This window comes from Corythoichthys intestinalis, chromosome 20 (assembly GCF_030265065.1).
Source record: "Corythoichthys intestinalis isolate RoL2023-P3 chromosome 20, ASM3026506v1, whole genome shotgun sequence".
In the NCBI taxonomy this organism is placed as follows: domain Eukaryota; kingdom Metazoa; phylum Chordata; class Actinopteri; order Syngnathiformes; family Syngnathidae; genus Corythoichthys; species Corythoichthys intestinalis.
The window spans coordinates 7,836,386-8,255,822 of record NC_080414.1 but is presented as its reverse complement, the minus strand read 5'-3'; the positions used below and the strand labels follow the sequence as shown (position 1 = coordinate 8,255,822).

Genomic DNA, 419,437 nt, shown 5'->3' with positions numbered 1-419,437 from the left:
TGCCACAGCAACTGTTTAATCCCACGGATTTTTTTTTTTTTTCAAGGAAAAAAGTAGACGCCCAATCCGTTTTAAAAAAAGTAAAATAAAAAAAATAAAATGCTTGTCTCTTAAATGCTTCATTGAGTGTCCACTCAAATCCGCTCCAGCTGCTCACCTACACACAATGAGTTGCCACAGCAACAGTTTAACAAGTTAAACGATGATTGACGCATGCGGCCCTTTGAAGGTCGAGTCTCTGGCAAGATCAAAGCTTAACCGTCTGTCAACCATCTTTTACTTTAGTAAGCAACTCCAGTTCACTCTCTGACAAACAAAGAGCAGGGAGGGAGGGAGGGAGCGTGAGACAATGCGATCGGCTGGGGGCAGCTCATCTGTATTCTTTTTTTTTTTTAATTTAAAAAAAAAATCGCGATGGACTGAAGGTGCAAAGTTTGAAGCACGAAGTAGCGAGGGATCACTGTAATATAATTCCCACAAAAGAAAAATAATCTGCACAACTGAAGCATCATTCGTCCAAATAGTATGAGTGCCCTCTAGTGGAGAATATAGTTCCTAATTTGAATAGTTGAATAGTGAAAACAGGTAGTCTCCGCGGTAAGACACACTCGACTTATGTGATTTTGACTGTACGAGTCTCATCCGCCATTTTGTCTATGATCTTTTTTTTTTTTTTTTTTTTTTTTTGTCGCGTAACGGTGTCGAGTGTGTGTTTGAGCTCCATATTTTTCTCAGTGTAACATGTCAAGTTCCCCTGCAAATATTTGTTTCGCCAATAAGAGGAGCTGTTGTCTCACTGAGGTTAATTGAAAATTTACATGAAGCTCAATTTACTATTATTGTTTTTTTTTTTTTTTTTTTGCGTGCATTGTTTTTTGAGTTTTGAGACCTTTCAAGATGACATGTTAGTTCTTGGTGTTGGATTTTTTTCCAAATAAATTTATAAATTTCCCCCCAAAATAATACTCCAGTGGAATTTTGGATTTTTTTTCCTCTTCATTGCGCATTTTTTGGCTGGTGCGACTTTAGTCAGGTGCGACTTAACTACCGTATTTTTCGGACTAGTTTTTCTAACAATGAAATGGTTAAAAATGTCTGGTGATGAACTATAAACTGCAGTAGTTAGTTTTAAAATGAGTGAACTAGGAGTGGGAACCTCTTGGTACCTCACGATACGATACGATTTGCGATGCAAAGCTCACGATAACGATGATCTGACGATATGGCGATACAACGATTATTGATACATTGGTTATAATATCATCCTAGGATATTCTACAAACTAATTAACAGAAAAACAAGCTTCTACTGTGAATTGGAATTAGTTTATCACTAGTAGACGTCCAATCCATTTGAACTGGGAGGGTGGCAGCGAATGAACATTCGTTCATTCGCTGCCATCCCTCCCACTTCAAACAGATTGAACGTCTATGGCTGTCAGTGACAGTCAATGCCAGGCAATTAGGTAATTTTGGTCCATTTAAGGTCTCACTGGAACAGCACCAAACAAAAGTTCCAGCATCATCACCTTGTCCAGTGCAGATTCTTGACTCTTGCGCCTTGTCCAATGCAGATTCTTCACTCTTGACAAGGTGATGATGATGGAACTTTTGTTTGGTGCCGTTCCAGTGAGATTTACAAAGATGACTGCCTGAAGAAGACATCAAAATTCCCTCAGTCCTTGATGATATGGGGCTGCATATCAGGCAAAGGCACTGGGGAGATGGCTGTGGTTTAAAATTTTAGACAGCTTTCTTATCCCTTCAGTTGAAAATATGTTTGTCGTGTTCCAAGATGACGATGCATCATGCCACAGACCTAAAACTGTTAAAACATTCCTTGGAGAAAGACTCATCCAGTCAATGTCATGGCCTGCAAATAGCCCTTGACACCTTTTTAAAACGATATCTCGATTCCAGGGCCAGCCCAGGCCATTTGGGGGCCCTAAGCAAAATAATGCAAAGGGGCCCATATTTTTGGCCCACCATTTCGTCACAGTGTACTGTGAAACCCATACATGCAATCCAAGCCATACGTCCATATTTTGTATGTTAATCAGATTTTGTTGCACTGCATACTTCAAACTTCTCACCCCAAATGATTGTCAGTACTTACAGTAGATAGCGCCAAACCTTTTTCTAAAAGAGGAAAGAAATAAGTTAAGGAAGAACTTTTATTTTTTTAAAGCTTGTAATCAAGTATCAAAACTCACAAAAGTCAAATAAACCAAACTGTAGTAAACACAATAGAATATAAATTAAACAATTGCCAGATTGGGGGCCCCCTAGTGGTCAGGGGCCCTAAGCAGCTGCATAGTCTGCGTATAGGCTGGGCCGGCCCTGCTCGATTCTTGGCAGGAGCATATCGATAACCTTTTGGGATACAAAGTATCACGATATATCACCATTTCAATATTTTGTCACACCCTTAGAGTGAACCAAACTTGGAACTAGTTTGTGTAGAAAATTGACTTTCCCAACATTGGCTTTGCACGATAAATCACATGGCGCATTGATTCCGCTACAAACTAGCTGATTAGCCTGCACTTCTTCGGCAGCTGACAGCTGGCGTTTGCTTTTTTTTCTTGATTGGTTTCATCTTCTGCGGCTTGGTATACAGAGAAAACCTCCCTTCGTTCGTTTGTCCATAGCTTTATCCAAAGTTCATGGCTCAAAAGAATCATTTTCTGTCTTCATTTTTGTTCAATTCATTGATTCATTGAACATTTCTGTCTTTCAGAGTGTCAGAATGAATTTTTGGGATGAGGTTTCCTTTGGAGTGTTTTGACTATTCAGCTGTCAGAAAAATGTTATGAGGTTTCATCATTTATTATCAGTTCACCGCCGAAGGCTTTGTGGTGATGGCTTAAGGGGGGGAGGCAAACATCTAGGCTTTTATTGCAGCGTTATAATGTGAAGTTGGATTTCTAATGTGTTGCCAATGCTTTTTTTTTTTTTTTCAAAATTTCAACCCTTACCAAATCGTTGCATATCCTTGAAAAGCACCACTCCTTGTCCAACTCAGTTTGTTTTATCACCAAATGGAAAGTTTGTGACTTCATCTTAAGGATGAAAGGTGAAAGTGACAAATTTTCTCCTCCGCAGCACCTGTCAGCTGTCACCACAATGGCCTGTCGAGCAAACCATCCATCTTTGCCGAAACTCGTCTCTCAGCTTTTAGGTTCCGAAAACTGTTTGAATACTGATGTGTGCAACAAATATGGTGTTTAATAGAAGCAAGAGATCTCTAAACTACTTTATTAAAAGCAAATTGTATTCCCTCAACAAGTGTTTCAGCGCAACAACTATTTTGCATCTTTAAGTCTTCCAGTGGTTCTGCAATATTCGAAAGATATATACAGTGCTCAATCTTGGTCTCATCTGACCAAAGCACATGGTCCCAGTTGAAGCCTGCGACCGTGTGCATTTTTGTGTGAGACTAAGATTGAGCTTTTTGGCAACAAACACTCTACGTGGGTCTGGCGTGCCACGAAAGATGCACATGCTGAAAAGCACCTCATACCCACTGTGAAGTATGGGGGTGGTCAGTGATGCTGTGAGGCTGTTTCGCTTCCAAAGGCCCTGGGAACCTTGTTAGGGTGCATAGCATCATGAATGCTTTGAAATACCAGGACATTTTAAATCAAAATGTAGAGATGCCGATCGATCGGGTCCGATCACGTCATTTTCAAAGTAGCGGAATCGGCAAAAAAATATCGGCCATGCCTTTTTTTAATATATATTTTATAATTAAATCGTTTTCTAATTGTATTTAGCGTTACAGACATAATATGTTACACTCATCCAGAGTTTAGGCTTTAGTTTAGGCTTAAGGTAGGGTTATCAAATTTATCCCGATAACGGCGGTAATTGATTTTTTAAAAAATGTATCACGTTAAAATATTTAACGCAATTAATGTATGCACTGCACGACCCACTCACGCATTGTCGCGCTCAATCTCTAATGGCGCCGTTTTACCTATATGGAGAGATAAAAGGCAGCGTAAAATGAGTAGAGAGAATTTTGGCAGCCTTTGGAGCCTTTTATTAATTGGCTAAAGCCTTACAATCCCTCTCCCTACGATTAGAAATATCATGGTATGCAATGTGGGAAAGCAAGGTAGCAATTGATCTTTTTCTTAACACCTTATGCTATTTCCCAACGCAGAGAAAATATATCAATTGGTAGCACTACTTACAGTCATGGTTCCACTTCCCATCATGCATTTGGGCATGGCTACAGTATCATTTACTGAAAGCTCAACAAATACACTAGATGGCAATATTTAGTCACAATATACAAAGTCACAAGTCTTTCTATCCGTGGATCCCTCTCACAGAAGCATTCTTTAATGCCCATTATCGTGTCATGTCATAATTATGACATAATTATAAGTGTTACCTATTAACCCAAATGAATCACCAAAGAAGCTGCACTGGAATATAAGCCACAGGATTCAAAATGAAGGGAAAAAGTAGCGTCTTATAGTCCGAAAATTACGGTAGCTTGATTAAATCACTTTGTTTTGCAGCGATAAAGAAAACAAGATGAGACATTGATATGTGAACATTTTTTAATAAAGAATTGAATATTTCCTGGGGTGTCCTAATTTTGTCACATGACTGTTTCTATACATTTAAAATGTTAATGTCATAACCAGTATGTACAGTGCCCTCCATGATTATTGGCACCCCTGAAAAAGAGGTGTTTTTTAGCTTCTAATAAAATTTTTTTATTCAAATAATATGGGACCGTGGGGGAAAAAAATCCAACCTTCAATACAAGTGCATTCATTCAGTGGGGAAAAAATCCCACATAAAGAAATAATTATTTGACTCCAAATAATGTGTGTCACAATTATTAGCACCCCTGCTGTTAATACTTTGTACAACCCCCTTTTGCCAACAAAACAAGGTCTGGGTACTGAGATGGCCATGGGAGGAGCTTGATATTGTGTCTGGTGAACCATTTCTGTGTAGATTTGGCCATATGTTTAGGGTCATTGTCTTGCTGAAAGACCCAGAGACGACCCATCTTCAGCTTTCGGGCAGAGGGCAACACATTTTTAAAGGGTTGTTCCGATCATGTTTTTTTGCTCCCGATCCGATCCCGATCGTTTTAGTTTGAGTATCTGCCGATCCCGATACTTCCTGATCCGATTGCTTTTTTTTGCTCCCGATTCAATTCCAATCATTTCCAATATTTTTTCCCGATCATATACATTTTGGCAATGCATTAAGGAAAAAAAGGAATAAAACTCAGACGAATATGTACATTCAACATACAGATGGCGATATAGTGTAAAGCGCTTTGAGAGCCTTGAAAGGTGGACAAAGCGCTATAAGAAAAGTAAAAAAAGAAAGAAAAGAAAGAAAGTACATAAGTAATGTATTTGTTTATTATGACAATCCTCAAGATGGCATTTACATTATTAACATTCTTTCTGTGATAGGGATCCACGGATAGAAAGACTTGTGACTTTGTATATTGGGACTAAATATTGCCATCTAGTGTATTTGTTGAGCTTTCAGTACATGATACTGTAGCCATATCCAAATGCATGATGGGAAGTGGAACCATGACTGTGAGTAGTGCTACCAATCTTCGTTGGCAAATAACAGAAGGTGTTAAGAAAAAGATCAATTGCTACCTTGCTTCCCCACATTGCTTCCCATGATATTTCTAATCGTAGGGAGAGGGATTGTAAGGCTTTAACCATTTAAAAAAAAAAGGCTCCAAAGGCTGCCAAAATTCACTCTACTCATTTTACGCTGCCTTTAAGCTCTCTATATAGGTAAAACGGCGCCATTACTGATTGAGCGCAACAATGCGTGTGTGGGTCGTGCAGCGCATGGATTAATTGCGTTAAATATCTTAACGTGATACATTTTTTTAAAAATGAATTACCGCTGTTATCGGGATAAATTTGATAACCCTACTTTAAGCCTAAACTAAAGCCTAAACTCTGGATGAGTGTAACCTATTATGTATATAAAGTTAAATACAATTAGAAGACGATTTAATTAAAAAATATGTATATATTAAAAAAAGGCATGTCCGATTTTTTTTTGCCGATTCCGATACTTTGAAAATGTTGTGATTGGACGGCACACCGATCGATCGGGACATCTCTAGGATCCGCCACAGCTCCCCATAAATGGTGGTCGAATTCCAAATCATTTACAAAGTATATCATAGAACAAATGGGACGTTAAACTAGCGATGTAAGTATCTGAAAATGACCCATTTCGAAGATTTAATAGGGAATTTACACCAGTATTGAGTCCTGATAGTCCTGTCAGGTTTCCAGGGAGCTTCTGGAACTTCTTTAGAGAGACTTTTACAGCCCAGACAAGTGCATTTATGAGCAATGACGGCCAATCACCACCGTTTACATTGTCCATGCAGAATTCCACCTCATATGCCAACACCCCCGTAGCAGCCATCACCCGGGACTACTAGTGGATTGTGTTTGTCCAAATGAATTCACACTTGACAGATGTACTGTACAGCTGGACAATATATATGGCCGCGCATCTAGTCTCCGGCAGAAGCTCTTATCAGCTTGGCAGTGCTGTAATTCCCGCTTCCACTGCCAGGGTTCACTTTTGGAACGTTTGCAAGCAGACAGCCAAGAATTAGATTTGGGATTAAGGTGCGTGTATGAGTGGGTTCGGCTCGGCTCTCCATCACTGAAATTGGAATGGATGAGTACTCCCCACTAGTGTCTCGGTTACTGTTCATTAACGTGCAGATTTGAGGAACTGTGCCTAGTAACACAAGATGAAAAGACGTTGTTTGCTCAACCTTTCACATCTGTTTATGATCGTCAACAACATGCGAGGAACAGGGGTGCTGTTATTATGTTTCTATGCATGTGTTTGGTTTGATTTGGATTTATTTAGGTTTGACTGGATGCAGGCTCATCTCATGTCTTTGCACGGTTCACCAAACGTCCTCACTTATTCACTTTGAGCAAAGCCAGATCATGCACGCAAACACGTACACTCGCACGCCATCATGTGCACACACATACAAGGTGAAGGACACTTTTGACTTTGTAGCCACTTTAAAATTCCTCTTTCTTGATAGGAATCCTTGGATATTGCATAAAAGGCAGCGCGGTAGACAGGCATTCCAAAACATGTACTTTTTGTATAAGCAGCCTTGTGCTCCTACAATGTTGCTTAACCTTTCTCTTAAAAGGCTAATGGCACATCCTTTCATGCCATACAATACCTGCAAGACCCCACTTGAGTTGCTAGTCTGTTTCTTGCAAATGTAATACATTTTTTTCCCTGTTACATTGTACCAAAAATTTAAAAGTCCTCTAATTGTTTCGGAATGCATATTTTACAGATATTTTCATGATTACCAGATTATTTAACATCTTCCAACCAACCAAAATGTTGGTTATCTGAGTTATTACAGTTGATCATTTTAATTTATTGTTAAATTCCCTTTTTGAAAGATTCACAGAAGAAATGGAAGCTTCTAAACTAAAACTTCACCTTTCTATATCAGTATATCGAACCTTTTTTTTGTGGGTTTACTCTTACACCGACCGAATTATATGTTGGTATTTTCACTAATGTCAGGGATTGAATCGAGTTGTTTTGGGTTGAAAACTCCTTAATGCGGCGATGTACAGCGGGGCAAATAAGTATTTAGTCAACCACTAATTGTGCAAGTTCTCCCACTTGAAAATATTCGAGAGGCCTGTAATTGTGCACATGGGTAAACCTCAACCATGAGAGACAGAATGTGGAAAAAACCCAGAAAATCACATTGTTTGATTTTTAAAGAATTTATTTGCAAAACATAGTGGAAAATAAGTATTTGGTCAATACCAAAAGTTCATCTCAATACTTTGCTATGTACCCTTTGTTGGCAGTAACGGAGGCCATACGTTTTCTGTAACTCTTCACAAGCTTTTCACACACTGTTGCTGGTATTTTGGCCAATTCCTCCATGCAGATCTCCACTAGAGCAGTGATGTTTCGGGGGCTGTCGTTGGGCAACACAGACTTTCAACTCCCTCCACAGATTTTCTATGGGGTTGAGATCTGGAGACTGGCTAGGCCACTCCAGGACCTTGAAATGCTTCTTCCGAAGCCACTCCTTTGTTGCCCTGGCTGTGTGTTTGGGATCATTGTCATGCTGAAAGACCCAGCCACGTCTCATCTTCACTGCCCTTGCTGATGGAAGGAGATTTTCACTCAAAATCTCTCGATACATGGCCCCATTCATTCTTTCCTTTACACAGATCAGTCGTCCTAGTCCCTTTGCAGAAAAACAGTCCCAAAGCATGATGTTTCCACCCCCATGCTTCACAGTGGGTATGGTGTTCTTCGGACGCAATCCAGTATTCTTTCTCCTCTAAACACGAGAACCTGTGTTTCTACCAAAAAGTTCTATTTTGGTTTCATCTGACCATAACACATTCTCCCAGTCCTCTTCTGGATCATCTCCTGGGTGGCGTGGCTCAGTGATAGAGTAGTTGTCCCCCAAACCAGAGGTTGTGGGTTCGATTCTCCGCCCTGATGAACTCGTCTAAGTTTCCTTGAGCAAGATACTGAACCCCACGTTGCTCCTAGTGTTTCGTCACCAGTAGGTTGATGGCGAGATAGTGTAAAGCACTTTGATCGCCTTAAAAGGTGGAAAAGCGCTATGTAAGTATAACACCAAATGCTCTCTAGCGAACCACAGACGGGCCTGGATGTGTACTGGCTTCAGCAGGGGGACACGTCTGACAGTGCAGGGTTTGAGTCCCTGGCGGCGCATCGTTTTACGAATAGTAGCCTTTGTTACTGTGGTCCCAGCTCTCTGTAGGTCATTCACTAGGTCCACCCGTGTGGTTCTGGGATTTTTGCTCACCGTTCTTGTTATCATTTTGATATCACCGGGTGAGATCTTGCATGGAGCCCCAGACCGAGGGAGATTATCAGTTGTCTTGTATGTCTTCCACTTTCTAATAATTGCTCCCACAGTTGATTTCTTTACACCAAGTGTTTTACCTATTGCAGATTCAGTCATCCCAGCCTGGTGCAGGTCTACAATTTTGTCTCTGGTGTCCTTCGACAGCTCTTTGGTCTTGGCCATAGTGGAGTTTGGAGTGTGACTGACTGAGTTGTGGACAGGTGTCTTTTACACCGATAATGAGTTAAAACAGGTGCCATTAATACAGGTAACGAGTGGAACCTCGTTAGACCTCGTTAGAAGAAGTTAGACCTCTTTGACAGCCAGAAATGTTGCTTGTTTGAAGGTGACCAAATACTTATTTTCCACTCTAATTTGGAAATAAATTCTTTAAACATCAAACAATGTGATTTTTTGTTTTTGTTTTTTCACATTATGTCTCTCATGGTTGAGGTTTACCCATGTTGGCAATTACAGGCCTCTCTAATCTTTTCAAGTAGGAGAACTTGCACAATTGGTGGTTGACTAAATACTTATTTGCCCCACTGTACTTGGTCTAAAAATAATAGCACTACCAAGGGTGGATCAGTTGATCCAAATCTCTTTTGTATCCAGAGAAGGGTCATCTGACTCTAATCAGCATATCTTTTGCGAGCATTGAGGTACTCATTAGTCGTTCCCATTCACGCTCGCAAAACCACAGAGTTGGATTGCTCCAATTAGCATCTTGAGTGTTTGAAGGGCAGGGCTGCCTGTTTGCGGAGGACTGTCTGACATTACAGCATTGAGAAAGAACAGCTGTCTCAATCTCTCTGAATATTTATTTGTACTATTTCTTGTATGTACAGAGCTCTAATTTGCATATTGCTGATGATGGATGGCTGATGATGCACAACACTAGTCATTTTTTGCACAAAAAGCTTTTTATTCAATAAAGAAACGTATGTGAAAAAGACAACAAAAAACTTTTCCCGGGGCTAGGTGTTGGAGGTTGTTGCCGAAGAATTTTTTTTTCCTTCTGCGCCTCTTTGCGCCAAAATGAGAGTGAGCAAATTCCTTTGCAAGACCCACCAAGAAGTCCATCCGTCTCTCTTGCCTTCCGGTGCATGCCTGATACAACAGGTATGCATTCAAAGGCACAAATGTGCCAATCATTGTTAAACTTGCATAAGTGTGCTGTGGCAACTCATTGCGTAAATGAGAAGCTGTTCTTAGCAGCATGAGCGGATTTGAGTGGACCCACTCAATGAAGCATTTAACTCATTCACTCCCAGCCATTTTCACCGGTGCAACCCCCTTCGCTCCCGGCCGTTTTACTGGATTTTGAGTGATTTTGCAAGGCCCACAGAAAAATATGTTCTATTGCTATATAAACATGGAGCCCACCAAACGAAAGATGACGCTCTTTTTTCAGCGGGAAAAAAAGTTTGATCATATCTTTTTCCATTCTTTAGAAATCAGCATTAAAAAATAGCTTAGTTTGAGCAATTTTCCAATTTCTGATGAAAAAACAGAGAAATTGAGCTTTTTGTAAAAGCATACATTTCAAACATAACTTTGACTTTAACACAACTATTTTTTGCTTTTGTGACATCCCAAACATCTGAATAATGTTTTCCTTCTATAAAATAACTTAAACAACAAGACAAATAGAGCTTTTGATAGCAAAGTAACAATTTATTTACATATAATTAAACTATTGAACTGAGAGATGACGCTGTTGTGGCCACGACAATCAGGGTAAACTTTTCCCTCATCACCACCGGTCTCATCAAGATGGATTTTTTTTTGTCTTTCTTTTGTCGTGACCCCTGCCTCGTGGCGGAGTTCGCCTGGGGAACTTGTGTTCCTGTGGGGGGACTGGTTTGGCCGTGCGAGTTTCCGGCTGAGTCGTGGGACACTGGAGGGTTGCGGGGGACGCCAGCGGCCGAGCACGGCGGCGCAGGCTCTGCTCGGCAGGCATGTTCTCCATAAAATTGTCAAGATTTCAAAGAGCTCTGATTATGAACATGCTCAAAAAAACATTCAAAGTTTGTATTACATAGAAGCACATTGCATTGCTGTAGCAGTCAAAATTATAATTAATCAAAACTTAACTTTCGTTGCAGTCATGTCATTTTCCTACAACCGAATACTTGGCATCTTTTCTTGGCAGCGAGTTTGTTTGTGTCTCGTCGGAGGGGGTTCTGTGTTGTCGAGATTCTACTGCAGGTGTTCATCAGTGAAGCGTATCCCATATTTTGTTAACTTTCATTACAGAAAACATCTGCTAAACCGTAAATGTGCTACCAAAGATACTGAAAATTTGAGCCTCATCTTGATGACGCTATCAGTGTCTTGGAGCCTCACTCCATAATCACAAACATTTTGGGAAAGCAAAAAGGCAAAAATGCTCCAAAAAAGAGAGACAGCGAGAACTAAAGGATGTATTTGCTATGTGGCAAAATGTATTTTGGAATGTGGCATTTTTTTGGTATGTGGCAAAATGGATTTTGGTACGTGGCATTTTTGCAGGCCATGCACGTCCATGCCATTGATGACTATGCAACTCCAAATTTTCCATTCATTTTAAATGGTAGAAAAACGTGTAGCTGTGATTTTTTTTTTTCACCATAAACTTACCATTACAGCGCATTGAATTTCAACTGGCACCCAAGTCAGGCTATGCCATTAACGGCTATGAACGGCCAAATTTTCCATCCATTTTCAATGCCACATGCCCAAAAAAAAAAAAAAAAAACCACATGCCAAAATCCATTTTGTCACATACAAAAAAAATGCCAAATGGCAAAAAAATGTCACATGCCAAAATCCATTTTGCCACATGAAAAGAAATGCCACATGGCAAAAAAAAAAAAAAAAAAAAAGTCACATGCCAAAATACATTTTGCCACATAAAAAATGCCACATGACAAAAAAAATGTCACATGCCAAAATATATTTTGCCACATGGCAATATAAAACTTACATGCTAAAATACATTTTGGCACATGGCAAAAAAATGCCACATGCCAAAATACATTTTAATGGCAAAAAATGCCACATGCCAAAATACATTTTGCCACATACAAAAAAATGCCACGTGGCAGAAAAATGTCACATGCCAAAATACATTTTAATGGCAAAAAATGCCACATAGCAAAAAAAAATGTCATATGCCAAAATACATTTTAATGGCAAAAAATGCCACATGCAAAAATCCATTTCGTCACATACAAAAAAAAAGACCACGTGGCAAAAATGTCACATGGCAAAATACATTTTGCCACGTGGCAAAAAATGTCCCATGGCAAAATGCATTTTGCCACTTGAAAAATGCCACATGGCTAAAAAATGTCACATGCCAAAATATATTTTGCCACATGGCAAAATAAAACTCACATGCCAAAATACATTTTGCCACAAAAAAAAAAAAAAATGCCACATGGCAATAAAATGTCACATGCCAAAATACATTTTAATGGCAAAAAAATGCCACATGCCAAAATACATTTTGCCACATACAAAAAAATGCCACGTGGCAAAAAAATGTCACATGCCAAAATACATTTTAATTGCAAAAAATGCCACATGCCAAAATACATTTTGCCACATAGCAAAAAAAATTTCACATGCCAAAATACATTTTAATGGCAAAAAAATGCCACATGCCAAAATCCATTTTGCCACATCCCCCCCAAAAAATGCCACATGGAAAAAACATGTCACATGCCAAAATACATTTTGCCACATGGCAAAAATGCCACTTAGCAAAAAAAATCATATGCCAAAATACATTTTAATGGCAAAAAAATGCCACATGCCAAAATACATTTTGCCACATACAAAAAAATGCCACATGCCAAAATACATATTCCCACATCCCAAATACCACTTTTTGTTCTCGGCCCTGTTGGCGAAAAGTTTGCAACATACATTTATTTTCCTTATGACGGTTATTGAAAAAACGTCACAATTACCTCAATAGCAACAACAAAGGAAGGATTACTCCTTGGTGAAGTTAACATGAGTCAAACCAACATTTCTTTCCGATATGCGACGATTCTGATCAGCTCTGCAGCTGGGTAAATCCGCCATTCCCTAATCTCACTGCTGAGGAACAATGTGGTTCATTTTATGACACTATAAATCCAATCTCATGCTTCACGCTCTGCAGAGGAGTTAGCAGAGAGAGTGAATGAATAGGATGGCAGGGGTAAAAATGTCAAGTCTTTCAATGGCGATGCCAATGGGTCACTGATAGAGACCGCTGAGGGATTGTGAGCAATTACCTAATCAATTAAAGAGTTGATTGGCCCCTTGAAGTTGTTTAATTGCTTTGATTTGTAGTGATGTACTGTTTCGTTCATGTAAAATAATTCTAAATTCACCAAAATAAACACGCCTCAGTCTGATAAACTGTAATTTTGTGTATGAAAGTATGTAAATGGTGGACATGGTCAGCCTGCGAATTAGTGTTCACAGAACTCTTTCATCACATATCCTTCACATGTAAATTAATAATGATCTCCTTTTCTGGCATTAAACATTTAATAGTTCTTCACATCTGTAGACATGTGCAATGTTTACAGCTGCTTGCTTCTAAAGGTGTTACATTGACTTTCATCTCATGACTGATAAATAATGTTTTAGTGATATTCCACTGAAATACCCTGCGCTTAATTCAGGTTTACAGTATCACTATCATTGGAGCATTACTCTTATTTTACTAAAACTTAATGTCGACCTGTTTAATTTGTAGTGAAAAAAATGCAGAAATACATGATGACGATGGTATTAAAAATAAAGTCTACTTTTTATTCTTAAAGTGCATATGACGTGAAAAAAAAAATCTGAAATAGCATTACTACATGAATTTTGAGACGGTTCAAATATATACAACAATTTGGCAAAGCGCAGATGACGAGAAATGCGTCTTTAAATCTGCCATTTAGCTGCTCCTGTTATCATAGTGCTCTGGCGCCTCCATTTTGTTGATGATGTCAGAGAATGAGCGATTTCAGCGGATTTAGCTTTGAGCCCAATGGAGGAGGAAGTGTTTTTCAGCGATTCTGGTTCAAGAGTGGATTTTTTGAACGATACTGTCGATCTAGATCCGTGGTCCTCAATTAGCGGACGGCGGTCCACTACTGGACCACTGCACACCTCTCTGCAGACCCACGGATGTATGAAAAAACGAAAGAAAAAAAACCCTTTTTTTCAACATACATCATTTGTATGAATCACCAATATCGTTATGCGCTACTATTCTATTGCTAAATTCTGTTTGATTTTTAGTCAAATACAGTGCTCTCCATAATTATTGGCACCCCTGGTTAAAATGTGTTTTTTAGCTTCTAATGTTTTTTTTTAATTCAAATAATATGGGACCTTAATGGAAAAAAGAGAAAAATCCAACCTTCAATACAAGTGCATTTATTCAGTGGGGAAAAAAATCCCACATAAAGAAATAATTATTTAAATATTTAGAAATAATGTGTGTCACAATTATTAGCACCCCTGCTGTTAATACTTTGTACAACCCCCTTTTGCCAACAAAACAAGGTCTGGGGACTGAGATGGCCATGGGAGGAGCTTGATTTTGTGTCTGGTGAACCATTTCTGTGTAGATTTGGCCATATGGTTAGGGTCATTGTCTTGCCTGGGACCGTGTGCTTTGGTCAGATGAGACCAAGATTGAGCTTTTTGTCAACAAACACTCACAGTCACAAAAGATGCGCATGCTGAAAAGCACCTCATACCCACTGTGAAGTATGGGGGTGGGTCAGTGATGCTGTGGTGCTGTTTCGCCTCCAAAGGCCTTAGGAACCTTGTTAGGGTGGATGGCATCATGAATGCTTTGAAATACCAGGACATTTTAAATCAAAATCTGTTGCCCTCTGCCCGAAAGCTGAAGATGGTTCGTCACTGGGTCTTTCAGCACGTTCACTCCGGTGTTAACCCTTTGTACTGACTCCATGGTCCAAAAGTTTGAAGAAGGCTCACCGAAAACAGGTTGACAATTTTTTCGTTGACAATGGTCAAAAACAAGGCAAAAACAGACGACGGAGAGACCCTGCTGGATCCAGGGTCAGCAAAACATGGCTACATAGAAATGTTCCCGAGCAACGACTGTGTTATCTAAATGTTCAGTTCTTTTTGAAAGCTGCGGTGGAGTGGGCCGGGCCGAAGGCGTGGCTGGGTGTTGTCTTGGGATCATCCCTCTTTGGCAGGTCAGGTTCGTGCGTCATCTTTTGTGGCTGGGACGTGGTTGCCACGGCGACTAATGCAGGTCCTGACGTCCTAGGCGCCCGCGCTATCAACTTGTTATCCTAGTTGGGCGAGGGTGTTCTCCGATACTACTTGTTTTAGGACAGAGCGCCCCTGCTCTTTGTCCTGGAGTGCCCGGGAGAACTGATTGCAAGAGTTGGTGCGTCAATCTTGCTCATGATGCATTGGGCTTCTGTGATAAAATGGAGTTGTGTATCTTGTATGCCCTCTATTCTGCTTCTTTTCATTAAACTATGGTGTAAGTGCTATTTCTTTATATTAGGTGTGTTAGAGTAATACAAAGAGTCCTACAGTAAATATGAGAAATGATACTATTCCCTGATTCATTATATTACGTGTGTTAAAGTAATGCAAACAGTTATATGGTGTGTGCGAGAAAGGTAACTATTCCCTTCAATATCGATCGCTTCAACACATATCCAAGCGGTCCATTTCATTCAGGAGCATAAAATACCGCGTGTGTTATGAAATAAACGTGCTTTCTTGTGTCGTATGCACTTTAAGGTGCCTTTCTAGCTACACAAAGTCAAAGTTAAAATACTGATTGTATAAAATCCAAACAGGAGGGGACCAAAGACTCAGCTCTGGGTAACACCAGAAAAGGGGAGTGGTCTGAATAAGACTTTTCTTCTTAATCAATAAACTACTGAATACCAATCGAACCAATGTAGTCTAAACCAATTAAAATCATGTAGACGACCTAACTCAAGTGCTCAGGAAAACTTTTCTGACTCATAAAATATGCCACATTACCAACTACATGCAGTTACTTTTAAAACACAGTCCTTGACAACTATGCTTGCCCCAGCACTGACTTTTAACCTTGTGTCTGAAAATTTGGCTCTAATTAAATTTAATTATCTTATTCCCAGTGGTGCAAAACAATCACCCAAATGTCCTCTTCACTTGTTAATGTGACTCTTTTTCTGGGGGGGTCAAATCTCGTCACCAATTGGAGCTTGCCCAGTAGCACAAGTTTGCAGATGATTGATGTCTGTACTTTCTAATGAGGTCCCTTTCCATATTGCAGACTCATTAGAAGCAAGAGGAACTCTGCATTACTGAGAATTATAGGAAATCATAATACCCCGGTAATGACAATTATAATTGTCCTTTAATGCGCATTCTCAATGCTATTTCTGGCCTGATGATTCTTTTGTTTTCCTTTATGGAACAATAAAATGGCTGAGTGATCTATCTACGTAGACACATTGGACTAGTCACTAGGCAATGCATGAATATGTTACTCAGGTCCTACCAGAAAAAGTATAATGGATAGACAGGAAATATATTGTGTACAGATCAGGGACGATTGCTCTCAGAAGCCCAGATTCCCCTAAAATGTCAAAAATAAGTGATCAAATCTGTATTGTTGTGTCTACATGTCATTGACTAAATTTGCGCTACATGCGCGCAAAATTTGTTCAGAATTAGCTTATCTCTGGATACAACGTGGCTTACTTTCCGTTCATTTGCACAGCTTCACTGTCCTCTAAATAGTGTTGACGCTGTGCATTTTCCGAGTTGTGAGTACACTGTTCCACTACTGCTAAAGAAGACGAGTCATTGACTAAAGGCTATGTATATTTATATTTATATTTATACACTCACCGACCACTTTATTAGGTACACCATGCTAGTAACGGGTTGGACCCCCTTTTGCCTTCAGAACTGCCTCAATTCTTCGTGGCATAGATTCAACAAGGTGCTGGAAGCATTCCTCAGAGAGTTTGGCCCATATTGACATGATGGCATCACACAGTTGGTGCTGATTTGTCGGCTGCACATCCATGATGCGAATCTCCCGTTCCACCACATCCCAAAGATGCTCTATTGGATTGAGATCTGGTGACTTTGGAGGCCAATTGAGTACAGTAAACTCATTGTCATGTTCAAGAAACCAGTCTGAGATGACATGGCGCATTATCCTGCTGAAAGTAGCCTTCAGAAGTTGGGTACATTGTGGTCATAAAGGGATGGACAAGGTCAGCAACAATACTCAGGTGGGCTGTGGCGTTCCAACGATGCTCGGTTGGTACCATGGGGCCCAAAGAGTGCCAAGAAAATATTCCCCACACCATTACACCACCACCACCAGCCTGAACCGTTGATACAAGGCAGGATGGATCCATGCTTTCATGTTGTTGACGCCAAATTCTGACCCTATCATCCGAATGTCGCAGCAGAAATCGACGTTTTTCCAATCTTCTGTTGTCCAATCTCGATGAGCTTGTGCAAATTGTAGCCTCAGTTTCCTGTTCTTAGCTGAAAGGAGTGGCACCCGCTGTGGTCTTCTGCTTCTGTAGCCCATCTGCCTCAAAGTTCAACGTACTGTGCGTTCAGAGATGCTCTTCTGCCTACCTTGGTTGTAACGGGTGGTTATTTGAGTCACTGTTGCCTTTCTATCAGCTCGAACCTCTGGCATCAACAAGGCATTTCCGCCCACAGAACTGCCGCTCACTGGGTATTATTTCATTTTCGGACCATTCTCTTTAAACCCTAGAGATGTTTGTGCATGAAAATCCCAGTAGATCAGCAGTTTCTGAAATACTCAGACCAGCCCTTATAGCACCAAAAACCATGCCATGTTCAAATTCACTCAAATCACCTTTCTTCCCCATACTGATGCTCGGTTTGAACTGCAGGAGATTGTCTTAAACCATATCTACATGCCTAAATGCACTGAGTTGCCGTCATGTGAATGGCTGATTAGAAATTAAGTGTTAACGAGCAGTTGGACAGGTGTACCTAATAAAGTGGCCGGTGAGTATATATATATATATATATATATATATAAGGCCAAATACTCAATCAAAGAAACTTAAGTGAGCTCACCCTGAAGACCTGAGTTGGATCTGAAAAGAATGAATTGTGTTTTGAAAAACTGTTGCAATTGAAGTCAGACAATGGTGAACAGCTCATATACTACTTTTATTTCCCCTTTCCTGGTCCATCAATTGAAGCCCCGAATAGGTGAGGCGACAAATATAGTTTTGATGGACCGCCATAAAACAAATTTCTTAAACAGACCATCTCTTCCTCAACATATCATTTTAAACTCAAACGATGGCCCAAGACAAATGAGTCTGATGAATTATATATACATTCTTTAATTGACTGTTGCTGCCCTTTGTGCCTTGAGAAGATTACAATGCGCAGGGTGGTGCCAGTTGTCCCCCACCATGGATTACACATTTCTTGAGTACTTGCATAAGTGGCTTCATGTTTTCTATTAACATAATCACGGGCAGATTTTGCATATCTATCTTCAGTGAAATTGATTTTTGGTCCAATAAAACCTCTGACAGGGAATGTACAATTCTAAGTTAGACAAGTCAGCAACTGCGAAAGCTTTACGGGTTTCAAGTGTCCACATATGCGATTGTCTTGTGCGGGCTGAAGCTCGCTCATTTTGACATTAATTAAATCTCCAAACTGCCCTTGGGGGCAAAACCTTCACATCTCCAAACTATCAATTCCCATGATTGAATTTTGCAGATCATCTCTCTAGATCTTACCGTCGCCCATTCACCGATGGCAACTGAAAGACGAAAAGGGTCTTCTTTTAGAGATCACAAAGTAAAAGGGCTAAAATAGCGGGAATCTTGGTAGGAACAAAGAAAGAAAAGAAAAAAAGAGTAAGATGACCCCCAGACTAAGCTGCTACATTTCATTATGTCACTCAGTCTATTCATTCACTGCTTTCTTTTGAAAGTTTGGGCCCCTTTGGCGCATTTTTATGCTACGCTGGTCGATTGGAATTGTATTGTCAGAACCTTGAGAAGAAATCAGCGATAACGAACAAAATAGTATTTCAAATAGTTTGCCTTGACAAGGTTTTTACGAGATGTGAAACTATTCTGCAGATCAAAACTTGCTCCTTGAGCTGTCACTTGCTACGCCCCCACGGCCCCCCGTTAATCTCCACATATGATTTGAATTTCCACCTAGGTCGCATTTCCTGCTGGAGAACTGCGAGTTTCCGAGATGGACCTTTCACTTTTCAAAATGGCAGAGTGCGAACAAGAAGTTTTGAATTGTAAGAAACTAATTTTTTTTCCCCCTCCTGTTGCACAGACATGCGCGAATCACTCAGTTTATTCACATACGGGTCACGAATCCACTCCTTCGCAGTTCGTGGGTCTTTAGTGATTGGGAAGTAGCATAGATTTTGTTTTCGTCGAGGTTGTAGGCTCATCTTCTGGCTCGTGAGGTTCCCCGTAGAAAAATTTGTCCAAAGACGTCTTTTTCAGTTATTCTAGTGTGGGGGCTAATTATTTCCGGTGTTCTGTCAAAATTTGCTCTCTTATAAAATTTTGCTCCCAAAGCTTTTGTGGCGCTGAAAAAGCCCTCTTTTACATTCAGTTGGACTCTCAATGTTATCCAAAGTTGCTAACTAAACTAGACAGTGTTGGGCACGTTACTTTAAAAAAGTAATTACCGTATTTTTCGGACTATAAGTTGCGTTTTTTTTTCATATTTTGGCTGGGGGTGCGATTTATACTCAGGAGCGACTTATGTGTGGAATTATTCACACATTATGATATAATTTCACATGTTATTTTGGTGTTTTGCTGTGACACTGATGGTTTTGTAAAGTTATTAGCATGTTCTTATGCTATAGTTATCTGAATAACTCTTATAGCTATGGCCACGTTCGCGTTCTGCCTTTGGCAGTGTATGTTCAATTGTATTATTGACTTTTTTATCTTGAAATGGATGCATTTAGTTTGTGGCGCTTTCACGCCCACGTGAGGGCGCACTCGCACTTGTTTACGTGAAGAAGAGTGCTCACACGCCAGAAGAAGACAGACAGCTACGTAGCTCTGAGTGAGTGAGTGGGCGAGTTAGCGAGAGAGAAAAGACGGCTGCGAACCTACTTTCATTGTTTATGCTTTTAAATTATCTCTACAGAGGCAACGCCTGCGTGTATCATCTTTTCTGTTGTTGTTGTGTGTTTTCCACCCGCGATCGGACACTTAGAGCCAGTTGTGTGGTTGTTTGAACAATGTGCTAATGATAGCGAACGCATGCTAACCTGTTACTTATTACTGTAATAATACCTAATTATCATTTATTTACGTTGATGCGAACCTGTTTGCTATCGAGGACCAAATTGATTCAGCAAATTATACGGACGTCCAGCATTGTCTTTTGGGAGTTCGCTGTATAGCCAGGACCGAGCCGTAGCGTAGGACAGTATATTCACATTTCGTTGTTCATGCACTGTACACTGTACATTTATTTAGCATGTTGTTCTCTATTGTATTTTTATATTAAATTGCCTTTCAAGATGACATGTCTGTTCTATGTGTTGGATTTTATCAAGTAAATTTCCCCCCAAAATTCGACTTATACTCCGGTGCGACTTGTATATGTTTTTTTTCTCTTCGTTGGGCATTTTATGGCTGGATCGACTTATACTCAGGTGCGGCTTGTTGTCCGAAAAATACGGTAGTTACATTACTCACTACTTCTTCCAAAAAGTAACTGAGTTAGTAACTGAATTACTCTATAGTAAAAATAACTAGTTACCAGGGAAAGTAGCTATTTCCGTTACTTTAAAAAGAACTTGTTGTATGTCAAAGAATTTGAAATTTTCTGAGCAGTATTTGAGTCAGTGGAATAGAGAAGAACAGACAGGTAGTTAACTTGTTAGGTGCTTCAGCAGATTTGAATTGCTTACCACAGATGTCGACAAAAGCTTTGCCCCGGGACATAAATTACACATTACATGCAGGTTCTTTCCTTTAATTTCGACAAACTTGAAATAGTGTCTATATCTCCACCTCTTAACTCTTTCACTCCCAGCCATTTTCACCAGAGCAAGGCCCTTCGCTCCCGGCCGTTTTTTCTGGATTTTGACTGATTTTGCAAGGCCCACAGAAAATTCTGTTCTATTGCTATATAAACTTTGAACCCAACAAAAGAAAGATTGGACTCTCTTCTTTCAGCAGAAAAAAAAAAGTAGGTTCGTATCTTTTTCCATTCTTTAGAAATCAGCATTAGAAAATAGCTTAGTTTGAGCAATTTTCCAATTTCTGATGAAAAAACGGAGAAAATGAGCTTTTTGCAAACGCATACATTTCAAACATAACTTTGACTTTAACAAAGCTATTTTTTGCATTAGTTACATCCCAAACATCTGAATAATGTTTTCCTTTTACAAAATACTATGAACAACCAGACAAATAGAGCTTTAGATAGAATAGTAACAATTTATTCACACACAACGACTGAGAGATGACGGTTTGTCGCCGAGATGACGCCGTTGTCGCCACGTCAGCTGTGTAAACTTTTCCCTCATCGTTGTCTGTCTCACAAAGATGGATTATTTTTGCATTTCTGCGGGGTCTGCTAGGCGAGCCGCTCCACGGGGGGTTTCACTCGTTTTGCACGATCGTCCAGCGCCTGGTGTCCCAGGCGTCCTCTCGTTGTTTTGTCCGGTCGGAGCGCCGCCTGGGCTCAATCCGCCAGCGCTTTGACAATGCTGGCCGGCCGTTCACTGCTGTTGAATCGGCTTGTCTAGTCTTCCAAAATGCGCTACTGCCCTCCAGTGGCCAGTTTTATTGCTTTAAAATTGGTTTGGAGCGTTTTTCTTTGTTTCTCAGATACAGCGGAAGCTATATATGCTTCTTATAAAAAAAAAAAAACGCAAAAGACGTATAAATACGGTTGCGGGACAGTTGAGCATTTAAAAATAAAACGTATTTATACGGTTCCGGGAGCAAATGAGTTAAAGGACAATTTTTCTTCTGAATGCTCTGCCATCCCGACCCTGTGCATCTGTTTTGCGTGTGTGTTTGCTGCACGCGCTGTTCCGGTTTGCTTGTGAAATCACCGACTCTGATTGGCTGACCACGACACATGACTCTAACCCTCAGCCAATCACAATCACTTCCATCACATCTCTCGAGGGGCTGCATTTAGGTAGGCTCGTTTCCCGACAATTCACGTCACCTTCAAAGCGTCTGCCGTCCTCAAGATGGAAGCAGAATTATTGCTGGCTGACAGTGGGAGATGGGAACGAGGCTAGCATCAGGTGTAGCAAACAGAGAAACGTTACCAAACTTTGGAAAGCATTGTCTAATTGAATGAGCAGGGACAAACAGCTTGGAGTCAGAAGTACGTGCGCTATTCTCGAACCTGAACGCACCCCAAGTCTTGGATGACAAATCAACAGAGCAGAGAGTCGACTCGACACGGCTTGTAGTTTTTCAATTTATTCAGAGTAAGTAACGCACCGCTTTTGACCGTCAGTAACGGTAACAGCGTTGTAACGGCGGAAAAAGTAATTAGTTAGATTACCCCGTTACTGAAAAAATAACGCCGTTACGTAACGGCGTTATTTATAACGACGTTACTCCCAACACTGAAACTAGATACGTCATAAACATACATGTGCAACACGAAAATGGCGTAAATTAATACTTAACGACACGGCGAAGTCGTTAACAGTGAGAGCGCGGGTTGCAGTTGCTGTCTGCAGCTAACATGGTAGGATGTGTCTGAGAACTTTTGTACATGTCTTAACATGATCAAACCTAAGTAAATATTCCTTTCTTTAAAGAAAGTTTGGAGTGTTTACTTGGAATCGCCGCATTCGCAGCCATTTCTAACGTTACGCGCATGCGCAAAACCGCAAGGTAGAAATTTTTGATGGGCTGCAAAATTTGTCAGAACAACGGGAACAAATGTGGTGGGTGACGACCTACGTCATACCTTATTGTCGAGGCCAAGCGCACATAGATATACAAAACAAGATGTACTGCTAACAGTCCAATCAATGGTTTTCTATGACGACCTCCCATTCTGTAGTTGTATATCTAGAGTAGAAAGGGATATTGGTGTGTTAAGCGGCACAGGCCAAAGTCAATCGGCCAGAATGCAGTCGTTAATAAATTATTTATCATTTCTGCGCGGCCCGGTACCAAATGCGCCGCGGACCCTGTTCTATGGGATTCAGGTCTGGACTCATTGCTGGCCACTTCAGAAGTCTCCAGTGCTTTCTCTCAAACCATTTTGTAGTGCTTTTTGAAGTGTGTTTTGGGTCATTGTCCTGCTGGAAGTCCCATGACCTCTGAGGGAGACCCAGCTTTCTCACACTGGGCCCTACTTTATGCTGCAAAATTTGTTGGTAGTTTTCAGACTTCATAATGCCATGCACGCGGTCAACCAGTCCAGTGCCAGAGGCAGCAAAGCAACTCCAAAACATCACCGCCATGTTTGACTGTGGGGACAGTGTTCTTTTCTTTGATGGCCTTGTTTTTTTTCCCTGTAAACTCTATGTTGATGCCTTTTCCCAAAAAGCTCTACTTTTGTCTCATCTGACCAGAGAACATTCTTCCAAAACATTTTTGGGCTTCTTAGGTAAGTTTTGGCAAACTCCAGCCTGGCTTTTTTATGTCTCTGGGTCAGAAGTGGGGTATCCTACCATAGAGTCCCTTTTCATTCAGACGCCGACGGATAGTACAGGTTGACACTGTTGTACCCTCGGACTGCAGGACAGCTTGAACTTGTTTGGATGTTAGTCCAGGTTCTTTATCCACCGTCCGCACAATCTTTCGTTGAAATCCCTCGTCAATTTTTCTTTTCCGTCTACATCTAGGGAGGTTACAGTGCTATGGGCTTTACACCTATTGATGACACTGCGCACGGTAGACACAGGAACATTGAGGTCTTCAGAGATGGACTTGTAGCCTTGAGATTGCCTATGCTTCCTCACAATTTTGCTTCTCAAGTCCCCAGACAGTTCTTTGGTCTTCTTTCTTTTCTCCATGCTCACTGTATTACACACAAGGACACTGGACAGGGGTTGAGTCGACTTTAATCCATTTTAACTGGCTGCACGTGTGATTTAGTTATTGCTACCACCTGTTATGTGCCACAAGTAAGTAAGAGGTGCTGTTAGCACACAAATTAGAGAAGACTCACATGATTTTTCAAAGGGTGCCAGTACTTGTTTTTGGAGTTATGTGTAAAATGATAATGATTTAATTTTTTTCCTCCCATTTTCTTTTGTGTTTTTTCACTGCAAGCAAAATAAATGAAGATATTACTACCAAATCATTTGAAATTGCAATCATTTTCTGGGAGAAATTTAGCATAATCTGACAGAATTGCAGGGGTGCCAATGCTTTTGGCCAGCAGTTTTTGCTTAAAATAAGTCTGTTAAAGCTTACTTTCAGCAAGCTATTTGTCTTATTTCAAGAAATCTGTGTAAAATTTACTCGAACCACTGGCAGATAGTTTCACTTATTTCTAGTGGATTTACACAAAAAACAAGGGAATTTAACTGGTTTTAAGGAGGTGTGTTTTTGCACTGTCCATAATAGTTATGACTATATTATTCTTTTTTTCCCTATCATTATGTTTGTTACATTGTGACATTTTTATACCTTCTAAAACACTCATTTCAGTATGGTATTAATATTCCTTAGAGTTTCGCTGATGAATTAACCATTTAATAATTTTATGCTGAGTTTTAACATCTCCCTGGTGGCACAAATACTTCCTCCCAGTCAGTGACAGTTATGGCACCATTGTCCAATCCTTCTTCAACGGAGCGTGACAGTGAAAGTAGACTGTGTGGACTCCTCAAGGCTGCGGTCTGCTGTAGGAGGGCCACCGTGAGGCTGAGGGATGACGTAGCGTTGTGGCCGAGATGGCTCGTTGAGCGTGTAGAAAAGGAGGCGAGGATGAAAAATGGTTGCGTGCTTTCACAGCTGGAATGGCCTTTGTCATTCTCCTTGTTTTCACTTGCGTCATTCATCCCCATTCTCACGCCTCCTCCTACTTTTCACCTCCCCTTTATCAACTTCAGCACCCCTGGCAAGTCAACATACAGTGTGTGTGCAAGAGAGTGTATTTTGCTCGCCGCTATCTGTCAGCAAAAGTGTGTGTCTTCGGAGGGTGTTTCCAGGTTTCGAGATGACCTAAGGCTTGAAAATGCTGACAAAAGGCTACATGACGAATAACTTGTTTTCAAGGTTCAAGTTACAGCCGAAAAATTCAACTTAGTGTAGGTGGTATAGTTTAAGGAAAAAGTCCTATTTCAGTGTGGACAGTCTTACTTTGTCGTGAAGGTCAATTAACGTTTTGTGAATTAAAGCAACACTAGGTAACTTTTCAACCTTTGTAAAATATTTTCATAACATTTGTGTTATATGTCGACTGACAACTAGTTGAATGACATTGCTTTTATATCTTGAGGGGTTCTGTATCGCTTTCACCAGCACTAATTAACTTTGAAGAGGGTGGCAGGAACCCTGCAACACTAGGCCGCAAGGTTGCTAACCGTCATATGCTAATGTTTAGCCACAACTGGTTTCATTATTTTATATATATACAGTATATGTATATTTACATACAGTGCCCTCCAAAATTATTGGCACCCCTGAAAAAGATGTGTGTTTTAGCTTCAAATATATATATTTTTTTTTAATTCAAATAATATGGGACCTTAATGGAAAAAAAGAGAAAAATCCAACCTTCAATACAAGTGCATTCATTCAGTGGGGAAAAAAAATCCCACATAAAGAAAAAATTATTTGACATCAAACAATGTGTGTCACAATTATTAGCACCCCTGTTGTTAATACTTTGTACAACCCCCTTTTGCCAACAAAAAAAGGTCTGGGGACTGAGATGGCCATGGGAGGAGCTTGATTTTGTGTCTGGTGCACCATTACTGTGTAGATTTGGCCATGTGTGTAGGGTCATTGTCTTGCTGAAAGACCCAGTGACGACCCATCTTCAGCTTTCGGCCAGAGGGACAAACTGTTTTGATTTAAAATGTCCTGGTATTTCAAAGCATTCATGATGCCATGCACCCTAACAAGGTTCCCTGGGCCTTTGGAAGCGAAACAGCCCCACAGCATCACTGACCCACCCCAATACTTCACAGTGGGTATGAGGTGCTTTTCAGCATGCGCATCTTTCGTGGCACGCCAGACCCACTTAGTGTGTTTGTTGCCAAAAAGCTCAATCTTGGTCTCACACAAAAATACACATGGTCCCAGGCTTCAACTGGGACCGTGTACTTTGGTCAGATAAGACCAAGAACAACAACAAACACTCTAAGTGGGTCTGACGTGTCACAAAAGATGCGCATGCTGAAAAGCACCTCATACCCACTGTGAAGTATTTGGGTGGGTCAGTGATGCTGTGGGGCTGTTTCGCTTCCAAAGCCCCTGGGAACCTTGTTAGGGTGCATGGCATCAAGAATGCTTTGAAATACCAGGACATTTTAAATCAAAACAGTTTGTCCCTCTGGCCGAAAGCTGAAGATGGGTCGTCACTGGGTCTTTCAGCAAGACAATGACCCTAAACATATGGCCAAATCTACACAGAAATGGTTCACCAGACACAAAATCAAGCTCCTCCCATGGCCATCTCAGTCCCCAGATCTTGTTTTGTTGGCAAAAGGGGGTTGTACAAAGTATTAACAGCAGGGGTGCTAATAATTGTGACACACATTATTTGATGTCAAATAAGTATTTCTTTATATGGGATTTTTTCCCCACTGAATGAATGCACTTGTATTGAAGGTTGGATTTTTTCTCTCTTTTTTTCCATTAAGGTCCCATATTATTTGAATAAAAAAAATATTAGAAGCTAAAAAAAACACATCTCTTTCAGGGGTGCCAATAATTATGGAAGGCACTGTATATATTAGGGTTGTCAAAATTATCGCGTTAACGGGCGGTAATTATTTTTTTTAATTAATCACGTTAAAATATTTGACGCATTTAACGCACATGCCCCGCTCAAACAGATTAAAATGACAGCACAGTGTCATGTCCACTTGTTACTTGTGTTTTTTGGTGTTTTGTCGTCCTTTGCTGGCACTTGGGTGCGACTGATTTTATGGGTTTTCAGCAACATGAGCATTGTGTAATTATTGACTTCAACAATGGCGAGCTAGTAGCTTATTTTTGATTGAAAATTTTACAAATTTTATTAAAATGAAAACATTAAGAGGGGTTTTAATATAACATTTCTATAACTTGTACTAACATTTACCTTTTAAGAACTACAAGTCTTTCTATCCATGAATCGCCTTAACAGAATGTTAATAATGTTAATGCCATCTTGTTGATTTGTTATAATAAGCAAATACAGTACTTATGTACAGTATGATGTATGTATATATCCATCTTGTCTTATCTTTCCATTCCAACAATAATTTACAGAAAAATATGGCATATCTTGCAGATGGTTGGAATTGCGATTAATTACTATTAATTATTTCTAAGCTGTGATTAACTCGATTAAAATTTTAATCGTTTGACAGCCCTGATATATACAATATATACTGTATATACAATATTCTTATTACTATTCATCCTTCATAGAGCCGCTGGAAACTGAAAAGTTAATTAATCCATCTGAAGGTGACTGGGAGATTGATTTTTGATTGACTGATGATTTTACGACACAGTGCAGGTGTGCGCCAGTGCTCAAGGGAAATGCAGTCTTCCTTAAAGTGCCTGTAACAGCATAACAAAAAATCATAAATAGCATTATTATGTGAATTAGAATCATATTTTGAGACGATTCGACAATACTGTGTTCAACAATTTGGCAAAGTGCCGAGGACGAAAAATGTGTCTTTTCATCTGCTGTTTAGCCCCTGCCTGTCATTATAGCGCTATAGCGGCCCCAGCTGGAGGATGAAGTCAGCAGGGTCACAATTTCATCTGATTTAGAATTCAGCCCACTGAGCTAAATAAATAGTATGGTCATGACAAACAACAGTCTTGTGCTAAATGGAATATGAAATATACCATTGAAAAATCGAACAATGTGATTGTTTTTTTTCCCACATTCTGTCTTTCATGGTTGAGGTTTACCCATGTTGACAATTACAGGCCTCTCGAATATTTTCAAGTGGGAGAACTTGCACAATTAGTGGTTGACTAATTACTTATTCGCCCCACTGTATTTTGAGGTAACTAAAATATGACTAGGAGTATTATCGTCCAAAAAACTAAGACTAAAATTAAAAGGGCTGTCAAAAACAACACTGGTTACAAGGATCCCCCTGCCCCTCAATAACAAACGCATTTTTTTAATTTTTAGATTAAGAGAGCGCAGTCACACTAAAAAGTCATGCCTTCACAGCTACTTGCTGGGAAGCAACGCAACGTGAGCTGACATCACAGGAATTAGTACTCTAATTAGCATTGTGTCTTCTCAAGATAAAAGTGGGCTTTCAGCACCTTTCATCATAGCAGTGCTTTAAAAATATGTGGTCACTGCACCGAGAGGAGCAGCACAAACATATCTTCAAAAAGCTAAAAGATGAAACACATGCATGCACACGCACGCATACGCACATGACCAGGTGTAATTTAGGAGGCTCCTTTTTCCACACTAAAGATTTTATCATGTTGCCAGGCAACTTGAATTGGGTTGTCCCACATCAAAATAGTAACGCTGAACAATAACACATAGTATACACACAAACACATAAGATTTTATTCTATTTCTATGTAGAGAGAGGAAGAATAATTCATCATTGTGCCTTATGTTTCCTTGAGACATTGCATTGTCGTTTTTTTTTTGTAAAGGATAAAACTTGCTCACTCGGTGCACCTCTCACAGCTCGAGGTCCACTCTGAAACATAGCTGGACCTTTCTGGGTTACGGTTTTGGCCGTGAGCAAGTGGCACATCTATTGTGCAGGGGTGCCAAGCATGCAGAGAAAAAGAGATGCTGAAATTTCTGAAGTGAAAAGGAAAAGTTCTGGAGGTCGAAGCTGCTGTGAATCTAAGTACATTTACCAAAAGATAGTATACTCTTTGAAAATGAAATTACAGGCAAAATATACACTCACCGGCCACTTTATTAGGTACACCTGTCCAACCGTTCGTTAACACTTAATTTCTAATTAGCCAATCACATGGCGGCAACTCAGTTCATTTAGGCATGTATACATGATTTAAGACAATCTCCTGCAGTTCAAACCGAGCATCAGTATGGGGAAAAAAGGTGATTTGAGTGACTTTGAACGTGGCATGGTTGTTGGTGCCAGAAGGGCTTGTCTGAGTATTTCAGAAACTGCTGATCTTCTGGGATTTTCACGCACAACCGTCTCTTGGGTTTACAGAGAATGGTCCGAAAAAGACAAAAATATCCAGTGAGCGCCAGTTCTGTGGGCGGAAATGCCTTGTTGATGCCAGAGGTTCGAGCTGATAGAAAGGCAACAGTGACTCAAATAACCACCCGTTACAACCAAGGTAGGCAGAAGAGCATCTCTGAACGCACAGTTCGTCAAACTTTGAGGCAGATGGGCTACAGCGGCAGAAGACCACGCCGGGTGTCACTCCTTTCAGCTAAGAACAGAAAACTGAGGCTACAATTTGCACAAGCTCATCAAAATTGGACAATAGAAGATTGGAAAAACGTTGCCTGGTCTTATGAGTCTTGATTTCTGCTGCGACATTCAGATGGTAGGGTCAGAATTTGACGTCAACAACATGAAAGCGTGGATCCATCCTGCCTTGTGTCAACGGTTCAGGCTGGTGGTGGTGGTATAATGGTGTGAGGAATATTTTCTTGGCACTCTTTGGGCCCCTTGGTACCAATTGAGTATTGTTGGAACGCCTACCTGAGTATTGTTGCTGACCATGTCCATCCCTTTATGACCACAATGTACCCAACTTCTGATGGCTACTTTCAGCAGGATAATGTGCCATGTCATAAAGCTGGAATCATCTCAGACTGGTTTCTTGAACATGAGAATGAGTTCACTGTACTCAAATGGCCTCCACAGTCACCAGATCTCAATCCAATAGAGCATCTTTGGGATGTGGTGGAACGGGAGACTCGCATCATGGATGTGCAGCCGACAACTCTGCCCCAACTGTGTGACACCGTCATGTCAATATGGACCAAACTTTCTGACGAATGCTTCCAGCACCTTGTTGAATCTATGCCACGAAGAATTGAGGCAGTTCTGAAGGTAAAAGGGGGTCCAACCCGTTACTCGCATGGTGTACCTAATAAAGTGGCCGGTGAGTGGATAATGTAATTCAACAGTTTACCATTGGTCTTTGGATTTTGGCATTGCTCTATTTTCGGAAATTAATGTTTTTGAATACCGTATTTTTTGGACTATAAGTCGCACCTGAGTACAGTGGTACCTCTACTTACGACATTAATTTGTCCAGGAAGTACTCTTGTAACCTCAAAATTCCGTAATAATGCCATAATAATACTATGCACACATTCAAGCAGTCCAGGGCCAGAGACAGCAAAGCAACCCCAAAACATCACTGTGGGGACTAGGAGTAGGAACCTCTTGGTACCTCACGATACGATACGATGATCTGACGATATGACGATACAACGATTATCGATGCACTGGTCAAGAAATCATTCTAGTATATTCTAAAAAAAAACAACTAATAAACAAAAAAAAAGCTTCTGCTGTGAATTGGAATGAGTTTATCAGTAGTAGACGTTCAATCCATTTGAACTGGGAGGGCGGCAGCGAATGAACGAATGTTCATTGGACGTCTATGGTCATCATGAGCAACCAATGCTAGGCAATGAGGTAATTTTGGGCCATTTAAGGTCATTTACCTGTTGATTTTCAGTTACTTCCTGTTGATTTTGGAGTATTTTATGGGTCACTTCCTGTTCATTTTGTGTTACAGAACAGGAAGTGACCTGGGAATCCCCCAAATGAATAGGCAGTGACTCAAACTCAACAGGAAATGACCTGGAAATGCCCTAAAAGGAACAGCAAGTGACCTATAAATGCCCTGAAAATCTGACAGAATGACTGTGAATGCTCTGGTTTCGAATGAACGAACGTTCCCAGTCCAAATGGATTGGGTGTCGAGCACCGTCAAGGCAGCCTTAGACTTAACTGAGACACTATTATGGTGGAAGATTTTGGTAGCAACTTGTTGGTTCCTTTTTTTTTTTTGTAGACATTGACACCTTTTTAAAATGATATCTCGATTCTTGCAGGAGCATATTGATAACTTTTTGGGATACAAAGTATCACGATATATCACCATTTCGATATTTTGTCACACCCCTAGTGGGGACTGTGTTCTTTTCCTTGAATGCCTCGTATTTTTTCCTGTATACTGTATGTTGATGCCTTTTCCCAAAAAGCTCTACTTTTGTCTCGACATTCTTTGAGAATGTTTTTGGCTTTCTCAGGTAAGTTTTGGCAAACTTCAGCCTGGCTTTTTTATGTCTCTGGGTTAGAAGTGGGGTCGACCTGGGTATCCTACCTTAGAGTCCCTTTACATTCAGACGTGACGGATAGTACGGGTTGACACCCTCGGACTGCAGGACAGCTTGAACTTCTTTGGATGTTAGTCGAGGTTCTTTATCTACCATCCGCACAATCTTTCGTTGAAATCTCTCGTCAATTTTCTTTTCCGTCCAAATCTAGGGAGGTTAGCCACAGTGCCATGGGCTTTGCACGTATTGATGACACTGCGCACAGTAGATATAGGAACATTCAGATCTTTGGAGATGGACTTGTAGCCTTGAGATTGCCCATGCTTCCTCACAATTTTGCTTCTCAAGTCCTCCTACAGTTTTTTGGCCTTCTTTCTTTTCTCCATGCTCAATGTGGTACGCACGAGTACACAGGACAGAGGTTAGGTCAACTTTAATCCATTTTAACTGGCTGCAAGTGTGATTTAGTTATTGCCACCACCTTTTATGTGCCACAGGTAAGTAACAGGCACTGTTAATTAGTCAAATTAAAGAAGCATCACATGATTTTTCAAAGGGTGCCAATACTTTTGTCCAGCCCATTTTTGGAGTTTTGTGTAAAATGATCATGATTTTTTTTTTTCCCATTCTCTTTGTGTTTTTTCTTTGCAAGCAAAATAAATGAATGTTTACTACTAAAGATGATGCCGATTGATCGGGTCCGATCACGTCATTTTCAAAGTATCGGAATCGGCAAAAAAATATCAGCGATGCCTTTTTTAAATATATATATATATATATATATATATATATATATATATTTTTTTTAATTAAATCGTTTACTAATTGTATTTAACGTTACAAACATAATAGCGGCACGGTGGCTGAGTGGTTAGCACGTCTGCCTCACAGTTCTGAGATCAAGGGTTCAATCCCGGGCTTCGGCCTTCCTGTTTGGAGTTTGCATGTTCTCCCCGTGCCTGCGTGGGTTTCCTCCGGGAACTCCGGTTTCCTCCCACATCCCAAAAACATGCATGGTAGGCTGATTGAACACTCTAAATTGTCCATAGGTGTGAGTGTGTGCGTGAATGGTTGTGTGTCTCCTTGTGCCCTGCGATTGGCTGGCAACCAATTCAGGGTGTCCCCTGCCTACTGCCCGAAGTTAGCTGGGACAGGCTCCAGCACCTCCGCGACCCTCGTGAGGAATAAGCGGCATGGAAATGAAACATAATATGTTACACTCATCCAGAGTGTTTAGTTTAGGCTTAAGGTAGGGTTATCAAACTAATCCCGATAACGTTGGTAATTAATTTTTTAAAAAATGTATCATGTTAACGCAATAATGCATGCGCTGCACGACCCACTCACGCATTGTCGCGCTCAATCTGTAATGGCGGCGTTTTACCTATATAGAGAGATAAAAGGCAGCGTAAAATGAGTAGGGTGAATTTTGGCAGCCTTTGGAGCCTTTTTTTAATTGGCTAAAGCCTTACAATCCCTCTCTCTACAATTAGAAATATTATGGGAAGCAATGTGGGGAAGCAAGGTAGCAATTGATCTTTTTCTTAACTCCTTATGTTATTTCCCAACGCAGAGAAGATATATCAATTGGTAGCACTACGCACAGTCATGGTTCCACTTCCCATCATGCATTTGGGCATGGCTACAGTATCATTTATTGAAAGCTCAACAAATACACTAGATATCAATATTTAGTCACAATATACAAAGTCACAAGTCTTTCTATCCGTGGATCCCTCCCACAGAAAGAATGTTAATAATGTAAATGCCATCTTGAGGATTTATTGTCATAATAAACAAATACAGTACTTATGTACTGTATGTTGAATGTATATATATTCGAGTTTTATTAATTTTTTTCTTAATGCATTGCCAAAATGTATATGATCGGGAAAAATTATCGGGAATGATTGGAATTGAATCGGGAGCAAAAAAAAGCAATCAGATCGGGAAATATCGGGATCGGCAGATACTCAAACTAATACGATCGGATCGGGAGCAAAAAAAATGTGATCGGAACAACCCTAGTTACTACCAAAGACTTTGTAATTGCAATAATTTTCTGGGAGAAATTGAACATTATCCGACAAACTTGCAGGTGTGCCAATACTTTTGGCCAGTACTGTAGGTAAAACACGCTTGCACTGTAGCCATATAGTTTGTTGTTGCTGTTCAGATGCCGCCGTGCAGAGCACTGTTGGATATTCGTGTGCAATTTATTTGAGTGTTGTGAAAAGTGGGTGTTTAACTGAGGCTTTGGATCTCTTTGTTTTCAAATGTGTTTGTGTGTCATTGTGCTGTCTCGCTGCAGGGATTTGCATGATAGTACACAGGTGCTTTTATTTTCAATACAAAAACTCCAACACATACTGTAGGTGAAATAAAACTCTATCTTTGTAGTAGCCCAGTAGTAGTCCAGTATTCATTTCTACTACCATTGTCCATGCCTTGTATGGTGAAAAAGCGGGAGCATGACAAATTTGTGCTGAAACAGCTGTTTTGGATGGGAAAAACAAAATAAGATCCTCAGCACCCCCTGCTGTGAGTGACTTCCTGCGCCCCTGCCCCTAATGATATAATAATATGTTAATAGTTTCGCACATACAATGGGGCAAATAAGTATTTAGTCAACCATTAATTGTGCAAGTTCTCCCACTTGAAAATATTAGAGGCCTGTAATTGTCAACATGTGTAAACCTCAACCATGAGAGACAGAATGTGGGGGGAAAAAAACAGAAAATCACATTGTTTGATTTTTAAAGAATTTATTTGCAAATCATGGTGGACAATAAGTATTTGGTCAATACCAGAAGTTAATCTCAATACTTTGTTATGTACCCTTTGTTGGCAATAACAGAGGTCAAATGTTTTCTTTAACTCTTCACAAGCTTTTCACACACTGTTGCTGGTATTTTGGCCCATTCATCCATGTAGATCTCCTCGAGAGCACTGATGTTTTGGGGCTGTCGTTGGGCAACACGGACTTTCAACTCCCTCCACAGATTTTCTATGGGGTTGAGATCTGGAGACTGGCTTGGCCACTCCAGGACCTTGACATGCTTCTTATGAAGCCATTCCTTTGTTGCCCTGGCTGTGTGTTTAGGATCATTGTTAAGCTGAAAGACCCAGCCATGTCTCATCTTCAATGCCCTTGCTGATGGAAGGAGATTTTCACCCAAAATCTCTTGATACATGGCCCCATTCATTTTTTCCTTTACACAGATCAGTCGTCTTGGTCCCTTTGCAGAAAAACAGCCCCAAAGCATGATGTTTCCACCTCCATGCTTCACAGTGGGTATGGTGCAATTCAGTATTCTTTGTCTTCCAAACACGAGAACCTGTGTTTCTACCAAAAAGGTCTATTTTGGTTTCATCTGACCATAACACATTCTCCCAGTCCTCTTCTGGATCATCCAAATGCTCTCTAGCGAACCGCAGACGGGCCTGGACATGTACTTTCTTCAGCAGGGGGACACGTCTGGCAGTGCAGGATTTGAGTCCCTGGCGGCACATTGTGTTACTGATAGTAGCCTTTGTTACTTTGGTCCCAGCTCTTTCTAGGTCATTCACTAGGTCCCCCCATGTGGTTCTGGGATTTTTGCTCACTTATCATTTTGACGCCACGGAGTGAGATCTTGCATGGAGCCCCAGATCGAGGGAGATTATCAGTGGTCTTGTATGTCTTCCATTTTCTAATAAATGCTCTCACAGTTGATTTCTTTACACCAAGCGTTTTACCTATTGCAGATTCAGTCTTCCCAGCCTAGTGCAGTTTTACAATTTTGTCTCTGGTGTCCTTCGACAGCTCTTTGGTCTTGGCCATAGTGGAGTTTGGAGTGTGACTGACTGAGGTTGTAGGCAGGTGTTTTTTATACCGATAATGAGTTAAAACAGGTGCCATTCGTACAGGTAACAAGTGGAGCCTCGTTAGACCTCGTTAGAAGTTAGACCTCTTTGACAGCCAGAAATCTTGCTTGTTTGTAGGTGACCAAATACTTATTTTCCACTCTGATTTGGAAATAAATTCTTTAAAAATCAAACAATGTGATTTTCTGTTTTTTTCCCCCATATTCTATCTCTCGTGGATGAAGTTTACCCATGTTGACAATTACAGGCCTCTCAAATCTTTTCAGAAGGGAGAACTTGCACGATTGGTGGTTGACTAAATACTTATTTGCCCCACTGTAAATCACTCCAGAGTATAAATCACACCACCGGCCAATTTATGGAAAAAAAAAACTGCGACTTTATCGTCTCAAAAATACTGTACTCGCAGTATTCTAAATTTGAATGATTAATGTCCTCATTATTGTCGATGAACTAACGTCCATCCACCTTTCTGGAGTGGTGCAATCAACACAGTCACTAATCCGTTGATCCGTTCAATCCCCACGGAGCTCATACTTATTTATTATTGAGGTTTCTGCTGCCTAATTGTAGTTATTAAAGCATTTTGTGAAAATACTTAAATCCTTTGCGATGTTTCTCATAAAAATGCATGCAAAGCCAGTTTACGATATTAGAATTCACATTGCATTGTTGCCCTTACTATTTGTTTACTATTTCGCATATCCACTTCCTTTGCCTCTACCGCAGCGGGGGGATCGAGTGGGCCGGCCCTCCCACGCCTGTGAGCTGCAGGGGAGACTACTCACATCGCATCCAACATAAGAAGTCGGCGCTGAAAGTGACTTGATTTGAATGTACTGTAGGCATATGTGTGAAGCGCGTTCAACAAAGAAGTATATTTACTGGCTGGTGCTGATGCTGCTGTGCACAGCACGACACACACACACTGCAGCTCTAAAGCTGTGTGTACGACTCTCGTGGAGTGCAGCACCTGATGATGGTCCATTCACTGAGGGATAAACAGGTAATTGAACAGAGGATGTGATGATTAAAGCACACAAAAGAACAAAAATACATTGCCATCATTTTTTTTTCATCTCTTCAAAAGTGACTTCGATATGTTTTCATGATGAAACACTGCTTTTCAGGGCTGGCCTCTTGAATTTGAAGGTATCTCAATTTGCTGTGTGATTTAAAAAAAAAAAAAAAAAAAAAAAAACATGAACAAGATCAACATCCGCTTATTTTTTCGTGCCGTTTAGTGTGCGCCTTTCCGTTTTTGCAGACTGCATTTTTTTCCCAGACAGGTTCAATTCTATTAAAAGTGATTTCTTCATTAAACTGCTCAGTAGGTAATCAGGTTTGGTTGCGATCAGTGAAAATGAACTCGGCTTTCTGAGAAAAAAAAACAAAAAACACAGGAAGTGAGAAGCATGAGTTAATTATTTTTTCTGTTTCACAAATGGGGCTGAAGCTTTGAATAGCGGATGATAGATCAATAAAATCAACAATTTAGAGTTTGAGTATAACAAAACACGAGAAGGGGGTAGATGAGATTGGGGTAATATTAGACACCTCTTGTATCTACAGTGGGCTAAATAAGTATTTAGTAAACCACTAATTGTGCAAGTTCTCCCACTTGAAAATATTCGAGAAGCCTGTAATTGTCAACATGGGTAAACCTTAACCATAAGAGACAGAATGTGGAAAAAAAAACATTAAATCACAGTTTGATTTTTAAAGAATTTATTTGCAAATCATGGTGGAAAATAAGTATTTGGTCAATACCATAAGTTCATCTCAATACTGTGTTATGTACCCTTTGTTGGCAATAACGGAGGCTAAACGTTTTCTGTAACTCTTCACAAGCTTTTCACACACTGTTGCTGTTATTTTGGCCCATTCCTCCATACAGATCTCCTCTAGAGCAGTGATGTTTTGGGGCTGTTGGCGTTGGGCAACGCGGACTTTCGACTCCTTCCACAGATTTTCTATGGGGTTGAGATCTGGAGACTGGCTAGGCCACACCAGGACCTTGAAATTCGAGATCGAGGGAGATTATCAGTGGTCTTGTATGTCTTCCATTTTCTAATAATTGCTCCCACAGTTGATTTCTTTCCACCAAGCATTTTACCTATTGCAGATTCAGTCTTTCAAGCCTGGTGCAGGTCTACAATTTTGTCTCTGGTGTCTTTCGACAGTTCTTTGGTCTTGGCCATAGTAGAGTTTGGAGTGTGACTGACTGAGGTTGTGGACAGGTGCCTTTTATACCAATAATGAGTTAAAACAGGTGCCATTAATACATGTAACGAGTGGAGCCTCGTTAGACCTCGCTAGAAGACATTTGGCCTCTTTGACACCCAGAAATTTTGGTTGTTTGTAGGTAACCAAATACTTATTTCCCACCATGATTAGCAAATAAATTCTTTAAAAATCAAACAATGTGATCTTCTGTTTTTTTTCTTCTCCACATTCTGTCTCTCATGGTTGAGGTTTACCCATGTTGACAATTACAGGCCTCTCTAGTCTTTTCAAGTAGGAGAAATTGCACAATTGGTGGTTGACTAAATACTTATTTGCCCCACTGTAAGTGAGGGAGCACATTTGTGATCATGCAACCAGCAATTTTTCAAGCCCCTATCAATTCACCTTGTCCTTGATGAACAGACCCTGCTCCTACTGTGGTAGACATGTTTTTTTTTGCATGGAAAAGTAAATTTTCTGTCAACTCAATCGGCTGTTGTGCCAAAGCAAATCTATTTAGCCTAATTTAAAAAATATATATATTATCACAAGTGTTGATGAACTAGCATATAAAACCATGTGATGATGCTAGCTTAACATTGGAAGTCCCTATCTTTTGGGGGGGGGGGGGGGGGGGGGGGCTATAAAGAAAGACCAGAAAGGCCTCCAAAACCTAGCCCCAAGAAGAGGGTGAAGTGTCATATGTCATCACATAAAAATGTTTTTTTTTTTTTTTTAATGACACCGTCCCTTGTACTGTACAGTCCCTGACAAAAGTCTTGTAGCCTATCCGTTTTGTAGAAACAATTGCTAATAACATGACTTTGGGGTGTTAGCTTTCATAAGAGCAATTTCTGAAACCAATTGAAAAATTAAAAGTCAGGTTATTAGCAATTGTTTCTACAAAATGGATAAGCGACAAGACTTTTGTCAGGGAAGCTTTTGGAAGATGTAAAAAGGTTGTCCGCCCGATTGCCTGCCTGAGCAGTCCACTATCCGAGAAAGCCAAGGCACCCCTGCCCTGCAAACACGCAAGATGCTAAATGGAGCAATCCAACCATGTGGTTTTGCGAGTGTGAATGGGAATGACTAATGAGGACCTCAATGCCCACAAAAGATATGCTGATTAGGGTCAGATGGCCCTTCTCTGAATAAAAAAGGGATTTGTATCAACTGATCCACCCTTGGTAGTTCTAGTGGTAACCCCCGCTAAATCAAAGATTGGGCCTAATGTAAAAAAATTCAGAACTTCCCCTTTAACATTAGCCTGATTTGCTAGGAGAGGTTTTTTCAAAATTGTTGAAACATCTCACTTCATTCCTTCATGTCAGCAGTGACTCTACACAACATCACATCTAGATTTAGATCTACTGAATTTTCTCTGATTAATCACTCGCACCATCTATGATGTCAGACAGGCCAAAACCTGAGCTGCAGCCCATCATCTGCAGATGATCCACCTGCAGATGACCAACTCGCTTCAGACAATTCAGTAACTGATACTAATCCATCCACTGCACATGGTCCACCTGGATAAGGTAGGTTAGCTTACTCAGATGTGCCGCATGGTCCTAGTCAGAAATGGGTTGGGAAAAGGCAAAGTTGTGAAGACCAACCTGAAAAAGAAAAAAAAAACAAAAAGAAAATTGTAGTTTGCAGCTCTGGTGAGATTGATATCCTTGTCCCACTTGCCCAGTGAAGAGAGTTCTGAAGATTAAAGAAGTGATCCAGGAAATATAGATCTTGCCATGGGTAATTTTGTCATATTATGTTATGATGTTTGATGATATTCAATTATGGTGTAGTAGATCTTGATTTGCGTTCAGATGTTAAAAAAAAATGTATTTAATCGACCAAACCCAAGGATGCTGTTACTATTCTGATGGTGGTGGTGCGTGCACACTTCCCTCTACTTTGACTTTTATTGTTGTAACACTTCCTGTTTTGATATGTAGCATTGGTTCAAACTTGGCAGACTGGGTGTGGCAGACCTGGGAGTGCACCTGTAGCTCATCAGCAATCACCATGGTTTTAAGGGGCAGCCTGGGCAGCAAGCAGGTGCCAGATCATTCTGCCTGTCAACATTGGTAGATCGTCCAACTAAACTTGTAGTTTTTGACTTGTTGTTGAACGCTTGACTAATTCATTCTTTGCCTTCTGGAACCCCACCTAGCCAGGCCTCCTGTCTAAAGGAAGCCACCTGCCACAGCCATTTACTCACTCATCACCCCTGCTAGCTACTAGTGATAGGTCCTGCAACACCAACTCATTGAACTGTGTCGACACAGCCAAGACGCGGCAAATTGTGCTTAAAAAGAAGCGCGTCTGTCAACACTATGCGATGGAGCTGCTGAAACAATCCACATCTCACGGTTCCTTCCTCATTGTCTTCCGGCTGTGGAAAATGGACCAAACGCAGGGAAACGCAAGTTTTTTAGCCATGTGGGACCATTTTGATCTCATCGGAGAATAAGGTATTTCAATCCCAGTTTCACAGATTTTTGACTTGTCATGTTCCCTTCCAAATTAAAATTCATTTTAACAGGGCCGTTCCTGACCAATTTGATGCCCCCCACATTTTCACTATATATATTTAAACTGCTGTCAAACGATTAAAATTTTTAATCGAGTTAATTACAGCTTAAAAATTAATTAATCAGAATTAATCGCAATTCAAACCATCTATAAAATATGCCTTATTTTTCTGTAAATTATTGTTGGAATGAAAAGATAAGACACAAGACTGATATATACATTCAACATACGGTACATAAGTACTGTATTTGTTTATTATAACAATAAATCAACAAGATGGCATTAACATTATTAACATTCTCTTAAAGCGATCCATGGATCGAAAAACTTGTAGTTCTTAAAAGATAAATGTTAGTACAAGTTACAGAAATTTTTATATTAAAACCCCTCTTAATGTTTTCGTTTTATTAAAATTTGTAAAATTTTCAATCAAAAAATAAACTAGGAGCTCGCCATTGTTGATGTCATTAGACCATGCTCGCTTCCCAAACCCATAAAATCATTTGGACCCAAGCGCCAGCCGAGGGCGATAAACAACAAAAAACAAGTAACAAGTAACACGCGGACATTACACTGCTGTCAATTTAATCTGAGCAGGGCATGTGCGTTAATTGCGTCAAATATTTTAACGTGATTAATTTAAAAAATTAATTACCGCCCGTTAACAAGATAATTTTGACAGCCCTAATTTAAACACACTGAAAAAGCACATTATCTCTTTGCAATTTATTATATAAAAAAAGACAACGAACAAGTGCAGAAATGAAAAGGAAAAAGGCTGTAATAACTATTCAAAAGCACCAAAAACACTTCAAAAACAAATGCATTAAATGAATTACAATTGTTATTACAATATGATTAACACCCACCCACAAAAACCTATATAAAGACACACAGAACACTTTAAAATGAAACTTTTTTTTTTTTTTTCCCCCCTTGACCTATAACCTTACTCAGCTTGTCTTTACTGATGCAAAAGCATCTATTGCACTTTAATATGACGGTTGTTTTGGAAGGTGCACTTCTTTCCTGGACTTTGTGGGCTTGGACTTGGTGCTAATGTGGATAAGTTCGCTGTAAAAGATGGCCCAGGATGTACAGAGGTAGAAGGAAAATATTTCAGAAGAGCATCTACAAAGAGAAGAAAGTGGAATGTTACATTATATTAGTCAAATAGCTGTTGATTGTGAAACCAGCATGACATAACCATAATAGCGCCTAAATTCTTGCAGCCTACTGTACCGGTCTATTGGATCCGGCCACTATCTTTAATGGGCGTAGTTAAAAGAAAATAAATTCTTGAAGCACGGCAACTACACAGGACTATCTAGCAATAATGAATTAAATAATAAATAATAGCAAAAAAAAAAAAAATACATTGAATGTTTTTACATGAACTTGATCGCCATTTTAGTGAATTAATGACACATTTAATAACAAATGTTTGCATCCGTGGCACTTTTAATCCCCCATACCACAGAACTTTGAAATTATTAATTGCATATTCAATGGTGTATTTATTTAATTAACCTTGGCACTTTTAGGCAAGGCAAATTTATTTGAAAAGCACAATTTAACACAAGGTAAAAGTGGTTCACATCACATGAAAATAAGCAAGACAATTTTAGTCTCCCATACACTTTGTCCAAATTTCTCTAAAATTGGAGGGGGGGGGGGGGGGGTAAAATTAACTGAAACTAATCCACAGCTGGCTGAATACTGAAAATATTTCTAAAACAACAGCCTGGCTAATGATACAGTACAATTTAGCTTTAGCACTAAGTCATATGAACTCTATGTAAATAACCGCTAGCTTGCAGTTGAGCTAAGTCTACGTGCTTATGCTGTTGAAAAAAATCATCACAATAAACCTCTGTTTTTCTTCACGTCTTTGCTCTCTTCTTTTTCTTCTGACTCGGAGGGCTTTTGTCTTTTCATGAAGTTGACTTGTCACCGTAACGTCGCTCAATTGCGGAGGCTAAAAATAGCACCTTCAGGTAGCTAGCTGGTCTGCTGGGTGGTGAGTGAGACTAGGGTCTGTGGTGAAATTATCGCATCACAGGAATAAGTGAAAAGGGCAGAAGGCACACTAGAAAAATAATTTCATTATTATTAAAGACGTATTATGAACGGTTTTCTTGTTCTTTTGTTTTATTGTATATTTTTTTTTAATACTGCCATTATCAAATATTTGAATATTTTTCTTGATGCCCTTTGGGACGCTGGTGCGCCCTTAGGTGGTTGCTTAGCTCGCCTTATGGGCGGCATGTGTCTGCATTTTAAGCCAACTTTAATTTTATTATTCACATTATTTTTTTTGCAGGTGAAATGTCGCATTTGTACTTTCGACCTGTCATACACAAACAGTAGCCACCTCCTCAATGCTGATGCATTATTGGGCCAAGCATGAGAATCTGATACACCCAGGATAAACACACACATGCAGGCATATAGTCATTCCTTCACTTTCCCACAGTAGCTTTGTTGATAATTTATTAGAAATTGGTAATTAACTCATTCACTCCCAGCCATTTTCACCGGAGCAACTCTCTTCGCTCCCGGCCATTTTACTGGATTTTGACTGATTTTGCAAGGCCCACAGAAAATTCGGTTCTATTGCTATATAAACATGGAACCCTCCAAAAGAAAGATTACTCTTCTTTCAGCAGGAAAAAAAACTTAGTTCTTATCTTTTTCCATTCTTTAGAAATCAGCATTAGAAAATGGCTTAGTTTGAGCAATTTTCCAATTTCTGATGAAGAAAAGAGAAATTAAGCTTTTTGTAAAAGCATATGTTTCAAACATAACTTTGACTTTAACAGTTATTTTTTGCTTTTGTGACATCCCAAACATCTGAATATTTTCCTTCTACAAAATAACATAAACAACAAGACAAATGGAGCTTTTGATAGCAAAGTAACAATTTATTTAAACGTAACTAAAATATTGAACTGAGAGATGACGCTGATGTGGCCGCGGCTGTATCGGCAGACGGGGTATAATTTTTCCCTCATCACCGCCTATCCTTGTCTCATCAAGATAAAGAAAGAATGAATGGGGCCATGTACCGAGAGATTTTGAGTGAACATCTCCTTCCATCAGCAAGGGCATTGAAGATGAGACGTGGCTGGGTCTTTCAGCATGACCATGATCCCAAACACACAGCCAGGGCAACAAAGGAGTGGCTTTGTAAGAAGCATTTCAAGGTCCTGGAGTGGCCTAGCCAGTCTCCAGATCTCAACCCCATAGAAAATCTGTGGAGGGAGTTGAAAGTCCGTGTTGGCCAACGACAACCCCAAAACATCATTGCTGTAGAGGAGATCTGCATGGAGGAATGGGCCAAAATACCAGCAACAGTGTGTGAAAAGCTTGTGAAGAGTTACAGAAAACATTTGGCCTCAGTTATTGTCAACAAAGTAACAAACAATAACAAAGTATTGAGATGAACATTTGGTATTGACTAAATACTTATTTTCCACCATGATTTGCAAATAAATTCTTTAAAAATCAAACAATGTGATTATCTGTTTTTTTCCACATTCTGTCTCTCATGGTTGAGGTTAACCCATGTTGACAATTACAGGCCTCTCTAATATTTTCAAGTGGGAGAACTTGCACAATTGGTGGTTGACGAAATACTTATTTGCCCCACTGTTTGCTCGGTTAGTAGCTTAGCCCGTGCTCGTAAATACAGGTATTCCAGTTGTGTGTGTGTGTGTGGTGTGTGTGTAGTGGTGTTGGGAGGGATTAAGCTTAGGTTTGAGAAAAATTACGTCATTATCCATCTTTTCTCTTCTGTCCTCGGGTAGTTTTGGCTAAGTAAAGCAAATAAGTCTCTGAAATGCTAGTCACATGTTCGGTTTGAACATTTTTTACCCATCACAGAATTATTTTTTTGCTCATTTAATTTGTTGTTTTATTGCTTTACGTTTACTTTCCCAGGGAAATGTCTATAAATTTGAAATATATCCTGTATAGAAAAAAATTACATGCAATGACATATTTCGGCCACTCGAGACAATGAGGCACAGGTGGGTGACACAAGAGGCAGTAGATTGGTCAACACACAAGGAGCAAACCACAAAAGGTGAAATCAATGTGATATAACATGACAAGACACACGAGGGCACAAACCTGACAACTCAAGGCATGACGCTTTTGCTTTTATGATTTTTCTTTTAAGGTAAAAAAAAAAAAAATTTTACCCCTTTTAATTTTTCTAGTCTGTTTGCACTTTAGATGGGGCAGGGTAAGCCAACTTTTTTTTTTTTTTTTTTTTTTTTTTAACTAGTTATATTTTCAATAATATTCATCCTGAGTACGTTTTGATCATTTCCATTGCTTGGAAACATCCTAACTGAATGGGAAATATGTAAATTGTTGTTGTTTTAGCTTGCTTGGAGAACAAATGTAAAAAAAAAAAAAAAAAAAAAAAAAACTCTCACATTGCTCCATTCTTCCCAACATAATTTTCTGATTAGGCTTTTAACTTTTTATAGCATTTGTTTTTGAAACTTTGAAGCTACCCTGTGGTAAGCAGGATGGATGTTCAGGCTTAATTTAACAAAATATTGTGGTTGTACTCAGCGTGAGATGCATGACAACCATAATACGGAACATATTTTCACTCTCCACCTATCTCACCACTAGTTGCTTCTGTGGCTCTATCCATATTATCTTCCTTCTTTGTCCACCTGCAGGACAGCTGTGCGCCTCTGCCACGTCTCTCTCTTCTGACGCTGTTGAAGACGCGCCAAGAGAAAGAAGCGCATCGTCCACCCACACTGATGCGCGCTCTCTTCTCCCGAGCTGTACTGGGCTAAAGTTGTCTTTCCTCTCCTTCCCGTCGATTTGGGTCTTACACACCCCCACTCCTCCCCTTTCTCTTCCCGAGGGGAGGCACATTGTCTGTGGCGCAGTGTCCGATTTCAAGCCACGCCGTGCGGTGCGCACTCCTGCGTGGGTCAGAAATAGAAGCAAGTGGTCCGGGAGGAGGTTCTGCTCAGAGACACTTTTGGCTTAAGCTTAGCTGTCCCGGGCTCCGACGCCGAACAAACTGAGGATATATGCAGATTGATCCTTCTTGTTTTTCACTGCTTTTCTCCACGGACAAGACACGCTGCGTGGATCTCAACTAAATGACTGCGAGTTGACCACCTCACCAGGTAAGATGACTTCCTAATGTTTAATCATCATCTGCTCTTAAATCGGATGAATGGAGATATCACAGCTGGAATTCATTTCCGAAATATTCTTATCAGTTTATTTTGTGTTCTTATTTTAAACATGCATGTGATTGATCTCTATCTACTAAACCATTGATTTCTGCAAAACCCAACATTCAATGTTTTCATTCGTGTTACAAATGACTAAACAGCCACCCAGTGATTTCTAAAGTCCGTTTTTTAGAAGTTTTAAAAAGACCCTTTACCACCTGTGACCGCTTGGTGGCGCTGGTAGAGTGCAGCCTCCACCAGCATCTTTGACATATTCAACAAATAGCGTTTGGCTTCTGTGCCTTCATTTTAATATCTTATGACAGTAAGGTCATAAGAAATTGGAATGAGAACGAGACGTGAGTACTAATTGATATGTCATGGAAAAGTACACATCGTGGTTTAAACAGTGTTGTGGAGTAGTTTCACTTGAAGTATTCATGTCAAATTGTTCAAATCTGTTATGTTGTTTGTTTTGTTGTCACCCAATTAGAATAGTATGCAGCCTTTTAAGAAGCATGTATATTGGATGACATTTGAAGGATTACCTACCTTCTTCCCTCAACTTTTATCACTTGCATTTTGATAGACGGGGAACTATATGAGAATGACTTCATGAAGCCACATCTGTCAGACAGTGGTGGATGAAGTAATAAATCTGTAGATTCATGAGCACAAAATTACTTAAGTACAGGGATACGAGAAAAAAGACTCAAGTAATAGTGCAAAAGTACTTTCAAATTGCTTAAAAAATGCTTTAAAATTTACCTTACAAGTAAGAAGTGAAGGTATTTTGTTCCGATGCAATAATGAAATATATATATGGCGGAAAACACAGACAAGACTGAAAAAGCAGTTTCTGCTCTTGCAACACTCTATAAAATAAACTGCTGTATTTTAAGCCAAAACAACTGTTGTGTTTGATTAAACAATGTCTATATGCTGCCATAGCAGATTCATGGCATATTAAGCCACCAAACTATTTTTAATTTGTCAGTTTTACCCTGAAAACCCCCGTTTACAGATGTCGCGCAGCCGTTTTTGTTTCAACCCAGCCATAAAACCAAGTTAATTATATTTATTATTCAAAATGTTTTTTTTTTTTTTTTTAGCTTAGAATCATTAATTGATGTCTAATATTTAGTTTTTAAAAAATCGACTCTAAAAAATTATTCACTTGCATATTTCAAACATTTAAACAAATTACGTCACAATGAAAAAAATGGTGTGTGTAAAAACGTCAGGGATAGCTACCTCATAACGATCACTTAATTGTATTTATTTATTTATTTATTTATTTTTTTGTTACTGTCGCATTTTCGCACACATATATGGCGGAAAACACTCAGTTGACTTGAAGTTCCGCTCTGAGACCCCCAATTTGGCCAAATTTCAAAATTGTCCTATATGCATGTGTGATACATTATTGGAAAGCTTAAAATCTCAATTTTCTGGAGAAAAAGGTTTGAACAGAAGGGCATTTTTTAAAAAAAAAGTATATATATATTTTTTTAAACAGCAAAACCCTATCCGGAGGTGAGAGCACGCAAGAGCAGAATGAAAGACGCCATGATTTTAACGCGATATTACTCGTACTTACCTTGTTTTTATCCAACAACTCCATGTAGCATGTATAACAGAGTGTCAACATACAGCTCTGAATGGCCACAGCTGGATTTTTGGGGGGATTTTACGGGTGAAACATGGTAATATAACGAGGGTCGAGATGCAGAAATCGCAGACATCAAGGAGTGGTCGAGATTTTCATTTTCATATATTTACCCTTTTAAATGTTTTTTTTCCAATTTTTCTTTGTTCGGATCAATTATGTATCATCTAATATCAGGGAAAATGCAACAGTAACAAAAAAAAAACAAACAAACAAACAATTAAGCGATAGTTATGAGGTAGATATCTGTGACTTACTTACAGACACCATTTTTTTCATTGTGACGTCATTTGTTTAAAAGTTTAAAATATACGAGTGAATAATTTTTTAAAGTCGTTTTCTTTTTTTAACCTAAATATTAGACATCAATTAATGATTCTAAGCTAAAAATTAGACATTTCGAATAATAAATAAGATTACTTACCTTCTTATGGCTAGGTTGAAACAAAAGCAGTTGCGCGACATCGGTAAACGGGGGTTTCCAGGGTAAAACGGACAGATTAGAAATACTTTGGGGCCTTATTATGCCATAAATCTGCTATGGCAGCATATAGACATATTGTTGTATCAAACATAAGTTCTTTTGGCTTAAAATACAGCAGTTTTTAAAGCGGGGTGCAAGAGCAGAAACTGCTGTTTCAGTCTTGTCTGGGTTTTCCGCCATATATAAGAGATCGACCAATATCAGTTTTTTCAAGCCCGATACAGATTATTATTAGAGGGGACGATAACTGTTTTTGGAGTCGATATTCATTTGCCGTAAAAGTGTAAAAATTGTGGTCAGAAAAATGAATGCAAACACTTCATTGAAATGCTTAAAGAAATTGTTCGGATATTTTAGGTTTGCCCTCCAAACGGGCGCCAGGCACACTGTAAAAAAAAAAAAAAACAACCAATAGAATTTACCCAGTAAAATTGAGGTAAAAATTTACTTTCAGTTTGACAGTGTAAGATTTAACCAATTTTACTCAAATAATTTGGGTAAGGTTTACTTAAACTTTTGAAACGGATTATATCACTTATTAAGTATTATTTACTCATTATTGTAGCATATTGTATATTTTACTGAATGTTTTTAATAAATATTAAAATATCACCTTAATGATAACTTTTGTAGATAAGGTTTGTTTTACCCTAAAACCTAGTCATTGCACACAAGAGAAACATTTGATAACTTTTTTTTTTTTTTTTTTTTTTTTTTTACAATTTGCTCATTAAACATTTAAAAATAAATGTCGGCCCAATATACAGTATATTGCATGCAAATTTTTTTTCGTCATAGTATGAAGTCAAGTACAGTAGTTTTAACTAATGAATGAAGAATATGAAGGCATCAGTCCAAAATAAGTAATATGCGAACAACATGAGTTTAAGAACAGTTTTAACTGAACAGTGAACATGAGTGCATCAAGCATCTTTAAGTTTGAGATACAAATAAGGCAAAAATGCTGTACCATACATGATTGAACCCCACAGGAGTGCTATGTTGTTTCATGATAAACTACAGTGCAAAATAGTTTCATGAAATTAGTGTGGTGATTTTAAGAAACAAATGTAAATGTAATACAGTATTAGCAGCAGAAGAGACTTCCGAGAGAAGTGCTCACCAACTCCAGTCCTCGAGGGGAGTCCGCTTTCTACGATTCCCTCCTCCAACACACGTGAATCAAATAATAAGAATCATTTTTAGGCAATTGGATAGCTTGCTGATGAGTAGTTCCTTAATACATATAGACGAATCGAAGTTGTGGTGGGCTCTAGTGGTTGCCGCCATTACTGGGTTTACATGCCTTAATAGCAGCCCAGCGTCATTTACAGTTGTGGTCAAAAGTTTTCATACACTTGTGAAGAACATGATGTCATGGCTCTCTTGAGTTTCCAGTTATTTCTACAACTCTGATTTTTCTCTGATAGTGATAGAGTGATGGCTTTCTGACATGGACTTGTTTCTTCAGCATTGTCCACAAGTTCTCAATGGGGTTTAAGTCAGGACTTTGGGAAGGCCATTCGAAAACCTTAATTCTAGCCTGATTTAGCCATTCCATTACCACTTTTGATGTGTGTTTGGGGTCATTGTCCTGTTGGAACACCCAACTGCGCCCAAAACCCAATCTTCGGGCTGATGACGTTAGGTTATCTTGAAGAATTTGAAGGTAATCCTCCTCCTTCATTATCCCATTTACTCTCTGTAAACCACCAGTTCCATTGGCAGCAAAACAGCCCCACAGCATAATACTACCACCACCGTGCTTGACGGTCGGTAGGCATGGTGTACTTGGGGTTCAAGGCCTCACCTTTTCTCCTCCAAACATATTGCTGAGCATTGTGGCCAAACAGCTCGATTTTTGTTTCGTCTGACCACAGAACTTTCCTCCAGAAGGTCTTATCTTTGTCCATGTGATCAGCAGCAAACTTCAGTCGAGCCTTAAGGTGCCGCTTTTGGAGCAAGGGCTTCCTTCTTGCACGGCAGCCTCTCAGTCCATGGAGATGCAAAACACGCTTGACTGTGGACACTGACACCTGTGTTCCAGCAGCTTCTCATTCTTGGCAGATCTACTTTTTGGTGATTCTCGGTTGAATCTTCACCCTCCTGACCAATTTTCTTTCAGCAGCAGGTGACCGCTTGCGTTTTCTTCCTGATCGTGGCAGTGACAAAACAGTGCCATGCACTTTATACTTACAAATAACTGTTTGCACTGTTGCTCTTGAGACCTGCAGCTGCTTTGAAATGGCTCCAAGTGACTTTCCTGACTTGTTCAAGTCAATGATTCGCCTTTTCAGATCCATGTATGTATATATTTGACCCAGCAGATTTGATCACTTTTTCTGTTAACCCATAATAAAGTCATAAAAGAACCAAACTTCATGAATGTTTTTTGTGACAAAGAAGTATCTGTTCCAATCACTCTATTGGAGAAAAATCAGAGTTGTAGAAATAACTGGAAACTCAAGAGAGCCATGACATTGTTCTTCACAAGTGTATTTAAACTTTTGACCACAAATGTAACTCATTCACTCCCGGCCATTTTCACCGGAGCAAGGCCATTCGCTCCTGGCCGTTTTACTGGATTTTGACTAATTTTGCAAGGCGCACAGAAAATTCTGTTCTATTGCTATATAAACATGGAACCCACCAAAAGAAAGATTACTCTCTCCTGTCAGCAGGAAAAAAAGTTAGTTCATATCTTTTTCCATTCTTTAGAAATCAGCATTAGAATATAGCTTAGTTTGAGCAATTTTACAATTTCTGATGAAAAAAGAGAAATTGGGCTTTTTGTAAAAGCTATACATTTCAAACATAACTTTAACGCAGCTATTTTTTGCTTTTGTGACATCCTAAACATCTGAATGTTTCCCTTCTACAAAATAACATAAACAACAAGACAAATAGAGCTTTTGATAGCAAAGTAACAATTTATTTACACATAACTAAACTAATGAACTGAGAGATGACGCTGTTGTGGCCGCGACAGCCGGGGTAAACTTTTCCCTCATCGCCGCCTGTCTCATCAAGATGGATTTTTTTTTGGTCTTTCTTTTGTGGTTACCACTGCCTCGTGTGGGGCATGTGTTGTTCCTGGGGGGGGGACTGGTTTGGCTGTGCACGTTTCCGGCTGAGTCGCGTGACACTGGAGGGTGCGGAGGTCGCGAGCGGCCGAGCATGGCGGCGCAGGCTCTGCTCGGCGAGCAGCACGGACTCGAAAGCATTGTCCGCTGCACCGGTGGTCCTAATTGTTCTTCTCGGTCGACCAGCGCCTGGCATCCCGGGCGTCCTGCCAGTTGTTTTGCTTGGTCTTCTGCCGCATGGACGTCCATTCGGTCATCTTCTGGCCGTGCGGCTTTTTCGTTCGTTCTGTTGAATTGGGTTGAGGGTCTTACCAAATGCGCTACTGCCCTGCAGTGGTCAGTTTTATTGCTTTAAAATGGATTTTCAGCATTGTGCTTTGGAGCTTTCTCTTGTGGAAAAAAATGTAAAAGACGTATAAATACGTCTTTGGGACACTGAAACAATTAAAAATAGAACGTATTTATATGGTTTGGGAGCAAATGAGTTAATGTAAACTGTAACGTTAGCGGCTGCGGGCGGCACACCTCAGCAAATGGCGGACGGGGTACTTCCAGTTGGGGAGTGTGTGTGTGTGTGTGTGGGGGGGGGGGGGTTACTCAATTATACCGAAGGGCGAAACATATGACTGTACTGTAGGCTGGGCTGTAGCTGAAAAGTTATTTAGAAAATGGTTCAAATTAAGCCACATTAAAACTCATGTTGCCCTCTGAAGAACATTGTTAGCTAGATATTAGGAAGAAGAATAAATATTGGCCCGGCTTTCACTACCTGGCGTCGGCCCCCCCACCCACCCACCTGAACTCGTCAGCGTTGATGAGTTCGGTTAGCCACATGGTTGCTAACCGTTATATGCCATTGTTCAGCCACAACTGGATTCATTACCTTATTACTATTCATCCTCCACATAGCCGCTGGAAACAGAAACGTCGTTTAATCGCTCTGCAGGCGACCAGAAGATAGAATTTTGATTGATTAATGATTTCACAACACTGTGGGAGTGTACGCTGGTCCTCATGGGAAACAGTCTTCCTTAAGGCAATACTATGTACCGGTAACTTAAGAAAAGTTTATAGTGTTGCTTTAAGTACAGTAACATAGTACTTTTACTCTGTTACTGGACTTCGTAACATTCCACAACTGGTCACCGTAGACTGGATGGCCATCGATACAATCTGTCAATTTAAAAGAAACGTTTGCAGCTCTGTTTTAGCAGTCAAACACTTTTCACTCATTGTTCTCACCGTACTAGCAACAGTTAGGAAATAGGCAGCCCGCAGTAATACTGTATCCAGTTTTGTCACAGATTACTTGAAAAAGTAATTTAATTACTTAGATTACTCCTCAAAAAGTAATCTAGTTACTTTGCTGATTACTTCATCAAAGTAACTAAGTTACTTTAAAAGTAATTTGTCAGTTACTTTTCCCAATTTGTATCCCTTTGCTGCCTCAACAGAAAAATTTCATTGCATGTAATTGAATTTTTCAGATAAGGCTTTATCTTCGAGTTAGCAGAGGTTTAGTTGGTCGATGCAGTTGATTTCAAACACCAATGACTTGCGCTAGCTCAGCCACTCCGGAGCCCTGAAACTAACAAATACCTGACAAACTGCACGGAGTTTGTTCAAAGCAACTCCAACGACTAATTAAACCCCCGCTAACGCGAAGACCTAGCCGTTAAAATGCTGTCTATAAAAGTTGTAAAGCAATAAATCAAACAACAAAAACAAATGAAATGAACAAGAATCCTACAAAGTATTTCATAATGCATGCAGTACAGGCCAAAAGTTTGGAGACACCTCAAGGGTGGATACTTTGAAGAATTTAGAATATAAAACCTGTTTTCAAGTACATAATCCCTCATGTTCATTCATAGTTTTGATATTTTCAGTGAGAATTTACAATAGTAGTGAAAATACAGTATTTGAACAGCACAAATGATGAGGCGTGTCCAGACTTTTGACTTGCTCTTTTGCCCCTCCCAAACTATAACTATAAAATGTACGTAAAAGCTTTTTACAAACTGTAAAAGAGCTGGCTGTCTCGTTACCTGATGGCTTTGTTTCGATTTTTGTTGCGTTGTGCTGTAATTCCAAGTGGTTCCTTGAATTAGAAGTAGAGTTATTAGCGGTCGACTGCCCTTTTGAGCCAGCGCAAAGTTTGCGACGCACGGAGATATTTTTGGTCATCTTTATTGGAGAGAAATGTGAAGTCATGGCTGTATGTCCAATAAGCAAATGCAGCCGTCTGTGGTTCTTCTCCTACGTCTTCCACTGTTAGCATCCCGAGATGTAGCCAGTTGTTTGTTGGCCGCCAACAGTGCTCATAGCATGGTAATACACGTGACCCGTTTTTTTTTTTTTTTTTTCTCCCCCCGATGAAAAAACGTGACATCCGATGTCACTGCCAAACTCGAGATATATCAATATTTTCTATTCAGATTCTCTTCGTACATGACTTCAGTATTCTTTATTCTACATACATCATGAGGAAAAAAAAATAGTAACGCACAGACACTAAGGAAACAAACTTTAATCAGATTACTGGCTTCCAAAAATGAATGCGTTAGAACTCGTTACTGAACGAAAGTACCGTAATTTTCGCACTATAAGGCGCACCTGACTATAAGCCGCCACCCACCAAATTTGACATGAAAACGATATTTGTTCATAGATAAGCCCCACTGGACGATAAGCCGCAGCTGTTCTGACTGTATTATGGGATAATTACACCAAAAGATATCAAACGGTAACACTCTATTTGACAGCGGCGTCATAAGACCGTAATAAAACTAAATGAACCAGAATGAAGCTTTGAACCAAGTGGCTCCAAAACCTCATTGCTTCAAGAAGCTTCATTTGGCCATCACTGTTCTCTTGGGGAGACCGTCAACCTCTGCTGCCACCTGCTGTCATCCAACATGCCTCCTTGCGTGCATTGCAGCGCTACAGATGTAAATAACGAATCAAAATTCATGTTCTGTGCTAATTGTTTCTTCAGTTACTGTTCTAGTTGTTTCATCAATTGCTGGTTATGGAATTTGGTAACACTTTATTTGAAGGTGGCACCATCAGACTGTTATAAGACCATCATAATTATGACATGACGCTGCCGTGAGCATTAATGAATGCTTATGACAGATTTAATTTTCTATCATCTGGCAAATTATCTCCCTTTTGAATGGATGTAAAAGATCCAAGCTGGACATAAATGGACTTAGTGACATAATTTGCCGGATAACACTTAAAGACATCTGTCATAAGCATTCATTAATGGACATGATAACGTCATGTCATAATGCTGACTGTCTTATGACAGTGGCTGTCTTATGACGCCACTGTCAAGTAAAGTGTTACCTATTAACCCAAATAAATCAACAAATAAGCCGCACTGGACTATAAACTGCAGGATTCAAAATGAGGGGAAAAAAGTAGCGGTTTATAGTCCGGAAATTACGGTAATCAGATTACAGTAACGCGTTACTTAGTAACTTAGTTACTTAGTAACTTTGTTACTTAGTAACGCGTTACAACCCTGACCGCATCTCATCCTCACACCCTTCACGATGCTCCAATCCAACATCCAGATGGTGGAATAATTTTAGACCAACAACATTTAGTCTTTTTTTTTTTTTTTTTTTTTTTTTTTTTAATGTGAGACTATGTGAAAAGCACTGATGTCAACATATGACCAATCAAAATGCTCTTCCATGATTGGAAGTGATCATTACAGCCGTGCATTCCTTTGCATCATGCCCAATCAGCGTGATGGATATTAGAGTCCAGGCGCGCAAACAAAGCAATTAGTTTCGCCGGGAGAATTCCTTGATGACACTGACCCCCGTGGCTTGAGCGAGCTGTGCGGTCGCCATGACGACCGCATGAATGACGAGGCTATTGTCGCTGACCTTTGTGATATGGCTTCCCTCACGGGGGTTCCTGTCCCACTGTGAGTGAAAGTGGAGAGGCATTATCATGCACATGTAAACTAAACAGTCATTACCCTCTGGCCCTGTCGGTGCTCTTTTAAGGTCTTTTGGCGGCTTATTTATCTGACATATGCACCATGGGGCTTTGGGCTACTTTGTCTTTGGACAACACACACACAATTCAAGCTTTAGCACTGAGCCAAGGAGGTCGTTTTCATCTTTTCTTTGTCATGAGTCGTTAACATCAGAGTGGCTTCAACTGAACTCTAAACTCTTTTATCAAAAATAAAAGATATTTAGCGGTAACTATACATCTACAGTGTGTGCATAGCGTTACAAAGTGACATCGTCAGTACCTAATGGGTCATCATACATTTTAAGTGGAACTTCTAGGTTCGGCAAACAGTGCAATCAGAGAAGCTGGTTTATGTGATAGTTCTGTATTTTTAGTGTAGGAAAAGGAATTCATGGTGTATAGACCGTCACCACAGTAAAGCCTTCATTAACTCTGCAGGTAACATAAAACGCAATCATAAAAATCTTAATGATGAAGGGAAAGCAGCATGTTCTAACTGGAGTCTTGTTGTGTGATAGAATAAGTGTTGATATGCTGTAGTAATTGATATTTTTATATTGCAATACATTGCGGTGCATATTTTGTAAGGCGTTGGTTGAAATCCGTGTTGTCAACATCCATTATAACAACAACAAAATTAGGGCTGCAGCTATTGGTTACTTAAATAATTGATTGATCTATTAGTTTGAATAATGAAGTACCATACATTTTACACTATAAGGCGTACCTGACTGTAAGCCTCCGCCCACCAAATTTGGCACGAAAACGGCGTTTGTTTATAGATAAGCCGCCTCACTGGACTATAAGCCGCAGCTGTCCTCATTGTACTATGGGATACTAACACCAAAAGATGTCAACATTTAACACTTTATTTTAAAGCGCCATCATAAGACCAAATGAACCACCATGAAGCTTTGAACCAATTGGCTGCAAAGCTTCATTGCTTCATTTGGCCTTCACTGTTCTCTTCGGGGAGACTGCCAACCTCTGCTGCCACCTCCTGTCAACACTGTTGTCATACAACAGTGGTCTCCAAACTATTCCACATAGGGCCGCAGTGGGTTTTGTTTCACTCCAACAAAACAAGACCACAGCTTTTCACCAATCTGGTGTTTTATAAATGTAATCAGTTGATTGCAGTCAGGTGCTGCTTGTTTTAATAGAAACGACATTGGTTAAAAGTAGAGATGGCCGATCGATCGAGCTGATCGGTCTGGTCCGATCACGTCATTTTCAAAGTATCGGAATAGGCAAAAAAATATCGGACATGCCTTTTTTTAATATATATATATATATATATATATATATATATTTTTTTTTTTTTTTTTTTTAATTAAATCGTTTTCTAATTGTATTGAACGTTACAGACATAATGTTATACTCATCCAGAGTCTTTAGTTTAGGCTTAAGGTAGGATTATCAAATTTATCCCGTTAACGGCAGTAATTAATTTTTAAAAAATTTATCACGTTAAAATATTTAACGCAATTAGCACATGTGCTGCGCGACCAACTCACGCATTGTCGCGTTCAATCTGTAATGGCGCCGTTTTACCTACAGTTGTGGTCAAAAGTTTACATACACTTGTGAAGAGCGTAATGTCATGGCTCTCTTAAGTTTCCAGTTATTTCTACAACTCTGATTTTTCTCCGATAGAGTGATTGGAACAGATACTTCTTTGTCACAAAAAACATTCATGAAGTTTGGTTCTTTTATGACTTTATTATGGGTTAACAGAAAAAGTCATCAACTCTGCTGGGTCAAAAATATACATACAGCAACACGAGTTGGCAATTTCTTGTGAGTGATTATTGACTTGAACAATCATTGACTTGAACAAGTCAGGAAAGTCACTTGGAGCCATTTCAAAGCAGCTGCAGGTCACAAGAGCAACAGTGCAAACAATTGCTTGTAAGTATAAAGTGCATGGCACTGTTTTGTCACTGCCACGATCAGGAAGAAAACGCAAGCTATCACCTGCTGCTGAGAGAAAATTGGTCAGGAGGGTAAAGATTCAACCGAGAATCACCAAAAAGCAGATCTGCCAAGAATTAGAAGCCGCTGGAACACAGGTGTCAGTGTTCACAGTCAAGCGTGTTTTGCATCTCCATGGACTGAGACGCTGCCGTGCAAGAAGGAAGCCCTTGCTCCAAAAGCGGCACCTTAAGGCTCAACTGAAGTTTGCTGCTGATCACATGGACAGCCCACAATGCCCAGCAATATGTTTGGAGGAGAAAAGGTGAGGCCTTTAACCCCAAGTACACCATGCCTACTGTCAAGCACAGTGTTATGCTGTGGGGCTGTTTTGCTGCCAATGGAACTGGTGCTTTACAGAGAGTAAAGATAACCTAACGTCATCAGCCTGAAGATTGGGTTGGGTGTTCCAACAGGACAATGATCCCAAACACACATCAAAAGTGGTAATGGAATGGCTAAATCAGGCTAGAATTAAGGTTTTCGAATGTCCTTCCCAAAGTCCTGACTTAAACCCCATTGAGAACTTGTGGACAATGCTGAAGAAACAAGTCCATGTCAGAAAGCCATCAAATTTAACTGAACTGCACCAATTCTGTCAAGAGGAGTGGTCAAAGATTCAACCAGAAACTTGCTAGAAGCTTGTGGATGGCTACCAAAAGCGCCTAATTGAAGTGAAAATGGCCAAGGGACATGTTACCAAATATTAGCGCTGCTGTATGTATATTTTTGACCCAGCAGATTTGATCACTTTTTTCTGTTCACCATAATAAAGTCATAAAAGAAAGAACCAAACTTCATGAATGTTTTTTGTGACAAAGAAGTATCTGTTCCAATCACTCTATCAGAGAAAAATCAGAGTTGTAGAAATAACTGGAAACTCAAGAGAGCCATGACATTATGTTCTTCACAAGTGTATGTAAACTTTTGACCACAACTGTATATATAGAGCTAAAAGGCAGCGTAAAATGAGTAGAGTGAATTTTGGCAGCCTTTAAAGCCTATTTTTAATTGGCTAAAGCCTTAAAATCCCTCTATCTACAATTAGAAATGTCGTGGGAAGCAATGTGGGGAAGAAAGGTAGTAATTGATCTTTATCTTAACAACCTGTTATTTCCCAACGTAGAGAAGATATATCAATTGGTACCACCATGCACAGTCATGGTTGCACTTCCCATCATGCATTTGGGCAAAATAGTTAAATGGCTACAGTATCATCTACTGAAAGCTCAACAAATACACTAGATGGCAATATTAAGTCACAATATACAAAGTCACAAGTCTTTCTATCCGTGGATCCCTCTCACAGAAAGAATGTTAATAATGTAAATGCCATCTTGAGGATTTATTGTCATAATAAACAAATACAGTACTTATGTACTGTATGTTGAATGTATATATTCGTCCGAGTTTTATTCATTTTTTTTCTTAATGCATTGCCAAAAAGTATATGATCGGGAAAAATTATCGGGAATGATTGGAATTGAATCAGGAGCAAAAAAAAGCAATCGGACCCGGAAATATCGGGCTCGGCAGATACTCAAACTAAAACGATCGGGATCGGATCGGGAGCAAAAAACATGATCGGAACAACCCTAGTTAAATGGTCTGTGCTTGATCGGTATGAACAAAAACCAGGACCCCGGAGCGGCCCTCCCGGGACTGGTTTGGAGACCCCTGTCATACAACATGCCTCCTAACATGCATTAGAGTGCTACAGATAGAAATAACGAATCAAAATTCATGTTCTGTCCTAATTATTTCTTCAGTTACTGTTGTAGTTGTTTCATTAATTGCTAATTATGGAATTTCTTAACACTTTATTTGGCAGTGGCGCCATAAGACAGTCATAACACCATCAAAATTATGACATGACACTGCCATGAGCATTAATGAATGCTTATGACAGATGTCATTTGGTGTCATCCGACAAATTATCTCCCTTTTGAATGGATGTAAATAGTCTTTTCTGGAATAGTCAGACATAATTTGCTGGATGACATGTCATAAGCATTCATTAATGCCCATGTCATAATTATGAGGATCTTATGGCAGTGTTATGACGCCGCTGTCAAATAAAGTGTTACCTATTAACCCAAACAAAACAAATAAGCCACACTGGACTATAAGCCACAAGATTCAAAGGCAAAAAAGTAGCGGCTCATAGTCTGAAAATTACAGTAATCGGATTAGGAACATTTAATGTTCCTAATTTATTTAAAGAATAAATTTGAGATGGCTTGCACTTCCAAAAGAGCATTAAATGCACATTTTAAAAAAATAAATTCCTAGGTGTTGTTTCACACTATGCAGAATTGCATTTTTATTTCACAAGAGCAATAAATGCATTTAAAAAATTAATTAGCTTAGCCTCAAACGATGTAAAAAAAATAGGATAAAATAAATGATGCTCGACATACAACAAAACAATTGGCTAACTTGCGTAATAAAAATCCGCTAGTTTAAATACTATAAAATGCTAACATTTTTTTTCTTAATTTTTTTTTTTTTTTTTTTTTTTTTTTTTTTACAATGCTCTTAACAAATCGTTCTAACACGTATTCCCACAAAAAACTGCAAAATATACTTCCAAACTAAATAACAAATGCATAAACAGATTAGCGCAAACCAAAACATACCTTATGTTGGTCTTAACAGGGAGCAGCTGAATCCAGCCATGTTAGATGAGTTGTATAATATTCACTGTTGCCGCGAGAGGGCAGTGTATCCACCCAAATGAATAAAACAATGATGGGTGGCATTGGTGCATTGGTTAAAAGTAGAGATGGCCGATCGATCGAGCTGATCGGTCTGGTCCGATCACGTCATTTTCAAAGTATCGGAATAGGCAAAAAAATATCGGACATGCCTTTTTTTAATATATATATATATATATATATATATTTTTTTTTTTAAATTAAATCGTTTTCTAATTGTATTGAACGTTACAGACATAATGTTATACTCATCCAGAGTCTTTAGTTTAGGCTTAAGGTAGGATTATCAAATTTATCCCGTTAACGGCAGTAATTAATTTTTAAAAAATTTATCACGTTAAAATATTTAACGCAATTAGCACATGTGCTGCGCGACCAACTCACGCATTGTCGCGTTCAATCTGTAATGGCGCCGTTTTACCTACAGTTGTGGTCAAAAGTTTACATACACTTGTGAAGAGCGTAATGTCATGGCTCTCTTAAGTTTCCAGTTATTTCTACAACTCTGATTTTTCTCCGATAGAGTGATTGGAACAGATACTTCTTCCAAAAAGCAGATCTGCCAAGAATTAGAAGCCACTGGAACACAGGTGTCAGTGTTCACAGTCAAGCGTGTTTTGCATCTCCATGGACTGAGACGCTGCCGTGCAAGAAGGAAGCCCTTGCTCCAAAAGCGGCACCTTAAGGCTCAACTGAAGTTTGCTGCTGATCACATGGACAGCCCACAATGCCCAGCAATATGTTTGGAGGAGAAAAGGTGAGGCCTTTAACCCCAAGTACACCATGCCTACTGTCAAGCACAGTGTTATGCTGTGGGGCTGTTTTGCTGCCAATGGAACTGGTGCTTTACAGAGAGTAAAGATAACCTAACGTCATCAGCCTGAAGATTGGGTTGGGTGTTCCAACAGGACAATGATCCCAAACACACATCAAAAGTGGTAATGGAATGGCTAAATCAGGCTAGAATTAAGGTTTTCGAATGTCCTTCCCAAAGTCCTGACTTAAACCCCATTGAGAACTTGTGGACAATGCTGAAGAAACAAGTCCATGTCAGAAAGCCATCAAATTTAACTGAACTGCACCAATTCTGTCAAGAGGAGTGGTCAAAGATTCAACCAGAAACTTGCTAGAAGCTTGTGGATGGCTACCAAAAGCGCCTAATTGAAGTGAAAATGGCCAAGGGACATGTTACCAAATATTAGCGCTGCTGTATGTATATTTTTGACCCAGCAGATTTGATCACTTTTTTCTGTTCACCATAATAAAGTCATAAAAGAAAGAACCAAACTTCATGAATGTTTTTTGTGACAAAGAAGTATCTGTTCCAATCACTCTATCAGAGAAAAATCAGAGTTGTAGAAATAACTGGAAACTCAAGAGAGCCATGACATTATGTTCTTCACAAGTGTATGTAAACTTTTGACCACAACTGTATATATAGAGCTAAAAGGCAGCGTAAAATGAGTAGAGTGAATTTTGGCAGCCTTTAAAGCCTATTTTTAATTGGCTAAAGCCTTAAAATCCCTCTATCTACAATTAGAAATGTCGTGGGAAGCAATGTGGGGAAGAAAGGTAGTAATTGATCTTTATCTTAACAACCTGTTATTTCCCAACGTAGAGAAGATATATCAATTGGTACCACCATGCACAGTCATGGTTGCACTTCCCATCATGCATTTGGGCAAAATAGTTAAATGGCTACAGTATCATCTACTGAAAGCTCAACAAATACACTAGATGGCAATATTAAGTCACAATATACAAAGTCACAAGTCTTTCTATCCGTGGATCCCTCTCACAGAAAGAATGTTAATAATGTAAATGCCATCTTGAGGATTTATTGTCATAATAAACAAATACAGTACTTATGTACTGTATGTTGAATGTATATATTCGTCCGAGTTTTATTCATTTTTTTTCTTAATGCATTGCCAAAAAGTATATGATCGGGAAAAATTATCGGGAATGATTGGAATTGAATCAGGAGCAAAAAAAAAAGCAATCGGACCCGGAAATATCGGGCTCGGCAGATACTCAAACTAAAACGATCGGGATCGGATCGGGAGCAAAAAACATGATCGGAACAACCCTAGTTAAATGGTCTGTGCTTGATCGGTATGAACAAAAACCAGGACCCCGGAGCGGCCCTCCCGGGACTGGTTTGGAGACCCCTGTCATACAACATGCCTCCTAACATGCATTAGAGTGCTACAGATAGAAATAACGAATCAAAATTCATGTTCTGTCCTAATTATTTCTTCAGTTACTGTTGTAGTTGTTTCATTAATTGCTAATTATGGAATTTCTTAACACTTTATTTGGCAGTGGCGCCATAAGACAGTCATAACACCATCAAAATTATGACATGACACTGCCATGAGCATTAATGAATGCTTATGACAGATGTCATTTGGTGTCATCCGACAAATTATCTCCCTTTTGAATGGATGTAAATAGTCTTTTCTGGAATAGTCAGACATAATTTGCTGGATGACATGTCATAAGCATTCATTAATGCCCATGTCATAATTATGAGGATCTTATGGCAGTGTTATGACGCCGCTGTCAAATAAAGTGTTACCTATTAACCCAAACAAAACAAATAAGCCACACTGGACTATAAGCCACAAGATTCAAAGGCAAAAAAGTAGCGGCTCATAGTCTGAAAATTACAGTAATCGGATTAGGAACATTTAATGTTCCTAATTTATTTAAAGAATAAATTTGAGATGGCTTGCACTTCCAAAAGAGCATTAAATGCACATTTTAAAAAAATAAATTCCTAGGTGTTGTTTCACACTATGCAGAATTGCATTTTTATTTCACAAGAGCAATAAATGCATTTAAAAAATTAATTAGCTTAGCCTCAAACGATGTAAAAAAAATAGGATAAAATAAATGATGCTCGACATACAACAAAACAATTGGCTAACTTGCGTAATAAAAATCCGCTAGTTTAAATACTATAAAATGCTAACATTTTTTTTCTTAATTTTTTTTTTTTTTTTTTTTTTTTTTTTTACAATGCTCTTAACAAATCGTTCTAACACGTATTCCCACAAAAAACTGCAAAATATACTTCCAAACTAAATAACAAATGCATAAACAGATTAGCGCAAACCAAAACATACCTTATGTTGGTCTTAACAGGGAGCAGCTGAATCCAGCCATGTTAGATGAGTTGTATAATATTCACTGTTGCCGCGAGAGGGCAGTGTATCCACCCAAATGAATAAAACAATGATGGGTGGCATTGGTGCAGTTGGTAGCTTGAGTTGTCCTGTGAGCAAAGGATCAGCAGTTCGATTCCAGGCTGTCGAAGTGCCCTTGGGCAAGGCACAGAACCCTTATTTTTCCCCAATGGGTTAGCAGCGCCTTGCATGGTAGCAGCACCATTAGTGTGTGAATGTGTGCGTGAATGGGTAAATGTGTGCTAATTTAAAGCGCTTTGGCCATGGTAACCATGTAGATAAGTGCGCAATAGAAATACTCTTTACCATTTAAATGCAAACAAACACAAACCATCACAACATCACTCTAAAAGAGCCCTGGAAGCGGCAAAATGATTCGAAGCTCTTTTCTGATCTAATTACTCGGGTTATTTGATTAATCGTTGCAGCACTAAACAAAATATATTTGGAGTTAAGACTTTTGGGTGCTTAATGAGCTGAAGTGATTCATATTTTCTGATTGATGGTACGCTCCAAATTTTGTCTGACTTTGGAGGTATATTTTTAGAGGAAAATCTTGGTTTAACGCTCAATTTTGGCTTGTTTGGGGCATTTGACTTGACGCGCTGTCTTGCCCATTTGTTGATGTAAGTACAGGTAGTCTCCGAGTTATGTTCCTATGCTGGCGACTTAACCCGAATCTCCGCGCAAGTCTGAATGAACCCTTTAAGTACCCCTAAATCTCAAAATAACTATCCAACAAGTCCAACAGTATTGCACTTTGTTTAATGATGGAGGATACACTGCCCTCTGGTGGCAGTATTGGCTTGATTGTCGCCTTGTATGACTGAGGAGCAGACTCATCTGACATGAATAATGGATAGCTGCGCTCTGGTTTGGCCCACATAAGGCTGTAAGTTGTTTCAGCTAATTTTTGAGTATGCATTTGTAATTAAGTTAAAGCTACAGTTTTTGGGGTTACGTGTGAGCAATTTGCTATGAGAATTGTAAATACGTTAGCACTCATAGCATTTAGGCTAGCGGACTTTTGTAAGGCAAATTAGGCTAATCTATTAAATTTATATATTGATCAGACTCGATGGATGCTTGAACACCAATTGTTTTGGGTCAAGTGTTTTTTGTTGAAATGTGTGTCGTTTTAAACATGTGTGTTACAAAATGGTGGATGAGACTCCGGCAAAAGTCAAAATCACTTAGAGTACGTCGTAACCAGGGATTACCTGTATTTCACTTAAATTTGGTCCAGAAATGGCACAGATAGCCGTCAAAGCCATGGAACCCGAAGAAAATAAAAAGTTATCAGAGCGTTGAAATCCATTCTTAAATGCTTAACCAACTTCTTTACCAAACTTTAAATTGAATTACTGTACATGTAATCGCCTTCTTGTTAAGTGTCCTTGTAAGTAAAGCGAGACAAAAGTTGAAGTGGTTTGCTCCTTCCTCCCTGCTGTGCTTGCTCCCCTAAGCTGACACTCTCTATTTATACATCATAACCATGCCGCAAATTGTCCCCTCCCCTCCTCACCTTCCTTTAGTTGCAACTGATGAGTTCATTCCACTTGAAAACACTGCCTGTGTTTGCCATTCTCACTCTATGGTGTTGTGTTTATTGAATAGAATAGCATCACATTTGCTACTTGTTTCCTTAGGGGAAGAAAAGTTGTCAGGGTAAAAGCAAATAGGTACTCTCTTGTTATTGCTGTTACTTAGTGGGATGATACATTGTTGCCAAGGTGACCAAGTCCATCAGCAGACGGGCCATCTATGCCACTTGTGGTTTAGCAAAGGCAGTATTTTCGCAGTTGCCATAGAGATTAGTTGGAAGCTAAAAAGTAACTTCTGTTTATACGTCCATACATCAACCAACCACAATATTAGGTACAAATATAACTGCTCACTTTTGATTGATAGGTATGTAAGAGGTCTTTGGAGTTAGATAGTGATGCAACGATTAATCGATTAACAGAGTAATTCGATTAGAAAAAAGCTTCGAATCAAATTTTGCTGCTTCGAATGTTCGTTTAATTGGAGTGGCTTTATAATGGTTTATTTTGAAAGTGTTTGCATTTAGTTTTATTGATTTGGGTGGACACACTGCTCTCTAGTGGCAACAGTATATATGAAATAACATGGATGAAACCAGCTGCTCCCTGTTAAGACCAACATAGGCTAATGTTTTTAGTGCATTCGTAATTTAGGGGCCGTTTACATGGTGACTCTCCGAGAATACGAAAAATTTCCAATTTGCATTTATATGGGCCCGTTTCCATTTGAACAATGTCTCAATTCCGCATGAAAATTATGTAGTATTTATACCAAGCCCTAGGGGGCAGTGCAGATTTACAAGGTGACAGCGAATGATGCACTTTGACCCCATCAAGCTCCTCAACCCGGGAAAAATAATCCTGACCACTCGAAGCGATGGCATTTTTCTTTTGTTCAAAAAGGCACAAAAATGGGAACATTCAACATATTTAATTTTAAAATATTATTAAAATGGTAAATTAAAGCAGAAATTCCGCCATATTTGCTGTTTTTATTCATAAGCGGATTTTAAGGGGGGTCAGTGGGCCAGGCCCCCCCCCCCCCGGTAGCTGAAAAGTGTCATTGCATGAAATTGACTTTCCTATATAAAAGTTGTAAAGCAATAAAACTGCAACTAAAATGAACAAAAAAATATATTTATAATGGATCAAAATTATTTTTCGAACAGATCATGTGACTACCACCTCAGACAGTCATTTACTATGCATATAATAATAATAATAATAAAAAATAAAAATAGGGAGGGCAATTTTATTTTTCAAATGATTTTTTTTCTTTGATTGAAAATATTTTTTTGATTGAAGCAAGTTTTTTGGGGGATTGAATAATATAGACACAAATGTCCTACCCATAATATTGCCCAAACACAAAAAGGATTGCTTCAATCAAATAAAACTTTTTTCAATGAAAAATTAAGTGTTCAAATGCAAATTTTTCAATCTCAAAGATTTTTTCGCATTCAAAAACATTTTCTATGATTGATTTTTTTCTTTTTTTTGACTGAAGTGATTTTTCTTTTTGAAAATATACATTTTTTTGATTGAATAATAAAGACAAAAATGTCCTAGCCAAAATGTGCCCCAAACACAAATCAGCATAACTTCAATCAAAAAAGTTAATTCAATCCCCCCACAAAAAAACTCAAAGAAAAATAGCTTTCACATGCATTTTTTTTTTTTTTTTTTTACTTTCAAATTTATTTTTGCACTTTTTTTTTTTTTTTTTTTTTTTGGATTGAAGCGACATTTTTGGATTGAAAATATATATTTTGATTGAAGCGACTTTTTTTTTTTTTTTTTTTTTTTGGATTGAATAATGGACGCAAATCTACCTCCATATGGCACCGCCCAGGGGATACAATTTTGACTGGGGTAACTACATTGGCACGACACCGGTGGGCGTACCATATTCAATGGTTGACTATCTTGGTGAAATGTATTGCCTAAGCAGCCTGATTTAGAACTCCCCTCAATGATGGGAAACAAATAACGCTCATTGTCAACTTATTATTATAAATATTCTTGTAAATTAATTTTATTGCTGACACTGCGTTTCGGGGTCATCAACATGTTGTGCCCCCCCCTGCCCCAAAAGTCAAACTCCACCTATGTTTTTAATGTTTAGTAGCACCGCTGCGCACGCCCAATGTGACGTGTAAGAGTGCTGACGTTATCGGCGCGGACTCGCGCCGCGGGAGCCTTTGATATGCATGCGGAGCAAGTCCCCCTCAATCCCCCGCAATTGAATTCTTCCACTTTGGAGGCAGGATTCAGAATTTTTCGTCTTCGCCGACACCATATGCACGCGAGGCCATTCCGCTACTCAGTCATTGCGTCTTTGTATCGCAGAGTCGCCATGTAAACTGCCCCTTAGTTTATAGGTATATTTAGCTGTTTTTTTGTGGGAACAAGTGTTTGAATAAAGTGTATTGAAAAAAAAAAAAGTTGGCATTTTATAGGATTTAAGCTAGCTGACTTTTGCTATGCAAGTTAGCCAATTGTTCTTTTGTTGTACTTGGATCCTCATTTACTTACTGTATATATTTTTTAAAATACCGTTTGAGGCTAAACTCAGGTATTTTAATTTTTAAATGAAGGTGCACCCCAGGCATAGTTTGAAGTAGGGCTGTCCCAAATGACTAATTTCCTCCCGATTAGTCAGCCGACTATTTTTACGATTAGTCGACTAATCTAATAATTTTTTAAATTTTTATTACTTTAATAATGACATTTTTGTCGAAGCTTTATTATTTCACTAAAAAACATTTTGGAACACCTAAATTCTTTATTAACGTATAAATAAATAAAACATATAATAAATCACAAACAATGAGGTCAAATGCTGCTAGCATTAACTAGTGCACAAAATGTAATCGGAAACACTGAGACTTCACCTATTTAACAGGAGTCAAAACAATTTTTACTCTTTTTGTGGAATGCCATTGTCGATATTGTTCGAAATGTTAAAATGAATTGCAATGTCCCGGACAACCATTTTTAGAATACTTTGTGTGAGTTCAGATGCTTTTTCTGGTGTGCATTCCGCATTTTGGGGGGAGGAGAAAAACTGTTCAACTTTTGTTTGTTTTAACCTGAAAATAAAGTAGAGGGCACACTGAAATATTACCACAATTATTTTGAATGACAGGCACACATACTCACAGTAACAAAAATTAAATACTTCGTATTAATATATTTATTTAAATATAGTATACTACTATATGTATATACACAATGATACTTTATCATATAAAGTAACTAACATTAGTGCAGTCATGGATTAGAGTAAGCAGGCCAGTGCTGTTTCCATATATATTTTTATTATATATGTATACGGGATATATGTATATATTTTCCCCAAGTGGGAGCTTCCATGATCCTCATAAATTTAATAATAATAAAAAATATATACATAATTATATATATTAATTATTTTATTAAATAAAAATGCATGTTGATACGACGTACATAAAGGTAACTTCCATTTTAAAAAATCGTTAGAAAGTTGTATGGACTTACAATCCGCTAGCTTGTTGTTTCTTGTTGTCTTCGAAAATTATACTTGGGTGACGGCGCTTCAAGTGTTAGTCCATAGCCGACGTGCTACCGTGGTATGCGAGCTGAGCTTAGCAAAGAGTACACACAGTGGCACCCTCCATATTTATTTATTTTTTTTTAAATAATTCCAGGCTCAGGCTATTCTGGTCCGCTTTTTTGGCTTTATGCCACTTTCACGTGTCACCAATTCTGTCCTTTTTGGTAACTGGCGGTGTTTTCAACTCCTCGCCGTAGTGAGGAGTGAACCGGTTATTCACTTGGCTCGTTGTCATCGGTTCGTCCGATTTCCTCAGGAAGGCGGCGGCGTGCATAAAAACACCGAGAGGCGTTGGATGGCTCTTTATGAATACTTTTATTGACCAAAACAAAAACATGGGGGATGCAGCCACTGAACTCCGCGCTACCCGTACACTTTCCCAACTCAGCGATCTCGCTCCCTCTCTCTCGCTAGCCCACTTTCTTCCTCTTTGCTCAATCTGACAATGCGGGTCACATTGAAATAACAGCGGCCCCCTTGGGGGTGCCAGTAACAACCGCTTGCATTGCGAGCGCCCGCCTTTCTACTTTTTATTGTAACTTTATCGGCATATAATTTTTTTTTAACCCGTCATTACCCGTCGACGGTATGTTTTGCCCGTCGACGCATTTACGTCATCGATGACGTCGACAACGTCGACTAGTCGGGACAGCTCTAGTTTGAAGAAACTCGAAATTTTATTTTGTGTATCGGCCTACATTTAATGCTCTTGTAAAACAACTAAGATTGCCCTTTTAAATCTCCTAAAATTTATTCCGCAATGCATTAAATGTTCGTAAGCAGATTATTCGAATTAAGTAGTTGATTAATTAACTACTAAAATAATCGATAGCTGCAGCCCTACTTTATATCCAGTGTGGTGGTGTCTGCATTATTAACTCAGCTGTCACCACCGTGTCAATCCAAGAATAAATGTCTGTGGTTTGTAGGGAACATGTCCACATGTCAGTGGGAATTAGCACCACTTAAGCAGCGTTGACCTGCCAGCGCTGTTACGGTGTTGAAGTACTGTCCCGCTCTTCACAGCTCAACCTCAAACTCCCCTAGAATAGCAGAGGAATTTGTCTTTAAACCAAGATGACTGTAACAAGGCGGCAGGCTCTATTTGGGTCATCATTAAATAATCCCCAAAGCCCATTTTTCAAAGGGGGATCAAGAAAAGTGGCTCTAGGAAAAGGTTGGAGAGAAACTGATTAAAAAAAAAAAAAACTTGCAGGGGCATTGAAATGATTTTTTTTTTCCCAGACTGATTGTATTATATTGATATTTTGATATATTACAATGTTAATAGGATTAATCGCATAGAAGAGTTTTCTACTATTTTTGCAGTAGTTCTGCTATACTTCTGTGTCTTAAATCATGACTGTTTGGAGTGAGTCGTTGTTAGCTGTTTAGGGTGAGGTGCTTATATGTTTAAATAGATGATGCATAAATAAATAATTAGAGACAGTAGCTCAGAGGTCACCAACCTTAATATAACTTGGGGCTGTCAAAATTATCGCGTTAACGCGCGGTAATTAATTTTTTAAATTACGTTAAAATATTTGACGCATTTAACGCACATGCCCCGCTCAAACATTAAAACGACAGCACAGTGTCATGTCCATTTGTTACTTGTGTTTTTTGGTGTTTTGTTGCCCTCTGCTGGCACTTGGGTGCGACTGATTTTTTTGGGTTTCAGCACCATGAGCATTGTGTAATTATTGACATCAATAATGGTGAGCTACTATGTTTTTTGTTTGAAAATTTTACAAATTTTATGAAAACGAAAACATTAAGAGGGGTTTTAATGGTAAATGGTGTTACACTTATATATAAAATTTCTATAACTTGTACTAACATTTATCTTTTAAGAACAAGTCTTTCTATCCATGAATCGCTTTAACAGAATGTCAATAATGTTAATGCCATCTTGTTGATTTATTGTTATAATAAAAAAAATACAGTACTTATATAAATTCAACATACTGTACGTATCAGTCTTGTCTTATCTTTCCATTCCAACAATATTATAGAGAAAAATATGGCATATTTTATAGATGGTTTGAATTGCAATTAATTACGGTTAATTAATTTTTAAGCTGTGATTAACTCGATTAAAAATTGTAATCGTTTGACAGCCCTGATATAACTACAAGCTAAGCTTTTTTTAGGTAAATTTCTGAAATAACAGATTTGCCCAACTTTTTGAAGCGGTATCATCTCATCGTTGTTGCATACCTTAGGCTAGGTTCATACCGCAGCTCTTAAAGTGCCTGTGACAGCCTAAAAAAAATCTTGAATAGCATTATTATGTAAATTAGTATCGAAATTTTGAGACGATTCGGCTATATACAACAATATGGCAAAGCGCAAATGACGAGAAATTCGTCTTTTAATCTGCCGTTTAGCCCTGCCTGTCATTATAGTGCTCTAGCATCCCCAGCTGGAAGATGACATCGGCTGGGTCACGATTTCATCCGATTTAGAATTCAGCTCATTGAGGGGGAATTATTCAGAATGAGGAAAATGCAGCAAAATGTCATTGTTTCTCTCGACTCCAATCTTTTTACAGGATATTCTTTTAATCTAAGTATTTTCCCCAATTGCTAAATAAATGACATAAAAAGTCATGTGCTAAATGGAATATGAAATATTCAAAATGCACTTATTCAGTATGACATGGCAAAATTACTCCATAATGGTCGAAACTGTCGACTTCTTGCACCTCCCGAACGATATTTTATGCCACCAGAGTTAGTCCGGCTTGTGTCATTTCCCTGCCCTGGCTTCGGAGAGCGTAAACCAGGGGTAGCCAACTCCGGCCCTCGAGGGCCCCTATCCAGCTTGTTTTCCATGTCTCCCTGCTTTAAAACACTTGAATCAAATGATCAGCTCATCAGTAAGCTCTGCAGGAGCCTGATAACGATCCTGATTATTTGAGTCAGGTGTGTTGGCAAATTGTTGTTGGATTATCTTTAAATACCCGCAACCTTTTGAGCAGAGTTCTAGCTTTGTATAGGCTAATGTTCCTATTGTTGAAAGCACAAAGGTGTGTAATAAACAACTACCACATTTATATTTTGCATTTTGTTTTCTTACTGTACCGAAAAGGAACCGAACAGTGACCTCAAAACTGAGGTACCGAACCGAGATTTTTGTGTACCGTTACACCCCTAACCTTTATAGCTGAACTCATTGTATACTGCCAAATAAGGTTGCTTAAAAGTTGGTGGGGACAATTTGAGCATCCTGAAAAGTTGCTAGTGTTATGTCCCTACCATCCCTAGGCAAACCTACGCCCTTGGATGGATGGATGATATTTTTAGCCGTGTTTTTGTGTGTTTCCATGTAATATCAGACACTCTAGCTCTTTCAACATGGGATTAGTGAATGAGGCCTTAAAGTAAAAGAATGGGAGTCAAAGGGAAAGTGCTCGTGTCTGTTTCTTGACTAAATGTTCCACATGCCACTTAAATTCTCAGGTCAAATACTGCTGTGTTCTCCTCCCTCTATTTATCTGGTAAAGGAATGACTTTAAGACCTAATACCTTGACAAGTTTATTTCCCTCGACACCTAACAGATTTACCCACCGCGCCATAATTCACAGAGGTAAAACGGACCTGCCTCACTGCAACATGTGGTGCTCTGTAGAGTCACTTCAATTAAGAGCTAACAGCACACATTCTTGTTTTTAGTAGGGTTGTTCCGATCATGTTTTTTTGCTCCCGATCCGGTCGTTTTAGTTTGAGTATCTGCCGAGCCCGATATTTCCTGATCTGATTGCTTTTTTTTGCTCCCGATTCAATTCCAATCATTGCCGATAATTGTCCCCGATCATATACATTTTGGCAATGCATTAAGAAAAAAATGAATAAAACTCAGACGAGTATATACATTCAACATACAGTACATAAGTACTGTATTTATTATGACAATAAATCCTCAAGATGGCATTTACATTATTAACATTCTTTCTGTGAGAGGGATCCACGGATAGAAAGACTTGTGACTTTGTATATTGTGACTAAATATTGCCATCTAGTGTATTTGTTGAGCTTTCAGTAAATGATACTGTAGACATGCCCAAATGCATGATGGGAAGTCGAACCATGACTGAGCGTAGTGCTACCAGTTGATATATCTTCTCTTCGTTGGAAAATAACATAAGTAGAGGTGGGAATCTTTGGGCACCTAACGATTCGATTACAATTCAGAGGCTACAATTCGATTATTAATCGATTATTGATGACACCCCCCCCCCCCCCCCCCCGCTATTAGCTGCTAATGTTTTGTACATTAATTACAAAAACTTTAAAAAATAAATAAATAAAAAGCCTTGCAGGCTTAAATAAACGACTATTTCAGTATCAAGTTAAGTTAAAAACAATAAATAATATACTCAAATCCCCATTCTGTATCAGCAGCTTTAAACTACATTCAATTAATTTAATGTTGTCAATCAACCGTTAAAGTTGTTAAAATTGCTCCTGTTAATCCATAATTTCCTTTTTGTCTACTTTCGACATGTGAAAGTTTTAAAACTATTTTAAAGATAGATTCAAGTCAATATTTTACCGATTTAGGAGTGTTTTAGATAAAAAGTTAATTAGTTTCACTTGGAAGGTTCGCTACAACAGCCTTGCAGGGAAGTCTACTGCTTTAAGATGGCAGCCGTTTACTAACGCCCGCATCTAGCTTTCTCTCCATGTGCTGCTATCGCCACAGAGTCTATTCTACATCTAGTCCTATATAAATATATCTACCTTAACATTATGTATTGTGGACGTTCTTTGTAGCAGCTTTCGGCAGCAGTCAGGTATGTTTTTTTTTTTTTTTTTTTATCTCGCGGCATGAGTTGAGCTAGAGCCCTGAGTTGAGCATTGGCATTACCCGAGGGGCCGGGTAATGACAAGCATGATGTTTAGCTACTCTCGTTCCGTTCCTCATTGCGTCCCGAAGACCGTGCGGTGCCCTGAGTGTTTTTTACTTCCGCTTTACTTGACATATTTCAATAATCGGAATTTGGATGTTTGTGAATTGTTCTCGAATCTTCCACGGCCGAATCGCGAATAATCTAAGAATCGGAAATTTCGCACACCTCTAAACATAAGGTGTTAAGAAAAAGATCAATTGCTACCTTGCATCCCCACATTGCTTCCCGTGATATTTCTAATAGTAAAGAGAGGGATTGTAAGGCTTTAGTCAATTAAAAAAAGGCTCCAAAGGCTGCCAAAATTCACTCTACTCATTTTACGCTGCCTTTTATCTCTCTATATAGGTAAAACGGCACCACTACACATTGAGCGCGACAATGCGTGAGTGGGTCGTGCAGCGCATGCATTATTGCGTTAAATATTTTAACGTGATACATTTTTTAAAAAATTAATTACCGCCGTTATCGGGATAAATTTGATAAAATATGATTCTAATTCACATAATAATGCCATTTAAAACTTTTTTTCTCGTGTCATATGCTCTTTAAGCCTAAACTAAAGACTTTGGATGAGTGTAACATTATGTTTGTAACGATAAATACAATTAGAAAACGGTTTAATTAAAAATATATATATTAATAAAAGGCATGGCCGATATTTTTTTGTCGATTCCGATACTTTGAAAATGACGTGATCGGATCCCGATCGATCGGGTCCGGATCTCTAGTTTTTAGTGTTATTTGTTGCCTTAACATTACAAAAGGGAGAATTTCGTGGATAAGTATTTTCCCTTGACTCATTTGGGGTTCCGAGACGAAGTGTCTCATCTTTATACAGCATATCATTACACTATAAGTCGACTTTGATCGAATATGTTTACAACTGTATGTCGCAAAGCAACCACACCAATTTGATCAATGAGCGTTAGTAAATACTTTTTGAAAAAAACACATCCTGTAATTTCTAGCAAATGAAAACAGATGACTTTGAAATCGTTACAAAAAGGCTAATCAGAGCAATATCCTCTGAAGTGAAATCAAAGTTGCACAAGGAAGCGTCCCTTGGCAGATGAATGGAGAAAGGAAATTGCAGCGCGTGCTACATTCGTTTTATCCCTCCCCTATACCAAAGTTTGCGATAACATCAGAAAGATAAAGTGGCTCACGGGTTGTGATGCAGGAAAAATGGAAGGAAGATACAGAAAGAGATTAAAGGAGAGTTAGAGAAAAGGAAGATTGGACAGCGTTGATAGAAGTGACTGAGCAGATCAGCAGACAAAAGGGTGAATGCAAAAGATGCAGGAAAAGGATGAGGAATCATCCGGATAGAGAGGATAATATCTAAGGCTGTCAAGTTGACAGGTTGTCCCGAACAGGCTGGAGGGAAATTGCTCAACATTTGAGCAGGGGTTTCTCTCAAGGGGCAGCAGTCTCGCCAGTCCCTGATGTAGTGCAGGGACAGAGAAATAGACAGGATGGCGGCAAATGCTCCATGATAAATGGAGGAGGAGAAAGCTAAAAAAAAGTCCAGCTCGGATTGTACAATCATGTCAACAAAACGGGTGTGACAATATATCAAAAAAGGTGATATATCGCGATATCTTGTAGCGCAAAAAGTTACTGACATGCTCCCTACAAGAATCCATATAAGACATACTCGACTTATGCGATTTCGACTTTACGACGCCAGATTCTCGTCCGCAATTTTTTTTCCACATAAACAGTACTGTTTTCCGAAATTTCCGGGTTCGCGGTGAGTCAGCAACCAGCACACTTTTGCTCAATAGACTATGTTTATTGATTTTAGAAAATGCAGAATAAATGAGATTTATTGATTACAATCCCACAAGAGCAAGCAACAAGTATAACAAATAGTAACGATGACGTTAGATCTAGTTTGTCAATCCCAGAATCCCCGCATTACCGTTACAGCACAACAAAATGTTCCTTAACAATGAAAATCGCTTACCGTTGACAAATGAGCGGGGAGCCAACGCTCCGGCAAAGGAACAAAGCCGAGCGACCCGTACGTAATCCTCTGGCAGACTTCGGGGGGGTGGCTTGGGGAATCTCCCGACTCTTATAGGCACGTCTGAGGCGGGGACGCGGGTGGCCACTCCTCGCCCCCACGAAAACGCACCACTCGTGAGACCCCCCCCCACCCAGTTGAGGCTCCCAGCAGTTAAAGAAGGTTTATTTATCTTGTGAGATTCCTTCCTAACTATGGAACCCAAGCGCGTACTATGGTGCAAAACCAGTTGTTACAATCTAGGTCACAGAGGCAATCATACATCACAAAGGCATAATGTGCTAATGTTAAGGCATCACATAATATTTTCTCCCATCAAATACCTTATTGTACTTCACAGTATCTTACTTTTTACATTACTTTATTAATATGTAGGGCTGTCAAATTTATCGCGTTAACAGGCAGTAATTAATTTTTTAAATCAATCACATTAAAATATTTAACGCGTGGAACGACCCACTCTTGCATTGCCCTAAACAGACTACAATAGCGCAGTTTTTTGTATATTTAGAGCTAAGAGGCAGAGACAAGCAAGTGGAGTGGACACGGGTATTCTTTGGGGCCGCGCCATTTATTGGCATAAGCTTTGGCATCTCTTCCACAACAATTATAACTATTGTGGTGAACGACCTGGGAAAGAATGACAGGAGATCTTTTTCTTAACACTCTGTATTGAACACAACGTAGAGAAGATATACCATTTGCAGCCACCACTGACAGTCATGGTTGCCCAACTTCCCATCATGCAGTTGGGCGGAACAGGTAAGTCGCTACAGTATCATTTACTGAAAACACAACAAAAATAATAATCCTATCTCTCCAAAAAAATAAAAGCGCTCAATACAAAGAGAACTGGCATTCCCAGTCAAAATAGCTATGCAAAATAATACTCAGACTTTGGTCAAACTCTATTCAAATATTTCGTTTAGCTCAACAAATACAATAGATGGCAATATTTAGTCACAATATACAAACAACTATTCAAATATTTCGTGTAGCTCAACAAATACAATAGATGACAATATTTAGTCTCAATATACAAACAATCAGAGGTCTTGTACGTTGTGAAGTCAACACTCAAATGAACGTACCAGGAAACTACGGCGTCAGTCGAGGGGCAAAACGCACTAGAAAAACTTCGGTAGATCCTAATTAATTTAAAACTCGCCCTTGATACTTTGTGATGTATTTCAATCACTACCTTCCACAATGGCGAGCTATTAGTTTATTTTTTTGATTGAAAATTTTATTAAAACGAAAACATACAGAGGGGTTTTAATACAAAATTACTATAACTTGTACTCACATTTATCTTTTAAGAATTACAAGTCTTTCTATCCATGGATCCTTTTCACAGAAAGAATGTTAATGACATCTTGTGGATTTATTGTTATAATTAACAAATACAGGACTTATGTACAGTATGTTGAATGTATATATCAGTCTTGTCTTGTCTTTCCATTTCAACAATAATTTACAGAAAAGTATGGCATATTTTAGATGGTTTGAATTAAGACTAATTTTTAAGCTGTGATTTACTCGATTAAAAATTTTAATCGTTTGACACCCCTATTAGTACGACATGTAGGGCTTTAGCTATCGAATATTTTAGTAATCGAATATTCGACTGAAAAATCGGATTAAACATTTTTTATAGGTAAAGCGATTATGAATATACATGCGAAATCAAAACATTTCACCTAATATTGAACCATTTTCAGACTATTAATGTCTTTATTTTCGATGTACATTGTTCAAAACAGCAATCAATTGCATCTCGGATGTGACTAGAAAAAAAAACAACAAATTCACGGCTTTCACTCAAAAAACTTCTAGATCTTATTAAAAAAAATAATTGTATTTCTTACCTAAAATGTCATTACGCTTGATGATAACACATCAAATAAAAGTTAGGTGTTTTTCCTATAAATAAACAGTACCTTATTGTAATTTCAAGTATCTTATTTTTACTTTATTAATATGAAATGTAGGGCTGCAGCTATCGAATATTTTAGTAATCGAATATTTGACTGAAAATTCTATCGAGCAATCGGATTAAACTTTTTTTTTTTAGATAAAGAGCAATTATGAATATACTAGTACTGTACATGAGGAAAATAAAACATTTCACCTAATACTGAACCATTTTCAGACTATTAATGTCTTTATTTTCGATGTACATTGTTGAAAGCAGCCAACAATTGCATCTCGGATGTGACTAGGAGGGGGAAAAAAAAAAAAAAAAATTCACGGCTTTCACTCAAAAAACTTCTAGATCTTATTAAAAATAATCGTATTTATTACCTAAAATGTCATTATGCTTGATAACACACATCAATTAAAAGTTAGGTTTTTTTCCTTATTGTACTTCCAAGTATCTTATTTTTACTTTATTAATAAGAAATGAAGGGCTGCAGCTATCGAATATTTTAGTAATCGAATATTTGACTGGAAATTCAATCGAGTAATCGGATTAAACTTTTTTTTTTTTTTTTTTTTAAGGTAAAGAGAAATTATGAATATACTAGTACATGAGAAAACAAAACATTTCACCTAATATTGAACCATTTTCAGACTATTAATATTTTTATTTTCGATGTACATTGTTGAAAGCAGCCAACAATTGCATCTCAGATGTGACTAGAAAAAAACAACAACAAATTCACTCAAAAAACTTCTAGATCTTACTAGAAAATAATTGTATTTCTTACCTAAAATGTCATTATGCTTGATAACACACATCAATTGAAAGTTAGGTGTTTTTCCTATAAATAAACAGTACCTTACTGTACTTCACAGTATCCTATTCTTTACTTCACTTTATTAATATGACATTTCGGGCTGCAGCTATCGAATATTTTAGTAATCGAATATTCGACTGAAAATTCTATCGAGTAATCGGATTAAACATTTTTTTTTTTTTTTTTTAGGGTAAAGAGCAATTTTGAATATACATGAGAAAACAAAACATTTCATCTAATGTTGAACAATTTTCAGACTAATAATGTCTTTATTTTCGATGTACATTATTGAGCGCAGCCAACAATTGCATCTCAGATGTGACTAGAAAAAACCCCCAACAAATTCATGGCTTTCTCTCAAAAAACTTCTAGATCTTATTAAAAAAAATAATCGTATTTCTTACCTAAAATGTCATTACGCTTGATAACACACATCAATTAAAGGTTAGTTTTTCCCATATGTTTCAATTTAATTTCCATTAGTGTCGAGCCATTTATAAATTCTAGTTGAGTTTTAAATTTGTCTAAATTGTAATTCCTGATAAGATTTTAAGAAAATAACTTAGTTTGAGCAATTTTCTAATTTCTGATGAAAAAACAAATTGAGCTTTTTGTAAAAGCATACATTTCAAACATAAGTTTGACTTTAACACAGCTATTTTTTGCTTTTGTGACATCCCTAACATCTGAATTATGTTTTCCTTCTACAAAATAACATAAACAACAAGACAAATAGAGCTTTTGATAGCAAAGTAACAATTTATTTACACATACCTAAACTATTGAACTGAGAGATGACGTCGTTGTGGCCGCGGCTCAATTGGCAGACGGGGTAAATTTTTCCCTCATCACCGCCTGTCTCATCAAGATGGATTTTTTTGAGTGTCTTTTGTGGTGACCACTGCCTCGTGGAGGAGTTCGCCTGGGGAACTTGTGTGGGGCATGTTGTGTTCCTGTTGGGGGAACTGATTTGGCTATGCGCGTTTCGGGCTGATTCGCGGGACACTGGAGGGTCGCGGGGGACGCGAGCACGGCGGCGCGGGTTCTGCTCGGCGAGCAGCACGGACTCAATGGCATCGTCCGCTGCACTGGGGGTCCCAGTCGTTCTGCTCGGTTGTCCAACGCCTGACATCCTGGACGTCCTCCTGGTCATCGCACTTGGTCGTTCGTCGCCTGGTGTCCCGGACGTCCTCGTGGTCGTTCATTCGGCCGTCTTCCGCTTGCATCCTGGCCGTGCGGCCCAGCCGTTCATTCTGTTGAATCGGGGTTCGGGTCTTACCAAATGCGCTACTGCCCTCCAGTGGCCAATTTTATTGCTTTAAAATGCATTTTCAGCATTGTGCTTTGGAGCTCAGTTGCATCAGAACCTAGAGATGTCTCTTGTGGAAAAAAACATAAAAGACGTACAAATACGTTTTTGGGACACTGAAACAATTAAAAATAGAACGTATTTATATGTTTTTGGGAGCAAATAAGTTAAGTTTTCCACCTCAACTCGAAGATATATAAAAAAAAAAAGCTGTAAAATCAACAACAACACACACACTGACTTCAAGCGAAACTCCAAATAATGTGATGCGGCTGCTGCAAAATATATGAACTGAATTTCTAAATTGCCAGTTCACCCCAAGTAAATAACTTATTTTTTTTATGCAATTTACTTCCTGAATTCTTACAACACTCATGAGACTTTACTGTATGACTGACAGTTCAAAATAATGACTCCAGCCGAGTGCTTGTGACTCAATTAGAGTTCAATAGGCTGCGATTCTGTCATTGCTATGAACATATTTGAAAGACCTTCCCAGCACTGAGCTTTAGCGATAAGTCAGCGTCTTACTGCAAAACACAGTTAAAGAAGTATTCCTTTCCCCTGATGTTTGGCTGTCCCAGTGCTCTTATTTTACTGCTCTTGCAACCTGTGAATCTTTTTATCCCCTCACCGTTTTGTGCTGAATCGCTGGCTCTGCTACCCTGCTGGGACGGATGCGGACTGTTTAAAGCTTCTCTGGAGTCAGACGCTCCCTCATAACTTGCCTTAATGTGAAGAAAAATGGCTCGTATTATAGTGAAGGTTGACTTTAACATTGTTTTGTGATGGCTCGAAACAAGAATGAAGCACTGAAGCTTCCAGTGTTACATTCCACAGAGACTGACAAAGAGGCAGTCTGATTGACACAAAGAGGATATGAATTGAAACACTCAAGAGTTGAAAAACATTGCTGAAATGTATATTCATTGCGCATTTAACCAGTATTATCTTTAAGATTTAACAGCGTATGATGCTGGGAGAAACCACACACTGCTCATACAAACAAGTGATGAATTGTTCATCCACATATTTTAAGTCTCTGTAGGCTGCAAACAAAGGCTCAAGTTTCCCTTTCTCAGGCTATTTTGACCTTTGCTTGACCACTTGACCAAGACACTTCCTACGCCCCTTTTGTGATGGAGGGAAACGTTACGACTCTCTTGCTCATCACAGATCTTAGACCAATGAAGGTGATTGCGTAACTGGCTTCAAAACAAAGGTTAGACGTGGGGTTGTTCCGATCATGTTTTTTTGCTCCCGTTCCGATCCCGATCGTTTTAGTTTGAGTATCTGCCGATCCCGATGTTTCCCGATCCGATTGCTTTTTTTTTTTTTTTTTTGCTCCTGATTCAATTCCAATCATTCCCGATAATTTTTCCCGATCATATACATTTTGGCAATGCATTAAGAAAAAAAGGAATAAAACTTGGACGAATATATACATTCAACATACAGTACATAAGTACTGTATTTGTTTATTAAGACAATAAATCCTCAAGATGGCATTTGCATTATTAACATTCTTTCTGTGAGAGGGATCCACAGATAGAAAGACTTGTGACTATGTATATTGTGACTAAATATTGCCATCTAGTGTATTTTTTGAGCTTTCAGTAAATGATACTGTAGCCATTTAACTGTTCTGCCCAAATGCATGATGGGAAGTGCAACCATGACTGTGCGTAGTGGTACCAATTGATATATCTTCTCTGCGTTGGGAAATAACATGGGGTGTTAAGAAAAAGATCAATTACCACCTTTCTTCCCCACATTGCTTCCCACGATATTTCTAATCGTAGGGAGAGGGATTGTAAGGCTTTAGCCAATTTAAAAAAAAAAAAAAGGCTCCAAAGGCTGCCAAAATTCACTCTACTCATTTTACGCTGCCTTTTAGCTCTTTATATCGGTAAAACGGCGCCATTACAAATTGAACGCGACAATGCGTGAGTGGGTCGTGCAGCACATGCGTTAATTGCGTTAAATATTTTAACGTGATATATATATATTTCTTCCTTTTAATTACTGCCTTTATCGGGATACATTTGATAACCCTACCTTAAGCCTAAACTAAAGACTCTGGATGAGTGTAACATATTATGTCTGAAACGTTAAATACAATTAGAAAACTATTAAATTCAAAAATATATATATTAAAAAAAAAGGCATGTCCGATATTTTTTTGCCGAATCCGATACTTTGAAAATGACGTGATCGGACCCGATCGATCGGGATCAGGACATCTCTAGTTAGACCAGTACTTCTCAAATAGTGGGGTGAGCTATGCTGGGGATGGCGCATGTGACCTCGGGAAAGATACCTTTAGGGCTGCAGCTATCGAATATTTTTGTAGTCGATTAATCGACGGACTAGTTAGTTTGAATAATCAAGTAATCAGATAAGGAACATGAAAAATTAAAATACCTGAGCTAAGCCTCAAACGGTATAATTTTTTTTTTTTTTTTAATTGAGGATCTATGTGCAACAAAAGAACAATTGGCTTATTTACATAGAAAAAGTCCACTAGCTTAAATGCTATAAAATGCTAGTTTTTTTTTTTTAACAATGCTCTTAACAAATGGTCCAGACACATTCCCACAAAAAAATGGTAAAATACAGGGTGACCCAAAAAAAAAGTTTACACTCAGTTGACTGCTTGTTTAAAGGCCATTGAAACATATCTAAATAGGTTGTCATGCTTAAGTGATTCATTAAGGTCACTCAATGCAGCTGGTAATCTCTCGTCTCTACAATTCCTGTGCTTCTGCTGAAAATGAAGAAAACTTTAGCTGTACCTGAATTGCTGCGTGCCGGTCTGACACCTACTGAGATTGCAGCAAATCTGAGAATATCCAGATGTGCAGTCTACAAAGTTAAAAAGAAGCTGAAAGATACTGGAACAGCCACACGAAAACCTGGGTCTGGAAGTGCCGATCTGTGCGGACCAAAAAGTTGATTGACAAGGTGATATGTGGCCACCCCAGAGTCCAGATCTCAATCCCCTGGATTATAGCATATGGGCAACTGTGGAGGACAGTGCCTGTAAGAAGCCACAAACTTCTTTGGCAGCCTCGGAGAGGTCCATTGTTAGATCTTGGGAAAAGATGACAGCATCCTACATAAAGAAGACCTGTCAAGCGTTCCGCAGGCGCCGGGAGGCTGCTGCGACACTAAAGGGAGGACACATTGAAAAATAGTGTACTGTACATGTTCTTTACAATAATGTATAATTTGTGATTAAATTCTAATTCTAAGATGAATAAACATGTTATTTAAGTTGTATTATGGCAGTGTAAACTTTTTTTTGGGTCACCCTGTATATCTATAAACCAAATTATGAATGCATTAAAAAACATTAGCTCAAACAAAAGCTTACGTTGGCCTTATGTGGGAGCGGTTGGATTCAGCCATGTGAAAAGAGGCACACCAGAGGGCAGTGTATCCACCCTAATCAATAAAACAAAATGCAAACAAACACTTTCAAAATAAACCATTACAATGTCACTATAATTAAACGAATACTCGAAGCAACAAAATTTAATTCGAGTATTTTTTTTTCTAATCGAATACTCGAGTTAATCGATTAATCGTTGCAGCACTACATACCTTTTGCCGTACTACAATAAAGTGTAATTGCACATCCACTCAGTGGGTGGCAGTGACGCTCTCATTTTCAGAGTTCGTGCAGTATTTTTGAACGGAACAAAAGCACACAGTAAAGAGGACTGGAGATATGAAGAGCTAAGATGAGGAAATATGACAAAGCGTATGTAAGCTTTTGGCTTTGACTTTTAATACAGTGGGACATGAGGAAACACCAGTCTGTTTACTGTATCTAAAAATGTTCACAGCGGATTCCAAATCGATTACGGGGTCACTTAAAGACATTAGACCCCAATCACATGAATGCGCATTAATCCTCAATATTTTAGTGATTTTATTAAATTTTATTTTTCAGTATCATATGGTCAAAAAATGTACGCTAAGTGTGTTCATATAGTTTGGATGTGACGTTTTTTTTTTTTTTTTTACATTTTTTTTAAATTCAGACAAATTGCTAGAGGGGAAATATTACAGCCGCAAGCCTGTGCGCACATGTGTTGCTTGTGAAGCATCCACAGAGGCAACACCTGGAATAACCTTTTTTGTATTGTGTACAGACTCAAACTGACACACACGGTGAATGAGAAACTCCTATGTGGAAGATCAATTTCCTTCCTGGTGCTTTACGGCAATCGTCTTGTTGTCATTCAAATAAGATTCCTGGTGTCATGAAACTTGAAGTGTGTGTTGAAATTGATCTCTTTAGCACTGGCTTAGCTTTTTGTTGTCTTAAGAAAGGCTAACATGAGAGGAATGTGCTACAGTTAAGTGCAAAAGGATATATTTTTCTCTTTCTCCTTCTTTGTCTTGCTGCTAAATCTGTTCAACTAAAATTAGAAACACTGTTTATCCATTTCTTTGGAGGCTCCAAGGGCGTAGGATTGGTCTCAACATTGGTAGGGACCATATGGCATAACCTGCATGTACTTTTTGCTGGGGACTGGACATTTATAATGATCAATGCAAAATAGATCTGTATTGACTCATACTCAATTTTAATGTGTATTGGGTCAACCTACATTGTTCAATTCAAACCTTTGTTTTCAAAAACTATTAAAGAAACATTCTGAAAACTTCCAGAAAAAAAATGTCCGGATTTAATGAGCAAATTTAAATAGCATTATTTGAAAATTACTATCATATTAACATACAAAATAAATACAAGCTTATCAATCATCTCTTAACTGTCCAGGAATTTAAAAAAATAATAAACATTTGTCTTAAGACCACTCAACATTGTCTGAATAAAGAAATAAATATAACTGAAAAAACTCTTTATGTCAGGGAATAACCATCCTTCAGGTAGAACACTACAGCTTTTGTCAACAAGCACAGCCAAACTCAACAAAAAATGAAAGCTCCAGTGGGCTGCATTAAGACCACATAAATAAAATAAAAATTTAAATTGGGGAGAATGGGTTGAACCTCGGTTCACTACATTTCTCACAGTTAATTTAACGTTAACAGGAGAAAACGCATAGAGGAGGACACTTCTCTCTGAGCAGCTTCCTACTCAAGTTTTGCAAGTTCACACAGTTTAAGGTTATGCTAACTCTGATGCAGGTCAGACTTTCAGTAGCAAAATTATTGGTGTGTTCCCCACTTCCACAACATTGACATCTTTTTACATTTCTTACAGTGGCTTCTGTTGGGGAAAAAAAAAAAAAAAAACATCTTCAATCCCTAATACCTCGAAAATCTAATGTGTGTGTTGGGGGGGTCAAGTCATCAGCCAATCAAATGTGCGTTTAGGAGTTAAATTTTTTTTTTTTTTTTTTTTAAATGGACCGGCACATTCAGCTAGTAAAAAGAGGTACAAGTAAGTCTGAACAATAATGAAAATAATTCACTTAATAATGGTGGGGTCAATTTCAACAACTAAAACATATAGGAAGACAACCTAAAAGACCTATGTATAACTGAAGTCGTTATATAACACAAATAAGGTTGCTTAAAAGTTGGTGGGGACAATTTGAGCATCCCGAAAAGTTGGCAGTGTTTTATCCCTATCGTCCCTAAGCAAACCTATGCCCTTGGGAGGCTCAAAAACAATAGCTACCAGTGTTGTCACGGATTACTTAAAAAAGTAATTTAATTACTGATTACTGATTATACCTCAAAGTAATCTAGTTACTTTACTGATTACTTTATTATCCAAGTAACTAAGTTACTTTAAAAGTAACGTATCAATTACTTTTTACCAATTCTCCTTTTGCTGCCTTAACATAAAAATAACAGAAAAATGTCATCGCGTGTAATTGAGGTTTTTCACATAAGGCTTAATCTTTGAGTAAGCGGGGGTTTAATTAGTCGATGGAGTTGATTTCAACCACCATTGACTCGCCCTAGCTTAGCCATTCCGAAGCCCTAAAACTAACAAATAACTGCCAAACTGCACAAAATTTGTTTAAAGTCCAACGACTAATTAAATCCCCTCTAACTCCAAAATGAAGCCTAACGTAAAAAATTCTGAACTTCCCCTTTGAAATAAAGAACTAGCTGTTAAAATGTTGTCTATAAAAGTTGTAAAGCAATAAAACAACAAAAATTAATGAAATGAACAAAAATCCTACAACGTAGTTTTCATAATGAGTCCAAATCATTTTTTGAACAGATCATGTGACTAACACCTTGGAGACTTTGCTTTGTTTAGCCAAAACTACACCAGAGGAGGCAAGATGGATATTTAGAATTTCTTTAAACCTAAGCTTTCAAACGCTAACAACAACAACTTGAACAGTTGATTGAACTCGAACAGTGTCAAGATGTGTACATATAGACAGTATTGGACAAAAGTTTGGAGACACCTCAAATGTGGATACTTTGAAGAATGTAGAATACAAAACCTGTTTTCAGTTATTTCACTTTTTTTTTTTTGCCATTCCACATGTTCGTTCATAGTTTTGATGTCTTCAGTGAGAATTTACAATAGCAGTGAAAATAGATAAAACGCAAAAATTATGAAGTGTGTCCAAACTTTTGACTTTCATTTCAGTCTTCAACATGCTTCTCCCCCTAGTCCAACAAATGTAAAACTCCGCCTATGATTACAAACTAACTAGAAAATGTACATAATTACACATTTTATAAAGGCTAGTTGCTGGCTGTCTCGTCACTTGTTGTCTTGTTTTGAGTTTTTTTCGGTCGACTGTCTTTATGAGCCAGCGCAGTTTGCAACGCACGGAGATATTTTTGTCATCTTTACTGGACGGATATGTGAAGTAATGGCTGTATGTCCAGTGAGCAAATGCAGTCGTTTGTTGTATCTCTCCGGCTCCTTTACAGTTAGCATCCTGATAGGTAGCCAGGCTATGTGGCACAGTGGCAGACAGCGCGCACACAGCATGTTAATGCACGTGACCAGTTTTTTTTCTGATGAGAAAACGTGAGATGTGATGTCACTCCCAAACTCGAGCAGTATTTTCTATTCAAATGCTCTTCGTACGTGACTACAGTATTCTTCATTCTACATACAGTATGAGGCAACAACAAAATAGTAACGCACAGGCACTGAGGAAACGAACTTTAATCAGATTACTGGCTTGGAAAAATGAACGCGTTAGATTGCTCGTTACTGAAAGAAAGTAATCACATTACAGTAACGCGTTACTGACAACACTGATAGCTACTTAACACTTGCATCAGTCATTGCTTTTCACGGACATCAATATTTACTTGGAAGGGATCAAAAATGTCATTTAATAAAAACATTCGCCAAGAATTTGTTGTAGTTCGTCAAAACGATCAATTTTAGTTACAAACAGAGCTCTTATGGTAAAGTTATAAAACAGAGTTCAAACAACCTAAAGATGTGGATAATTTGTCCCCACGCGCACCATCTCTCAATACTGAAACATCCAACACTTCAGTCATCCCAAGGGGGCTGTAAATATTTTTTCTTGGCCTTTCCTTCAATATAGATGAGTAAGAGTGCAAGGTCAAGTGTGCTCTTGTGTGGTCTAGCTCCAAATAACAAATCTATCAAAACACTCACAGTAGCGCCATATTAAAAAAAACAAACAAAAAAAAAACATGATGTTTACAGTAAAATGTACTCTTGCATAAAAAATGTAAATGTAAAATGCACTTCTTCTGTTTGGTGCTCCTTATCGTGACACTCAAAAGGACACATTCCACACATTTGTCATTGAAACACATTCCGTGACTGAAAAAGAAACTTGACGGGATGATGAATGCGCAGACTTTCCAAGAAAAGAAAGTCAATGTGCGACAAAGATGAAGTTAGGCATATGACAAACATCTATATATATAGAGTAAATTATGCTTCGAGTTTACTAAAAGAGCACCACAGTCCAAGTTTATCTTCTTGTGGTAAGTTGCTAGAACTAACAGAGGTGGCGCTTCGTTCACCTGCGCGCCACATGTGTATTGGTCCCATGCAAAAAACGCCATCGTCATCATTAAAGGCGAGGGTGAAGGGGATCGTTAAGTCATTATTTATGTGCTTTCTGCTGTTTTTTTATCGCCTCCAGACATAGTCACCATGCAGACACACGCTTATAAGAATAGCACAATTGTATGAACCACCCAAGGCGTTCGGGCTAATAGAAGAAAGTGCAGACATTGACAGTCTAGGGCATTTGTAAAGTTGCCAAAAGAGTGCTGTAAAAATAGTTTTGTTCACGTGGAGTCGCTCACTTGTTGCACAAAGGCCCTCCAGTCTTTTTACTGATGAAATCTATAGCACTGGAGTACCTTGCCTTTAAGTATTAGTTGAAGGGAAATGTAAATGTTTCTGATGATGGACAGTATGATATCTTACTGCTCTGCTATGTTTTATGCTATGATAGGTCTATATTAGGCATGTGTTGGTATCATATTCTGACAGTATGTTAACCTTCAGCCAAAATATCACGGTATTGCAATTACAGCTCTAAAACGTGTTTGAGATATGTGGGTTTAAAAGAAAAAGAAAAAAAAAATTTCCATTGAACAGGATTTTTATTTTTCAAAACATATTAGCAAATTGGAGCATAGGTGTAATTTTAAGTTAAAATAAATACCAAAAACTAACTGAAATATTCTAAATTTTAAAAAAATGTCCTTCAGGTGAGCCTAAACACACAGCTCAACACTTTTCCCATCAGAACAAAAATAATTGAATTATTTTCCATAAAAAGCACGTGTGTATGACTCGTATCATGTTTACATTATGCACACTTTCTCAACACAGTTGCCAGAGAGAGAAAAAACACGTTTTACCATCACTAGACACACTAAACATGCTGGAGTTCATTCTCATAGCTGGTGGGAAACATTTATGATAGTGTTTACTAACTTTTAATTTTGTATAAATTAGGGCTGTCAAACGATTAAAATTTTTAATCGAGGTAATTACAGCTTAAAAATAACCGTAATTAATCACAATTCAAACCATCTTTAAAATATGCCATATTTTTCTGTAAATTATTGTTGGAATGGAAAGATAAGACACAAGATGGATATATACATTCAACATACGGTACATAAGTACTGTATTTGTTTATTAGAACAATAAATCAACAAGATGGCCTTAACATTATTAACACTGTTAAAGCGATCCATGGATAGAAAGACTTGTAGTTCTTAAAAGATAAATGTTAGTACAAGTTATAGAAATTTTAGATTAAAACCCCTCTTAATGTTTTCGTTTTAATAGAATTTGTAAAAATTTCAATCAAAAAATAAACTAGTAGCCCGCCATTGTTGATGTCAATAATTACACAATGCTCATAGGTGCTTAAGCCCATAAAATCAGTCGCACCCAAGCGCCAACAGAGGGCGACAAAACTCCAAAAAATACAAGTAACAAGTGTACATTGCACTCTGCTGTCAATTTAATCTGTTTGAGCGGGGCATGTGCGTTAATTGTGTCAAATTTTTAATGTGATTAATTTAAAAAATTAATTACCGCCCGTTAACGCGATAATTTTGACAGCCTTAGTATAAATGCGAAATCATATTGGAGGTATTGCCTCCCCTGCAGCTACCCTCCGCACTAAGGTTGTGCCATCTTAGGCACCTTCGATTCGATTACGATTCAGGGTGCTATGATTCGATTACTGAACGATGATCAGGGTATGATAATGATCGCAGTTATCACGATCATCACGATTATCGACGCATCATACTTTACTAATTAATAAAGTAGCCAAACAAATTTATGCCCATTATTTATTTAAAATATCCTAATGATTCAACAGGAACAATGGAAACATGCCTATACAACAAAAAGCTGCTCTTAAGCTGCTTATTTATTAATTTTTTTACAAGAAAGTGCAAAAAAATTAACCATTTTAAAGGCAGTACTTATTTCTCTCAACAATAAAATAAAATTTACACAGGTGGAATGAATTCCACATTTTCTGGAAACAAAGTTTCTTTAGGAAAAAAAGACATCTTTTAACCAACATACTTTGTTTTCACAGATTTCTGTACTATTTCGCATGTTTTTAGTGTTACCACTGTACTTAATCATGGTTTTATACATTCTTCATATAAAATACACATTAGGGAATTAGCTAATTAGCTTAGCGCTCGGCGCTAACCCTTAACATCTCAAAAACAGCAACAATAAAGGCTAAACAGTACAAGAGGGTTCGTCTACTCACCTCTTATAGACGCACACGGGTCAGAAAGACTCTTAGTTCTTAAAAGATAAATGTTACTATGAATTTTAATAATCTTAAGAGGGGTTTGAATATCAAAGTTGAAAACGAAAATGTCAACAACAATGGCGACATTAGGTCGCCATTGTTGTTGACACAAAGGAGTGACGTCACTGCACAGTGCTGCTGTACTTCCGCAGTGTCACTCGTTAGCTACATAAACATGTCGTTGGCATTGATACCACTAACAACGAAGGGATATACAAACTGTCAAATCGCAGAAAGTCAATACAAGCCACCTAGGATCTGTTTAAAGACACTGCTGATGAGCTGGAACTGGATGCAGGTACGACGTTGGAAGCTCATCTCACACCTCTAAACAATCTGGCCAGCAGCAGAATGTGACAAAATCATGCCAGTGGTCATACTAGCTTCACTTGCTAACTAGCACAACTTTTCTACCAGCCCAGGCCAAATGCGTCATCACCCTCTGCATGCATTGCACGCGTAAAACATGGCACTCTCCGTAGGTCAAAAAATGTATAAATATTATAGATTTTTAAATTTAATGGCAATAATGTGTTTGTAATAACATATTTTAATAAAAGAGAACAATTGTGGCTTATTTGAGCCTCCTAGTCTTGAAGTCCGAGAATCCCTTTAATAAAGACAGCATTTTTCCACGTTATTCTTGTTTGAAAATAATTCACATTATAAAGGCGGCATGGTGGGACAGTAACATGTTTAAAACTTTTGTTTGGGGAAAAAAAAAAAAAAAAACTTCAGTGTGTGATTGGGACTCTGTATCAGCAGATTCTCAGGTATCAGGTGACTCTGACTCGGGTGCAAAAAATATGGGATCGAGACATCCCCAATATACATATCAAAGTGTAAACTATTACATATTGGTTTGTTTCCAAATTGGCACTTCTGACTTTTTAATGTATCAGTGCAAAAGATGACTCAATGGCTACCTATCATTTGGTTACTTGGAAATTGTTAACCTGTTTGTAAACTTGCATAACTACTAGGACTGGCACATGACTCAATTGATTTTGGCAGAACAAATTGGCCGGCTTGTTAGATACTACAAACATAGTAGAAAGGAAAATACTGCCAATATTTTGCAGTTGATGCAGAAATGCTTTCAGTGCTTGTTTTTTTTTTTCTGTAGGCTACATTTTAATAGCTTGCCAAAATGTGAGGGCATGCCAACATTTTATTATAGTTCCGAAATGGGCTCATGTGCATCTTTATACGGACAACCTGTACTTATATTCCTCTCTGTAGCTTTTCTCTCTTGGTTGGTCGACAACAAGCTGGTGTTCATGTGAGAGCATCTATTCATCTTAATTAGTACTCCTACAGCAATATACAGTGTATCACAAAAGTGAGTACACCCATCGCATTTCTGCAGATATTTATATTTTTTCATGGGACAACATTTGCCACGTTTACATGGAGCCAAATATTCCAATAACAATCGGAATATTTGTTCAAACCGAATAAATGTGTTCCATATAAACACCTCATTCGGAATGAACAGGCCCAAACCGAATGGAATTTCATTCCGATTCACAGGGGTGGAATATTCCTTTTCCCAAACCGATTAGAAGTAAAATTATATCATGTAAACAGGGAAGCGGAATGATGTCTGGTTGCGTTCTTTCTGCGCATGCTCCGTACTGACGTGGTGACGTCACTTGGTGACCTAAGTAACGTCACTTGCAACATGACTTCCAAGCACAGCGCACCTAATCGGAGTCCGGCGGAAAGATTGTATTTAATTCAAACTTTAAAAGAATTGAATATAATTGCTCGCTTAGACGGGCGTAAAACGAGGAACAGTGAACTATTTAAAAAAGTTCACGAGAGGTTACACGAAGCCGGAATAGACCGGAGCGTTGACCAGATTAAAAACCGGTGGAAAACCGGCTACTACAAGGCAAAAGAGCAAAACAGCAGAAGCGGATACGACCCCACAAACACAAGAAGTGGGTTAAAGTTAAAACAGCAGCACTCCGACGATCGATCTCCATGTTTTGCAACGTGATGCTTTGTTTTGATTAATCTGCGCATGTCAGACGGCAGTTGTCAAACGTCCTTTCGGAATAAAGGCAGTCACATGTAAACGCTGGATCGGAATAGATGAAGTGACATGTAAACAGCTGATCTGAAATTTCCATTCGGAATGATTTGAATCGGTATGAATAAAAGTCAGCATGTAAACGTGGCTATTGACAAAATGACACTTTGACACAATGAAAATGAGTCTGTGTGCAGCTTATATAATAGAGTTCATTTATTTTCCCCTCAAAATAACTCAAAATATAGCCATTTATAGCTAAACCCCTGACAACAAAAGTGAGTACACCCCTTAGAAAATACGTACATCCTTAAATGTCCAAATTGAGTTCTGCTTGTCATTTTCCCTCCAATATGTCATGTGACTCGTTACAGGAGTGCTGTCAGCATTGCTGGAGAGATTGAAGAGGTGAGGGGGTCAGCCTGTTAGTACTCAGTCCATACGCAGCACTTTATATCAAATTGGTGTGCATGGCTGTCACCCCAGGAGGAAGCCTCTTCTGAAGACTGTACACAAGAAAGCCCGCAAACAGTTTGCTGAAGACATGTAAACAAAGCACATGGATTACTGGAACCATGTCCTATGGTCTGATGAGACGGGCAGGCTTTCTAGTGTACAGTCAGTGTTGTTAATAACGGCGTTAGAATATGACGGCATTACTAACGGCGTTATTTTTTTCAGTAATGAGTAATCTAATGACTTTTCTCATCTTGGCAACGCTGTTACCGTTACTGAGGCGGGAAAGGCATGCGTTACTATGCGTTCCTAAGTTGGTTGAATAAAAAAAGTCTGAGAGAGACGGACTCACGGAGACAAGAGAGCAGAGCAGGAATGGGGAAGACGCCATTGCAAACGCGATTCTAGGTGGCTCCAATAATACCTGACTGTAGCCAATAGCCTACAAACTACGCCAGGGCCGGCCCAGCCTATACGCAGACTATGCAGCTGCTTAGGGCCCCTAACCACTAGGGGCCCCCAATCTGGCAATTGTTAAATTTATATTCTATTTTGTTTACTACAGTTTGCTTTATTTGACTTTTGTGAGTTTTGATACTTGATTACAAGCTTAAATAATAAAAGTTCTTCCTTAACTTCTTTCTTTCCTCTTTTAGAAAAAGGTTTGGCGCTATCCACTGTAAGTACTGACAATCATTTGGGGTGAAAAGTTTGAAGTATGCAGTGCAACAAAATCTGATTAATATACAAAATATGGACGTATGGCTTGGATTGCATGTATGGGTTTCACAGTACACTGTGACGAAATGGTGTGCCAAAAATATGGGCCCCTTTGCATTATTTTGCTTAGGGCCCCCAAATGGCCTGGCCCTGAACTACGCCCACATGATACGGTAGATATCACATATTATAGAACTAGATGCAAAAGACGTGGCTGCATTGGCAACATGTTTTAAGGACTACATGTGTTAGTAAACAGCCGCCATCTTAAAGCAGTAGACCTCTCAGGAAGGCTCTGATGTAGAGATACTTCCTAGCGAACCTAAGTAACTTTTTTTTTTTAAATCTAAAATGCTCCTAAATCGGCAAAATCATGACTTAAATCTATCTTTAGACAATGAAACAGTTTTAAAACTTACACATGTTGAAAGTAGACAGAAGGGAACTAATGCAATAACGGGAGCAATTTTATCAACTTTAACGGTTGATTCACAACTTTAAATGACTTCCACACATAGCAAAGGTTACTATCTAGTTATCGCAATACCCTTGTGTCTAGTTAAGTGGAGGGTAAAGAATTGGGCTAGGTCCAATTGTCCCCAAAACCCTTTAAACTTCACATTGTGTGACCTTTGTTTTTTTGTTTTTTTTTTTTGAGAAAAAAAACCATGAAAATTGTCACTAGTTACTTTGCCAAGTAACTAATTACTCTTACATTTAGGTAACTGAGTTACTAACGCAATTACTTTTTGGGAGAAGTAATTTGTAACTGTAATTAATTACTTTTTTAAAGTAAAATTAACAACTTTGTACAGTCTTCAGAAGAGGCTTCCTGCTGGGGTGACAGCCATGCACACCAATTTGATGTAGAGTGCGGCGTATGGTCTGAGCACTAACAGGCTGACCCCCCCCCACCTCTTCAATCTCTCCAGCAATGCTGACAGCACTCCTGTAACGAGTTACGTGACATTTTGGAGGGAAAATGACAAGCAGTACTCAATTTGGACATTTAGGGATGTACGTAGTTTCTAAGGGGTGTACTCACTTTTGTTGCCAGGCGTTTAGATATTAATGGCTATATTTTGAGGGGAAAATAAATCAACTCTATTATATAAGCTGCACACAGACTACTTTTCATTGTGTTAGTGTCATTTTGTCAGTGTTGTGCCATGAAAAGATATACTTAAATATCTGCAGAAACGCGAGGGGTGTACTCACTTTTGTGATACACTGTATTTCGTTCCTTTCGCGCTAAGGTTAAGCAGCAATAGGATCATGGGTTACAGTAGGATGAGTATCTTATCCTACATCCACAATCGGCATTTCCAGTAGCTTTGTGGGGATATATTTCCTGGTAGAACTGTCTTTACAGACAAAACCACTTGTTGTGCGGATAGGGCCTCAATCAATTTCACGACTTTTTTGTTTTTTTCACATGATGTGTTGCTACAGTGGTGTAATTTAGGTGGCAGGGCTGGAGGGGCGACTGGGGAAGGATGTAAGGTGGTTCAAATTTAATGAGGGAGCGTTTAGAATAGGCTAGTGTTGCCTCAACACACCATGGTGTTTCCTCTCCATTTATAAGAAGGGTATTGCTGTTTTTCCAGCTGTGGGTGACCATCTCTGATGTTCGCTCCAATGTATTTTTTCACCCGGTCCAGTTACTCTCCAAGACCACAGGCATTCACAGGATTGTGGACTTGTAAGGTGTGTATTTTCCATTCCTATATCCGTCTATTTTTCCATCTCATCTTCTTTAATCACTTCTATTTCCTCTCCGATGGCTCATTTTGTTCCTGCCGAACCTCTTTAAATACGTCTTGCCCTCCTCAACAATCTCTTCTTATCTTTTTCACTTCCTGAACCTCCTTCTCCCTTTGCTCTTCTTTGTCATTCTAAGCAACTCCGCATCAGTGATCTACCTCAAGTGACCCAAGACAAGCTTCTGGCCTTCAACCCTCTTTTTTTTTTTTTTTTTTTTTTTTTTTTTTTCATCAGATGAGAGTGAGACTGTAGGCCATTTATTCAGCTACTTCACTTAGTTGAGGCAAACAAGAATCGACAAAAAAAACCTTGGATTTTCTTTTTCTGTTTTTTTTTTTTTTTTTCCCTCCAATTGTTCACAAAAGAATTACTGAATTAAATGTTGAAACTGTCTTATTCTTTTTAATCCAATATTGTACTTTTGTTACTCAGTTCGGCTGTATTTTCTTTTTAATTCCATTATATAAAAATCTTGCGTTCGACACAGTCCAGTGTTGTTTTCGTCAAGGATGACTACAACGTAAATATTTCGTCAATGAACACTTTTTTTTCATGACCATGACGAGACGATAACGAGCTAAAAATGTGTTTTTGCAAGACTAAGAAACGAAATGGATGCCAGTTTTCGTCTGACGAGACGAAAATGCGCAATAGTTTCCGTCTCATGTAAACAATGTGTGACATTCATTGTGTAGTTAGTGTTGAAATTCGCCTCCCCAGACAAGCCGCACGCAAACGGCGACAGCTGAACAAAGTGCCGCTCTGCCGATGCTGCCTCCGCGCGCGGCAACCCCCCCTGGCCCCCCCTTAAAATCCGCTTATGCGTCTTAGCAACCTGTGACTAATGAGGACCTCAGTGCTCACAAAAGATATGCTGATTAGGGTCAGATGACCCTTCTCTGCTTACAAAAGTGATTTGTATCAGCTGATCCACCCTTGGTAGTTTAAGAGACAAATCTGAATTTTAAAAAAATGAATGAATAAATAAATAAAAAGGCCTCCAACACAAAAGCCTCAAGCACATTGACACATATCTCCGCACATGATGGAAGCGACATTTAAATACGCACAAGACTGTCCGAATACAGCTGACACACAAACTTGTAACACTAAGTCAAACAAGTGAGTAGGGGCGGGGGGGTCAGCACACAAAGAGGCTGTTCAACTCTTAGGGATATATTTGGGTCAAGTAGACAGCTGTGCATACACAAACACACATAAACACACAATGCACCCTGCACAGACGAGCTCATTGAGCAACACAGACGAGTGAAGAAACATCTGGTTTCGGACTCCAATGGAGCCCCCAGGGCATAAGTAACAACAAGAGAGGAGACCTCACATTAAATACTCTCAAGTATGCTTTGAACCCGTCCAGCGTTGTGGGAATATAACGACATCAAAATCAATACCTGCCTCATTTTAGAGAATATTTAATTCACTTGGCCAAAATCCAATTAGCTTTGTCTTGTTTGTATTGTTCTTGTGCGCACGTTGCATGAATATGCATTGAGGTGTGAGCGGGGAAAACTTTGGTTGTCTTTATTTTTAATTGGAGCAGCAAGAGGAGGTTGAGGCTAAACATAGAATGTTGAATGAATGTATTGCAGCTAAAAGTGATGCTATCCAGCTTTGATGTGGAGCCAGCTGAGGCGTCACGAAATAGCTCAGTGGTTCACGGCAGATTTAGCCCGAAGCTTAAATTAGACCTGTCCCGGCGATATACGCAGGCTTTACTGTCTTCTGTGACACTTAGTCACTCGGGGGAACTTGTTGGATCTGGTATTGTTGGCTAGGTACAGTTGCACATGTGCTAAGAACCCATTGTGCACTAGTTTGTGTGCACAGTGTGTCCTTGAATATAAAATGTGCAAATACTGTTTCCACGGTTTCTTGAAAAAGTAACTTAACTACAGTGATCCCTCGCTACTTCGCGCCCTCAGTCCATCGCGGATCTTTTTTCAATTAAAAAAAATTAATAAATACAGATGAGCTGTCCCAAGCCGATCGCAACCTCTCCATCCCATCCCTTCCTTTCCGTGCTCTTTGTTGGTCAGGCAGTGCGCTGGAGTTGCTTAGTAAAGTTAACGATGATTGACAGACGTTTGGGTTTGAACTTCAAAGCGCTGCATGCGTCAATCATAGTTTAACTTGTTAGACAGTTGCTGTGGCAACTCATTGTGTGTAAGTGAGCAGCATGAGCGGATTTGAGTGGACTCACTCAACGAAGCATTTTTCTACTGTATTCTTGTCCAAAAATAATTCGCTGGGACTGTAACATTTTTTAAAACATCATAATTATTATATTTGAAGTGCTTAAAAAAGAATTTAGTCAGGATCAATAACAATATTTAACATATCATGTAAGTTTTTGTCCAAAATAGCAACTTACATTTTTTTCAACAGCTAATAAATCACTCAATTTTCACATTAGAAACTTAATACCTGAAGAAAACATGCAGAATCAATTATAGATAATTTATAAATAGATTATTAATAAATTCTATATGCAACCACAACTTATTATAGAATAGAATAGCCCTTTATTGTCATTATACAGTTGTATGGTTACTTATATAGTTGTAGTGAACGAGGCTAGCGGCCACCTGACGTAAAGAGCTTTTCTGGTGAAAATTATTGTGAATATATGCTTAAATCCCCGAATTCTTCATAGATATGGATAGAAAACATTCTTGATTCTTGGTTAAAAGCAAAGAAACCGTACAGTTAGCATTTATTTTAAGTAAATATGTCGAAGTACAATGCTAATCTGTTAGCGAATGAGGCTAGCGGCCGCCTGACGTAGACGGAGCTTTTCTTGCAAAAATTCTTGTGAAGAAATGCTTAAATCCCTGAATTCTTCATAGATATGCAGTATATGGACGTAAAACGGTCTCGATTCTTGGTTAAAAGCAAAAAAAAGTGCAGTTTATTTCACGTAAATATGTCGAAGTATAATGCTACTCTGTTAGTGAATGAGGGTAGTGGCTGCCTGACGTGAACAGAGCTTTTCTGGAAAAAAATATTGTAAATAAATGCTCAGATCCCCGAATTCTTCATCGATATGCACTTAAAACAGCCTCGATTCTTGATTAAAAGCAAAAAAAAAAAAAAAAACGAGCAGATAGCGTTTATTTTACCTAAATATGGCAAACTATGATGCCAATGGATGCATGGTATGAAAAATATAATAATTACCTTGAATCCTCGAACGAATCACTCCTGAGATGATCCTTCCTGCTTGTATATGGTACAGCTTTCGTACTTTTTCAAAAATCCAAGCTTAAATCCGGCTTGGACATGAGGTTGTGCTGTCTTCTAATGACTATTACTAAAGCTCAGCCCCCTATGGTAAGGTGTGACGCAAAGAATGACGAAGTGTCAGGTCAATAGTTTTGAAGTCAATGATGCACAATATACAACAATGCAAAAGTGCATAATCGAATGGAATATAATAAAAACAACAGTTTTGCAAGACCCTCCTAAATAAATGCCTTTTAAAATACTGTTATCTCATGTGTATATTGTATATATCTGGTAATGTGAACAGATTTGACATCATTTGCATGATTAATTTTTATTTAAAAAAAACAACTGTTTCTGTTCTATTATCAGGGACCCACAGAAATAAACAACCTTATGAGTTTGATCTACCATTACTAAGCATGCAAGACATCCCGTGGAAAATGATTAAAGTAACTTATTTTATTCTCAATGCAATCACTTCCCCCGAGTGACTTTAAATTAGTTGGGAGAGCTGAAAGGGACATTTTAATATTATATGTGCTTGTGTCCGTGTGCACGCCAAACACCAGTTTCTAATAAATTATTTCATAGTTAATTTCAAATTTGCCACAAGGGTACTTCAAAAGGTGACATTGTATATGAAATAAGTAATCATCATAAACTACTTTCTACAGCTTAATATGTATATGCGTGTGTGTATTGTACACACTTAAAAACATAAAGTTGCATTGTTAATGCAACGTAACAAACTAACTCCTGATTCATTCTCTTTGAGGGCAGATGCCAATCTGTCTTATGTTATATTGACAAATAATCAAACTGACTCCTATATCTGTTTACTGGCCCTGTGTGGCCCTTTTAAATCAAACCTACTTTGCATTCCGCATGCTTCCCCGTCCACCCGGTGTGGCACTCTGATGATTTAGGGCGAGGTAGTGAAGTGGATTAAGTGTGCGCTTCACGCTTTCTGCCTCATGCCTCCGAAGGAGGGCACAGTGTCATCGATCACAACGAGACAGTGTGGAAACATTAAAGTGAGACGTGATTAGTAAGAGTGCAGCGTGACACGTCGTGGGATCAGCAGCGATGACACCCTCAAGTTTTTCATGCCTCAGATGCCACTCACGCTGCTTTGATAGGGCAGACTTGAATTGTTAAAACACCACCATGAATACCATTGAAGGAATCTGACCTTTTAGCCAGACTGCTGGAATCACGCCATCCGAACCGCCGGACCCGCGCTGGCACAGCTCCAACGTCCCGGGCTGGCGAGACCAAACAACCCGGCCAAAAAGCCAAACTCTGCGCGATCACCTTAGTCTTAACTAGTGCTGCAGCGATTAATCGATGAACTCGAGTATTCGATTAGAAAAAAATTCAAATTAAATTTTGCTGCTTCGAGTATTCGTTTAATTAAAGTGGCGTTGTAGTGGTTGCATTTAGTTTTACCGATTTGGGTGGATACACTGCCCTCTAGTCTGCCTTATTTCACATGGCTGAATCCAGCTGTTTTTTTTTTTTTTTTTTTTTAAATGAGGTATTAAGTGTATTCAGCCGTTTTTGTAGGAATATGTGTCTGAACCATTTATTAAGATCATTGTGTGGAAAAAAAAACAAAAAAACGTTTGCGTTTTAATAGCTTTTGAGCTAGCGGACTTTTGCTATGTAAGTCAGCCATTTGTTATTTTATTGTTCATAGATCCTTATTTATTTTTTATACCGTTTGAGGCTGACCTCAGGTATTTTGATTTTTTTTGTTCCTTATCCGATTACTCGATTATTCGAACTAACTAGGTCATCGATTAATCGACTACTAAAATAATCAATAGCTGCAGCCCTAGTCTTAACTAAGCTTGAGAACTACAAACCGATACGGATATCCGGTTTTACAGACGAGCGATACGGCTGTATCGATAGGAAACTATCCAGTCGATAATAAATAGCTAGTAAACCCTAAATGTATCGATAGTAGAACAAGGACTTGACTATCGCGAAAGGAAGAAACTGCTATTAGCATCCATATTACTACAATGCTAATTTTATAAATCAAGCTATGTGTCGCAACGCAGAACATATTGTATACCATTTGCAGCCACCACTGACTGTCATGGTTGCCCATGGTTGTCTTTTTCTTAACACGCCTAATTGAACACACCGCAGAACATACTGTATGCCATTACTGACAGTCATGGTTTCCCAACTTCTCATCATGCATTTGGGCGGAGAAGGAGACGATCTTTTTCTTAACACGCCTAATAGAACACAACGCAGAACATACTGTATACCATTTGCAACCACCACTGACAGCCATGGTTGCCCAACTTCCCATCATGCATTTGGGAGGAACAGTTAAGTCGCTACAGTATAATTTAGTGAAAGCACAACAAATATTCCTATCTCTCAAAAAAACAATGTTCACAAAAAGAAAACGAAAATCTTAAGAGGGGTTTTAATATAAAATTACTATAACTTCTACTCAAATTTAGCTTTTAAGAACTACACGTCTTTCGATCCATGGATCCTTTTAACAGAAAGAATGTTAACAATGTTAATGCCATCTTGTGGATTTATTGTTATAACAAACACATACAGTACTTATTTACAGTATGTTAAATGTTTTTGTCTGTCTTTTGTCTTATCTTTCCATTCCAACAATTATTTACAGAAAAATATGGCATATGTTAGAGATGGTTTAAATTGCGATTAATTACGATTAATTTTTAAGCTGTGATTAACTCGATTAAAAATTTTAATCATTTGACAGCCCTAGTTTATACCTTTTAATACAGTTACATAGGGGTAAATATAATAATTTCTTATATTGTGATACATATATGACCATAAAATGCATTAAAATATAATTCAGTGTTTGTGAGAACTTTTACAGCGATGCCTTGATGCTGTTTAATGTTTATATTTCGTTATTGTTGCCCTCTATTCTCATTCTTTTCCTTAGAGAGTTTGATGCTGAAGCGATGCTACTGTATGTAATGCAGTCTAGGCTGGCATTGCACAGAAGCAAATGCAATTACAGCCTCCCAGTAGATTCCTAATCACGTTTGCCCTGATGTTAAAAGTTCTTTTTAATGGGTTTTGAATTTCAAAGACGCAGCAACGGCAATTCACTAGCTTCCGTTTTCGCGGTATGCAAATAAGCTTATTATCTGGCCATTTCAAATATAGACCTCAAGATAAGGTACTAGCTTAATTCTAGCAGGGCCTCAAAAGACACTGCTTTTAAATGAGCAAAGTTAGGGGAAGCGTGTTTGAGTTACCTTTTATTTACAGCGAGAACTTGACTAAAACTGTTGTTTTAGCAAATTTATCGGCAGGGTGCTTGTCACCGTCCCACACCTGACAGAAATAATTTAATACTATTAAACCATGTAATTAGCAAATATATAAGCTAGCAGCATGCGGTGAATTACGAACTTGCATATTCTTGCAGAACACCAGAAGTGAATGTCGATGCAAAGCTACTTCATAATTATATTTCGATTTGATCCAAGGTGCTTTCAAAGGAGTTTAGGTCATTGTTCCGAAATTCATCCATGCCGCACTCCTTACTTTGCTCGACGCTGGAATAGAAGAGACGCTTCCCAAAATTCTCCCCGCAAAGTTGGAAGAAGAATTGTCCGAAATGTCTTGGTCAGCTGAAGCATCAATTAAATCTAAGTGCGCTAGGCCTTCTTCAGGAAAACAAGCCTCTTGCTTCATCCCTCATCAAGCAAACGTTTCAACTGGCACAATGCAGTCAGTCATTAGACAACCAGATGGAGGAGCAGGACTTAGTCACTCCTCAGAAGACATTCCCACTGCTCAACAGTCAGTGGTTGCATGCTTTGCTCCACTCCATCTGATATTTGGCGTGGTGCTTGGTGATGTAAGGCTTGCATGCAGCTGCTAGGCCATAGTATCTCCATCCATGCCAGAAAGTGTGGAGGTTTGGAATTCATAGTTTCTTCCACTTTGCAGTAATGCTAGCAATAGTTGGGTGGGATTCCTAGATCAAAATCAATTCTGCGTAGCAATTAGGGGTGCAACTGTTCAGTTAGCCCACGGTTCGGTTTGAACCTCTGTTTTGGGATCACGGTTTCGGTTCGGTTTGCGTTTTGTATTTTTTTTTTGTGTGTGTTTTTTTTAAACTGCCTTTATTTTGCTTTTTAAAAAATGAAATAAACACTTAAAATGTAAACATTTTTGACTGTTAAAATTAGTGTTGTTCCGATCATGTTTTTGTGCTCCCGATCGCTTGTTTGAGTATCTGCCGATCCCGATATTTCCCGATAATTTTTCCCGATCATATGTAACGGGTACATGCAAGTCCATGTGGAGCGTGGAAACCGCCCTGCCGATTCCTTCATGTAAGGACGCTAGCGGCTGTGCCATTAGCTCGAGCTTATTGGTGCAGTGGTTACCGATCTTGCCTGCCGCGTGGAAGCGTCTTTGGCGCGCGGGTTTGCGTCCCGGCCTAGTCAGAGGTGGGAGTGGAACGCGGGGCGGCGCTGACACAGGGGTTACACATATACATTTTGGCAATGCATTGAGGAAAAAATGAATAAAACTTGGACGAATATATACATTCAACATACAGTACATAAGTATTGTATTTGTTTGTTATGACAATAAATCCTCCAGATGGCATTTACATTATTAACATTCTTTCTGTGAGAGGGATCCACGGAAAAAAAGACTTGTGACTTTGTATATTGTGACTAAATATTGCCATCTAGTGTATTTGTTGAGCTTTCAGTAAATGATACTGTAGATGGGAAGTGGAACCATGACTGTGCGTAGTGCTACCAATTGATATATCTCCGCGTTGGGAAATAATTTAAGGTGTTAAGAAAAAGATCATTTGCTACCTTGCTTCCCCACACTGCTTCCCATGATATTTCTAATCGTAGGGAGAGGGATTGTAAGGCTTTAGCCAATTAAAAAAGGTTCCAAAAGCTGCCAAAATTCACTTTACTCATTTTACACTGCCTTTTATCTCTCTATATAGGTAAAACGGCGCCATTACAGATTACAGGGCGAACCGTACGGTTCGGCTTTGAACCGCAAACCGTTGCACCACTAGTAGTCACGTGGTGCGTTGGATGCACTGCAGGGAAAATAAACATTAAATCATGAAGGCTCATGATGTATTTTTATGGAAAGTAAAGATTCAGAACACTGACTTTGCCTTTCCAACATTATTCAAAACAATTCTTTAAAAAAATTCTAGCAATATTATTATAGTATACTACTATATATAATAGTATAATAATTATAATTATGCATTGCCAATCATATTTGTCATGAAAAGTGTCATTTAAAAGCTATTCTTAGTGTAGAATCTGTATTATGTAGTATTTACTCAACATATTATAGTGTTGTCAGTAACGCGTTACTGTAATCTGATTACTTTCTTTTAGTAACGAGCAATCTAACGCGTTAGTTTTTCCAAGCCAGTAATCGGATTAAAATTAGTTTCCTCAGTAACTGTGCGTTACTATATTGTTTTTGCCTCACACTGTATGTAGAATGAAGAATACAGTAGTCATGTACGAAGAGCATTTGAATAGAAAATACCGCATTTGAGTTTGGGAGTGACATCACATCTCATCGGATTTCTCATCGGGAAAAAACGGGTCACGTGCAGTACCATGCTGTATGCGCGCCGTCTGCCACATAGCCTGGCTACAGGATTGCTAACAGTAAAGGAGCCGGAGAGATACAACAAACGGCTGCATTTACTAACTGGAGATGCAGCCATTACTTCACATATCCGTCCAGTAAAGATGACAAAAATATCTCTGTGCGTTGCAAACTCTGCGCTGGCTCAGATGGACTGTCGACCGCTATATACTCGACATCCAATTCAACAAGGAAGCACTTGGAATTACAGCACAACGCGTCGCGAAAAAAACTCAAAACAAGACGACAGGTGACGAGACAGCCAGCAACTAGCCTTTATAATACGTGTAATTAAGTACATTTTATAGTTAGTTTGTAATCGTAGGCGGAGTTTTACATTTGTGGGACTGGGGGGAGAAGCATGTTGACGACTGAAACGAAAGTCAAAAGTTTGGACACACTTCATAATTTTTGCGTTTTATATATTTTCACTGCAATTGTAAATTCTCAATGAAGACATCAAAACTATGAACAGCATGTGCAATGGCAAAAAAGTGAAATAACTGAAAACAGGTTTTGTATTCTATATTCTTCAAAGTATCCACCTTTAAAGGTGTCTCCAAACTTTTGGCCAATACTGAACAGTATATATATATATGTATGTATGTGTGTGTGTGTGTGTGTGTGTGTGTATATATATATATATATGTGTATACATACAGTGGGGAGAACAAGTATTTGATACACTGCCAATGGGTTTTCTCATTGGCAGTGTATCAAATACTTGTTCTCCCCACTATATATATGTATATGTATATATATGTGCATATGTATATGTATATATATATATATACACACACACACACACACATCTTGATACTGTTCCGAGTTCAATCAGCTGTTCAAGCTGTTGTTGGTAGCGTTTGAAAGCTTAGATTTAAAGAAATTCTAAATATCCATCTTGCCTCCTCTGGTGTAGTTTTGGCTAAGCAAAGCAAAGGATAGTCTCAAGGTGCTAGTCACATGATCTGTTTGAAAAATGATTTTGACCCATTATGAAAACTGTACGTTGTAGGATTTTTGTTCATTTAATAAATTTTTGTTGTTTTATTGCTTTACAACTTTTATAGACAACATTTTAATGGCTAGGTATTTATTTCAAAGGGGAAGTTCAGAATGGTTTACATCGGGCTTCATCTTGGAGTTAGCGGGGATTTAATTAGTCGTTGGACTTTATTTAAACAAATTTCGTGCAGTTTGGCAGTTATTTGTTAGTTTTAAGGCTCCAGGATGGCTAAGCTAGGGCGAGTCAAGTGGTGGTTGAAATCAACTCCATCGACTAATTAAACCCCCGCTAACTCATAGATTAAGCCTTATGTGAAAAACTCAATTACACGTGATGAAATGTTTGTTATTTTTATGTTGAGGCAGCAAAAGGAGAAAAATTGCTAAAAAGTAACTGATAAGTTACTTTTAAAGTAACGTAGTTACTTTGATAATAATCAGTAAAGTAACTAGATTACTTTTTTGAAGTGTAATCAGTAATCAGTAATTAAATTACTTTTTTAAGTAATCCGTGACAACACTGATTTATAATATTAATTCTGAAGTATGCGGGATTAACTCCAGAAATCATTATTTATATGACGAACATGACGTGCTTTTGCTGTTAACCAGCTGTTGAGCGCTATTGTAAGACTGATTGGAACTGTACTACATTGTTTCGCCACAGGTGTGCTGTCGTGTATTTTATGTTCGGTGTGGAGAAGAAGAAGAAAGTTAAGAGGCATTAGAGCAGGGGTCGGGAACCTTTTTGGCTGGGAGAGCCATGAACACCACATATGTTTAAATGTAATTCTGTGAGAGCCATACAATATGTTTAAAACTAAAAAATACAAGTAATATGTGCATTTTATGTAATTTCAACACTTTTAAAGTACAATACGTCTCTGAATTCTTTTTAATAACTTTTACAAATGATAATAAATTAAATAACAATTATTAAATAATATTAAAAGAGTTATTTTAATATTTTGTGTCCACAGATACTGTTATACTCACGGTTTTTAACCAGCAGGGGGGAGGCGTTCGCTACGTGGCGTGCATGGGCAATAAATGTTCCCATTTTAGAGCAATGTGAGATGGACGTTGTAAACTAGTATTTTTTTCCTTTTTGAGGTGAGAAAAAGAGTATAATTTGACTGTGTATATTAGCAGATTGCTTTATTTTATGATGATTGTGATGTGTGTTAATATAGTTCAGAAATAAGTTGATCGTTAAGTATTGTAATGTCCGTAACTATTTGTGGGCCCTTGAAGAGGCCATCAGACGGCAGAGTAGTGTCGTAGCGGGAAGCAAGGAGGAGAGAGCGTACGGCGTGAGAGCGTAGTTAGCATGTTGCGGATGCCGCTGTTATTTTGTTTATTATTTCTATGGTTGCCACAATAAAGTGGGGAAGTCATCACCGACTCCTCTCCTTATTTCCCCATTCTGGGCTATTACAGTATGTTTATGTGTGACTGCAGATGTGTTCGTAATGGCGAGTGGACGACGAGTGAATGCTAGTAGTGTCTAAAATGCAGAAGTTAAATGTTTTGTCACAAAAACTTGTATTTGTTTATTAATATAATTATGTAAGAATCCACATTTCAGAGTGAATAGGAAATGAGCGGTGTGTGTGCAGTTGTTTCAGCTGTACAAGAAAAATGAAAATAAAGCTAAATCAAATGTGTAGCAAGACTGAAGCATGTAATCCCTGTCTGCACCACGCTACAGAGCCATAGCTATTATTTCAACAGACTGCCACACGCATCTTCAGACTTCAGACGTTCTCCACTGCCGCACTTGAAGTGTCCTGAATGTCGCCTGATCATTAGTTTGCTAATGGAAAATATGTGAGCGCCCCTTAGTGGTTGCTATTTTCAACGCTTCCCCTTTGGCTCTTACGCCCGCCAGGTTTCCCATGAGGTCATAGCGCCCTTCCCATTACATAACGAAACTTTTTTTTTTTTTTGAATAACTGAAGATTTGTCTGCGAGCCAGATGCAGCCGTCAAAAGAGCCATATCTGGCTCGCGAGCCATAGTTTCCCGACCCCTGCATTTGAGGCCTGTTTTCAACTTCTCCCTCACTGACTGCACTTTGGCTCTCATGGAGAGCACGTTCGCTCATGTGTTCGAAATAAACGATAGCCGACGTGCAAAGTAGCAAGTGAGCTGTAAAAATAGCGAGCTTAGTGGCGTGAAAACCCCGGGAGAGCCAAGTTAAGCTAACGAACAGCTAAGCGGAGCTAAATGGTGCTAAATGAAGCTAAGCGACTAATAATGTCCGTTGTCTTGGAACAGTCCATTGTAGTGCTTGTGTGTGTAGGGGGAGAGATGATAATAATAATAATAATAATACTACATTTCATTTGTAGAGCGCTTTTACCAATGCTCAAAGACGCTTTACAGTAGGAACAAAAACGGCAAACAATGTGAACATAACAAAAACAAAATAATTTAGGGTGACCAAACGTCCTCTTTGGCCCGGACAAGTCCTACTTTCACGTAGTATCCTCGTCGTCCGGGCGGGTTTTATAAATTCATAAAAACGTCCGGTTTTTATGATTTTTCACGGGACCATTTTGAAGAGAATCCCTCCGGCCGCTGGGTGGCAGCGCATGCCTGCGATGACATTGCTCCCAGTAGTATGGAGGGACGGAGTAGTTCTTCTTCTTTTTGTTGGCAGTTTACCCCTATCATGAAGCATTACCGCCATCTACTGGGTTGACCATTTGGCCACAATGCCTGCCCAGTTAAGTTTTTTATGATAAATACCTATATAATGGCAACTGTTGACTTCTGTCGGAGCTTTGACGGTAAAGCTAAACCACGCTAGGCATTATGGGAAACATAGTTTTGAACTGCTACGTTTGGAAACATGCTGGTTGAATAGTTTGTCCGTTTATTTCGGTTATTGTTTGTGTGCAATCTAGAACATTGAATGACAATATCAATTGAATGGGAATAACAATTCATCAAGGACAATTGTCGTGATAGTAATATATAAAAATGTTTATTTGGCTCATAGCTTACTGTGTGTATGTGTATTGACTGGACTACATTTCCATGGGTCTGCATTTTATATATATATTATTATTATTATTATTATTGGTTTTTTTTTTTTTCAAACTGCATTTTTCTATCCAGAGTGAGGGGGCACACTTTAAATATATTAAAGTGATATAGGCATGTTTGAGTGAACTTCAAGTAAAATTCAAGTATCTTGAGGCCGGGCTGAGTGTCCTCTTTTTTTGGAAATCAAAATATGGTCACCCTAAAATAATTATAAGTTAAAAGCTAGTTTAAAAAGGTGAGTTTTTAACAGTTTTTTGAATGTGGGAAGGTCTGAACAGTTACGGATGGGTTTAGGGAGTGAGTTCCAAAGGGAGGGGGCAGCAACGGAGAAGGCTCGGTCCCCCCAAGTTCGGTGTGTTCTTTGTTTGGGCGGTGCGAGGATGTTTCCATTAGAAGACCAGAGGTGACGGGAGGGGGTGTGGGGACAGAGAAGGTCTGTAAGGTAGGGAGGGGCCAAGTTATTGAGTGCTTTGTAAGTGAGAAGGATGATTTTGAACTGATTTCCGTATGAAATAGGAAGCCAGTGCAATTTGTGGAGCACGGGGGTAATGTGGTTCCTATAGGGGGTCCGGGTGAGGAGGCGTGCAGCGGAGTTATATTGTAGTTTATTGAGGAGTTTGGATGGAGAACCGAAAAGAATGCTGTAGGTGTTGCTGTAGTCAAGTCTGGAGGTTATTAAGGCATTGATGAGGGTTTCAGCAGCAGAGAAGGTGAGGGAGGGGCGAAGACGGGCTATGTTCTTGAGGTGGAAGAAGGCAGTACTGGTGGTATGGTTGATAATATAAATAGATAATATAAATGCAGCATTCAAATGGCTTTGTTTTTTGTTTTATTTGTTTGTTTGGTATTCTGACATAATTATACATGACGAATAGTTGAGGGTGCTGCTGGCTCCGGTGGCCCAAGCCGTTGCTCGTTGGGGCAAGGGCAGCTGGTTGGGGGGGCCCCCTACTGGTTGGGGGCCTAAGGCGATCGTCTACTTTGCCTGAATAGTAGATCCGCCTATGATAATGCGCACCCATGATTTTACAAGATGATTTTGGGGAAAAGTACGCGTTATATTCGGGAAATTACGGTATGCTGTTATTGTTTTCATGTCATATCGGTCAAGCACTTCACAGGATGAACGATAATGGTATAACGCAAGACTTTAATAATGTTGCGCAACACTTACAGCACTGCTGTTGAGTCTACAAGAGTCCCATTGTGTGAGGCCGATTTTAATGAAGCTCAATAAATGATATTAAAAAGACTAAAAATGATGTTTTAAGGAGTTTTTATACTTGTGGGTCGTGTTGCAAAAGGACATCACTGATGGAATTGCTTACTTTTTACTATGACCATGATGTGTGGGATGTTGAAGTGTTCCGTTATTGAAAACAATAATATGGCATACGTACTTGAAATTACATTCTTACATAATAGACATTCTGTAGACATTATAAAATATCTACTAAATCAGAAGCAAGCATTACAGTGTAAATCCAGCCTGGAGATGGTCCATTATATATTTTTATTCATGTCGAATTAGTTGGTTTTGCTTCCAATTTGTATCGCAAGACTAAAATCAAGTACAGTGCAATTACAGCTTTTATGCTTCTTTCTCTCTGCTCCAGTGAAACCAAGACGCATAAAAAGAGTTCATCCATAGTTTGCCTGATGTTATTGCCCTCATACAGAAGGAGACCAAATGTGCGCCAATAAAGTGTGCGGCTCTGGTACTGTTGCTCAACATCTCTTATCAGAGTGGTGTTGAGTCTCCTCAGTTGTAAAGAGGAGGATGGGGAGGCGAGACTCCAGTGTATCACAAAAGTGAGTACACCCCTCGCATTTCTGCAGATATTTAAGTATATCTTTTCATGGGACAACCCTGACAAAATGACACTTTGACACAATGAAAAGTAGTCTGTGTGCAGCTTATATGAGGGTTAATTTTCCCCTCAAAATAACTCAACACATAGCCATTTATATCCAAACTCCTAGCAAACAAAAGTGAGTACACCTCTTAGAAACTACATACATCCCTAAATGTCCAAATTGAGTACTGCTTGTCATTTTCCCTCCAAAATGTCATGTGACTCGTTATAGTAGTGCTGTCAGCATTGCTGCAGAGAGTGGGGGGGTCAGCCTGTTGGTGCTCAGACCATACGCTGCACTCTACATCAAATTGGTGTGCATGGCTGCCACCCCAAGAGGAAGCCTCTTCTGAAGACGGTACACAAGAAAGCCCACCCGTCACATCAGACCATAGACATGGTTACTGTAATCCATGTGCTTTGTTGACATGTCTTCAGAAAACCTATTTGCGGGTTTTCTTCCATCTACCCTGATGATTCTTAGTTTCCTTTGTAAATCAGATTTTTTTGGAACTAAAATTTCTAAAAATTTGAATCGTTTGACAGCCCTAATTTTAAATTATTTTGAGGGATAAATATATAAGCTGCACACAGACTACTTTTCATTGTGTCAAAGTATCATTTTGTCAGTGTTGTCCCATGAAAAGATACAGTATACTTAAATATCTGCAGAAATGCGAGGGGTGTACTCACTTTTGTGATACACTGTAGGTGCTCCTACTTCTGTTTCCTTGGTCTCGCAAAGATTAGAAATTACGGCTCGTACCTGCAGGCGCTCTCTCTTCTCTTGTTGTTACATGTTACCCTTGGGAGACTCAGGCAGAGCCGCATGCAAACACAAGCATGGACCCACTCCTGCTGCATCACCTCTAAACTCTCACTCTTCCTGACACTCTCTCATTAACACTCCAACTTCGTGAGATTGTGCCAGTCTCTGTTGTTAATGGGACAATTTACAACTCAACAGACACACTCACGCAATGTACGTGAACACGCTCAGTTAATTAATTGGCTCCACTGGAGCTGAGACCTAATTTACTATCCCCTTTGCCACTTTTCTTAAGATGGTGTACTTCTTAAGACCGTTTCCTTATGGCTGTTTCTTTCCGACACTCCTTTTTTAATATTTATGAATATTTTTGTTTTTTTATCTGCCAAAAATGCAGTGGTGGTGGTTGTTGTCTTTCTCAAGCCTTTAATTACCGAGCTATAGGTGTTGACAGTCTGTTGAGCTTGTTATCTGAGATGCAGTGATTGTAATTAGCATGTGGGAAGATTGATTATAGAGCACTTGTGCTTGCTTTGTGTCTCTCTCAAACTTTGACCAATGAAGTGACTGATGAAAAGCAAAGATCTGGAGGAGAATGTTTTGTACTGTCCTAGTTTCGTTGGCAATTAAAAAGAAAACTGAAATGAATACATGTACGTGTAACATTTATTGCTCTAGCACTAGTTTTTAAATCAGGTACTTACTCTGATACAGGTCCATTTGAACTTGATGACAACAAAAACAGCAGGACTAACAAAATGTAAGTCCATCTAATCTTCTATCGCTCTATCCAAGATCAGTCGCGTGAAGAGCAGCTTCAGCGGTGAAACTAAAGCCTGAGTTATGGTCCTTGCGTTGCGGTGACAGCGAAGTGACTACGGCGTCAATGAGCATTCGATAGTTCTGCGGTGAGGGAACTCGTTGTTCTGTAATTCACTGCCAAGCCACTAGAGGGATGTGGTGTTTTGTTTGTATGGTTTTGGGCCACGCTTGTCGACTTCCTCTACTTTATCGGAGAAAAAAATTAATAAACAATGAAAGATGGAAAACTTGAATATGGATCTTCAGCTCATCAACATTGAATAAATGTTGATCATACAAATGATGAGGCGCAGGCGACGCAGAAGACTGTTTGGAGGCGGTCTGCCCGACTTTTGAGAGAAAAAGGGCGATTCCATGACTTCTGAAGAACTTAAAGAAGCGCAAAAAATTTAAGAAGTGGATTGCATCACTGTTGCTGCATGTTTTGTTGCAACCCGGGAGATTATAAAGGGCGGAACAGTTAAGTCGCTACAGTATCATTTACTGAAAACACAACAACAATAATATTCCTATCTCTAAAAAAAAATAATGTTCACAAAAAGAAAAGCACTCAATGCAAAGAGAACTGGCATTCCCAATCAAAATAGTTATGCAAAATAATACTCAGACTTTGGTCAAACTGTATTCAAATATTTTGTTTAGCTCAACAAATACACTAGATGGCAATATTTAGTCACAATATACAAACGATCAGCGGTCTCGTACGTTGTGAAGTCAACACTCAAATGAACGTAAGGTACAATAAACCCGGAAACTACGGCGTCAGTCGAGGGGCAGAACGCACTAGAAAAACTTGGCTAGATCTCTAATTTTAAACTCGCCCATGACACCTTGTGGTGTATTTCAATTACTACCTTCCACAATGGCGAGCTATTAGTTTGTTGAAAATTTTACACATTTTATTAGAATGAAAACATACAGAGGGGTTTTAATATAAAATTATTATAACTTGTACTCACATTTATCTTTGAAGAATTACAAGTCTTTCTATCGGTGCATCCCTTTCACAGAATGTTAATAACGTTAATGCCATCTTGTGGATTTATTGTTATAATAAACAAATACAGTACTTATGTACAGTATGTTCAATATCTATGGCGGAAAACACTTAGGTGACTTGAATTTCCGCTCTGAGACCCCCATTTTGGCCAAATTTCAAAATTGTCCGATTTGCACGTGTGATACATCACTGGAAAGCCTGAAATGTCAATTTTCTGACGAAAGAAAAATTTTGACCAGGAAGGCATATAAAAATATTTTTTAAACGGCAAAACCCTAACTGGAGGTGAGAGCACGCGAGAGCAAAATTAAAGATGCCATGATTTTAATGAGATATTATCGCACCCTTACCTTGTTTCGATCCAAAAACTCCATATAGCATGTATCATCGAGTGACAAGACAGATGTGAATAGCTACAGCTGGATTTTTTCGTGATTTTATGGGTGAAACATGGTAATATAACAAGGGTCGCGATGCAGAAATGGCAGACGTCAAGGAGTAATCGAGAGTTTCATTTTTATATAGTTACCCTTTTAAAGTTTTTTTTTTTTTTCAATTTTTCTTTGTTTGGATCGATTATTTATCTAAAATATTGGGGAAAATGCGACAGTAACGAAAAAAATACAATTAAGTGATAGTTATGATGTAGATATCTGAGTTTTTTACAGGCGCCAATTTTTTTCATTGTGACGTAATTTGTTTAAAACTTATGCGAGTAAATAATTTTTTTGTCTTTTTTTTTTTTTTTAAACGAAATATTGGACAGCAATTAATGATTCTAAGCTAAAAATGACAGACATTTTGAATCATAAATATAAATATAATATATCTATATATATTATATATATATAAATATATTTATGGCTGGGTTGAAAGAAAAGCGGTTAGGCGACTTCTGTAAACGGTGGTTTTCAGGGTAAAACGGGCAAATTAAAAATTGTTCGGGGACTTAATACGCCGTGAATCTGCTATGGCAGCATATAGACATATTGTTCTATCAGACACAACAGTTCTTTTGGCTTAAAATACAGCGGTTTATTTTGTAGAGGGGTGCGAGAGCAGAAACTGTTTTTTTAGCCTTGTCTGTGTTTTCCGCCCTATATCCGTCATGTCTTATCTTTCAATTCCAACAATAATTTACAGAAAAGATGGCATATTTTAGAGATGGTTTGAATTGCGATTGATTACGATTAATTAATTTTTAAGCTGCGATTAACTCGATTAAAATTTTTAATCGTTTGACAGCCCTAGTATCAACACATCTTTACATTGCTGCAATCTACAACCACGATCAAAACACATCAAGTTGGATTCTTATCTTCATGACAATTTAATTGAAGCAGTCTTATCAGTCCTTCTGTTGAATCTCTGTGTTCAGGTGGCATGTCTCCTTCTTCACTCCATAAAAGAGCCAATTAAGTGATTTTGGGTTGCTAGATGCAGTGAAGTTCCTAAGAATAAATCACAGAAGTTTCATCAGCGTTGGAAGTACTGAGAACTACTGTGCTAAATCTCCAGGGGTTCTCAACTCCTTTTATATTACACAATTTAATTTAATTGCTTGAATAAAGTCCCTCATATAGTTAGTTAGTTCATATTATATTTTTTGGAAGCATGGCCAAGAACTGGCATAAAATTCCACCTGTGTTGATTGTCCAACGCAATGCGATGAATATCTTTGCACATTTTGCAGCGTCACTCGGGAGCAGGCAGAAAATTTGGTCACATAAAAATATAGAATACAGGGGCCAACTCATACATCATGTTCTAATGTACCCCAGGGGCCCTTGTCTACGAAGGCCCCTTGAATCATCATAACTTCCCATCCCCATGTGGTTCCATGCGGCAAGTGTAATGAAAGACACTCTACCATTTATCTATACGGAATGTCATACATCATTCGCTCTCTTATATTCCGTAACCTCTGAAGCTCATAAGATTGATTGGGATCTTTGTCATTTGGAGCATTCCATGCAGAAAAAAGGAGCTCTCAGCCTTGAAAGACTCTCATTTTCTTTTACACAAGTCCACTTTGCATCAAGGACTATCAAGGTAGCGTTTCAGTGCGCTTTGCATTATATCGCCATCTCTATGGGAAGTAGCTGGTTGTCTGGACTATTTGCTTTGTGTCTTCTGCACAGGGACGGAGAAATTTTTCTAGGACCTCTGCCCGCTCACAGCTGTAGACTGTGATAGTGTATTCTGTTGCCGGTGAAACGTTCACTTACCCGTTAGCCAAGCATGTAATTAAGCTTTAAAAATGTCACCATGCACAGAGGTGGGCTTTATGTTCCTTATCAATGCAGCCTCATGTGGGGGCTGGGCGTTACACTGATAGACTGTTTAGCCCCTTTTAGACGTACGCTGAACTCCGATTAAATCCCGGGATTTAAACCGGTGGCTTTTATGCAGGGGTTAATTTGAGCAGGAACATGTTCCGGTACCTCTTGATTTTGGACTCCATGTGTGGTCCGGGACTTATTTACTCCGTTCCGGCACCCAGCACAATATAAAAACTAGGGTTGTTCCGATCATGTTTTTTTTCTCCCGATCCGATCCCGATCGTTTTAGTTTGAGTATCTGCCGATCCCGATATTACCCGATCCGATTGCTTTTTTTTTTTTTGCTCCCGATTCAATTCCAATCATTCCCGATAATTTTTCCCGATCATATACATTTTGGCAATGCATTAAGAAAAATACGAATAAAACTCGGACGAATATATACATTCAACATTCAACATACAGTACATAATTACTGCATTTGTTTATTATGACAATAAATCCTCAAGATGGCATTTACATTATTAACATTCTTTCTGTGAGAGGGATCCACGGATAGAAAGACTTGTGACTTTGTATATTGTGACTAAATATTGCCATCTAGTGTATTTGTTGAGCTTTCAGTAAATGATACTGCAGCCATGCCCCAATGCATGATGGGAAGTGGAACCATGATGGGATGTGGAACCATGACTGTGCATAGTGCTAGCAATTGATATATCTTCTCTGCGTTGGGAAATAAAATAAGGTGTTAAGAAAAAGATCAAATGCGACCTTGCTTCCCCACATTGCTTCCCATGATATTTCTAATTGTAGGGAGAGGGATTGGAAGGCTTTAACCAATTGAAATAAACCTCCAAAGGCTGCAAAAATTCGCTTTACTTATTTTATGCTGCCGTTTATCTCTCTATATAGGTAAAATGGCGCCATTACATATTGAGCGCGACAATGCGTGAGTGGGTCGTGCAGCGCATGCATTAATTGCGTTAAATTTTTTAACGTGATACATTAAAAAAAAAACTTATTACCGCCGTTAATGGGATAAATTTGATAATCCTACCTTAAGCCTCAACTAAAGACTCTGGATGAGTGTAACATATTATGTCTGTAACGTTAAATACAATTAGAAAACGATTTAATTAAAAAATATATATAGTATATTAAAAAAAGGCATGGCCGATATTTTTTTGCCGATTCCGATACTTTGAAAATGACGTGATCGGCATCCCGATCGATCGGGACATCTTTAATAAAAACGTTTTTAAAAAATGTCCATCAACCATCTTCCGCTTGCGCCGGGGTCAGGTCGTGGGGATAAAATAATAAGATGCATAGATTCATTTACAGAACATATCACAAGAATTGCTTGTTGTTTACGATCTGCACTTTTGGTTAGCGGTGCTTTCAACTCCGAACCATTGCAAAAGTCAATACAGCGTAGGCCTGTCGTGATAACAAATTTTAGTGTGCAATAATTTATCTCATAAATTATTGCAATATGCGATATTATTGCGCCCCCCCAATTTTTTTTTTAAACCAATTTACAATAACACAGTGAGAATACAGTATATATTAATAGAACAAGTACACCCATTTAAACGCGATATTTACTCTTAAATCAAAAATACTTTTTAAGAAATCACAACTAAAAACAATAGACCATGCCTCTTAAGTAAAAGACAACAATATTAATACCGCACATAAACACAGCATAAATAAAATGTTTTTCAAGAAAAAAATAAATAAAATTGTACTTGATAACTTAAGCATTTAGGCAAATTAAAACTTTTGCAATGGTGTTCCATAGGGATGCAACGATACAGTTAAGTCACGGTTTGGTACGATTTTGGATACGGTGGACACGATTTTCGATCCGATTCAATATATTTAATACTCTGAATAAAAAATTATATTTTTTTTGCTAACGAGCAAAAATTAAATTAAATGGAAGCCTAAGACCGTGTGCTTTGGTCAGATGAGACCAAGATTGAGCTTTTTGGCAACAAACACTCTAAGTGGGTCTGGCGTGCCACGAAAGATGAGCATGCTGAAAAGCACCTCATACCCACTGTGAAGTATGGGGGTGGATCAGTGATGCTGTGGGGCTGTTTTGCTTCCAAAGGCCCTGGGAACCTTGTTAGGGTGCATGGCATCATGAATGCTTTGAAATACCAGGACATTTTAAATCAAAATCTGTTGCCCTCTGCCCGAAAGCTGAAGATGGGTCGTCACTGGGTCTTTCACACAAGACAATGACCCTAAACATATGGGCAAATCTACACAGAAATGGTTCACCAGACACAAAATCAAGCTCCTCCCATGTCCATCTCAGTCCCCAGACCATGTTTTGTTGGCAAAATTGGGTTGTACAAAGTATTAACACCAGGGGTGCTAATAATTGTGACACACATTATTTGATGTCAAATATTTTTTTCTTTATGTGGGATTTTTTTTCTCCACTGAATGAATGCACTTGTATTGAAGGTTGGATTTTTCTTTTTTTCCATTAAGGTCCCATATTATTTGAATAAAAAAAAATTATTAGAAGCTAAAAAACACGTTTTCCAGGGGTGCCAATAATTATGGAGGGCACTGTAGCTAATACCCTAGGGACCGTATGAAGGAAAATTTTTGCGGTTTTGAAACCTTGACGTTTTCATGCCACAGTATACCTTGAAACCGGTAATCGGCACATGTCTCATCCGCGTCACCTTACATAGGAATTTAGCAGGATATAAGTCTGAAAGGGGCTTTTGTTAGCTTTTGCTCACAAAACGTTACAACACCAGTTTCTGCTAAATAACTTGTTGCGTCATCCTAGCAGTAAAGGTAGAGCGGCATGCTCCGCTTCTGGCTTTACAGTTATGACAAGAATTTTGGTGAGTTAAGTGCCTTTTTATGGGAGCGATTAATGATGTACCGTATATATTTTTTTTTAATATCCTGACTTTTTGCTCAATTTCACATAATCAGATTAATGTATAGACTACTTGATAGACTGCTACTTAAAATATTAAAGAGAAGTCTGTGTTCCATATGGTCTGGCTAATTCTATAGGACAGGGGTTTTCAACCCAGTCCTCAAGGCACACTGTGGGTCCTGGTTTTTGTTCCAGCCGATCCAGCAGAGACAGTTGAACCAATGAGGCTTCTGCTAAAACAAGCCACACCTGACTGCAATCAACTGATTGCACTTGTAAAACACCAGATTGGGGAAAAAGTGTTGTCATCTTGTTTGGTAAGAATGAAATCCTGCACCCACAGTGTGCCTTAGTGGAATAGGTTGGGAACCCCTGCTATAGGAGTATACAGTTCTACGGCATGACTTATACCATTTGCGGTAAAACAGTGGGACGAAACTCAGGCTGACTACAGTATAAGCGTTCTTTGACTGAAGTTAGCCTGTCTTTGTAGCTTAGGTATGACAGTGGCAAATCGGTCTGTCCTCAAGGCTTGTTGTGACAACTGGCTTCCAGGGAACAGCCCTCCCATGGCAATGCAACACTGACATCAGCCTTGGGGTCGAGTAGAGAGCGAGCCACCGTCTCAGCACTCCATCAGCAGCCGCAGGATTTTTCACAGGTTGACACTGTGTCGTTAAACATGTCTCAGCAGCCAAAGTAGGAGCATCTTGGGAGAGGTGGGGTGATTTACAAGATTCAGACCATGGAATGAATGTCAGTTTTCTATCCATCATTGCATGCAAAGCAGTCAATTTCCCTTAAAGCCTGTAATTGCAAAAGGCCAGAACATTTCTGGTGAACTTTTTGTTTTTAATTCATATGTTAAGATGTGGAATTTAAGAAACATTCCAGTTCCTTTTCCACATTTCATGTTATCCTCTTGTTATGATTGATGGTGCCTTAACATCCTGAACTAGTAAAGGTGCTGAAGTTCTATTTGTCTTTTTCTTTTTGGGTCATGAACAGTGTTGTTAACTCATTCACTCCCAGCCATTTTCACCGGTGCAACCCCCTTCGCTCCCGGCCGTTTTACTGGATTTTGACTGATTTTGCAAGGCCCACAGAAAATTCTGTTCTATTGCTATATAAATAAATATGGAACCCACCAAAAGAAGGATTACTCTCTTCTTTCAGCAGGAAAAAAAGTTAGTTCATAGCTTTTTCCATTCTTTAGAAATCAGCATTAGAAAATAGCGTAGTTTGAGAAATTGAGCTTTTTGAAAACATACATTTCAAACATAACTTACATAACAACTATTTTTTTTGCTTTATTCAGATGTTTGGGATGTAACTAATGTTTTTCTTTTACAAAATAACATAAACAACAAGACAAATAGAGCTTTTGATTGCAAAGTAACAATTTATTTACACATAACTGTGAGATGACGCTGTTGTGACAGCCGGGGTCAACTTTTCCCTCATCGCCGCCATTTGTCTCATAAAGATGGATTTTTTTTAGTCTTTCTTTTGTGGTGATCACTGCCTCGTGGCGGAGTTCGCCTGGGGAACTTGTGTTCCCGGGGGGAAACTGGTTTGGCCGTGTGCATTTCCGGCTGAGTCACGGGACGCTGGAGGGTCGCGTGGGACGCGAGCGGCCGAGCACGGCGGCGCAGGATCGTCCGCTGCACTAGTGGTCCCGGTCGTTCTGCTCGTTCGTCCAGTGCCTGGCATCCCGGGCATCCTCCCGATTGTTCTGCTCGGTCGTCCGCCGCCTGGCATCCATTCAGTCATCTTCCGCTGGCGCCCGGCCGTGCGGCTTGACCCTTCGTTGCCGCTGAATCGGGTTGCGGGTCTTACCAAATGCGCTACTTGGCGAAAAGTGCTGCTGAAGCAGCCTTAGAATTTCCCTCAAGAATGATGGGAAACAAACAACGCTCATTGTCAACTTATGATTATAAATATTCTAGTAAGTTAATTTTATTGCTGACACTGCGTTTCGGGGACATCAAGATGTTGTGCCCCCGCCCGCCCCAAAAGTCAAAGTCTGCCTATGTGACTACTTTTACTTGAGTAATATTATCTTGAAGTAATGCTACTCTTGAGTATTATTTTTGCTTACTCTATCCCACCTATGGACATTGGTTAAAAAGTAATTATCAGACAACTCTAGGGCCGCAGCTATCCAATATTTTAGTAGTTGATTAATCGACGGACTAGTTCGAATAATCGAGTAATCGGATGAGGAATATGAAAAATTAAAATACCTGAGCTGAGCCTCAAAAGATATAATTTTTTTTTTTAAATTGAGGATCTATGTACAACAAAAGAACAATTGGCTCAGGGGTCACGTTAACCGAATATTTTCTGTCGTTGACCGGTTTTTTAAAACAGTGACTGAAAAAACTGAAGTCCATCTGTCATTTTGACAGGTTGCCATTCACACCCCAGACCACAGGGTGGCGAGTGAGCATATTAATTAGCTATTGTCTATTTTAATGCATGACGTCATTGGCCTTACTCGGAAAAATGTCAAGGCAACTGAGTGTCCGAACTAAGTCGTCTGTCCGAGGCAAAAGTCCAAAACCTCATGACAATAGCCTCTGAAGGAATCCCACTTGAGACATTTGAGTATGCACAAGCGGGCATGCAATTCAAGTCCATGCGCACCAGGAAGAAGACTGCGTTCAGGCCACAGCAGGTGAACTGTTAATTTCATTGTTCCATATGTAGCCTACCTACTGGGGCCACAGTCAGCTGTTTTTGTCACTGCGGAGAAAAAGTTACATATTCATATGCTTGATGGCACGGTGTGGATTCTGTTAAGCTTGTTCGGACAGAATATTGTAGCGTCACCGGGGTCTGGCGGCGGCACCGTGATTGACACATCAACGCGAGGTTCCTATTGGTGCACCCGGTGTGCCAGCGCGTCATCCAATTGGTGGACTAGATTGACGCCTGTGGATATAGTTGCCTCTTTTTCTTTGGGGGCGGAGTTGTTGTTTTGTTGGTGTTGCTGGCGGTAAGCAGAGTAAAAAGAGGGAGAAAAATACCACGACTTCCGTGCCTAATTTTTCGCCGCCAAGCAAGCATTACAATATTAATTAAAAATGAATGAAAACTAAATACTAATGAATATGTCATTATTATCATTTTTAAAATTTAAGTGACGGGTAAAAATAGATTATGACCGGATTTTTATGACCCTGTCAGTCAAAATGACAGACAACGAAAACGTCTAGCGCAACCTCTAAATTGGCTAATTTACATTGGAAAAGTCAGCTAGCTTAAATGCTATAAAATGTTAAGTCTTTTTACAATGCTCTTAACAAATGGTCCGGACACATTCCCACAAAAAACTGCTAAATATAACTATTAACCAAATTATGAATACATTAAAAAAACATTAGCTCAAACAAAAAACAAAAACTAAGCTTACGTTGGTCTTAACAGGGAGCGGTTGGATTCAGCCATGTGAAAAGATGCAGACCAGAGGGCAGTGTATCCACCCTAATCAATAAAACTAAATGTAAACACTTTCAAAATAAACCATTACAAATCCACAATAATTAAACGAATACTCAAATCAACAAAATTCGAATATTTTTTTCTAATCAAACCCTCGAGTTAATCGATAAATCGTTGCAGCAATAGACAACCATTTTAAAATACTCAGTATCGCGTAGTACTGCTTTATTCTGATCAAATTTGATATTTCTTGAAATTTCCTCCAACTAGATTGCATTTATTGTAATGTCCAATTTGTTATTTCAAAGTTAGACGTTTGTTAAACACACTGCTAGAGCACCCTGCTAACCTCTAAATTAATAAGAAGTGGACTTATTTAAAAGACTTTATTGAAGGGGTTGGCCTTCGCTAGCCTTGCTATTATGGACTCAAGTCAAAGTTCACATTGACGTTTCTTAAGTAGTCATTCAAGTAGCAGGGCAGGGCCATGTCATGCTTGTAATTGCTGTCTAGTGGTGTGTGAGAGCTTTTCACAGGCATGTTTGTCACTTATTTTTTTTCACTTGTTGTTAAATTCCTTACCTTATCTGGAATTGTTTTGTGCGCGGATACGCTCAGCTTTACAATTACTAACCACTACTACTGAGAGAAAGTGAGATGAGTAAATATAACAGCAGAATTTGTGAACCACTTGAGAGTTTGGATGGGCCGCAGGGTGTGAAAATGCTGCCTACTCTAAATGAACCAGACACTGGGTAGTTGTGTATGTGTGTGTTCATCTATTTGAGCCTCGCATTTCCAAACAGATTGCAACGCCCGTGTGCATCAGACTGAAGCAGCTGACATTCGTGCTGTTTCGTATTGATTCAACCACGCTGGCAGAAGCTCTAATGCATATTGTCAAAAATGCTGAAGAGTGAAATTGTGTTTGCGCGATGGAAAAAGTATCTAAAAAAGATCGACTGCTTGTGTTTGATGAGTGATTCCAAAGCCGCAGTGTGCACAGCAGATAAGGTTGTGAAACAAACAGGCCATCTGATCGAAGAGCTCTTCAATCCCGCTCTTGGAAAGGCACAAACATTTTCCCAGAATTAATTTTCCCTCTGATGCGGGGGGTCGCAAAAACGCCCATGCTGGGCAGCAACAGATTAAGATAATCATCATCGTTCTGTCCTCCTCTCTGGCGTGTTCCATTGAGCTTGCCTGAATGAGGTGTCATCAAACACAGTACAAACACGATCACCGTATTGCTATAAATGGGAGCTGTGGACGTTGATTTACTTGGCTGCCGATACAAGGAAGAATATATTACAATTCACGTCAAGTGGAACAGGGATTTAAAAGAAAAGAATAGGACTTTAAAGGATGAATGAAGCGAGAAAAGTACCGTATTTTCCAGACAATAAGTCGCACTTTTTTTCATAGTTTGGCTGGACTTGCGACTTATACTCAGATGCGACTCGTATGTTGATACTTTTACTTGAGACGTGCCTCCTACTTCGAGTTGGTGCCGCTGTTCAGAAGTGATCCTGAAAATGAAAACTCGCATGGATTTGGTAGTGATTTGGAGTGAGATCAAGAGTTTGTCTTGTTTATCGTTATCTGAATAACTGTTAATATGCCAACAGATACAGTGTGTCACAAAAGTAAGTACACCTCTCGCATTTCTGCAGATATTTAAGTACATCTTTTCATGGGACAACACTGACAAAATGACACTTTGACACAATGAAAAGTTGTCTGTGTGCAGCTTACATAATAATTTATTTTCCCCTCAAACAACTCAAAATATAGCCATTAATATCTAACCCCCTTGCAAGAAAAGTGAGTACACCCGTTAGAAACTACGTACATCCCTAAATGTCCAAATTGAGTACTGCTTGTCATTTTCCCTCCAAAATGTCATGTGACCCGTTACATCAGCATTGCTGCAACGATTGAAGAGGTGGGAGGTCAGCCTGTTAGTGCTCAGACATACGCCGCACTCTACATCAAATTGGCGTGCATGGCTTTTGATGGAGAGTGTCGGATTATAAGGCACACTATCGGCTTTTGAGAAAACTGACATTACAATATTACTATTTGTTCTAATTAAACACACACCTGAAAGTTGGTCATTTTTCACCTAAATCAAGAAAACATTGCTTTCAAATGTTTTGAACAATATTCTTGAATTAAGAACGTTTTTGACAAACACGCTCATTTTTACGATTAAATATACAAATTTATTGCTTAAAATACGTCTGTTACTTATTTTCAGCTAGCTATTTTTCTTATTTCTAGAGCTCTACAGTGAGTAAAATGTATTTGAAGCACTGACATATAATTTCACTTATTTGTAGTAGATTTAGACTCAAAACAAGGGAATTTAACTAGTTTTAAGAAGGTGTATTTTTGCAGTTTAACTTCTCATTCGCCAACATGGACTCACACAACATTGTAGATGAGAGCAATTACCGTATTGTTTTTTGCATTGAAATTAGACTGGAAAAAAAGGGGGTCGTCTTATATTCGCCGTCTAGACGTTATACCCATTCACAACACTAGATGGCGCCAGATATCATTGAAGCGATGTTCTGTCATGACAGATCTCAGCTACTTTCAAGTTTAACCAGTTTGCATTATTTTATTGCAATGTTTTTCCTAATTCAGATTTGTTTCAAGACTACAGTTTCAGTTACTTCACTTTGATGGTTAATGCAGTTATTGCAATCTTGTTGTTTTATCACAATAGATTGGTTTATTTACATTTCAAAAACCAGAAGCCATTCATTTACGAATGTGATTGCTCTTTAGTTTACATATTTAAATGTTCAGATAGTAAGATTTGAATGAGGTAAAATTACATGCTTTTTCTCTCAAATATATTGTTATAATAATTTGTTTTGGATGTACTGTAATTATTTTCTGTATAAATTAAGTTGGTATTCAAAGTCTTTTTTTTTTTCTCAAACTTGAGTCTTGAAAAAGAGGGGGGTCGTCTTATAATCAGGGCCGTCTTATATTCGGCCAATATGGTACATGTTACCGTCTACTTGTGTAGTCATCCTGCTTTCATGTTTGTGCGTTAACAAAAGTGTGAAAAAGGATTCGTCAAATTTTGGGAGCCATCACATTGACTCGTTTCGGCAGTGCCCTGTTCTTGTCTAGCAGTTTCATATACTCCCTGTGTGTTTCAATCAAAATGTTGATTGGCTGAACAGGTCAGAAAGAAAACAGCTAACCTCACAAAGGACAATATAAAAACGGTTCATGACAACAATAACATTGCACAGGAGTTGGATATTATCTAAATCACCATGAGCCATAATATTCCGTTTGCCGGTACGTCCTTTTTTTATGTATTGGAACACGTGAACTTTATAGGCATCTTACACACCCACTGTGCATAAACTGGGGATGAAAGTGGAAATGCCAAAGACGACGTGATTCACTGACAGCTCATGGTAGCTTCAAATTATGGACACATGGGATTTTTCCTGAGACGTGAATGTGACTGAAATCCATGAAAAAGATGAATGGTAAATACAGTGCACTTAAAAGTGCAGCATACTTTACACAGCAGATGCAGTGTGAAGGCAGCAAGTCTAGACTTTTCGCTACATTTAAACCTCTAAGGAGAAAATGTTTTCTGTAGTATAAATAAAATAAAAACAATTTTGTGAGACTGAAAAGGTAGTAAAAAAACTGGATGTCTGTTTGGAAGTCCATCAATATAAAAAAGGTAGTGTCTAAGCCAGGGCTGCAATTATTGATTACAATCAGTTAATCAAACAAACGATTAATTGAATGTCACTTTTTTCAATTACCTTCACAATTTAACTTGAAGCTGGTGGGCGTTTTTTATTTTGACTAAATTCTTATGATTTTGTCCAACGTATGGCTTTTCCTTTGAAGTGTGTTAACTAAGTAATTTCTGAAAATTCCCCCCCCCTATCAACCACTAAAAAATGTTCAGTGGCATCAGACCTATCTACACATATCGTTTTTATTTTGTTTTAAATTGTTTTTAATGCTCTCTATAGACAATAATAGCAGTATTATTCTAATAGCAAAACTAACTATTCTGTGTGTATATATATATATATATATATATATATATATATATATAATAAAAGTCTCATTTGAATATTTCATATGATATAGTTATAGGCTTGAATAAGTCCATAAGTCATCACAACAGAATTTTTTAAGCATGCCCAGTTTTTACACAATGGCAGTTTTCTGAATCAAACTAAATTCTTGTGATTTTGTCCAAAGTTTAGCTTTTCCTTTGAAGTGTGATTGCTAAGTCATTTCTGAATATTTTTCCCTTTTAACCACTCAGCAATGTTCAGTGGCATCAGACCTATCTACACATATATAGCTTTTTTTTTTTTTTTTTCCTTTTCAATGCCCCCTATGGACATTAATAATAGTATTATTATAATAGCAAAACTATGCTGTATATATAATATATATATAATATATTAGGGTTGTTCTGATCATGTTTTTTTTACTTCCGATCCGATCCCTAAGTTTTAGTTTGAGTATCTGCCGATCCCGATATTTCCCGATCCGATTGCTTTTTTTTTTTGTTTTTGCTGCTCCTGATTCAATTCCAATCCGATCATATACATTTTGGCAATGCATTAAGAAAAAAATGAATAAAACTCTGATGAATATATACATTCAACATACAGTACATAAGTACTGTATTTGTTTATTATGACAATAAATCCTCAAGACGGCATTTACATTATTAAAATTCTTTCTGTGAGAGGGATCCACGGATAGAAAGACTTGTGACTTTGTGTATTGTGACTAAATATTGCCAGCTAGTGTATTTGTTGAGCTTTCTGTAAATGATACTGTAGCCATGCCCCAATGCATGATGGGAAGTGGAACCATGACTGTGCGCAGTGCTACCAATTGATATATCTTCTCTGCGTTGGGAAAGAAATTAAGGTGTTAAAATAAAGATCCGTTGCTACCTTGCTTCCCCACATTGCTTCCCATGATATCTTTAATCATAGGGAGTGGGATTGTATGGCTTTAGCCAATTAAAATTAAGCCTCCAAAGGCTGCCAAAATTCACTCTACTCATTTTACGCTTACTTTATCTCTCAATATAGGTAAAATGGGGCCATGACAGATTGAGCGTGACAATGCGTGAGTTGGACGTGCAACGCATGCATTAACTGCGTTAAATATTTTAACGTGATACATTTTTTAAAAAACTATTACCGCTGTTTTCGGGATAAATTTGATAACCCTACCTTAAGCCTAAACTAAAGACTCTGGATGAGTGTAACATATTATGTCTGTAATGTTAAATACAATTAGAAAACGATTTAATTAAAAATATATATATATTAAAAAAAGGCATGGCCGATATTTTTTTGCCGATTCCGATACTTTGAAGATGACGTGTCGGCATCCCGATCGATCAGGACATCTCACATATATGATAATAATAAAAGTCTAATTTGAATGTTTCATATGACATCGTAAGAGGCCCAAATAAGTCCATAAGGCATAACAACAGAATTTCTTCGCAGGCAAATTCATGTATTGGCCTATGGCGCCCCCTAGTGCCTTTTGGGTGTTCAGACTCTCAACACACAAATTCCTCTATTGTCATGTTTTTGACTCGCCAAAGAAGCGATTGCATTAGTAATCACGGAAAATGCAATATAACATATCAGGTTTACAGCATATCAAAAATTATGATTTATAATGGGAGTCAATGAGCCAGAACATGGCATTATTATAAGAATTTAGTGCGAATCTCTCCAACCTGTTTGCAATAAGTTAGAAATTGCTGCATGGTGCCATTTTGATCTTTACATGTTTTTACTATCCTGGGAAAATATTAGAAAAATAAATTAAAAAAAACTTGAAAAAAGCCAGAATATGGACAAATAACACCGATGAGTTAGGCATGTTGTAAATAACAATGACTATTTCCTTCAAAAATATTTCATTACAGCTTCCTGACTGAACTGTACTGTATTTTCCAACTGTACTGTTTTAAGTACATTAAAACTTGTTAATAAAGGTTCTGAGTACAAACCACATAAAGACTTTCATCAGTACACAAATCAGACTAAAGTTCTGTTCATTCAAATGGAAAAAAAGTGCTGCTGATTGACATTTTAGTGTGTGTGTGTGTGTGTGTGTGTGTGTGTGTGTGTGTGTGTGGGTAAAGCACTGATATAAATTGTCAATGACTCAATTATTTTCTTTGAACATACTGAATAAAATGGAATAAGGAGGAGGCAGACTGTAATGAATCAGTTTTCTTCATCAGTTGTTCATAAATACAATCCAAATCGAATTTCAAAGCCCACTCTTGTATGACAATTTACAATTTGTGTTTGTGTTGAAAGTAGACTCTAAGCTGTTATATGGATGGGTTTGTGTGTGGTTTTTTCATAATAAGAAATGAGACCTTACTATCTTACAATAACTCGAGTGCTAATTTCTCTAAAACACAATACAGACACTTAAGACACTGACTAGCATAAACGCTAATGAGCTTAGCGCTCCGTGCTAAGTAGTAACGTCTCATCAAGAATACAAACGGTACAATTAGCTTCATTTAATCACCTCTGGCAGATCCACACTGACTCTAACAGCACAAAAGAAAATCTAACTCTTCACACTTCATAATACAGTAATCCCTCGTTTTTCGCAGTTAATTGGGATCAGATCCCGCTACGATACGTGAAAAACCACAAAGTAGCGCCCCCCATATAACATGTTTTTTCACTTTTTTTCCCCAAAGTATAATTGGGGGAAAAAAAGTTAGCATTTTATAGCATTTAAGCTAGCAGACTTTTGCTATGTAGGTTAGCTAAATGTTCTTTTGTTATACATACATCCTCATTTATTTATTTTTTTATACCGTTTGAGGCTCAGCTCTGGTATTTTAATTTTTTATGTTCCTTATCCGATTACTCGATTATTCGAGCTAACTAGTTCATCAATTAATCGACTAAAATATTCGATAGCTGCAGCCCTACTTTATATATATACTTTAATTAAAAAATTTAAGCACTTCAAATGTAATAATGTTTTAAACATGTTACTGAATTATTTTTAAACAAGACTAAAGCAGAAAAATGCTTGTTTTTACTAAATGCTTCATTGAGTGAGTCCACTCAAAGCCGCTCAAGCTGCTCACTTACACACAATGAGTTGCCACAGCAACTGTTTAACAAGTTAAATGATGTTTGACGTTTTGGCTGCCGTGCATCTCTGGCAAGATCAAACCTTAACGTCTGTCAATCATCATTAACTTTAGTGAGCAACTCCAGTGCGATGCCTGACCAAGAAGAACGGCAAGAGCGAGAGTGAGAGACTACGTGATCGAATCAAGACAGCTTTACAAAATACTGCATTTATTTATTTATTTAATTGAAAGAAAAAATCCACAATGGACTGAGGGGAAGTTTGAAGCACGAAGTAGTGAGGGATCACTGTATAATCCATTCAGCAGCAGTGAACTCTCTCTCTCTTGCTCTAAACACTGGCATGCACGCACAGCCTCACATTACACAGAAACAAAACCCCAAACGGGACTGCTTATCGCTGCTAGGAAAAAGAATCGATTATCAAATTATTTTGTAACTAACTTATTAATCGATTAGTTGTTGCAGCCTTGGTTTAAGCATTCCCCAACTTTTTTTTTTGCTCACAGCAAGTTTTTATAAATAGAATTTGAGGGTCAGGCATACAAACTAATGATTAAAATATATAGTTAAACCCACTATTGAGCAATTACAGTAAATAAGGATTGTCCAATTCCTTGTTTCGCCAAGTCTGAAAAGGCAAATATAACCCCCCGTGAATATCACAGCTAAAACACTGCGCAGGGCCTCTTTTGATCAACTTAATAAAAGAGGTTTTGTCCATTTCCCTTTGTAAATGTGGTGGTTTGGGGACCTATTAAGAAGCTTGCTTTATTGTACATTGTTGAAATTAATTAGTTTGAAGCACCAGTCAAGCATGTGATTGGTTTGGCTTGGGAGCTGAGCCTTCATGTCAATGTACGAGGGAAATTGTATCTTGTAACTGCATCCAAACTTGCAGTATTGTTTCACCTTCCCAGTGCACTACACTGAAGTGGGTGGGGAAATAAGCATGAGATTTTGCAAGGAATGTACAGTACACATAGCATTAAGGCAGAGTTATACTTCCGCGTCAGACCTGCGCCGTCAAGGAAGACCCGAGCTACGACCCTACGCCGTAGCCTGACGCGCGCCTCTCGAATTTTCTAACCTTCGCGTCGCGTAGCCCTGTGATTGGTCCGCTCAGACTGTTGTTTCCGGTTTAGCGCCAAATCACCGCCATTGTAGAATAGAATCAAACATTATTTTCTATACGCAAAAATGGACCAAGCCAATGGGAGTTATTATTATTGTGATTGCCAAAATGGCAAGGTCGGCGATTGGGGGAAAAAAATAAAAAAATAAAAAATGGAAGAACCACCGAGACGTGTGTGTTCGGAATCGAGTGGCCACACGAAGCGGTGACCCAGTCGGCCAAAAACTGCCGACTTTTTATCACTTTATGTCGTATTTTTGGTTGGTGCGCTTCATCATTTATAGTGTACATATGTTTGCTGTGAGTCTGTGACTTATTTACGTGTCACACTTCAAGTATATGAAGAATAAAGCACAGATTTGGTGTCAAAAGAGTTGTTTTGATCTTTAATTTTCAATAACAGACAGTAGTACACGATACATCATCACTGATTGAGAGCGCCTCGGTGCTATTTATTCTAACGTTAAAATCAAGGCTCCCAACGCAGTTTGGGAAGTTCCATAGACGCCAGAAATCTGCTATGGCTTCCCACTGGCTGGTTGTAGGACACGGCAAACAAATCGGGCTGGAGGGCTTTGCAGACCTTGAACGCAGTGCTCGACGCCAGTTTGAAGCTAGCCGCCACAGCTAGCTCTCGCCACCGGAGTCTAAAACTCTCTGTGCGGCATCAAAAGTCAGCCAGACCGCCTCGTCTTCTGCGTCGCCTGCCCCTCAACATTTGTATGTTCAATATTTATTCAGTGTTGATGAGCAGAATATTTACTGTCAAGAGTTCCATCATGCATTGTTTATTTTTTCTCCGACTAGCGGAAGTCAACAAGCATGCCCCAAAACCGTACAAACATAACGCCACATCCTTCTAGTGGCTTGGCGGTGAATTATAGAGCAACGCGTTCCCTCACCGCAGAACTATCGAATGTCGAACGACGCCGTAGTCGCTGTGCCGTCACCGCAACGCGGGAGTATAACTCAGGCTTAAGTCTACTCAGAGTGTGAATTGGATATGAAGGTGCAAAATTGACCTTAAATTCATTCATCTAACGTGCCGCCAAGGGCGTAGGTTTGGTCTCAACATTGGTAGGGACGATATGGCATAACCTGCATGTACACTTTTTGCTGGGGACGTGACATTCTTAGTGATCAATGCAAAATAAATCTGTATTGACTTATACTAATTTTAATGTGTATTGGTTCAGCCTACACCGTTACGAAAAAAATTACGAAATAAACATTTTGAAAACTTACAGGAAAAATGTCCAGTTTTTATGAGCAAATTTTTAAATTGCATTATTTGAACATAAATTATATGAACATACACAATAAATACAAGCTTGTTAATCATCTCTTAACTATCCAGGAATGCAAAGAAAATAAACATTTGTCTGAAGACTATTCCACATTGTCTAAACTAAGAAATTAAATATATCAGAAAAAACTTATTTGTCAGGGAATAATAAAAAATGGAGCATCCCTTCAGGTAAAAAACTGCTTTTGTCCACAAGTCACAGCCAAACTCAACAAAAAAATGAAAGCTCCAGTACGCTGCTTTAAGACCGCATAAATAAAATAAAAAGTAAAATTGGGAAGAAGGGGCTAAAACTCGGTTCACTACATTTCTCAAAGTTTAACGTTAACAGTCGAAAACACATAGAGGAGGAAACTTCTCTCTAAGCAGCTACCTACTCGAGTTATACAGGTTAGCAAGTTCACACAGTTTAATGTCATGCTAACTCTGATGCAAGTCGGCCTTTCAGCAGCAAAATTAGTGGTGTGTTCCCTTCTTCCACAACATTGACGTCTTTTTACATTTCTTACAGTGGCTGCTGCTGGCTGGGGAAAAATATCTAATATCCCTAATATCTAATGTCTGTGTGTGTGTGTGGGGGGGGGGGGGGGGGGGGGGGGGTAAATCAGCCAATCAAATGTGCAGCACATTTTACCAGCACATTTAGCAAGTGAAAGGAGGTACATGTAATTGTGAACATAATGAAAATTATTCACGTAACAATGGTAGGGTCAATTACAACAATTAAAACATGGAAAGGCAGTCTAAATGGCCTATATAATTGAAGCCATGAAGCCAGGTCTCATCTGACCAAAGTACACGGTCCCAGTTGAAGCCTGGGACCGTGTGTATTTTTGTGAGAGACCAAGATTGAGCTTTTTGGCAAAAAACACTTGAAGTGGGTCTGGCGTGCCACGAAAGATGCGCATGCTGAAAAGCAACTCATACCCACTGTGAAGTATGGGGGTGGGTCAGTGATGCTGTGGGGCTGTTTCGCTTCCAAAGGCCCTGGGAACCTTGTTAGGGTGCATGGCATCATGAATGCTTTGACATACCAGGACATTTTAAATCAAAATCTGTTGCTCTCTGCCCGAAAGCTGAAGATGGGTCGTCACTGGGTCTTTCAGCAAGACAATAACCCTAAACATATGGCCAAATCTACACAGAAATGGTTCACCAGACACAAAATCAAGCTCCTACCATGGCCATCTCAGTCCCCAGACCTTGTTTTGTTGGCAAAAGGGGGTTGTACAAAGTATTAACACCAGGGGTGCTAATAATTGTGACACACATTATTTGATGTCAAATAATTTTTTCTTAATGTGGGATTTTTTTCCCCACTGAATGAATGCACTTGTATTGAAGGTCGGATTTTTCTCTTTTTTTCCATTAAGGTCCTATATTATTTGAATTTTTAAAAAATTGTTAGAAGCTAAAAGACACATCTTTTTCAAGGGGGCCAATAATTATGGAGGGCACTATATTTAATGACCGATTTTTATTTATTTATTTATTTATTTATTTATTTTTTTAATTGACACGGCCATGTTGTGTGGAAGAAACGTATGCGGCGATCCGTTGCCGACCATTACGGTACGTGACGTCACCATTTTGTTTCGGTAATACTTCACTCTGATCGGTCGAATGATTTCGTCTGTGTTAAATTCTGCTTTTTTCACTCTTCATAAAGCACAGAATTTAGTTTCTTGAACTCATTTGAGTCAGTTTATTGCAGCTCCGCAATTCGGACCATAATAAACGTAACACAACACAGACTTCGTGTGTCCGTCAACTATATCTGTCCCTCGGGAAACTCAAACCCAAATAACAATAGTTCCTATTGTTACATTCTAGTCTGCAGCGATTTCCAACTTAAATTCTCACTTTTATTTTACTGTATCAATCCGTGGAAGAAACATTTATTCATCATGATGAAACGAGCAGTTTTTTTTTTTTTTTTTTTTTACAAAATAAGATAAACAACAAGACAAATAGCGCTTTTGATAGCAAAGTAATAATTTATTTACACATAATTAACTGCAAGATGACGCTGTTCTGGCCGCGACAGCCGGTTAAACTTTTCCCTCATCACCGTCCGTTTCATAAAGATGAATTTTTTTTAGTCTCTTCGGGCTCTGCTCGCGAGCAGCACAGACTCAAAGGCATCGTCCGCTGCATTAGTGGTCCCGGTCGTTCTGCTCGGGCGTCCAGCGCTTGGCATCCCGGGCGTCCTACCGGTTGTTCTGCTCGGTCGTCTGCCACCTGGCATCCATTCGGTCGTCTTCCGCCGGCGCCCGGCCGTGCGGCTTGGCCGTTCGTTGCCGTAGAATCGGGTTGCGGGTCTTACCAAATGCGCTACTGCCCTTCAGTGGCCAGTTTTATTGCTTTAAAATGGATTTTCAGCTTTGTGCTTTGGAGCTAAATTGAATCACGACTCAGAGATGTCTTTATTTAAAAAAAAAAAAAAAAAAAACGTAAAAAATGTATAAATATGTCTTTGGGACACTGAAACAACTAAAAATAGAACGGATTTATACGTTTTTGGGAGCAAATGAGTTAACGGATTGAATGCAGTGATTTTAAATGCAAGCTTCATTTTCCTGAGAGAAAATGGCAAAAGTTGTTTGTTCAATAAAAGAGGGCCATCTTGGCTGGAGGGACTCAGTTAAGTACATTTCACTTCTGTTTTGGCTCTTCCTGGAGATGATGAGTATGAAATTGTAACGTGCGTGAAGTTTTGTGGTTGCTTTATAGACAGTGGTTTCCCAAGCCCCTTTATGTGTCCCAGCAATGCCGACTCGGATGAGTCAGAAGACGGCAAAAACAATGGCAGAACACTATAGTATATTTTTAACGTAGGAAATGAATGGTTTCTTGACATCCGTGGTATTTAATTGCAGTGACACTGATGACAAGAAGTTGGAATCGCCTCAGGAAGTTGCATGCGAATGCAGGAAATGTCAGCATCCACAGTGGTCGGTTGTTTGGTTTGTTTGCAGCATTTGTTGGAAAGTTCTGACTCCACCAAGAGCCATTTAGTAGAGTGATGCTGCTAAACAAATTTGTTGCCAATACATTATTCATGCAGGCGCACATAGTGTTTTTGCTCTCGGGCTCCCCCTACAGTAGTGACTGCTCAAAGTGATTAGCATTCACACAAATTAGTGTTTCGAAAGAAAGGATTTCTTCTGGTTTTCAACTCGTTTTAATGCTATGAATGAGATTTTATATTGCAAATCCGTTTGGATATTTGGGATTTTTGCTTGAATGCTCCCTTCTAATGTTGTCGTGGATTTGAGTGATGATGTTTGGTGTCTGGGGATTGCTAATATATATATATATATTTTTACCTTGCTACGTTTTTGGGAGGGTTGCAGTGTTAGTTGAACCTGTTCTCTTTGATGAGCTGTACTTGTGTTGATATGTTGTTGCTCTGAAATAATGTTCAATGACAATAAATAGCTATCTTTGAATTTGGCATGAATATAAACTAAGATAAATGGTGAAAATTGAAATTTAAAAACATGTTGCAGGAGCAATTAAGTTGCTATGGAAATGCAGTGTTTTTAGTTTTGCAGTGTTGGATGAAATACTTTTTTTTTTAAGGGATGTCTTATATTTTTTGCACCTGAGTCAGAGTCACATGATTTTGAGAATCTGCCGATACTGAATCCCAATTCGATACCGGAGTTTTTTTGTCCCACCCCCCGCCAAATTTTTTTTGTAAAGATCCAAACATGCTACTGTCCCACCATGCCACCTTCATAGTGTAAATTACTTTTAAACAAGAATAATGTAAAAAAAAAAAAAAAAAAGCTTGTCTTCATTGAGCTGTTTCCACCCAGGCTTTGATGCTTACACTGCTGAGACCAGCCTCTCACTTGAAAATGAGTTGCTACAGCACACTTATGCAGGTGTAACGATCGTAGAGCTACCAAGCTTCTCTGGCACGATCAAAGCTACAAACCTGTCGATCAAGCCGGACATTTTGGTCGTACTCTTAGCAAGAAGGAGGGTGAGAGGCTGTGGCGCTGTACGAGCATGGAACAGAAAGACATATATATATATACACTCACCGGCCACTTTATTAGGTACACCATGCTAGTAATGGGTTGGACCCCCTTTGGCCTTCAGAACTGCCTCAATTCTTCATGTTGTAGATTCAACAAGGTGTTGGAAGCATTCCTCAGAGAGTTTGGTCCATATTGACATGATGGCATCACACAGTTGGTGCAGATTTGTCAGCTGCACATCCATGATGCGAATCTCCCCTTCCACTACATCCCAAAGATGCTCAATTGGATTGAGATCTGGTGACTGTGGAGGCCATTTGAGTACAGCGAACTGTTCAAGAAATCAGTCTGAGATGATTCCAGCAGTAGCCATCAGAAGTTGGTTACATTGTAGTCATAAAATGATGGACATGGTCAGCAACAATAATACTCAGGTAGGCTGCGGCGTTCCAACGATGCTCAATTGGTACCAAGGGGCCCAAAGAGTGCCAAGAAAATATTCCCCACACCATTACACTACCACCACCAGCCTGAACCGTTAATACAAGGCAGGATGGATCCGTGCTTTCATGTTGTTGACGCCAAATTCTGACCATACCATCCGAATGTCGCAGCAGAAATCGAGACTCATCAGACCAGGCAACGTTTTTCCAATCTTCTATTGTCCAATTTCGATGAGCTTGTGCAAATTGTAGCCTCAGTTTCCTGTTCTTAGCTGAAAGGAGTGGCACCCGGCGTGGTCTTCTGCTGCTGTAGCCCATCTGCCTCAAAGTTCGACGTACTGTGCGTTCAGAGATGCTCCTCTGCCTACCTTGGTTGTAACTGGTGGTTATTTGAGTCACTGTTGCCTTTCTATCAGCTTGAACCAGTCTGGCCATTCTCCTCTGACCTTTGGCATCAACAAGGCATTTCTGCCCACAGAACTGCCGCTCACTGGATATTTTTTCTTTTTCGGACCATTTTCTGTAAACCCTAGAGATGGTTGTGCATGAAAATCCCAGTAGATCAGCAGTTTCTGAAATACTCAGACCAGCCCTTCTGGCACCAACAACCATGCCACGTTCTGATCAGCTCATCAGCAAGTTCTGCAGCAGCCTGATAACGATCCTGATTAGTTGAGTCAGGTGTGTTAGAGGAGAGAGACATGGAAAACAAGCTGGATAGGGGCTCTTGAAGACCGTGATTGGTCACCCCTGTCTTAGGGCATTTATAGGTCATTTCCTGTTGATTTTGAGTCACTGCCTATTTATTTGGGTGATTCCAAGCTCACTTCCTGTTCTGTAACTCAAACAGGAAGTGACCCATAAAATACCCCAAAATCAACAGGAAGTATCTAAAAATCAACAGCCAAATGACCTTAAATGGCCCAAAATTACCTCATTGTCTGGCATTGGCTGCCAGTCACGGCCATAGACGTTTAATCCGTTTGAAGCGGGAGGGATGGCAGCGAATGAACTTTCGTTCATTCGCTGCCACCCTCCCGGTTCAAATGGATTGGACGTCTACTAGTGATAAACACATTCCAATTCACAGCAGAAGCTTGTTTTTCTGTTTATTAGTTGTTGTAGAATATCCTAGAATGATCTCCTGACCAATTGATCGATAATCGTGGCATCACCATATCGTCAGATCGTTATCGTGAGCTTTGTATCGCAACTCGTATCGTATCGTGAGGTACCAAGAGGTTCCCACTCCGACTTGTATGTCTTCCATTTTCTAATAATTGCTCCCACAGTTGATTTCTTTACAACAAGTGTTTTAGCTATTGGAGATTCAATCTTCCCAGCCTGGTGCAGGTCTACAATTTTGTCTCTGGTGTCCTTCGACAGCTCTTTGGTCTTGGCCATAGTGGATTTTGGAGTGTGACTGACTGAAGTTGTGGACAGGTGTCTTTTATACCGATAATGAGTTAAAACAGGTGTCATTAATACAGGTAACGAGTGGAGCCTCGTTAGACCTCGTTAGAAGTTAGACCTCTTTGACAGCCAGAAATCTTGCTTGTTTGTAGGTGACCAAATATTTATTTTCCACTCTAATTTGGAAATAAATTCTTTCAAAATCAAACAATGTGATTTTCTGTTTTTTTTCCCACATTCTGTCTCTCATGGTTGAGGTTTACCCATGTTGACAATTACAGGCTTCTCTAATCTTTTCAAGTAGGAGAACTTGCACAATTGATGGTTGACTAAATACTTATTTGCCCCACTGTACATTCAATTTTGGAGATCATAAAACAGTAACTCATACATTTATCACAGTAGTTAGCAGACAGACAACAGCAAACTTCAAGCGGCAATATAACTCCTTATAAATGGGTATAAATAAATAGGCTGCCCACAAGCACATGTAAACGCAACACTCCTCAGTAGCCTCTTTGTGTGATGCGGCCTTAAACAAAGTCTGGGTGGATTTTTACCAGTGTGTGTCGTGTCTGAGTGCAAGGCATCAATCGGCAATGAGGTGCGACCTCGGCCTCTCGCCCCTGCGTGTGTGTGTTAGGACACTTGAGATGTGTTTGTGTGCACGGCTGCAGTTCCATGTGTTGGTCATTGTAACAAATACAAAGACAACATTTATGCAGGAGGCTCTTCATTATATATATATCGTAATTTAAGAATCTTTATATCAAGCTCACATTGAATCAATAGCTGTGTTAATATGATCCACCCGACTCATTACTGCAGGAAGAATTCAATTGATTGGTTAGCGCTTCGACTTAACTGAAGATGGAGTGTTTGCACTTGCTTTAAACGAGCAAAGTAACTTGTGCATACCATATTTTTAAGATTCAAAGATTTGTTTTGTTTCGTGTATGAATCAACACATCTAATCATTTTTCCCATCACGCGAATTTTAGCATTGTGCTCGGAAGTTTGCCCTGAACAAAAAATACAGAATTGTGTAATTGTTTTGCTTTCTTCTAAAACTACACTAAAGGGAGATGAACACCCTATGCAATTAAGCTCGAGTTTGCGAAACATTTAAGTCAAGAGGAGCTTGCTGGGATATTAGTCTGTGATACATTAACTGCTAATGTTTGCATAGCGCTGGTGCTGTGTTGTGTGTGATGATTTGTATCATTTCAGGACACATGCTTGTGAGCGCAGTCAAACAGACTTTTGTGCTTGCAGGAATACTTATTGTAAGCTATGTTGCCCCTGATGCATTTAAAATGAGAACATCATGTACTCCACATTTGTACGCCCTTTGCTGCTTTTAAGTGATCCATCACAGTGTCCTGGGGTTGTATCTTCTGCAAGGGCGTAGGTTTGGTCTAAACATTGGTAGGGACCATATAACAGCATAACCTGCATGTACACGTTTTTGCTGGGGGCGGGACTTTAATAAGACCAAACAGATACAGCTACATTTCGTAGGAATATGAACCTAATTAATTGATAAGTTAAAAGATCAATGCTAATTAAATCTGTATTGACTTATACTCTTTCATACTGTATGCATTAGTTAGCTGATACGCCGTTCGATTCAAACCTTTTTGTTTTCAAAAACTACTAAAGAAGCATTTTGAAAACTTTTCAGAATAAATGTCTGGATTTTATTAGCAAATTGAAATTGCAATTTTTGAACATAAATTGTAATAACTAACACAAAACACTGTAAAAAATAAATTTAAAAAAATACAATTGTTAATAATATCTTAACTAGCCAGGAATGCAAAAAATACTGTAAAAATTTGTCTTAAGACCACTTAACATTGTCTGTCTAAATAAAGAAATTAAATATAACTGAAAAACCGGGAATAACAAAAATAAGTTAAAAAAATGGAGCCTTCCTTCAGGTAAAACATAACTGCTTTTGACCACAAGCACAGACAAATGCAAAACAAAATGAAAGCTCCCTTGGGCTGCTTTAAGGCCACATAAATAAAACTGAAAATTGGGGAGAAGGGAGTAAACCTCGGTTGACTACATTTCTCAGTTTAATTAACATTAATAGTAGAAAACACAAACAGGAGGCCACTTCTCTCTAAGCAGCTTTCTACTTGAGTTTTGAAGGTTAGCAAATTCAGTTCACACAGTTCAATGTAATGCTAACTAGGGGTGGGCCATCTTAGGCACCCCACGATGCGATTCGATTACGATTCAGGGTGGTACAATTCGATTCTTGAAAGATGATCACGGTATTGACGATGATCACGGTTATCACGATCATCACAATTATCGATGCATCATACATTACTAATTAATAAGGGTGTAACGGTACATGTATTTGTATTGAACCGTTTCGGTTCGGGGTCCTCGGTTCGGTGCGGGGCCGCACCGAACGAGTTTCTGACGAAATGTAAAATGCTGTCAAATTTAGCGCGGTAATGGGCTGTAATTATTTTTTTTTAATTAATCACGTTAAAATATTCAACGCATTTAACGCAAGCGCGGAATGCCCGCTCATGCTTCCCATAATCCCACTGTTACGTCCCACGGACGGCTGCTAAGGGCGTAACATAAAACGAGACACGCACACAAGTTGCAAGTGGACACACATTTATTGACACAAGTCGAACTCGCAATGAACAAAATATACAAAATGCGGAAGAAGCTGGCTTCAGCGTAAGCCCAGGCCAAAACAACAAACAAAATGAAACTACGCTTGAACCCCACCCGCTAAGTAAACCCGATCGTAAAATAGAAAAAACAATACAGCCACTGGCACTAACCTGGCTTCTACACAAAACAAAACGGGTTGAACGAAAACGGCAGTTTACCTCTACTGCTGCGGTGATCTTATTTACAGTGGTGAACACAAACGACCCAATAACGAATGAACACAAAAGACCTCACCGAAAAAGCGGGAGTGTAACAAAATAGCGATCAAATGCACAGGTGAATGAATAGCGAGCAAACAGCGAGCGAGGAGGGACGCGGCACGTATGCTGTCAAATGCGTAGTTGCGAACTCGGAGTGTTGACTGTAAAATGACGAGCGGTCAGATGACTTTTGTTAACGCTGCCTTTATTTGGTTAACAAGACTCAGGCACAATACAACACACACGCGGGTATGCATGCTCAAACAACGGCCAAATAGTATTACCCAGAGCCGTATTACCGTGTATCGGATTAGCTGCCGTCAAGCAAGTGTCGTTATTGCCGCAAATGTAAACAAAGCGCTGCATAATGGATACATGTCAGACAGCGGCTAGTTCGGGTGGCCCGTCAGCGGCGGTGACGTCGTCAGCCCGTCCGGCGTCAATCAGAGTACGCCACGTTGGGAGGGGAGGCAGCCAGCTGGCAGACGCGGCGATCAGATGACTGACAGTCTCAAAAAAGATAACAATTAAACGGCCAGGGCCGTCGCACCACATACAGTAGAAGTGCAGTGAGCAGCGTGGGTAACGGTTATACAGTATGTTAACATGGAAGATGGTTGGCCCTCTGGGTGGGGAACTCAAATTAAAAAAGAATATAGATGGAACAACTCTTCACTTCAGTGTTGCAACTGTTCAACTTTGCACATCAGATATTTATTTTAAAGAAAAAGTCTTAGCCAAAGTTATTTTTTATTTTGTTTTTCATAATATCTACATTTCAGAATATTGTATTTTCTATTATTGAGCAGAATTCTAGCTTTGTATGGACTAATGTTCCTATTGTTGAAAGCACAAAAGTGTGTAATAAACAACTAGCACATTTATATTTTGCATTTTGTTTTCTTACTGTACCGAAAATGAACCGAACCGTGACCTCAAAACCGAGGTACGTACCGAACCGAGATTTTGGTGTACCGTTACACCCCTACTAATTAATAAAGTAGACAAACAAATTTTTGTCCATTATTTATTTAAAATATCCTAATGATTCAACAGGAACGATGGAAACATGCCCATACAACAAAAAGCTGCCTTTAAGCTGCTTATTTAATTATTTATTTTTACAAGAAAGGGGAAAAACATTAACCATTTCAAAAGGAGTACTTTTTTCTCTCAAAAATATAATACAATTTAAACATGTAGAATTAATTCCACATTTTCTGGAAACAAAGTGTCTCTAGAAATAACTTTTTAACCAGTATACTTTGGTTTCAGATTTCTGTACTATTTCGCATGTTTGTAGTGTTACCGCTGTACTTAATCATGGTTTTACACGTTCTGCATATGAAATACACGTTAGCTAACTATTAACACCTCAAAAACAACAAAAATAAAGGCTAAACAGTACAAGAGGGTTGGTGTACTCACCTCTTATAGACGCACGCGGGTCTTAGCAACACACTCAGGACATTTTTCAATTGACATGACTTGAAACTACAGCTGGACAAAAAGACAATGGGCAACGTACTATCTCTTGTCCCCTCAATCTAAAAAATCATTGTGCGGTCGCAGACGTGTCATGAATTTCGTCCCGCTACAAGCGGCTGTCATAAAGTTAAGTGGGAAAATCATCGTTTTTGAAACTTTATGAATCGTAATCGAATCGTCACGTGTAGAATCGCGATGCATGTAATAATCATTTTTTGGAACACCTCAAATGCTAACTCTGATGCAGGTCGGACTTTTGATAGCAAAATTTGTGGTGTCTTCCCCACCTCTTCAACATTGATGTCTTTTTACATGACTTACAGTGGCTGCTGCTGCTGCTGGCAAAAAAATATCACTCCTTCACGAGGGGGCGGCATGTTGTCGACATGTATTTCTGAAAATAATTCACTTAATAGTGGTTGGGTCAATTCTATCCTTACACATATGGGAAGACAATCTAAATTATGTATATAACTGAAGTCAAAATTTGAGCATCCTGAAAACTTGGTAATGTTATGTCCAGTGTTGTTAATTTTACTATAAAAAAGTAATTAATTACAGTTACAAATTACTTCTCCCAAAAAGTAATTGCGTTAGTAACTCAGTTACGTGAATTTAAGAGTAATTAGTTACTTGGCAAAGTAAGTAGTGATAATTTTCATGTTTTTTTTTTTTTTTTCTCCCAAAAAAAAAAAAAAAGGTCTCACAATGTGAAGTTTAATGGGTTTTTGGGACAATTGTCCCTAACCCAATTCTTTACCCTCCACTTAACTAGACACAAGGGTATTGCGATAACTAGATAGTAACCTTTGTTATGTGTGGAAGTCATATAAAGTTGTGAATCAACCGTTAAAGTTGTTAAAATTGCTCCCGCTATTGCATTAGTTCCCTTCTGTCTACTTTCAACATGTGTAAGTTTTAAAAGTTTCATCATTTAAAGATAGATTTAAGTCAAGATTTTGCCGATTTAGGAGCATTTTAGATTTAAAAAAAAAAAAAACACAACAGAGCCTTCCTGAGAGGTCTACTGCTTTAAGATGGCGGCTGTTTACTAACGCATGTAGTCCTTAAAACGTGTTGGCAATGCAGCCGTGTCTATCATTTGCATCTAGTACTATAATATATGATATCTACCGTATCATGTGGGCGTAGTTTGTAGGCTACAGTCAGGTATTATAGACCCTACCCACGTGACGTCACAACTCCGCTCTCCTGAATGGTACCGCCCACTTGTCCGTCAAAACATAGTGTTAACCTGTTACGGCTACGTACATTTCTCCTATTTACGGCGTGTTTTTCTGCTCCTTAACATTAATCATCAAAATGGTGAAGGCGTATGTGGCTGTTGGTTGCACTAACAGAGAAGATGGAAGGAGAGACTTGAAGTTTTACCGTATTCCGAGGGATCCAAAGAGAGCGAAATGGACGGCTGCAATTCGACGTGAAAACTGGGCACCAAAAAATCACCACAGACTATGTAGTAGTCATTTTATATCCGGTAAGATGCATTTAATATATACTTAGAGGGTTTTGGGCTGACAAATAACCACAATTAAGATCATTGCGAGGCTAATCGCCGACAACATACGACGTAGTACGACAGTTTCAAATTCAAGATGTTTGTGACTTCCCTTTCTTCCACCATCGTTATTTTTTGAATGATATTTAGCTGGTACCAAGTGAAAGAAACTGGCCTCGTCTACGGGGCTGACAAATAACCACAATTAAGATCATTGCTAGGCTAATCGCCGACAACATACACGTATGTATGTAGTCAGAGTGCTATTGCTAAACCATATAAACATTAAAAGCCTTAACTCCATTGACAAACGACATGAAATACATTAGACTTGACAGTGGATGTTAGCAATAACAAAAGATTTTGAATTGAAAATTTCGTAACTCACCTTTCCAAGCACAAGATAGATTCCTGCCGAATTTTCGTGGACGAGGACCTGTTTCACCCAACCAGCAACGAAGTATTTATAAGCCTCCAAGCTCTTGAAGTTTTTCATATTTTCGTGAGAATAGGCTGATTTAGTGTGGACAAGATAATTGTAAATATCTGCGTAGCAGATGTCAGGCAGACAGGGCGAAGACAGTGGGTCGAAAAACATCGATTTGGGGATCAAATATGGATCTGGCGACTTTATAGAACGAAGCTTTTCCTCGTAACGCCTTTTATGCAACAGATCCAGTGAGTTTGCGGCATCAGAAAGCACCGGGTCTTCCATGAAATGCATTTTAAATTCCGCCATCAATTGAAAACAATGCTAATACAGAGTCAAAATGACGGACAAGTGGGCGGAACCATACAGCGAGCACGTGGTTTTGTGACGTAGGTGGGTAGGGTCTATTGGAGCCACCTAGCATCGCGTTTGCAACGGCGTCTTCCCAACTGCTGCTCTCCTCTCTCGTCTCCGTGAGTCCGTCTCTGACTTTTTTTATTCAACCAACTTAGTAACGCATAGTAACGCACGCCTTTCCCGCCTCAGTAACTGTAACGGCGTTGCCAAGATGAGAAAAGTAATTAATTAGATTACTCACTACTGAAAAAAATAACGCCGTTAGTAACGCCGTTATATTGTAACGCCGTTATTAACAACATTGGTTATGTCCCTACCGTCCCTATTCAAACCTACGCCTTTGGTCTTCTGTATTTGTAAAACAAGTCAACTTAAAGCTGTAGTGGAAGGTGAGTGGGAAGAGGCTGGAGGCTTGTTACTAATATGCCCTTGAGATGATTTGAGAGTTTAGACTTCCTAAAAGTGTAAAAAGCTCCCTGTGTTTTCCTTCAGGGCCTGAAGACAAGATAGGATCCACCAAATATTAGTGTAGGTGGAGATGTATGATAAAAGCTGCAGTAGCTCAGTCAGCAAGAATAATGACCATGTACTTTCCTGTCTTTGCAGACTTGCACTGGTTTAGGTGAAGTTTGAAAATGTAATTTAAAAAAGACAAAAACAAAAAACTGTCACATGCACACTTATATATAATATCAATCTATCAATTTACGTACACATGTCTTTGTGAATATTAATATAAATGCATGACATGGACACATGACCATCCATTCACACACTCGCATGAATAACTAGCCATCTAATGACATTTAAACTAATTGTAAATGATTGCTGGTTAGATGAACTACACATTCCATTCTAATACATGTAACTTGAATATCCTCTCGTTCGCATATACAAATATTATCTTTTTGCCCATTGACGTAAACACAAAATCTGTTCGTCTTTGTTAATTCACCTAAATGCAATGTTGTGCCTGTCTTTCACATCCCTGCACACAAATATGTAAGCACATCTCTTTAACTTCACATACTGTACCAACTTAATGCGAACACACTGTATGTCTATCTTTTCACCAGACAATTGCATGAGTACCTATGATACTAGTCACAAGTAAGTCCCGAGGCTTCCCTTTTGTGAGCAAGTCGAGTCGAATCACAAGGTTGTCGAGTTAACTCTCGAGTAGGGATGTCACTTGATTTTGAGAATCTGTCCCGATCCAATACAGACACCATTATTTGTATTTGTGTGTGTGTTTTGTTTTTTCTTTTTTTAACAGAAGTTCCAAACATGTTACTGTCCCACTGTGCTGCCTTCATAATGTGAATTACATTTAAAAGAATAACGTAGAAAAATGCTTGTCTTTATTAAATGCCTCATTGAGTGAGTCCAGTCACAGTTTGACGCTCACGCTGCAGAGAACAGCCTCTCAATTACACAATGACTTACCACAGCACACTGATGCAACTTTAACGATGATTGACATATTTGTGCCTTTGATCATAGAGCTACTAAGCTTCTCTGGCAAGATCAAAGCTACAAACCTGTCAATTATTGTTAACTTTAAGCACAAAGCGCAAGCTAGACAGTTGGGCCACACCCTCTGTGGTGGTGTACGAGCATGAAACAGAAAAATATAATTATGGCGGAAAACAGTCAGGTGACTTGAAGTTCCGCTCTGAGACCCCAATTTGGCCAAATTTCAAAATTGTCCTATATGTTTGCGTGATAAATCATTGGATAGCTTAAAATCTCAATTTTCTGGGGGAAGAAAATTTTTCAACAGGAGGGCATTTAAATAAAATAATAATAAAATTTTAAACAGCAAAACCCTAACTGGAGGTGACGCACGCGAGACATAATTATAGACTTAATGATTTTAACGAGATTATCGCGTACTTACCTCTTGTCGATCCAAAAACTCCATGAAGCATGTATCACTGAGTGTCAAGACACAGCTGTGAATGGCCACAGCAAATTTTGGGGGGGATTTTACGGGTGAAACATGGTAATATAACAAGGGTCGCAATGCAGAAATTGCAGACATAAAAGTGTGGTCGAGATTTTCATATATTTATTCTTATAAACTTTTTTTCAATTTTTCTTTTTTTGGATCAGTTATTTATCATCTAAAATATTGGAGAAAATGTGACAGTCACGAAAAAAATACAATTAAGCGATAGTTATGAGTTCGATATCCGTGACTTTTTTACAGACGCAAATTTTTTTATTGTGACTTCATTTGTTTAAAAGTTTAAAATATGCGAGTGAATAATTTTTTTTAAGTCGTTATTTTTTTTAAACTAAAAATTAGACATCAATAAATGATTCTAAGCTAAAAACGACTGACATTTCGAATAGTAAATACGATTACTTACCTTTTTAAAGCTAGGTTGAAACAAAAGCGGTTGCGCGATGTCTGTAAACGGGGGTTTCCAGGGTAAAACGGACAAATTAAAAATAGTTCGGGGACTTAATGCGCCATTAATCTGCAATGGCAGCATATAGACTTATTGTTCTATCAAACACAACAGTTCTTTTGGTTTAAAGTACAGCAGTTTATTTTAAACAGGGGTGCAAGAGCAGAAACTGCTTTTTCAGCCTTGTCTGTATTTCCGCCATATATTTTTAAAATTTAAAAACCCGATCCTTTTACCTGATTGGATCAGTACATCCCTAGTCTTGAGGTCATGTAATCAGGTCACAAGGTTGTAAAGACGAGACGTGTCAAGTCGAGTCGAGTCAGATTGTTCCGCAAGGGCGTGGCGAGAGCGGCCAAGGCGACCAAGCGGATCTCGAGTCATTGTCTCACGAGTCAAGTCGAGTCTCAAGTTATTGCCTCACAAGCAAAGTCTCGGACCCTCCCAGCTCAAGCGAGTCAAGTTGAGTTGCGAGTCATCATATTTACGACAGGAGTCGACCCGCTACCGACTCCCTATGACTCGAGTCCAATTGTCTGCCTTTCACACATACGTACAGTTCAAATATCAATCCATGACTTGACTCGGGAACATGACTTGCTCCCTTCCTTGTACAGCAGCTGTCTTTTTAGCGTGGAAAAAGAAGTTAGACTGTCAAAGAAACCAGCCGATTGCGACGGCTTGAGATGAAAGGGTACAGGAACAGAGGCGTCATGCTGTCACTTACTTTCCCCTTGGGCGGATGACAGGTGCTTAAACATTTCTCTGCAGGTAATGAAAAACCATATAGGCACACCTGCTGCGACTTTTACTCTGGACTTTAATTCCATAGCCGCAAGGTCACGACACTAGTTCATTTGCTCCAAAGGCAGGATGAAGTTTGCATTCAAGGAGAAAATCAAATCAACACCGCAAACACTCAGTTTTGGAAGCAGAGGTATTTTAGCCATGAACTGAATTGATTTCATACCACGTAGAGTTGAGTTCTCTGTCATATCCTTTTTGTGTTCTCATAGTTTGCTGCTTTTCCGTAACAAACACATCTTAGTTTTTGCTAATTGGGAAAGTTGCAGTTCCACACCTGTAATTGTTTCATGGACCAAGAAATATTGCACGCTTGCTTCACAAAGAAGTTTTTTTTGTTTTTTTCCACTGACTGGACTTCAGATGAAAAGCCAGTTTCTACAGCACAGAAATAATGACTGTTCCGCGAGTTCAGCAACACAACACATTAGCAAAAGCCAACTCCTGATTACCTTGCACATTGTCTTTGTTTCATTTTTTCCCCGCAATAACAGCTGCGTGAAATAAAGAATCCTCTACAGAAGGCCCATTCTTGTATTCCATACTACTTGAATCAATCTTTGTAATGGCATCACATGAATGATTAAAAAGCAATGATGTGGACGGTCTAGACTGCTCATCAGTTTGTCCCTGCATAGAAAGAGATCATGAACAATTGAGCAACAATTGTGCAGGCCACTTTGTTGTTCCAAGGCTTAATGATGCAAGAATTGGTTGAACGTCATAATGATGTAGAGCAATTGAGGGATGAGTTGCACATTAAAACTGGGTAGAGTGTTCAGCTTTATATTAATCTTCATTGGCCACACTATTTGATACTATGGCTGCAGCTATGGAATATTTTAGTAATCAAGTATTCTACTGAAAATTCCATTGATTAATGGAGTAATCGAACAAAACTTTTTTTTTTTTGGTAAAGAGCAATTATACATGAGAAATGAAGACATTTCACCAAATATTGAACAATATTTAGATAATCAATGCTTTATTTGAGATGCACATCATTATTTCCGCGAGGATTTTTTGAAGCTGTGGTTGTGGGCTGCATCGAAAAATTGCGTTATAGCATGACAAATGACTTTTTTTTTTCACATTTTTTCCCAAGAACAACCATAACAAAGGCCTATTTGAAATATTTCATTAGCCAGGATAATGTTGTAGCTCTCAGCTACGGTACATGTACGTAAAATGTGTATCTGATTACAGCTACATTACCCAACGTAATATTCAGACTTTTTTTCTCGTAGCAATAGCACAACTTACATCTCGTAGTCCTACTTTTTCCTTTTATTTGGCCCTAATGCGTACTAAATTACAACAACATTATTAGCCCTTCTGTTAATGGACCAATGGCGTACGTTTGACGAGGGACGTTAGGGACATAACACTAGCAACTTTTCAGGATGCTCAAATTGTCCCCACTAACTTATAAGCAACATTACTTGAATTATATAATGAGTTCAGTTATTGAGGTCACTTAGATCGTCGTCACATATTTTGTCAGGGTAGAATTGACCCTACCTTAATTATGTTCAGACTTACACTAACATCATCTTTTTCCCCCTCAAATGCACGTTTGATTGGCTGATGACTAGATAAATTCCCTTGTTTTCAGTGTAAATCTACCAGAAATAAGTGAAATTATCTGCCAGTGCTTCAAGTAAATTTTACTCATATTTCTTGAAATAAGATTTTCAGCTAGCCATTGTCTTAACACACTTATTTTAAGTAAAAAGTGCATATAATTAATCTTAAAAAAGAACAAATTGTAATATTTACCTAAAGTAAATTGAATAATCTGACCTATTAGTCTGTTAACTAGTCTTTAACACTCAAAACAAGATGGAGAAAATTATTCGACTAGATTTAAGAAAAATGATCAGATTAAGACGTTACAAATTTGCAGTGTGAAAGTTAGTACACGTCGATACAGATTTATTTTTGCTAGGGATGCACGATATCTGTTTTTTGAAACCGATTTCGATAACTTCCTGCTCCTCAAAGCCGATACCGATATCGATAACCGATAATAAATATATATATTTTTTTTAAAGTATGACCTGAGTTTTTGAACACCTGGAGGTTTCAAAAAAGGAAAAAAAGTGGTGGATTCAACATAGATTTGCCTTTCAGATGTTTCATAATGACATGAACAAAACAGTACGTTTCACTTATGAACTGCCTGACAGCCAGCCAGAATGAATGCACTTCCATAAACCACAACGCATGGTCTTTTCTTGCTTTTATGGGAAGACACATGTCTTAATATTGTGAAAGTACAACAGAAAAATACACATATTCAATAATCAATATACAACAAACTGCTCAATACACTTGTATGCACAACTATTATATGTATAGCATAGCACACTAGCTTGAGCTACTAAAGCATTGGCTGGCTTCTATAACACAACTTATGAAGTTCTGTACATATGACCCTTCACCACAGAAGTAAACATATATTGCACATCCATATGTTATAGTAAACATAAAATAGATATATTTCCAAGGTGGAAACGTAACAAAGCATTCACGACTGTCAATGCTCCCGCTAGACACCGCAATGTGTAAGTGATTGAACCAAACTACTGTAACAAAAAAATAGATGCAGTGAATTATTCTGACCAGCAGGTGGGAGCAATGGCACGCAAATGGTCAACTGATTTCCCATACTAGTGTGTAAACTGTAAAGCCAGAACATTACATATTATCGGTCCTATTATCAATGTTATTGGATTTATCGGGATGACGTCATAATTCCTATTATCGGACCGATAATTATCGGACCAATAATAATCATGCACCAGTGATTTTTGCATTGATCATTTAGCCAATTAATTAATTAGGTGCAAAGAAATGTAGACGTGACCTCCGTTCACCCAATTTGTTTGGTCTTATTAATGTCCTGTCCCCAGAAAAAAGTGTACATGCAGATTATGCTGTTATATCGTCCCTACCAATGTTGAGACCAAACCTACGCCCTTGCAGAAGATACAACCCCAGGACACTGTGATGGATCACTTAAAAGCAGCAAAGGGCGTACAAATGTTGTACAAATTGAGACTTAACCTACGCCCTTGTAATGGACCAATTTCAAGGAGTAGGGGGAAATTATAATTGCAGTGTAAAAACGTTTTACTAGTTTTGGTGACAAGGTGAACAGTTTTTTTGTTGTTGTTTGTGAACTACATTTCCACACAAACGCACATTGAGGTACCATTTAGCTTAGCAAGGAGAGGTATGAGAGCCCTTTTTCGAGTGTCCCAGAGTTCGCGAAATTTGAAAAAACAAGCGCATTTATCAAGGTTTCGTCCGCCGTGATTGCATATATCCGTCCGTTCCGTCGAAAAAGACCGTCCGCCGCTCACTTTCGCCGAAAGGTCCGATCCAAAATACCGTGATGCCCTGGATGGGGGGGAAGAAGGAGAGGAGTCGGTATTGGCCTACCCATTTTATTGTGGCAACAATAATAAAGAAAAACAGTAACAAAATAACAGCGGGCTGCCGCGACGTGAACCGCTATCTCTCGCTATCTTGCCCGTTCTCCTTCTCGCTTCCTTCTACGTCACAGCTCTTCTCTTAAGGGTGCCACACAGTTACGGACATTGCAATACACAATGGATAGGTTGCTACTGAACCCTTCACACTAGGCTGCTGCTAGTTTGAAACTGCCTTACAAAAAGCGTGGCGGCTCTTATTTTGGTGTGGTGGTGCGCCACAATGTTTTATATGTACGGGAAACCCTGTACAATGTTGAAAAAAGCCAACAATTGCATCTCAGATGTAGGGCTGCAGCTATCGATTATTTTAGTAGTTGATTAATCGATCAACAATTAGTTCGAATAATCGAGTATTCGGATAAGGAACATTAAAAATTAAATTACCTGAGCTGAACCTCAAACGGTATAAAAAAATAAATAAATGAGGATCTATGTACAGCAAAAAAAAACAATTGGCTAACTTACATAGCAAAAGTCTGCTAGTTTAAATGCCAAAAAATGCTCTTTTTTACAATGCTTTTAACAAATGGTTTAGACACATATTCCCACAAAAATAGACTAAATATACCAAAACTAAATTACGAATTCATTTAAAAAAAAAAAAAATTAGCTCAAACAAAAACTTAGCTTAAGTTGGTCTTAACAGGGAGCACCTGGATTCAGCCATGTGAAATGAGGCATACTAGAAGGCAATGTATCCACCCAAATCAATAAAACTGCATGCAAACACTTTCAATATAAACCATTAAAATGCCACTTAAATTAAACGATTACTCGAAGCAGCAAAATTGAATTCGAATCTTTTTTTTTCTAGTCGAATACTCAAGTTAATCGATTAATCGTTGCAGCACTACTCAGATCTGACGAGAAAAAAGAAACACAAAATTTACATGCAAATTACAACCACAAATTGGAATGATTTCAATTACTGCTTCTCAAACTAAGCATTGATATTTACCCTTTTAACCCATTGTTTTGGCTTAAAATGAAATGGACTAAATGAAAAATAAACAAACATGACGTTCATGGTTGCTCTTAATCAGATAAGGCAAAGCGTGGTAGCGATAAGATATATTTTAACCTCTTGGAAAAAAACTCACATGTGGTGCTTGACGTAATGCAACATTGTGATTTATAGGTTTCAAAGCTCACTGAAGACGGATCCTCAACAAATTCTCTTCACTCTGTCACTACTTTGCACCAGCTTTCTTTCCCCATCAAAGGATATATTTTTGCAGCTTTATCTCTCTGAATTCGAGGTGATAGCTGGAATTAGTTTGCTTGAGTAAGGAAGCGTTTTCAGCAGTCTGATCTGATTAAATGTGAGAGTAACCCTCTTTCTAACCTGAATATGTCTTTTTCTTTTTGGTCTCACCAGGTGTGTCTCTCTCCGATGCGCTTGGCCCCTGAGGCCTGAGGAGAAGCGAGCCTAGCCCGGGCCCCTCATGGGACGCTCTGTTAGCGAGCATGCACTGCTGCTACTGCAGTGCATGCTGCTGCTGCGGCTCGGAGGCGTAGCCGGTAGGAGAGGGCCGGTGCTGCTCCCTGAGTCGCCGTGTCACAAGACAGAGCACCCCATCATCCCCCATTCGGGTAAGAACACACAACTGCATAAATTGGTATTAAATTAGAATGTACTGAATGTAAAGTCTAGTTAATACATCATAGCAATCCCCAGGTACAGTACTGTAGCTACAGTGGCAACTACTGCGCAGTACTTTATCCCCACTAATCGCTACTTTATACACAGTAGTACTGTAAAGAGCTAGATGGTCCTTATCATTACCACATTAATGTTTAAAGTCAAAGCCAAGTACTAATGATACTAATGGTACTTTATGATAATGATATTAATGATAAATTTGACAATTTTACGCATTCCCACGATGCTAAGACGATAAAAGCGCAATAAACAGGGTTGTTTTCGTCAACGATGACGATAATGAAAATATCTGTCAACGAACAATTTTTTCATGAAGATGACGTGCTGAAAACGTGTCTTGGGAGACTTAAACATAACGAGATGGATGCCAGTTGTCTTCTGACGACACGAAAATTCGCCATAGTTTCCGATATAAATTCACAATGTATGATATTTTCTTATTGTATGTGTAGTTAGCACACATTTAGCAGTGTTTGGTCCTGTCAATCATGTGACGTGCTGCGCCTTCCCCCTACCCCACACAGATGCTTACTGGCCGGCGAGTAAGCCTGTGCCCATTCCAGGTTCCTTTTGTGAAAAATATGTGTCAGGTGCTGCTTGGTAAGTTTTGCTTTCGTATGTTGGCTAGATAGGCCATGTTGCTTTAGCCCTTAAAGGGATCCTCTATTTTTAAGACAAATAATTCTTAAAACATAAATGTTAGTATGAGTTATTATAATTCCTTCCACTCCACCTTGCACATTTATTCACTAAAAAATAATAATTCCACCTTGACCACTCACTTCACTCCCCTTTTTTCCATTTGACTGGAAATTGCATCCAAAAGCAGCACATCGTGGTATTTTACTTTGCGAGTATAGGCGGCAATAAGCAATTGTTGAACACGCTACACATTCGGAAAGATACCAATGACGTCATCACTGCGAGCCCGCAAACCATGGCGCCAACTAACGGTCAAAATATGGACTAAATATTTTAAATATTGCCATTGATTTAACATTTTATGTGTTTCTAACAACATATTTTAGTACAAGAGAACAATTGTGGTTTATTAGAGCCTACATGTATTTAAATCAGAGGATCACTTTAAAGGTCTGTGCTGAGTGATCATCACACACAAAACTAACTTGTACCGTTAGCATAGCGTTTGAGTTAGCATTAGCATTTAGCGCGATGACTCTTCTGTAACTCTTGGAAAACATTTTACATACAGTTGGTGGCGTCCAGGTGAGTTTAATTAATTGCAAGTAATGTGCTCTTTTCCTCCTGAGTGTGGATTATCATGAAAATGGTGATGTCATTGTAGACTACAGATATGTGCTCTGTCTGTCATGTTCATTCGAAATTGTTGGAAACCTTTTCGTTGATTAAAACTAGACGAAGACGAACACATTTTGAAATGACTAAAATATGACTAAGCCTAATAAGTATTTTCGTCCAAAAGACTAAGGAAAACAACACTGGTTTGGAAGCATAATGTGAAATATGAATAACCGAGTAGCTATAGCGTGTCCTCGCCAAACAAAGAATTATAAAAAAAACATGCTCAGATGTTGATGTCATAACGATTACAGAAATAGCTTCATTTACCCAACACATTTTACTTTTTGCCAATTTTTTTGAATGAATGAAAATATTTGTCGTATGTCACAGTCCATTTTCATTTGAATTTTCTTAGCAATGCAATGCAGACAATTTAATTCACCTCTTCACTCTTCACAGGTTGTTTTTGGTAGCCCTTTTAATTTTCGACTTAGTCTTAGACAAAAATACTTAGTATTATTCTTCGTCATATTGTAGTCTTTTCAAAATGTGTTCGTCTTCGTCTCGTTTTAGTCAACGAAAACTCAAATTTCGTCTAGTTTTAGTCGACAATGACTCAAAATGTTTTTGTCTGTAAACTTCAAAAGCCTTGTCCATAAATAAACAGTTCCCAACAATTTCAAATGAATATTGACAGACGAGCACATAATTGTAGAGTCTACAAGGACATCCCCATCTTCGTGATGATAATACACACTCAGCAGGAAAGCAGTGCATTCTTTTCGATTAAACTCACCTGAACGGTTTGTAAAACGTTTTCCAAAAGTTTAAGACACTAACCACGCTAAATGCTAATGCTACGTGAACGCTATGCTAATGCTACATTTAGGGCGTGATGATCCCTCATCACAGACCTTTAAAGGCTAAAGCAACATGATGTATCGAGCCACGATAAGAAAACAACTTACCAAGCACCATTTGATGTGTTTAAAAAAAGTCTGGAGCCTGAAGCGTATGGCGGGGGCAGGTAGGGGGAAATGTCACATGAGTGATACGACCAAACACTGCTACGATGCGTGCGAACTACACATACGATAAGAAAATGTCACACATTGTGAACTTATGAAGGAAACAATGGTAAATTTTCATCTCGTTCTCATCTCTCTCGCATTCGTATTATTGTTTTAGTCTCCCAAGACGCATTTTTAGCTCGTCACGTCATCGTCATAAAAAATTTGGTCGTCGACGAAATCTTTTCGCTATCGTCATCGTTGACGAAAACAACACTGGTGGGTTGCGATATGATTTTAAGGACTGTTTGAATTTAAATTCAAATCAAATTCATTCGAATCGGTTCAAGTCAGTGGGATAATGTTTCGGTTTGATTATTTGGGATTACGATTTGATTCGATATTGGGCAGTTCATTTCAAGAGGGTGTGATGCAATCATTTTTAAATCTTGAAAGAACTTGTCAGTACTGTATGCATTTAGACAAATGTTTTTTTAGTCACCGCAGTATGTTGTGAATGTGTGTCGTCAGCTAGTTCCAAATGTCTTATTTGTTCAGTAAAGGTATTCCCATTTGAATTCCCATTCCATCTCTGCTAATACACAGGAGAGTTCTCCTTGTCTCTTTATTACTTGGGTGTGCAAGTTTTGTAATGCTATTTTGCATCCAATTTCACTGTCCTTTACCCTTCATCTTTCATTACTATGAACATCCCAAGTTTAGGCATATCCATTGCAATCAATGTAGCTCTGTCTGCCGAGCATGGAGTAGCATTGAGCTGTTTTCGGTCCTGTAAGCATCCCAGTCAGATAATCACATTACGTTTAGTCCTGGGAGAAATTGACTGGAAGGCTAAGTAATGTGCGCATACATCCGTATGCGTGCAAGGACGCTCCTTTGATGCCTGCATATCAGACACAGTCCTAATTCTACATAAATCACTGTTAATCAACTACGATCAGTTTTAGTGACAGTGACTATTTTCATCACGTTGGTTGGAACATAGGCCGATTAAAGCATTTTAAAAAGATATCGGACAATATCAACATCGGTTTTGGGCCAATATGCATGCTGCATTCAAAGTGAATGGAAAAGCCTTTCACCTTTGTACAAGAGCTGGTCACAACTTAGCGCAGAAGTTATGCTTAGCGACTGTTAGATGTCTCCAAACTGAGATGCTTGCAGCTTGAGCAGACCATTTGCATTCATGGTGCAAAAATTAAATAATTAGTAAATGATTGAAAAATAATGAATTATAAACTCATTGCATATAACTACTGCATTACCAGAAAGAAACTGTCACTAAGAAAATTTAAAAAGTAATAAAATACAAAAAATTGTACAAAAGAAAGCCCATCAAAATGCATCTTGGGAATTGTCATTGCATTGGCATGTCCTATGATTGCCTGTCTGTATTTGTAATGCTTTGGTCCCCCCCGTCCCCGTAGTGGCTCTGTGGGGTAACTACTGTAAATGTGTTTTATTTTGAATGATGTGATTCCTTTTACAGATAGTTCCCGGGTTACATACTCGACTTACACTATTTCGACTTTATGACGCCGAAGCCTCGTCCGCGATATTTTTTCTTTTTTTTTTTTTTTCCCCGCATAAACAGTACCTTATTGTACCTCACAGTATCTTTTTTTTTTTTTTTACTTTATTAATATGACCTTTTATATCCTCACTAAATGTGAAGTTGTTCAGCTTTACAGATAGCAAACAAGTCAGTTGTGCTTGTTGAAGCTTTTGACTTCACTTTGACAATTTGTAAAGCTGTTACACACATACGTACACTTATGTTCAGAACGACACGCATTTTAACAATAAAACCCTTGACTAAAAACAATCTGTGTTCAAATTTCCATCTAGTCTGATCAATACGTAAATGTAGATTAAATTTGCCTAATTTGCCTAACAAAAGTCTGCTAGCTTAAATGTTACGTATGCTAATGTATCTTCAATTCTCACAGCAAATCGCTCACACGTAACTCCACAAACGCTAGCTCCAAATGTGATTATAAATGCATACACAAACATATATTAGCTGAAACAACTTACATCCTGATGTGGGCCAAACTAGAGTGCAGCTATGCTTTATCCATGCCAGATGTCTGAGTCTGCTCCGCAGTCATGCAAGGCAACAGTCCAGCCAGACCCAACACTGCCACCAGAGGGCAGTGTATCCTCCATCATTACATTTAATACAATACATTTGAACTTTTGTGATAGGTACTTTGAGATTTAGGGTTACTTAAGGGGTTAATTCAGACTTTGCCAACGTAGTCACGGAACCCGTTCATAACCCAGGGACTACCTGTATTTAACTCATTCACTCCCAGCCATTTTCACCAGAGCAAGGCCCCTCGCTCCCGGCCATTTTTCTGGATTTTGACTGATTTTGCAAGGCCCACAGAAAATTCTGTTCTATTGCTACATAAACATGGAACCCACCAAAAGAAAGATTAGGCTCTCTTCTTTCAGCAGAAAGAAGTAAGTTCATATCTTTTTCCATTCTTTAGAAATCAGCATTAGAAAATAGCTTAGTTTGAGCATTTTTCCAATTTCTGATGAAAAAAAACAACGGAGAAAATGAACTTTTTGTAAACGCATACATTTCAAACATAACTTTGATTTTAAAAAAGCAATTTTTTTTGCATTAGTTACATCCCAAACATCTGAATACTGTTTTCCTTTTACAAAATACCATGAACAACCAGACAAATAGAGCTTTTGATAGCAAAGTAACAATTTATTTACACATGACTACTGAGAGATGACCCTTTGTCGCCGAGATGATGCCGTTGTCGCCACGTCAGCCGTGTAAACTTTTCCCTCATCGTTGTCTGTCACACAAAGATGGATTATTTTTGCGTCTCTGCTGGGTCTGCTCGGCGAGCCGCTGCACTGGGGGTCCCAAGCGTTTTGCTCGGTCGTTCAGCGCCTGGCCTCCTAGGCATCCTCTCGGTTGTTTTGTTCGGTCGGAGCGCCACCTGGCATCATGCCACCAGCGCTCTGACCTTGCTGCCCGGCTGTTCATTGCTGTTGAATCGGGTTGTGGGTCTTATAAAATGCGCTACTGCCCTCCAGTGGCCAGTTTTATTGCTTTAAAATGGGTTTGGAGCCTTGTTTTTTGTTTCTCTGATAGATCGCAAGCTATAGATGGTGCTTATAAAAAAAAAAACGCAAAGGACGTATAAATACGTTTTTGGGACAATGAAGCATTTCAAAATAGAACGTATTTATATGTTTCTGGGAGCAAATGAGTTTTAATCATGGACATTTTGGTTCTTTTCAATTGATATGGGATTTGTTATGTGAGCCACAAAAGCTTCCAGTATGGCATCACGATACAATTAGCCATTTTATGTTAAGTCCACGACCGTGTATATCTGTACCGGTTAATATCTGTATCCTTATCAGGCATGGGCCAGCATATGGGCTTCCTTTAGCCTAAAAAAAAAATATCTTCTGTTTCTTGTTCTGTAGATTCTGACCATGAGCAGGTGCAGTTTTGAAAACTAATGGAAGATATGGGTGCTAGCTTTAGGTCGAAGGTTGGTCACAGAGTTCAAAATTCAATGCGTATTTTTTCAAAAACTCTTCGAAAGTAGCTTCATCTCCAAGAAAAATCTGACATGCTTACCGGTTAAACAGGGACAATAAATCAGCAATCCACCAGATGCCATTTTAGCTGTTTTACTTCACTGCACATTTCTTAAATCAATCTTTCACACTGAGATTAATACTCCTATGTTGCTTTCCTTAACAGAAACACTGTTCAGGATATTCCGTCTTGTAAACAAGCTTTGTCGTGAATAGGTGTTAGTGGGACTGTTTTCTATCACACTGACAGAGGTATTTATAAGTGAGTAAACTGTCAAGTCAATGATGAAAAAGCCGCTGTTTCCTCTGCTCTTTCTGACAAGTAACTTTGATATATATGAAGGTTGAAACTGTCTATTTATCTTTAGGAAAGAACTGTCTTAGGGTCCACAGGGGAACGTTTCAGACTGAAATCCCCATGAATGGCACGACCTTATGATGGAGGGCAGAGTATATGAGGCTGCTTGATCCTTTAAATGCCACAAAGGTCTCGCCCAAGCTTCTTATACCTTTTATTTTAGGTCTGACCAGGTCATGTGAAAGATGTTGAATGTTATGGTGTGTGGTTAGCATTGTACCACCAGAAATGTAAGACAACCATTGTGTCTGAGACCAACATGATTTAGTAGGAGTGTAGTTAAAGTGGTTTTGACAGGAAGTGCCATTGTGTAGAAATGAATCTAGTATTTTTGGAATTTTTGTGACTTCAGTACAGCATAATCTGCAATTTTCAATTTGAACATAGTGTAGAATGTGGCTAGCCAGGGTTATAGTATAGCTACAAAGGGCCTTGAAACTTTGCACTTTGAATTTTTTTTAGCTTTAACTCCTACAGTGCAAAAACACACCTCCTTAAAACTAGTTAAATTCCCTTGTTTTTTGGTATAATTCTGCTATTAATAAAGCAGAAATGATCTGCCAGTGCTTCAAGTAAATTTTACTCACATTTTTTGAAATAAGAAAAATAGCTAGGCTTTCATTAAGCTTAAAATGAGTGTAATTGACTTATTTCAAGCAATAATTTAGTGTATTTAATCTTGAAAAAAAAGTTTAAACACTCATTTAAAGTAACATTTTGTGTATAATAAGCAACAATTAAGCAGCAAATTAAGGAAATCTAAAAAAAAAACTCACTTGGATCAAGCAACAAAACAAGTATATTCAATCTTTAAAAAAAAAATAAAAATCACTCACTGTCAGCAACATGTTGCTTAGAACAAGCAAAAATATATTACTTATAGGTAGGGCTGCAGCTATCAGTTATTTTAGTTGTCGATTAATCGAGGAACTAGTTAGTTCAAATAATCGAGAAATCAGATAAGGAACATAAAAAATGAAAATACCCGAGCTGAACCTCAAACGGTATAAAAAAAAATTTAAATAAATGAGGATCTAAGTACAACAAAGGAACACTTGGCTAACTTACATGGCAATAGTCCGCTATCTTAAATGCTATAATTTTTTTTATTTTTTTACAATGCTCTTAACAAATGGTTCAAACACATGTTCCCACAAAAAACGGCTAACTACACTAATAAACTAAATTATAATCGCATAAAAAAAAATTTTAGCTCCAACAAAAACTTTGCTAATGTTAGTCTTAACACTGAGCAGCTGGATTGAGCCATGAGAAATGAGTTGTTATATTCTCTTTGCCACTGGAGGGCAGTGTATCCACGCAAATCAATAAAACTGAATGCAAACACTTTCAAAACCAACCATTACAACTAGAGGTGCACGATAATTATCGGTCCAATAATAGGAATTGTGACGTCATCCCAATAAATCCAATAACATTATATATTATTGGGCCTATTAATATTAATTTTGGCATTGTGTCGGTGGATTGGGATGTGTGCGTTTGTTTCCACTCCTGTTTTGCCAGTATGCAAAGTTTTGTTACTGCTGTTACTACTTACTAGAGGCCTTGTTTTTCCATCACTGAGTGATGAACCTTACTTTGACAATCAGCAAATGTTTGCATTTTACAGTGTTATGTTTACAAGTTATTGAGAGGCCTTTTGGTTATTGATAGGCTTGCTGTCCTATAATTGCCAGGTTAAGAAAGTTGTTTCATGGACCAAGACCACAAAATTCTCCTCTCCTGTTGCACCAAATGTTTTATCTGCTGACAAAGCACAATACCTCTTGGGTTTATGTTTGTTTTAGTTCTGTGCTTATTGTTCAGGGGAACACATCGTCAATGATACTGACTGATTGATTGTGATTGACTCAAATTATATTTATTTGAAAAAAACTAATACGGGCACTTTATTTGAAGTCAAAACTGTTCTTGTCTTTGTTTTGTTCATTATAATAATGTTCATGTCATCATGAAAATTCTGGTTGGGTCACTGGCAAATCTATGCTGAATCCACCACTAGTATTTTTGACCTACAGGTGTTCAAAAACTCAGGTGAATATAATTGAAAAATTATATATATATTATTGGTTATTGTATCGGTATCGGCCTTAAGGAGCAGGAAGTTATCGATATCAGTATCGGTTTCAAAAAATGGATATCGCGCACCCCTAATTACAACGCCACATTAATTAAACGAATACTCGAAGCAGCAAAATTTAATTTGAGTCCTTTTTGTCATCAAATTGAGTAAATCACTTAATCGTTGCAGCACTACTTCTTGGCAACAAATCGAAGAAAGTAAACCTTAAAAAAAAGCTTAAATCACTCATTCTCGGCAACAGAACAACTCGGTCAAAGCGTGAAATAAATTTGTTTTCGAAGTTTAAAATGTTTTATCTGTTAGTTGGAATAAGCTCAAACATTTACGTAATAAATTAAAACAAATACTTCTAAAAATACCACAAACCTTTGCCCAAAAATTTGCTTTTTGATTCAGGGAACAAACTGAAGTATGTCAATAAGAGGGTTTTGTTCAAGTTATAATTGTTTCATATTTTAGGGGGGGAGACTACTGTAAATGTGTCAGAAAAGTTCATAGTTTAACAAGTGCAACAATTAATCGATTAGCAAATTAACAACTATTTTGATAACCAATTAATCGTTTAGGACCTTCTTCACCTTAAACTTGTGTAAATTCTTAAAATTATAACATACATATAACTTGTAAATATTATCAGATTCCTTCATTTTATTTTTATTAAGTCAAAGTAGGACCTGAACAAAAATCTGCTTTGTCTTTGGAAAACAACAATTAACATTTTTGCCAATTTTCGGACACCTTACTGTCTAAACTAGCTTCTTAAGAATGCTGTATAAACTAATCGATTAAATCGATTAATAAATTAATTGCCAATGAATTTGATCATCGAGACAGTTGAAGGAAATAGTCATCCATTTTGTCTTCATTGCTACTTAAAACATGCTCAAAACAACTTGAAGGTAAATTAAAGGTAAATGAAAGAAGTGACATTAATCGATTAGTCGTTTAATTATCGATTAGTTGACTCCCTATAATAGATGTTGTTCAAAACATTATTTAAAAGCAAATTTTTCTTGATTTGGGTGTAAAATGTAAAAAAAAAAAATTCTTAGTAAGAACAAATAGTAATACTACTTAGAGTAAGTGGAATAATCTTACACATTAATCTGCTAAATAGTCTTTAACAATGAAAACAAGATGGAGAAAATTATTTGACTAGATTTAAGAAAAATATTCTGTTATAAATTTGCAGTGTATGGAACAGTTTTTGTACTGAAAACCTGCGACATACTGTACGTTGCCGTCACTGGAAAAATCGAATGTTTTTTTTTTTTTTTTTTTTGTATTCCCACAATTGACGAGATCTTCAGCCTTAGAAAAGAAGCAGATCATTTGTGTCACATGAAGTTGCCAACTAATCTTTGCCTTCACCGTTCAATCTCTAAGTAACACTTATGTCATGCCCTGATGATAGCGTGCGTGCAGTTCAAACACATCTCACGATTCCAAGTTGTAACGCACACAAAGCTTTTTCCGACCAAATTACAGCCTTTGGGAAATAAAACGAAAAAAAAAAACACTTGAGTCATAACAAAGTATGCAGGCATATACAGGCACGGGTGAGGTGAAACCTCTCGTTAAACCTATTATGTGTCTCTTGAAGTGACTTGTACTAAAATGTAACCTGTGTGTTTTGCGTCGCTTCGTGGGGTGCCTGTTAAGACTGTTAAATATTCCGATGTATTGGCTGAATCGCAACATGGCTGATCCCTCTGGATGTAGTTTTGGTAGTGGATAGTGCCAGCTGATTATAGGGATCTATCTAGTAGTTCGGGTTCAGTAAATTTTGTGACCTTAGATAAGAAGATTAATGTTATCTTTAATCCTTGGCACTGGGACACGGAAGTCGGCACCCTGTTAAATATATTTGCATTTGCAGTATTTGGAAATGAGCTGGTATAATTCGAATCCATCTGCTGGCACCTTAATAAGCATTTCTTCTGAGATGGTAGTATTCTGAATTAGACCAAGATTTTTAGGAAGATAGAGCTTGAATTTAGGCCTGTCACTTTAACAAGTTTATTAGATTATATATTGTCTCATACCGTATTGGCCCGAATATAAGACGGCCCTGATTATAAGACGACCACCTCTTTTTCAAGACTCAAGCTTGAAAAAAGACTTTTTGAAGACCAAATTAATTTTTATACAAAAAATATAGGGGTGTCAAACGATTAAAATTTTTTAATAGAGTTAGTTACAGCTTAAAAATTAATTAATCGTAATTAATCGCAATTAATCGCAATTCAAACCATCTATATGCCATATTTTTCTGTAAGTTATTGTTGGAATGGAAAGATGAGACACAAGATGGATATATACATTCAACATACCGTACATAAGTACTGTATTTGTTTATTATAACAATAAATCAACAAGATGGCATTACCATTATTAACATTATGTTAAAGCGATCCATGGATAGAAAGACTTGTAGTTCTTAAAAGATAAATGTTAGTACAAGTTATAGAAATTTTCTATTAAAACCCCTCTTAATGTTTTCGTTTTAATAAAATTTGTAAAATTTTCAATCAAAAAATAAACTAGTAGCCCGCCATTGTTAATGCTAATAATTACTTACACAATGCTCATGGGTGCTGAAGCCTATAAAATCAGTCGCACCCAAGCGCCAGCAGAGGTCGACAAAACTCCGAAAAACACAACAAGTACACATTTCACTGTGCTGTCATTTTAATGTTTGACGGGGCATGTGCGTTAATTGCGTCAAATATTTTAACGTGATTAATTTTAAAAATTAATTACCGCCCGTTAATGCGATAATTTTGACAGCCCTAAAAAAAAAATAATTACAGCACATCCCTAACAAATGATTATAACAATATACTTGAGAGAAAAAGCATGTTATTTTGCCTCATTCAAATCTCAATATCTGAACATTTAAATATGTAAACTAAAGTGCAATCACATTCGTAAATGAATGGCTTCTGGTTTTTGAAATGTAAACAAATCTATCTATTGTAATAAAACAACAAAATTGCAATAACTGCATTAACCATCAAAGTGAAGTCTAACTGTAACTGTAATCTGAATAAGGAAAAACATGGCAATAAAATAATGCAAACTGGTTAAACTAAAAAGAGTAGCTGACATCTGTCATGACAGAACATCGCTTCAATGATAACTGGCGCCATCTAGCGTCGTGAATGGGTATACTGTCTAGACCGCGAATATAAGACGACCCTCTTTTTCAGGCTTATTTCAAGGCAAAAAACAGTCTTATATTCGGGCCAATACGGTAAATTATTGCTGTTATGCGATGTTGTCCATTTTTTTTAAACAATGCAACCAGTAATGTAGTGAGAACACATCCTAATAAATCACCCATTCTAATGCAATAAATTGTTTTTCTTAAACACAAACTATATTAAAAATAATAAATATTAAGAAAAAAACACATACAATGCATTACGAGTCATTTGAAAGCTAGCTAAGTGCAAAATATGTATTAGGTGAGAACCCCGATGCCATTTTAATCCCTGCCAATTAGTCTAGGTTTATACTAGGGTTGTTCCGATCATGTTTTTTTGCTCCCGTTCCGATCCCGTTCGTTTTAGTTTGAGTATCTGCCGATCCCGATATTTCCCGATCCGATTGCTTTATTTTGCTCCCGATTCAATTCCAATCATTCCCGATAATTTTTCCCGATCATATACATTTTGGCAATGCATTAAGAAAAAAATGAATAAAACTCGGACGAATATATACATTCAACATACAGTACATAAGTACTGTATTTGTTTATTATGACAATAAATCCCCAAGATGGCATTTACATTATTGACATTCTTTCTGTGAGAGGGATCCACGGATAGAAAGACTTGTAATTCTTAAAGGATAAATGTGACTTTGTATATTGTGACTAAATATTGCCATCTAGTGTATTTGTTGAGCTTTCAGTAAATGATACTGTAGCCATGCCCAAATGCATGATGGGAAGTGCAACCATGACTGTGCGTCATGGTACCAATTGATATATCTTCTCTGCGTTGGGAAATAACATAGGGTGTTAAGAAAAATTACTACCTTGCTTCCCCACATTTCTTCCCACGATATTTCCAATGGTAGGGAGAGGGATTGTAAGGCTTTAGCCAATTAAAGAATTGCTCCAAAGGCTGCCAAAATTCACTCTACTCATTTTACGCTGACATTTAGCTTTCTATATAGGTAAAATGGCGCCATTACAGAATGAGCGTGACAATGCGTGAGTGGGTCGTGCAGCGCATGCATTAATTACGTTAAATATTTTAACGTGATACATTTTTTTAAAAATGAATTACCGCCATTATCGGAATAGATTTGATAACCCTACCTTAAGCCTAAACTAAAGACTCTGGATGAGTGTAACATATTATGTCTGTAACGTTAAATACAAGTAGAAAACTATTTAACTAAAATATACATATATATATATATATATATTAAAAAAAGGCATGTCCGATATTTTTATTTTTTTGAAAAAAAGAGCTTTTGCAATTTATAGCATTTAAGCTAGCTGATTTTTGCCATGGAAGTTAGCCATTGTTCTTTTGTTGTACATAGATCCTTATGTATTATTTATTATTATTATTTTTTTCTTATTTATTACTTTTTTTTACCATTTGAGGCTCAACTCGGGTATTTTAATTTTTCATGTTACTTATCCGATTACTCGATTATACGAACTAACTACTTCATCGATTAATCGACTACTTAAATAATCGATAGCTGCAGCCCTAATCTGAAGTATGTGACATTAACTCCAGAAATCTATATATGTTGAACATGACTTGCTGTATTTTGAAATGTTCACTGGAAGTTCGTTCACTATGCCGCTAACCGTAAGCGTTACACTACGTAAAAAAAAAAAAAAAAAAGTCTCTTTTCGTCATGCATGTAATGTCAGTAATTCTCTTTTCCCGCATTGTTTGCAAATGCTGTAAACCAGCGAGTTTTCATGTTTGAAGTGTCACCTTTTAGCCGCAAGTTTGCGTTTTGGAGAAGATTGCCAATGTCTGATAGCAGGCTAAAGTGGTTCGTACATTGTCTTTTTTCCATTAGTCTCAATGTAGCAATGCTAACGTTTTACCTTGTTTAATATAAATGAGATTTTGTATGTGTGAACTTTAATTCTATGGCATGTCGATGACCAATAAACATCTGTGAAAGGAACTGGAGTCTCATATGCAATCAACACGCACATGTGTCGACATACACGTAGAGATAAATCGCAGTCGGGAAAATTATTACCCTCATTTTATTTACCAAATTGACTTATTGCATATCACGTCAAGCTTAGTTGAACTGTCGTCTTGTGTCACATTACGCGAGATGACTCAAAAGTCATGGGATTTCCGAGTGCAAGTGTTATCTCGGGATGATTTTTGATGACTTTTTATTTGTTTTCTAATTTTTTTTTAAACACGTATGGCCCTTAAAGCGTTACCTGTACTGTGTGTGTGACTATTAAATTGATTCTATTTCCATCCTGCTATAACGAAACTTTGACCACAGTCCCAGAATGTATTGCATTCAACATTAGAGATTACACAGTATTATAGATTTTACAACATTTTTTTGAAAGTATGACAGAAGAAAATAAATCAAAGAGTTTTCAAATTAGTTTTTCTACACTGTGAAGGTCATTTTGCCTTTGGAGTTCTGGCGACTATTTCAAGAGTCCCAAAACAAGCCCTAAGGTTGGAGCTGAAACTGATGCAATACAACACTGAAAAAGTAGATTAAAGAAAAAAAAAAAACAGCTGAAGGAGGTTATGCTTGCCTGAATGCGTCCAAAGGCTCGTCTGTCTCCCTCTAACTCTCTCTTGGAGATTGTAGCCTGTATGTGGAAGGGTGTGCCTCACATGGGTCATAGCCCACTGTGACCGTGGTTTTGTAAACTTGGCATAACACTTGGCTGACAGAACTGCTACTGTGGTGCAAGGATACTATGGACTGAAGACTGTTCTCTTTTCCTCATTTTTTTATGGTGTTTTTTCAAATATAGGCTTCTGAAAAGAAAGTGCCTTATATGGCTCTATGCATAACATACCCATTGTTTATCCATAAGGTGTACTCACATAAAGACACGTCTCAATATAGCTTGAGGTTAAGTTTATAAGGAACCGCCGGTCAAGATGGTCCAGTTTCACAAAGAAACCTACCTTATTTTGCGTATTATTTTTTGGGGGGGGATTTTTTTTTTTTTTTACATTAACATCAATCCAAATTAGAAATGCCCCTACTGATTTTGTAGTCCACTGGCATGATGTCAGCAGGCTAACTATAATATATAGTTGTCCGACGATGACTTTTTAACCGATATCGTAATATTGTCAAACTCCAAAAATCCCATACTGATATCGGGGGCGGACGAGAGGTGGGTGGAGTGGCCCGGGAGTCATTGAAAGACCGACCCACTTCATGAATGGTGTTGGAAGCAACATACCGTAATTTCCCGAATATAACGCGCACTTTTTTTCCCCAAAATCAACTTGTAAAATCATGGTGCGTATTATAAACGGGTACATGGATGGAGACAGAAATATATACTGTATATATTACATATATATATATATAATATAAACCGATTTTTTAAAAAATTGACACGACCACGTTGTGTTGAAGAAGCGTATGCAGCGAACCGTTGCCGACCATTACGGTACGTGACGTCACCATTTTGTTTCGGTAATACTTCACTCTAATCGGCCGAATGATTTCGTCTGTGTTAAATTCTGCTTTTTTCACTCTTCATAAAGCACAGAATTTAGTTTCTTGAACTCATTTGAGTCAACGTGTATTGCAGCTCCGCAACTCGGATCATAACAAACGTAACAACACACTTCTTGTGTGTGTCCGTCAACTATATCTGTCCATCGGGGAAACTCAAACCCAAATAACAATAGTTCCTATTGTTACTGTCGTGTTGACAGCGATGAGCTCTCACGGATTTCCGACTTAAACGTTCTCACTTTCATTTTACCATATCAATCCATGGAAGAAACTTATTCATCATGATGAAACGAGCAACTTATACAGCAGCCTTTAAAAGAAAAGTCACATCTGTTTTGTTTTCTCCTAGATTCTGGTAAGTTGGAGAAGTTGTCAAATCATATTATTACCGTAAATATTGTCAGTTTATGGTAATATTTTGAACTAACAATGTGCTATGCTTGTGCTGTGTTTCACCAGTCAGTAAAATGACATTTCTGTGTCCGTACACGAGCTCTGTTTTCTTGTATTGTTCTATTTATTGGTGCTAAAATTAGGGTGCGTGTTATAAACGGGTGCAATAATTTCCCCTAGATTTTACAAGTAAATTTGGGGTGCGCAATATACACGGGTGTGCCTTATATTCAGGAAATTACGGTAAGTAGCCCTACCTGTACTTTGATGATTTGATATTGTTTTGGGGGAAAAAAAATCATCTAGTAAATAATAACTCAAGCCATTTATTAGCCGAGAGTGAAACAATTATAACTGCTTTTTAAAGCATGTAGTGATTTTAATGCAAACAGGTCATTGACACAATAAACAATAACATGAGCAAACCATTAGAGAACTGTAACCTGATCAAAGTACACGTGTAGGACCTGTACTTCAAATTTTCTAAATATTGGCACAGTAAAATGAGTACCGTATTTTTCGGACTACAAGTCGCACCTGAGTATAAGTCACACCAGCCATAAAATGCCTGACGAAGAGAAAAAAAACATATATAAGTCGCACCGGAGTATAAGTTGCATTTTGGGGGGAAATTTAACTTGATAAAATCCAACACATAGAACAGATATGTCATCTTGAAAGGCAATTTAATATAGAAATACAATAGAGAACAACACGCTGAATAACCTGTGTTTCTACCAAAAAGTTCTGTTTTGGTTTCATCTGACCATAACACATTCTCCCAGTCCTCTTCTGGATCATCCAAATGCTCTCTAGCGAACCGCAGACGGGCCTGGATGTGTACTTTCTTCAGCAGGGGGACACATCTGGCAGTGCAGGATTTGAGTCCCTGGCGGCGTAATGTGTTACTGATAGTAGCCTTTGTGATTGTGGTCCCAGGTCGCCCCGTGTTTTTCTGGGATTTTTGCTCACCGTTCTTATCATTTTGACGGCACGGGGTGAGATCTTGCATGGAGCCCCAGATCGAGGGAGATTATCAGTGGTCTTTCATATGTTCCATTTTCTAATAATTGCTCCCACAGTGGATTTCTTTACATCAAGTGTTTTACCTATTGTAGAATCAGTCTTCCCAGCCTGGTGCAGGTCTACAATTTTTGTCTCTGGTGTCTTTCGACAGCTCTTTTGTCTTGGCCATAGTAGAGTTTGGAGAGTGACTGACTGAGGTTGTGGACAGGTGTCTTTTATACCGATAATGAGTTAAAATGGATGCCATTAATACAGGTAACGAGTGAAACCTCGTTAGACCTCGTTAGAAGAAGTTAGACCTCTTTGACAGCCAGAAATCTTGCTTATATGTAGGTGACCAAATACTTATTTTCCACCCTAATTTGGAAATAAATTCTTTAAAAATCACACAATGTGATTTTCTGTTTTTTTTTCCACATTCTGTGTCTCATGGTTGAGGTTTACCCATGTTGACAATTACAGGCCTTTCTAATCTTTTCAAGTAGGAGAACTTGCACAATTGGTGGTTGACCAAACACTTAATTGCCTCACTGTATATAGTATAGCAAAATAAGTTTTTACATTGGAAAATATTAAATTTATGTTACTGAATTGAATGCCTTTCCAAAAAAATAAAATCTTGCAATCTTGTTCAATGAGAGAGCTGTATATTGTAAAAGTACATGTGATATTGAGTGTCTTTTGTCAGCTCAAAGCCCTAAAGACCGTTTTTATTAATAAAGTGTTTTATTTAACAAAGGCTCTTTAGTGTGGGATTTAAGGGTTTTAAAAGTTGTAAAGCATGTTGTAAACAAAGCCATGTCGTCTCTGAGGAGGGGTTTATAGTTTTACAGCCACGGACTGAAGTTCAGATTTCATCATCTCAAACCAGAAAGCCAGAAAACCTTGTTTTCCTTACGTTGCTTATTGCTGTGTTGGGAAGAATATATCAGTTTTACACCATGTAAAAACATTTTTTGGACCTTACACAACAAGGAAAACATTGAGAAATTATATTTAGAAATGGAAACATAAGAAGCTAAGTGAATACCTGGCTAATAGCATTTCACATGGTATTTTTACAGTGGTGAAATACTTTGGAAACATGTTATTACTAACAATTGATACAATCAGCTACTCTTTTATTTGTTTTTAGCAACATTGCAAGCTTTCATGTTGTATTTCACCTTACATGAAGCCACTAAGTCCATGACTATGACGAACTATTGTAGGTGTTGCTCCCAAACAAGCTTTTATGGCCGTTTGTGTTGAACCTCTGAGCAGATTGTGGAGGTTTCACACACCCCAACCACTGAATAATCTAGTCTGCATTATCTTTTATAGACATATAATTTGGGGACCTTTGATTAAAAAGAAGTCAAAGTGCTAAAATTCGGAATGGCACGATTATTGGTGTGTACTTCAGTTTAGTTGCCCCCTCATTGGGGCGGTATGAGTGGTTAGCATGTGCCACACAGTTCTGAGATCAAGGGTTCAGTTTCAGGCAGCAAGGAAGATAGTGTCATTCGTCAAATTATGTCACTAACTCCATTTTTTTCCAGCTCAGAACTTTTACATCCATTCAAAATTGGGATAATTTGCATGATGACACAAAATGAGAACCATTCATTAATTCTCATGGCAGTGTCATGTCATAATTAAGATGGTCTTATGACAGTCTTATGGCGACACTGTCAAATAAAGTGTTACTAAATACCATAACTAGCAATTAATTAAACAACTGGAACAGTAACTGAAGAAATAATTAGCATAGAAACTCAATTTTGATGATTTTCATCTGTAGCGCTGCAATGCATGCTTGGGGGTTTGTTGGACGACAACAGTGTTTGCAGCAGGTGGCAGCAGAGTTTGACCATCTCCTCCAAGGAAGCAGTGATGGCCAAATGAAGCTTCTTGAAGCAATGAAGCTTTGCAGCCAGTTGGTTCGAAGCTTCTTGGTTGTTCATTTTGTGTTATAACATTTTATGATACTGCTGACAAATAAATTGTTACCAGTTAATATCTTTTGGTGTAAATATCCCATAACATAGTGAGGTTAGTGCTGCTTATATATGAACAAATGGCATTTTTGTGTCAATTTGGTGGGTGGCGGCTTATAGTCAGGTCCGCCTCATGGTCCGAAAATTACGGTAAATAATTAAGGAAAATAAAATAACTTCGCTTCATCGCGGCTACGCGCTCGTTTTGAAGTTGCTTTCCATTGATGTCCCGCGTCACATCGAGTACAGGCATTTGAGCCCATGCGTGAGTAGTTTGGAGTTTAATCAAGCTAACAGTATATAAATAGTATTTAAATGCATACATGTGCATTTGCTGTGGTTCTGTACAATATGATAGCATGACCACTACCTTTTTTGGTCACATTTTTTTCTGCAACTTCCGCACCCCCTCCGCCAGTTACCATTTAATCCACTAGAACTCGGACCACTAGTCTGGCTCTCGTTCGATTCTACTTGTTGCACAAGAACACACTGAGTCTTATTTTACGGAGCAAGTGAAATTGTAATAGCCTTGTAAAGAGCTTTACTAGTTTTGGCGAGAACCAAAGTTTTTGTCTTTGTTGTGAATTACAGCTCCACACAAACTTAAATCGAGATCTCACTCAGCTTAGCAATTGGAGGCGTGAGACCCATTTTTCGAGTGTCCCAAACTTGCCATGAGTTGCAATTTCTGTTGGGGTGCAAAATCTGACAAAACAGCTGGAACGTACTAAATTTCCCGAGCCTCCAGGGTTGTAGAACCAATGCTAAGACAAAACATTACCGTAATTTTTGCACTATAAGGCTCACCTGACTATAAGCCGCCACCCACCAAATTTGACACAAAACGACATTTGTTTATAGATAAGCCGCACTGGACTATAAGACGCAGCTGTCCTCACTGTATTATGGGATATTTACACTAGAAGACATTAACCGGTAGGACTTTATTTGACAGCGGCATCATACGACTGTCAGAAGACCAAATGAACCACCATGAAGCTAAGAACCAGTTGGCTGCAAAGCTTAATTGCTTCAAGAAGGTTCATTTCGCCATCACTGCTCCCTTGGGGGAGACAGTCATTCTCTGCTGCCAACTGCTGTCAACACTGTTGTTGTCCAACATGCCTCCAAGCATGCATTGCAGCACTACAGAACATCAAAATAATCAAAATTCATGTTCTGTGCTAATTATTTCTTCAGTTACTGTTCCAGTTGTTTCATTAATTGCTAGTTCTGTTATTTGGTAACACCTTATTTGACAGTGGCACTATAAGACTGTCATAACTATGACATGACACTGCCATGAGCATAAATGAATGCTTATGACAGATGTCATTTTGTGTCACCCGGCAATTATCTTAGTTTTGAATGGATGTAAATGGGGTTAGTGACATAATTTGACGGATAACACTTAATGACATCTGTCATAAGAATTCAGTAATGCCCATGATAGTGTCATGTCACAATTATGACAATCTAATGATGCAGCTGTCAAATGAAGTGTTACCTAGTAACCCAAATAAATCAACAAATAAGCCGCACTGGACTATAAGCTGCAGGATTCTAAATGAAGGAAAAAAGTAGTGGCTTATAGTCCGAAAATTACGGTAATAGGAAAATAATGAAATGTTTTTTAAAAAATGAAATTTAAAAAATGTATATTTTTCGGCCTTTCGGTTTTTCAGCCAAGTGTCCAATATCCGATTTCTGGTTTCAGCCAAGATTTTTGATTTCGGTACATCCCTCATCATTTCACATGTTATTTTCACACTAAACCGCAAGAGGGCGCTCAAAGCCTGTGTTTCAACGTTGGCGTTAACTTATAAAAACAACTGAGAGGGCTGAACAAAATGGCACCGAAAAGAAAACCCTAATCTGCAGATTACAAGCTGCAAATCGTGAAATATGTAGCCGAAAAGTTTGGAGTTAGCGAGAAACTTGTAAGGGACTGGCAAAATGCGGAGGTTACTCTCACTGGAATGAAGAAAACATAAAAAGCTAATTGTGGGCTAAAAGCTTGGTGGCCACAGCTACAGCAACAGGTTCACACATAGGTGTTTGAACAACATTTTTATTTTAAATTCCCTTTGAAGATCACATGCCTGTTCTTGGTGTTGGATTTTATTAAATAAATTTCCCCCCAAAATTCGACTTGTATAGTTACAGAATGTTGAATTTTACTATTTGATCACAGTAGTTTGTTTCGCATGATTAATTCAGTGACAGAGTCAAAAAGCGGCCACGAAAATCTATTTGTCAGAACTTTTACTGAGTAAATTATCTTATTTTTTCTTGCATAAAATAATAGGAAGAAATCGAGGCTCACTCAAGGTCTTAAATGCTCTTTGCCTTTCAATTTTTGTCCAACTGAGCAGGTGTTTATTTTTTTAACTTCAGGTCCGAACTGTTTCCTCCCATGGACTTGACTGAATAGTTGCAATTCTTCTCCCGCCCATTACCACAGAACTGTATTTAGAGGGAATTGACTCTTCATTTCTGTGAGAGTCTGCTGCCACACTCTATTTGAACCACTCCCAAAAAAAAAACATCCACGCTTTAAAATTGCTTCCACATGTTGCCATTGTTGTCATCCTGGCTGCACCAGGCTGTAATGTCGAGCTCTACCACAGCGGCGAGGCCTCTGATGCCGAGCGCAAATATTTATCCATCCTGCCTTTTGTCAGCTGCTTTGTGTCAGAGCCGGGGAATAACAAATGGGATGTGAGCGATGGGGTGTTCTATTTTGAGGAGGAGGGAGACAGAGGTTAAGAGGATAAGATGGAAACCGATACGAGGGGGAGGCAGGGATTTGCGGGGATGTGCATGTTCTTTGGTTTCATGTTGGCACAGAGCTCTGCCCCTGTTTTGGTGTTCTCACCCTAGTGATGGTGAGTTTGATCCTCCCTATGTGTGAGTGATTTTGCCTTCAGCTCATTTGCAAACATCACTATAATTCGGTCAGTTATCTGCTATTTATGCATGTGAAATGATTAAATCTCATGCATCTACTCTTTTGCTGATATGATGAACCAATATAACAGCAGTGATGTTTTTGATAGCCCTTTTAATTTTTGTGTTGGACTTTTGAATGAAAATAGTCAGTCTCAGTCATATTTTAGTCATTTTAAAATGTGTTCTTCTAGTTTTAGTTGACAGTTACTCAAAATGTTTTTGTCTGTAAAATTCAAAAGTTTTAGTCCAAAAGTTTCCAACAATATCGAGTGAAAATGGACAAACGAGCGCATATTGTTGCGTATACAAAGACTACGGGGCAACTCGGTGATGATAATACACGCTCTGCAGGAAAAGCAGTACGTTATTTTCAATTAAACCCACCTAAAAGCCACGAACAGTATAAAAAATTTTTTTTAAAAAGTCTGAGCATTTAAGAGGATGCTCGCCACGCTAAAGTTGATGCTAATACTAATGTGAACGCTATGCTAACTTGACAAGTTACATTTAGTCTGTGATGATCACTCAGCACAGACCTTTAAAGGCTAAAGCAACATTGCATACCGTATTGGCCCGAATATAAGACCGCCCTGATTATAAGACGACCCTCTTTTCCAAGACTCAAGTTTGAAAAAGACTTTTTGAACACCAAATTTTTATACAGAAAATTACAGTACATCTGAAACAAATGAGCATAACACATTTGAGAGAAAAAGCATTTTATTTTGCCTCATTCAAATCTTAATATCTGAACATTTAAATATTTAAACTAAAGTGCAATCACATTCGTAAATAAATGGCTTCTGGTTTTTGAAATGTAAATAAACCAATCTATTGTGATAAAACAACAAAATTGCAATAACTGCACTAACTATCAAAGTGAAGTCTAACTGTAAATGTAGTCTTGAAACAAATCTGAATAAGGAATAACATTGCAATAAAATAATTTAAACTGGTTAAACTTGAGAGTAGCAGAGATCTGTCATGACAGAACATCACTTCAAAGATATCTGGCGCCATCTAGCATTGTGAATGGGAATAATGTCTAGACCGTGAATTTTGATGTCTTCTTCAGGCAGGCATCTTTGTAAATCTCACTGGAACAGCACCAAACAAAAGTTCCAGCATCATCACCTTGCCCAATGTAGATTTTTGACTCTTGACACATTGTCCAACGCAGATTCTTGACTCTATAAAATGTCTGAGTGATCGCTCGTCCGAGACTGGTAATTCCATACTTTTTGCTAGTGGTTGTATAATTAAGTCAGCTATCTTCTATTCATGAAGGTGAAATATTTAAATCCTGTGCATCTACTCTTTTGCTGATATAATGAACCGATGTAAAAGGCTAAGGAAATCTAGAAATTATGGTTTTAATGATATTCATTTTGCAGTAGTTGTCCTCTCATTTCCTTTGCTTCCCATTGAGCTAACGATAAGGTTGATTTGTTTGGCTCTCCCCAGGGTGGCTTCACCAAGAGCTATTTCAACTCTGCACGCGGCACATAAATATCATAATACCACGCATTTGCATGCCTGTAAAGCTAAACTGTGATCGAATGAACTTCCGTGTACGGAACGGTCCATCGACCCCCGTTTATTAAAATTTACTGTCCTTGGCCTGGTCCCAAATGGCAATAAATCCCGAGCGCTGTTCAATGAGGACCTTTTGCCCCTTTTGCATACGTCAGCAAATAACATGTCTTCTCTCAGAGAGAGAAACACACACACACCCGCAGGAAGTGGAGATTTATGAGGCGAGGTTAGGTTCGCCAAGCCTGTGGTCCCTCAGGTGGTGTCACAGAAACATTTGTAGCTTATGCCAAAGGATTGTCTTGATAATGTGTGGGGGTTTGCGGATTGCGATTTCTAAAAATATGTTTGCCTCCAGACAAACGCAACTGGCAGACGTTCAGACGAATGAAATGTTTAGGATGACATTGACTGGTTAGTAATGCTAATTAAGGCTGAAGCTATCGATTATTTTAGTCGTTGATTACTCGTTGCAGAACACATTTTAGGGATGTAAAACAAAGGCTTGCAAAGATTGCACTTTCAAAATAAAATTCCTGAGTGTTACTTAACACTATGCAGAATTGCACTTTCATTTGAAAATAAATTAAAATACCTGAGCTTACCCTCAAAATGTATGAAAAAAAACTAAATTAATGAGGATCTAAGTACAACAAAAGAACAATTTGCTAACTTGCATAGCAAAAGTCCGCTGGCTTGAATGCTATAAAATGCTAACTTTTTTTTAGCGACGTGCTCAAAAAATTGTTGAAACCCATATTCCCACAAAAACAGCTAAATATACAGTGGTATTAAAAAAGATCTAAACCTTTTGGAATTTCTCACATTTCTGCATAAAATCACCATCAAATGTGATCTGATCTTTGTCAAAATCACACAGATGAAAAAATTATGTACTTTAACTTAAAACCACCCAAACATTTGTAGGATTTTATATTTTAATGAGGATAGTTTGCAAACAATGACAGAAGGGGAACAATAAGTAAGCGAACCATCACATTTAATATCTTGTGACCCCCCCCACAACCCTCCTTTGGCAGCAATAACTACAACTAGACGCTTCCTGTAGCTGCAGATCAGTCTGGCACATCAATCAGGACTAATTTTGGCCCATTCTTCTCTTCAAAACCGCTGTATTTCAGTCAGATTCCTGGGATGCCTGGCATTAATCGCTGTCTTTTGGTAATGCCACAGCATCTCAATGGGGTTCAAGTCTGGATTTTGACTTGGCCACTCCAGAACGTGTATTTTGTTCTTCTAAAACCATTCTGAATTTTATCTACATCTGTGTTTTGGATCATTGTCTTGTTGCGGCATCCATCCTCTTTTTAGATTCAACTGTCTGACAGGTTTTTCTGCATAACATCCTGATAAACTTTTGAATTTATTCTTCCATTAATGATTGCTGTCCAAGCCCTGAGGTAGCAAAACAGCCCAAATAATGATGCTCCCTCCACCATGCTTCACGGTGGGGATGAGGTGTTGATGTTGGTGAGCGGTTCCATTTTTCCTCCACACATGACGTTGTGTGTTACTGCCAAATATTTCAACTTTGGTTTCATCAGTCCATAAAATATTTTGCCAAAACTTCTGTGGCGTGTCCAAGTGCCTTTTTGTGAACATTACACGAGCAACAATGGTTTTTTTTAGATAGGTGAGTCCTCACATGAACACCATTCTTGGGCATAGTTTTACATATAGTTGATGTGTGCACAGAGATATTGGACTGTGCCAGTGATTTCTGTAAGTCTAAAGCAGACATTCTAGGGTTCTTTTTTACATCTGAGTATTCTGCGCTGAACTCTTGGCGTCATCTTTGGTGGACGCCCACTCCTTGGGAGAGAAGCAACAGTGCCAAACTCTCTCGATTTGTAGACAACTTCTCTGACTGTCGATTGATGAACATCCAGAATTAGTGATGGTTTTGTACTAGGGCTGCAGCTATTGATTATTTTAGTAGTCCATTAATCGGTGAACTATTTAGTTTATTTAATAATCGAGTAATCGGATATGGAACATAAAAAACGGAAATACCTCAGCTTAACCTCAAACTGTATTAAAAAATAAATAAATAAAAATAAGGATCTATGTACAACAAAAGAACAATTGGCTAACTTATATAGCAAAAGTCCGCTAGTTTAAATGCTATTAAATGTTTTTTTTTACAGTGCTCTTAACAAATGGTTCAGACACATATTCCCACAAAAAACGGCTAAATATACCTATAAACTAAACTACGAATGTATTAAAAAAAATTTTTTTTAAACTTTAGCGCAAACAGAAACTTAGCTTAGGTTGGTCTTAACAGGGAGCAGCTGGATTCAGCCATGTGAAATAAGCCTACTAGAGGGCAGTGTATCCACCCAAATCAATAAAGCTAAATGCAAACACTTTCTAAAAACACAATTACAACACCACTTTAAACGAATACTCGAAGCAGCAAAATTTAATTCCGAATCTTTTTTTCTAATCGAATACTCGAGTTAATCGATTAATCGTTGCAGCGCTATTTTGTACCTTTACCAGCTTTATGCAAATCAACAATCCTTGATCGGAGGTCTTCAGACAGCCATTTTGACCGATTCATGATGCAGATCAGACAATGCTTCTCAAGACATTTCGTACCAGGTTTGTGTTTAATCGTGGGCAGGGCAGCTTTAAATCACTCATCAGTGATTGGGCACACACCTGACTTGAATTGTTTGGTAAAAATTGGTTTCAATTGCTCTTTAAGTTTCCTTAGGCACGGGGTTCACTTACTTATTTTCCCCCTTCTCACATTGTTTGCATGCTATCCTCATTAAAATATGAAAACCTATAAATTTTTGAGTGGTTTTAGTCAAAGCAGACACTGTTTTTACATTTGTGTGATTTTGACAAAGATCAGATCACCTTTGATGGTGATTTAATGCAGAAATGTGAGAAATTCCGAAAGGTTCAGATACTTTTTAGTAGTGCTGCAACGATTAATTGATTAACTCGAGTATTCGATTAGTAAAAAATATTCGGATTAAATTTTATTGCTTCGAGTATTCGTTTAATTAAAGTGGCGTTGTAATGGTTTATTTTGAAAGCGTTTGCATTTAGTTTTATTGATTAGGTTGGATACACTGCCCTCTGGTCTGCCTCATTTCACATGGCTGAATCCAACTGCTCCCTGTTAAGACCAATGTAAGCTAAGTTTTTGTTTGAGCTAATGTTTTTTATGCATTCATAATTTAGTTTATAGGAATATTAAGCCAGTTTTTTTTCTGGGAATGTGTGTCTAAACCTTTTGTTAACAACATTGTAAAAAAACGTTAGCATTTTATAGCATTTAAGCTAGCGGACTTCTATGTAAGTTAGCCAATTGTTCTTTTGTTGAACATAGATTTTTTTTTTTATATACTGTTTGAGGCTCAACTCAGGTTTTTTAATTTTTTTGTTTCTTATCCGATTACTCGATTATTCGAACTAACTAGTTCATTGATTAATCACCTACTAAAATAATCGATAGCTGCAGCCCTACTTTTTATACAACTGTACATATAAACTTAAATTACCAAATGCATAAAAAACTGTTTAAACAAAACTGTATGTTGGTCTTAACAGGGAGCAGCTGGATTCAGCTGTTTAATGAGTTGTGTAATATCCACTGCTGCTACAAGACGGCAGTGTATCCACCCAAAACAATAAAACTAAATGCAATCACTTTCAAAACTAACCATTACAACGCCACTCTCATTAAACGAATACTCGAATAAGCAAAATTTGATTCGAAGCTTTTTTCTAATCGAATTACTCGAGTTTTTTGATTCATCATTGCAGCACTAATGCTAATGAAAATGTATCATGACAACTACTGCCAAGATTATGTCTTTTGTGAAAGAAAACAAATGGTGGACTTCTTTGTTTCCAATACACTGGAGTACATGAGCTGTAGTGTGCAGGTGCTGCTTAGAGGCTGTTGTCCCCTAGCTGTATTTGTCTTTGTCTAGAATCGCTCAGAACGCCAGCATTTGTCACCGGGACACTTGTGTTTTTGTGCTTGCTTTTTGTGCTGTCAAGGGAGAGCGTTCTTTCATCCGAAATGTTGACAGATGCACCCGGCGACGCAGACAGCGTGTTTTCCAGTATATTCATTCTGTCATCTTGCTCTGTACCAACCTTGATGGAAAGTTCCCTTGCAAATTAAAAGAAAAGGCACTTGAAAAGTTGACTGTGTATGAATTTAGATTGCTGGGAATCCAAGCTTGCTGGATTTCTGGCACGTACACAAAAAACATCTTCAGATGTACTTACTTCTACCTAAGAGGATAATTTTTGTTGAAGACTACACTTACAGAAAGAACATGTTATTATGCATCTTTAGGGTTTAATGGGCTTGGAAGGTACCCATGCATGGACTTTTCAAGCTTGTATGTGGAAACTACAAATGTATAGTGTTAATGAGTCCGAATGGTCTTTCTTTGAGATTGTATGCAACATTATGAAAAGCGAGGTGGGTGAGTACATGTAACAGGCATAATTTCCCAAGATAATCCGTTTTCTTTTTCATTTTATTTTATTTTTTTAAATCTTGAGAAATGACTACAATATATTGCACGTTCGGATTTCCTGTTTTATCTGCTGAAACAAATTTGCGAGTGATGCATTGTTTAATTGTATAATACTTTCCTGTCTTTTATTTATCATGTACTATATTTTTGCTTTGTTATAAAGCACTTTGAGGACCTCTTGCGCTTTTGTAAAGGGCAATTTACCGTATTTTTCTGACTATAAGGCGCACCTGACTATAAGCCACCACCCACCAAATTCGACACGAAAACGGCATTTGTTCTAGGGCTGCAGCTATCGATTATTTTAGTTGTCGATTAATTGATGAACTAGTTAGTTCGAATAATCGAGTAATCGGATAAGGAATGTGAAAAATTAAAATACCTGAGCTGAGCCTGAAACGTTATAAAATAAATAAATAAATGACGATCTATGTACAACAAAAGCAAAATTGGCTAACTTACATAGCAAAAGTCCGCTAGCTTTAATGCTATAAAATGCTAACGTTTTTTTTTTTACAGTGCTCTTAACAAATGGTTCAGACACATATTCCCACAAAAAACAGCTAAATATACCTATAAACTAAATTACAAGTGCATTAAAAACCTTAGCTCAAACAAAAATTTAGCTAACGTTGGTCTTAACAGGGAGCAGTTGGATTCAGCCATGTGAAATGAGGCAGACCAGAAGGTAGTGTATCCACCCTAATCAATAAAACGAAATGCAAACACCTTTAAAATAAACCATGACAACGCCACTTTAATTAAACGAGTACTCAAAGCAAAAAAATGAATTTGAATGTTTTTTTTCTAATAGAATACTCGAGTTAATTGATTGTTGCAGCACTAATTTGTTCATAGATAAGCCACAGCTGTCCTCGCTGTATTATGGGATATGTACACCAAAGATATTAACCGGTACCACTTTATTTGACAGCGGTATCATACTACTGTCATCAGACCTAAAAAAAACCAGCAAGAAGCTTTGAACCAATTGGCTGCAAAGCTTCATTGCTTCAAGAAGCTTCATTTGGCCATCACTGCTCCCTTGGGGGAAACAGTCAATCTCTGCTGCCACCTGATGTCAACACTGTTGTTGTCCAACATGCCTCCTAGCATGCAGTGCACTGCTACAGATGTAAATAACAATCGAAATTCATGTTTTGTGCTAATTATTTCTTCAGTCACTGTTCCTGTTGTTTCATTTATTGAGAATTATTAGAGGCGTGCGAAATTTCCGATTCTTAGATTATTCACGATTCGGCCGTGAAAGAAAAATCACTAATCGATTTATAACCGAATCGGAGCCTCTGAATCGTAATTGTAATCGAATCGTTAGGTGCCCAAAGATTCCCACCTCTACTAATTATGGTATTTGGTAACACTTTATTTGACAGTGGTGCCATAAGACTGTCATTAGACAATCATAATTATGACATCACACTGTCACGAGCATTAATGAATGTTTATAACAGATGTCATTTAGTGTTATCTGGCAAATTGTCTCACTTTTCAATGGATAACAATGATCCAAGCTGGACATATGGAGTTATTGACATAATTTGCCAGATGACAATTAATGACATCAGTCATAAGCATTCAGTAATGCCCATGATATTGTCATGTCCTAATTATGACGGTCTTATGACGTCGCTGTCAAATAAAATGTTACCTATTAACCCAAATAAATCAACAAATAAGCCACACTGGACTATAAGCCGCAAGATTCAAAATGAAGGAAAAAAGTAGCGGCTTATAGTCCGAAAAATACAGTAAATAAATGTGATTTGATTTGAAGTGACACGTTTGCTCTTTTTAAAAGTATACAACAAAAAGCCGGGCATCCTCCTTGGGTCCTCCGGTGGGGGTCTTGTCCTGCCCCGGGCTTAGAGGGCTGTGGGGGTTGGGGGGTGCAACCAGTTGTGGCTGAGGGTCCAGATTGGGTGGGCGCGGGTGGTGGTGGTGCGTCCCCTTATCCCTTCCTCAAGGGCCAGTTAATGGATGCACGGATGGTCCAGGGGACCGCCCTGGGTTCCAGGGGGGATGGCGGTGGCCCGTTTGCCGGAGCCGCGGGAGGACAGGTGGGCCACGCTCGCCTACCCCCCGGTTGGCTGGGGCGGTGCCAGGGCCCCGAGGCACCCTCTCGCAGCACTTGCACTTTACTGCAAGACTATCACACATCTGAATGGGTTCACGTATGACAGAGATTGTAGGTGCCAGGATTAGCGATCAGGTAGCACAGAATAAGGTGGCAACGTATCCACACTTACAGTACATGTGATTCACTTAATATTGGTTTCCACACCTCGCTGATTAGTGTATGCTCCACCCCGCCTGACCACGTCCCCTTTGAGTTGCTTCCACTCCTTTCTCCTTGGTTATCAAGCCCCACACATGGTAAGGTAATTATAATTAGATATCGATAGCACCACTATGTTCATAGGTAACATAGGCGTGTAAAAATGTATTTCTTGTTGTTTCATGTTCTTCCCCTTTTCTGTCTGCTTCCTTCCTTTCTGTCCTCCTATAACCCTTTTCCGTTTCTGCTTTCTCTTAAAGACTAAACATAATGAACAACCACAATGGGAGTATATCAAACTCCCATGTGATACATTATTACTGTTCAGAGCTTAAGGATCACTCCCATTGCTATTCTATGTGTCTAAGCAGCTGAACAGGACAGGTTAAACATATAAATAAATAAATTAGCCCTAGTAGACATCCATTCCATTTGAGGTGGAAAGGTTGTCAGCGAATGAGCATTCATGTATTCGCTGCCAACCTTCCCATTTCAAACGGATTGGACACCTAAGGTAGTCAGTTGCAGCCAGTGCCAGGCAATGAGTTCATTTTCACGTCATTTCCTGTTGATTTTTGGTCACCAAAAGCTAGCAAAATGATATCGATTCTTGGTGGAAGCATATCAATAACCTTTTTGGGCTACAAAGTATCGCGACATATCACTTTTCGGATATATTGTCCCACCCCTAGTGAACTTATTGTAATGTTTTTGTCTTTAGAATTGGTAAAGAAGCAAGTGGTTCATTTCCCATAATTATACGTGTTTATCTGTATCTGTAAAGAAATGTTTTTGATAACAAGGTCTTTTTTTATTATTTCGTGACAACATCTTTGACAGAGAACCTCTTACACAATTATAGTGGGCGTGTTGCGTGCGACTTGCTATCAGAGTGATTATTTACTAAAATCCTAAAATATCACGTCTAATTGACTGTTCACTCAAATACATGCAATGTTGGCAACAGACATCAGAATGGAATTGGAAAACAAACAGTTTTTATATTCCAATCATTTAGAGGAAGCCAGAAACGGCATCAAATGTTTTTTTTTCCTCAATTAGCTTGTGCTAGTGTGTATGAATTATAGTGTATGCACAGAGGCCAGCACCAACTGTCACAATGTGCTGAAATGACCCAGACGTGAAGAAAATACTGAGTTGAAGTCATATATTCTGACTCCTTTTTGTGCCTGGCTTCAGGTCTGCTCTCCGATCATTCAGAAGCTCCAAAATTGCATTGCTGAATAGACAATATGGCACCATAATTTTTATTTCTGACATTTCACAAATGTTTACACAAATGGAAGGTTTCCCTCCCATTTCTCGCATTGCTTGCCCTATATTGGCACTGTTATACATGCTAGTGTTGGTGTTTTTCACTGTTTACTGAAGTATCATCTGTTATCCATCAGACTAGAAAACGTGTTTTTTGACTCGATACCATCACTGACCACTCAAGCCTAGCAGTGAATATTTTATACAGTATGTAATTCATTCCAGACAGCAGCAGTTTAGCGTAAAATATAGAATAAGCAATTTGGGCATTGTTTTCATGGTAAAATGGCCAAAACAGCTTAAAAATTGATTAATCGTAATTAATTGCAATTCAAATTATTATTATTAAAAATTATTATTTTTCTGTAAATTATTGTTGGAATGGAAAGATAAGACACAAGACGGATATATACATTGAACGTACTGTACATAAGTACTGTATTTGTTATAACAAATCCACGAGATGGCATTAACGTTATTAACATTCTTTCTGTTAAAGGGATCCACAGATGAAGACTTGTATTTCTTAAAAGATAAATGTTAGTACAAGTTATAGTAATTTTATATTAAAGCCCCTTCTTAATGTTTTCGTTTTAATAAAATTTGTGATATTTTCAATCAAAAAATAAACTAGTAGCTCGCCATTGTTGACGTCGCCGAGCGGTGACGTCACAGCCGTTCTTCCAAAGTGTCTTTACGTAAGGTAGTGATTGAAATACACCACAAAGGTGTCAACTGTGACTTTTAAATTACTTTGAAATCAAGCCAATGAGTGTGTTTTGTCCCTCGACTGACGCCGTAGCGGCCTGTTTTTTTTTTTTTTTTTTTGAAGACTGGGTCAAATGAGATTTACGTTCATTTGAGTGCTGGCTTCACAACGTACGAGACCACTGATGGTTTGTATATTGTGACTAAATATTGTCATCCATGTATTTTTTGAGCTAAACGAAATGTTTGAATAGAGTTTGACCAAAGTCTGAGTAAGTTTGTGTATTTTGCATAGCTATTTTGATTGGGAATGCCAGCTTTTCTTTTAGTGAACTGTTTTTTTTTTTTTTTTGAGAGAGAGAGAGAGATAGGAATATTATTTTTGTTGTGCTTTCACTAAATTTAGAAATCAAGCCAATGAGTGTGTTTTGTCCCTCGACTGACGCCATACCTCCCTGTTTTTTTGGGGGGGGGACTGGGTCAATTGTGATTTACGTTCATTTGAGTACTGGCTTCACAACGTACAAGACCACTGATAGTTTGTATATTGTGACTAAATATTGCCATCCATGTATTTTTTGAGCTAAACGAAATGTTTGAATAGAGTTTGACCAAAGTCTGAGTAAGTTTGTGTATTTTGCATAGCTATTTTGATTGGGAATGCCAGCTTTTCTTTTTGTGAAATTTTTTTTTTTTTGAGAGAGATAGGAATATTTGTTGTGCTTTCACTAAACCTAGAAATCAAGCCAATGAGTGTGTTTTGTCCCTGGACTGACGCCGTACCTCCCTGTTTTGTTTTTTCTTTTTTTAGACTAGGTCAATTGTGATTTACTTTCATTTGAGTGCTGGCTTCACAACGTACGAGACCACTGATAGTTTGTATATTGTGACTAAATATTGCCATCCAGTGTATTTTTTTTAGCAAAACGAAATGTTTGAATAAAGTCTGAGTAGGTTTATGTGTATTTTGCATATCTATTTTGATTGGGAATGCCAGCTTTTCTTTTTGTGAACTTTTTTTTTTTTTGAGAGATAGGAATATTTGTTGTGCTTTCACTAAATGATCCTTATGTTTGTTGTGAAGGAGTTGCCGAAGCTTATGCCAATAAACGGCGCGGTCCAATGAACGCCTGGATCCACTCGTCTTTCTCTGCCTCTTAGCTCTCAATGTCCAAAAAACAGCATCATTGTAAGCTGTTTAGGCAATGCCTGAGCGGGTCATTCCGCGCATGCGTTAAATGCGTCAAATATTTTAACATGATTAATGAAATAACTACCGCCCGTTAACGCGATAAATTTGACAGCACTAGATATCAGTAATCATAACATACCAGTTTTATATGTCTCCAAAGTACACTTACGTCTTAGATCATTTTGTTTTAAATCACTTTCTGTTAACTCATTTTTGTTAATGCACTTATTTTTGAAAGTCCCATTCTTTCACTTTTCCCATTTATCTTAATGCATCTATATTTACTTATTGTCTTGGGTAAAAAGTTCATTTTGAAAAATGTTATTTAAAGAAAAAGTGACAGATTTTTTTCTTCTTAATCAGAAGTAGCTAAATCAAATGCAAATTACATACTGCGTGTAGAGAATAAAGTCATGATGGTAATGCAATAACTTGCTGAGCTGTGCGACAAATTATGCAGTTTTCAGGCTTCTTAACACCGTGGACGATGCTTTTGTGTGGGCCATTAAACAACAGGCATGGCTGTGCTTTCCAAAGGCATCACTGTAATGACGTCTGCCTCTGGTACTTTATCAGATGTTTATTTTTAAATTCATAATTATGGAATATAAGCAGAAGACAACGCATTGTTTCACTTGTGTGCTGTACAATGAATAAACACAAGTGCTTTATTGTCTTAATCCGAAAAGGGTTCACAGTAGTTGTGGAATGAGGAGCTATGATGCATATACAGTAGATTGAACGTGGGATGAATGACTCATTGACTACTCTCAGTTCATCCTATCAAATAGCTAGACGGTAGACAGACTGTCCACATGGAAACTGACCTCCATTGACCTGTGGTTATGTTGGTCAAGGAATAAAGGCTCGGATGCCATGAGATCTGGTTGGTCATTGGTTGTCTGTGGCAGTGGCGATTACTCAAAGACTGCAAAGAAGCTCAGCTTACTTCAAAATGTCAAAAAAATAAGCGGTCAAATGTATACTGTTCTGTGTACATGTCAATTAGGGCTGCAGCTATCGATTACCGTATTTTTCGGACTATAAGTCGCACCTGAGTATGTCGCACCAGCCATAAAATGCCCAACGAAGAGGAAAAAAACATACAAATACGGTATTTACGATATTTAAGTAGTCGATTAATCTATCTAACTAGTTATTTCGAGTAATCTGATTAGAAACATTTAATGTGTCGCAGAATAAATTTTAAGGAGATGTAAAGCAAAGGCTTGCTAAGATTGCACTTTTAAAAGAGCATTAACTGCCGACATTAAAAAAAAAAAAAATTCCCGAGGGTTTCTTCAAACAATGCAGGATTGCACTTTCATTTAAAAATAAAATACCTGAGCTTAGCCTCAAACATTATTAAAAAATTAAAAAATGATCTAAATACAACAAAAGCACAATTGGCTAACTTGCATAGCAAAAGTTCGCTCACGTAAATGCTGTTAAATGCTAACTTTTTTCACAATACACTTAACAAATCCTTCAAAAACATATTCCCACAAAAACCCTCTAAATAATAGCTCAAACAAAAACCTACCTTATGTTGGTCTTAACAGGGAGCAGCTGGATTCAGCCATGTTAAATGAGTTATTTCACATTCACTGTTGCCACTAAAGGGCAGTGTGTCCACCCAAACTGATAGCAAACACTTACTAAACAAACCATTACAACTTCACTCTCATTAAATGAATACTCAAAGCAGCAAATTTTGATTCGTAGCTTTTTTCTAATCCAATTACTCGAGTTAGGTGATTAATTGTTACAAAGCGCTCAACTTTTGTTCAAAATTAGCTTCCTATAACCAGTTACGATGTGGCTTGCTTTTCATTAATTCTAGCAGCTTTACAGTCCTTTAAACAGTCTGGACGCTGTGCGTCTCCAGAGTTGAGAGTTTATTGTTCCACTTTTATTATAACTGTTTTTGAAGATTTGACTTCTGGCTCTTTAGTTTCTTTCTCTACCTAGCGACGGGTGCCACAATGGGACACACTTTGAGCTTTCCCTCATTGAAAGATAAGCATCTGCAACTGATCTGCGGATAAATCTCTATATAGAGCAGTACTTCTCAAATAGTGGGCCGCGCCCCGCTGGGGGGGCGCAGAGCGATGCCAGGGGGGGCGCATGTGTCCTCGGGGAACATGCTTTTTTCTTTTTTTTGCCGGACTGGAATAAAGTGTACTTGCACATCCACTCAGTGGGTGGCAGTGGCGCTCTCATTTTCAGAGTGCGTGCAGTATTTTTGAACTAAGGAAGAGCACTCAGCACACAGAAAACAGATATGAAGAGCAGTGCGCCGCCGCCGTTTTCGAAAGCCGTTTTCCAACCGGACTGACTCACGCAGCGACCCACTGTCTTGTCCGGTTCTCACGTTGCCGCCCGAGAAGTGCCATTTTCGGCTTGGGATCGTCACGACGACCGCCCTCACCTACGGTTCTACCTCGGCCGCCGAGAATGCGCTTTTTTCGGGCCGTTTGCCTTTTAGCTTTGACTTTTAATACAGTGGGGTGATGAGGAAAGACTACTGTTTACTGTGTCTGAAAATAATTATAGCGGACTGCCAGAAGCCAAATCAATTAAGACGCCACTTAAAGACATTCGACCCCAATTTCATTGATAAGCCGCTTGATTGTTTTTCAGCGAAAACGTGCCGAATATTGCCAACAATAGTCCTGCTTTGTCAGTGTTATATCAGTAAACCAGTGAGCATTGTAAGCATGCTCATTGCATAATGACTCCACACCATTGCAAAGGAGGTATTACTGAGTGTGAGCAGCAAAAATAAAAACTGTCCTTCTGTCCAAGGACACTTTTTTTTCCTTTATTCATTTTTGTTTTTTCGGTCAAATTTTTTGGCATATTGTCCTCATGAGTAAATGTTTCTAATCAATTTGAATTTGTTATTATTTACGGATTTTATTACATTTTTCTGTATCAAATGGTCAAAAATACCTTGAGTGTATTTTTACAGTTTGAATGTGACTTTTTTTTTTTTAATTCAGGCAAATTGATGCACGTCAAGTCTTCCCTGTTACAAACAAAACAATGTTAATAAAGTTATACTTTATTATAAGTTGATCTGTTCCTTGTTTTCTTTATTAGAAAAAAAGGACACAATGTTAGGCAGATGCGTATTTATAATAGTAATTTTATAGACGAATAATACTATTTACAGTGGCGGCGGAGAGTTTGGGGGGGGCGCGAAACATTTACGTCTTGCTTGGGGGGGCGTAACAGAAAATAATTGAGAAGCACTGACATAGAGTAAGGAGAGACACTTGCTTTGTTAGTAACCACTAGCGAATATGTTAACTTCTGTTTATTTTTATTGTAGCTGCTTGTGTTTGTAGACTTCTAGCACTCTAGTTTCTTTCCCTACCGAACAACGGGTGCCACAGGGGGACACACTTTGAGCTTCCTCTCATTAAAAGATTAGCATCTGCCACTGATCTGCTGATAAATCTCAGTATGCAACAGAGTAAAGATAGACACTTGCTTTGTTAAAAACCCGTAGCAAAAAAAAATCGAGCTTCTGTTTGTTTTTTTATTGTAGCTGCGTAGTTAGTTGTGTTGTAGTTGTGTTTGGAGACTTCACTTCTGGCACTCTAGTTTCTTTCCCTAACGAGCAACGGGTGCCACACAAATTTGATGTGTTATCGGTATCTGCCTTTTTTTAAATCTGATCGGCCCATCTGAAAAAATCTATTTAAAACTGGGTTATTTCGGCTCAGATGAAGCCGTGCCTCTCTTTCTTGCCTGCTGTCTAATGGAATGGTATTCACCCCATCATCCTCTGATTGGTTGAATGGTAATGGTAAATGGAGTTACACTCGTATTGCGCCTTTCCACCTTTTTAAGGCACTCACAGCGCTTCACACTATACCCTTATGTACCTACTGGTGACACAGCACCAGGAGCAATGTGGGGTTTACTATCTTGCTCAAGGATACTTAGACAAGGTCATAAGGGCTTTTTCTGTGGAAAATTTTCAGAGAGCTATTTATTTAAAAGTTTATTCAACTTTAAAAGATGTTTCTGAGTGTAGGAAATTCAGGCACTTTTGCTGCTATTATCTATTTTTGTGATTCAATAAACATGCTTTAGGCATTTCAATGAAGTTCAGTGTTTGCATTACCGTAATTTTTGGACTATAAGCCGCTACTTTTTCCTTCATTTAGAATCCTGCGACTTACACTCCAGTGCGGCTTTTTTTTTTTTTTTTGGGGGGGGGGGGGGTTATGTAACACTTAATTTGACAACGGCGTCATAAGACCGTCATAATTATGACATGACGCAATCATGGGCATGAATGAATGCTTATGACAGATGTCATTAAGTCATTTGCTCCAAAAAACGTATAAATATGTTCTATTTTTAATTGTTTCAGTGTCCCAAAGACATATTTATAAGTCTTTCACATTTTTTTTTTTTTTTTCTTTTTTTATAAGAGACATCTCTGGGTTCTGATTCAACTGAGTTCCAAAGCACAAAGCTGAAAATCCATTTTAAAGTAATAAAATTGGCCACTGGAGGGCAGTAGCGCGTTTGGTAATACCCTCAACCCCGATTCAACGGCAACAAAGAGCCGGGCCACACAGTCGGAGCGCCGGGGGAAGGATGCCAGGCGGCGGACGACCGAGCAGAACGACCAGGACCACCAGTGCAGCGGAAGATGCCATTCAGTCCGTGCTGCTCGCCGAGCAGACCTCGCAGAGAAATCTTTATGAGACAGGCAGTGATAAGGTCAAAGTTAACCCGGCTGTCGCGGCGACAACAGTGTCATCTTGGCGACAACAGCATCATATCTTAGTTAGTTATGTGTAAATAAGTTGTTACTTTGTGATCAAAAGCTCTATTTGTCTTGTTGTTTATGTTAAGCTATTTTCTAATGCTGATTTCTAAAGAACGGAAAAAGATATGAACTTTTTTTTCTGCTGAAAGAAAAGAGTGGATTCCATGTTTATATAGCAATAGAACAGAATTTTCTGGGCCCTCGCTCTGGTGAAAATGGCTGGGAGTGAATGGGTTAAGTTTCATCCGGCAAATCATGTCACTAACTCCATTTATGTCCAGCTTGGTTCTTTTACATCCATTCAAAAATGAGATAATTTGCCGGATAACGCTAAATGACATCAGTTATAAGCATTCATTAATGTCATTTCATAATTATGATTGTCTAATGAAAGTCTTATGGCACCACTGTCAAATACAGTGTTACCAAATAGCCTAACTAGCAATTAATGAAACAACTGGAACAGTAACTGAAGAAATAATTAGCACAGAACATGAATTTTGATTGTTATTTACATCTGTAGCGCTGCAATGCATCCTAGGATGCATGTTGGACAACAACAGTGCTGACAGCAGGTGGCAGCAGAGGTCTGTCTCCTCCACGGGAGCAGTGATTGCCAAATGAAGCTTCTTGAAGCAATGGTGGTTTATTTGGTCTCATGTTAGTCGGATGATGCCGCTGTCAAAGTTTTACTGGTTAATATCTATTGGTGTAAATATCCCATAATATAGTGAGGACAGCTGCGGCTTATAGTCCAGTGCGACTTATCTATAAACAAATGTCGTTTTCGTGTCAAATTTGGTGGGTGGCGGCTTATAGTCAGGTGCGCCTTATAGTGCGAAAATTATGGTATTCAAATTTTTAATGCCAATTTATACACTTTTACTGCAAAATAATATTGGCTAAGGGTGTAACGGTACATGCATTTATATTGAACAGTTTCGGTACGTGGTGCTCGGTTCGGAACGGTGGCGTACCGAACGAGTTTCTGATGTAATGTAACCCTTACTTTTCGAGGCTGTGAGTCGCTCGGGTTACAGTTTTTTTGTGTAGATTATATTTACTCCGTCTTCTCTAATATAATGAGGACCAACATGGTAGGACAGTATAACCCAGAAACGTCAACAGCGCGACAACGGGGCTACCGCGAGAATGCAGTGAAATGCGGGCGTTAAAGTCAATCAGCCAATGCACACCAGTCGCAGTGTGGCCGCGTGTTAGACACGTCCCAGAAGCGGCTCAACACTACGCACGTGAAAAGAACGGCAGAGTGTATTATTTGACGCGAGACGCGACCCTCCTGCGTCAATACTACTACCGGTAGCTAGGATCGGGCAGACCGGAAGTCACTGGTGTAAAAATACAGTGGATCCGGTCGATTTTCAAACTAATATGCAATCGTAACAAACTTTTTGAGTCCATCAGATCTCTCGAGTGGTAGATCGGGGCACAGTTGACTTGTCTTTGTTGATTTACTGCTGTCTTGTCTGCAATAATAATAACCAACACGGCCCAGAATTCAATACAAAACCCTCCTACCACAACAAAACAAGTAGGAACTAATATTCACATAGGAACTAAAGTTATACAACATAAAATATACAATATAAATGAATACTACATCACATTTGTAAAACATACACATAATAAAATAAATAGCCCATTAAAATAAAATAAATTGAAATGAGCTAAAACACCTGTAATTAAATAACAAGAATAATACAGATCCTGCTTACACAATTAAATTTATTAATTTCTGTGTGGTGCTTTAACGAGAAAATCCACCAATAAAGCTTTTGAAAACCATAAGGGAAAAGATTCATTGAGGCATTTCATTTGTAAAATACATGTTAAAATCTTTGTCATTTGGATTGTTTTTCTCTTTAGCACAGGACTTCTTTTTTCTTCTTTCTTTCAAAAAGAAAGCGTACCACTACGCGGGGTCTGAAAGGCAAATTGTTGTTGGATTATCTTTAAATACCCACTACTTTTTGAGCAGAATTCTAGATTTGTATAGGCTAATGTTTCTATTGTTGAAAGGTGTGTAATAAACAACTAGCACATTTATATTTTGCATTTTGTTTTCTTACTGTACCGAAAATGAACCGAACCGTGACCTAAAAACCGAGCTACGTACCGAACCGAGATTTTTGTGTACTGTTACACCCCTAATATCGGCTCCATAATGCTCCTGTTATCAGCCTAACTACTAATAATTGGTATCGGTCCTGAAAAACCCATATCGGTTGATCTCTAGCATAAAGTGAGTGCACACACTACTAACCAATTGGGAAACATATGGAGAAGATGCATTTTTTTTTACACCCATTCACCAATAAATGGACTGGTCAAAGTCATATTTCATAATGACGTTTCATGGCTTGGTGTGAAACATTGTTTTACCAGTAGATAGTCCATCTATCTAGGTTAGTAAAATATTAAACAAGGCTCTCAGTATACAATACTAAACTGTGTAAAATAACCTTCACTGTGGTATTTTCAGTCAGATAACATTATTATCTTTGTAGGATTTTTTTTTCATTCAGCTCCTGCATTTACTATTTGTACAGGTGTATGTGACGTGTGGAAAATAATGTATGTTTAAGCATCATTCCAAATGCGAAGTTTGTTTACACTAGGTACCCGCAGAAATACTGACTTGATTTTCAAAGTCTCCAACCTTTAAAATAGTTACAGCTGCTTGTTAAAGGCAGAGGCATGTAATTCATCATAAAGTTCATCTAAATTATACCATACTTAAAAAATACTTACCAGTAGTCCTTTTGCTCTCAGATTACTGCAATTTGCTCCGGTGCAATTAGGTGTCGTTAATCTTTTTCTTGGTTAGAAATAACACTGCAATGTAATATCAATTTGTTGTAGAGAATCCTTTTTCCGAGATGATGTATTTTTTAGTCAATTTGTGGTTGTCTTATACGGTGTACTTGAATGAATAAACAGTGTATCGCTTGGCTGTGTCCGTATGGCATCTTTAAAGCCTTTTTGCCAATTGTTGTTGTAAATACTTAGAATTACAAAATAACATCTCTGAACTCAAAGGAACTCTACAGTATACTCTATTTAGTTGGGGGAAAAAATCCCGTAGTCTCGTTCTTATACTTAATACAACACCTTTTTCAAAAAAGAGTTAATGCATCTGTCAAGATGTCATCTGCTCTCTTCAGTCTGATTGGTTAACTCAAATTACATCCTTTGTTGCCATTGGCAGGAATGGAGCCATGGATTTTCCGGTTCAAAGCAGAGGGCACAGTGGATTACTCCCAGCTGACCTTTGATCCCAGCCAAAATGAACTGATTGTGGGTGCCAGGTAATGTTCTTTTTTTTTCCTTTGTGTTTTTGTTATGTTTCCCTTTTCCCTGTCATGGTGTCGTATTTTTCCCGAAAGTATATCGCACAAAGGTGAATTAGGGCCACACCAATTGAAGACCGAATTTTTCTGAACATCAGGAGTTCAACACAAATATAAACACAGCAGTCTGAAAACAGGAGCCACGCTCGTTAGAGATATGTCACATTTTTATCAGGTAGAATTTTGTTGCAAAACTGATTTGTTGGTCGAGCAATTTGAATAAACCAATGAAATAAGATTATTCAGTTTATTTAGTTCTTTCTCAGATTAAAATTCAAATGTTTGATGATGGTCTTATGTGACACAATGTTGACTATTTTATTATTGGTCAAATTTTTATCAGTTTTATATTCATGAATAGAATAGAATTGAATAGAATAGAATAGTCTTTGTCACTGCCTTGGCACAGTGGCGGAACAAATGTGAACAGGGCTCGGGTGCAATGAGAATAAACGAGCCCCCGAGGTGAACCTCCGGCAGCCGGGGGTTCTAGTGAGTAATTATTCGCCGGCCCCTACACACTTTCGAGGGCCCTTAACAATGATTAATGATTGTCCAATGTGTGGTGCTGGGGCGGTGCAAGCGGAAGATTTTCTGCGGACCCCTCCAGACAACCAGTTGAGTGGGAGAGGGTGGGGTTTATATATACATACTTTAATATCATACTTTGTTCTTCCAAAACTTTGATTTTTTTCACCCATCTATGACTATTGCCTTGAAATGACCACTTTACTAGGATATTTTCATAAGGTTAAAATTATGCTCAAAATAAAAAAAATTTTAAAAAAAAGTACAATCCAACTTTGCTCATTACTTTAGTCTCATAAAATTACTAATGTACTGTAAGAATACTATTTTTGTTATTTAATTCATAGTAGATTAAATTTATATTCTTGTCTTTTCATTTTTACTTGTGTTTTTAGGTTCTCATACCCTTTTGTAAGCTTCACATCGGGTCATCTTTTATTTTAACTGAAATTGAGGTAATCCTTTCAGTGTGCAGGATTAGGGACACTCAAAACAGTAATTTATTTCAGTCCTTACTCACCGATAATGTCTGGCGAGTGTCTAACTATGAAAGGTGATGTGGTTGGGTCGACGGCAGCTAGACGGTACAGACGTGCGAGTGATAATGGAGGAGGAGATGGATCGATACAAATATCAATACAGTAAAAAAATGAGACGGCACTAAGAAATGGTTGAGAGCCTCTTCTCGGGAATACCATTAGTTTGAAGCAATATGTCTGTGTGAGCCCTTTGTACATGCATGTACATCTTGTAGAGCTGCTTGCATGTTCATGCAAAAATTCCAAGATATATTGATGTTTTCCATGTAATTCATATATTGCTCTTTAGAGTAAAAAAAAAAAAAATCAAATATGAATCTTTTAGAAAGCTGCAAAGACAAAATGATAGTCATTCTCAAGGGTCTCTGTGTATTAATGCAACCAGCCTTATACATTGGTGGTCAATACAAAATGATTTCTTGTGAGAGTATAGGAATGCAATCACACTTTAAAGCGAGCGTTGATGAAATCATTTTATTTCTTCTTTATTTATTTTCTAAAAGGCTTTTATTGTAAGCAAGGAGGAACGAAAGATTCACTAACGCTTTAGTTCAATGTTTTTCTTTATTACCGTATTTGCCCGAATATAATACGGCCCTGATTATAAGACGACCCCCTCTTTTTCAAGACTCAAGCTTGAAAAAAGACTTTTTGAACACCAAATTAATTTTTATACAGAAAATAATTACAGTACACCTGAAACAAATGATTATAACAATATATTTGAGAGAAAAGCATGTTATTTTGCCTCATTCAAATCTTAATATCTGAACATTTAAATATGTAAAATAAAGTGCAATCACATTCATAAATGAATGGCTTCTGGTTTTTGAAATGTAAATAAACCAATTAGGGGTGTAACAGTACACAAAAATCTCGGTTCGGTACGTACGTTTTAAAGTCACCGTTCGGTTCATTTTCGGTACAGTAAGAAAACAAAATGCAAAATATAAATGTGCTAGTTGTTTATTACACACATTTGTGCTTTCAACAATAGGAACATTAGCCTATACAAAGCTAGAATTCTGCTCAAAAAGTAGCGGGTATTTAAAGATAATCCAACAACAATTTGCCTTTCAGACCCTGCGTATTGGTCAGCTTTCTTTCTGAAAGAAAGAAGAAAAAAGTCCTGTGCTAAAGAGAAAAGGAATCCCAATGACAAAGATTTTAACATGTATTTTACAAATGAAATGCCTCAACGAAACATTTTTTTCCCTTATGAACGGTTTTCAAAAGCTTTATTGGTGGATTTTCTCAAGTTAAAACGCCACACAGAAATTAATAAATTTAATTGTGTAACAGGATCTGTGTATTATTCTTATTATTTAAATACAGGTGTTTTAGCTCATTTCAATTTATTTTATTTAAATGGGCTATTATTTATTTTATTATGTGTTTATATTTTACAAATGTGATGTAGTATTCATTTATATTCAGGGGTGCACATATTTTTTTTGCCCAGGTTCTCAGAGGAGGACCTGGAGATGTGACTTGGTCCTCATTGAGCTTGAGAGCCGACCTGCCTGATGCGATAAAATTATGACAAGGTTTACTTAGAGCCAATTACCTTTAATTAATGATATTAACAATTAATGCTCGATTAACATCAACTGGCACAACAAAATTGCCATTACTTTGAAGTGAAATGTAAAGAAATAAACATAAAAGCACTAATTCAAAATAAAGGGCACTATGCGGCTCCCACATTAACTCCAAGCCTTTGTAAAAGTGGGATGCCCTCCTCCTCCTAAGAGCTTATTGAACGTGCATGTTTAGCTTTGTGAAATGCGAGCAAAAACACGTTTGTCAGTGCATGGCGCTGTTCTTCATTAACTTTATTCCGCCACTTGTCCATAGGGCGAGTGGGGTGCTGTCTGACATCGATAGTTTGCTTAATTGCCACATGCTCTGTTTTTTTTTTTTTTAGTGCTTTTCAAAGTTTGGATGGCTGAAGTTCTTTGACCCTACTACATAAAATGCGCTGCTCTTATCAGAGACATTGGAATTCTCCCGGCAAATTTTGCACCACATTTCCGTGCGGGCATCATTTGCTTCTAGCCATGGTACCTCCTGCAGCCACTTCAGCAAAAGTCCTTTTTTTCGATAGCTCCGGTGACGTCTCTGTCGTCTGTCTGTCTTTTGACGGGGGCGGGGGACCACGGAAATAATTACTCAGCTGGGCCTGCCTCTTTGACATTTTGAGAAGTGATTTTCTCGTGTCCGCCGCAAATACAGTGGTCAGCCATCGGTACGCAAAAGCGTATGGAAGCCGTTGAGGGCCAGAGCGTTTGTCTACGTCCAGTACGCATGCGGACCACTTATGTGCACCCCTGTTTCTATTGTATATTTTATGTTGTATAACTTTAGTTCCTATGTGAATATTAGTTCCCACTTGTTTTGTTGTGGTAGGAGGGTTTTGTATTGAAAACTGGGCCGAAGACAGCAGTAAATCAACAAAGACAAGTCATCTGTGCCCCGATCTTCCACTGAAGAGATCTGATGGACTCAAAAAATGGGTTACGATTGCATATTAGTTTTAAAATCGACCGGATCCACCGTAATTTTACACGAGTGACTTCCGGTCTCCCCGATCCTAGCTACCGGTAGTAGTATTGACGCAGGAGGATCGCGTTCTTTTCGCGTGCGTAGTGTTGAGCATCTTCTGGGACGCGTCTAACACGCGCCTGCACTGCGACTTGTGTGGATTGGCTGATTGACTTTAACGCCCGCGTTTCATTGTGTTCTCGCGGCGGCCACGTTGTCGCGCCGTTGACGTTTCTGGGTTATACTGTCCTACCGTGTTGGTCCTCATTATAGTAGAGAAGACGGAGTAAATATAATCTACATAAAGAAACTGTAACCAGATCGACTCACAGCCTCGAAAAGTAAGGGTTACTGTACATTTAGAGCTGAAACGAATACTCGAGTAACTAGAGTTTAAAAACTGATCCAAGTAATTTTATTCACCCCGAATAATCGTTTATTTTGACAGCTCTAAGCATCACGTTTTGCTCGGACTACTTTTAATGCGGGACAACGCGCTGATGTCACGTGCGTAGAGGAAGAAGCAAAAAAAAAAAAAAAAAAAAAACTGTGCATCCGACAGCCGCTACAAACGACGCCGAAGTTGCTAAATACTAGCCCGCACGATGCTACGTTGGTAGCAGGTAGAGTCTGATGCTTCTCATAGAGATCACATGTATGTTGAACTAGACGCGAAATGACACTCGGCCGCGTCTGGGCAGCATTAGTAAACAGCCGCCATCTTAAAGCAGAAGAGCGCTAAGCGCTAATAAAGAGCGCTAAGCGCTAATAAATAAGATTAACGTTACTGTCACTAGCTCACTTAACGTTAGCCCTGCGGAGGGCTAGGTTTCTATTAATTATGACCACTGTCGATGCGTGGCTAACGTGTCTTAAATACAGGCTTTAACATAACATACCGTTGTGGAGTGATGAGGGTGTGAAATAAAAACTTAATAATGCTAACTATCAATTTTAGCTCAGTAGTCATTGCTGGATAAAACACCAAGTAGCACTGGTCCCTAATGTGCTCCAATACAGCCTGTATCATACATATATTTTGAACACTGCAAAAACTCAAAATCCTATCAGGACTTACAGTTTAGACTAACTTAAAACTTAACTAGAACTCAAAAATGGCTTGACACAAATAGAAATTCAATTGAAACACGTGGGAAAAAATCCTAACTTTTAGGTGATGTGTGTTATCAAGCGTAACGGCATTTTTAGGTAAGATATATATATATGTATATATATATATATATATATATATATTTTTTTTTTTTTAATAGAATCTAAAAAATTTTTGAGTGAAAGCAGTGAATTAGTCAATTTTTTAAATTCTAGCTACATCTGAGATGCAATTGTTGGCTGTTTTTAACAATATACATCGAAAATAAAGACATTGATTGACGGAAAATGGTTCAAGATTAGATTAAATGTCTTATGTATATTTATAATTGCTCTTCACCTAAAAATATATTTGTTTTATCCGATTACTCGATTAATCGATAGAATTTTCAGTCGATTACTCGATTACTAAAATATTCGATAGCTGCAGCCTTAGTTACATTACGTCAGAAACTCGTTCGGTACGCCTTCGTTCCAAACCGAGCACCACATACCGATACCGTTCAATGCAAATACATGTACCGTTACACCCTTAAAACCAATCTATTGTGATGAAACAACAAAATTGCAATAACTGCATTAACCATCAAAGTGAAGTCTAACTGTAACTGTAGTCTTGAAACAAATCTGAGTCAGGAAAAACATTGCAATAAAATGGTGAAAACTGGTTAAACTTGAGAGTAGCTGAGATCTGTCATGACAGAACATCGCTTCAATGATATCTGGCGCCATCTAGCGTCGTAAATGGGTATAATATCTAGACCGTGAATATAAGACGACCCCCACTTTTTCTTATTTCAATGCAAAAAACACAGTCTTATATTCGGGGCAATACTGTATTTTTCTCCTTTATAGAACTTGGAAAGTCTCAAATTACTAAACATTCAACTTGATAAACTGCATTTTATATATTTTAGTAATTCTTCTTTAAACATTCTGTTTGTGCATTGGTTTGATCTACTGAAATCTAGCAATGCAAAAGCTGATTTGAATTTCCAAGCAGAGCCATCCTTTCAAATACTGTATGTTGACATCCTCAAAATAGTTTGTTACTTCTTAACTTTTCTGGAATAGAAATCCCCCTGGAATATTCCACTTCATTTGTATAGTCTATATCTGGGATACCATGCCTCACTTTATCCTGTTTTCCTTTCAGAAATCACCTCTTTAGACTCAATCTTGAGGACCTAACACTAATCCAGGTGAGTGCAAACGCTCCTCTGTTGTCTTACATGCTCTCTTTGGAGAAGTCTCGGCCTACTTCCTACTTTCTGACAAAAATTTTCCATGTAGGAAGAATTTAGCTTGGCAGCCCCTCACAACTTAAAGCTGTCACGGTTTTAGAAAAAAAAACAGGCTTTGCATTTCACACGTCACCATGTCTTCATATCTGCTGGAGTGACAGCTGGTTTGCTTGTAAGGGAGGGAAAGAGTTGCTCTAAAATCTTGTCACCGCTAATACCCTGGATGTTTGAACCTAATTTGACTTGGTGTGCAATATTTCGGTGTTACTATGCTGAAGAAACTCCTTTGCGTTCTATTCTCCCTAAACAGAAATATAGGCTGTTGACTTCAGAGCTGCAGCTAACATTTAAGTGTGAACTTATAAAATATAAACCAGACGTTCATAAACCAGAAACACACTCAGGGGAACGAAGACTTTTGACAAGATTGAGCTTTTACCAAAAGTGGGAAAACTCAATCCAATGTATTTTTTTAACATTCTTGGGGAAAATGGGCACGATTTATGATGTAGGCCTACCAGTAATTTTCGGGCAAAAACCCGCAAAGTTTTCCCCCTGCTTTGAACTGTGCGTTTTATAGTCCAGTGTGGATAATATATAGGGGTGTGCAATCTTAGGTACCCCACGGTTCGATTCGATTACGATTCAGGGGGCTACGATTCAATTCTTGAACGATGATCATGGTATTGACGAGGATCACGGGTTATCACGATTATCGATGCATCGTACATTACTAATTAATAAAGTAGACAAACAAATTTTTGTCCATTATTTATTTAAAATATCCTAATGATTCAACAGGAACGATGGAAACATGCCCATACAACAAAAAGCTGCCAAAACATTAACTATTTTAAAGGCTGTACTTATTTCTCTCAACAATACAATAAAATTTACACAGGTGGAAGGAATAACCCACATTTTCTGGAAACAAAGTGTCTTTAGAAACCAATATACTTTGTTTTCACAGATTTCTGTACTATTTTGCATGTTTGTAGTGTTACCGCTGTACTTAATCATGGTTTTACACATTCTGCATATGAAATACACATTAGCGAATTAGCTAATTAGCTTTGCGCTCGGCGCTAACTGTTAACATCTCAAAAACAACAACAATAAAGGCTAAACAGTACAAGAGGGTTTTGTGTACTTACCTCTTATAGATGCACAAGGGTCTTAGCAACACACTCAGGATATTTTTCAATTGAGATGACTTGAAACTACTACAGCACAACTGAAAGACAAGGAGCAACGAACTATCTCTCTTCCGCTCTCGCTGTAAAAAGATAACTTGCGCATGAAAGCGTGACTGCCTGTCTCATACCTGCCTGTCTCATACACAAATTTATTTTTGAGATTTTTAAAAAGGAGTAAATCCCTCGCTCAGTCACCAGCAGAATCCATCATAACGTGCGTGTGTGCGACCGTTAAAGGTGCTCGGGCAGCAGACGTGTCTTGAATTTTGTTCCGCTATGAGTGGCTGTCATAAAATTATGAGGGGGAAAATCATCGTTTTTGAACCTTTATGAATCGTAATCGAATCGTCACGTGTCGAATCGTGATGCATGTAATAATCGATTTTTTGGAACTCTTAATATTAATATATGGATTTTACAGGCTAATGAGCTGTCTTGGTGTAAATATCACATCATAGAATGTATATACAGTGAAGTAGAGCCGGGCGGTATACCGAAAATTTACCGTTACCGAAATCTTCAGGATGACCGACGTAATTTTGACCATGTCAGTAAATTCGGTAATTTAATAAAACAAGAAAATATAGTCTTTTTATCCCACTTTGAGTCTGCATTGTTCGGCTATGTTCATTCCCCTTTGAGAACGCAGTCAATGTGCTTACGTATGAAGTCACATGGTCACAAGTCAAACAAACAGAAGCCCGGTAGGCTAACGCTAGCGGCTAACGCTCCAAGCAAACGTGATGGGGTGTGGCTTAAGGGAGCTTCGCCAAACTTTCACCCGACATTAAGTAGACTCTTGGCGGCATCCAGACGGGCTTTCGCCCGCTGTCCTGCCTGGCTCTCACGATTTCAGGAGAGGGTGCTTTCAGTGCTTTCTACTGGTAGCCAGGCCACAGGCTAACACTGGCAGCCAACTCTACAAATGAACGTGATGGAGTCGGATAGCGGCTCTAACCTTGTCGAAACAGCTGAATTTAATGAGTGGATTGGGCACAGACTGCATCTAGCAATTAGTATGTTGCGTTATTTTGTATCTATGTGTGTGTGAGAGAGAGATTTCTCTGATATGCCTTCAGCATAAAGTACAATCCAACAGTGAAACCTATAATATGACCGTTTAATGGCCACAGCTATTTTTCTGTATGTGCTTGCTTTATTCTGTGTCATTACTGCCATCATAAATTCTTAAAAGTTTCGTTGGCATAAGAGCAAAATAGCTTTAATGTGTGTGTGTGTGGAGGGGGTTTGCATATATTAAAAAATGATCAGGGGGAAAAAAAAAACCTGAAACCTTGAAGTAAACACTTGTGTTGAGTAATTATGTCACAGCAGCCATTAACAATAAGTTGTCGTTTTGAAGTGTACTGTTCAAGCTGTAAGTCATTTGTGTTACAATGACATGTTTACACAGTTGTCGTACTGATTTTTATAATGTTGGACATTATTCAAGTCATACAAGCTGTTATAAATGTTCATACTTGAATTCTCATTGTTTTGTTTACAAAAAATGTTTATATACTTAATGTTTAGACTGCATGTACAACTGTCAAATATGTAAAATTGAAAACTGATGAATAAATCAACGAGAAACGGTTAATTTTTATTTCAAGTATTGATTCAGATTTTCAAATTATATAACAGTCCGCTAGGTCGAATTTATCGTCATTCATCATTATCGAGGTGAGTCTGCTCAATTCACCGTGATACGTACTTAAAGCCATATCGCCCAGCCGTACAGTGAAGGAAATAAGTATTTAAACACCCTGCTATTTTGCAAATCCCCCCACTTAGAAATCATGGAGGGGTCTAAAATTTTTATCGTAGGTGCATCTCCACTGTAAAAGGGATTATCTAAAAAGAAAAATCCAGTAATCTCAGAAATCTCACAGTGGACATGCACCTACGATGAAAATTTCAGACTCCTCCATGATCTCTAAGTTGGGGAAGTTGCAAAATAGCAGGGTGTTCAAATACTTATTTTCTTCACTGTATAGCCCAATGTTATTTATACTGTGTATGAACTAATACAGTTTTCTCGTGAATGAAATTTGGTGGGTGCGTTTTATTTTCTGATGCGCCTTATATCAAGAAATTAGGGTATTTTTTGCATGAATACTCCTGGATTGTTTTTTTGGGGGCATGAAATCAACGTAATCGAGATTACTTTTTCAATTATGACATCACCTTTACTGTTGCCAATAAATCCGACATCTTTCTTTAACTCTTTAAGCTCTGGTTTCAGTGCCATTGACGACACTAGAAGTCCATTCCAGTCTAAATGAATTGGATGTCTAGTGCCATCAATGGTAGCCAGTGAGCTAACGTAGACACTATTCCAAAGGAGGATTTTAGTAGCAACCTGACACCTTTTTATACAATATATCGATTCCTGGTGGGAGCCTATCGATAACCTTTTGGGTTACAAAGTATCACGATACATCACCTTTTCGATTTATTGTCATACCCCGAGTGTACACTTTTAGCTATTAATTTATTCTATATAGTACTTCTACTACTACTCTCCAGAGAGTGTGCATGTGGAATCCAATTTAAAGCCCTCACAAAGCTTCCATCTCAAGGGGCATTATGTAATTGTGAAGGGGCTGCAAAACATTGACGCTTTCGGGGTTGATGCCTTGCTCAAGGGCACCTTCAGGAATGGAACTCGTATTGTTCCAGCAACCGGCATTGTGGCGTCATGATCCTGTACGTTACGATATCTTTTTTTATGGTTAATTGAGCCTTGCATTCAATCCTGCCCCGTGCAGAGCTAAGCCTTTGAGGCCCTGCAGTGTTCGCATTCAAACATTGATCCATCCAAGGTTTGTTTGTTGGTGGTAGCAGCAAGATTTCTTTGAAGGGTTGACAACCGCTGATGTTTGCCATTTACACCCCTAGAGAACCAATGGCGAGATTGAGGAAGAGGCACACAAAAAAAGGCAACTGAGAAATGAGAATGGCTGAATAGAACAAAGAGAGAAGAGTAGGAGCCATGTAAACAGAAAGCTGCTTGGAAAGCAAAATGAGAAAAATGATGAAATAACATAGATGGCAAGACCAGGTCTGGTAGAAAAGAGGGAGATGAGAGTAGTGAAAGGCAGAAGAAAAGCTCATGCTGTCCATTTTGGATGCTCGCACATGATTTGTGAAGGGAATAGTTACCTTTCTCGCACACACCATATAACTGCTTGCATTACTCCAACACACGTAATATAATCAATCAGGAAATAGTATCATTTCTCATATTTACCGCAGGACTGTTTGTATTACTCTAACACACCTAATATAAAACAAATAGCACTTACACCACAGTTTAATGAAAAGAAGCAGAATAGAGGGCATAAAAAATACACAACGCCATATTATCACAGAAGCCCAATGCGTCATGAGCAAGATTGACGCACCAACTCTTGCAATCAGTTCTCCCGGGCACTCCAGGATGAAGAGCAGGGCGCTCTGTCCTAAAACAAGTAGTATCGGAGAACACCCTCGCCCAACCAGGATAACAAGTTGATAGCACAGGCGCCTTGGATGTCAAGACCTGCGTCGGTTGCCGTGGCAACCACGTCCCAGCCATGAATGATGATGCACGAACCTGACCTGCCACAGAGGGATGATCCCAACCAAGACAACACCCAGCCACGCCTTCGTCCCGGCCCACTCCACCGCAGCTTTCGAAAAGAACTGAACGTTTAGATAACACGCTCGCTGCTCGGGAACATTTCAATGTAGCCATGTTTTGCTGACCCTGGATCCAGCAGGGTCTCTCCGTCGTTTGTTTTTGCCTTGTTTTTGACCTTTGTCAACGAATAAATTGTCAACCTGTTTTTGGTGAGCCTTCTTCCAACTTTTGGAACTTGGAGTCAGTACAAAGGGTTAACACCGGAGTGAACGTGCGGAATTTTGGCCCTTCCGGCCGACCTGCGGGAGCGGTGCCAGCAAAACATCCATTTCGTTCGGTTGTCGCTGTTTCCGCGGCTTGGCCGGGGGTCGAATTCCTTCATTTGTGAAGACCCACGCGCTGTAATCATCTGTCCTTCTTTAATCTGGGATTCACCAGGGAGATTTCCACCAATCCTGTAAATCAATCCCTCATTTCGAGAACACAAGATATTCACCTGGTCAGTCAAAAGTTTAAGTAAAGACCTCGCACCCAGCAATGATGGTGTTTTCTAAGTGAATAAAGTACAAAGCTCGAAACTTCGAAATGACCAACGTGCACGTCCCTGCTTTGCATTTGACTGGAGCTGATTTTCCATGTCAAGCAGAAGGCTGAGTGCAACCGTTGAATTTTAAAGAGCGCAGGTGCTCTTTTCCAACATTCAACACCTTCTCAAGTATTTTCTTTCCTTTTGTGGTGTCAATTTCGCATTCAAAACAGGAATGCATGCACTGGAATATGATGCTCTCGATTGCCGCTGTATATGGCCAGTGGGGCTTATTTATCTCTCCCGCTGAAAATTTAAATATGTATATATATATATATATATATATATATTTTTTTTTTTTTTTTTTTTTTTTTTTTTAAGAAAATAACAACAAATATGACTTATTTTGGAACCCCTCATAAATACCTACACTATTTCATTCGAGAGACAGGTCAAAATGAGCCATGCTGTTCGTCAATTGAATGCAATCACTTTTGCATGTCAGTGCTCTCTGCAAACGAGATTTCAATTAGACAAGATTCCATATTAGGTAAGAAATAAGAATTTTTTTCATAACATCTAGAGGTTTTTTGAGTGAAACCAATGAATTTTTTCCTAGTCACATATGAGATGGCTGTTTTCAACAATGTTTACTAAAATAAAGGCATTGTCTAAATATGCTTCAATATTAGATGAAATGTCTTGTTTTCTCGTGTATATTTATAATTGCTCTTTACCCTAAAAAATGTTTTAGCCGATTACTCGATTAATCGATGGAACTTTCAGTCGAATACTCGATTCCTAAAATATTCGATAGCTGCAGCTCTAATCTTGATGCACGCACACTCATCAATATTCAGCATCATGAACATCAACAAAGCCTGTCATACACCCAAATGAACTGACCAACACCTCAGATCTATCCTGAGAATTTCTCCGGGGAGAGTTGGGACGGGGCCATACAGTCCCGGCCCGGCTCCCCCGTTTTTAATGCATCACACGCCAAGGTTGTGGGATTGTTGGGACCTGTTGGGGGGGTGCTTCACGTTTACCTCCTCACGACAGGCCCCGCCATCCCTGCATCTTTTTTAACTCACCACACACATCATACTCCACAGGAGAGCTCCGGCAAAGGGCGGTGGGACGAGCGGCTGGGAGAAATTCCATGCTGCGGTCCCACTGCCCCAAGCCAAGCTCTATTTTAATGCATATATAGCACTACCCTATCCTCACAATCCCATCACGGTGCTGGGTAATGGCTGCCAGCCGGGAACCTGGCAGTCACAGTAATAGGGTGGCAGGTGGGTCCCACACTTTTTCCCTATGACGTGGCTCCTGGAGCGTGGCCTCCCCTCTGCCAGGGTTGCCGGCCGCTGGAGTGGGGGGAGGTCGGTGCTCCGATCTTGCGTCGCCCCGTGGCGGTTCCTCGGCGTTCTCCTGCCTCCGCCTTCCCCTCTCTTCTCTGACTGGGTATCCGCCCTGTGCTCCATCGCGGGTCGCTGGCTGGGCGCCGGTGTATCGGCTGGGTGTTGCCTGCTCTGGCGGCGGACCCTGCCCTGCCCTGGGCTTGGTGGGCCGCTGGGGGTCCAGTGGTGTGCCATGCCAGTTGGGGGGCTGCGGCTGTGGCTCATGGGCGGGTGGGGGTGGGCGTGGGGTTGGTGGTGAGTCCCCTCTTGCCATCCCTGAAGGCCGGTTGATGGGTGCGCGGGTGGCCCAAGGGACCACCCTAGATCCCGGGGGGGGGAGACGATGGCTCCTTTGCTGGGCTGCTGGAGGAGGGATGGGCTGCGCTGACGCCCCCCCCCACCCTCCCTTCCCTGGCTTGCTGGGTGGGGGCCGTGGCCCTGGGTTGGCGCACGCGTGGCATCTCCGCTCGTCTGCGTGGCTGTCGCACGCCTGGTGGGGGTTGCTCAGGTGGGGAGTCCCAGTGCCGGGATTGGCGATGGGGCGGCGAAGGGTCGGTCGCCAACGGGCTTACACTCACAAGGAATTCACACGGTTACTGATTTGTGTACACTCTACCCCTTTCAATCATTTAGCTTTCAGACTCCCCCACCCCCGTCCCCCTTTCTCCCTGGTCAACAGGCCCCTCACATGGTGTCAACTGGAAATAAATCTAGCTGACGATAGCACCAACATATTAGTAGTTAGTCTAGACGTTAAATGTATTTCTTGTTGTAGTTTGTTTTCTTTTCTTTCTTTTCTTTTCTTCTGTTCCCCCATAACCTCTTCCTGTTCTCTGCTCTGTCATAATAAACGAGGTATGCCGAATGATCACAATGGGAGTATGTCAGACTCTCAATGTGAAACATTAAAACTGTTCAGACAATCCGGGCACTTAGTGTGTGTCAAACAGCTGAACAGTACAGGTTTAAAAAAAATAATAATAAAAAGATCTATCCTGAGAATCGCCACAAATAAACCTACACCTGACTTCGATACACTGGGTGGGGAAAAAAAAGAGACATTCCTCCAGTGATTTTATTTATATTAGTTCACAAAAATATGCCATCAATCTGTTCCTGCCTTGGCCCATGAATCAAAAGGTTTTCTTACCTCTAGGCTAGATTCAATATAATTTGGTGTTGAGTAGTGACCAACAGTTTTCTTCCATATCAATGGTGCTGATTTTACAGATTTACACAGATATTATTGGCTAAAACATTCCGTATACATCCAAAAGCATGATCACAACTGTGCCATTTTGAAGCTAATCACATTCCTTTTAGTTGGTACTGTAAAATGACAGTTATTGTAACCTTTTCAGATTGGAGTTACCCTATTGAGGATTGAAGGGATAACCTTCCCTGTCCTGTCACACATATCAGAGTCAGAAATCAATAGAACCCAGCAACCATAGTCTCACTAATAAGTGCTAGCCACGCTTGGTGGTCATAAAACATAAAAACCAAAGACTGCTAAATCATAAAGAGCAGAAGCACTGAAACCATCTGAAAACTCTTAAACTTTCATTGACCATATGTCTGTTTGGCCCAGGCATAAGTAAGGGCTCATAGACCAGATAAACATTTGACAGGGGGCTGGCTCTCCACATCGGAGGACATCCAGTACATCATTCTAAACAGTACTTTATATCTATAATACAGTCACCATCCATGACAGGAATATCTGCTGAAATGGAGTGGCGATGAAATTTCTGAAGGGTCGAAGTGGGAAAAGTTAGACTTTGGTGTTTCTGCTTTATGATTAGACTTGACATCTGCTACTTTCTATGTTTTTATTCCCACAGCCTTTAGTGGCTTTTCTCTTCCTGTCAACCTCCACCCTCATCTTTACTTATCAGTGAAACGCTGTCAGCAGCCAACGGCATGTACTTTTCCCCTTGCCCTACTTTAAACACTTTCAGGTCACTGTAGAAGAAACATAAATTTCACTGTAAATTTACTGATGGGAGACAACATACATCATTGCATTGCAGCCAATTAGCTTTAAAAACACTGGATTACACCTCTTGTTAGCACTTCATTCTCACATGCAGACCTACATATTCAGATAGCACATGGTGATATCTGCGCTAGAACGCGATAATGGCTTTCAGAGCAAAAAGGGAGTAAACCGTGAGTCTTGGGTGTTAGACTTTACACTCTGGTCACACCTCTGTAAACACAGGCGATGTTTAGCCTCTGTTAGACCACTGATATCATGTCAAAAGGCAGCTAAATCAAGCTAAGGATAAGGGTTTTACAGATAAATTTGACTTGACTTTTAGAAAAACTAGAGCAGCAATGCTGAAAAATCACCTTTCTTAAAGGTTTTGAGCAGACCTGCAATCTTTAAGTTACATGACACCCACTCCTCCGTATCGCCACCCAATTGCTAATCCAGATAAAATATCTTTTGTCGTGAGTGGCGGCAGCCCATAATAGTCACAATTGCACACTTGGTCTAATAACACACTTCACACTTTTTTTAAAGCCATAATGGAGGGGACCTGAATGAGTGAGTGGGCAACTACAAAACACAAATACTGATGAGCTTATTTCAGTTAAAGTAAATCAATTACTAATGCATGGTTCTCATTCTTCATGTGACCAATATATTTTGTACCATGTTATATTTTCATCTTCAGAATCATCTTTATAGGATTGTAGATTTAAAAACGCACAACTAATTTGTTTCCATTAGTTGAGCCGCTATATTACAAAAGTACACAACGATACCATTTGTGCTAGGGTTGTTCCGATCATGTGGGAGGGATGGCTAGCGAATGGCCACCCTCCCATTTCAAATGGATTGGACGTCTACTAGTGATACTCATACCAATTCACAGCAGAAGCTTGTTTTTCTGTTTATTAGTTGTTGGTCAGAAAATTATTCTAGGATATTATAGGATATATATTCTATATATATGTTAGATAGATAGATAGATATTCTACAAATGTATCGATAATCGTTGTATCGCCATATCGTATTCGTTATCGTGAGCTTTGTATCGCAAATCGTATCGTATCGTGAGGTACCAAGAGGTTCCCAGTCCTACTGGACACCCTACGGAGGAAACTCATTTCAGCCCCTTGGATCTGGGATCTTGTTCTGTTGGTCACAACCCACAGCTCCTAACCATAGGTGAGGGTAGGAACATAGATCAAGCAGTAAATAGAAAGCTTTGCCTTTCGGCTCAGCTCCCTCTTCACTACGACAGACCGATGCACGGTCCGCATCATTGCAAACAAGGCACCAATCCGCCAGTCAATCTCCCATTCCATTTTTCCGTCACTTTTGAACCAGACACCGAGATACTTGAACCCCTTTACTTACGGAAGGAACTCATTCTTACCTGGAGAGGGCATTCCACCTTTCCCTGACTGAGGACCATAATCTCTGATTTAGAGGTGCTGATTCTCATACCGACCGCTTCACCCTTGGCTGCGAACTATTCCAGTGAGAGCTTAAGGTCACGGTTTGATGAAGCCAACAACACTACATCATCTGCAAAAAGCAGAGATGCAATCCTGAAGCCCACAAACCAGATCCCTTCAACGCCTCGGCAGCGCCTCGATAGTCTGTCCATAAAAGTTACGAACAGAACCGGTGATATAGCCTTGGCGGAGTCCAACCCTTACTGAGAAGTGATCCAAATGCAACCGAATACACGGACCGTACTCTGACACCGGTCGTATTTGCAAATCATGGTGGAAAATAAGTATTTGGTCAATACCAAAAGTTCATCTCAATACTTTTTTATGTACCCTTTGTTGGCAGTAATGGAGGCCAAACGTTTTCTCTAACTTTTCACGCATTATTGCAGGTATTTTGTCCCATTCCTCCATGCAGATCTCCTCTAGAGCAGTGATGTTTTGGGGCTGTTGTTGGGCAACACGGACTTTCAACTCCCTCCACAGATTTTGTATGGGGTTGAGATCTGGAGACTGGCTAGGCCACTCCAGGACCTTGAAATGATTCTTACGAAGCCACTCCCTTGTTGCCCTGGCTGTGCGTTTGGGATCATTGTCATGCTGAAAGACCCAGCCACGTCTCATCTTCAATGCCCTTGCTGATGGAAGGAGATGTTCACTCAAAATCTCTCGATACATGGCCCCATTCATTCTTTCCTTTACACAGATCAGTCGTCCTGGTCCCTTTGCAGAAAAACAGACCCAAAGCATGATGTTTCCACCCCCATGCTTCACAGTGGGTGTGGTGTTCTTCAGATGCAATTCAGTGGTCTTTCTCCTCCAAACACGAGAACCTGTGTTTCTACCAAAAAGTTCTTGTTTGGTTTCATCTGACCATAACACATTCTCCCAGTCCTCTTCTGGATCATCCAAATGCTCTCAAGCGAACCGCAGAAGGGCCTGGACATGTGCTTTCTTCAGCAGGGGGACACGTCTGGCAGTGCAGGATTTGAGTCCCTGGCGACGCATTGTGTTACTGATCATAGCCTTTGTTACTGTGGTCCCAGCTCTCTGTAGGTCATTCACTAGGCTCCCCCCCATGTGGTTCCGGGATTTTTGCTCAGCGTTCTTATCATTTTGACGCCACAGGGTGAGATGTTGCATGGAGCCCCAGATCGAGGGAGATTATCAGTGGTCTTGTTTGTCTACCATTTTCTAATAATTGCTCCCACCGTTGATTTCATTACTTCAAGCGTTTCACCTATTGCAGATTCAGTCTTCCCAGCCTGGTGTAGGTTTACAATTTTTGTCTCTGGTGTCCTTCAACAGCTCTTTGGTCTTAGCCATAGTGGAGTTTGGAGTGTGACTGACTGAGCTTGTGGACAAGTGTCTTTTATACCGATAATGAGTTAAAACAGGTGCCATTAATACAGGTAACGAGTGAAGCCTCGTTAGACCTCATTAGAAGAAGTTAGACCTCTTTGACAGCCAGAAATCTTTCTTGTTTATAGGTGACCAGATACTTATTTTCCACTAATTTGGAAATAAATTCTATAAAAATCAAACAATGTGATTTTTTCCCCCCCCACATTCTGTCTTTCATGGTTGAGGTTTACCCATGTTGACAATTACAGGCCTCTCTAATCTTTTCAAGTAGGAGAACTTGCACGATTGGTGGTTGACTAAATACTTATTTGCCCCACTGTAACTACACTTTTATAATCCCAACCAACATATATTCGTAAAATCTAGAATCGAGATTGTGAGCGAAGCACTGTCACAAATCCAACATAAGTGACATCTGACCTTACCAAATGTATTATGGATGAAAAATTTCAACAGGTCACATTTCCACCTTCAAATATTTGGCATGATGTGAATGACAGTTCAGAACTCACATATTAGTCAACCAATTTTATGCACATAAGGTTTGGAAATGCTAAATATGCCAGTAGTAGAGTGTCTGAAATATGAGTTATTCACTAAGCCGTTCAGGTTTCACTCAGTCTTTTAATAAGACTGCTGGCAGCAGGGAGTTCTCCATAAACCTAATTCTGCCTTTTACAATTCATCTCTTCGCACATTGGCTAACTACTTTACTCAGCCCACATTGTTGCCCTCATTCTGACAGACTTCCAAAGTAGACTCTCCATATGCTTATGTCTATCCTGTCCTGGGTTTCTATTCATCACCCTGTGCCCACTGTCTCAGTTGGTGCCTCCACATCACACATGGCTTGTTAGCAATCACAACTCAGTATAAGGGCTGACAAGACACGAGCTCAATGATGAATCATGTCGGAGAACTGCTCGCACTGCGTAGCACGGCTTGAGTGACACATTTCGTGATGCTTTTATTATATGACTTTGCCTTGAGGAAAGCAGGTGGCCACTTGTTTTTGAATGCTCAATTAAGATTACTAACTGAATAACTGAACGGCATAACTAAATTAAGCCATCTCGAATTCCCATCTTCCTGCATATCTAGCTAAGAGCGATAGATGGGCTTTCCAGGCACTGCTGATGCAATCATTGCGTGACCTCCCTTGTCAGACAGTTTTTCAGCATGACAGCTCCACAATCAGCACTGCTACGGTTATAATGTCACACAAACCAAGTAAATATTGTGTGTAATCAAAGTACGGCCCGGCGTTGCTCGGGTTTGTGTAACGTGAACGCAATACAGCCGAATGGCAGATAAAATATATTTCCTGAGATATGCAGCTGTATTGTAGTATTAGTAAAAGGACACCAAAATGGGGCTAATGCAGAATGGCTTTCCAACCACTGTGTACTAGAGCAGGGCGGTAAACCGAAAATTTACCGTTACCGAAATTCTTTACGTTGACCGACGTAATTTTGACCATGTCGGTAAATTCGGTAATTTAATAAAACAAGAAAATATAGTCTTTTCATCCCGCTTTGATTCTGTGTTGTTCGGCTATGTTCATTCCCCTTTAAGAAAGCAGACAGTGTGCTTACGTATGGAGTCACGTGGTTTTCAGGAAGCCAAACAAACAGAAACCCGGTAGGCTAACGCTAGCGGCTAACGCTACAAGTAAACGGGATGGAGTCGGGTTTAAGTTAGCTTTGCCAAACCTTCACCCGACATTAAGTAAACTCTTGACGGGTTCCAGACGGGCTTTCACCCGCTGTCCTCCCTTGTTCTCACGATTCCAGGAGAGGATGCTTTCAGTGCTTTCTTCTGGTAGCCAAGCCACAGGCTAACGCTAGCGGCTAACAGCGGCTACAAATGAACATGATGGAGTCGGATAGCGGCTCTAACCTTGTCGAAACGGCTGAAATGAATGAGTGGACTGGGCACGGACTTCATGTAGCAATCATTATGTCGTGTTATTTGGTATATCTGTGTGATTTCTCTGAAAGCTTTCGTGATGGTAAAACACTCAGCATAAAGTATAATCCAACAGTGAAGCCTATATATAATATGACAGTTTAATGACCACAGCTATTTTTCTGTATGTTTTTGCTTTATTCTGCCATCATAAAATCTTAAATGTTTCATTGGCATCAGAGCAATACAGCTTTAATCTGGTTGTGTCTCTGTGGGGGGGACATGTATTAAAAAATGTTCCGGGAAAAAAAACCCTGAAACCTTGACGTAAACACTTGTGTTGAATAATTATGTCACAGCAGCCATTATCAATAACTTGTCTGAAGTGTACTGTTAAAGCTGCAAGTCATTTGTATTAGAATGACATGTTTGCACAGTCGTCATAGTGATTTTTATAATGTTGTACATTTTTCAAGTCATACAAGCTGTTATAAATGTTCCCACTCAAATTCTTATTGTTTACAAGATTTTTTTTTGATACTTAATGTTTAGACTGCATGTGCAATTTTTAAATTGAAAGCTGGTAAATAAATTAATGAGAAACGGTTAATTTGTATTCCATGCATTTATTCAAATTTAATTGATAAAAAACACATCTTTTTCAGGGGTGCCAATAATTATGTAGGGCACTGTATTTAACAATTGTCATAGCAAATCACTCACACGTAACTCTCCAAACTGCAGCTGTAAACTTAATTACAAATGCATATACAGACATATATTAGCTGAAACAACTTACAGCCTTATGTGGGCCAAACCAGAGCGCAGCTGTCCTTGATCCATGTCAGACAAAAGTCTGCTCCTCAGTCATAAGGCGACAGTCCAGCCAGATCCAACGCTGCCACCAGAGGGCAATGTATCCTCCATCATTAAACGAAATACAATGCTTTTGGACGTTTTGGATTTTTATTTTGGGGTACTTTAAGGGTTCATTCCGACTTAAGCGGAAATTCTGTTGACGTCGCCAGCATAGGAACGGAACTCGTTCATAACCCGGGGGCGACCTGTATTTAAAAGTACTTTATTGAGATGTATTACCCTAAAATTTCACCATGGTGTCATTGTTTGTTATTAGACATATAATTTTTAATTTGTCATGTCAGCTAGAAGTGGTCTTTTGCTGTTATTTAGTATTATATCAACAGATTCATTATTCCAGGTATTATCAGTTCAATTTGTAAGGATTTGGGCTCTTCAGTGAGAGCAGTGCTTCTCAATTATTTTCTGTTACGCCCCCCCAGGAAGACGTAAACATTTCGCCCCCCCCCCCCCCCCAACTCTGCCAGCACTGTAAATTGTATCATTTGCCTATAAATTATTAATATAAGTATACCTCTGCATAATATTGTGTCCTTTTTAATATTAAAGAAAAAATATAATGCTCAACTTACAATAAAGTATAGAAAAGACTTAAAGTGCATCACTTTGCCTGAATTAAAAAAAAAAAAAAAAAGTCACATCCAATCTGTAAAAATACATTCACGGTACATTTTTTGACCATTTAATAGTGAACAATAAATTTTAATAAAATCAATCAATAAATAGTAATACAGTCAAATAACCATTTAACCGTAAAAACAAAAATTAATAGAACAAAGACAACAGTGTCATTGGACAGTAGGGCAGTTTTTATTTTTGCTATTTTGCACTGAGCAACTTGGTATGCCACCTTATATGATGCTAACAGTGCTCACTGGTTTACTGAAGCAGGACGATTGTTGGCAATATTCGGTACGTCTTGGCTGAAAAAAAATCAAGTGGCTTATCAATGTGAGTGGGGTCTAATGATTATAAGTGATATCTTATTTGATGTGGCTTCCTGCTGTCCGTTGCAAACATTTTTAAACACAGACTGGTCTTTTCTCGTCTCCCACTGTATTAAAACTCAAAGCCAAACGCTACATACGCTTAGTCATATTTCCTAGTCTTAGCTCTTCATATCTCCAGTGCTCTTTACTGTGTGCTCTTGTTTTGTTCAAAAAATACTGCGCACACAGAATGATATATTATTCTGATATGGCAAAAAAGTATGTTCCCCGACATGCGCCACCCCTGGCAATGCTCTGCGCCCCCCCTAGGAGGGGCCCGCCCCACTATTTGAGAAGTACTAAGTTAGAGGTTCTTTCCCATCACTAAATCAGTGGTTTGCAATCCAAAGTAAATTTGGGCTTAGGAGTCCAATTCCTCCTTGAAGGAGACAACTATAATAAATTCATCTCATTTTATTTTGAAAGGTTTCCCTATCTTAAATACACAATGACAATATAAAGTGATTTTAAAAATGGGCTTTTGCACCCCTAAAATTCCATTCTGCTGGGTCTTGCCTGTGCTGCTGCGTGACGGTTCACGTCGATGGGGACTGTATGGCCTCGACAGAATATCTACTTTACGGCCGGAATTTGAATTGACTGGGTCACCGGGAAAAGAAAAAAGCCAGCTCGCATTAATATGCTAAAGAGTCTTGAAATAGTAGCAGACGTTCTCACCTTTCTACTCAATTTAAGCTTTTTCCTAATGCTGACAGTATGTATAGATGTAGATAATCATATGTGCACTCGTTATCACGTTCTCTACGTCTTGATGCCTTTACAAAGATAGGAGCAATCAGTTAAGATTAAATACACACTTTGTTAAATCAAACTCTCAAAATATTTTGCTGCTCAGCCTTCACCGCGTACAGACGCACTCTGAGCTCCTGAATCACTCTCTTATCTTAACCGATAAGCACTCAGGGCCAGCAAGCTCGACTCCCAGTATTGGCTCCAAAGAATTTGAAACCTGGAGACTTGGATGAAATGAAATCCTCCAAACAGAAGTTGGAGGTCTCCTTGACTGGCTTGATTCAAAACCAGAATCAAGAAATCGTCAGAGAGCTACAGTTAATTCGCGCTGAAAACGAGAAACTCAAGCAGGCGGTCGAGGAGAGAGATGTTCGTATCAAGAGGCTGGAAATTTTGGCTGATGATCTCGACCAGTGCCGACGCGCAAATGAGCTCATCATTTTCCCTAGCAAACAGATGCAAAAATGTCAGGGACATGACTAAGCCATAACCTTGTACGCCCTGAAATTAATTGAGCTGCTTGATTGGACGCTAAGGTACTAAACTCAGATTGTTGATTGTGTAATTGTACAGTTTTGATGTATGTTCCATGCCTGAATGTGCGTCTTTAGTTGTATGGAGGACGGGAAACTGATATGTACAGTTTTGATGTATGTTCCATGCCTGAATGTGCGTCTTTAGTTGTATGGGGGACGGGAACCTGATAAGCATATGCTTCATCCCGTCCGCGTTTGTCTTCTTCTTCGGTTCCTTCGGGCAAATCATATCACATTTTGTAATTGTCAATGATTGTCAATGATACCGATGATGATGACAATAAAATTCCATTCCAATTCCAAACTTTCTGTGTTAGAAACTATTTTCTGGACCGACTTTTGAAGTAACACTGAATGCATCTGAGTGTTAAATTTAAGGACTATTTCTGTATCTCTCATGCAGGAGATGGAAGCGGCGACGTTGTCTGAAGTTAACGCGCATTTCATGAATAAAGAACATTTATCAACAACAGCCCTACAATCGGTCACTTCGGAATTAAATTGGAGCACGCTGGCATTTCCGCCTTAAGTTTTATCTTCTTCCACCCTTCCACCCCATTCTGAAATTTTCTGCCTCACATGTAAATAACGTTGACATCCTACTCCTCGCGTGTTATGCTTTGAAATGTTCTTTTGTTTGTAAAAACCCTTTGCCTGCCCTCACGTATAAATCAAGTTGGCACTCTGGCTTGTTGTTCTTGGAATGTACTTTAATTGGATTGTGCGTCTGTATTTAACGTGTCTTAAAAACTTGTATTATACTGTTGTGGTATTTGTGTTCACACATGGAGCTGAGGGTAGAGAGAATGTAATGACAGTGTTGTGCTCAAGACCACACTATATGAACCAAGACTTGTCGGAGACCAGAACAGACCAAGACTTCTAGGAGCTATAACGCCCCCCCAAAAATCATTTTAAATATTAAAAAAAATATATATATTTTTAAGGTTATTAAAGTTAGTCTATTATAAAGGTGGTTCAATGTTAGACATAAAAAAATATATATATTCTACTCTTGACAGACCAATATTAACTCACCCCTACCCACCAGTCCAAAGCCTAAATAAGACCAACTTTTCTCAACCGTCTTGAGCACAACTGTACCCGATAATGTTGGGTAGCCAGTAATATCGGCTGACAAAAGTACCGTATTGGCCCGAATATACAGTTGTGGTCAAAAGTTTACATACACTTGTGAAGAACATAATGTCATGGCTCTCTTGAGTTTCCAGTTATTTCTACAACACTGATTTTTCTCCGATAGAGTGATTGGAACACATACTTCTTTGTCACAAAAAAACATTCATGAAGTTTGGTTCTTTTATGACTTTATTATGGGTGAACAGAAAAAGTGATCAAATCTGCTGGTTCAAAAATATACATACAGCAGAGCTAATATTTGGTAACATGTCCCTTGGCCATTTTCACTTCAATTAGGCGCTTTTGGTAGCCATCCACAAGCTTCTGGCAAGCTTCTGTTTGAATTTTTGACCACTCCGCTTGACAGAATTGGTGCAGTTCAGTTAAATTTGATGGCTTTCTGACATGGACTTGTTTCTTCAGCATTGTCCACAAGTTCTCAATGGGGTTTAAGTCAGGACTTTGGGAAGGCCATTCGAAAACCTCAATTCTAGCCTGATTTAGCCATTCCATTACCACTTTTGATGTGCGTTTGGGGTCATTGTCCTGTTGGAACACCCAACTGCGCCCAAGACCCAATCTTCGGGCTGATGACGTTAGGTTATCTTGAAGAATTTGAAGGTAATCCTCCTTCTTCATTATCCCATTTACTCTCTGTAAAGCACCAGTTCCATTGGAAGCAAAACAGCCCCACAGCATAATACTACCACCACCGTTCTTGACGGTAGGCATGGTGTACTTAGGGTTAAATGCCTCACCTTTTCTCCTCCAAACATATTGCTGGGCATTGTGGCCAAACAGCTCGATTTTTGTTTCGTCTGACCACAGAACTTTCCTCCAGAAGGTCTTATCTTTGTCCATGTGATCAGCAGCAAACTTCAGTCGAGCCTTAAGGTGCCGCTTTTGGAGCAAGGGCTTCCTTCTTGCACGGCAGCCTCTCAGTCCATGGAGATGCAAAACACGCTTGACTGTGGACACTAACACCTGTGTTCCAGCAGCTTCTAATTCTTGGCAGATCTGCTTTTTGGTGATTCTCGGTTGAATCTTCACCCTCTTGACCAATTTTCTCTCAGCAGCAGGTGATAGCTTGAGTTTTCTTCCTGATCGTGGCAGTGACAAAACAGTGCCATGCACTTCATACTTACAAACAATTGTTTGCACTGTTGCTCTTGGGACCTGCAGCTGCTTTGAAATGGCTCCAAGTGACTTTCCTGACTTGTTCAAGTCAATGATTCGCTTTTTCAGATCCATGTATGTATATATTTGACCCAGCAGATTTGATCACTTTTTCTGTTAACCCATAATAAAGTCATAAAAGAACAGAACTTCATGAATGTTTTTTGTGACAAAGAAGTATCTGTTCTAATCACTCTATCGGAGAAAAATCAGAGTTGTAGAAATAACTGGAAACTCAAGAGAGCCATGACATTATGTTCTTCACAAGTGTATGTAAACTTTTGACCACAACTGTAAGAGGGTGTTTTTTTTGCTTTGAAATAAGACTGAAAAAGTGGGGGTCGTCTTATATTCAGGGTCTAGACAGTATACCATTCACGACGCTAGATGGCGCCAGATATCATTGAAGCAAATGCTGAACTTGACTCCCCAGACCAAAGCAAACCCCATATGGTTAATGCAGTTATTGCAATTTTGTTGTTTTATCGCAATAGATTGGTTTATTTACATTTCAAAAACTAGAGGCCATTCATTTACCAATGTGATTGTACTTTAGTTTACATATTTAAATGTTCAGATATTAAGATTTGAACGAGGCAAAATAACATGCTTTTTCTCTCAAATATATTGTTATAATCATTTGTTTCAGATGTACTGTAATTATTTTCTGTATAAAAATTAATTTGGTGTTCAAAAAGTCTTTTTTTCAAACTTGAGTCTTGAAAAAGAGGGGGTCGTATTATAATCAGGGCCGTCTTATATTCGGGCCAATACAGTATTTAAAAACGATGTCCCCCTCATCCCTTCCCTGAAGGCCTGTTAATGGGTGCCCGGATGGTCACTAAGTGACCACCCTATGTCCCGGGGGGATGGCGGCGGCCCCTTTGCTGGAGCTGCGGGAGGAGGGATGGGATACAGTGACACCCCCCCCCGATTGGCAGGGGAGAGACCATGACCGTGGGACAGACCCCTCCCAGCATTTCCACTTGTCTGCTGGACTATCACACATCTGATGGGATTCATGCATGAATGGGTGCAATTAGACACATTGAAGTACTATAGAGAACGTCTGTGCCAGAATTAGCGATCAGGCATCATAGAATAGGATGTAAACATATCCACACATACAGGTGATTTAACATATTACTGGGTTTTACACCTCACACTACTGATTTGTGTACACTCCACCCCGCCTAATCGCATCTCTTTTTGGCCATGTCTACACGTAGGGTATTTGACAAAAAGAACTTTTTCTACGATTTGGCCCATCATCCACACGCACACGCACATTGAAACGAGGGTTCTTGAAAACTGCTCCGAGAGAGATGTGCAAATTCTGCGTTTGTGGTGCCATCATGTGGACACTAATAAACGAAGATTTAACAGAAGATTCATCCCTACATCACACGAGACCAATGTTTAAATTTGAAGTAGGGCTGTCAAACGATTAAAATTTTTAATCAAGTTAATTACAGCTTAAAAATTAATTAATCGTAATTAATCTCAATTCAAACCATCTATAAAATATATTTATATATAAAATTAGGGCTGTCAAACGATTAAAATTTTTAATCGAGCTAATTACAGTTTAAAAATTAATTAATCGCAATTAATCGCAATTCAAACCATCTATAAAATATGCCATATTTTTCTGTAAATTATTGTTGGAATGGAAAGATAAGACACAAGATGGATACATACATTCAACATACGGTACATAGGGACTGTATTTGTTTATTATAACAATAAATCAACAAGACGGCATTAACATTTTTAACATTCTGTTAAAGCGATCCATGGATAGAAAGACTTGTAGTTCTTAAAAGATAAATGTTAGTACAAGTTATAGAAATTTTATATTAAAACCCCTCTTAATGTTTTCGTTTTAATAAAATTTGTAAAAATTACAATAAAAAAATAAACTCGTAGCCCGTCATCGTTGATGTCAATAATTACTTACACAATGCTCATGGGTGCTGAAGCCTATAAAATCAGTCGCACCCAAGCGCCAGCAGAGGGGAGCATAAAACAAAATTAACATGTGGGCATTTCACTTGTGTGTTGCATGTGCGTCAATTGCGTCAAATATTTTAACGTGATTAATTTAAAAAATTAATTACCGCCCGTTAACGTGATAGTTTTGACAGCCCTATATAAAATATATAAAATAACAACAGCCCCAAAACATCACTGCTCTAGAGATCTGCATGGAGGAATGGGCCAAAATACCAGCAACAGTGTGTGAAAAGCTTGTGAAGAGTTACAGAAAATGTTTGGCCTCTGTTATTGCCAGCAAAAGGGTACATAACTAAGTATTGAGATGAACTTTTGGTATTGACCAAATACTTATTTTCCACCATGATTTGCAAATAAATTCTTTAAAAATCAAAGAATGTGATTTTCTGTTTTGTTTTGTTTTTTTCCCACATTCGGTCTCTCATGGTTGAGGTTTACCCATGTTGACAATTACAGGCCTGTCTGATATTTTCAAGTGGGAGAACTTGCACAATTAGTGGTTGACTAAATACTTATTTGCCCCCTGTATTTATTTGATATGTACCGTAGCAATACGTGGCCGTATGTTTGTAGCACAGGCCATTTGGGGGCCCTAAGCAAAATAATGCAAAAGGGCACCTATTTTTGGCCCTTTTTCGTCACAGTGTACTGTGAAACCCATAAATACAATCCAACCCATACATCCATATTTTGTATATTAATCGGATTTTGTTGCACTGCATACTTCAAACTTGTCACCCCAAATGATTGTCAGTAGTTACAGTAGATAGCGCCAAACCTTTTTCTAAAAGTGGAAAGAAAGACGTTAAGGAAGAATTTTTTTTTTTTTTTAGCTTGTAATCAAGTATCAAAACTCACAAAAGTCAAATAAAGCAAACTGTAGTAAACAAAATAAAATAAAAATAAAACAATTGCCAGATTGGGGGGGCCCCTAGTGGTCAGGGGCCCTAAGCAGCTGCATAGTCTGCGTATAGGCTGGCTGTTGTAGCAACTAGCAACTGGGCATTGTTTGTTTGGCCATTGTATATCGGCCGAAGTCGGGTATTGTTTTTTTTATCTAGCGGCCTGAGTTGAACATGATATTTACTCTCGGTCCGTTCCTCATTGCGTCCTGAAGACCGCGCTGAGTGTTTTAGTTCTGCTTTACCTGGTATAATTCAATAATCAGAATTTGGATGTTTGTGAATCGTTCTCAAATCTTCCACGGCCGAATTACGAATAATCTGAGAATCGAGCATTTTGCACGCCTCTCATTAGACAACTCTACAACACAACACTATATGATCAGATGTTCTGAGATTAGTGTCGAAGGTAGCACAGCAAACTCATTCGTGTGGTTTGTCATTTTCATTTTATAACTGCTATTTTTGTCACCTTCCTACCTGTAAAAATGTAGGTTGGAGGTTATGTGGGTCATCCATTATTTTCCTGGTGTTCTCACTTTTTTTTTTTTTTTTAAACTCTCCTTGATGATTGATAACGGAACGTTTTTTTGTGAAAGCTGATGATTCTTTTTTTTCCCCTCTGCAGGAGGCCGAGTGGCACTGTGATGAGTTCACAAAGGGAGCTTGCTTCAGCCGAGGGAAATCCGAGGTATGTTGTATAGTGTATGTATGAAGTTTAAGCATCGCAAAGAAATGGTTGCAATTAACATTTTGACATGGTGGCAAGTAAATGTTACTTTCAAATCATCTTTAACTGAGTCATTATATTCAAAAATTCTTCTTTCTTATTATTCCGAGAATCCATTCACTGGTTGGCTTTAGACATACCTACAATAAACTTTAATTCTGCCTTTGCAAAAATACCATGGAAACTGAAAAGACAGAAATAAACCAAATCTTGAATGGTTGTCACCTGTGAAATTATTTGAGTGAATAAGCTACAGTTTGGCTTCTCAACAGCTTAAAGGAAATGTTTCAGAATTTGTTTTGGCTCCATGGGAACAAATTGCGTTGTGATCTCCTTACAAAGGGGTAATAATTTGCAAAAGATAAGTCTGAACAGTTTGAATTAAGATTTTCCCTGTTGAATGTGAAAGGAAAGCTTCCAAGTTAGAATATGAATTTAATTGGTAAGTTTGCGAACATTTGACATATGCAATTTTTTATACATGATCTATAAAAACTGAAAATAAACATTTTCTGTTCTAGAAGGTACATCTCCACTTTTGATTTGAGTGTAATATACTTGCCGTATTTTTTTGGACTTTCTAAGTCCATGTCGGCATGACTATACAAAATTAAGCAAAATCCCCAATGAAGACAATGTATCGTATTTTTCGGACTATTAAGTTTTTTCCATAGTTTCGCCATGGATGCGACTTAAGCAATTCATGTGTGATATTATTTACACTAGGGTTGTTCCGATCATGTTTTTTTGCTCCCGATCCGATCCCGATCGTTTTAGTTTGAGTATCTGCCGATCCCGATATTTCCCCATCCGAATTGCTTTTTTTTGCTCCCGATTCAATTCCAATCATTTGCGATAATTTTCCCCGATCATATACATTTTGGCAGTGCTTTAAGAAAAAAATGAATAAAACTCGGACGAATATATACATTCAACATACAGTACATAAGTACTGTATTTGTTTATTATGACAATAAATCCTCAAGATGGCATTTACGTTATTAACATTCTGTCTGTGAGAGGGATCCACAGATAGAAAGACTTGTGACTTTGTATATTGTGACTAAATATTGCCATCTAGTGTATTTGTTGAGCTTTCAGTAAATGATACTGTAACCATGCCCAAATGCATGATGGGAAGTGGAACCATGACTGTGCGTAGTGCTACCAATTGATATATCTTCTCTGCATTGGTAAATAACATGGTTTCAAGAAAAAGATCAATTGCTACCTTGCTTCCCCACATTGCTTCCCATGATATTTCTAAACGTAGGGAGAGGGATTGTAAGGCTTTAGCCAATTAAAAAAACGCTCGCAGGCTGCCAAAATTCACTCTACTCATTTTACGCTGCCTTTTATCGCTCTATATAGATAAAACGGTGCCATTACAGATTGAGCGTGACGATGCGTGAGTGGGTCGTGCAGTGCGTGCATTAATTGCGTTAAATATTTTAACGTGATACATTTTTAAAAAAATTAATTACCGCTGTTATCGGGATACATTTAATAACCCTACCTTAAGCCTAAACTAAAGACTCTGGATGAGTGTAACATATTATGTCTGTAACGTTAAATACAATTAGAAAATGATTTAATTAAAAAATATGTATATATTAAAAAAAGGCATGGCCAATATTTTTTTGCAGATTCCGATACTTTGAAAATGACGTGATCGGACATCTCTAATTTACACATTATAACATCATTTCACACATTATTTTCACGCTAATCCGCAAGAGGGCGCTCAAGGCCTGTGTTTCAACATTGGTGGTAACTTATAAAAACAGGTAGAAACAACTGAGAAGGGCTGAACAAAATGGTACTGAAAAGAAAACGATATTCTGGAGATTAATGCGTTTTTTTCCCCTCTTCAGGTGCGACTTATAGTCCAAAAACTACGGTACATGTTATGTTTAGTGTAACTTATCGCTACAGCTGTTGAAGTACAGATAGATTCTACTCGTCTTTTCAAAACATCACACCAAACACCAATACATTTGTTATAATTAAAAAATTAAAAAATGTATTTAATGTGCTGGTATCAAAACATACGTACATACTAAGACGGACAAAAACACCACTTCCTCCGCCGGTAGAGGTAGATATAGGTCACCCAAAATTTCAGGTCACCTCATTGGATGCGGCAGTGCAGTTCCGCACCACTGTCAACCATAGTAACAAACTTGTTGTTAAATTAATTCCACTAATAGTTTAAAAAACTCTTCTAAATAAAGGTATGTACTGTTAAATCAGATAATGATGTATTCAACATTATTGTATGAAATATCAATATCATCCCACACAATAAAGCAATATAAATAAAGGTTGTCCCCGGGTTATGACGTACCCAACGTGATTTCGAGTTAGTGACACCCGAGTTTCGTCTGCCATTTTTTTTTTTTTTTTTTTTTTTTTTTAAATAATGTTGACTTTTGTTTTGTGATGCATGCTTTTATTTTGGTACAGGAAGCATTGAGTAGGTAGTACTTCCCTACAAGCATGTGCTTGTTACCGGTTTCAAGGTTAACCGTGGTATGAAAACGTCGTAGTTTCGAAACCACTAAAATTTTCCGTCATACCATAGTGCGGTATTAGCTATTTTTTATGTCCCAAAAATGCAGCGAGAAATCCATGGCTTGGAGAAGTAGCGCTCACCCCTCCCCCTCCGATTGTTGCTCTGTCGGAGAAACCTCTGTCACTGTGTTGTAGATTAGACACAATGGCTGAAGGTGGTGAAACTACTCCAGCGTGATTAGTGTGGCTATCGATGGTAAAACAAAAACTATCATGTGGCTTGTTAGTATGCTAAGACGGCTAGTTTCCTCTCTACCATTAGCCTACTCTTGTAAAGTCTTCCGCCAATGTAAACATCTGTTCAAAATAACATTTTCATAATACAGCCTGTGGTGTTTTTTCTGTCCGGCAACTTTCTGTGTTGAGAGGTGTGTGCGTGTATATAATGTGTAAATAATGATATGAGTCATACACACGTGCGCTGTCTCTTGCTCTCGCTCTCCATTAATATTCAACTAATTAATAATAGTCGTGGTATGTGTTTTACATAAAATTCCCCAGACACTGCGCCACGCCTTCAAGTAGGGGGCCGTCCCACACTCCGCTTAAGGCGGGCGAAGTCAGTCTAGGCCATTCTCAAACACATGCAGCGATCCAACACCGGATTTAGGTTGAAAAAGTACGAAAGCTGTACCGCATACAAACAGGTAGGATTGTCTCAGGAGTGATTTGTTCGAGGATTCCAGGTAATGATTGTATTTTTCGTACCATGCATCCATTTTGAAACGTGAAATAAATCAATAAGAGAAATTAACCGCTACAGCATTGGCGTCATAATTCGCAATAATTACGTAAAATATCTCCTAACTGCCTGTTTTTTTGTTTTTTTTTACTTTTATCCAAGAATCGAGTTTTGTGATTTACGTTCATATCTATAAAGAATTCAGGAATTTAAGCATTTATTCACAAGAATTTTCAACGTTAAAAGCTCTTTGCGTTTCCACTCGGTCAGCTTTGACGGAGATAGGCCCCGTATTAATTGGCCCCGTGCCCCGTGTCGCGTCAATATATGACAGTCTTTGGTGTGTAAGTTCAATTTATTTCAAATTTATTTTAAATATTTGCGTTATTTTTTTTTTTTTTTGCTATTTATATTCATGTTGATGTTCCAATTTACAAATGTGTTGTGAAAAATTTTTTTTAATCCTGTTTATTGGAGGGAAAAAAATTCTTTCTCAACCCATACATCTCAATATAACACATTTTAGAGCTATATTTGCAATATCGTGAAACCACGTTTTTTTGTTTGTTTTTGTTTTGCTTAAAGTTATCATACCATCAAAATCGACACCGGCACATGCCTACTTCCATACTCGAGTAAGAGCACATGTACACACGAAGAAAATATTTGTGCACACGAAGAAGACCACATTTGTTCACACGAAGAAGTCACGCAGCTGAGTGAGAGAGAGAGGTGTGAAATATCACATCTGCAAGCCTGCACGCACATTTGCTGCTTGTGAAGAATCCACAGAGGCAACACCTGTATATAAAACCTTTTGTTCTGTTTATTGCACGCTTCCAAATGTGGTCAAATACTTGAGGCGATAAATGATAGCTAACTGATACATGCTAATCGTTTGTGTGGATTCTTATTGCTGCATCAGCAGCTAGCTATAGACACAAATTTGAGTTGCTGTTATTGAAGAAGAAACTGATTTGATTTCATTTTTATTTTAGTTGCATTCGGCAAGTGTTGATGTCACGAGCAGCTGAATAAATTTGCTGTCTAGCTAGGACTTAGCTCCAATATCTCTGCGAGGAGAGTACAATGACGTATAATGCATGTTTTTGGATAGTTATTTTGAGATTTAGGGTCACTTAGCGAGTTAATTCGGGTTACGTCGCCAGCGTAGGAACGGAATTCGTTCATAACCCGGGGACTTCTCAAAGCATACTTACTACATTTCCCTTTAGTATTTGCTGCTGTACAATTCAAATTGCACATTTTAATATAAAAATCACCTGATTTTGGTGTTGATCATTTTTTAACTGACAGTCCTTTTTTGTAATATCTTCACCGATCTGTGTCACCTCTCTTTGGTTGCGGAAAAAGGTGGTACAGAGGTGAAAAGGGGTGTCGGAGTGACGAGGTCAGTTAAAGATATCGACGAAAAAGGCTTTCAGTTCACATCTCCTCCTTCCGGTGTATCCTTCAAGGAGATCGGTGGTAAGGCTGGGAAAGGATTTAGTGGCTCTTCCTGCTCTTTATGCTTTTTAACAGAGTTGTTTGTCCATCGTGGTAATTGATCAAACGTATCACATGAATGGTACTGGTATTGATTGGGATGGGCGGCTTCTTCTCTGGCTTTCCTCCTTACATACCTGCAGTACCTGTCCGGGATCCCGCAAGCTTTAAGTTCTTGAAGTCTCTCTTCCTTACATTCATTCAGCCAGAGAGACTTCTCCTGAATCTTGTCTTTCGCGAGGTTGAACTCGTAGTGCCTCTCGGTCCGTTTCCTAAGGGCCGCTTGTTCACGATCCCTCACCTGCTTCTTGATGCTCTCCAAATGCTCGTACGCGTCCCTCGATCGCTTCTTTTCCTTCTCCTTCTCTTTGCGTATAGCCTCCTGTGTACACTTTAGCACACGGTCAAACTCGGCTTTCTCTTTCGCAATCTCGATATCCTCACAGCGCTTTTTCCACACCAGCTGCTTGTCACGTTCTGCCTGGATTTTACTATTCATGATCCACCTGTCGATCTTTCTGATGGAATTGTCCTGTTTGAGCACAGCTTTTGCCCTCATTTGGTCGTACGCAAGCTTTCCTGACTGCAGCTCCAGCTCCTCCTCTTGCTGGAAGGCTAGAAGGTCCTTCTCAATGATCTGAGACTTTCTTGCCTCTGCGGCCTTTATATCCGCTTTCTTTTTTATCACCGCCTTTGTATACGTATCCAACTCCTTGTCGAGAATAGTCGGGCCCCTGGCGTTTGCAAGTATCCGGTCGTGCTCGGCTTGCGAAAGACTCATCGTTTGTGGATAGCGCTCATCACGCGGGACTCTGACATTGTATATGAAGCCATGGTTGCAGATTATAATCGTCTTTTTTGGAAGCATTCGCTTCAAAGGAACCCTAGGGTTGGACTCCGTCCCATATAAACCTCGCTCGACCTGCACGGGCGGTTCTTTGCTGCGGTACCGGCTTTGCCTCCTCAAGGTTGCGGCTGCACTCATGGTTAATAATCCGAGGCAACCAACAAATATAGCTCTAATTCGGTTTTAATTCCAATTTTTGTCCTTGTCTGTGTCTCCTCTTGTCCGTTCATTCGAATGTGATGTCAACACATAAAGACTATGAGTCAATATTCTCGACTTTACATAAGAGATGATTGGTGACATCATAATACCAGTATATCAGTATACTCTCAACATCACTATGAGGTCACAGTTGCCTTTGTATCTGAGGTGTATCGTGACATCACTTACATAAGATCTGTTGGTTTTGCAGCCAAATTCTAAAGATTGCAAATGCGTATCTTATTTTATTTTGTGGGTGTGAGATTGGATGCCTACTTTCTAAAAAATGAACAATGCATTAAGAGCACCATGTGCACAAATGGGAGCATTGAAAACTTGGTACCAACTAAGTGGCAAACGGTTTTCTGTGGGTTTGGTTAATCAACCTATATATCAACTCAGTGGAACCTAATATCCCAGGAAATGGACCGCATACGGTGAGCAACACGCAATGACTGATCTTAATGAATAATAAGCATGATAATTGTCTTTTAAACCGGCATGCTGTGCACATTTTCCTTAAAAAACAAAATGTTCCGCTAATAACGTTGCTGATTGCTCTTGTGATTAGGGCTGCTCCTATTGATTATTTTAGTCATCGATTAATTCATCAATTTTTTTTACAGATCGATTGGGTCCGATCACGTCATTTTCAAAGTATTGGAATCGGCAAAAAAATATTGGACATGCCTTTTTTAATATATATATATACAGTTGTGGTCAAACGTTTGCATACACTTGTGAAGAACATAATGTCATGGCTCTCTTGAGTTTCCAGTTATTTCTACAACTCTGATTTTTCTCTGATAGAGTGATTGGAACAGATACTTCTTTGTCACAAAAAATATTCATGAAGTTTGGTTCTTTTATGACTTTATTATGGGTGAACAGAAAAAAGTGATCAAATCTGCTGGGTCAAAAATATACATACAGCAGCGCTAATATTTGGTAACAAGTCCCTTGGCCATTCTGACTTCAATTAGGCGCTTTTGGTAGCCATCCACAAGCTTCTGGCAAGCTTCTGGTTGAATCTTTGTCCACTCCTCTTGACAGAATTGGTGCAGTTCAGTTAAATTTGATGGCTTTCTGACATGGACTTGTTTCTTCAGCATTGTCCACAAGTTCTCAATGGGGTTTAAGTCATGACTTTGGGAAGGCCATTCGAAAACCTTAATCCTAGCCTGATTTAGCCATTCCATTACCACTTTTGATGTGCGTTTGGGGTCATTGTCCTGTTGGAACACCCAACTGCGCCCAAGACCCAATCTTCGGGCTGATGACGTTAGGTTATCTTGAAGAATTTGAAGGTAATCCTCCTCCTTCATTATCCCATTTACTCTCTGTAAAGCACCAGTTCCATTGGAAGCAAAACAGCCCCACAGCATAATGCTACCACCACCGTGTTTGACGTTAGGCATGGTGTACTTGGGGTTAAAGGCCTCACCTTTTCTCCTCCAAACATATTGCTGGGCATTGTGGCCAAACAGCTCGATTTTTGTTTCGTCTGACCACAGAACTTTCCTCCAGAAGGTCTTATCTTTGTCCATGTGATCAGCAGCAAACTTCAGTCGAGCCTTAAGGTGCCGCTTTTAGAGCAAGGGCTTCCTTCTTGCACGGCAGCCTCTCAGTCCATGGAGATGCAAAACATGCTTGACTGTGGACACTGACACCTGTGTTCCAGCAGCTTCTAATTCTTGGCAGATCTGCTTTTTGGTGATTCTCGGTTGAATCTTCACCCTCCTGACCAATTTTCTCTCAGCAGCAGGTGATAGCTTACGTTTTCTTCCTGATTGTGGCAGTGACAAAACAGTGCCATGCACTTTATACTTACAAACAATTGTTTGCACTGTTGCTCTTGGGACCTGCAGCTGCTTTGAAATGGCTCCAAGAGACTTTCCTGACTTGTTCAAGTCAATGATTGTTCAAGTCAATAATCACTCACAAGAAATTGCTAATTCGTGTTGCTGTATGTATATTTTTGACCCAGCAGATTTGATGACTTTTTCTGTTAACCCATAATAAAGTCATAAACGAGCCAAACTTCATGAATGTTTTTTGTGACAAAGAAGTATCTGTTCCAATCACTCTATCGGAGAAAAATCAGTTGTAGAAATAACTGGAAACTCAAGAAAGCCATGACATTATGTTCTTCACAAGTGTATATAAACTTTTGTCCACAACTGTATATATTTTAATTAAATCGTTTTCTAATTGTATTTAACGTTACAGACAAAATGTCTTACACTCATCCAGAGTCTTTAGTTTTGGCTTAAAGTAGGGCTGTCAAATTTATCGGATTGACGGCGGTAATAACACTAAAACATTTAACGCAATCAACACATGCGCTGCACTACCCACTCACGCATTGTCGCGTTCAATCTATAATGGCACCATTTTACATATACATAGAGCTAAAAGGCAACCTAAAATTAGTAGAGAGAATTTTGGCAGCCTTTGAAGCCTTTTTTTAATTGGCTAAAGCCTTCCAATCCCCCTCTCAACAATTAGAAATATTGTGGGAAGCAATGTGGGGAAGTAAGGTAGTTAATCTTTTTCTAACACCCTATGTTATTTCCCAACGCAGAGATGATATATCATTTGGTACCACTACGCACAGTCATGGTTGCACTTCCCATCATGCATTTGGGCATGGCTACAGTATCATTTACTGAAAGCTCAACAAATACACTAGATGGCAATATTTAGTCACAATATACAAAGTCACATTTATCCTTTAAGAATTCTTTAAGAAGTCTTTCTATCCGTGGATCCCTCTCACAGAAAGAATTTTAATAATGTAAATGCCTTCTTGAGGATTTATTATCATAATAAACAAATACAGTACTTATGTACTGTATGTTGAATGTATATTTTCGTTCGAGTTTTATTCATTTTTTTCTTAATGCATTGCCAAAATGTATATGATCGGGAAAAATTATCGGGAATGATTGGAATTAATAGGGAGCAAAAAAAAGCAATCGGATCGGGAAATATCGGGATCGGCAGATACTCAAACTAAAACAATCGGGATCGGATCGGGAGCAAAAAAACATGATCGGAACAACCCTAAATTTTTTACTTGAGATAATCGAGTAATTGGATTAGGAACATTTAATGTGTTGCAGAATCAATTTTAGGAGATGTAAAACAAAGGCTTGCTAAGATTACGCTTTCAAAGGAGCATTAAATGCGAATACAAAATAAAATTCCAGAGTGTTTCTTCAAACTACGCAGGATTGCAATTCTATTTAGAAATAAATTAAAATACCTGAGCTGTGCCTCAAACGGTCTAAAAAAATAAGTGAGGATTTAAGTTAAGAGTGTAACGGTACATGTATTTGTATTGAGACACTGTAACAATTAAAAATAGAACGTATTTATACGTTTTTGGGAGCAAATGAGTTAATGCATGCTTATGACAGATGTCATTTCATGTCATCCGGCAAATTAGCTCCCTTTTGAATGGCTGTAAAAGATCCGAGCTGGACATAAATTGAGTGACATAATTTGCTAATCTGCCATAAGCATTCGATAATTCCCATGATAATGTCATGTCATAATTCGGGCAGTCAAATGATTAAAAATTTTAATCGAGTTAATCACAGCTTAAAAATTAATTGTAATTAATCGCAATTCAAACCATCTATAAAATATGACATTTTTCTGTAAATTATTGTTGGAATATAAAGACACAAGACGGATACATATATTTAACATACTGTACATAAGTACTGTGTTTGTTTATTATAACAATAAATCCACAAGATGGCATTAACATTAACATTCTGTTAAAGCGATCCATGGATAGAAAGACTTGTAGTTCTTAAAAGATAAATGTTAATACAAGTTAGAGAAATTTTATATTAAAACCCCTCTTAATTTTTTCGTTTTAATAAAATTTGTAAAATTTTCAATCAAAAAATAAACTAGTAACTCGCCATTGTTGATGTCAATAATTACGCAATGCTCATGGCGCTTAAACCCATAAAATCAGTCGCACCCAAACGCCAGCAGAGGGCGACAAAAAGCCAAAAAACACAAGAAACAAGTGGCCATGACACTGTGCTGTCATTTTAATCTGTTTGAGCGGGGAATGTGCATTACTTGCGTCAAATTTTAACGTGATTAATTTAAAAAATTAATTACCGCCCGTTAACGCGATAATTTTTGACAGCCTTAGTCATAATAATGACGGTCTTATAGCAGTCTTATGACGCCGCTGTCAAATAAAGTGTTACCTATTAACCCGCCCACACCACGGGGAACGGCGCGGCTGCCGATTGGCGCAGACTGTCCTCAGTCCTCCCCAGCGCGCTGAGTGGGTGGAAGTATGGACACAATGGAGAACCGGAAACGAGTGCAGGCGGCGCTGTTGCCGTAGACCAAACGCTAGACCAAACCGGCAGCTTTCGGGCTGGCCCCTGGTAGGCCGAATTGGCCGGCGGTCAGGTAACCTCGCCGGCGAGGTACATGGAAGGGAGGCGGGGTGTGGCAGGACCAACCTGCACGACCCGCAACCCCTGCCCATGCGCCCCGCTGAAAGTGGCTGGGTAGAGGAAAGTCTGGGACAGTTTAAGTCAGTTTAAAGAGCATACGACAGGAGGAAAAAAGGCTTAAATGGCATTATTATGTGAATTAGAATTATATTTTGAGACGATTCGACTATATACAACAATTTAGCCAAGCGCAGATGACGAGAAATTAGTCTTTTAATCTGCCGGTTAGCCACGCCTACCATTAGAGGGCTTTAGCGTTCCCAACAGGTGGATGACGCCAGCGGTAGACTGGGCTTATCGGTTTTACTATTCAGCCCATTGAGAGGGAATTATTCAGAACGAGGGAAACGCGACGAAGCGAGCTGCAAAATGTCATTGTTTCAGTCTCTCTACTCCAATATTTTTACAGGATATTCTTTTTATCCAAGTATTTTCCCCAAATAGCTATATAAATGGCTTGAGAAGGACCAGTCAGCTCATCGAGGGGGAACTATTCACAACGAGGAAAACGCAACGAAGAGGGCTGCAAAATGTCATTGTATTTTTACAGGATATTCTTTTTATCCTAATTGCTAAATAAATGGCATGGTCATGACAAATAACAGTCTTGTGCTAAATGGAATATGAAATAATAAAAATGCATTTATTCAGGACGACATGGCAAAATTACTCCATAATGGTCAAAACTGTCGACTTCACCTTTACTGTCGCACATCCCGAACGATATTTTATGACACCTAAATCGGACATATGTCATTTCCCTTCCCCAGCTTCGGAGAATGTAAACCAAAAGGCGTGACAGCTAGCCAACATGCTAACCCAAACCGAGTGATGTTTTAAAGTCTTCAAAGCAGACTCACACATAACTAGCCTGGATTATTTGACATGACGACTGGGTTGCCGATTGTCTTTGCGGATCGGCAAACCGCCCGGCGGAGAGCAATTTACAGTTCGTTCCCCGGAGGAGGGTGGCTACAGTTGTTGTGCAGCTAATGTGCTGCTAATGTGCATGAGGAGAGCTTTTTACATGCCTATCAATGATCAAACGTAAGTAGTCCTTTATTTAAAGAAAGTTTGTAGTGTTTACTTTGTAATAGCTGTATTAATATTTGACATAATACTTAACAAGATGTTTACTCACTTCCTCGCAAGTCCAATGGTCCCACAGTAGTCGTCGGGCTTAATTTGGCCAATATCCACGGTGAATGGGAACCTTTTGAAACTCCAAAAAGGCGCATACGCCTCTCCCTCATACAGAATGATTTTTCTGCAGCCGTTCGGCTGGCGTGATGCGAAAAATAAACGTATTAATCCACAAAATCAGCTGAATCCTCCGTCCTCATACACAACAGTACGCGGTATAGTGAAGAGGACACCTTCTACCGTACACATCACCGCACCCTCCTCCTCAATGCAAGACCGAAGCCGGAAGTCACTCATTTTCATGGCGCGGGATTCAAAAAACTAAATAAATATAGCGATCGCTTCCACACACATCCAAGCGGTCCATATCATTCAGGAGCATAAAATACCGCGTGTATTACGAAATAAACATGCTTTTTGGTGTCACATGCACTTTAAGCGGTAGATAATGGATGGGTGGAATGGATGAATAAAATAAGCGCAGTTTGGAATAAAAAATTTGAGTCAATCAATCAAAAAATCAATGTTTATCCGTTTTTTAAAAACGTAATCAACAAATACACACAATTTCAATTTAATGGTAATATCACTGTAATTTACATGGTCTTTTAATCAAAGGCTGTTGTCCAGCTTTACTAAAATGACATCCATTGTTTACAAATTTGCAGTCATTTGTCACCGAAAATTGTCTTTGTTGACCTGTTGCCGGCTTGTCTAAGAAATACTATTGCTTTGTTCCATGTGCAGCCTACCTCAGTCCTTCAAATGTTTGTTAGGTATGATAGATCATTGGGGATGGTACTGGAATTTCTCGTTTCTTTCACGGATTTTTGCAGTCTTCCTCTCCGCATATAAGTAGTATTTTTCCGGAATCCCGGAAGCTCTGAAATTCTTTAGCCTCTCCTGCTTGAGTTCGTCGATGCACTTTTTTTGAAGTTGAACCTCATCATTCACGTGTTCAGTCGCGTATAGCTTCTCTCGACGCTTGACGGCCGCGGTGTGCTCATTGTGTCTTATCTGCTCTGATAGTACATCTAAATGGTGGCGTCCCTCCTCCTTGCGCCTCCTGTCCTTCTCCTGGTGCTTGACGAGCAACTCCTGATTAGCCTGGAGCTCCCGTTCAAATTCGGCCTTGTCTTTGGAAAGGGCCACAGCCTCGCATTGCTTTTTCCACAAGCATTGGGTGTCTACCGCAGCCTCGATCTTGCACCGCTCTATACACGAGTCCAGCTTTACAATCTGATTGTCCCTCTCCATTTGGGCTTTACGCCGCATGTGCCGGTAATTTTCACATCCCTGCTTCTTAGACATGGCTTCAGTTTGTACATCCGTCTTAATAGAGGAACGATCCTTCTCAATCATCTGCCGTTTCTTTTCTTCTGCTGCTTCCTTTTTCTTTTGCAAAGCCTTGTCCAAAGCTTCTTTTTCCTTCTCCTTCGCCAAAAAACTTGGGCCCCTAGCTCGTGCTAGGATTCTCTCATACTCAGAAGCTGAAAGACAGAGTGCTTCTTCACGCCTCTCCTCACATGGAACTCGGACATTATAAAGGTGGCCTCGGTTACAGATCACAAGTGCTTTTTGAAGCTCATTTGGATGGGAAGGAGCTTTTTTATCAAATTTGGAAGGTTTTGGTTTGCAGTTCATCCCAGATAGACCTCCATCCAGTACTGGCTTTTTCTCCTTGATATCGAGGAGCTGGGACCCACAAATATCCACCTATTAGTGACATGGGTCACTGAGAGACAGAGCAAAGACAAATGAATGTGCTCTAACATATTTGAAGACGAATCCAGACATTAGTCTTTGATAAATTGAGAAAATGACGAGAACACGAGTTGAAAACTGAGATGGAAAGGGATGAAAGAAAAGGCCGGTGGCATCGTAGAGTTGTCATTGTGACATCATACTGTGGCTCTGATCAAACGGAGGAGGCGGGGGCAACGAGGGATTGAATAATGTGGTACAAAAAAATTAAAAATAAATAACTGCTGTAAAGCAGTTCACTTGATTTTATCAAGTCACGATTTTGACAATAAGCAGCTTGGGGAAACAGGTTACCAAGGAACAGTCTTCCGTCTACACAGCAAATCTTGAATTCAAGGGGTTGTAGCAGATAAATCAAAAATCGTGTGCAAATCGGAGATGGCAAGTTCAGCCGGTGTGTCGGGCAATGTTCCCTCGAATTTTTCATGTGTCTGAGCAAACATACAAGCTCCCTGAGCACACTGTGGACCACAGTGAGCAACAGTGAGGAAGTCTGTGTTGTTACATTTGTTATGGTCCGAGTTGCGGAGCTGCAATAAACGTTGACTCAAATGAGTTCAAGAAACTAAATTCTGTGCTTTATGAAGAGTGAAAAAAGCAGAATTTAACACAGACGAAATCATTCGGCCGGTCAGAGTGAAGTATTACCGAAACAAAATGGTGACGTCACATACCGTAATGGTCGGCAACGGATCGCCCCATAAGTTTCTTCAACACAACGTGGCCGTGTCAATTTAAAAAATCGGTTTATATAAATACCGTATTTTTCGGACTGTAAGTCGCACCTTAGTATAAGTCGCACCAGCCATGAAATGCCCAACGAAAAGGAAAAAAATATATATAAGTCGCACCGGAGTATAAGTCGCATTTTTTGGGAAAATTTACTTGATAAAATCGAACACATAGAACAGATATGTCATCTTGAAAGGCAATTTAAAATGAAAATACAATAGAGAATAACAATAAGTGTACACTATGATAATGTTAAATGATGCATGACCAAGGAAATATGAATGTACTGGCCTCACCAGGACGCTACGGCTCGGTCCTGGCTATACAGCGAGCTAAACTCCCAAATGACGATGCTGGGTGTCCGTATTATTTGCTGACTTTATTTTGGCCGTCGTTATGACACTATCATTTGAAGATTGAAACTAAAGATAGAAACAATACAAATCAATTTCATCCTCAACACCAAAAACGTTCGCATCAACGTAAATAAATAACAATTAGCTGCTGTTATAGTAATGACACAAACGGTTAGCATGCGTTCGCTAGCAGTAGCACTTAGTTCAAACAACCACACAACTGGCTATAAATGTCTGATCGCGCGTGGAAAACACACAACAACAACAACAACGGAAAAGATGATACACACAGGCGTTGCCTCTGTAGAGATATTTTACAAGCATAAAAAATGAACGTAGGTTCTCTGCCGTGTTTTTCCCCTCTTTCCGCTAACTCGCCCACTCGCTCCGAGCTGCGTAGCTGTCAGTCTTCTTCTGGCGTCTGAGTGCTCTTCTTCGCGTAAACAAGTGCGAGTGCCACAAACTAAAAGCATGCATTTCAATATAAAAAAGTCAATAATACGATTGAACACACATTGCCAAAGGCAGAATGCGAACGTGGCCGGTATGATAACGTAACATAGCTACTAAGAGTTATTGAGATAACTATAGCATAAAGAACATGCTAACAAGTTTACCAAACCCTCCGTGTCACTCCAAAACACCAAAATTACAAGTGAAACAATATAATAATGTGTTAATAATTTCACACATAAGTCGCTCCTGAGTATAAGTCGCACCCCCAGCCAAACTATGAAAAAAAACTGCGACTAAGGCTACGTTCATACCACAGGTCTTAATGCACGAATCCGATTTTTTCGTGTTTTTCCGACTCGAGTGAGGCATTAACTTGACGGTCTGAACGTGACAAGTCGCATAGAACTGGACCATTTCAAATCCGATCTGGGTCACTTTCATATGTGGTTCAAATCCGATCTGGGCCACAATTTTTCCAGACTGTCGCGGCGGTCTGTACTGTCCACTCTCCCAAATCGGATTTCATGCAGCAATTACGTCATCAAATAGCGAGAGAGACGCGACCGTAGCGATGCAGCTGTGCGTTATAAGCGCCTAGCTTGCAGTGACCACAGCTTTTGGTGAAGAGCAGGGCTTGACAACAGTCATAAAAAATAAAAATGGGTTGAGGATAAGCCTGAGAATGCTCAGTTTTCTCTCTGCTCCAAGTGAGCAATATTTCAACATTGCCTACACGGCCGAGAGTCGGGGCAAACGGCCCGTATGTGTGTGTGACATGCACCGACAGTGCGTGCATGCTATCGATCCATATAAACTTTGAATATAAGCCTAAACGGGGAATATTTATGTCTGTTATTTGTGTCCTCCTTTTGAAAAGCAAAATATGATATCCCTGGAATGACGGATGACGTGTGTCATTTGTTTTGATGCTTCTGCGCATGCGGGTCTTCTTGCTCAGCGCGTGTCGGACTGCGAATTAGTGCGCATGCGTAATACTTGAACGGTCTCAATGGACAAAGGCAGTCTGAACGGGCACGCCAAAAAAACGGATATGACAAAAAATCGTATTCATGCATTAAGACCTGTAGTATGAACGTAGCTTTATAGTCTGAAAAATACGGTATATATAATATATATTTTTCTGTCTCCATCCATGTACCCGTTTATAATGCGCACCATGATTTTACAAGTTGATTTTGGGGAAAAAAAGTGCGTTATATTCGGGAAATTACGGTCATCAGCTTTTGTTATTAACAGGCGACCATTTGCTTATTTTGTCTTAATTATGCACCAAACAGCGGGTTTAACACAAAACTTAAAGATAAACCAAGTGGCTTTGATCCATGCTTAGGCGCATCAACTTGTATTTAAGTTGAAGGATGGTTAGGCTCTTTCACAAGCAGGCATAGGCCGTTCGGCAAGGGATAGTTTTCCTGAATTACAGCCTAACCCTACCTCAGTCCTTGAGAGTAAAATTGTTTTCCTCTTTCCTGTGAGAGAGACCCATGTGGTTTACACTAGGAATAGCAAAAAAAAAAGGGGCTTCCTTCTCCTACCGCTAACAAGCCTTCTGTGGTTTAACACTCAACAGACAGAATTTATCACTTGTAAGTCAGTGGTGTTGTCATGGCACCTGTGCTTTGAGTACATTTTAAAAATATTATATTTTCGTAACCTCTAATGCACTTATCTTGAATATATTTGATTAATTTCCATGACATGAAATTGGCTTGAATCGCGTTGACAAACTGATTGCTTTGTATTCTACAGCAAAACTATAACAGACTGCGTATTATAATAGTCATGCAACACTAGTTTTTGTAAACAAGACGACGAGCCTTGGAAAATATTAACTATGCCATTATTTATTATGGCACCAGGCTGTTTGAAAGAAATGCAATTATAGTAGCGTAATGAATGTAACCGGATGCTTTCAAGTAGCACGGCTATATATATATATATATATATATATATATATATATATGTGTGTGTATGGTCATAAAACTACCAGTGCCGGGAGGAGTTCAGACACTGGACTGCATACATGAGCGAATATAAAATAACATACATTTACTGTACTTAGTACCAGGAAATGACTAAGTTGAGTCGAATTCCTCTTTGATTGGAAGGAATAAAGTGCCTCTTGTGTCAGTAAGTAGTGTGGTGGCTTTAAAAAAGACATCTCAAGAAGGGTTGCCAACTGTCGCTTGAAAAACTGAATCGTTCTGTATTCAGAAACATAAGTACGTGGCCCATACTGTGCTTACAAGGGATGCGCTTTGTCCGGTATTATCATGAAACTCAAAAATAGTGTCTCTTATTCGTAGAATGAGCAAACACTGGTATGGTGCGTCACAAAAATATGGAGGAAACGCTAGCCTTGACTGGCACCGCATTCCCCTTTGGCTTCCGTTTTTCGCCGCTCCCCCCTGCAGCTACAGTTCCGGATCCGGTCTGAGTGCATGTGTTTCATCACTGTTAGCTATTGATGCCACTATTGTGACTAATTTAGTTGATGGGGATTTAGTTAGCGATTATTAATGTCATCAGCGGAGACACTGAGGAAATGGGTAACAGGAGACGCGACATGATCTAGGAGAATAGCAATCAGTGATTTCCTGTAGCGCCTTGTTTTACACGTGGAATGCACGCTGAGAGTGATGACGCAGTTGCTAGTATGACGATTGGCATGATTTTGTCACATTCTGCTGCTGGTCAGAATGTTTTGTTACAAAGCAGTGTCTTTAAACCGATCCTAGGCGGCTTGCTGAGATATTGACTTGCTGCCATTTGACAGTTTGTATATCTCTTCATTGCTTCATTGCTTTTTTTTGTTTGTCTGCCCCTCACCGTGGTTTTCCCTCTTTTTTTTCTGTTTTTCTTCAATTAATCCCAACCTACTGTTAACTCATTCACTCCCAGCCATTTTCACTGGAGCAAGGCCCTTCGCTCCCGGCCATTTTATTGGATTTTGACTGATTTTGCAAGGCCCACAGCAAATTCTGTTCTATTGCTATATAACATGGAACCCACCAAAAGAAAGATTAGACTGTTCTTTCAGCAGAAAAAAAAAGTTAAGATTTAGAAATCAGCATTAGAAAATAGCTTAGTTTGAGCAATTTTCCAATTTCTGAGGAAAAAACGGAGGAATTAAGCTTTTTGTGAAAGCATACATTTCAAACATATCTTTGACTTTTTCACAGCTATTTTTTGCTTTAGTTACATCCCAAACAGCTGAATAATTTCCTTTTACAAAATAAGATAAATAACAAGACAAATACAGCTTTTTATAGCAAAGTAACAATTTATTTACACATAACTAACTGAAATATGACGCTGTTCCGGCCACGACAGCCGGTTAAACTTTTCCCTCATTGCCGGCTGTGTCATAAAGATGAAATTTTTTTTGTCTCTGCGGGCCCTCCTCGCAAGCAGCATGGACTCAAAGGCATCGTCCACTGCACTAGTGGTCTCTGTCGTTCTGCTGGTCGTCTGTCGCCTGGCATCCATTCGGTCGTCTTCCGTCGACGCCCCAGCTTTGCGGCTTGGCCGTTCGTTGCCGTTGAATTGGGTTGCGGGTCATACCAAATGTGCTTCTGCCCTCCAGTGGCCATTTTATTGCTGTAAAATGGATTTTCAGCTTTGTGCTTTGGAGCTACGTTGAATCAGAACCCAGAGATGTCTCTTTTGAAAAAAAAAAAAACCTAAAAGACGTATAAATACACCTTTGGGACACTGAAACAATTAAAAATAGAACATATTTATACGTTTTGGGGAGCAAACGAGTTAAGGACCCTTTTGTGTCTCCCTTTTTGTGTGTTTTTTGGTGTGTTCAATAAACCCTTTTACGCAATCCCATTGTTACTGTTGTCTGCTTGCTGTCTGAAGTGAGACGCATTTTCTAATTCCGTGGTCAAGCCAGCCACAATTTCTTTTCAGTTGCGTTTCCCTTTCAGGTTTTACTGCACATAGGAAGACAACGCATGTGGGTTGCAACTGCTTTATAAGGAAAATCATGACTCTCACGTCACGCGGATGTATAGTCCTGTAGTTTACGCGCTTGTCTGTCACATGCTCGGAGACCTTCATTTAATTGCTTTTGCTGCTCGTTTTGTGAAATATTGACATCGCTGTCCTGCTCATCACTTTTCCGCTCGGGATCAAATTAGAAGGGCGGAACCGACGACATGTTTATGTATAGAAAGAGTGACACTGTGGTAGCCCGGCAGCGCCTTCCACTGACATCACTGCCCAGAGTGCATTGTGTCGTCAACAACAATGGCGACCTACCGGTTCAGGGGTGGGCAAACCGGTCCTCGAGGGCCGCAGTGGGTCCTGGTCTTTGTTCCAACTGATTCAGCACAGACAGTTTAACCAATGAGGTTTCATTGGAAACAAGAAGCACCTGACTGCAATCAACTGATTGCACTTGTAAGAAACCAGATTGGTGAAAAGTTGTCCTCATGATGAGTATGAACAAAAACCCGCACCCACTGCGGCCCTTTGTGGAATACTTTGCCCACCCCTGTACTAGTTAAACAAATTTTACAAATTTTATGAAAAGGAAGACATTAAGAGGGGTTTTAATATCAAATTATTATAACTAGGGCTGCAGCTATCGTTTATTGTAGTAGTCGATTAATCTATCAACCAGTTCGCTCGAATAATCGAGTAATCAGATTTGAAACATTTAATTAATGTGTTGCAGGATATATTGTAGGAGATAATAGAAAATGTTTCTTCAAACTATGCAGAATTGCACTTTCATTTAAAAATACCTGAGCTTAGCCTCAAATGGTATAAAAAATTAATAAGGATCTGAGTACAACAAAAGAACAATTGGCTAACTTGCATAGCAAAATTCTGTTAGCTTATATGCTATAAAATGCTTTTTTTTTTTTTTTTTTTTTTTACAATGCTCTTAACAAATTATTCAAAGACATATTCCCGCAAAAAATGCAAAATATACTTATGAACTAAATTTCGAATGCCTTAAAAATCATTAGCTGAAACATAAACTTACCTTATGTTGGTCTTAACAGGGAGCAGCTGGATTCAGCCATGTTAAATGAGTTATGTCATAAATGGTTATCACTGTTGCCACTAGAGGGCAGTGTATCCACCCAAATCAAGAGAAATAAATACCAACACTTTTAAAACAAACCATTACAACGCCACTTTAATCAAACGAATATTAGAAGCAGCAAAATTTAATTCGAAGCTTTTTTCTAATCGAATTGCTCAAATTAATCGATTAATGGTTGCAGCACTAATTATAACTCATCCTAACTTTTATCGTTTTGGAATTACATGTTTTTCTATCTGTGGTACCCTTTAAAAATCACTTTTCAAATAAGTAAACTAAATCAAAGGGTGACTGTTATCCAATGAGGACTGAAGGAATTCGGGTTCCCCCCCGCCAAGCCGCGGAAACACCGCCAGCCAAACGAAGTGGGGCCCGACATTCCGCGTGTTCACTCCCATGTTAACCCTTTGTACTGACTCCATGTTCCAAAAGTTTGAAGAAGGCGCACCGAAAACAGGTTGACAATTTATTCGTCGACATTGGTGAAAAAACAAGGCAAAACAGACGACGGACGAACAATTCTGGATCCAAAACAAGGCTACATAGAAATGTTTCCGAGCAGCGAACCGTTTGTTATCTAGGTGTCCAGTCTTTTTGAAAGCTGTGGTGGAGTGGGCTGGGCCGAAGGTGTGGCCGGTTTTGGGTGGTTAGGTTCCTGCGTCATCCTTCGTGGCTGGGACGAGGTTGCCACAGCGACCGACGCCGGTCTTGACGTCCCAAGCGCCCGTTATCAACTTTATATACTGGTTGGGCGGCCAATGCTACTTGTTTTAGGACAGAGCGCCCTGCTCTTTGTCCTTGGAGTGGCCGGGAGAACTGATTGCGAAAGTTGGTGCGTCAATCTTGCTCGTAACGCACACGTTGTGCTTCTGTGATAAGATGGCGTTGTGTATCTATTTTGCTTCTTTTCATTAAACTATGGTGTAGGTGCTATTTATTTTATATTCGGTGTGTTAGAGTAGTACAAACAGTCCTACAGTACATATGAGAAACTATACTATTCCCTGATTGATTATATTAAGTGTGTTAGAGTAATGCAAACAGTTATATGGTGTGTGCGAGAAAGGTAACTATTCCCTTCAGGACCCTTATTTTGTTTCAAGGAGTTGGCAACCCTACCTCTCAAGACACGAGCTGCTTTACAATGTTTTACATTTCTACAAGGTTAAAGACAACAGGACGCAGTGAGAATTTGTATCTGGGGGCAAAAAAAACAATCACTGCACTCTTGACATGAATGCCAACCACCGTTGTTCCATTTGTCGTGTGCTTATTGATGGAGATCTCCAGCAAAACTACCCTGAAAGCCTAACGGCAAAGTTCACACCGGTCAAGCAATCATTCAATAAATCAATCACGCCGTCACCTTGCTTTATTTCTAGCGAGGCGCTCGCTAAGTGGTTTGCTGCCGGCCCACGCCAATGTCTGCACGGAAAAGTGAATGAAGAATAGAGCGGGAGAATGTATTTAAGCATACTCAAGAGCAAAGTGAATTGATTCACGTAGGGGGCAGCGACATGATTGAGTGAAGTGTATTCAAGGCTACACTTTTATTTCACTTTCTGACCAGTCAAGACAATTTTCTGAAAGTGGTCCTCTCTTGACTGTCCTGCGTTTTATCGGTTAGCTACCTGGTTCAGATGTGTTTCATGTTGAATTGAGAGTCATTAGACTTGATCACACAAAGTCAATCCTGACCATGTTTCAGAGTAGTCCTCCCGCAGTTTCGTCTCATTTACAAACACAAAGTGTAATTTTGTGCCTATGCCTAATGCTGCTGCTTGTCAATAAGTAGATAGTGGATCGGCTTCCAGCTGCTAACTTCCACTGCTTTCTGCTGTGTTTTTGCAGGAGGAGTGCCAGAACTACATTAGGGTGCTGCTGGTCAATGGAAACAGACTGTTTACCTGTGGGACTAATGCCTTCACTCCCATCTGCACCAACCGAACGGTATATGTTGCAATCTAACCTATATAAACATTTGGCTTCAGCAATTTGAAGGTGCACAATGTAAGATTTACACTTTAATTATTCATGAAATGCCCATAGTATTTCAATTAGAGATGTCCCGATCCGATATTTGGATCGGACGCCGATATGGGCAAAAAAATACGCATCGGTATCGGATCGGCCGACACGTAAAAATTCCGATCCAGACTTCCAATCCATTTTTTTTTTTTTTAAAATCCGGTCCGGGTTTTCCAGCGCACCGATTTACATAATCCATTCCAGTTTTTGCTTTGCTTCCCCTAAAATCCGGTCCGCATTTTACGGCACACCTTCAACACTACATAAAATAGAAATAAAAATGTCAGCTGTGTGGGATCATTTTACCTTAAAGGACGACAAAGACGAAGAGGCAGAGCGCAACATATGCCACAATAAAGTCAAGCGTGGTGGTAAAGCTGTAAAAAGTTTTAATTCAACCAACCTAATCAAGCATATTGCGAAATACCACCACAAACAATATAAGGAGTTTGTTCAGAAAACCGAAGACAAAAAGAAAGGTCCTACGCAACTAACACTGGCAGAAACTTTTGCTCTGCGTGACAAACTGGCACTCGACATTCCCAAAGCCCAGGGAATAACAAGAGTCGAAGAATTCATTCTGGATGACGAGCCATTATCTCTCGTGAGTAAAGACGCACCATCCAACACTTAGAACCACGGTACAACATGCCTAGCAGTCATTACATCCTTGAGCGATTCGTCCGTGGAAGATTCGAGAACGATTCACAAACATCCAAATTCCGATTATTGAAATATGTCGAGTAAAGCGGAACTAATACACAGCACGGTCTTCGGGACGCAATGAGAAACGGACCGCATTGCGTTCCGAGAGTAAACATCATGCTTGTCGTAGACCCGGGTAATGCCAATGCTCAACTCACGGCTTTAGCTCAACTCATGCCGCTGGATAAAAAACACAAGAATACCTGACTGCTGCTGACAGCCGCTACAAACTACGTCAACATCGTTTAACTGTAGATAATAGATATCATATGTACCGTATTGGCCCGAATATAAGACGACCCCGATTATAAGACGACCCCCTCTTTTTCAAGACTCAAGTTTGAAAAAAAGACTTTTTGAACACCAAATTAATTTTTATACAGAAAATAATTACAATACATCTGAAACAAATGATTATAACAATATATTTGAGAGAAAAGGCATTCAAAACTTAATATCTGAACATTTAACATTTAAATATGTAAACTAAAGTGCAATCAAATTCATAAATGAATGGCTTCTGGTTTTTGAAATATAAATAAGAAAAAAATATTGTGATAAAACAAAATTGCAATAACTGCATTAATTATCAAAGTGAAGTCTAACTAACTGAAGTTCAGCATTCGATTCATTGATGACTGGCGCCATCCAGCGTCGTGAATGGGTATATGTCTAGGCCGCAGTTTTTTTTTGTTTTTGTTTTTTTTTTTAGGCCGCAGTTATAAGACGTCCCCCAGGTTTTCATTCTTACTTTAATGCAAAAAACACCGTCTTATATTCGGGCCAATACGGTATATAGAACTAGATGCAAAATGACACTCGACTTCATCAGCAACATTGAAGTATGGAAAACTAGATGCGTTAGTAAACGGCCGCCATCTTAAAGCAGAAGACTTCCCTAGTAGGCTGTTGTGAACCTTCCAAGCGAACCTAATTAACTTTTTATCTAAAATACTCCTAACGTGTGTTAGAGTAATGCAAACAGTAATTTGGTGTGTGCGAGAAAGGTAACGATTCCTTTCAATACTTAATGCTGCTCTGCCATTGGCTATTGCCTAGCATTCCTGGCATCCAATTGGCTTTGAGGGACCTCTACTGTATTTATATGTGTATATCGCAGCGTCGTCTTCATTCGCCCCTCATGATCCAACTGACGCCGGCTCTACGCAGCGGCAAGAGGGGGCAGTGCTACCTAAAATAAATGTCTTGCCCCCTCAAATCAAAAATTATATAAGGTGAAAAGGCACATTTTTGTACTCACATTACCATACATTACCAGTTGACGGATTAATCTGCAGTCGTGGAAAAAAATCAGCCGAAAAGGTGACACGAAAACGATGTACAGTTGTATCAGTTCTTATCTCTTTCCCCCCACTGTGTGTGTATTCACAGGATGGTCAGCGCGTGCGCACAGTAAAGCGCCCACAGCCCCCAGTAAACATCTAATCACTGTTAGTATGTAAATGAGCCTAAACGTCGCCAGACAATGTGGTGTCAGGATTCAGCGCGGCCAGGGAGCGGGAAGACTTTGACTCTTGTTTTATACATTAGTTTAAGAAGTAATTTTGATTATTATTCATAGGACTACCTTTCAGTTCTCAGGTTTTAATTTATTTGAAAATTAGGCCATCAAGATATACACTGCTGGCCAACAGTATTGACACCCCTGCTATCCTGTCAGATAATGCTCTGTTTCTCCCAGAAAATGATTGCAAATACAAATGCTATGTAGTAATATCTTCATTTATTTTGCTTGCGATGAAAAAACACAAGAGAGAATGAAAACAAATTAAATCATTATCATTTCACTCAAAACTCCAAAAATGGGCCAGACAAAAAATATTGGCACCCTCAACCTAATACTTGGTAGCACAACCTTTAGACAAAATAACTGCAAACAACCACTTCCGGTATCCATCAATGAAAATGAAATGCTCTGCTGGAATTTTAGACCAGTTTTCTTTGGCCAACTGCGCCAGGTCTCTGAGATTTGAAGGGGTGCCCTCTCCAAACTGCCATTTTCAGAACTCTCCACAGGTGTTCTATGGGATTCAGGTCAGGACTTATTAGTGGCTACTTTAAAAGTCTCCAGTGCTTTCTCTAAAACCATTATTAGTGCCCATGACCACAGAGGGAGACCCAGCTTTCTCACACTGAGTCCTACATTATGCTGCAAAACTTGTTGAAAGTCTTCCGACGTCATTATGCCATCCATACGGTTAAGCAGTCCAGTGCCAGAGGAAGTAAAGCAACCCCAAAACATCAGGAAGCCTCCGCCAAGTTTGACTGTAGGGACCGTGTTCTTTTCTTTGAAGGCCTCGTTTTTTTTTTCTTGTAAACTCTGTTGATGTCTTTTCCCAAAAAGCTCTACTTTTGTCTCATCTGACCAGAGAACATTCTTCCAAAACTTTTTTGGCTTTCTCAGGTAAGTTTTGGCCAACTCCAGCTCTTTTTATAGCCCTTACTAAATGTTGGCATTATTACATTGAAAACATCTTTCATGAAAATTAAAAATAAGATATAGCTTCTCCTGCGGGTTCGCCAATGTGCTTGTCAATATTTTGATCTAGTTACAGTACCATTTTTGGCCATTAATCCTACGTTGTGCACCTTTAAAATTCCACTGTTGAAACTCCAATCCAACGCTGCAATTTAAATATGCTTAAAGAAGTAACTTCATGCAGATTAAGATAATCTCTATGCATTTGACATTTCTTCTCAGTCATTATTGTGCCACTATTTTCTGATAGATGGCAGTCGACATATTGTACAATCAGGGGTCTTGAGATAATTAAAAAAAATAATAATAATAAAAGTGAATCCTATTATGTCCTTTGATGGAAGGACCTTTTCTTCAGATAATTGCTCCCAACAACCATTAGTCCTTGTCTTGTCAATGATCCTGTCTTCATTTTTTTTTTTAAACTCAAGCCATGTTGCTGGTTTAAAAGGATCATTTGTTAATTCTAATGTAATCCAGTTTTCCACTGTTTATGCATTTCTACAAATCCCTCCAAAGTCGATGAAGCTGTTCTTGGAGTGTAATTAGTCACATATTTCACTTGGTATTGTGTTCCAACAAATCAAGGGGAAGCCGGAGTTGTTGTTCATTAACCCTTCTTTGTAACTTGCTGTTACTTGAACTTAAAAAAAAAAATAAAGTTGCAACCTTAATGACATGTTTGTAAATCAAGACAGCAGTATTTATTAGTGCAAACCAGCATTTTAAATGTAAACTCTTTAACTCATTTGCTCCCAAAAACGTATAAATACGTTCTATTTTTAATTGTTTCAGTGTGCCAAAAACGTATTTATCCGTCTTTTACATTTTATTTTGACAAGAGGCATCTCTAGGTTCTGTTGCACCTAAACTGCAATGCACAATGCTCAAAACTCATTTTAAAGCAATAAAACTGGCCACTGGAAGGCAGTAGCGCATTTTGTGAGAACTCATCTCTGGCCAAGAAAGGAAGTGAAGAAAAATAGACAGGAAACGGAAGTTGGGGGGATCTTGTGAAGACGTGTGAGAATTTGAGAAAAATGTGGGTTAAAAAGTTAAACGACACTGGAGGAGTATTTTGAAAAGAAAACGAAACCATCGTCAAAGAAGGATTAAAAAAAATCTATCTTGATGAGACAGATGATGACGGCCACAACAGTGTCAGGTTCTGGTACGCGTTCTGCGGACCTCACGTTGCGTTACTCCTGAGCCCGAGTTTGAAACCAGCGATGAAGATGATGAAAAAAGTGAGACCGATCTTGATCCGGACTCATCAGATTACTGGGAGCCACCTCATTCAACCGGGAGCAGCCGAGAGCGTTCCCCGTTGTTATGTGCGCAAATAGTTCAACAGTTCAATAGTTTGGTTATTTGTAAATAGATTGTTACTTTGCGATCAAAAGCTCTATTTGTCTTGTTGTTTATGTTATTTTGTAGAACGAAAACATTATTCAGATGTTTGGGATGTCACAAAAGCGAAAAATAGCTTTGTTAAAAGTTATGTTTGAAATATATGCTTTTACAAAAAGCTCAATTTCTCAGTTTTTTCATCAGAAATTGGAAAATTGCTCAAAGTAAGCCATTTTCTATTGCTGATTTCTAAAGAATGGAAAAAGATATGAACTAACTTGTTTTTCTGCTGAAAGAAGAAAGTCTAATCTTTCTTTTGGTGGGTTCCATGTTTATATAGCAATTAGGGCTGGGCGATATGTCCTTAAGTACGTATCACGATAAATTGAGCAGATTTACCTCGATAACGATAAACGACGATAAATTTGCCCAAGTGCACTGTTATATAATTTGAAAATTTGAATCAATGCATGGAATACAAATAATCATTTCTCGTTAAATTTATACCAGCTTTCAATTTAACAATTGCACATGCAGTCTAAACATTAAGTATTAAAAAAAATCTGGTCAACAATAAGAATTCTAGTATGAACATTTATAACAGCTTGTATAACTTGAAAAATGTACAACATTATAAAAATCAATATGACGACTGTGCAAACATGTCATTCTAACACAAATGACTTGCAGCTTTAATACATGCACCCCCCCACACAGACACACCCAGATTAAAGCTGTATTGCTCTGATGCCAATGAAACATTTAAGATTTCATGATGGCAGAATAAAGCAAACACATACAGAAAAACAGCTGTGGCCATTAAACTGTCATATATAGGCTTCACTGTTGGATTATACTTTATGCTGAGTGCTTTACCATCATGAAAGCTTTCAGAGAAATCACACAGAGATGCCAAATAACGCGACATAATGATTGCTACATGAAGTCCGTGCCCAGTCCACTCATTAATTTCAGCCGTTTCGACAAGGTTAGAGCCGCTATCCGACTCCATCACGTTCATTTGTAGCCACTGTTAGCCGCTAGCGTTAGTCTGTGGCTTGGCTACCAGAAAAAAGCACTGAAAGCATCCAATATATATATATAAATATATATATTTATTGTCATAATAAACAAATACAGTACCTATGTACTGTATGTTGAATGTATATATTCGTCCGAGTTTTATTCATTTTTTTCTTAATGCATTGCCAAAATGTATATGATCGGGAAAAATTATCGGGAATGATTGGAATTGAATCGGGAGCAAAAAAAGCAATCGGATCGGGAAATATCGGGATCGGCAGATACTCAAACTAAAACGATCGGCTCGGGAGCAAAAAAACATGATTGGAACAACCCTAATAACAAGGAAAGCATAAATGTTAACTGTGTGCACAATATTTCCAACACTGTACTATTCTGTATAATATTGGATCATAGAGTGCTGTAACCAAATCGTTTAAGGGGGATGGGCTTAATCTCAGTCAGGTTTGCTGTCTCACTAACACTTTTTCACAATCTTGAGTGGCACCATACATCAATCCCAATCTCTTGTCTTTTAAAAATCTTTATTATAGGCTTTTAGAGACACTTGTCCTTGTTGCACAGCTGCTGGCTGCACTATAGATGACTTATACTCACTTCCTCCTGGATGCACAGCTGATCTGTCATTGCGCTTCCTTTAAATGGCCAAAAACTGGCTTGTCCAGCCCACAGGAGAAGTCCAGTCAATAGCAGGCTTTCTCAAGCATACAGAACTGCTCTGTTTTGTTGTGGCTTGGGTGGAGCAAACGCGGACGGAGCAAATGCTCCGATCCAAATCGGAAATTGGCTTAAGAACTAGCCTTTTCCGTGTGCTGAATGGAGTGCGGCCTACCATGCGGGCAAACCCATTACGTCTCTACTAAAAATGTGTGAGGTCGAAGGAAATTGAGTTGAGCCAACAGTGGCCACCGGCGCTGAGTTATACATGTGAACTTTTGAGTGATAGGAAAGTAATTGCAAGGCAGAATCACTCAATTGCTTCAAGAGTTACTTAAATGAAGTTCCCCTAAGCTAATGCCTTTTATTTTGTTTACATGGAAACTATTAAATAATCTTGAAGCCATGCCATCAGAAGTGTAGTAGTAGTAAAATTATGGTCAAGCTGGAAATTATTCTTATTTGTATTGATAGAAAAAGCTCATGAGTGATGGTTTTTAAGGGTGGGAGCCTCTGGGTACCCTCACAATACGATACGATTTGGGATGAAAGGCTCATGATAACAATTTCCACAATATGGCCATATAACAATTGTCGATACATGATTCGGGAAAGCATTCTATTTTACAATACAAGTAATAAGCCAGAAACCAAGCTGTGAATTGGATTTTATCTCTAGTAGACATTGGTGCTGCAACGATTAATCAGTTAACTCGAGTAATTGGATTAGAAAAAAGCTTCGAGGATTCGTTTCATTAGAGTGGCATTTTGATGGTTTGTTTTGAAAGTGTTTGCATTTAGTTTCTTGATTTGGTGGATACACTGCCCTCTAGTGGCGATAGTGAATATGACATCACTCATTTAAATGGCTGAATCCAGCTGCTTTCTGCTAAGAAGAAGAAGGTAAGTTTTTGTTCAGCTAATGTTGTTTTATGCATTTGTAATTTAGTTTACAGGTGTATTTAGCTGTTTTTTGTGGGAATATGTGTTTTACTTAAGTGCATTGTAAAAAAAAAAAAAAAATAAAGTTTATAACATTGAAGCTAGAGGCTCAGATCAGGTATTTAAGTTTTTTTTTTTTTTTTTTAATGAAAGTTATATTAAATTCTGCATAGTTTGAAGAAACACTCGGGAGTTTTACTTTTCGTGTTCGCATTTAATACTTTTTTGAAAGTGTTTACATCTTGTAAAATTGATTCTGCAACGTTCCTATACTGATTACGCGATTATTCAAACTAGCAAGTTGATAGCTCAATCGACTACTAAAATAATGGATAGCTGTAGCCCTAGTAGACGTCCAATTCATTTGAACTGGGAGGCTGGCAGCGAATGAACGAATGCCATCCCTCCCACTTCAAACAGATTGGACGTCTATGGCCGTCAATGGCACCCAATGAGTCGAAGTTGGGGGCATTTCAGGTTCCTTTGCCGTTGATTTTCAGTCACTTCATGTTGATTTCAAGGCATTTCTGGGTCACTTCCTGGTTATATTTGGGTAATTACAGGTCACTTCCTGTTGATTTTGGGTATCGAATCCAGGAATCAGGAATTGAGGAAATGAATAGGCAATGCCCCAAACTCAGCAGGAAGTGACATGTAAGGGCCGGAAAATCGGAAAGACTGGCTGAGAATGCTCTGGTATCGAATGAATGTTTATTTTGGCACCGCCCAGTCTAAATGGATTAGGCGTCTAGCGTCGTCAACGGCAGACATTGAATTGACAAGATTTAGATTTTGGTAGCAACTTTTTTTTATTTTTTAACATTGATGATATTGCAAGATAATAGAGTTTGGGTCGCTTGGGTTTTAATTAGGGCTGTCAAAATGATCGCGTTAACAGGCGGTAATTAATTTTTTAAATGAATCACGTTAAAATATTTGATGCAATTAACGCACATGCCCCGGTCAAACAGATTAAAATGACAGCAGTGTAATGTCCGCTTGTTTTTTGTTTGGCGCCCTCTACTGGCGCTTGGGTCCAAATGATTTTATGGGTTTGGGGAGTGAGCATGGTGTAATTACTGACATCAACAATGGCGAGCTACTAGTTTATTGTTTGAAAATTTTACAAATTTTAATAAAACGAAAACATTAGGAGGGGTTTTAATATAAAATTTCTATAACTTGTACTAACATTTATCTTTTAAGAACTACAAGTTTTTCTATCCATGGATCGCTTTAAGAGAATGCTAATAATGTTAATGCCATCTTGTTGATTTATTGTTGTAATAAACAAATACAGTACTTATGTACTGTATGTTGAATGTATATATCCGTCTTGTCTTATCTTTCCATTCCAACAATAATTTACAGAAAAATATAGCATATTTTATAAATGGCTCAAATTGCGATTAATAACAATTAATTAATTTTTAAGCTGTAATTAACTCGATTAAAAATTTTAAACATTTGACAGCCCTAGTTTTAATAGTGTTTTTGTCAAGTAAGAATATTGACGTTATTGCGAGAGTATCTAAATATTTAATATAATAATATATCTAAATGTGTCAAAGCGTAAAGTAAATTTGTTCAACATTAAGCTGCTATCAACAGCGGGGATACTACTTTTGACAAGGGATACCTATTTGTCAGAACATCGGCAAAATTTTTTTAATGTTGATTGCTATAGGGCTGCAGCGATCGATTATTTAGGTAATCGATTAATCTATCAACTGGTTCGAATAATCATATTAGAAACATTTAACACGTTGCAGAATAAATTTTAGGGGATGTAAAACAAAGGCTTGATAAGCTTGCTCATACAAAAGAGCATTAAAAGCGATACAAAATTAAAAGTGTTTTTTTCAAACTATGAAAAATTGCACTTTCATTTAGAAAATAAAAGTACCTGAGCTTAGTCTCTAACTGTATAAAAAATAAATACACGAAGATCTAAGTACAATAAAAGAGCAATTGGCTAACTTGCATAGAGAAACTTCCGCAAGCCTAAATGCTATAAACTGCTTTTTTTTTTTTTAATTTTATACAATGCTCTTGGCAAATCGTTCACATATTTCCCCCCCAAAAGACATTAAACTGCTAAATATATACCTATAAACTAAATTATGAATTGATAAAAAAAAAAAAAAAAAAAAAAAACATCAGCTTTAACAAAAACTTACCTTATGTTGGTCTTAACAGGGATTCAGCCATGTCAATTGAGTTATGTCATATTCACTGTTGTCACTAGAGGGCAGTGTATCCACCCATATCAATAAAACTAAAAGCAAACACTTTCAAAACAAACCATTACAACGCCACTAATTAAACGACTATTCAAAGCAGCAAAACTTGATTCAAAGCTTTTTTCTAATCAAATTACTTGAGTTAATCGATTAATCGTTGGAGCACTGGATTGTTGTTATACTTCATAACATCAATGAGAACAATGGCTGCTGCTTGATTTGTGTGTTTTTTGTGTTGTTAATTATTCCAAAGTTGCTCTGTTATTGTTTCATCCTTCTCAAGCTTTGTACTGATAGCTTTTGTGTACGCTATGTAAACCAAACATAATGTAATGATTATTTTTGTCTGCTCCATTTGCATACTGGCAAAAGAAAACAAAACATTACCCGCGCTTGCCGGTTTGTATTTTAATTTTGCCCTTTGATATGCTGTCCTATATTCTCCTGCCAGCTTTCCGCAATGATCCATAACTTCGAAATATGTAAGATATGCAACTCATTTACAAGACCATTTCCTCTCGTTTTGTTTCAGCTCTCAGGACACGTATTAATAAGACAAATAATTTCATTTCGGCAAGGTCTTTGTGCTGAGAGAACAATTCGTCCGCTATTTTATTCCCTATACTCAGCTTCGTCTTTTTCCGTCCTCAGCTGACCAATTTGACCGAGATCCACGATCAGATTAGCGGAATGGCTCGGTGTCCTTACAATCCCCTCCACAACTCCACTGCACTCATCACCTCCAGCGGCGAGCTCTACGCAGCCACGGCCATGGATTTCTCCGGGCGAGACCCAGCTATCTACCGCAGCCTGGGCGGCCTGCCACCACTTCGCACTGCCCAGTACAACTCCAAGTGGCTTAATGGTAAGCAGGTGTAGCTGATGGAATGAGACAATTGGAGAGATTATATCAGAGTAAAGTGCCTTTTGAGTGGCTTATATTTTATATGCGAGTGTTTATTTCCTGTAAAAATATTCAGATAAATTGAAAAATGATGGAGTGGGCTACTTTTTTTATTTTATGGTGATTGGGATCTGCACGGATGAAATCAATGTTTCAAGACCACATGGAAAACGTGTTTTTGGCAGCCATTTTAATTTTTGTGTTAGTCTTTAGGACGAAAATACAGTGGTACCTCGACATACAATGGGGCAAATAAGTATTTAGTCAACCACTAATTGTGCAAGTTCTCCAACTTGAAAATATTAGAGAGGCCTGTAATTGTCATCATGGGTAAACCTCAACCATGAGCGACAGAATGTGGATTAAAAAAAACAGTAAATCACATTGTTTGATTTTTAAAGAATTTATTTGCAAATCATGGTGGAAAATAAGTATTTGGTCAATACCAAAAGTTCATCTCAATACTTTGTTATGTACCCTTAATAACGGAGGCCAAACGTTTTCTGTAGCTCTTCGCAAGCTTTTCACACACTGTTGCTGGTATTTTGGCCCATTCCTCCATGCAGATCTCCTCTAGAGCAGTGATGTTTTGGGGCTGTCGTTGGGCAACACGGACTTTCAACTCCCTCCTCACCCCGTGGCGTCAAAATGATAACAAGAACGGTGAGCAAAAATCCCAGAACCATACAGGGGGACCTAGTGAATGACCTACAGAGAGCTGGGACCACAGTAACAAAGGCTACTATCAGTAACACAATGCGCCGCCAGGGACTTAAATCCTGCACTGCTAAACGTGTCCCCCTGCTGAAGAAAGTACACGTCCGGGCCCGTCTGCGGTTCGCTAGAGAGCATTTGGATGATCCAGAAGAGGACTGGGAGAATGTGTTATGGTCAGATGAACCCAAAATAGAACTATTTGGTAGAAACACAAGTTCTCTTGTTTGGAGGAAAAAGAATACTAAATTGCACCATACCCACTGCGAAGCATGGGGGTGGAAACCTCATGCTTTGGGGCTGTTTTTCTGCAGAGGGACCAGGACGACTGATCTGCGTAAAGGAAAGAATGAATGGGGCCATGTATCGAGATATTTTGAGTGAAAATCTCCTTCCATCAGCAAGGGCATGACAATGATCCCAAACACAAAGCCAGGGCAACAAAGGAGTGGCTTCGTAAGAAGCATTTCAAGGTCCTGGAGTGGCCTAGCCAGTCTCCAGATCTCAACCCCATAGAAAATCTGCGGAGGGAGTTGAAAGTCTGTGTTGCCCAACGACAGCCCCAAAACATCACTGCTCTAGAGGAGATCTGCATGGAGGAATGGACCAAAATACCAGCAACAGTGTGTGAAAAGCTTTTGAAGAGTTACAGAAAACGTTTGGCCTCCGTTATTGCCAACAAAGCGTACTTAACAGTATTGAGATGAACTTTTGGTATTGACCAAATACTTATTTTCCACCATGATTTGCAAATAAATTCTTTAAAAATCAAACAATGTGATTTTCTGGGTTTTTCTCCCACATTCTCTCTCTCATGGTTGAGGTTTACCCATGTTGACAATTACAGGCCTCTCTAATATTTTCAAGTGGGAGAACTTGCACAATTAGTGGTTGACTAAATACTTATTTGCCCCACTGTAAACTACCGTTCAAAAGTTTGGGGTCACACAGACAATTTTGTTTTCCTTCTAAAGTCACATTTTTATTTTTAAAATGAGTTTCAAAATGAGTAGAAAATATAGTCAAGACATTGACGAGGTTGGGAATAAGGATTTTTATTTTAAATAATAATTTTCTCCTTCAAACTTTGCTTTTATCAAAGAAAGCTTGTTTTGCAACATGGCGTATCTAACCAAGATAAGAAAACAAAACTTACCAAGCAGCACCTGACACTTGTGTTTCACAAAAGGACCCTGGAGTGAGTGGAGTGAGTGAAGTGAGAGAATGAGATAATATTGTAATATTGTATAATACCTTCTAATTGCACCAATTTGACCAAGTGGGCCAAATTCCTTGGCTCTATAAGCTGCCTCAGTCCTTGAAGAAATTGACTTCCTTTTAATGGCGAACAAAGGGTCGTCAAGGCAACAGACAGACATGTGGATATGGGCCTTAAAATGGAGTACTACAATAGGTCTTGTAACTACAATGACTAACCTGAAATGAACTGGACATGAATAAGTTAAATGAGGGACTTTTTGTTGCCACTAGTTGGCGCTGCTGAGTTGATGCAAATGACCCCTACAGGACCCTTCGGTGTAAAACTTTCAAGCACTGGAAGTTTGGTGCTGTTTTATATCAACCAAGTTATGACTGTTCAAAATTTGTGGTGAGACAAAATGGCGACCGTCATTTTCACTTTCATGTTTGGACCCCTCTGCTTCAACGAAACCTTAATATTTTTAATCAGGCACCTGAACACATGTCCTAAGGCTCCCCTGATGCTGGTTTGAGGTCATTTTTTTTCCTTTGGTGGAGGAGCCTGTCTAGTAAAAAAACAAAAACGGGGGGGTGGGGGGGGGGGTGCGTTTCCTGTTCTCAGCAGGGGTGATATTTCAATGCAGTCGTGTTCGGGCTGGGATACCTTGCATACATGCCAGATATGAAAATGATTGAACCATAGATCAGGGAGTTATTTAGTGGTGCAACGATCAATCGATTAACTCGAGTATTCGATTAGAAAAAAAATATTCAAATTAAATTTTGCTGCTTCAAGTATTTGTTTAATTAAAGTGGTGTTGTAATGGTTTATTTTGAAAGTGTTTGCATTTAGTTTGATTGATTAGAGTGGATACACTGGCCTCTTGTCTGCGTCTTTTCACATGGCTGAATCCAACTGCTCCCTGTTAAGACCAGCGTAAGTTTTTGTTTGAGCTAAAATTTTTTAATGCATTCATAATTTAGTTTATAGGTGTATTTAGCCGTTTTTATGTGGGAATATGTGTTTGAACCATTTGATAAGAGGATTGTAAATTTTAAAAAAATAAATAAATAAACTTTAGCATTTTATACCAGGGTTGTTCCGATCATGTTTTATTGCTCCCGATCCGATCGTTTTAGTTTGAGTATCTGCCTATCCTGATATTTCCTGATTCGATTGCTTTTTTTTGCTCCCGATTCAATTCCAATCATTCGCGATAATTTTTCCCGATCATATACATTTTGGCAATGCATTCAGAAAAAAATGAATAAAACTCGGACGAATATATACATTCAACATACAGTACATAAGTACTGTATTTGTTTATTATGACAATAAATCCTCAAGATGGCATTTACATTAACATTCTTTCTGTGAGAGGGATCCACCGATAGAAAGACTTGTGACTTTGTATATTGTGACTAAATATTGCCATCTAGTGTATTTGTTGAGCTTTCAGTAAATGATACTGTAGCCATGCCCAAATGCATGATGGGAAGTGGAACCATGACTGCGTAGTGCTACCAATTGATATATCTTCTCTGCGTTGGGAAATAACATAAGGTGTTAAGAAAAAGATCAATTGCTACCTTGCTTCCCCACATTGCTTCCCATGATATTTCTAATCGTAGGGAGAGGGATTGTAAGGCTTTAGCAAATTGAAAAAAGGCTCCAAAGGCTGCCAAAATTCACTACTCATTTTACGCTGCCTTTTATCTGTCTATATAGGTAATATGGCGCCATTACAGATTGAGCACGACAATACGTGAGTGGGTCGTGCAGCGCATTCATTAATTGCGTTAAATATTTTAACGTGATACATTTTTTTAAAAAAGGAATTACTGACGTTATCGGGATAAATTTGATAACTCTACCTTAAGCCTAAAGACTCTGGATGAGTGTAACATATTATGTCTGTAACGTTAAATACAATTAGAAAACAATTTAAAAATGTATATACTGTATATTAAAAAAAGGCATGGCCGATACTTTTTTGCCGATTCCGATACTTTGAAAATGACGTGATCGGACTCGGGACATCTCTATTTTATAGCATTTAAGGTAGCTGACTTTTTCTATGTAAGTTAGTAAGTTAGCCGATTGTTCTTTTGTTGTACATAGATACTCATTAAAAAAAAAAAAAAAAAAACGTTTGAGGCTCAGCTCAGGTATTTTAATTTTCATGTTCTTTATCCGATTACTCGATTATTCGAACTAACTAGTCTATCGATTAATCGACTTCTAAAATATTCGATAGCTGCAGCTCTAGAGTTTTTATTCATCTCCTAAATTTGGCGTTTTGCCAAAAAAAGGGGCAAACTTTGGCAACCCGCCCAGGTCAGGCTAATGAATAAAAACTCACCATTATATACAACTTATGTCTCATGAACAGTTTCGCCAGTTTTGAGGAGGAATTCTCCCAAGGGATAAAGTTTATTGAATTGAATTGAACTCCCTAGGTGCCAATGTGTCTGATATGCTACCTGTAACTCGATATAAATTTCACATTCAATCTAAAATACCCAGTTTCCTGTTGGGTTTGGAATATGGGTGCAAGAGACTTTTGCACAAGATATCGACTCCACAAATTTCATCGCTTAATGTTGAAAAAACCTAATCAAACATGTTAAGGCCTGCTAATTGGCCAATTTCATTTGCCATGAAAAAATAATATCATTTGCATTACAATCGGGCTCTCACACCACTTAGTGCTCAGGTCCTTAAAAAAAAAAAAAAAAAAAAAAAAAAAAGGCATCTCAGTGCTTATTTAAGTTTCGGTTTATTTAGCCGGCAAGGTTTTTTATTTTTTTGTTTTTAATTTTGGGTGGGAGGCATTTGACATCCCAGCTAAATTGGAAAAAATAAATCACAAGTCACCATGTGCTACTATGTGACAACCCCTGGGAAAATAGTTTCTTAATAACTAATTTTATGGTGAGTAGATTTTTTTTTCCCTGACTGCTCCGCCCTCTCAAGGTGCTGAGGATAAGAAGGTTGAAGTGAGGAGGGAGGTGCTGCAACACTCCCATTTAAAGATGAATTAAATCACTGCCAAGCAGAATAAAGTGTGCGGTTAGGATCTAATAATGTCATACATAAAAGATGAACGTGGTTGCCGGGGCGGTGTCGCTGGGGTCACGTCTTGCTGGCAGGGTGAGAACTATTACGATTCACCTCTTCTGGCCATTTCTCATCTCAACCTTTAAGAATGAAAAACGACTTTTCCTATTGGAATGCAAAGCCATTAATAACATGGCCTGTAGTTATTAATCCTGATCACCTGCTGTTTTGGTGTGTTGTACAGTCATGCTCACTGTGAGTGAATCCATCACAACAGTTTTCTTTGTCTTCTCCTGCAACAGAACCAAATTTTGTGTCATCCTACGATATCGGAAACTTCACTTATTTCTTCTTTCGGGAGTACGCGGTGGAGCACGACTGCGGTCGCACGGTCTTCTCCCGGGCTGGGCGCGTGTGTAAGAACGATATCGGCGGACGCTTTCTCCTGGAGGATACTTGGACGACCTTCATGAAGGCCCGGCTCAACTGTTCCCGGCCAGGAGAAATTCCCTTTAACTACAACGAGCTGCAGGGCACCTTCTACTTGCCTGAGCTGGAGCTGCTCTATGGGATCTTTACTACCAATGTGTGAGTATTGCCTAAATGGAGTATCTAGATCAAATACCTATTACCGTATTGGCCCGAATATAAGACGATCCTGATTATAAAACGACCCCCTTTTTCAAGACTCAAGTTTGAACAAAGACTTTTTGAACACCAAATTAATTATTCAGAAAATAATTACAGTACAACTGAAACAAATGATTATAACAATATATTTGAGAGAAAAAGCATGTTATTTTGCCTCATTCAAATCTTAATATCTGAACTTTTAAATATGTCAACTAAAGTGCAATCAAATTCGTAAATGAATGGCTTCTGTTTTTTTAAATGTACGGTGGGGTAAATAAGTATTTAGTCAACGACTAATTGTGCAAGTTCTCCCACTTGAAGATATTAGTGAGACCTGTAATTGTCAACATGGGTAAATCTCAACCATGAGCGACAGAATGTGGAAAAAAAAAAAAGAAAATCACATTGTTTGATTTTTAAAGACTTTATTTGCAAATCATGGTGGAAAATAAGAATTCGGTCAATACCAAAAGTTCATCTCAATACTTTGTTATGTACCCTTTGTTGGCAATAACGGAGGCCAAACGTTTTCTGTAACTCTTCACAAGCTTTTCACACACTGTTGCTGGTATTTTAGCCCATTCCTCCATGCAGATCTCCTCTAGAGCAGTGATGTTTTGGACTGTCATTGGATAACACGGACTTTCAACTCCCTCCGCAGATTTTCTATGGGGTTGAGATCTGGAGACTGGCTAGGCCACTCCAGGACCTTGAAACCACTCCTTTGTTGCCCTGGCTTTGTGTTTGGGATCATTGTCATGCCCTTGCTGATGGAAGGAGATTTTCACTCAAAATCTCTCGATACATGACCCCATTCATTCTTTCCTTTACACAGATCAGTCGTCCTGGTCCCTTTGCAGAAAAAACAGCCCCAAAGCATGTTTCCACCCCCATGCTTCACAGTGGGTATGGTGCAATTCAGTATTCTTTTTCCTCCAAACAAGAGAACCTGTGTTTCTACCAAAAAGTTCTGTTTTGGTTTCATCTGACCATAACACATTCTCCCAGTCCTCGTCTGCATCATCCAAATGCTTTCTAGCGAACCGCAGACGGGCCTGGACATGTACTTCTTCAGCAGGGGTACACGCCTGGCAGTGCAGGATTTGAATCCCTGGCGGTGCCATGTGTTACTGATAGTAGCCTTTGTTACTGTGGTCCCAGCTCTCTGTAGGTCATTCACTAGGTCCCCCAGTGTGGTTCTGGGATTTTTGCTCACCGTTCTTGTTATCATTTTGACTCCACGGAGTGAGATCTTGCATGGAGCCCCAGATCGAGGGAGATTATCAGTGGTCTTGTATGTCTTTTATTTTCTAATAATTGCTCCCACCGTTGATTTCTTTACACCAAGTGTTTTACCTATTGCAGATTCAGTCTTCCCTGCCTGGTGCAGGTCTACAATTTTGTCTCTGGTGTCCTTCGACAGCTGTTTGGTCTTGGCCATAGGGGAGTTTGGAGTGTGACTGACTGAGCTTGTGGACAGGTGTCTTTTATACCGATAATGAGTTAAAACAGGTGCCATTAATACAAGTAACGAGTGGAGCCTCGTTAGACCTCGTTAGAAGAAGACCGCTGACAGCCAGAAATCTTGCTTGTTTGTAGATGACCAAATACTTATTTTCCACTATGATTTGCAAATAAATTCTTTCAAAATCAAACAATATGATTTTCTGTTTTCACATTCTGTCTCTCATGGTTGAGGTTTACTGTTGAGTTAATTATCAAGGGTTGATTGAATATTTGCTTGATTGATTGAATATTTGTTTGTGCTCATACATACCTAATACATACATAATACATATTGCCGTATTTTTTCTTATTGATATGACCAATAAATGATTATTGCTTGCTATACTAGGTTGAAGTATAATGTTTAAGTTTTACAAATAGTAAAGAGGGTCGGGATTACAACTGCCTTGCTTCATGGCCGCATCATTGCGTAACTAGACCTTCCGGGACATCTTCAGCACCTGGCGTCTAGACTTTCGTCTAGACCTTCGAGGACAATTTTCCATGGCCGCAGCGTTGCATAACTGAAGTGTCTGGGTCATTCTGACCAATTTACCTGTGCCCTTGCTTACACACGTGTATTTAGTTAGTTCCACCTACATGCTCACACATAGCCAACCAAAATCACATGTGTGTATCCAGCTTGCTTTCCCCCTCCCTTCAGGGCGGCACCCTTCTGTGTTAGGACAAACTCCTAATAAAAAGAGCAAGGAGGTTTTTTTCCTTAGATCAATTTTGGTGACTATACAGCGTAATCTAGCATTTCTGTGTCTCGTCCCTCTTTGCTCTCCTTGGCCAAGAAAACTGAGTGTCTTCTCTCCTTATTTTTGGGTAATTTTACAAATGTCTACCTAAGGGTCTATTTTTGAACTTGACATTTATCCATGTTGACAATTACAGGCCTCTCTAATCTTTTCAAGTAAGAGAACTTGCACAATTGGTGTTTGACAAAATACTTATTTGCCCCACTGTATATCTGCGCTAACAGGCTGTTTCGGCGGACAAATACACACAAATCCCGGCCAACGAAACTTTGATAAATGCGCTTTTTTAAAGTTTTGCAAACTCTGGGACACTTGAAAAATGACTACCTCTTCTAGCTAAGCTAAATGGTACCTCGCTGTGTGTTCATGGGGAAATGTAGTTCACGTACAACAACAAAAAACTGCACCTTCTCACCAAAACTAGTAAAACTCTTTACACGGCTATTATAATGCCTTCTACTCCTTGAAATAGGGAAAGTCACTATTTTCTTGTGCAACAATGAAAAATAAATGCATTGGTGCTTGGGACTATAGTAGTGCTGCAACGATTAATCGATTAACTCGAGTGTTCGTTTAGAAAAAAAATATTCGAATTAACTTTTGCTGCCTCGAGTATTCGTTTAATTAAAGTTTTATTGATTTGGGTGGATATGCTGCCCTCTAGTTTGCCTCATTTCACAAGGCTGAATCCAGCTGATCCCTGTTAAGACCAACATAAGCTAAGTTTTTGTAAATGTTAATGTAATGTTTTTTTTAAATGCATTCGTAATTTAGTTTAAAGGTATATTTAGCCATTTTTTTGTGGGAATATCTGTTTGAACTATTTGTTAAGAGCCTTGTAAAAAAAAAAAAAATAAACGTTGGCATTTTATAGCATTTAACCCTTTAACACCTAAGCCTATTTTGGCCAAATTTGCATGCCTTTGATGTTGCCTTTATATTTCAAAGAAAAATCTGTTCACAAAGGCCAAGTTGGGTCCCTTTTTTCAGGATACCTTGAACTTCATGTCCAAACTGTTGTTTTCTTCACTGACTGACTTTAATCCACATTTTGGACCCAAAAAGACAAAAAAGTCTCAAAATCTTTTTTCAAAATTTGTAATGTTGAAGTCCCACTGACAACCAAACATGCTCGACCAATCATTTTGAAGCTTGATAATATTTATTTAACTTGCTAGGATAAACATTCAATAGAAAAAAATAAGATTGAATTGTTTTATGTTTGACAATTCAACACAAACAGCAGTTATGGTCATAGGCGTTTTTGGCCTTCACACATACTATGGTCAAAACATGTTATATACAGTGCAAAATAGTGAGAATTTTTTTTTTATATATATTATCCAAAACAAAAAGGGTTTGGAGGATATCTCTTTGTGAAGTTAGGTATTGTACCCATCACCTTATCAAAGGTATATATGTACATGCAATCAAGCTTCTCGAACACATATCTATATAAAAATTGAAAAGATTCATCGTGAAGAAAAAATAACAAACATTGAAAAAAAAGTATTTTCAAAAATATTGACAAGTAGTTTAGCTCAATTCAATTTTTTTAGGCATGCGACCCAATAAAGTTTTTTTTCTTTTTCTTTTTTGCGCACTCAATAAAGTTTGTTTTTGAACATGTCACTAAGCTGCGTCACATACAATGTCACACAGCCTACTCATCCGCCACGACCGCCGTGCGGTTTGCGCACTGCTGTCACTTCAACTCGCCGAGACGGCGACTGATCCGAGGAAAACAATGACAAATACAGCTCATCCTATTCGCTAAATTTAGTTTTCGCTCGCTAAATCCAACCGGCTGTTGCTTGCTACGTGTGTCTCCTTTCCCTTAGTTGGCGCCTCGCTCTTCAATTTATTAAAAATGTTCACATTAGGTTCGTCCTTCTTGACATCACAACGGCTCTTGGGATGTGGAGTCTTTTCTGCTGCTTTCCGTTTTGAAAAAAGGACAAGAAATGATGGAAATATGGAGATAAACACATGGTCCATGCAGCGTTTTAATGCATATTTATGAGTGCAATAAAACTAAAACTCAAATGACATTATCTCCCGTTTTACTTGGTCGATTGACTTCAAATAAAAACTGGTGTGGACATCAACTTCCGTACTTTCAAACGAGAGCAACCAGGGGCACGTGGGTGACGTAATTACAGCGTTACGAGGCTTCAAAGGTGATATGCGTAAACGTGTCGCATCCGACACGTTCGATGTTAAAGGGTTAAACTAGCGGACTTTTGCCATGTAAATTAGTTAATTGTTCTTTTGTTGTACATATATCCTCCTTTATTTTTTCATTCCGTTTGAGGTTCAGGTCGGGTATTTTAATTTTTTAGATTCCTTATCCGATTACTCGATTATTCGAACTAACTAGTTCATCAATTAATCGACTACTAAAATAATCGATAGCTGCAGGCCTAGACTATAGTAAATACAGTCATGTGAAAAAATTAGGACACCCCTTTAAATATTCAGTCCTTTATTTTATTTCTTTATTACCCTTATTACTGAGGGAAAAAAAGAAATTTTAAGAGGTATTTGGGGGGGGGGTTCAGGTACTAACTTTAATAAACAGCCACGTCAGATCCTAATTGAAGTCTGAGTGTAGAATGAAAACGGTGCTCTTAATCTTTTCTTCCACTGTAGCGGAACGACATTTGGACATGTTGAAAGTGACAGCTCGAAAAGTCGAAGCTGTAATTCACAACAGAGATGCGTGCAGTTAATCAGACAAGCCAAACAGTTTAATTGTGTCCTCTTCTTGAATTTACGAGGCCATATTGGCCATCACTAACAACAGGATTTACTTCCCGGATATGTTTTTAATGTGTGTTACTGGCACACTGAGATGCTAAATACAGAGTTAAAAATAAATAAGAGAACAGTTTGTAGCTTTGTGTGAGCTAATGCTTGTTTTTCTCTTTCATCCATCATCCCCGCTGTCCTCCCTTCCTTTTCTTCCCACACTTTCAGAAATAGCATTGCTGCATCTGCTGTGTGTGCCTTCAATCTTAGTGCCATATCACAGGTATTCAACGGACCCTTCAAGTACCAGGAGAACTCACGTTCAGCATGGCTACCCTTTCCTAACCCCAATCCTGACTTTCAGGTAAATGCCGTGTTTAAGTGCAAACAAACAAAATACCTCCATGCCAGGGGTGCCAAACATCTTTGTCACAGGCAGTGATGTTAATCTTACTTTAAAAAACTCATTAATTACAGTTACAAATTACTTCTCCCAAAAAGTAATTGAATTACTAACTCAGTTACCTCAATGTAAAAGTAATTAGTTACTTGGCAAAGTAACTGGCGTAACTTTTAGAACTTGCACAATTAGTGGTTGACTAAATACTTATTTGCCCCACTGTATATACATTTGAAATCTACCGTCGTATCACGTGGGCTTAGTTTGTAGCAACGTGGGTGTAGTTAGGCTGTCGTTTGCAGTCAGGTATTATTGGAGCCACCTAGCATCGCGTTTACAACTCCCTTCCCTCCTCCCCACTCCCTCTATGCCTTCTCCGTGTATCTCAAAATTCAACCAAATTGCAGTACCACACTAACGCACAACTCTGTACCGGCAACGGCCATGCAAAGATGAGAAAAGTAATTAATTAGATTATTCACGACTGAAAAAAATAATGGCATTAATAACGCCGTTATACTCTAACGCCGTTATTAGCAACACTCATTGCAGGCTGAGAGACATTTTGTTCACCAGCAAGGGCTGCCACAATTTATCGCCGATTATGATCGATGAGCAAATGAATTGGAAACAATTGGCGATTAATTGTTAAGAGACATTGTTGACCTCAAAATTGGACAAATTCTCTTTTTTAGTCTATTAAAGCAAATATTTTCTTAGTTTTGTTTCATTATTTATACATATCTATCATATACAGCGATCCCTCATTTTTCGTGGTTAATGGGGACCAGAACCCACCACGATAAGCGAAAAACTGCAAAGTTTTGGGTGTTTAATGTATTTATTCAGATTTAGCATTGGAAAAATGCATATAAGACATGTTTTTTCCCTTTTTTTCCCCAAAGTATAATTTAAAAAATGTATATGTCAAGGGTGTAACGGTACATGTATTTGTATTGAACCGTTTCGGTATGTGGTCCTCGGTTCGGTAAGGGGGCGTACCGAACGAGTTTCGGACGTAATGTAAAGTGCTGTCAAATTTAGCACGTTAACGGGCGGTAATTAATTTTTTGAATTACTCACGTTAAAATATTTGACTAATTTAACGCAAGCGCGGAATGCCCGCTCATGCTTCCCATAATCCCACTGTTACGTCCCACGGACGGCTGCTAAGGGTGTAACATCAAACGAGCCACGCACACAAGTTGCAAGTGGACACAAATTTATTCACACAAGTCGAACTCGCAATGAACAAAATATACAAAATGTGGAAGAAGCTGGCTTCAGCGTAAGCCCAGGCCAAAACAACAAACAAAATGAAACTACACTTGAACCCCACCCGCTAAGTAAACCTTGATCGTAAAAAAGAAAAAAACAATACAGCCACTACCCTGGCTTCTACACTAAACAAAACGGGTTGAACGAAAACGGCAGTTTACCTCTACTGCTGCGGTGCTCTTATTTACAGTGGTGAACAAAAACGATCCAACAATGAATGAACACAAAATACCTCACCGAAAAAGCGGGAGTGTAACAAAATAGCGATCAAATGCACAGGTGAATGAATTGCGAGCAAACAGCTGGCGAGGAGGTACGCGGCACGTATGCTGTCAAATGCGAAGTTGCGAACTCTGAAAATTGACTGTAAAACGACGAGCGGTCAGATGACTTTTGTTAACGCTGCCTTTATTTGGTTAACAAGACTCAGGCACAATACAACACACACACGGGTATGCAAGCTCAAACAACGGCCTAAAAGTATTACCCAGAGCCGTATTACCGTGTATCGGATTAGCTGCCGTAAAGCAAGTGTCGTTATTGCCGCAAATGTAAACAAAGCGCTGCATAATGGATACATGTCAGACAGCAGCTAGTTCGGGTGTCCCGTCAACAGCGGTGACGTCGTCTGCCCGTCCGGCGTCAATCAGAGTACGCCACGTCGGGAGGGGAGGCAGCCAGCTGGCGGACGCGGCGATCAGATGACTGACAGTCTCAAAAAAGATAACAATTAAACGGCCAGGGCCGTCGCACCACTCAGAAGTGCAGTGAGCAGCGTGGGTAACAGTTAATGTTAACATGAAAGATGGTTGGCCCTCTGGGTGGGGAATTCAAATTAAAAAAGAATATACAGTAGATGGAACAACTCTTCACTTCAGTGTTGCAACTGTTCAGTTTTGCACATCAGATATTTATTTTAAAGAAAAAGTCTTAGCCAAAGTTATTTTTATTTTGTTTTTCAAAATATCTACATTTCAGAATATTGCATTTTCTATTTTTGAGCAGAATTCTAGCTTTGTGTAGGCTAATTTTCCTATTGTTGAAAGCACAAAAGTGTGTAATAAACAACTAGCACATTTATATTTTGCATTTTGTTTTCTTACTGTACCGAAAATTAACCGAACCGTGACCTCAAAACCGAGGTACGTACCGAACCGAGATTTTTGTGTACCGTTACACCCCTGGTATATGTATATTAAGCCTGAACGATATATCATATTTAAACATCGCCATCGCGATGTGCGCGTGCGCGATAGTTTTTATTTTTTTCTTAATCCACATAAGCCTTGCTTTCTGCTCTGTGCACAGCCTCACACCCTCCCTCTCCCAGCCCTTTGTTCCCACAGTCACTGCAGCACTTGCTTAATAAAGTTAACAATGCCGTCGTCTTTGATCTTGCCAAAGAAGCGGACATCAAAGCGGAGCAATGTGTCAATCATTTGTTTAACTTGTTAAACAGTTTCTGCATGGAAGCCGTGCTGGAATGAATGTGTGTGTGGAGACGTTGGAGACATATAAAATAAATGCCAGAAGTGATCATGAGGAATTTGAAATTTCTACATGTCACTCCAAGAGTCACAGCTAAGGTAGATAAACAGAAGCATTTAATAAACCCAAGCATTTTTCTACGACTGTACTTTATTCTTGTTCAAAAATGATCTGGTTGGACAGTTATGTTTAAACTGATCATAATCAGCGGGTTCTGGTCCCCATTAACAGCGAAAAACGAGGGATCACTGTACACTGTGGTGATGGTGAGTCATCCAAAGTCTTTCCAAAAAGCTATTCAAGTCATCTAGTGATAATTTCTTTAAAAAAAAAATATATATATATATATATATTTTTTTTTTTAATATCGCAATATAATATCGCAATATATCGCAAACCCCCAAAAAATCGCAACAATATTTTCCAATATTGTTCAGGCCTAATGTATATTTTAATAAATGTATTTTAGACACTTCAAATGTAATAATTATGATAAGTTTTAAACCTCTTACTGTCCCACGAATTATTTTTGAACAAGAATAAAGTAGTAGAAAATGCTTGGCTTTAATAAATACTTCATTGAGTGAGTCCACTCAAATCCGCTCAAGCTGCTCACTTACACACAATGAGTTGCCACAACAACTGTTTGACAAGTCAAACGATGATCGACCCATGCGGCGCTTTTGAAGTTTGTGACTCTGGCAAGCTCAAGCACAAACATCTGTCAATCATCGTTAACTTTAATAAGCAACTCCAGTACACGTGCACTGCCTGACGAACAAAGAGCAGGGAGAGGGAGCGAGAGTGAAACTACGCGATTGGCTCGGGACAGCTCATCTGTATTTTTTTTATTTTGTTTTTATTGACAAAAAAAATCAAAATGAACTGGGGGAAATTTGAAGCGGGCGAAATTTGAAGTGCGAAATAGCGAGGGATCATATAGGGGGTATATATTTATACATAATCAAGTTTGTATATATTGTAAAAAAAAAAAAAAAAAAAAAAAATTCTCTTTTTTAATTAAAATCTGAAACCAGTAAATATCTTTTTAGATACTTTTTTTTTTTTTTTTACAAAAATGCAAATCTGTTGTTTTTCTGGTTTAAAAAAAAAAAGGTAATTAATTTTTATTTTACAATTTTAAAATGTCTTAATATTTTTAAAAAATGATAAAAACTGTAAATATTCCGATTTATGTAGTCCTTGACGTCTAGGACTGCAAAAATTATACATACAGTGATGGGTTTTTTTTTCTTTAAAAAAAATGTAAGCATTTCTAAATAAATCATAAAAATATATTTGAATTTTATTTTAGCTAAAAACATGAAGCCACTGCAAAATGATGTATTGGCCTTGAGTTTGACGCCTGTTCTTCTACGCAAATACTCTTTTCGAATAAAGAAATTGCGCCATAATTCATGAAAAAACATCTCCCATCTTCCTTTTGGACTCCCATTAACCGACGGTGTTCTACACAAGCGGTGCGAAGGCACTTTATCCTCATGACTGATTATTCAGAGGAGGAGGTGAATGTTTTATTAGCAGAAGTGGCTCTTACGAGTAGAGATTAACAGATAATCCTCACTGCTCTCCATAGAGGATTGAAATCCCTTCAAGGCCTAACTGCCAGTCGATGAGAACTAGAGGTAGGAATCTCCGGTTACCATACGATACGATTTGCGATACAAGGTTAACGATAACGGTTATCACACGATATGGTGATAATTATCAATGCATGGGTCACGAAATCCTTCTAGGATATACCGTAATTTTTGGACTATAAAACCGTAATTTTTCCCTCATTTGGAATCCTGCGGCCAGTGTGGCTTATTTGTTGATTTCTTAGGGTTAATAGGTAACACTTTATTTGACAGCGGCGTCATAAGACTGTCATAACTATGACACGACAATATCATGGGCATTATTAAATGCTTATGACGGATGTTGTTAAGTGTCATCCAGCAAATTATATCACTACTCCATTTATGTCCAGCTTGGATCATTTACATCCATTCAAAAGTGAGATCATTTCCTGGATAACACTAAATGGCATGTTACAAGTAGGGCTGCAGCTATCGATTATTTTAGTAGTCGATTAACCAATGAACTAGTTAGTCCGAATAATCTGATAAGGACCATGAAAAATTAAAATACTTGAGCTGAGCCTCAAACGGTATTAACAAAAAAATAAAATAAAAATTGAAGATCTACGTACAACAAAAGAACAATTGGCTAACTTACATAGCAAAAGTCCACTAGGTTAAATGCTATAAAATGCTAACGTTTTTTTTTTTAGGGTTGTCAAAATTATCGCGTTAACGGGCGCAAATTTTAAAAAATTGATCACGTTAAAATATTTGACGCATTTAACGCACATGCCTCAAACAGATTAAAATGACAGCACAGTCTCATGTACACTTGTTACTTGTGTTTTTGGGTGATTTGTCAGCCTCTGCTGGCGCTTGGGTGCAACTGATTTTATGGGTTTCAGCACCATTGTGTAATTATTGATATCAACAATGGCGAGCTACTGGTTTATTTTTTGATAGGACGTTTTACAAATGTTATTAAAACGAAAACATTAAGAGGGGTTTTAATATCAAATTTCTATAACTTGTACTAACATTTATCTTTTAAGAACTACAAGTCTTTCTATCCATGGATCGCTTTAACAATTGATAATGTTAATGTCATCTTGTTAATTTATTGTTATAATAAACAAATACAGTACTTATGTACAGTATGTTGAATATGTTGAATCCGTCTTGTGTCTTCTTTCCATTCCAACAATGCTCTTAACAAATGGTTCGGACACATTTTCCTACAAATCAGCTAAATATACCTATAAACTAAACTATGAATGCATTAAAAACATTAGCTCAAACAAAAACTTAGCTTACGTTGGTCTTAACAGGGAGCAGTTGGATTCAGCCATGTGAAATGAGGCAGACCAGAGGGCAGTGTATCCACCCTAATCAATAAAACTAAATGCAAACACTTTCAAAACAAACCATTACAATGCCACTTTAATTAAACAAATACTCGAAGCGGTAAAAAGCAGTTTAATTCGAATATTTTTTTTTTCTAATCAAATACTCGAGTTAATCGATTAATCGTTGCAGCACTAGTTATAAGCATTCATGAATGCTCATGACAGTGTCATGTCATAATTGTAATTGTCTAATGGCAGTTTTATGGCGCCACTGTCAAATAAAGTGTTACCAAATACCATAACTAGCAATTATGAAACAACTAGAATGGTTACTGAAGAAATAATTACTATAGAACATGAATTTTGATATTTGCATCTGTAGCACCGCAATGCATGCTAGGAGGCATGTTGGACAACAGGAGTTTTGATAGCAGGTGGCAGCAGAGGTTGACTGCCTCCCCCAAGGGAACAGTGATGTCCAAATCAAGCTTCTTGGTTTATTGGTTTGTGGTGGTTCATTTCGTCTTGTGACAGTCGTATGATGCCGCTGTCAAATAAAGTGTTACCGGTTTATTTCTTTTGGTCTAAATATCCCATAATACAGTGAGGACAGCTGCGGCTTATAGTCCAGTGCGGCTTATCTGTGAACAAATGTGGTTTTCGTGTCAAATTTGGTGGGTGGCAGTTTATAGTCAGGTCCTAGTTTGAATACTGAATACAGTAGTTCCTTCATAGTAGACAGGCCGGTTCAGGTTCGGCCCAAAATGTCAATTATTATGTTCGGGTCAGGCCAGGCTTCTCTCTTGCTAACTTTTTTTTAAAGATCCAGAGCATACCCTGCGCACGTGAGCGCCGTGGCCAGTCTTTTTAATCTTCCCTTCCATATTTTATATTATATGCATATATATATATATATATATATATATATATATATATATATATATATATATATACAGTATAATATATATAATATGTGTGGCAGAAAACACTCCGGTGACTTGAAGTTCCGCTCTGAGACCCCAATTTGGCCAACTTTCAAAATTGTCCAATATACATGTGTGATACTTCACTGGAAAGCTTAAAATCTCCATTTTCTGGGGGAAGAAAAATTTCTTACAGGAGGGCATTTTTTTTTTTTTTTTTAAATGTTTTTTAAACAGCAATACCCTATCTGGAGATGAGAACACACGAGAGCGGAATTACAGACGCCACGACTTTAACGAGATGTTTTTGCATACTTACCTTGTTTCGAGCCAAAAACTCCATGTAGCATATAACACTGAATGTCAAGACACAGCTGTGAATGGACACAGCTGGATTTTGGGGGGATTTAATGGGTGAAACACGGTAATACAACAAGGGTCGCGATGCCGAAATCACAGACATCAAGGAGTGGTTGAGATTTTCTTTTTCATATATTTACCCTTTTAAACGTTTTTTTTTTTTTTTTTTCCTGAATTTTTCTTTGTTTGGATCGATTATTTATCATCTAACATAACAGAGAAAATACGACAGTAACAAAAAAATACAATTAAGCGATAGTTGCAATGTAGATATCCGTGACTTTTTTACAGACGCCATTTTTTTCATTGTGACATAATTTGTTAAAAGTTCAAAATATGTGAGTGGATAATTTTTTTAAGTTTTTTTTTTTTTTTTTTTAAACAAAATACAAGACAACAATTAATGATTCTAAGCTAAAAACGACAAGCATTTTGAATAATAAATATAATGAATTACCTTTGTTTTATGGCTGGGTTGAAACAAAAGCAGTTGCGCGACGTCTGTAAACGGGGGTTTTCAGGGTAAGACGGACAAATTAAAAATAGTTTGGGGGCTCCATGTGCCATGAATCTGCTATGACAGCATATAGACGTATTGTTCTATCAAACACAAGAGTTGTTTCGGCTTAAAATACAGCAATATCTTTTAAAGAGGAGTGCAAGAGCAGAAACTGCTTTTTCAGTCTTGTCTGTGTTTTCCTCTATATATATATATATATATATAGATACACTAGGACTGTCAAAATGATCACGTTAACGGGCGTTAATTAATTTTTTTAATTAATCATGTTAAAATATTTGACGCAATTAACGCACTCCCCCCGCTCAAGACAGATTTAAATGACAGTACAGTGAACTGCTTGTTAATTGTGTTTTATGGAGTTTTTCCGCCCTCTGCTGGCGCTTGGGTGCGACTGATTTTATAGGCTTCAGCACCCATGAGCATTGTGTAATTATTATTGACATCAACAATGGCGGGCTACTAGTTTATTTTTTGATTGAAAATTTTACAAATTTTATTAAAACGAAAACATTAAGAGGGGTTTTAATTTAAAATTTCTATAACTTGTACTAACATTTTTTCTTTTAAGAACTACAAGTCTTTCTATCCATGGATCGCTTTAACAGAATGTTAATAATGGTAATGCCATCTTGTTGATTTATTGTTATAATAAACAAATAGTTCTTATGTACTGTATTTTGAATGTATATATCCATCTTGTGTCTTATCTTTCCATTCCAACAATAATTTACAGGAAAAATATGGCATATTTTATAGATGGTTTGAATTGCAATTAATTGCGATTAATTACAATTAATTTTTAAGCTGCAATTAACTCGATTAAAAATGTTAATAGTTTGACAGCCCTAATATATACACATATTTTTGACCTGGTATTTCAATATGGAGCAGCAAGAAATTAAAAACAAACTAAAGTGCGGAAAGGCTTCAAATTGATTGTTGAAGATGCTACAGAAACCTGTGTCAGCTTCGCAGAATGTAACGAATGCGGCTCTTTGCTCTCACGCAAGAGCAGAAAGACTGGCACCTCGATATTGAGTAGGCATTTACTGGCAGAAATGATGATCGGACGAACATAAAATTTCGGGTTGGTTTCGGGCTCGGGCTTGCAAACCCTGTGAATTGATGGTGCTCGGGCCGGGTCAAGCTGGATTTTTTAGGCCCGATCTTACCTCTACTTCAAAGTTACTACTATGAAATTAAAAGGATCATATCTCCGGCTTTCCGTGGTCAATCAGTGACAAATAAAACTGGGAGAGACGTTTAAATCCGCGCTTTCGAGTCAGGTTGAGGGCAGCGCTCTATATCAAATACTTCATGTTTTTTACGATGCTTTAAAGACGCCACATGATTGAACAGGTTGGCGTTATCATAGAACGGCAAGCTTGTGTCTGATTAGTATAATGGAGTCATGATTATTTGTGCGACATCTCATTTGTGAAATTAGCAGTGCTAATCTTGGCAATGGCATCGCTTGCAAAAGATAAAAATAATACGTCAAATAAAAAGGAAAAATGTAACGACTCTTCTGTAGCCCAAAATAGCGGAGTAGGAGGAGTGTTTTTTTCTTCACAAATCTACTCAAGTAAAAATAAAAAGTATGGCTTAGCAAAACTACTTAGAAGTACATTTTTTTCCAAAAATACTCAAGTAAATGTAATGAAGTACAGGTAACACATTACTACCTACCTCTGCCTTTAAATGCCCGTAAACAAACAAGAAGGAACCTATAAACGCCTCCAAAACAGGGAAGACTGGCTGTGAATGCTGTTTCAGCGCCATTGACGGCTCTAGTCGTCCAATCTGTCTCTGACACTCCCAGTCAAAATGCAATGGACGTCTATTGCTGTCAGTGGCAGCCAATTAGCTAATACAGACACTATTGTAGTGGAAGATTTTGGTAGCAACCTGTTTTGATCCTTATTTTTTCGAACAGTGACACCTTTTTTGAAATGATATGTCGTTTCTGGGCAGAAGCGTGTCGATACATCACCATTTCGATATATTGTCACAGCTCCAGTGAGAACGTCCCTTTACCTACCACACATGTTCCAGCCTGCACATTTCCTGTGAGGTAAAGCAGTCCCACGATGATGTTCATGGAAAACCCAAAAACTCAGCGACCTGGAAAGCCACTCAGTGTAGTCACGTCTGCAAACAAGCTATTTGATTGAAAGTCATTTCCCTTCTAGAAACCCAATTTTCATTCTGCTCAAGATTGGAAACATTCCTCTTTCTTAGCATCCACACCCCAGAGAGCTACTTTTAAAAGTTTCTCCCGCATTGTCGTCTCCCCTCAAATGTGTCCACAAAAGCTGCTACTCACCACCGGGCCGACACGCACTTTATCTCAGTTTCAGTGACATGTTCATCAATTTGCCAATGCTCCGGAATTAGATTTATGAGTGCAGAATTTATGGTCTGACTATTTTATTACTCCTATCCCTTTGTGCACGTGCAGACATACCCATCTTTAAAACCAAGCTTACTCTATTTTGCATGAAAATAACAGGTTATAGACTGCAGCCAAAGAGAGATAATTAAGAGTCCGTGAACTCATTATTCAGCTCACACATGCTGATCATTGAGTTAGTGCCTAACAACCTATCGGTCTGCCGAGAAAATCCCCCAGTCTGTTTATTGACTGTACATTGATCTTGGGATTTTGTCTGTGAGTCATTGTCATTCCGTCTGTGCTTTAAAGGGATTTTTCTCTCTTATTTGTTATAAAGATGGCTTTTTTTAAACATAAATATGTTTTTATATTTTGCAAAATGTCAGAAAATAATGTTTGATTCAATATGGCATCTATTTCTAGTATCCTTCCTTAATCGATCCCATTTTTTTTCTTCGTATTTTGGCGTCCGAGTCCGAATCACCTGATTTTGAGAATCTGCCGATAAGGAGTCCCGATCTGTTCACGGAAAAAAAAGTATGCACGAAATCAATGCTGGGGGTGATACGGTTGGGCTGGACTTGGAGAATGGTTGTGCTAGCTAGCAAGCGAAGCTAGTATGATTACTGGCATGATATTGTCACATTCTACTGTTGGTCAGATTGTTTTGTTACAGAGCTGTGGGATGAGTTCCCAATGTGGTACCTGCATCCAATTCCAGCTCAGCAATGTCTTTAAAACGATCCTAGGCGGCTTGCCGAGAATTGACTTGCTGTTATTTGACAGTTTGTAGATCCCTTATTCACTAGTTGCATCATTGCCTTGTTTTCTTCATTTGTCTCTCACTGCGGTTTTCCCTTTTTTTTTTTTTTTTAATTGATCCTGACATACTGTCACGGACCCATTTTGTGTCTCCCTTTTCGCAATCATGTTTTTTTTTTTGTGTGTGTGTGTTCAATAAAGAGTTTTAAATACAGTCGGGCAAATATGTATTTAGTCAACCACCAATTGTGCAAGTTCTCCTACTTGAAAAGATTAGAGAGGCTTGTAATTGTCAACATAGGTAAACCTCAACTATGAGATACGGAATGTGGAAAAAAAAAAAAAAAAAAAAACAGAAAATCACATTGTTTGATTTTTAAAGAATTTATTTCCAAATTAGAGTGGAAAATAAGTAGTTGGTCACCTACAAACAAGCAAGATTTCTGGCTGTCAAAGAGGTCTAACTTCTTCTAACGAGTCTCCACTCGTTACCTGTGTTAATGGCACCTGTTTTAACTCATTATCGGTATAAAAGACACCTGTCCAAAACTTCAGTCAGTCACACTCCAAACTCCACTATGGCTAAGACCAAACAGCTTCGAAGGACACCAGAGACAAAATTGTAGAGCTGCACCGGGCTGGGAAGACTGAATTTGCAATAGGTAAAATGCTTGGTGTAAAGAAATCAACTGGGAGTAATTAAGAAAATGGAAGACATACAAGACCACTGATCTCCCTTGATCTGGTCCATGCAAGATCTCACCCCGTGGGGTCAAAATGATAACAAGAACGTTGACCAAAAATCCCAGAACCACACGGTGGGACCTATTGAATGACGTACAGAGAGCTGGGACAAAGTAGCAAAGGCTGCTATCAGTAACACAATGCGCCGCCAGGGACTCAAATCCTGCCCTGCCAGACGTGTCCCCCTGCTGAAGAAAGTACACGTCCAGGCCCGTCTGCGGTTCGTTAGAGAGCATTTGGAGGATCCAGAAGAGGACTGGGAGGATGTGTTATGGTCAGATGAAACCAAAATAGAACTTTTTGGTAGAAACACAGGTTCTCGTTTTTGGAGGAGAAAGAATACTGAATTGCATCCAAAGAACACCATACCCACTTTGAAGCATGGGGGTGAAAACATCACGTTTGGTGCTGTTTTTCTACAAAGGGACCAGGACGACTGATCTGTGTAAAGGAAAGAACGAATGGGGCCATCTATCGAGAGATTTTGAGTGAAAATCTCCTTCCATCAGCAAGGGCATTGAAGATGAGACGTGGCTGGGTCTTTCAGCATGACAATGATCCCAAACACACAGCCAGGGCAACAAAGGAGTGGCTTCGTAAGAAGCATTTCAAGGTCCGGGAGTGGCCTAGCCAATCTCCAGATCTCAACCCCATAGAAAATCTGTGGAGGGAGTTGAAAGTCCGTGTTGCCCAACGACAGCCCCAAAACAACACTACTCTAAAGGAGATCTGCATGGAGGAATGGGCCAAAATACCAGCAACAGTGTGAAAAGCTTTTGAAGAGTTACAGAAAACGTTTGGCCTCCGTTATTGCCAACAAAGGGTACATAACCAAGTATTGAGATGAACTTTTGGCATTGACCAAATACTTATTTTCCACCAAGATTTGCAAATAAATTCTTTAAAAATCAAACAATGTGATTTTCTGTTTTTTTTTTTTCACATTCTGTCTCATGGTTGACAGAATGCTTTAAAGTACCTTCATACTGTTCTGATTTATGCTAGTCATAATTTTGCAAACCTTAACTGCTGCCTTTGTGTAAATATTTTTGGGTTCTATATTTGCATTTTTATTTTTTTCAATCTTACTTTAAAACTCTATCTTGTATCCCTAAATAATTGGAGTTGCACATTCAATTTCGTTGTCAAGGCAATGAAAAATAAGACTTTTCTATTCTATTCAAATATGTCCTGCTCTAGCTGAAAAGCCAAGCCCTTATGTAGCCTGCGCTTTTCCCAGTGCTATTACTCAATGGCTCTTGCAATCTTAGCAGAGGACATAAGGTGAGATGGACACACTTGTACACTCTCAGCCAAATGATGGTTCTGTCCCTCACCTCAGCTGGACTGAACAGACAAATTCACACATCCATCTCAGTGTATACGCTCAAAAGTATCATGCGTGCGCCTTGTCACCATGGTAGATATGTAATCATACAGATCCCCATGTGCACAAGGCCAATCTCTCCAAACGATCTTCACTATAGGGAGACGCTATAATACGATGCTTGCTCATACAGTGTGTCTCTTAGCTGGGAGAAAAAAAATAAGCAGCCACGCATATAAAAGCTTCGTGCTGTCCCTTATGACACCCATTTCCCGTCTGCTGAAGTGGTGAGGGGTGACGATCCATTGCCCATCACTGCAAAAGCCACCATGACGCTCATCTGTCAGTCCATGCAAGGCCGGGAATTGATCCGAAAAAAGTGGCTGTGCTGTAGCTAGTCACTTAGAACTAATGTTCGAACCCAGTTAACAGTAACCTGTCCAAGTATGGTTAAGCCTCAAGTAAATCACAATTCATTATACGAGCGCCTATTGGAGTGGAATTACCAAAAACATAACCATAACATTAAGCACACTCTGCACGTACGTTTCCATCAGATGCAGTATAAAAAAGCTCATAATGTTGATGGATATTTGTAATAAATGAAATTCTGCACAAGAAGTGTGAAATATTACAAACGGCTCAGGCTAACGGTGCGGGTGCACGCTACAGCAACCTACAATAATAAAAACGACATTTTCTGTCAAACTCTGTGCTGTTTTTTTTTTTTTTTTTTTAACAGTGCGAATTAAAACCTTTTAAATGAAGAATAAAAGTTTTTTTCAAGGGTTAATGTTACTACAATTTACACTTTACACTCTGAGCATTTTTTGTTTTTTTGAGTTTTGATTTACAGTGGTATGAAAAAGTATCTGAACATTTTGGAATTTCTCACACTTCTGCATAAAATCACCATCAAATGAAATCTGATCTTTGTCAAAATCACACAGATGTAAAAACACTGTTCACTTTAACTACAACGACCCAAACATTTATAGGTTTTCATATTTTAATGAGGATAGCAGACAGACAGGGGAAAAATCAGTGAAGCCTCTACCTAAGAAGAATTAAAGAGCAATTAACACCAATTTTTACCAAACAATTTAAGTCAGGTGTGTGCCCAATCACTGATGGGTGGTTTAAAGCTGCCCTGCCCACTATAAAACACACACCTGGTAAGAACTGTCTTGATGAGAAGCATTGTCTGATGTGCATCATGGCTTGGTCAAAAGAGCTGTATGAAGACCAGAGATCAAGGATTGTTGATTCGTATAAAGCTGGGAAAGGATACAAAACCATCTCTAAAAGTCCGGATGTTCATCAATCGACAGTCAGAGAAGTTGTCTACAAATGGAGAGAGTTTGGCACTGTTGCTTCTCTCCCAAGGAGCTCAGTGCAGAATACTCAGAGAGGTAAAAAAAAGACTACAGAAATCACTGGCACACTCAATATCTCTGTGCACACATCAACTATATGTAAAACTATGGCCAAGAATGGTGTTCATGGGAGGACTCCACGGAGAAAGCCACTGCTGTCTAAAAAAAAAACCCATTGTTGCTCGTTTAATGTTCGCAAAAAGGCACTTGGACACTCCACAAAAGTTTTGGCAAAACATTTTGTGGACTAATGAAAGCAAAGTTGAATTGTTTGGGAGTAACACACAATGTCATGTGTGGAGGTAAAATGGAACAGCTCATCAACACCCCATCCCCACTGTGAAGCATGGTGGAGGGAGCATCCTGATTTGGGGCTGTTTTGCTTCCTGAGGTCCTAGACAACTTGCAATCATTAATGGAAGAATAATTTCAAAAGTTAATCAGGATGTTTTGCAGGAAAACCTAAGGCCTTCTTATAGACAGTTGAAGCTAAAAAGAGGATGGATGCTGCAAACAAGACAATGATCCAAAACACAGAAGTAAATCAACTTCAGAATGGTTTCAGAAGAACAAAATACACGTTCTGGAGTGGCCAAGTCAAAGTCCAGACTTAATCCCCATTGAGATGCTGTGGCATGACCGAAAGACAGAGATTAATGCCAGACATCCCAGGAATCTGACTGAACTACAGCAGTTTGGTAGAGGAAAAATGGGCCAAGATTAGTCCTGATCGATGTGCCAGACTGATCTGCAGCTGCAGTAAGCACCTGGTTGAAGTTATTGCTGCCAAAGGGGGAGCCACAAAATATTAAATGTGATGGTTCACCTCCCTATTTTTCCCCCTTTTGTCATTGTTTGCATACTATCCTCATTAAAATATGAAAACCTATAAATGTTTGGGTGGTTTTATTTAAAGCAGACACTGTGTTTTCATCTGTTTGAGTTTGACAAAGATAAGATCATATTTGATGATTATTTTATGCAGAAATGTGAGAAATTCCAAAAGGTTTAGATACTTTTTTAAGCCACTGTATGTATAAATCAATACACATAGCATTAAGTGCAAATGACCATTTTGACTTACCTACTGCATAGCAAAACGCCAATCTACTATTTTCAACATATCTGCCTACAATACCATGCTAGGCTAATTTCCATTTTGTCCAACTCCACAGTGCGGCACCATCGACTCGGGCTCCTATGTGAACCTAACAGAGAGAAACTTGCAAGACGCCCAGAAGTTTTTGTTAATGCACGAAGTGGTCCAACCTGTGGTTCCCGTTCCCTACTTCATGGAGGACAACGTTCGCTTCAGCCATGTGGCAGTAGATGTGGTGCAGGGCAAAGACATGCTCTTTCATATCATCTATTTAGCCACTGGTAAGTTCACCACGCTTCATGTTTGTGCCTTTTTTTTTTTTTTACATGTCTAAATTGTTGCATGTACAAAGGCCGTTTCACACAGCAGCCTGGTGTGATAGAGTACGCGGCAACCAGAGGTGGGTGGAGTAGACATAAATTTTACTCAAGAGTAGCGTTACTTCAAAATAATTTTACTCAATTTTGACAGCCCTACTACTTTTACTTATCGTGTTAACGGGCGGTAATTAATTTTTTTTATTAATCACTCAGTTAAAATATTTGACGCAATTAACGCACATGTCCCGCTCAGACAGATTTAAATGACAGTAGAGTGAAATGCCCACTGGTTAATTGTGTTTTATGGAGTTTTGCCGCCCTCTGCTGGCGCTTGGGTGCGACTGATTTTATGGGCCTCAGAACCCATGAGCATTGTGTAAGTAATTATTGACATCAACAATGGCGGGCTACTAGTTTATTTTTTGATTGAAAATTTTACAAATTTTATTAAAACAAAAACATTAGGAGGGGTTTTAATATAAAATTTCTATAACTTGTACTAACATTTATCTTTTAAGAACTACAAGTCTTTCTATCCACTGATTGCTTTAACAGAATGTTAATAATGTTAATGCCATCTTGTTGATTTATTGTTATAATAAACAAATACAGTCCTTATGTACCATATGTTGAATGTTTATATCCATCTTGTCTTATCTTTCCATTCCAACATTTTATTTTACAGAATATATGTATAATTTACAGAAAAATATGGCATATTTTATAGATGGTTTGAATTGCGATTAATTGCGATTAATTACGATTAATTAATTTTAAGCTGTAATTAACTCGATTAAAAATTTTAATCGTTCGACAGCCCTAAAAAGTAGTCATTCAAAAAATGTATTTGGTGAAAAGAATCCTCAAGTAATGAGTAACATTATGAGTAACTGCTTAAGATACTTGATTTTTTTTTTTTTAACGGTATTTTTTTCTCAGCACAAACTTATCTATATGAACTGTTATTATTATACTGTACCATAAGTTATTACATAACCACATTAATTTTTTCAGCACAAACTTATCTATATGAACTGTTATTATTATACTGTACCATAAGGTATTACATAACCACATTAAGCCAAGAAAAATACACCCAAAAAAAAACATTGAATTCCGGGGAGAGAAAAAAATCCTACAGAAATTAAGCATTATTTGTCCAAAGATCATGAGTGTCCTCTAGTGGAGAAAACATATTTCCTATTATGAAACTAAAAGGATCATATCTCCGGTTTTCAGTTGTAAATCGGTGCCAAATAAAAACTGGGAGACAGAATAAAATTCAAGCTTTCGAGTCATGTTGCCAAAGACATGATTTTTTTTTACAGTGCTATAAAGACGTCATGTGATTGAACAGGCCGGCGTGTTAATACAGTGTGGCAAATAAGTGTTTAGTCAACCACCAATTGTGCAAGTTCTCCTACTTGAAAAGATTAGAGAGGCCTGTAATTGTCATCATGAGTAAATCTCAACCATGAGAGACAGATTGTGGAAGAAAAAAAAAACGAAAATCACATTGTTTGATTTTTAAAGAATTATTTCCAAATTAGAGTTGAAAATAAGTATTTGGTCACCTACAAACAAGCAAGATTTCTGGCTGTCAAAGAGGTCTAACTTCTAACGAGGTCTCACGAGGCACATGAGGCTCCTGTTCCTTTAACAGATGTTTATTGGTCATCAACACGCCGTAAAATTAAAGTTCAGACATACAAAATAAGGAAACTCATCTTTATTAAACACTCTAAACGTTAGCATTGCTACATTGAGGCTAATGGGGGAAAAAAGATAACCTACTTTAGCCTGCTATAAAACATTGGCAGTCTTCTCCAAAACGCAAATTTGTGGGTAAAAGATGCCTCTTCAAACATGAAAAGTTTGCTAACGAAAAAAATGGGGGGAAAAAGTTGATTACTGACACCACATGCAATGACAAAAGAGCTTTTTTGCCGAGTTTAAAGCTTACGGTTAACGGTTTAGCGAACGTATTTCCGGTGAAAATTTCAAAATAAAAGCATGTCATGTTCGTCATATAAATAACAATTTCTGGAGTTAATCCCACATACTTCAGAATTCAGATTCTACGCTAAGAATAGCTTTAAAATGACACCTTTTATGAAACATCTGATTGGTTTTATCAGTAGAAAGAAAAGGGGGAGTATGATTCGATTAGTCGACTAATCGTAAAAATTGTTGCTGACTAATCAAGAGAAAATTAGTCGTTTGGGACAGCCCTAGTTGTACAGTGTACCGGAACATATTTCCTCCACACCCTTCTCACCTTTTTAACCCCTGACCCATTTTCATGCCTGAAATATGCTTGCTATAGCGTTTTGCGCTTGCACTGGGTGAAGCTAGTGTGAAACAGCCTTTATGGTCTGGTGTTATACTTAAACATTGTTTACCCAAATGTTGATTGATAAGCACTTGATTGCAGTTGTCAGTTGCATAAATGATCTAGTCCTGCATCCAAAAGAACTTGTTCCATTTCAACACTACACTCACATGGGTATTGTTACAACCATGAAATTATTTTGTAGAAAGATTAGAAAAGGAAAACAGTGGGAGGGGAGAAAAAAATCATAAGTCATAAGTGATTATAAAGACATCTCGCACATATTCTCAGTCTCATTGTGTTGTCACCAGCAATCAGCACATTGTCTGATCCCACTAGTGTGACTATGCTTTGACAGCCTGAGTAAAGTGTGGAGCAGCTTATCTGTGTGTTACCACATACTCACCAGGCATCTGCTTTCTGGTCTGGAATAATTTGTTACGCTTACTGTAGCATGGGAAGGGACGAAATGCAGAAAAGTCAACTTTAAATAGTAAGGGAGGTTCCCAAAAAATCGATTATTAGATGCATCGCGATTCGCCACGTGACGATTCGATTATGATTCCTTAAGGTTAAAAAAACGATGATTTTCCCTAATACCGTATTGGCCCGAATATAAGACGGTTCTGATTATAAGACGACCCCCTTTTTCAAGACTCAAGTTTGAAAAAAGACTTTTTGAACACCAAATTAATCTTTATACAGAAAATAATTGCAGTACCTCCAAAACAAATGATTATAACAATATATTTGAGAGAAAAAGCATGTTATTATGCCTCATTCAAATCTTAATATCTGAACATTTAAATATGTAAACTAGAGATGTCCCGATCCGATATTTGGATCGGATTGGACGCTGATATGGGCAAAAAAATGCGCATCGGTATCGGATCGGAACACGGAAAAATTCCAATCCAGACTTCCGAACCAGTTTTTTTTAAATCCGTTTTCCAGCGCACCGATTTACATAATCCATTCCAGTTTTTGCTTCAGTTTCCCTAAAATCCGGTCCGCATTTTACTGCACACCTTCAACACACTACATTTACACTACCGTCTCCCAATTTACCGAGAGACTTTATCGGTAAAAATGTCAGTTGTGTGGAATCGTTTCACCTTAAAGGACGACAAAGACGAAGAGGCAGAGTGCAACATATGCCACAGTAAAGTCAAGCATAGTGGTAAAGCTGCAAGAAGTTTTAATACAACCAACCTAATCAAGCATTTAGCGAAATACCACCAAACAATATGAGGGGTATGTTAAGAAAACCGAAGACTAAAAGAAAGGTCCTACGCAACGAACACTGGCAGAAACCTTTGCTATGCGTGACAAACTGGCACTCGACAGTCCCAAAGCCCAGGGAATAACAAGAGTCATTGCCGAAGAATTCATTCTGGATGACGAGCCATTATCTCTCTTGAGTAAAGACGCACCATCCAACACTTAGAACCACGGTACAACATGTCCAGCCGTCATTACATCCTTGAGTGATTCAGCCGTGGAAGATTCGAGAACGATTCACAAACATCCAAATTCCAATTATTGAAATATGTCAAGTAAAGCGGAACAAATACACAGCGCGGTCTTTGGGACGCAATGAGAAACTGACCGCGTTGCGTCCCGAAAGTAAACATAGTGCTTGTCATAGACCCGGGTAATGCCAATGCTCAACTCACGGCTTTAGCTCAACTCATGCCGCTGGATAAAAAACACAAGAATACCTGACTGCTGCTGACAGCCGCTACAAACTACGTCAACGTCGTTTTACTGGAGATAGTAGATATCATATGTATAGAGAACTAGATGCAAAACGACAGACTCGACTGCGTTGGCAACACTGAAGTATTGAAAACCAGATGCGTTAGTAAACAGCCGCCATCTTAAAGCAGAAGACTTCCCTAGTAGGCTGTTGTGAACCTTCCAAGCGAACCTAATTAACTTTTTATCTAAAATACTCCTAAATCGGCAAAATCTTGACTTGAATCTATCTTCAAAACAGTTTTAAAACTTTCACATGTCGAAAGTAGACAGAAGGGAAATTATCGAATAACGGGTGCAATTTTAACAACTTTTAACAGTTGATTCGCAAAATTAAATGAATTGAATGTAGTTCAAAGCTGCTGATACAGAATGGGGACTTGAGTATTTTATTTACTGTTTTAAAATGTTAACTTGATACTGAAATAGTCGTTTATTTAAACCTGAGAGGCTTTTTATACAATTTTTGTAACTAATGCACGAAACAATAAAAGCATTTAATAGCTTGGAGGATTTGTGGGATTTTCCACTGAGGTTGTTGGTGTGTTTTGCTTTTTTAAGACATTTTACAATATTATTTGTATGTTTTACTGACTAACTATGCCATTTCTGTTTGTTATTTATCATGTTTTGTGTTTGTCACTGAATAAACAGGTCAGTTTCTTGTTACCAACCGTTGTGTGTTATTCAAACTCACCTAATTCAGCTGGCTAGTTGTTATCAAGAGTACTAAAACCTTTTTCAAAATGAGTCTGACAACTAAGTAAGGAGGCTAAATAACTTTAAACTTAAACACATGCTCAGATAGGTCGGTATCGGTATCGGTCGGTATCGGATCGGAAGTGCAAAACAATATCGGTATCGGATCGGAAGTGCAAAAACCTGGATCGGGACATCCCTAATATAAACTAAAGTGCAATCACATTCTTAAATGAATGGCTTCTGGTTTTTGAAATGTAAATAAACCAATCTATTGTAATAAAACAACAAAATTGCCATCACTCCATTAACCATCAAAGTGAAGTCTAACTGTAACTGTAGTCTTGAAACTAATCTGAATAAGGATTGCAATAAAATAATGCAAACTGGTTAAACTTGAGAGTAGCTGAATATAAGACAACCCCCACTTTTTCAGCCTTATTTCAATGCAAAAAAACAGTCTTATATTCGGGCCAATACGGTAACTTTCTGACAGCCGCTCGTAGCGAAACGAAATTCAAGACACATTTGCCGCCCGGACACCTTTAACGGACGCACGCGCGCACAACATTATGATGGATGCTGCTTTTCCTGAGCGAGAGATTTACTCCTTTTCAAAAGAATGGAAAATAAATTTGTGTATGAGACAGGCAGGGACCCGGCAGTCGCGCTTCTGTGCGCAAGTTATTTTTTTAGAGGAGAGGGGAAGAGAGATAGTTCGTTGCTCCTTGTCTGCCAGATGTCTAGCAGTAGTTTCAAGACATGTCAATTGAAAAATGTCCTGACTGTGTTGCTAAGACCCGTGTGCGTCTATAAGAGGTGAGTACATGAACCGTCTTGTACTGTTTAGCCGTTATTGTTGTTGTTACCAGTTAGCGCCAAGCGCTAAGCTAATTAGCTAATTCGCCAACGTGTATTTCATATGCAGAACGTGTAAAACCATGATTAAGTACAGCGGTAACACTACAAACATGCAAATTAGCACAGAAATCTGTGAAAACAAAGTATGTTGGTTAAAAGAAGTCTAATTTCAAAAGACACTTTGTTTCCAGAAAATGTGGAATTCATTTCACCTGTGTAAATTTTATTGTTGACAGAAATAAGTACTGCCTTTAAAATGGTTGTTTTTTGCACTTTCTTGTAAAAAAAAACAATAAATAAATAAGCAGCTTAAGGACAGCTTTTTGTTGTATGGGCATGTTTCCATCGTTCCTGTTGAATCATTAGGATATTTTATATGAATAATGGACATAAATTTGTTTGGCTACTTTATTAATTACTAACGTACAATGCAAGGATAATCGTGATCATCGTGATCATCGTCAATAACGTGATCATCGTTCAGTAATCGAATCGTAGCACCCTGAATCGTAATCGAATCGAATCGTGGGGTGCCTAAGATGGCACACCCCTATTAAATAGCCTTATAGACAAACAACTGTTCACCTCTAATACCATTTTAGAATATTTAATAAATGTAAGAAAGTTGCTTTTGGAATATGGGATATTGAAAAACCCACACAAGCACAGAAAGAACATAGAAGTCGACAAGCCAGGTTCCAAATCTTCAATCTCAGAACTTTGAGGCAGATATGCTAACCACTAGTCTCCCCATGAAGTCAATTCACATTATCTGCAACTAATTACTTTTTTCACTTTGCCCAAAGGGGCTGCATGAGTAATAAATGAGTTTATTCGAGCGCTTCCTAAGGGAGAAAAAAAAACTCCTATAATTTCTTCTCTGGGGAGCAAAGCTCACCTCAATGAAAAGTTTTATTTGCACTGTATTTCTACCCTCTCTTCCCTATTAGAGGACTTCTTAAAGAAAACAGTCTATTTTAGAAGGGTGTTTTAAGTAACGTTTTTTGGTTATTGTTGTTTCACCTCACACTTTAAGACCATTTATACTGTTTAATGATTTTTTTTAACATAACGTGTGTCAGTCTAAATAGTTTGCGTTTAATCTTATATCATTTTTTTCAAACAATAATTTAGGGCTGCAGCTATCGATTATTTTAGTAGTTGATTAATCGATGAACTAGTTAGCTCGAATAATCGAGTGATCGGATAAGGGACATAAAAAAATACCTAACCTGAGGCTCAAATGGTATATAAAATGAATAAATGAGGATATATGTAAACAAAAGAACAATTTGCTAACTTATAGCAAAAGTCCGCTAGCTTAAATGCTATAAAATGCCAACTTTTTTATATATATATACAATGCTCTTAACATATAGTTCAAACACATATTCCCACAAAAAAAATGCTAAATATACCTTTAAACTAAATTACAAATGCATTCAAAAAAAATTAGCTCAAACAAAAACTTAGCTTATGTTGGTCTTAACAGGGAGCAGCTGGATTCAGCCATGTGAAATGAGGCAGACTAGAGGGCAGTGTATCCACCCAAATCAATAAAACTAAATGCAAACACTTTTAAAATAAACCATTACAACGCCACTTTAATTAAAAAATTTTTGCTCCCGATTCAATTCCAATCATTCCCGATAATTTTTCCCGATCATATACATTTTGGCAATGCATTAAGAAAAAAATGAATACAACTCGGACGAATATATACATTCAACATACAGTACATAAGTACTGTATTTGTTTATTATGACAATAAATCCTCGAGATGGCATTTACATGATTAACATTCTTTCTGTGAGAGGGATCCAAGGATAGAAAGACTTGTAATTCTTAAAGGACAAATGTGACTTTGTACATTGTGACTAAATATTGCCATCTAGTGTATTTGTTGCTTTCAGTAAATGATACTGCAGCCATTTAACTTCTGACCAAATGCATGATGGGAAGTGCAACCATGACTGTGCGTAGGGGCACCAATTGATATATCTTCTCTCTCTCTCTCTCTCTCTCTCTCTCTCTCTCTCTATATATATATATATATATATATATATATATATATAAAATATTAGGATTTTTAAGGCTGTCAAACGATTAAAATTTTGAATCGAGTTAATCACAGCTTTAAAATTAATCGCAATTCAAACCATCTATAAAATATGCCATATTTTTGTTTTGTTGGAATGGAAAGATAAGACACAAGACGGATATATACATTCAACATACTGTACATAAGTACTGTATTTGTTTATTATAACAATAAATCAGCACGATGACATTAACATTAATATTCTGTTAAAGCGATCCATGAATATAAAGACTTGTAGCTCTTAAAAGATAAATGTTAGTACTACAAGTTATAGAAATTTTATATTAAAACCCCACTTAATGTTTTCGTTTTAGTAAATGTTGTAAAATTTTCAATCAAAAAATAAACTAGTAGCTCGCCATTGTTGATGTCAATAGTTACACAATGCTCATTGTGCTCAAACCCATAAAATCAGTCGCGTCCAAGCGCCAGCAGAGGGCGACAAAACACAAAAAAACACAAGTAACAAGTAGACATGACACTGCTGTCATTTTAATCTGTTTGAGCGGGGCATGTGCGTTAATTGCGTCAAATATTTTAACGTGATTAATTTTAAAAATTAATTACCGCCCGTTAACGCGATAATTTTGACAGCCCTAATATATAAATATACACTGTATATATATATATATATATATATATATATATATATATATATATATATATATATATATATATATATATATATATATATATACATATACTGTATATATAAAATATGAACTTCCGGTATCAATATCGGATCTGGATCGCATTATTTGACCTTGGTATTACTTGATATCGGATCAAATCCAAAATCACTGGTATCGCCCATCCCTTCTGGGCCCAGGTGCAGTCGCACCCCCACTAAGTCCCGCCCCTGATTCTGAGTATCACTTTTAAAAAACTCTAGAAGTAGAGGGCATGCCTAGAGCACCCTTCTCGCCTTAAGCGCCCTTCTCGCGGGTGTCTCTATGGAAGAAAAACCTAAGTCACCCTCAGTGTAAGTTGTAAATAGTTATCAAAAAGTTTCCTTTCCCCAATTTAAGTGCAACAATGCTTCCATTTGTGACGAAAAACTTTCTCACTCTCTAGATTACGGCACTATCCGAAAAGTGCTCTCCCCTCTGAATCAGTCCACGGGAAACTGCTTATTGGAAGAGATTGAGTTGTTCCCAACCAGGAAGAGGCAGCCCATCCGCAGTCTCCTGATCCTGCACAGCCGAAGCGAGCTCTACGTGGGCGTACGAGACCAGGTCATCAAGATCCCCCTGAAGAGGTGCAGCTACCACAAAAGCAGAGAGTGAGTACATGCGCCAGCAAACATCATTTGTCTCAATGGAAAGCATCCAAAGCAAATGTGCAGTCCTCGGAGAGTTCATCCTCCGTAGGAGGTTCTTATCTGTGAGGGCCAAATCGGTGTAGAGGCTTAGCTGAGAATTTAAAAAGTAAATAAATAAACTTAATGAGGTAGTCGTTCACGGCTGTCCTGTTTTACTGTTGTTTTTTTTCCTCGTAATTGTCATACACATCAGTCATATTAAATTCTTCGGTTAGACTGGCAGTTCGTCAAGTGTAAACCATCATCGCGCACGGTACGAATCGACAACATTCCTTGTCAAGCACACAATAGCCTGTTTTCATGGGAAATAAGGCTGTCATAGCTGTGGCTTTGTGATATCCGCATGCCTTTTTCTCACCTTTTCCCCCCCGTTTTGTTGTTGTCAGGGGAAACGCCATTTGGCGTGCTGCGCGGTACGATTCAATCATGCGTGTTAACGCGTTCTCTCGTTTTCAAGCCCTTTGTTTGAAATGTTTCATAAATTTCCTTCTAATTGCTGAATCAACCTTGTATTTCTTTTTTTCCCTCTGCATTTCCATGACCTTATTCGAAATGTCTGGTAAACAACTTGGATTACATTTCACTGGGGGGTTTCTGTGACTCCAATAGGTCATCATGCTATCACCTTTATGAAGCATATCCGCTGGAATCAAGTCGATACGACTTTGTGAACGTGTTCTTTTATCAGTTGATTGTTGGGCTGATGAACTGTTTGAGCTATACTTGATAAGGTTTGGAGACAGATTTTAATCAGTTAAATCTCAATTAAAACTCTATAGTCCTTCCTTAATCGGGGACGTTTTGTACATTTGTACACGGTACTATTCCAGTATTATGGAGCCCCTAAAGCAGTGGTTCTTAACCTGGGTTCGATCGAACCCCAGGGGTTCGGTGAGTTAGTCTAAGGGGTTCGGCGAAGCTAAAGAAAGGCTGTCAAGTTCAAATATGAATCCCTAGGTCGCTGGTTCAATCCGGCTCGAAGGACAAATTAAATGTCAAGTTCAAATATGAATCCTTAGGTTGACATTTATAAAATTACTCAAAATAAGGAGAGAAGGCACCCAACTTTTGAGAATTTGCGTAAGGAGAACGGGAGGGAACTATACAATTCAATGGCAAACCGCACGCAGGCTATTTTTGGACCGTGACGTCGCATCGTAAAGCCGAAGTGGGACATTATAGACCCGCCCTCCCAGAGACACAACGTAATTAGTGCTACTTTTCTCCGGTAATCTTTCAAAAACGAACATGCCGATCACGCATTGCTTTTTTGGAACTTGTAGAAACGACTCTAGACATTACGACACATGAAGGATGTTTTCTTCATACGTTTCCGGAAACCAAAAACTCGGGAGGAAAAAATGTGAAGACCGAATCAACTTGCGCGGACTTTAACACCAGCTCGGCGAATCCATTCACGTTTCATATGCAGTAAACATTATGTTGGGTTGGCGTGGTCTTTCAGAGGACAAAGAGGTAAGCCATTTTTATATTTTTACCTTATTTTTTTAGTGTAACGTTGTGCTGTACTGCTTCTGTCTGACAATGAATGACCTGAAAAGAATTACAATGGTATCTGACTGCCACTGTTACCGTTTCTGTTATAGATATTTAAAAAAAAAAAAAAAACTTTAGTAAGGGGGAAGTGTAAATAATAGGATTAAGATGTGTTATCAATGAAAAAATTAAAAGTGTTCGTTGGCTGTCACTGAGTAGCATTTGCGATCGCTACACAAAGCTAACTGAATTACCCCCAAGAACGGTAAGAGACGTAGGACAACCAGAGGATATATAAGAAAGACAGGGCTGATGGTAAAGGATAACTTGTTGAAACGGGAGAATGTCATTGTCAGTCGCATCGATAAAAAAGCTAAAGCTATGCTTAGGTCGGCTCGTTTTTTTCGTCTTTTTCAGCCTTCGACACTAAAGCCATCTCTTTAACTGAACATTTTTATGTTCTTCCAGTCAATTTGGCACCAGGCACATCATTTTCGGAGATAATTGGTAGGTTTAGCTCTGTAAACATCTCCTTCGTACACGATTTTCATTCATTTCCTATTAGGGACAAACGGTGGCTTGTCCCTACTTAGCAACAGTAGTTAATGTCATGAATATTAATGAGCGGAAGTGACGTGTTGCTTGCGGCACGCCATTCTAGACTACACTTCAGTTTCCAAGATCATTTACCCCTTCTGTGCCCTTTCTTTTTATTTGGGTTGGGCATATTGCTACATTTGATGCATTTGTCAACAGATCAAATGAGACAGTTTGATTTGTTAATGTCCGCGGTTTATCCTTAAAGTTGACCTGTGGAACATAGGCCAGTTTGAACCGGTCGAAATGACAAGGCAGTTTTATTAAGAGCTAAACATGCGTTTAGCAATCAATCATCAACAACTCAACTTTATTGTAAGCGTTCATTGTTGAAAGCAAATATTTAATAATCATCTAAAAATTCTCTTATCAAACACAGAGCCCTGTTTTCGTACGCTGATTAAATCTAGGCAAAGTGGCTTTTTAGAGCAAGTTTACGACTGGTTTGCTCCTAATTTACTGCCTTAATCCATTTCTTTTAATTACGAGTCCTCGATCCGATAAGAGGAGGAACTGGTTTGCTCAGTGGAAGGTTGACTCGCACTTGGTATGGGGGAATACAATGGACCAATGGGCAACATAGTCTCAAATTTTAACCTGTTTATAAAATATGCTGTCAAAATGAGGGGAATTTTAAATGGGACTTTGCTAGTTTATTAGCTTGCTAGTGTAGCAGTAAGACGTTGAATGGAGTCATGATGCCGTGCTCGGCGGCTCACGTGTCTCTTGTAACTCGCTAGGAACTCTGCTCTAAGTCGGAATGCGCACGGCTGTTAAATATCTGTCACGTGACTGTGACGTACAACATATCCCACACACAAATTCGGTGGGATCACGTCGGGGTCACCAGTGTAGCGGTAAGACGTTGAATGGAGTCTTTTGCCATGCTCGGCAGCTCATGTGTGTCTTGTAACTCGCTAGGAACTCTGCTCTAAGCCAGAATGAGGTTTTGAGGTCACGGTTCGGTTCATTTTCGGTACAGTAAAAAAACAAAATGCAAAATATAAATGTGCTAGTTGTTTATTACACACTTTTGTGCTTTCAACTATAGGAACATTAGCCTATACAAAGCTAGAATTCTGCTCAAAAAGTAGCGGTTATTTAAAGATAATCCAACAGCAATTTGCCTTTCAGACCCCGCGTATTGGTCAGCTTTCTTTCTGAAAGAAAGAAGAAAAAAGAGGCCCTGTGCTAAAGAGAAAAGCAATCCCAATGACAAAGATTTCACTGTGTATTTTACAAATGAAATGCCTCAATGAAACATTTTTCTAATGAACGGTTTTCAAAAGCTTTATCGGTGGATTTTCTCAAGTTAAAGCGCCACACAGAAATGAATACATTTAATTGTGTAAGCAGGATGTGTGTTTTATTCTTATTATTTAATTACAGGTGTTTTAGCTCATTTCAATTTATTTTCTTTAAATGGGCTATTATTTATTTTATTATGTCTTTATATTTTACAAATGTGATGTAGTACTCATTTATATTGTATATTTATGTTGTATAACTTTAGTTCCGATGTGAATATTAGTTCCTACTTGTTTTGTTGTGGTAGGAGTGTTTTGTATTGAACACGAGGCCGTGTTGGTTATTATTATAGCAGAGACAGCAGTAAATCAACAAAGACAAGTCAACTGTGCCCCGATTTACCACTCGAGATCTGATGGACTCAAAGAGTAGGTTATGATTGCATATTAGTTTGAAAATCGACCAGATCCACCGTATTATTACACGAGTGACTTCCAGTCCGATCCTAGCTAGTAGTATTGACGCAGGAGGGCCGCGTCTCACGTCAAATAATAAACTCTGCCGTTTTTTTCGAGTGTGTCGCATTGAGCCGTTTCTGGGACGCGTCAAACACGCGGCGGCACTGCGACTGGTGTGCATTGGCTGATTGACTCCAACACCCGTGTTTCACTGCGTTCTCGCAGCTGCCACGTTGTCGCGCCGTTACGTTCCTGGACTGTCCTACCGTGTTGGTCCTCATTCTAGTAGAGAAGATGGAGTAAATCTACACAAAGAAACTGTAACCCGATCGACTCACAGCCTGGAAAAGTAAGGGTTATATTACGTCAGAAACTCGTTCGGTACGCGTCCGTTCCGAACCGACTACCCTGTACCGAAACGGTTCAATACTATTGTTAGGGCCCAAGTACACCAGATGCATGATCGTTGCGGTTCCGATCCGGTTCGGTGTTGACTGCGGGCCACGCAGTACGTCAAAAACAGGCAAATCATACTGGCTGCGCACGGCTGCGGTCCGCCAACTCCGTTCCCTCGTGAGCGCTCGCGTGATCGCGCGCTATCATGTGCCATTTAAAACAACGAAAAACACACAGAGTTTATACTCATCATAGAAGCAGAGAGAGGGAGCACATTTTTTCTTTGCATATTGATATTTACGTTATGTCTGTCTCTTAATTCCAGATTGACTGCATCATTGTGGAGGGTAGGGGGGCGGGGCCCTATTATGCCCTTGGTGTCGGTGGGTTTATATCTTTTTGCACATTTGAAATTTATGGCACATAACATCTCATAGAGCTGTTATAAACAACTGTTAAATAATGTGTAATATTTATAAAATGGATAGCGAATTATATACTACACAACTAAAAAACAGCATACTTGGAATTGGTGTCTCAACACTGCAAATTCCTGTGCCCAGCGCAAACTGTTGTTTTTTTCTATGAAGAGTCAAGTGAAATGTAGGAAAGAAAAACATTTTGAATAGACCACCAGGTCGAAACTTGTGGGTGTCTCTTTATTCTCTTTCGTACTTTTCCCCCTCGACTCTGTATTCAAACCGACATTGTGTGTGCGCCGGGCAGGAGAATTTCTGCAGTGGAACCACTTCCAGATACGCTGCTTTTTTTTTCTTCGCTCAAAGTTGTCAGCACGTCGTGTGTTTGATATCATTGCCAGAAAAACACACATAATCGGACAGCTTCGCTTTTAATGCTGTCCTGATAATAACAATCTGCTGCATCGTATATTACTTTGTGACTTTCCAGTTTCCACCTCCATGATGAAACATTCTTCGTCCATGTTTGTTGGTGTTTAAACCTTGATTAGGCACCTGGGCTTTTGACATCAGGCCCAGCTCCGCCCATTTTGTCGGATGCGTATCCGGCAAAAATAGAAAATAGCCTATACCATCCGGCGGGCTGCGGCATGCCGGAGATAGTCCGCAGTCAATCCGGAGCACTGACGCGGCCGGTATACGTTGAACAATAGGATATAATGGGAACGGATTGGCTCCAGCGCTATTTTTTACCGGACTCTGACCGGAACCGCAACGATCATGCATCTGGTGTACTTGGGCCCCTTACATATACCGTTAAACCCTTAGTTTCTATTAATTATGACCACTGTCAATGCGTGGCTAACATGTCTTACATACAGGCTTTAACATAACATAGCGCTGTGGAGTGATGAGGGTGTAAAATAAAAACTTAATAATGCTAACTATCAATTTTAGCTCAGTAGTCATTGCTGGATAAAACACCAAGTAGCACTGGTCCCTAAAGTGCTCCAATAGAGCCTGTATCATACATTTATTTTGAACACTGCAATAACTCAAAATCCTATCAGGACTTACAGTTTAGACTAACTTAAAACTTAACTAGAACTTAAAAATAGCTTGACACAAATAGAAATTCAATTGAAACACGTGGGAAAAAAATCCTAACTTTTAAGTGATGTGTGTTATCAAGCGTAATGGCATTTTTAGGTAAGAAATAATATATACTGTATATATATACAGTATTTTTTTTTTTTTTTATAAGATCTAAAAGTTTTTTGAGTGAAAGCAGTGAATTAGTCTTTTTTTTTTTTTTTAATTCTAGTTACATCTGAGATGCAATTGTTGGCTGTTTTCAACAATGTACATCGAAAAAAAGACATTTATTGACTGAAAATGGTTCAATATTAGATGAAATGTCTTGTTTTCTCATGTTTATTTATTCTTGCTCTTCACTTAAAAATATGTTTTATCCGATGAATCGATTAATAAATTTTCAGTCGTTTTCTCGATTACTAAAATATTCGATAGCTGCAGCCCTAGATTGGATGTCTACTAATGATAACTCATTCCAATTCACAGCACAAGCTTGTTTTTCTGTTTGTTAGTTGTTTGTAGAATATCCTGCAATGATTTCCTGACCAATGTATCGATAAACGTTGTATCGCTACATCGTCAGATCATCGTTATCGTGAGCTTTGTATCGCAAATCGTATCGTATCGTGAGGTACCAAGAGGTTCCCACTCCTAATATTGACTTTGAGGGTCGTAAGGTGTCCTTACATTCAATCTTTTCCATTGACAGAGCCTGTGTTGGTGCTAGAGACCCTTACTGTGGTTGGGACCTGCTCTTGAAGAAGTGCACCACCCTAGAAGAAAGCGCCAGAATGAGCGAATGGGAGCAGAGTATTACAAAGTGCCCTGTGAGTAGCCATCGAATTACTTACCGCTGTCGTGCTATGTTTGGAGAAAGTCATTAACAAATCTCTAGTAGAATCCAAAATTAACATTTGGGCTGTTGTTGCTCTGAATTGATTTAGCTGAGCAGCATGTCTCCCTGGGGCATTCCCACCTCGAGCCGTTTCGACATTCGACCAACTCAACCTTTCGGGAATGTACTTTATATCAGCTAAATATTTCCAGCGCAGCTCTGTCTCTTGGGAAATATGCTGTGTGTCAATTTTAATATCACGGGAGGCTTCTATGTGTTGTCTCCCTGTTCAAATGCAGGTTGTCAGCCTCTCAAATGTGCCTTAAGGCAAGAATGCACACAATCTGGCACGTTATGGCAAGAGCGCCTTTATTATACCCAACGAAGCTGCTCGACCGACTTGAATAGTATTTTACAATAGCCCCTTGATACACTTCCTCATAGACCCCGTGCATATAAAATGAGTGTATTTTGCATAAAACCTGTGGCACATTTTTATCCCTTAACATGGAAATAAGTCACTTGAATGAAGGTCTATTCTGCAAGTGTTGTTTAATAATCAGTATGCGCGTTCAGCTGCCGTTAATGATAAAAACGGCTTGATATACATACATAGTTTTCTGCACACGTAAACAACTACATCTGCATAAACCAGGTAGGATAAATTCAAAAGATTTGTATGGTAGACTGCAGGCAAATTTGTCACATGAGCAGAAAATGTTTGCTTACATTTGCAGTCAGATATAAAATGATAGCGCTACTGTAATTAAAAACACTGACATTTGGAACCCAGGGACTTAATCCACCTCTTAATACTACGTAACAATCAATCAAAGCTACGATTATGCATCGCAGTATACCAGCATGCAGCAATTGTGCCATGTATACCATCCAGAAATGCTGATAATGCAATGTTTTAACGAGGAGTGTTACGAGATATCGAAAATGTGATATATCCCGATACTTTGTAGCCCAAAAGGGTAACAATATGCTCCCACTTAGAATCGATGTATCGTTTTAAAACGGTGTCACTGTTTAGTTGTTTTGTAGAGTATCCTAGAAAGATTTCCTAACCCATGTATCGATTATTGTTATTATCGTGAGCCTTGTATCGCAAATCGTGAGGAAGTTTCCCACTCCTAGTATTAACCTGTCAATGCTTTAAAGTGCCTGTGACAACATAAACGAAATGTGAATTAAAATCCTATTTTGAGACTATTCGGCTATATGCAACAATTTGGAATCCTGCCTCCAAAGTGGAAGAATTCGATTGCGGTGGATTGAGGGGGGCTTGCTCCGCATGCATATCAAAGTCCCCCGCGGCGTGAGATCGCGCCGATAACGTCAGCACTCGTACACGTCACATTGGGCGTGCGCAGCAGTGCTACTAAACATTAAAATCAGCAAATATGGCGGGATGTCGACTTTAATTTACTGTTTTAATAATATTTTTATATTAAATATGTTGAATATTTCCATTTTTGTGCCTTTTTGAACAAAAGAAAAATGCCATTGCTTCGAGTGGTCGGGCATATTTTTTTCCGGGTTGAGGAGCTCGGTGGGTTCCAAGTGCATCATTTCCTGTCGCCTTGTAAATCTGCGCTGCCCCCTAGGGCTTGGAATGGATATTACATCGTTTTCATGCGGAATTGTGACATTTTTCGAATGGAGACGGGCCCATATAAATGCAAATTTAAAATTTTTCGTATTCTCAGAGAGTCACCATGTAAACGGCACCTTAGTCTTTTAATCTGCCGTTTAGCCCCGCCTGTCATTATCGTGCTCTAGGATCCCCAGCTAGCATAAGCGGATTTTAAGGGGGGGGGGGGGGGGGCCTGGTGGCCGAAAAGTGTCATTGCATGAAATTGACTTTCCTATATACTGTATATATATAAGTTGTAAAGCAATAAAACTGCAACAAAAATGAATGAAATGAACAAAAAATTTTTTTTTATAAATGGTCAAAATTATTTTTCGAACAGATCATGTGACTAGCACCTAAGACGGTCATTTACTTTGAATATAATTTTCAAAAAAAAGAAAATTAGGGGAGGGCAATTTTATTTTTCAAATGATTTCTTTTTTATTTGATTGAAAATATTTTTGGGGATTGAAGCAACTTTTTTTGCGATTCAATGATTTAGACACAAATGTCCTACCCATAATATGGCCCAAACACAAAAAGGATTGCTTCAATCAAATAAACCTTTTTCAATGAAATATGAAGTGTTCAAATGCAAATTTTTCAATCTCAAATATTTTTTTCACATTCAAAAACGTTTTCTATGATTGAAATTTTTTTTTTTCTTTTTTTTTTTTTTTTTTTTGATTGAAGTGATTTTTCTTTTTGAAAACATAGATTTTTTTTAATCAACTTATTTTTTAATTGAATAATAAAGACAAAAACGTCCTAGCCAAAATGTGGCCCAAACACAAATCAACATTACTTTAATCAAAAAAGTTGATTCAATCCCCCAAAAATTCAAAGAAAAATAGCTTTCACATGCATTTTTTTTTCTTTCAAATTTATTTTTGCACTCACATTTTTTTTTCTTTTATTGAAGCGACTTTTTTTGATTGAAAATATATATTTTGATTGAAGCAACTTTTTATTTATTGAATAATAAAGACACAAATCCACCTCCATATGGCTCCACCCAGGGGATACAATTTTTGACTGGGGTAGCTGCATTGGCACAACACCGGCGGGCATACCATATTCAATGGTTGACGATCTTGGCGAAAAGTATTGCCTAAGCAGCCTGATTTAGAATTCCCCTCAAGAATTATGGGAAACAAAAAACGCTCATTGTCAACATATTATTATAACTATTCTTGTAAGTTAATTTTACTGCTGACACTGTGTTTCGGGGTTATCAACATGTTGTGCCCTCCCTGCCCCAAAAGTCAAACTCCGCCTATGCCAGCTGGAGGATGACGTGGGCTGGGTCACGATTTCATCTGATTTAGAATTCAGCCCATTGAGGGGGAATTATTCAGAACGAGGAAAATGTGACAAACAGCAAAATGTCATGATTTCAATCTCTCTACTCCAATATTTTTACAGGATATTCTTTTCATCTTCGCATTTTCCCCAATTGCTAAATAAATAATATGGTCATGACAAATAACTGTCTTGTGCTAAATGGAATATGAAATATTCAAAATGCATTTATTCAGTACGACATGGCAAAATTACTCGATAATGGTCAAAACTGTTGACTTCTTGCACCTCACGAGTGATACTTTATGCCACCGGAGTTAGTCCGGCTTTTGTCATTTCCCTGCCCCGGCTTCGGAGACGGAGGAAAGAGCGTAAACAAAACAGGAGGCGTGACAGCTAGCCGACATGCTAACCCGAACCGAGCTGCGTTTCGAAGTCTTATTCTCACCTTTCGAAGCAAAAAAATCACACAAAACTACCCCGGATCATATCACACGGCAGTGGGGCTGTCGACTGTCTTCACCGATCGGCACCACCCCCCGGCGGCGAACAAGTTACAGCTCCTCGTTCCCCTACTGCGGGCAGGAGAGCTCATTTGCCGGGAAAGCAGCTGGAGAATGACGGCTGGACAAACCGGCCAACATCGGAGGAGCGCGTAGCTGCCAGAGCCTAACCTGATGATAGTGGTCTATTGCCGGGCACACGAAGAGGGCAGAGGGGGCTGGAAGTCTGGACGATATAGAGAACCGCACAAGCATAAGCCGAGTATAGCTCTCTCCCGACGAACCCACGAAGAGGACCGAGGGGGATGTGCGACAAGCCACCGGTCGTCGGCCGAGTGGCATTCTCGGTAGACAAGTAGCATTGTTAGCCACAAAATGCAAGCTACCTCCGTATTAAAACCTGTGCCATGATCCCAGTATTTGACATAATACAAAATACAATGTTTACTCATTTCCTCGTAACTCCAATGGTCCCAGAGTTGTCGGACTTTTCTCGGGGTGAACGGGAACTTTTTGAAACCCAAAAAGGCTCAAACGCCTCTCCCTGGTGCAGCAACAAAACCCTGCAGCTAGGCCTGTCGCGATAACAAATTTTAGTGTGCGATCATAAATTATTGCGATATGCGATATAATTGCGCCCCCTCCCATTTTTTTTAAACCAATTTACAATAACACAGTGAGAATACAGTATGTATTAATAGATCAAGTACACCCATTTAAAAGAGATAAATATTTACTCATAAATTCAAAAATACTTTTAAAGAAATCACAACTAAAAACAATAGACCATGCCTCTTAAGTAAAAAACAACAATATTGATACCGCACAGAAACACAGAATAAATTGTGTTTAAAAAAAAAAAAATTGCACTTAATAACTTAAGCATTTAGGCAAATGAAAACTTTTCCCGTCATGGCTTCTGCAATGGTGTTCCATAGGGATGCAACGGTACAGTTAAATCACGGTTCGATACGATTTTTTATATGGGCGACACGATTTTCGATCCGATTCAATACATTTAATGCTCTGTTAAAAAAAAATAACAATTATATTTTTTGTTTTCGTTGTTGTTGTTTTTTTTTCCTAACAAGCAAAAATTAAATTGCCATCATATAAACATGCATTTTAGTGCATAATATTTATGTGCTTACTTCTTACTGATCTGAAAATTTTTGTATAAAAGTGCTGAGAACAATCTTTACTGTTTGTAAAGTGAGGCAGGGCACACTGTTGATTGCTACAGCTCTCTTAGCAGCTAGGTTTACTACATGAGCAAGACATACTATTTGTGGTCCGAATCCATCTGTCACGTGCTGAATTAACAATATTTGCAACATTATCTATAGTCACTGGTATGGATTGATTTGGCCTTCTTAAGTTCCCTTCAGCCATGACAGTTTAGAATTCATCGATGTAGTATATGGACTACGTGTCCCATAATCACTCTGGGCTCACGTAGCCAATGGCATGGTTTGCCATTTCATGATATCTAGTGTGTGCGCGCATTAAAAAAGTTAGCAAGCGCCGCTGAAGTCACGTCTGCTCATTACTACACAACACCAGCATATGACAATCGACTTTCATAAACAGGACGAGTTTGAAGCACAGCGCTCTTAATTTCATTCAGCTGTTTGTTGTCAAAGCGAGGTTGTTCGTAGCAGCCAAGTCGGTAACAATGTTTTGGCGGACTTCGTTGTAAATATCCGGCGTTGTGCCGAAAAATAGCCGCCCCGCGTGAAATGTCACTCCTGACGGGAGCGCCCACACGTCAACAACACCGGGCCGTAGATGTGTCCACAGTCACTCCGGAGCACTGACGCGGCCGGTATACGTTGAACAATAGGATATAATGGGAACGATTGGCTCCGGCGCTAGTTTTTGCCGGACCTGGAACAAAGATGCATTTTGCGCAGTTGGTAACGAGGAATCCGAACTTTTAACAGCACGTCTCGCAGCGGAAAAATTACCGCCTTCATTTTTATTTATCGCGCGATAAATGGAATTATTGCATATTGCGACAGGCTTACCTGCAGCACATTTGGCTGGCGTGATGCGAAAAATAAATGAATTAATCCGTAAAATCAGCTGAATCCTCAGTCCATTTACATGCTAGAAAGCAATGCTGTATTGTTAGAAGCTGACCCGGGTGACGTCACATTCGCATTCCTCATCAATCCAGGAAGTCACTCGTTTTCATGGCGCGGGATTCACAAAATTGAATATATAAATCGATCGCTCCCACACACATCCAAGCGGTCCATTTCATTCAGGTGCATAAAATACCAAGTGAAATTTGAAATAAACATTTTTGCTGTCATAGGCACTTTAAATGCCCATTAACACGAATAAGTCTTGAACTTAGAGGCTATGCACACACAAATAATGTTTTTGTGTTTTTTCTGTTTATTCGCCAAGAGACAAACAGGTAGAATTATTCAGACCCACAAGTGAGCATTCATATTTTAGTCCAAATGTTATGTGCATATAGGAGTAGCGTCAACACGGCTTATGTCAGCTTTCCTACAACGCACATAGTAATTCATAGTCCTTTTAATAACAACCTCCCAGTTTCATTCGATTTCTTTTTATTGACACTTTTTTTCTTCACATTTCTGTGCCCATTCCTCACTTTTGTGAACATAATCCAATTCTGAGTGCATTTTTAGATTATAAACACGTTTTAAGTGAGTGCATATTTGCCTGCCAACACCTAATCGGAGATGCCAGTGATGGTGTACTTATATTTTTTGGCACTGATTTCAGGGAACTCACCAGCATTTTCCTGCCAACGAGCACATTTCCAAGGACTGTTTCTTAAACAAGCCGTGTCTTTAAATGCATTTATTGAATTGTTTTTCCATTGCTAACAGGTCCGTAATGTGACAGTTGATGGAGGTTTTGGTGCTTGGTCAGCGTGGTCCGCTTGCAGCCACAACGACGGTGGCAGCGCGGGGTCCTGCTTATGTCGGACACGGGCGTGTGATAACCCCGCCCCTCAGTGTGGTGGTCAGAAGTGTCATGGGATCAGCGTGGAAGTCGCCAACTGCTCCAGGTGAGTTTTTCCCTGTATTACATTTACTCATGTGTAGATCTTAAATATTGTCTGTTATAAGCAGAGGTGGGTAGAGTAGCCAAAAATTTTACTCTAGTAAGAGTAGCGTTACTTCAAAATAATATTACTCAAGTAAGAGTAAAAGTAGTCATCCAAAAAATGTACTCAAGTACAAATTTTTTAAAAAGTATCCAGTATCGCCCCAAAACAAATCTTAAGTAGGTTTATCAATTTCTCATAATCAGATAACTCATTTCCTGCGGATTTTCGTTTTTCACGGTTCGGGGGTCCCCATTAACCACAAAAAAACGAGGGATCACTGTATCGTATTAGTACTTACAATACCTGTATTATACTGTTATACTCCTCTCTGTCTGTGACTGTCACCTTATGCTTAGCTATTATTAACTTTTAGCTTAGTTTAACAGCACTCAGTAATGGAGTGAATACTTTGAATAATGCAGGAGAAATGATGCAGATAGTCTGAACCTTGAGATTTTAGTTCAAGGAATGTTTTACAACTTACGTGTCTGTGTTTGGAAGTGGATGCCTCACCTGATCCTGTAGAGTAGACTGTAGAGTGGACTAAACCATTTTCAGAGAAAGGAGGGGTGATAGAATCTAATATTTAAACTGAAATAAGAACTGAATAGATTTTACTTTGAATGAAGTCTACAGCTTTAAAAATACTTATTGTGTCTGAAATTATTGCGGGGGACAGCTCAGTTGAAGAGGGGCGACGTGTCCACCCGTCCCCACCAGGTATCCGCCCTTGCTGACAATGAAAAAGCAAAGTGTGAGCTTGTTTTCTTTTTATTTTACAATTGCCTCATTTGTGAATGCGAATGAAATAGAAAAAAGCATTGCTGTTTGTGTTGGAATAAAAACATAAGATTAAAATGTATGTTATGTAATTGGCCAGAAGCATCCTAACGCCAACATCTTTCTTTGTATGTCTTCATAGAAACGGAGCTTGGACTCCCTGGACTTCTTGGTCTCCCTGCAGCACCAGCTGTGGAATAGGCTTCCAGGTTCGTCAGCGCTCCTGCAGCAACCCGACTCCTCGTCACGGCGGCAGAGTGTGCGTGGGTCAGAACCGCGAGGAAAGGTATCGTGAATGTTAATTGTGTATTTATTTCAAAGTTTAGGCTGGAATTGGTTACTAATTTTAATCGTGATTAATCACATGAGATCTGTCCCATAGCAAAAATTTGCTACTCATCTGTTGCTTAATCTCGTCTCGCGAGACGAAAAGCCCGCCCGTCTCATCAAACCATAGGGCTTGGTTCCAATAATCCATGTGCTTTGTTGACATGTCTTCAGCAAACTGTTTGCGGGCTTTCTTGTGTACCGTCTTCAGAAGAGGCTTCCTCCTGGGGCGACAGCCATGCACACCAATTTGATGTAGAGTGCGGCGTATGGTCTGAGCACTAACAGGCTGACCCCCCACCTCTTTAATCTCTGCAGCAATACTGACAGCACTCCTGTAACGAGTCACATGACATTTTGGAGGGAAAATGACAAGCAGTACTCAATTTGGACATACTTTGTATGGGTGTACTCACTTTTGTTGCCAGGGGTTTAGATATTAACTCATTCACTCCCAGCCATTTTCGCCGAAGCAAGGCCCTTCGCTCCCGGCCGTTTTACTGGATTTTGACTGATTTTGCAAGTCCCACAGAAAATTCTGTTCTATTGCTATATAAACATCTAACCCACCAAAAGAGAGATTAGACTCTCTTCTTTCAGCAGAAAAAAGTAAGTTCATGTATTTTTCCATTCTTTAGAAATCAGCATTAGAAAATAGCTTAGTTTGAGCAATTTTCCAATTTCTGATGAAAAATACAGAGAAATTTAGCTTTTTGTGAAAAAACACATTTCAAACATAACTTTGACTTTAACATAGCTATTTTTTGCTTTAGTTACATCCCAAACATCTGAAGAATGTTTTCCTTTTACAAAATGACAGAAACAACAAGACAAATAGAGCTTTTGATAGCAAAGTAACAATTTATTTACACATAACTAACTGAAAGATGACGCTATATGTCCGCGACAGCCGGTTAAACTCGTTGCCTGTCGCAAAAAGATGAATTTTTTTGACTCTCTGCGGACTCTGCTCGCGAGCAGCACGGACTCAACGGCATCTAGTGGTCCTGGTCGTTCTGCTCGGTCGTCCAGCGCCTGGCATCCCGGGCGTCCCACCGGTTGCTCTGCTCGGTCGTCTGCCGCCTGGCATCCATTCGGTCGTCTTCCGCCACCGCCCCGACTTTGCGGCTTGGCCATTCGTTGCTGTTGAATCGGGTTGCGGGTCTTACCAAATGTGTTACTGCCCTCCAGTGGCCAGTTTTATTGCTTTAAAATGGATTTTCAGCTTTGTGCTTTGGAGCTAAATTGAATCACGACCCAGGGATGTCCTTTTTGGGGGAAAAACAAAACGTAAAAGACACTGAAACAATTACAAATAGAACGTATTTATACGTTTTTGGGAGCAAATGAGTTAATGGCTATATTTTCAGTTATTCTGAGGGGAAAATTAAATTTACTCTATTATATAAGCTGCACACAGACAACTTTTCATTGTGCAAAAAGTGTCATTTTGTCAGTGTTGTCCCAATAAAAAAGATAGACTTAATTATCTGCAGAAATGCGAGGGGTTTTACTCACTTTTGTGATACACTGTAAGCGATACATACAGGACATTATTCATACGTGCAATTGTGGACATTGAGAACATTATTAGGCTATTAGGAATTAGACGGATGACTATTATTGCATACAGTATCGTCTGTTTACTCTTAACCCACTTCCTCCTGATGATGGAGTCCTTGAGATGGTCTATTCTGCTCCACGAGTAGCCTTGAGCGAGACACACGGTGACTGACAAAAGCTTGCTATCTCATGACCTAAGAAAGACAGTGGAAGGCCAAAGGCAGGTTCTGCCGCCCACCTCTGTGTTTGTTTTCAAGTCTCAATGGCTTGTTTTCATCTTTTCACACTCAGTATACAACGCTTTGAGCCAGCGGTGTATGTGTTCCAGTCTGTGTGCATATGCCGCCGCGTACAGCGAGGCAATTTAGCGAAGCGAGAAGAAAAAGTAGGCATTTCATTAAGAGTCCAAACAGCAACTCTAGACCGCCGTAACCTGCGCTGACTGCAAAGCACTTCACTTGTCTTTCAGCTTTCGATGATTTTCTTTTTGTGAGATACAGACAGGCTTGCCACAAGTTTTTCCTGAGTGTTCATATTAATTCGGCAGCTAAATGCCCACATTCATTAACATTTTGTCCGTTCTTCTGAGTAACTCATTAGCTGCGTTGTAAAAAGGGTGTTAAATGGATCGAAAGAAAGTAAAGTGCCAGTTCAAGTTTTAAATCTGCTTAAGATGTTTTTCGGTGTTTGGGGGTTGATGCATTTCACATGTGTGTGTGTGAATTGTAAACCTGCTAATCTATGTCGCATGTCGCTCTCCTTCACACTTCTCTCGTCCCCGAGTACCACTTGAAGCATGCAGATTAGTAAATATGAAAAAGAAGACAGCTCCAAGGATTATTTCCTCCCAATAAGAATTTTCAAGAATACAGCTTTTGATATTTTTTGAATAGTAGGGTATTTGGGAATAGGACAATAGGAAAGATCCTAAGTATCGAAAGCTGTTTCATCACCCCTCAAAAGGCAGTCAAGCCAAAACACAACAAAACAGTAATTAAAGCAGTTGCATACTATTGAAGGAATTCACTCTACTCATTTTACGCTGCCTTTTATCTCTCTGTATAGGTAAAACGGCGCCATTACAGATTGAGCGTGACATTGCGTGAGTGGGTCGTGCAGCGCATGCATTAATTGCGTTAAATATTTTAACATCACTCGGTTCGGGTTAGCCTGTCGGCTAGCTGTCACGCCTCTTGGTTTGTTTACATTCTCCGAAGCCGGGGCAAGGAAATGAGAAAAGTCCGACTAACTACAGTGGCATAAAATATCGTTTGGGAGGTGCGACAGTAAAGGTGAAGTCGACAGTTTTGACCATTTTGGAGTAATTTTGCCACGTCTTGAATCAGTGCATTTTTATTATTTCATATTCCATTTAGCACAAGACTTATTTGTCATGACCATGCCATTTATTTAGCTAATGGGGAAAAATAGTTGGATAAAAAGAATATCCTGTAAAAATATTGGAGTAGAGAGACTGAAACATCGACATTTTTCGGCTCTTTGTCGCATTTTCCTCGTTCTGAATAATTCCCCCTCAGTGGGCTGAATAGTAAAACAGATGAAACTATTCTCCTGCCAATGTCATCCTCCTGTTGGGGACGCTAGAGCCCTATAATGGTTGGCGTGGCTAACCGGCAGATTAAAAAACTAATTTCTCGTCATCTGCGCTTCGCCAAATTGTTGTATATAGTCGAATCGTTTCAAATTATGATTGTAATTCACATAATAATGCTATTTAAGACTTTTTTTTCTTTTGCCGTTTAAAATTTTACAATTCAAGAATTACTCTTACTACATCATAATCGGTGATAACAAGCGTTATAGTATATTAGTAGTGGTAAAAATAATAATCGTACAGGACAATATTTAAAGGATGTTGAAACTATAGTTTCATAATACGCAATTTTTCTACATGAAAAGTAATGTTTATGCACATTCCTGCCTTACGGTATGAAGATGTAGCTGTATCCACTTGGTAGTGAGGCGTCTTTTGTGCCTTCAAAATTAATTATCCGCTTGTAATTCAACGGGAAACGGTCATGCTCAATGTTTTTAAGTCAAGGACTTTCATTCATGCAGTAAGTACATTCTCTTCGAATCACTTCGTATTTGTGTTACTACAGTCAAAAATGGACTCGTTAAATTACCTGTTTCTCTTCAATGAGAAAATGAATGCTTAGCCAATAAAACATGACATTGAAATTTCACGATTAAATCTGAGTTTCTGCAGGCGTTTTCCTCTGAGAGCGTGCAAGAAGAGTTAGCGGTTCCATGCATTGGTTTCACTCTCTAGTTCCTATTCATTGTTTTTTTGTTTATTGGTTTTATGTTACAAACAGATCACAATGTCTTGTTTCTAATTCATCTCATGCCGTCACTGTTTCTTTTTCTTTGGCAGGTATTGTAATGAACACTTACCTTGCCCTCCTCACGTCTACTGGTCAGCCTGGTCGGCATGGGAACGCTGCAACGTGCCCTGTGGCGGCGGCATCCAATCCCGGCGGAGAACTTGTGAGAACGGCAACGACTGTCCCGGGTGTGGTCAGGTATGTCACGCGATTACAAAAAAAATTGTAGTGTTCATCCACGAATGTGATGCACTCGCCATCTGTTCTTTGTTTAGTCTCACTGGCTAAGGAAATCGAACATAGCCACATCTTGTTATGTTTGTACTGTGGGAACATCTGTCTCATATTGTTGGAAGCTATTTGATACGAAAAACACAATAAAGCCTATATTAACATTTTTTTTTTTTCAAAGGGAAAATATAAAGGTCAGGCTGAACAATGAATTGTTTTCTATTTTGATGTGATCACATAATCTCTGCTGCTTTTATTTTAAGAATGAAATGGAGATTTATGGATGTCCTTTCCCTCTTGTCCTTGAGTGTTTATATGAGTGTTTTTTTCCCCAGATAGAAGCGCTGATAGATGCAAATAGTTACTTATTGCGTCTCTGTGTCTGCCCCCATCAGCAAGCTGTTCAAACCTGCTCTTTATTGACGACAGTCCCTGACAAGTCTTGCCGCTTATCCATTTTGTAGAAACAATTGCTAATAACCTGACTTTTAATTATTCAATTGGTTTCAAAAATGGCTCATATGAAAGCTAAGAGCCTCCCAAATAATGTTGAATGTACAAAAATATATTTGTTTCACTGAAAAAAGATTTATCATTGAATGAAGACATAAAGGTCAAATTTTGGCAAGAAAAAAGTTTTGTCGCCTACAGAAAGTAGTGTGAAAATTCAACAAAAAATGTACTTCATATACAAAGAATATGTTACATAAGATAAGTGAATTAAGTAGTGGTGCTGTGAGATTCAAATTTAATATTTTGTATGACTTCCATGGGCTTGAAGGACTGCATCCTTGCGGTTAGGCAAGGATTTACAATCACCGGCCACTTTATTAGGTACACATGTCCAGTGTTGTTAATAACGGCGTTACAATATAACGGCGTTACTAACGGCGTTATTTTTTTCAGTAGTGGGTAATCTAATTAATTACTTTTCTCATCTTGGCAACGCCGTTACCGTTACTGAGGACGGAAAGGCATGCGTTACTATGCGTTACTATATTGGTCGAAAAGTCTGAGGGAGACGGACTCAAAGAGACGACAGAGCAGAGCAGGAGTAGGGAGGAGGCAAGAAAGTTGTGACGCCGAGCAAACGCGATGCTAGGTAGCTCCAATAATACATGTTGTAGCCAATAGCCTACAATCTACGCCCGCATGTTATGAAAGATATGGTAGACATGGTAGATAACACATGTACTGTACATAGATATAACTAGATGCAAAATGACAGACATGGCACTAAATGAGTTAGTAGACAGCCGCCATCTTAAAGCAGTAGACTTTTTAGGACGGCTCTGTTGTAGAGAACCTTCCTAGCGAACCTAAGTAACTTTTAATCTAAAATACTTCTAAATCGGCAAAATCTTGACTTGAATCTATCTTTAAATGATGAAACAGTTTTAAAACTTTCATATGTCGAAAGTAGAGAGAAGGGAACTAATGCAATAATGGGAGCAATTTTAACAACTTTTAACAGTTGATTCAGGGTAAAGGGTAAATTAGGGTAAAGAATTGGGCTCGGGCCAATTGTACCAAAAACCTTCACAAAAAACTTCCCATCGTGTGGCCAATGTTTTTTTTTTGTTTTTTTTTTTTTTGAGGAAAAAAAAAAAAGTAATTATCACCAATTACTTTGCCAAGTAACAAATTACTCTTACATTCAGGTAATTGAGTTACTAACGCAATTACTTTTTGGGAGAAGTAATTTGAAACTATAATTAATTACTTTTTTCCAGTAAGATTAACAACACTGCACATGTCCAACTGCTCGTTAACACTTAATTTCTAATCAGCCAATCACATGGCGGCAACTCAGTGCATTTAGGCATGTAGACATGATTTAAGACAATCTCCTGCAGTTCAAACCGAGCATCAGTATGGGGAAGAAAGGGGATTTGAGTGACTTTGAACGTGGCATGGTTGTTGGTGCCAGAAGGGCTGGTCTGAGTACTTCAAAAACTGCTGATCTACTGGGATTTTCACAGACAACCATCTCTAGGGTTTACAGAGAATGGTCCGAAAAAGAAAAAATATCCAGTGAGCGGCAGTTCTGTGGGCGGAAATGCCTTGTTGATGCCAGAGGTCAGAGGAGAATGGCCAGACTGGTTTGAGCTGATAGAAAGGCAACAGTGACTCAAATAACCACCCGTTACAACCAAGGTAGGCAGAAGAGCATCTCTGAACGCACAGTACATCGAACTTTGAGGCAGATGGGCTACAGCAGAAGACCACGCCGGGTGCCACTCCTTTCAGCCAAGAACAGGAAACTGAGGCTGCAATTTGCACAAGCTCATCGAAATTGGACAATAGAAGATTGGAAAAACATTGCCTGGTCTGATGAGTCTCGATTTCTGCTGTGACATTCGGATGGTAGGGTCAGAATTTGGCATCAACAACATGAAAGCATGGATCCTCCCTGCCTTGTATCAATGGTTCAGGCTGCTGGTGGTGGTGTAATGGTGTGGGGAATATTTTCTTGGCACTCTTTGGGCCCCTTGGTACCAATTGAGCATTGTTGGAACGCCACAGCCTACCTGAGTATTGTTGCTGACCATGTCCATCCCTTTATGACCACAATGTACCCAAGTTCTGATGGCTACTTTCAGCAGGATAATGGGCCATGTCATAAAGCTGGAATCCTCTCAGACTGGTTTCTTGAACATGACAATAAGTTCACTGTACTCAAATGGCCTCCACAGTCACCAAATCTCAATCCAATAGAGCATCTTTGGGATGTGGTGGAACGGGAGATTTGCATCATGGATGTGCAGCCGACAAATCTGCACCAACTGTGTGATGCCATCATGTCAATATGGACCAAACTCTGAGGAATGCTTCCAGCACCTTGTTGAATCCATGCCACGAAGAATTGAGGCAGTTCTGAAGGCAAAAGGGGGTCCAACCCGTTACTAGCATGGTGTACCTAATAAAGTGGCCGGTGAGTGTATACAATTTATTGATGAAGTCATCAGGAACATCAAAAAAGCAGTCTTGCATGCCTCCCAGAGTTCATCAACATTCTTGGGTTTCGTCTTCCATGCTTCCTCTTTCATCCTGTTCATGTCTGGGCTGGCCAGTCACCAGATCTTGATCTTCTTTGCCTTGAGGAACTTTGAGGTAGAGATTGAAGTATGAGATGGAGCACCATCCCGCTGCAGAATTTGTCCCTTTTTATGGTTAGGAATGTAAGAGGCAGCTAAGATTTGTTGATATTTCAGACTATTTATGTTGCCTTCCACCCTGCCGATCTCTCTCACACCCCCATACTGGATGTAACCCATGACCATGATTTTGCCACCACCAAACTTTACTGTTTTCTGAGTGAATCTCGGATCCGTGTGGGCTCCAGTAGGTCTCCTACAATATTTATAAGATTCATATGAAAAGTACACCTTTTGCCACATTTCCAGCGTCCATCCGTTTGACAGGCTGTGGGCCTTGGCAAATACCACACAGTTTTTTAATTGTCTGCACCCTGAGAGATATGCAGGGTGGAAGGCAACATAAATAGTCTGAAATATCAACAAATCCTAGCTGCCTCTTACAGGGACAAATTCTGCAGCAGAATGTTCCTCCATCGCATACTTCAAAGTTCCTCAAGGCAAAGAAGATCAAAATCCTCCAGGACTTGCCAGCCCAGTCACCAGACATGAACATCATTGAGCATGTCTGGGGTGGGATGACAGAGGAAGCATGGAAGACGAAACCCAAGAATGTTGATGAACTCTTGGCGGCATGCAAGACTGCTTTCTTTTGATGTTCCTGATGACTTCATCAATATATTGTATGAATCCTTGCCGAAGCCCATGGAAGTCATACAAAATATTAAATTTGGATCTCACAGCACCACTACTTAATTCACTTATGTTATGTAACATATTTTTGTATTTGTAGTACATTTTTTGTTCAATTTTCACACCACTTTCTGTAGGCGACAAAACTTTTGTCTTGCCAAAATTTGACCTTTATGTCTTCATTAAATGATAAATCTTTTTTCTGTGAAACAAATATATTTTTGTACCTTCAACATCATTTGGGAGGGTCTTAGCTTTCATATGAGCCATTTCTGAAACCAATTGAATAATTAAAAGACAGGTTATTAGCAATTGTTTCTACAAAATGGATAAGCGACAAGACTTTTGTCAGGGACTGTACAGTACTTTTCTTTCAGTGGGAATAGTTGATGCTGTTTTCTGTCCATACGATAAACGATAGATGAACTCATTTCTTTGTTGTGTATGTTGTACGAGCCCTTATTATTTTATCGGGTACAATCTTACCAACTCATTAAAGAGATGTGTGTTTAATTTTTGAGCATGGTTGCCCTCTAAATAGAAAGTGTCCCCTGAGCACTGTGCCCTCCCACTCCACAAGTTTTTCCACCGCCTCTGACTTCATCTATCATCTGACTGACTTTGCAACAATATACAATTCCCACACAAGAGACTGGTCGACTAGATTACAGTAGCATTTATGAAAAAGCTCACACTAAGCATTATCTAATGGAGATGAAAAAGTTTGTCCTGTAGTAATTAGGAGTGAAAAAAAATATCGAAATGGTGATACAGTGAGAAAAATAAGTATTTGAACACCTGAGAAAATCAATGTGAATATTTGGTACTGTAGCCTTTGTTTACAATTACAGAGTTGAAACGTTTCCTGTAACTTTTCACCAGGTTTGCACACACTACAGCAGGGATTTTGCACCACTGCTCCACACAGATCTTCTCTAGATCAATCAGGTTTCTGGACTATCACTGAGAAACATGGAGTTTGAGCTTCCTCCAAAGATTTTCTATTGGGTTTAGGTCTGGAGACTGGCTAGGCTTCTCCAGAACCTTGATATGCTTTTTACGAAGCCACTCCTTGGTTATTCTGGCTGTCTGCTTCGGGCCATTGTAAGGCTGGATGACCTAGTTACAACCAGTGTTGTCACTAACACGTTACTAAGTAGCGCGTTACTGTAATCTGATTACTTCCTTCAGTAATGAGCAATCTAACGCATTGATTTTTCCAAACCAGTATTCTGATTTAGTTTCCCTAGTGTCTGTGCGTTAATATTTTGTTATGGCCTCATTATGTATTAGCGCTGCAAAGATTAATCAATTAACTCGAGTATTCGATTAGAAAAAAATATTCAAATTAAATTTTGTTGCTTCGAGTATTCGTTTAACTGTAGTGGCGTTGTAATGGTTTATTTTGAAAGTGTTTGCATTTAGATTTATTGATTAGGGTGGATACACTGTCCTGTGGTCCGCCTCTTTTCACATGGCTGAATCCAACCGCTCCCTGTTAAAACCAACGTAAGCTTAGTTTTTGTTTGAGCTAATGTTTTTTAATGCATTCATAATTTGGTTAATAGGTATATTTAGCCGTTTTTTGTAGGATTATGTGTCTGGACCATTTGTTAAGAGCATTGTAAAAAAAACATTTTATAGCATTTAAGCTAGCGGACTTTTTCTATATAAATTAGCCAATTGTTCTTTTCTTGTACATAGATCCTCAATTTAAAAAAAAAATTATACCATTTGTGGCTCAGCTCAGGTATTTTAATTTTTCATGTTCCTTATCTGATTACTCGATTATTCGAACTAATTAGTCCGTCGATTAATCGACTACTAAAACATTCGATAGCTGCAGCCCTATAATGTATGTAGAATGAAGAATATTTTAGCCATGTACGAGAGCATTTTGAATAGAAAATGCTAGAAAGGTGTCCGCTACGTGTTCGTTTCTGTGGTAACCGCTCACAGTTACGTGCTGTTTGGTCTCGAGTCACACGCGCTAAGTGTTTTGGGACTGAGAAAGGCGGGTGCACATTCGAGCCGAGTGCAGCAATCTATTTAGATGTGCGAGGGAATGTTGATCTGTGTACGTGCATGAATGAACGTGAGTATTTTTCCTTCATTCTGGTGGGTTCCAGCGATAGGTTGGACCCCTTACAATCGCTGCCGTTTCGAAGCTTTGCCATTGCAACGCCAAGTAGTCATCGCTCAAAGTTGGCAAGCATTGTTTACATCATATTTGTATTGCACATTTATTATTCTTTGGGATGTGTTGTAAGTTCGATTGGTTGTAAAGTGCTTAGTTGCCGCCACTTTTTGTGGCCAAATTTACTGCATATGTGTACGGCGTAATTCCGGGTTGTGCGCGCACGCATCCACGCCAGCCCCCACCTTTGTGTTTATTGCACAGTCAATTTGCATTGTTTTACATTGGCTGTTAACTCCTCAACCCTAACCCGAAGTTCAGAATTTTATACATGAGGCTTAATCTTCGAGTTATCGGGGTTTTAATTAGTCGGTGGAGTTGATTTCAACAAATTCCATGCAGTGTGTCAGTTATTTGTTAGTTTCAAGGCTCCGGAGTGGCTAAGCTCGCGCCAGTCAATGGTGGTTGAAATTAACTCCATCGACTAATTAAACCTTATGTGAAAATTCTGATCTTGCCCTTTAAATTCAATTATCGGAAAGTCAATTACATGTGATGACATTTTTCTGTTGTCATTCTTATGTTGAGGCAGAAAAGGAAGAAAAATTGGCTAAACGTAACTGATAAATTACTTTTAAAATAACTTAGTTACTTTACTGATTACTTTATTATAAATGTAATTAGATTACTTTTTGAGATGTAATCAGTAATTAAAAGTTTTTCAAGCAATCTGTGACAACACTGGTCACGACCCACTTTTAATGCTCTACCTGAGGAAAGGAGGTTATTCCCCAATATCTCACAATACATGGCATGATGCTACCACTCCATGCTTCACAGTAGGGATGGTGTTCTTGGGATGGTACTCATCTTTCTTTTTCCTCCAAACACTATGAGTACATTTAAGATCAAAAAGTTCCATTTTGATCTGATATGACCACATGACTTTCTCCCATGACCCCTCTGGATCATTCAAATGGTCATTGGCAAACTTAAAGCAGGCCTGGACATGTGATGGTTTAAACAGAGGAACCTTTCGTGCCATGCATGATTTTAAACCATTTCGTCTTGGTGTATTACCATCAATAACCTTGGGAATGGTGGTCCCAGCTCCTTTCAGGTCATTGACCAGCTCCTGTCTACTTCTTGGCGGATTCCTCACAAGATCTTGCATGGAGCCCCAGTCCGAGGAAGATTGACAGTTATGTTTAGCTTCTTCCATTTTCTAAAAATTGCTCCAACTGTTGATTTTATATCACCAAGCTTCTTGGCAATTGCCCTGTAACTCTTTCCAGCCTTAGAGGGGTATACAATTCAGTCTCTGGTGTCTTTGGACAGGTCTTTGGAGTGTATGGTGTGGACAGGAGTTTATATGCACCTAATCGCCTCGAACAGGTCAAAAAGTCAAACTCAAAAAGTCCACCTCAACTCCAAATATTTAGGAGAATAATAATTAATAAAAAAATTAACTTTCCTAACAATGGCTGTAGAGTTTTCCATTCATTTGTGGACATGACGTAAAAGACGCAGTTAGCCTTTGAATAATCATGCAAATGGATAATATTGGATGAACAACCAGCAAATATTCGTCCAAGCTATTTTTCTTCTCTCCTGGTAGTCTGGTATGAACCATTATTATCCACAAGAAAGGTTCCATTACACAATAAGACTGCCAGACAGGTCTTTTTTTGTAATTTAGCCTAGTAATTAGATTTACCTTTTGTTGCAAAACACACAAGGTTGATAAAGGCAGATTGTGAAAGGTTCAGCTAATGAAGGTCATCCAAATAGCAAGCAAGCAGGGAACAATGTCAGTTTACTTTTTAATTATTCATGCTGCAGTGACGTCGAACTTGGCTCACTGACAGTCAAGATTGGTTCCTTACCGATCCCAAAATCAGCCCACCTGACAGAGGTGAAACTGAACTCTTAATATGCAATAAACAGCAAGTGTACAACAGTGTCCATCGCGACAAAGCTTTGGAATGCAAGCTGTTATTCTGACTAGCTACATTGTGAGCAAATTTCCCAGTTGAGGCGTAAATGACAAGGTGCACTCCATACAAGGTAGGTTAGCTCTCTGGTGACGGATTTGTGCAAAACCAAACATGGCTGCCAAATGTCATGTAAGGAATGTTTCCCCAAATACCGTAATATATGTAGAAAAATCTGTTGACATTTGTTAGAAACTCAAATGTTCTCAAATTAAACACTCCCTTGGAGTGTTATTTTTATTTCTCGGTGTCTCAGATGAACTTTGTAACATTTTTATGTGAATTAAATCCCAAATTTTCAAGGGTCTTATTTTTACGTATTTATTTTTTAGCACATTGAGCTTGAAACTCAAACAAAACACTTACATCAAGCAACCAAGGAAGGTTGCTCCAACACCAATCAGGACAGCTGATAGTGATATTCTGTTGGCCGTCAATGTCAGGGGTAAAAGTGGCTAAATTTTCTTGCCGGAACTCCGTGACATGAAAGTCGCCACGGAGACATTTTTTTTGTTATTGATGTTAAACCTTCTAAAAGCACTTAAACGTAGAGAAAACTGGCACAGTTATGATTTGCAAAATAAAAGTTAATAAAAACAGCAGTAACCCCAACCTTCATCTCCTAATTTTTATTTTCCATCATATCCTCACATCTAATTGGAAATTCTTAACTTTAACCACCGTATTTTACGCACTATAAGGCGCACCTAAAAGCCTTCAACATAGACTTCATAATAATATTGACGGAATACGGGGTGAGGGGCCAATTAATAGGGATCCTAACTCCGTCAAAGCTGACCGAGTGGAAACACAGACGAAGAGCTTTTGTTCAAAATTCTTGTGAATAAATGCTTAAATCCCTGAACTATTTATAGATATGGACATAAAACAGTCTGGATTCTTGGCTAAAAGCAACAACAAAAAAAATAAAAAAAAAATGGGCAGTTAGCATTTATTTTTTCATAAATATGTTGAATGTGCTGCGAGTCTTTAAACCACTGTGGCATCACCTTATCACAACAAAGAGCTTTTTACGTTCAAATTTTTGGAAATAAATGGTTAAATCCCTGAATTCTTTATAGATATGGACGTAAAACAGTCTCGACTCTTGGTTAAAAGCACAAAAAAAAAATTGGGGCAGTTAGCATTTATTGTATGCAAATATGTCGAATGTGCTTCTAGTCTTTAAGCCACTGTGGCGCCGCCTTATCACAACAAAGAGCTTTTTACATTGAAATTTTTCGAAATAAATGCTTAAATCCCTGAATTCTTTATAGATATGGACGTAAAACAGTCTTGATTCTTGGTTAAAAGCAAAAACAAAAAAAAACGGGCAGCTAGCATTTATTTCACGCTAATATGTCGAATGTGCTGCTAGTCTTTAAGCCACTGTGGTGCCGCCTTATCACAACAGACCTTGTTACGTTGAAATATTTGTGAATAAATGCTTAAATCCCTGAATTCTTCATAGATATGGACGCAAAATAGTCTCGATTCTTGGTTAAAAGCAAAAAATAAAATAAAAATAAAAAAAGCTTTTGCATTTATTTTTTTCGTAAATATTGCGAATTATGACACCAATGCAGTCGCGGTTAACATGTCCCATATATTTTTTTCACGTTTCAAAATGCATGCATGGTACGAAAAATAAAATAATTACCTCGAATCCTCGTACAAATCACTCCTGAGACAATCCTTCCTGTTTGTATGCGGTACAGCTTTCGTACTTTGTCAACCTAAATCCGGCGTTGGATCGCTGCATGTGTTGAATAACTGCAACCGACTGAAGCAGAGTGTAGGATGGCCCCCTACTTGAAGGCGTGGCGGCGCATGTGACCCGTCAATATCATTATGAAGTCATTGCCTTCAAGCAGACAGTGCGATAAGTGGAAAAACCACACCGTAGGTAGCACCCCCTCCCCACCCCCCCAAATAAATTTGGGGGGGTATTTTTTTATTGTTTTCAATGTATTTGTTCAGATTTAACATTGGATAAGATATACATATGGCATGTTTTTTCCACTTTTTTCCCCAAAGTATAATTTTTAAAAAAAACTTGAAAGCACTTGAAAGTTAAGTTTTTAAACGAGAATAAAGCAGAAAAATGGTTCCCTTTATTAAATGCTTCATTGAGTGACTCCTCTCAAATCTGCTCAAATTGCTCACTTACGCACAATGAGTTGCCACAGCAACTGTTTAACAAGTTCAACGATGATTGACGCATGCGGCGCTTTGAAGTATGCTTCTCTGCCCAGATCAAAGATTAAACATCTGTCAATCATCGTTAACTTTAATAAGCAACTCCAGTGCACTCACTGCATGACCCAACAAAGAGCAGGGAGAGGGAGGGAGACTACGAGATCGGCTCGGGATTTTTTGGGGAAAAAAAAAAATCTGCAATGGACTGAGGGCACGAAGTTTGAAGCGCAAAGTAGCGAGGGATCAGTGTAGGGCTGAAGCTATCGATTATTTTAGTAGTCGATTAATCGATGAACTAGTTAGTTCGAATAATCGCGTAATCGGATAAGGAACATGAAAAATTAAAATACCTAAGCTGAGCCTCAAACAGTACAATTTTTTTTTTAAATGATCTATGTACAACAAAAGAACAGTTGGCTAACATGCATAGCTAAGGTCCGCTAGCTTAAATGCTATAAAACGCTAACATTTTTTTTTTTAACAATAGCAAGGTTCAAACACATATTCACACATAAAACGGCTAAATACATCTATAAACGAAATTACGAATGCATTAAAAAACATAAGCTCAAACAAAAACTTATGTTGGTCTTAACAGGGAGCAGTTGGATTCAGCCATGTGAAATGAGGCAGACCAGAGGGCAGTGTATCCACTCTAATCAATAAAACTAAATGCAAACACTTTCAAAATACACTATTACAACACCACTTTAATTAAACGAATACTCGAAGCAATAGAATTTGAAATTTTTTTTTCGAAACGAATACTCGAGTTAATCGATTAATTGTTGCAGCACTAGATCAGTGTACATTAAAATTGAAGATAATGTCTTTACTCTTTTTTTTAATAATAAATATATAAGTAACATACATGAACAAAAATAAGTACAAACGACTTACATCATGCACAGTGAAATGGAATATATTCGGGCTGTCCCAAACGATTATTTTTCTCCCAATTAGTCTGTAGACTTTAACGATTTTTTTTTTGTTTTGTTTTTTTTTAACTAGCAATTAAATTTTTGTTGACGATTATTTATTCACAAAAACATTTTGGAACTCTTAAATTCTTAAAGTAAAGATAAACACATTGTATACATGTGTATGATTCAGCCTTTTGGTTGTCTGTTTGTCAACCACGTGTTTCTGATATTTGGTTTTCGGTTTAGACCAAAAATTTTGCTTACGGTGCGTACCTAAGATTATTTTTGGTAACGCTTTATAATAACTATCCGTTTTACTAGTTAATAGATCATTAGTAAACTGCTGATAAATGATTTATTGTCTATTTGTGAAGTATTTGTTAAAAGTTTGTTAAGCATTTACAGGGTGTTCCAATATGGTTGACCCCATTCTAAATGCCCATGCTAGTTGACGGATCTTAATAAAACTGTATACAGTTTATGTTGAAGGTCATAAGTTTATTGGTTAAATATACAAAGAAAAGTACAAATATTTGTTGGTTCTATGGCAGATTTTCATAAACATGCAACATGAGCTCTGCCTATAAAATGCCTTATCAAAATGCCTTTTAATTTGAAGTGAACAGCATTTCTTAACCTGAAAAGATAGAAATGCCAAACGTTACACACAAAAACTTGAAACGTTTCTACACAGTGTTTCAGGGGAAGAACACCCTGTAAATGCTTAACAAACTATTAACAAATCACAAATCAACAATAAATCATTTATCAACAGTTTGCTAATGATCTATTAACTAGTAAAACGGATAGTTATTATTAAGTGTTACCTTTTTTTTTTTTTTTTTTTTTTTTTTTTTTTACATGATTTAAACTTCACAACAACACCATCGAAGTCACACAGGGCTAAGTCTGTTTGACAAAGGGCACCGTGACCAGCACTGCTAATTAAACTGATGTGTTCTGGAGATGTGAGGAATGCTGCGTCGCCATGGACACCATGGTGTTAGATAAAGCCTCTGAAGAGCATTAGTCATTCTAATATTTCACATCTGGATTGGTTTCTTAAATGTCAGGGAGCTAGTGTGTGCGTCACGCGTACTGTACGTCCGTGGACACAGGCCCACCAATAAGAAGCGTAATTAGATTAATCATGGTGGGAGGTTCGAAAGGGGAGACTCGTTATTATTCACCTCCCACAGGCCGAGTGCAACTGAGTACCGCGTTCACAAACACATAATTATAAGTAATTGCATCAGATATAAATTCACCTGCCACAAAGTGAAGCTCTATGAACACCCACCTACACACATTTTTCTTGTTTTCAGCATGACCCCAATAAATTTCAGTAGAAAAAATTGTGATTTTTTTTTTTAGGACGCCTGATTTTGCTTTGCCGTCTAGCTTTAAATGTGTGTGCAGTCAGTGGGACCTCTTCATCAGGTATTCACTGAGTATCTCACTATAAACTATATACAAGCAGTAGTTAAGTCTTTTGAGCCATGAATGAGATTTAGTTCCAAGCCGTGTAATGATCTCCTTAGGCTTCTTGATTGACATGAATCCTTTGAGAACGCTGGGAAGGAAAGCATACCAGACACGTTTAATTAAATATTTACTGTTTGGCAACCATTAACAACTTACAAAACCCACAGATCACTTACCTTTGTCTGTCTTTTGTCCACACATTGGCCTTTTCTTGTTGCTTTAACCAAGAGTGAAGGTTGTGTCTGTGCATGCTGTTTTGTCTGATGATCAGAGACGTTGGCCGCAAGTGTGGAATGTTGTTAAATATTAATGTGGAACGGTGATTCAGCGCTAGATGGAAAGAGGAAGTGCACTGGACGAGACGCGCTCGTTCATCACGGACACTAACGGAATCTCAATCCCACCACTGTTTTTTTTTTTTTTTTCTTTACCTCTGCTCCGTGAGGAATGAGGAAGAGTGTGAAAATTGGAAAAGGCAAAGAAAGATGAGACCGATACATATGGGAAATAGAAGAACAAGAATTAGGGAAGGAATTATGAACTGTGAAAGACTCTCAAATGCAAAGTGTTTCAGACTCAAGACCAGTCTTTGCTTAAGACTTCATTTTGAAGTTGGTCGAGTGCAGTGTTCTTGGCAGCCCTTTTATTTATTTTTTTTAGTCTTAGTCTTTTGGACGAAAATACTTATTAGTAGGGCTGTCAAACGATTAAAATTTTTAATCGAGTTAATCACAGCTTATAAATGAATCGTAATTAATTGCAATTAATCGCAATTCAAACCCTCTATAAAATATGCCATATTTTTCTGTAAATTATTGTTGGAATGGAAAGATAAGACTGATATATACATTCAACATACTATACATAAGTACTGTATTTGTTTATTATAACAATAAATCCACAAGACGGCATTAACATTAACATTCTTTCTGTGAAAGGGATCCACGGTTAGAAAGACTTGTAATTCTTAAAAGATAAATGTAAGTACAACTAATAGTAATTTTGATAGTTTGTATATTGTGATTAAATATTGCTATCTAGTGTATTTGTTGAGCTAAACTTAATGTTTGAATAGAGTATTATTTTATACAGCTATTTTGATTGGGAATGCCAGATCTCTTTGCATTGAGCTTTTATTTTTGAGAGATAGGAACATTAGTTTTGTTGTGCTTTCACTAAATGATACTGTAGCGACTTAAATGTTCTTAACTGCCCAAATGCATAATGGGAATTTGAGCAACCATGAGTCACAGTGGTTGCTGCAAATGGTATATCTTCTCTGCGTTGAGTACAATACATGGTGTTAAAAAAAAGATCATCTCCGATTATTCTTCCCCATGTCGCTTGCCACAATAGTGACCGGGTCCGATCACGTCATTTTCATTGGATCGGAATCGTCAAAAAAATATCGGCAATGCCTTTTTTTTAATATATATTTTAACTCAATCATTTTCTAATTGTATTTAATGTTACAGACATAATATGTTACGGTCATCCAGAGTCTTTAGTTTAGGTTTAAGGTAGGGTTATCAAAAATATCCCGATAACGGCGGCAATTAATTTATTTTAAAATGTGTCACGTTAAAATAATTAACGCAATTAATGTATGCGCTGCACGACCGTCTCATTCATTGTCGCACTCAATCTGTAATGACGCCATTTTACCTATATAAAGAGATAAAAGGCAGCTCTAAATGAATAGAGTGAATTTTGGCAGCCTTTGGAGCCTTTCTTCAATTGGCTAAAGTCTTGAAATCCCTCTCCCTATGATTAGAAATATCATGGGAAGCAATGTGGGGAAGCAAGGTGGCAATTGATATTTGTCTTAACACCTTATTTCCCAAAGCAGAGAAGATATATCCATTGGTAGCACGATGCACAGTCATGGTTCCACTTCCCATCATGGTTCCACTTCCCATCATGCACTGGGCATGTCTGCAGTATCATTTACTGAAAGCTCAACAAATAAACTAGATATTATAATATTACATTATTTAGTCACAATATACCAAGTCACAAGTCTTTCTATCCGTGGATCCCTCTTACAGAAAGAATGTTAATAATGTAAATGCCATCTTGAGGATTTATTGTCATAATAAACAAATACAGTACTTATGTACTGTATGTTGAATGTATATATTCATCCGAGTTTTATTCATTTTTTCCTTAATGCATTGCCAAAATGTATATGATCGGGAAAAATTATCGGGAATGATTGGAATTGAATCGGGAGCAAAAAAAAAAAAAAAAAAAAAAGCAATCGGATCGGCAGATACTTAAACTAAACATGATCGGAAACACCCTAGTTATAACAGTTGTGGAAGAGGTTATTTTATTAAATAGCGCGGCTCCGATAAATGCCTGCGTTACCAATTCGCCCTTCTTGGTAATTGGCGGTGCTATGGACCGGCCAATCATGTTGGCTCGTTGTCGGTTGGCTCGGTTCGTCCGATTTCCTCCTAAGGAAGACGGCGGCGTAGATATAAACACCGAGAGGCGTTGGATGGCTTTTTGTGGGTACTTTTATGAACAAAACAAAAGCATGTGGGGGACGCAGCACTTGAGTCTGCGCTAACTGTGCACATTCTTTACTTTGTCACTCACTCGACCACTTTCTTCCTCACTGCTCAATCTGACAATGCCGGTCACATTGAAAATAACAGCGGCCCGCTTGGAGGGTGCCGGTAAACACCTGCGTCCATTCCACTTGCTTGTCTCTGCCCTTAGCTCTCAATATACTTCAAACAGCACCATTGAAGTCTGTTCGCGGCAATGCTTGAGTGGGTTGTTCCGCGCATGCATTAATTGCGTTAAATATTTTGACGTGATTAATTTAAAAAATTAATTACCGCCCGTTAACGCGTTAATTTTGACAGCTCTACTTATTAGTCTTCGATGGGGATGGGAAAATCTGATTCCAATTCCGAACCGGTTCCTAGTGTTTTGAGGCCTCGACGTCACAATGAAAAAGCCTTAACGATCCCTTTAATGATTCCTAAAGACGCATATTGCGTCGTGACGTGTCTTGTTGTCCAGACGCATCAGACTAGTATGGCGCCAAGAACCACTCGCTCCAAAGTTTGGCTAGACTTCACCAGGAAAGAGGGTGAAAATGAAAGGTTACGATGGTCTAGCACGAGCTTTGCAGCCGTGAACATAACAATGACAGCACGTAGGTTCAAACGCTCAAAAGTGTGTCTTCGCTTCACGAGGAAAAATTACAACAATGCGACTTGCAGTCATTGCAAGGTGGAGATAACTGTATTGGGAGGGAATACGACTGTACTGTCCTCACCGAGACACTAAGGCTCAGTCCTGGCTATACTGCTAGCTAAACTCCCAAATGACGATGCAGAAGACGTTGGTATAATTTGCTGACTTTATTCGACCATCGCTTGAAGAGTGAAACTAAAAATAGATATGAAACAAATCAATTTCGTCCCCAATAACAAACAGGTTCGCATCAACGTAAATCAGCGATGATTAGCTGCTAATACAGTAACAAACGGTTAGCATGCGTTCGCTAGGATTAGCACATCATTCAAACCACTACACAACTGGATTTAAGTGTCCGATCGCGATTGGAAACACACGACAACAACACAAAAGGTGATACATTCAGGCGTTGCCTCTCTAGATATTTTTCAAACATTAACAAAGAACGTAGGCTCGTGGCAGTGTTTCCCTCTCTCACTAACTCGCTCACTCGCTTGGATGTGGCACTTGTTCTTCGCGGGTAAGCGCGCTCTTCTTCACGTGACCGCGTTCTTCTTTGCGTGAGGAAGCGCAAGGGCGCCCCCACTTGAGCGTGAAAGCACCATAAAAACTAAAAGGCATGCATTTCAATGTAATGGTAAAATAATACACTTTAACACATGGCTCCCCAAACTACGGCCCGCCTCCACATTTGGTCCGGCCCCTTGAACAATACCAGAGAGCATTTTGATTTTTTTTTTTTTTCTCAATAGTATTATTTATTTCCTGGCCTTTTTCTGTGAAGAACTCAGAGTTATTTGGTTATTACCTATTTAATTAATAGTGTTATTTTTATTTATTATTATTATATTATTATTTTTATTTTATCTACTTTTGTTCCTTGAAGAATCCAGAAAGGGTTATTTGATTGTGGCTTTCTCAAAAACAATATTTTTTTCCTGCAATCGTCACACTTTTTCTATTACAAACTGACCTCGGCCCCTCATCAGAGAAGGGGAAAGTTATGTGGGCCTCACAGGAAAAAGTTTGGGGACCCTTGCTTTAACACATATTGCGAAAAGCGGGACAACGACCTATATGCCAATGTATACCAATGTTTTTTATTTTTATTAGAAAAATGGTTCAGTAAAATGTTACACATTCTTGTGCATTTGCCACTTATTGCCACAGTTAACATTGAGGCTTTGGGCCTCTTTAGACCTCAATGTGATTTTGTAAGGTTATGACTTCTGACAAAACCAAACTCGATGCCAATCAAAACGTTTATTCTTCTTTTTCCCCAAATTAGATAAGATAATCGATAAAGAATCGAATCGTTAAGCGATATCGATAATGGAATCGGAATCGTAAAAATCCTATCAATTCCCATCCCGAGTCTTCGACAAATTTTAGTCATTTCAAAATGTGTTCGTCTTCGTCTAGTACAGGGGTGTCCAAACTTTTTGCAAAGGGGGCCAGATTTGGTACGGTAAAAATGTGGGGGGGCCGACCTTGGCTGACGTCCTTTACGTTGAACAGTATATTCAAGCAAATTTTAATAAGCCATTCCGTGTGTCACATTTGCTTTTTTTTTTTTTTTTTTTATGAATAATTTCCACTATCTCGCAACTAGCCTTTGTGATGTTCTTTTTCGACTCTCAGGCGCTTGCGAAATACTGCTGCTGTAAAATTAAACTAGCTTCCAGTTGCTTAAATTTCTCACTACGTATCTTCACTGTAATCTTGTCGTAAATGTCAGCGTGTCTTGTTTGATAATGTCGCCTCACATTGAACTCTTTAAAAACAGCGACTGTCCCTTTGCAAATGAGGCAGACACAGTTGTTGCGTATTTTAGTAAAGAAATAGTCCAATTTCCACCTATCGTTGACGCGTCGGCCATCGCAGTTAACTTTCTTTTTTGTGTTGATTGTAGCCATTTTAGAACATTGGGAATAAAGGGTCACACGGGCTAATGTTGCTTAGAGTGCTGCTGCCTTTTAGTGGGTAAATGAGGAGCAGCATTTAGTGTGTAAGCTACTTCATATGCTGGTAGCAGTACTGCTGACCAATTTATTAAGTCTGTGTGCGGGCCAGACGTTATTGATTTTATGACAGAGGCTGGGGGCCGGATGACATTTGACCAAGGGCCACATTTGGCCCCCGGGCCGGACTTTAGACATGTCTGGTCTAGTAGAAATCTCGTGCAAATTTTGTGTAGTTCTATCGACAGTTACTCAAAATGTTTTCGTCTGTAAAATTCAAAAGTTTTAGCCCAAAAATAAATAAAGGTTTCCAACAGTTTCGAATGAACATACAGTAAACAGACGAACTGTAACGCGTGGCATACTGTTAGCATACTGATAGGTAGCCACTAGCCAGGCTATGTTGTTGACGGCGCGCGCACAGGCAGCATGGTAATACACGTGACCCATTTTTTTCCCCCTGATGATTAAACGTGAGATGTGATGTCACTCCCAAACTCAAGCGCAGTATTTTCTTTTCAAATGCTCTTCATACATGACTACAATATTTTTCATTCTACATACAGTATGAGGCAACAACAAAAAGTAACGCACGGGCACCGAGGAAACTAACTTTAATCAGATTACTGGCTTGGAAAAATGAACGCGTTAGATTGCTCGTTACTGAAAGAAAGTAATCAGATTACAGTACTGACAACACTGGTATTGGTTTTTTTTCTAAACTAAACCGCTAGAAATACTCGATGTAGTAGTATAATAATGCTGTGCAGACACATTTAATATTATTTATTTGACTGTTTTTTTTTTTGTTTGTTTCATGCAGACCTATATCTCATTTACTTGTGTAGGTTAGCCTCATGTCACCTGCCACACTATCTGCTGCTCTCTTATCTTATTTTTCAAGGTCTGGCAGTCACTCAAGGTATATTCGGGATTTCTAAACAAGTTTGCAAGGGGAAAATAGCAGTCAGTCTTCCGCTTGCGAGGGCATGGAACCGATTCGATTATCTCCTCGCTATAGTTATCATCACATATAGCACCACAAATGTTATTTTCTGACCACTCGTCGTAATGGAAGCCGGTGGAGGAAATTTAAAGCCATATATTCTCACAACTCTTCTGAATGTGACTCACATAGTGTGCCCCAGTGATGTGTTTTTCATATTTATTGCCAGTTGCAGACAGGAGAAAGCGCCTCATTTCCACCCCACGGTTTGCATCCTTGTCTTGTATCCCTTGCTTCTCCTTCCAGCCCACCTTTCCTTTCCACTTGCCTCTGAACTCCATCACTGACCTTTTCTGGCTACTTTGTTTGCGCCGTGCTCAGTGTAGCTGTCTAAAGGGAACGTATCCTCAGCTGGCCCGACCCAGCAAAGCGGATGTTACGGCGAGGAGGACTTGACATAAAACTTAACAGAACGGGAATTAAAGGATGAGTGCCAATGAAATATTTAAAGAGCTCTGTTTATTTCTACTACATCAAATAAGATGTTTCATATCACATTTGTCACTCTTGAGAATTTTAGGAGCTTTGTCTGGTGTTTTATTGAGCTCAAGAAGCACACTAATAACTTCTGTCGGAGCTTAATTGTCGCTTAAATGGCTTGCGATTATCTTCTGGCTGTAAATGTTTTTGTTTTTTTTTTCACATTTGTCGTCTTGTCTTGTTTGCAGGAGTACCAGCCATGCAATTCCCAGCCTTGTCCTGACCTGAAGAAAACCACACCTTGGACCCCGTGGACTCCGGTTAACATTTCTGACAACGGGGGCCACTACGAGCAGCGTTTCCGTTACACGTGCAAAGCTCGCATCCCGGATGCCAGTTTGCTGGAGGTAGGCAGGCAGAGGATTGAGATGCGCTACTGCTCCAGTGACGGCTCGACCGGCTGCTCCACTGATGGTGAGAATCCATTGTTGTCTTTGTTCGTTCAAACGCTTTTCCTCTCTTCTAAGGAAAACTCATTTCAGCTCTTGTCATTTATCAACTGACCAAAGCATCAGACATGTTAATTAACTTTCAATCCTAAAGCCAATCTTTAGATTATGACTAAATCAATCATTGCCAAGATACACAGTTTGCACTAAGGTATTGAGACTTACTACTTAATGAATTAATTAGAGGTTAGGCTGGACTTATTCATGTTTCTACATACTAATTATGTGCTTCCAACCACTGCCGTAATTCCGGTGTATGGCCCATACTAGACTACGCACAGGCTATTATCACCGACCGACCCTCCACTTTGCTTTGTCTTACTGTTGCCAGCACTCATTGCCTGGAAAATGGGATTCCCTATTCTCATCCCTAGTTGTGTCAAGGCATTACACATATTTTAAAAAATCTCCATATTTTTGTCACTAAAACCTCCTCACTCAATTCAAAGCATTCTGACTCAAATTGTTCCAGAAATTCTTTTTAATGGAGTGTTATATTTTTATTAGCTCAAAAGTTCAACATTCCTCCAAAACTCATGTTTTTGCTCAAAAAAGCCTCAGTCATTTGCACATTCAACCTAATACATTGACATTGCTCATTCGAATCGCATTGTCACTGATTAACATGACGAAATTCTGTATTGGCTTTAAACTCGGATCCACAAAAAATTCTGAGTGATGTTTTTTTTTTGTTTTTTTGTTTTTTTTGACCAAAAAATGAACAGGAAAAGTATGGAGGTAGATTTGTGTTTATATTATTCAATCCAAAAAAAAGTTGCTTCCATCAAAATATATATTTTCAATCAAAGAAAAAGTCAGTTCAATCAAAAAAATGTGTTTGAAAACAATTTTTCTTTGAAGTCTTTTTTTTTTTTTTTTTTTTTTAAGTTTTTTTTACTGAAACAACTTTTTTGATTGAAGTAATGTAGTTCTGCATTTGGACCACATTTTGGCTAGGACATTTGTGTCTTTATTATTCAATCAAAAAATAAGTTGCGTCAAACAAAAAAATATACAGTACTGTGCAAAACTTTTAGGCAGGACACCTGCCTAAAATTTTTGCACAGTACTGTATATATTATTTTTTAATTATTAAATTTATTAGGATCATGGAAGCTTCCACTTGGGGAAAATATATACGTACAGTATATCCTGTATATACATAATATAATAAAAATATACAGTACTGTGCAAAAGTTTTAGGCAGGTGTCCTGCCTAAAACATTTGCACAGTACTGTATATTTTTAAAAGAAAAATCACTTCAATCAAAAATTTTAAAAATTCAACCATAGAAAACAGTTTTTGAATGCGAAAAAAATATTTGACACTGAGAAATTGGCATTTGAACACTTAATTTTTCATTGAAACTGTTTTTTTTTTTTTTTTTTTTTTTTAATTGAAGCAAAGAAAAAAAAAATCATTATTTAGTAATCAGTATTAATCAGTATTTTTTATATTTGAAATATATTTTTTCTATTGAAGTGTCACTTTTTTGGAAAGCAAAAATTGTAAACTTGTTCTTTTTTTTTCTTTTTTTTTTTTTTTTTAAGTGGAAAAAGTTTTGAAGGCACTTTTTTTTTTTTTGGATTGAATCATTTTGACACAAAGATTGATGATTGAAGTGACTTTTTCTTTTACTAAAATATATATTTTGATTGAAGCAACTTTCTTTTTTAATGAAGCAACTGTTTTGTTTTGTTTTTTGATTGAATAATAAAGACACAAATCTACCTCCATAGGAAAGACAGAATTTCCCCCAAATATACACAAACTAACTTGAAATCAACAGGACAGTACACAGAAGTGCCCCAAAAGTTTTTGTGAATTGAGTGTTCTATTTTTATTAGACCAAAATTTCAACATTCCTCCCAAAGTTCATGTTTTTGCCCAAAAAGGCCCCATTTAGGCACATTCCACCTCACACACTGACATTACTCATTGAATTTGCATTGTCACTGATTATCATGAAGAGATTCTCTGTTCGGTTTAAACACGGACCCACAAAAAATTATCGTGGTGATCATTATTTTTTTCACCTAAAATTCAACAGGAAAAGACACAGAATTTCCCACAAATGAACACAAACTGACTTAAAATTAACAGTACATGACATGAAAAATTCTTGTGAATGCAGCACAGTATTATATTTTTATTAGACCAAAAATTAACGAATCCTCCAAAAACTTACATTTTTCACCCAAAAACAACCCCAGTCATTTTGGCACATTCAACCTAAAACATTGACATTGCTCATTCAATTTGCATTGTCACTGATTAACATCAATAAATTCTCAATTGGCTTGAAACTCCGAAGCCAAAAAAAATCTCTTGTGGGTGGTCTTTATTTTTTATTTATTTATTTTCTAGCCAAAATATAAAAAGGAAAATTACGTAATTTTTGGACGATAAGCTGCTATTTTTTTCCCCCTCATTTTGAATCATGCGGCTTATATATAGGAATGTCTCATTTGTGGATTTTTATAGGGTATGATCTTTTGGTGTAAATATCCATAATACAATGTGAAAACCTGCAGCTTATAGTCCAGTGTGGTTTATAGACCCTACTAACCAACGTCACAGAATGACGTGTCGCTGTATCCGGCCGCCATATTGTCCATCATTGTTTATCCGTATTCTCAATGGTTTCAATTTGTCGTGCAATTTATAGTGCAATTCATGGAAGCCCCGGTGCTTTCAGATGCTGTAAACTCATTGGATGCGTTGCATGAAAGGCGTTATGTGGAAAAGCTTCACTCTATCCATTCGCCAGATCCATATTTGATGCCTAAATCGGTATTTTTCGACCCGCTGTCTCCGCCCTCTCTGCCTGACATCTGCTACCCTGATATCTACAACTATCTTGTCCACACAAAATCAGCCTATTCTCACGAAAGTTTGAACAACTTTAAGAGCAGCACTCTAAGCAACATTACCCCGTGTGACCCTTTACCTCCATTTTTCTAAAATGGGGACAATCAATAAAAAAAAAAAAGTTGACTGCGATGGCTGACGCTTCAAGAATAGGTGGATATTGGACTATTTCTTTAAAAAAAACACGCAACAACTGTGTCTGCCTCATTTGCAAAGAGACAGTCACTGTTTTCAAAGAGTTCGATGTGACACGATAATGATATTACCGAACAAGACACGCTGACATGTACGACAACATTACAGGGAAGATACGCAGCGAGAAATTATAGCAACTTGAAGCTAATTTCACAGCAGCAGTATTTCGCAAGAGCCCGAGTGTCGAAAGAGAACACCACAAAGACGAGACTGTTGAAATTATGAATTAAAAAATTAATAAAGCAAATGTGACACACAGAAGGGCTTGCTAAAAATTTGTTTAAATATATTGTTCTATGTAAATCAGCCAAGGTAGCCCCCCGCATTTTTATCACACCAAATCTGGCCCCCTTTGCAAAAGGTTTGGACACACCTGTTTAACTGATGATCCTTAGACGAGGCCAGCTTCTTTCACTTGGTACCAGCTAAATATTATTCAAAAGTAATAAGCATCTTGAATTTGAAACTGGATGTTGTCGGCGATTAGCCTCGCAATGATCTTAATTGTGGTTGTCAGCCCAAAACCCTCTAAATATGTATTAAATGCATCATACCAGATATAAAATGGCTACTATATAATCTGTGGTAATCGTATGGAGCCCAGTTTTCTCGTCAAATTGCAGCAGTCCATCTCGCTCTCCTCTCCGGGTCTCTCGGAATACGGTAGAACTTCAAGTCTCTCCGTCTATCTTCTCTGTTGTTGCAACCAACCGCCACACACGCCTTCACCATTTTGATTATTAATGTTAACGAGCAGAAAAACACGCCATAATAGGAGGAATTTACGTAGCGGTAATGCGTCAACACGACGAGTTGACGGACAATATGGCGCGGAGGCGTGGTTGTGACGTCATGCGAGTAGGGTCTATATCTGAACAAATGCCGTTTTTGTGTCAAACTTGGTGGGTGGCGGCTTATAGTCAGGTGTGCCTTATGGTCCGAAAATTGCGGTACACAGAATTTCCCTTCAAATGAACACAAATTGACTTAAAATCAACAGGACATGACACAGAAATGCCTCAAAAATTCTTGTGAATGCAGTGTTCTATTTTATTAGCCCAAAAGTTCACATTTTTTCCCAAAAATAGCCTGTCATTTTGGCACATTCAACCTAACACGTTGACTTTGCTCATTCAATTTGCACTGTCACTGATTAACACAAAAAAATTTTCTTCTGGCATCAAATTCAGACCCACAAAAAAATTCTCTGGGCGATCATTATATTTTACTTAAAAAATGAACAGGAGAAGATGCAGAATTTCCCCTAAATGAACAAAAACTGTCTTTTGAAATTCTCGATTGGCTTTAAACTCGAACCCACAAAAAAAAAAAAAAAAAAAAAATCTCTTGGGTGGTCATTATTTTTTGGCCAAAAAAATCAACAGGAAAACGCACAGAATTTCCCCCAAATCAACAGAAACTGACCTAAAATCAACATGATATGACACGCAAATGCCCCCCAAATTCTTGTGAGTGCAGTGTTTTATTTTTATTAGCCTAAAACTTCCCGGTTCCTCCAAAAACTCACGTTGACATTTTGCATTGTCACTGATTAACATGAAAAAAAATTCTCTATTGGCTTGAAACTCAAACCCACAAAATAAAATCTCTCTTGGGTGGTTCCTATTTTTTAACCAAAAAAAATCAACAGGAAAAAACACAGAATTTCCCCCAAATCAACAGAAACTGACTTAAAATCAACAGAACATGACATAGAAATGCCCCAATATCAACAGGAAATAACCCCAAAATTCCTCAAAATCAAGTGACCCAATATACTAACCACAGCAAAGCTACCATCGCAATTTCTCCAGAAATTGCATTTTCTAGTTTTAGGTGAAATATTTAAGTTTTTATGAAATGTTTGTGGGGTTTTTTTCTTTTAAGATTCAGTGTGAAAACCCACAGTCTTTGAACATCATTGCCGTTATTCCCATCAGGCTATTCATAAACTAGACTTGGAAGCAAAAAGTACAAAGAGGCGGCTAATTGGCATGTTGTTAAGGATTAATATGAGTTGTGAAACATCACACTGCAGGAAAAAAAAAAGTTTTTCGTGTTGGTGGGGAAAACAAGGGCTTACGATAAAAGCCTGTTCCATTTAGAGTCTGGGTGGTCCCTCAAATGTCATGTATAGTTTGCTTATTCGAAATTGCAGTATCAATCTTATGCAATGTTGTCACAGGTACAAATTGTTTTGGTCCTACTTAGAAGGGCAACATTTAAATTCACCTTGGAGCACAAGCGGGAAACGTGGTGTTCGGGGTGGGGGTCAGTTTTGAAAGACTTGTTACAGACACCCAAGAGCTTTAATACATCTTGTTCCTCATGAACAGGAGGATATCTGAGTGTGTTTGTTTATATGTATTCCAATGTACTGTATGTCGGGGCGGAACAAATGTGAACAAGGCCTGGGTGCGGTGAGTATAGACGGGCCCCCCGAGGCGAACGTCCGGCAGGTGGGGGTCCTAGTGGATAATTATTTGCTGCCCCGCCACACTTTTTGCAGGCGGTGATTGTGGAAAATTTTCTGCAGGCAACAACCATTCGAGCAAAAGGGGGTGGGAGTGTATTAGCGATATTTTAACACTTAAAGGGCAGATGAAGAGTTCAATCCTTGAGCGTTTTTACTCGGTTAAATTGTATTGAATGTATTATTCGCTGTGTCAAAACTCGTATTACAAAAAAAAAAAAAAATTGAATCGACCGCATAGATTTTGGGTTACTGCCATAGTAACACCTTAGCAACATGAGACGCGCCTCGCTGCCGGCTGCTACCTGATGACATTATTACAGACGACCTATATATACACTGGGGCAAATAAGTATTTAGTCAAGTACTTGAAAATATTAGAGATGCCTGTAATTGTCAAAAAAGGTAAACCTCAACCATGAGAGACCGAATGTGGAAAAAAAACAACAACAGAAAATCACATTGTTTGATTTTTAAAGAATTTATTTTCAAATCATGGGGGAAAATAAGTATTTGATCATTACCAAAAGTTCATATCAATACTTTGTTATGTACCCTTTGTTGGCAATAACGGAGGCCAACTGTTTTCTGTAACTCTTCACAAGCTTTTCACACACTGTTGCTGGTATTTTGGCCCATTCCTCCATGCAGATCTCCTCTAGAGCAGTGATGTTTTGGGGCTGGTTTTGGGCAACACGGACTTTCAACTCCCTCCACAGATTTTCTATGGGGTTGAGATCTGGAGACTGACTAGGCCACTCCAGGACCTTGAAATGCTTCTTACGAAGCCACTCTTTTGTTGCCCTGGCTGTGTGTTTAGATTAATTGTCATGCTGAAAGACCCAGCCACGTCTCATCTTCAATGCCCTCGCTGATGGATGGAGATTTTCACTCAAAATCTCTCGATAAATGGCCCTATTCATTCATTCCTTTACAAGGATCAGTCGTCCTGGTCCCTTTGCAGAAAAACAGCCCCAAAGCATGATGTTTCCACGCCCATACTTCACAGTGGGTATGGTGTTCTTCGGATGCAATTCAGTATTCATTCTCCTCCAAACACGAGAACCTGTGTTTCTACCAAAAAGTTCTATTTTGGTTTCATCTGACTATAACACATTCTCCCAGTCCTCTTCTGCATCATCCAAACGCTCTCTAGCGAACCGCAGACGGGCCTGGACGTGTACTTTCTTCAGCAGGGGGACACGTCTGGCAGTGCAGGATTTGAGTCCCTAGCGGCGCATTGTGTTACTGATAGTAGCCTTTGTTACTGTGGTCCCAGCTCTCTGTAGGTCATTCACTAGGTCAGCCCGTGTGGTTCTGGGATTTTTGCTCCCCATTCTTGTAATCACTTTGACGCCCCGGGGTGAGATCTTGCATGGAGCCCCAGATCGAGGGAGATTATCAGTGGTCTTGTATGTCTACCATTTTCTAATAATCGCTCCCACAGTTGATTTCTTTACACCAAGCGTTTTACCTATTGCAGATTCAGTCTTCCCAGCCTGGTGCAGGTCTACAATTTTGTCTCTGGTGTCCTTTGACAGTTCTTTGGCCTTGGCCATAGTGTAGTTTGGAGTGTGACTGACTGAGGTTGTGGACAAGTGCCTTTTATAGCGATAATGATTTAGACTTCTTTGACAGCCAGAAATCTTGCTTGTTTGTAGGTGACCAAATACTTATTTTCCACTCTAATTTGGGAATAAATTCTTTAAAAAATCAAACAATGTGATTTTCTGTTTTTATTCCACATCCTGTCTCTCATGGTTGAGGTTTACCCATGTTGACAATCACAGGCCTCTCTAATCTTTTCAAGTAGAAGAACTTGCACAATTGGTTGTTGACCAAATACTTATTTGCCCCACCGTATAACAGAAGCATTTTGCTTTTGAAATTTGAAACAAGTATTTCCTCACATGATCCCTCACTGTTTAAATTCAACATGGAGTCGGTCCCTCGTGGGCCATAAACGAATAAAAGCTTTAGTCGTAAGTCATTCTTCGTGACCACAGGCCAGCCTGGAGTAAAAATGATGAGTATAAAAACTAATATGCTTGTCTGGTTCAATCAATAGGAAGAAAAAAAATATCGAGTCTCAGCGGTAGTTTAGCAGCAGTAACATTGGACTTAATGTGTTGGAATTAGACCTCATATAGTTTCGCTTCCCGATTGCATTTGCAGAGGCTGACATGGTGTGAGAGGGAGGAAAAAAACACTGCCATCTCTTTGGAAGCTGGCGAGTTTATTCTGTGGTCGACTGGCTTTAGTGAGCGATGGCTTCATTGTTTCCCCTGGAGAAAGTGTGGGATGTCAGCAGGCTTGATGCGTTTCACTTGAGCTGATGTGCTATCAGGGCCAGGACCTTCTTGTGGGCAACAGATTACTTTTCTACACAGCACAGACTTGGTGGAAGCACGCCAGTTCTGACGGATGATAACCGCCGCACTATCATTATTGTCTCTGCTTTGTTTTCTCTCTCTGCTCAGCCAGCGCGCTTCGTTTTATACGCCTGACTCACTTTTATCAAGAGAGAAACGCAACGGGCTTAGCCTCGGAGTGCGCACAGTTTATTTTAAGTTCTTTATCATAGGTCTTCTCTACGGGGACCTTTTTAACGTGCTGCAAAATGAGATAAATCGGGGGAATGTACATTCTGCTGACTAGAACTCCTCTATTTAAATTGTCAACCCATTGTCAGTTCGTATTACTTATTTAAGTTGCCTTGATATTGCCTTTATATTTCAGAGGAAAAAAATGTTCATAATGGTCTGGTTGGGTCCGTTTTTTTCAGGACACCATAATCTTCCATGTCCAAACAGTTGTTTTCTTCACCGACCAATTATTATCAATGTTTTGGACACAAAAAGACAAAAAAATCCCCCAAATTTTTGTTTGTAATATTGTAATTGTCTGTTCCAAGGCTACACTCGCAAAAATAGTTTGAAGAAATACTCGGGAATTTTATTTTGTATTGGCATTTAATGCTCTTTTAAAAGTGCAATCTTAGCAAACCTTTGTTTTATATCCCCTAAGCATTAAACGTTCCTATTACGATTCCTCGGTTATTTGAACTAACTACTTGATGGAATAATTGACTACTACAGTAATCGATAGCTGCAGCCCTACTCCAGTCATTTTTTGTCTTTATGGTCCCATACCCAGTACCTGATTATATCTCACAGTATCTTATTTTTTACTTTACTATATTAATATGATGTGTCCTGTCCTCACTAATTTTGAAGTTGTTCAGTTTTACAGACAGCAAACAAGGCAATTGTGCTTTTTGAAGCTTTTTACTTCACTTTTGACAATTTGTAAACTGTAACATACATTTGTACACTTATGTTCAAAACGGCACGCATTTTAACAATAAAACACTTGACACCAAACAATTGGTGTTCAAACGTCCATCTAGTCTGATCAATATGTAAATTTAGTAGTTTAAATTATCCTAATTTGCCTAACAAAAGTCCACTAGCTTAAATGCTATGAATGCTAACGTATATACAATTCTCGTAGCAAATTGCGTACAGCAGGGCCGAGAACGCAAAGTGGTATTTCGTATATGGCAAAATGTCTTTTGGCATGTGGCATTTTTTTGGTATGTGGCTAAATGGATTTTGGTGTATGGAATTTTTATTTAGTATGCAGCATTTTTTTTTGGTATGTGGCAAAGTGTTTTTTGGTATGTGGCAGAAAGGAATGTGGTATGTGGCATTTTTGGGGGGTATCTGGCAAAATGGAGTTTGGTATGTGGCATTTTTGTGTTTTGTGGCAAAATGGATTTTGGTATATGGCGTTTTTATACGGTATGTAGCAATTTTGGGGGGTATCTGCCAAAATGGATTTTGGTATGTGGCAGTCTTTTGGAGTATCCGGCAAAATTGATTTTGGTATATGGCATTTTTATTTGGTATGTGGTAGAATGGGTTACGGTATGTAGCATTTTTTTGGAATCTGGCAAAATGGATTTTGGTATATGGCATTTTTAGATTTTTGGGGGGATGTGGCAAAATTGATTTTTGTATAAGGTATTTTTATTTTGGTGTGGCAAAATGGATTTTGGTATGTGGCAATTTTTGGGGGTATCTGGCAAAATGGATTTTGGTATGTGGCCATTTTTTGGGATATCTGGCAAAATGGATTTTGGTATGTAGCATTATTTTGGGGGAATGTGGCAAAATGGATTTTGGTATATGACATTTTTATTTGGTATGTGGCAGAATGGATTTTGGTTTGTAGCATTTTTTTTTAATGTGGCAAAATAGATTTTGGTATATGGTAATGGTAATGGTGTTACACTTATAGCGCTTTTCCACCTTTCAAGGCGCTCAAAGCGCTTTACACTATCTCACCATCCACCTATGGCGTTTTTATATGGTATGTAGCAACTTTGGGGGGTATCTGTCAAAATGGGTTTTGGTATGTGGCAGTCTTTTGAGTATCTGGCAATATTGGTTTTGGTATATGGCATTTTTATTTGGTATGTGGCAGAATGGTTTTTGGTATGTACCATTTTTGGGGGGAAGGGCAAAATGGATTTTGGTATATGGCATTTTTATTTGGTATGTGGCAGAATGGGTTTTTGTATGTAGCATTTTTTTGGAATCTGGCAAAAAGGATTTTGGTATATGGCATTTTTAGATTTTTTTTGGGAGGATGTGGCAAATTGATTTTTGTATGTGGTATTTTTTGGTGTGTGGAAAAATTGATTTTGGTATGTGGCAATTTTTTGGGGTATCTGGCAAAATGGATTTTGGTATGTAGCATTTTTTTTGTATGTGGCAAAATGGATTTTTGCTTATGGCATTTTATTTGGTATGTGGCAGAATGGATTTTGGTATATGGCATTTTTAGTTGGTATGTGGCAATTTTTGGGGGTATCTGGCAAAATGGATTTTGGTATGTGGCAATTTTAGGGGGAATCTGGCAAAATGGATTTTGGTATGTAGCATTTTTTTTTATAATGTGGCAACATGGATTTTGGTACATGGCATTTTTATATTTTTTTTTTGGTGTGTGGCAAAATGGATTTTGCTATTTGGCATTTTTTTGGTATGTGGCAAAATTGCTTTTCGGTAAAGCATTTTTATCTGGTACGTGGCATTTTTTTTTTTTTTTGGTATGTGTCAAGTGTCTTTTAGTATGTGGCTTTTTTTTTTTTTATGTGTTAAAATGGCTTTTGGTTTATTGCATTTTTTTTTCTATAAAGCTTTTTTTTTTTTGGTATACCAAAAGCCATTTTGCCACATACATTAAAAAAATGCCATATGTCAAAAGCCATTTTGTCATATACCAAATAACGCTTTTCTTTCTCACTGTCTCTCCACACGTAAATCCACAAACTGTAGCTGTAAACTTAATTATAAATGCATACACAAACATTTATTAGCTGAAACAATTACAGCCTTATGTCGGCCAAACCAGAGCGCAGCTATCTTTTAGTCATACAAGGCGACGGTCCAGCCAGACCCGATGCTGCTACCAGAGGGCAGTGTATCCTCCATCATTAAACAAAATACAATACTTTGGACTTTTTGGATAGTTATTTTTTAGGGGTACTTAAAGCGTTAATTCCGATTTACGAGAAAATTCGGGTTACGTCGCCAGCGTAGGAACGGAAGTTCGTAACCCGGGGACTACCTGTACTGACGTCACAGGTAAGGAGGTTTTCATGCATGCTGATAGGATTTTCAATCGACATAAGCCACCCATCTCTTTCGGAATAGAATCTTGATCAGAATCTGGCTGGATCGGATTAGAATATTCTGAAAGGGGTGCGTACACAAAGCATTTTTATTCCAACAAGGTTTTTAATCTGAATTAAAGTGTCAGAGAAGACATACCTAGTATCATCTAGGTTGTATTTTGCCTCATTCCTTTTTATATAGAGTGTATTGCAAAAAAAAAAACAAACAAAAAAACACTACATTGCGACACTTTGCGCAGTGCCCTCCAACTGTAGATTAATAACCCTTCAACCTACACTTTTCAAAAGCATACCTCTAGTTTTTACCTTAAATTTATTCCCTTGAGCATCTGTTTCGAGGCTATTTTCCCCTCTATGGATGCCACAATGTTGTCAGCGTTGAGTTACCGTGCAAATTCTGTGCAGCCAAAATACCTGATGTGTTCAAGGGTCGACCATCTGTCAGAAGGCAAGATCAATCAATTCCTACCAGACAATGGAGCAACCCACATACAAAAAATAAGCCAACATACGAAAAGAATTGCAAATTTGGCATTGTGATTTAATATCCTTGATGTCAGAACATGGCTTTGATGGAACCCATATGGGATGGGAACCTGATGGTCTTTTAAAAAATGGACCTGCGTTATTTTTATTTTGGGGAGCATTAAACCCTTCAAAGCTTTCTTGTTGTTTGGAAAGACGGAAGTGCACAGATATATTTAGAATGATGCATCTTGAAATAAAGTGTAATGCTGGTCCATTCAAATATCAAATTACATTATAGCGATACTATGTATGGCAGTAAGAGTCTTCATAGCATATTTTCTTTTTAAATAAACACTGTAATGTCGTTGTTCAGTCTGATGTCTCACAAATGAATGGATCAGATCGGTCCAGTAAATTAACTTCTAACTTTAAATCCAAAAATGGAAAACAAGATGATGCGAAAGCTACCGAGCTGAATAAGTACCCTATGTCTAAAAGCCAAGGATCCAGGTAGATTGCGGGTCACATCACCCGCTAATGTTGCGATATATTATGTCTGAAAGAGCCTTTACAATATGCCCACCCCTTTTTGATGGTTCAAAAGTAATGGAGCGAATTAACAATCAGAAATAAAAACACCCCTCATGAGGGTAAGCGGTGTGGCAGATATGGAGGGGAATAAACATTAGCAATTGGTTGAAAAGTCAACTACAGACAGAAATCTGGAATACATAAACATCAAACATCCTTAAACGCTGTCCAGTGAGCTCTGAAGTATTTGGTAGAATTTGACCTCTTGAGAATTTTTACTTATTTCATTTTTATTGCATGTTTTTAGTCCCGGTTAAACATTTTAATTCTGCACTTGTATTTGATCTGACATAGACATTGACGGGTCAGATTCGACCTTTACTGCGCCACACCTTCAAGTAGGGGGCCATCCCACAATCCGCTTCGGTTATTCGCAGTCGGTCGCAGCGACACATGCAGCGATCCAACGCCAGATTTATGTTGAAAAAGTACAAAAGCTGTACCGTATACAAACAGGAAGTATTTTCTCAGGAGTGATTTGCTCGAGGATTCAAGGTAATTATTTTATTTCGTTTTTTCACAAGAATTTTCGACGTATAAAGCTCTTTGTTATAAGGCTGCCGCCCCATTGTCTAACAGACTAGCATCATTCTTCGACATATTTACGTAAAATAAATGCTAACTGCACGTTTTTTTGTTTTGTTTTTTTGCTTTGAACCAAGAATCGAGACTGTTTTACATCCATATCTATAAAGAATTCAGGGATATAAGCATTTATTCACAAGAATTTTCAACGGAAAAGCTCTGTTTACATAAGGTGGCCGCCACATTGACTAACAGACTAGCATAGTACTTCGACATATTTACGTAAAATAAATGCTAGCTGCACGTTGTTTTTTTGCTTTTTGCGTTTAACCAAGAACCGCGAATGTCTAACATGTATATCTATGAAGAATTCAGGGATTTATGCATTTTATCACAAAAAATTTCACCGGAAAAGCTCTGTTTACATATGGCAGCCGCCACATTGACTGACAGACTAGCATCGTACTACGACATAATTTACGTAAAATTATTGCTAACATTTATTCACAAGAATTTTCAACAAAAAAAGCTCTCTGTCTGTGATTCCAATCGGTCAGCTTTGACGGCCACGCCAACAATGCAGGGCCCCTATTAATCGGCCCCGCGCCCATCAATATCATTATGAAGTCAATGGATCTGAATACAGGGATCCCTCGTTTTTCGCGGTTAATGGGGACCAGAACCTGCCGCGATAAGTTAAAAAACCATAAAGTAGTGCCCCCATCCCACCCATTTTTTTTGTTTGTTTGCTTTTTTTCCCAAAGTATAATTGAAAAAAAATATATGTATATGGCGGAAAACACTCAGGCGACTTGAAGTTCCACTCTGAGACCCCCAATTTGGCCAAATATCAAAATTGTCCAATATGCATGTGTGATACATCATTGGAAATCTTAAAATCTAAATTATCTGGGGGAATAAAAATTTTGAACAGGAGGGCATTTAAAAAAAGAAATAATTTTTTTTTAAACCGCAAAACCCTATCTCTAGGTGAGAGCATGCGAGAGCAGAATTACCGACGCCATGACTTTAACGAGATATTATCGCGTACTTACGTTGTTTTGATCCAAAAACTCCATGTAGCATGCATTACCGAGTGTCAAGACACAGCTGTGAATGGCCACAGCTGGATTTTGGGGGGATTTTATGGGTGAAATATGGTAATATAACAAGGGTCACATTGCAGAAATCGCAGACATCAAGGAGTGGTCGAGATTTTCTTTTTCATATTTTTACCCTTTGAAAGGTTTTTTTTTTCTTTGTTTGGATCGATTATTTATCATCTAACATATCGGAGAAAATGCGACAGTAACAAAAAAATACAATTAATTAAATGATAATTATGAGGTAGATATCCGTAACTTTTTTACAGACACCATTTTTTTCATTGTGACGTCATTTGTTTCAAAGTTTAAAATATGCAAGTGAATTTTTTTTTTTTTTAAACGAAATATTAGACATCAATTAATGATTCTAAGCTAAATATGACAGACATTTTGAATAATAAATATAATTATCTTCATTTTATGGCTGGGTTGAAACAAGCGGTTGCGTGACGTCTGCAAACGGGGGTTTCCAGGGTAAACCAGACAAATTAAAAATAGTTCGGGGGCTTAATTCGCCATGAATCTGCTATGGCAGCATATAGACATATTGTTCTGTCAAACACAACAGTTGATTTGGCTTAAAATACAGCAGTTTCTTTTAAAGAGGAGTGCAAGAGCAGAAACTGCTTTTTCAGTCTTGTCGGTGTTTTCGACCACTTATGTATTTTAATAAATAGTTTCTAAGCACTTCAAATGTATTTTCAAACATGTTACTGTCCCAAACAATAATAAAGTAGAAAAATGCTTGTCTTTATTAAATGCTTCATTGAGTTAGTTCACTCAAATCCGCTCAACCTCCTCACTTACACACAATGAGTTGCCATAGCAACTGTTTAACAAGTCAAACGATGATTGACACATGCGCCGCTTAGAAGTTTTGGCTTCCAAGCGTCTTTGGCAAGATCAAACCTTAACATCTGTCAATCATCGTTAACTTTAAGAAGTAATTCCAGTGCAATGGCTGATCAAGAAAAGCAGCAGTAGTGAGAGTGAAAGCGCTATAAAATCAGGTAAGCTCTATAAAATACTGCATTTATTTGTTTATTTTTTAATTGAAAAGAAATCCGTGATGGACTGAGGGCACAAAGTAGCGAGGGATCACTGTAAACTGTATTTAATTAAGAGTACACTGTGGCCAGTAGAGATGACCAATCGGGATGCCGATCGATCGGGTCCGATCACGTCATTTTCAAAGTATCGGAATCGGCAAAAAAATATCGGCCATGCCTTTTTTTAATATATATATATATATATATACATATGTTAATTAAATCGTTTTCTAATTGTATTTAACGTTACAGACATAACATGTTACACTCATCCAGAGTCTTTTTACCTATATAGCGTGACAAAAGGCAGCGCAAAATGAGTAGAGTGAACTTTTGCAGCCTTTGGAGCCTTTTTTAATTGGCTAAAGCCTTGCAATCCCTCTCCCTATGATTAGAAATATCATGGGAAGCAATGTGGGGAAGCAAGGTGGCAATTGATCATTTTCTTAACACCTTAAATTATTTCCCGACGCAGAGAAGATATGTCAATTGGTAGCACGACGCACAGTCATGGTTTCACTTCCCATCATGCATTTGGAATGGCCACAGTATCATTTACTGAAAGCTCAACAAATACACTAGATGGCAATATTTAGTCACAATCAGGGGTCGCGTTAACCGAATATTTTCCGTCGTTGACCGGTTTTTTAAAACGCTGACGGAAAAAACTGAAGTCCATCCGTCATTTTGACAGGTTGCAATTCACACCCCAGACCACAGGGTGGCGAGTGAGCATATTAATTAGTTATTGTCTCTCTTGATGCATGACGTCGTTGGCCTTACTCGGAAAAATGTCAAGGCAACTGAGTGTTTTCCTGGCACGGCCAGACTGTTGTCCCTGTATTTTTCAAACACTGAGAGAAAAGTCTGGGACACAGCCTCTCGAGTAGGTACAAAATCAATCGACAAATCAGATTGGTTTATTTGCGTGACGTGTTCTTCACGAGCAACGTCACTCTTGCGCGCCGAAAGTCGTCTCTACAACAACACGGATGGTGAACGGGACAGCCGAGAATATGTTCCAATCCGCGGTAAATTCAGTTTAAATGAGTTAAAACACATTGACACAAGACATTGACAACAGTCTGTCTCGCGCTAGCCATGTTGAATAAACTCCGTTCTCCTCGTATGTTTACTTCCGCGCGCAAGTCCTTCGTCCTGCCCTCGTCGCTTTGCTAACGGCACGTCTGCCCGTCGCTGATTGGTGCACTCCGCTGTCTGTTTGCCTCTTGTTAAGCTTGTTCGGACAGAATATTAATTCAAAATGAATGAAAACTAAATACTATTGAATATGTCATTATTACCATTTTTAAGATGTAAGTGACGGGTAAAAATAGGTTATGACCGGATTTTTATGACACTGTCAGTCAAAATGACAGACAACGAAAAAGTCTAGCGCAACCTCTGGTCACAATATACAAAATCACAAGTCTTTCTATCCGTGGATCCCTCTTACAGAAAGAATGTTAATAATGTAAATGCCATCTTGAGGATTTATTGTCATAATAAACAAATACAGTACTTATGTACTGTATGTTGAATGTATGTATTCGTCCGAGTTTTATTCATTTTTTTCTTAATGCATTGCCAAAATGTATATGATTGGGAATGATTGGAATTGAATCGGGAGCAAAAAAAAGCAATCTGGTCAGGAAATATCGGGATCGGCAGATAATCAAACTAAAAGGATCAGGATTGGATCCGGAGCAAAAAAACATGATTGGAACAACCCTAGTGGCCAGTGATCATATTATATCACAAAGAGGTTAAAAGATCACTCCTTTGTCAGCACTTATGTTTATAATGATTCAATATTTGCATCCCTCTATGACAATAAGCAAAGTTACCGTTATGTAAATGCACGCTTTAATGAGATGAAACACGATGAAGCTTGCCAACATAATCAACACAAGCAGCCGCTCAATAGCTGGGCTTTAAAGAAGTCTGGATGAAGAGTATCAGGTCACAGCTGCAGGCGGGTCAGCCCACACCACTGCCCAGTTAGAATCGATTAAGAGCGCACGCCTCAACGGGCCCTGTCGGAGCTCACACCAGCTTGTGAGGTGATGAGGCTGTAAGATGCCAAGGTCGGCCGTATTTATGAAGAGGTTGAGGACTAGTGCAAGGTAAACACTCCATCTCCCTGAGAATACAAAGCAGCACAAATGCTGGAAAAACACCAGTGCCGGTAATAGTATTGACTGGGGGAGGGAGTTGAAAATGGCAAAAAAAAATTGGACAGAAAGAAAGAGAAGGAACCAAAATGAAAGGCCTCAAACAAGATTACAGATGATGATGGAGATGATTGACAGCCAAAAGAGCTTAAGTGCCATTATCATCTGCAGAAGTAGGATGTGGCCAAGAGTTGAAGGAATGACTCATCTGACAATGACCTGGACAGTCAGTGTAATTTCATCGCAGGTGATTATCATTCACTCAAACAGATGGCTTCTCATTCAAAAAAACCACTTAGTGCTGGATGCCTTTCACCAGCAGTCATATTTTCAAAGTCCTGATGAATGCATGAGGTAATTATGCTTTAATAAAACTAACACTTATGGATTCTGCGATTCATTCCACGCGAGAGTAGCGATGATGAAAACTGATGTTTTTTGATGAACGCGAGACGCCGAATTTCTATTGCTGAATCCATCTTCAGAAAATACAAATTAGGTCTTTAAGGACACTGTGATGCATTACATTTGTACAGCTGCTACGAATCTATCATTATACCGGCATATCTGTCAAAGGGGTTCACGAGAAAGTTTTGAATGTTTGGTTTGAACAGAGACGTCTTTTTTTTCCCGTTTTAGGTGAGGTTCTTCATCTAGGGAAGATCTCTGGACGCACCGTGAACGGCGGTTGGTCCTCGTGGTCTTCTTGGACCCAGTGCAGTAGAGACTGCAGCCGCGGCATCCGCAGTAGGAGAAGAGCTTGCAGCAACCCTGAGCCAAAGTATGGAGGTCAGACTTGCCAGGGGGCTGCACAGGAGTACCAGGAGTGCAATACCACCCCTTGTCCTGGTAAGGGATTACCACTTTGGTTCACTAGATAGTTTAAAGGTGCTTTCACACTAGACCAAGAGGACCATGGTCCGGTTGGAGAGCTGCCTCGCAGCAACATTTGCAAATGAGTTATTGAAAAAGTTCAGCATTCACACTGCGCAAACTTTCCACAACTTGCGCACTCAATGATTGGACAAATAGCCTAGGTAGGGCTGTCAATATAATCGCGTTAACAGGCGGTAATTAATTTTTTTTAATTAATCACCTTAAAATATTTGACTCAATTAACGCACATGCCCTGCTCAAACAGATTAAAATGTCAGTACAGTTTAATGTTCACTTGTTACTTGTTTTTTGGTGTTTGGCGCCCTCTGCTGGCGCTTGGGTCCAACTGATTTTATGTGTTACACCATGAGTGAGCATGGTGTAATTATTGACATCAACAATGGCGAGCTTCTAGTTTATTTTTTGATTGAAAATTCTACAAATTTCATTCAAACGAAAATATTAAGAGGGGTTTTAATATAAAATTTCTATAACTTGTACTAACATTTATCTTTTAAGAACTACAAGTCTTTCTATCCATGGATCGCTTTAACAGAATGTTAATAATGTTAATGCCATCTTGTTGATTTATTGTTATAATAAACAAATACAGTACTTATATACCGTATGTTGAATGTATATATCCGTCTTGTGTCTTATCTTTCCATTCCAACAATAATTTACAGAAAAATATGGCATATTTCATAGGCGGTTTGAATTAATTACGATTATTTAATTTTTAAGCTGTAATTAACTCGATTAAAAATTTTAATCGTTTGACAGCCCTACCAGTAATATAAACAATATTAAACAATTTGACTTTTGAGGTTCAACTTTAAACTAGCGCTGTCAAAATTATCGCGTTAACAGGCGTTAACTAATTTTTTAAATTAATCATGTTAAAATATTTGACGCAATTAACGCACATGCCCCGTTCAAACAGAATAAAATGACAGCACAGTGTCATGTGCATTTGTTACTTATGTTTTTTGGTGTTTTGTCGTCCTCTGCTGGCGCTTGAGTGCGACTGATTTTATGGGTTTCAGCACTGTGTAATTATTGACATCAACAATGGCGAGCTACTAGTTTATTTTTCGATTGAAAATTTTACAAATGTCATTAAAACGAAAACATTAAGAGGGGTTTTAATATAAAATTTCTATAACTTGTACTAACATTTATCTTTTAAGAACCAAAAGTCTTTCTATCCATGGATCGCTTTAACAGAATGTTAATGTTAATGCCATCTTGTTGATTTATTGTTATAATAAACAAATACAGTCTTTATGTACCGCATGTTGAATGTATATATCCATCTTGTGTCTTATCTTTCCATTCCAACAATAGTTTACAGAAAAATATGGCATATTTTATAGATGGTTTGAATTGCGATTAATTACGATTAATTAATTTTTAAGCTGTAATTAACTCAATTAAAAATTTTAATCGTTTGACAGCCCTAATGTGTATATATATATATATATATATATATAACAGAAACGGTAACAGTGGCAGTCGGATACCATTGTAATTCTTTTCAGGTCATTCATTGTCAGAGAGAAGCAGTACGGCACAACGTTACGCTAAAAAAATAAGTTAAAAATATAAAAATGGCTTACCTCTTTGTCCTCTGAAAGACCATGCCAACCCAACAAAATGTTTACTGCATATGAAATGTGAATGGATTCACCGAGCAGGTGTTAAAGTCCGCGCAAGTTGATTCGGTCTTCACATTTTTTCCTCCCGAGTTTTTGGTTTCCGTAAACGTATGAAGAAAACATCCTTCATGTGTCGTAATGTCTAAAGATGTTTCTACAAGTTCCAAAAAAGCAATGCGTGATCAGTATGTTCGTTTTTGTAAGATTACCGGCGAAAAATAGCACAAATTACGTTGTTTCTATGCGAAGGCGTGTCTACTGTATAATGTCCCACTTCAGCTTTAATTCCGCTTTACGATGAGACGTCAAGGTCTAAAAATAGCATGCGTGCGGTACGCCATTGCCTGCTAAATGATGTGTCCGTTCAAATCCAAAATACACTGTCGGAAAAAAATACAATTTGGTTTTTTTTTTGTTTGTTTGTTTACAGTGTGGACAATGTATTTGTCCATCTCTGATGTGGCTCAAAAGTGTGCAATCCACTCCAACTAAACTGTTAATCCATTTGTTTGGCTACTAAGCTGCATATAAACATAGTAGACCCTATAAAAGCACTATAAAATTCAGTTGAAATCAGTTTTACGTAATCCTCAAGCGTATTTTCCTAATTGTTGTTTTACTGTTTCAAACCGAGTCATTAGAAGAAGAAAAAAGGCAGACTTTTGCATAGGACGGTAAATTCTGCGTCTCCGTGGGAAGCAATTACTTCCCCTCATTTGCTGTCCTACACAGATGAATACACACTTCAACACATCCAAACTAAGCTATCTTTTCCCCCCTGAGTAACGGATCAGGAATTGCGGTACCAAATGACTTGCAAATCTTCAAGAATCACAAAAGAAATCAGACGCGGGTAAAAAGCTGGGATGAAAACTCCAATTTACGCGCAAGAATCACAGGGGCGATCCCTGAGGCGCTCCGCTATGTAATTACATAGCAGATAAATTATGCCGAGGCTGAGGCAGACCTTGTTCGATTGTGAAAAGCTTAGATGGAGCGTTTTCAACATGGCAAAAAAACGCATTCTAATGAACAGAATATTCTCTTTGATGAAGACATTTCTAAATTGAAATGCAGAATGTCGTTTTACAGGTCTTCAGGGCAAAGATGACATACGATACGCTGTATTGGATGTTTATTAATCTAAACCCCCTTAAGAGAAAAGCTTAGATATCTTGCTAATAGCTTGACTGTTGCACCCCCAATCTGTCGCTCTAAATACTGGCACGCTGGCAGTAAGCAAAGAAGACAAGGGCGTGATCACCCATCAATGTAATTTTTACAGTCTGTTAATTCAGTCCTGGATGACTGGATGCATGAACAGTATATCGAAAAAGTGATATATCGCGATACCCAAAAGACTATCGATGTGTTCCTACCAAGAATAAATAGATAGATTGTATTAAAAAGGTGTCACTGTTTTAAAAAAAAAAAAAAAGCAACCACCAACTTGCTACCAAAATATTCCATTAGAAGAATGTCTACGTTAGCTCACCCGGAATCACACCAGCCAAACCGCCAAAACCGCAATAGCGCGATTCTAACAACCCAGGCCGACGCAACCCCAACAACCCGGGCCAAAAGGCCAAACGTGCATTCACCTCAGTTTTAACCTCTTGTACTCACTCAATTTTAACAGTTGGAAGAAGGCTTCGAAACACAAGTTGACAATTTATTCCAAGTCGACAGCAAGGTAAAAACATCAAACAGACCCAGACAAAGAGGAAGGTTGGATCCAACGTCACCATATCACAGGTCAACAAAAGATTACCGAGCAAAGACAGCGCTAGCTAAAGAATGCATTCTTTTAAAGGCTCTGGTCCAGAAGAAGGGTGTGTTTGGGTGTTGTACAGGGTAATTTTCAGTTAATTGGGCAGAGGAGTCCATGCGTCACTGTTGCCAAGGCAACCAGAGTTGGAGATTTTGTCAAAAGGAGACCTGAGTGTTCAAATTCTCAGCCATGGAGTCTTCTTGTTATCAGGCGTTTCTTGTGGCAAGACAGGATATCCCACCATTGTTCTTGACTGTCCATTGTTGGCCCCCAGAATAGCTGATGGTGGGATTTGGTGGTTCAGACATGGGCTTGTAGATGTCTTGGACATCACCTGCTTGTCTCGCTTTGTCAGCGTCAATCTCACTCAGTCAGCTGCATGGCGCGTGCATTGGACTTCTGTAGTCAGCAAGCATCCTGTAGTTGTTATGGCCTTATCTGCCCGTTGTCTTGGCGCGGCAAATTCCAATCACTCCAAATACGCATACATCAAACATATTCTACTTGTTTTTTTTTTTAAACTATGATTTACAGTGGGGCAAAGTATTTAGTCAACCACTAATTGTGCAAGTTCTCCCACTTGAAAATATCAGAGAGGCCTGTAACTGTCAACATGGGTAAACCTCAACATTAGAGACAGAATGTGGAAAAAAAAAAACAGAAAATCACATTGTATGATTTTTAAAGAACTTATTTGCAAATCATGGTGGAAAATAAGTATTTGGTCAATACCAAAAGTTTATCTCAATACTTTGTTATGTACCCTTTGTTGGCAGTAACGGAGGCGAAACGTTTTCTGTAACTCTTCACAAGCTTTTCACACCTGCTGCTGGTATTTTGGCCCATTCCTCCATGCAGATCTTCTCTAGAGCAGGGATGTTTTGGGGCTGTCGTTGGGCAACACAGACTTTCAACTCCCTCCACAGATTTTCTATGGGGTTGAGATCTGGAAACTGGCTTGGCCACTCCAGTACCTTGAAATGCTTCTTACGAAGCCACTCCTTTGTTGCCCTGGCTGTGTGTTTGGGATCATTGTCATGCTGAAAGACCCAGCCACATCTCATCTTCAACGCCCTTGCTGATGGAAGGAGATTTTCACTCAAAATCTCTCGATACATGGCCCCATTCATTCTTTCCTTTACACAGATCAGTCGTCCTGGTCCCTTTGCAGAAAAAACAGCCCCAAAGCATGTTTCCACCCCCATGCTTCACAGTGGGTATGGTGTTCTTTCTCCTCCAAACACGAGAACCTGTGTTTCTACCAAAAGTTCTATTTCGGTTTCATCTGACCATAACACATTCTCCCAGTCCTCGTCTGGATCATCCAAATGCTCTCTAGCAAACCGCAGACGGGCCTGGACATGTACTTTCTTCAGCAGGGGGACACGTCTGACAGTGCTGGGTTTGAGTCCCTGGCGGCGCATTGTGTTACTGATAGTAGCCTTTGTTATTTTGCTCCCAGCTCTCTGTAGGTCATTCACTAGGTCCCCGCGTGTGGTTCTGGGATTTTTGCTCACCGTTCTTGTTATCATTTTGACGCCACGGGGTGAGATCTTGCATGGAGCCCCAGATCGAGGGAGATTATCAGTGGTCTTGTATGTCTTCCATTTTCTAATTGCACCCACAGTTGGTTTCTTTACACCAAGCGTTTCACCTATTGCAGATTCAGTCTTACCAGCCTGGTGCAGGTCTAAAATTTTGTCTCTGGTGTCCTTCGACAGGTCTTTGGTCTTGGCCATAGTGGAGTTTGGAGTGTGACTGACTGAGATTGTGGACAGGTGTCTTTTATACCGATAATGAGTTAAAACACGTGCCATTGATACAGGTAACGAGTGGAGCTCGTTAGAAGAAGAAGAAGTTAGACCTCTTTGACAGCCAGAAATCTTGCTTCTTTGTAGGTGACCGAATACTTATTTTCCACTCTAATTTGGAAATAAATTCTTTAAAAATCAAACAATGTGATTGTCTGTTTTTTTTTTCCACATTCTGTCTCATGGTAGAGGTTTACCCATGTTGACAATTACAGGCCTCTGTAATCTTTTCAAGTAGGAAAACTTGCACAATTGGTGGTTGACTAAATACTTATTTGACCCACTGTAAATGCTATTTATTTTAAATTGGGTGTGTTACAGTAATACAAACAGTAAATATGGGAAACGATACTATTCCCTTCAGTTGGCACTGACAGCCGTAGACATCCAATCTAAAGGGATGGCAGAAGGGATGGCAGCGAATGAAGGAATGTTCGTTCGCTGCCACCCTCCCAGTTCAAACGGTGCAAGTCAAGGATGAAAAATAGCTTGTTTTCTGTTTAATAGTTGTTTTGAAGAATATCCTAGAATGATTTCCTGACCCATGTATAATTGTTGTATCACCATATCATAAGGTTGTCATGAGCTTTGTATCGCAAACCTTATCCTGAGGTAACCAGACGTTACGCACACCCACATTCGTGCTGGAAAACTTTTCCGCTTCATGCTAATGTATACAGCGCGTATTGTGAAAAATGTTGAGTAATCATACCACCGCTATAGTGCGGCGCTCTCAGGTTTGAGCAGCAATGAATACTAAATGTATCTTCTAATAGTGAGATCCGATTTTAGACATCTCAGCAGATTCAGCGTGAGACCATCTGTGATCTCGCGATGTCTAATCCTATTCTTTTTAATTCAACACTTTGAAGGAGGAAAACAGGTGTCGCGCCAACCATCCGTCTGCTTTAGAAACAAATGAATCAGTGTTTTTCCTCAGAACTTTAGCCGAGATGAGACGATCCGTCATAGAGGGCCGGGAATCGACGAGCGCGTCACTTTGAGATAGAGAAATTACGCAGGGATGACAAAAAGCAACAGAAACTTCAATTACCTGCATAGAGCTGCCAAGCATCAGCAGGTCTTTAAAAGCAATTTCCAGGTGCCTGCAAAAAGGGAATTACTTTCTGCTTTCTGATTGGCAAACGATATTTACTTGTAATTCGATGCCGTCATAACATTGTTTGTTTGGGGGTCTGTTAGGAAGTTTGCTGTGCTATTTTCGTTTCAGCATTTGAGCAAGACATTTTAATGAGCTTGACTACGAGTTCTTTACAAATGATAATAAGTGTTCTTATATTAGGAATATGTATAATTTTTTGCACATATATTTGAGTTACCATAATAAGCAACAAAAGATTTTTTTTCATTTATTATTATTTTTTTTTAATGACATATTAAAAAGTCTTTTTCAGGGTTTTTGTGCACCTGGTTAAATATAGTTTTGACACATCTCTTCACCAAAAGTGAAAATTGTAATTATTAGTTCATGGTGTTAAATTTGTAAATAAATTATTTTGATGTCAAAAGCCCTTTTTTGTTAAACGTTGTGATACAGAAGGAAAGCATGAGAGTTGTCAGATGTTATCGGGGAGCCTTCAAAGTGAATGTAGAAGCCTTCTGCCTTTGTACAAGGGCTGGTCACAGCTTAGCACAGCAGTTATGCTAGTTAGCCATTAGATGGCTCCAAACCAAGATGCTTCGGGATTTGTTGTGTGAGCAGAGTGATTTCATCATTAAATATAGGGGTGCAATTTAGACACTTTTCCCCTCATTTCAGTTGAAGTTCTTATTCTTCACAGTATGTTTATTTAGTAAACAATGAAGTTGTTACATTTATCATTATTAGAACATCCAGTGGGGCATCACAATACAATTAGCCATAACATGTAATATGTTAAGTGCTCGACTTTATATATCGGTATCGGATTTTTGGAGTTGAATAATATTGGGGTATCGGTTATTGGTTAACCCTTTAACACCTAAGCCTATTTTGGCCGAATTTGCATGCATTTGATGTCGCCTTTATATTTCAAAGAAAAAATTGTTCACAATGGCCAAGTTGGGTCGATTTTTTCAGGACACCTTGAACTTCATGTCCAAACTGTTGTTTTCTTCACTGACCAATCATAATCCACATTTTGGACCCAAAAAGACAAAAAAATCCCAAAATATTTTTTCAAAATTTGTAATGTTGGTGTCCCATTGACAACCAAACATGCTCGACCAACCGTTTTGAAGCTTGATAATATTTATTCAACTTGTTAGGATAAACATTCAAAAAAATAAAGATTGAATAGTTTTATGTTTAACAATTCAACACAAACAGCGGGTATGGTCATAGGCGTTTTTGGCCTTTACACATACTATGGTCAAAACAGGTTATATACAGTGCAAAATAGTGAGAAAAAAATTATATATATCATCTAACACAAAAAAGGTTTGGAGGATATCTCTTTGTGAAGTTAGATATTATACCCATCACCTTATCTAAAGTATACGTACATGCAATCAAGCTTCTCGAACACACATCTATATAAAAATTGAAAAGATTCATAGTGAAGAAAAATATATATATAACTTTGAAAAAAAGTATTTTCAAAAATATTGACAAGTAGTTCAGTTCAATTCAATTTTTTCAGGCATGCGACCCGATATTTTTTTTTTTTTTTTTTTTTTTTCGCACTCTATAAACTTTGTTTTTGAACAGGTCACTGAGCTGCGTCACATACAACGTCACACAGCCTACTCTTCTGCCGTTTGAGCGCTGCTGTCACTTCTTCTCGCCGAGACGCCGACTAATCCGAGGAAAACAACGACAAATGCAGCTCATCCTATTCCTTGAGTTGATGAAAAAATGCATTAGGTTGCGCTAAATTTAGTTTTCGATTCATTCTGCACGTTTCAAAGTCGCTTGCGCAATCCAACCGGTGTTCATGCCTCCTTTTCCTTAGTTGGCGCCTAGCTCGGCAATTTATTAAAAATGTTCACATTCGGTTCGTCCTTCTTGACTTCACAACGGATCTTGGGATATGTAGTCTTTTGTGCTGCTTTCGGTTTTGAAAAAGGACAAGAAATGATGGAAATATGGAGATAGATACATGGTACATGCAGCATTTTAATGCATATTTATGAGTGCAATAAAACTATAAAACTCAAATGACATTATCTCCCGTTTGTCTTGGTCGATTGACTTAAAATAAAAACTGGCGTGGACATCAACTTCCGCACTTTCAAATGAGACCAACCACCGGCACGTGGGTGACGTAATTACAGCGTGACGAAGCTTCAAAGACGACATGCATAAACGCGTCGCTGCCGACACGTTCGGTGTTAAAGGGTTAAATAGTCATTACCGGACAACTCTAGAAAGCATCGTTTAGATTTTAGACTTGTCACAAAAGTCACCAAAAAAAATTTTTCCCCCGAATAAATTATGTAAGTCTAATTTTTCTTTTAGTAGGTTTTGTGATTATACAAAAATGCAATGTTCTGTGCCCATTGAAAGATCAGTCAAAATTGCTAAAAATCTCTGATTGGGATTGAATGAATTCTAGCTACTTTTCTACCGAGTCTTACCATATTAGATTGAATCATAAAAATGTAATTGTGATAGCATAAAATAAGTTAACGGGAACCACAGATAGAAAGACTTGTAGTTCTTAAAATATAAATTTTAGGATGAGTTACAGTAATTTGATATTTAAAACTCTCTTAATGCTTTTGTTTTTATAAAATTTGTATAATAAGTTTAACTAGTAGGTCACCATTGTTGTTGACCAATGCACTGTGGGCGGTGACAGCACACAGCACTGTCGATATTTCACAAAACAAGCAGCAAAAGCAAAATGAACAAGAAAGACGGGATGAGACGAGACGAGAGTAAGTGGGAAAACAACTGTGTTCTGCCAAAATGTCCTATACCAGCAAAACGTCCTACAAGAGGTGAATTTTACACTCAAAGTACTTACGTGCGCTTTCAGCTTGTTTTGTTTAGATGCATACAGGCAGAACGTACTAAAATGCCTTAAGAAAAAACTTAAAACGTAGTAATATCAAATAAGGGTGGTTCAAATACGTTACGTGACTAAGTGGTCAACAGATAAACAATCTGCTTTAATGCTACCATAAGAAAACAGTGCTTAAAAGTATGAGAGGGAAACAGATACAAAAAGTATTTTCAGGCAATTAAAAGGTAATAAAATACTTTTAACCGATGCTTTCAACAACCGATGTGCGCTTGTGTAGACGTCTCACTGCGTAGGAAGGAATTGCAGAACACAGGTAGTGTTTGTGTAGTGACAGTGACAGCTGCGGACGCCGCACTGTCGTTGTTTAGTAACATTAACTGACACCACAAGGACCATGTTTTGTTTTTTTTTTTAAACTCACAACGAAGAGGTCAAGTTTAAAAACTGTCAAATGGCAGCAAGTCAATATCTCGGCAAGCCGCCTAGGATCGTTTTAAAGAAACTGCTGATGAGCAGGAATTGGTTGCAGGTACAACGTCGGGAATTCTTCCCTCAGCTCTATAACAAAACAATCCGACCAGCAGCAGAATATGATAAAATCATCGTACTAGCTTGGCTTGTATAGAGCACAGCTATTCTCCCAATCCAGCCCAACCACGTCATAACTGCCAGCGTGCATTGGGAGCATAAAACATGGCGCCCTCCGTAGGTCAAAACGTGTACTAAATATTATAAATTTTTTAGATCAATAGCGAAAACATGTTTCTAATAACATATTTTAGTAGAAGAGAACAATTGTGGCTTATTAGAGCCTACAAGTCTTTAAGTCTGAGGTTCCCTTTAAATAAATAAGCTTGAAACCAAATGGCATTAAATTTTCGACTCGTGGTGACCCAAAAGAACAGCAGCATGGTTCATTTATCTGAATTAAAAAAGGCAAAAAATAATTATTTCAAGAATGTTCAAGTCATCTTGTACAGCTATCCTGTCAAAATACATAAGGACACAAACACTCTCAGGGCAACCACTATTTTTCACACTTCTTCAAAAATAAAAAGCTGAGAGCAGCTCCTTTTGAACAGCGAGATGAATCAGACATGAGTTTGCATTCTTGAACAATCGGATTTGACAGCTGCTTTTGTATTGTTGTTTTGATTTGTTGAAACTGAAATTCTCTTCCTGCTCTGAATTCTAATCCGTGGTGAGAGCGCTTCATCATTGTAGGAAAAATAATGAGAAGAAAGTTGTATTCCTGTCAAAGAGTCTTTTTCTCCTCTACTTTTAGTGGATGGAAGTTGGTCTTGCTGGGCTTCTTGGTCCAAGTGCTCCGTAACATGTGGAGGAGGGCATTATATGAGGACTCGAACTTGCAACAATCCCTCGCCCGCTCACGGAGGCGACATCTGCCTCGGCCTGCACACTGAGGAAGCACTATGCAACACCCAAGCCTGTCCAGGTACTCACACACATCCAAATGCCTCTCAATGGTTCCATTGCTTATTCTTTTCAGTCACGGTAGGCTCTGTGGAAGGCATGACTAAAACATATCCAAGGACCCACACAAACACAACATAGCAGTGGGATTTACTTTCTTTTTTTTTTTTTTTTTTTGCTTGCAGAGAGTTGGTCCAGCTGGTCCCTGTGGTCCCAGTGTGACTCTAGGGGGGCGCAGTTGCGTGTCCGTCATTGCGATGTCCTGTTTCCCACTGGAAATCAGTGCTCAGGAAACAGCAGCGAGACCAGGCCGTGCTCTCCCGACTCAAATCTTATACCAGGTATGCATTCGCACATACAAGTATTGAGAATCCACCCTTAAGTGTCGGGCTACAGAGCATATGTCCAGAGCAATAATTTGAAGTATTTAATGGCAATGTTCATTACCGTATTGGCCCGAATATAAGACGCCCCTGATTATAAGACGACCCCCTCTTTTTCAAGACTCAAGTTTGAAAAAAGACTTTTTGAACACCAAATTAATTTTTATACAGAAAATAATTACAGTACATCCAAAACAAATGATTATAACAATATATTTGAGAGAAAAAGCATGTTATTTTGCTTCATTCAAATCTTAATAGTGGAACATTTAAATATGTACAGTGCAATCACATTCGTAAATGAATGGCTTCTGGTTTTTGAAATGTAAATAAACCAATCTATTGTGAGTACAGTGCAATCACATTCGTAAATGAATGGCTTCTGGTTTTTTAAATGTAAATAAACCAATCTATTGTGATAAAACAACAAAATTGCAATACTGCATTAACCATCAAAGTGAAGTCTAACTGTAACTGTAGTCTTGAAACAAATCTGAATATGGAAAAACAATGCAATGAAATAAAGCAAACTGGTTAAACTTCAGTTGCTGAGATCTGTCATGACAGAACATCGCTTCAATGATATCTGGCGCCATCTAACGTCGTGAATGGGTATAATGACTAGACCGCGAACATAAGACGACCCCCTCTTTTTCAGTCTTATTTCAATGCAAAAAACACCGTCTTATATTCGGGCCAATACAGTATTTATCTGGCTCTGGGCTATTAAAAAGCTAGATTCCGCTCTGGTGAGAAGTGTTGTTTTTGGCTGCCCTTATCATTTTTCTCTTAGTCTTAAAGGGATCCTCTATTTTTAAGACAAGTAATTCTTAAAAGATAAATGTTAGTATGAGTTATAATAATTTGGTATTAAAACCCCTCTTAATGTTTTTGTTTTAATAAAGTTTGTAAAATTATTTTAAGTGATAGGTCGCCATTCTTGTTACGTCGCAGTGCGTGACGTCACTGGTCCCGTTGCGGAAATTCCAGCGTGTCACTCGTTAGCTTTCCCAACATGTCGTCAGTTTTACCCTTCCTATTTGAACCAGATCTGAAAAGTGAAGAGCAGGACAGCACTGTTGGTCGTTCACAAGACGAGTTTCAGGGAAAAATGCGTGCAGCAAATACCTGATAAGACAAAAGTTGGGCAAAACTTGCCCCACACATGCCCCGCTCAGACAGATTTAAAGGACAATACAGTCAAATGCCCACTTGTTAATTGTGTTTTATGGAGATTTGCCGCCCTCTGCTGGCGTTTGGGTCCAACTGATTTTATTGGTTAGTACCATGAGTGAGCATGGTGTAATTATTGACATCAACAATGGCGAGCTACTTATTTATTTTTTGATTGAAAATTTTAAGAAAACGAAAACATTAAGAGGGGTTTTAATATAAAATTTCTATAACTTGTACTAACATTTATCTTTTAAGAACTACAAGTCTTTCTATCCATGGATCGCTTTAACAGAATGTTAATAATGTTAATGCCATTTTGTTGATTTATTGTTATAATAAACAAATGCAGTCCTTATGTACCGCATGTTGAATGTATATATCCGTATTGCATCTTATCTTTCCATCCCAACAATAATTTACAGAAAAATATGGCATATTTTATAGATGGTTTGAATTGCGATTAATTAATTTTTAAGCTGTAATTAACTCGATTAAAAATTTTAATCGTTTGACAGCCCTAATAAAGACACAAATCTACCTCCATACAGTAAGCCCTACCCACTGTTCCAATCTGCTGAGTAGTATGTCATGATCAACCGTGTCGAATGCGGCCCTGAGATTCAATGATAAGAAAACAAATCTTACCAGGAGTTTCAAAACAAGCAAGATAGAGCACAGCCTACCTTAAAACACATCCTAAACTCCAGTAAGGAAAGTGAGAGATATGTTGATGGCGATATTCCAATTTGGTATTCGTTGAGGCGCGTAAAAACTCCTATAAAAGTAGAAGAAATGCCACCTTTATCAAAGTCAAATGCACATACGTTGTCCTCCCCCAGCCAATATTATTGATATTTGCTTAAGAGGCTGCATTATTATTGGCAGAAAACATTCTGAATTGATGTCTTCCACAGGAGAATCATTAAAACACTGAATTAGTCCTAAACTAGTTTAACAATTTTAATGCTTTCTGTAATGCATGGAAGTGTTAGCACTTCCATGACTGACAAGCGTAAACAATTAGCTGAATCAACTCTGTTTAAGCATTCCGTGTGAACGAGCAAGGCCATAATACTTAGCACAAATCTTACAGAATTACCCATTTTCGTTTATCATCAATCGCCTTTAATGGGAAGGCTTGTCAATTAGGCTTCATTACAAATGTCTTGTTCTTCATTTCCTCTAATGAGGACATCTACTTTTCATAAACCACTGCAGGTACCGCCACGGCCATGATTATAGCTGGCGGAGTTTCTTCGGTAATCTTTATCATATTGAAAGCAGCTTTCATCTTAGCGTTTGCCATCGGAGGTATAATTTGTCACGCGAGCAGGGGTGTGTTTGTGCTGGGTCCGGGTCTAATTCTCATACCTTTCTGCTATTTTTTTTTTCTCTCCTTTTATCAGAAGTCTCCATTGCACGCTCCAGCCAGGAGGAGAGACGGTGTGGAGGTAATATATGTATGTGTGTGTGTGAGAGACTGAAGCCAACACGTGCTGCATTAATTTGCAATTTTGCTTAAATGAATATCGGTCCCAGTTTAAGAGAATAATTGGAGCAAAATGCTGATCTGATAATATCTCGCCGTAGTCTGAATTACATAGCTTTTTACACACGTATGTCCTCCAGTTATGTTTTGCAGTAGTACTTAAAATTCAGGTGCAGAAATCTTGAGTAAAATGTACCATAGCTACACAGTTACAGTTTGAAGGGATCAATAAAATCCATTTTAACCATGTTTACTCCTGCAACAGCTGCAGGAATGGTGATGAAAGTGCTCAGAGTTCATAAGAAGCGCTCTTGTGTGTGTTGATACGCAACTGGCAGCCGGTAGTCAAGGAATGGGAGTTTACAGGAAAATTGTTGCTATCAGCTATGCCATATATATTTAAACATTCTCGTTTCTATTTCAGTTTTTCTCTAAATCCCTATTTTAAAGGATTTCAGCAAAGAACTTACCGTATTTTTCAGACTATAAGTCGCACCAGCCAAAAAAAATTAGCAATGAAGAAGAAAAAAATATATATATGTATATATATATATATATATATATATATATATATATATATATATATATATATATATATATATATATATATATATATATATACTAGGGCTGTCAATTGATTAAAATTTTTAATCGAGTTAATTACAGCTTAAAAATTAATTAATCGCAATTAATCGCAATTCAAACCATCTATAAAATATGCCATATTTTTCTGTAAATTATATATATATTCTGTAAAATAAATTGTTGGAATGGAAAGATAAGACACAAGATGGATATATACATTCAACATACGGTACATAAGGACTGTAGTGGGCATTTCACTGTACTGTCATTTAAATCTGTCTATGTTGTCCTCACTCCAAAGCGTCTACTTTTTCCAAAGCTAGACAGCTAGTGAACGACGCCTTAATAATCAGACTTCTTCCTTTTTCATCTGATTGATTAATAAAATGGCCTCAAACCTTTGTCCTCTTTAGACCGTCGTAAAACTACAAAAAAAAAAGTACACAAGTATTGCATTAGCAACAACGTTAGCTTAGCACGCTATACAGGGTCACTAAACATAAACAAAAAGTGTCTCATACAAAAAATATAACATTTCGCTTACTAACATAATATGTACATCCTTTACAACAACCATACTTACGGACAAATCTTGTCCAACGATCATATAAGCACAACATTACAACGTAGGCGTCAGCCCGAGACGTCGTGCAGCCATATTGAACTGGCAAGAAAACAATAAACCATGTCGCAAAGCGACCACAAACGTTCGCTGTTAGACAGCACAAAAAGCCTTGTTGTAAAACTTACCAAAAGGCAGAATACTGTCTGAGCGGGACATGTGCGTTAATTGCGTCAAATATTTTAACGTGATTAATTTAAAAAATTAATTACCGCACGTTAACGCGATAATTTTGATATAAATAGGTGACCAAATACTTATTTCCCACTCTAATTTGGAAATAAATTCTTTAAAAATCAAACAATGTGATTTTCTCAGTTTTCTCTGCCGAGGAGAGCAAGGAGGGACTAGACAGTGAAATGCTAGATTACGCTGTTTAGTCACCTAAATTGATCTAAAACTAAACTCCTTGTTCTTTGTTTTATTGGGGCTTTTCCTAAAACAGAAAGGTGCCGCCATAAAGGGAGGGGGAAAGCAAGCTGGAGACACCCATGTGATTTTGATCGGCTATGTGTAAGCATGTAGGCGGAACTAACTAAATACACGTGTGTAAGCAAAGGTACTTAGATAAAGTGGTCAGAATGACCCAGACACTTCAGTTATGCAACGCTGCGGCCATGGAAGATGTCCTCGAAAGTCTAGACGTAAGATGCTGAAGATGTCCCAGAAGGTCTAGTTACGCAATGTTGCGGCCATGAAGCAAGGCAGTTGTCACCCCGACCCTCTTTAACACTTTATAATACTTAAATATTGTACTACAACCTAGTATAGCAAGCAATAATCATTTACTGGTTATATCAATAAGAAAAAATATGGCAATATGTATTATGTATGTATTAGGTATATATGAGCACAAGCAACTATTCAATCAATCAAGCAAATATTCAATCAACCCTCGATAATTAACTCAACAACAATTACAGGCCTCTCTAATCTTTTCAAGTAGGAGAGCTTGCACAATTGGTGGTTGACTAAATACTTATCTGCCCCACTGTATCTGGATCGGTTTGAGATTGGTATCGGATTTTTGGAGTTGGACAATATCAGAATATCGTTTATCGGTTAAAAAGTCATTATCAGACAACTCTTTCCACCAAAATTATGTGATTTCCTGCTTCAGTTACCAACCCTCTCCACCCTTCTTCCATTCAGACTTCAACCTCTTTCACATGATTGCCGTGGGGCTCAGCAGCTCCATCCTGGGATGTCTGGTCACCCTACTGGTGTACTCGTACTGCCACCACTACCAGCAGCAGTCGCACGACGCCACCGTCATTCACCCTATCTCGGCCGCGCCGCTCAACACCAGCATCACCAACCACATCAACAAACTGGACAAATATGACACCGTGGAGGCCATTAAGGTCAGTTCTCAATATTTTTTTCGCAGTTGCTATGATGAAATACACTTTCAGCTGCATGACAGTCACACTACCTCCCGTGGAGTGCTGACACCCTCTAGCCTTGTAACAGATTGACAGGTGTTGCGTGCATTCCTTTTCATGTGCTACTCGACGTCTCACTGTGTCTCTTTGTTCTATGTTGGCGTCAAACTTCTGCTTTCTCATAATATATTCATGCGTCTTGAGGCCTTCAGGGGAACACTCGTACTGTCTTGGAGAGCTCCCCCTTATGACAGCTTATAAGTAATATGACTATGTAGTACCACTGTATCCTTCAACTGTTTTGCAAGACAGTGAATCCATCTAGCACATTGTTGTGGTAAGATTTGGCCTCAGCCTGTCATGCTTGCTCAAAGCAAGAAGTCTTTATTAATGCAGCCTATTTAACAGGAACCACGGATAGAAAGACTTGTAGTTCATAAAAGATAAATGTTAGCATGAGTTCAAATAATTTGGTATTAAAACCTCTCTTGATGTTTTCGTTTTGATACAATTTTTAAAATTTGTTTAACTTGTAGGCCGCCATTGTTGTTGACGTCGCAGGGCGGTGAGGTTACTTGGCTACGCTGCCTGGCTTCCAGAGTATGACTCTAGCGACATAAACCTGTCATCTGTTCAACCCTTACAATTTGAACAATTACAATTTTGGTCTTTTTATGAAAGTTTTATGATAGTTGGCTATGGCAAAACACCCTGATAGGGTGGTACCTCTACTCACAAAGTTATTTAGTTCTGGAAGTAGGCTCGTAACCTGAAAATTCCATAAGTAGAGATGCGTTTTACATGTAAATTTTACAATCGGGTTTTAAAAAATCATTCCATATACCTAAGATAACCGTTAATACCTGTAATGAAGTAGATAATATAACATAATGCAAAGGAAAATAGAAAAAATACAATATCTTCCCTTCCTTCTCTTTCAAGATAGTGCCTATCACCTATCTTACTCTTCATGACACAAAAATGCGAGGAGACCTGTGCTCTAATATGTTTGTAATGTAGTGAACCGGGTGTAAAACTCTTCGTGATACAAAAACGCAAGGAGACTTGTTTTCTTTTGGCAACATAGCATATACATATAACATATAACAACAACACCGTTGCGCCTGTGCACATCATCATACTGCGACACCCAAATTTAAACATAATCAACAAAAGGCCAGTAGGAGAGCATAATCACGTTACTGAAGCATTATGGGAACGATTATGATCAATAGGGCAGCAGGATTATGACCAATAGGGTAGCAGGAGCTCATGGCGCGACATTTAAAAAAATGAAAGCAGGAAGTAAATTACAGCTTAAAAATTAATCGTAATTAATCGCAATTCAAACCATCTCTAAAATATGCCATATTTTTCTGTAAATTATTGTTGGAATGGAAAGATAAGACACACGACATGTATCTTTTACAGTTCTGTGCTGTCTTTTCCCTCTTGTATCCTGAAATTTCTTTTCTAACAAGAGGCAATATTTTCCCCTTGAGGTGTTTGGTTACCTGAAAATTCTGTTCGTAGAGACATTCGTAAGTAGAGGTACCACTGTAAATTAGGGCTGCAGCTATCGATTATTTTCGTAGTCGATTAATCAATGAAATAGTTCGAACAATCGAGTAATCGGATAAGGAACATAAAAAATTAAAACACCTGAGCTGGGCATCAAACGGTATTTAAAAAAAAAAAAAATAGGGATCTATGTACAACAAAAGAACAATTGGCTAACTTACATAGCAAAAGTCGCCTAGCCTAAATGCTATTAAAACGCTAACATTTTTTTTTTCCGCAATGCTCTTAACAAATGGTTCAGACACATATTCCCACCAAAAAAATGGCTAAATATACCTATAAACGTAATTACAAATGCATAAAAAAAAAAAACATTAGCTCAAACAAAAACTTAGCTTATGTTGGTCTTGACATGGAACAGCTGGATTCAGCCATGTGAAATGAGGCAGACTAGAGGGCAGTGTATCCACATAAATCAGTAATACTAAATGCAAACGCTTTCAAAATAAACCATTACAACGCAGCTTTAATTAAACAAATACTCGAAGCAGCAAAATTCTAATCGAATCCTCGAGTTAATAGATTAATTGTTGCAGCACTACTGTAAATCACCCGAAAGCTAGATCGAGCTTGCTGCTTAACAACGGTCTCGAGGATGTATGATTGGTCGATAGCCGTTAAGGAGGCAGTTTGCAAAAGGTCAATGGGGGAGCCGGGCGGTCGTAGTTCATTTTGTTTAATTGAAAGTAGCTCTTAAACCTAATTTAAGCAAAAGAACGGTAAGATTCTGGTTCTAAAATTAAAAAGTAGACCTGTTTTATGAGCTCATTTCTGATGTATTTCATGTACTATATGAGCCAGCATTGTGCAAAAACTCATCATGCCCTTGAATTGGCTTGAATTTTGACCATACACAAGCTGTTGTCAAAGTTTGAAACATTGCTTTAATGAGATGTGTGTCCAAAACTTTTTCCCGTGTAGTGTAAATAATCACATATCCTCCCGTACTTTTTATCCTTCGTTTTAATCTCTTACCTTACTGCATTTCGGATTTGACATGATGGCCTAAAAAATCTGAGATTATTACATAATATGCATTTTATAAACTAAAAAAACGAATACCCGGGAGCTCTGTTAGGCAGAACACATCCTTTTGGCTCAGCACAAACCTCTCCCAAGTGTAATTTCATCAAGGCATGAAGGTGTCAGGAGCGTTCATCCGTCATGCAATTAGAGTCAGGAGCATAATTTGCTCTGTTCATTTGCAGACGGAGGCGGATATTAATACGGACAGCCCACATGATATTAGAAAAATATAGAAAAAAATTAACAGGGAATGAAGACTATTTTTCCTCGGGCGTTTCTAAATGGGTTCAATTATCAAATATACAAAGGCGGAATGAGTCTCCTTTTGAGTTTTTAAATGATGGATGTTAGTTCACAATGCATCGTTAAAGGACACGCTGAATATTTGGTCAAGTAAATAATAATGAAATAAGAGGTTTGGTGTTGTTTCCTTCCTCTGCTTGCAGCCAGACGTTTCGGTTCTCTTGCCCTTGGACGAGGCCGCCATGCACCAGCCTGTCTCTGCTAACATGGGGGTGTCTATGCGGGGACTGGAGATATTCTACTAACCACTGATCCACTACAACATCCAACCTTTTGATCCCTCTCGCCTGCCCATTCCCAACAAATTCTCTGACTAAAACTGAAACACTACTTCCTCTTCACCCCTTCCTGTGCGTGACAGGTTGCCGGCAGCTGTTTTTTTCCAGTTCATCCTCCCATATATTCAGACCCCTACCCACCTTCCATCCGAGCATCACAAAGGACTCACACTCCCTTCTGCTCCTCTTCACAGCTTGTAAGATTATATTTCTCTTTGCGATGGCCTCCATTTGCATGTTTTCTTCTATGTTTGTCTCTTTTTGTCCTCGCATGTGTTATGACATTTTTGGGAAAAAGACCTCTGGTCATCACTAATGCCAGTATGCTTAAAGCAATATTTTAACCATATAAAGTTAACAACTACGTATGTTGAAAAAATAAAATCCACGGAGCCACTAAAGGGACATCGACAGAAATAAAATAAATTCAAGCAATCTGGTGCACACCAGATAGTTTCTGGTGGGCACCACATTGTTTCTCGTGTGCATTACAAACTATCTGGTAAACATTAGCAGTATATAACATTTTAGCTAGCGGACTTTTGCTATGCGAGTTAGCTAATTGTTGCATAGTTGCAATTGGCTAACTTGCATAGCAAAAGTCCCCTAGCTTAAATGCAATATAATGCTAATGTTTACAACAATTGGCTAACGTGCAAAGTAAAAGTCAGCTAGCTTAGATGCATTAACATGCTAATGTTTACAACAATTGACTAGCTTGCCTAGCAAAAGACCGCTAGCTTAAATGCTATACAATGCTAATGTTTACCAGATAGTTTCTGCTTTAAATGCTACATAATGCTAATGTTTACCAGATAGTTTCTGGTGCCGCATTTAGGCTAGCGAACTTTTGCCATGCAAGTTAGCATCTAGCTTAAATGCTATGAAATGCTAATGTTTACAACAATTGGCTAACTTGCATGGCAAAAGTCGGCTAGCTTAAATGCTATGTAATGATAATGTTTACCTGCCTGGCACTGCCAGACTGTTCTCCCTGTATTTTTCAAACACTAAGAGAAAAGTCTGGGAACCAGCCCATTAACGGCCTCTCGGGCAGGTACAAAATCAATCGACAAATCAGATTCGTTTATTTGCGTGACGTCTTCTTAACGAGCAATGTCACTCTTGCGCGTCGGAAGTCGTCTCCACAACAACACAGATGGTGAACAGGAGAGCCGAGAATATGTTCCAATCCACTGTAAAATCAGTTTTAAATTACCAAAAACACATCGACACGAATCATTAACAACGGTCCGTCTCGCGCTAGCCATGTTGAATAAACTCCACTCTCCTCGTATGTTCACTTCCGCACGCAAGTCCCTCGTCCCACCCGTCGCATTGATTGGTCCACTCCGCTGTCTGTTTGCTGTGGCTTGCTCCGCCCTGGAAATTGTACCCGCTGAATGGTGGCCAGACTTAATAGCTGGAGCAGCGGTGAGTCTGCTGTACCAGGCAAAATGTTTACAACAATTGGCCAACTTGCAAAGCAAAAATCTGCTAGCTTAAATGCTATATTAAAACAATTAAACTTAAAACAAGTGGCTAACTTGCATAGCAAATATTCACTAGCTATATAATGTTAATGTTTAAAACTATTAGCTAGCTTTTATAGCAAATGTCCGCTAGCTTAAATGCTATATAATGCTAATTTTTACAACAATTGGCTAACTTGTATAGCAAAAGTCCGCTAGCTTAAATGCCATATAATGATAATATTTACACCAACTGGCTAACTTGCATAGCAAAAGTCCGCTGGCTTAAATGCTATATAATGCTAATGTTTACAACAATTGGCTAACTTGCATAGCAAATGTCCGCTAGCGTAAATGCTATATTATGCTAATGTTTACCAGATAGTTTCTGGTGCAGCATTTAAGCTAGCGGACTTTTGCTATGCAAGTTGGCCAATTGTTGCATTGGCCATAGCAAATTTCTGCTAGCTTAAATGCTATGTAATGCTAATGTTACAACAATTGGCCAATTTGCATAGCAAATGTCCGCTATCTTAAATGTTATATAATGCTAATGTTTACCAGATAGAATATGGTGTGCACCAGATTGCTTAAATCTTTTATTTTTGTCATTGACCCTTTAGAGGCTCCATAAAAATCAATTTGTAAATGTACAATATTTAGAGTGAATAGCAAGAGTCTACAGAATCCAGTTCGAATGCCAGTACGGTGTTACCTCTACTTACAAATGTCTCGACAAACAGTTACGACACGCCCCAATGGAAAATATTGCCTCTTGTTATGAAAGAAATTTCAGAAAATGAGAGGCAAAAATCCAGTATGGGCTGTTAACGTACCATACCTAAAACTGCTCTGCCATTGGTAATTCTATACCCTAAACTTAACTAGACACAGCGGTATTGCGATAGCGAGATTGTAACCTTTGCTATGTTTGGAAGTCATTTAATGTGAATCAACCATTAAAATTGCTCCCGTCCAATGACACTGTCGTTTTTGTTCTAATTTTTTTTTTTTTTTTTCGGGTCTAATTGTTTGGCATATTATCCTGATGAGTTAATGTTGCTAATCAATTTGAATTTATTATTTATTGATTTTACTAAATTTTCATTTTTAGTATCAAACGGTCAAACTATGTAACTTGACTGTATTTTTACAGTATGGATGTTTTTTTGTTTTGTTTTTTACACTTTATTGAAAGTTGATCTTTATTACTTTATTCTTTTAATATTAAAAGTACACAATGTTATGCAGAGGTGTACTTATAATAATAATAATTTTATATACAAATGATACTACAGTATATTTATAGTGGCTGCAGAGAGTTGGGGGGGGTGCGGAACGCTTACGTCTTCCTGTGGGGGGCATAACAGAAAATAAATGAGAAGCACTGGCGTAGTTTGTAGCTGCTGCCGGATACAGTCAGGTGTTATTGCATCAAGCTGTTGCGGGGTCCTTCCGGGGTCCTACCTTCAATCAGCGGCGGCCACAGTTGCCCGCACAGATGCCTGATCAAAATCCTTTTTTTATCGGCTCTTGTGTTAATCGAACGATTTTTTTTTTGCTAATCGGCCCATGGCTGATGTTGGAATAGTCTACATATCGTCCCGATATATCGGCATAGACCTCTTTCTTTTTTAAACACTTGAACAATTTGATTATGTTCAATCAGCAGTCACACAGTTCTTTTAGTAACACAATCATGTCATTTACACAGTACATTTTCCAGCACTTGCTTTAGAATGGTTGTTTCTTAGCAATCAAAAGCTCTTTCAGTCGGTGAGACATGCTTACAGGCATCTGAGCACAGCTGTAAAGGAGATGCCAAGGGGCCTCTTGTCGTAGTAATGTCTTTTGTTGGTTAACTGCTGGACAACAATATGTTGATTCCATTTCTTTGAGTACAAATTACATAATGGGAATGAAGCCAAATAAACTAGGTTGTTTTTTGGGGGGGTTGCTCAGTCCCCTCGATCCCTATCAATGTCGACAGTTTATATGCAGCATCATCAAGTGTTCAATTACACAGCCTCTCGGCACACATTGCACCACGTAGAGTGAACACATTCAAGTCGTCAAATTGCTGATGTTGTGCTTAGCTCCAAAGCTGAGTCCATGTTTACATACAGTAGGTCACAAAGAGGACAACCCAACGGCTCTTACTTTAATCATAAGAAAACGCCATTGAAACCAGCTGATGCTGGTTGTTAGATTTGACAAGAGACCAATGCAAATAGTCAAACTTGAGTTCTTTTCAACCCTGCTACCAATCCCTAGACATGGCTTTATTATTTATTTTTAATGGATGTTTCATTTCATACCTTTTAGTTTGCTTGAATTAATTTTGGGGGCTGCACTGAAAAGAAAAATGAGATAAGGAAGATGAGGCAGTATTATCAAGGGAATATACTTGTAGTGTTCATTCAAAAGGCATTGAATCTAGTTTTATAAGGGGAAGTCATTATATGACTAAAAGTCGAAATTTTACAAGATTAAAGTTGACTAGTAATGGCAAAGACAATTTTAGGCAGGAATAAAAACAATAAAAGTAATAATATTACGGCGAAGTCATATGAGGTTTTTAATATGACTCTAGGCAACTTTAGATAACAACAAGAGTCTAATGAGAAAGCCGTTTCATTTACCAGATAAAAAACAATACTAAAAGAGAGAAATGGCAATTTTTCAAGCTATGAAAGAAAACCACATCATTCTACAAGAATAAAGTACTAATATTAAGAAGAAGGTTGTAGTTTTTATGAGATTCAAAATGACGATACAACAACAAAGACAATTGTATAACTTTGTTGCACGAGTACTATTTTAAAGTGCTAAAGTAGAACTTAATATGTGGAAGTAGTGGTGCAGAAATACGTTGTCATATCTAAATTTAGTAGAAAACTTTTAATAATACGAGGAAAAAGTCAGCTAGAAAAAAACACCCAAGTCTTTTTTTCTTGATCTCAAACTGATGAACTGTACAAAATGAACTGTAGTAGAAATCAAATAACAAAGTAGAACACGGGTAAAATCATCATTATAACAATCCAAGTATGGCGGATCCACCAGGGTGGCATGGGGGGGTCAATTGCCACGCTAAAAGATAGGCTTGCCACTCCAATTGCCAACCCAGTCGGCACCTATGTAAACTTAAATTTTATATTTACTGCCATCCATTAAGAAGTGGCGTCAGTGACGATCCGTACAATAATAATATAAAAAGTATATAATACGGTTGTCCCGATCCAGTCATGTGATCGGAAATCGGGCCGATCGCGCTGTTTTTCAGAGGATCAGAATCGGGTGAAAAGGATTGGGTTTTTAATTTAAAAAGTATATTTGTTTTTCAACTTCATGCTCGTACAGCCTCCCACTCTCCCTCCTGCTGCTTTTCTTGGTCCGCATTGCACTGTAGTTTGCTTGTTAAAGTTAACGATGACTGACAGGTGTTGAAGCTTTGATCTTGCCAGAGAAGCTTGGTAACGCGACCTTGAAAGGGGCCGCATGTGTCGATCATCATTATGCTTGTTAAACACTAACGGTAGCGTGCTGTGGCAACTCATTTTGTGTGTGTGTGTAAGTGAGTGGCTGTTCTCAGCAGCATGAGCGAATTTTTGTGGACTCACTCAATAAAGCATTTAATAAAGACAAGCATTTTTTTCACGTTATTCTTGTTTAAAAGTCATTGACATTATGAAGGCAGCACTGTGGGACAGTAACACATTTAAAACTTTTTTTGGAGCAACTTTTTTTTTCGGTATCATATCGGGACTCGCTATCTGCAGTTTCACAAAATCTGGTGACTCAGACTCGGGTGCAAAAATATGTAATCCGGAAATCCCTAATATATATGGCGGAAAACACTCAGGTGACTTGAAGTTCCGCTCCGAGACCCCCAATTTGGCCAAATTTCAAAATTGTCCTATATGCATGTGTGATACATCATTGGAAAGCTTAAAATCTCAATTTTCTGGGGGAAGAAAATTTTTGAACAGGTTGGCATTTTTAAAAAATAAATAAATAAATAAATAAATATTTAAACAGTGAAACCCTAACTGGAGAGGAGAGCATGAGAGAGCAGAATTAAAGACGCCAGGATTTTTTTCGATCCAATACTGTGAATGGCCAAATCTGATCCAATACTGTGAATGGCCACAGCTGGATTTTGGGGGGATTTTATGGGTGAAATACGGTAATATAACAAGGGTCACGATGCAAACAGTTTTTTTCTTTCAATTTTTCTTTGTTTGGATTGATTATTTATCATCTAAAATATTGGGGAAATTGTGACAGTAACAAAAAAATTAAGCGATAGTTATGAGGTAGATATCCATGTGCGATTTAGACACCATATTTTTCATCATGATGAAATTTATTTAAAAGTTAGAAATATGTTGTTTGTTTGTTTTTTAAACTAAATATTAGACATCAATTAATGATTCTTAGCAGACATTTCGAATAATACGTATAATTAGTTCTTTTTATGGCTGGGTTGAAACAAAAGTGGTTGCGCGACGTCTGTAAACGGGGGTTTCCAGGGTAAAACAGACAAAAATAGTCTGGCGGCTAAATGCACCATGAATCTGCTATGGCAGCATATAGACATATTGTTCTATCAAACACAACAGTTCTTTTGGCTTAAAATACAGCAGTTTATTTTAAAGAGGGGTGCAAGAGCACAAACTGCTTATTCAGTCTTATAGATGGTATAAGTCACAGTGTAGTATACTAGTATATATAATATAAATATATATATATATATATATACAGTATATATGAAGCTAGGTTTCTCTATATCAGTTCGTGAATGTGCCTTCTTTAATTCGCTAACTTAAGATTTCTTACCAAACTGATTCAATTTGTTATGGATGTCCCAATCTATTATTATTGCATCCGACTCTGAGTCCGAATCACCTGATTTTGAGAGTCTGCCGATACCGAGTCCCGATCTGATATCCAGACAAAAGTTTTGTTTATTTTTTTGACAAAAGTTCTAAACCTGTTACTGTCCCACCGTGCCGCCTTCATAATGTGAATTATTTTTAAACAAGAATAACCTAAAGTAAATAACATAAAATGCTTTTCTTTATTAAATACTTCATTGAGTGAGTCCACTCACGCTGCAGAGAACAGCCTCTCACTTACACAATGAATTGCCACAGCACACTTATGCAACTTTAACAATGATTGACAGATTTGTGCCTTTGATCGAAAAGCTACCAAGCTTCTCTGGCAAGATCTAAGCAACAAACCTGTCGATCATCGTCAACTTTAAGTACCAAACGCAAGCTGAAGAGTTTGGCCGCACTGCTTAGCATGGGGGAGAGTGAGAGGCTGTGGCGCTGTACGAGCATGAAGCAGAAAAACATATATATTTTTTATTTAAAAACCCGATCCTTTTCATCCGATTACTGAAAATTTGGATCACGTGATCGCATCAGGACATCCCTAATATGTGTGTACACATCTGCTATATGTTGACACTAGAGGTGTAACAATCCATTTGGATTAATACGTTGATTTTTTTAAGCACAATTAAACATAATTCGATCAAAATGCAAACTGATTCTATTTTTCGTATGCCGTTTAGTTTAACAAAAAAACAAGTTTTATTAGCAAATATGTCGTACACATAAAAATTGATTTATATTTTTCATTGCTTCAGGTAAATTGGAACTGATTCATTTTGAATTTAACCAGTCGAAAGCCTTTGAATGGAATCGTCGCAGAATATCGTATCATTGTCCAAAGAATTGACGATGTATTGTACCGTCATTATTTTTCTCGATCCGCCCTGACTCCCATGAAATAGAAGTTTGACTTACAATAAATGTTACAATTCCTATAAAGTTTTCATATTTTCTAAATGTTATACTACTAGAATCAAGTTCTAATGTTATAAGAAGTTATTCTACATTAAAAATGTGTATCTGTATAATAGATTTGTCTTTTCAGTACAGCCCTTTGTAAAAATCATCCTATCTCTTGAGCTGAATACTTATTTCAAGGCAAATGAGAGCAAATCGACTGATTCCGTTTTATTTCCTCACGCAGGCCTTCAACAAAAACAATCTGATTCTGGAAGAACGACAAAAATACTTCAACCCACAACTCACCGGGAAGACCTACACCAACGCATACTTCACCGACCTCAACACCTACGATGACTATTAAACGGGAAGATGCCAAATTCCTGCCCTCCCAACCTGACTGGATGGTTTTTGTGTCGTGTATTGAAATTTGTGAAACTATCGGGCTGCTCCCGTCCACCTTGAGACTCTGGCAGCGAAAACACAAAAGCGTCGTCACGCCAACCGAGGGAGCGGCCCCCTCTCAGGTGCCTTGCGGTACGCGACGAAACGGACGACTACTTTAACTGTCCTGTGACTCCATACAAACTCCAAATCTGCTTTGCATGACACATCGGACGTTTTTCAGTTTGCATGACATCATTCCATTTATTGTTTCTTTTCAAGACGATTCGTAAAAAGTCACGTTGTAGATATTTGAAGAGTACAATTTTGTTTCGTAATGTTTTTTTTTCTTTTAAGTTCATTTCACGTGTTTAAAAAAAAAAAAAAAGAATTGTTTTCTTTGTGTATTCTGAAAAGTAAATGGCAGTATTGACATCAATCAACCTGCGTTAATCCAGTAACGGTACTTTTTGTATTTTTTGTAAAAAAGGAAAAGAAAAAAAACGAAAAATGTTAACGGTGTTTTGCTTTTTTTTTTTTTTGGTCTTTGTATTTGTGCGAGCAGAATGTTAACTGTACAGATGCAGTATATTTGCTAACTGGAGAGCTACACACGTATACTGCGAGATGAAGTTCAGTCATCGAGAAAAGACTTTCAAATTCATAACTCGTTTTGTTTTTTTGGGGTTGTTCAGTTGCAACTAACTCTTTCTACTTGTCTGCTTGTGTTCCTGTGCATAATTAAAAGCTGCTTCGTACACAAATATTTCTTGGAGTATTGATTGTTTGCATATTCAGGTCAACAACCTCATTTGGTACACACATAGCCTAATATAGTGTTTGGAAATAATGATTATCTCAAGCCAATTTGCTCACAACTTCCCTAATATTTTCAGGAGGCCCTGATTACATGGGGCTTTGCGAGGCAAAGGTCCAGATAGTAAAATTCCTTTTTTTTTTTTTTTCCCAGTTAGGGTTCAGCAAAACCCTAACTGCACGCGAGAGCATAATTAAAGACGCCATGATTTTAACGAGATCGCGTACTTACCTTGTTTCGATCCAAAAACTCCATGTAGCATGTATCAATGAGTGTCAAGACACAGCTGTGAATGGCCACAGCCGGATTTTGGGGGGATTTTATGGGTGAAACATGGTATTATAACAAGGGTTGCGATGCAGATATCGCAGACATCAAGGAGTGGTCGAGATTTTCATTTTCATATATTTACCCTTTAAAACGTTTTTTTCCAATTTTTCTTTGTTTGGATCAATTATGTATCATCTAACATATCGGGGAAAATGCGACAGTAACAAAAAAAATACAATTAAGCTATAGTTATGAGGTAGATACAGTATCTGTGACTTATTTACAGACCATTTTTTTCATTGTGACATCATTTGTTTAAAAGTTTAAAATATGCGAGTAAATAATTTTTTTAAGTCGTTTTTTTTTTTTTTTTTTAAACGAAATATTAGACATCAATTACTGAAACTAAGCTAAAAATGACATTTTTTATAATAAATATAATTACTTGTTTACATGGCTGGGTTGAACCAAAAACGGTTGCGCGATGTCTGCAAACGGGGGTAAAACGGTAAAACGAGCAAATGAAAAATAGTTTGGGGGCTTAATGTGCCATGAATCTGCTATGGCAGCATATAAACATATTGTTCTATCAAACACAACAGTTGTTCGGGCTTAAAATACAGCAGTTTCTTTTAAAGAGGAGTGAAAGAGCAGAACTTGCTTTTTCAGTCTTGTCTGTGTTTTCCGCCATACAGGCTACACTCACCGGCCACTTTATTAGGTACACCTGTCCAACTGCTCGTTAACACTTAATTTCTAATCAGCCAATCACATGGCGGCAACTCAGTGCATTTAGGCATGTAGACATGGTTTAAGACAATTTCCTACAGTTCAAACCAAGCATCAGTATGGGGAAGAAAGGTGATTTGAGTGACTTTGAACATGGCATGGCTGTTGGCACCAGAAGGGCTGGTCTGAGTATTTCAGTGTTTTATTGTTGAGTGTTGAGAGTGTTTTTTTGTTAAAATGCGTGTCGTAGCATGTAAGCCAGCGGACTTTTGTTTGGTAAATTAGGCTAATTTAACCTACAAAATTTACACATTGATAAGACTAGATGGACGTTTGAACACCAGCTGTTTTCCGTCGAGTGTTTTATTGTAAAATGCGTGTCGTAGCATTAAAGCAAGCGGACTTTTGTTTGGTAAATTAGGCTAATTTAACCTACTAAATATACACATTCATAAGACCTAGATCGAGGTTTAAACACCAGTTGTTTTGCGTCGAGTGTTTTATTAAAATGCGTGTCGTAGCATTTAAGCTAGGGGACTTTTGTTCGGTAAATTAGGCTAATTTAACCTACAAAATTTACACATTGGTAAGACTAGATGGACGTTTGAACACCAATTGTTTTGCGTCAAGTGTTTTATTGTTAAAATGCGTGTCGTAGCATTTAAGTTAGCAGACTTTTTTTTAGTTAAATAGAGCTAGTTTAACCTACAAAATTTACACATTAATAAGACTAGATGGCCGTTTGAACACCAATTGTTTAGCATCGAGTGTTGTATTGTTAAAATGCGTGTCATAGCATTAAGCTAGCGGACTTTTGTTAGCTAAATTAGGCTAATTAAACCTACAAAATTTACACATTGATAAAACTAGATGGACGTTTGAACACCAATTGTTTTTCGTCAAATACTTCATTGTTAAAATGCGTGTTGTAGCATTTAAGCTAGCGGACTTTTGTTAGGTAAATTAGGCTAATTTAACCTACTAAATATACACATTGATAAGACCAGATGGACGTTTTAACCTCAGCTGTTTTCTGTTGAGTGTTTTATTGTAAAATGCGTGTCATAGCATTTAAGCTAGCGGACTTTTGTTAGGTAAATTAGGCTAATTTAACCTACAAAATTTACACATTAATAAGACTAGATGGATATTTGAACACCAATTGTTTTGCGTCAAGTGTTTTATTGTTAAAATGCGTGTCGCTTTGAACAAAAGTTTACATATGTGTAGTACAAATTGTCAAAGTGAAGGAAGTAAAAAGCTTCAAAAAGCACAATTGCCTTGTTTGCTGTCTGTAAAGCTGAGCAAGTTTAGTGAGGACTGAACAGGTCATATTAATAAAGAAAAAAATAAACCTTTTGTACCTCAAAGTATCTTATGAGACTAAAAAAAAAAACGACTAGAGACAAAATGGCGGACGAGACTTTGACGTTGTAATGTCGAAATCGCATAGGTCCAGTACGTCGTAACCCGGGGACTAACTGAATACCAAACACTTAAAAACGGACAGATTTTTTACTTCGTATAGGTAAAAAGTACCTTGTATTAAATAATCTTGCAAGTCGGCCAAAACTTGAGCAATAACAATTTTTCAGGAAGTCTCTTACAGGTGCTGCACAGACAAATCATAGTGTTGGAAGAACACCTGAAGGATATAAATGGGATAAGGCAGCAAGAAGGAGGGGAGGGGTGCAGTTTGTGAGGTCGAAACCCTAATGCGTATGATGGTGCGTAATACCGCACACTGTGATGTTTTCCATCAACCTTCAACCTGATGTCTCGTCTATGTGCAGAGGGTAATGGAAAGGGTGTCATTAATCACAGTGCTGTTTGGTGGGGAGCATTGGGGGAAGGTAGGGCTGCTGATCCAGCCCGATGTACAACCTATCTCCGTCCGGCTCCACAGAATCAATCTCCTCTTTACCTTGACTTCATTGTGGTTGCCTGAGAAAGCAATACGGCCGCCAGTCTGTGTGTGTTGGGGCTTTTTCTATTAGTGTTACTTCACTAAATGACATTTTCTACTCTTACCCCCACACTGACACATTGATGAATCATGAATGGTTAAATGTTTTTTGTTTTGTTTTTTTCCACAAGATTGCTTCACATTCAGAAAGCATGTGAATTACTTCAAGGAGACATTTGGGAATGGTAAAGATCGCCACTATTGGTCAATTACAATACATTATATTTCTCCAGAAAGCGTCCATATAATGTGTGAGATGTTGCACTTATTTTCAGACTTTCCTCTTGACTGGCAGCCACGTCAAGTGATTTGAATAGTAAATAGATTAATTTACAGGTTTCAAAGTGAAACACGAAGCACTCGGAAGCTAAGTTAATTAGCGGCGTGCATACAGAGGAGCTCAAGGTGGCAAACAAAACGGGTGAGTTAGACTGTTCCTGTCAGTTTGTTAGCAGAGCGTGAACTTGACATTGAATTCTCAAAATATCAGCTATACAGTGGGGCAAATAAGTAGTCAACCACCAATTGTGCAAGTTCTCCTACTTGAAGAGATTAGAGAGGTCTGTAATTGTCAACATGGGTAAACCTCAACCATGAGAGACAGAATGTGAAAAAAAAAAAACTCAAAATCACATTGATTTTTAAAGAATTTATTTCCAAATTAGAGTGGAAAATAAGTATTTGGTCACCTACAAACAAGCAAGATTTCTGGGTGTCAAAGAGGTCTAGCTTCTAACGAGGCTCCACTCGTTACCTGTATTAATGGCACCTGTTTTAACTCATTATCGGTATAAAAGACACCTGTCCACAACCTGTCAGTCAGTCACACTCCAAACTCCACTATGGCCAAGACCAAAGAGCTGTCGAAGGACACCAGAGACACAATTGTAGACCTGCACCAGGCTGGGAAGAGTGAATCTGCAATAGGTAAAACACTTGGTGTAAAGAAATCAACTGTGGGAGCAATTATTAGAAAATGGAAGACATACAAGACCACTGATAATATCCCTCGGTCTGGGGCTCCATACAAGATCTCAACCCATGGCGACAAAACGATAACAAGAACGGTGAGCAAAAATCCCAGAACCACACGGGGGGGACCTATTGAATGACCTACAGAGTGCTGGGACCACAGTAACAAAGGCTACTATCAGTAACACAATGCCCCGCCAGGGACTCAAATCCTGCACTGCCAGACGTGTCCCCCTGATGAAGAAAGTACACGTCCAGGCTCGTCTGCGGTTCGCTAGAGAGCATTTGGATGATCCAGAAGAGGACTGGGAGAATGTGTCATGGTCGGATGAAACCAAAATAGAACTTTTTGGTAGAAACAAAGGTTCTCGTGTTTGGAAGAGAAAGAATACTGAATTGCACCATACCCACTGTGAAGCATGGGGGGGGAAACATCATGCTTTGGGGCGGTTTCTCTCCAAAGGGACCAGGACGACTGATCTGTGTAAAGGAAAGAAAGGAATAGGGCCATGTATCGAGAGATTTTGAGTGAAAATAGTAAGGGCATTGAAGATGAGACGTGACAACGATCCCAAACACACAGCCAGGGCAACAAAGGAGTGGCTTCTTGAGAAGCATTTCAAGATCCTGGAGTGGCCTAGCCAGTCACCAGATCTCAACCCCATAGAAAATCTGCGGAGGGAGTTGAAAGTCCATGTAGCCCAACAACAGCCCCAAAACATGACTGCTCTAGAGGAGATCTACACGGAGGAATGGGCCAAAATACCAGCAACAGTATGTGAAAAGCTTGTGAAGAGTTACAGAAAACATTTGGCCTCTGTTATTGCCAACAAAGGGTACATAACAAAGTATTGAGATGAACTTTTGGTATTGACCAAATACTTATTTTCCACCATGATTTGCAAATAAATTCTTTAAAATCAAACAATGTAATTTTCTGTTTTTTTCCCCACATTCTGTCTCTCATGGTTGAGGTTTACCCATGTTGGCAAATACAGGCCTCTCTAATATTTTCAAGTAGGAGAACTTGCACAATTAGTGGTTGACTAAATACTTATTTGCCCCACTGTATATCATTTAAAAATGGTTGGAATAGAAAATGTTTTTTCAAATGTCATTTCCAAAGAGAATTATGTATTATCCCTGCTGTATTATCCTCTCCCCAAAGAAAAGCATTTGCTATTGTAACTTTGCTCTCTCCAAAATCTCCCATCTGCCCTTGTTTTGTCCCGACTTCCAGGAGGGCTCACTCGTACTGATATATGCAGGTCGATAGGAAGCTGGCACGACTCCGCAGGCTCGGCGATGCCAAGCTGAAGAAGGATGAATGTCACTGTGAGACCTAACGTCGCTTGAGAGACGCCACCGCCGATTTCACCCCGAGACATCTGGAATCCCAGGTGCTAGTCCGGCGTTCCAGGTCTCTTGCTACAGGAAGCCAAAAGAAACACCGGCCAAAGTCTCACTGAAGCTTATCATCCCCTCCCATAATGCTTTATGGGAGTATTCACCGCCGTCAAAGCGGCTATTTAGGTGACAGCCAAAATGTCGGATATCGGCGCGCTCCAATTAGCTTCCGCGTCTCCGCCAGGTTCCTTACAAGCCTCGATTCTTCTTATCGGGTACAGCTGCCCTGGCTCGGTTCTCCCTCCTCGGTATCAGTGCAGAGTGAGAACAGAAACGCTCTGTCAGCGCGAGGGTCACCCACAAAGACTCATGAAGGCCCTATCAGGTGTGGCGGCCTCATTCAAAGTGCCGCTATGTTCCATGAAAAGAGCTGGAATCGGATTGGAACAACTTGGTCATTAAAACATGGCCTGAAGGGAGTTCTTGTGGTAAATCAATCCAAATCCCAGATCATTCATCGTGAGGGAAATTAGTTGCATGAAAGATCTGGCGGGAATCAAACATCATGCCAAGATCAACATTAAAGTGCGTACGACAGGATAAAAAAAAAGTCTTAAATAGCATTATTATGTGAATTAGAATCATATTCTGAAACAATTCGACTACATACAACAATTTGGCAAAGGGCAGATGACGAGAAATTAGTCTTTTAATCCGCCGTTTAGCAATGCCTACCATTATGGGGCTCTAGCGTCCCGATCAGGAGGATGACGTCGGCAGGGTCAGGGTTAATCTGATTTAGAATTCAGCCTATTGAGGGGGAATTATTCAGACCAAGGAAATGCGACAAAGAGAGCCACAAAATGTCATTGTTTCAGTCTCCCTACTCCAATATTTTTACACTATATTATTTTTATCGAAGTATTTTTCCCCTATAGACCCTACTCACCTACGTCACAAAATGACGTGTCGCTGTATCCGGCCGCCATATTGTCCGCCATTGTCCTATTCTCAATGGTTTCAATTAGTAGTGCAATTTATAAAGCAATTCATGGAAGCCCCGGTGTTATCTGACGCTGTAAACTCATTGGATGCGTTGCATAAAAGGCGGTTTGTGGAAAAGCTTCAGTTTATCCATTCGCCAGATCCATATTTGATGCTTAAATCGATGTTTTTCGACCCGCTGTCTTCGCCGTCTCTGCCTGACATCTGCTACCCTGATATTTACAACTATCTTGTCCACACAAAATCAGCCTATTCTCACGAAAGTTTGAAAAACTTTAAGAGCTTGGAGGCTTATAAATACTTCGTTGCTGGTTGGGTGAAACAGGTCCTCGTCCACGAAAATTCGGCAGGAATCTATCTTGTGCTCGGGAAGGTGAGTTACGAAATTTTCAATTCAAAATCTTTTGTTCTTGCTAACATCCACTGTCAAGTCTAGTGTATTTCATGTCATTTGTCAATGGAGCTAGGGCTTTTAATGTTTATATGGTTTAGCCATATAATCAGTCATATATAATATGTAATAAATATGAAGTGTGATAGCACTACTCCAGATTGTCCCTAGTTGAATTTATTTTTTGGGCTTTTGACCTCAATAGTGAAATTGTAAATTAATTGTATGACAGCTGTCTTACTATCCCCTTATAATTATATATTTTCAGGTAGTTCATTCACAACGTCTGAGTGTATGTTGTCGGCGATTAGCCTCGCAATGATCTTAATTGTGGTTGTCAGCCCAAAACCCTCTAAATATATATTAAATGCATCTTACCAGATATAAAATGACTACTACGTAATCTGTGGTAATCGTTTGAAGCCCAGTTTTCTCGTCGAATTGCAGCAGTCCATCTCGCTCTCCTCTCCGGGTCTCTCGGAATACGGTAGAACTTCAAGTCTCTCCCTCTATCTTCTCTGTTATTGCAACCGACCGCCACACACGCCTTCACCATTTTGATTATTAATGTTAACGAGCAGAAAAACATGCCATAATAGGAGGAATTTACGTAGCGGTAATGCGTCAACACGACGAGTTGACGGACAATATGGCGCGGGGGCGTGGTTGTGACGTCATGTGAGTAGGGTCTATTGCTAAATAAATAGCATGGTCATGACAAATAGCAGTCTTGTGCTAAATGGAATATGAAATGATAAAAACTAGGGTTGTTCCGATCATGTTTTTTTGCTCCCGATCGTTTTAGTTTGAGTATCTGCCGATCCCGATATTTGCCGATCCGGTTGCTTTTTTTTTTTTTGCTCCCGATTCAATTCCAATCATTCCCGATAATTTTTCCCGATCATATACATTTTGGCAATGCATTAAGAAAAAAATGTATACATTCAACATACAGTACATAAGTACTGTATTTGTTTATTATGAAAATAAATCCTCAAGATGGCATTTACATCATTAACATTCTTTCTGCATTCTTTCAACTATTTGTTGAGCTTTCAGTAAATGATACTGTAGCCATTTAACTGTTCTGCCCAAATGCATGATGGGAAGTGCAACCATGACTGTGCGTAGTGGCACCAATTGATATATCTTCTCTGCGTTGGGAAATAACATAGGGTGTTAAGAAAAAGATCAGCTACTACCTTCCTTCCCTGCGTTGCTTCCCACGGTATTTCTAATTGTTGAGAGAGGGATTGTAAGGCTTCAGCCAATTAAAAAAAGGCTCCAAAGACTGCCAAAATTCACTGTACTCATTTGACGCTGCCTTTTATCTCTCTATATAGGTAAAACAGCATCATTACAGATCGAGCGCGACAATGCGTGAGTGGATCGCACATGCATTAATTGCGTTAAATATTTTAATGTGATACATTTTTTAAAAAATTAATTACCGCCGTTATCGGGATAAATTTGATAACCCTACCTTAATCCTAAACTAAAGACTCTGGATGAGTGTAACATATTATGTCTTTAACGTTAAATACAATTAGAAAACGATTTAATTAAAAAATATATATATATATTTTTTTTTAAAAAGGCATGGCTGATATTTTTTGCCGATTCCGATACTTTGAAAATGACATGATCGAACCTGATCGATCGTAATACCAATCGATCGGGATCTCTCTAATAGATACTTCTGTCTCCATCCTTGTATCAGTGTATAATGCGCACCATGATTTTACAAGTTGATTTTGGGGGGAAAAATTGCGTGTTATCTTCGGGAAATTACGGTACTCGATTATTCAAACTAACTAATCAATAGATAAAATAATTACCTTAATATTCCGCACCAATATACTGTACCATAATTACACACCAAGCTTTGTCTACCATTTCTTTACCCTACTTTGTACTTGAACAGGAACAGGCCATCCCATTTTAAAACTTCGACCCAAAATATTGGCTCAGGTTTTTTTTTTTCTTTAATTCCTTGCTTCTGCAACTTTGCGGGAACAGTTTGGTGATAGCCTGTTCCTATTCCAGCACGACTCTGCACCAGTGCGCAATGCCATTGAGACACAGATAGCAATTTTTTGAGTGAATGAACATAACTGGCAGATGCCTGACCTCAACCTGACAGAACACCTCCGTTATGAATTAGAGCAGAAACTGAGAGCAAATCCTTTTCATCAACATAAAAGTGTAACCTCACAAATTGCTTCTGAAAGACTGATCAAACAATTCACATAAATACGCTCCTACACCTTTTTAGAAACTCTCCTCAGAATAGTTGAAGCTGTCGTAGCTACAAAGCGCAGGCAGATGTCATACTAAAAGATTAGGAACGAAATGTCACTTTAATTTATAAGTGAGTCAAGGCAGGCGAGCAAATACATTTGACAATATAGCGTATGATCCGCGTGGATTAATTAGCCAGTGGGCTAAATGGAGAGACATTCAAATTGGTTGATTGTGCAATGTACTGGTCTCCAGAGGATAAGGCGCGCAGACAACCCCCGCTTGGCCCTGTCAGCAAGAGCCTGTCTTTTATTACTTTTAGCGAAAGTCTCAACGTCTATTTGATGGAATATCACGTCATTTGATAGAGAGGTTCATGTTCCCCCCTGGATTAATTGTAATTGCTCCAATGATCCCCTGATTTTCCCTCCGTAGCACCACCGGCAGGTCACATTTTCAATTTCACCTGTGAAATATCAACATCTACAAGACTGATTGCTGCGGTATTACGTTTTTGTCCCCCGATGATCCCGGATAATCAGCCAGCCGGCTGAGCAGTCACCGCTCCTATGCAAATTTGAAATAACATTTACATCATTGAGTGAAGAAAAATTGCTATAATCTTTTATTTTCTTCAGTTTAGAGGCGCTTTCACAATTTATACGTACTGTGTTCATATTGCACATGCCGTCTTTTGATTTTTGAAGTTAATTTGAACACATCCTGTATGAACGGCAGTCTTTGTTTTTGTTCGAATCAAGTTAATACCTCCATTCATGCGTTTTTGTACAACTCTTATCTTAACTAGAAACTGCAATTTCTGGAGAAATTGCGATGGGAGCTTTGCTTTGGCAGGTAAACCCCTCCAGGTCACTTCCTGTTGATTTGTGGACATTTCAGGGTACCTTCCTATTGATATCAAGTCATTTGCTGTTGATTTTCTGACATACATGGCTGTCAGTGGCATGGACGTACATGACTGTCAATGGTAGTAACTTACTTGGGCCTCAGTTGAATGTCAATGGGCTGAAATGGTAGGTTTTTGGTCAAAAATCACAAGCACACAGGTTTTTTTCTGCCATTAAAATTAATCAGAAATTTGGCCATTAGAAATGAATGGCAAAATTGCAAATTTTGGCCATAGGAAACAAATGGGAAATTTGGCCATTAGAAATGAATGGGAAAGTTTTTGGCAAATCTGTACACAATTTATGCCCCTTATCTTCCTGAAGATTTTGATCTATGATTCATGTGAATTAGATAAAAGTAAACTAGATACATTTTTAAAAAAGATGTGCACTTTGCATTGCAAAGCTAAGGCAAATTTATTTTTTATTTATATAACACAATTCAACACAAGGCAATTCAAGGCTAACCATCTAATTAAATGTTTAGGAGTTTACCGTATTTTCTGGACAATAAATCGCACTTTTTTCGTAATTTGGCTGGGTCTGCGACTCAGGAGCCCTTTTTTTTCTGATAGCCGCGAGATCATATTGTTGTGTTGTTTCGGCAATAGTTATCCGAAAAACTGTTAATGTGTTAGGTTAACAGAAGCCTTTTTAGCCTGTTGTTTTCAATTTTACCATGATTACTTACTTACATATAATTTTTAAGGGCCCGAGCACCAAGTGGTGCAAGAGCCCTATTGTAATGCAAAAAAAAAAAAAATTCAGGGCAAATGAAAATGGACAATTTGGAGGCCTTAACGCTAAAAAAAATTTACGCATACATGCGGCTTGGCGTAAATTTCGATAATTTTGTGACCTTGTGAAAAACCGTAACAAAATGGTTCAACATCGCCCCCTTGAATTTTTCAAAAAGGCCTTTCATACTAGGTTTTTTCAACATAGATCAATGAAAATTGGGGAGTCGATAAATTGTACCCATATCCCAAACCCAACAGGAAATCGGGTATTTTGGATAGAATTTTTATCAATTTACAGGGTGCACATTTTAGACATTGGCGTCGAGGCAATTAGTTGGATCCTCCTCAAAATTGGTGAGACTGTTCATGGGACATATGAGATGTAAAGTTATCAAAATGGTGAATTTTCATTCGCGAGCCTGACCTGGGCAGGGTGCCAAAGCCCTTTTATGGCAACATGCCAAATTCAGTAAATGACGAATAATTCTATAATCCAAGGTTCAGTCTTTTTCATAACTTACATGTATGAGAGGTATTTCATTTCATCACCTGAACACGATTGCATTGAAATATTACCCATTAGGACTGGCGCCCACTACTGGGAACAGGAAACGCCGTTTTTACAAGACAGGCCTCTTCCTCCAATGGAAAAAAATCAATTAACTTCAAACTTGCATCAGGGGAGCCTTGAGACATGTATTCAGCTGCCTGATGAAAAATATGGAAGTTTTGTTGAAGCGGAAGGGTCCAAACAGGAAAGTGAAAATGACTGTCGACATTTTCTCTCACCACAATTTTTGAACAGTCATAAATTGCCGGGCATATCTTCGCCAAACGTCCCTTGCTTGATGAGCATCGTACCCTGAAGGGTCCAGTAGGGGTCCTTTGCATCAACCCTACAGCGCCAACAAGTGGCAACAGAAAGTCACTCATTTTACTTATACACGTCCAATTCCTTTTTGATTGGATAGTGTAGTTACAAGACATTTTGTAATACTACATTTTAAGGACCATGTCCAGATGTCTGTGTTTGTCGCTATGACGACACTTTATTCGCCATTAAAAGGAAGTAGGTTTCTTCAGAGACTTAGGCAGCTTATGGAGCCACGAAATTTGGCACAGTTGGTCGAATTGGCCCAAAAAGAACATTCATTTTGGTTTTGAATGGTGGCGTTGCGCCTCCATTTTTGCAGGACCCTCTTTAATCAGGGTTTTTTCACCTAGGTAGGGAATGTTTTCATCATCTCAGGATGTACAAAAACGTCTCTGTCAACTTTACCCACAACAGAAAAGTTTTCAAGCACAGGTTGGTTTCTCCTGAGATGATGAGAGGGCGACAATGTGCCACCACCCTGAGCTCGTGCCGTCCGACTTGCGCCAAACTGCGAGGGCCCGTTCAATCCTGTTTGCAGGCCTACTTGTTCTTGGTTTCAATAGATAAAAATATTGCTCCCCTACAATCTGATTTATAAGCCAGTGTGATTTATGTTTTGTTTTTTTTTCCTTCGTCATTGTGTATTCTTTGACTGGTGCGACTTATAGTCCGAAAAATAAGGTAAATAACCAATTTTCTAAAGACATGATTTAGTTTTCTTTGGACTATTTGACACTATAGATATTCCAGCCATTACAAAGTAAGTGAGGTTTGAAAGCTTCCATCTTAACTATAGTCTCCAGGTTGTCAAATTTATCAAACCTGGCACCCGGAAATCTCACATATCAAGTGAAAGAAAATGGATTTGACAAATACTTCCTGTCTTTGTGAATCCGCATTGGTTCTGTCTCATTTGCGTTAGAGTAGAGGTCACTGTGAATGTTTCTGCTCACCTGCTGGATGACAAACGAGCTTTTCAAAAGTCACCGCGTGAGTATGTATAAGTGGGAAAACCCTGGAAAACAACAACAAAACAAAGAACTCTTATTGTAACTTTGGTATCTTTTCCTGTTTTACACGTTAGCTTTTTTGTCTCAGTGGCATTCGAGGACGTAGAATTGAATATCTCTCCTGGGTGTAGTTTGTGATTAATGGAAGCGCTTTCGATGGTGAGCGCACACACGGGACTTGAGCTTGTAAGACAATTGATTATCTTTAACTACAAAACAATGCAAAATGAGAAAGTGGAATGACTGAATATGCCAAGAAAGTAATCAATGTATTGTGTTTTTACTTTTTATTGAGTAAAACACGCCCTAAAATTACATCAAATCAAGGGCATAGGTTTGCATAGGGACGGTAGGGACATAGCACTATAAACTTTTCAGGATGCTCAAATTGTCCCCACCAACTTTTAAGCAACTTTATTTGAATTATATAATGATTATAATTAGGGTTGTTCCGATCATGTTTTTTTGCTTCCGATCGTTTTAGTTTGAGTATCTGCCGATCCCGATATTTCCCGATCTGATTGCTTTTTTTTTTTTTGCTCCTGATTCAATTCCAATCATTCCCGATAATTTTTCCTGATCATATACATTTTGGCAATGCATTAAGAAAAAAAATAAAATAAAACTCGGACGAATATATACATTCAACATACAACATTTGTTTATCATGACAATAAATCCTCAAGATGGCATTTCATTATTAACATTCTTTCTGTGAGAGGGATCCACGGATAGAAAGACTTGTAATTCTTAAAGGATAAATGTGACTTTCTATATTGTGATTAAATATTGCCATCTAGTGTATTTGTTGAGCTTTCAGTAAATGATACTGCAGCCATTCAACCCAAATGCATGACGGTAAGTGCAACCATGACTGTGCGTAGGGGCACCAATTGATATATCTTCTCTGCGTTGGGAAAGAACATAGGGTGTTAAGAAAATGATCAACTACTACCTTTCTTCCCCACATTGCCTCCCACGTTAATTTTAATTGCTGAGAGAGGGAATGTAAGGCTTTAGCCAAATACAAAAAGGTTCCGAAGGCTGTCAAAATTCTCTCTACTCATTATACGCCGCGTTTAATTCTATATATTGGAAAAACGGCGCCTTTATAGATTGAACGCGGCAATGCGTGAGTGGGTCGTGCAGCGCATGCGTTAATTATTAAACGTGATTAATTAAGAAAAAATAATTACCGCCGTTAACGCAATAAATTTGATAGCCCTACTTTAAGCCAAAACTACCCTGGATGAGTCCATTTTTTTGCCTCAAACGCACGTTTGATTGGCTGATGACTAGAACAAACAATCACGCACACTCACACAACCCCAACAGAAATACATGTCAACATCCCGCTTCCTTCACCGGGGGATATTAGAATTTTTTTTTTCAGCCAGCTGCAGCAGCAGCCTCTGTAAGTGGATGTCAATGTTGTGGAGGCGGAGAACACGCCACTAATTTTTCTACTGTCCAACCTGCATCACAGTTAGCATAAGATTAAACTGTGTGAACTTGCTAACCTGCAAAACTCGAGTAGGAAACAGATTAGAGATAAGTGTCCTCCTGTAATGTATGTGTTTTCTACCGATAACGTTAATTCAACTGAGCATTTATTCATTGATTAAAATATATTTATTTTCTCCATCATTCATTGAAAAATAATTTTATTTGCAGCCTATGCAGACATTCCTTAAAATAAATGTAAATTTCCTTGGTATGAAGAAGGTGGGATTTCCCCCATGAAAATAAATTTATTTCATTTTTACGTAGGCAACACATCAGCATATTTCTGAGAAATGTAGCCCTGACCCCTAGTTCACCCAATCCGTTTGGCCTTATTAATGTCCCGTCCCCAGCAAAAAGTGGGTTATGCTGTTAAAGCGTCCCTACCAAAGTCGAGACCAAATCTACGCCATTGCATCAAGTGATTTTACATTTCATCACCAAGTCACTAAATTTAGCATTAGTGCGGCTAATTCCACTTAGATTAGGGTGACCATATTTTGATTTCCAAAAAAAGGACACTCAGCCCGGCCTCAAGATACTTGAATTTTACTCGAAGTTCACTCAAAGATGCCTATATCACTTTAATATATTTAAAGTGTGCCCCCTCACTCTGGATGGAAAAATGCATTTTGGAAATATATATATATATATAATGTATATATATAGATATTTTGGGGAGAGTCGGAGAGCGCAACGTGCCAAATCGGAATCTCACCGAGGTCTCTCTCCGGACTCCCCGCGCTACTGACTTTTATTGAGGGCTTGTTGCTGGGCGGAAAATAGTTACAACACGTGGCAGTTTCGATCGGGCAAAGTTCCTTATTCTAGTCATTGATTTAACAGTCACACTCTTGATTAAATTAACAGTCACACTCTTGAGCGAGCAAGATAACTTTGTTTTGAACACATATTTGCACTCGAAGTAGCTTGGTGGAAAAGTACTGAGACGTTGTGTGATGAAGCAACATACTTGTGTGTATCTGTTTATCAGCAGAATGTGAGCAATTGCCGGTAATAAAAATGTAAGCACATAATTATGGGCTAAAACTGTATTCGTAGAGCAAACTTGTATAACCCGCAGAGTATAATGGTCATATAATCAAGCATATCTTACAAAAAAAAATTATATAATGCAGACCGATGGAAATGTAGTCCAGTCAATACACATACACACAGTAGGCTATGTGCCAACAAAACATTTTTATAAATTACTATAGCGACAATTGTCCTTGACAAATTGTTATTCCCATTCAATTGATATTCTCATTCAATGTTCTAGATTGCACACAAACAATAACCGAAAAAAACTGACAAACTATTCAACCAGTATGTTTCTAAACGTAGCAGTTCAGAACTATGTTTCCCATAATGCCTAGCGCGGTTTAGCTTACTGATAGTTAGCTGAGGCAAAAATCAAACTTTGCTACAAAAGTTTACAATCATCGGCAGCGCAACAATGTGACACCAAAAGGGATTTTACAGTCAAAGCTCCGACAGAAGTCAACAGTTGCCATTATATACGTATTTATCGTAAAAAACTTAACAACTGGGCAGGCGTTGTGGCCAAATCGTCAACCCAGTAGATGGCGGTAATGCCTCATGATAGGGGTAAACTGCCAACAAAAACAAGAAGAACTACTCCTTCCCTCCCTTTTAGTAGGAGCCATGTCAACTGCTGCCACCCAGCGGCCGGAGGGATTCTCTTCAAATTGGTCCCGTGAAAAAAGATAAAAAACGGACATTGAATTTATAAAACCCGCCCGGACAACGAGGATATTAAGTGAAAGTAGGACTTGTCCAGGCAAAAGAGGACGTTTGGTCACCCTAACTTAGATATTCGAAAAGGTATTAGATTGATACAGAATGTGATGCATGTTTTATTGGAAAAACAACAATGTATCACATGCTTGGAATCACTTCCCTTTGTTGTGGCTTTGTTTAGAGTTATTGCTATTTTTCATCTGCTACCTGTTTTTTGACAAGAATATGAGGGTGGACATAAAGCCACACTTTGTTACTATGATGATTTGTTCCAAAAATAACAAATCCGCCTACTCCTTTTCCAAACAACTGGATACTTCATAATTTACTGCCCCTCTTTAACTCCTCTTGTCTCAATCCCATTAACTTCATCTTGTCTACTAATGACTCCTGTGATGAGCTATTGATTTACGACGAATAATAATTTTTAAAAAAAGAAAAAAAAAAGGGGGGTGGGTGGACACTAAAGGAATTGAAAGGAACTAGGGCTGCAGCTATCAATTATTTTAATAGTCGATTAATCTATAAACTAGGGCTGTCAAAATTATCGCGTCAACGGGCGGTAATTAATTTTATAAATTAATCACGTTAAAATATTTGACGCAATTAATGCACATGCCCCGCTCAAACAGATTAAAATGACAGCACAGTGCAATGTCCAAGTGTCCATGTGCAATGTTTTTGGAGTTTTGTCGCCCTCTGCTGGCGCTTGGGTGCGACTGCTTTTATGGGCTTAAGCACCCATGAGCATTGTGTAATTATTGACATCAACAATGGCGGGCTACTAGTTTATTTTTTGATTGAAAATTTTACAAATTTTATTAAAACGAAAACATTAAGAGGGGTTTTAATATAAAATTTCTATAACTTGTACTAACATTTATCTTTTAGGAATTACAAGTCTTTCTGTCCATGGATCGCTTTAACAGAATGTTAATAATGTTAATGCCATCTTGTTGATTTATTGCTATAATAAACAAATACAGTACTTATGTACCGTATGTTGAATGTATATATCCATCTTGTGTCTTATCTTTCCATTCCAACAATAATTTACAGAAAAAAAGGAATATTTAATAGATGGTTTGAATTGCGATTAATTACGATTAATTAATTTTTAAGCTGTAATTAACTCGATTAAAAATTTTAATCGTTTGACAGCCCTAATTTGGACTGGAGTGGATGCCTAGCGCTGTCAATAGCACTTAACCAGGTCACTTCCTGTTCATTTTGGGGCATTTACAGGTTACTTCCTGTTGATTTTCACCTACAATTGAGGATTTAGCTAAATTTAGATGTTTTTAACGCTGCCAAGCTTGATCAAAGTTCTCGAATTATGATTGGGGAAAAGCTTAATAAATGGTCAATTGACTCTAAAATTCATCAAAGCATGTGTACTCCCCTGTGCTCCTTTTCCACTCTGAGGTTACAAGCTTGAACATGAGCGTTAATCACTAATTAGTCAAGGTGTATAAATGCTGACAAACAGCTGACGATTTACTGACGAAGGACTTGAACTCCTCCAACGAGGAAAAAAAAATCGTCTTAACCAAGCAGAACTCCTCCTCGGCAGTTTGATTTGTTATTAATGATGACGTTTTTCATTTCCAGAAGAGGATGAGATAAATTATGAGCACGAGTGAGTGATGAAGGTAATTAGAATGGAGGTTGTCTTATCATAACCTCTGCACTTCCACTTTCTCCAGCCCGTTAAGGACTTTGGACTTTGACTTTGGTGAATGGACGGCGACGAATGAAAGATTAATAACATCCATCCCATAGTTTGTGATGAAGCTATGATCATTAGTGAAGCTTCCCACTTGGCTGGACTGTCATCCTAAAGGAGACGACAGTGGTGTAATTTATTCATATGTCACAATGTGTCAGGAAAGCAAAATGATATCAAATGATGACATTCAAACTTCGGCAAGGACAATTAGCTCAAATTGCAACGGTTTCTGTAATCTAAAATCCATCAGCAAAGTAAAAGAAAAAAAAACGTTTTTCTTTGATATGAAACAATTTGATAAAAAATTCAGATTATATGAATATTATTTGAATCTATCCAGCTCTGCTAAAAAGTGTTTCTTTACAGCACTAGCAATAATTTGGCTTTTGGAAATGCGTGCAATGTCAAGGCATCCATTAGCACCTGGTGTGATGGTCGGCTCCTGCAAACAAATTTCATTTTCTAACACATTTTAAACTCTAAAGTACCGGCACTTAGCCTCAGACGGTCTAAAATAAATAAATAAATGAGGATCAATGAGGAAGTACCACAAAAGAACAATTGGCTAACTTGCATAGCAAAAGTCTGTAGCTAAAATGCTAAAGAAGTTTGTTTTTTTACAATGCTCTTTACAAATCGTTCAAACACATATTCCTACAAAAAAACTGCAAAATATATCTAAAAACTAAATCACGAATGCATTAAAAAAAATTTACCTGATGTTGGTCTTAGTAGGGAGCAGGTGGATTCAGACATGTTAATTGACTTATGTCATATTCGCTAGTGTCACAAGAGGGCACCATAATTAATAAAACAAAATGCAAACACTTTCAAAACAACCATTACAACTAGGGTTGTTCCGATCATGTTTTTTTGCTCCCGATCCGATCCCGATCGTTTTAGTTTGAGTATCTGCCGATCCCGATATTTCCCGATCCGATTGCTTTTTTTTTTTTTTGCTCCCGATTCAATTCCAATCATTCCCGATAATTTTTCCCGATCATATACATTTTGGCAACGCATTAAGAAAAAAATGAATAAAACTCGGACGAATATATACATTCCACATACAGTACATAAGTACTGTATTTGTTTATTATGACAATAAATCCTCAATATGGCATTTACATTATTAACATTCTTTCTGTGAGAGGGATCCATGGATAGAAAGACTTGTAATTCTTAAAGGATAAATGTGACTTTGTATATTGTGACTAAATATTGCCATATAGTGTATTTGTTGAGCTTTCAGTAAATGGAACTGTAGCTGTTTAATTGTTCTGCCCAAATGCATGATAGGAAGTGCAACCATGACTGTGCGTAGTGGTACCAATTGATACATCTTCTCTGTGTTGGGAAATAACATAGGGTGTTAAGAAAAAGATCAATTACTACCTTTCTTCCCCACATTGCTTCCCACGACATTTCTAATCGTAGGGAGAGGGATTGTAAGGCTTTTGTCAATTAAAAAAAGGCTCCAAAGGCTGCCAAAATTCACTCTACTCATTTTACGCTGCCTTTTAGCTCTATATATAGGTAAAACGGCGCCATTACAAATTGAACGTGACAATGCGTGAGTGGGTCGTACAGCGCATGCGTTAATTGCATTAAATATTTTAACGTGATACTTTTTTTTTTTTAATTAACTTCTGCCGTTAATGGGATACATTTGATAACCCTACCTTAAGCCTAAACTAGACTCTGGATGAGTGTAACATATTATGTCTGTAACGTTAAATAAAATTAGAAAACGATTTAATTAAAAAATATATATACAGTGGGGAGAACAAGTATTTGATATTTGATACACTGTCAATGGGTTAGTGTATCGAAAACAAGTATTTGATATTTGATACACTGTCACTGGGTTAGTGTATTAAATACTTGTTCTCCCCACTGTATATTAAAAAAGGCATGTCCGATATTTTTTTGCCGATTCCGATACTTTGAAAATGACGTGATCGGACCCGATCGATCGGGACATCTCTAATTACAACGCCTTTTTTTTAATCGAATTACCGTAATTTTCGGACTATAAGGCACACCTGACTATACGCCATCACACACTAAATTTTACAAGAAAACGGCATTTGTTCATAGATAAACCACACTAGACTATAAGCCACAGCTGTCCTCACTGTATTATGTGATATTTACACCAAAAGATATGAAGTGGTAACACGTTATTTGACAGCGGCATCATGAAACTGTCATTAGACGAACCACCATGAAACTGTAAACCAATTGGCTGCAAAGCTTCATTGCTTCAAGAAGCTTCATTGGCCATCACTGCTCCCTTGGGGGAGACAGTCAACCTCTGCTGCCACCTGCTGTCAACAGTTATTGCCCAACATGCCTCCTAGCATGCATTACAGCGTTACAGATGAATAACTATCCAAATTCATGTTCTCTGCTTATTATATCTTTTGTTACTATTCCAGTTGTTTCATTAATTGCTAGTTATGGTATTTGGTAACACTTTATTGCACAACAAGCCGCAGGATTCAAAATTAGGAAAAAAGTGGCGGCCTATAGTCTGAAAATTACTGTACTTGAGTTAATCGATTAACCGTTGAAGCACTAGTGTATGTTCAACTTTACAAACACAGAATTGTTATCTTTCATCATTAGGTTGTGACTAACACTGAGTATATTCAGTATGTTTCCGCTCCAGACCTTTGCTTCGCCGTAAGATTTGCAAGACATTGGAATCTGATCCCTCTCGGAACAAATTGAGATGCACCACACCTGCAGTGCTCAGCAGTCCAGCAGCTCAGTCTGCATTGTGCTGACCGGAGTTCTCGTGCACACCTACACAATGGACCTTTATTCCCATGCCCTGAAAGGAGGAATGGAGTTATAATGTGTTTCCTGTATGCAGGGATGCATCAAAAGTACGGGGTGAAGCATGTTTATTTTTGAACAAGGAAAAATTGGGTTTCATGTTGGCAAAAGGGGCTGGAGTGTGGGTGCAGTGCACAGGTATGGGTTTTAGACCCTTAAACAACTCTGTGGAGTTAGCCAGGGGGGCTTTGAGTTCATCAGATTAATGTTTCAAATCCCCTTGGCGCACATACACATATACACACACACACACACACACGAAAAGCTTGTTTTCAGCCTCCTTGCTCCCTTTTCTCCTTCCCCTTGCCCTCGCTTTTCACCTTGTTCCGTGAGATTGACTTGGCTTTGTTTTGGGTTGTGAGGCCAAAAGCAAAGGAACATTGAAAAGGAATTGCCTTTAACAAACTCCATACTATACAGTGTCAGCTTTTTTTTTTTTTTTTTTACAAAAACGTCTTAGTTTACATTGTCTTTTTTTGTTGTTGTTGTTGTTGTTGTTGTTTTTTACAAAAATGCCTTTCTGTATATTGTTTTTTTGTTTTTTGTTTTTTCAAACTCCTCATTATACCTTGTCAGGGTTTTTTTTTTTTTTTTTTACAAAAACACCTTACGGTACATGTTTTTTTGTTGTTGTTGTTTTTTTTTTACAAATGCCTTCCAATACGCCTGGCCAATATGCCTACTATTACACTTTTTTTTTTTTTTTTAAAGAAACACTTTTATTTTTACAACAAAGCAACTTAGTTTACATTGTTGTTTTCTTTTTTTATTTTTTTTTTTTTTTTTTACAAAAGCCTTACTAAAAATGGTCGTTTTTTTGTTTGTTTTTTGTTTTCATTTACAAAAACGGCTTACTGTACAAAACAGTCTTTTTTTCTTTCAAACACACCTTACTATACATGGTCATTTTATTTTATTTTATTTTACAAAAACGCCCTATTATACATTGTCGTTTATTTCACAAAAAACACCTTACTATACATTGTCTTTTTTTTTTTTTAAACTACTTACATGGTAATTTTTTTTTTTTTTTTTTACAAAAACACCTTGCTATTATACATTGTATTTGTTTTTTTTTTTTTACAACAAAAAAAGTAACAAAAGTTTACATTGGTATTGTTTTTTGTTTTACAAAAGCGCCTTACTGTACATGTTTTTTTTTTTTTTTTTTTTTTTTTACAAAACCGTCTTAGTTTATATGGTCGTTTTCTTTTTTACAAAAACGCCCTACTATACATGATCATTTTTTAACGAAAATGCCTTATATTACATACTTACGATACATGTTTTTTCATTTTTTTTTACAAAACGCCTTACGGTACGTTTTTTTTTTTTTTTTTTTTTTTTTTTTTTTACAAAAACGCCTTGGTATACTTTGTCGGTTTTTTTGTTGTTGTTTTTTACAAAAAACGCCTTACTATACATTGTCGTTTTTTTACAAAAATGCCTTACTATACATTGTTGTTTTTTTAATTAACGTTTTACATTGTCGTTTTCTTTTTTACAAAAACGACCACTATATATGGTGTTTTTTTGTTTTGATTGTTTTTTTACACACGGTCGTTTTTTTTTTTTTTTTTTTTTTTACAAAAACGCCTTATGTTACATACTTACTATACATGTTTTGTTTTTGTTTTTTTTGTTTTTTTTTTACAAAAACGTCTTAATTTACATTGTCGTTTTTTTTTTTTTTTTTACAAAAACATCTTAGTTTACATTGTCGTTTTATTTTCTTTTTTGAAAAACGCCCACTATACATGTTTTTTGTTTTGTCTTGTTTTTTTTTTTGCAAAAAAGGCTTACGATTTTACAATTTTTACAATTTACAATTTTCGTTTTTTAAAAAACGCCTTACTATGCATTAACCTTTTTTTTTTTTTTTTTTACCATACATGGTCGTTTTTTCACAAACGCCCTACTACACATGGTCGTTTTTTTTTTTTTTGTTTTTTTATAAAAACGTCCATGTTACATACTTACTATACATGTAATTTTTTTTTTTTTTTTTTTTACAAAAACGCCCTACTGTACATGGTATTTTACAAAAACGCCTTAAGATACATACTTACTATGCATGGTCTTTTTTTTTTGTTTGTTTACAAAAACGCCTTACGATACATACTTGTACATGGTCTTTTTTTACCATACATGGTCGTTTTTTCACAAACAGGCCCTACTATACATGGTCGTTGTTTTTTTTGTTTTGTTTTTTTTTACAAAACCGCCTTATGTTACATATTTACTATTCATGTTTTTTTTGGATTTTTTTTTTTTTTTTGCAAAAAAGCCTGACTATACATGGTCATTTATTTATTTTATTTTATTTTTTTACAAAAAACGCTTACTTTACATTGTTGTTTTTTACAAAAGTGCCTTACTATACATTGTTGTTTTTTAATTAACGTTTTTGTTTTGTTTGTTTTGTTTTTTGACAAAAACATCTTAGTTTACATTGTCGTACAAAAACGGCCACTATATATGTTTTTTTTTTTTTTTTTTACAAAAACACCTTACGATACATACTTACTATACATGGTCTTTTTTTTTTTCCAAAAACGCCTGGCTATACTTTAACGTTTTTTGTGTTTTTATTTTGTTTTATTTTGACAAAAACGTCTTCGTTTACATTGTCATTTTATTTTTTGTTTTTTTTGTATTATACATGGTCGTTTTTTTTGTTGTTGTTTTTTTACAAAACCACCTTATGTTACACTTACTATTCATGTTTTTTTTTTTTTTTTTTTTGCATAAAAGCCTTACTATACATTGTCGTTCTTTTCAAAACACCTTACTATACATTAACGGGTTTTTTTCCCCCAAAATTTACATTGTCTTTTTTTTTTTTTTTTTTTTTTTTTTTTTTTTTACAAAAATGGCTTACTATACATGGTCATTTTTTATTTTACAAAAACGCCCTACTATACATTGTTATTTATTTATTTCATTTTTTTTTTTACAAAAAACGCCTTACTATACATTGTTGTTCAAAATTTTTTACAAAAACATCAATTTACTTTTTTTTTTTTTTTTTTGGACAAAAACATCTTAGTTCACATTGTTGTTTTCTTCTTTTTTACAAAAACGCCCACTATATATGGTGTTTTTTTGTTTTTGTTTTTTTCATAATAACACCTTTTTTTTACCATACATAGTCGATTTTTTCACAGACACGCCCTACTATACATGGTCGTTTTTTGTTTTGTTTTTTTACAAAACCACCTTATGTTACATATTTACTTTACATGTTTTTTTTTTTTTTTTTTTTTTTTTTTACAAAAAAACCTTACTATACATAGTTGTTTTTTTCAAAACGCCTTATTATACTTTTTTTTTTTTTTTTACAAAAACATCTTAGTTTACATTGTCGTTTTCTTTTCTTTTTTGCAAAATGCCCACTGTTTTTTGTTTTGTTTTTGGGTTTTTTTTGCAAAAAAGCCTTACTATACATTAACATTTTTGTAAAAAAAAAAAAAAATTTTCTTTTTTTATACAAAACGCCCTACTATACATGGTATTTTACAAAAACGCTTTAAGATACATACTATGCATGGTCTTTTTTTTGTTTTGTTTTCAAAAACGCCTTACGATACATACATGGTCTTTTTTTTACCATACATGATCGTTTTTGCAAAAACACGCCATATTATACATGGTCGGGGTTTTTTTTGGTTTGTTTTTTTACAAAACCACCTTATGTTACACACTTACTATTCATGTTTTTTTTGTTGTTTTTTTTTTGCAAAAAAGCCTTACTATACATTGTATTTTTTTAAAAAAGGCCTTACTACACATTAACCTTTTTTTTTTCCCAAAAAATTTACATTGTCGGGTTTTTTTTGTTTTTTTTGTTTTTTTTACAAAACGCCCTACTATACATGGTATTTTACAAAAACGCCTTAAGATACATACTATGCATGGTCTTTTTCCTGTTTTGTTTTCAAAAACGCCTTACGATACATACATGGTCTTTTTTTTTACCATACATGATCGTTTTTGCAAAAACACGCCGTATTATACATGGTCGGGGTTTTTTTTGTTTTGTTTTTTTACAAAACCACCTTATGTTACACACTTACTATTCATGTTTTTTTTGTTGGTTTTTTTGCAAAAAAGCCTTACTATACATTGTAGTTTTTAAAAAAAGGCCTTACTACACATTAACCTTTTTTTTTTATGTTTCCCAAAATTTACATTGTGGTTTTTTTTTTTTTTTTTTTTTTTTTTTTTTACAAAAACACCTTACGATACATACTTACTGTACATGGTCTTTTTTTTTTTTTTTTTTGTACAAAAACACCTTACGATACATAATTACTAAACATGGTCTTTTTTTACCATACATGGTCGTTTTTTTTTTTCACAAACACGCCCTACTATACATGGTCATTTTTTGTTTTGTTTTTTTACAAAACCGCCTTATGTTACATACTTACTTTACATGTTTTTTTTTTGTTATTTTTATACAAAAAAGCCTTACTATCTTACTATCTGTCTTTTTTTTTTTCAAGACGCCTTACTATTATACATTAACCTTTTTTTTTTTTTTTTACAAAAACATCAATTTACATTATTATTATTTTTTGACAAAAACATCTTAGTTTACATTGTCGTTTTCTTCTTTACAAAAACGCCCACTATATATGGTGTTTTTTTGTTTTTGTTTTTTTACAAAAACACCTTTTTTTACCATACATGGTCGTTTTTTTCACAGACACGCCCTACTATACATGGTCGTTTTTTGTTGTTTTTTTACAAAACCACCTTATGTTACATACTTACTTTACATGTTTGGGTTTTTTTTGTTTTTTTTACCAAAAAAACTTACTATACATAGTCGTTTTTTTTCAAAACGCCTTATTATACATTAACTTTTTTTTTTTTTTTTTACAAAAACGTCAATTTAGATTTTTTTTTTTTTTTGACAAAAACATCTTAGTTTACATTGTTGTTTTCTTTTCTTTTTTGCAAAACGTCCACTATATATGGTGTTTTTTTGGGGGGGGGGGGGGGCAAAAAAGCCTTACTATATATTATACAGTTTTTTTTAATTAACGTTTTGTTTTGTTTTTTTGACAAAAGCATCTTAGTTTACATTGTTGTTTTCTTTTCTTTTTTACAAAAACGGCCACTATATCTGTTTTTTTTGTTTTTTGTTTTTTTTTTACAAAAACACCTTACGATACATAATTACTATACACGGTCTTTTTTTTTACCATACATGGTCGTTTTTTTCACAAACACGCCCTACTATACATGGTCGTTTTTTGTTTTGTTTTTTTACAAAAACACCTTATGTTACATACTTACTATACATGTTTTTTTTTGTTATTTTTATACAAAAAAGCCTTACTATAGTTTTTTTTTCAAAACGCCTATTATATATTAACCTTTTTTTTTTTTTTTTACAAAAACGTCAATTTACTTTTTTTTTTGACAAAAACATCTTAGTTTACATTGTTTTCTTTTCTTTTTTTACAAAAACACCCGCTATATATGTTTTTTTTGTTTTTTTTACAAAAACACCTTTTTTTACCATACATGGTCGTTTTTTTCACAAACACGCCCTACTATACATGGTCGTTTTTTTTTTGTTTTTTTACAAAAACGCCTTATCTTACATACTTACTGTATATATATATATATATATATATATATATATATATATTTTTTTTTAATAAAAAAGCCTTACTGTACATAGTCGTTTTTTTCAAAACGCCTTACTATACATTGTTTTTTTTCCAAATGCCTTACTATACATTGTTGTTTTTTGTTTATTTATACAAAAACATGTTTTTTTTTTTTGTTTTTTTTTTTTTTTTAATAAAAACGCCTTACTATACATGGTCGTTTTACAAAAAAAATATTGTTTTTTTTTACAAAAGCTTTACTATATAGTGTCAGCTTTTTTTTTTTTTACAAAAACTATTACTATATTACTATACATGGCCGTTTTTTTTTTGTTTGTTTGTTTTTCTTTCACCAAAACGCCTTTATTACGGCAAGGTAGGCAAAGATGATGTGGACCAAAGTGAGACCAGGAAACAGATGTGCAGTGAAGAGTGTTTATTGAACAATGGCACGGCGCTGAGCGGCTGGCGGGTTGATTGGTCAATGGCTGTGGCTGTGGCTGTGGCTGCAAGGGCTTTAATGAGTGGGTTTTCCTGATGGCAAAAACAGAATTAGTCAAGAGTTCAAAAACGAAAGCTTCAAAACCGACTAGCTTAGTTAGCCGATGTACCAGTGGTGGGTGGCAGAATCATCTGGCACCTGCTTGCTGCCCTGGCCGCTCCTTAAAAGCAGTGTTGATTGCTGATGAGCTGCAGGTACACTCCCAGGTCTGCCACACCCAGCCAGCCAAGGTTGAACTCATGCCACACAAAACAGGAAGGGTCACAACAATAAAAGTCAAAGTAGTGGGGAGTCTGGGCTCGGACCACCACAGCCTTACTATATACATGGTCTTTTTTTTTTTTTTTTTTTTTTACCTCTATGATACATTGTCGGGTTTTTTTTGTTTTTTGTTTTTTCCCCAAAAACGTCTTAGCTAACATTGTCGATTTTTTACAGAAACGCCTTACTGTACATTGTCGGGGGTTTTTTTTCAATTTTTTTTTTTTTTTTTTTACAAAAATGCCTTGGTATACATGGTCTTTTTTCTTTTTTTTTTTCTTTTTTTTTTTTTTTTTTACAAAAATGCCTTACTGTACACTGTTTTTTTTTTTTTTTTTTACAGAAACGCCTTACTGTACATTCTTTTTTTTTTTTTAACAAAAACGCCTAACTATACATCTTTTTTTGTTATTGTTTTTTTACAAAAACGCCTTACTTTACATGTTTTTTTTTTTGTTTTTTTTTTACAAAAACACCTTACAATACATTGCTGTTTTTTACAAAATGCCTTACTGAACATTGGTTTTTTTTGGGGGGGGGGGGGTTTAACGAGTAGTTTACATTGTTTTTTTTTTACAGAAACGCACTAATATACGTTGTCGTTTATTCATTCATTTATTTATTTTACAAAAACATCTTAGTTTACATTGTCGTTTTTGTTTCCTTTTTTTTTTAACAAAAACGCATTACTATACATGGTGGTTTTTGTTATGAAAAGGCCTTACGATACATACTAACTACGTTTTTTTCTTAATACGCCTTACTTTGTGTTTTTGTTTTTTTTTTTTACAAAAACGCCTAACTATACATGTTTTTTTTTTTTTTTTTTTTTTTTTACAAAAACGCCTTACTATACATGGTCTTTTTTTTTTTTTTTTTTTTTTACAAAAATGCCTTATTAAACATGGTCGTTTTAAAAAAAAATTTTTTTTACAAAAACGCCTTACTGGACACTGTTTTTTTTTAACAGAAACGCCTTACTGTACATTCTTTTTTTTTTTTTTTTAACAAAAACGCCTAACTATACATGTTTTTTTGTTTTTGTTTTTTTTTTTACAAAAACGCCTTATTTTACATGTTGTTTTTTTTGTTTTTTTACAAAAACACCTTAAAATTCATTGTCGTTTTTTACAAAATGCCTTACTGAACATTGTTTTGTTTGTTTGTTTGTTTGTTTTTTTAACGAGTAGTTTACATTGTCTTTTGGGTTTTTTTTTTTTTTGTTTTTTTACAGAAACGCATTAATATACATTGTCGTTTATTCATTTATTTATTTATTTTACAAAAACGTCTTAGTTTACATTGTCATTTTTGTTTCCTTTTTTTTAACAAAAACGCATTACTATACATGGTTGTTTTTGTTATGAAAATGCCTTACGATACATACTAACTCTACATGTTTTTTTAATACGCCTTACTATACAGTCTTTTTTTTTTTTTTTTTTTTTAACAAAAACGCCTAACTATACATGTTTTTTTGTTATTGTTTTTTTTTTTTTTTACAAAAACGCCTTACTATACATGGTCTTTTTTTTTTTTTTTTCACAAAAATGCCTTATTAAACATGGTCGTTTTTTTTAAAAAAAAAATTTACAAAAACGCCTAACTATACATGTTTTTTTGTTATTGTTTTTTTTTTTTTTTTTTTTTACAAAAACGCCTTACTATACATGTTTTTTTTTTGTTTTGTTTTTTCCAAAAACGCCTAATTATACATGCTTTGTTGTGTTTTTCTTTTTTTTTTTTTTTTTACCAAAACGCCTTACTATACATTGTCGTTTTTTACAAAATGCCTCATGAACATTGTTTTTTTTGTTTGTGTTTTTTTTAACGAGTAGTTTACATGGTTGTTTTTGTTATGAAAATGCCTTACGACACATACTAACTCTACATGTTTGTTTTTTAATACGCCTTACTATACATAGTCTTTTTTTTTTGTTTGTGTTTTTTTAACTAGTAGTTTACATTGTTGTTTTTTGTTGTTTTTTACAGAAACGCACTAATATACGTTGTCGTTTTTTCATTTATTTATTTATTTATTTTACAAAAACGTCGTAGTTTACATTGTCATTTCGGGTTCTTTTTTTTTTTTTAACAAAAACACATTACTATACATGGTTATTTTTGTTATGAAAATGCCTTACGATACATACTAACTCTACATGTTTGGTTTTTTTTAATACGCCTTGCTATACAGTCTTTTTTTTAATTTTTTTTAACAAAAACGCCTAACTATGTTTTTTTGTTATTGTTTTTTTTTTTTACAAAAACGCCTTACTATACATAATTTTTTGTTTTTTTTTTACAAAAACGCCTTACTATACATGGTTGTTTTTGTTATGAAAATGCCTTACGATACATACTAACTGTACAAGTCTTTTTTTTAATACGCCTTACTATACAGTCTTTTTTTTTTTTTTTTAACAAAAACGCCTAACTATACATGTTTTTTGTTTTTTTTTTAAAAAACGCCTAACTACCGGTATACATGTTTTTTGTTATTGTTTTTTTTTTACAAAAACGCCTAACTATACATGCTTTTTTGTTATTGTTTTTTTACAAAAACGCCTTACTATACATGGTCTTTTTTTTTTTTTTTTTTTTTACAAAAACACCTTACAATACATTGCCGTTTTTTACAAAATGCCTCATGAACATTGTTTTTTTTTTTGTTTGTGTTTTTCCAACGAGTACATTGTCGTTTTTTTTTTTTTTTTATACATTTTTTTGTTTTTGTTTTTTTTTTTACAAAAACGCCTTACTATACATGGTCTTTTTTTTTTTCTTTTTACAAAAACGCAATAAATTGTCGTTTTTTTTTTTTTTTTTTTTTTTAAATAAAGCCTTACTATACATTGTTGTTTTTTTAAGCAGAGATGATGGTCATCTCAGCTTTAGTAGTGACCCTGTGTGCTTTACAGTAATGTGGACCACAGGTTCATTCTTGTCACTTTTATTTTATTTATTTATTTATTTATTATTTTATTTTATTTTACTATTTTTTTTATGGTTTCCAAATGTTGATACAGCAGTGACATTGAAGTGTCTTGTACTGTAAGTCGGTCTCAACCTAATAGCCACCATAATGAGCAATGGACATCCTTACTAAGTGAAAACGAGCACTACATCAGCAGATTTATGCTTACAGTAGCCTTGCATGCTAATACGTCTATCCCATTTATTTTGTCCCCCCTTTTAGCTGCTTTCCAAGGCATTTGTATCAATTTGTCCACATTTTGACTCATCCTGTTTTAGTGGCGTGAAAGCAAAGATCCAGATGGAGGGGGAAAACTGTGTGTGTATGCGTGTGAGAGAGAGTGAAGAGGGTGAAAGGTTTCTTTCCGTGTCGCAGGAAGAAAAGATCGGGGCCTGCAAAATGAAAATGCCAAACAAATGAGGACGGATCAGGAGCCTGAGAGTTAGCCACCCGAAGCAGCCATTACAAAGACGGATAGGACAACCTTCATGAATACACACTCAAGGACATGGTCACATATACAGCAACATACATTAGTAAGATACTGTCTTTTGAGAAATAAAGACGTTGAATGGATAGAGATGCTCATTCTTTTAAAAAAGCTATAATGGTTAGCATGACAGAATGGTGACCAAACATCCTCTTTTGCCCGCACGTGTCCACTTTTTACATCCTGTCCGGGACGTCCGGTTTTATAAATTTATGAAAATGTCCGGTTTTCTTTATTTTTCACGGGATTAGAGGTGGGTAGTAATGCGTTACATTTACTCAGTTACATTCAGTGTTAGGGACGTTACTTTAAAAAAGTAATCATAATTACTCACTACTTCTTCCAAAAAGTAACTGAGTTAGTAACTGAATTACTCTATAGTAAAAGTAACTAGTTACCAGGGAAAGTAACTATTTCCGTTACTTTAAAAAGAAGTTGTTGTATGTCAAAGAATTTGAAATTTCCTGAGCAGTATTCGAGTCAGTTGAATAGAGAAGAACAGACAGGTAGTTGTGTTATACAACCTTGCAATATTTATTGCACCTCACCAGCAACAGATTTATCCTACATTTGAAGTGCAACAAAAATAAACAGATTTGAATTGCTTACCACAGATGTCGGCAAAAAATTTCCCCCGGGACATAAATTACACTATACATGCAGGTTCTTTCCTTTAAATTCGACCAACTTGAAATAGTATTTATATCTCCACCTCGTAAAGGACAAATTTTCCTCGGAATGCTCTGCCATCATATCCCTCTGCATCTGTTTTGCGTGTGTTTGCCGCACGCGCTGTTCCGGTTTGTGTCTGAAAACACCGGCTCTGGAGTACGTGCGCTATTAGGCTCGAGCGTTTACGTCACAGAATGGGGGATCACGTGAGATGTGACCACAACGCAGCCATATTGGAAGCAGGGCTGGCTCGCGGGACATTAAACTTTAACTTGCATGTTCGATAAAGAGACAAACTCGTTACTAAGGCGAAGAACAGATATGTGATCAAATTTAAGGATGTGAACAATGTTGACCCATACGAGCAAGCCGAAGACAAATGGAGTAAAGATGTTGACGGGCTTCCACAATTACGCGAAATGAACATTCTGCTGTATTTATTGCTTGGTGTATGTTACTAAACTCAACAGCGATTCAGAAATTACAAATCGCTACAAAGCTACGAACGGTTTTGCTGCGGAAGGGTGCAGGACCTGCACATTATGACCGTATCAAACGGCAACTCCATCGTTCTTGCAAAGGTAGGCCATGTGTGTGTTTACTATTTTCATTGCCATGAACCTGAACGCACCCCGAATCTTGGATGACAAATAAACAGAGCAGAGTAGACTCGCCACAGCTGGTAGTTTCTTCAAATCATTCAAAGTAAGTGATGCACCGCTTTTGACCATCAGTAACGGTAACGGCGTTGTAACGGCGGAAAAAATAATTAGTTAGATTACCCCTATCTGATTTATAATGGCGTTATTACCAACACTGGTTACTAGGGTTGTTCTGATCATGTTTTTTTGCTCCCGATCCGATCATTTTAGTTTAAGTATCTGCCGATCCCGATATTTCCCGATCCGATTGCTTTTTTTTTTTTTTCTCCCGATTCAGTTCCAATCATTCCCGATAATTTTTCCCGATCGTATACATTTGGGCAATGCATTAAGAAAAAAATGAATAAAACTCGGACGAATATATACATTCAACATACAGTACATAAGTACTGAATTTGTTTATTATGACAATAAATCCTCAAGATGGCATTTACATTATTAACATTCTTTCTGTGAGAGGGATCCACGGAAAGAAATTTTTAAAGGATACATGTGACTTTGTATATTGTGACTAAATATTGCCATCTAGTGTATTTGTTGAGCTTTCAGTAAATGATACTGTAGCCATTTAACTTCTGCCCAAATGCATGATGGGAAGTGCAACCATGACTGTGTGTCGTGGTACCAATTGATATATCTTCTCTGAGTTGGGTCTTAAAAAAAAATGATCAACCACTACATTTCTTCCCCACGTTGCTTATTTCTAATTGTTGAGAGAGTGATTGTAAGGCTTTAGCCAATTAAAAAAAGGCTTCAAAGGCTGCCAAAATTCTGTCTACTCATTTTACGTTGCCTTTTAGCTCTATGTATACGTAAAACGGTGCCATTATAGATTGAACGCGACAATGCAAGAGTGGGTAGTGCAACTCTTCCTTGAGTAAAATTTTGGGCTACTCTACCCACCTCTGGTCATCATGGATGAAAACAACACTCCGTGAGACCAACATGTTGGCTCACTACACTTACAATTATCATTTCAAGATTTTAATAATTTTGGGGAAGATTGTACAGATATATGTAATATAGTGTCCCTTAGTGTCGTGTCGTTTTGTTTTTTTTTTGCACTCTATGTCCAACAAGGATCAAACATGCTGTTTCATTTGCTCCAACGGCTATTTTAATCACCATGAAGTATTGATTTATAGTCTGTGACTAGAATGCATTCTTCAATAATACTTGAGAGCGTTGACTTTCATCCAAAAGAGGTTGAAAGGAGTACACTCACACAGCTGATGATAGATTTACAGCGCGGGGTAACTCAAGTGGTGGTATGCTAGTTGCGAACAGCATGATACTGCAGCTATCAAGCGGCCATTTTTTTTTTTTTATAATGGCAAGGCATCAAGCAGCTCTCACAAGGTAATGCTATATAATCAAGCCCTTGCTGAGGCAAAAAGGAGCCCAAAGGGGTATCACATTATTCAGCAAGTTTAATGGCTGAACACAGGGAGTGATTGTTTGCTAAAACAACAAAATATTTGTTCGGATGCATGCATACTTTCGTTCATAATGCCCAAATTCATAACTCTCACCACTGTCATTCTGTTTTCAGGGTGCCTGCCTACTTCTTATTTTTAATTCATTTTTAATCAAGCTCGGAGCGGCAAACACGATGTGATTTGGCTCCTCGCACGGTGACACTCTAATCACTCGCACTTAAGAATAGCATTTGGAGAGAGGCCAATAGGACACCAACCCCCTTTGTTTTTAGAGGTCAGCCTTTGAGGTGTTAATGCCCACTGTGACACGCCCTACCAACTGCTAACTCACAAAGTGACATTTAGCTTAGTGTAAGGTCATACGGTACACTGGAAAAATGATCCATTATTCACAAACAAGGGAAGCTGTCATTTAAAATATAACAATGATAAAAATAATAATAAAAATCCCTCCGAAAACTTTAATAGTTGTTCATATATACACAGGGGCAGATTCACCAGGGTGGTCTCGAGGGGGGCTAAAAGATTTTGATCCAATTGCCACCCCAGTCGGGACCGAAAACTTAAATTTGCTATTTACTGCCATCAATTAAGTAGTGGTGTCAGTGAGAAAATAAAAAAATATTTTTAAAAGTATGTACACTCACCTACTCACTACTTTATTAGGTACACCTGTCCAACTGCTCGTTAACACTTAATTTCTAATCAGCCAATCACATGGCGGCAACTCAGTGCATTTAGGTATGTAGACATGGTTTAAGACAATCTTCTGCAGTTGAAACCGAGCATCAGTATGGGGAAGAAAGGTGATTTGAGTGACTTTGAACGTGCCACGGTTGTTGGTGCCAGAAGGGCTGGTCTGAGTGTTTCAGAAACTGCTGATCTCCTGGGATTTTCACGCCCAACCATCTCTAGGGTTTACAGAGAATGGTCCGAAAAAGGAAAAAATATCCAGTGAGCGGCAGTTCTGTGGGCGGAAACGCCTTGTTGATGCCAGAGGTCGGAGGAGAATGGCCAGACTGGTTTGAGCTGATAGAAAGGCAACAGTGACTCAAATAACCACACGTTACAACCAAGGTAGGCAGAAGAGCATCTCTGAACGCACAGTACGTCAAACTTCGAGGCAGATGAGCTACAGCAGCAGAAGACCACGCCGGGTGCCACTCCTTTCAGCTAAGAACAGGAAACTGAGGCTACAATTTGCACAAGCTCATCGAAATTGGACAATAGAAGATTGGAAAAACGTTGCCTGGTCTGATGAGTCTCGATTTCTGCTGCGACATTCGGATGATAGGGTCAGAATTTGGCGTCAACATGAAAGCATGGATCCATCCTGCCTTGTATCAACGGTTCAGGCTGGTGGCGGTGGTGTAATGGTGTGGGGAATATTTTCTTGGCACTCTTTGGGCCCGTTGGTACCAATTGAGCATCGTTGGAACGCCACAGCCTCCCTGAGTATTGTTGCTGACCATGTCCATCCCTTTATGGCCACAATGTACCCAACTTCTGATGGCTACTTTCAGCAGGATAATGCGCCATGTCATAAAGCTGGAATCATCTCAAACTGGTTTCTTGAACATGACAATGAGTTCACTGTACTCAAATGGCCTCCCCAGTCACCAGATCTCAATCCAATAGAGCATCTTTGGGATGTGGTGGAACGGGAGATTCGCGTCATGGATGTGCAGCTGACAAAACTGCACCAACTGTGTGTTGCCATCATGTCAATATGGACCAAACTCTCTGAGGAATGCTTCCAGCACCTTGTTGAATCTATGACACGAAGAATTGAGTCAGTTCTGAAGGCAAAAGGGGGTCCAACCCGTTACTAGCATGGTGTACCTAATAAAGTGGCTGGTGAGTGTATATGTATGTAGTATAGTGTACCAGTATTGGTACAGTGATACCTCGACATACAATCACTTCGATACATCTTTTCGACACCCGACTTAAAATTTGACAGATTTTTTTCTACATCCGACGACATGCTTGAGATAGGACGATTTATTACAGCGCCGCAGTTTCTTTGTTTTGCCAGACGGCGGACGCACGGTGGATTTTCTTGTTCGAGAAATTAACACTGGTTCCAAGAAAGTTAGTGCAAGTGGGGGAAAAAAAGAAAAGGTGACGCTTACCATTGAAATGAAGTTGTAATTGATAGCAAAATATGAGCATGGTTTGTGCATCCGTGAACTTGGTCGACAATACGGCCGTAGAATGTCGATCGCGACGGTCCTCCTCCGATCTCTGTTCGCCAGCCTTTATAAGTTAAAGCAGTAATGTGAAGTAATTTCATAACATGCCAAATAGGGTCACAATTAAAGTAATTAAATATTGTCCAACAAATAAAGCATGAAAAAAATAACTTATATGTCGTATATTTGACAAAATAATCGCGTTTCCCAAGTTCGAGCCTGAAAGGGGACGAACCCGGAAGTGATACGTCACACCGGGAACAGCGATGGCAGCTCCATACATACGGCCGCCATACAAAGCCCTTCAAACAATGATTCAAACAGCGATATAAGCGATAGATCGAGCGCAAGGGGGGAGATCCAACTTTTTGAAGAGTTGGAGGAAGAAGAGGAGCTTGGAATTTTATGTTGGACCTAACATGTATTAGCCAGACGCTAATCAGGATGCAAACAATGTGCCTAGACTACCTGACATGGAATGGATACAAGACCCATTGAGATTACAAGATTGGTAAAATATAGGCTGTTTTATTATTTTCATGATTTGAAGATGCAGGCATTTGCACATAATTTTATGTTTTTGTCTATCTGATGACATTGTTCAAAAAAAATAATCAGACTTCATGTTCATTTTGGCAGATCCGGCAGCTCTCGTGCATATAAAATAATAATATAAAAACCTTTGGGGGGGGGGGGGGAGAAGGAGATGAGTCGTTGATGGCTTTCTCCACTTTATTGTGGCAACAATAAGAAAACAAAATACTGCGGACTGCCGCCACATTCGACCGCGAAGTTTTGCTTCTCGCTGACCTCCTCCTCGCCTCCTACTACTCCAGCGTCTCTTAAACGGGTCGTGCATACTTGTTATGAGCTTTTTGTTTACAAATTTATCGAACACACGACGTGCTGACAACTTTGTTTCTTTATTAAGACATGGAGCTAACAGTACAACACAGCTCGGGGCTCTCGGGAGGAAGTGGCGTCTAATGGCGTGAGGAAATGTAGTTTTTTCACACAAGCGAACAGATTACAAAGCACCACTTCAGTGCTGTCCCGAGACTAACTTTCCCATGATTCACTGCGTGACCTGCGCGCTCGCTGATTCGCTGCCAGACATTAAAAGCAACGCACTTGTTGTTGTCACCTGTCAGCGGCTCTCGTACAGTAAAACACAAACTAGAAGGCTATCAAGCGATCACCGTGAAAGAAACGCCGAACCGTACAAATGCAATGCAATGCTTGAAGCATGAAGGTGGAAATACATAATACAAATACAAATAAATGCGCACAAACTCACCGGCGGTGTGTGTCTCTTACGGCAACGTGACCGTGAATTACCGCGACGCCGACCCGCTTATATGCACATCCACACCCCTTTCCCAATTGACAGTGGATTAACCCTTTCCGACAAGATCGTAGATGACGCACAACTTAAACACGCTTAACCTAGCAAACGCAACAACAACTATGATCGGGGATTGCCACGAGTTAACTTTCGGCTAACGTCGCTAGCTTATACTGTTCATTCCACAACAGTTGGCAGCTCCGCTTTGACAAAGTCATCAGTCATCTAGCCAAAAATCACACTTACTTTTTGGCAAATCCTTGATCATCAGCAGACCGGTTAAGGAAGCAGGCATCTTCGAAGTGTTTGCAGCAGAGAACACTACTCGATGATGGCGTGAAATTCATTCGCTTCGTGCGAACGAAAGATGTCCATTTACGTGCCCTGCTATCCTTTGGCCACTCATACAACTTTTCGTTTGAGTGAGAACAAAACATCACCACACACCGCCGTGGCATCTTACCGAGAAACAGTGCAACAAACAATACTGTTCTATGGCGGACTTCCCCCGCACTTCTAGGTGTGACGTCATTTCCGAAAATTGCCGAAGAAAAGCATTTTCGTTGTCAAGGGCGTTGCTATGGGTTAAACAAAGAATCTGGAAGGGTCGCGTTAAAAAAAATAACGAAAATATGCTTATAACTGTTTAGCCATTGATATTATTCAAAAACATGGTTGGCCAACCTTACTTCACATTACTGCTTTAAGGTGACAATTCTTATTGTGGTAACAACGCCAAAGAAATCGCCAGCTTCGTCAGGTTTCTAATCATTTATTCCATCAGCTTGTGCAACACAACACCCCTAGTGTCCGCAGCAGTTGACGCCAGCATCAAAACATTAAGAGAAAGTAAAATAGAACCGCAGTCTCTATCTCACCGTTACGTCAGCCGCGGCGCTTCATGTGGCAGCGAACGAAGCTGCCGCCCTCCCACTTCAAACGGATTGGACATCTGTGATAAACGTCATATCGTTAGAACATCGTTATCGTGAGCCTTGTGCTGCGAATCATATCGTAAAGTAATAAAATGATTAATAATAATTAGAGCTTAAACGAATACTCGAGCAACTCTAGTAACTCTAGTTTAAAAGCTGATCCGAGTAATTTTATTCACCTCGAGGAATCGTTTAATTTTGCCAGATCTAAACATCACGTTTTGCCCGGACGTCACGTGCGTAGAGGAAGACGCAATAAAAAAAAAAAATCCCTACTACAGCCGCTACAAACTACGCCGACGTTGCTAAAAACTACGCCCGCATGATGCTAGTGTGGTAGAAGCTAGTGTCCGATGCGTCTCATAGATATCGCATGCATTTAGGACTAGATGCGAAATGACAGACTCGGCCGCGTCTGGGCAGCGTTAGTAAACAGCCGCCATCTTTAAGCAGTAGACTTCTTAGCGCTAATAGTCACTCGCTCATGTAACGTTAGCCCTTCGGTGGGCTAGATTTCTATTGATTATGACCACTGTCGATGCGTGGCTAACGTGTCTTACATACAGGCTTTATTTAATCTGTAAAAACACAGCGCTGTAAAGTGATGAGGGTGTAAAATTAAAACATAATAAAGCTAACTGTCAGTTTAAGCTCAGTAGTCATTGCTGAATAAAACACCAAGTAGCACTGGTCCCTAATGTGCTCCAATACAGCAAGTATCATACATTTATTTTGAACACTGCAAAAACTCAAAATCCTATCAGTACTGACAGTTTAGACAAACTTAAAACTTAACTAGAACTTAAAAATAGCTTGACACAAATGGAAATTCAATTGAAACACGTGGGAAAAACACGTAGCTTTCAAGTGATGTGTGTTATCAAGCGTAATTACATTTTTAGGTAAGAATTTCTTTTTTTTTTAATAAGCTCTAGAAGTTTTTTGAGTGAAAGCAGTGAATTTTTTTTTCTAGTCGCATCTGAGATGCAATTGTTGGCTGTTTTCAACAATGTACATCGAAAATAAAGATATTGATTGACTGAAAATGGTTCAATATTGGATTAAATGTCTTTTTTTTCTCATGTATATTTATAATTGCTCTTTACCTAAAAAAAATGTTTTATCCGATTACTCGATTAATCGATAGAATTTTCAGTCGATTACTCGATTACTAAAATATTCGATAGCAGCAGCCCTAATATTATTATGTAATTCATATAAGGTGGACATTGCCATTCCAACATCCAATCAGGTACATTAGTCATTTGCCTCGCTGTGGGACAAGAAGACAACATCTCAAGGCCACAACTTCTACGGCAATAAAGGACAACAAGCAGCTGCAAAGCGCCGGGAGAGCACTTAACATCAATCCATTAAGAGGTTGAGACGCAGCACGGGCAGCGAAATGTGCACAGTGTACACAGACAGGTGGAGCACAAGAAGCAAATTAAGGCAAAATGAAAGAAGAACGCAGGAGGGCTGAAGCAATGAAGAACACAAGCCCTTGAGGCCAACACTGGGAAGCGGTGGGAATTAATTAGGCGGAGAAAGGAAGGAAATCTCGGGCCTGAAGTGTGCTGTTTTAAAAAAAGTCACATTAGATGACCTTCATGTCACATTTTCCAGTTTGTAATCGGTGAAGCTCATTTTAGATTCGTGCAAATACAAATTGGGGACAGTCATCAATGCTATACTAGGAAATATTAATTGTGACAATGATGAGATGGGACATACAGTAAATGACAAAAGCATAGAGTAGCTACAATGCCTGTTTTTGCTGCGGGCAGTATCAGCTCCTTTGATAAAGTGTGGGGTTAGTTTTGAAGGAGATAGTACCTTTTTTCTCGTAGGCACCATCTAACCGTTTACATTATTCTAACACACTTACAGTGGGGCAAATAAGTGTTTAGTCAAACACTAATTGTGTAAGTTCTCCCACTTGAAAATATTAGAGGCCTGTAATTGTCAACATGGGTAAACCTCAACCATGAGAGACAGAATGTGGAAAAAAAACAACAGAAAATCACATTGTTTGATTTTTAAAGAATTTATTTGCAAATCATGGTGGAAAATAAGTATTTGGTCAATACCAAAAGTTCATCTCGATACTTTGTTATGTACCCTTTGTTGGCAATAACTTTTTCTGCAACTCTTCACAAGCTTTTCACACACTGTTGCTGGTATTTTGGCCCATTCCTCCATGCAGATCTCCTCTAGAGCAGGGATGTTTTGGGGCTGTCGTTGGGCAACACGGACTTTCAACTCCTTCCACAGATTTTCTATGGGGTTGAGACATTGACCTTGAAATGCTTCTTACGAAGCCACTCCTTTGTTGCCCTGGCTGTGTGTTTGGGATCATAGTCATGCTGAAAGAACCAGCCACGTCTCATCTTCAATGCCCTTGCTGATGAAAGGAGATTTTCACTCAAAATCTCTCGATACGTGGCCCCATTCAGTCTTTCCTTTACACAAATCAGTCGTCCTGGTCCCTTTGCAGAAAAACAGCCCCAAAGCATGATGTTTCCACCCCCATGCTTCACAGTGGGTATGGTGTTCTTCGGATGCAATTCAGTATTCTTTCTCCTCCAAACACAGGAACCTGTGTTTCTAACAAAAAGTTTTATTTTGGTTTCATCTGACCATAACACATTCTCCCAGTCCTCTTCTGGATCATCCAAATGCTCTCTAGCGAACCGCAGACGGACCTGGATGTGTACTGGCTTCAGCAGGGGGACACGTCTGGCAGTGCAGGATTTGAGTCCCTGGCGGCGCATTGTGTTACTGATAGGAGCCTTTGTTATTATGGTCCCGTATCTCTGTAGGTCATTCACTAGGTCCCCCCATGTGGTTCTGGGATTTTTGCTCACCGTTCTTGTTATCATTTTGACACCACGGGGTGAGATTTTGCATGGAGCCCCAGATCGAGGGAGATTATCAGTGGTCTTGTATGTCTTCCATTTTCTAATAATTGCTCCCACAGTAGATTTTTTTTTACACCAAGCGTTTTACCTATTGCAGACTCAGTCATCCCAACCTGGTGCAGGTCTACAATTTTGTCTCTGGTGTCCTTCGACAGCTTTTTGGTCTTGGCCATGGTGGAGTTTGGAGTGTGACTGACTGAGGTTATGGACACGTGTCTTTTATACCGATAATGAGTTAAGACAGGTGCCATTAATAAAGGTAACGAGTGGAGCCTGTGGAAGAAGTTAGACCTCTTTGACAGCCAGAAATCTTGCGTGTTGGTAGGTGACCAAATACTTATTTTCCACTCTAGTTTGGAAATAAATTTTTTAAAAATCAAACAATGTGATTTTCTTTTTTTTCCCACATTCTGTCTGTCATGGTTGAGGTTTACCCATGTTGACAATTACAGGCCTCTCTAATCTTTTCACGTAGGATAACTTGCACAATTGGTGGTTGACTAAATACTTATTTGCCCCACTGTATATGTAACTATATTTAACTATTGACAAGAATGGTGTTCATGAGAGGACTCCACTAAACTTGTTTAATGTTTGCAAAAAGGCACTTGGACAGTCCATAGAGGTTTTGGCAAAATATTTTGTGGACTGATGAAACCAACGTTGAATTGTTTGGGAGTAACACACAACGTTATGTGTGGAGGAAAAATGGAATAGCTCACCAACATCAACACCTCATCCCAACCGTGAAGCATGGTGGAGGGAGCATCATAATTTGGGGCTGCTTTGCTACCTCAGGCAATCATTAATGGAAGAATGAATTCAAAAGTTCATCAGGATGTTTTGCAGGAAAACCTGAGGCTGTCTGTCAGACAGTTGAACCTAAAAAGAAAACTGATGCTGCAACAAGACATTGATCCAAAACACCGAAGTAAATAAACTTCTGAATGATTTTACAAGAACAAAATACACGTTCTGGAGTGACCAAGTCAAACTCCCAACTTGAACCCCATTGAAATGCTGTGGCGTGACCTAAAGACAGCGATTCATGCCAGACATCCCAGGAATCTGACTGAACTACAGCAGTTTTGTAGAGAAGAATGGGCCAAGAATAATCCTGATCAATGTGCTAGACTGATCTGTTACTCATGTAAACAAAGCAGGACGATTGTTGGCAATATTTGGGGAAAAAAATCAAGTGGCTTATCAATGTGATTAATCTTTCAGTGACGTCTTAATTGATTTGGCTTCCTGCTGTCCGCTGCAAACATCTCTAGATACAGTAAACAGACTGGTCTTACCTCGTCTCCCACTGTATTAAAAGTCAAAGCCAAAGGCCAAATGCTTCATACGCGGCGTCATATTTCCTCGTCTTAGCTCTTCATATCTCCAGTGCTCTTTGCTGTGTAACTTACAGGAGTTTACTGACCAGCATCAAAACATTCTCACACAATTTCTCCACTGATGGCATTTTCTTATCTTTTAAGTTTTGCGATCCTTTCACATAGACATTACAATCACAATTTACTGTAGCTACATCGCTAGCATCTGTCATGTACAATAAGAGGTCCTTCCCAGCTTTGCCCCTTGCGCAAAATAATTGCTTTTATTCAGATTTTGCATTTAGCACCTATTCAGCATGTGTGCATGTTTCCATAACGCGGCTAAGACAGCACTTCATGCCGAGCTAGCATGTTTTGACGCCCCCCTCCAGAGACAACAAGTGATTAAGGGACTTTGTAGAGCTTAGTGGCTGTTTTACACATTGATCCTTGCATAGTACATCATTTTTTTGCCACCAGAGCTTGTTTGCATTGACACTCCTAAGCATATGGCTTTAGCTTGGAACAAATGACAGGATTCTTGCTAGCTATTTCCGCGACCATAAACGTATATCCGTCCATTTTCCGGCAAGTAAGAGCTCTTTCTCACCCTGGGTTGCCACTAGTAGACAGTCCAACAACTGTATGAACCCGTTGCCCTGTTAGAGTACAAACTCTCCAGACCTTGAGTGCATTTAGGCGAGATCAATGAATTAAAAGCATGTCGGCGGAGGCGACCTTGGTTTGCTTTTTTACTGAAATGCATCAATGGGATTGCATAAGTCAAGTTTGGCTTGACTGAATGTCCACATGAACCAAAGTCCTTCTCCATGGATTGTGAACACATTACAACTGCCAGCCAAAGTTTGATCTTTTGCACTTGGTTTATGCGTTGTACATCAATGCTGCACCTTCTCGCCAGCTGTAAAAAAGAATGGAGATAACCACAAGAAACTATGCGTCTTTTGGAAAAAAGTCTTCTTAAAAAGCATCAAATTCTACTCGCGGAAGAAGAGTTGTATTAAAAACACACATACATTGGGGCAAATAAGTATTTAGTCAACCACCAATTGTGCAAGTTCTCCTACTTGAAAAGATTAGAGAGGCCTGTAATTGTCAACATGGGTGAACCTCAACCATGAGCGACAGAAACCAGAAAATCACATTGTTTGATTTTTAAAGAATTTATTTCCAAATTAGAGTGGAAAATAAGTATTTGGTCACCTACAAACAAGTCAAAATTTCTGGCTGTCAAAGAGGTCTAACTTCTTCTAACGAGGTCTAAGGAGGCTCCACTCGTTACCTGTATTAATGGCACCTGTTTTAACTCATTATCGGTATAAAAGACACCTGTCCACATAGTCAGTCACACTCCAAACTCCACTATGGCAAAGACCAAACAGCTGTCGAAGGACACCAGAGACAAAATTGTAGACCTGCATCAGGCTGGGAAGACTGAATCCGCAATAGGTAAAGCACTTGGTGTCAAGAAATCAACTGTGGGAGCAATTATTAGAAAATTAAAGACATACAAGACCACTGATAATCTCCCTCGATCTGGGGCTCCATGCAAGATCTCACCCCGTGGCGTCAAAATGATAACAAGAACGGTGAGCAAAAATCCCAGAACCACACGGGGGGACCTAGTGAATGACCTACAGAGAGCTGGGACCACAGTAACAAAGGCTACTATCAGTAACACATGGCACCGCCCGGGATTCAAATCCTGCACTGCCAGGCGTGTACCCCTGCTGAAGATGTACATGTCCAGGCCCGTCTGCGGTTCGCTAGAGAGCATTTGGATGATCCAGAAGAGGACTGGGAAAATGTGTTATGGTGAGATGAAACCAAAATAGAACTTTTTGGTAGAAACACAGGTTCTCGTGTTTGGAGAAGAAAGAATACTGAATTGCATCCGAAGAACACCATACCCATTGTGTAGCATGGGGGTGGAAAATTCATGCTTTGGGGCTGTTTTTCTGCAAAGGGACCAGGATGACTGTTCTGTCTAAAGGAAAGAATGAACGGGGCCATGTATCGAGAGATTTTGAGTGAAAATTCCCTTCCATCAGCAAGGGCATTAAAGATGAGACGTGGCTGGGTCTTTCAGCATGACAATGATCCCAAACACACAGCCAAGTCAAGGTACTGGAGTGGCCTAGCCAGTCTCCATGATCTTTTGGTATTGACCAAATACTTATTTTCCACCATGATTTGCAAATAAATTCTTTAAAAATCAAACACTGTGATTTTCTGTGGGGTTTTCCCACATTCTGTCTCTCATGGTTGAGGTTTACCCATGTTGACAATTAAAGGCCTCACTAATATTTTCAAGTGGAGAACTTCCACAATTAGTGGTTGAGTAGTTGGTTAGTAGGTTAGTAGTTGACCACTTATTTGCCCCACTGTATGCACGCAAGGCCGAAGATCATATAAATTATGTCAATGACTCATTTATTTTCTTTAAACAAACTAAACAAAATCGAAAAGTGATTAGGCAGACTGAAATCAGTTTTCTGTATTAAACAGTTGTTCAGAAATACAATTCAAATCAGATTTCAAAGCACTCTCTTGTATGACAAGTTACAGTTTGAATGGGAGTTTGTGTTGAAAGGAGCTGAGCTAAGCTAAATTGTTATATGAAGGGATTTATGTGTGTGGTCTCTTTATTAAAAAAATAATAATAAAACAAGAAGAAATGAGACAACTTTACTATCCAACAATAACTCAAGTGCTAATTTGCTTCTTCAAAACACAATACAAACAGACACTGATTAGCATAATTGCTAACTAGCTTAGCAATCCATGCTAATTAGTAACCTCTCATCAACAAACAATACAATCAATAGAATTGGATTCACTTACTCACCTCTGACGGAGGCACGCTGGATTTAAAAACACAAATCACACTCCTCCAGTGTCGTTTGCCTTTTTTTCCCGATCGTTCTCCACATTTTTCTCAAATTCTCACACGTCTTCACAAGCTCCCTCCAACTTCCATTTTCTGACTATTTTTCTTCACTTCCTTTCTTGGCCCGAGATGAGTTCTTACCAAATCGCTACTGACCTCAAGTGGCCAGTTTTATTGCTTTAAAATGGGGATTTGAGCTTTGTGCATTGTATCTTAGATACATCGGAACCTATAGATGCCTTTTATTAAGAAAACAAAAAAACAACAACAAAAAAACGCAAAAAACGTTTTAGGGACACTGAAGAAATTTAAAATAGAACGTATTTATACGTTTTTGGAAGCAAATGAGTTAAATGCTTCATTGATAGAGTCCACTCAAATCCGCTCAAGCTGCTCACTTACACACAATGAGTTGCCACAGCGACTGTTTAACAAGTTAAACAATGATTAAAGCATGCGGTGCTTTGAAGTTTCGAGTTACAGGCATCTGTTGCAAGATAAAACATTAAACGTCTGTCAATCATAATTAACTTTAATAAGCAACCAATGCACTGCCTGACGAACAAAGAGCAGGGAGAAGGATGGAGGAAGTCTGAGGGGCAGTTCACATGGCGACTCTGCGACACAAAGACGCAATGACTGAGTGCGGAATGGCCTCGCGTGCATATGGTGTCCGCGAAGACGAAAAATTCTGAATCCTGCCTCCAAAGTGGAAGAATTCGATTGCGGGGGATTGAGGGGGGCTTGCAGCGCATGCATATCAAAGGATCCCGCGGCACGAGACCGCGCCGATAACGTCAGCACTCGTACACGTCACATTGGGCGTGCTGAGGGTGCAAAGTAGCAAGGGATCACAGTACTCCAATCAGTTCTACAGATCTACAGAGAAAAACCAAATGAAGTGGAAGTTCTTGTCACCAGGCTGATTAGACTTCTAACCTCATGGCACCATGCAGTACTTTGTGCACTATGAGAGTATCAAGCCAGCTGGTGCTGTTCATTGACATGAAGTGCACCTCAGCACTCGTCTCGTTCAACACTTTCATAACAAGAGTCATTAACGAACGCACACATCTTTCTGCTTCATTTAGCCATTCTTAACAAGAGGCATCTATCACGGAGGTGTTACCGCTCTGCGGTCACACCGACCTCCAACAAGCGCTGATTTATTCCAAACTGTTGCCGTCCTTTCGCTGCAGGACAATATCGACACTGTGAGCCTTTAATTATGAAGCCATAATTTTAAACTGGCTTCAGCAAAACAGGTCGCTCGGAAGAAACCAAGGCACACTTAAGGTCTCAATTTTTGAGAGACGCCTTGTTCGAGTCACACTTTGAAGATGATTAAGTCGACGAGTAAAGGTAAGATAGCGTCAATGATCACTGTTATGACATTTTTTCTTTTATCCGCGTTTGACAATATGGTATTAAACCAATTAGTCGCAGCCAGGGGTGGTTTTCCGCAACGGTGTCAGTTTTGTTTACCCAGTTTGAGAACAAATTAAATGGTGTGTCATCAGCAGTGCAGGCAGTGGAAGATTGTAAACATGTTTTTTCCCCTTGTACCCTCCCTTCAAAATGAGAAATAAAACGACCGCTGTTAGAAGATTTAATTCTGAGGAAGCCTCTCTCTAGGGCTCTGCGGCACACTAAGCAGCACCATCACAAAAAGACTTCAAATTAGAAGATGCTTTCATCATCCCACCAAAGGCACCTTGAACTTTGCAGTTAATCAAGTTTGGAATTTTAAAAAAAATAATAACTACGAATTTCACTTATCACCTCTATCACTTCTAAAATACAACTTTATAAAATCGGGCAATGGACCTATGGCAATACCACGCCCCCAAATTACAAAAGTTGGACACCAAGGCGTAGAGTTGCATTGGAATACTGCATGGTCGCGACTTTTTTCCTCATATTAAAATAGCAAAAACATGATGATTTAACACTGTGCATGGGGTACCTGTAATTCCGACACCAGGTACCCTGAAAGATTGGAGGCGAGTAATTATTTTGTGCCTTTTTCAAAGCCTAAAAGAAGGCTCGCCAAATGCAAGCTATGGGTAAGGCTCTGTTGTTGACCACATAAACAACTGAATGCCATGACAGTAGCCCAGGTACACTTACAGTGGGGAGAACAAGTATTTGATACACTGCCATTTCCCATTGGCAGTGTATCAAATACTTGTTCTCCCCACTGTATGCTTGCTAAAATATAAGTTAATGATCAATTTGTAAAAATAAATAAATAATAATAATAATAATAATTAGAGATGTCCCGATCGATCGGGTCCGATCACGTCATTTTCAAAGTATCGGAAGCGTATTAGCTAGATAGGGTTTCTCGATTTTAAATTGTGAGTGGCAGCAGCTCACCTGGACTAGCAGAAGCATAACAACCTCTTTAGTGGCCGCGGTGCAGTTGCACCTCCAGCACCCCACTAAGTTCCGGTCCTGCACCCGATGATCCGTGGTATAAAATATGAACAAAGAAAGTAATACACGGGAGAGTTCGGCAAAGGGCGGTGGGACGGGCGGCTGGGTAGAAATTCCATGCAGCGGTCCCACTGCCCCAATGCGAGCTCTCCTATTTTAATGCATACATTGCACTACCCTCCCCAAACAATCCCATCACGGTGCGAGGTAATGGCCGCCAGCCAGGAACCTGGCAGCTACAGTAATAGGGTGGTAGGTGGGTCCCACTTTTTCTCTATGGCGTGGCTCCCGGGGCGTGGCCTCCCCTCTACCTGGGCTGCCGGCCGCGGGAGTGGGGGGAGGTCGGGGCTCCGATCTCTCATCACCCCGCAGCGGCTCCTCGGCATTCTCTGGCTTCTTTCTTCTCTGCCTGGGTATCCGCCCTGCGCTCCGCTGCGGGTCGCTGGCTGGACGCTGGTGTATCGGCTGGATGTCGCCTACTCCGGTGGGGGACCCTGCCTTGCCCCGGGCTTGGTGAGCCGCTGGGGATCCTTTGGTGTGCCGTGCCGGTTGGGGGGCTGCGG

At 38.5% G+C, this 419,437-nt stretch overlaps 1 protein-coding gene across 5 annotated transcripts; it reads left to right on the top strand.

Moving 5' to 3' along the window:
• Positions 1–44,759: 44,759 nt before the first annotated feature.
• sema5a (sema domain, seven thrombospondin repeats (type 1 and type 1-like), transmembrane domain (TM) and short cytoplasmic domain, (semaphorin) 5A) lies at positions 44,760–371,819 on the top strand. Of its 5 annotated transcripts, XM_057823814.1 has the most exons (24): positions 44,760–45,191; positions 149,839–149,985; positions 150,079–150,293; positions 191,353–191,452; positions 197,372–197,417; positions 219,976–220,038; positions 241,772–241,870; positions 252,041–252,254; positions 257,571–257,856; positions 263,151–263,286; positions 278,606–278,810; positions 287,675–287,882; positions 294,341–294,458; positions 300,784–300,965; positions 301,930–302,073; positions 306,076–306,223; positions 325,637–325,862; positions 343,694–343,903; positions 354,427–354,597; positions 354,761–354,916; positions 357,541–357,585; positions 359,983–360,194; positions 363,487–363,600; positions 370,927–371,819. In XM_057823814.1, the coding sequence occupies exons 3-24, from the start codon at positions 150,146–150,148 to the stop codon at positions 371,044–371,046; spliced, it is 3,351 nt and encodes a 1,116-aa protein (XP_057679797.1). In that variant the 5' UTR covers positions 44,760–45,191; positions 149,839–149,985; positions 150,079–150,145; the 3' UTR covers positions 371,047–371,819. The 5 variants fall into 5 exon arrangements, 4 of the variants coding, with proteins under 4 accessions (XP_057679797.1, XP_057679796.1, XP_057679798.1 ...); XR_009061597.1 differs by lacking the exon at positions 149,839–149,985 and having other exon boundaries at positions 44,761–45,191; positions 363,269–363,600; positions 370,927–370,970; XM_057823813.1 differs by lacking the exon at positions 149,839–149,985 and having other exon boundaries at positions 44,761–45,191.
• The last annotated feature ends 47,618 nt before the right edge of the window (positions 371,820–419,437 follow it).

Bases quoted from the DNA above. Each gene is read 5' to 3' on its own strand.
- sema5a (XM_057823814.1), top strand. From the start codon at position 150,146: ATGGGACGCTCTGTTAGCGAGCATGCACTGCTGCTACTGCAGTGCATG. The intron at 197,418-219,975 runs GTGAGTGCAAAC...TCCCCTCTGCAG, and splicing joins AGGACCTAACACTAATCCAG to GAGGCCGAGTGGCACTGTGA. The intron at 263,287-278,605 runs GTAAATGCCGTG...CCAACTCCACAG, and splicing joins ACCCCAATCCTGACTTTCAG to TGCGGCACCATCGACTCGGG.